Source organism: Cyanistes caeruleus, chromosome Z, assembly GCF_971803275.1.
Source record: "Cyanistes caeruleus chromosome Z, bCyaCae1.hap1.1, whole genome shotgun sequence".
Taxonomy (NCBI): domain Eukaryota; kingdom Metazoa; phylum Chordata; class Aves; order Passeriformes; family Paridae; genus Cyanistes; species Cyanistes caeruleus.
This window is the reverse complement of record NC_141732.1, coordinates 47,822,353-48,399,068: the sequence shown is the minus strand read 5'-3', so window position 1 is coordinate 48,399,068 and position 576,716 is coordinate 47,822,353. Positions and strand designations below refer to the sequence as shown.

Below are 576,716 nucleotides of genomic sequence, written 5' to 3'. Positions count from 1 at the left end.
AGGAAGCTCTTTAATGTGAGGATAGTGAGGCACTGGCACAGGTTGCCCAGGGAAACCCCATCCCTGGAATTATTCTAGGTCAGGCTGGGTGGGGCTCTGAGCAACTTGTGGAAGGTGTCCCTGCCCATGGCAGGAGGTTGGAATCGTGGTCTTTAAGGTCCCTTCCAATCCCAAATCATTCTATGATTTTTTACCCTAAAATGTAAAAAATTAAAGTCAAAGTACCTGGCAATAGTCACTTCCCACATTATGTTTCTGTAGTGCCATCTGTTTAACCCACATAAATCCTAATTTACATTGATTAGGAATAAAGATACAAGTCTTCCTAATGATCTCTTATACCAATGGGATCCATTTTTTTCTGTACTGAGGATTCTCTGTCAGAGAAGGCACTGTGTGTATCTTCCCATGTGCCTCTGGACTTCCTCATTGGCTGAATGGGTTGCACTTTTCAAGGACAGGTATTCTAAATGAGACTGAAATGTAAGTGTAAGACCAAATAGAAGGAGTCCAGGGAGAGAATCAAAACATCTTAAAGTATTCATGTAGCCATCATGTAACATCTCATTTTTGTATTCTTGAAAGGAAGAAACTTGTTTGAAGCATTATTTTTTCTCTGTTGTGTATCTGTTCTATAATCACACATTTAGAAATTAATTAATTTGTGTTGCTGGCTATGTTAAGGTTTGTTTTTTTCCTTCAAGATTGCAGAAAGGCTAATGGAGTCAGGAAGGTCTGAATTTTAATTCTGTCATACCTCCAGCTAGGTTAATTCTCTTTTCTGTTTCACTTCTACTACTGAATTAATATCTAGCTACACTACAAGCTAAATATCAGAACAAGGAAAACAAAAGCTAATTTCCATTGTTGTGTGCCATTGTTGTGTGCATCACCATTGGATTGCTTCATGCGATTTAATATTTATATGTAACTAGTTGTGCTGGTTTCACATTGATTGACATTTGGGGAAGAAGTAAAAAACCACTCACAGAAGTGATTTCTCTGAGAGAAGCTGCTGGGAGCTTCCTCTGTGCCTGGAAAAGGCCAATAGCTGTTCTGAGAGCTGACAACATTTTGCACCATTCAGGAATTAGATCCGCCTCTGTGAGATCCACATTTTAAAAACACCAAGCCCAGGAATCTCTTTTCTCTTTGCTTCCAGCCTCAGAAGGTATCAGAGCTGTGGTGAGGCCGGCCCCGCTCCCCTGTGGCCTGTGCGGGGGTTGGAGGCTGTGGGGCAGTGTCCGCAGGCCGGGCCGGGCCATGGCTGCTGACACTCACAAACACCGCACTCCCCAGCCTGGTCTGCACCGAGCTGGGGCCCACCAGGCCTCGGGAGCGGCTCCAGTCAGTCCTGTCTGCCCCCCTCAGTGGCTGTCAGGTGGAGGGAGGGGTCCAGCACAGCCTGAAATCCAACACCATGATTGCTAGGGCCACTGCCCACGGCCATCTGCAGGCCTGGTAAGGTTTAACCCTTTCAGTGTACAGATGAGACCTGCAGACCACGACTCCCCCTCAGGTGAGAGAAAAGGACAAAGTGACAAAGGACACGTAGAAGACAACGTGAGGACACTGAGGTCACTAAAGAAAGAGTAAAGCCTTAGATGGATGGTGAATGAGGAGATGCCTTAGTGTTTGGCTGAAACATTCTTTCAGTAGGGCCGTGGAGATGAACAATGATATGCTGAAATATCTTTAATTCATGAGAGAGTGTGGAGGAACGAAGTATTCTAACTGTAAATGTGAGCAGAGGCATCCATTGAAGGCAGGCAAATGTTGGAGTAGCTGTGATCCCATGAGAAGCTTGAACACAGAGAGAGAGAGATGAGAGTGATGAAGATCATTTGCCCCCAGGGAAAGAAGAAGCCTCTGTTCCCAGAGATGATCCCAGAGACAGATGAAGAGAACCTTTGCCTTTGAACAAATCATCCTTAAAATAATAATCCATGAATTCATGGCCCATGGACACACCTGTGGGAGAGCTGTGAGAGAGCTGTGAAAATGGGAGGGGATTCATAATTGCAGAACTTTTCTGGGTGGCTGCTATTTGTGAAAGTGAAGAGCCATGAGAGAACTGTTTCTTGTGAAGTCTCCATGGCATGGCATGAGAAAACTCCTCTTCCTACAAGAACTGATGAAAAGACTGTTGTACAGTTGGTACTGCTTTAACATCCCAGGTTTTGTCTCTTAAGTGGTCAGTTGGGAAAGGAAAGAAGTCAGGCAGGGGGAGGAAAAGTGTTCTGGAGGTTTTATTCTGATGCTTCTTTTTCTTGTAGTCCTGTTAATGAAGTTTCTTTATACCTTTTAAGCCTGTTTTGCCCTTCTCCTAATCTGTATCTCACAGCAGGAAATGAGTAAGTGCACTGGTGATTTTAGCCAGCACTAAACCCATCATGATTATTTGGTGCGTTGTCCAGGAAACTCAAATTGGCAATTCTAAATCACTACACTAGTATTTAAAGGGAATATGATGGTCCAGAGCCAGGTGAGCAATGGGTCCCGCTCTTTGAGGATATTGACTCAGTATCTTGTTGTTTAGGTCAAGATAACAACCTTTCTGAGATAAGTGGAGAAGTATTCACATCTTGCTCAGCTATATATAAGTGCAGTATTCTGTGAGGGGTTACTTTACAGCACATTTAGCAGGCTAGGGAAATTTAAGGTTTCTGTCTTTGTGGAAGAATAAGTTTATCAGATTAAGAGCCTATTTGAAAAATCTCTATCAGACAGTATAAAGGAGAGGTTCAAGTGACTCTGACCTGTTGAACCTATTGCAGAGCACAGATTTGACATTTTTCTGGTACAGGAAAACTCCTTTGGTAAAGGAATCACACAACACTATCTGTAATTCAACAAATCCCAGATTTTGAGGGATGACACGTCTCCTTCATTATTGTTTGTTACGGAGGAAAACAGAATTTTAGCATAAAACACTTCAATTTGTATTTAAAAACAGTACCCAACCTAGGTAAGGTTGATACTTACCTAGTAAGAAGAAAGAAGAAATTATGTGATAGAGAACCCACCAGCTCTTTGATCAAGAATTCTCACAGCTCAAGATTTCCCATTGAAATTTTTTAGATTCCGTTTCAAAGCCTGATATTTATGAGTGTCAAAAAAAAAGAGAAAAAAATCCCTCCCTGCTGGTAATGAAGGCTGTGAGCTAGACAGAACTTGTAAGTCATGGTGTGCAGGTAGGGACAAAGCACATGAGTGGACCTCAAGCTTTACAATGCATCTTTGATTTATCTTTCCACGTTGTTCATTCTTCAGAAAAACTTTTTAATGTATGTGTCAAGTAATAACCTCAATATGTATGATAATTATTGAAAAAGTAGTGCTATTTCCTTATTCTCTTTGATCTTTCTCTAGTTTTACATGCACAGATTACCTTTACCCTCTTAGCTACAACTTTGCTTTGGGAACCCATGCTGAACTGGTTTTCTCAAGGGATTTGCCTTTATTCTATAAGGAATTTTTCTTCTGTTGATAACCATGCATCAGAAATTACTGTAGCCAGCAGGAGCTCTAACTATAGCTTATCCATGTACAAATCAAGGTTTGAAGGTGTCAGTTGAAAAGATAATTATTTTTACACTAAAAATAATGATTTTTTTTTTTTTGTATTATCTACCTTTTATGAATGCAAATTGGAGAACAATATTGACCTTCTAGAAAAGCTTGGGTGAATGTTTATTCAACCATTCACTATCTTTATTAAATTTAATTTGGGATGTTACACTGTAGTTAAGCTGCTGATTCTGAAGTTCTTTTTCAAATTAGAATTTTTACATTTTGAAGAAAATAATGTATGAAGAATGAAATCTGTTATTTTACTAGAAGAATATCATATACATCAGAAATTTGGAGAGTGCAATTCTGTGCTCGCTGTACTGCCTACTCTTGAGCATCTGGCTCACGATAGGAATGTCTCTTGTCAGTTTCTCTGTTTTCGTGCGTATTTTCCCAGGTCTTAGAAGTTTGTGAGGCTACTAGCTGGCACAAGCATGACATGATCTACCTCTGGAGACCTGTGGTGTTTAGAACAGGACAGTTTGACACAGATACTGTGTGAGATAGGGCTCACCCATTGGCCTCTCTGGGCCCTGAAATGTGCCCTTTTCAGGAGCACAGTCTCCTCCAGCTCCTGGATCCAGGAGCTGTGGGAGCAGGCTGCTGATGGCCATACATTGAGTGACAATCATCAGGCAACTGAAGTGGTGACTCATGTCCCGCATCAGCCCAGGAAAGCCAAACAGGAGACAGGACTGGAGACAAGAATTCCTGGGGTATAGTTCAGTTTGGGCTGAGGTACTTTTTCCTGCTTTTCCTGCAGAGCATATTTCACTTCCCACTTCAGCCCATCAGGCTTCCTTGTGCTGCTTCTCTCTTAGCTTTGCTTTGATTCCTTGCTCTTTCTTGGCTCCTGCTGTGCTTCCAATCTGATTTTCCAAGCCTTCACAGTTATGATTACATGGTTGTGAAGTCAATGAATGTTTGTATGTCATTGTTGTGGCTATTGTTGCATTTGTTTATTATTTTAGAAATAATCTACATTTGCTAGGAATGCCTGTGAATGTTAGTTTGAACTAGAACTAAAAAAAATCTAGTGTATCAATTCAACACTGACTGAAGATCATGATCTTTAAAGGCAGCAAAATGAAATGCCGTGGTCCCTTCCTTATGGGAGATTTCATGCTGTGTCAGTTCAAAGGGAAAATAACCATATATAGTGATATATAGTGATAGATAATTCTTTAAATATTTTGCCAATAAAATTCTCTCCTTCAGAGGAAGTTTTTAGTGGGGCTTCCTATGGAAGGAAGTGCCACAGAGTAAGTTCTCAGCCTTCTAATATGGAGACAGCCATTCACTGCAGATAATGTAGACTTCCCCTCCAAACAATGAATGAACAGGGAACATATTGTTTGCAACTGATATGAGTTGCCACTAAGTGAAATAGGATTCAGATGATCTTTTATTTTTTCAGGACACAGAATTTCTCGCATCATTCTGATCCTTTTCCTTTTTTATGCTTACCACTTCCAATTCTGTAATTGAATTTAAAAAAATGTTTCTACAAAATTTTAAATTAGTGTATGTTGGACATACATGCTATAAACTCAGAGAGGTAAATTAGGAACTGAAGTATTAAAGTATCAGTTAGCTTATTTAGGTATATGACCTTGTGTCTAACACTGGATGGCTCTGAAGTACACACTATGGAGCCAAGTAGGGTACAGGAAGTGGCTAAGTTCCATTAAAAGCTTCATTCTGCATAGAACTAACTGGATAAGGGGTTTTCATGGTATTAACCTCTCCCAAAATAGTTCTCCCAAAATCTCTTTAAGGTGCTATGCAAAGAGGATTTGTAAGTCATCTGTGAGGTCTGATTCAGAATTTATCCTGGCATTATGACTGAAACTTAGCAGGCACTTAATATAGTGATGATTTGAAAATTTATATTGAGATTCCAAGGCAGAGTACAAACTCTATCCTGACACAATGTGGGATGAGTTTCTGTCTGGTTTCATGTGGAGCTGTCTTACCTACTGACTGACATACACATTTGCTGAGTTGAATATATGCCTTCTATTTAAGGGGGATATTTCAATAATATTTCCTGTTCATTAAAATGAAGGATTTGCTGTGGTGCAACGCAGATGAGAACACGATCTGAGCCTGTGCTGAATTTTAAACATACAAGTCCTCTGGGTATTAAATATCCTCTTGCTTCAGAGATGACCATGAAAGAAGAATGAAGAATGATGCTGCAAAGTAAGCATCAGATGACTGTCAAGGTCTCCTTCCTGCCTTCTCATATCTGTGCCTAGTGTGTATTCTAGAGAAGAGAAGAAAAACATTCCATTTTGGGGTGATTTTGAAGAAATCATCCAGCCTGAATTTTAAGTTTTGTGTTTTTCTTACTCTTAGAATCTCTATGTCTTCAGAAGTCTTGTGTTTAGCAGAGCAATAAAAGGGCAGGATCCCTCCTGTTTTGTACATGTCAAAGACCTTGTCAAGTCCCTTGTAGCTGCTATTACACAGAGGCCATCTGTAGGAGTTGGGCTGATTCTTTCATGAAACTACCTTTAAAAAAAAATGGTTTTTTGATGTTGCAAGGAATACAAGTATTTGCCTTGTTTCATTGTTCTTTTGAAACCATAATGTTTAATTTTCAGTCTTGTCCTTAACTGCATGCTGTTAGTTTTGGTGTTTGTACTACCTTTGAATATCATCTTGTATTTTGTCAGAGATATATAAAGTATCAGGAACTGCTTAGTTCATACAAAAAAAAAAAAAAATTCTTCAAACAGTAAGCATATCCCACTAATAATATTAAGATTATAATTTTTATAGCAATCATTACCAAGATAAAGTCTCCCAGCTTCCTGTTTATGATTTTTTTTTTTTTTCCAACAGCTTTTCAGTGACTTCCAAAACACCTCCTTAGTTATAACTTCAAACTGGCGGAGGTTCTGTGTTGGTAATATAAACAAATCAAAGACTAATTTTGGCACCTTTGTCCACAAATTACTAAGATCAGTAAGTTTTTATCTTTTGTGATGGAGATTGGCACATGGCAACAGCATCTGGAACCATACTAGTTTCAGCATCTGGCTAGTAATTAATATTTAAACTTCACTGAATTAAGCCAAGACACAGACGTAAAGTAGTAGAAGATCTAGTAGTCTTTATGACTTACATCCAGAAACTGAAATCAGGTGACAGGACTACTGTGTCCATGCAGAAGTGTGGAGTGAGTTAGTCATAGTCCAAGACAGACATAAAAACCAGAGCTGTGGTTTCCAGTGCTGCACTACACCAATCCCAGATCATAATAAGATACGAGGGCCTGTGGGGCTCCTCTTTCCAATGGACACCCACACTGCTTTTCCTACAGTACAGTACTGCTTTTCCTATTTTAGTTCTCCTGTCATGCTGTGTTGCTGCAGTCTCCTGTGCTGGTAGGTTGTACATTAGATACCTAACCTAGAAGACTAGAGATTGTTTTGAATTTATGATCAAAGAACTGGAAGTTTGTTCAGATGCTATTATAAGGATGGGAAAGCTGTCCAGCAAGGAGATAAACTTAGAAGCACTTTTTAGTAGTTAAGAATTTGTATCTTACAAACAATTCCAAGAAAAAAAGCACACTAATATGGAATACAGTTTTAAAATGTGTATATTTATATAATTCATAAAGTGGTGAGATGCAAACATGTCATAATTTTTAGATTATCCAGTAATAAGTTCAAACATCAATGATTTATTCCATCACTTCCTATTCCCTCAAAACTTTTACGTAGATTTTGTGACAGGAACAAGTAATGGATATTCACTTTTATGCTCTACTCTTCTGAAACCTGCTGACTAAAAAAACAATAGTGACTCATTGCTCTTGTGTGTGTTTTTTTGCTGCACAATATTTTTTGATAGAGTTTTAAATGCCACATACATAAACCAAAATAAATATGCCCCTCATTATGGTCTGTATTTTGAAGTTGTAAATCTTGAAATACTGCTAAAAATACAGTGACTTTTGTATGAGTGAAAGAAAAGTGTCTCACCTTTTCATCAGCTGCTGATGTCCCTAAGTAAACAATTACTTGGTCTAAAAGGAACTGTATATGGGTAGAAAACAAACATTCCTTCTTGTGAAATATCCAATGGCATTTACTTTACAGGGGTTACACAGAAGTCTATCAATCTAGGGAGAAGAAAATAAATCAATTGTAACATGTCTATAGATTGCCCCACAAAATAATCCTGATCGATGCTCATGAAATTTTCAGTATAGTTCAACCCTGAGAAGCCTTAAATTGATTCTGACTTTGCAGTGGTTTATATATCATTTTTATTGGCTTAATGAAATATACATGTGTACATTCTTCCTTGCCTGCCCTTGACTCTTCCTAATGAGCTCATCTTTTTGTAGCTTTCATTTGCCATAACAACCACCTTAAAGCAAAAGGAACAGCATAAATAATTTGCTAACTAGAGGGAGTTAAACTTGATATTAAGATGTATTCTAGGTATTTTACATATATTATAGGCTTTGTACAGTCATCCATTCAAGCTTTCTGTCCTACCTCTGCTTATGAAAAAATCGGATTTTATTGATAAAGAAAAAATTCATAGATATTATTTGACCACGATTATACTGAACATCTTATTATTTGCTGCTTACTAGTATTTATATTAAAATTTTATAACCCACTGTAAACCCAAGAAAACAATCAGCAAGAAGAGGTAATTTTTAATGAAGAATAGGACTAAGCTTTAAGTGTTGCTTCCTAATCAAACTCAAGTCACAGGATAAATTGTGTTCATTTTGAATATGGGGTAATGCTGACATCTTTATATTTAGGGAACCAAAAGCAACTTTCTGGTTTTTCAACCCATAAATTTCATTTACACCACAGTTTTGATACTAGAGATACCAGAAGGAGAAAGTGCAAAGAACAAAATTAATTTATTTAAATTCTGATGGTATTGTCACATCAGGATAAACTCATCACTGTATTTTATTTGCATTTTTACCATACTTTCTGTGTTGGTGTGACACTGTTTTTGCCTCCAGTGTCTGATGTATAAGTGCCACAATTGTACAGCCTTTTCCATTGACAGAGCTCATCTGAGCTCTGCACATATATGTACAGTTAACATGCTTTGCTGATGTTTGTATACTTACAGATTTTATCTCTTGGTTGATTTTCTTGGCTAGTAAGAATTGAGAGAGAAAGAGGGAGCAAGAGGAAGTTACAGTATCTTCCCAAGTCATTGCTTAATGTGATGGGGCTCTGCTTTCCAGGGGATGGCTGAATACCTGCCTACATGGGACATGGTGAATGGATGGTGAATAAATGAATTGATTTGTTTGTGTGCAGTTTTTGCTTTACCTATTAAACTGTTTTTGTCTTAAGCCATGAGTTTTCTCACTTATACTCTTCCAATTCTCTCCCCCATCTCCCCATGGTGGTACTGAATGAGCAGCAGCTCGGGACTCAGCTGCCCACCATAGTTAAATTTGGCACCTGTCTTCTTCAGATACTGTTTCTTGTCAAACTGGATGCTCAGAGTGCTGTTACAGAGTGCTGTGAACTCTTGCATAGCTTCATTACAGACTCTGACTTCTTGTCTCTGACAGTGTCTTATTGTTCTGTCAGAAATTCATTGTGTTCGCCCCACCTCACCTGATCCATGACGTCTCTGAACTTCTTGTCCCAGAATCTGCTCCTGATCTGCTCTCTCAATAGGTGTTCAGTCCTTCAAAATCATAAGACCGTTTCTTTTTTAATGAGGTTATCCACATGCTCTTTTTTGCACTTTCCTTAAAATATTTCACTTTTTGGATGGAGTGCTATTCTCTCTGGTTTCATAGAATTCAGTTACCATTGCTCAACAACTAAAAGGCATTTAATTCATCACGTGCTTCGAAACTAAATATCCTTTATTCTGCTTGCAAAGTGAGGTTTTGTTTAACATTTTTCTAATACCCATGTCTACAGCCCCAAAGTATGTACTCATCTGTACGTATTTTTAAACTATATTTAGACTTCTAGCTGCTCCACCTTTCCTGTTAGGGTTTCTTTCCTCTGTAAGTGATGACCAGGCAGTGTGGTTTTACAATTTCCCTAAACCAACAGAATAACTGGCTGCCTTTAAAGGTAATGATCCCTCCATTACTTCCCTCCTTTGGCTGCACATTCTGCTACTGTCTCTGGCCTGGTGCTAGCAGCTATCTGGATAAATGAAAACTCGACCCTTTTTCTTTACTTTGGCTCCTTTTCAGCTGTGTAAGTTTCCTGATCCAAACTGTTGTACAGATCCAGAAATCCAGCCTATCACAGCATAAAGGAGATGGGAGGGAAGGCAGAAAATCCACAGGCCTGGGGAGGAGAAAGAAGTGTCAGAAACTTTACATCCTATTCTTTCTGCTAGAAATCTATTTACCTTCTGTTCACCTTGTAAAGCAAGATTCAGATGTAATACTGGGCTTTTAAATTCAGGCTTCTCTATGTGGCAAGAATGAGAAAATGGACCAGATTCTTTGACAACAGTTGCAAAATCCTTTTTGATTTAACTATTAAAAAAATTTGCTTTGGGAAACACAGAAATCAAAGTCGTCCTTGTTGGTTGTTGTGTGCCTAACATTTATTAATCTGTTTAGGCATGTTTAGACTATGTGGGCAGGAGAATATCCTGCAAGCAGAATTAGTAACCTGTAGGAAATAATTAGTTTGTATATGGGCAAAGTAGTACAGGCAAACTGGCCCCATTGTTAAAATACCAAGCTTTATAAACACAGTTCTCAGTTTAGCCTTTTGAGTGTACGGATAGCTCCACCTCTGATTCTGACACTGTGGCTATGTCTGCACTGCAGATTTTACAGGTCACAGCAGTGTAATGGTGTGCTGGGTTGACTCTGGGTGGATACCCCGTGCCCTCTGAAGTTGCTCAATCACTCCCCCTCCTCAGCTAGACAGGAGAGAGAAAATATAATGAAAGTCACATGGATTAGGATCAGGATGGAGAGAGATCAGTCACCAATTACTGTCACAGGCAAAATAGACTCAGCTCAGGGAAACTGGCTTAATTTGTTGCTAATCAAGTCAAGAGTAGAATAATGAGAATCAAAAAAATTCTTAAAACGCCTTCACCCCATCCCTCCCTTCTTTCCAGTCTCAACTTTTCGCTACATTTTCTCTACCCATCCCCAACAGCAGCACAGGTGCACTGGAAATGGAGGTTGTGGTTAGTTCAAAATTTATCTGTACAGCTCCTTCCTCTTGTCTCTTCCCTTCCTACAGTGTGGTGTCCTTCCCATGTGAGACAGTTCTCTATGAACATTGTTACCATGACTCCTTCCCACAGGCTGCAGTTCCTCACCAGCTACACAGCACGAGTCCCTCATGTTTTGCCATCCTCCAGGAGCAGGCTGCTCCAGCATCGGTTCCCTGCAGTTGTGCCATGTACCTGCTCCAGCCTGGGCTCCTTTCCATGGGGTCACAGCTTTGCTTGGGCATCTACCCTACCCTACTCTGGTGTGGGATTTTGCATAGGTTGTAGCTGGGTGTCTCCTCCACCCTGGGGCACAGCTGCCTCATTATGGGCTGCACCATGGGCTGCAGGGGAATCTCAGCTCTAGTGCCAAGAGCACCTCCTCCACCTTTTCTCCACTGACCTTCGTGTCTCCACCTGAGCTTCCCTCACATGCTCTCGATCCTCTCTCCAGCTTCAGATGCTGTTGCACCATTTGATTTCACTCCCTGGTCTTCTCCTCCTGCCACTTCTCAAACAAGTTATCTCAGAGGTGCTGCCACTCTCACCAGTGGGCTGGCATTGGCTCTGTCGACATAGCGATGGGTAATGGCCGTTTCTCAAAGAGTCAAAACCAGCCTTGAAAACCCAAGAGAATCAGGAAACGTTTAGCAGGAGCATCACAAAAGTTTTCATATGCTTTCTGCAAGTGAACCATCACATAGAAATGCCTTTTGAGGTCCTAGTTCACAAAAGAACAAATCAGTCTTAAATTCAATAGGAAAATTGTTGACTCAAGGAAGTTTTGGATTAAATAGCACCCAAGTGCTATTTCAATAAGTTCTTAAAATAGTTGCTGCATCATCTCATTAAAAAAAAAAAACAAAACTCACAACCAAAACAAACACAAGAACAAAAAACCCAACCATTGTTGCTACAGGAATGTTAAAAAGTACTTTGTGAGAGAGTTTCAAAATGTTTTATTGTACCAGGACAAAAAAAAAATGTTTGTACCTGAAGAACTTTTCTTTCTTTCAGATCTGTTTTCAAAACATCTAAAGAGTGCATTAGTTTTTTGGGGTTTTTTTCCCCTGGAGAAAGATATTAGTGTGCCATGGATGTATGAAGAGTTCATACCTTCACTGTAAAGATCGTGACACAAGAAAGGAGTGTGCCTTGAGGTTAGATAATGATGTTGTAACTGCTCGCAACTCAGCCAGTTGTTTTAATTTGAAATCTGAATACAGGACACTGCTGCGGAATTTGTAAATATATGGGAAATAGAAATGAAGTAAAACTATTCTTCAAGTAATTGTTTAAAAAGGCAAATAGAAATGTTTTCCTTCTCTATTTCTATCTGAAAAGCAAAGTTGCTTATCCACTAATAACTAGTTCACAGTGTATTCAAAGCTGGCAAAGGATTTTTCTCTTGTGCTCAGTTTTCTTTCTGGAAACTCCATCTAGATTATGATCACTGCACTAATCAAAGAGGAGACTGCTTTGGGAGCCATCCTATAATTCTGTCTTCCCTTTGGAAATGACTCACTCTTATAGAGATTATATGCTATTTCTTATATTTAAGGAAACATTTTGCAGTATTCAAAAATCTCTCACTAATCTTTCACTCATGCAAAATAAGGCACTATGTGAATTTCCATCTGAAGCCTCTCTATACATTGGCTTTTATATTTAGAATAAAAAAAAATATGTTGGTGACTATATCTGATAGAAGCGCATACATTAAAATTTTACTCATGAGTGAGACCAGACACTACAGTAATTAATTTCTTTTATATGATAATGTGTTTGGTGTCACTAATGCCACTGCTTCATCTCTCAAGGAACCCATAAACACAGGCCATTATTTTTAAGAGGGTTGTGTGATGACTTGGACACTCATTTGTCTAGTTTCCTTTTTACCTATCATCAGAAAGAATGGTATCATCCCTGGTGCAGGTAACTTTCTACTGCATCTTTGTTACTGAAGGGAAAGAAACAGAAAGATCAAAGATGGCATACAGATGAAGTAAATCTAACATGTAAATTGGAGAGCAAAACAGCTGTCAAGAGGAATCAAGACAAAAGTGTAACAGTGCAAAAAGATAAAATATACAGGGAATGAATGATTATGAAAGAACAAACAGAAAAAGGCAGTAAGAAAATAGTTTAGTGAATGAGGTCAGGAGGAAATATATAAGGGAGAACAGATTTCATGGTTGTGAATTTGTCAATGACTGCTTTGAAAATATATGTGAAAGACTGTTCCTTGAATGATTAATACAAGTTGGGTGTCTGATATGACGCACATTTTTAGTCTCTTTCTACAGTGGCATAACTGAAAGTATCTAAACATGTGATAAAAATAATGTAGTAGAGATCACGCAGAACAGGAATTGGAAAGACTGAGATTTGGTGCTTTTTGAAAGCACCCCATGTAATAACAACTGTGCTTGGTCTTTTCCCATTTTCTGTGAATAAGTTCTGAAAGCACGATGTTGAGATTTTGGAAGTGATCTAAAATAAGGGTTTGTTAATAGCTGTAAGAACAAAGCTGCAAAATTTTTAGCCTAATGTTCTTTGAGCACAGAATTAAAACATACACTTTCATACTTAATTTCTCTGTGGCAGTTATTATATACTAGTTTTTTTTGCTTTCTAAACATATCTACTAATTTGTGATGATATAAGAGTTTAATGCACTGAGGTTTCTTTACTGTTAATGCTAATCTACTGACCTTAAGCAGCTTGAACTGAAGATATTTATAGTTTGGCACTGTCTGAAGTCTTGGATGTTGAATGGGAAAGCAGTAAGTGCCCCCTTCAATTGCTCATTTCTGACTATCAGGTTAGACTCTTGGCATTCCATCAACATCTAGGAGCAGGTGGCCTGCTTTATCTTGTATTCACTAATGTTGCTCAAGTACTTAAAATTACATTAGGGAGAATAGTCTGATGACAGGACTGTGCTACATGACCCATGATCCAGGGTCAGTTACCAATTTTCAAGCATTATGACAGACAAGTGCAGAGCAGTTCCACTTTGAGCAGTTCTAAAGACCCTAGGGGGCTCTGAAAGACCGAAAAACAGATGGAAAGGAGCATTTAAGCACTTCTCTTTACAGTAGGGCAAAGGCAAATCTTCTACTCTTTTTCATCCTTCTTCTCCAAAATAAAAAAAAATATTTTTTAATACTTGGATGAATTTATTGCAGAATCTGCTTTTTTTGTTGTTCAGCTTTGGTTTTGTTTTTTTACATTTAACTTCATGAAGCCAAATGAAATTTTGGTAGATAAAAGTGTTTCTGCAAAATTTCTATCTCCTCTGTAGAAGGTCTTTCTCACTAGTCATAAATTTCAGTTTGTAAATGAAACTGTGCACATAAATTGGGATTTTTAAAATGGATCTTACTTTTATTATGGATGTTTAATTTAAGAAGCAAAAAACCATTATAAACCAAGAAGCAGTAGAAGGAGAGTTTGGGGCAGAATATCAGAAATACATTTTGGTTAATGTGCTGAGAAAGCACTGCACCATTGAAAGTTTAAAATCATCTTTTAGAAGGCCCTTCAAGTCTGCAGGGAAAGATATTCCCTCATATTTGATGTCCAGACTGGCATACTTGGAAAAAGAAGCCTTCTGCAAAAAGTAGTGGACACTTTAAATGTATCAAAAACCTGCCTGATTTTACCAATATTGTCCTTTTTATAACGACCTAAGTATAAAATATGGTCTGTTCACAATTCAACAAAAGATTATAGGTACTTAATTAAATACAGTTTACTTTTGCTGTTTACATACAGGTCTTTTGGAAGTCTCACTGGCACTTCAGCAAAGCATGCCTATTTGTTTAACTGGGAGGGGAGATACCTCCCATGTTAACCAGATCTCCCTTTCCTTCCTCAGTCTCACATAATATTTCCATTAGAAAATATTTTCAAAATAGTTTCCAGCAAAATTATTTTTTAAAAATGCCAAATGTTTATACCAGTATATTTTTATTGATTCTGAGGTATTGTTTTCGCAGTTTAGCAAAGCCTCAGTGTAAATTGCTGGTACATTTAAAAGACAAATCAACTGATTGCAGTGAAAGTGGCATTACTGCCAAAGAGGTTACGTTGCAAACAAAGCAAACCCACAAATGATCTTTCTTTCAAGCTATAAGGAAACAATATGATTAGAAATAGGTTCTTGCTTCAAAAAGTATCATAAATTTTTAAGTTATTGTCTTATTTCAATATTTTTTCTTCTAGAAGGCAGCCTTCAAGATTTGCCCCTCTAAACTTACTACTAAAGAAAACATAAAGGTCACTTATAAGTTAAAAAAATTCAAACAAGTGAGGTTTTCAACAAGCAGCTGCAGCCTTCTAATGGCAAATTATGAAGAGTATCTGAAATAGATGCAAACTGAAAAAAAAAAAGAAGTATTTATGAAAAGGGGGGAGGACATTTAGATTACAAGGATTCCCCAAATATTTTAAAATAGGCAACTCAAATTAACTATAATTAACTGCCTCTAACTATTTCTATAATTAGCTCTTCAGTCTCTCTTTTCCCCTTCCATCATTATGAGGCTTTCAGGCTATTTTTGTAATGAATTAAATAATCTCTTTATGGCGGTTTGCAGTCTCTCTAGGGAAACAATAGCATTGGGAAAATCCTGTGGACTTATCAGGTAAGCTGCGAATTCTGTGTCCTGAAAACCTAACATTATCTTCTATGTGAGTGTCAACGACTGGTTTAGTTATACAATCTTCAGTTAGTAAGAAGTTTAAATATTTTTCTATATCTTTCCCTTTGTAACAATTGGTTTTCTGCATCTCTTTTGTATTTTTAATACAATAAACAAATGTACTTCCCTCCCTCTACTAATGCAGTCTTCTCTTCTACTCTGTTCCCAGCATTATTATAATTAGCAAAATGCCTAGTTTTAGGCATTTAGGTACTAAAGAGACCACATCTAAGGTGACAATCTAGTTATCTTTTAGAGACTATTGACAGAATAGAAGGCAGTCCTGTCATCTGAAAACAGACAGATGAATCAGCTAACTTCTCCTTTAGAAGTAGATCTATCTCTTTGTTAATTAAATAGAGAGATACAGATATAGCTTAGATGTACTCTCACTGACTTTGCAGATGACACCAAGCTGAATGATGTAGTTGAAACTTTAGAGGGAAGAGATGCCATCCAGGCACTGCACAGTCATGGGCTTGAGAGGTGAGCCCATGTGAATCTCATGAAGTTCAACAAGGACAAGTGTAAGAAACTGCACCTATTTTGGGGCAAACCCAAACATGAATTAAACCTAGGAAGTGAGCTGGTTGAGAGAAGCCCAGCAGAGGACTTGGGTTATTGATGGACACAAAACTGAATATGACCTGTAAATGTGCACTCACAGCCCAGAAAGCCAAACATATCCTGGACTGTATCCAGAGCAGCACGGCCACCAGGATGAGGGAGGGGATTCTGCCCCTCTGTTCTGCTTTGGGGAGACCTCCCCTGAAGCAGTCTCTTCATTCAGGTCTGGTACGTCTGGCATGAAAAGTACATGGACTTGTTGCAGTGAGTACGAAGGACAGCCAACAAGCTAATCAGAGAACTGGAACACGTGTCCTGTGAGGAAAGGCTGAGACAGTAGGGATGTTCTGCCCAGAGAACAGAAGGCTCCATGGAGGCCTTATAGCATCTTTCCAGTACCTGAAGAGGGCTTACAAGAGAGCTGGAGGAACATTTGACAAAGGCTTGTGGTGGGGGGAGTGGCTGGTGTAGATTAGATGTTAGATTAGAGAGAAATTCTTTACTTTGAGGGTGGTGAGGCACTGGAACAGGTTGTCCAGAGAAGCTGTGGATGCCCCATCCCTGGCAGTGTTCAAGGCCAAGGTGAATGGGGTTCTGAGACACTTGACCTAGGGAAAGGTATGCCTGCCCATGGGAGGGGCTTTGGAAAACGATGATCTTTAAAGTTCTTCCCAACCTATGTTTATGATTCTATTTCTCTCCTGTATATAACTAAAGCTGGGTGAAGAGATTATTATTCCTTAATATTTACAATTAATTTTTTTCTTGTTTTCAATGCAATTTGCTTTTGCAGGAATTGAGAAAGTTCATTTAATTCAAAGTTCATTTTGTTCCACCTTAGGTATTTCCATGGTCTCATATACTGGGGCAGTTTCATGTAAATCAGAATTGTACTAAAAATATAATGTGGACTTAGCTTTGGGACATCACTCTTGAACGCAAAGTAGAGGAAGGCTACTTCCATTGAAAAACCTGGGAAGATGCTTATGAATTAGCTAAATATGGTCTCTCTGGACTGTATAAATCATCAATGACTTGTAAAAGACACTTTTCCTCCTAACTTTTTTTTTTTTTTGTGTCAAGCTTGGTGGTTCAAATATCATACACAAGATTAGGAAAGAACAGAGAAATGTGATAACAGCATGTGGAAAAAAATACGTGGTTCTCAAATAACAGGTGGAAGTGGTTGTGACTCCCTGCAACAGTTGGATATTAAGCCTCTGGCATAAGCATATCCATGAGAATTAGATAATTTCTGAATTTTTCTCAAAAGAAGTGTTATTGCTCTCTGGGATGAAGATGATTGCTGTGGGTCTATGGTGGAGATAAAATAGGAAACAAAAAACCTGTACCTTTTGGCTAAAATCTGGACAGGAAGGAATGAAATGAGCTAGCCAGTGCTTCAAAGAAACCACGTGTCACAGAATCCCAGAGATGATGTCATATTAAAAAATATTGTCTAGACAACACTAATGACCCCTTTAGACTACTCAGAAAGAGATGGGTTGAGGAGTTTGAAGAGTGCTCAAGATTCATTCTTTTCTTGTTGACATTCTGCTCCCACTTCTTAAGGGGTATTTACATTTATTATATTTTAACTGCTAAAAGGCTAAAGACTGAAGCCTTTCTAACAGGAATCTGCTGCCTGATTTTGTGATGATCTATCTTGTCTACAATGCAGTGCAAGTTTAGAAGAAGCACCAGGAACTTTGGCTGTTTCACCCTGTCCTGCCTTTTGAGATTGCATTGAGTCCCTCATGCAGGTATAGAAAAGGTTATGAGAAAATATGTCTTGATAATCCCACAATGTTTTTGTGAACTACTTTGTCACGTTTTTGGGGAAAATCCCTGAGAGGTCCTGCAGCAAAGAATCACAAGCTACAGAGAAAGGACAAGCTATCTTTGTTTCGGCATGGTAAGAATGGTTTCTGGGGATTTTTATAGTCAGTGGGGCAGGGGGACTTGTTTGTTATCTATTTTATGTTTGTAGAAGCAGAAAAATTAATTCCTTTTTCTTCTTCTCTAGCCTTTAGGTTAGTTGAAACAGTGGTTCCTAATCAATTAAACTAAGAAAATTTCATTAATTGTATGACTTCACCTTAGCCACTGGAGAAGCTTTGACATTCAGTTTGTCACTTTCTGTATAACTGTACAAACTCTGTTATAACTCAAGCCCAGTCATACAAATGATGGACAACAAAACCTACACAGGAATTCTGAAAGCCCCTCTTGTGTAGGGAAGAGAAGGAATATGAATCATCTTGATAGCTGGTTACTTAATTAACAGAAAGGAATCTATAAAGTGAAAGCTGTGTGGGTGATGCCAAGCTTGGATCCTCTCTCTCTTTCAGCTTCTCTTACTCAGTGTGGGGATGGAAACACAAGGCTGGGAACCTGGGATGCTCTATGATCTTATTAAGGCTGGTGCTTGTAGAGTAGCAAGCCTAGTGAGTGTAGAACAGTCCACTTAATGAGGGCATGATGTATGCTGATTAACAAAGGCTTCTTTCTTTCCAGCTTGAACATCAAGGCGAGAGAACTCAAGGCACTCGTGTTTGAGATTGAGGTCCCTGGCTCAGTGCTTACCTGGATTGGTTACTTGGTGCAGTACATGGCATTATTAGATAATTAATTGCAAAGATTAATTGTAAGATTTTTAGTGAAGCTCTTAATCTTCACATAACCAGTGGAAAGAAAACAACAAACAACATGAGCTCAGAATGGAGGGAGAAGGATCTGGATGTTCCATTCACAGTACATAATATCCAAAGCAACAGGTCAAAATCAAGATGTTCAAGGATCATCTCATTTCAGCTGAAGCATTTGAGTGCACCAATCACTCTTGCATTACTTCTTTTGTCCATTGTCTGGCCTTTTTGATCCATTCAAAAGTCTCAGAAATTATCTTTCTGCAATTAGGTCAAACCCATGTTAATTTTCAAGCTCATGGAACCATGGACTTGCTTCAATGTCTTAGCATTATTCTTCCAGGAAGGACCACTGGGAATAGGTTGCAATATCTGTGAACTTTTTTGCTAATGTCTGTCAAGGGTGGCAGATAATTCTTCTCAGTATACCAAATAAGCCCAGGTGGTGTAGCCTTTAAACCTGTGGACAGCAAGATGAACAACTGTACATGAGTCTGACAGTTTTGGGATATTCAGTAGTACAGAAAAACCAGCACATGCCCAAACCTCACAGATTTTTGGTAATTAAAACACAAATATATGGACAAGAAATTGTTATGACAGAGGTTAAGAGTTAATGGCACATCATTGAACCAGAATTCACTGCTTCATTGACTGCTGCAAACCTGAGAGATCTGTTTGTTATTTAAAGCTCTTATTCTAATATAATTTGTTATGAAACTTTGGCTGTTTCATGCTGACTGCGCTGGTTATTTCAATCTCTGAATATTATTTTAACTGTAATGAAGTTCCTAAAAAGGGTACCTTGGAAGGTGTTGCAGTTTCATCCAGTATTTTTGTAATTCCCTCCCAACACATCTCCCAACACAACTTGTTTGTAGTGTTTTGTCCTTACTAAACAAGCCATGTTTCCATAAAAGAAAAGAAATTTGAAAAGTGAGCAGAATCATAGAATGGTTTGGGTTGGAAAAGACTTTATAGAATATCTGTCGTTCTGATTGGGAACGGCGATAAAGAACGGCATGGACTCTCAAGGGAGTCACAACAGGAGAATTCTCTGGTTTATTACTTCAGGCCTGTTTTATAGACTGGTACGTGGAAGGTACAGAAAAGAAACTCTTATTGGTTAGCAAAGTGCTACATCACCATCATTGGTCAGGGGGGCTCACCACACCCCTGACTCCCTCCTGCAAGGAAAACAAGAGGACAGACAAACAGCACCTGGCAGTTGTTTTCTGTCTCTGAGGATTGTTTTGAAATCCTCCTATGAATTTCCCAGGCTAGCTTCTCAGGCAGGACTGAGAGGCCATGGGCCTGCAGCCTGCTCCAAAGCTAGCATCCATAAACATCTAGTTCCAAATCCCCTACAATGGGCAGAGGCAGGCAAACCTTTTACTAGACCAAGCTGCTCAGAACGTGGCCTTGGACACCTACAGGGAAGGGGCCTCCAAAACTTCTCTGGGAAAGCTGTGCTAGTGTCTCACCACCCTCACAGTAAAGAATTTCTTTCTAATATCTATTCTAAATCTACTGTCTTTCAGTTTGAAGCCGTTCCCTCTTGTCCTGTCACTACATGCTATTGTAAACAGTCTCTCTCCATTTTCCTGTAGGCTCCCTTTACATACTTGGAAGGCTGCAATAAGGTCACCCCAAAGCCTTCTCTTCTCCTGGCTGAACAATGCCAATTCTCTCAGTCTTCCCTCACACAAGAGGTGTTCCATCCCTCTGATCATCTTGGTGACCTTCTCTGGACTCTCCAATAGTTCCATGTCCTTCCTGTGCTGCGACCCCAGAGCTGATGCAGCACTGCAGAGGGGTCTCAGCAGAGCAGAGCAGAGGGGCAGAATCCCCTCCCTGGCCCTGCTTCCCACGCTGCTCTGGATGCAGGCCAGGACACAGTTGGCTGTCTGGACAGGGTCATGTGCAGCCTCTCATCCCCCAGCACCTCCAAGTTGTAGGCAGGGCTGCTCTCCATCTGTTCGTCCCCAACCTGTGTTGACACTGGAGGTTGCCCTGACTGAGGTGCAGCACCTTGCACTCAGCCTTATTAAATCTCATTAGATTACCTTGGGTCACTTCTCAAGCTTGTCCAGATCCCTCTGAATGGCATTTCTAGTGACCCAAGATACTTTTTTCAGCAACTTGAGAAAGAATGGCCTGACATTGATTCTCAGGCCTATTAGTCTCAAGAGCCAGAATTTTCTTTAGAAGGTATGCATTGGCTTGTGTTAGCTACTTGTGCATCACGAGACAAAGACAGTAGGCTAAAAGTATTTGAAGGTTAAAATACTTTGAAACATCTCCAGTGGAATTAAAAATAAAAGTAAATACAAAACTGCCAGTTCTGTACAACTGGAATTACAGCACAGAATTGAAAACCTGAGTAAGAATTTTTCAACATGAATATAATTGTGACAATTTCTCACTCTGTATGATCTCTCTCTGAACATATTGTTACACATCTATATGTAATGAAGCTGTAATTAAGCAAAGAGATGAAATATATCACTATGCCTACGTTAGATTAAGTCATCTTAAAATATGTCTGTTCTTGCTGCAGTGCTTCTTTTATGACAATCTTGCTGATATGGTACTGTGGGGAACTGTCTACCAACACAGAGATCAGAAGGAGCACTCATTAATTTAAGGAGGAGCAAATGATGCTTACCTTTTCATATACTCAGTTTCCTGGGAGCTGGGGATGTGGCTGTGCTGGCATCTGTGCAGCTTAGTAGCTCATCATCTGTTGCAAGGAGACAAGGGACAGAATATGAGCAATTTTGCCTAACTGTTCAGCTGACTAAAATTTTTGATTCAAAAATCTAAGTTGCACACCTCAGGCATGCTTCTTGTTTTTTTGTATGCATACAGACACAGGTATATCTGTGCATGATTCTTGTCTATACCAGAAACAACCTGAAGATGTCCAAAACCCACTTTCAGGACTTCTGGCCTACTAAGACACCAGAGCCTAGACAATGCATCAAGTATATATAAATAACTGTGTAAAATACTCCAGCATCTCTGAAATTGATCCAGGTTATTCTGTGCTGCTAGGTGCCCTAGCTGTAAACTGGTCTACAGATTTATTGGCCAAAGACTGTGTCTTGTTTGCAGGTATTTTTCTGATAATTCTTGGTTGTTAGGCTGAAGTGGCTGTTCTTACAAAACATAGCTTAAAACTACTACTTAAAGAAATTGATGTCTGAAAATTAATTTTAGATGTGATTCTTAAAATATATATTATCCAGACTAGGCAGTATTCAGTAAATGAGGGATCTAACTATTTATTTAACTCCTTGCAAAAACAAAATTAAAGGATATTAGAAGCTTGGAAAGAACCTGTCCATGCTCACTCATCATAATTGATGGAGTAATTAACAAAAATTTACTAGTTTAGTGCTGGTGGTGAACCAAAAAGACAAGTTCATGATGGCATTGTCTTGCATTTTTCAAATACGTAATTATAATGGACAAGGCATGACATTCACACAGAACAGCAGGATTAATAGCACACCTCAAAGAACATGGACGGGAAGTAAGTATCTTTGGGAACAGACAGGACAGAGCTCAGCAACACTCCTATCAAAAGCATCCTGTCAGAAAAGGCTTCCATCAGTTAAGACAAGGAAAAAAGTGTTTGTTACTAAGGTAAGATGGAAAGAACACAAGTCTTGTTTTCTTTTGGGCATGGGGACAAAAATCCTGCTGTACTTTAACAAACAGTGTTTGAAGAAGAATACTACGAAAGCAATGGTATTGTGTCCAGTCAAGCTTTTTACTTTTATAAGGAAGAATGCTTGGACATTTCAGGAAACCTCATCTGTTGATAATCTATTAAGAAAGAAAATGCATATTTAAATTCATGAGACTGGAGATAGATGATTTGGAAGGATGAATCTACCAAACCTGGATAATCTATGCTATGATTGAAACACACAAGAATTCAACTATTCAAACTTTATCTACTCTGATTGGAAGAATAATGATACTTAACTGATAAGAACAATGCTGTTAATCCTTCTTTTATTTACTGGTTTGTGTGAAATGAAATTAAAGGATTCCTGTAATTCAAAAAAAGGATAGGGGTTATTGATATTTTCTTCCTTGATTCTGTCCTTGTTAGATGCTTCCATCTTCCCTTGCTTGTAACTTATTGCCTATGTGTTGACCACCTTTCTACCTTCACAAGCTGAAAAATTATTTCCTAATCAGTGAAAGAATTAATTTTTTAAGAGATAATACAAAAATATTTTTTGTTTGCTTGCTTTATGTATCCCACTTACATGCCCATCTTTCACCCTTTTAAAAAGCCAGCATTATTTTAATGTTCATGCAATTATTCATTGCCTGCTGATTTACACATCTTGGACTTAGATGTTATTGCCAGCTGACCTGTAGTAGTCTAGCTCAGATTAGATTTCAAATGAGGGCTCTGATTTTTAATTTCTGGCTTAATTTCTGACTGAGATACAAAGTTCTGATCAGTTGTGGGTGATTGAGCAAACCTTCTGTGGAGCCTTTCCTATTCATAAGAATGTTTACGTTTTTTCTGTCTTACGAAACTATTGTGCAAATATCAACAAATATTTAGTGTAAAATAACTGACATAGCACCATAGGAAAATCTATAAATACCAAAATTCTTCCCCAGTAAAATATGAATGTATGCTTTAAGAATATTTTGGTATTTTTATTTGGTGTTGCTTAACTGGAAAAATTCATATGAATAATGCCTTCCAGTTTCTTTTTTTGTTTCATTGTATTTACCTTTGGTTTTTCAACATGATGTGAACAGAGTGTTCACATGTGCTGAACATGAGTGATTTGCTTGCACTGCAATTTCAGCAAGGACTTAGCATCCATGCCATTTTCTCCTGGAATTAGTTTTTTGTTTCAGCAAACACTTTTTTGCTAATGTTTTAATTGTATTTTTAGCACTTTTTTTTTTCAATTTTGGTACTCAACTTATCAAGTGGATTTTATTAGGCTTTACATGACTGTGCTGTTGAATTACCTACTTGCTTTTTAAGAGAAAAAAAATCTAAAAAGCTGCATCAATTAAAGTATGGATCAAATTCTTGAAGATCTATTGAAGTGAATATTTCTACTCATTTCACTAAATGACTCAGAATGAGAATGCAGTTCTAAATCAGCAGATTCTACTGTTGTTATATAAGAACTATAGTGATTTACAACCTAATGTCATAGCAGTCCATGAAAGAAAAGGACTAGACTTGCACCTACAGAAGTCTTTGTCCTTCTTGCACTTGATTATTTCTTGCAGCTGCAACAATGGTGACATTCTTGAGTTATTGTTAGATTTTTTTTTTCCATGTGGAATAAAAAGAAGTGCTTAGTCTATTATATTTATTCATTTTAAAATGGGGTTTGGACTTATAGGTATAGATCTCATAAATACATAAAAATATTTTAGAATCGGATGTGATACATTGCAGGCAAACATAATTTGTTATGGTTCACTATAGTTTATTAAAGCCAGAAGTCACCTCACTGAAGCTGATTTCAAAGCATTATTTAAATTCCTCCAGGAGAAGAAATCACAAATGACATGTTATACCAAAGAGCAGGCACTAAATTAATTTTTCTTTGTCCAAGAAGTGTCACTATTTAATTTACACAAAGGGGTTTTAAGTCCATTGACATTAATACACATGAACTGTGTTTTAGTAAAGATAATACTTTCCACTCCCAGTGATATAGATATTCTAGAAGAAATAGAAAACATAATAAGATATAAAGAAAAGGAAAGATGTGTGTCTAGCAGTAGAAGTGTCAGATACTGCTGTGTGAATATACAGACAATAATATAGATGAGCCAGGGCATTCAACTATGATTTGGGTTGATTTATAGCCAGGCACCATACTGTCATTTCAATCAACAGGCAGTGGGAGCAGAAGGGGTCTCATACCCTTGAAAATGAAGGATACCTTGTATGTCCGGCTCATCACCCCAATACTGAATTTGGCAGACGTTTATATGTCTATTTATTTATTATTTATTATTTATAAAATTTCTGCATAAAATTTCTAGCAGACAGGAAATAGCCAGCAAAAGTTAGATCCTGAAATGTTACTATGGATTTCCAGTTATCCAGTAACATGCAAACATATTCTTAAATTTATAAAAATAATTTAAAATTATGGCATTTATAATTATAATAGGTTTACTTTTTAGTTCTCACTCTGTTTCCAGAATGAAATGCCCTTTCCCAAGTACTTGATACAATGGGAGTTTTCTGTTAAAAGCACAATGGCTGGCACAGGAGACTCCCACTCTCTGCCTAGCATCACCATATGGTCTCATTTTTCATCCTTTAAAACAATATTACTACTGGAGTGGATGGAAGTGTTTCTGTGCAGACCTGGGCCTGAGCCAGAAACCAGTGCCTCCTACTTATGCTCAGGACAAGGCTGTTACCGTCTCCCACTCTCTAGTGAGAACAGAGCTATTCCTATTTTGCCATTCTTGATGGACGAACAACTTTAATAATGCTTCCAAAAGCACTCACAGGACCTCCATTTCAGATCCTTTTCTTCACTGCAAGTCACTTCCAGGAACTGCACTGTATCAGAGATCTGGAGGCAGGCCCTGCCTCTGGGTGCCCATCGTCCGTTTCCCCGTACCTGGTCAGGCTGGGATGCTGTGTGCCCGAAGACTGCAGCAGCGCAGCTTGGCTAGGTGCAACAAGCACCACGGCGAGTCCTCACGGAGTATTTAAACAGCTTTAGGTGCTTTCTGAAAATGCTGTCTAACTAGCTTGGGTGATGAGTTTTGTGATGGAATTAAACGCCAGTGTAGCATGGCTGCTTTCGAACAGCTGACGAGCTGTGTGTGCATCTCCGTTGTGCTAATTTGCAGCACACATATGCAGTGACTGGTTCAGCCTGCAGAGAAGGATCATTGTGTTTGGATCACATTGCTCATGTTGTTTAGTCTTTTGCTGGCAGAGCCTAATAATTGCTAATTACTGTTCTGCTAGTGTTTGTAACACAGAATTGCTAAAGTACGTGACTTTTATCTGGGTTCTAGGCTTTTAGTCTCCAGCCAGCAGCCACACCAGCAGGCTGAAACAGGCAAGATTTAGAAGTGCTTTTCTATGCATCACTGGCAATCTGACTGGAGAAGAAAACAGCATTTGTTGAGAGAATCCCAATTAGCCGGGGTTTGACTACAAACTGTGCTCCAGCGAGGCACAATCAGGCCCAAAGAAGCTGGCGTGGCTAGAAACGCGGTGGGTTTTTTTGGGTGTGTTTTTTTTGGTTTTTTTGGGGGTTTTGGTTGGTTTTTTTGGGGGTTTTTTTTGGTGGTTTTTTTTTTTTTTTTCCCTAGAGCTGGCTAACACTGATATTCTTTTGCTACTGCTTTCCTCTCTTGTCCCCATTACTGCTCCGCCAATTTCTTTTCTGGCTCCTTTCCGCGGGTTATGTCCCGCGGGGACGAATATCCCGATCCCTGCCAGAGAGGCTGCTGAGGCGAGACCGAGGTCCGCGCAGGGCGGGGAGGACGGAGGACGGGCCGTCACCCGGGCCGACGCTGCGGAGCGCGGGTGTCCATCCCGGGCTGTCCGCGCCGCACGAGTGCACCGTCCGGACACGCGTGTGCGAGCGCTTTCCGCCACAGGCGGGGGCGGGCCGCGGGTCCCCGGGCCGGCGGCGGCCGCTGCCGGGGCACCTGAGGGAGGGGGCGGCCGGAGGCGGCGCGTCCCGCCCTGACGTCACGGCGCTCCCGCACAGCCGCCGCTGTCTGACAGCCTCCGCCGGGCGCGGGTGCGGTGCGGGCAGGCAGGGCGCCCCGGCTCGCGGCTCGGCTCGGCTCGGCTCGGCTCGGCTCGGCTCCGCTCCGCTCGGCTCCGCTCCGCTCCGCTCCGCTCCGCTCCGCTCGGCTCCTGACGGCTGCAGCGCGCTGCCCTCGCCATGTCGGTGGCCGGGCTGAAGAAGCAGTTCCACAAAGCCACGCAGGTACCGAGCCCTCTCCCCGCACGTGGGGCGCGCTCGGCTGCGGCCGGCGTGTGCGTGGGCAGGCACGGGTGTGCGTTGTGCGGGGTGGTGCGCGGGTCTCCGTTCGAGTGAGAGCAGGGCGAGGGGGTTTGCGCGGATGCTATGCCTGGTCGCGCGTGATGAGTGAGCGTGCGACGGGCCGTGTGTCCTCACGGGTGTGTGCGGTGCGAATGTGCACGGAGGGCGCAGGGTCTAGAGGGGTACCCATCTGTGGAGGGCCGGGGCTTGCCGGGCCGCCGCGCCTCCCCCCGCCGGGCTCCGGCCGCGCTGCGGCAGCGGGCAGGGGTCTCGAGGAGCGAGAGTAGCACCTGGGCTGCCCTGACCTCCGCGCTTGGAGCCCGCGGGGGCAGCTGCTGGAGCAAATCCCGCCGGGGCCTCCGACCTTCCCTACCGAGGTCTGTGCACCGTTGTTTTAGCCTGACTTCGGGGAAACAGCAATAAACATGACCTTTTTGTTTTGTGGGTCTAGACCACAGCTGAAATCTGAGTAATGAGGTTTGGTTCCATTTGCTTTAGGCATAGTGTGATATTGCAGGAAGGTCAGGGTGAGTGTTTCACCAGCAGTTGAACTGTTTCATAATGCAAAATCAGTGTGTTACAGTCTGGGTACAATTCCTGACTCAGTGTGCTTTGGGGCTAAATCTGAAATGGTTTCAATAGAAGTCAGAGGAATTGCTTTGGATCTAGAGAGCTGACACCAAGACCCGTGCAGTGTGGTGCTTTTTTTTTTTTATTTATTTTTTTGGGGGGTGGGGGTGGTGTGATTTTGGGTTTTATTTCTTTGGCTGGTTTTGGTTTGCTTTGGTTTTTTTGGGGGTTTCTTTGGTTGATGGGTTGGTTGGGTGTTTTTTTGTTTGTTTGTAACTAAGTACAGAATCTCCAGTTATTTCCTACTACTTGCCGTTGCAGACATCTTCAGGTAGGAGTCTTGGTCACCGCAAGCAATCTGTAGATGTGGTCAAACAAGATACATTCAGCTGTTAGACTTTTCATCACCCATGTATTTCCCTTTCTCATGCATCTCGTCTCTTGGGCGCTGTGGGGAAGTGTTCCCTGAAAGAATGATCCTTAATCGAAGTATTTGTCCAAATTCTGATTTTCCATACCTTGCAGTTACACCAGTACACATTATAACTCTGAATGCAATGGTTTCATGCCAAGTCCTGCATAGGTGCATGCAGGCATTGAATAACACTGTGTCTCACCTTTCATGCCACATTGTGCTGCATCATTGGTAAAATAAGCCTTGAAAGAAAACGGCTGCACTCAAAACAGATGCCATAAGGAGCAGGTAAGGGTGCCTGAGCCCATCCAGAAGCACCCATCTGCTGCTACTTTGTTGTTTCTTCCCCTGCTGCCTATGGTGCTGTGAGAAGCTCAGGAATCACCATTACTGCAATGAGATCTGGTACTGAGAATATGAATTTCAGTGTCTGTGCTATCCATATTTAAGAAGCAGGCAAGCTTTAGTACTAGAAGTCTCAGTTCTCCAGTATTGTAAGCTAACGAGAATGCATCTACAGCAGCAGAGGAAAACATCTTTTTTTTGAGGGAGCATGGTGTGAAAGGTCTGTACATGATGCTTTGTCCTTCAGATGACACTCTCACACTGATTGTCAGCACTACTGTCATTTAGAAGGAAGGAAGAGTTTTAGCTGTCTGGATCCAAAATATTTAAGTCTCTGATGCCAGATTTAACAGCCTGACATCTGATGACCCAGGGATTTTTGACCCCAGCCTTGACTTTCTCAGTTTGTTTCCACGCAGGCCGTGAGGACACATTCACGAGAATGACTCACAAGTATGTTGAAGACAGACCTGCTTATTGGCTCATTTGCATTATGAGTGAGAAATCCGTGACATAGTTGTACTGACCTTGCTCCGGGAGTAATCCTTTTGACTAGTGATTAAACCCCAGGTGAAATACAGATTGACATTGCTGGCATGAATGAAGCTTTCCAGATAGGACCAGACAAACAGGAAGTTTCAAAAATTCTAAATTATTGATTTGGTTCTTACTAATATAATTAATTTATTTGATGTGCTGTTTTAGTAGAGTTCCAAGTTGTATCAAGAACACATGGATTATTTTATAGAATATAAATAATTAATTTAATTTCATTTATTGTTTTCTGTCTTGTGAAATGTCAAACTAACCTGTATGAAGTACTGCCAGTTTAGAAGCCATGCTGAAGAGCTTAATGCCTGTCAACTTTCATGGACCAACTGCAGCAGGAGTGAGTCATTGAAGAGCAGGAAGATACTTTACACCTTCTGGAATGAGTCGACTGTTCACCGTTTTGCCTTTCAGAAAAGCTAACAGGTTTACGTCTGTGCAGCAGAGAAATAAACTTTAGAGAAATCTTCTTGAGTTTGTAGAAGCAGGGTGAGTCTGGAAGTCCTGTCATGAGTACACAGTTGCAAGATGTTACACTGACCAGTGTGGAGTGGGTTAGATTATTCATTTACTTCTAATAACCACAAAGTACCTAAGAAGGAGAAATAACCCCATTTGAATGTTAACATGCTGCTGCAGATCTATCATACATCCTGAAGCTAGGAAGATTGATCTAAAGAGTGTTTTTCCAGAAATGGGCAGCAAAGTGCTGTGCTACCAAATGGCAAAAATCTCTTTTTCTTCAGGCATGCAGAGTCCTTTGCCAGTAGTGCTATGTATGACAGTGTAACTGGGAGAATATTGCTTCCTACAGGTTTATGCAGTTTTAAAACTACCACAATCACTTTGGGTGACACAGATTTGACACTCTGGGGCATTTAAACAGACTTGTTTTAAAATAGCATGGGCTTTGTTTCCACATGACTGCATTGATTGCATAATGTGGCTCTTGTGAGGCACAGTCAAAACAAAGCTTTCAGAAAGTAATAATTTTGTAGGGAAAGAAATTAACAAAAATTCTGGGAATGGCCACATCTGATGTTCCATTTGACACAACTGAATAAATGTGACTGACATTTAAATAGCAGTATGAATGTGGTGGTTTGAACCAAAGGCCTGTTACATGGTTTCTTTTCTACCACTGTATTCTGCTTTTATGATACATCATGATTAAATTTGCCTCAACACCAAGACCAAGTTAACCAGTTTATACGGTTTTGTAGGGAAAAATGTTTGATATTGAAAGAAACATCTGAAGAAATTGCTTCTACTCCACTCATCACTGTCAGTAGCTTTTAGATGCCCTTACTTTAGGTGGAAAGTACTGTGCTTCTGTCTTTAAGAAGGTAACCTGTGAATGGCACAGTAAGAGAATGACTCTGCCGGTTAATAAGAAACAATGAGACTCCTGCCTAACTATCCTGTTGTCCACAAAATTCTGTGGTCTTGCTGGGATTCTGTGCTGATTCAGAGCCTGTCTGCACAGGTTCTCTTGTGAAAGAAGAGAATATTAGGGTTTATCTGCCTGAATGTTTTTTTTAATTCCTTGGTCAGAAGTACAAAAATGTTTTTCACTGGAATCCATTTACTAAACAAACTCCAACTAACCAGTTTTTACTGTTCTCTGTTAATATCAATATTTTCCTAAATCTCTAGCACACTGCGTATTCATAACATGTTCCTGACTGTCCTACTGTGTTGAGTGGGAGCTGTGTGTGCTTTTCCAGTGATAGGACATCACCTGTATTTTCCAGCTGACTGTGGTTGAAGCTGGACTCATGCTGGGTCTGCTTTTCTCCTTCCATGTTTCCTCACAGCCTCATTCACCAAGTAATGGTCAGTTCCTGTGTTTGCAAAGGTATGTGTGGGAGTTGGTCTGGAAAGCTGGGGAGCATTTTATTTTTCTTAGTGCAAATGCTGTGCCATGTGCCACTTATGTGCTTAATGAGCTCCCTTCTTATGTGGTGTGGAAACTTGTGAGCAGTCTGAGGAAGGGAGAAGGAGAGCTGTTTGCAGGGTGGTGTGACTCTGAGGAGAGTGCCCAAACAGGCCGCTAAAAACCTCTGCCCAAGAGGCACGTACCACCAGCAACCTGTTGGTTGCTCTCAGTGTGGAGCGCTACCTTTTGAGATCAAGGAAAGGGAGCAAATTTTTGATCTGGAAATAAAGACTATTTTTAGAAAAAAAATACTTAGCTACAGAGGGTATTATTTCCACAGCAGGTAGGGAAATTCCTTCTGTTTGTGCACTCTAGCTTGATTGCCAGATACATTATTCACATTTGGCATCATTCCAATGCGACCTTTTATTGATATTACATAATTGAAAGGGTGAAAAATTGACTTTAATCTAAATTGCGCTTTAGTTGGATACTGTGTAACCCTTCTGAGTTGTATATGGCTTAAACAGTCTGCACCAGTTTTAAACTCTGTTTCTAAATCTGATTGGAGGAACTGCTGCTTTGTGCTAAAACAATTACGGTGTTTTTATGTTTTTTTTAAGATTTCTCAAACATCTATTACTGTAGTATCTTTCCAACTGATGGATACACTTTCCATTTTTATTTATCTATATAAAAGCTGGAGCACTGACACCCATCTCTAAGTTTTCTCTCAGTGATGTCTGGAGGCAAAGAATACCCATGGATGCTGTTCTCAAAATACAGCTTGCGCCAGATTTTTGTTTCATATCTTGACTTAAATTTAACTGGAATCATTACATAACAAGGAAGAACTGGACGCTCTTGGTCACTCAGGCAAAACTGTCTTTGAGTTTTAAATGTGTCCTCATGACTAACATACTGATAGACAGCATGCTTCATAAAAGTGCTGGAGCAGCATAACCCATTTTAGTTAAAGTTGAAGAAGATTTTAGTTGAAGAAGATTTTGCAGGGGTTACTGTGCAGAAAATTCTGTAGTTTTACATAGCCCCTAATTGCAAATAGAAGGGATATGCTGGGTTGGTCTGATGTATTGTGAAGGATGGAGGGTGGAGGAGCGTGAACACTGACTGTCATGACCTAGTAGTGTACCAGTGAAGTCTTTGGCTTTTAAAAGTTCGGCAAGAGGGACAGAATTGAAAATCTGTTTTGTGGGCCTGAAGAAGCTGCTACCATTCTGTGAGTACATCTGAAGAGAAACTGTATGGACAGCATTTACTGGGAAGTGCCCTGATGAAGCAGACTCATGGCCCTTTTATCAGTGAAAGTCTGTGGTATGTTCAGGGACAGCCTAAACATTCTCTAGACCTCTTGTCTTTGAGCTAAAAGGTCTTCCTTCTGCTTCTTTCCAGAAACTTCTGTGACTGATTCTCAATTTCTTCTCAGGTAGTGGCCCCTGATGGACAATGGTGGTGCTTATCCCTTCTTAAGTATATGGAGATAATTAAGACGAGAAAAAATTGAGCTAGAGTATGGTATTATTGTGATAATGTGTGCCACAGCACAATTGCTTTGCTTTCTAATCCTGCACTTAATCTTGGAGACAAAATAGTAGCATTTGTATAATCTGAGGTTATAGCACGCCACAGAAATTCATCCAATCTGCATATAAGTGCTACCAGTTCACATTATTTTTTTTTTCCTCCCAAAGTGGAGAAAAAACAATAATTAATTTATTATTACTCTGCTTACATAGTAATATCTTTTCATAACATTTCCCTTTATGGAGGGTCTACAGACCTGCATAGCAGAAAATGAAAAATTGGAAGGGATTGTTTAAAGTTCAGCATATTTTCTATTTGTCTGTAGACAGAAATCAGTGTGATGGACCTGGACAGAATGATTTGTGGGTATGTAGTTGCACTTGACGTAATAGTGATGATTGTCTTGTGTCTGTGATGGAGGACGTATCTTTATAAATAAATATATTTCAATTTTTTTTTTTTCACTCTGTAGACTGAAACTGGATTGACGTAATTGTTGCAGCATCATATGGTTCACACTGAGTGCAGCAGTTTACTCTCACCTTCTTTGCCCATCATCATTCCTCTGCAGAAAAGGAGTGCTATTTGATCCCAGCAAAGGTGCTGCTGAGGCAGCAGCAGTATAACCTTGTGGTTTGGTGTGATGCCAGAGGACCTTCTACAAGAACAAAAAATTCAACCACTCATTTGGCTATTGAACCTCTTACTGGAGGAGGGCTGGAGAACTGAATGAATATCTATTTCAGAGTAGATAGGTGCCACTAGCTGGGATCGTTGTCAGCATTGGTGTGATTTTCGTCTGGCTGTGTCTTTGTTCTGTGTTCCTTAGATTTGTTATCACTGTCAAAAGGTGATTCAGCATTTAAAAATGCTAAATCTTATGTAAGCAGAAATTCTAAAATAGAGAAAAATAATGGTTTTCCCTGCCTTTCCCCCCACAATTCTATGGCAGCAGAACACTTCATGCTGTTAAAATGTTTACATTCCCCCCTGCCTCCATCATATTTTTTGTGGATTTCAGTTTGATGTTTTTAATAATTTGTATTATCTATATATTAATTTTTACTTTTTGATTGTCTGATTTCCAGTTTCTATTGGCTGCAAAAGGCTTTACATGTGAAAAGAGTTTATCTAAACATTTCAATATAGGGCTTATTTTTCACCTTTGTGTTAAGAAATCCAGTGACTGTTTAGAAACACCAAAGATGCTGTTTGTCTTTCAATTTAAAGTGTTCTTAAGCACCAGACATCGCTTTTGTTCTGTGTCTGTGGGAAAGAGTGCAACTACAATGAAACGGTGGTAGGAGAACAAGTCTCATTAGAGATAAATACTGGGGCTTTTTTTCCTCTAGAAAGAAAAATTCCTTGCAAATGTTGTTGATTTAGTCTTTTATGACTTTCAGTAGACTAACAAAATTTGCTCTTTTAAGCAACACTAGACAGATATTTTTGCTGAGTTCTTTTCCAATCTGTACACTTTTCAGCTTTAAGGTACATGCCAGAAATTCCTTTTCATGCAAAATCAATCTAGACGCAGAAAACCAATTAATAATTCATAAGGTATAAATGTCAAAAATAAATGGTGTTTGCTTTTCCAGATGAGTCATTTGGAGCTTGTCTGCCTTGGAAAGTTATGGCGTCGTAATCTACGGCTAATCTGTGGGCTGAATTAGAAATGCTGCAATTTTACAAGTATAACTCTGCAATGGATGGGTTTCTTTCTCCTTGTAGAAGAACTGCTTTTCAACTTAATTGGTTTTTTTGAAAAGGGAGTTGAGGGCATCAGACTAAGACCCATCCTTCCACCGTGTAGAAGGTGTTTGCTGAACTGGCTAAGGTCTTACAGATGACCAGTTAGTGTATTTTTCTCTACTAATTCACCATATGAATTTGTTTTTCTCTGGGAGTATTATCTTTGTCATCCAAACACAGGTAAGCTAAAATGACATTTTGCTTCAGTTGAGGTAAAAGGTGGTTTCAGTACTTACAAGGAGGTCCTAGTTGAGTCTTGTGTTGGTTCCTTCATTCATTTCTTGCATTGGTCAGGAATGGATGGAATTTGGTTTTATTTTCTACTGTTATGAAGGGAATTAAGAACTTCTAAGACAGAGCTGAGGCATGAAGAATATTCCAACCAAATGCAAACATTTTTAGGAACAAGAATATTTGACTGTGGAAAGGTACCTTGATGCTCAGAATAGCCACGTGAGTCCATGTTTGCTGGCTAGACTCCGTCATCCAAGGAGTCTTTCAACTAGTATTAATAAATGGAAGTTTGTCTTTCAGGAAGAGTGGTTGGACCTTATGTTTTTTTCAGTCTAAATTTGGGTTTTAAATATGTAAATATGCACATAGTATTCTGAGGTTGTCAGGAATCTTCCTTTCTCACAAAATTGCTGAAAAACAAATTAACAAATATGAGGCAAATTTACCACTGTCAGAAATGGATATGACAATTGAAAGCAGTAAACATAATATGCCTTTCTTCTGGACTGCAATAAGTATAGACATGTAAAATCTGAATTTTTGAAGCATGGGAAGATGTAATTGCTGAAAGCTGAGGCAAGCTTAGGTAAATTATATAAATCTTTAGCTTTTTAACACAGAGAAGTATTTTTTCCCCTATCAGACTTCTTCTGTTTTGTTTCACCTATGTAAGCTGCTGCAATAAAAGGCATATAGAAAAAAAAGTCAAGCTTTGTATGGTAGGAATGGGATTTTCTTACCAGAGAGAGTAAGAACTAAAAATATGTAAAACATCAAAACACACAAAATATGAAAAGGTAAATAACTTTTTTTTCTTTGTTTTACAATATTGTCATTCAAAATATGTAAGCCAAGGTGATTTTGGACCAGTGACTTTTCAAAGGCCTGAACTGGCATGTTTTAGGAAGGCTGGGTTTTTATGGCCAAAAATCTGTAATACTTGAAATAGAATAACAAAAGCTCTACAGCTTCTGGAAAGTATCCTGTTTTTTATTTAACGGTAGACTTGGGTGGGGGTAAAACACTAGAAAGGAAGATGAGTGAGGATGAAAGACTGGAGAAGTTCACAACAGGAATCCTTAAAAACTGAGCAGAGGCAAATTGTCTGCTCTGGTATGTATGGGTGGCTGACTAGAGGGAAAAGAAATGACAGATGTTAGTGAATGAAGCTTGCACTTGCTGTTTCCTGCTTCATTAACCTGCTGTTTCCAGGATTCAAGTTCCTGATCCACACAGTGATAACCTGTGTTGTTCCAGCCCAGGAGAAAAGACGACTGTTTCCAAAACACATACAGCTTAAGTCTCACCAATGGGTTAACGAGGTCAGCATGAATTAAATTATGTCCGTCTGTATAGGTGGAACCAAATGTGATGAACAAGGGAAAAAGCCAACATTGTTTCTGAGATGGCAACCCCAGCTGTTGCAATTTCCTGTCTCACAGCAAGAAAGAATAAGGAAAAGGCAGTACTCTGCTGCTATGATTGCAGGATAGTCTTTTAATAAGAACTGCTGGACAGCTGCTGAAAAATAAGCTTTCTATGACTTAGTGCTTTTTTCTTTCCCTAGGGAGAGTTTGCTGTTCTGAGTAGACTGACAGAGCCTTTATGTTTTGTGTGTAGAAAGTTTCCCCAGCGCTGGCTGCCAAAGGTTCTGCTAGGTTTTGATCAGCCAAGTCCCTGCATCAAATCAGTGACTCATACAAACAGTCTGGTGAAGCACAAGACTCTCCCAGGCAGAAGCTGAGCTCTGGGCTAGCGTATTCCTGCGGCCCCCTGCAGTGCGGTGATGTGCTGGGCCCCGAGGTGCTGTCAGTGACTGAAAGTACCCAGCCAGGCTGCCAAGGCAGAGTGCAGTAACTTGTACTGGCTGTGCAGATCCATAGCTTTTGGGGATGTCAGGCAGGATTGTCCCAGTGTGTCTTGCTTCTCCATAACCCTGAAGGAGGAGGAAGACCTTTGTACTTTAAATGAAAAAGCACTGCTGCAGACTCTTAAGATGAGTTTCAGTATATCTGGAGAAAAGGAGCTATCCTGCTCTGTGCTGTTCAGTGCATGTCTTAAGTGACTAAACCACATACTCCTTCGTCAGAAGAACGTAAGTCTCTGGGCATATGTGCAGTTGTGGCACTTGAGGTCTAGAGAGTCTTGACAGCAGGAGCTGGGGTTTGGCTGTCTTGTTTCTTCAAGAACATTCTGAATGTACTAGCCAAGAAAGGAGACAAGCATGCCTAGACAAGCATGCCTAGGCAAGCATTCTGACTGGGGCCTATTGGTTCCACTGCAGAATCTATTCTAATAACAAAAAAAAGTTCCTGAGATAAAAATGAATTGAAATGTGGATGGACTTCTACTTGAAACTGTCTGCCAGACTATAGGAGAAAATGCATGTGATGCCCAAGGGCTGGCCTTACACTCATCTCTTTTGGGCTGGTAAGGTAATTGCTGATTTATCCCTCTCATCTTAAGAACAAGACCACTTCCCAAATTATGTATTAAAAACAGCTATATGGGATTTCTAGCAACTTCTATAAAATGCAGACCGTCTACCTGAGCAGATTTGAAAGCTTCTCCAGAGACATACAAATATGGTGCTGTTATATCTTGTTCCTTGTAAAAGACTCTTTCTCTCTTTTCTTCTACAGCACATTGGAGCAAGAGAGATTTGAAAATTTAATGAAGCTGCAATAAAACAGCCTATTCTAGTTCCATATTTTTCTCATTTCTGTTTGCAGATTAACTACATGCGTGCCCAGGGAAGCTTTCTTGACCTACAAACAAATTGACTTCTGTAGACTTTTTTTTTCCTGATTTCCTCCTGATATTTCTTTAAAACCTTTGGAAAATATTGTTACAGTAAATTGCATTTCCTTTAAAAGCTATATTAATTTTCCTGCGATAAAATTAAAGTTGGGAAGGTAAATTAAGCAGCCAAGGGAGAAGCCATGGATGTCAAATGAGCTGTTTGTTAAAGAATGAAGAGCAGATCAGGAGCATAAGCAACAGCCTTGTGGATGGCTGAGACAGAGGACTCAGGAGGGGATTTTTAAGCCTGTGATGGAGCAGGTAGCAGGGAGCTACAGCAAGTGGGGAGTGTCGGATCAAGTGTTGTGTTTGTATGCTGTGTTTCGCAGTTTTATTGATGCTACACTGAGGACTTAGGAGAGAAGAATGCAAAGAATATTTTTTTTCCCTCTTTTCTATTGCAATGTCATGTATTTAGTCATGATACCACAGCACACCATAGTTATATCACCATCAGAATTCATCAGGTGTCTGGTATGTTCATTGCCTGGCCCAAAGTCCCCACTGTTGCCCTTGTGAGTGACTGGGGTTTTGGTTACAGGTTTAAGGTTTGAAATATTCAAGCTTAGAAGCATCAGAAAGCATGGATGGGATAATGCCAACTTGCTCCTTAGTATTCCCAGGTGAGAGGTGAGAGGTCTTTAAAAAGTTGTTGCCCTGTTTCTGCTTTCATGGTCTTGCCTTGGAGGTTACTTTGTATACATTGAAGAAGAAAGTAGTAGTCATTTCTGGTGCCTATGCTGAGCTACAGGGAAGACTGGAGAGAAAGGTATAGGAATTCTGTCGTATCATATCACAGATAAACATAAGTCGCTGACAGAAAATCCCAGGGAAGAGTTGAAGTGGTGGGGGGAAAAGATAAATTAAAATATGTTTACAAGTACTTTGTTTCCTGCCTCAGCCCTCCTGAGCCTGTGCCAACAAGAAAAGCTCCGCAGTGCCCTCTTCTGCAACCATTCCTTTTCCCACATCTCTGCTGCAAAGTGACCAGGAGGGCAAAAAAATGACTTTTTGTTCTTTCTCTGTGCCATCCTTTGACATCTGAGGAATTTCTGGTAGGGTCTGTGGGCCTAGTTTCCTCTGCAGCAGGTCAGGGTGAAAAAGGAGCTGAGACTTAATTCATTGTTTTTGTTGTGACTCCTTGGCTCTGCTGAAATAATATATTTGGCTAGCAGGCTAGAAAGGTTGGGTTTTATTCTTATACCTTACTTGTTTTTAAATAGCAAGAGTCCTGTCATTAGCTATTGCTTTAAATTATAAAACAGTGTAGTATAGCTCTTAATTCTGTAATGTGATAAATCCATTAAGGAAAGCAGAAAGCATTCATGTATTCTCACAGGTTTTGCAAGTAAGCAGTGCATAATCAAGATTTACAAAAACTTTCCCAGTATTTTGTTTTCAAGGGAGACTTGATACAAATGTACAATGGAGGTGACCTTTTTCTTAATATGAGACATTCACTATTGCATGTGGTATATGCTTTTACTCAGCAGCAAGAAAACATTCTCAAACAGACTAAATTCTGCAGATCTGGGTATTTTTGCTCATTTATCAGTGATATCCACTGCAATTTCAGCAAGGACTTAGCATATTCTCCTGGAATTAGTTTTTTGTTTCAGCAAACACTTTTTTGCTAATGTTTTAATTGTATTTTTACATCCAACAATATCAATTACAAGCATTCAGAGGTAATTTTTAATCAAGCTTATTTATTATTATTATTATTATTATTATTATTATTATTATTATTATTATTATTATTAATATCAGCGTTTTAGCAGCATCCCAAACATTAAGGAAACACTGCAGAATCCAGATGTTTTAAATTAGTAATGCAAGAGCAAAACATAGGGTTTTGTTATAACCACGTGGTTATAAGACTTAAGAGTTTTGAGGGGGAGACCACACTTAACAGCAGAAAAATGACAGGCACTGCAAAGAGCCATCAGTAATTCCTTTGACTCATTTTGTCTTCTTAAAGTTTACCTCCTTTGAGAGCTGCTCCAGTTTAAAATGTGTTCCAGATCTTTGACAGTGTGTGATTGTGCCCCTCCGTCTGGCTTTCTTACAGAGCAATGTAGCAGCTGACCTGAACTTCTGAGGCAGTGTCTGTGTTAGAAAGTCACACAGTGCAAAAAGTTTGTGAAAATTGCAGGAAATATTCCAGTTCCAGACTGTTTTTTCTATGTCATGTCAATATTTAAAGTTGTTTGGTTTTTTTTTTTCAGACAGTTGTGAAGATCTCTCTGTTCTGCTGATGGGTTGACTCGAGTTTTAAATTTAGTAAATTGATTGGCTACCGCTAACTTCTTTTGCAAGCAAGGGGGTAGGTAGATGCGAGAGGAAAAGTAACATCATTCACACAGAAAAGATATCATGTAGATTTATGGACCAAGAGGTCAGTATTTTAAGAAATGGTGTAATAATGAACAGACGTTGCAGAGCAGGTTTCTTTACCTTCATCTCATTTTAAAGAACTAGATTGTATTTTCTGAGGCACAGAAAACACATGACTTTAAAGAGGCTAGGATGGAACTCCTGAAACACTCCCTGTGATCTTTGGTGGTCTTGGTAGCACTGCTGATTTGACATCTAGAGGTGTCATCTTCAGGAAATCTGAGGTACTGGGTACCCTGCTGCAGCACTGATTGTTCACATCTCCAAGGTTTGAATAATGCAAACCAGGGGGCTGGTGAGGCACTGCTTCTGTACTCTATCATGAGTTTTGATGACTGCCATAGTTGGCCTAAGAGGTGAAGGATCCTGTACTACTTTCTTTCTGTGCACCCAGACATAAGCTAGGCAGTAGATGGTTGTAGTAACCGAAGGGTCCATACTGGCACTGCAAGCTTTGCTCAGAATTCCTCTCCCTGCTTTGCATAACTTTTGTCTCACCAATGCGCAGAAGTTGTGACAGTGGAAAAGCAGCTGAAAACTCATGAGGAAGCTGTGAATTTATGATGTCTGGGTATGCCAAAGAGGGTAGCTATTGTAAACGTGGCCCTGAAGGCAAATGTCTATTTATTCTGCTTTTTTTGCTTTGTATTTCTTTGTATTTTGCTGATCTGAGTCATTGCTCTCATGCAGCCAGAACCCAATGACTAGAGTGTGTATGATTTTGACTGATGCTGGTCTTGTTGAAGATACATGCTGTGCAATTCTGACTTGCTAATTTACCTGCACGTGCAGTGCTAGTGAGTAATGGTACTGCCATACCTGTTTATTGTCAGTGATTTGAAATACATTGTTTTAAAACCACACTTTGCAGACAAAGATAGAACTGTGATTTCTCCTTGACATGACAACTGTAGTTCTGCTATTGATCAACTAATCAGTGGGACTGGAAGATCTGATTAATTTAATCTATACTCAACAAGAGAAGCTCATTTTAGGTCAGTATGAGAAGACCCTGGATTCTGCATTCTTCTGAAGTCAAGACCCTGATGCCCCCTGGCCTCTGGAGGTTTATCTTTCCACATACTTCCAGCAAATCAATGCACTTCATCAGAGCCACGTGCCATGAATTTTAATCACCTTCAAATTCTTTATTTGCATCGCAACCTGTTTTTGGTGTGTGGTAGGAGAATTATGTATATTTATGTTGTTTTTAAAGCCTTATATTTAATGTCTTTGAAGAGCTGAAGATTTAAGTTGAGTGTATTTGGGAAGGTAAATTTTCAGCATTGAGAATGAGTTGATCATAATTAATCACCTTTTTTAAGTTTGAGCTGTTCAGCTGCATTTCCCAAAGTTCACACAAAAGCTTGATAAATGGTAATAAATACCGTTTCCCATGAATAATACTTCAGTCAATCAGGTAGTTTATAGTTTTGTTAATATATGTGGATGAGAGCCATTCTGTATTTAAACTGATTGGTGTACCCCCTATTCAGCCATAGCTTTGCTCATGTCATTATATATGTCTAGTTCTGTAGAGTCATTGTGATCTCTGGAGTCTTGCTTGGTAGGGGCATATGCATGGCAAAACTTTCAAGGCTGCATGGACTTTTGAAGTTTTTAGAAAGCCTTCTTCGTTACAGAGACCAGTCATGTAAAGTGAATAGTTTGTTATTTTCCTTTAAATCTTCATAAAGCAGACGTCATCATTGGTGTACTTTACTGTCATGCTGTAGAAAGAATGCTTATCTCTACTTATGCGAACAGACTTTGTGAGAGCTCTTTCACAGAAGACTGTTTCTTCTGTTTACTTCTGTTTCTAGGAATATTACAACTTTTCTTCCCATAAGACCTAATGACATCACTGAGCAGTATTACAAGTGATCTTCATCCTTTATTATGAGCTAATAAGTCACACAGAATTGTCCAAGGAATAGACCACAACCTGAGTAACCTGTGTTGTATTTTTTCAGTGGCGTGTTCAACAAGCAGAAAGGTTCAAGATCATGTGTCTGAATAACAACACAGAGATTGCTTTGCCTTCAGACTGCTATAACTGGTGCTGCAAGTAACTGTAAAGATTAGTGTATCCCAGTGGAATCCTACCTGTGTCGTTGCTGCTGTGAGGACAAAAACCAGACAAAACTAGAGTGTGACAGACACTTTCTTTATACATTTCCTTCAGACTGAACATATTTATACACTAACATGGTATGCACAGTATTATGTCTTGATTTCATGAGTGGCATCATGAAAAGGAGCTGTCCCCCTGAGACTAACCCAGCTTTGCCTGTGTTTGGATGTCTTAGTATTTGCTTCTGGAATGATGTATATGTGGCAATTACTCTTTCTCTCTTCTGGTTCTTACCCTCTCTCAGGAACTATGAAGCTCTTAGGAGCCATACAAATACATTAAATGTACTTGCTTTTTTACACTATAAATGTATTTGGGGTTATAGCATTTCTTCTGCCCACATAACCTGATTTTTTCCTGCTAATTTCACATACTCGTTCTCTGTGGAAAGACCTGTGAGTCAGTCTTTGCTTCTCTGCATTTGGAGATGAATTTGAAATTCTTGAATCCAATTAGAGTCTCCCCGTAGACACACAAGCTTTCTTAATTTCATGTTTTTCTGGTTTACTTGTCCTTGTGGAACTAGCAGTGAAATTATTGTGATATTCACATATCTGTGTATGATTGTGTATCAAGCAGTCCCAGACATTAGGGAAGTGAATGTAATACTCAGACAAAGGAGATATGTAATTTTGTGTATATGTCCATATTATTTAGGTATCAGCATAGGAGATATTTAGATATAGACGCCTTACCCGTGGTAATCTGAAGTTCTTTAGGCAATGAAGTGGTACAGCAGAGGAAACGACTAGCTATCATTACCATCTAACCAGTGCAGAATGTCTGAAAATGGTGCATCCATTGTATAAATGTGTGCTGCAAACATAAACAAAAGGGAAGATATACTAGTAGAAAAGATCATCAAGCTTTTTGTAGCAGTCTTAAGCCTGAGCATTCAAATCAAAAGATGAAAGTGCCTTCTAAAGTGATAATTAATATTGTATGTTTTATATCCAAGTAGCAAATCATGGTAGTTTAAGAGACAAGCAGTACAATTTTGGTGTAATCAGTTGTGAACATTTAAAAATCTTGAGGTGAGACATTATGATACTGAGAGACAGAATTAAAAGCATGATTTAAAAAAAATACAGCAGCCTTTGAATTGTTCTTGATGTGAAATTTTGTGTGTTCATGATTCTAAACCTTTCATGAAGTGCAGGGGCCAAATGTATAGTTTATAACTCCATTAAGTAGATATTTTCAAGTAAATTGTTTGCCTCCAAGTTCTGAGGCTTTTATGAAAATAGTAAATAAAATTGCAAGATTTCAAAGGTAAAAAAAAAAATCACAAGTTTCATAATCAAAGTGAGTCCCTCCATAGACTAAGTAAATAATGTAATACATGGTCTTTTCTTCCCAGTGTTGGAATTGCGATAATGACCTTCCCAGTAAGTGACTACAGCAGCTTGTTGTTAGTCTATCTCTGAAGGTCTTTCAGCTCCTCGGTCACCTTACTCTGGACACACTAATAGTTCGATGTCCTTGAACTGAGGTCCCAGAACTGCACACAGAGCTTGAGGTGAGGCTGCACCAGCACAGAGTAAAGATGGATGATTATTTCTCTTTCCCAGCTGGCGATGCTGTGCCTGAGGGACCCCAGAACACAGCTGCCCTCCTGGCTGGCAGGGCACTGCTGGCTCATATTCAACTTGCCATCAATCCAAACTCCCTCTTGTTTTTTCCATGAGGCTGCTTTCCAGGCTCTTGTCCCCCGGTTTATACATATACCCTGGATTACCCCATCGCAGGTAGAAAATCCAGCATTTTCTCTTGTTCAGTTTTGTATTGCTAATAGTTATCCACCTCTCTAGTTTTATCCATATCTCCCTGTAAGGCCTCTCCACCTCTGAGGAAGTTCACCGCTTCTCCTCTTTTGGTAACATCAGCAAATTACTCTACATATTTTCAGTTTCTGTGTCCAGATAATTTATAAAAACATCAAAGATCACTGGCCGTAAAACTGAGCCCCGTGAAGCCTGCTGGTGACATCTGCCAGCCTGATGTGACATGATTTACTGTAAGCCCTACCCACCAGTCAATTTCTCACCCAACATGTTATAGACTTTCCTAGCTGTGTGCTGGACATTTTGTCCAGCAGGCTACTGTGAGAGATAGTGTATTAATCATATATAATGAATATTTTCATTAAGTGCTATACATCACATCCTCTCCATTATATAACAAGTTTCAACTATTTATATTCACAATAGAGTGTGAAACTTCTTTAGTCAGATCTTAAGACTGTTAAGTAAAGTTTTCTCGAGTCCTCTATAAAATTTGCATTAAGTCTCACCTCTTCTAGTTCTACTCTGTGAATTGTTTTCCCATGTCTTAAACTGCAGAGATGACTCACCAGTGCTGGGTGATATCTTGACCCCAATGAAGTAGTTTTATAAAAACAAATGTATTGCGTTTTTTTTCTGCACTGAGAACAGACAGCTGCTGATACTCTGCCTGTAGGGTGTTATTCAGTGACAGAGGGAAAGGGAAGCTGTAGCAAAAGGATCTCTGTACCAGTATGGAAATATTAACATGTACCACTGATAAATAACTTTGATTGCTGTATTAAAAACATGCTGGGATTAAAGCCATCATGAAGCTCTTAAAAGTAAAATGAACTGAAGAAGAAAAAATTACTTTGCTGCTTATGTGTGAGTGGCTTATTTTGGCAGGGATCTGGAGATCAGGAGTCAAGTCAGTTCCCAGCCAGCATTTTGCTGTGTTAGGGCAAGTGTAGATCTGCTGGAATGGTGGGTGTGAAAAAAGGAAGCACGGGAGTCTGGTTATGTGGTATTACACATGCTGGCCAAAAACCCTGAAGCTGAAGTTTAATAATTAGTTATGAGTATCTAGCAGGGGAGACCAGGCTGCAGGAGGCTGCTGAGAGGTGTAGTGTCAGCCTGTGTCACGGGGATCAACACAGATCTTCAGGTTCTTGGAGGATGCAGGGCCTGGCTTTCAGGTTCTGAGCAGTTAAAGTGTAGGAGACTCTCTGAAACATTCAGTTATGCTTTCAGATTTTTCATCTAGGTTTAAGGTTTTGATTTGCACCTAGGAAGACAGATGTAACATTGAAGTAGAAGCTTGGTGCATAGATATTTATACATAACATATCAAACATTTATGTATAGGCACTTCCTCTAGCTTAATTAATTCCAACTGTAGAAAACATATGGACATTTTAAGTTCTTAGGATCCAAATTTTTAATTTATTATAAAGTATAATAGAACTGTTTTACATAATTTGTGAAAGAAAATACATTAATATTCTAACTCAAGTTCTGTACATTGATTTTTTTTGAACTTGAATTCTCAAGTAAGTGGTTCTTAAACTACATCAGATGTGTTAAAGAGTATTCAAAACCCAAATACTGTCAAAATTTGGTAAAGACATGAAATAATATATCCAGTGACAATGCCAGCTATTGTGATTGCCTGTGATTCTCTGGGAAAAAATAAGTCAGACTGAAAGGTTTATTGCATCTTTCACTACTAAGTGATAATTGAGCAATAGTTTAAGCCTTGTTAATCTTGTGGTATACTTAAAGCACACAGATATGCATGGGAGATGAAGTATGTTGTTTTTTATGTCCATGTGAAATACAAATTGACTGCTAAGTTCCTAATATAGTGTTTCTTCTTATTTTACTGGTGGATAGCCATTGGCTGATTTGTCTTGTAGAGATGGTTCTTGCTAATGAGTAATCAGATGATACATGAGTAGTGTTTTAACACCATCTGTAGAATGGAGCAGTTTTGCTAAGGAATATGAGAACTGGGGATTTAATTCTACTAAAAAAGAGATATTAAGTAAGTCCTTTCATGTCAATAATGACTTTTTCATAGGAACAGAAAAATTTATGTTTCAATTCTAAGCTGACTAAAAGGGCAACACAAACTTTCTAAAGACAAATGCTGGGATTAAAAAAATGCATTTTTTTTAGAGTTGTTTTAAGGGAGGAAAAGTGCCAATGTATTTCCAAATGGGGATGCAGTCTTTATAGAGACTTCTGACATCACAATAATCCCCTGATGTTCACACAAGTAACTTTAGGAAATGGTAGTAAACAATTAGTTAAGAAATGAGTCATGTGTGGCAACAGGCAAATACTTTTGACTATACAGTCCAAATTACACCAATAACAATTGGTCTTTCAATAACAGTCTTGTTTTGTGTGATGAGAGTGCCTTTGTGACGTGATGATGGTTGAAGTTTTGACACGTATCAGGCTTTGAGACAGTGGTGATGCTTGTTATCAAAATGCCACAGCACAGCTAAGCCACAGTGACTGTTGTACTGCATGTTTTACTCTGCAACAGGCCCAATCCAACTTAATTACTTTAAATTTATTTTAAGTACTCTATATAATTAAACACTGTCAGAGGGGTAGTTCATTGTTCCACCATGTGTGTTGTTCAAAGGCTCCACCATGTGGAGGCCTACAGAGAAAATCTGAAGAAAGTAGATCTGGATGGGAGATTTAAGATATCTATGTTTTGTAGGAGTGGCATATCTAATTAGGACGTAAATGGAAATACTTGGCAGGGTATTTTGGATGTTCAAAAGAATCAAAAAAATAATTACTTTGTAATTGAACTATATATAGAAAAGTCTACTTGACGTTTCAGTCATATTCAACTTAACCTAATTCTCAGTGTGCATGCTTAAGATTTAGTTGCTGTGCCAAGCAGAGGAATTATCAGTGAACTATGGGTTAAATGAGTTCTGATTTATTGGAGTCCAGTGGTAGAGGAGCACTAGAAAAGGTTACCACATTTATCACAGGAGTTTTCAAATGAGACAGTAAAATAAAGTACATTGATTTGTTGGCTTTATGAAAAAGACTATAAAAATATGAGCTTTTTATTTCGGGCTTTGGCAATTGAGAAATCACTGCAAAAGATACTCAGCATAAAAGCCAATAGTGACCTGAAATTTGCATCATAATGATAATGATCCCTGTCTGTGAGGCATTTCAAAGTCACATTTCTTCTAGGCTTCCCCAGAATATTACTGATTTGAAAATTGGATCTCCCACTGTTCTTTCTTTTCTGCTTGCTTGTGCAGACTTCACTGACATTGGAACAGTGATACCTGTTCTGGCACTTCCACCAAATCTGGTTTCCAGAATAGAGTGTGCTATGGGTTGGAGTCCCAAAGCACATTACTACCCTGTGACCTCTCCTTCAAAGAAGCTTCACTTACTTTTAGCTCTTGCTTTTGTTCATTTCAGCCTAAGGAAAAATTCTCTGGAGAATTTTGTCTTTAATCTACTTTTGTCTTCTTTCCAGCAGAACACTATTTATTTTACTTTCCTTTTCCATTCAGATATATTTAAAATGTCCACTTAAAGAGGGACACTCAAGGAACTGCTGTCTTGTAATTCTCTGTTCCATCTTTCTGTTTGATTCCCCCAGGACTAGCCTTGAGGAGGCACTGAAAAAGTACTGATTAGCAGGACACATCATGTGCTAGGAAAAGAAAAATCAGACTTTTTGAGAAGTCTATCTAGACATAATAGTGTTGCAGCAGACTGGAGCTGACTACAAGAGTGGCTAGTATTTTGGACAGCTATGTGAACTGGTGCTCCCTGAGGGAAACTGTGACATGGTCAGTGTGAGTTGTTCGATTGTTCAATATTATTTTCCATTCAAACTTCACACTCTGGCAAAGGCATAGAAAGTTAATAATACTTTGCTGTTCAGACTTGGCATTTTCAGGATACAGAGAAAACATCTACAGGTCCTTATCCTTGCTATTCCGTGGTCTCCTTGCCACTGATAGCTTGGAAGCAAAAGCACTTGGAATTTGCAGATAAACTGGTTCTTGCAAGGAGTCACTAAAGAAAAACAAGTTCTTTGCAATTCTTTGCCACTCTTTGCATTTCTGGCTATAAATGGATAAACACCACACTCAAGACTGTATTTTGAAATGAAAATACCACTTTTTTAGTGTTAAGTGGTCAATTAATTTTATATGCATATAAACAGAAAGACTTACTACAGTCTCCACCAGAAACCTTGGCTCTGACTCCTGCTTAAACAGTGATTACTGTTGTCGCTGACTGTTGGGTGACTAAAAGAGGAACATCCGTGACTAAAGGTAATGGTTAAGGTTAATCTAGGATCTGTAGGCTCCCTGTCTGGGTTTATTGTTGGTTTGCCTGATGCAGAGATAGAGGATAGGAAGGAGCCATTGTTACTGGATCAGGGCTAATTAATTCTGTTCATTCCTTCAAAACGTAGTTGTTCTCTTTGTGGCTGGCTCAAGCTGGGATGCTGACAACAGAAAAAAAAATGCCATTGTTTTTCTAAGAGGTGCAAGTCATTTAATTCCTGAGTAGTTGTACTTGAAACATATTTCTGCTGTAGAGTTTGTCAGCATCCTCATCTTCAGACTGTCAAATATGCTGTTAAGGCTGTGTCAGTAGCACTAATTAACATTTTCACTTCTGCTAGGAGTCACAGAAACTATGCTGAAATCTTTTAAACTCATTTCTTGAAGACCCACGTTGGTCTTTTTTTAGGGTGTTGAGCAGCACATCAGCATTGTTAGGAAAGTTTTAAAGATGGCACCTTAGATGCCTGCAATGTCTGTGCTTGTATAAGATTTATTTCCTGTGTGTTGCACTGTGAGCACTGTTTTGCCTGGTTTTGGTGTGAGGTGAGGTGACAGGAAGCAAGGGCTGATTGCTGGGAAGTGGCACTGCATTCCCTGGCAGCTGAGAGCTGCTTAGTGACTTCAGTACAGCAGGTTCAGGCCCCCACTTAACAAACTTCAGTTACCATCACTTATGAGCGCTCAGGGAGAAGGGGGGCATGGGAGACACACTTCACCCTGTGTCTGGCCTTTTCCAGTTAATTTAAGAGTATTACAGTGGTTATATAATGGAGTGTCCCGGGAGGCATGGGCAGCAGATCGTGTGCAGGAGGTTGCCTGATCAGAGGAAAGCTGGGTTATGCATTGTTTGGCAGCCTTGTCCCCTACCCTCCTGAACTGATTTGTTGTCAGCTCACAAAGCAGTACAAGCTACTTTTATTCTCTTGATTTGTCTGATAGGATGTTAAGATTGTATTTAGTCACAGGGTATGATAAGCTCTATATGGCTTACCCATAGGTTATGTAATGCCACACAAACACAGGCTGGAGTCTCAGTTGGGCCCAGGCTGGCTGTGCAGCACTTGAGCTGTAGCACTATTGTCATGGCCTATATTTATCCGTTTATTTAGGAACAGCTCATCCATTTCATATGGTCTTTATAGAAGATGCTAAGGACAACTCTTAAGAAGCCAAGGCATCTGGAATAAGTCCTTTTTTCCATTATTTTTTAACGCTATAATGCTACACGCATAGAAAGTGAATATCATTGTTGTCAGTGCTTTGCCATTTCCAAACTTTCATTGGTGAGACCCATTTTAAAATATTTAAGAGCATCATTGTTACCAAAAGCTGATAGAGTATTCAGTAATAAAAATCTGAATTCTTGAACAGTTGACTTAAAGATCATTATTGAAATTTAACCCTGACAAGATTTTTAAACTGTTTGCTTTGTGCTTCATGTGCACTGCCCTTAGACATGTAAAAAATCTGTTTAATAAATGTGAACTCAAATCAGATATTGTTGTAGATATTTATGAACTTTGCATTCCTTCTGCAGCTCATTTACCTTATTTTCTTTATAAAACACTGTTTTTTAAGGCAACTTCAGTATTTCCTTAAAGTATTCAGTTTGCTTAGAAGACTTTTGTGCTTAAGAAAGCAAATAGGTATGGAAAGAGAACAATAGGTATGGAATAATTTGTAGTGTTTGGATGCTGTTTAAAGACATTTTTCCTGCAAGTAGCTTTTATATACTTGGTATATACTGCCTTTTGATTGTATACCTTTTGAAAAATCACTGTCTCTGAAACACGTTTCTTGCAAAGACAGCATCTTATGACGCAGCACTACTGTAATATTGATGAGGAAGAGGCTGTGGATGTTGTCTGCCTGGACTTCAGCAACGTCTTTGACACTGTCTCCCACAACACTGTCCTGGAAAACAACAGGTGCAGCTTTTGTTAAGATGGCCAGGCTGGATGGCCAGACCTAGAGAGTGGTGGTGAATTCAACTGGCATTCAGTTGGCATCCAGGCACTGGTGGCATTCCCTAGGGATCAGTGGTGGGCCTAGTCCTTGTTAACATCTCCACTGATGATCTGGATGAGCATGCCCTCAGTAAATACACAGATGACACAAAGCTGGGCAGAAGTGTTGGTCTGCTGGAGGGTTAGAAGGCTCTGCAAGGGGATCTGTTTAGGCTGGGACCAAGCTAAGCATGAGATTCAACAAGGCCCAGTGCTGGGTTCTGCACTTTGCCCACAGCAGCTGCAGCCAGTGCCACAGTCTGGGGGCAGAGTGACTGAAAAGTGGTCCAGCGGAAAAGGACCTGGGGGTGCTGGTGACAGTGACTGTACAAAAGCCAGCAACACCCAGGTGGCCACGAAGGCAAATGGCATCCTGGCCTGTACTGGCAGTGGTGTGGCCAGCAGGGCCAGGGCAGGGGTTGTCCCTCTGTCCTTGGCACTGGTGTGGCCATTCTTTGAATTCTGTGTTCAATTCTGGGTCCCTCAATTCAGAATAGACACTGAGGTGCAGGAGTGTATCCAGAGAAGGGAAATGGAGCTGATTTGGAGCACAAGTTCTGTGAGGGATGGCTGAGGAAGCTAGGGTTGTTTAGTCTGGAGAAAAGGAGACTTAGGGATGACCTTATCTCTCTAACTGCTACTTGAATGGGGGTCAGCCTCTTTTTCCAGGCAATTAGAGACAGAATGATAGAATATGCTCCAAAGGTACACCAGGGGAAGTTTAGGTAGGGCATCAAGAAGAAATTCTGCACAGAAAGGCTGATTAGACATTGGAGTAGGGGAGGGAGGTGGGGTCACTGTCCCTGGAGGTGTTTAAGGAAAGACTGAATGTGGTATTCACTGACATGGTTTACTTGACATAGTGGTGTTCAATCATAGGTTGAACAAAGATCTCAGAGGTTTTTTCCAACCTAATTGATTCTGTGACAAGTGTCAACCAAATCTGTTGGCTCTTGTCATTCACTTGAGTAATTTCTTCTGGTTCCTAAACTGCTAGAAAATGATGTTTCAGCCACAGGTCACAATAGCAATGTGACTACTGTAAAAGATAAAAAAAAATGAGAATCTGCTGCTGTACTACAACCAGTTAACCAGTTGTCAGCAAGTTAACAGTGTACAGCAACCATTTATTTCTTCCAGGATTATTCCAATTGTAGCCATGAGCAATGATAGAGCACTGGGCTTCCTGCAGCTACTTGCAGATGGTGAATAATGTTTCAAAAGCTTTCAGGTCTTGTAGAAATTATTTTCATCAGATTTTGACAGATGAACTTTTGATAGGTGAAATGCTAGTGTCCATTGGGAAAGTACAATATTTAAATGGAAGTAAATTGCTTACCTTTGAAGGCTTACCTGTAAGCTTTATGTGGTGTGATTTCAAGTGCTTATTTATGTTATGAATATACTACTGTCTGTCTGAAAGAGAACATTCTGGTGTTGAAAAGCTTCTGTTATGCTTTATTCTGTTAAAATCATTGCTTCCAGGGAAATGCCACTAGAACTTAAACATGAAAAGTAAGAATTTGTAATGAAAAATTATTATCATCCTGTAATTTAAATGGTTCTCATATTCAGACCCAGAAACCAATTAATACAGAAATTAAGAAGTTTTTTTTTTAAAGAAAAAAGACTAATGGTTTCCATTTCCGAATATATGGAAACTTTGCAAGCTGCAACTGCACTAAAGTGACATTCTTTACTTGTCATGGACTCTATACTCTGATTCCTAAGGTACTGGCTTATTAATTGATGCTTTGAATACAAGATACCAGTGTGCAAGCATGGAGATATAAGACTTACAAATAAGATATTCCGAAAGTAACTATCATGATTGCATGAAAAAGTAAAGGATGAATAAGCAGTGAATATATGAAAAGTTAAAGTGGCTATACCCACCCTTGAATAAACCTATTTCCTACCAGAATATATTTTTGAGGTAAATAAGAAAAAAAAATTATACCATTGTGTATAATAATAGCTCCTTCATGAAGTCAGTCCTCCATGTACAAAAATTTTAGATGGGAAATAACAAGTCAATTAGAGAGTAAAATATAGACAAGGTATGCTCCACAAAAGTTGAGATTTCTATGCTTTCTATGACAAAAGTCAAATTTCTATGCTTTTAATCTCCCTAGGAGAGATTATAAGGGGTGTTAAGAATAGTAACTATTTTTGATAAAGAATTGTCATTGTTTAGGAAATAACATCTTTTTAGTTGATAAAGAGTAACCTTTTAGAAGTATTTCCTTAATGTTCTAAATAGAAAGAAAGCTGGACATAGCAATGGGGTTCAGTAATGGCAGCAGTTGTGGCTTTCACCAGCCTAACAGTGGTTATCTTTTTGCGTGTATGAGTAATCCTCAACCTAAATTGAACCCAGCTGTCTTAGCTTGTTATTTAACTGCTGCAGCTTCTGGAATAAGCATGTGTTCAGCAGAAGCTTCCTGGGGATTATCCATGCCAGTGAAAAGGAAATTGCAAAACTCTGACATGTGCCTCGCAGTACTGGAAAAATTAATTTTCAGTTAATGATCTGGACCAAATAGGTGAAGTTCATTCAACTGCCTTCTAATTATGATGTGTTATGATTATGCCACTCATCATGAGAGCTTTTCTTTACGTGTCCTCCTTATAGGTCTAAATTTTTCTTTTTTTTTAGGGAATATATTTTACCAATCATAAAAAAGAGGGAAAAAGAAAGGATAAACTTCAAAATCTCTGCAACTAGCCAAATGCAAAATCCCTGGAAAACTGACATCTTAAAGAGGCCATTCCCTTCCCTCTCTGTGCAACTGTATCAAAATGGAACATTTTCTCCAAATAATTCTGTGATTCTTTTTTTTTATTTAAAGCACAGATTTTGGGGAATTCCAGGAGGTCCACATTTTGGAATAATTTTGCATGCTTTTTCCAGACTTAAACACATATAAACTTTTTCGCTTTTATTTTTGAGTCTGTGAAACCTGCATGTATGTATATATAAATAAACGTTCCTCCAACCATTTCATATCTCACCTATAAGAGATATGCAGTTTAAAACAACATTTCTTTAGAATGGCTTTTGTAGTCTTCCTAAACTCCTGTCAGTTAATTTCTTGAAAGGATTTTTCCTGTTGTTGATCTTCATTTTAGATTTCTCAATGGAGCTTCATTTTTGAAATTATGTTTTGTATCAAGAACTTGAATGGATTGCATGTCAATCCCTTAACAGTTAGTGATGACTTCTAGTTATTGGAAGAGTCTGACTCTTACACTCTATTAAATTTGTAAGATACATATAAATCAGGGGCCCAAGAGTATGTTTTCCTTTCTGATTTTCTAGGATTTTGATTTGTCTTTCATCTTAATTAAGACCATAGCCAGAGGAGAAGTTGGAAGGTGATGACCCATGCAGATTTTCACTTTACAGTAGTACAATCTGGGTTCTTTACTTGATAGTATACATGATGATTATAGAGCTTGGGAAGTGTCTCTTTTACAGACACAATCAACTGTCTTCAAGAAAGATTGGTTGTTTTGGGGTTTTTTTTCCCCCTCAGCATTTGGATAGAGATTGTATTTTGGATTTCTGGGCTGGGGGAGTGGATTCTGGTTCTTTTCACTTAGTGCAGGGTCAGTGAACTTCTCTGGAAATTCAGACCATCTTCAGTCAAGCTGGTAGATGGGATTAAATAAGCAGAGTTGACGTGCTTGTGGTAAAACTCCATTTATAATTAAGTTCTTTTCTCTTTTGTAAAAATGAAATTATTAGATAAATTTCAATTTCACAGGAATTGTTTGCTTCTTAAGTAAAACTTGAACTTCTTGTATTAACTATAAAAAGTATGATCAGAAAATTTCAGGGAGATATATTTCAGATGTGTTTTTCCCTCTATGGGCTAAGTTCTCATGTGGGCCTAAGTTGTATGAAAATGGTCATAGCCTGGTATGCTGTGAGTTACTTTGCTTAAAGAGCCTTCCAGAGAAGGAGAGGCTAAATGAGGCACTTAGATTTTATTTCTTAAGGACATCATAATACCTTTTTTGAATTTTCTGCTAGAAAAGGGTAAAGATAATGTATTTTGACTATATTTGATTTGATGCTTATAAGAATATTTTAAGGTAATTATCAGACAGTAAAAGTAGCTTCATTTCTCAAGTCTGCTATTTCTATTGAATTGAAGACAGGGGAAGCTGAAGATGATACTTCAAAATTATGTAATTGTTACTTCTTAATGAAATCCTTTGAATTAAAGTGCTAGTAAAACTTTTTGTAGGGTAATGCCTTTTTAAATCTTTATACAGGAAACAGATAAATTTGCTTCAGTAAAAGCTTGCCAGTTAGTAATTGAGAAAAACTGTCGACAGTTTATTCAGCTGAGAGCAGGGATCTCTAAGTTACAAGATCACCTGGTAATGTGGTGGGAACAACACTTCTGTGGCATAGTATTTTACTGTATTTTCTTTTCCTTGCTGCTGATTTGTTTCTCAATGTATGCAGACAAGTAATGACTGTCATCTCTGCTTTCCTAAAACATAATAGCTGCTAAAATAGTGTGTCTCATAGATGTCTTTCAATGTCATCCTGTAATTTCTGCATTTATCTTCTGCACACTTACAGAAACAGAGACATAAAAAGAGACTAGCCTGTTACTTTTAGTGTATTCCAGTACTTGAAAACATGTTTGATTGTTGGAACCTGGGTATTTTGAGAGGATGTACTGTTACTTTGAGTGTAGAATTATTTAAACTTCCCAGGTTAAGTGATTTGAAATCTACCATGAGCTACCTCTATCTATAGCTTTATTCAGACATAGGTAACATAGAACCTCAGCTGATGGGAAGACCTTACTTTCAGCTCTTAATATTGGAATATATTAATAGCATACTGCTAAATTTTATATCCAAGAGCAAACCAAATCATCCATCTTTTCCACCACTTTCCTGCTTGGAAAATAGTGGGATGACAATCATTCATCTTGAAATTCTATTTGCACTTGGATGTCATCCAGTGTTACCTCTAAAATGAGTCTTTTACCACTTTCTGCAAAGAAAAACATAGACAGAAGTAATACTAATTAAATTCCTCATTATAAAACATAATGTGATGGTACTGTGAAAACATTAGGGAATACAGCAAGGTATATCTGCTAGATAAGTAATTTTAATTGCTTATAAAACTAAGTGTATCCATCTTGAGCCTTCTTATAGCTCCTGAGAACTACAGAAGAACCTTTTGGGCTTTTTATCCATACTTTTTAAATTTTCTAAGTTGTTTAGTTGTTGTTGTTTGTTTTGGTTTTTTTTGTTTGCTTGTTTGTTTTTTTTAAGAGGCAGTGAAGACATGGTCTTTTCCTTGGCCCTTTTTTTTTCAGACACAAATCATAATTGAAAAGCAATGAAGAAATAGATATTTTTACGGCAGGGGTGTGAAGTTTACAAATGCGAAACATCCTAGTAGCATCTGATATAGTCTTTTCCTTTGAGATCCAGACTTTCTACCATTTCGAGATTTTGGTAAATATTTATTTTGAATTAAGAAAAAGGAGGAAAAAGTTTGAAACATGGGTAATCCAGAACAGATGTCTGTGCTCTACAATAAGAAACTGTTTGGCATAGCTGCTCTATTAGGAGGTAACATGACTTACCATATTTGTAAGTTATATCACATAAAATTGTTATGAAATAATTTTTTTTTTGGACTAAAATTAAGTGTGGTTTTTGGATATTTGGAGTTTTATCCAGCAAAATGTGCTATGGAGAAGGTGATATGGAGTTTATTGTTTGGCTGATGGCAGTATTTCAACAAATACAAAATAAATTAAATAAAAATGTTGGAACCCATAGTAAATCTTTGTCGCACTACAAACTAGTACGTTTTGTTTCACTAAAAGCTTTCAAGGCTTTTTTTTTAGCTGCTGTATTAAGCAGACAACAGCTGCTAGCTGGGATGCATATAGGTCTGTACTTACGCTCGTAATGAGTCATTCTGATTATGCTTACCTCTGGGTTACTTAAAATAAGTTATCTCACCTAGTTATTCCTGTATCTGACACTTATCTTATAATACCATTTCTTTTGTCTGAATTTCTTACTAGAAGATACATTGTCATGGCCTCATAGCAATGGATCTTCTTAAATGGTTGGGTTTTTTTTTTTTTCATTTCAAGGGTTAAATGCTTTTAATTCTTTCTCAGATGGTAAAAATTTTGCTTTCAAACTGATTATAGGAGCAAACTGTCAACTTAAGCATAAAGTTTGACTAAAAATCTAGGATTTCATAGAAATTTGATAATACACAATGGTTTATAATACAAATCCAGTGAGACCTGAAGTAATGGATACTCTAGATGTTTTGGTATTGAGGACTAAGAACAGAAAAAACCCTGTCTCAATTCCTTTGTTCCCTTCTCAGTTCCAGCTGGTTTCCTTGTGGTTTTTCCTCTTCTGGTGGGATGCAATTTGCACTGGTTTTGGACAACAGGTCATGTCTTCTTTTGTGTGAATTATGCCACTTTTGCTTCCTCCAGTCAGAAGATGAGTCAGCCACAGTTGCCTGACAGTTGATACTTGGATATTTCTTAGAGTAAGGTCAGTCTTATTCTCTTTGACTGAAGAACTTGTTCTCAGGCATTGATGAGCACAAAGATCAGCAATGAAAGAGCTATCTGTTACTTTTCATTAGGGGCAGATCACAGATCACGGATCATTAATTTATAAGCCAGTTTTATTCCTGCACAGGTTTACCATCCTCTGAGTGTATGGAAGGAGCTTGAAATTCTTTGTATAATATGACTTCTTGACTAAGTTTTGTGAAGGTGTTGTATGTCGAAATTAGGAGATGCTTACAGTGCAGTTGTAGTTTTACTTTGTAAGGTAGCTAAAATTCTCTTTTATAGTTTGGATTTTTTGGACATCCGAAATACAGTAATTTTTTTTTACTTAAAAATGTCAGGCTTATTTTGATAAATTCAGAGATTTATTTTTTTTCTCCAGTATATGCGGACATACAGTAATGTTACATGTTTTGAAGGCCATTTGCCCCTACAGCAGATGTAGTTGAAATCTGTCCCTCAGACTCTAAATTTTAAATCCTGAGAAATCCTTTCTGCTCATTCCTGGCCCAAAATGTTACTGGACTTTAAAATCTTGTCTCAGCTAGTCTTTAATTTTGTGACTACAGTATGTCAGTGACTGGTTCTGTTTCTACAAACAACCAGCTGAATTCTAAGCTTTAGGCAATTTAGTAGCTGAGCACCTTGCTTATAATTCAGAAGAACAGGGGTCACAAAACTTAACTCTAATCTGTCTGAATCAGTCAATGCTTCATGCCTTCCATGCAGTAAGATTTGGTCTCATACTCACGCTGGGACTGTCATCTCTGTTCTTGTGGATTCATTTTGCCACTTCTCTTACCAGGACCTAAAATACTCATTCAGACAATGAGAGAATTTTTCTGAAGACTAGTAATGTTCATCATCCATGCCTCCTGTTTTTCCTAGCAGTCTTTCAGTCACCAAAATGGGAATATTATATCTTATTTCTGAATCAGAAACATCTGATTGCTAGACAAACAAACAAGTGATCTTTTGAGTGACTGGGAACGTGGCTGTGAGATGTGATCTTATCCTACCTGATTTCTCTATATTGGATTTGGAAGATTTGTCTATGGACTGAGAATAGGGTAGTGAGTCAACATTTGTAACATCTCTTGCTTAAGGTATTTTTACTGCCATATAATTTTTGTTATACCAAATTTTAATTTAATGCTAACCAAGACTCTGCAAAGGGTTTTAAGCATTAGTGTTATAATTAAAAACCTAACATAAACCATAGATGTGCACAGTTACTGAAAATGCTTTTCTCTTCCCTTAAAAAATCTCTGAGTGTTTGGAAAGCTGGAAATGGAACAGAACCCTAGCTGCAGGTGGAAGGTGAAACACAGGAAGAACAAACAAAAAAATTTAGTTTGAAAATTGGTGCATGTGGGTGTTAGTGGGGCTTCAAGTGGTCTTCAGATGTGTGATTCAGTACATTTTCCTTTTTAACAAAACGTCATAAAACAATTTCACAGGACACAAGGGCCTGCTGGTAAAACAAGCAAGTTTTAGTAGTAATTGTTGCAAGAAAAAGAGGATTGGGCTGGGGGGAAGGAAGTGTAATGTTTTAACTTCCTCACAACAGTATTTAAATGCTGGCTGTGTCCTAGGCCAGCTGGTTACAGTTATGCATGTGCATTTAGAGCAATGGGGTCAAACAAACTCTGGAGGCATCTGCTGCAGTATAGGAGCAGGACAGTGGGATAAGCAGGGAATTCAGTTTACAGAGTATGCATCAGTGTGTCCAGATCCTGTGACCCAAGAGGTACCCTGTCCGTCAAAGTGTCAAGCAGGGAATTTATGTAACTTTCCTCTGCGCTTTTATCATGCTGGTGTAGCAAGGCCTCAAAAGTAGAGTTCAACTGCTTTTCCTCATTTTCCGAGAGGAAAGTATGTAACATAGGGTCTGCTGAGTCTTATCTCCACTCATGTTTTGCTTTACATGAAGGAGTTCCCTCTATTTTCCACTGCTTCTGTGAATATTTGTGGATGTAAGGTTCTAGAAATCATGTGCAGTCAATTTTGTAAAGGCTGTTTTTTAAAAATGAGGAGAAACATGGAGAAAATGGCATCAAAGGAGACTGGGAGATTTAATTGAGCAAATACTTTTTCATAGAGCAGTAGCACTTTTCTCTTATAGTGGTTCCTGTGACACTGTCTAAAAACTTTGATCTCTTTTCAAAGATGAGGAAACTGAGGCAATCTTATAGGAAGTTTACCTGGCTGTCCTGTGCAAGTATCATTTGTATGGGGTATGAATTTTAAATTACTAAAATCAAAAGCTATTTTTTTTAATGCTTTTAGTGGGCAAATGGATCGTGCAGCGCTCTCTCAGGATTTTGAACACAGCATTTCTGTGCATGTAGACACCTCTGATAAACATGGTTTGCTTAGTAAAGGTATATCATTGATACTGACATGCAGGCAGAGAAAATATTCCTTATGTCATTATCATTTTACAGTTTCATCTGTAGAGTTAAAAAGCAGAATAGGTTAATGACATAAAGATTAATAGCATGTTAGTTTTACCCTCCTGGACTTATGAAGACCTTATCAGGGAAATTTGTGTTGCTAATGTTTTAACCTTCAGTTTCAAGAGATTGTATATGGAGAAAAAGAGGGAAGGGAAGCACTCTTACTAATTCCTGGTTTTGTTAAAAAATTGAACTTTTCCGTTCTGATACTGATGTCATGATCATATAGACACCTGCACTGTTTCAGTTAAGCTGCATGAAGTTAGCACCAGACAGGATCACTCCAACAGAAGTTTTGTTTAAAGAGCACTGTGGGCCTGATAAAATCTGTTTTCAGAGGAATGGGACAGACATAAAAACACAAGTGGAGGTGTGATTATCTCACAGCTACTTACATCTGTATTAGTCAAAATCCCTGGTAAAATATCCAAATGCACTTGTTCCTTTCCAGATAAACAGACGTTACATGTAAGTGAACAGCTTGTGTTAAGAACGTCAAGCTGCTAATTAAATTCTGCAATAGTTTTCACATTTATTTCATTTAATCACCCGGTGAATATAATCCTAAGAAGTATTTTGCAAGAAGGAAATTGTACTTCATGAAACTTCATATTCCTGACAGAACCAGAGCATTGAATGGTTCTTGACATCCGGTTTTCTTCCTACATACTTTAAAAAAAATAGAATCTGCAAGTACCTGACCTTACATTTGATTTTTCATGTATCATCCATAACAAACAGAAACAATAAAATATGTCCAACTTGGAGGATTCTTTGTTATATATACAACTTCAGAAGCTGGTTCCTTAAAACTTTCTAAAAATAACCATTCAACAAGTAACAGAAGGACCAGTCTCTTTTCTCTGGTTTTTCCTTTATGATCATGACCTTGATCAGTGAGTTTGAAATTAAAAATAATAGGTGGCACTGAGAACCCATTAAGAAATCAGTCTCTTTGAAACTGAACATGAGCTACAGCTGCAAAGCACAGTGCCCTACACCTGCAGACTGCCTAGATGGCCAGGACACATTTTAATATATATTTCAAATGGCTGACTATCTGAAAACTCAGCTGAACAGCAGTCAGCATCCTTGATGCTGACTCTGGATTTAAATGAGGAGGACAGCAGTTTGTCTTGGCTGCATGTTGCTATATTCTGCTCCTGGTCATGAATTCAGCTGCGGCACCACTTTGCTTTGTGGTGGAATTTTTCCTTTAATGAGGAAGGTGACCATGGCCAAAATTATCTCCTTCTGAGACAGTTTCTTAAGCTGAATTCTTGATATTTTTAATAGAAGATAATGTAGTTGTGTATATAGCAAGAAAATGCACATTTCATGAAGTAAATGCAGATGTGCCCACAGCTTTATCACCCATAATGGCCAGTATGAACTGGCACATTTTTGTCTCCGGATTAGTAACATCTGGAAAGAAAAACTATTTTGTTGATGGTCCTCCTTGTATTCATAGCTAATTAGGATGCAAGCTCCTCTTAATCTATTCCATGGTGGATATCTCGGTTAGTTTATGTGTCCCAAACATGGGGGTTTGGTTTTGGGTGCCTTGTTCATATTTCTTCTGATAGTATCCTGAGAATGACAGTATCTCTGTGTTGATATGTTCTTAGCAGATTTAAAAAGCAGCTAAGATTTTACTGCTGCAGAAGGACATTTGGGACATGGTAGCTCATATTGCATTTTACTGTAGCACCCAAGCCAGACAGTCTTAAGTCTTAACTTGCAATGCAGTTACTCTCACTAGGACCAGATGGAGCTGCACAGTCACACTGCAGTTGCCAAGGGTAACTGCAGTAAAGGCAAAATCAGTATTTGGAGGCCTGAGTTACGTATCAGTATTCCCATGGGGTGTCTGGAACCAGTTTCTCTGCTGTCTTCTTCCAGTTGTGATCTATCAGTCACTTCCTGTGCTCTGCATTCTTATAAACTAATGCTTTAACTCACTGCTACAGTATTTCAATAGTATCTAAAGATACTTTGCACCGACGTGAGGAGCAAATACCAAATGATCATTTTTGATAATGAATGAACCTGGCACAGTGCTGTTGATGAAGAACATTAGAGGTCAAAATCAGCTTTGCTTTGTACTCTTTGCCTTTGTACTTTTGCTTTGTACTTTCATCCAAAGTCAGGAGTTGAAGTTAGCTCTTAGATTCTCATTTGCTGTTTGTATCAGGAGCATTTACAAGGCTAGCTTTTATGAAGATTGATCAATCTGAAGCTAGATGCATGCTGAACAGGCTGTCCTTTTGATATAGTCAGTAACTGCAACATCCTGACCAGAAATTAAAATGTGTAAGTATTAAAATTTACTGAGATATAAGATGCTAAGAGTCTTAAACCAATGAAGAAAAAGAGCTTTGCTGCACCTTTATTTAGCATGTCTCTTTTCTGTGCTTTGGGGCATTTGCCCCTAAACCAGATGAGAACAGAGGAAGGAAGGAAACATAGCTTCTGCATGGAATAGTGTCAAGCCTCCGCAGCTTGAAAAAGCAATTAGTACAAAATTTTTTTTTAAAAGCATACTGCATTATCAGGCTAGTCATTCCATTAATCATAACATTAATCACATTCAGAAGTGTAGCTTGCTTTCCAGCCCTTTCATTATGAGTTTAGATGGTTCTGGTAGACCTTCATGTAAAGTCCAATTTATTTCTAACAAATTTAACAAAATCTTGACCCAAAGTGATTTGTTTTCACCACAAAATGTCCATCTTCTTTTTTTTGAGTAGAACCTCTCTGGCTTTCTGCATGTCAATGTTAAATATCTCTCTAACAAAGATCATGATTGCTGCAGATGGCTAGCAGCCATAATATCCTAACCTATTTCAAAGATTGGTAGTTTTGTGCTGTACATCCATTAAGTAATAATTATTTTTATAAACTTGTTGCAAATTATATATATGTATAGTCACAGATCCACAATATTTCTGGAACAATATTCTCTTTTAAGAAAGGCTTGTTTTGGTTTGGTTTAAATAATTGTAACTTGGTTAGTTTAAAATCCCATTAAATGTTATAAATGCTGCAGCCACACATGGTAGATAGACTCTTCTTATGGCTAGATAAACTTTTTGATGTTGGTTTGGAAAACCAACTGCAGACCAGGAAGAGAAGAAAGGTCTTGACCTTTTCTTTAATACTCAAAAGATAGCCCCCTAAACTCACAGAAATGTTTCTACATAGCTCTTACTCATTGTTCTACAGAACATATCTTCAGCAGGTAAGGCAAGGGAAAGTTTCAGCAAGGAACAAGAATAAAATAGCATAAATAGTAACCAGCCTAACAAAAAAAGTGGGTTTATGTTCTCTCCAGCTGAGACTCCATCAGAGTTCAACTGATGCAGAAGTAGCACAGCCTAAATTGACATCAGAGGAAACAGAGTCTCACAGAACTTCAGCTGGGAAATGAACTCTCATATTCCAAACTCTCTTTTTATTGACTGTGGATGCCCTAATAATATCTTTAAGATGAAGAAATGTGCATTGAAAAGAGTTGAGGGTAAATTAGGGTCAACCCCTAGGATAGAGTAACGTACCTCAATGCTGTAGTGAGCAGCAAGCTTTTATGTATTCCATTAAAAGGTAATGAAGGCTCCAAAACTGGCAGTTCCATCAGGGAGACATCCCCATGACTCATCTTGCGTAAGCAGAGCTGAGTCTTCATGCCAAAAATAGAATAAAATACTCCCATTCTGTGGAGTGAAAGCAACATAATTTAATTTTCCCCTTTTAAATTTTGTTTTGTTTTTCTTTTTCCTTTATTTTAGTTGTGATATTTTGGCTCTTAATTAAGCAACATTTTCACAAACTTATAAAGTCTCAGCATGGCATTAAAAAAAAATCCTTTGTGTTGAATGTGTAAAAAATTTTTACTACAACTAGATCATTCATTACCAACTATTTCAATTGTGATAATTTTCAATTTGGAGGGCATCTTATTAAAAATGGACGTTAATTGCCCTGTGTTCCATCATGATTTTATAAATTGTGTCTTTTTAAGGACACAATTAAGGAGTCCTTTTCTTAGATGTATGGAAAAAAAAAATCCAAGTAAGTTTTTTCTTTTATATTGTATGACTGTAAATGGTTTAGATGAAAAAAATAGCCATATTTTTACTGTGTTTTCAAAGTACCATGCCCAAAGATGTATTTTTTATCTCTTATATTTTGTCATAATACTATTTTTAAACATAAGATGTTAGTCATAAGAAGTCAAGACTTTTGAAGTAGCAGTAGCCATGACAACCTTCACTCTTGGGGGTGCAGTACAAGGTCTGTTGCTGTGTGCTGGACGTATACTGCATGTGACTGGATGAAATGTTACTGTGTATGGTAAAATTACTTATGACTTCATTAAAGACTACTTTTTCTAGGTCATGCAACAAATTATCTGCAAGCTGCAATTCAGGAAATTAGTTGTCACTGCTGTGCTTCTTCCACCAAACAGTAGATAAAGACACTGTTGTGCAAGCAAGGTCTATTAAACAGAACATGTTTTGTGGATTATTCTTTTTATTTCTTTCTAATTTCAGTTTTCTTCTCACATTCTGCTTACTTTTCTTTATTTCCTCCCTTTCTTTTTCTTATTTCTCTGATTTCCTTTTTTTCCTGTTTCTCCGTTTTCTGCTCTTCATCATCCTTTATACTTTGCACTGGTGAATTTTTAAACAAGTAAATAGACTATTTTTTTAACTTGTAACATGCACATGTTTTTTTAACCCCATCTGATCTTTAAGTGCATAATTCTCACTGCAGTCAATTGGAATAATTGTGTTGTCTTGTGATACCTACCTTTAATTATTTCAGAATTAAAATACAACATGTTTTCTGAAGACATGTTTTCCCAGGGGACATGTGGGGCTCACCAAGGAAATGTTTGGATGACTGATGCTCTCTTGAGCACCATCAGTATCCAGCAATGCAGTTAGAAATGTCTGAGTGAAACTCTGAAGCCCTTGTACTGCAAAAAACATTCTGTGAGCAGGGTTTAAGCTTTATATATAACAGCCAAGGTGTTTATGATCATGTATGATTGTAGGTCTATCAATACAAGATTAAAAGAATATCAGAACTGTATTTAGCAAACATTAAAAAAAATAAGGTTGTCTACAGAGTTTTTATCAAAATTAATTCAAACATGGTTTTTTAGCTCTCTGGTAATAATTAATATGATGGGAAATGATGTTATGAAGAATTTCATCTTTATGCAGGTTATAGTTTTGTTGTAAGACAATTCTGTACAGATTGCACAGTAGAGCTGAAACAAAGTAAAACCCATAGGTTTTTAAGTTAATGCTGCCCATTCTACATAGTGAATGAGAAAATGATAATGAAACTACAACTAGTTAAAAAAAATAAAAACATATACTTTAGCGATATATGCAGAAAGCAGACTGGGAACTAAATTAAACTTACGTAGAAGGTCTAATTGTGCCATTTCTTGTATTTTTGAATGCATCTATAAAACCTGCCTCATCTTTAAAACCATTTTATGCATGTGGTTTAGTTTATGTTTTTACGTCTATAAAATACACTCACATAGACAGTAGTTTTACAATAATATAGACACAGTATTTCAGATATAATTTTAGACTGCAAATAACTAATTAGAAAAGTGTCGTAGGGTGACTTTACCTTTAAGATGGCTTTGGGAGCTAAGGAAGTTGAAGCTGCTGGTGGCTGATGGGAGTCTTTTCTCCTGACCAATTATCAGTCATTTCTAAGATTTGGCGGCAGTTTTAACCATTCAGAAGTGAAATCAACTTGTGAACACCACCTTAAGATGTAAAGCCAGGGTTCTCTTGATCATTTTGGTTTCCAGCTTCTGAGAAGGTAACAAGGCTCTGTCTTGGCCTCCTCCCCCCCACTCCAGGCCGGACAAGGCCGCAGAGGGCGCAGGGAGGAGAAATGGAGCTGGCCAGCCTGGCTTGGTTTGTAGTTTCTGCTGCTGGACTGAAACCTGACACCATGAACATCTGCAGCTTTCCAAGACTTTAATTCTTTTACTACCTGGATAAAACGTACAGATTACTCTTTTTTCTGAGAGAGAGAGAGGGATGAGAGAGGGAGATAACATGAAAGAGACATCATAAAACCATCAAAGAGAGTGAAGAAAATAGTTAAGTTTTAGATGGACAAGAGAGAATAAGGAGATGCTTTATAAGCTGAAATATTTTTCTGTTAAAGCTATGCAGATGGACAGTAGTGTTCTGAAAAAACTTTTAATTCATGACAGAGTATATTGGGAGGAATGGAGTGTTCAAAGTTTGGATTTTGAGCAAAAGGTAGAGTAATTGTGATACAGTGAGGTGCTGGAACAGAGGGGGGAGAAGTAATAGTTGAAGATTTAGGGCCATTGTAGAAACAAAGAAAAACTTCTGTTTCCAAGAAGCTCACAGAGACAGATGAAGACTTTTGCCTTTGAATAACTCATCCTTAAAAATGACATCCCTAGACTCATTGACCCATACACACCTCAGAGTGATGTGAAATGGGAGGAGTGAACTCTGATGACAGATTTCGGGGCAGCTGGCATCAGAAAAATAGAAAGCTATAACAGAAATAGTTTTCTTGTGAGAAACTCCATGGATTAGCAGAAGAAGACTTCTGTTTCTCTACAAAGGCTGATGAAAACACTCTAGCAGGAATTGGGACTATTTTAAACACCAAAGTTCTAAAGTTTTTTGTCTCTATGTTGTCATGTGAACAAGGGAATGGTGGGTAGTGAGGGATAAAAGGGTTTTCTGGAAGTTTTATTCTGGTGTTCTTATTCTTGTAGTTTTGTTAATAAACTTTCTTTATTCCTTTTAAGTTTTAAGCCTGTTTTGCTCTTGTTCTAATCCATATCTCACAGCAAAAAATAAGTTTTCTAGTAAATTTTTAATTACTGCTTTAAAACCACGACAAAATGCAATTTATTATTAAAGATGCATTATTTATGGTTACATACTATTATAAACTCACATACTATTATATATTTAAAATATTTAATTTAAAATTTTATATACATATATATCAAATCAAAGAATACATATCTTCAAGTTAACACAACAACATTGCTTTTCTGAATGTTAAGGAATTTTTACTTTTCAGCTGGACAACTAGAACAAAGATAACCTATTTTTTATAAAGTTTCTTGGGAATGAAATAGGAAAAAAATGTATCCAGGCAACAGCTGCTTAAAAATTTCATGGCATCTTAGATCTACTTAATATTGAGACCATATTCTGATCAGAAAGGAACAACTTACATAAACTACTTGTTTTGTATGTTGTTCATATGTCTGGATTTCTGGTAAATGTGGGAGTTCCTCCACATCAGTATGGAGCTAGCAAGAACCTAACAGTTCACTTGTGCCTGTATTGTTACAGGCGTTCACATTAAGCTGCACTGACAGCAGTGTAAAGTGAGATGTTCTGACAGGCTCTGTACTGGGATGTAAATGTTGCACTCAATGCAAAGCCATTCACCTGGCTTTCGAATGGCAGGAGGAGGTTAGTGTAAAAACTGTCCTCCCTTTTAATGATCTACTTCTCAGGGGAACGAGTGGGAGGATGTTCTATTCTTGCTCTTTTGAAGTAGGAGAGACCTGGAGTCTCCTCTCCTCGAGCCTATGCATTGTGACCCTGACTGCTTAGAGGGAGGATGGTGGGGCATTTGCTCTATTCCCCAGAAAGAAGTCTTGAAGGGCTGAGGACAGGGTGGAAATGAGCTGTGGACCATGACATTTAATAAAGGTATGTGTGCTAAGCAAAACACCTGGGAAACTCCAGACAGGAAGGGAGGAAGAATTTGGGGAATAGCTAGGTTCACTGGGGCATTTCACATTCTGTAGTGTGGGGACAGATTGGGCATGGCAGCTTTTCTCCAAGGAAAATGAAGGAGAGCCTGACAGTTTAGGTGGTCTTGTCCAAGTGCTGTCAACTTCTCTTTTGGCCTGGTCAAATCAGTCTCTAATTTGAATGAATCACAGAGGTGACAATCTTACTTGTGATCCACCATCTCCCAATACAGTGTGCTCTTAATTTTTGTTCATTTGTACAAATTAAGAGATAAATCTGGTCCCAGGAGAGCTTATTGTGATCAGCACAGAATAATCTCATGCACTGCATAGGCCGGTTACAATGCTGCATGTTCGTATCTCACGTGACAGTGTGAGCAAACTGACCGATCAGACGATAATAGTGGTACAGCTAGCATATTAAATGATGTGATAACCCTTCTTTGCTGAACTTAGACGTAATCATGTCAATTGTTCTTGTATGTTTGACTTCATAACGTCAAGATAGATTAGTAATTTCTGTATTTGAAGAAAATCTTCTCTAAACTATGTAGTATTTGAGCATGTGGAAAGTAGTAAGCATGACTACATTAAGTTTACTCTAAAAGGTAATGGATGGATTTTTCTTTTGACTTGTGGGAGATGTGACTACTTGTTCCTTTCTCTTTGGCATTTGTACATATCAGAAAGTCAGTGATGGCCCATGTCTAAATCTATCCATGAGAGAAGGATTGCTCCCAGTATTATATTTTGTCAGGACTACCCATATTCAGTGTGTCTCTTCTGAAACACTTAGGTGAAGTTCTACATTTCTTTTTTTTTTTTTTTTTCATTTACAAGACTGTCCCTTAGATTTGAAGGTGGCCATTTTAATTTTTTTTAAACTCTAAATTCAGCTGAACCAGCATGAAGGAAACCTGTGTCATAAGCTGTAAATGAAAAACCGGCACATAAGCCAAAAAGAACATTAATCTGGAAGGCAAAATATGGAAAAGGATAAGTACAGGAATATATTGAGACCCTATGCTTTGTGATGATAAAAAGTTCATTATGTTTTGAAGGAATACTGTGGGGGTTTTTTGTTAGTTGGTAGTTTTTTTAGCCTATTTTTTTGTTGTTGTTGTTTTCAGCTGTTTATTTATTGAAATAAAATGCTCTTGCATTTTTCTGAGTATTGCTAAACGGCTCAGGAGGCATATTAAACAGCCTAGGATAATGCTGGGATACAACAGTGGGAAAAAACTGCTCAAAAAAAATTATATTTACTCTCAGGAAGTCAGTGTACTTCTGAGTGAGGTAACAATTCTAGCATGATAATGCAAAGTATCCTGTAGTTCTTAAAGGATAGGGGAATTTTCTTTTTTTTTTTTTTTTTATCTTAGAGATGCTTGAGAATACCTCATTTTGTAAGAATTTTTTATTTTGGAAGAATTTATCTGTATCTTAACTCTTGTGTGAAATATTTCTTTCAAATTCCACCTCCTTGAATCTTTTAACAAAGCCACAGAGTAAATCTAAACCACAAATGATTTATTAATGACCAGGCGATGACTCCTATTTAAAAGCTGGTAAACATTTTTCACGGCACAAGTGATAATGTTGAAATTGCATGTCTATATAGAAATGTGCTGTGTTCTGCGCACAGCAATCCCATGTTATTTATTCTGAATAATTCAGGGAAAAGAAGAGCACTGAAGCTGGTGAAGGGTCTGGAGCCCAGGTCCTGTGAGGAGTGGCTGAGGCAGCTGGGGATGTTTAGCCTGGAGTAAAGGAGGCTGAGGGAAAGCCTGTTTGCTCTCTACAATTGCCTGAAAGGAGGCTGTGGTGATGTGAGGGTCAGCCTCTTCTCCCAGGCAACCAGCGACAGAGCAAGAGTCTCAAGTTGCACCTGAAGAGGTCTGGATATTAGGAAAAACCTTTTCACAGAAAGGAAGATCAGACATTGAAAAAATCTACCCAGGTTGAATCACCATCCCCAGAAGTGTTCAAAAATCATGTGGATGTGGTGCTTAGGGGCATGGTGGACTTCGGAAGGCCAGGTTAACTGGCTTGGACTTGATGGTGATATTTGAGGTCTTTTCCAACCTAATTGAATCTATTATTCTAAAACTACCTGTGAAAAAGACATATTTTTAGTAGTAATTTACCTAAGACCATGGAAATTTGTTGATATAATAAGGCTAATCAAAACTCAAAACTGACTTCTGGTTATCTGTGCCTGCTTTCTCACTGTTCTGAAGGTTTGAAGCATCTGTCCTTGGACAGCATTTGCTTCAGAGACTCCCAATACCCACCTGCCCTCTCTGCTTTGTATCTGCATGAGCAGCATTGCACTGCACTGAGTAGGAGACATGTTGCATGAGGTTCAGGGCTGGTTGGATTAATTATCAACCTCAATGGGCCACATCCTGGTTTTGCAGTGTGTAGAGCTCTACAGCAAGAGCTTACTGGATTCTAAATGTTTTTTCAAATAACCTGTTTTCTTGTGACATGTATGACTCCCACGAAACCATGCAAAGTTGGGAGGGAGATATGGGACCTCTATCACTGATAATGTCACAAGACACTGACTTAGTCTTGAAAGACAGTTCAAAGCTTCAGCAGAAGAGAGAGAACAGACCTGACTTGGTGTTCCTGGTGAGGAGCTGATGAGCTGTATTATGTATAACTGGAGCTTGTGGAAGTCTCTCTGAGCCTTGCAAATAGTGAATTGCAGTAGCAAAGCTGAGAAACAGCAGACTGTCAAATCACTGTCTCAGGGCAGTGCCAAATAGGCACCACAGCTTGAGAGCATTCTGCAATTGATTAAAGTACTCTGCTCAGTGCTATGCTAGAGAGCTATGGGAAAGCAGATACTTCCTGTAGAAAACCAAGCAGAATTTAAAATCTGTTTAGGGGTCAGAATTACGCATCCCTGTTACCTAAGTGAGAAATTTTTATAAGGTGAGAACAAGGACTGAAAATTTATTGAAGCAAGAATCTGTTTGATATAAAGAAAACATGATTTAAGACTAAAAGTCTTTACTATAAAGAAACAACAAAGACTTGTCTGTCTCAGCTTTTATGTCATCATCAGCCACAGTGGGTCTCTGTAAGCAGAGTACATTCTGTATAAAATGTGATCAGATTTATTTCTCTTTTTAATAGTGGTAGGAACAAATTTGAGTTATGTTTCTGATTTTCAGGAAAGCACAAAGGTTTTAATTCTTACACTGCTACAAAAACAATATTAATTTCTAGTATGTACAAGAAAAATTATGGGAAATTGTTCAATAAGTTGAATTGAAGCTTATATATTTGAAGAAATTACTTCAGGGAATTTGTGTTAAGGGACGATTTTGTGTTCTCTAAAGTGGATGTAAAACAAACCAATTAATGCAACCTAGGATGATACATGATCTGTGAAAATGTTACTGTATGAGTTATTAAAGTAATTAAATGACCTGTCTCAAGGTGCTAAAATAACTCAGTACTGGTAATGAGGTTAACAGAGTTTAATCTATAAGTCACTAGCTTGTATCAAGATGAATTGTGTCGGTGGAGCTAAAAGTAATGATGCTTCTTGTCTGCTGCAAAGCAGTCCAATACCCTGTTTTAAAACAAAACTGGCCATGTTGAGGGAATTAGTCTTCTAACTCCCAGGGATGTTGCTGTGAACACTGAGTGACACAACATCTTATAAACAAACTCCGGCTGTTACTTATATACTTATATAATATATATACTTATATATACTTATGTTATTTATAAAAAATTTCAATTAAATAATAACAATGTGTTATTTCTAATGGGTTTTCTTTAATCATGTCTTTGGGATTGTGTTCTACTGCATCAAAAATATTACTCAGTTTAGGGTTTTGCCTGGGCTTTGTTAGAAATAGAGTGAGCTAGTGTAGTATAATTTTGTGGCTATTTGTGACATGAATTTGTTTTGTATGATGTATTAAAGTAAAATAACCTGATTCAACATTTACAGAACAAGGGCACTGTTTTAAAAGTTATGTCCCTTCTGAGTCAGTTTAATAAACTGAAATTCCTTGCTAATAACTCAACTTTTTGTGTTTTTTTATTCAGCAGTATTGTATATAGATCCAAGTTTTCTCAGCTATGCAAACAGATTGGTATCAGCCAGAAGCATATTCTAACCTTTTTTTTACACTACAGAATTCAAAATGTATTGTTCATTTTTGCATTTTTTCACATAGAACTCCTTACGTTTTTACCTGCTGACAGAACTGACCTTTGCTGAGTTAATTGGTAGGAGCACCAGCATTTGCTAGACTTACTCTAACAACTGGACAATTAATTATCATCAAAGCTAATATGATTTAGGAAAATTAATCCAACTGTGTATTTAGTTGCCAAAATACATAAACAAGTTTTAACCTTAATATTTATAAATTAAACTGAAGCTATTCAGCTTTGACTAATAAAATACCATTAGACATTTCAGAATTGGAACAGAATGCTAGTAGAAAACTGTAGTGTTGGTGGATGTGATGCATGGAGACACTGCATCATTTTGTTACAAAGGTATCCTTTTACCTGTCAGTAGGTGAAGGGAGTGTTTATTGTGTTGCTATCAATTTTTTGTATCAGTGTCACAAAATGGAATCACAGTGTTTATCTTCTGAACTGAAACCCCAAGGGCTTGCAAACTGATAGAGAGTTAGCAGGTGCTTTCTGCAGGACAGTTATATACGTAGGTGGTGCTTTGTGGTTATTTAATTAGCAGTCAGTTGTTTCAGGACATTGGTTTGATCTAAAGTTTCTTGCTAACATACTCTGGCATTGAAAATACTCCAAAACCTGTACCAGAGTTGTGAGGTTTCAAGTATGCAATGGAGAAAAATTTTGGGAAGGTTTTATGGTCTAACTCTGGGCTGGCATTTTTTCAGTTGTACTTGTGAGCTGCATGCTTTGCTTTGTTTGTGAGGAAACATATATATTCTAGTGAGCAGCTGTTGAACTGTATATGTTAGCCTGCTACTTAACTGCTCATCGCAATATATGCAAAAACCCACCAAGGATGAGGAAAAGATCAGAGGAATAATGGCAGGCTTGAGAACCCTTCTAACCTACTGCAAAGTACACTGAAGCAGGGACTTGTCATTGTAAAATACCAAATAAATACCATCAGAGGGGGAATGTTGGATCATTATACTTAATGCAAAATCTACGTTGATTTTTTTTTAAAAAAAAGCCTCGCCTCACTAATTAATTGGGGTACATTATCCTTGTGGTTTGAACTGACATCACAGAAATCCTTTCCTTGGACAACTCTTGCACAAGTTAGTTTGTTCCTGTCTTTGTCCCTTCAAAAGATACCACTTGTTTCTTTGACCTAGAGACTTTCTATCCACTGTATGCATAATTAATCCTTTTGTGGGAAGTCCCTGAAATCAATTAAAATGCGTTGTTAAAACCATATCCAAGTGCTTAGATGAAGGTAAGACTGCAGATGTTGAAATGCTCTTCCAGTTCATGGTCTTGAAAAATTGTTTTTATTGCCAGAAAGATGTCTTTTACCATGAAAAGAAACACAACAAAATATTTATATAGTGGAAAAGAGCTAGATGAATTTCATTTCATACTCAAAAGGAAATATGTTTAATGTAGTGGTTTATTTGAGTATACTTCTGGTCTAGCTACAAGAATTACTTCTCTATGCAAATTAACTTCTCTATGCAAAAGTCCTAACATTAGTACTGCAGAGAGACATTGTTATAATGACAACTTTTCTTGCTGTTATTCAGCCAGCCAGTGCACATGGACATTAATCTGAAGCAGAAACCAAATGGAATCCATTCAGGATATTGAATATTTGCTTGAGATATAATCCTTGCCCAGTAGTATTAGATACTGCTCAGAAAACAAAAATTATGTGAGTTAGTGTGAGAGTGAGGAAAAATAATAATTTGAAGCTTGGTTTAAGTGGTTTCTATGAGAAAGAGCACTATAAAGAATTTTAAAACAGCATTTATTCCTTTTAGATTCATAAATAATTGCCATTTCTCCAACATGTACTCTGTTGTGTGTGACTAATGTAATAGCACAAAAAACCACTGATTTCTGTGGTTGGTAGATTCTGATCCTAGAGACCTAAGGATTTTTTTTAATAATAGAACTTCTTATTCCTGACTCTCTGTCTACAGATATCTTTCCCATTTATTTTCTACTTAATAGAATTATTTTAATTCCACTGGTGCTCCTCTGGAAACCTTAACTCAGTGACAAATGAAAACTGGAGTGTGGAGCACATGAAAGATTCAGCTCCACAGCTCTCCCATACTTTTGAAAGTGTTGTGTTAGCTCCTGAAAGTATAAGCAATGCATCTTTCTGTAGGCCGGTGTGACTGGGCTGCAGGTCTCAGGTCAGGCTGCTTGGACCTATTGCTGTCTTTCTCTAGATGAATTCCAGACAGTCCTTCCTCACCACCAAAGGCATTTTGATGTCTGTTACAAAGATGGATTTAGCTTCTTACTGAGCTATGTGTTGGAGTATAGACTTTCAATTTATAAACAGAGGTACAGTTCACCCCAAAAAGATTCTCTTTGAAATGAAAGTACTTAAAATTCTCCTGCTGTCCAGTTCAGCTGAAATGTAAATCACAGAGTCTAGATAACTGCACATAATCTCTTAATCTAGCAGAGATTTTGTTTGTATTGCCTCCCTGCCTAAAAAACACCAGCTGTCATTTTCTACACTCTCTGGGACCTTCCTTCCTTGTGTTCAAACCACCTGTATTTTTTGTGCTGGTGAATAGGAGCTGCATAGCTTCATGCTTATGTTGCAGTTGCAGCTATCCTTTTCCATTTTAGATTTGACTAGCTGAAAAATCTCTGCATGCACTGGCATTTCCTTTGTTTTGAGTCAGTTGTTTTATTCTTGCATCCAGCAATTTCTCTTCAGTGTTCTGTTTCTGCACTGGTTTAATTTTCTTGTTTTAATTGTTCTAATTTTCATCACTCATTTGATACTAGGTGCTTTTCTTTATATTGTTTTTGGATATTGTTTTTATTGCCTTTACGGTTCTGTTCTATGTGGTTTTTTGCTTGTACTTTCCAGTAAATCTATCTTTCATCTCATAAGTAAGAAAAGGTAAAATTTTAGGTTGTATTTCTTAGAAACATTATTATTGGTGACTTTATTGACAGTTCAAGATTTGTAGAATAACATAGGTTTGAAAAACATTAGAGAACCATCCTTGAACCTAGCTTGAGATGCTGCATATGTCTTTAATAGTCTGCTACAGAATGGCATTTAAGCATCTACCACACTGCTGTTTTTAATTTTTATTTTATAGCTACTCTCTGAAAAGTCTTTACATGGGGCTTACAAAATCCTAAAAACCCACGAGTTTAGTAGTGTTAGATGTTAGCAATGTGGTTAACTTCAGATGAATCAGTGGCACATCCAAGACTTAGAATAACCCACCACCATTTGTAATGAGGAAAGGGCTGTGTCCTGATTATGAAAAAAGGCTCAAAGATAATATTCTCTTGAGTCATAGATTCACCAAAGTTTGTACAGCTGGAGTAGCTGAAGCTAAACTGTGTGCAGAGATATATCTACAATTTTTCAAGTGAAGGGTTAGCTTTGCCCAGGTACAAACACAGAATCTTCAAAAAACAAAGCTGGAGCATGTTTCCTCCTGAGCAGTCTTTAAGACTTTTAACGTGTCTCTAATACCTACAGCAGACAAGAGCAAAGTATGATCTGTGTCTTTAAAATAATGAATATAAACTTCACATAATGGTGGTACTGTCTAAGAAAATGTGATCTTCTCTATCACCATCTTAAATGTCAAAGAATACTTACATAGTCTCCCTGTTGCTAATAGTAGCTGGCAAAATTGACAACAGCCATTACAAAATGTACATCCTATATATGCAATTTAAAGTTCAATGAACGTAAAGTTATTTTGAGGAGCTGCCTGTAATAGAGATTCCTGGTAATGGTGCCCCTGAAAAGAGGGAGGAAAGTGTCTTAGGGAGTCAGATAATACAGCCAGAAGAATGTGAATTAGGTAAGAAGTTAGGCCCCTGAACTTACGAAAAGCAGACTTCAGCTCTTCAAGGAGATAGTCAGTAGGATCCCTTGGGAAGTTGCCCTCAGGGACAAGAGAGCAGAACAGAGCTTGCAGACCTTCAAGGAAGCCTTCCACAAGAGTGAAAGAGCTGGCAATCCCCAGGAGGAAGATTTCAGTAAGAGAAGGAAAGAGACTGGCATGGCTGAATAGGGAACTTCTGGTCAAACTAAAGGAAGAGAAGAAAATGCAGGCAGTGAAAACAAGGACTCATAGCCTGGGAAGAGTGTAGAGATCCCTAGGTTTAGTTGTGTAGGGATAGGGTGAAGAAGGCCAATGCAATGCTGACCTTAAATTGGCAGGGCATATAAAGAGTAAGAAGGGCTCCTTCAGGTATGTTAACCAGAAAAGGACAGTCAAAGAAGGTGACACCCACCTCTCCCCCACTCCATTAACAATGCTGGAGAACCGGTAACTATGGATAAGGAGAAGGCTGAGATACTCAACAATTTTTTTTTTTGCCTCAGTCTTCAATGACAACCTATCCTCCCACACCTCTTGAGGGGATGAACAGCAGGATGAGACTGGGGGGGTCTAAGTACTCACAATTGTAAGTAAATGTCACGTTCATGATCACCTGACGAACCTGAATATATGTAAGTCTGTGGGACTTGATGAGCTGCATCCCAGAGTCCTGAGAAAATTCACTGTTGTAGTTGCCAAGCTGCTCTCCCTGATATTTGAAAAGCTGTGGCAGCCAGGCAAAATCTCAGGGGACTGGAAAAAGTGAAAACATGTACTCATCTTCAAAAAGGTGAAATGAGACCCTGTCAGCCTCCCCTCTGTTCCTGGGCAGATCATGGAACAGATCCTCGTGGAAGCTGTGCTAAGGCACAGGGAGGATCAGGAGGTGATTTGAGACATCCAGCATGGCTTCACCAAGGAGAAGACCCCACCTGGAGACCTATGTCCAGCTCTGGGATCCCCAGCACAAGAAGTATATTGACCAGTTGACAGACTGCCACTAGGGATCAGAGGGATGGAGCACCTCTCCTATGAGGAAAGGTGGAGAGAATTTGGATTGAACAGCCTGGAGAAGAGAAGGCTTTGGGGTGACCTAATTGTGGCTTTCCAGTACCTGAAGGGAGCTGTGAGAAAGATGGAGACTCTTTACAAGAGCATGTTGTGACAGAACAAGAGAGAATGGCTTCAAACTGAAAAATAGTATGTTTAGATTAGTTATTAGGAAGGGATCCTTTACTGTGAGGGTGATGAGATACTGGCACTGTTTCCCAGGGAAGTTGTGCATACCCTATCCCTAGAAGTATTCAGGGCCAGATTGGATGGGGTTTTGAGAAGCCTGGTCTAGTGGAGGGTTCTCAGAGGAGCTGAGAAACTAATCCACAGGTGAAATAATGAGCCAAAGCAATGAGTGCAGCACTGATGATTGGCTAAGACTTGACACAGGTATTAAATGTCACCTTGCAGTAGGTTTCCTAAGTTTCCTCTATGCACATATTTCATGTGTAAAACAAACAACTGAAGTAATGTCATATTGATAACTAAGGTTGCTGATTAAAGCATGTTTTATGGCTACTGTACATTAAAAATTTCAGATACACAATTAATCTGAATGTTTTTGTTAATTTATTATTCTTTCTCTATATTAAGCTCTGATTTGATAAAAATCATTCTGTCACATGTCTTTGCAACTTTCTATTTGGTGTAAATCATGTATAAGTATGATCAAACTACACAGCCTATCTGAGGATTTCAGTGCATTTCATTCATTCATCCGTGTCATCAGAGCAGCAAATTGCATATTTGGAGCATCAGTGTTTGTGATTTCTGTTTCTCTAATGCCATTTCTGCTGTACATAGATTGTTCACCGGTTAGTAAAATATTTCAGTAGGTGAGATCAGTGGCAGATAATTATTTGTTTTCACCCATTTGTTTTATGGATAAAGATCTCTGAGAGGGTAGGAGACAAATGTCTGCAGTACAGGGCAGCTGGGATACCAAGAAAGGAATTGTAAGCATATGAAATGGCTGAAAACAGAATGGTTATGTGCAGACAGTAAAAAACTACAGAGGAAACTCAGGGGAAAGACTAGAGTTCTACAAGCATTGGGCATTGGATTGCTGTTGTTTTACTGTAGCCTAGTGGTACAGTATGGACAGCTAAGGGAGCTGCCTATAGCTGAAAATTTATGGGGCTGTATGTCAAGTATTCTTATAGTACCTGCTGTCTTGCATGTTCCACAGAGATACCTTTTAAAAACACTCTGTGCCTCCTGCTTGGAGTTAGAAAAGGTCAGAAAACAATTACTTCAGCAGTGAGAAAGTTTGTGCACAAAAAACATTTCAGGATCCATTTTGTATCAGGACTGGGACTCTTCCAAGATGCTTCAAAAGTTATCCACAGAGACTGAGCGTTTTTGTTCTTTTTTTTCTCCTTCATCCTGTTTTGTTGGTTTTTTCCACAGCATTTTATAATACCTCTCTTATGACTCATGGCTTACCTGACATCTTCCCAAACAAAACTACAACAGCTGAGGCTGACCTGATAATAAATTGGACTAGTTAATAAGAAATGCTGCTTGTGTGGGAAGTAAGAGCGAGATTGTTTGTATAAAACCGGATTATGATACCTCAGAGAATATCCCTCAAATCTGAACAGTGGTGAGCAACTATGTCAAGACAGATGTATAGCTGGCAACATACGTGTGACTCTTCTGCTCTTTAGCTGCAATTGAATACTTGCAAGAATACAAAGATCAATTGTGGTGTTGGTAGTGGATCTAAGCCTTTATACTGCTATATCAGTAGTGTATTTCTTCTCCAAGAGAGTATTATTTATAAAACATAAAATTGTACCAGTGTAAGAAAAAGTGAAACAAAGTTTGAATGATGGCATATTTTACTTCTGAGTTGTTGCAATAAAACTCTGTGCTGAATTCTGTTCAATAATGGTTATCAATACGTGGTAATGACCTCTATATGATGAATATTGTCTCCTGTCTGTGCAATCCTAGCTTACATCTAAATTAGATCTATCTAGGACTGTTATAAGAGTGTTTGCATGATTTAGGGAGCTTTCTGGGAAAGACTTCTCCATTTCTTCAAATGATTAATGCTCTTTTAAGAAAAACCATGAAAAAAGTTAACTCTTCAATCATTAGAGTGATCAGTTTTATCTCCTAGGGTTTACAACAGGCATCGGTACTGGGAGTACAACTCTTAAAAAGGTGGGATTTTTGTGATTTTTTTTTTGTGAATTTCCTTTTTTTATTGTACCCTCAGTTTATAAATCAGTAAAAATGTACTTTGTTTCTGAAACTTATATATTAACCTATGGTGCATAACGATTGTCAGACTTGAAGCCAGCAGATTTCTTTTTCTGCATGCATTTTGGTGTGATGCTTCCATAGCTCTGCATTGCAGTTCTGGCTTAGTTACCCTGCTTCCTTAAAATTTCTTCTCTAAATGTTTAACTTGATAACAAGGTGATGAACAGATGGTGAGATTCCAGGACAGACCCTTGATCACGTCCAACTGTTATCAGCCTATAGGCAGAGTATGAACCATCAGCCTGTGAGACTGATTGAACCATTTTTTCATTCATCTGCTTGATCATGCAGACAGTAGAATCTCTGACTAATTACTGGGATAAGATCAAGAAGTGTCAGTACCAAGATTAGGAATGCTAGGCATTCTGGCCTTATTCACACCCTTTACATTTGTTCCCACTGTGTTTAGCAAGGGGCTTCCATTTGTCTCTCTATTCTAACACAATGAAAGAAGCTTTTTCTGCATTTCTTGATGTTTTTTGCCAGTTCTGGCTTCGGCTGAACTCTGAAGATTTCCAGTGCTATCCCTGTATATGCAGTCAAGATTCCTACATTCCTTCTTTTCAACCTCTCATAGTTGTCATTTCCTGTGCATAGAAACTCAGTTGTGCCTGCTTAGCCAAGCCAAACACCTGATGTGTTTCCCTGTTCTCAACATGGAGACCCTGCTTGTGCTCAGGAGTGGCTGCCCTTCAAGGTGTGCCAGCCTTGCTGCACTCCTTTGCCTTCCTGTACTGACTTCTGTGTGATCACATTTATCATCTCTTCTTGATGAGCCAGCTTTCCCAGAGGCAGCAGGTATATTTGTCTTGGGACTGCATTATGCAATACCGACTTACACTTGTGCCTCAATGGTGTCAAACAGGATATGTTTGATACTAATCTCAATTTTGCAGTTTTGTCAACACCCTTAACATCACCAAGTTTTGTTGCCTCTGCTGATGAAAGTATTTCCATGAGGTAATTAGGAATATAGAAATGAAAAGAAAGCACGGAAGTGGGATGTTTCACTAACTGACTTAGTCCTTAAAAATTTTTACAAATACTGCCTGGGATAAAATCCAGCAATCTTTTGCACTGCACTGATGCAATTGTCTCATGTATCCACAAAACAGCAAGATCTGCCTGAAAACCCTTATTACCTTTTCCTCCATTGAGAAGACTGACAGATGTAATACAAAATTACTGTTGTAATTTTCTATTACAGAATATTTGTAATGTGTTTATCCTTTGTAAAAGCAAAACCTTTCATTAGGTAAGCAGGCTACCATGCAGTAATTTTACCATCTCAGTACAATCAAAATACATAGTTTATAGCTTTTACATACTAAAAAAAGTAAGATTTGCTGTGTCTTAGCAGCAGCAAAGTCTGTAATGACAGCCAGAATGCTTTTACTGAGTAAGAATGGTTGGTCATTTACCTCACAAAGAGCTATAGATTAATGGATTTTTAGTGGGTAATTAAATTAAGAAGTGCTGTATAATTAAGTTCATGGATCATGGAGACTATCCCTTCATATTTTTGCTTTGCAAACAAGTTGTCTCTCTCTTGTATATTTAATTGCTTAGCACTTCCTGGTACCTTTTAAAGTGGGAATCACTAGATAAAATCTCATTGATGCTATGATAAATCAACTAGACTGAGTGGTATTTACACGTATGGGGGGAATTCAAACATTCTGCATTTGTAATGTTGTCTTCTGCCTTTCTTACATTACTTTGTAACCCTCAGGTTTACTGATGACTTAGTTCTCAGCACTGCCAGTATCATGGTAGAAAAGGGGCTGATGAATCAACAGGTCACTAACCTCCAGTGCAAGGTGTCTTCCACAGGATCTGTTAAAAACGCAAGAAACACTGTAAGATAGAAATTCATCAAATCATGATCTTGTCCTGTGCAGCCGTGCAAGATTTAAGAAAATTTCCTAACTTGCATGACACTGAAAATAGTTCTGAGGTAGCAGAAAAATTTTGAGAAAAAAATCGGAGAGCAGCCTACTTGTATATGTACTGTCCACACAAATTTGTCCTGTGCACTAGTTGATCTCAATAGTTTCTTTTGGACCTTCTCCACTTTACATAAGTTCCTTCTTCCCTTCACTTGTTTCAAAATTTGAATCCGAACTGTTTGAGAAATTCCTAAACATACCTAAATCGACTCTATAGTGTACTTGCAATTACTAGTTATAGGTATTGTTCAGATGCCCTGAACTGCATAAATCTTTCTGCAGTTATTAGTGGTGCTGATCTTGCTGGTTCTTAACTGTCTTTACCAAAAGGCAGCTGAATCAGAAGCTGTTATGGAGAAGAGATTGCAGAGAAGAACGAAACATGATCATGCTGTATTGTTTGAACAGTGCTCAGATCAGTCATCTTCTTGATTGTATCACATGAGATGGTCAGTGTCATAAAAGCTTCCATTTTAATGCTTTTGTCTGCAGCTTGCAGGAGGCTTTGTAGCTTCATGAGGGACATGAGAGGGTTTTATATCCTTTTGCTGCATTTTGTATGTCAAAATTGAGGTATATCTTTCCTCAGCACTAGTACCTCAGCAGTGGCAAGCATACAGTCCTGACAGATTGAACTAGCATGATGATGTATATACTGTGTATAAAAATAGTCCCAGTGTTCCCCAGGCAGACTTAGAGCTCCAGATACAAAAGAGAGAAAAGGAGATAGAGACTACTCTTCACACAAAGAACAGTGACATTAAAACATTAGCAGCCTCATTTCTAAAAATGGCTAGCTCTGTTAGTTTGTGGGTTAATACATCTGGTCCCAATCCTGCAGTATTTAGAGGTAAAATTTCTCTGAATTTTAAGTAGGATTTTTTTATTGTGAGAGGAGAAGAAAATTGTAACTTGATGTTTTTTTGTGTTGATTTATTTTTCTGGTTTCAAATTTTATGATGATTATAAAATTTGCTATTGACAAAGCTATTTCAGGGCATAATGTCCTTATTTTAGGGTGTTTTTTCATACTTAAAACTTAAGGGGTTTTTGCTTTTTTTCCCTGACACTCCTACAATATAAGAGAAGGGAGTACACATTTGCAATTCTAACTGTTCACTTTGCTCTGTTTGACAGAAGCAACATCATATGTTAAGAAAAAGTATATTGGAAAAAGCCCAACTTCACAAAAGAACTTTATGCAGCAAGTAAGAATTAGAAACTTATCAGTTACTCCTAAAGATAAGTAAAATGTTTGTTATAAGAGCAAATTACATGCTCTTTTCCATTAAGCATAGTAATTCTTTCTTCGATTTCCTCAGTAATTTAAAGTAGCATTATCCCTCAGATTGGCTGTGGTAAGATAAGCCTGAGAATGAAATAGAAACTGTAGAGCAGCAAGCCTTTTCATCCCCCTGCTTTCTACTAAATAAAATGGGTCATCAGTCATGAGAGTGGAGTGCACTGCCAGGTTATTGCAGCCAAGACTGTACTGCTGCTGAAATGGTAGAAAAAAACAAAGTCAGGGTGGCTTCTGGCAGAACTGATGCATGAACAGATCCTCCTACTGTGGTAAGGATGTAGTAACCATGTGGTCAGAAATAAAAGCAAATGGTTGGGTGGCCACCAGGACAAGAGCTTGTAATGATTTTCCTGACAGCTCTACAAGTAAGTACTGCCTCATGTTTGTGAAGTACAGGAGATAGTGCATAGCTGAAAGGGTAGCCTTTCATCCCTTAGTAAAAAGACTTTGGGATGTGCATTTTTACCATCTTTCAACACCTTTAAAAGGAGATGCAGTTGGCTTTAGATTTCTTAATTCCACCCCCCCCCCCCACATGCCACTGTCCCCTTTCACAAGTGTAATGGCAGAACCAGTTGTACATTTTTGTGGTGCTGGAAGGAAGTCTTCTCCAAGCTCCTGTCTCCCCACCACTGGGTGGGGAAGGTGCATTTAAAGCAGTTCAAGTTCACTGCAACAGCCGCATATGCTTTCCCATATGTCTCTTTTGAAACTTCTAATACATGCAGGATTCAATGGATCATAGCTCACCATGTCACGGTCCACATACTGTAGTGGAAAAGTTAAGGGTTGAAGAGTAAGAAGTGAAAGGTCTTGAAAGCACCAATAGTACATGTGTCCATACAGTTTTTTGTCCTGATTTGTCTATAAGGGCAATCTAAGATTGTGTCTATTAAGCTCATTTTCATAGTACCATTATGTTTGATGTTCTTTTAGCTTTTGAGAAGTGCTGCTAAAACTGTGTGTCAAGAATCTCTTTTTGTACCTCTTGTTTATCATTTTTCCATGTTCATATTGTCATAGAGTGTCTGGATATGAGATTTGTAGACCGTGATCAGGAGGCACAACATGACAGATTTGTAAATCCATCACAACTCCTGAATATTTTAAGGAGAAGATATAAAAATGGTTTATTTTTTCTGTATTTTTCAGTCACAGAGTAGCTAAAGAATTGGGTCACAGGGAAAATGTTATTCACAGTTCATCCATATTCACAACATAGCTTATTTATTGTCCACCAGTCTACACAACTTCAAAATGAGTGACACATTCAGCATAAATGCAGTATGAAAAATGAGATACCAGTATGATATATGTTTCCATACTTCTTAGTTTCATTTCTAGATAGTTTTCAACCACTAAAATCCTTGATTTTGAATTGCCATTTTGTAATGGTGAAAGAGAGAATACTAGCATTTAGCCATCTACATTTATATATATATATATATATATATATATATATATATATATATAAATCCCCATTCATCTGTATTGATATGTATTGTAATGCCTGTATTACTCTGCCCCCAGCCTATGGTACTGCCTGGGACTGTTGTAACCCAAGGGTGGGACCCAGGACTTGGCCTCATACACTCAGCCTTGGTCCATCAATCCAGCTTTTCCAGATCCCTCTGCAGAGCCTCACTGCCCTCCAGCAGATCAACACTTCTACTCCACTTCGTATCATCAGAAAACTCACTGAAGGTGAACTCAATCCCCTCGTTTGTCATTAAGATGTTAGTGGCCCCAGTTCCGAGCCCTGAGGAATACCCACTGGTGACCAGTGACTGGCAAATCCAGCTGCCACCTGGATTTAACCCCTTTCAGCACCATTCTCTGGGCCCAGCCATCCAGACACACATCCAGTTTTTCACACAGTGGAAAATGCACCCACCTGGTTTCTCTCAGCCATGTCAATGGCTTTACTGAAGTCAAGGTAGACAACATCCACAGCCCTTCTTCCCCCATCCACTATACAGGTCATAACTGCATCACTTCCGTGGCTTTCCTTTTATAAAGTCAGTGAGAATTTTTCTGCTGATATCTGTGGTAAAAGGTCAGTTCTGGCAACTACAGCATGTTTCCTAAGAAGCAAATTTTTCAACTTTTCTGCTGAGAAAATTTGTACCTTGCAAACATTCTAACTCCAAGATGTGGTGACTGGTGTCTGGGATCCTCATTAATCCATCCTTCTACAGATGTGGTGTAGAGAAGAATGTGGATGTACTGAAATCTGGCTGCAGGTGATAACAGGACTTAGGACTTAGGTTTTGCTCATTCAGTGAGATACCTAACTGTAAAAGCATCTCAAACACAGTGGCACCTGCCTACATACTAGGAGAAGTGGTGTCTTAAGATGCCTGTAGGGGTACAGTTTCAGCTGTAATACAGGGTTTCCTTGTTTACTGGTTTTCTGAAGACTGTGAGGATAAATGAATTTAAAATACTTTTTAAATTATGTGTACATGAGACACCATCACAAGCAGATAACAGTGCAAAGTCTGTGCTCCTCACAGACACAGGTGGTACTATAGAAGATGCAAGGGTCTTCTGCCTGTCATTGAATGGTTTGTGCAAGCTGGTCTAGAATTTTCTCAAGATGGAATGTGCATTTAAGGCAGTTCCAGACCAACAGTGCATATTAATATGTTCAAAGCTGACCACTTCTGGAAATAATTTTTGCTTGCATGTTTCTTTCAGAAACTAATTTTAATGTAATATTTTAAAGCAAGAAACAACAGTGAGAAACATTTAGGACTTCTCAGGAATTACTTTTTACGTCAGATTGTGTATACTGCTAAGCAACTTCCAAGGCAGAGGAAACCAGTGAAATATTTAGTGGCCTTTCTATCTCTGTGTTTCTTTTGCAGCCAACTACATGTCTTGAGGCTGTGTGAGAATACAGTCCAACTTATTCTTCCCCTCACCTCCCGGGGATGAAACTGCGTGAAATGAACATGTTAATTTTCTGCAAAATGGACAGTAGCTCTTACACTAAAATAAGTCTCATTCATTAAGAGGCTACTGCTGTATTTTATTCTGTAAAGTACAAATATTCTTTTTTCTGAAATGTAATACTTCTGGGATAGAACCTGGAATAAAGTAGATCAGTGCCTGGCAACACAATGTACATGTTTTTAAGAAAACAGATGAAAGAAGAAGTGATATATCACTGATAGGGCAGCATAGAGCATCTGTTAGAATTACTTGTGTTATAAAAAGAAATCTGATTCATGTGTGTTACACCAACTGAAGGGGTTGTCTCCTTTATGCTCTGGTTTCCTTGCTTTTTTCACATGCCCTCTCTTCTCCTGCTAGGTAGTATTCTTGAAGGTAGCAGATAGTAACCTCCATGTATTTTACAGAAGCTGTAAAGTCTTTATGCATGTGGCAAGGACTGTGTGATGTGTCTTATGTCAGCTGTATACTACAAAATGGAGAACGTAGGTGTCACTGAGATGCCTGTAGATGTGGAGGTGGGCAGAGTCCATGGGCCTTTCTGAGTCTCTCAAAGACGGATGTCTTCTTTCTTAATGGGGTGAAATAAAGTAATCTAAATGAACTATTGCTGTGTAACTGAACTTGACATGAATATGCATCTGTCTTTCTAAAAAGGAAGGCTCTTAGGATAGCTCTTCAGCTGCAGTAAATGTGGAAAGAGTCAGGTGTGGCTTTAGCACCAAGCAGTATATTCCCACGTCTACATTTCTGCACTCTTAGTCGAGAATATTACTCCCTTTATGTAGGTATGGTTTTATTCTGTGTATGCTGTCTAAAATGTAATTGCCCATTTTTCAGAGGAAAATGCCTCTGGTGTGGTTTAGGAAGGATCAAATAGCAGCATTTATAAAATCTTACCTTTATTTTTTGTGAAGACTTTGGTATTTTTCAGACTTATTTTATGTCATCTCTGAAAACAGTCTATTTACATGTGCGTGTGCATGTGCACATTAGAATCTACTGTGCTAGTTTTGTTTTCTGCATGGTCTAATGGGGAACACTTTCATTATGGAGTTTAAAAACACTCTTATTGTCAGTGATGGACTTCCAGACACTGAGGGCAGGGAATGGCCGCAAAAATGGATTACCTGTTAAAGGCAATTCAGAAAAGAATCTGCTATCACTTTTCATATTTTTGTAAAAATTAAGACATGTAAGCAGTTCCACATTCCCATCGTCCAAATCAGTTTTTAAAATTCAAAGTCCTCATTTTTAATGAGTTTGCACAGCCAGGTCCTGAAGACCTTAATAAACTGCCATAGTTTATTCTCATAAACTGTTAGAATTGCAGGGAAAAGGCAGAAGGCAGCAACTGAATTTGTACATGAAGAGGAACATTACTCTTTTCTGTGAAACTTCAGGTATGTATATAATAAGGTCTACAATGGCTCAGAGGTTTGACTGCTATGTAAGCCTGAAAGGCTGACTGTAGAAGACTGCAAATATCTTGAGATATTCAAGGGTGTAAATTTTCACAAGTTTCGAGCTGGCCACAGATACTTTGAGCAAGGACCTGTGTCCTCTATTGTTTGGGTTTTCTAAAATTCTGTTGTTTTTTTAAAATCACATTTTCATCAGGATTCCATCGAACAAATTGTGAGCTAACATTAGCAAAAATACCGGTTCCATTTTATCTCTCGAAAATCTGTATATCCCTTCTAGCAGTAGGACTCTGCTTTGTAAATAAGTTAAAAACTTACTGAAGAGGTCTAATTTTCCTTTGTCACAGGAGCCTTCTTAGAGCATCAATATCTTGAACACGAGCTAGAACCATAGACTCATCACTGCAACTAAGGCAGAGTTTATCGTATTGTTGTGTGTTGCACTGTGATCAGATGTGACAGTGATCATGAACCAGTCAGCGAGATCAATGCTACTGTATAATTTATTTTCAGGAGGATTTTATGGTCATTTTTCTCATTTCTTTGGTACCTCTTAGAGAGCAGTACCTATCAGAGGGCACCAGACTCAGCTCTGCTTTTGATTAATACAGATGTGTTTGTGTAGCTGCACGGATGTCAGAGGTGCTTCTGGTGGGTCTCTATTTATGAAGGTTATGTTTCCTTACATTTTAAAATGACCTTTAGCATTGGCAGCTGACACATACAGTGTTGAAAGGAGGAAAATTATCTTTAAATTTAGATATTAATCCCTAAGGCTGTGGCTATGCCCTCATTTTGGTAGAGGGGTATGGTCTTCCTCTATGCTGGGGAGACTGACAGAATCCCTCTGCTGACCTTGCTGCAGCTGCAGAAGAAAAGCTGCCTCTGCTCTGGTTGGTATGCTCATAACACAATACAGTGTCAGGCTAAGTGGTGCCTCCAGTCATTTTCTTCTATCTGGGTATGTTTCATCCAGTCCTGTCACTCAGTATCCCTTCTCTTCTTTTTCTCTTGCATACATCACAGAAGCACAAAAAGGCACGCTGCCATTTCTGTCCATCCAGGGGGTCACCCCAGAAGTGCCCAGTGGCTAATGGAGCATTACTTTTGTATTGTTGTGCTCTCCAGCCCTGAGAATAGGCCAGTGCTTTAGGATATATTGCTCTTACATGGTGAGTTGAGACACAGGACATCAGTTTAATGGGAAGACGTTCAGTTTAATTTATATAGTGCTCATGTGGGGAAAAGAAAAATAAAAATTAATCTTAAAGCAGATCTCAGCAATTTCTGAATGTGTTGCTATCAAACGGAAAGTGTTGGATGGGTTTGGCTTGTTATGTATGTAGCTAATAAGCTACCAACACTGCCTGCAAACAATATAAGAAAATATTTTCGACTGGCACTTTGCTGTGCTGTGTAGACTGCCTTTTAGATGTAGTGGCAGTAAGAAAACCAGAAATAAAACGTACGTCAGTAACAAGCAACAGCTTACAGACAGGTTTTTCCTCACAAACTTCTTTTAGTGTCTTTTCTTAGACAGATAAAGATTAGTGATTCAGTGAGAATTAATTCCAACAAACTCTTTTCCAAACGTAGCAGGAGCAACTTCACAATAACACAGTTTGTACAGCTGCTAAATTGATGAATCATATTTAAGCCATGTTCTCTTATCCTCTAGAATGTTCCCTGCATTCTTACATTTCCAGATGTTAAAAACTAAGCTAACTTTGCACCCAGCAGAAGGCATGTAGACAAATATACATTATGTAGAGGTGTAAACTATGCCCTAAATGGAATTTAGTTGCTGTAAATTTCTCATGCTGGGGTTTATTTTTTGCTTGTTTTTTAGTATTTTGTCAGGTTATGCCCTATTTATTTCTGCTAGACTTTAATTCATTCCTGTACTAAAGAGAAAAAATCACAATGCTTTAACACTCTATAAAAATGGACGGTTGATTTGCCTAACAAAGTCACGTCTGCTTTCCTAATCAATATTATTGCATCACTGCTTGCATAATGCTGATCAAGTATTTGGACTCTATATTGTGGAGATGTTAGCAAGCTGTAGACTGTGCCCTAGCACCCTTTACCTGCTGTGACTTTCACTGCCTGTGAAATACTCTACTGTTTTTCAAAGTTGACGTCTAGCACATGTAAGTCAGCTGGATCAGTCACCAAGACTAAACATTCTTCATGAAGAGTGAGCATGAGCTCAGCCTCCCAGCTGGCAGCTCAAACCACTGCTGCAGGAAACACAGTTCTGTGCTGAAATCCAGTAGGTGAGGACAAGCAGTCTGGTGACATCATTTAAGAAACCATGGGATGCTTTAAATTTCCTGTCACCTGTGCCCAGATTCTGTCTGCTTCATGGCAAGGTAGGCATGTGTCAAGTGAAGCAGTGGGATGGTAGAGATCATAATTTTTTGCTGAATTTAGAATCTGCATGGATGAAACAGATGTGTTAATGTGTGCAGTTTAGCTATGGTGGATCATGATCCATAAATATGCTCCAGATTAACTAACTGGATGGATACCTGGTCTGTGTTCTTTTACTCTCTTTCCATTCCATATATTGTCATATTGTACATGTGCCACTCATTTGCCCTAAAATACAGCAACAAAATATAAAGCTGCAATACTGTCTACATAGAAGAAGCAGCTTCCTTGGAAAGCCTCATAAAAATTGCCTTGGAGACAGGAGAGAGGTATGGAAGTTTGAATGAATATGTCATTTTATGGTGTACACTCTTTCAAATACAAACCCTATATTTATACATGGTAATAGAACGTTACAGGTCAGGAGCTGGCAACCGGTAGCATTCCAGATTAGAAAGATAGTGCTTTCTAAAAAAGACACCTGAAAACTCCAGAAATTTTTAGTGGGTTTGGACCAGGGTTGACACTCTCTCAGAATTTCCTTATCACCACCCAGCTGAATGAGCTGCTTGCTCTAAAGAAACAGGCAGCTACCAAATATTTTTTGGCACTCAGGGAAATACAGCACAGATGTCTTCCTTCTCTGTGGCAGTGCAGTGTAGGTCAGGGCTCCTACTACTGATGTGAAGTTGTAATAAATGTGGGTCTGAATCCAGATTCCTTTGCACAAAAGTGAAAAAAACAAAACTTGTGGGCATTTTATTGCCCACTGGTTCACTATAGAGATTGACTGAATCAGGGTACTGTTGTCATTGGAAGTAGAGATATCATATAGGAAGAGATTCACTGCTTCTTTCCTGTACTGCAGAAAAAAAGAGCAGAGATTGGCATATCTTCCAGCTAACACAGCCACCTTTTTAATACCAATTTCTTCCTTTTCTCATACTGGTGTCCTGCTGGGTACAGAGAGTGTTGAAAAAAGCACACAGTGTTCTGACTGTCTTCAGCTCTCTGTCAGCTGTTGAGCTTCTGCCAGCTTCTCTGTCAGCTCCCAAGGCCACTCTAAACTTTGGAGGTGCTGGGGTTGTGACCAGCTTTCTGGCTGAACTTAAACTTCGCAGAGAGCCAGCCTCCTGAAGTGTGTGTTTGGTAAATAGGCGAGACTTTAGTAATAAGTTTAAATGCATAAAATTAATTCTGTTACCATGTTGCATTGCAGCGTCTTTGCTATCAGCCCACTTCTGTCACGGGAATGCATAACACTGCTTTCAATTTTTGTTGGCCATGGGGTAGTACCTTCCTCATTTGTCATGGTGTGAGTGCCTCCTGGCAGGGGCTGCCCTTACAAAGAGACAGCACAGGCAGTGCACCAGCGCTTCCTCAGCAGTTCCTTTCCTGCCCTCACCCTGTTTGTTTTCACTTACCAGAGGACAGCCTCCAGTGTAGTGCAGCAGCACTGCAGCAGAGACTCTGCAGTAACTCCTGTCAGTGCAGAAGCTTGCGGCATACTTTCACATTGTGCACTAGCGCTGAATGGGAATGACTTCCCCTGTATTGCTGGAGTTGAAGAAATTCTGCAGTAATAGTCCTTGGTAGTAGTCAGAAAGCAAAAGGCTATATCAGATTGAAGATTGTTCCAGCCACACAATTCCTTACCTTTTGAATACTCAAAAGGGGACTGAATCTAAATGAAAAGAGTAAGAACATGGGACAGGTTCACAATGCATATTTCTTTCCATGTAACAGTGCTGGAGGTTGGGATCCTGACCTTTATATATCCTTCTTGAGGAGATATGGTTCAGCTGAGGTATTTTCTTTTGCTCCACACTGGCTTTACTGGAGAGCCAATCCCACAAAGAGTTTCATTCATGGTTTGACAGGCTTTAGCAATGGCCTGTCTTTCACACTGACAGTTCCTGTGTCTTACGTATGTCACATCTATAGCCAATTTCCCTCACTTTCTGACCTGCCTTCAGACTGTTAGTGGAACTCATAAACAGGGCTATGGGCCCTACTACTAGCAGCTGTGAGGACTAGCAAGGCCAAGCTATTGTATGTATAAAAAAGAGTATTTAGAAGATGCTTTGTGAGAGAAGAAGGCAAGCCTTTTAGAGTCCAGTCATAGCTTTCCCTGCTTGAGTTTCCAAAATTCAGTTTACTTCCTGGTCTTTGAATAGCACACTTTATTGTTCAAACTCTGAATCCAGCAGCAGAGTCAAGGGAACTTTTAACAGAGAATAAAGCTAGACAGCCTGTGGCTAGTTTGGTGTTGCGGTGGAACAGGCCAGTAAACAAAGATTTCTAGCAGGAAGAAAGTGATTTCAGTGCCAACAGGGGACAGAGTATATTATTCCCTGATTAAATATATCTACTGAGTGACAGAAGGGAAAAAGAAAAGATAATCTCAGGCTTGTCTGGCAGATGCTTACCTAAAATACATCATGAACATTTCTGTTAGATATGCTGCTGATGGCAGGCAGTAGCAGGTACAAATTAATGCTAACCATTTTACCATGTGCTTTGCAAGTGCATTTCTTCATTTTGCCATGGAGGAAGCAAAGGCCCTGTGACATGATCAGTGTCTCAGTGAAAACAGGAAATAAATAATTAAGTTCTCTGGAGCTTTATAGATCTCTAGGATTTTTTTTACCTTTGTCTTTCACACTGTCTTCATGGCCCATTGCAGCTTCTGTGATAGCACTGCTGCCTGTCACTGTCACTGTGCTCCTCAGTTCTGTATGGGAAGGATCTTCTGGTGCTGAGCTACAGCTGGCTTGGTGGCCTGCTATTGTGTCTGTACAGCTGAAGAGAAAATTTACAAATGAAATGTAAATGGGCATTACTGTAACTTCAATGTATGTTTAATTTGATCCTGTTTTCATATTACTACTGAAGTGGTTTTTCTGTATTCTCATGTTGTGTTCTATTGACACTCTCTATTTTGCACAAGTTGTTTACATATTTAAATGAAAAATAGAATAAAATTCAAATAATTTTAAATGCAATGTTGAGTGTGATAAGCTTTCCTTGTGAAATTTGTTGTGTTTAATGGAAGTGTTGGGTTTGCTCAATTTCACTAACAAATAACTACAATGTGAATGTAAGGCTTATCACACACTTCTGTGAGATTTATCATGTTTGTTCAATTTTCTGAAGCTTTCCAAAACTAATGGTATTTGATAATTTGGCTTGTAAATGAGGACTATCCTTATCTAGATGGTTATTCTGGAAAAATTGAGTGAGATTATTCTGTGTCAGATGAAATAATTTTCAGGTTCACATGATAAGGTGCTGTGAAACACATGATTCACATGTAGAAAACACAGGGTGTTTTCTACAGCCTCTTAATGTTTCTGAGATAAGGTATATCTATATTAATATGGAAAAGTCCTTCTTTTATTCTATATTTTGATGCCAATTGAAAAAGAAAAACTCTAAAATGCAGCTAAATTACATATGCTTTTGTGGTGGGTTTTTCTTCCAGTTCCTGTTCTAATTTATCTGAATAAGCAGAAGAGCTGCTCTCTTGCTGATTGTTACTGCTGAGAACAGGATTTGCCACAAGATGTTTCATAATCTACAGAGAATCAGGGTCATGATCATAAATCTAAATTACAGATGTCACATGTTTTCTCTGGTAACAAATTCTGATACCATAAATGCAAAACAGTGCAGGATCAGACGGACACAAAAATCAGCCTGCAAGTAGCAGTTTTTTTCTTACTCTAGTGTGTGGATTGACAGAGTTAAAAAAAAAATAAAAATCTTGGTTAGAGACTGTGCTTTTTTAAAAATAGACGTATTCCTTTACAAATGTTTTCTCCTGAAAAGCCTAGAATGTTGGAAAACCATCACCATACTCTCATACCACACAGACTTCTTCCCATTAAAAGGTGTACTTCTCACCACTTTCTTTTGCAAGTCAGCTATATCTTCCTTGTGTTTGAAAAGCTCACAAAGCATCACAGCATTTTAGAGCCTGTTTGGGAATTTTTAAGAAAACTGAAGATAATTCTGTCACTGTTCTTCCTTATTGTGACAGAAAAAAATCAAAATGGCCAAAACAGCATGGAAGATGTAGACATGTAGACACCTGTGGAAGAAATACTGAGCAATCAGGAATGAGAAATCAGTAAGATGAATTTAATTAGCATGAACTAGAAAGACCATTATCTTTCTCCATTGTGAATTTGTAAGCTTCATTCATTACTCTCTCCCATAGCCTTCATAGAAATAAAAAATTTCTTTCTACCAACTTGTCCACTGTGTGACAATTTGATGGGACTCCTTTGAGGAGTAGAAAATTGTGCCATGTATTTGGGGTTAGGAATGCATGCAATAGGGAGACTGGTATTTTTCAGTCCTCCTGTGGTATGACCACTCTGCAAACAGGGCATTTGATTTGCATCATAGGCAAAGGCAGTGAATTGTGTCGCTAATCTATTTAAAGCTGTTTTTCTCCTCCTCTGTAGAAACAAAGCTGCTATCTATACTTGCTGCCAAACTAGTCATTAAAATTAATCAAACTGCAAACTCAGGTGACTACCAGTGTAGTTTAAGGTGGATCTTACTGTATTTTTAAGTTTGGGTAGTGTCATATCTCTTCTATATGTATTCTTCAGGATTTTCTGGTCATGGTTGTTTGACCTGTGAATTGTTCAGAACTCTGATACTAATCAGTGTCCTGGAATAGCTGTCTAATGCGTGTTGGATTTATATTATTATTTGGTTAATAGTGAGAGATGACAGCAGCAGAGACACACCTTTAGAGGACTGCTGGATGAGATACTGATTAAGTGATCATCACTGTATTCCATAAAAGGTTACTGGAATTTTCAAGATATTCATAGTGACTGCACAAGCATTCTTTTGTCCTTTGACATGCTGCATCATAACACAGCAATACACACACACAAGAAAAAGGGTTGTTTGCACAAATATATGAAAAATGGAATAAATGCATTAATAACTATGGCTCAACAAATTTTGTTGTTTCACATGAAATCCATCTACAAAATATCATTCCTGTTACTATGGCTAATGTTCCAGCTCCTTCCAGTCACCGTTTACCAAAATCTGATTCTTTATATTAATTATCAGGGGAAAAAAAATTGGATTTTTCCCCTAAGTGTAAGAATCATGCTAATTTTTTTTGTTCCTGCTGAAACCATTCTGACCAGCAGATGTCAAATTCATATTCTGCCTGGGTGGAAATAGGATCTTTATAAACCTGAAATTTACTCTAAGGAACCATATAGCACTGGTTTTCAGTCAAATAAAGTATGAAGATACCAGCAGTAAAACAAGAAATTTTTAGAGGTAGAGGTCTGTATATTCTTGATTCATAAATATGTTTTCAGGATATCCCCTCCTTCCTTAAAAAGCCTAATTTTAAATCTGTTGTAAAGCAAGAGCCAAAATGTTGATACCTTGAAATTATGTGGCCAGAGACACTTTTGGTTTCTGGGTAGCTGTAGCTTTTAGCTGACAATATTCCTTAGAGCTTCAGAAATCTTTGGCATGAAAGCAGATCCTGAGCAGATGGAAGCTGGCATGGCTTCATGACCTCTGATAATCAAACCTGACAATCTTAGATACTGATGGAGTGGTAGCCTTAGTGAAAGCTTTAACAGTTGATTTGGAGGATGAATAAAAACAGACTGGAAAATATCTCTAAATTTAGGCAATACTACTACAATGGCATAGATGTAGGCTCTATTGCAAATGTCTTTTTCAGGACCAAAGGTCCCACCTCACCACTTTTGATTTTCACCTTGAAAATGGGGTGTGTAAGCCTAATACCAAGTGAGCGAAAACTGAAAGCAAGTTTCGAAGAGAGGGGTGACCTGCCTTTTTGACTGCAGTGACCACTCCAGAAACCTCTTGGACTGTGCTCTTAATGGTGTCATACATTCCTCAGCTAGAGTAGTGATGAATGTGAAAGAAAGGAGCGATTGCTATGGTTTATAGATGTGAATTAGGACATTTAGGGCATCTGTGGGCGTGAAAGAACATGTCTTTGCAAATCCTCATCAACCATGAAAATATTTCAAAATTATGACATGTAGAGTTACAGCCAAAAAAAGGGCCAGGAGATTAGTTACTTTTGAGTATTTTGTAGCCTTTGAGTTAAACTGCAGATGTCAAAAATCTGTTTTAAATATATAAGTGCTAGCATATTAGCATACTGTTATTTTCAGGGATGTGAAATCTTTATGGGAGGAAGCTCCTGTGCAAATTTAGCTGTATTACCTGTTGTAGGATATCCATTTGCAGAAGATTCATTCATGAAACTAAAAGTTAATAAAGATTATTAGAACACTGAAACTATCCCTTGACTGCTACACCTTACAGTACTGTGTTTGATTCTTTGGGGAGTGCTTCACTTATCTCTGCAGGGCACAAGTTTAGTAATACAGACCACACAAATTTATTTGCATTCAGATTATTGGTAAGAGGGTGTCTGTGTGGTTTTGCACATCTCTTTTGTACAGGAGAGATGGGATAAATACAGTTCCTTGTTTTTGTCATAGTATTGTTTAATTAATGGACCATTTTGGCTACAAATTTGTGAGATGCTGACAGAAAACAAACAGAGCTGATAGCTATTTCCTGTTGCACAGATAATTACAGCCTGTGTTGGTAAGTGCTTGGCCATGATGCACTTGCAGCTTTGTTGTAATGAACTGAAGTGACTTTAAAATCGTACAGATGTCTGGATTTTACTAATTGAATGTGAGTGACTATGGGTATTCCTCCTCTTTATACTAAAAAATGGTATAGAGGACTTACCACAGTAGTTAAAACCAAGAGGGGAAAAGTGAAATTTTTCTTTTCTTTCTTCTTGTTTATTGCTGGAATCACTTCACTGAAATCAGTAGTTAGTAACTTATATGGTGATGAGAAATACCCTCCCAGTGAAAGACTAATACATTCACTAGATCATGCACACGTGATTTAGTTGAGGGGTTATACCACTGAAAGACTTTGTGACTGACAATGAAATTGTTAAAATCTGTTTTGAATGGTACTGTGTAACAGTTACCTTTCTAGTCTGTTATTGTCAATATTACTGACTGTTCTTGAAGGGAAAGAACCTCTTGTTCAAGGTATTACATTGTATCAGGGAAATAAAACAATAGCACAATATAATTTTCCAATTGATTTCCTAACTGAATATTTTATAAAAAAGTCCAGAGTATTTGCTAAAGTCATACTACCAGAGTTCCCTTTATTTCTTTCTTTCTAGATATGTGAGTCGTGTATTTTTTACATAACTTACATAACACTCAAGCTCTTTCATGGTGTGCATATAGGGTTTTTTTAATCAATCTCTCTATCTGTCTCTGTGTCTATCAAGTTTATATATAAACTCTTGATTTTTGCTGATGATATACTTTGGGTTGAGTCAATATCTGAAAGTTCTCAGGCATGGGTGCCTCTTGATTCTGGATGGCTACAGCCACATCTTGGGAACTTCTTATTGCTTTGTGCTTAGGTATGGTTTCTGTCCTTGGTAAGACTGGGTCTCTGAGGCTTAAGCAGTAATATGTTGTTTCCGAGTTTTTAACTTTAGAGTGTGTTAAAAGTAAGTTTTCCAGAAGGAATAATAAGTCTGACTGTTGTACTGACTTAACAGAAAAAAACTAGCATTTCTACAAAGAAATGTTGTAGCTAGATGTTTCAGTTGTTGCTGAATATGTTTGTCGTTCTTTTTCTAATTGCAGAAAGTGAGTGAAAAAGTAGGAGGTGCAGAAGGAACAAAGCTAGATGATGATTTCAAAGAAATGGAAAGGGTAAGTCTAAATACAGCATATATACATTATTTCCATGTACTTTTTCTTTCTAGGACAGGAATTTCAAAGGTTTTGTCCTGGAATCACTCAGAGAATTTTGAAATACTTAACTTTTATTTGGCAGGACTGAGTTTTTAATTTTCTACTTGTTTTTTTTTTTTTTTTCTAACCAAGGGATCTGTAATGTATGGCACTCTATAATGCAAATATTTCATTCAGAGATTGAGGCTGAAGTCATCTACAAATTAGCTGAATTTAAACCATTGTAGAGGATCTCTGGAAAGTGAGTCAGTCTACAAGACAGCCATTTCAGTGGTGAAGAGTGATGGTAATTCTCAGCTCCCTGAGTATCAAGGCACTGGGCATGGCAGTGGCACTGGGGTATTCTTTCACAGGTTCAGAGGTCCTGTTAGGCAGTCTCCACTGGCAATGTGTTTCAGGTAGATGGGACTAACCCTCCAGAAGGCAGCTTGGTGAGGCTGGCAGTGATAGCCCTGAGTGTGCTAACTCCATGGAGGGTAAAAAAGAAGAAAAAAAGCCACAGCTGTGTGTGGCAGTGATAGCCTTTCATCTAAAAGGATCAGTAGGGGCAGCATTTATTCAGGCTTCAACTTTGAAACATATTATCAAATCCTGTAGTAAAACCTTGTGCTAGGAGATTTGTAAGGTATGTATCTGATATGTAAGTCTGATTAAGAGAAAAAGAAGCTATTTATCTGTACATTTGTATAATGAGGTGGGAGAAAAAATCTTGGATGGAAAATACAGGGCATATCTTTTGTACTTCTTACAAAGAAAGCACAGAGTTGATTTCTCCCTCTCAGCTTCTGTTCAAATGTAACCAGTACAAGCATTCCAACTGGAAGATGTTAACAAGGATTCAGAAAACTGGGTAAAGTTTAGAGTGAAAAACAGGACATTGCAACAGCCAGTTGTTGGTCCCACATCATGCTTGTGGGTGGGATGGGTTGGCAGCCCAGGAGACAGGAGCACTGAAGGCTGAGGAAGGAATGGAGTAAAGTAATCAGTTGCCTCCACACTCCAACCTGGCCCTGTTTCCACTGCCAGCTTTTCTGCAGGCAATGGCCATTATTCTTCCACACATCCATGGCCTTCTGTTCCCTTACCCCCACTATCCTCTGCAGCCTTCTAGCCATTTCTGTGTTCTCTGCCAGGCAATTCAGCTACTTGTTCACCCAAGTCTGGCAGACCTCTCCTGTTTCTCTTTGTAAAGGATAGAGCAAGACACAGCAGATGGCAGTGGCAACAGGAAACAGGAAAGACATCATGATGTAACCAACCTTTCTCAGGTGTTCTTATTTAAAATAGGAATTTGCCATTATGACAAAGGAGTTCACTCTGTGTGATACAAGCTACCCTGCAGAGTAATGCAATGTGTCCTCATAAATACAGAGTACAGGACACTATAGGGATCCCCCAATCTGCCAAAGCAGCATTTTCCCTCTGAGACCTGATTCCAAGAGTAAGAATAGTTGCATGCTTTGCTACATTCAGTCTAAGATGTGGATAGGGACTCCTTCCTAAGAAAGGAAGACTTCTTGCTACAAAATAAAGTAGAAGAAAGTAATGCTATTCATTTGTAAGTTTTTTACAATCCTAAATATGGGAATCAGCCAGGGAGAAATAAATGGTCAGTACATTTATGCTGATAATTTTCTTGAGGTTTCTTGAAACTGGGAACTGAGTGATATTTAGTCTTCCTTACTGCAATTTTAGCAGACCTTGCTCTGGAAGAGGTAAACAGCCCATTTTATTAGTTAGTGGTTGGTTTTGAGTGATTTCTGCTTTTCTCTTATTTTGCCAGTTATTAAGGGATCAAAGATAGACAGTTCTCCAAAAACTGTTCCATCAAAAAGCTTTCCCTATTGTGGATGGCTCCCAGGGTGATAGAAAGAAATTTCACTGTACAATGATCAAATGTTTCAATAACTGTACAAGGTATCAAATTCCTAAGACATTCTGAGGTACTCTGTACTAATGGCTTTACTTAAGAATGGACCTGCTATCAACTGAAATGGTGGAGTCATGCTTTAGAAGTTTTCCAGGTATTACCACTATTCTGGTTCCAGGGCTGTTCTGAAGTACATAAAAATAAAACCATAAGAAGAGTTAAAAGAATTGATAGGAACAAAATGAGAGAAAAACTTCTTCCTTTTGTCTAACTTTCATGTTTCTTTTTGTTTAACCCTCTGTCCTCTAGAAAGTGGATGTTACCAGCAGGGCAGTTATGGAAATAATGGCAAAGACAATAGAGTATCTTCAGCCAAATCCAGGTAACCTAATTTCACAATTTAACAATTTTGCAGCAGTTTCTGTAAACACTCTTTCTTACCAGTATGAAGTCTGACAGATCTCATCCTCACTGGTCCTATTAAGGTTGACACAAAATTGGTAAAGTTACTGTAAAGTAAACAACAGAGATTAGTACAGCCTCTTGTTAGGTTGTCATGGTAAATGAAGTCTGGCTTTGGAAGGCAAAAGCAATTTCATTCATGGCACAAGAAGAGATATACCACTTTCCCTCTGGTCCTCTTTCAATTTCCCATCATTGTTATAGAAAAGGGATGGTGTGAAGGAGCTGTTCATGCCATAATGGAGAAAAGGACAGAAAATCAGGTGTTATCAGATATGTCTAAATTGAACCCTCAAAATAGAAACCAATGAGTCTTTCCATAGGGAGATGAAAGAACAGGTTTGATTGGGATGATGGAGAGCTACATGGTCCTCTTGCTGAAGGTTTCTTGCAGGGAAGGGTCATCTGGACCTGCAACAAATAAATAAAACCATTGCATTGAATATTATGGACATTTCTGTAGTGATCTGCTAAGATACGTGTTTTGATACTAGCATAAGTCAATGTCAGCATCACTGGTAAGGTCAATGGCATTAGCTTGTGATAAATCACAGAATCACAGAGCATGCAGAGTTTGAAGGGACACTTAAGGATTATTGAATCCTGGCCCTGCACAGCACCATTCCCAAGAGTCATACTGTATGCTTGACAGTGTTGTACAAACACATCTCAAACTCTGTCGGGCTGGTTCTGGGACCACTTACCTGAAGGTAAAATTAGGCCTGTCTACCATAAATATCTTAGAGTTTCATGGAACTACAGACCAAGTTCACACATTTACACTGAGAAATTTCATTCCTTATAGCTGGAAATAAATTTGAACTGCTGTGAAATGTTTCAGCTCCAGTGTGGTATGCTGGAGGGCTATTGCTGGTGCAGATTAATTGGTGATATTTTTATCTTAGACCATAGAGAAGATAATATTTTGAGGATGTTGGCAGTGGATTTTGGATTAAAAAAAAAAAAAAAAAAAAGTGGAATACTATTTACAAATTCAAGAACTACTAGAAAGAAAATAATGATGGCCAGAAGACTTTCTATGTCAGCTGATGACAATCTATTTATGACTTGAGTCCACAGCTTTATTGTTCATCATAATGCACTCTGCAGGAAAAGCAACAGGATTGGCAAACAGTATGGGGATAGTGATAAAATCGTTAGCTGCTGTCAAACTGCTGTTAAACAACACTGTGTAGACTGAGTAATAAGCTTTGGCTGTTTAGTGCTTCTTTGCATTCCTGACACATCTCAGTGGTTTTGATTGCTGTGAATTGTGGAAAAGGCTCACAACAAAAGCAGAGAGCAAAATTTCTGCAGGTAGCTAAGGGTGTGATTTCAGGCACTTCTGGCAAATAAAAATTTGTAGTGCTGCATGCAAGAACACTTTCCATAGTCTAGCTACATACTGCTTCGTCTGCTTGTGCAGCATCAAGTAGAATCAAAAAATTAACATCTTAATAGGCAGGTGGAAAATTCACTTTCATACCCATATAATGAGACCGTGTCGTTCATTCCACAGGTAAGAGGAAAGGAGGAATAAACCTTTCCAGCACTCACCTGATCTGAGATTGTTTTATGTCAGTTGTGAAAGGGCTCCCTATAGTGAGAAGAATTGTAATCTATTTTTTCCATAAAACAAAAACTTTTCTCCTTTACAATTCCCCTTACAGCTGTATTACCTTTTACGTGACTCACCAAAAATGACAGTTTCTAGTATTTCCCATTTGCTTTCTCACTTTCATAAAAATGGAATGTTACATTGGGAAAAGGAGGGGAATTTAACAAAACAAAACCAAAACGAAACAAAAAACCAAACCAAACCAAAAAAAAAAAAAACCAACCCAAAACCAACCAACCAACCAACCAACCAACCAAAAAAAAAACCAACCAAAAAACACACCAAAACCTGTCTGTTCCACGAACAGGAAACAAACCCTTTAACAGCAGTATTTTAAAGAAGATTAAAAGTTTACCTGGGTTTGGTAGGAAGAAGAGGATTTGGGATGTAGCACACATTCCTTGATAAATAAGATGTGCTTGGAGAACACTTGGATAACATAGTACTATGCTACTACTGATCACCTGAGTCCATGGTATTTTGAAACATCAATAAAAGAAGTATGCATCGTCTAACTTTTACCTTGCTATTACCTTGAAATATAGCCACTTCATTTTTTCATATTCCTTTATATATTTCTTTCTTTAATTTCTGAAAATACTCCCATTTGCTTCTAATTTAATTCAACTTGCTGCCTCCATTCCCCTGACTAATTTTGTTTGTGCCTTATTTTCTTTTGTGCTTCTGTATTTTCTTCTTGACACCATCATTTCAATGACATTTAACTTCGTTTAAATGCAGTTTCTTAATCTGAACAATCAGCAAGTCTGCTGACTGTAGTTTTGTAGTGGGTAGAAACAGAAGGCATCAAGAAATTCAGATGTTGAAAAACATAATCTGATGGCACTCAAGGGTAGTGGAAAAACTAAAAAAACCCCATAATTTCTAAATGTTAAAAATACATTGCCCTTTCATAGCTGCTTCTCAGACAAAATAAGTACTGTGAGACTTGCCTGATATTCCTGTGTCTGTTTCCACGTCTGTGTCTGTGCAAACAGATACATAAGCTACAAAATTAAACATACTCAACAACAAGAACTTGTTTTTGATATGCACTTTTAACAGTAAATATAAGAAAAACATTTTTTGACTCTAGTTTTTTAATATTTCATTTTGGTGAAGTAATGTGTGCAAGGTTGAATTTTGACCAATGAATCAGCACACAACAGTGTGAACTACTAATGTTTTTTAAACAGGAAAACTAATTTTAAGAGCACCTTACAAAGTCAAGCATTTGCACGGGGGAAGGTAGAGGTATTCATAGCTGCCCTCCAGCAGCACACACAGTAACACAGATAAGAAACATGCTCTGAGTCTGTGTTGCTGGCACTAGGATTTAACTGGAAGAATTTGAAGTCAAGTGGCATTAACTAATTCACTCTCTTCAGGCCATTCACATGCTGTAGTTAAAGAAATTCACTAAAGCACGTCAGCAAACAAATTAGTTCTTTTATATTTGCTGTCTTTTTCCCATCAATTAGAATATTTGTGTCCTTTCTTTTAATATTTGTTCTTCAGTTGCGTGTTTGAAATAAAATGCAAGCTAAAGTACAGTTGAAAACCTTATTGAAGTCGGTGTTGCCATAAATCTCCATAAAAAGCAAAAAATGTTGCAAAGGTTGCTGCACATTATATTTGGGGACATTGACTTTCCTTAATGTTCTACAACAGAAAAGTTTTCAAGCATTTCAAAAATGGAGGATACCACGGTTTAATCTTGAGTGTACCTAGTCTGGACTTTTCCTTGAGGGGAAGACTGGCTCAGTCTGGGATCCATCTGATACCTAGGGATTTTAAGATTAAGAAAAATTTGGCGATATCTTTAAGATTTTCTTCTCTGTCACGTGTAAAATGTGCTATCTTGGGAATATTCCTGGGCTTACTTCTGTCCAAGTCATTTCAAGGGAAGCTTTGACTTAAAAGTTTTGGACAGAGTCTCCTCTCTAGTCTGCCAGCAAAATAAAAACAGTATTGACCAACAATATTTCATTCCTTGGCTATAAAAAGAATTGATGAAAAGCAGGGCTTAGTCCTAAACTTACATAGTATCTTTAAAATACATTTTAAGTTGCTCAGATAAATTTAAACACAAGAATGGATTCATGCCTGTGTGGGCAAACAGTTGTATGTTTGTATCCTCTCTCACTTCCCTTCTTCAGCTTCTAGAGCTAAACTCAGCATGATCAACACTATGTCGAAAATTAGAGGCCAGGAAAAGGGGCCAGGCTATCCTCAGGCAGAAGCCTTGCTGGCAGATGCGATGCTGAAATTTGGCCGAGAACTTGGTGAAGAATGCAACTTTGGTAAGTTGTTTACTTCCCTTTCCATTATAATGCAATAAAAATAGTAGGAAAGTTTCATATAGCTTTCATTATTAAAGGGCTGCACTCTTATAGGGGAAGAACATCTGCAGGAAACATTAGAGTTCTGCTTCTCTGCAAGAAGGGTCAGAGTTCTGCTTCATCTGAGTTTTTATTTGAGGTTGGGCTAGGCCTGTTTTGAGTATCTTTTGAAGATTTTGACTAGAGAAATTTTTCTTAGAAATTAAGGTCAAATTGTTGCCTTTGGACCCACAGGCTTTAGCTCTCTGTCATAAATTGTGATACCGTGGCTATGTTGGACTGAAATATTCACATGTACAGAAATTGTATTATTGTCTGTACATATATGGAACAAAGTGCTCTTGACCTCAGAATCCTTAAACTAACTGATACTGTTGTCATTGCAGGCAAGGAATAAAAACTAATAGATTTTTAATAGGCTTTGGCCTTTTTTTTTTTTTTTTTTACCAAATTCCACATTTTAAGGCACTAATGAGCACTTCTGTCTTATATGTTAACTGCTTCTCCCTCCAAGGCCAAATATGTTTACAGCTCAGTTACAAATTGAGTTACAAATGTTAAACTGACTCTTAAAATGATGTTTGGCAGTAGAGATATAGAAAGATGACATTCACAGCAGCATTACTTTTCTCTCTGTCTTGTCTGTGTGGATTTCTCTGCACCCATTTTTGCATGACAATACACAGGACCCTCAAATGGGACTGTGAAAATCCAATTCTCTATTTGAACCATCATAAAATTGTTTTCCTGACTTAAAGACATTTAGAATGGGGAAAAAAGTACTTTTTTACTTGTTTTAGGTAGTTCACTAGTAAGCTTAACAGATGTAGTTTGATTTGTGCTAAATACTACTGATTTTTTTTTACTAGTTGCCTCTCATTTACTAAATTTCATACACATTTTTAAAAGGAAAATGAAGAGCTAATATAATCTAGGTTCTGCAAATTGCTTTATATTCTGTGATAACTGCACTACCATGCAGCAGAATAGATACAGCAATTATTTTTGAATTCTTAACTAGTAGCAGCTATTAACGGCTATTTGTTACTCTTTGTCCAAATTTGTAAGGCTCTCTCATTTTGCAGTGCATTGCTGGTATCTGCTGCTTGGGAGACAAAGCTTCTTCTGATTTCTCACATATTTTGATTTTCAGACCAAATTATTATTTGAAAGTGGTTTGTTTGGTTTTTTTTTAATCCCTAACCTATACCTAAAACCAGGAGGTTTTGTTTGAGCTTTTTGCTTTTCTTTTTATGTAGCAGAAGTAAAACAGAGTGGTAATTTTTGTGGTCCTTAAGTTAATCTTGGAGGAAATTTCAAAAGGCAGTTAGGGGTTATTGATGTTTATGAGCTACACTTGAGTAGTCTGTGTAGTAGACCTCTTAAGTGTAATAGTAAAGACTATAGTCTCATCAAAAAAACTTTCATTAAAGAAAACAATCTGTGAAATCATTAAGAATTTTTACATTTGGTACTGTCACCAGTCTCACTGATAGAAATGGGAAGACCTAGACTTGAATTAAAACTGTTTTTAATACAGTGTGGTGATGATACCACCCCATAAATACCGTTAATTCTGTTCTAGCATATTTATTTCAAGAGAGTGAGAAATGAACTGACAACAAGGGGTGTGGAGGAGCCTGTCTTGGCACAGCATAGAGCCACAAATTCAGCTGTATTACAAGGCATGAACTCGGGTGGCTGCAGAAGTGTAAAATCTAGTTGTTGCTCTTTCACATATTGCGTCATCCTCTGTTTCTTTCCTGAACTTGAGATGAAAAATTAAATACTAACTGAAGCTGCTGTGAAGTTTCCATGACTCAGTCTCATTCTACGGTGCTTCAAAGCTAAGTTATTTTGACTGCATCTTTTCTTTCAGGACCAGCACTTGTTGATGTGGGAGAAGCTATGAAGGAGCTTTCTGAAGTCAAGGACTCTTTAGACATGGAAGTGAAGCAAAACTTTATTGACCCACTTCAGAACCTCCATGACAAAGATCTGAGGGAAATACAGGTATTGCCCTCAATGCTGCATTTTAATAATGCCAAATGCGTGGACTGTCTCTATGTTTAGAATGTCTGTTAGTTGTCTAGTTTAAAATGGGGCATTCAGTTTTGAAAATGGCCTGATTTTTTGTCTCTTTTGGCTTGACTTTTACTTTTCAATTCTGTGTCTCTTGTTGATGCTTTAGTAAGGGAAAGATAAAAATTAGAACATTTTTTGATGGCAAAATTTTCAGTCCTCTGCAGGCACGAACACAGTACTCTAATCTTGCCATTTGAAAGCTCCTTTCACAAAATAGATGTACCGATGTTTACGTTCCATTTTCTAGTGTATGGCAAATGCTTATCTTCATAAGTAACTGCTCTTCTCAGCTCAGTAAGGCTTTCATAGCATTAAATGTAGGTGGATGAAGGATATGTTGGACTGTTTGATATAATTTAGAAAATGGGTAGTTATAAATATCATAGCGGATAATAAATTGGTTCTTCTGAGAGAAAGTAAACACTTCAAGTAATCATGGTTATGCCAGTAGCATTAACTTCTGGCAGCTTCTAAACAGATGAACATGAATGTTACCTCAGTTAACAATCTAGGAAGTCTTCAGTATGAGATAGCATTGGGATTATTTAGTGGTCTGATGGAAATGATAAAAAAATTTCTTTTGTTGCTCTGTTTATGAGTGCTGTTCACAGACAAAAATGTACTAAGTTGTGCTTTTAAAATAATTTTCTTCTGAACATCCAGGGGACAAAAACCATGGTTTTCAGGTAATTCTTCATTACAGTTGAAAAGCAAAAAACTTGTTTATCTTTAATACAGATGGCAATTGAAGTTGTCCATTCTGCACGGCCTTTTACTAGTGTTGGTCTGTCATTTAGATTGCTGCTTCTCAACTGATACATAAACCCACATATTTCATTGTTCCGTATTTCTCTTCTGTGGGAAAGAGTTAGTAGACAACAAACAGCATGTACTCCCAAAAGTGCATGGACTACCTGCTTACAATGCAATATCAGGAGAGCTGGGAAAGATTGTCTGCTTGCATTTGTGTTTTTTGGTTTTGTAGCATCACCTGAAGAAAATGGAGGGTCGGCGCCTGGATTTTGATTACAAGAAGAAAAGACAGGGCAAGCTCCCTGATGAAGAACTTCGTCAAGCTCTGGAGAAATTTGATGAATCAAAAGAAATTGCTGAGTCAAGCATGTTTAACCTGCTGGAGATGGATGTGAGATAACCCTTGTTAATCTTTGACCAGAGTCTTAGACAGATAGTGGAAGCACTTTCCTCCTTGTTGGACAGAGTGAAAGGCTCAGAAGCTATAGCGATGTACAGTATGTTCACGTAGGAACAACTTCCTAGGTATTTTATAGGTAACTGAGCTAGAGAATGGAAGCCCTCTGTAGCATTATTGTGCTTCCTATCTGCAAAGCTTTACTTACAAAACCAAAGTATTTCTCTTCTTAGAATTATATAAATGTAACTAATTATGTTTACTTGTGGGTTTGTGCCAAGGCTTTTATGTTTTTTTGTTTTGGTTAGGACTGAGCAACAAGTTTGTAGTTTTTTAAGTTTTTGATCTTTGTAGTAACGTTCATGCCCAATGTGTGCAAATAGTGATGGCCAACATTACACCATTACACACTGTGCACTATGGAAACTGCTAGCAATTGCTTTGACCACAAAGTGGGGATCTGGGTGTTTTTTTCCTCATGAAGTGGAATGCTCTCTGCCCTCACCACAAATATTCTGCATCCCAGAGTATGCAGTATCTTTCTGTTTTGGTCTGCTTCACAGGTCAGAATACAGCAGAAGCATGACCATAGTCCCTATGGTTCTGTGCTCTTCAAAGGCAGGGAGGGAGAAGGCATATTATAGTCTCATTACAGTCTTGTTTTTACTTTCATGGTGTTTGCTGAATGTGATAGGTCTGTAGGCTGCTGTGCATGCAAATCAGCCATGGAGAGATGATCAGTGGAGAAGAGCTGCAGTTACCATTCCAGATCAGGTCATAACCAGATGTGGTAATAGATTTACTATCCATATGTAAATATGTAAATATTTACTGCTATCTACAAAGATGAATCAAGGTTTTAGAGAGATACATTGAACTGCCTTTGCAGTGGACAGTGGTCTTTATTCTCTACTGCCTGAGCTGTTAGTATTCACCTAAAATCGTATGTTTTATTTTCAATCCTCAGATTGAGCAAGTGAGCCAGCTTTCTGCTCTTGTGCAAGCCCAACTGGAGTATCACAAGCAGGCCACACAGATCCTACAGCGAGTTACTTCTAAACTGGAAGATAGGTAATGCACTTTTTCTAAGTTTCTTGAAAGAGTTTGGTAGTTTTACAGAGGTAGAAAACCTGTGAGTAGAATACAGTGCTGTTACCTTTCTCGACTTGGTACTTGAACTTTTATGAAAACAAGGGCTATTTCAATAGATGATTGCAAGCTGAGATTTAAATGTTTTAGAGATGCATCTCCTGCGTATGAGTTCAGGAAAGCAACTCAGCTCAGTAAAGCTATTAAATGTGAGTTAACTGAAAGTAAGTGTTTATAAATACTGAATTCAGTGACACTCACAACTTTGGATTCCTTACTGTTTGTGCATGTATTCATAAAATGTGCTTATTCTGAAAGAAAATGTTAAAAATTGACTTTGCAAAAGAGTATCTTGTTGCATTCTTGTCTACCTGAAGATTTTTGTGAGATGGTAGTGATATCCTCATTATTATCCACTTAACACTCCTCCTATTATCAGATCAAACTTGGTACAAGACTTGAACTATTTCTTCCATCGCCCTTTGAATAACTGCATGTGCTATCAGAATTCCTACAACATCTTTTTTAAAAGAGTTTCATCGTTTTTACTTTAGAATTTTTGTTTTTATCAAAACAGATTTATCAGCTTCTCACACACACTTCCTTCTTCAAAGAAATTTAACATTCGGGAAAGGTTTCTCTACCAATATGGTTCTGGCAGGCTCTTAGTAAAAGCTGGATATAATTCCCAAGCGGAGATAATGTTCACATACTGTGCAAAGGCAGCTGTTTTCTGATGTCATTAGTGTAGATCAAGTTGCTAATACTGCTGGGTCTATCAGTATTAATTTTCTCAGAGCATGCATCCTGAAAACCTCATTCAGTTCTAAGTGTTAAAGTCTTTGTGGTTAGGAACAGCACTTGCTTTGGTGGGTAGGCTGTCCAGCTGACTGTTCCTGGATACAGATTCCAGTAATGTCTAAACAGCAAACAGACCAATTTTTAGCACTTGCAGAAGACTACTGCAATTCACTCTCTTTACAGAAGCATGAAAAAGTCCTCAGGAACAGGTATTTTATTCAGCAGTCCATAAATTGTGCCATTAAGTGAACATAGATCTCTACAACAGACTTTTCTTTCTCTATCACTTCAGATGATCCTTTGCCCTTTTGAAATTTCTGCTGACTTGTCTTTAAGTTTCAGCTGTGAATGATTTTAGCTTTTCAAGGCTCTTGCATCAGAGTGCTATGGTAATTCAGTTGAACTAAATCTTTTGCATCCCTAACCATAAAGAGGCTGCTGGCTAAAGCATACTTTATCCACACCACTGGACACAAATTGAGCGCTGTGATGTGCTCACACCAGAGATGAGTCAGGGATGTAGAGCTGGTACTATCCATGTTACTAGTCTTTCCCTGCCAGTGATAGGCAGGTAGCTATTAATGCATAACCCCTGGGATTTGGTTGGGATTTTTGGTTTTGTTGGGTTTTTTTAAAACTATATGGAGCAGAAAATAAATGATGATTTACTTTTAAGCTGAGCAAATTTGTTGCTGTTCACTGCCAGTGATGTCTATAGCACATACTGCCCATTTTCTAGGTACTCTTTGAAAGAGTGAATAGAACAAGTCCATGCTGGCTTCTGTCATGGACAATGTCTCATAACTACAAAGACTGTCCTGTGTAAAATATTCACAATAGAATTTTTCAAAAGTATGGGATAGACTGCAAAAATTAGGAAAAATTTAAAAATTCACTTGTCTTCTATTTAGTCTGGGCTTAGATTTTGTCTTTGTTTAGATTAGACTAACAGGCTTTGTTCAGGAAGTTCAAGTGAAAGAATTTAATTTTTTTCTACACGTTAGTGGAAGGCATAAACTTCCTTAAAATGCCATGATTCCAGGAACTGGGGAACATTAGGAGCTTGGTGAACACTGGGAAACTTTCAGTAAAATTAATAAAAAAACTGGAAGGTCAGCAAAGACTATTTTAAAATCCCTTTTTCACCAAGTGAAACAAGGATGAAGTTTTCCCAACACAGTATCATGACAGAGCAGCTGGGAAGCAGGAATGGTTTTGTTGGAGATATTTATTTTCCTTAAGAAACATGGCTTATGCTGAGATTTTGGATAGTTTTGTAGAAAGTCAGGAGAACTGTCTGTCACCTTATAGTTGATAATTTGAAAAAGTGGTATTTGTTTAATGAAAATGTTAAATGTAACAGAACTAGTTTTTCTTAAAAATTTTACTGTCTTGAAAATGTAACTTTTGCTAATGAGTGAAACAAAACAAAGGCTTTTTATCTTTTTATTTATTTTGACCACTTCAATTATTTAAGAATTTTTTTATTTTTTTTTTTACCTATGGGTTTGGCTTTTTTAATGTGGAAGAAAAGCACTCGCTGGGACCTGACTTATATTGGTATTTTGGATGGTGAGGAAAACCTTTTTATAAGAACCAAAAGTCAGTAAGTTAGATGCAGATCTCTTCAATAGATAAATCAAAATGTGCTACCAGGAGCAAGTCTAGGGCAAATACAGAAAAGGTTAGAGAAATCAACTTGTTTTTCATTTGTGGAATTAGAAATACATGTGGTAGTTGTAAGTTGCTCTGATTCTATTCATCCCTTCCTTGGATTTTACCCTGGAATCTGTAAATAAAACCTTCCCTAGAAATTCTAGACTTCTCAATTAGAAAAATAAGTTGAAGTTAATGATAAATAAATGGTTATTTTGATACTCAGGAAGACTGGACTTTTGTCCCTTTGTGAAACAAGTATTCCAAATAGCATATCAACCAAGTCTGCAGCTGAAGTCAGTACATTCCCACAGAGTCTTCTTACAAATGACAAGAGTTGGCATCAGTCAGCTGAATAATTAATGCTTGAAGGGTTAGAAGCAAAAAATCATGCTAAAAATGGGGACAGGGATGTTTGTAAAGCCCTTCTCTAAGTGTTGATAGTCACGTAATAAGTTTTTCTTTATTATGGGCTCTTTGTTTTTGTTAGGTAAAAGGAAGACAAATTGCTAGGTTTCTAAAAGGAATGAAGAATTGACAACTTCGTAGCATAGTCACATCAGCTGTTTTGCAACTATTGTTGTAAACAATATGGCTACTCCAAATGACTCAACTTGTTTAGTACGGACAATTGGTAGATGAGAACCTCAGCCTTGGACATAAGGGTATTTGGTGCATCTCATCTGCTAACAAGATATTAACTCCTGTCATTTAACCTTGATGTTTTGGCAGAATAAAAGAGGCATCATCTCAGCCCAGGCGAGAGTACCAGCCCAAACCCCGTATGAGCCTGGATTTCTCGACTGGTGACAATACACAGCACAATGGAGGAATATCCCATGCCACCACACCCAAACCATCAGGTAATGTCAGAGCTTTGTGTCAATGCAGAGATTGCATGCTTTCTTCTGAAGATTAGGTTTTCCGTGAGGGAAAATGAAAACGGGGATAGAATATAAGAGAGAGAGATGTTTGGACTGTTGTTTCTTTGTGAAGTGTTCATATCCTCAGGCAGGAGAACAGAGGTGGATTATCCTCTCATTTAAGTGTGTCTTTTGGTCAAAAATATCTTTTGTCCTAGAAGATTACTCTGAAATATAGAACTTTACAAAATAGGCACTTGGAAAACCAAAATAGCAATTGAAAGTTTTCCATGAAAATACAGAAAACTAAGGCCAGCCAGACCTCCATAACTATATCCTGCTTTTTAAAATCAGGTATTACAACACAGTGAGCCTGCAAGTAAAAATAACTGAAAAGAAAAACCAAGCTATATGAGCTATTTTCTTTGTCCAAGTGGGAGCAGCACAAGCAAGATTAAGCATTAGTATGAGTGTGCATAATTACTATCTTAAAGAATGGTTTATTTAATATCAGTAGGTTTATTTAATATCAGGAGGGCTTATTATTTGTTTCTTACACAAGAATAACCTGTTATCCCATGGTATGGTGAGGGCTGGCTTCTGTCCAGACCCTGATTTTAGTTATTCCAGTTTACCTCAGTTTACCTCTACTTTCTATGACTAGGTTTTTTTTTCCCCTAGATCTTTAGTCAGGATTTCCCTTCATTCATCACATCCCGATGTGAATGTTTGATTTTCCTCCCACATATAGGCAGGAATGGTATCTCCATTTGTCACTGGCAACTGGAAATTATCTTACACAATCTTGCAAACTACTAGCAATCTCCTCACTATGCTAACAAGGATATAACAGATTCCTTGTGCATGAATGTGGCTTGAGTTTTGCATGCTGGAGCTCTCCTCATTCCATCAGTAATTTTCTTCACTCGTGAACACTTGTCTGTGCCAAGCCAGAGCAGACTGATGTTCATGTATCTCTCAAACATTTATATTTACCTCTTTAGTGAGCAGTATTTAATAATTTCTGCAATAGGGGTTCTTTTTTTGAAATGTTTATTGGTTTCAGAGGAATGCCTTCTTTGAAAATTCTTGAACAGATGTTTGGGGTGATTAATTCAAAGAGTTTATTTGCTAATTATTCTAAATTTCAGCAGGTAGAAATGAGGATGGCTAACATGCTCTAAAGTGTGTTGATGTCAGCACAGTAGTATTCGTGACAAAGAAACCAAAATACACTGTGAGCAATATGTAAAGAAAAGAAAATAATATTTTACTATAGAATTTAATAAATTAAATCTGGTATTTGAAAAACTGGCTCTATTGAGATCTACAGAAATGGAAAATTTTTGTCCTAAAATAACTCAAGCATGGGCCATCTAACCAGTGTGTGTTCAAAATTAATACGCAGAATGTTTGAATCTGAAACTTACTCATCTTAAAGCCAGTATTAATGAAAAAGTAGAATTTCTTAGAACTATCATCATGGTGAGGTGGCATGTGTTGGTTCATTCAGACCACTGGAAATACATGAACTTTTACTATGGAAATTCAGGATGGGAAATTATTTCTTACGATTTAGTGCTGCTAAATCCTAAATATTTTGACCAGTAACAATTCTTGGTTTGTTAGGCTTGAAGCTATAGAGACTTCAGGAGGGAAGAAGGAGCATATTTGTTAATTTCATATAAAATGAAATTTCATATGAAAATCTAATCAAACTAATGACTTACAATAATATCCATTAGCCATCCTAAAGCGTTTATGGTCTGATGTTCATGAAGTAGCATATTAGAAAGCTCTTACTTTCAGATTTTTCTAAATCTATCCTGATACCCTGTTATAAAGTGTTTTGTGGAATAGGGAATAAAAGTCTTTGAAAACATGGTACTAAATTTCCAAATAATGGGCAAACACACGGTTATATTTAGACTGTTGTTTTAAGCCACCACTTATATTATTTACCTGAGATAAACAGACAAAGCATCTCTTTGTCAGTAAAGCTGGAAATACATTAGGGCTTTTGCTTATTTTTTTTGTATTTTATAAACTGATCAAAATTAGATTCCAAATTGTTCATAGTTGTGCTTTCAGGTCTGGGCTTGACTACAGCTCAGTTCTTTTGGGATTCTCAGAGTTTTACCAGCAGTCTTCAGTTTACTTAGAGTAACTGAAGACTGTCAGAAACTAATAGCTGTCTTCTAACAAAGTTTGGCAATTCAAATAATGAGGGATAACAGAAACAGCAAAATCTGTCAGGTACAGTAGTAAAATGGGTACTCTTAAGTGTTGAGATTTTTAAGCATGTTGTTTCTGTGTTTCTTCTCCTTAGGCGTTCACATGGATCAGCCGTGCTGCCGAGCTCTGTATGACTTTGAACCAGAGAATGAAGGGGAGCTGGGATTTAAAGAGGGTGATATCATCACCCTCACTAACCAGATTGATGAAAACTGGTATGAGGGGATGCTTCATGGCCAGTCAGGTTTCTTCCCCATCAATTATGTTGATATTCTGGTTCCATTACCCAATTAGGAATGCTGATCCACCACCTCTGACACAGATAGCCGTGTCAGTACCACTGCTTTCAGAATGCTGCTTCTTACACCTTACAAGTGCAAACTGCAGTGGTTAGAGTTACCGATTCCTAATGAGCATCTTTGGTTTACGTGTTGTCATACTATGTGGTGGTGATGCGTTGTATCTTCTGAGCCAGCACAGCGTGCGTTAGTTTATTGACTGTGCTGGCCTGGTAGTAACCAGAGCCATTAGCGAGATGAAATGGGGAAGATGATGGCAAGCAAAGCAGGAAATTCATAGTGAAGTAGCAGGAAGTGAAGGTGGTGTTGGGAAGATAATGCCTATCACCACCGTATAACTTTTTCAGTCTTAGTTCTCTATAAAAAGAGGGAAAAGTTCTTGCCATTCCATCTTTCCCTTTCTAATGATACAGTTCACACAGGTCTAACATTGACTAACCAGAATTGTATCTTCCAACCAAACTGGCTGGCTGTTCTCACAGAGAGAGTGTAAGTGTAGATCCTCTGGTTTCTCAGAAAGTGAACCACTGTACTGTGTGTCCTGCTGCTCTCTGCTAAGTTTTATATTTTAATTATTGTTAAAAGGCCTATTTCCCTTCAGAGGTAAACTGTAAGCTATCAAATGGGGATTCCTGTAGTAGAAATGTTGGACCACAAACCACCTGAATTTGCCCTTCAGGAACTTTTAGCATGCTCACCAAAATGCCAGTAAATGGGCAAGATGGGGAATAAAACTGGCATTTATTTAATGTTTCTTGTCAAGTCTTGGCACAAAACCTTGCTGCTTAAGCACCAGATATCCTTTGTAAACTCATTCACTGAGGAATACAGTAACCAACCAAACAGAACCCTCATTTCATTTGTTTCTGTCTGCCATGTGTTCTTTGAACATCATTTGTGCATACTCTCTCCTCAATGAGGACAAAATAAAACATGTTTCTTTTTGTTGAGCAACTGAAGACATGTGGCTGTATATACAAAAACACTTCCCATCTGTTTAGTTGGTTCTCCTGTGTTCCTCCTTCCTGCACTTGGTGTGTACAGTGCTGTGCCTAGCTTCTTGGCATTCTTTTGGTAACAGTTGCAGAAGTTCTGTTAGTTTAGTTATCCAGAGTTCTATTTATCTAAATTGTACAGACTCTATCAGAGGTTTAATGTGCTGCTTCGAATGTGCCACTTCAATACTGGATGATGTGAAATGAAGACAATTCCCTACTGCTTAATGTATAAACTATATCATGGAAAGTATTGTTATTTCAAATAAATGCTGAGAGAATAATTAGAATAATTTTGTGGGTTATTGCTTTGTTGCTTTAAAATCTCTTTTGATAACTTTAGCTAACAAGAATTTTATTTTAGAAAGCATATTCTTTATTTCCTGCGTGGTTTTTTTTTTTTTTTTCATTATCATTTTACTTCAGTCAAATAAATCCCATGCATATAATGGCCTTATAAGCAGGATGAACTTAACACTGACCACATTAAATTAGTGTCTCAATGACTAGCATACCGTCTTGTAGATACAGGTTATTTCCTACCAAAGAGTCCTGGTGTCCACAATGCTAATGAAGCTTAAATAATCTGTAATTTATTTATGGTTTTAAGTAAAACACAGAGATATCATCACAAGCAAAGCAGACTTGACTTGGAGAAAACTAATTTAAATCATTTCAAGTATTTTTGTGCAGTGAGAACAAAAAGACTCACTTTTCCTGTCCCAGTTCCCAAGCTCAAATTCACTCCTGACTCTCCCCACCACCTGCTCATTGACAAGAGTACATGTTGGTGTACAGTGTGTCCATAAAAGCCCCTCTGCTGCTTCTACCTCCTCATTTTTTCCACCTTTTTCAGTGGTGAGTTAAGCACAGAACTACACATTGTGGGGATCTGCTGGTGTATCACGGACTGTCTCCACCTCATCGTTCTTCAACCTTGGTGTTCTCTCTGCTAAGAATGTTTCTCACTCTTATTTTCCCCATCTTCTGCTCTCTGCTCTGTGTTCACGTCCCAGTGCACATTGACAGAGACTGACAGAGTAGAAGTCTTTCAGAGATGGTACCTCATTCAAGGCTCAGTTCAAGGTTAGGCTGGATGGGCTTCTGAGCAAACTGCTGTAGTTGAAGATGCTCATTGCAGGGGTCTTGGACTAGGTGACATTTTACAGTCCCTTCCAACCCAAACTATTGAAAAAATATAGATACAGATACAATTCCTGTAACTTTTTGTTACAGCTGAGTCACAAGTCCTATGGCTGGCCTCTAAGGAAGTTTCTATCAGTGACTGGAAGAAATCTGCTTCAAGCTCAATGGAACCTGAAACTTTTAGAGATGCAATAGTGGTGCCGTACTACAGTTGCTGTTAGTTAGTATTACTATAAATAGTTACAGTACTATTAACTATGTTCATTATCAAGGCCTAGCAGTCACAGGTAATGGCACACCTCTGTTTTGTCAGATTTTTATTCTGTAGCATTTGTGGAGAGCATGCAACCACAGGGCAACAACCTCAGAGATAAATTTACATGATTTAGAGCAAAAGGGTGATTGGCATGCAGTGCTGCCCCACCATGCTGAAGGGCCCTGGCTTTTAATAGTAGTGTTTTTCAACAAATGGGACTAGAAGGATTGTACAGAATAGTCATCATGATGACATAGGCCTGGTCTGGACATGTTGCACAATTCTCAGCACTTCTTTCTTGTTCTGTTCTATGTCTCCTTCAGGTAATACCTAAAGAATGCTTTATTCCTGAGATGGTAAGGTGAAAATCTGACTTGGCTAAGAGAGGAAGTGCCAGGGCTGATAAAAGTTTGCATCTAATCCTTCACTAAGATAAAGAGGGTGATCAAAAAAAGCAGGAGAGCGTTTGCTTTTGCGCATCAGGTAGTTCAAAGCTTTGTCTATGAAGCTCCGTAACTTTAATTCTAGAATCACATAAGATAAGTTGTTGATGGATATAATCTTTTTTCCTCTGGGAGAATTACAACTTCTGTCATCCTGCTTCCTAAGGTGCATGTTTTCAGAATTATTATAAAAATATGACATGGGTTCCTGGTTACCAAGCTTGGCTGCAGAACTGCTCCTCACAGAAGAAGTTAGGAAGTCTGCCAGCACTGAGCTGTCAACTGCCAAATATAGCTAAATATTTTATGTTTGATGTTGGTTTCTTTTTTTCTGTTGAACTGTAAGGTTCTTAGCCTGCTTTATTTATTGCAGAGTGAATCTGTGTGAAAAACACAGCAAAATACCCCAACAGTTCCCTGAACAGTTCTCCATCTAAATAAAGAAGTGATTGAAAATGTGGTTTTTTTCTTCTTTTAAAATAGCCTCTTCCCTCCAGAAAGAAAGAAGTCACATCCAGAATTTTGTATTTGAATCTGGCTTACAGACAGTTCTCCCTTTGAAGATAGTCATGCTGCTTTTCCCACATGAACGGCTTTGACAAGACTTGAAAACTGCTATGCTTGAAAACTTCTTTTCTGGTTTCACACTTCTGGGTCTTGCAAATCTTTATGGCCACTTGTACACTGAGTAATACTTCTGCTTCAGAATGTATCTTAAGCTTCTCATATCTCATGAAGGCAAGGATTCAGGTGCATGTAGGTCAGTGGAAATGGGTCTTCTTACCAGCACAGGAGTAGGCTGGCTTTGCAAATGATGCAGTGAATCTGGGCATATAGTTGGGTAACACTTTAAAAGCAAGTACATTCTATAGATATGTTTAATTTTCTGTAAAGCACAGTCAGTTGGCTTAGACTTCAGCTCAGAAGGTCTAGAATGTTCTGTAATTATTATTTTATCCAGTAGTTCAGCCACAGACTTGGTGAAATTTTCAGAAGGCTGTGCTGTCTTTCCTTGCCATTTGATCTAACATATTGCAGAAGATGAGAACAGATTTGTCATACATATTCTTGCTGTGCACTGTAATGTACAGAAAATTTCTAAGCTGTTTATCTTTGTTAGTATTTCCTTGGAGATGCAGCACAATGGAGCAGTCCTGCATCTAAATAAAACAAAAAAATTCTGCTCACAGAAAGAGCAGCTTCTGCTATGCCTTCCTAGAGCTGCTGGCTCTTGCAAGCTCTCTTAGCTCTGGGACACACACAGAAAACATCTCCCTTTCAGGTGCCGCTAGGGCAAACAGTGGACAAGCTGAAGTCTGTGTAGTTAGAGCCGTGTCCTGGCACACAACTCATTTGGTGGGGTAGTGGCAGCCAGCCCCATACTTCTTGTTCTCCCTGGCACAGTGCTTAGGCCTTGTGTCTTTCACTTTCTCCACACCTTTTATAAAACATGGAATTGAAAAGAAGCACTAACAATGCAGGGAAAGATAAAGAGGCTCAAGCTCTCCTGTCTTCTCATCTGTGAATGGAGAGGCTCCAGGAGAGCCAAGGCCTCTCTCTGACGAGATCTGTTTTCCCAGCACCTGCAGGTACAACTGGTACTTCTTTGGGTCACTGTCTGAAACTGGAGGATTCAGCAATTTATCCAACCACCATCAGCAGTTCTTATCTAAGGACTTTCCTGTCCCTCAACAGGGACTGACTTGTGGCATATCCTGTGCTCAGAGGCTTCACATGGGCAGCAATATCCTTCAGTAGGCACTAGCTGAAATGTACATCACCAAGACAGCTGTTTTAGTAGCATTTCTAATGATCCCCATAGTCACTCTGTCTCCTCCCAGACCAGAGGTTTACAAGGTCATGCAAGAAGTTTTCTAAGGACATAATGACTGATGCAGAGAGAGACAAAGCATGGCTTCAAATAGGGACCCTGTGCCAGGGTGTTGTGGGGCTGCACATCCCTGGACTATGGGTATAGTGCCCTGGACTTGGCACCCCACAGCTATTTCCCATTTCACCTCCCCACTGCAGTTAGCTCTAACACCGCCCTCCGAGGGCTGCAAGAGCGGCCTCCTATAGTTCCCTGTTAGCTGTGCTGTGCTTCTATACCACAGACCATCTGCTTAGGTATTTAACTTTCTTGAACTTCATGTAGCCCATTTCTCCAACCTGTCCAGGTCCCTCCAGATGCCAGAACAACCCTGTGTGTCAGCCATTCGTCCCTGTTTTGTATCATCTGCAAAATTACGGAGAGAGCCTAATCTTCCAAACTAATAATGAAATCACAGTGTCATAGAATTGTTTGGGTTTCAGGGAAGCTTTGGAGATTGTCTGGCTCCAAGCCCCCACCCTGCCATGGGCATGAATGCTTTCCAGTAGATCAAGTTGCTGAGAGCCCTGTCCAACCTGAGTTTGAACATTTTCAGTGATGAGGAAAACACTCTGGGCAATCTGCCCCAGTGTCTCACCATCCTCTTTGTAAAACAATTACTTTCTTATGTCCAATTCCAATTCTCCTGTTTCAGTTTAAACCACTTGCCCCTTGTCTTGTTTCTACAGGCCCTTTTAAATAGTCCCCATCTTTCTTATAAGCCTCTTTTATATGGTGAAAGGCTGAAGTGAGATCTCCCTAGAGCCTTCTCTTCTCCAAGCTGAGCAACCCAAAGCCTCTCAGCCCTTCCTCATAGAAGACATGCTCCAGTCCTCTGATTGTGTTCATGACCCTCTTCCAGCCATACTTTAATGATGACCAAGTTGAGCAACACTGGACCCATTACCAGTGGCCACTGGTGTGCACCATTCATGTCTGATCACTGTGCCACTGAACACATCTGGGTCCAGCCATTCAGTCAGTGCTCCATCTGCCTCTCTGTCCCCTGGTCTGACATAGTTTATTGGTTTGACTATTATGATGTAAAACCTCAGAGAATGTTATATCACAGGACTCTGATAAATGGTATCTATTTCTGTAGCACTTCTCTGTGTGTAGAGCAGGCCATGGAATCCTAAAACAGTTTGATGCTTAAATGATGGCAAGATTATTACATATTGAATACAGTAAGCATGTCATCTATTTTCATGTCAGTTGATGAAATAAATTTTCATAGAACCAAGGAAAAATTTATATTTGTAGAGTCTAATTCAACCTCCTTCTCAGAGGAGGTATGATTAGATAATGCTGCTCAGTGCCATCTCGGGTTAAGTTTTGAACATATATAAGCTGGAGGTGCAGTTTTCCCATTTTCTAATTTTTTTTTAGATTTTTTTTTAAGAGAGGTAGAGCATCCTTTGTTTCTGCTGGAAATAGTAAAATCACAGCACTATAGTAAAATTTGACCAGGTAAAATTTATCTGGGTATATGCTATGCATTATGAGTCTGTGTGGCTGTTACAGCTATAATGGATGACTGTCTGAAGTATTTAAGGGGTACTGAGGTATCTAATGGTAGATATACAACTTGCATAATTGCACCAAGTTGACTGCATAGAGAAGAATTCCACAAATACCTTGGCAAAGTTTCGAACATTTAACATTCATTTGAACTGCCTGTATTTAAAGTTTGGTTTCTTGAAGTGCCCACTGAGTTTTTAGTTAGCCCAGTTTTTCTTTGTAAACTTCCTCAAGTATTTGTATTTTTTATTCAGAAGCATCTGTGACCCTTTGCAATTGATAAGCTAGATAATCCTCTGCCAGTTCTGCAAGTAGAACACGGTTTACTATGCAGTTACATTTTCTTGACTTAAGTTGAGATCTGTTGGGTGATTTGATCTTCAATACATCTAAAATGTTGAGCAAAATTCAGAGCACTTAATCTAACTGGGCAGCCCCAGTCAACCCTTTCATATCCTCACCTGCCTAGATCTTCTACAGATCACATTAGGAAGAACCCAGAGGATGCTGGGTAGGAATGTAAGAGGTATCATATGCCTGAAGATTCAGCCCATGTATGGGTTTGCACGGTGAACAAGGCCTTCTTAGCTTTAGAAGATGAAGAAAGGAAGTTCAAACTGCTGGTAGGAAGTTTCACTAGAACCATCCGCTCTTATTGCTAGTACTAGAAATGAATACTTCCTAAATTATAAGGGAACATCAGAGCAAGAAAAGGAGAATTTTTTTTTTTTTCCTATTCTGTTCTTCTAGATAAGGGATGTGTATTACTGGACTTTCTCTGATTTTAGCCTGGAAGTGAAACATGATCAGAGGTGCTCCTAAAACAAATGCTGCACAAAGAATAAATGGAAAACCTTGCAAGCGTAATTTAATTCTTCAGCTTGAGAAAAAGGGCAGCCTCTCACAGCCCTTTTGCATTAGGCTGCAATGGCTTGTAAGCTGCTCCAGTTACTCTAATGCAAACTTGAGCCATGAGGAAAAGATACATGAGGAAAAGTACAGTGCCACACATCAGGGGTGATGTCTAGAGGAAGCTGCACATTCATCAGCTTCATCAATCCTACACTGGTCTTCTGATTGAATGTTGCACCCAGCTCCTGTGTGGAGGAAGGGAAGAGTGGTAACAAGGCAGCAGATCATTTTCTGCAACTCCTCTAAGAAGGTGCTTTAAAGCGTCATCTGCCAGGAGCAAAACAAACTACAGATATAAAGTCAATAGTAGGCAGCTGGTGTAGGCAGAAGGTTTATGCCATCATTTTAACACTTCTGATAAAGAGGATAAAACCCCTGTTTTTTTATGTACATATTTTCCAATACAACAGAGCAGAACTGGTATCTCAGCTATGAGTAAATCTGAGGTAGCTGTTAAAAATTAGGAAGCGCCCATAGGCAGGACATTTAACGTTTCGCCACATCCTCAGAATTCCTTCTCCCAGAAGCTGCTCCTTGCTTTCACTTTGGACCATCATGAAGTTACTGTTTGCTTTGGCCTGTAAGTCTAGCAGCATCTCATGGCGTTCCCAAAATCAGAAGGTCACATGCTACCTGATCAGTTTTAGTTCTAGGGTAGAACTCAGCATAGATTTGATTTCCCATGCTTACAGAGAATTGTTGCCTGGTTAATGCATTTAGTTTTAATTCTCCAGCTGTACAATAGGGATAATAATAATATCATATTTCACTGAGTGGTTGACGACAGATATGAATGTGCATAAAGCTCTCACAGTTTACACTGTGCTTGAGAAAAATATTTGTTGTTTTCTGTGTAAAACTATGGTGTTAATCCAGCCAAAACAAAAATTCTGCTTTTATTCAAGGGGAGACATTTTGCTTTTGACAGTTTAAGAATATTTACAAAGCATTAATACTCTAAAACTTCAGCTGAGAGTCTGAAAACAGAATTAAGCTGAAAGTGTGTTCCACTGAATACTGGGATGCTGTTTGGAAACAAAGAAGGAGTATTAATGCATTGCAATTTCATAGTTATCTGGAGGTCAAAACATTAACACTTCACTGGACTGTGCAGTTAAATGGTGATGTGTGAGGTGCTCTCCACACCTTCATGTCAGAGGGCCCGTCAAGTAATGCTGCAACAAGCATCAGTTCTTCTATTTCTATTCTGATTCTCAGCTTGTAAAAGTAATAAATAATGCCCAGCTTACACATTTTTCATTTATGTATGTCTAAAGGAACTTCATGGAATTCCAAAATTCCCTGTAACCCAAGAAGATCTATCTCTCCCTGCTTCCCTGCAATACTGAATTATGAAGAGTGGTATCAAGAAACAAGCCTGCTTATCTGGCTTTTATGCACACTTTGAGAGATACTAATACTTATACTAAACCACAGATATCACTTGATATCTGAGGCATCTGTTTTGCTTGATGTTTGTCTCCCTCTTGATGGTGTGCAACTGTCAATCGATTTCTAAGCCTAAACAGGTCAGTAGCCCATTTTTGTCACAGCTCCTGTGGGGAATTAGAGCAGGGAAAGATCGCGCAGATGCAGGAATTTCACAGTCCTTGCTGAACTTGTATGGTCCCATGAGATGTAGAAAATTTAACATCATTTACTCGCTTGGTTTCTATTTTCATACCCCGGAAAGTATTTTGTCAATTGATAATGCACAACTTGCAGCCTTGTTGGTGCATTATGATTGTGGCTCATTCTGATATGCACTCAGCAGCCCCTGGGGAAGCCAGTCTGTTTCTACAAGCTGCATACAGCCTATGATACCTTTACCTTTTCAAGACGTGGGAGGGATGTAAATCTGCTTTTTGACGAGTGCAAGATGTTTGAAAATAAACGCAGCAGTCGATCTTTTAGATTTTGGACCACAGTGCGACACAAATGCCTCATTTTTGTTACCGTTTGGTGCTACTACTGTGAGCCAGTAGAGGGCACCCTGACATTTCATTTTAGTGTTACTAACTTTTAAATAGATATGCTTTCTAAAATTTGAAGTTTTAAAGGATACTGTTTACAGAAGTAGAGACTTCAACAGATAATGGCTATTGTACAGACATAATTTTGAAAGCCTGCTTTTCAAGATCATCAAAACCTGAATATTAGGATTTAAAATTCCCCGAACAACACAAAAGCCCAAGCTGTGGAAATTGCTGACATTCACCCTACTTATTTTCAACTGTCACATTTTCATAATGTAGACGATTTTTTTTTCCATATTGGCCTTCAGAATTGGTTAATAAAACACAACTAAGAGTTGAAAATTCCAGTAAAACAGCTGAGTAGCATCCACACTATCTATCCCGTAAAAATTTATTTTTAGCTGTCAGCTTGCTACAGATCATTACAGCACATTTTTTTTTAATTTCAGTCAGGCACACACACACTTAAACTAAGATATTTTTTTTTTCTCCCCTCTTCCCCATATAATAATAGAATTGTGAACACTCACCTTCAAAAAGGAAATATCTGAATAACTTCTGAAATTGTTCATTCAAGAAAGAACTATTCATCCCAAAATCCATCTGTCAGCCTTTAGCCAGAATGAGAGCTGCTTAATTTAGGCCAAACTTGTGGTGGGCCAGGCCGGGAATGTTGATCTGATCCGGGAAGCCACAACATTCCCAGAGAGAGAGGTCCCACAAGAGACTGCCTCTGGGGAGACTGGCAAGCCCTGGCCAGCAGGTAACCTCAGCAAGGGGCAGCCTGTGGCTGCAAGTGATTTCAGCTCAGTGATTTCAGCTCTGCTTGCGAGGTAAATCCCAGGCCAACTCAGAGACAGGAGCATGGTGTGGCGATTCCACAGAGACAGCCTTTATTGTCCAGCAGCTCTGTGAAGAATAGCCACATGCTGTCTCAAATGGATACACAATGGTATCACACAGGCCTTTCCAGCTGCTTCAGGGGTTGGTGGCTCCCTCCTGAACTGGGCAGAAGCTGGCCTTTTCATGGGGGAAGGCCAGTGTTGCACCAGCGGAGAAAACCAATGGGTTACAGAGAATCAACATGGCCATCAAAGCATGGTGGGATAGCTCACCATGACAGGAGGATGGTCTTGTTCAAGAGCTATCTCTCCAGGAGAGGGTTGAGATAAACTTATCACAGCTCCCTCAGGGAACATTCCTCCAAGGGAAAGCCTTGGCAGGCTCACCTGCCTCCACACAAACTGTCTCAAGGAATACATTAGAATGTCAATATTTTACCAGTTCATAGCATCTTTCATCTGAAGTTTTACTGACTATTTCATATATTAATTGAGGTTCCTCCTGGTAGCAGATTTTTTTTTAATTCTAAATAGTTTATATTTGACCCCTTGAGGAATAAGTGATTAAAGGCCTCTTTTTACAAAGTGTCTTTTGAAATCATTGTCTCAGTGTTCACTGTGAGTGTAGGGTAATTTCAAATTGTTTTGTTTTGTTTCTCTAAAAATGCATTAATAATAAGAAGAGGGGTGGGAATTAATACTGTCTAAGAATTTAAATTATTTGTAACTTGACTGCCAGATGTAAGTGAGAGAATATGGAACAAGAAGTGTTTTTAGGAATAAAGTTGCATTCTCCAGGGGCATTCCACAAGTTACTTCTATTAGTAAACAGCAAAGCTAAAAATACCTTCTAAAAATGCTGAAATAAGTACTCCTTGTGATAAATCTTAAAACCATCCACAGAACTAGATTGTAATCATATCAACTGTATGCCCATGTGCAGAAGGAGAGAGTGTATGCAGCAAGAGCAGAATAAACTAAGGCACTGGAAACTTGGTATAAATGAGGCAGAGAAGACTCAGGATGTCAAAGGTACAGGAGCAATGATGGCAAATCATAGCCACGTGTCCCTGCATGACTCCACCCAAGATGTCACCATACATGCCAAGTATCATCATCAGTGCCAATGCTTTGTAAAATATATCTTTGTCCAGCATCACACAGAGACACATTTTCCTTAGACTTTCACTATTCCTAGCTATCATTTTGACCATTTAGAATTAATTAAAAAGAAAACAAAGCAGTCTAACAAAAATAAACTAGGTCTTTTTTTGTCCTTATTGGAACAGAAAAATTAGTGAAGAACACGAGAGTGGGGATAAGCTCCATGGATACAGGCTTCTGCTTCCCCCAGCACACCACTGTAGGAGGGAAGGCTTACAAGCTCTGCTCCAGGCATGACAGTGTCAGCACATTCCTTGCAAGTATCCTGAATGTGCAAAGTAGAAATGTTTTGTTGATGAGCCTTGGAAAATCCCTTCTAGCAAGCAATCTTTGCTGTCTTTATTCCTTGGTCCTTTCAAAGCATCATTAGTGACAGCAATTGTATCAGCTAGTTCTTTGTTCCTAAAGACCTAAGGGAATTCCTTACAGTTAAATCCATCTGGATTACAAAACACAGGGTTTCCAAGGAATGTGTCGTCTCAATGCCAAATTATTTGGATATTCTGTGCTGTGATAGATTCTTAAAACTTCTGTGCAGTACAGATGGCGAAATATTTTGTGATGGCTGAAAGCAAATCCTTTTCATAGGATGTTTAAATTTTCATTATTTTCCAAATATTTGATATTTTTGTCTCAAAGGATTTTTTTGTACGGTGCAGGATTATTGCAACCATTTCCCTTAGGTACCTAAGCATAGTAAACCACAGGTGACAGGCAAGCAAGCAAGCAAGCAAGAACTGAGTGGAATGAGCCATAGCATGGACCATGGATCAAAAAGTGCCAGGAGGACAACCCCTGAAGCAGCTGGAAAGGCCTGTGTGATACCATTGTGTATCCATTTGAGACAGCATGTGGCTATAAACATCCCCAGCAGTAAGAGCTTGGGGAAGTTGGTATGTGGACATCTGGCACCAGATGAACATCCAGATTCAACTGTTCAAGCATTGTTTGCCAAGCCCTCAGGCAGAGCCCATCATGGAGCCACTAGACCAGTGTAACTTTTTTTTGCATCCTCAGCATTCTAGCATGAAACTCTGTGCATATGTACATGTGTGCACAATACTTTACCTAACACAGTCTATCCTGCTGGTTTGGTCCACTTAATAACAAATTCAACTCATCTGTGTCTTGTTATCTGGTGTTCTTTTCCCTCCCTGAGATTATGTTATTATCAAAAATAGAAGTTACCTTGCTTCAAAATGCGTTCTCCCTTTTTGTGAGAGATTTTCTAACATTGAAATGTAAATTTTAATTTCTTACATGTAAATGTCTCAGCACTAGAGAATTTTTCTTTTCTTTGTTAAACTCATACTTTTCAACCAAAATGGAGAGTGAAAAGATTTAATGTTCCAAAATATTGTTTTTAAGTTTTCCACTGAAGCAAAATGACTGCTGTTTTTTTCTTGCTTATGCATTCTATATGCCATATTTTTCCTATGTTTCAGTAAAACAGACAAACAAACATCAAACAAAACCCTGAAAAAAATAGTATTTCTAGCTTTATGAAAAAGTATTTAAAACTTTTACTCTCTTCAGATGTATTACTCTGAGTTGATATTCTAAGAAAAAGGCCGCTGGAGACAGTTTTTAACTGAATAAGTCATAACTTTTTCTGAGAAAAATAAGCTTTAGCAAACAATTTTCAATAGGCCCTTGAGTCTGTAAATAAAGATGTGATCTACAGCAAGAATTCCTAGACCCAGATTAAAATATACAGGGTCTTACAGAACCACAGAATCATAAAATGCCTTGGGAAGGGACCTTAAATATCATCTGGTTCCAGCTCTCCTGCCATGGGCAGGGACACCTTTTACTAGTTCAGGTTGCTCAGAGCCCCATGTAACCTAGCCTCGAGCCAGGCACCCAAAACTTCTCTGGGCAACCTGTCCCAAAGCTGTATTACCCTCTGAATAAAGAATTTCCTCCTGAAATTTACTCTAAACCATCCCTCTCTCTGTTTAAATACATTGCTTGTTTCCTGTAACTCTCTGCCCCTATGAGATGTCCCTCTCCTGTTTTATAAGGCACTTTATGGTGCTGAAAGACCACAATGAAGTCTGCCTGGAGCCATTTTTCTCCACACTAAACAGTCTCAGGTCTCTCAGCCTATCATTATAGGAGAGCTGCTCCAGCCTGGTGATCATCTCCATGGTCCTCCTCTGGACATGCTCCATCCATCCATCCATCCATCCATCCATCCATCCATCCATCCATCCATCCATCCATTTCCTTGTCCACTGAATTATCCATCAATCAACTCTGTATTTGGAGATGAGGATATCATATGGGATCGTACTGAAGGCCTTAAAAAAGTCTAGACATCAAACATCTGTCAGTCATCCCTTGTTGACTGTTGCCATCATTCCATAATAGAAAGCCACCAAATTGGTCAGGCAGGATGTGCCCTTAGTAAAGGGCTATGCTGGCTGCCTCAGATTGCCTCCTTGTCTTTCTTGTGCCTTAGCACATCTTTTGGTAGGGTCTGCTCCATGATCTTGCCAGGTTGGTGAGGCTCACCAGTCTGTAGTTCATTGTGCCCTCCTTTATCCACTTTTTAAACATGGGAGCAATGTTTCTCTTTTTCCAGTCACAGGGAGCTTCACTTGACTGCCATGGTTTTTCAACTGTGGTAGAAAATGTCTTGGTTACAACATCAGCTAGTTCTCTCAGGACCCTGCTACATAAGATGGTGTCTATAAATGCTTTGATATGGAAAATTACTGTACAACTTGCACCGTGTCTTTTTCACTCCATAGTTTTCCAGTCTACAGATTGAATCAACAGCCTCTTATTATATATTTTGTTCATGCTTTATGTAGGGTAATTTATGTTTATGTAGAGGATTCACCTACTTGTTAAGAAGCTTGCCCTGAGGAAGAAGATGTTGATAAAGAAATACCAATTTCTGAATCGCTGTTATCAAGATTATTCCTTTTACTTACATTTTTTTCCTGTTATCACATCTCTCTTGCATATTCACTGGAAACCTTGAAAACTCATGTTCCAGAGACACCGAAAATAGTTACTACTTTTCATCTCTTCTGGCTGTATATTAGAATAGCATCAGCAATTCTTTTCCATTTGGCCTCTGTCCTTATCTGCTTAACATTCTGTAAAATTTTACATAACTTTTCTATTTTTGTTGTGGATGCTCAGACAACAGGGATCTAGTTGAAAAACACTTCTAAAAAATTCCCCAAATTTTTAACTTCTGCCTGTGTTTAGTGGTGTACTGCCTCAGGATGTGTGCATCTGGTCTCTCTTTCAACTATTTTTTGGTTCTATGACTGAACAACTGGTTACTTATTTCTACAGGATTCAGTACAGAAAGAGGAAAAAAAATCTCCTTTTTTTTTTTTTTTACCAAATAAACATGATGTAGTTCAACAGCAGTTTTGCATATCAATACTTATTAGCTGTAGATATAATCCTATATAATACCCATTAGGTCTTCAGCTTGTCCAGAATAGGTTTTTCCATATATTTTTTAGAATATTATATTTTTCAGATCTGCTTTAAAAGGTCTCTTGTGCTAAGGTCTGTAATGACAATCTAGAGTGTAAGGACAGCCTTTAGATGCTGCTGCTGCTCAAGTGCATAGAGAAAACAAGTAACAAAGTGTTTTGCATGAGCAGTGTTCCCAAACAGCCAATCCTGTGCAGTTGGTATCCTATAAGTAGCCAGTCGTTATTGTTTTCCGGTAACACATATGGGAGAAAATTCACATTCCCAAACAAATGGAAGAATCCTAAACCCCTTCGCACAAAATATATTTCCAAAGTGTTGATTAACCAGTCAAAATACTTTGCACAAGCTTCTGTGTGAATATGCTTAATAAATTTCTGATATCTTAAAAAAAAAAAAAAAGAAAAAAAAAAAGAAAAAGAAAAAGGCTAGATTTTATGACCAGCTTCTCTTATGTTACAGCTGTAAAAATACAGAAATTCCTAGTAGTTCTCTGCGGGTGATCTTACATTTAGAGGAATTTATATGAGAAATATGTTAATTTTAAGAAAGGATCAAAACTCAGTTCCTGGTATATGCTTAGGCTATGAGAATGGTCTGAAGATTTGTGAAATTTTTCATCCCCTATCTTTTTTTTACTCTCTATGTTATTTTTCACCTCTCCAGTCTGTTGGTTCATCAATAGAGCTGAGGAGTTTGCCCCACTCAGAACTGTGTTTCATACTGAGCTGCTGTTAAAGGATGATAAACAGAGATCGTGAAAACAGGGTCATGTGCAAGAGTTTATACTGTTAAGCTGCTTCCAGCAATTCAAAATAAATCTGCACTTCCATACGAACAACAATGCATCTAACTTTATGAAGTATGTAAATAGAGTAGTAATCAGTAGATGCAAAAATCAAGAGTTTTTGTGAAACTGATGCCAGTACACTACATATACCTCTTATATCAATATCAACACCTACAAAGAAATGAGAAATATAAATGTGGGAAGATACTTGTTAATTACTTGAAGGTGAGGGAAGCACCCTGGTAAAACTCAATTCTTGTTTAGCTTACTAAGAAATAAAAATAAATTATTTTTATAGGAAAATATAATTTTTTGTATAAATGGAATAGAAACAGAATATATTTGGTCTACTAAAGCTCATAAATACAATAAGGAAAGACAATGCATTCCTGGTCTGTAGGTAACTGGGTCCCTTCCAAACTTCAGAGCATATAATAAACCACAGTGTACAGACATAGTTACAAAGTAACAAATGAATTAATATCCTGAGGCTTGAATAAATTTGTCTATCTGTTTAATAGCCTTTACCAGAGCAATTGATAGGGAAGAATTGGAGGGTAGAAAAAGAAATGAACACACTATTGAAAAGGATGTAGATAACAGGAAAATAGAGCAACATGACAGTAATGACTTCCCCTTGATTAATTAACAATATTCTTGGTTTACTAGTAAGAATTTGTGTTTGAAATGCATGAAGAATGTTTTAAGTGATTCATTATGCCAGGCTTTCTCTCTGTAGTCCTCTCTCCTTTCTTGAAAGGATGCTGAATGGGTCACTAACCCTTACTACAAACAAGTCAGACAGACCAACAGTGTAGCTTCAGTTCAAGGTTTTAATCTAAAAACCTAACATCTGTCTTATATGCTGTCAAAACCAGCTAAATATTATAACCTTCCATTATGGTAGCTAGGTGTTAGTGGTGATGATATCCAGAAAAAGTGTGTGTGGTGGGTTGATGGATGCCAGGCACCCACCAAAGCTGTTCTACCACTCCCCTCCATGTTCTATCACAGTCAGACAGAGGAAAGAAAATATACCAAAAAGTTCCTGAGTTGAGATTAGGACAGAGAAAGATAATTCATCAGAGACTTTCAAGGACAAAACAGGCACGAATGAGGGATATGACTGAATTTATTACCAATAAAATCAGAGCAGGATAAAAAGAAATAATATAAGACCACAAGAAGCACCTCCCCCCACATCCTAACCTCCTTCCCAGCTTTACCTCCTTCCCCCCAGCAGTGCATGGAGACAGGGAATGGGGGTTAGGGTCAGTTCATCACATGTTGTTTCTCCCACTGCTCGGGGAGAGGAGTCCTTCCCCTGCTCCAGCGTGGGGTCCCTCCCACAGGAGACAGTTTTCCATGAACTTCTCCAGTGTGAGTCCATGCCATGGCAGCAGTCCTCCACAAACTGCTGCAGGGTGGGTCACTCTTGCACGGGGTGCAGTCCTCCAAGGACAGGCTGCTCCAGCGTGGGGCCCCCGTGGGATCACAAGTCCTGCCAGGAAATCTGCTCCGGTGTGGGCTCCTCTCTCCCCAGGTCTGCAGCTCCCTGCCCGGAGCCTGCTCCAGCACAGGCCTCCCACGGGGTCACAGCCTCCTCTCAGGAATTCCCTTGCTCTGGATTGGGTCTCCTCTTCGGGTGGATCTCTGCATCCCTGTGATCCTCCATGGGCTGCAGCTGCCTCACCATGGTCTGCACCACGGGCTGCAGGGGAATCTGAGCTCCAGCAGCTGCTGGAGCATCTCCTGTCCCTCCTTCTGCACTGACCTTGGTGTCTGCAGGGTTGTTCCTGTCACATGTTCTCTCTCTGCTCTTCTGTGGCCACAAGTACATCTGTGCAATTACTTTTTTTTCCTTCCTAAAAACATTATTACAGAGGCATTACAACCATCTCTCAGTGGCCCAGCCTTGGCTAGCAGTGCATCCCTCTTGGAGCCAACAGTGATTGGCTCTGCGCGACATACAGGAAGCACCCCTGTAAACACCCCCTGCTACCAGAACCTGGCCATACAAACTCAATAAGATATGTTAAACAGAAACTCACAAAAATGTGAGTTAATGCAATTTAATGCATTATTGTAAACTGCAATTCTGGGTGAAAAAAAAAAAATCAGAAAAAATACTGTTGTTTTTAACTAAGTGGTTTCTTGGTATGATTTAGTATGACACAATTGCTTAAGACTGTTGGTTTTCACTGAATTTCTTCAAACAAGCAGAGAGCTTAGGGTAATGACTGAGATATTCTTAATGTTTAAACCGCATTTTCTTTTATCTGTGGTTCACATTAGTTATGCAGCATTCATTATCTGAGGGAACTTCACTGTGTTTGAAATAAATAAAAAAACTAAAAATAAAGGCTAACTTTCACAAAAACAAATTTAAATATTTGAATTTCAGCTCTGATTTTTTTTTTTTAATTTTTAAACTAGTTCCTCCTCGCTTACACTTGGCATTTTTTAGTGTTCTTCGAAGTGGAAGGTTCCCACTTGTGTAGTTTGAAAAGAGAATATAGTATAAAGACCTTTCCAACATATTCAGTCACATAAAGAATTTTATTTGCTATTACAGAGACAACCAGCATTTCACCTCCACAATCCCTGTATTGAAAATTTACCTTAGTTCATCCATTTTCTGTGATGACATATGTATGTTCATATGTATGTACATAGAAACCTATGAAGAACAAGGCATTCATATTAATGATAAGTATTTTAAAAGTTTTTAATGGCTGCTTTAGCCCTATGTACACCTGTAGAATGTTCTTCAACTGTGTTTGGGTACTTGCAACTGCATGCTAAAAGAGCACAGTGAAAAAGAAGTGTTACCTCATTGAAAATCTCTGTCTAGCTGGCACAAAAGTACTTTTACTTTCCATTTTCTATTACAGAAAACGTTCCTAATGTCATGCATTACTAGCACACCTCTGGATTCCCTGCATGTTTTCATTTTACAAGAGAAGCTGCATTGTTCTTTCTTTTTTTTATATAACTACAGAACAAGATTAATTTCTTTTGCAGAAAGTACCATAAAAATAGTTGAGTAACCTTTGAAATATGTCAAACAGCTCCTTCAGATAGCATGAGTGAAGTATATCATGTAAGTCTCTTACAGGCATTTAGCTAGAGGTACAGAAGACAAGCTGATAGATGACAATGACAAATTCTCTGTGACAAATGTCTGTAGTTTTTTTTTTCATGTACAACTAGGAAGGCTTTGTCTTACTTTTGGCTCTTCACCAATTTTGAGCAATTTGCACCAGGCCAAGATAGATACCTGCCCTGAGAAAGGGTAGCATAGCATTCAGGAAAACTGAGAAGAATCTTGATGATACGGAGGGAAATGCTGTTTGCATTTGGATGTGTTCAATATGTTGCTTCATTTTTTCATTTTTTCTCAGAAAGGACCTTTTAATGGATTTTTGTTTACCTCATCCTTAATAGCTTGAACTCAATGCATCCTAAAGTGATTTGTGGAAAGGTAAATTTGGCTCATAAAGTTTGAAGGTAGAGAGACACCAACAGAGAGGAGAAAAATAATGCCCAGAGTTTTCGCCTGTTTCAATGGCTGCACTAAGTTTTCTGCGAGAGCCTATATCACAGTATCTGTTGGTCTAATTATTCAAACTTTATTGTCTATTTCTTTGAAAGATTTTTAAGTTTTCCCATGCATCTTAAAATCGGAATTCATATTTAACTGCATGGATAATAAAAAGTAAAAATCCACAGTTTGGCCCATTACCAGCTGATGTCCAAATTTTCATCTACCAGCACTCACAAGTCCTTCTTGGTAGGGCTGTTCTTTCCCTGAATTGATACTGAGGATAACTGTGACAAGCTGCAACATCTTGCCCTTACCCTTATTAAACCCCATGAGATTCCCACTCCTTCAGCTTGTCCAGGTCCCTCTGGATGACATCCTGTCCCTCAGATACGTCAACTGTGCCACTGAACTTGGTCTTGTATGCAAACTTTCTGATGGTGCATTCAATCCTGTTGTTTAAGCCACTGAAAAAAAAAAAAGAAAAATTAAACAGTACTGGACCCAAAACAGAAATCTAAGGGACAACACTTGTCACTGATCTCCATTTGGACGTTGAGCTCTTGGTCTCTGGATGCCATCATCCAGGAAATTTCTTACATACCTAACAGTCCATCCATCAGAAACTTTTCAAGTTAGAAAGAAGGATGTTGTAGGGGACCATGTCAGTGGCCTGCTTACAAAAGTCCAGATAGGTGCCATTTGTAGCCCTTCCCTTGTTCATGGATGGCATTACTCCACCGCAGAAAGCAATATCTCTCCATGCTGGAGAGATGTGCCCTAGATGAAGTGGTGCTGGCTGTCTTGAAATCCTTCACTGTCCTCATGTATAAATTGTATTTGGAGGCCAGTAGCTAGCAGGGTACCTGAAGGGTCAGTTCTTGGTCTAGTCCTGTTTATACCTTCAAAAATAAGCTGGATCATGGAGCAGAGTGTGCCCTCTGCAAAGGTACACAAAGCTGGGAAGAATGGCAGATACACCAGATGGTCATGTTGTCCTGGCGCATGGATTTTGTCTGGCTGGAGAAATAGACTGATAGGAGCTTCATAAATTTCAACAATGAGAAGTGTACAGTCCTCCACCTGGGCAGTAGCAGTCCAGCGGTGTGTCATCGCAGTAAAGAATATAAATGGGATCCTGGGCTGCATTAGGCTAAAGATTGCCAACAGGTAGGAGGCAATCCTTCTCTAGTCAGCACTAGTCAGCACTAGTGAGGCCACATCTGAAGTCCTATGTCCAGTTCTGGGTTCCTCAGTATAAGAGAGACATGGATGTACTGGGGAGAGTTCAGTAATGGCCATCAGCAATGGAACTCTTGGGCAGCACCCTACCAACACCTCTCCCTCCCTGCGCAGTGAATTAGTTGGGACTACACTGTAACTGGCCTCCTGAACATGCCTATTTCCCTATCTGACTATTAAATTCAAAGGCAAATGAGGAAAGAAATTGAAGATGAGTGAAAGACACCAAGCTTTCACCACCAGTTTGCCTACTAGACTGAGAAATCACACTGGTTTTCAGGCCTCCTGTACTCAAGAGAGTATAGTGTTCCCAATGGAACTTCAGGCTTTAGACTTTGGAGTTTACATCAGTCAGAGATAAATGGCTATAGGTCTATTCCCTTAAGAATATGCTGCTATATAGAGCTCTGTATTTTCTATAAGATAAAGAGCAGAAGTAAGCAAATCTCCCTGTCACAAAGACAGGTTTCTTTGCGTACAGCATTCAGCTGGAAGCTGGCTGTGTGTTGGGTTTCAAGGTGGAGGAATGGTGGCTCCCTTAAAGACAAGCAGAAGGCGGAAGTGGAGGGTTGTGCCTGTTTCCAGACTCAAAGTGCCATCTAAATGGAATGGGCCAGTGCTTTGGGGATTACAACCATCAAATGCTGCTAGGCTCTGATGGCTCTTTCCTGGGGTGTGATGGAGGGAGTACCTCCCATGCCAAAGGATTTTGACAAGGAACTTAAGAAAGGAAAGTGAGTGAAAATAGCATGGTCTCCTGTGCTGCTACCCTACTATATGTGCTGCAGGTCAGGAGAGAGAAGAAAGGCTCTTACCATGGAGAGCTCAAGTCAACTGTCGGCTGCCCCAGTAGCATCTAAGAGGAAAGACTCTTTACTTGAGTCCCAGAGCTGCCAGGGCTTTCCAGAGCTAGTGACTCTAGGAAGGCAAGACAGCTGCTCTTGCTGCTTCTTTAGGTAACTGCCTAGGACTGGAAGGACAGGGAAATTTAGCACCCATCTCCAGCAGTTATTCTTTGTGGGAATTTCCTGTCCCATGACAGCAGTCACTGACCTTTGGGATACATCCTTTATCTGCCACATCCATATCCGCATTGAGGTGCTGTAGCAGGTACCAGCTGTAATTCACATCACTGTCAGAATTATAAACGCTAATAAAATTAGGCATTCTAATGATCCCTACACAGTCTTCTCACAGTCACATCAAGATGGCAAGAGGTTGGCTGAGAGAATAGGGAATTTGGGCACAGAGAGGTTTTAGCTCCAGATGGAGACTTTCTCAAAGGGCCATGGGGCTCTGCACAGCCCTGGTTCCTAGTCATGCTTGTCATCCCACCATTCCACCTCCTTGCTGCAGTAAGCAGCCTGTGTTTTCATGCCTCAGCTGACACAGAGGGGTGGCAGCTGGGAGTGGGAGGAAGAGGGCCAGGCAGATCCCTTTGCAGGCAGACCACTGACAGCATTGTCTGGAGAAGGAGGGTGGCATAAGTCCTGGAGTATTCCACAGATATTGTGGTATCCTGCAAAGACATGGAAATGGCAGCGAGCTCCCTTGCAGCAGGATGGTGCTGGTTTTGCAGGACTGCTGGGCCCAGACAGGCAGGCAGGTAGGCTGCAAACAAGGCAGCTGGAGAGCAGCCTGTCTTTGCTCTCACTTTCTGCAGCATGCATGCCCTTGCTGGCTGCTGCCCTGGGACTCTTGAGATCCTGCCAGGCTGCTGTTGGCTCCTCTCCCTCCCCAGGTAGTCTCTTGTGATCTTGGAGAAACCTTTTTCCTCATCATCACTGTGAGAAGTGAGTCTTTCGAGCAAGCTTACATGCTCTCCCCTGGCTGTAGAAGAACTGGAGGAGACCAGGTCTGGCCTGATGTTCTCCAGGACGTACCCAAGAGAAGAGTATCTGACAGAGCGTCTTATCTTCCTCTCAAATTTGATTTGATTTTATCTGCCCTGTGCAAATAATGTGCAAAATGTGTACTTCCTTCAATCCTCAATAGCACTTGCTAATCAAATATCAGTAATTGTGCTGGCAGGGGACAGAAGGCCGCAGGTCCCTGGCAGAAGCCGGGCCAGGCCATGGCTGCAACATCTTGCTGACACCAAGCCCTGCGCCCACCATCGGACTGCACCGAGCCGGGGCCTGCCGGGGCCTGCCAGGGCCTGCCCGGGCCCAGGAGTGGCTACGGGCCGGGCCAGGCCCAGTCCGCCGCGCCCCCTCCCAGCGGCTGCGGGGCAGAGGCAGGGGACCGGCGCGGCGTGAAATCCATCACCGTGAGTGGGTCAGTGTCCACGACTATCTGCAGGCCTGGGCGAGATGTTAACCCCTTCACTGCACTGATAAGACCAGCCGACCTTGATTCTCTCTAGGAAGAGAAGAAGACAGAGTGATGACATGTAGAAAACAACATGAAGACACCAAGGTCAGTAAAGAAGGGGTCAAGTCCCAGATGGAAGGAGAATGACGAGATGCCCTAGTATTGAGGCTGAAAGGTCCTTTTGTAGGGCCTTTTGTAGGAGATGGACTATGATACACTGAAATATCCCCTTTAATTCAGAAAGTATGGGGGATAGAGTGTTCAAACTGTGGATATGAGCAGAGGCATTCATGATGAAGCACAGTAGAGGCTGAGGGGTTGTGATCCCAGGAGAGCCTTGAACAGAGAGATAGATGAAGAGAACTTTTGCTTTTGAACAGCTCATCCTTAAAATAGTACCCCATAAGTTGACATGGCCTGTTACTTCAGCAGTGGGAAGGCTGTGAAAATGGGAGGGATTTCACAATTGCAGAACTTTTCCTGGGCAGCTGCTATTCGTGAAAATGAAAGGCCACAAGAAAATTGTTTCTTGTGGCGAAGTCTCCATGGCATGGCAAGAGAAAACTCCTCTCCCTACAAGAACTGATGAAAGACTATTGTAGAAGTGGTAACTGATTTAGAATCCCAGGTCTTGTTTCTATATTGTCATTTGGAGAAGAAAAGAAGTCAGGCAGGGGGAGAGAACACTTTCTCTCCCCCTGCCTGACTTCTTTTTATTCTTCTTATTCTTTTAGTTCTGTTAATAAAGTTTTTTACATACCTTTTAAGTTTTGAGCCTGTTTTGCCATCCTCCTAATTCATATCTCACAGCAGGAAATGAGTAAATAATTCTAGTAGGTGCACTGCCAATTTTAGCCAGCTCTAAACCCATCAAATTATTTGGTGCGTTGGCCATGAAACTCAAATTGGTGAATCTAAACCACTACAGTAGTATTATCCAACCTGGTAAAAACTTGAAGTTTATGGGCAGTTACCACAGCATTTATTTACCTTGATCTGAGTACCGGTCTGATATATAAAACTATTTTAGTGGCTGTAAAAACACAGAAATTGTTAAAGTACGTGCCAGTTTATTAATTTGGACAACACACAGTTCATTAGCACTATTATATTTATACTGATATAACTTAAATTGATTCCTAATGTAGTGTTTCAATTGGTTCAATAGGCATTGTATCAGAACTGAAATCCTGTAGTGACAAAATTGGTGACCTCTATCAGTTTTAACAGGAAAAATTAGGTAGTGTCAGTGAAGTACTTGAAACACACTTAAAAACACTGGTGAAATAATCTCCCATAATCTCTCAGTCAAACTCCTCTTTAATCTGCTTATTATACTTCATCTTCTCGTTAGGCACAAGAGCAAATAAGTGAAGAAAAATGCTACATGCTTCAGCCAACATAAATGAGGAAAATACTTCCTGTGTTTCTGTTCTGACCTGACAGAGTCTGAAAAGAGTCTGGATTACTGATTGTTTGCTGTCTGGCTTTGCTCTATTAATATGTGCTTTGAGTTTTCTGTTAGTTGCTATGGAGGGTAATTTCTTTACCAAGAAAAAAAGACTCTCTTCTCATCCCTCTTTCACTTCCTCCCTCCCTTGCGCCACTCAGTGAACACTTAAAACATCGACTGTTGGGCTCCGTTATATTTCTCTGAAGCACTGCACTGAAAATAAATTAAATGTAGACTGAATGTGACTACTGACAGCAATTTTTATCTGGTGTCTGACTGATGAGACAAGTAATTGCCTCATGATTTAACCAACTATGGGGTTTGGAGTATAGAAATCATTTTTCTTTAGATCAAATTGGAACAAAAAATTATAATTCTTTTCTTTCTCCTCAGTAGTGTAAAACATGGTTTCCTGCTGAGGATTGTCCGGGAGGTTCACCGAAGTAGGACTCCATCTAGGAAGCTAGGAGATTTGTGAGACCTTCTGGCCTTTCTGCTCCTTTCCTATGTTTCTTTATACTTGTGTATTTTCTTCATTTGGCTTTGACTTTTCTGTAGGTTATTTAGAAGTGTTGTGAGTTCTGTGGTGACACACAGAATAGAAATCCTATAGCTGAGCCTTTTTTACAGTGTTTTTTTTTTTCATTTCAACAACTGGACTGAAATGGATTTATTATTGTTTTACTGACTTGCTGCAACCATGGACTCTAGGGCTATACCTAAAAGTATAACTGAATCTTGAGTTACTAATCTTAAATTTCCAGTAAGACTGTTAATTAATTTTGATTGTTGTAATTGCTTTGGAACAGCCCTTTGGTTAGGTGTACATAGCAAAGTATCTTATTACCAGGCCTGTGAGATTCAAGCTTTTTATTTGAGCTTTTTATTTTTTCTTTAATTTTATGAATTGAAGGATTTATTACTGCTGCTTGCTCAAAGGTTTCCTGTGATTCTTTCCTAACAGAATTTATTCCTTTTCAAAATTAAGGCTGCAGAAATGAGAGACATTCATTCCCTGACGGTCCTTCTCCTTTCTGTGTCTACCATGAAACAAGCTAGAACTATAGAGCGATTTAATGGCTAGTTACTAGGTAACTATCTGTTTTACCAACACCTTCAGTGGGCCAATATGAGGAAATCACTGCCTGTGTAGACATATGTTCTCTTATTTTGATTATAATTAATGATGATCTGGATTTCACTTATCTAAAAAAAGTTTCAGTGCAATAAGCGTAAATGATATCCCATTTCCACTTTGGTGCGGGTATAATCCAGTCCCTTGAGCTGACTGACTGAAAACCTTTGGAAGCTAAATAGCTGGTTCACTGCTCTTTTTTAAGTCTCAGGACTGTGATTACATTTACTCACCTCAGCTTACACCAAAGTTTCAGTCTGTATAAGAAGTTTATGTTCATACAGAACTCCCTAGCACTCGTTTTAAATATAATTCACAAATGTGTGATGAAGGATTTGTAAAGATGAAGGCAGTAGTGTGTTTAGGAACCAATTTTGCATTGCTGATAAAAACTTGGATCTTTCTAAAATTACTGATGGTAGACACAAAGGAGTGAAACCAGAATCAAATTATGTTCATGGCTTTTTACAGGGCATTGTTTCATGTCTCTTTACCAGCGTAGTCAAAAGGCAAAGCTGAGTATAAGAATTTCTTGCAATATCTCCAGTTTCATTTAAAAAGCTCTAATACTCGCACATGACTGGGTATATGAGAAATCTTTTAAGTATGTTTCTTGTCCTCATAGAAGCATAAAACACCTAGAAGATTTCCAAATGTTTTTTAGAGTATTAAAAAAAAGAAAAAGGCAGGGGGGAACAGCTAAAAAGGATCATTTCCATCAATAACTTGAATCTAATTATTTTTAAGAATGTTCTATTTTTGAATGGCAATTATACCTAATCTTCATGGAGTGCAGTGTGATACACACCTCTGAAAAATCACAAAATACAAGAAAATATTCTGTATGAAAATGAAATTCTACATCCCCAAATTATCCACTGAGAAAAAGAAATTGTATTTTAAATATGATTTTGTTATCAAGCTGCCCTTTCAACCTTTTGGGTGAAGCTCTCTAGAAATAAACACAGGTGCTCTGGGTTTTTAACTGCAGCTGACTAGTCTTCACAATGCATCTTTTCAATGAAGGTGTCATTCAACCCTCTGTAGAACAGTGGTGAAGGGTAGTTTCACTTCTATTTCTGCTACTTCTGAAACACACTGCTTATGAAAGACGGGTTCTGGATGAGGTGAGGCACATGTACCATGTGTTTTGTACCTAAGGAAAAAGGACAAGGGCCCATGCAGCCTTGAGGAATACGAGATACCAGAAGCGTTTGACAGATCTATGAATTTTGACAGATGGCTTTTCCTTGACAGAAAGAGGGAAACAGGGAATGGTCAAGTTGGACAGATTATTTTTGGGAGTGGCAGGCAAAAAAGAGGGAGACAAACATGAAATAGTAGAATAAGCAGGTGCTGAGCCTCTGTTTTGTGGCAAAAATGTAACCTTTTTTATTGGTCCCTTTTTTGGCCAGTTATTTAGGTCAACTCTTTTTATTGTGTGCATCTACAGGTACAACATTTATTATAGTGGGGCTCAGATTTTGTTCTGCAGTAAGTATTCTCTGAAAAACTGCTCTCAGGTGCTTTTTGTCTCAGTATTTTCATCTCACATTATATATATGGAATACTTAAAATGTCTTTAAAGGCAGTGGCATTTGAAGGCCACCGCTCATCTTTCTGTGGTACAAAATTAATTGATGTGTGTGTGGCAAACAAGGAAACAAGGAAGTGTTGCTTACTCAGATTTTTATTCAAACAAATAAAACCCCTCTTGTCTTTCAAAAGAAAATATTCTGATGAATACCAGAGATCTTCAAGATTTCTATATTACCTAAAAGATGTTAAGAATTCTGAGTGATGTATGAGAATCCATGCAATGAAGAAGTGAGCAGCAAAAATGATGGTAGGTACTTTGTGCTTACCAAGCAATGCAATATCAATATGCATACAAAACTGATAAAAGGCATTTTATTTCCTCTTGAATGTCCAGTGCTTCTTTATCATATAAAAGGTGGCACTTATGGACACGTAATGCATGTATATTTTGTGTGACTTGTAGTGAGTGCACAGTAAAAATTTTATCTAAGTGAATAAGCTCTAAATAAGAAAAATTAAAATTAGTTGATCTAGTTCCCTAATATGGTAAAGCATCTCTCAACATATATTTCAAAATGTTTTAGTTTTTACAAAGCTCATTCATTTTACTTGCTCAGAAACATGCATGAATTGTAACTCAGCCAGAGCTCCAAACTAAGGCCCAAACCCAAACATCTTTAAAACTCGGATATGATCAGATCCAAAATTTTGGTTCAGCTCATTATAAGACAGCTGCATAATCTGGATTCTGATGCAGTAAACTTCCTCAGAGTTTGTAGTGTCCAGATGTTTAGTAGGGAGTGTTCCTTGTTTGGGTCATTCTAGCATTTGTTCTTTGTCTTTTCATTTTAATATATTCTTACATGTTTATGTTCATCTTTTATCTGACATATCTGTTGAGACAGTAAGCTTTATACTGAGCTTGAAACACTGAAATGTCTTTAATCCTGGTTTGATTTTTTTTTCTTGTGTAATAGAAACAGTGGATAAGCACTATGTTGTAGAGACAGTATCTTGCATGAATTTGTTGTGAGATTCTGTGCTGGACACTGTCTTGGATTCAGTCTTGAAGTGAACCAGTGTATCATTTCCAGGGCTGTAAATCCTCAAGACCTTGCTACTGCCTTGTAAGACCAACTAAACTAATCACTTCTAATTTAAAACCATGTAGTAAAAGTATTTTAGAAGTTTTATCTCACCAACACAATGGTGTCATGCTCATACTCAGTTAATGATGTGATTTAGATTATAATATCCAAGACAAGTTGTTTTCAAATCAAGGACTGTATAACTGGTGAAAACCACACTGTTTGTAATACACTAGTAGATCAAACATTTACATTTATTATTATGAAGTTTTTATTCCTCCTTCTGGAATTGCTTTACTCTTTAACTCCCCCATTGTTACTGATTTTTTTGCTTTCTTTATATATGATAATTATTCCAATGAGTTGAAAAGTGACATTGTTTTGAATTATTTTGCCTTCTCTGAACTATTCATGGAAATGAACCTGGAGGGGTAACACTTTTTGACTTAAACTAATGGTATTACTGAAGTAGGTACCTTAACCATATCAGCATACAATTCAAGAGACTTTGTTTTTCTTTCTGATTAAATTAAGCCCAGTGACCAAAAATAAGGATGGACTTCTAGGTCCAATTTATCTAATTAAAAAACGAGTCACTCTCAATTCTTTGAGAGTAACTTACACTAAAAATAGCGACTGTTCTGGCATATTGTAGGCTGTGCAATGTGCAAACAAAACCTTTCTAGGAGGGGCTGTAGGCAAAAATAATTTGCTCTGTGACATCTAGACATAAAGAGAAAATTAATTCTGTGCCCCATAAATGTACTTCCATTCTGCAACAGTGTACTGCAAGTGGTGACCAACTGCAGGCAAGGCTGGGAATACCTCTTAGCAGAGAGCTGGAACATGTGACACTTCTGCATGCTCTCCCTGCTAAAAGGCCCTGGGCTGTAAAGTGGTGTGTTTTGGGGTGGGGAGGGCAGGGCCATTCTTTGCACGTCTCCTGTGCCCTACGATCAGTGTTCACTTGGAGTGTGCTATGTTCAGTCAGTATGACTTCATTAACAGGGGACAGTTTCAATATGTGAAAGAAGGAGGAGCAGTGCCTTCTAAGTCACAGGGATGTTGACAAAGCTGAGCTGCACAGGAACAGCATGCAGACAAATGTTTGGCACCAGAATTACACTTGTGCTCCAGCAGTTTAACTTCTCAAGTCCGGTTATGCTCTGCAGCCAAAATCACAATGCTTTGACTTCCCAATTTACCGAGACCTCTGTGCCTTTATATTGGGCTTCAATCTCTGCTCAGTTTAACCTACTTCATGGTATATTAAGAGGAACTACTTTCAGTACCCTGAAAAGGTGTAAATATTTACTTACAAGAACAGCATAAGATGTGCATTTTTCATAGAAAAAAATGACAAAATTATTGTATTGGGAGCTGAGCAGGACTTCCAGCTTCTGCAGCTTGGGAAGCTCTGAAAGTATGTGTACTGGCTAAACTCCTACTTAGCTGTCTAATAGCAAGAATCTTAAAGGGAGGGCTCAGGGACTTTTTTGTATGCCACCTTTACTGGGAATACTGTTTTATTTCATAAGTAGCTTTATTGATCTCTGACATAATTCTTGGATGGTAAATTAGTGTTTAAAACATATAAGAAAAGTTAGATCATAAAACAGAGTTACCTTTAAAATCATGGGAAGTTAAAGCAAATGATTTTATAGTGGGCCAAGGAATTGCTGACTTTTTTTAGATTTCTCCTCATCTGGTCCATCTCCACAAGCAGGGCTCACTCTCTGGCATTTAGCAACAGTGTCAGGGAGTGTACAGAGTGTACTTCCAGCACCGGAGAAGTAGGAGGGTCCTCATTTGCTTTCTTTATGGTTCCTCCTTAAAGAGTGCTTCTAGTGTATGTAGCAGTCTCCATTCACCTACATGCAGAGACAGAGGCATGTTGTAATTCTTCATGTACTTTTTCCTGGTAATCTGCTCAGTAAGAATTTTTGTATTCCTTCTAGCACATAAACAAGATCAAAGGTGACATTTTCCTTATTTCTTAAATTAACTTTTAACTCTTGTAATATTAGATGTTAAACACTTTGCAGAACAATCAGATATGCATATCAGTGCTATGAAAAAAGGATCCTTCCTTTTCCTGACATACATTAATTGCACAAAAGAAAGGATGGAGAATTGCTTTGTGTAGTACCTTGGAGTAGAGCTGCAAATACTGGAGTCAGATGAAAATAAAGAGAAATCAGTATAGGCTGAGCAACCAGAAAAAGTTCTTAATGAGTTCACATCCCAAGAGGCATAGGGAAACTGTCATATGGAATGCTTAACATTTCATTTTTTAACGTTAGACTGCAAAATACATTGAATGAGGGACTAATCCTGCTCTGGCAGAGGAAAGTATTTATAATGCAGCTAATAATTTCAGGGCCAGATTCTCTGCTTGCATAAATAAGCCAAACTGCTGAAGTCTAAGGAGACCCACCCTTTCATGCCAACAAAGGATATAGTCTTCCCGGCTACTCTGAATGTAACACAGTTTTGATCTGGGATCATTAATCCCCATGAAGCAAGAGGCCTGGTAGAGTACTTGGCTTTTCTGGAGAATTCTGGGGTTTTGGTTTCGCTCTGTTTGGGTTCCCCCCCGCCTCCCCCTCCACCATGATGAAAGCCTGAATAAGAAAAAGCAAACTGTGGCATACTTTCTTTAACCTTCAGTGTGTAGTGTTTGTTGACTCTCATAGAAGTCTTTGTCACAGTTGTGTCTCATGAAGCTGTGTGATTTTTTTCTTATCTGGTACTACAAAAAGAATTGCATTGAACTAGATCTTTAATTTTTTAATGAGTATATTTGATGCAGATAAGGGCATCAACCCAAAGTACCATTAACTGCATGTATATTACTAAACAACCTTTGTTGTTTTGTTTTGTTTTGTTTTGTGGTTTTGTGGTTTTTTGGGTTTTGGTTTTGTGGAGTTTTTTTGTTGTTGTTTTTTAATTTGTGATCCTGATCCCTTAGTGCTTATACTTATATACAGCTAAATCTCTCTTCCCTCTCTCTTCCCTCTGCTTCCACAAGCTTCATTCCAACAAATAATAGGCTCAGATGTGGTATTAAGATGTATCCTGGGAGATCATCTAACCTCTTACTTTCAGACTTCCAGCTTTCACATGCCTAGCAGCAATTTGCAATTTCTTTTTTTCTGCTAACTGCTTTTCAAGACCTGAGAGAATTATCAAGACTTACTAGCAATTCCAGTGGAGAACTTTTCGGCCCAGAATGAAAGTTGCTGTCATCGGATAAAAAAAATCTGATCAGATTTAGTCAGAAGTAAAATTAAGGATAGCATGAACCTGCTGGACTGTGATTCCCATTTATTCATAACAGCCATAGGCATTTAGGACCCCATCAGAACACTGCTTTAAACTCCAGAGTGAAGGAACTAAGTGTGATTCTGTGCATCATGCAAGCAGAAGAAGCACACAATTTTTGCAAGCACATTAGCATGCCTTTACCTTGAGATTTGGGATCAGAATGGGCTTGACTCCTCCTCCTGTTCCCCTTCAGACTGGGCAGGACCACTGCATTTAAGAAATTAAGAGATATCATGCCACCAACATCAGCAGCAATATGCAGAAGTTCCCTGCAGACAGACTTGATGGGACAGGCCTATAGTAGCCTTGCAATGAGCAGGAATTAAAGGGCACAGTGTTGCTGCTCAGGATTTTGGCATACCAACAAATCTTTTTCAGTGTGTATACCTCTTGAGTGTTAGTGCAAATGTATTCTGTTCAATTTCAGAAATGGCCTCTATCACATTGTTAGAAGTAGTGTAGAATTTTGTTTTCCACTGCCAGAAGAAGGACTGATTAACAGGTCAAGGGGGGACAGACATTGTGACATCCTATTTCTGTGTGTGCACTGATAGTAACACAAGATGTCAGTCCAGGTTCTCTCTATTTACTGTTGGACCTAAAAGCTTTTTTTCTTTTCAATGTGTAAAGAGCTAGCTGCTCTGGCTGGAAAATGCCATTTCTTAGTCTGAAACATTTAAATTTGCATAGATACTTATGTGATAACTATGTAACTTCTTCAAACACCTCTTTAAAGAGCAGGGCTTTACAAGATAAATCTGCCTAGGGGTGGAGTCTGGAGGTAGCCTCTGGGATTCTCAAATACACCATATATTTTGTTCAGAGTGACTTTTACCCGGGCAAAAAAAAAAACAAACAACTCTTCTGGACACTGAGATTCCTGTGATGTGCATACTTAGTAAAAACTTCCTCAGTTTCTGCTCTCACAAGCAGAGTTCTTTATCAAACACAACCTTATTATTTTATTAGAGGGAATGAAATGGTTGTCCCTGAGACTTTAACATGAGAGCTGGACAAATTTGATAAAAGAATATTTACAGAGTAGTTCTGGCCAGCAACAGTCAGACCACACATTATTCTCAGACATTATAGAGAGGCAGTGATTTGTGTTCTCCAAAAGACTTTTTACGAAATAGATGTTCACAGAGATGTTAGGCCATGCCAGAATAAAATAGAAGGAGTTCTTCCAGCACATGTCCATGGTCAAAAGCTGATGGCTTTTAAAATACTGTTAAGTACTCTTTGTCATAGACTACCTTCTGTATCTTCTGAAGGGCTCTGGTTTCTATTGCTCACTTTTCCTCATTTCTTTTAATAGAGAATTGCACTGGCTGGATTTATAATACAGTCCATTATGAGACCCCTCAGTGTCCAAATTTATATTTTTGCTGTTTGTTGCAGTTAGAATGCAGTTAGAATGCAAAAAGAAGACTTGTTTCCAGACTGCAAATAGCCATTGGGTTTGGAGTCCGATGACACAAATTTCATAATATCCTTGTCTGGAAACACATAGATACTCCGTGAGCAGTTGCACCAGTGTCCCAGATGACTCTCAAATGTCACAGAATCTGTGCCAGGATAAAGACAGCAGTATTGCAGGGCATGTAAGACATTTTGAAGTTGGAGGCTTGGGTATGTATTGATGAAGCACACTGTGAAAATTTTAGTGCTACACTTCAGGATCACACATCCTTTGGCAGTGTACACATCCTTTTTTGGTAAAATTCACCCAAGGACACATGGCAAGCCAGAGAGGAATAGCCCTACAAGTGATCTGATTTTCTTACAATGGTAGTGTTTGTTTGATTGGATGATTGTCTCTTTTTTATGCAGGGAACTTAAAAATGGTTTTGAAATTCAGGATTTCAGGTTTTTTCATTATATGTTCAGGACACATCTTCATTCTGCCTTTGATCTGCCTTTTTTTGTCACCATCTGTTTATCAGACTGGGTAGCCTGAAGCTTCCAACTTCTGTTAAATAATCTCTTGAAAGACTTCAACCCACTGACAAAAATGTCAAACCCCATAAACTTTACAGCCCTTCTTCAGAGCCTTCTTCAGTTCCAGGGAATACCCATAAGAGCTTCTTCATTGCTGTAGATGCAGAGGGTGTGGCAGCTTTCTGCTCAAGCCTGACATACAGGAAATAGTAGCTTGCCTTTTACCTTAATGGGAAGCACAGGGAGAAAGATCCCATGAGGCTGGTAGAATTTTACTTGGAACATCCAAAAGCAGGCTGTCAGAGTGGCAAAAAATAACTCCAGGGGCTTCTGGAGGATATTTTTTGTTTGCTGGTGCAGAAGTAGAGGCTACCAAAAGCTTACTGATGCATTTTTCTGACAGTGTCTGATTTGCAATAAAACCAGAGTTTTTTTCTGACACCAAAAATAACTTTTCTGGGGCCCAGCGGTGTGAATAGTTTGTCAGAAAGTTTTCTACATCTGACTTTTTTCAGAGTGACGTGTTTGGATCTGATGAAAACCTACCATTTTCAGGTAGTCCATCATTAATTATGTTGTGTTAATTATGTTGTGTAATACAGATATCCAAAGTTGGCTCCTGACAGAGCATTCCGGTTATTTTCATGGTAACATTCAGTACAGATATGGATAAACACCCATTAAATTAAGAAGTAGTAGGGACTGTAAGACTGGATGGACATCTGAAAAAGTAGGATCCTGCTTTACCATCACTGTATTGTAGAAGATGACAGATTAGACTTTGTTTTTGTTTTTTTTTTTTTGCCACAAGTGGCCAGTGGAAGGGGTTGAATATCTTTTTTTTTCCTCTGTTTATAGTCATCTGGAGGGAGAAGTGTAACTGTGCTATATTTAAGAAACATAAACGGGCACATAGATTTGCAAGTAGAGGTCAGTGGAATGTGGGAGTTCTGTACAGCAATGAACTTTCACCTTTTCATTGTCCTTTTTCTCAGAACCTACAATGGTTTATCATTGTATTACTTATTCTTGCATGATCTACAGGCATTTCCAAACATTTTTACATCTTGTTTGCAATATTAACTGTTTATTTTGTGAATCAAAAACCCTCTTATTAGAATAGTGCCATGCCAAGAACTGTTGTTTGTTTTTTTTTCCTTCAAAAATCATGTTGTTTCCTCCATAATAATGTGGAGTGGTGGAAGAGGGCACACATATTTCAGCATTGGGAAAAAAACTAGGGAAATAAGAGTTTTCTTCATAGACTGGGAAAGACTACTTAGCTTCACAGGTAAACAATTTAAAAAGTAAATGAAATTTATATTCACGCTGGGCACGTTTGTGCATACAAATTTACCACCTGGGGTGATTTATTAGATAACTTAGATAATTTAGAAGCTGACTAACAATGAAGTAGCCATCACAGCCTTTGGGATTATATGCTAGTAAAATATAGCCCTAACATTTTTTGTCCATAAACAGCTGAATGAATTTGCTGCAATACTTGAAGCAAAGGAGAGATTATTATCACTGTTGCTTAGAGCAATTAAACATTTCAGGTTTTTAGTACATAATTTTGGATTAGGGGATAGGTTGCAGGATTCTATAACTGCTGCCGTAAATGTTTTCCACAGTAATGACAGCCTGAAACAAAGTTTGATCAAAGCTTTGATTACTTTGCAAGAAAGTACTCAACTGTTATAAAAAGCTCTGTTGTATTCATTGTGTAAATAAATAGTGAGAGAAATAAAGAGTCACTCATGCTGACAGCTTCAAGATGGAGTTGAGCATAACCAGCAGGTCCAACAATGAACAGATGTTTCATAAGCTTCAAGTACAAATTTTGGACCTAAAGCAAGAGATCCATATTGTTCTACATTGTGTCCAGCTCCGATGTTCTGAACTGTCCAGAGACAGCCCAACGTGCTCCCTTTTGTCACCACCTAAACTCTTGCTGCTGGTTTGTGCTTCAAAATAAATAATCATGGTTTGTGCATGCTAAATCCTTCATTACTGTCTATTTCTGTAGCCCCCACAAATTGGCTTGGCTGCCCTTCTATCAGCAGCATCCTGCTGATGATCTCTGAGAGCATGGGACTGCAGTCTTTGTCCAAAGCTGGGGTCTTCTGACAGCATGCTCAGCCCTCCACCTTATTTGCAACATCAGACTAAGGATATGCAGAAAAATATCCTTAGATGAAGAACCATCCCCCACCCCATAGTGCTGTTACAAGTAGCTGAAAGATTCATCACAGCTATAGGGAAAGAGAGCTTTCCACCACTACCATCCTTTCTCTGTGACACTGATCTTGAAATCTAGTTTGTGGTTCATGGAGCTATTGGCCTTTTTTTCTGGTCCATCTAGTCTTTTTTTTTGGATCACTTTTATTGCCCTCTCCTGAATGTTCTTCTGAAGTTGGCATTTGCTCTGGTTATCCACTTTTGCAAACAGCCTAGCTTGTGTCTTGTAGCACTGAGCAAAGCCTCAGTCTGCCCTGTTGTCCTATGTGGCCATCCTCCTGCACAAAAACCTATTGGCTCATTAATAGATATGTATTTCTAGATAAGTATATGCTGGATATAAATGTATGTATTTTTTTTCTCTGAACTCTTCGTGGCCCAAAGGACAGAGCCAGGCAATCACAGGATTGCCTGAGAACATGTGGGTATGATGGTGTCAAGAAATGGCCACCAGCCAGTCCTGGTGCAGTATTAGAACATGTTAAACACACCATGTTTTGCTACAGGTGCCATAAAATGTATGAAAACACATGATTTTCCTGTAACTGTTCTGGTACTGTCAGGTCCCTTTACACTATGTGGTGTTCATATCCCACCTTGAATTAGGTGTTGACTTTGTGGAACATGCCAGACACACATATATCTATATATACGCACTCTTTTCTTTTTTTTTTTTTTCTTTTTTTTTTTTTAAATTGGGAACAAGCAGGAAAGAATGTAAGGGTTTGACCCAAACAAGCAAACATCTCCCTCAAATGTTCTACAGATTTAGAAAAAAAATGGGGTGTAGAAGTTGAAACTGCCTCCAGGCAGTTTGAAATTTTAGGATTGGCACTTGCATAACTGATCATACTAGGCCTTAATGAATTTGGCAGCCATGTAGGGGTTGTGTTTTTCACACGGATGAACTGTCCTTGAACAATTTCTCCAATGTATTAAGCACAAACAGGCTTTTCTTCAACATCAAGCATACAGGTCTTTTCTCTCTCTTTCTCACCTCTTCCTTCCTGCTCCCTTCCTCCCACTAACAAATGGATTTATTGTGACCATAGTGGTCCTGGATTCTGTCTAACAAAAAAATATTTCTGAATGGGGAAATGGAAAGAAGTAAATTCACTTTGGGCTGGGTTGCAATCCACACAATTGTGCCAGGGAGGGAATACACAACGCTGTTGCCCCCTGCTCACATACTTTGCAGATTAGCAATAACTACAATCCCTATGGATTAGCAACACTCCAGAACCAGCAGCTCAAATCCCTGACATACTGTGGGTTGCTCACCTGCTGGGCACTGCACCCTCTAACAGAAAACACAGTTCTACTGTTCTACTCCTGGGAGCAGTGGGGAATGTAGCTCTGCCCTCCCCATGCAGCATTAGGATTCAAGCCCTCAGAGGAGAATGGAAAATCTTTCTTTACATCCCAGGATACAACAGGCACAGAAAAGGAGGGGTAAAATACCTATGATATGCTGAGAGTGGCTTTGTATCCTTGACCCACCTTTTGTCTAACCTTTGGGTTATTTTTGAAGTGTTTCTTGTAGATTTCAACATATAGACAACACGGGGATAAGAAAGAGCTTTCTGAAATTCTGAAAAAATGTAAACCATAACTGTTGTTACAGTTTTAGAGTGCAATCTTTTCTAAAAATATGACAAATAGCTATTTTAAGAGGAAGAGGAAAACTGGAACATTCAAAAATGGTATCAAATATATATTAAAAAAAATTTCCTTTTTTTTTCATTTGAGGTCACATTAGGAATACAGACTGGCAGAACAATGTTGTATAAGTTATTTATTCTTACTGAATTAATCTGTGAGAAAATAAAAACTAACAATCCCCATATCTTATATTAGAGTTAATATAAATGATAAAAATGTTATAGCTCCACCTCTCAGAATTTCCTTTCAGATTTTTTTTATAGTACTGTTTCACTACCCAGGAATATATTAATGAAATATTGGCTCTATGGATGATTCATTCATTTTTGCTATAGACAATCTGATTTTTCTGATGTGTTCAGGTTTTATATACCCTGGTATAATTCTTATGGCTGTATTTTTTAACCTCATCTTTTAATATAAAATCTGTTTAAATGTGATGATTTTACTTTCTGTATTTGTGTTTTAGCACTTTCAGCAGTATTTACTTTGAATGCATATGTTGCTCATGTTCTCTAATTCTGAAGCATTAAGGCAGCAAACTACTTTTTAACATATGGGCAATGTATTTTACCAAATACTGCAACCATTTTACGTGACTGTATGGTTTCTCAACTTACAGACTTTTTTGTTCTTTTACAAAAAGTAGCAGCATTGAAACAGTGATGAACTAATTATTTGATTATCAGAGATGCTAGGCTAGCCAAGCCATTTAAAACAAGAGCAGCAGGTTTTTCTGTATGTTTGAAAATCAGATTGTAAACGGGTGAGAAACAAAGCACAGCACTTTAAAAAACATCTGAAAGCCAAATGAAAGCAGGGAGACACTTCCTAAAAAGCCCCATGCAGTTATGCTTAAATAAAACTGTTCCTCATTGACTAGTGAATATTCCCCATAGGACATTCTAGCAAGATGATGTAAAGTAGTTCGGGTGTGGGAGGCCATACCATGAAGCACAGGAAATAGCTGAAATCTTTTGATATGTTTATAATACTAAGTAAATGGGAAATGGCTACAGCTGAGGTTGTCAACTACTTCACAGTCTGGCAGATGGTCACATTTCACTGTCAAAACTTCTCTGAAATTACATACAGAAGCAAGGTGTGCAGGCAGTTCTGCAGTGTTCTCAGAATGTTCTCTTAAAGCAAATTGCTTTCAATTTAAAAGTTATGCTTTGTTTTCCTTATCTCCTCTTTGAGGCTCTTAAATACTCCACACACACTTGTAACGCGTAATATACAGTGGGTTTTTCTTCTCACTAATATGGTATGGCTGCTCTTTACTGTATTGAACATGCTTATAAAACAGTCTGCATTACCAGCCATGACAATTTTGGAAGGCACTTCTGTTCCCTCTGTTTTGCTGTTTGTAAGACTATTTTCCAAATCACTGAAAACAAAGTAAACTTCCTTCCTTCCTTCCTTCCTTCCTTCCTTCCTTCCTTCCTTCCTTCCTTCCTTCCTTCCTTCCTTCCTTCCTTCCTTCCTTCCTTCCTTCCTTCCTTCCTTCCTTCCTTCCTTCCTTCCTTCCTTCCTTCCTTCCTTCCTTCCTTCCTTCCTTCCTTCCTTCCTTCCTTCCTTCCTTCCTTCCTTCCTTCCTTCCTTCCTTCCTTCCTTCCTTCCTTCCTTCCTTCCTTCCTTCCTTCCTTCCTTCCTTCCTTCCTTCCTTCCTTCCTTCCTTCCTTCCTGCCTTCCTTCCTTCCTTCCTGCCTTCCTTCCTGCCTTCCTTCCTGCCTTCCTTCCTGCCTTCCTTCCTGCCTTCCTTCCTGCCTTCCTTCCTGCCTTCCTTCCTGCCTTCCTTCCTGCCTTCCTGCCTTCCTGCCTTCCTGCCTTCCTGCCTTCCTGCCTTCCTGCCTTCCTGCCTTCCTTCCTGCCTTCCTTCCTGCCTTCCTGCCTGCCTTCCTGCCTTCCTTCCTGCCTTCCTTCCTGCCTTCCTTCCTGCCTTCCTTCCTGCCTTCCTGCCTTCCTTCCTTCCTTCCTGCCTTCCTGCCTTCCTGCCTTCCTTCCTGCCTTCCTTCCTGCCTTCCTTCCTGCCTTCCTGCCTGCCTTCCTGCCTGCCTGCCTGCCTGCCTGCCTCCCTCCCTACCTCCCTCCCTCCCCTCTTTCTTGTTATAAAGCTCATAAAATGTCTTCAAGCTTGTCTGTAACACGTAGCGCCCTTTAGTAGGAATCTCCTGTTTAGACAATGACATTAATTCTTCATCCAGACTACTGTGGACTGCTTGCTACCAGTGACACTGTAAGAGGGAGATATAATTCATATCTGGATGTTCAGTATGTATCATGGGTCTTCATTTGGTTTGGTTTTTTGCCTCCTGTATCTTAAAAATATGCTGAAGTCTAAGGTATGCCTTAGATGACAGTAGTACCCCTCCCCCTTGACTACTCATTATAGAAGTATTATTGATGTAAGAAAACATTCTTATACTTTGCAAGTTTTACATCCTAGTTGAAATTTACTTATAAAGTGGCTTAAAAGTGTTTTTAAAAATTAAAATTAATTAGAACTGACTTAGGCCTGCAGCCACACAGTTCTTCAACCAAACCTAATCTACATGCACCAGCATCCCCATAATAGCACACTGCCGCTGCTTAATCTTTTTGAAGACTAACAAAGAAAAATAGTTCAGATTAAACATTTTCTGTTATACTAGACACTATTCTCTTAGAACTATCTCCTAATGTCTTAAAAAAAGACGTATTTTGAATTGCTAATGTACTCCATACTGGAAAGATTCAGACATGGTCTTCTGATGTTTCAGAAGAAGTCTGAAGTCAGAGTAATATGTTAGAACAGTTTAGCTTCCTGGTACTAATATACATATATATATATATAATTAGCTCTATGTATTTGTTGAGCAGTAAATTACAAAAAAAAAATAAAATTATCTGTTATAAGTCTGTATATCTATGTGTCTCTCTATATATCTATACGTGTGTTGCATCTTGTCTTTTTCCCTCTCTCACAAGCTTAGCTTTGAATGAAAATAAACCAAAAATGGCTATTGCTGTGAAAGCTTGTGGGTTTTGTTGAGTGGTATCTAGAAAAGAGGTATAAAGTGGATTGACTGCATATTTCCTTTTTCTTCCCAGTTTTTTTCTGGAAAAAACTTCCTTTCTGTAAGACACTTGGATTCCTGGGAATTCCAAGTGAATATTGGTGAATATATAATACCCAATACAGCTGAAACATGTAAAACACTGTTTGTTCCCTTTCATGTAAAAATATGAATTCTGTCAAATGCATTATCCAAAATTGATAAAGCCCCCCAAAAACAACCAACCCAACTGAGGTTTTCAAACTGTTTTTATTTAGACTGATGGGCTGTAGGCCTTTTATGTATTTTGAAGTTAATATTGCTTGGCAATATAATTAAACATGTCTTTCTTGATTCAATCAGTCTAAATACTAATTTTGATTTAGCCTGAAGGGATTAGTTCAGGAAGAAGTTATGCACCTTTTGCAATATTCGTAACCTATCTTAGGAAAATGCGGAATGCTGCACAAACAAGTAGAGTCACAAAGACTCTCCTTATTTATTTATATTAACCCTCCAAGCAGTCTCTGCTCTCATCTCCCCACTTAAAGTGTGGGAATTGCTTAAAATGGGTGATACTTCCATTGTAGTGAAGTGTGAAACACTTCTTTTAAGCATATGATAACTTTTGAGAATAAATGTAAATTCCCTGGGGTCAATTTTCTATTCTATAGTTTTAAGTTGCAAAGCCAACAGATTTTGAAAATCAGCTTTGGTGTCCTGTTTCATTACCTACTGGTGTATTCACATGCAAAGTTTTGGATAATGTGTTAATGCACTGTTCTACAGGGTAACTTTTACAGATCCTTTGCATGTGTCAATAACTTGTCCACAGTTTTTATGTATTTCTTCCGTCATGCCATTGCAGTTTCCTCTGCATATTTTTAAACAGAAAACTGCAAAGTCCCGGCTCAGTCCGTCTTTAGAAGGAATTTACTTTCCAAATGCAACTTTCATTGATTCTGTACTTGTTAGGTAGCAGCAGTTAGATGGCAGCGTTGTAGGTTGGAAGTGACATCACTAAGCACAGAGGAAAGAAAAAGAGCAAATCATTCATTGTCTTACCATGTTACTGCTTCAAATACCTTAAATTTAATATATAACATGTCTTGACATTCAAGAGTTTGAATTGGTGTGTCTGTGTACAGATTTATTGGAAGTGGGATTTTTTATTTACTGCTTAAAAGAGGTAAAGTTCTTGTTTTCCTATTTCCTCTATATAAGCTTCACAAAGCTTACTTCATCAATTTACTCTTGCTTCACAAAGTAAGTCTGATGTGGGCATTCTGGGAGTCCATGGATTGTTTCTAAAGGTAAAAGAGGTAATTTATAAATGTGGTTATTTCTTATGTGAAGGTGTTTCTTATGTAAAACTGAATACTGGCAGTATCCATGCCGTTCAAATGAGAAAATAGTTCACTGCTGTAAGAATAAAACAAAACAAAACCAAACAACCACAACCAAAAATACCCCCAAAAAACCTCTTATGTAGGAATCTGCATTATAGTATATAATAGATTTCTGTTATTACCTGAAAGAGTGAATGTCATGTAGAATGCAAGGATGATGACTCTTCTCTAGTTTCTGGTACAGAGCCAATTAAAAATTTTATTGAAGAAACCAGTACCAGTCACACTGATATCTGTGCTTCTGTTCTCCAGACAGACATGAAAAAGGAGCAGATAGCTGTGCAGATACTATCTCAAAGGAAAATGACATATTGAAATTATCATATTTCTAAGAAATATAATAATTTTCCTTTTTTACTACTTGAATTTCTCAAAAGGCTTTAAGACAATTTTAATTCTCCTATAAAAGTGTATGCAAAACATGAACATGAAACAAAAAATTTTGTATAACAAAATCTCCATTTTTATAATTTGATTTTGTGCAGTGTCGGATCTTTGATCATTTAGTTCAGTGAAAGTGATAACACTTTGCATCTGACTGTTATTTACAGTGTTGTTCCTCACAGAGGTTTTTTTTTTCATGTTTTGTCAGCTGGCAAAGAAGTTGGCACAAATTAGACCTATGCACTTAAGAACGACTTTTAAAATGGTGTTCAGATGTTTGTGGAAAGCACTATATCACAAACTTCAAATCAAGAATAGGTGATCTCATGTTGTCCCAAAATGTTTTTTCATCTTGGCCTGGAAGGGAATGAGAGAGGAATACACTACTGTTGTTTAGTGTAATTGTTTATTGACATTTTTGATGAGACTCTTAAGCAGTGGTGGAGACAGCTTTTTTAGTGTGAATCCTATTGGGCCCAAAATGACTCAAAACAAAGCTCTGAAAACTGGCAGATTGACTTCTTCATCATGTGTGAAGACTTTTATAGGTAGTTATTCTTTCTCTCATCTTTTAATTAAAAGTGGAAAGAATTTATAAAATCTTCAAATTGCAGATCCACTGTTGGCTTTTCTCTCCCTATATATGTCAGTGTTGTACAGAAGCTGACGTAACAGCAGGAACAGTATGTTTAGCTGCTCTCTGGTTGATATTTGCCTACACTTCCTAAGTGGAGAGAACTTTGGGAAGAATGCAGCCCCAAAGAAATAGTTTTCCTAAAAGCAAAGGAAAGAGAGTTTTTAAACTGTGGGTTTTTTTAATACTTCACACTTCAATTACTTATTCATATAACAAACATAAAATAGGTAAGTCAGGAGAAAGGGAAGTAGATTTGCTTTGTGGCTAAACCTTTGACCAGACTCCTGGTTCAGAGCTCATTCTTCACAGAATCAGAGATAGGTTGTCAAGTCAAATTATTGACTATGGCATGTTTGGTGCCTTGTACAAAGCACTGAATGACATTAGCTCAGGAGTATTTTTGGTGTGGAGAGTCAAGTCTGTGAAGTGATGCGGGAGATAGGGCTTAGGTTTGGAGTAAAACAATTGACATTATATTAAAATTACAGTAACATAGTGCTTTGGAAAGATAATCAGATGGTAATTTACCAGTATATGACCAGTGCTAATTAAACAATTGTATGAAGTTTCTTATGAAGTATTTTCTTTATTTATCAAGCCTCTGAAATTTAAAGGGCTTGAATGTTTACTTCATGTATTTTCACTGTGTATTATTATAAATCTATCTGTTAGATTGTATATCAGAAAAGGATGGATTTTGCTCTAGACCAAGTAACTCAAAGCTCCATTCAACCTGGCCTTGAAGACTTCCTGGGGTGGGGTATCCAGAGCTTCTCTAGGCAACCTGTTCCAGTGCCTCACCACTCTCACAGTAAAGAGTTTCTTTTTAATATATAGCCTAAACCTACTATTATCCCTTGTCCTATCACTGATACATGCCCCTGTCAAAAGTCTCTCTCCAGCTCTCTTGCAGACCTCCTTTAACTGCAGGAAAGATGCTGTAAGGTCTCTGTGCAGCTTTTTTTTCTCCAGGCTGAACAACCCGAGCTCTTTCAGCCAGTCTTCAAAGGAGAGGTGCTTCAGCCCCTGATCATCTTTGTGGCCTCCCCTGGACTCACTTTAGGAGGTCCATGTTCTTCCTACACTGGGGGCCCTAGGGCTGGATGCAGTTCTCTTTAATAAACTCCAAAATCTGTATTGCTAAAACACTATGACAGAATGTAGAAATTGCCATTATTTGTTTTGGAATAAATACCAGACCTCAGGAAAGAGTTTTTCAGGTATGCTGTAAGTACACAAATGTAAAAAAAAAAAAAAAAAAAAAAAAATCCTTGGTTCTGTGATAGTATGACATTTTAATGCCGGGGGAAAAATCCCCAAAATGTGTAAACAAATACTTCAGCCATGTCAGAAAGTGCCATTCTACTGCAACTGAAAATGGCTTGTGGGACTGGAATGCATAACTGCCTAACAGCTCTTGTATGAACAAAGCATTGCCCCTCCATCTTTCAGTAGAGGATAAATACACTGTTCTAAAATACTGAAGTCTGCATCACAAATGGTCACTTATTAAATGAGCAAGAAGGTGAATCTCCATTTCTGCTGCTCATTACCATGCATATTCAAATGCTGACAACTGTGTTCTGCTCCCATCCCCTTTTCTGCATAATTAAATTTATTGAAAAGACTTATGGAAGTAGAAGGAGGTGGCAGAGTTTTGCTACCACCTGGCTCTTCCTCCAGCACTTGAGAGGTGACTAAGGATGACAGATTCAGTACTGAGATTTCTAAGGTATGGATGAGGTGTTAACGGAATCAGAAATAATTTCTGCATCAGTATTTCTCTTCTACAAATATTATGTCTTTTTGTATTTTAATTATCTGCTGCCTATCCTTGGGGAACATTAGATGATAAGTTCTTTGGGAAGGTCTTTAAACACTCTATGACAATTTCAAGAACTTTTTATTGTGGTTAATCCTAGATGTTGTATAGCTAGTTAAGCCTCACCCAGAAAGCCTCACCCATCAGAGTTTATATGTGTTATTATACTTTGGAATGTTAAGTGTTTTAGATGCAGTCTCTGCTGGGACCTCTTATATAAAGAACAGGTTTTCTTCCCTGAAACAAGCAAGTATTCAAAACACACACTCCCTCCCCCCCAACTAATTATGAAATTGCATTGTATTGCTGAAGTTTTTAACAGTTTGTGATACAATTTTTTACAAAAAGAAAAATAAAAAATAATGCTGTCACACTGAGTTTTGAACAAACCAAAATCAAAGGATTAAGTGTTCTAAGCACTTAAACACTTCATCCAATTAGTTAGTTTCAATGTGGCTTTTCTGTCTCTGAACTGCTTCCAGTAAACTTTGAATGCAGAAAGATAAACCCACTGATATGTTTCTACTCCTGTACAGAATATAATGCTATTTTTTTTTCTACAAAGTAGTTTTAATGTTTAAATATGCATATTATTATTTGTTCTTTTTCATTTTACTATGGTCATTCTTGGGATTTTTGCAAATTTTTTGTTGTACTAATTCACTGTGTTTTAGTACTCTGAAACAGATTCTGAAGACCTTGAAACATCACTTTGTGGAAGGACCAGGTCTTTCTGTCTCAGTGTCTTGAAAGACAGATCACAATGAGTTGCAGTGCAGCTAGAGTTGAAAGGTGGTTGCCTGCTCAGATGCCAGCAGGTGAAATCTGATGGAGGCATACACAATAGCCAACAAAATGCTTTGTTTGTTTGAGGAAATGGAAAGTGACAAGGAAGTGGGGAAAGGAGCACAGGCATGAGATTGTAGTGTTTCTGCTTGCTTCACTGCTCTAATCATTGATAGTAAAATATATTTCTAGAGATTGAATCCCCTTCATCTTCACCATCTGGGATGGAATACACTATTAAAACTGCATGTTCTAAGGAAAACTATTAACTTTTCAAAAATGAGAATTTTTTGCTCGCTAAAAAATTAATTTTTCAAACATTTCTCTTTTCTGCATAAACTGCTTCTTCCACTGGCTATTATTTATTTAACTCTAAAGGTTCAATTCAAAGTCATGCCAGATATTAATTATATAAAAAAATTTGTTTGCTACTTATTACTAATTTTGAATAGTATGTAGTTAAAAATGAAGAAGAAAAGGAATCTGATGATACTCATGTGATGCATTTCACCTACTCTGTACCTATGCTAAATCTGACTGTGGGATAAAATCAATCAGAAACAAAAAATAAACAACTGAAAAATAATTGTATCATTTGCAAGCAGAAGAGGATAAGAAAGGGAAACTTGTACTCACATTTTTTATATTTCCTTGAAAAAGCTTTGGGCCCTTCACAGCCTGCACTGGGCAGCAGCTGACATACAAAAATGAAGAGCCTACCTACCCTGTGAGACACCTGAAGGCTGCCACATTCATGATCCCTCAACCATCTAAATGGATTAAATCATGACAACTTTTTGCATTTGGGAAAGGTTTGTCTACTTTCAACACCAGCTGCTCCTTACTAATGTAAGCTCTAATTATGAAACCACCTAAGTGGGAACTGAATATATAAATGGAAATATCATTCCCTTTGTAGCTTCTGATGCAAAACCTGGATGCCTGTAATCAGTTTTGTAGAGTACTGAGAACAATGGCACATCACTATTGTAGAGGTGAATTTTGGCCAAGCTTGTTGTGTAATTCTGAGAACAACGGAGGAAAATGCCTAAAGCCCAAAGTGCTACATTTAACATCAATTTACCACATGTTACACCTGCTCAGAGGCTCTACCTGGATTTGGAGCTGCAAGTCTGTGTTTCAAAATGTATTGCCATTTCAACAGGAAATAACCTGTTTATATAGAAAAGAGAAAGAGACATAGAACAATCATATCTTGTAGGTAATACTAAGGCAATATTGCTGGAGGAAGAAGTTAGATTTCCTCAGAATGTAGCCTGCATTCTAAACATGGAGAAAAACATATTCTTGCTAAGCATGTTATCTTCTGGCTAATGCTGAAATTGTCTTAAAAGTTGTTAAACTGTTTATTTTGTTTTTCTGAACAAGGAGAGTCCTTCTCTCCCTACATATGAAGCCTTGATATTTTCTTAATTCTTAAAAGATCTTATATTTTCCTAAGTCTTCTCAGAGCCCTGAGCTGACAATAGTGTGGACTTACTATATTGTGCCTAACAATTTTGTGAGTTTCATGGAAGAATTAGAAGCATACTTCTGTAAGTACTATTATTTTTTTTCTATGTTTAAGTGAAGACTTCTTAAATATGTTCAAATCCATTTAAGTAGATACTTTGAGAAACATCTCTCCCTTCCCTCACTACTTATTAATTCACGACTCTGCTGTTGTAGACACAACTTTTACAGAGCTATTAGACAACAGTGGTACAGTTTCAACATTGCCTGTAGCTATGAATTTGGTCTGAGAATAGAGAAATCTTACCTTTTGTATGCAAACAACACACAATTCATAATGTAAATAGGAACAATTGTCAATAAAACATTTCTTGACAATTAACATATAGCTTGCTTTTACCTTGAACTGTCAGGCCCTTCAGACAGTTATAAATGCCAGGAAATGTCTTCTTTTTTCTTAAAAGATAAGTATGCTTTGCAACATGAGACTTGGAAACATCTCATTCCTGAGAAATTCATGACAAATTTTGTTTATGACAAATTTTGTTCATGACAAAAACAAGAAGAAAATAATGTTTTGTTCAGCCAAATTTTGTTTCTTGGATAATGTGACATTTATGACATACTTTAGTCCACACTATATGTACAGGAGCCTTAACCTCTATAATTATATGCTGCTAAAACCAAGAAGGTTTATGCACAATGCTTATGTCTTTTCCTAACCACGTGTCTGTAAAAAGAAAACCAAAATTCTAGAGTTCATCTGTCATGCATATTCATAGAGTATTCCTGGTGTACTTGAATAATCAGTAATTTTTCAGTTTAAGCAATTATACTTAATGTAGCCGTACTTGAAAGAGCATTTCTAAAATATTAATCATAGTTTGTTGTATAATTAACAGGTTTTAAAGGATCAAATGAAAGAGGTTATAAATTTTAGTGTGAAGGAGCTGTTATGATTTCCCATGCAGATTAGAGCCACAAACCCACCATGCCTTCTTTGCACAGGGCAAAGGCTTTGTCAAAAATGTCTGACATAACGCATAAAAGACGGAGAGAAATGTGGCAGTCTTTAGTGATTGCACATGCTGCTTCATCAACATAGTTCTATTTAGGATTCCCATATGATTTATTTGGCTCATCAATGAGGTGCACATTTTCCAGGGATAATCCAAGTATGTAAATACATGTGCCCAGAATGCTGTGGGAGCATTCAGATAGGCTCATGGTGGGAACTTTAGGGACACGTGTAATAACAATTCATTTTCTTATGGTTTTGCAAGAGACTTATAAGAGCTGCCACAAACCTTTCACAAGGCAGCCAAGACAATTTTAGCGAGATTCTTGTTTGGTTGTCACAGCTTGCATTTTGACTCTTGTGTTAGCAGATGATGGAGTTGCAGGTGTTAGCCAAAAACTTTTAAGTGGAGGCTTGAAAGCTTAAAGAGCTAGCTCTATGAAGGGGCTTTGCTCTCTGGCTAAACACCTGCAGCCCTTACCTCCAGGCAGATGTGGGCAGCAAGAGTCACAGCACTACAGCATTTCAGCTTAGTATCCTGAAAATTCTCTCATGCTTAGTAGGCAAGCATGTCAAAGAAAACGTACCAGTACACCACGACAGGTGGTGGCCCGTCCTTGGACCTGCACACCGTGCTCCTGCATGACTGGCTACGCCTGCCTGCCTTGTGCTTGCTACAGCGTCCCGCTCTTGCCGATATACCTTGCTCCTGCTTTAAGCATCCAGGCCTGCATGGCCCGTATCCGCCTGGATACGCCATCCCTGTCTGGATGCCCCATGCCTGCCTGTGTGTCCCAGCCCCATCTGCCTCAGCCTGGAACGCCCATCCCAGCCTGCACGTTCTGTGCCTGCCTGCGTGCCCCATTCCTGCCCACACGCCCATCCCTTCCCAAACATCGAATTCTCTCCTTCGCCCTCTCTCTCCAGCGAGTTGCCATCGCTGCCTGCACCTCCTGTCGCTGCCCGTGCGCTCCGTCCTCTCCTGAGTGTCCCCGTCCTCGAGGTCGCCCATCGCTACCCGAGTCCCCGCTTCCACCCCTGCCCGCTCCGTCCGAGCCCCGGAGGACCCCCGGGGGCGGTGGCGGGCGGGGGCGGACGGTGGTGGGCGGCTCCCCGCCTCCCTCCCCGCCGCCCGGCAGCGGGGGGCCGCGCCCCCGCGCACCTCCCTGCCCTGCGGGGCCCGGAGGCGCCGCGCACCCCGCGCCGCTCGCAGAGGCGCGCAGGGGCGGCCCGAGGCAGGCGGAGCGGCGGTCCCACTGCACCACGGCGGAGCGCCGCGGGAGCAGGATGGCCGCGGGGCAGCGCCGGGGCACTGCCGCCTCCCCGCTCGCCCTCGCCCTGGGTCTCCTCGCCGTCGCACAGGTAAGAGGGAGCGCAGGTCGCCCACCCGCCTCTCTGGGGCGCGGCTGCCCCGCTCCGCTGGGGCGGCACCTGTGGCTGCCGCCGTGCTCCGGGCTGGGGCAGCGCTGCCGCGGCCGGCTCCTCCTGGGCCGGCAGGTAGCTACCGCGGCCGCCCGCAGCCCCTGCCCGCACGGCGGGCGGCCGGGAGGCTCTGCCAGCTGCTGGGTTTGCCCAGCGCGCATCTCCGTGAGACTGGCTGGTCTCGCCAGCTCCCGGGAAGGGAGGATGGAAGGGTCGTTATTATAAAAGTTGGGATGTTGCTGAGCTTTTCCGAGGTTCGAGCGTGAGGTTCTCAGCCTGCTTCATTGTGGGGAAATTCTCTCCAAGATGCAGAGAAACTTAGAGAGTCCCCGCCTGCACTTCTCACACGGGTGTTTCTTTCCGAGAGTTGAGACCTGAACCGGGTTCGTGTCAGTGCGATTTCCTTGGGTGTAATTTACATCCTCTAACGTGCTTTACAGGTAGTTAGTTTTGCTTATTCATCAATTTGCCATTGCCCAGCTTTTATTTCAAACTCTAGCCAAATCAAATAATAATAATAATAATAATAATAATAATAATAATAATAATAATAATAATAATAATAGCAACAACAACAACAACAACTCACTGAGGATGCACCAGTTACACCTCTGGAGACAGTGTATGAATTCACTTTCACCTTTGTTTGTGCCTTAAAGAAAAGCAGGTGTAAACATAGCTCTCTTAAACTATTCCCATTTGATTTTGTTATTAAATTTCAAAGATGGATTTTAAATAAGTAATAGCATATTTAAATAATGATGATATTTTTGTATTTAGGACAGTATCTTATATCTCTCAAGAAAACAACAAGCAACACCTTAACAAAAAAAAAAAAAAAAATATAGGATCACTTGAAATAAACTTAGAAACATAATTTTCTGTATTTGCATTTTTGGTCTCCATCTGCGCTCCTGAAATGTATTTTCTCCTCTCTTGCACCTCTGTAGTAATTGTACATCTATGGGCAAGTTAGCCTAGTCATCTGAGTAAAGTTTCTAGTTTTGATAGAGGAACTTTTATGTTAGATTGCTTTGCCTTCTGTTATTGCACCACTTTGGATTCCATGCAATCTGTGGAATCTATTCAAGAGCACAGTGGAATGCCATGAGGGATGAACTATGATGCCAGCCTGCACCTGAAGGCATGTGGCCAGGACTGGATCAAGACTATGTCACTGGAAAAGTTTGTTGAAAAAGTTGGTTTGTTAGCACTCATATCCTCAGGATGCCCACAGAGACCAGTTTCTAAAGGCATCTGCTGTCTGTTCTGATACAGGCTACTGGAAATGTAATAGCTGTGATTCTGCAATGGAAACCTCATCTGTCACTTTCTTTAATCCTGCCACCAATTCTGTTCCCAGGACTGAGATCGAGCTGATCTCCCCTGGCACTCCTCTCTATCCCTGCTTATCCTGGCCCTGAGCACCTGCTTTCCCTCTTTCTTACAAGCAGTTCTGCTTTGTGAAGAACTAAAATATCTCCTTATTTCTTTTTTACATGCAAATACAGGCTATTCAGGCCTGCATTTGAAAATTGTGGAGTGAGAGAGATGCAGTGCAATGGCTTGGGAGCTGACACAGACAGCTTGGTTTCTCTTATTATGTTGGATACTTAGTTACATGAATTTAATTTTACCCTTTACACAACTGAGATAGTGTTACTCTTAAATAGCATTTTGGCGCTTCCCCCGCCTCTAGTCTCAAATTCACACAGAGATAGTGAGAGTAAAATCTGTTGTCCTCATAGACAGCATTTCCTAGGGCCAAGAACATAATCAGCTCAGGAAACCTCCTGTTGTTTTTCTTGCATTTGTAATGTGAGACAGTGGAATAAGTGGGGATTAAAGTTATGCTTCACTGAGCAGCCACAGGTTATATGCCTGTATGGCTGTATGACAAAGATATATATATGTATATATTTATAAATATAAACAATCTGCAATTCTGTAATGCTGCATTTATTTGCTTAAAATTTAGGTTAAATTAAGGTGAAAGACTATTCTTCCCATTTACTAAGTATGACCATATATTTAGGGTTTGGGTGATATTTCTCTAACACTCTGTATTATCATAGAATGCTTTGTATTGAAAGATACCTTAAATATAACCTGGTTCCAAATTCCCTGACATGGGCAGGGATACCTTCCATCAGGCTAGGTTGCTCAAAGCCCCATCCAGCCTGACTCCACAGGTATTGGACAACCAGCATACTAAAGCCTTCCCTTCCTTCCCTTCCTTCCCTTCCTTCCCTTCCTTCTCTCCTTTCTTTCCCTCTGTTTCTTTCTTTCATTTTTTTTAGGGAGAAATAAACTGAGACTTAAAATCATGTGTTGTTGTTATTACTATTTTAATTATTATTTAAAATAGTTACTACTATTTTTAAACTAGACCAAATTGGCTCAGTAGTGATAAATAGTATCTATTAATAATTGTAGGTCTGAAGTATATTTCAGAGCTGTATTTTGGAATTAAGTACAAATTTGCTAAGGTTGACATGTGCTCCTACTGCATTCTTAGTTCAGTGTTTCTGTGGAATTTCAATTTCCTCTTATTTTTTTCCATAATTTTTAATGTCTACAACGATATATTTTTTTAAAAAATAATTTTGTTCTCCTTTGGATCTGTAAATGAATATATGGGCTTTTAGTGGAACTTCTCTTATTAGAGTGATTCTTCTCACTGGGATTTTTTTTTTTTTTTTTTAATTTGTGGTTGCAATTATAGTACACACCTCAACAAAAAAATCCAAACTAGCATCTAAAATTGTATTGTATATAATAGTTATTGTAGCAGATGCAGTTTTTAGCTCTGCCTAAAACTTGATGTATGAGCTTCATGGTTAAGTGCATGTGTTTTATTGGCTGACTGGATATGAGCAGGTTTAGTCTGCGAGGGGTGTAAGCAAACAGACACCATTGGTAAACATATTTTGCATGGTGGACATTGTATTCTTAGGCTATTTGAACCACATATTTGTCATATGCTGCTCTATTTTGTATTTAAATTGTTGTGCTTGCTACAGTGTACCCTTTTTATGTATACAACATATGTTACAGGATGGAAGGAACTGAAGTGGTGGTGTTTCATGTATCAGGAAATAGTCATATGGAGAAGAGAACATATTTTAAAATACTTGCATGTAGTGACAAAATAGTAAATTAAATTAAGCAGTTAACTTTATCCTTCCCCAGAAAAATGCTTGCCAAATGAAAAGCCACTGAGTTTGTTCCATTGTCCAGAGAAGGCTATAACTTCCTCTTCTATTGGCTGAAGTTGAAAATAAAGCCAGTCAAAGATACTGAAAATAAAACCACTCCCTCTACCTTTAAAAAACTGACCATATTATACTAAGAAGATCATAATGCTTCAATCAGGAGTAATTCCAGGTAAGACTGCAGGAAAAATATGATATGAAGACAAAATATTAGGATACAAGTACTGTATAGATCAATTAGTCAACCAGCAATAAAATATCACCTGCTTGCTTCATGTAGAATCATCTTGAATGCAGTTTGTACCCATCAAAACAATTTTGTAGAGTGTTTTTATAAATCTTGGAAGCATTGTGATCAAAATTAAATTGATGAACCTAATTATTATGGCTGGCAATGTTAAATTTGAGCAAGCTCAGAGTAGTTTCATCTTGTTGTGGAAGGTTTAAATAAACTTCTGTTAGTTTAATGACTGGTGTTTTCTTTAGAGCTCTGTAATAGATCAAGAGTTCTTGGTTATATTGTCAACTCAAGGGAAATCACAGCGAGGTATATTTTTTTTTTTTACATCATCATCATCTGACATATTGAAGTTCCTGTTGTCTCACCCTCCCCTTCCACTTAGAATCACAGAATCATAGGCTAGATAAGGTTGGCAGAGACCTCTAGACATCATCCTGTCCAACCCTCCCAGTCAAACAGGGTTCCATAGAGCCAACTGCCAGGATCATGTCCAGGCAGCTTTTGACTGTCTTCAGATATGGAGATATGGACACTCTACCACCTCTCTGAGAAACCTATTCCAGGGCTTACCCTGAGAGTGTCCTAATGTCCAGAGGGAACCTCTTGTGTTGGAGTCTACAAATGTTGCCTCATATTCTGTTGCTGGGCACCACAGAGAAGAGCCTGACTGTGTCTTCTTTGCACCCTCCCTTCAGGTATTTATATACATTAACAAGGTATCTCCAAGCCTGCCTTTCTCCAGGCTGCAGAGTCCCACTCAGTCTGTCAGTCCAGTCCCTCCATCATTGTTGTTGGATGATGTCGTCTTTTGTTGGACTCCTCTTGTATGTCCATCTCTCTTGTGTGCTGGAGAGCCTAGAGCTAGACGCAAGTCTCCAGACATGGCCTCATCAGTGCTGAGTTGAAGGGAATGATCACCTCCCTCGGAATAGTGGCAGTCATTTGATAAATGCAGACCAGAATAACATTCGCCTTCTCTTGTGCAAGAGAAACATTGCTGGCTAATGGTCAATTTTGTGTCTACAAGCTCTGACTGTGCCCAATCTTATCCTGCAGAGCTGCTCTCTACTTTAAGAAAATACTTTGGGCAAGCTTTTTACCATGGTAGGCTAACTTCAACCCGTAGTACACCTGGTTTCAACCGACTGTTTCTAGGAAAGCTTAAGGAAAAACTGTATTGCCATTGCTGAGAATTCAAGTGTATGGGACAAAATTTAATTTAAAGCAGTTCTTATGACCTTTCTTTCATGAAAACCTGAAGTCCCCTTAATTTTTTTGCAAAGAAGGGTTAAATATTTAGCAAGAGAAAGGACTTGCACTGGAGATGTCAATTGCTAAAATTATAAAAGTGAGAAAAAGTTTGCTAAAGTTACAGATCTCTGAGCTTTCATAGCTTGCAGCTCACTAGAGGTTTAAGCCGTTAGTATTTTCATGCGTTTTCACAGGCCATATGCGAATATGTGCATATGTCAGGAAAAGAAGCAATACTTCCTCTTCTCCTGTTGCACCAAAATCAGGTTATTCACAAAATGCTATTACATATGGATCCTACAGTAGTCATGTTTTCAGGGTAATGAGTATGTACAAAGGTAGGGTCAATCAAGAGTTTGCGAATTCTTACTGTAGATTAAAAAAGAGCTACAACAGTTCAGAGACAAACAGAACGGATGGGAATATTTTAGCACTGGTCTGATTGTACAGTTTATGACAAAATCTCTGAAAATAGTAGTTCTTCTTGTGTACGACCCCAATAAACCCCTCTTCTATAATAGCTTTTGCATCCTGAAGATGAAGGGAAAAGAGGAAATCAAACTATATTTCTGAGGTGTCTATCTGATTTGAAGTTTCATACCCCTGTAAGGTGCTTCTCTTAGAACAGAAACATAACATATGTATTAAAACACATCTCTGTTCTTGGTGTAGAAGTTCACACTGGGTGCATGAAATTAACACTACTAGAGCTTTATGGGAATCTCAGAGGATGTAAATTACTGCTGCTAGTTTTTTCCCAAGGATTAAGGAATTCTGTGTGGCTATCAGATAGGCCTGTGTTTTGTGTCAGGATTTTTGGAAGTCTTGGTTAGAAATGGAATGTTTTCCTTAGACTTACACTCTCACTTAACATGATAAAGAAAAAAATACAATTTTTCACTGTAATCCACACATCCACATTTCAATAATTTTACTCTTCAGTGTTCTTTCTTTTGTTAGTTAGTTAGTTTGTTTGCGAGTTTTTGTTTGGTTTGGTTTTGTTACCATGAAAAAAAAAATTATACCTCACCTGAGATCTAGAAGATAATGAAATATGATGAAGTCTTCCATTGGCATGATGTATGGTGAATAGACTAGCAAGTCATTAGCTGATTTTTGCATCACAGTATTCCCTGTATGCTTCTGGTCCAGTATTTTAAATCCTCCTATTATAGCTTCTGTACGACATGGGTACATGTTGCTGTTATGCACCTTAAGGCACTTTGCATTCTGAATTTGCACTTCTGTCCCAGCTGCAAGCAAGATGTTTCTGTTATGGTAAGCAATATAATGGCAATGTAACATGTCGTTTACAAGACTTGGTGAATAATGCCATGTGCATCTGAGTCATGCCCCTATTAAATTTAATTAAACTCTTTACACCCTTTTCAGTCTTAAGGGTATATTTTTTATGCCTTTTGAGAGAAATGTGCAGTCAGCATAATTGTTGAACGTGTATGTGCAAGGAAAGCTACCAAGATGGGGAGAAATGGAAAGCAAAGAGGCAGTTCAAGGCCTTTTGGAAATATATCTATTGGAGCTGCAGAAGTTATCTTAGAATATGTACTGGGATGACTGGATCACTGATGTTGTTTGACACAGTTGAATTTCTTCAAGTGGAAGAAGAAAAAAAAAACGATAGAGAAAAAGATGCTGCATGACTTGGACTGAACATATAGGTGAAATCATAACTGGGTTCTGCTGAGCTACAGAAAGCCTGTTTTTTTCAGCATGTCCTACTGAGTGGACAAAAGCAGTATTATATGTGCTGCTTACACACCAGTTCAAGAGTGGGAATGTAGGGGGTGATCTAGCAGGACTGTCTGATCTTGGCCAATAACATCCGTCAGAGGAATTAGGCAAAGTTTATTCTTGCATCCATGCTTCAGATTTTTCATAGTTCTATATGGATAGGTGTCATAAATGACTACGTTACATCAGTCCCAGATATGGCTTATGGAGTGTTGTTTGATACTACTACTTTTGACTCAATCAAGTTTTTCCAGAATTTTCATCTGGAAAAATCACTTTTTCTTTTTTCTTAAACTGACCCCGCATATGTGTATTTTTCCAAAAAGGCATTTAATAATGGAAGAGCATATGTGTACAAAACAGTCAGTAATTGTTTCATTTAGTTTTGTTTTGACTTACAGACTAAACAGGCATATGTATTTCATTAAATAGAAAGGCCTGCTTTTGGAATTTGACATAGTTACAATAATAATGCCATTCTCTGTGTAACTCAGGTGGCTGCAGAAACCAGTTTTTCCTTGCACGGTAATTTTTTTTTATTCTGTGAAGAGTTGACATGGAGAAAAGACTTTATAAGAATGACACTGCTATGTAATATAATAACCAAATACTACTCCTGTGTGTATTTTATGCTCCTTCATTTGATTTTATTTCTCTCAGTGTTTTTTTGGTTTTTTTTTTTTGAGGAAATAGAGGATAGCCACACTCATCCTGACTTACACTAACTCCCAAAGAAATGACTGAGCTGAGATGATAATCTCTTTCTATGGACTTGGCCACATTATGTTGGGGTAGGGCAGTGGAAATGAAGGAAAGATTTTTATTTCTTTTAATAGGTGATTTCCATTTTGAGAGTAAATGAACATAGTGAAACAGGAACTATATAATTTTGGGGTTTGAGTCAAAGACCAGGAAATGGCATTATCTTTGCATTGTTTTACTTATTCAATTTTCCTCATGTACATCTGTTTGAAACAGTGTGATTGTAGAACATAGACACCTTCAGTGACAAATTTTAAACATACCTGTCCTGGGTAAATCATAGTGAGTTTGTAGTGTAGAAAATATTTATTATTTGATGACTGGCTTGTTCAAGGAAGCTGTGCACAGGGGTTACCCAGGTGGCATTAATTTCTAACAAAATTTGGAAAGCTAACATAAGCTTCTTACTGCACAAACGGAGGAATGTACTAGGCACTGAACAGCCATGCAGGGAAGAATGTTTTTATCTGCTAGAAACAACACATAAGAAAAAAACCCAGGAAAACTTGATGCTTGGTTACGGTTCAGAGGAAGAAATACATCAGAATTCATCAGACAAGAAGATGTTTCTGCACTTCCCTTCTCTGATAGACCTGTGTCTGTCACTGGACAGCAAGATGAAAAGAGATGTGCTTAATATTTCAGATAGATAATAAAAGAGTGAATGCACAGTTGATAGTCGGAAAAATGACAACGAACTGCATATGTGAATATAAAATCCTGAAAATTATTACACCTGGTGCTAAAAGACAATTTTGGGAAATGATTTTAAAGCCACGGTTGAATATTTTTCAAAGAAATATCTACTTAACAGAGAAAATTCTACCTAGAAAAATCTCACTGTTTGAAATTTTAGGAATTCTAGGGATTCTTCTTTTTCTTTTTGGAGCCTTATTTTTGTTATGTTTAAAATAAACAAAACAAGAAAACAAACAAAGAAACCCCCCAAAAACCCAAAACAAAAAAACTTAACAATAATTAAATCAAATCAAAATACTTTTTTTTTTTTCTGTAATTGTGTGAAACTTTGTACTTCACACTGGGTTAAAGTGGACCATTCTCAAATAAATTTAGCTAGTGAGACCTGAAAGTTTATAAAGTTTTAGTGGAAGGTGAGTGGTGTTTGGATTTTCATTTCGCCCCAGATTTGTAAGATTTCTTGAGGGGTAGGAGCATTTTATTTTATTTTTCTTCTTACCTCTTTTCTTTTTAAACTGTAGCAACAATATATCTGGTCAAATTTCTGTAACAAAAAAGAGCATGTGTTCCTGGTCAGTTTTAACAAGCTAAGACAAACTTGGCTTGTTCCATGTCCTTATTTCCCTCTCTCCTGAAATTAATGTAGCTCAAACATGTTGATATAAATTAAATTTTTGCATTGAATCTGAAATAATTTTTCGAGAAATTGCAACAAGGCTTCTTTCCCTTTCCTTTTCCCTTTCCTTTTCCCTTTCCTTTTCCCTTTCCCTTTCCCTTTCCCTTTCCCTTTCCCTTTCCCTTTCCCTTTCCCTTTCCCTTTCCCTTTCCCTTTCCCTTTCCCTTTCCCTTTCCCTTTCCCTTTCCCTTTCCCTTTCCCTTTCCCTTTCCCTTTCCCTTTCCCTTTCCCTTTCCCTTTCCCTTTCCCTTTCCCTTTCCCTTTCCCTTTCCCTTTCCCTTTCCCTTTCCCTTTCCCTTTCCCTTCCCCTTCCCCTTCCCCTTCCCCTTCCCCTTTCCCTTTCCCTTTCCCTTTCCCTTTCCCCTTCCCTTTCCCTTTCCCTCTTAAAACCTTTTACCTCCTGACTTTTCTTCCTATCCCCATATAAGCCTACTCACAGAAGGGGATATTCTGCCACAGGATCAAGCTGAGGTCATGGATTTCTAATGTTCCTAATGTACACTGTATTTTTCATTCTTTATATGGCTTTTCTAATTGTAAAACAGAGATGAGACTTCATATTTTCTTCTGTCTTTTATATTTTTTGTATAGTTTAGAAGCAGGAATTTGTACGTTCTTTAGGAAGTACATAACACAACCTAGTTCTTGACAAAATTATTCAGAAGAAATTTCAGTTTAAGTAACTACTATGCTTTAATTAACAGGCTTTAATTACAGAATCTCTGCGAGCTGCATTTTTTGCTAGCTGAGTGTTTTCAGATTACAGGATTAACACCTGAATATGATGTTTAAAATAGTTGAAGTTATATTTTTCCACATGTCAGCTCTGAAGTTCAACTTAGACCTGCTGGGAGCATTTTTTCTTACTTGTGAAAACAAGATTATATGTCTCCTCTCCAAAGTCTGCATTGTGTAAAGACATGAGTGCATATCCTTCAAAATCTTTCTCAGAGCTCTTGCCATCATTATCCCTGCTTTAGTTGTAATATTCAGCTTTTTCCAAGTTTATAGCTACTGATAAATTTGTCTGAAATGCTGGGTAAAAACATGGTCGTGAAAGCAATTTCCAGAAAAAAAATTAGAAATAAACTTGCCCTGTTTAAATACTGGTCTATAATGCTTTTATCAACCCTTTGTAGCAATGCTAAAATACAAGAGGCAGAAACCAAAGAACTGAGAGTGCATCTTTTCATCTGGAGACACCACTTTCATGAAAAATTCCATCTACAATTCTTCTTATTCATGTATGTGTCTAGCTGCTTGCCTGTATAATAAAGACATCTTATTGTAACCAAGATTGGAAGTGGGAATATTGAACTTGATAACTGTATTTAGTTTTTCAAACTGAGTTTTTCGCACATTTGCAATACTTGCAGTAGGAAGTGTTTGTCTGAATAGTAGCATCTGTTGTAAACTTGAAATGGAGAATGGATTCTTGATTGCATAAAGAGCAAAGAATGTTAAATATCTTAAGGCTAAAATAATGTTTACAACCATTATTTTTGTCTTCTATGTCCTATTTCAGCAAAGCAGGATGATTTTTGTTTGTTTTTAAACTTCCTAGAAGTACATGGGAAACACTTCATGTTGTTAATATTTTTGCTGTTTCATAGTGATTTTGCTTCTGTTTGCATCTTCTAAGTATTCCAAAATATTTAGATGTAAGGCTGTATACGTAAACTGCTCTGACTAGAAAATTCAGATGTTCCTATTGAGAGGAAGATAGCATGGAATTTAATTCAATCTGACAAGTTTTTCCACTTGTTCTGAAATCTAAACCTAGGGATTCAAAGAATGCTAGATTCTTAAAAACTCTGGGATGTATGTTTGCGCCTCTGAGAAGGACAAATAACTTACACTGAGTTGTAAAATTTGACAGTTCAAATCATGTTCACTGTATGCTAGAATGACTAAAATAAGTATATGGTCACATGACCATAACATTGTTTTTGGTTAACTGTTTAAGACGTGAGACTTTCTCTCCTCCTTTCAGTGTGACTTTTTTCTTGGAATTCACATATTATGTTGAGAAACCTAAGGATTCTCCCATACAGCAATGGTGCAAGAATGTAATTACTGGGGTTTGGTTGCAGCTTCAAGTGACTTTAGCTTGTTTCATGACTCTGAGGAGTGCAGCAAGAGATGCGCTTATGACAGGATTTTTTTGGTTTTGGTTTCTTGTTTGTTTTGTTGGTGTTGGTTGGGGATTTTTTTATTTTTTTATTTCTTTTAATAAAGAAAAGCAAACATCTATGGAGCCTCAAACAGTGAATGTTTGGAAGTGTTCTTCTCCAGTCAGCAGCAGGTAGAAAGTCTCCTTTAACATTCTCATAGCTGAGCAGAAGAAACATGTCTTTCACATTTTTAACACAATCTGGAAAATAAGAAGTCATTGCAGGCTACTGAAAGCTGGTGATTATTGGATGCAAGAATGAAAGTAATTCAGTTAAAAAGAATGAAATACCAGTTTTTAAAGGCAGAATAAGGCAGAAGTAATCTAAAAGTATTTTCAAATAATTAAGTACAATGTAGCCAAACTATGACATATGAGGCTATGTTTATCTTCAGTAGCAAGAAGTAGTTTGACTTCCTGGGTTATAAAAATTAAATACATGAGTACTAAATACTAAATATATGTTTTTAATTGTTCAGTCAGAGAGGATAGATCTGCCTTTAGAATACTTGTTTACATACATCACAATATTAAAAGCATAAGTAATCTATGTTTATTATTGTTAACTCCAGTGGTAAACTCCTTAAGAAAACTGAAACAGCATTATTCTTTTGTGTTTAAGCAGAACAAAGAATGCAAACAAAAACTCCTTCTGTTTTTGTTTTCACATTTCCTGAATAGTGTGTAGGTGCTGCTTAAATATGCTCCTTAAATATAGTATCTATGCTATAAATTTTGCTATACCAATACCCATTACAAATCCCTGCAAAAATAGTTTTAGTAAGGTTATCTTCAGACTATACTTTGAAAAAAGATACTTTCATTTTCAAGAAAGAGAAAATTTAAAAAAAACGTGTGAAGAGATGGTTCAGAGGAAGTTATAAAAACAGAATAGAGGATAACCCTGGATTTTCACTTAATGAATTCCTCTAGCAACATTCATCCACTGGAAATGTTTTGAATAATTATATGCAATAATATATTGCCCATTTTGTCCATTTTTTTTGGAAAAGACTTTTGAGGCAAGTATGGACAAAAGCAATTAGCTGAGAAGGCAACCAGATCTTTAATATGATAAACACTTAAATAACTTCTTACCATGTTTCTTAATCTTTTCAGGTGGGTGTTTCTTTTTTTTTTTCCCCCCGAGCCTTTAACTAAATATTTATTTTTTCTGATGCAGCTTTTAGATTTGGACTTCTCTTGGCTACCAATTCATACATTACATTAAGAAAGAAAGGAAGAAAGAGTAAAATGATTAGTTTAATGTTTGCAGTCTCTTATTTTCACAGAATTGCTATAATAATTGCATTCTGTTTTTTTATGCTTCTAGCTTTGCTTCACTTCCTACCCCTTCAAGACTACCAGCAAAAATAAACTATTTTCCCTACAATAACATGTATGCATTGATGAAAGCAAAGTTTAATACTAAGATTTAATGTTATTAATTAAACAAAACCAGAGAGGAATTTGTTCCTTCTTAACCTTAAATAACAGGATGACAGGCTACTTATCTATAAAATCTTGGAAGAATTATTCACATCCTTTCCTTATTTACTTCTCCCTCCCCTTGTTCCCCCACCTACATTTTTCTGAAGCTCTGGATGTTTGCCATGGCTTGGAGGATGTTGAACTGCATGTGTAAGTGTTACTGTTTACTTGAATAACTTTCCTTGTTCTTATGTGTGTCATTTTCTTCATTCAGAAGCCACTTGCCAGATTTTTAGGTGGTCATCCTTTTCAAAAGATCATCTGACAAGTTCCGTTTAACCAATTCTTTGTTTTAGGGGTGCGAATGATGCATTCAGTTTTTCCTCATGGAGTGCACCAATTTATGCCCTTAGATACTTTGTACAAAGGATACATGTCTCTCATCTCCAGGGGTGTTTGGCTGTGTGTGTATGGATGGTAAGCATGTGATGGAGCTTTCTGAAACTGGTCTCTTATCTGAAATTTGGTCTCTTATCTGAAATTAGCAGCTTGTGTGATTTTTTCCAGCCCTTTTCTCATAGTCCTACCAAGCAAAAGTATACCTAAGTGGATCTTTTCTGTATGTCAGGTGATTGCTTTTGGTAAATAACTTGTTTCCAGCTTTTGTGTTATCTGTTGTCATAGGCTCTTGAAACTGACTGTCTTGATTAGTGTGATCATAAAATTTCATACCATAATTAATTTCTTTAGTCTTCTGCAGCTTCTTTAGAGTGGTTTGAATAATTAGATCTGTGTTCTCTGTCACTGTATCTTGTTCAGTAAAGAGAAGCATGACAGATGATGTACTAACAGCAAATAAATTCTTTTTGAATCTTCCATTAATCTTTAGTTTTCTAATCAAAGCAAGTGATAACCAATGAAGTCATTGATATTTGAAAAAAAATATTTTTATTGTCTTCATCATCAGGAACTGTCAAGTCCCTTTCAAGGACTGTTTATTGTTTTCTTTTTGTGTTATACTCTAGAACATAAAAAAATATCTGACGACACCTAGATTAATAATCATAACCTGAAATAAATTAATGGTCACTGAAGAACCACATTTATCATTGATTTATCCACTATGTATTCTGTTGTATTTTAATGCGACAGTGTTTGAAAACTCAAATGCTGCAATATTGACATTATTTTCTCTGCTGAAGTTTTTCCTGTTCTTGGTATCTCCACTGTCACCCCAAATACTGCCACAATTTCACAGAAGTTTAAAGAAAGGATTTTTCTGTTTGTTTTCTTTTGTCTTTTACAGTGTCCTGCCCCAGAGGGGTATAAATTAGAAGGTTGTGGCTTGTCTCTTTCAGAAGTCCTGTGATTAGAAAAAAAAGAGTAGCTCATTGTGGGTCAAAGTCACCATCAAGCCAGCAATAGCAGGGGAAACATAGATATCTGCCTATACATGAAAAAAGCAGTGATGAGAAAACGTGACAGTAGGGAGTAACCGGTGCCGTAAAATGACGTATAGTTGAATAATAAACTATAGTTTATATATAATAAACAGACAGGGACAGAAAAAAAAGACATAAAAATTATAAGCAAATTATTATGATTTGATGATGTTTTGTGTCTGATTTTGGTCTTCTTTATGTAACTGAGGCAAAATAAGTGAAAATTATATTAGTATTAGTCATAAGCTAGCATGCTTTTGTAGATATTTGCAACCTAAAATGAAAATGGGAATCTACAGTTAGGAACCAAAATGGGTTTTATTTTTTTAATCTCACCTTCTGCTTTGTCTGCACAATATAATATTTCCCAAAGGATCTGCAGCTATTCAGAGACTTATGTTGAAATTTAAACATTAGCTATGCAAGTTACTGATATATAAACCCAAGATGACTTACATTTTATTACATATTGTTGCTCAAAACTGGTACTATTCACCCCTTACATAAGGTATGATATTTTGGTACAGTACAAGAGATGTGATTTCTTGAAAATAAGATTGTTTAAACTGGGAGATGGTAGTGGCAACTTCACTACCTCAGGGTTATATAATAAGCTCTTACAGTAGCTAAGAGCTACAAACACATCCCAGAAATCTTGGTCACCAGAGAGTGGCAAAGGAGTGTGTGACTCCTCAAGGACCCTGTCCTGGGACAGCACTGAGACTAGAAGCCTGCTTGATCCTGGGGTTTTCGTTCATGCTGAATTATAAAGTAGTCCTCATGTTAGTGAAGGTCTGTTGCTGCTCATGTGAATTAGATGGTGGTACTGCAAGAGAATTGTTCATAAACCACATGTGGCTAAAAAAAACATATGTTGATTGCCCAGATATTAAGTATCTGATCATATAAGGAATTCAGTATGGTGTCTGTATCAGCAGGAGATAAATTTAACCACAAAGGAATAAATTAGATAAAACTAGTGAAGTACACATTCCAGAATGCGGGCAATTAGCCAAAGATGCATATTTTGACCCTGTAAGGTATGTGATGCCATTTTAAGCAGGTGGGAAAGCAGAAAAGCAGGTTTACACATGTTACTTCTTGGGAACCATCCTGCATTGTGTAGACATTGTTCAGATCAGCTAGTCAAGAAGATAACAGTATTCAGTAAGACCACCACTTCATTCAAGGAGATTGAGATCTTCAATTCTGGTGTTCTACAATTACTTTTCTGTGTTTAGGTACTGTGTAATAAAATTAAAAAGCACTGAGCAATTTGAAGAGTAGTAGTCTAGATTAGACCTGAAGTGACTATTACCAGTACAAGAATGTATTATTTGCATTTATCAGTTTTTCTGTTATTCTTTAAGCATGCTTACTTTCATTTTTCAGGGAAAGGTTTTCTATTTATTTGACTTTTTGCTGTGGAAACCACCATGAGCCTTTGCTTTTCTAAGAGTTGACTGAGCCAACATGCCAAAATCACCATGTATGGTATGGTGGGTACGTCTAGCTCCCGAGTAGCATGTGCTGCATGTTCTGTGACCTTACTGGTTCAGAATTTAGCACAGAGACCTTTTTCAAGAAAAATAAATAAGACAAACTGCACACCCCCTCTAAAAACATATTTTAAAGGAATGTGCATATATATAATTTATATATATGTGAGTGTTTAAAAATTCAGATAAGGACAGAGTGAGTCTTAAGAATTTTTTCTCTATAAAAGTATATATATATATATGGTGTGCAAATTTAGATGGATTTTTTGTCTATGAAGAAGAGCTTGATACTGAAGGATATGCAAAACAAAGCTTGGTTGTCAAAAAGAAGAAGCATATTTCTGTAATAAGTTTTTTTTTTCCCCGCTTCTAGGTGGGAGAAAATATAAAATGAATTGATTATTTTAAAACATTAAAGTAAATCATAATTTTGAAGTGTCAAAGTTGTTGAGCACTCTATAAGTACTCATTTTAATGTTATTTAGTTATATAGTGGCCAGCAGGCACTTTTACGGGGGGACTTACGGACTGAGGAAATACAGATTTATTTGAAAACTGGTAAGCAGTGCTATTAATCAGCCTGGCAGTAACAATAAGTGATTCTGATATCTCCTTCTTCTGGACATTACAGAAGTAATCCATAAAGAGGTGTATTGAGGTTATTTAATTTCCATGTATCATATATTTTCAAAAGGATAGGGCTGCTAAGATAATGGTAGACAGAACAGTTCTTATAATACTGTATTTTCCTGAATTTGATCTTAATGTACTCTGCATTGCTACTTTTTAAGAACCTGAAAGGCTCTCCTGGTCCCCATGTGAGTTAAATGCTGTCTGGGGTATGAAGGGATTAAGAACAGTCTTGCTGTGAAGGACCAGGGGTGCTGGTGGAGGAGAGGCTGGACACGACCCAGCCATGGGCACTCCCAGCCCACAAACCCAAACGTGTCCTGGGCTGCATCCAGAGCAGCATGAGCAGCAGGGGAGGGAGGGGATTCTGCGCTCCTACTCACCCACTATGAGACTCCACTTGGAATACTGTATCCAGCTCTGGGGCTCTCAGTGCAAGAATTACCTGGATCTGTTAGAGGGATGTCCATGAAGATAGCTAGAGTGCTGGAGCACCTCTCCTATTAAGACAGACTGAGAGTGTTGGGGGTGTTCAGCCTAGAAAATCCATGGAGATTGTACAGCAATGGAGGAGGATCCATGGAGATGGTACAGCAGCTTTCCAGTACCTAAAAGGATCCTGTAAGGAAGATGGGGACAGACTTTTCAGCAGTGTCTGCTGTGACAGGACAAGAGGTAATGGTTTTTAACCCATAAGAGGGTAGATTCAGACTAGACGTAAAGAAGAAATTTTTTACAACAAAGGTGGTGAGACATTGGAACAGGTTGCCCAGAGAAGTTATGGATGCCTCATCTCTTAAAGTGCTCAAAGCCAGGTTGGATGGGGCTTTGAGCAACCTGGTTTAGTAGAGGCCCTGGATTAGATGACTTCAAAAGGTCCCTTCCCATCCATACTATTCTATGACTCTAAATATGAAATAGAAAGAAAATAGAATTATTTGTACAATATTATTATGTGAGTGGAGTTGGAAGGAGGAAGGAGTACTGGTTAAAGACTGACAGACATCAGTGGAAAGACATCCAGCCAAACGTTAGGAGGGGTGAGAAAGATATAGTGTTGTCAATTGTCCATATGTAAGTTCCTTCCATTTATTTGTGGAGAGTTCAGTCAGCCATAAGATACCTGGATGAGGAATGTCTTTTGCTTAGATAAAATGGTAAGGAAGAGCTATTTTAATACCTTCAGGTTTGTGTTCAAGTCTGTCTCTCGACAAAGATGGATGGAAGGCTTTTCAATGTGATCTCCTCCATTGCTTTTCCAATGCAAGCAAATGATAATTCATTTGTAAGGTGCTAAGGAGACACATAGACTTGTGCAAGGACCAGGTGTGGAAGCAGCACCACTGTTTGACTTTTCCCTTTGACAGATGACTGGAACTGAAGAGTTGTCTGGAGCAAACATTACCTCATAACATATTTGGCACCAGCACACCTGAAAGATTACAGAAGAAAATAGTAATGTGCTAAAATGTGAAAAGGAAAAAAATATTGTTTTCTCCATCCAAAATTCACAATTTGTCCATTAATGCAGCATAGACTGTCTGTCTGGAAGACTAGCTTATTTCACTATTCTGTGTATGGAAACCAGTGATGCTTCCTGGATAAGGTATGTCTGGACATCTTGAACCACTCAAATGAGAAATTTCTTCCTATGTGATGACATCCAGTCTTTTTTAATGATGGAAGGTTAACATGGTCACACTGTCATTTTGTGTACTAGCATACCAAGCCATCACTTTCTACCTACTTCCTCAGACCTAATTATCTGTGAGCTACTAGTGAGCTAGTAGCAAGCTATGTTTACAGTAATTTCTGAAGGAACACCTGGTAAGAGCAGAGCCTACCAGCTCCAAGATATGTGGCAGCTGAGTCCACCCAGCAATCTGCTTTCAATTTTCTCACAAGCATTCCTGGTTTTGCTTTGCAGCTTTTGGTAACTTTATGGACCAGTTTTCTTTTTCCTCTCTGAAACAAATGTCAGCAGAGTCAGGATCTATAAACTCACTGTTGAAAAGTGAAAACAAAGTGCTGACTCAGCCCAGGGAGTTGGAACCAGGTTGCTCCCATAACAGGTTTCTGTAGAAATAACCGCTATGATAGCTGGGAGGGTCTTGTAAGTTTGCTTTTTATTGACATTTCCATGTGGGCTTCTGGTGTTGTGTTGTGAATTACATGAGCTGTGTATTTTGGGACACCAGAACAGTACCTCTTGTTGAGACCATTCATTTACTGGAGTGGCTTTGAACCAGTATTGTCTGCTGCTCAGTCACTTGTGTCCTTGTGCTCTGGAATATGGAGTTGTTCACTTCTGGGAACTGTACTGGTGTAAGTACAAACTGGCATGTGCAGGCAAACTGATTTCTGGCTTGTATTTTATGTCTCCTGATTGCACTCTGAAGGTGAAAACAGATATCCTTTGCTTTTTGGGAGTGGTATCTTTGAATTAGGTAGGGTTAGCTGTCTTGAAGACGTGCCATGTGCTGCTCTCAGTTTACATCATCTCTGCAGTGAGAAACAAATCCAGCAAAAAACCTGGTCTCATTAGCCTTAACTTTATAAATTTTCCACACTAGGCAGTTATCTAGTTAACATATGGACTGTACAATAGATTATCCCGATGTGAATATGCTGTAAGCCACTCAAGGGATTTAGCTGCTGTGATCAGTCACAAGAGCATTTGCTCTAGGGCCATGTGTTATTATTTATAATATATGCTGTTTATACTTCATAAAATTCTCTTATCACTCCTTATTTCATAAAATCAATTTATTGAAATAAAGAGCCAAAAGATTTATCATTTTCATAATAAAATATCTGACTTCACCTGCCAGAAGTAGCCAAATAGATTTTTAACGTCTGTTAATGATTTAACTCTCCCTTTTTACTGACGTAAGTAAAAGGGTGTTACCACTCCCAGTCTTCAGTGAAAGGGTATTTTCAGTTTACAGAAAAAATATACTCTTGCTTCTGCATTTATAAATGCATAATGTTCACTACACTCCAATTTCTTACCAGTAAAATGTTGAAAACTTAGGTAGGGTCTAGATAATAGGATAATTGGATACTCTGAATATGGTGGATATTCAAGAGGACATGTGAAGAGGTTTCCTTTTTAAATATTCAAATATTTTATTTACTCCTCTGTTTATTATGAATAAATATTTTAAGGGACCACTTTCTATTGCCTTTTTTATCAACCTTCTCATTGCAATTCAGAGAAATTTAGATTGAATACTGTTTAAGCCCCAAGAAGTGTGTGCACATGCATTTTTAGAGAGAAAATGTGTTTCACAAAGAATTAAGTTGTTGCTTTAATAGATGCTCCTTTATGCATCATGATATATAACATAACATAGATACTCTTTTCTTCATTTCACAGTAAAAAATGTTTTCTAAAAGTGATTACTAGTGTCACTAGTTCTGTGTAAGGGTGTTATGAATTTCAGCCTTAAATTTGATTCTGTGGTGGGTTATCTTTGTTCAAGTGTATTTTCCACTCTTATTAAAAGGTTGCTAGCCTTGATTATAAGGAGATGCAAGATCATTTTGTACATAAGATCTTACAATGCAAACAAAATAAATCTTTGTTTACATGTTTTTCATAAAAATGTGTTGATCAGAGGTCCCTATCTAACATATTTTCAGTTGTTAGAAGTTTAGTTTACTGAAACTTTTGTTTTGAGGATTTTCCACATCCATGATGGTTCTCTCGTTTCACAATAAGAAAAAGAGCACCCATTACATAGTAGCCAGAGGGATGAGAAAGATGTGTGCAGCAAGGAGTTTGACTCCTTCCCCTGCACTTCATTTGTAAGCTGTCACTTATAATTGCTATTGCAAAATCTCATGGTATGTCTTCTTGTTGCTGATGAAGGAAACTGTGATGGAAGCGTCATTAATTTTGGTGGATTCTCAAACAGGATAAGTATTTTTAAGGCTCCCCATTCTGTCAGAGGCATGTGGGTTTATGCCCTTTCTGCAATGCATGAATTGTTTTCTGAAAGTCTCTTTTAGTTTCTTCAGTATACAGTAATCCTAGGAATATTTCCTCCTTAATTTTTCACGTATAGATTAGATTAACTTCAGGCATCTAAATCTGGCGCTTGGTGGCATCTTGGATGGCTGTGCTCTGGTGGAGAGGGCACTGAGTGGCTTTGTTAAGTATCACAGGAATCCAAATCTGGCTAGTTATTCAAGTCTCAACATGCTGTGTTTAAATTTCAAATAAGCATTTTTGGTTTGGTTTTTTTTTCATGATGGGGAAAAAAAGTATTCTGAAATTTTTGAATTAACTTGGCATGAGATATAATCATGAATGCATTTTACCTGCTCTCTTAGTTCCTCAGACAGGAAATGCTCTTAACTCACACTCAGTATAAAGTCTCAAATCAGTTTCACGAATTAAAAAAAAATTGCTATATCTAAATTCTGAATAGTATTCTGTTCTCACGCTTATTTTAGTTCATGTTTTAACCTGCTAAAATTATATTATCAAAAACATTGTTTTTAAGGGTCTGTCTGAAGAGCCTAGCCTTTTGACTATTTTGCTCTGGGCAAAAGTGAAATGTTGCATTCTTCTTCATATCCACTTGCTATGACTTGAATGGTGTAAACAGTTACTGGTCAAGATAATCCTGATGTTTCAAATCCTTTTATTTAAAAATACTTATATTACAATTAAGTAAAGAAGGACTTCTTTTTTCTCCTTTTCCTTCCCCTCTCCCCTGTCTGAGAAGATCACTCTCCAAGCAGAAGGAATCAGTTTTGGTATTATCTTCAGGAGGCTGACCACTTCAGTAGTTCCTTTACACACATGGATACCTGTGTTGATGGTTATATTAATTTTTAAACTCATGAGAAGAGTTTTTATTTTCTTGAGGTATGTCTTACACCAAGTTAGTAATAGCAGAAGTAGTTTGTTGCCTACTTTAACAGTGGTATGGACAGTTATAGCCATGTAACTGCATTTTACTCTGATAGAAACCACATTTCATGGGCTGAGTGTGTGACTGAGCTTGCCTGTGCTGAGATTACTGGCCATGGTAGGAACTTATTTATACCAGAGGGAAAGAAATTCTGACAGTAGCAGTTCATAAAAACATGGTGTGTAGACCATGTCTAAGAGATTCTAAATTTGGTAGGAAGCATCAAAAGGTAATTGGGAACTTTTAAATGTGGAAACAGGTATGAAAGATATATGAATGTATTTTTCTCTTCATTAGCAAGTCATGTAACTCTGGCAGGAAGTAAAAGGTGAGAGGAGATTGGGAAAGCCAAGTCACAGGCAGTTTAAATAATTATCAGGCTTTTCCAGTGCTTTGCAGGGCACAAAAAAATTGCTGCAACTTCAACTACCAGCTAGTTCAGTGTTAGTCACTGAAGAGCCATTTCTTAGTAAGCGACTCAGTAGCCAGTTAGCTGTCACCTATTATGAATGAAAGTGTAGTTCCCTGAGTTTTTTCCCTTGAGTAGGCTAGGTCTGTCAAATCTCTTCTCTGAAAAGCCTGGGTATAGCTGACGGCAATGTTTTCGATTTATGTGAAATAGCAACTTCACACCGGTAGGACATCTCTTCTGGTGATGAATGTATGGTTCAGTCAAATCAAATCCTAAAGTTTCCTTATCCCTTGGGACCCATACAGCTACCTTTTGACTGCATAGCTAACATTTGCCATTTTCATCAGGTGAGATTGCCTATATGCTGAGCAAACCCATGCAATGTAATTAATATCACTGCAGAAAATTAGTTTCTAAGGTGTCAATAGGTGGGAAAAACACTGTGAAATTATGCCTGGGGGCCAACTGAAGTACCATTGAGAGTCTTGGCTAGTAATGCAGCAGCCTGTTTGTTTGCCTACTTGGGATAAATATCCTTTCAGAGCTGTGACAGAACTGACAACAGGAAGCATAGCATCATGGAAAAAATGTAGAGAAAAAGGGCTTCCTTTAATCATTGACACAGGTTGAAGAATGCATGGTTCACATTAGATCATAGTAAAAAGCATGAACTGAAACAAGTTATGTAGGAAATATTCCACTTAGAATAATTTATATATGTAAAATGGCTTTCATAAAAGACAAATAAATGGATGTGAGGAACTTTATAACGTTCTAAAATAATTTTTTTGCCAAAATGAAATAAAACCTGAGGAGTGATGATAAAAGCTATAAAGTGATTCAAATCAGAACTATTTCCTCAGATTTCTACTAGCAGTAAACTGTGAGAAGAAATCTGAATGGAACTTCTCTGGAATCTACTGAACTGGGCCTATAAAATAGACTTGAATTATGTTACATTTTGAATTTTCCATTTAGTACTTGATTAGAAGTTCCTAATATATGAAGCACAGCTAGTGCTGACTGGTGATGGCAGAGAAACAGCTCACATATCCTAGCCTTCTGAGGCATTTAAGGTGTACTCTGTGTTGCACTTCGAATTAACAGACCATGTAATCTCCACTTGCAGAAGGGAGGCAAGCCAGTGCAAGCAGGAGTCAGAAAGTTAAGAATGCAGCAGACAAGTAATAATACCTATTGTGTTTTCTTGCCTCCTGTAATTAACTATCCATTGCAGTATTTTGACAGGGGTTCCACGTGTCCTTATCCATTCCCGGATGCGTGTCATTTGTTGAAAATAGACGCGCAAGTTAAATTGAGCACAGATTTTGGTTTTTTCTTTTTGGTAAAGCATTTATAACATCCATGTGCACAATGAAATCACAAAATAGCATTGTAAAAGTGTATTTTACTCAGGGGTTGGATATGAGGAAGCCTGATTGTTTCGAAGATCTCAATGGAATTTGACACCCAATGTAAGTTCTGTGACAACCTACCTTATACACTGCAATTAATATCCCACACAAGCAATTGGATTCATCAGAATAGGCTTGGGGTACATGTACAAGACAAAAAAAAAAAATGTCAAAAAGATAAAGATAAAACAAAAGGTATTAAAAATATTCAAGAGATCAAAATTTTATTTTCACAGGCCAAAATTTTTAACTAAGAATTGGTAAGTTCTGGGAGCATAAGTGAATGTGAGTATTTTCCAAAACAACTTTTTGTTTTGGTTAGGCACTTTAAAGAAATCATTTATACAGTAGGAACTTTTTCAGACTAATTCCACTTTTTTATTTTTTCTTTAGAAATTCATCAGTTATTCCATCTAATCATGCCAAAGTCCTCAGTCCAACATTTCTTTAACTTTTTCTCATATTACATCTACCTTGTCCCATTCAGAGCAGTAGCTAATCAAAAATGGTGTGGCAAAATGCTTACTGGCAATGGTAAGCTGTGACTATTTTGTCTTCTCTAGCATAACTTAGCGGAGTCATACACGTCCCACTAATTAAAAAAAAAAACCTAGAACAAGTATTTCCTTTAGGCTGGGATGTTGGCATTCTTAATTAAACTTTTTTGCCTTTCAGATGCAAAGGAAAAGTACTTTCATTTGTAAGGGCTGTTTGCTTAACTCCGAGCTATTGGTAGAGAGGTTCCCAGCACACTGCTGCATTCCACAATTGCCTTTAGTTCCTTGATGGTATTAAAGGTTATGGTGTGGCAGAGGATTTGTCCCAATCAGGTTAGAGTACAGCTCAAACTCAGACATTTTAACAAGAATGTGTATCTTAAGGATACTTGTCTGCCAAAAGCAAACTCTTAATCTCTCTTAACTGTCCACATCTTATCAGATCAGAGGTCTGATCTCTATTCTGTGTGTTACGAGTAGTCTGCTGCAGTTCTTAAGCTCTAAATGTCACCAAGGGTTTGTCAAACCCTGATCCTTATTCAAAATTAAAAATGCTGGAGTTAATTTAAGGCTGTATATGGGACAAGTCCCAAGGTAATGTGACATCTTGTTTTTTTGATACATGCATTTTCCTTCCCTTTTTGTTTTTATGCACCTTTTAATTTCCATCAAAACCTATCTTCAGCTATACAGTGAAACCACTATTCAGTTTATGGCTCAGGAGCACTGTAAGCTTTGTACACTAAAGTTTTTGCAAGTAAAACTCTACCAATTATGTGAAAAATTACTTTGATTTTCTTTTCACTTTTTTTGTAGACAAAAATAATGGTTTGGAAAATAATTTATTGGTATAGAATAAACAGGATGAAAAGTACTTGGGGACTGGTATGACATTTCTGTGACTAAGTTATTAGATAGTCAGATGGGAGTGGATATTTGGCAATATATATGCTTTCCTGCTCCCTTTGTCCTCCTTGTTGGGATATAGATCAGTGGAATGTGCTATCTGTTAAATGCTATAGGAAAGAGCATGCATCTTAACAATTCAGCATTCTTTCAGACCTTGACTTTGATAATATATACAGAAAACTCTCCAGAATGACATAGTTTGGAACAAAGACAGATAGATTGTGAAAGCATTATAAGCTTGATGAATTAGCTGATTTGTGTTTGTGATTTTTTTGCTAAGTAAGACAGTGACAGGTCGCATGCTACATTTGACAAATTTCATGGACTAAAACTTGAGACTTGTTTAAAATATCAGCTGAAAAACAGCTTTGCTTGATTACCCATGTGAGTCCTGAAAATTGCAAAGAATGACTAATCTAGAAATGAGAGAATGCAGTATGAAACAGATGATGCTGCAAAGATTTTCTTTAAAAGATGGGTAGTAACTGTTATTTTAAAAATTATATCTGTGGCTTTTCAGGTTTTTTTGTTTCTTTGTTTGTTTGTTGTTGCTTTGTTTGGGTCTTTTTTTAAAGTCTTGCTTCATTAACTTAGTGATTTTTTCTTATTCAGTCTTGTGACTGGTGACAATAATACCAATATCTAATCATTGTGTGATTAAATTGGTAATATTCAAAACTTAAAATAACATTGCTCCTTTGTGAAAGAGAACAAAAGATGTGGCAAGCAGAAGATATATTTTCATAATGAATTTTTAGAAAGCTTGTCCTGTTTCTTATTCTTTTCCCATTCGTTTATAATTTTCATCTATGTTATACACACTGCCTGTTAATTATGATACAATATTCATGTAATTCAAGAGTAATCTTTACCTTTCTATACAACCAGGAGAATCACAAGGACTAGTTTTGGAAAAGTTAACTCTTTTTTCATGACAGTATGCATTGTATACTGAGAACAGCACTTTTACTTCCAGGGAGGCTGGTGAGTAGTCTAATTTTGACTAAACAGTAGCCTAATTTTGTCTGTTCTCAACAAGTTTTTGTACCATTGGAGCTTGCAGTATAATTTGTAGCAAGCTATAAAAAGTGACATTTTTTCCCAAACACTAGAAGGAATTTGGGGATGAATCAAATGTATGACAACTTCTTCCCTAGTAATGCTCACTAAATCAAGAAGCAGGAGGAATATATTGTATTTGACATTACACTGTTTTGTACCATTTGAGAGCATTATTTTCATATTCTGTCTTAAAGCTGATCTGTACATATTTTATCAAAATGGATAAAAATTACAGAGGGAAAGAATAAAACTGACAAGACCACAGTTGGTAGGATGGCAGAGAATCATCATTTACACGTGTTCACATAATTTTCACATTACACTTGGGGTTTTATATACCCCAATAATTAGCTAACACTCAAAATGAAAAAAATAATGTAGGACATGTTAAAAAGTGATTAATTTCTCTAGTGCCAACAAATACAGTCAGTCTCTGAACAAGCATTTAGTTTTAAAGATAGAGCACAGCTCTGATCTTTTTCATAATTAGCTGTGTACATCTGATTCTCTGAAAATAGTAGCAGCAGGGCTTAATAACTAGTCACCTATTAGTAAGAAATGGGATCTCCAGATTGTAAATGTGTGTCTCCAAAATTTATGCATTTACTGTGTCTTTCAAGTTAGCTAAACATACATTTAAAATTAGAGACAACAAGATTTCAGCTTTTTTTTTTTTGAAAGTAGGTAAGGAGAAAAAAATCTCAACTGGTTATTGAAAAAGAAAATTTGCTCCTTTTTGAATTCTTTAAGACTAATTTAAAATTTCCTTTTAGAAAGAGTTTAATGAGTGTCTGAATGAGCTATCTCAGATTTAACCTTCTAGTAGTTTATGGGCTATCTTTATTAAAGGGGTATAGGGGAATGCCAGCTTTAGCACTAGCATTTGAAAAAAAATGCATGACTGCACATAAGAAATCTGGTCTGTACATTACTATAAATTATTATTTATAATAATAAATAATGCAGCAGAATGGTGAACACTTCCATCACCTCTGACCAGGTGCTGATGATTTCTCATCTGTGGAGAGATCCCAGTGAGGAAGAACAACATACTCTTAATTCAAAAACTGAGATTAAGTTTCCTAATTAATAATCTATCAATCTCAATTTTTGAGATAATTTTTTCCTTCCACATGAGCATATTCGAGAAATGTCTGCTTATATCTGCATACTTTAATGGCTCTATGTGGTATAATTTCTACCTTATTTTCTTGTATTTACATATACAAAGTGTGACAGAAATGTGGTAGATTTATATTGCATATAAAAACTGATACTGTATTTTTTTATAGTTTTAATCGCTAATGAAACAACATAAATAGAAATAGAAATAGAAATAGAAATAGAAATAGAAATAGAAATAGAAATATATTGTCTTATAATATATTGTCTACCTTCTAAATACTAGTACTAGAAAAGAGCAAAAGAAATAACCTTTTACAATTAATTCCTTTTGCTGCACTTGTTTCAGTGTGTCCATTTAATGCATTCAAATCACATGTAATTATTATATCTATTTTTCTTTGAACAGTGACATACTTGCGCTTCAACAACCATAGTACTTAACATAAGTGCTATCTTAAAATACCTTTTTTTTACTTTTCTGATGATAAGCATTTAAGAAAAGCTAGTAGAATATGTAACATCCTTGTTAGAACTTATTGGGAGAAAACAATATATTTATAATTTATCATTATAGATACTGAAGTACACCATATACATTATCTGTTAAAGAGAAAATCTCCTTCAAATCTGAAGAATACAGCAAAAGTTAATAGTCCTTTCCCTCAGCACCACCTCACCCAAGCTCCAGTTTTTGCTTTACTGGACTTTGTGTCCATGTTCATATTTTTCCTTGAGGTAAATATGGAAGTCTAAAATTAACTGCTTCAGTAGGGTGCCCTGCCTATCAGTATCTCAGCAGAAGTTTTGTGAAAGCATTTACCTGAGCAACAGTCTTTCAACAAGACAAATTGGACCAAGAGGAACAAGAGGACTGCATTCAGACATTGCTGTTTTGAGAGGGACAACCTAACTCATCGCAAAAGCTGGATGTGCAACCTCACTGAAGCAGGAGGAAGTTGGTAGTCTTTGAAATCACTTGCAAATATGGTGATGTGCCTGTGTTGAAAGTAGACTGGTATGCACTGTTTAGGAATGGGTCTTACCTTAATACTGCTGAAAGGCTTGCTCTGTTGTCTGCAGAGCTGCCTGGCATTGAGAACATCTCTCTTGGGTAGGGTCTGGCCCCTAAAGTGCCAGGTCCCGTCTCTTCCTGCCATTGAGAATGCGTGATAGGCTGGGAAGGTTGGACTGTAAGTGTGCAGGAAAGACTAAGCTAATCTCCTGGAAACATTACTACTGACAGAATTATAGTGTTCAGTGATACAGAAAAACAAGCTATATGTATCGTAAAATTTGCCAACAAATGTAGGTGTTTCACAGTATATACCAGAGTAGGTGTGTTTCTAATCTATAAAGGTATCATTTAAGGGCAGTGCCCAGATGGGAAGATACAATCTTGATCATTAGGGGCACTTTTTGGAAATGCTCTTCTTACAATATACAACTAGTACCACCACATGAACCAAGTTGTAGTTTCCTTTCTACTTGTAAGAAATTCTGTATTTGCTTACTGTTCTGCAACAAGATCTTTCTATCTGATATGCCACTTATATCTGCAAACATTTATGTTTAAGCCTTTAAGCCACAGGAAAATATTTTAAGCCTTTAGACCACAGGGAAATACTTTGAATAAAACTTGTTTTCTTTGGTTTTAGATGAGGGGTTTTGTATCTTATTTCTGCAAGTGTCTGTAATAGTAATACTTTGAGGCTTTTGAATGACTACATCTGGCTTCTAACTTGTTCAGTGCAAAGTTTTGTTTGTTTTTTTCAGTTCCAAGGCTGGACAAATGAAACTAAGACCTAATTAAAAAAGACAGCTCTGACCACAGAGAAATCAAATTGATGTAAGAATTTTTCTAGCTTTAGTTAGCTAGCAATGTCCACAGTCTGCCACTGGTGTTTCTCATGAGATGCAGAATTTCATCTTGAACCATGCTGTAGCTTCAACAGTGTTCATTTACTTCCTTTTTCACTTCTTCATTTGCAAAGATGTGTCTAAAGAAGATCCTTATTATATTCTTTAGTCTTGCAATGAAGAACAAGATTAATCTGAAATATTCTTAATGCCATGCTGAAATCCATTTCTCAGACATGCCATGAGACATCAAAAGTCACATGTGATCTATTTGAAACTAAGAATCCCATCAGATATGGTACCAGACCTCTATTAAAACTTCTATTTTCAAGGATTTAACTATGTGCTTGTGATCAGGAATACTAGCAAATTTGAATATTTATATTTTAGAAATAATAGCTCTTCTGGTAATTACAATTTTCTAAGACCTCGTTGATGTTCTGATTTTTTTCACAGATGTGGAGGCAAGTTACAAAGTTGCTTCTGCAGTTGTCAATGTAGTAAATTAGACAAGGAACCCGTGAATAAGTATGTAGTCTAGCTAAAGACTGCATCTTAAAGGATTCTCACAAGGTCACAAGTGCATAATTGACAGTGCATCAACAGTTCTAAATTTTGTGTGATCAGATTTCTGAATTTGTAAGACTGTGGTCAGACATAGTCTGTGTTAGCTTATGACTAGAGTCTTTCCCAGGTTTTGTAAGGCTGTCAGGAGAACATTGGACAAAAATCTGTTTTACAACTGTAGAATATAGTTCTGTTTTGAAGTACTTAATTTTTTCAGCACAGTCCACCACAATTTAAATATCTTGATTTTATTTCTGAATAATCGCCATTGAGGTAGAGTATGTGGTCAAACCCAATGTAAATAACACTGCCATATAGAAATAACATTTATGAGAAGTGCGCAAAGGGTGGAAGCTGTAATTTTCAAGTGTTAATACAGAGTTGAGCTAATCCTTTTATGCTGTGATGATATAACAGTAAATAAAGTGTGTGACAGCAATAAGTTGATAGTACCTTTAACTACCTTAACCATGATTCTTGTTTCATTGCATGTATTGCCATTCCATGGTTGAAGTTCCACTGTGCACACTGTATGTGCACACCATCCCTATAATGCCATGTGTTATTTAAGCAAAGTGTGGGGGGGAACTGAGGCAGGCTGTGTTGTTAAGGTGAATAGGTATCACTTTGTCTGTGTAAGCAGCAGATTAAATTGAGCAATTGGCTGAAAACCTGTTCAGGTTTCTTTGCAGAGGATGCAGGTGAACAAAGAAATGGCATTAATGGACACAGCCTACTAAGCTGTGGACTTTCTTGATTGCCAGCCAGGAGGCTACAAAGCAAAACACAGCATTAAAATACTTTGGAAGCAGACTTTTTGAGAACATCAGCAACAGGTTGTCTCAAATCTTAGAGCCTTGCTTTGCATTTTCCTGTAAATATTTTATGATAAATTTTTTACAATTTGATAGAGAGTAGTTTTCAGTAGTTTTCATCTCACTAGGACATGAGAATCTAAAGACTGGTGAAAACAGCAATCCATCAAGCCCACAGTTTTGACTTCTGACTTTAGAAAATAATGAAAACCAAACAATTTTATTTATGAATGCGAGGATTTTAGCACTTTGTGCCAATGGGTCTCCATGTCCTTTAGTAACAAATTATTTTATGAGTATGATTAATATTCTTTCAATCTGTCTGTGTTTGACATTTATAGTACCTCTGCAGTGGTGGTAGCAGTACTTTTTAGATAAAGGTAAAATAAAAGCAAAATACGTCTGCACACACATACATACATACATATATATATATGTATGTGTGTGTGTGTGTGTGTACATTTGTTTCTTGGGATCAGATGATGGCTGTGGTCTGTGTTCAGTGTGTAGTTTCCTTGAAAGCTTTCAGACTCTTTTGGAAGCTCTGGTCTGTAGTCAGGCTCCCTGCCTCACACTCCTAAACAACCAGCAAAGGGAGCACTCCCCAAACTTGAGCCCATGGAGCAGCTTACACATGGCTTGCACAAACACAGGAATAAACAACCCACCAAAGGTACAGAGGAATATTCATAGTAAGCAATATGTTGTTAATTTACAGTTTTTTCTGCATTATGTTTTTGAAGAAAAACAGGGACATTTACAGGAATTAAAGGCTAAGGACTAAAAAGGAGCTAAATTCTTCTTAAACAGCTACAAATAGAAGCAGAGTTTGACCTCCCATTGCAACTGATTACCTTAGGGCTCCTTTCTTGCTCTGCCTGCAGTGTTGGTGTGTGGGAATGGTATGTGACAGTAATGGCAGAGATGGATGAGGCCTGTAAAATGAGTACATTGAGAGATGGCAAAGCAATTGTCAACCTAAACCATTAAGAGTTTTTAATAACAGAATCATAGAATGATAGGGCTTTGGAAGGGACCTCTGAAGATCATCTTGTCCAACCCCTTTGCTAAAGCAGATTCACCTACAGCAGGATGCATGGGGTCATTTCCAGGTGAGCTTTGATTATTGGGAGAGAAGATTCTAGAATGTATCTGGGCATCCTGTTCCAACGCTCTGTCGCCCTTCTACAATAGAAGAATTCTGTTTAGATGTTTAGAAGAAACTTCCTGTGTCTCCACTTGTGACCATCGCCCATTGTTCAGTCCATGGGTACCACTGAAAAGAGTTTGGCCTCCACAGATTTCTTTATGATTTGACAGAGGGGAATTTGAAACTTAATAATCAAAAAAAACCCCACCTTTTTTAAAAAATCTTGATGCAGTTCTATGGCTCCCGCCTTATTTGGCATTATGTTATTTCTCTGTTATTGCATTTTAAAAATCTTCAGCTTTAATCATAACCACAGAAATTGGTGTCTAATCCACAGGGACAGTATGAAAGTTATATTAGCATGTTTTGTCTGCACAGGTCAAAGATACTGAGTGTGGTGTCCTGCTGTCACTGGCAGTAGAGACCTAGGCTGGGCTAGTCAGCAAGTTCAAAATACAAAGTTCTACAATAGAACTGGTGGGGAGTTCCATTTTTGGGGGGCAAAAAGATGCAGAAATGGAATTTCCATATACCTTTGTAAGCATTTTTAGAAGTGCTTTGAAGTTCCAAGAAGTGAAGCTACAGTTAGCATAGTATCTTCTGTTTGAATAGGATGTCCTGTGTATAGAAGTGCTCTCTGTGGACTCAAGATGTTTCACATGTGTGGAAACATGCATGGTAATACATGGTACTGAAGTTTAGTATTTTAAGAAAGAGCAAGTGAAATGAATAGAGCTAAAGGTTGTAGTGTGATCTTTTGTACATATGAATATGTAAAGATTGGGAAATAAAGATTGCTGGAATTTTAGTGATGTTACATGTCAGACTCTAGGAAGATTGGTAGCACGATGTTAATGTTTGTTTTGTGTTGCATTTTTCACATGGATAGATGGATTTGGATAGATTGGTAGTCTCCATGTGTCTTCCAAGGAAGGAAAACAGAATGAAGTCATAGTTCAGACCGCACAGTTTTAGACCTCAGTGCATGGCATTTGGAGAACAAAGAAGAATTACATCATCTGCTGGTGATAATGCAGCATAATGCAGCATAAATGAACAAAATTATTGTTATTTGCAGTATTAGAATATTTTAGAAAAAAAATCTCCGATAATGCTGATTTTTTTTAAAAAAATTTTATGAATATGTTCCCTTAATGACTTCAAGGGCAGGATAGACATAAATATTCAAAGCTTTGAGATTTTTATACTGCTTTATATAAGAAAAAGACATAATTTCTTTGCTTTGTGGAAAGCAATATCTATTTTACAGTGTGTAGTCATGATACTGCAAACATGGTGTCCAGTCTTTCTTGGAATATTGAAGTGTTGGTTGCTTTTTGACATTTTCTTTAAGCTTCCCCAAGTGGAAGAGTGTGAATGTGACAGTCTCACCTTTCACTTGGAAAAATATTATTTCAAGTTGTTCTGATTATAGAGAAAATATCAAATATATGAATTTCAGTGACAAAGGTGATGGAAAAAGAAAGAATATAATGGTAATTTTGCATTAACACTCCTGGACACATGAAATGTAGTTTTGGAACACCTGGGGTGAGCAACACTGAGATTTGGTTTCTTGTATCTTCCTGTATTAGAAATTGAACAGAATATTTCTGCTGACTTCTGCATTTATATGCATCTACATATAGAATATATGGGCAGATCTCTAGTACATTTCATAGCAATGCACAAAATTTAAATAAAAGATCAAATAATTCTGAAGAGTTTTTGCATTAAATAGAGTTTCAGGTGAGATGCCTGGAATGCTTGCTGGACATCTAAAACCTGTGTTTAAGGGTCTTTCTCAAAGCTTTATGGCTATTCCAACTTGGTTAGCTAGACTGAAGCTGAAATCACTGACTGTTAATCCTGGAATGGTATTTTCATCTTCTGGAGGCACAGTGCCAGGCAGACAGTTATCTCTTGCTGTTAAAAATATAGGTCATCCAAGATAATTCCTTTTCATCAACACTTCCTCTTCTTTCTCCTTCAATTCTGTAGCAGCTGCAAGAGACAAAATCAGACTATTTTAATAGATTATGAACACATTTAGGTAAAATCCTTCAGAAGCCTGTCAGACAGACTAACAGTTATGCTCTGATAGATAAAGACTTTTAGCTCTGGAGTGCAGCCATGAGGTAACAGTGGTGTAAAGCATGCCTAGATGTTTCTGTGTATGGTGAATTCTCTTCCATATTATAAGCACTATAGACTTCAGTGGTATGGGTCACTCAGGGAATTAATTTCTGAGCTGATGTTTTAGTTTTGTTTCTGCCTGGCTTGCAGGAAAGAAAACATAACCTTTGCTTCTGAATGTTTTTTTTCAGATGTGCTTCACCAGAAAGCACCATGTGTTCTCCTTTTGGGTGGTCGTGATTATAATTGCTTGGGAATTTTTGAACAGTGCTTTTGGTTTTTTTATTTTTTCTTGTGAGAAGATATATATTCATTAAAGCTGAAACAAGTAAAATTCAGTGTTTAAAGATTTTCAATTAAGTTCTAAGCATATTTCAAATTTTTTGGAACAAATATGATTGTTTTAGTTTATAATAACGTTTTGTTTTGAACTCTCAGTTATGAAAAATTAACAAAATTTAATTATTTTGAAGTTATATGAATGAAAAATTATAAACTCAAACTTATTTTTAACAGTTGGTCAACTCTGTTACATAGGTAAACAAGTTATGAAATTCACCTAGAGTTATACAATAATAATGCATATTCTCCAATAATTTCCAGTCCACAGTGGCCAGGCTTCTGTTTATGGGTGTCCAATATTGTTACGGCTTTCTCTGTCAACTCAGAGAGCATTCTACTACTGAAACTTAAGTAGATAATTTATAACTGAATTTAGGCAATCTATGTTTATTTCAATTAATAAAATAGGTTTCTGAGGCAAAATACCATAAGGTATTTATATATACCAAAATATTTCCTTAATTAGTTGTGCAATTTGTTCTGAATCTTTCAATTTGTACACCTGTTTTGAAATACAGATGTCAGAACTGAGTTAGGTGGTCTCATTGATGTCTTGAATGTACTGTATTACAACAGATATCTCTACACCATTAAGACATCCTCTGGCAGGAGAAGGAGGATTTAGTAGGTCTAGTACATTTAAAAAGAAAAGTAGCATGCATGTATGCAAATGTCTTTGCTAACAATTCCCAAGTGACACTGATGGTGTCAAAATCACATATATAGGATCTCATAACTAGAGAAGAAAATACCTTCAACTCCTTCTGGATATAAAGAACAATTTATCTGGTATGTAAATATGTATAAATCAAGTAGCATCTAAAAATGATGACTCTTGTTCTTGCAGATATTCACTGCTATGGGATGCAGTTTTAAATATAAGTAGAAGTTTAAGCTGATATCGAGACACATCTTTCTATACACCTTAAATAGTACTATTGGTGAGTGAGGTTTTTTGTTAAAAAACCTGCTGAGAAAAACAGATAAATTATAAAGATGATTTATTTCCTAGTCTTTGCTTTCATGATATTCCTCCCTGGACAAGGCCATCATTCAGTTCTTATGCTAGGATAAAAACTGGGCTTGTGGAAATTTAATGTGAGAATTTTAACTGTTTAATGTGAGCAAAGTTAAAATAAGAAAATAAAATTACTTGTTTTATTTAAATTGCCATGCTAATGGGGTGGGAGCATTAATTAATTTTACAGACAATGTGATGTAATTTGGATATAACATAAATTCTTTGCAATATAAAAATTCTTCTACAGTCATGAGTATCTTTTCAGTTAAAGGTGAGTAAAATTGGTTCTAGTCTACTGTCCTGAAATACTGGACTTTTTATTCAGCTGACAGGATCACTCTTGTCTGAATGAAATAAAAATGTATGTCAGTAGGTCTAAGAGATACTAAAAAAAAGAACATGTAATAAAGGAACTTGTATAATAATCTTGTATGTATCTGCTGGATGAAGTCTGAGCTTTCATCTGGTTATTGAGTAGTGGCTAAATGCAGCTTTTGACCTGTTCACTGTGTGGTGGCCAAGCTCAGCTTTACTTTCTTCACAAGTCAGTACATATGCAGTACTTCTCAGTGCAGAGAACACTGACCTATAAAATGAGAAATGTTCACAAAGTGCCTTGTGGTCTAAAAATTTGTGATTTTTTAGCATGTAACAGTAGTTAACCTACAATTTTGTTTGTGTGAACTACGAAATATCTGATATTATGAGTCTGGTGCATACCAGAGTGAGTTTGGTTTATGATTACTTTCTGTGGTGGTGGTAAAAATAATCACAGTTCATTCAGGTTGAATTTGCCTGAGCTGAAGCATGACAGACAGATGTGTAGCTGTGGGAAAACTACAGCTTGGCACTGTTGGTTCTTCACCATACTTGAGTACAAAAATAAAAGGGAATCCAAACCAGGCAACGACTGTCAACCCTCCTTTCCATCCTAGCCTAAATATAGGATGTCTTTGGTATTGCTGAGAACTGTCAGGGAGCTTTTCTGCACAAAGGAAGAATTTGTGCTGCAAGCAAGATATTTTTACCTCAGTAAGGGAACAGCCAAGGGAAATAATCAGAAGCTGTCAGCAGAAATCAAGGGTTGAACAGGATGCATGCATAGTGGCTGAATGGTCATTTTATCTTTGGCACTACTTGCTTGATGTCTTTACAGAAATTAATACGTATGATTAAATTTTTAGACTTTTTAATAGCTTGCTTCAACAAAATAGATACTTCAGAAATCATAAGCCTTAGTAGACTAATGCACAGATAGGTCTACGTGAATACCTGAATAATATCCCAAATATTGTTTGCATTTCCTCCATGGTTTAACTGAAAGTCTTCAAGGAGTAACACCTAAACCAATAAGCTTGCTGGCTCATATTCCATAGCCAAGCATCAGAATCCCTGTCAGTGCATAATTATAGAGTGAAAGTTCCAAGTGAACAGTAATATTGTAGGGATCACAGCTGTTGAATGCTATAGGAAATGAGTCTTTGGATTTAACTCTTTCACAATGCCTACAATCAGTGACAACCTTGGGAGGATTCTCTTGTGCAGGAAACCTGCTTGTCAGGCACCCTTCAGTGAAGTGTGCACATGTGTGTGAATGGAAGTATGAAAATGGGAACTGCAGATTGAAAATAAATTACTTACTTTGGCTGTTAGAGGTGGCATTACAGTGTGTGACATAAACATTTCAGTTTGTCTGAAAGACAACAGTCAGATTTCCACATATTCACTTGTAAAACTGTCCTTGGAGTAGTAAATTTCTTTTACTTTTTTAAAGAAAAAAAAGTTATTCTTACACAATTGTATCTTCAGCAAATGGGATTATTTGTGATAAATGGCTAAGGTGTCATTGGCTAGCCAATTTCAGATAGTGTATTCTCTATAGAAGAACTGAAGATCAGATTCTTATTTCTCACAAAAGCAAAAAAGTTTTACCTGATAAGGTTTGGATTTGAAACATACTCAAACATCCAAAGAAATTGTAAATATGTTCTGAAAATCTTTGCTCTAAAGTGCTTTTCTTTTTCTTTGAAGTTTCAGTTAGGTGGTTTTGGCCAATCCTGTTTGGATATGTTAAGAGCCATTACAGGTTTGCACACAAATATTTTCATGTTTGTACCAGTTCTATTTAATGGAAAAAATTGAGGCTTTGTACTAAAATCAGTCATCTACTCTTGCTTGAATTCTTTCCTATTGTGTAGGAGGGTGAGCCAGGAAGAAAGAAAAAAATAACAAAGACATTTAGGGAAACAACTGGAACAGAATACAATGATACTGTGTCCATATCTTACTGCTTTCATTTGCATGACAGTTTTAAAGAATTAGACGGTCACCAAGACTATTTAGAGGAAATGAGAAATACCAGAACTATGCCAGGTACGGGAGGATCCCTCAAAGGAAGAAGCTGGAGGAGCTTTCCTTTAACATAATTCTGACCTCCACTTCAGGCAAAGGAAAGTCAGAATTGTTTTCTCATAGCCTACCAACCAGCTGAAATACATAATTTCCATCATTTTTCTATCTCTTGCACTCCATTAGGGAAAATGCATTATTTGTATGATCAGAAATGTGACTGACAGAGAACGCAATTTGTAGAATCATAGAATGGTTTGGGTTGGAAGAGACATTAAATATCACCCAGTTCCAAACCCCTTGCTGTGGGCAGGGAGCCTTCTGCTGGACCAGGTAACCCCATCCAGCCTGGCCTTGCAAACCAGTTGATTAGAGGGCAGTGCTTATAATGCCAAGTTTGCAGGTTCACTCATTCTCTTAAGAACTGGACTCAATGATAATTGTGAGTCCCTTCCAGCTCAGAATGTTCTGTGATCCTAGCAGATTCCTGCCCAACCTCCAGGAATGGTGAGTCAAAAAAATCTCTAGAAGACTTGTTCCAGTGCCTCATGACTGTCACCACCTCACCGCATCACCACCTCACCACATCAGTAAATATGTGCTTCCTAATATTAATCTAAACTTACTCTTCTTCAGCTTGAAACCATTCACCCTTGTCCTATCACTTTATACCACGTGAAAAACTCCCTCTTGAGCTGTCTCATAAGCCCCCCCCTTAGGTACTACAATTAAGATCAACAACTGGAACCTTGTCCCTCTTTCTTCTTTAGCTGTTCCTAAGTCCTGCAAAAATGCCCACTGAGATTTCTATTTGTGTGCTCTCAAGCTGGGCTATGTGTGTAAATTAATATATTTTTTCCTCAAGTTTATTGGAAATATTTATCTATAAACTTGAGGCACACCCAAATATAAGTGGATGGGAATCCAGAGAATAGCATATTTCTTCTTCATATGAGTGGTAGCAAGTAAATTTAAACAGAAAGGTATACTGCAAAGTGAGAGAATCTTATTTTAGGAGCTGTTGTTTGAACTATCTCTAGCACAGAGAAATCAAAGGAATTAAAATCTCAGAGGACATAATTCTTAGCGAACCTAAAGAGGTGTTTTTTGGCAAAGTATTTGTCTCACTATGAAAAACAATATTCGCCTGGATGGTCTTTGCCCTCTATGGCTGGATGATGAGTGTTCTTCTCCAAAAAGGAAAAGGACAAGATGACATTTTCACTCATCAGCTTCAGTTCTTTTCTCAAGTAGTCAAGTTTTCAGGAACTGAAAAAGCATTTTGACTAGAAATGCTAAGGCTATCTAAATTAAAAACATAAAAATATCTGAAAAGAATTTATATTCCATGAGAGAGGAGAACATTGTCTTTGATATCAAAATATATTTTAGATTCAATTAAACAATCTGCATACAAAATGACAAACTCCTCTTAAAAGAGGTCTGTAACTAGTGTGACTACTCTGTAACTAATTACTATATTTGCTTGATCTTTTTGGGACAATAATAAACAGTGAAAATCACAAGACAGTTTTGTTCAAGCCTAGCTATTATGTGACTCCTACATAAATCTATGATTAATGCACAAGTTTAGTGAAGAAAAAAGCCTACAGCAACCTTTCCTAGTCTATCATTTACGCATTCTCTGTTTAGAGTAATTTCATCTGTTTGCCCGTCTTTCATATGTGTTCTCTGACAGTAAGCATATAGAAAGAGATATGTAAAACACTGATCTATGTGATTTCTTGAAACCCCACAGTGCTTAAAAAAAAAAATCACTTATTTCCATTGATGATTCAAAGAATTTCAACTGATTTGTCCAGAAGTTGCAATTCTGCATGTTGAAATGTACAATAATTGTAAAAGTAAAAAGTAAGCAATGCTAATGCTTAATCTTCATAAAGAAAAAACATGTTGCTTAACTGATCACTTGAATAAAGTGCTCAGCTTTCCAGTGAAGTTCTGCCCTTTGTGTCTTGAAAATATGTTCCCTACAGAACAAAAAATGCAAAGGCATTTGATTCTTGATGCAAAAGTATGATCTTTTTTATGCTTACACATAGTAACTGTAAATTTGACTAAAATTTTGCACAAATAAAAATGTTTAAGATTATGGGTTAACACCATGTGATTTCCCAGGATAATGAGTTCAGCAAATGCTTGATGAGGAAATGAAGACTTAGGTATATGAGCACATAATTTTTACTCTGTTTTCTTGGAACTGGCAGAAGCCACTGGAAATTATCCGTAAGTGCTCCTGGTGTATTCATTATGTTCTTCTTGTGTCCTCCTAATGTAACTATGTTTTTCTAAAGTGAGGAACATGCTGTGGAGCAATACGTAGTCCCAGATTGGAAGCCACCTGTGCTTTCATTTGGCCAACAGTTGCAATGCATTCTTGTAGATGATGCCTCTAGTCCTTGTTCTGCCTGACCAGTCTGCATGTCCAGCCTAACACATTAGCATCTGCTAATACTTGTTGCTAATGCCTTGGCAGTATATGCTCTCAAAATTGTGTGCAGCATTTTTATACACCCACCTTTATCACATCATGCATAAACAGGACAAGCACAAGCACACAAGCTTGCAGCAATCCCTTGTGGCTATGTGGGTGTGCCTGCTTTTTCAGGTTTTACTAAGGAATACTCTGTGTGAAGAATGTCTGTTAGATTGTGATGTTGTACCCTGCTGGCAGTTTTGGTTTGGAAGGTACATGGAATAAAAAAAGAGAAAAGCTCTTGGAGTGATCTAGGGTCATCTGAAATATGTAACTTTCCTCTTCAATTTTTAGAATAATTAAAAATTACAGACAGTTTAAAATACCTATATAATAATATATAATATTTCTTATTATATATAATATAATAATTCTTAGTGCAGCTAAAGACAATGTTTCATTTTATAAATAGAGGTGTCTGAAAGCTAAGTAGTAGAAAATATTTTCAAGGAGCTAGATCTTTCTATTAATTATGATTTTCTTTTTTTTTTTCCAGCTGAGTCAGAAAACATAATTTGAAAGAAAATCTCTGGGAAAGTTGGATGCCTTTTTTCATCATAGTGTCTGTTCACCTTCTTCTTTCATCCCTAGCTGAAAACTTTGTATCCATAGCTGGGAGCTGTGATGTACATAAAAGTGTCCTTCAACAATTCTTCATCTCCTTGTGCTTTAGCTGTGTACCCATCCTAGTACTTCTAAGCTCCCCAGACACATGGGAGTCTGGCATTCCCTGTGTGTTCTCTCTGATGGTTGTCAGGGGAACAAATTACATGCAGCCAAGTACATGCAGAAAAAAATAGTGGAGGAACTCAGGACAGCTCAACTTCTTTTGTCTTTGCCTCTTACAAGTACAAAAAGTATGGTGGAATGAGGGAAAAAAAAGAGTGGGAGAAAGGAAAAGGTAATGTTTCTACCCCCAGATATGAGGGGTAGAAACATTTCAAACCCTGGGCTTTTGTGGTTTAAATTACATCTGTAGAGGAAAATGCTTGAGGAGAAAGGCACCTTGGATGGTGATAAATTGCACCTGTAACTGTAAAATGAGACAAAAATGTTGTTTAAGTCACTTTCCTTGGAGGATTTTGAGACAGTCGACCTTGTGATTATTTTGGGTACAGGAATTGTTTTGTGATGCTTGCACCTGCCTGAAAGAGAGATTTTGGTTTTGCTGTTCCAACTTTTGGTTTTATTCTTTGAAGAAGTAAATGTTCCACAATGTAACTGTCAAACAGTGGCATATAGATACAGCAAAATTACCAAAGAGTAAGTATAGCTTGAGCAGTGAAAAACAAGCAATTTAGAAGCTATCAACCACTCAGAAAGGCACTGACAATGTATTTTGGTAGGTTTGTTTCATGTGGGCATTTTTAATTTTCTCTCTTGATGAGGAGTTGCTGAGCTGTAGGTTCTACCTGTACTCATTTGTCTGAAAGGCTGAGAGTACATGAATAGGAAGAGCTGGTTATTAGAACTGGAGACTTTCAAATTACAGCAACAGATGTTAAATTAAAAGGGAAAAAAAAGGTCCATATTTCTTAAAATTGTGCACAATTAAGCCATAGAAAGGCACAGATTCAGAGATCTGAAATCATAGATGAGATGAAAATAGGCTAATACTTGTTCTTTTATTATGTCTTAAGTGACTGCTTTAGCTGGGGCAGGGTGGCACTGATAGACATTTTCATTGAAGTCAGTGTAAATTCTGCATCTGAAAGAAAAAAATTATCATTTCTACTAAGAGGGAGAAAGTAAAACACAGACCCTTCAGGGAGGCATTGCCTCTCCTGACAGAAAAAATTTAAATTAGCATAATCATAATCAGAAAATATTTCTTATAGAAGTACTGGTCTTGCCTGAGCCTTATATGAGTATTCTGAAATTATTATCTTACATTATGCAGAGCACCAATTTTTGAAAACAGTCTGTAATCACAAGGGACAAAACTGATTTACTTAGAAACATTACTTACAAAAGTTTGCTCTTATCTTTCCTTGTAAGAAAGAATTGTGTACAGGTATTAGTAAATACACAAATAATTAAAAAAACCCAAACACAACCCAAGTAAATGCAAAGCAGGTTTGCTTGTATATCCATAGTATTTGTGATATTTTGTGTCTATTAATAAGTGAAAGAAGAATGTTTGTATTTCAATGTTTTCAAAAAAAAAAAGAAAAAACAAACCCCAAACCCTAAAAAATTCCGTCAGGAAAAATCAGAGGGGTAACTTCCAGTTTTACTGGAACTTTCTAACAAGTTACTCTGCTAGTCCCATGTGAGCTGTGTAATTGAAGATCTCTGTTGCACAAATATTTAATGAGGTTCTGCTTTAGTTGTTTGGATTATTTGCTTGTTTTGGAATCAAAAGGCTTTAATTTTTATTTTGCATTTTTTTGTTTCTTCCTTTCATTTTGAGGATTTAAAATTTATTTAAAATATTTCCTTCAAATGGATTTGCCCATGTTTTGCCTTTTGTTACTCCAAATATGAAGCAGGCTTCACTCTTAAATTTCTATATTACTATCAAATATAATTAAATTTATCAAGAAATCTCCCTGAAAAGGTTTGCTTTGCAAGCACTAAACAACATTAATCTGAAGGAAACAGCAGTCTTAAAGTCTAAATAAACCAAATGTTAGCAAAGCTTATGCATTCTTGACTTGAATTAGGGGGAAGAGGAATAAAGATATTTTGCTGGTCTCCAGAATAATCTCAGCTGTCTGAATGTCTTGATGTTCTAAATCTCTCTCCTATCCTCCCTGTGCATCCCACTAGGGAAATATTTAGTAGCTAAACACTTAGATTAGGAGTTGTGCCGTGGTTGCAGCCCTGCTTGTAAACCTCTGAAGTTTGAGCCCACTTAAAATGCTGTTTCTGTGCTGCCTATTAATCTACAATTTTATGCACTGCTATTAAAAAAGATAGCATATGTCTGCTGCTGTTTCTGGAATACATAAAAGAGTTTAGCAGAAACACTGAAATCCTTGAGTTGTTCCAACTTCCAGACTCCCCACATAAATGTAGAGAGAATGTTTCTTCCCACACCGCTGTTAGAATCTTCAGAATGTGGATCCTGAATGGTTTCAACTGGTGTTAAAGAATCATTAGAAGAGTAACAGTGAAAGATTATCATGGAAGTAAAATTTAGAGGAACAGTTAAAAGTGATACTTTAAATGTGTGTAAGTGTAGAGAGACATACCACTGGCATTTTATCTGACCTGTCTGTAGACCTCTCCGTGAAGCTGAAAATAGTTAGTATTAAAAGTTCACTAAACAGGAACTGCTCTTCTGCTGCAAAAATGGGTGGGTTTTGTGTGCCTTTGTATAGTGAATTATTCAAATGATTTTATAACCTGCAATGGCTAGATGTCTTTTGTAAAACACAAAAAATTCCTCTTTTTGTTACATCTTCACAAGCTATTGAGTTTTAAGGTTAATCTCAATGACAGCTAATGTCTGGTAATAGTGGTTTTGTATGCCTGGTTATTGCCTTCACTAACATTTGTGCAGTGACATTACCAGGAATGTCATTATTTTTCATTGAAGGATGAAAGAATAACAAATGTTGGAATATGAAAGAAGAAAGACTCTATTTTCCCTCTACCTTTTCCAAAGCTAATTGGAAAAAATGGTAATAATCTGACATTTTCGTTAGCTCAGAAGAGCTGATGATGTGAAGAATGTACTGCAAGTTAGTGTAACATTTGCCCAGAAACGAGAAATAATACAACATACAACGTACTTTGTTGTATGGTACTGAAATACAGGGCTAAGGTCTGATGTGGAGTAGGATGCTTTTCAACTGAGATATTATTGTAGAACTGTGGGACCAAATCCTTGGAGACTGCTTATTTTTTTTTACTGTTTTAATGCCACTGAAGAGCCTGGCTGGATGTCACATCAGTATTAACTAGCTCTAAAGACTTCTTTCACATTCAATTGTATCAGAGTACTGCTTTACAAATAACTTTCATTGTAACTTACAGAAAGAGAGATCTCCCTGCAGACTGTGTTCTGTAATTATCAGTGTCTCTTAACATAGTGTCCTGCTCTCTATACTTGCCTGGTTATTATTCCTAGATTACATATAGTTTTATTCTGACAAAAAAATTCACATGGTGAATGATTGTAATTTGTTTCATTTTTTATATACATAAAATGAAATAATTTTTTCTTTGTGTCATGCATGCTAATTTTTTAATTAGAACTGTTTTAACACCTTTAAAAATTGTTTAGCCTCTTAGAGAAGATATATCGGAATCCTTTGCAGCATGTGCCCTTGTTTAAAACATGCTTTGCTGAAAAGTTTGGCTGTCTTAACACAAACTCCTCTTTTACAACATGCCTCTTGCTGTTAAGTGGATTGTTTGGCTGTTGTAAACCTCTTTTGTCAAGTGGGTGTTCTGATTATGAGCCAGGCTCTACTCTAATTTCTATCCAGGTTCTGAAAGGCGAGACCAAACTATTTACATACATCTCCGTTTCATTATCTCCTGAGGTTTGGGTTTTGCTTGTTTGAGATTGTTTTGGTTTGTATTTTAAAACTGTTTTAAAGTAAATTTTAAAATTTATTTTCCCAATTTTTTTCCTTTTAAAAAAAGTAAAATGAAGAACATATTATGTACAAAAACCACATTCATGGTCTGCATCTGGAAAAATTCCCTTTTCCATCATGTGGTAGGCAAGCCATCCAGAAAAAAATGAAAATAACTATATCGATCTCCATTTTCTTGGGAATGTGCAGCTGGATACAAAACTTTGCTTTGTTAAAAGGAAAGAGCAATGAGGAATAAAGTGAACTGGCTGCAGCATTCTTTTCAAGAGGCAGACCTGTGGATCCTCATTTCAATGCAGACAACTTAACTCATCACAAGTCAATTCCAGTAGTCTCCATGGGCTTACAAGTCCTTTGTGAATTTGTTACTTCTAAGTAACTTCAGATGAGGTTTTGGACGATGTCTGGGTCTGATTTGTTTAGTGATTCTCTTATGCTACCACATAGTATATAATTTTTATTTGAAAAAAACCCAATCCAACCCTTTTCTTGGGGAATATAATTTTGATGCAATTCTAAAAATCTAAATGAAAGATTTGCAATATTGTTCTTTATCCATCCCCGTTGAAGACTTGCTTACGAATCCTTTTATTCAGTATAAGAAAATCAAATAAATTAATTCAGTGGTTTATGATCAGTACAAAGACACTAATATTTGTCCTCTGAGTACAGTTATCATGTGTCTACTTCTGTCCTTTTTGTACATGTGAACAGTTCTACCACTTGCCTTTATTATTTCCTGTATTTTATCCTTTCTCTCTCTTTAGCAATTAAAACAAGCTGTGTGTTGCTCTAGGGCAACTTATGTTAAGAGCTTGTGGCCTTTGGCTTAAATTGGCTTCTATGAGGTACAAAGGTTACTGGGGGATCACTTGGCTGTACTGAGCTGACTTTGACTTTCACACCTGGCTTCATGATTTCTGCAGCAAGCATTCATGCTTGAGAAAAAAAAAAAAAAGATATGTTAAATGTGTTCAGAGTGTCTCAGCACTTTAGAGATGGAGGGAAAAATATTTCAAAAAATATTTTTGAAACTACAAATAAAACTGATTTACCAGTTTTGAAGCCCCAAAAGGGAAGGTGCTGAATTGTGCAGGCTTTACTCATGTATCCCTTTGAGATGACTTCCTCTGCAAAACAGACCAGTATTTTTCTCAGTTGTGTTTTGAAGTATTGTACTACTGCGTAGAAAATAGGCCTTGGTATTATTACCTTTGGCATGAAATGCATTCAGCTCATCTTGTTTTTTTGTAATACTTATTATGATACTCAAAGTGGCCTTTATCCGTGAACTTGATGTAATCTGAAAATACCTAAAGCCAGAATTCTTGCTGATTTGCATGTGTATGAAATCATCTTTTAGTAGCTGTAGCCTGATGCTTTAATTTCTGGGAGATCCATATCAGCTTCTACCCTCTATGACTTGTTCATTTAAAAAAGACCAGGGGGAAGGAAAAGTTTGTCTTGTCTGCTATATACTAGCCAAATAGGCCTTCAAAGATGGTAGCCAGGGGTGTATTTTCCTCCTATTTCTCTTATCAGTCTGAAGGGAGAGGCAGTGTCTTCAAGGCTAATTTTATCTGTGAAATGGGAGCTTCAATAGAATGCTGCAGAGAAGTAGTTTCCTAGGGTGTTGTTGAAACAATAGTTGAACAACTTAATAGTTCCCCCATGATAACTTTATATGATAGGTAAATCCTTTAAGGATGAGTTCTTTTGGAAAAAACAAGAGTGAGTTAGTTTACTGTAAAGACAGTTTTAGTATTTTCAATACCAACAGAACAACAAGGGGACAGTCTAGTTCTGAAGCACTCTAATGACTGGTTGGTGCCATCTTTTGTGGTCTGAGCTTGAAGACTGGAAATTTAACCCAGGAGGCTGAAACACCTTATATCCCCTTACCATGCTAGGAATGAGATTGAAATTCAAATACCTCTGAATGACCCTAATCCCATTACCATTTAGAAAAAAAAAAATGCTGCAGGGATGGCTGAGACTTAAAAATCTCTTGGAATAGCAGGAAAAAATTGTGATTTTCCTTAGCTTATTCCTAGAATACTTTCTATTTCTTGATGTGCAAGCACATGTAAAGCACACATCTGGACTAACAAAAAAGAATTTTGGGTGTCCAACACTACTGTGGAGAAGGTAGCACAACTGTGTGATTATTGTGCATTAAATATTTTGTGCTCTCGGAATTAGTTCATGTCTTTCTGCTGTCAACCCCCTTTCTAGGAATGGAAAGTTATCCCCAGCTGAGTAATAATTCTCTTGATTGTTGGTAAGGCAAGTTGTCTCTGGACACATATTTCTGTGACCTTTGCTCATGTCTAGTTTCATCTGAATGTCAGTGGGGGAGAGTGGGAAGGTGTAATGATTTTCTTCACAAAGAGCTCAGTATTACTTTTAAAACAACCGTACTTTTCAAATTTGTTGCAATGGTTGCTCTTGAAAGATCATTTATTCCCATTTAACACTCACAGAATTTGAAAGTTTATCCATGTTTAGAGTAGGAAGATAGATCACTGTTCTACAGCAAATGTTCTAATATAGATACATATATAAAGTAATTGAAGGTATTGGAGCTGCTTACAGAGACTGACTTATTCCAGCTTTCAAGAGGCATAGATGTTTACACCTTGACTAAAATATACAATAAGTAAGAAACAGAGAACTAAGAACTATGAAGTCCTCCTAATGGAACAGCCAAACTCCTTCACCTTATCCGTGTCCATTTTTTTCTTTCTATGTGTAATCTTATTAATGGAACTGTTTGGCCTGACTAAATAAAGCAAAAAAAATCCTCAGAACCACTTTTTACTAGATGCTTCTCTTCAAAAATAGATTTCTGTGCAGCATTGTAATTCTGACTGCACTACTGATTTGGAATTTTTATTGTATCAGCCCATGCAAACTACCTTTTTTTTTTTTTTTACTTAAATTTCTCAGAGCTCTTTCTAGTGTTGGCTATTTTTGCAACAGTTTGCAGATGTTCAGTTTAGTTCAGACCTCCTCTAGAGAATTGTTCACTTAGTACTCTGGAACTGATGCAAGGGAAACTTAGATCATTTTAAATCATCCCAAGTTTGTATACATTATATGTAATAAAAGGAGGAAAGAGGGATGTCAGTTGGCAAAATAAAAAGTGGTTTATTTTCTAATCTATAGTTTTAGGAGTGCATAGAGTTTGGTTTTCATAAATATTTTTACTAGGTGCTAGGGTATTAAAAATAAAGGAGCATACTGGTTTGGGTGGGATTTTTTTTGGGGGGGGGGAAGAGAAAGGGGCAGTTAAATCTGTTGTGTAACCAATTAAGCTGGCTGTTTGCAGACCTTGTGGAATTCTTATGGGAAGGCATTAATGTATGAAATAGTTGCTTTTCAAAATATTTAAGAGAGTTTTCTACAAATCCTAGTATCCCTTAGCTCAAAACCAGTTTAACAAGTCTTTTCTTCATTGTAAAATATCTTGAGATGAAGAACTAATACGGCATCTGAAAACTGTTGGAGTTTTTAGCACATATGGATGTGCTAAATGTGCTAAAGAATGTGGATATGAAATGTTTGGTTGATAACACAGAACCACATAGTGGCTGAAACTTGAAAGGACATCTAGAAATCACCTCCTGCAATGCCACTGTCACTTAGAGCCAGGGCAAGTGACTCTACAACTTCTCTGGTCTGTCTATTCAAGCTCCCAGTCACCCTCACAGGATGCCTTCTTACTTTCAGAGAGATCCTCCCATGTTTCAGTTTGTACCTATTACATTTTGACCTATAACTGGGCACCAAAAATAGCCTAGCTCAATTCTCTTTCCTTCAGTTATTTATACACACTGATGAGACTGCCCATAAATCTTCTCCAAGCTGAATAGTTTCAGCTCTCTTTTATATTGGAGAACCCAGAAGTAGACATGGGACTTCAAGTGTGGTCTTACCAGTGCTGAGTATAAATAATTCTCTTTCATTTCTAGAGGTCACCTGTCAAGATCTCTCACCACTGAGTATTTGACTGTTTAAAAATACAGATCCTTAAAGAGTCAGATGTTTCCTGAAGAACAAAATAAAACAATGTCAGAATAAATGGCCAGTTTTCACTGGCAAAGTCACCCCTCCCTTTTTTCAGGGAGTCTGCAACTGTGCAGGTGGAGGCAGACCTGTAGATTTACCAGTGATCTCAAAAAGAAGTAGTTATCATTAGGTAAGAAAGTATGTTGGCTATAAGGTTTGCTTCAGGTGGGAGCAGATATGAAGTATGGGAAAACACTGTAATAAACTGAAAGACAGGACAATAGAATGGTGAGTGAAGTTAAATATGGATTTAAATGTAAAGCAAACCGAAGAGGATTGTTTATCACTCAGTAAGTAGCAGAGCAATGTCGTTCTTCATTGTAATCTGCTGTGAACACTAAAATTTTGTGTAGATAGTAAAATAACTGGATATTCTTATGGAAAAAGAGTCTAGTAGAAGGTATCTGAAAAAAAAAAATGTTTAAAATGTCATTTTTGCACAAGGAGGTTCCCTCAATACAACTTGCTGGAATTGGTGACAATACTATCAGAAAAAGCCATGTTTTCACGTTTTTCTTGAGGCATGCAATATTACTCATGTATCAGTGTAGGGAGTCAATGGAAGTGTGATTTTATGGACTACCATTGCCTTAAGACTTTGTTGCCTTTGTATATTGGGTAAGCCAAATTAACAGCGATATCTGTTCATGACTTTCCTCTAGACTATTGGGTAAAATTAATACCTGACATTATTTGAACTTCAAGGAAATTAGCTTTAATCTGGTGTCTCTATAGAAAACAGTTCAAAGAGTGGGTTTTACAGGGTTTTTTATCCACAGCTAAGGCATTACACAGTGGAAAAATTGGTCTTCATTGCTTTACTTGGGCAAGACCACACTGTCTGCTGCTGAACCTCTATAGTCACAGCTCAAGAAGCTCTTACAAACTAAATATGAGCTTTCTTTGAGTTGATCACAGGAACGTTTGGGATCAGCAGAGTTAAAACATAAAGTAAATGCCTAGAGTTCAGAGTGGCAATAGAATTGAAGCAGTAATTTTTATGTCCTGGCATCAGCTCTCTGCACTAGGAGTATTTTTTTTCTTCTTTTTGCTACAAATTAATGTCATTATACAATGACATTAATAATCTTAAATGTTAATTTAAAGAAAAACAATCAGGATCTGGGGAATGTGTGGTTTTTTTGGGGGGGTCGGGGTTTTTTGGGACTTTTATTCTTGTTTTTTATGCAAAATTTTATAATCAATTATACATCAAACTAGAAGCTGGTAAATTTGTTCTGTTACTAAATGATAAAGCAAACTAATTCACTTCCAGAAAGTGATTGCTTTCCCCACCTTTTTATTAATCTTCCTGGATATTTAAAAGTAGAAAAATAACAATTTTTTTCTACTTGGCTACTAGTTGCTTAGTAGCAGATCTAAAGCCTACAAAAGTTCCTAAAAAAGTTCCCAATGTCTACTGTGAGATTTTGGTCTGTGTGTAATTTCTTAATTCCATTTGGTCAAAGGCTCTTTAAATTCCTTTCAGCTCATTTAAAAACATGATCTGTCAGTGTACTCCGTGTGCATTCATAATTTGAAATACATTCATACAAGCAGTTGATATTTGAACTGAACAAAATAACCAGTTTCTAAAATAAGACTGTAAATTGTTAGTCTGAATCACTGTTCTGCACTGGATACCAGCCTGAATATGAATATAGCACCAGAGGTGCCCTTAGGGTGTTAGATCACACACCTGAATTTCCTAGGTCATGTTTAGTGATTAAAAAACTTTTTCTTGCTTTTCAGGTTCAAGGCTATTAAGGAAATATGTTTGGCCATGCAGCTTTTGATAGGAAGTCTAAGGGTATGGCACATATAAAAGCATGCCAGGACTCATTTTGTGAGGAGAAAATCATATTTCTAGTTCAAGTGGAATTTGAAACATAGTCGTTAGTACTTGAAGATTGCAGACCTGTCAAAACTCAGATTTTTCCACAATAAAACCAGGATGTTTTGTGCATCCTGCTGCTCTACTGTAACAGGTGTATGCTTTAGACCAACCATCTGGAAACATAGTAATCTGGGTGCTTCTCTGAGCTCCTTTTCTATTTCTGAATTGCACAGATACTTCCTCTTAAATCAGACATTTGTTTATGTGATTTAAAATGTCAGTACCTGTGGATCTCAGCTTTCAATGTGTTCAGATGCCTCCTGGAAAATAAACAATGCTCAGTAATTTCCTTCATGTTGATTGAACCCCTGGATTTCAAAGGGTTTTTTTCTCCCCCGGTGCTGTTCAAGGTGCTAAACCTCACCTTCTGATCCCTTTGGCTTATCTGTTGTTAATCTACCAATTTTAAGTACTGATTATGCCTATCAACAGGGAAGTGACTTAGGAAATATATAGAGAAATGTGATTTCAAAATAAAAAAACCAAACTGTCTTTTCTCAGCCATTGTGGAGCAGTCTCCACACATGCTGAATTCGTTCACATGCTGAATTATAATCTACTTATTTGAACTATATGTAATAGGTGCTGCTGTGGAAGGTGGACAAATTAGTCCTATTTGGCACAAACATCTGTTTAATTGTGTGTGATTTTGCAGTGGTTTTAGTTCCTAAAATACTAGTGTAAAAGAAAATGAAAAGCTTTCTCTAGGTAGCATAGCGCTGCAAGTGGTGGCAAATGTGGCCCTCCACAATATGAAATAAAAATATCAACTTCATGTGAAGAAGGAAAGGTGGATGATTGTTGTTCGAAGTGGAGTCTGTGTTCAGCTAACGTTCTTTTCCTCAAGACTCCACAAGAGAAAGAGAAGTTCATTCTGTTAGCGGAAGTGGAGAGAAGGTAGGTGAAAGACATTGAAGGGATCACCTTCTTCCTGCTGAATTGAGTAATGGCATGGGAAAGATTTGGAAAAAAGTTGAGGCATACACCTGCAATAAAGGAAATCACTCTGTTCAAAATGCACAGTTATAAAAAACACACAATACAAACATATGGTGATAATCAGTGGACTGGTGACATTGGAAAAGGCATGAGAAAAACATCAAAGAGAAAGTAGTGCTGCTTTAAAAAATTTTCCCTGCTGTAGGAGAAAGGTAAAAGGTTCTAAGGTTCTGCATCTGGTGTCTCCACATGTCATATACATACACATATACATACACATATATATGTGTGTGTGTGTGTGTGTATATATATATATTATTTTTTTAAGTTCCAAATATAGAAAAAGGGCATCTAACTAGCTATTTATCATCAAGGCACAGTTGGTAATCATGGGAAAAAAAAAACTACCATATTTTTTTACATTTCATTACAGTATATATATATATATATATATATAGCATCGCAGATATAGGTTGTGTTTGGTGGAGTTCTCTTTTTACCTTTATTTTGAATATTTGTTTCCTTTACCTTGTCATCTTCCTTGTTTCCTGTATTACTAAAGTTAAATGGGATTTTCTGAACACCACTGTTGTCTGCCTTCTTAGATTCTGTTTCCAGACTAAATTATTATTCAGCTGAATTCAAATTATTCAATTTACTAATTATAGTAAATTCTTTTACAGCAGGCATATATCTGATGGAAATATTTGCATTTATAGAATGTGGAACAAAACTTGCCCTGCCTCCAATTGAAATGGAAGTTGGCCATAATTCACCAATACTCAAATTCTAATGAGGCCTTAGGCTGACTTAAAGTTAGTGTGAAACCTGATAAATTAAAAAAGTCATTCAGAGTCCACACACAGTCAGAAACACTGGGGGCAAACACAGACATCTTCCTTAGGGATAACAGATTCCTCTGAGTTGAGTGCTAGGAGAATATGTCAGCTCCTTTGAGAATTCTTCAGATGTTGTAGAGAAGAACTGAAATCTGCTTGAAATTTCAGGATCATAAGAGCAATAGTAGATAAGTATTATTTTTTTTTCACACAGACTGAATTTTCAAGTTTAGTTCAGGAACTATGTTCTTATGGTCTTTATAGAATATTGCCTTTAAAGCTTTCATTACAGAATTATAGTGAATATTTAAAACACTCCTGGAATTTTAACAGCAGTATATACAAATAGCTAAGCACTGGACTCGATATGTCTTGGTATCTGCTGAAAATAATTTCAACATGCTGGTGGCCCTTGCAGGATTTGTTACATACAAAAACTTAAATTGCTTTGTTTAATCTGTGCAGAAATAAGGAGATGCAGCTTTTTCAGTTTAAAAACTGTTCTCACAAGGACTGGAAAAATATCAATGGTATAAATATCAGTCAGACAGCTTTACTGCATTATGTTCAGAGTTTTTTGGTAATTTTGATTTTTAGCATTTTTTTGTTTGCTGGAGAGAAAAAGTTAGACCTGAGTGTAATATTTCAGTAACTCCTTCTCTTTGCCGTTTTTCCACTTGCTTTTGGTTACTCCCCCTTAATAAAATGCTATCAAATCTTTAGAAGAATTTAACAAGCTTCCCCCTGACTTTATACATCATGGTGCTTCAAAGTCCTATGAAATATTTAACAAGTCTTACAAAACTTGCATGCAGGTGGATTGTGGTAAAAGAACTTTAAAATACAGCGTATTTTATGTTGTGGCGTGGTCACACCATTCCTTCATGATGACTTCCATTAATTCTAATGTCCAACAAGATGGTGCAAGAAGTTTGAGTGTGTCTTTTCTTATCTAATTTTTGTTTCTAATTAAAGATAAGACAGTCTGGGAATCCTCAGACATAAATGGTCTTTGAATAAAATTCAACTTTTTTAATCCTTTACAGAGAGCACACTGCAGTCTACAGGAAAAAAAATCTAACCTGCAAAACAAATCCTTACTTTTTTAACACACAGATCACCTTCTGAATAGAAATGCTATGGTGTTTACCTCCTAGCAGTGACAAATTAAAAAAAATAACAAATCCATTATTCAAGAAAAATTATAAAGCAGAAGCAACAAGCGCTCATTTCAGACAATGCACTGGCAAATCCTTGCAGTTGGCTGTTTTATTTCTGTAGAGTGCTAACCTGCTATTACTGTGTGAGAAATGTTTCCTTCTGTTTTTCTGAATATGCTAATTATTTCCAGTAGATGATCATTACGTTGTCTTTGTAGAACTTGTATTGGATAGATTTTCATTTTGTTTACAGCAACAGTACAGCTATTCTGATGCAGAAGAAAGAGAGTGTAAACTTTGAAACTGGCTTTAGTTACACCAAGGCTCCAGACAGGCTGAAGCACGGTTCCTTCCCTACTCCCACCCACCTATTTGATGGCTCATGCTCCTAATTATCTTGGCTTTCTGGGGTGCTTTCTTCTGGCCTTGGCATACTCAGGTGAATACCCTACTTGTTCATCCATAAAACTGTCTCTGAAACTTACTTGTGACATGCATTGTATCAATCTGGCAGTTACGCATGATGAATATCTGTGTGTTGGCAAGTGTGTCTGATTTGAAGCACTATTATGAAGTTTTCAGGTGTGTCATTCCTCTTCCCCCTTCTTCTGAATATTACAATTCTAAGGATTTTAGATTTAAAAAGTTTAATTTTAAACAGAATTGGTTTGATTTTCACCATACTTCAGTTGCTGGCTATATACCCAAGATGTAAGTGAGGTGTTTTAAAAAACAATTTGAATCTCTTTAATGGGCAGGTTTCTGTGTGCATTTAAATGAACTAAGTGATACTGAGAACAAGCTACAGTTCCTCTCAATTCTTGGTTAGATTTGATGCTTCTTCATGAAAGTAGTTTAGCCTGATCCAGACATCTAAAAATAAAAGTTCCAGTAGGTACCAGAAAGATAGCTCACTTTGTGGCTGGATATTTTCTGACATAAAATGAGGATGAGACAATACATTAACTCACTGCAAGAAACAAGTGTTTTTTGACTTCCTTTAACTAAGTCATTTCCCAGTACAAACAAGATATGTGTACATGTATTTGTCACAGGAAATAGATGACCTTAGTGACCTTCTTGATGAAACCAAACTATTTATTGGCTTCTTAAGTAGCATTGCACACTGAACTGATAACTTCAGAGGACTTCCAAGGTTGACTCAGTTCATTTTGTTCCTGAGTTTAACTGTCAGTTCTGTGCTGTTTCTCCACAGCACAGCCTAACGCCTGCCACATCCCTGAGGCCCTTCTAGAATTCTTTGCCATGGACACAGCATTTGATTATCCCTAAAGAACTGGTGGTGTATGACCTGCATCTTGGATATTTCAGGTTCCTCTCCTTTCCAGGGGTCTGAAAGGGAAGTGATATACAGCTGTAGCCAGTACCAGCCCTTGAAAGAGGCACTCTACTCCTGCACTTTTTGCTTCCTGAAAGTCACACATAAGAACTACCATTTTTTTCTCTGCTGAATCTGTCTCCCTGTTGCTATTAATTATTTCTTAGTCAACCACACAACAATGGAATTTCTTTGTAACACTTCATGTGGAACCTTGTCATAGGCTATTTGAAAATCCAGTCAGGATTAATTCACATGGTTATTTCTACTTCGGCAATTCCAACAGGTTAATAAAGCAGAATTTCCCTTTACAAAACCCACACTGATGACTCCCCAATAAAACTGTGCTCAGCTGTGTGTGTGTTAAGTAATCTCTTTCCCCATTTTCTTCCAAAAATCTCCTTCAAATCATAGTTTTTAAAAATTTTTATGGGAGTATATTGACTTAATTGATTAGCAAAACTACTTAAGAAGGGTTGTAAGTAAAAAAAAAAATCAAAATAAAAAATTTAAATGGAGAACTTCATTGTGATTATTGATTTTTATTTCCATATGACACTCACCAGATTTTTATATTTCATAGTGTATTGAATATTTTGGAAACTTTACAGACATCAACTTGATGTGTAAAATTCACAAATGGGATAAGTATTTCTTTTTTTAGATGGAGTGCACAAAAAATACCTGGCAGAACAAGTGTCTTGACTTGAGTGAACTCTTTGCTATATTGTTAAAGATTTCATCTTTGGATAAATAATGATTTTGGAATTAATTGCATTTGTCTAAAAAAAAAAAGTCTGTTTCAAATACAGTTCTGTTGGAAGCTCGAAGAGGCTAGATTCACATATTTTGAAATTCAATTTTAGGATGAAATGTTCTTAGTTCCATGGAGGTTAAGTCCTCCTTGGAAGAGCACAACTGTGACAAACTACCGTGGATGCTTTTCTTTTGCGCAGCTCAGGTACAACACTCTTTTTCGCTATACAGTCCAGAGCTGTACTGCAGGTAGCTCTGGAAACCTTCAGAGATGTAGGATTCATATGAATCTCTGGAAATTTTGAGATGGGAGTTTGGAAGAGGGGAAGATGTTGATGACTGTTGAATTTTTGTTTCATTTGTGAATTTTACACATCAAGTTGATGTCTGTAAAGTTTCCAAAATATTCAATACACTATGAAATATAAAAATCTGGTGAGTGTCATATGGAAATAAAAATGATGCTGATGAAGTCTCCAATGGAAGGGCTTCAGGGTTTGCAGTGGGGCTCCAATGACTTCCTTTTTTTCTTAAAATTAGAGTGCACCATACATGCCCTTCCTCACACACATCCAAACGTAAGTGACCTACCCTAAATACATTTCATGTTTGGGAAAGTCCCTTTGTGCATTAAGTAAACTGACTATGGCTTACACATTGAACATTCTCCATAGCATTAAAATCACAGATTTTTGTGCACTGCAAGAGACAGTGTGAATAAAGAAGAGTGTTAACTGATTCTTACAAGTACATGAAGGATCTTAGGTGACCACAGAATATTTAATATATTATGGAGAGGCTGAAGGATCCCTGACTCTAGTATGTGAGCTAGCATCTATACCCACTATTAGCATGAGAAAAAAAAAAGAAATCATCTTTCTTGTTGGTTTTCTAACACTTCTTCTTCCTCAGATAAATAAGTACAAATTTTCAGTCTTTTACTTTGAGGTAATGTGAATTTCTTTCTGACCTTGCAGCTACTTTGATAGTTTCACACTGCAGATTCATGCTCCAGGGTGATCCTTTCGTTCATTAGCTCATCAGCTACAGTTTCCTCCCTGTAGCTGGTGCTGCCTCCCACCAGGATAGTCTAGTCAGGATACTTTGGGCCACCAGCAGAATAGGAAGTTGCCAAAATAAATGTTTTCTAGAAAGATTTCACACTCATGTCTAATGAAATAGACATTTTTCTAACTGTTGCTTTAGAGCTTAGAATTTCTTCGAGGTTTGTAATGAAAATATTTCATGACCTGTTGACATATTCATATGGTGATTTTCAAAAGAGATATTTCATTTACAAAATGGTCTTGGCAACAAGCTGGGATATCTGGGAAGCTGAACAAGACTGTTGACAGGCAAAATTAGGACTGAATCATAACTGATACTAGGTTTTCAGCTGAGCCATTTTTAAAAACTGACCAATAGGGTTTGCTCTACTGTTTTTGAGCATTCAAGATTGAGATGGGTAATTGGTGCATACTCACAGTGATGATTGTGATTCTAGAGATAATTACATGAATGGCAGGTTTTGACAGAATCGGCTAGCTCTTAACTCCTGTGAATGTACACACTAAAAGAATGGCACAAAGAAAATGCTTAGCTTTTAAGAAATGACTCAGAAATTACCTCAAAAAATTTTTGGCAGCTAGAGAAACTAATGTTTAATGTAGAACTTTGATTTTGCACAGATGTAGAGCTTCACTGCTTAACATTTATTGCTGTGTTTTACATTTCTAGCACTTTCCCAAATATCCTGAATCATAGGCTATGATGCAAAAGTTTGTAATTAGATGTTCTAATATTAAGGCATGTTATATGTATAATCATTTGCTAAAAAACCCCCGAAAATCCAAACAACCAGCACACCATTAAAAAACTTTAACACATTAAACATAAAAAAAAAACCAAAAAGCAAGCTTAGTGAGGTAAATTTAAAGAAAATCTCAGCCATAATATACAACTTTTCCTTCAAACACTGAGGACTAGTGGTAACAGAATTGTGGAAACTCTTGATTATTAGGAGTCTGCTGATCATCCTAGGTTGAGCTGCCAAGGTTATAGGTGAAATATATTATAACCTGTAAATTACATAGGTGAAATGATATTATATTATAAGAACTAAAATATTTTGGCAAATATACTTCCTGCTTCTTACAGCCTTAACACATTCACAGTGATATTTGATTCACAGCTCACAAGTTTAATAGTGTTAATTTCTCACTACTTAAAGGAAGATTTTTCCTAAAAATGAATGTTACATAAAACCTGAGTTTACTTGGTGATTCTGTAAGATTTTAATTTTTGCTGAGAGGTAAAATTTCATAACTTTACAAAACATAGTAATAAATCTGTCAAAATGCTTTGTATGTAAGCTGAAATATTTGTTATTGTTGTGTTTTTCTTTTCACAAATATAAACGTGAGGGGAAGATTTATTTTGCATTCTTCCAAATGTGGTTAGGGGAAAGGTCAGTCTTTAGAATTTTTCTGATTTTTTTTTCAGCTTTGGGTTTAACGAAGTTTTAGAAGTTTGATTTTTTTCAGTGAGTCTATTTTAAAACAATATATATTTTTAGCTCTAGTCATTATCCAGGGATGAGATTGGGAGACTTTGCAGTATGGCTTGTATTACCTTCGAAAAACTGAATCACAGCTGTTGAACATAGACTCAAGGACTGGTTTGGGTTGGAAGGGACTTTTAAGATCATCTAGTTCCAATCCTTTGGATGCCTTACATTGAACCAGATTAATCACAGTTCCATCCAGCCTGGTCTTGAACACTGCCAGAGATGGGGCATTCACAGCTTCTCTGAGCAGCCAGTTCCATTGTCTCATCATCCTCACACTAAACAATTTATTCCTAATATCTAATCTAAATTTGTCCTCTTTCAGTATGAAGCCATTCCCCCTTCTTCTTCTCCATGAAATACACGTCCTTGTAAAAAGTGTCTTTTTGTCTTTCTTTTAAGTTCCCTTCAGGTACAAAAAGCCTAAAATGAGGTCTCTCCTGAGCCTTCTCTTCTCCAGGCTAAAAAGTCCCAACTCTTTTAAAGAGATCTAATAGTGATAATTTCAAGAGCATTTAGTATCATCTATTTAATTTAATTTTAGCATTGTTTGAACAAGTAGAATGTATTAATATAGGGTTATACTTCTACAAATAATTCAAAATGACAGCACTTATGACCTTCTTTTGTTGAACTTGGTAATACAAACCCAGAAGTAAAGATGATCTGTTAATGAACAATGTTTTGGACATTTCTTAGATTGTGATGCCATAGATTGACTTGTCCAAAGCAACAAAGCACGATGCTAAATGAATTTTAGTAGTGCAGTAATCAGCCTCCCAAACTATGGTCTGAATCTTTCTATTGTTTAAATACAGTAATATTTCTTGCACTCACTTCACTCACTTGGTTTTTAGACCAAGAACATTATGCTTTATCTTGATAAAAGCCATTCCAGTACACTACAAAATAACTTTAAGGAGCTATTTAATCTTCAATTAGTTCCATATACATGTTTATTTAAGCTAATAATGCTATATTTTTCCTAGGTTGAATTTTTACTGTAATGAGCTGCAGTCTGTCATTCTGATAGAGGAATTTAATGCATCAGAGAAACATAAATGTGTCAAGAAAATTATTTTTCTATTTTTGAGAAATACACACACACACAAAAAAAAAGAGTTATTGAAATTAGGTCACATGGGATGCAATTATCTTAATTTTTCTTTAATATGATTGTGAGTTTTCTAGAAGATGATCAATCTCTTTGTTGTAGTTTGCCTGCCACACAATGATTCAAAGACAGAAAATATTATCACCCCATAAATAGTACACTGCTGAAAGTTTGAGATAATGAAAATATTTACATGTTTATGAATTACTGATCAGAGATAATTCCTTTACTGACTTTTGTATTTTGTGAAATAAATCTCCTAGACAATATGACACAGCTATCCCAAACAGTTTTTTGAGCTCTCCAGGAAAAATGATGTAATATCACCATGAATATTTTTGCTAATATGAAAAATTAAAAACCATGAGTATTGAATAAATCCATCTTCTCTTAGAAAACCCATAGTGTAGGTGTTACCTGGTTTAAAAAAGAAATGTCCTGACAATGTAAAAGGTTTTCTTTTATAGATTTTTTTAAGTCTCAGTCATTCAGTGGAAAAAAGATACATTGTATTCATCAAAAAATAGTTCACAAAAAAATAATTGCTTGGAACTCCAGAACACATTTTTGTCAGTTTAAAGATGTTAAATATTTTTTCTTTTTCTTTTATTTTTTTGTTTTTAATTCTAATGGTGTTCTTGTTACTCCTGAAGCTTTATCAGATATCAGACTTTTGCATTATTTCTGTGGTATTTTCAACTGATGTTAAGGTGACGAAATATACACTAAATCTCACTTGGCTTGTTTTGAAGTCCTGAAAAGAATCCAACTATTTTCCTTTAGGCAGTGTCTTGGCATCAAAGCAATCATACACTATACTGCTGTAACGTTAATACAAAATGAACTCAGAGAACATTTTTTTTCCTCATATTTTATGTATATCCCAATGCATTTTCAAAGATTTTTTATTTTTTTTAAGGCATATCTTCAGTAAGGGGTGATGGAAATGGGAATTTTGATTACATGGTATTATCATGTATAATGCATATGTAAAACATGTTATTGGATTCAGTCTGTTTCAAAGCAAACAGGTGGATTTACTACAGAAACAACCTTCTTACTTTTAATACTAACTGCAACTTATGTTGCTGTGTGTTAAAGAACACATGCCAAGGATTAAGTTGGCACGAAGCCTCAATGAACCTTTTCCTCCATAACAGGCACATAAAAAAGCTGTTCCAGTTTCATGAAACAGCTGAAATTATTCTTTATAATAATTCTTGGTGAAGTATTATATTTATGTACACACAAAAAGCAAAAAAAAAAAAGCTTAATAATTAATTCTCATTCTTTTCTGTAAACTCAAGTGTAGGACAAAAATGCAATTCAAGCTCAGCAGTGCTTCTTAAAATTTAAGTGTATATTGTTTAGGAAAACAATTTTCATTTCATATGTGGAAAATTAACTTAGCAGGATTAGGTGATCTCAAAGCTTTTATGTTGGTCCAAGGATACCTAAAGAATTTAAGATGTATCTTCCAATAATAATTGGAAATAAATCTCATTGTCTAAGCTCAGTGTAGAGAAAGTATTCTTTGAGGTGACTAAAACTTTTTTCCTGACAAAATAGTAATAGTAGTAGTAATAGTACTACTACTACTACTACTAATAATAACAGAGAAATAATTAAATGGCAGCAATGAAATGTGAATTCAGTGAGAGCTATGAAGTGGATGAACCTAAATTTTCTCTGATAATGAATTGTCCACAGGCTTTTTAAACTTAAAAATGCAATTAAAAGCTTACCAAATAAATTCACCTTTATAAGTGAACAAAATCACAACTTAGTACAAAATACTTTAGTAAGAACAGAAACAAATACATTTATTTTAGCAGTTTTTCTCAGTTATTTCAGAACTTACAGATCTTAATTTCTTATACCCAGTTCAGTGGTAACAAACTCATTCTGGAAATGCTTCTTCCTACTACCTCAGAGACATGATCCCATCTCTCAATATTTCATTACTTATGGCATGCTTAGCCTCTCTCTATGCAAAAGAGAAATAGCAATTTTTCTGCTGTTGGATCTTTCTTTCTTCCTTCCTTCCTTTCCTTCCTTTCCTTCCTTCCTTTCCTTCCTTCTTTCCTTCCTTTCCTTCCTTCTTTCCTTCCTTTCTTTCCTTCCTTCCTTTCCTCCCTTCCTCCCTTCCTCCCTTCCTCCCTTCCTCCCTTCCTTCCTTCCTTCCTTCCTTCCTTCCTTCCTTCCTTCCTTCCTTCCTTCCTTCCTTCCTTCCTTCCTTCCTTCCTTCCTTCCTTCCTTCCTTCCTTCCTTCCTTCCTTCCTTCCTTCCTTCCTTCCTTCCTTCCTTCCTTCCTTCCTTCCTTCCTTCCTTCCTTCCGCCACTTCCTTCCTTCCTTCCTTCCTTCCGCCACTTCCTTCCTTCCGCCACTTCCTTCCGCCACTTCCTTCCTTCCGCCACTTCCTTCCTTCCGCCACTTCCTTCCGCCACTTCCTTCCGCCACTTCCTTCCTTCCGCCACTTCCTTCCTTCCTTCCTTCCGCCACTTCCTTCCTTCCTTCCTTCCTTCCTTCCGCCACTTCCTTCCGCCACTTCCTTCCGCCACTTCCTTCCTTCCTTCCGCCACTTCCTTCCTTCCTTCCGCCACTTCCTTCCTTCCTTCCTTCCTTCCTTCCTTCCTTCCTTCCTTCCTTCCTTCCTTCCTTCCTTCCTTCCTTCCTTCCTTCCTTCCTTCCTTCCTTCCTTCCTTCCTTCCTTCCTTCCTTCCTTCCTTCCTTCCTTCCTTCCTTCCTTCCTTCCTTCCTTCCTTCCTTCCTTCCTTCCTTCCTTCCTTCCTTCCTTCCTTCCGCCACTTCCTTCCTTCCTTCCTTCCTTCCGCCACTTCCTTCCGCCACTTCCTTCCTTCCTTCCGCCACTTCCTTCCTTCCTTCCTTCCTTCCTTCCGCCACTTCCTTCCGCCACTTCCTTCCGCCACTTCCTTCCTTCCTTCCGCCACTTCCTTCCTTCCTTCCTTCCTTCCTTCCTTCCTTCCTTCCTTCCTTCCTTCCTTCCTTCCTTCCTTCCTTCCTTCCTTCCTTCCTTCCTTCCTTCCTTCCTTCCTTCCTTCCTTCCTTCCTTCCTTCCTTCCTTCCTTCCTTCCTTCCTTCCTTCCTTCCTTCCTTCCTTCCGCCCCTTCCTTCCTTCCTTCCGCCCCTTCCTTCCTTCCTTCCTTCCGCCCCTTCCTTCCTTCCTTCCGCCCCTTCCTTCCTTCCTTCCTTCCTTCCTTCCTTCCTTCCTTCCTTCCTTCCTTCCTTCCTTCCTTCCTTCCTTCCTTCCTTCCTTCCTTCCTTCCTTCCTTCCTTCCTTCCTTCCTTCCTTCCTTCCTTCCTTCCTTCCTTCCTTCCTTCCTTCCTTCCTTCCTTCCTTCCTTCCGCCACTTCCTTCCGCCACTTCCTTCCGCCACTTCCTTCCTTCCTTCCGCCACTTCCTTCCGCCACTTCCTTCCGCCACTTCCTTCCGCCACTTCCTTCCTTCCGCCACTTCCTTCCGCCACTTCCTTCCGCCACTTCCTTCCGCCACTTCCTTCCTTCCGCCACTTCCTTCCTTCCGCCACTTCCTTCCTTCCTTCCTTCCTTCCGCCACTTCCTTCCTTCCTTCCTTCCGCCACTTCCTTCCTTCCTTCCTTCCGCCACTTCCTTCCTTCCTTCCTTCCGCCACTTCCTTCCTTCCTTCCTTCCTTCCTTCCTTCCTTCCTTCCTTCCTTCCTTCCTTCCTTCCTTCCTTCCTTCCTTCCTTCCTTCCTTCCTTCCTTCCTTCCTTCCTTCCTTCCTTCCTTCCTTCCTTCCTTCCTTCCTTCCTTCCTTCCTTCCTTCCTTCCTTCCTTCCTTCCTTCCTTCCTTCCTTCCGCCACTTCCTTCCTTCCTTCCTTCCTTCCTTCCGCCACTTCCTTCCTTCCTTCCGCCACTTCCTTCCTTCCTTCCTTCCTTCCTTCCTTCCTTCCTTCCTTCCTTCCTTCCTTCCTTCCTTCCTTCCTTCCTTCCTTCCTTCCTTCCTTCCTTCCTTCCTTCCTTCCTTCCTTCCTTCCTTCCTTCCTTCCTTCCTTCCTTCCTTCCTTCCTTCCTTCCTTCCTTCCTTCCTTCCTTCCTTCCTTCCTTCCTTCCTTCCGCCACTTCCTTCCTTCCGCCACTTCCTTCCTTCCTTCCTTCCGCCACTTCCTTCCTTCCGCCACTTCCTTCCTTCCGCCACTTCCTTCCTTCCGCCACTTCCTTCCTTCCGCCACTTCCTTCCTTCCGCCACTTCCTTCCTTCCTTCCTTCCTTCCGCCACTTCCTTCCTTCCTTCCTTCCTTCCTTCCTTCCTTCCTTCCTTCCTTCCTTCCTTCCTTCCTTCCTTCCTTCCTTCCTTCCTTCCTTCCTTCCTTCCTTCCTTCCTTCCTTCCTTCCTTCCTTCCGCCACTTCCGCCACTTCCGCCACTTCCGCCACTTCCTTCCTTCCTTCCGCCACTTCCTTCCGCCACTTCCTTCCTTCCTTCCTTCCGCCACTTCCTTCCTTCCTTTCTTCCTTCCTTCCGCCACTTCCTTCCTTCCGCCACTTCCTTCCTTCCGCCACTTCCTTCCTTCCGCCACTTCCTTCCTTCCGCCACTTCCTTCCTTCCTTCCGCCACTTCCTTCCGCCACTTCCTTCCGCCACTTCCTTCCGCCACTTCCTTCCTTCCGCCACTTCCTTCCTTCCGCCACTTCCTTCCTTCCTTCCTTCCGCCACTTCCTTCCTTCCGCCACTTCCTTCCTTCCTTCCGCCACTTCCTTCCTTCCTTCCGCCACTTCCTTCCTTCCGCCACTTCCTTCCTTCCTTCCTTCTCCTTTTGTCCTTCTTTTTTCCTTTTTTCCTTTTTTCCTTTTTTCCTTTTTTCCTTTTTTCCTTTTTTCCTTTTCAGAATTATATAAACTTAGAAGGAGCTTCCAGTAGACATCTGTAGTACTCAGTGGCTTCTTTGTCTCAGTCTTCTGCAACATGGTCTGCCTAATCCACCTGACTCCCTCTTATGAGGGATAAAAAGGCCGGATTTATGGGTAATCAGAGGACACTGGATATTTGCATTGTCTATAGAAAAGCTTTTGACATTATCTATTACAATATTCTTGTACCTGTTTTAGGACAATGAAGCTCAGGGTGACGAAATAGTAAAACACCTTGGATGGTTATGTTGAGATGTTTTTACACTTCCTGGAGGCAAATAGCAAGGGGCATTCAACAGGGTCTGTCCAGATACCTCTTCTATTTTGCATCTCTCTCAGTAATTGAGAGGAGGAGACAGAGGGCATGTTTGTCTGGTTTGCAGATGACTTCAAACTTTGGTGACCACTCCTCCACCAAATATGCCTGCTTTCCTAGGTTATTTCTCTTAAGTTTTGAAAGGCTTGTAAATAATGTCTGTAAGCTCAAGACACCATAGCATTGATTTCTTAAATGCTTCTAATTCAGGAGTATAGGTCAGAGTATCAAAAGTGAAGATAAGTTGATTATAAAAACACATTATGTTTAGCTTAATGTGTTTACCTTGGCTTCATCCATTCAGCTTGTGAACTTGTGAGCTATAGCTGTCAAAAGTGAAAATTCAGAAAATCTAGTTGTATGTCATTTTTGTCCTGATAGATTTTATGTGTAATTTTTTTTCTTTCTCCTCCATCCTCCACCTGATAAACTGCCTTGTCAGGCTAATATAAAACTACAGTCTGATTTTACTTCACTAGCTCATTCCTTGTGAAACTTTCTTGCCTGCCTCTGAGGCAGTTTTGAGTAGAATTTAATATACATTAATTCTAAACATGCTAGGATTTAATTGATCTTCAAATTAATGGCCTTATTGTTTCTGGTAATTTGAGTAATCTCATAAGCTTAAAAGTCCTGGAAGTTTCTTTTGGTAATGTAATGCTTCTATTTGCTGTTCTTGTTGAAGCTGGAATGAAAGAGTAAGAGAGATTATCAGAGCAGTTAACATTATTGAGGAGAATAAAGACAGAACAAAATTATTAAAACACTCTTTGGAGATGTGTGTTGGAAATGTAGAACACAGTGTTAAACATATTTCTATTTTTGCTTAAGAATGTTTTAGCAATAAACAGTCTCTCATGCTAAAAACTTTCCAAGGAGACTTGCCTAACATTAATCGACCTTGTTTTAAATTCAGCTAACAGACACATGGCAATTGGACAGGGTCCCGTTGTTAGGAACACCCCTACATGAAATGCCCCTCATTACTCATGATCCAAGTGGTATGTATAAAAAGGCAAAGCAGCCAACTCTTAATCTGTGATTGCCTTTAATGGGGGTGAAGGGGAATACCCTGGAGCCAGGAGAAGTTAAAAACAAAGACAAACATAGAAACAGCGTGGTCAGGGACTGTTTTAATCACATAATGGGGACATGATAATTTGATCCAGCTACATTCAGCACTTAGGAATAGATGGGGCTTCTGAAAACTGAGTGTATTCCAAAGTGTAATAGTTTCAGGTTCAAATGAGCTGGACTGCTTTGAACTGAATTATCATATATCTTTCTCTCATTCGTGTGTATTTATTATGTAGATAACAGAGTTGAACAGCAAATTATCATGGACTGCATTCTAACTATAGTACAAACTATGCTAGCAGGGAGAGCTGTAGAAGTTTGCATTACTGTTATTTTTTTGGAGAGAATTTGCATCCTCTGCACAGTGATAGATGGCATAGATTTAGCACTAGATGTTCCACAGCCTTGCAAAGATAGGAGGAATAAATAGTCCTTGTCTGCTGCTTAGCTACTGTTTTCAGAAAACAAAAATGAAATGCCTTCCAAAGAGTTGAACTCATTCTGCTCCTCTTTTTGTGGTAGCACTAGTCATATTTGGTGAGAGTTACTTTTAAAAGAAATTGGTTCTTTAGCATTGTCTTTTCTGGTGGTGAATGGCTCATAATTCTCATGTTAGGTGATTACAAGCAATGCTCCTGCATTCTGATACCTGCTATTATTAAAAAAAAATTACTAACTTCCATTAATTTATTAGCTTTTATTAGAGATTCAGAGCTGAATTTCTGATTTAAGCACCATAGATTTTTAAAATATTAAATATGTCATTACTATGGGAATTAATTTATGCTCTCCTATTAACGGTTTAGGAGAGAAAAGGATGCCTATTATACTGTTCCCTAAGTGGATGCTAATGACTACTGTTCAAGATTATGAAATGAACTGCATAAAGCTTTGGCCTGACATAATATAGTTGTTCTTATGTGTAAAACACTGAACATTCCAGGTTTTATATACTTGGTTGTTGCAGCTTGAATTGCTTTTCTTTGGTTCATGTGCTTCTAGCGAACGTGAAGCTGAAACGAGATGGTTTGAGGAAAATGCCGCAGCAGCAGTGAGCCTGGTGCAGGCACTTGTTACGTCTCCACTGGGAAGTGGAACTGTTATTCTGATAATGTAGGTTCTAACCACATACAAACATGAAAGGTCAGGGGAAAATGTGTAGTTTTGCATACTCTGAAGATGTTTCTTTAAATTTCAGGTCTCCTTAGCTGGAAGAGAAACTTCAGAATATGGAGTCTGTTTTGGCAAGTTTGATTGCTTGTACATGAAGCATTAAAAAGCAACATTAGGGACCTGGCAATTCTCCTAATTTCCTCTGATAACTTAAAAATTCTCTTCTACTAAGTACTATGGTGGTTTGTCACATAATGTTGTTTCCCATATGATTGTTTTCAGTATTCTTAACACCTAGGGCTGGGACTGAGGGGATTAAGTATGGAGTTGAGATAGTGAAGAGAGTATCACCATGTTTAAACTAACCTTAACCCTAAGAGTGTATGAAAACAGTTTCATATGAAAGCATTTTTTTTTTTCTTTCACTTGACATTAATAGTATTTGAATAAACTGTTATTCTCAGGTAAGTTTTACCACACTCATTCATTGTAAATGTAAATTTTAAAGATGAGGAATGCTATATTTTGTACTGGTTTTAATCCCTGCTTTTATATCAGTACACTAGAGAGTCTTAACTTTGACTCACATATTTTGAATGGATGTTTTGGTCTCTCTGTCCATCCCCATAGGAATTACAAGACAGAGATAGCCCTGTTATTAAAATAAATAAGCAAGTATACATTACTGTAGGAAATAAGGAATGATGATTTTTATAAAAGGCTAGTAAATGAATACAGTATGTTCCTATTTGCTATTGAAGTATATCTAGTGGGCTTGTTTAATTTTGGTTTGTTTCTCATATGCAATGGAACCAGATATGTGCATAAACGGTGAAACTAGTAAGACTTACCTATGGGATAAGGAGCTTGACAAGGTATAGTGCAGCTATTTCAATATCTGAGTGCTGAATGATATATACTGAAACTCTGAGCTGAGGACATGTAGCTTCAGTGTACTGACACCAAGTAGATAACACCAAACAATATATCTGCTAAATACATTGTATTTAGTTTGTATTGTGTCAACAAAATACTTTATTTATTTTTTAAAAGTGATTTTCTTTTCAAATCTGGGCCATTACCTCCTCTGTAGGATAACTGGAGCATGTATTAGACTAGAAGCCCATCCACAGAGGCAGTGGCAGATGTCCTGGCCACACAGCTGTCAGCTGACAATACATGGGCTCAGCTAAGTTTCTGCTCAGCCTTTGCCTTAGTTGGCCTATAGAACATACAGGATTTTAAACCAATAACATGCTGGTCAGAAAAACCAACAACAAGAATTAGAATGATGGTTTCAGTAAATTTAAATACCCCTATTTTAACACCACACTGGTACAAATAACCTGAAATAGCAAGAAAATGCCTAAACTCTATAAATGTTTGTCGTATTTGCTTGATTTCAATAACTGAGTAGTTAAAACTATATGAGTGGGTGTTGTGCTTTTAATTCACAAGTCTGGATTAAGGTGGGGGGAGGAGTAGGGTGTGGAGGGGGGAACCTGAGGCCTTAATGCTTTGGAGTTTGTTCCAGCTGTGTTTTGAAAAGATGTTGGGAGTTCCCAAATAAAAAGGAGTTTTTTTATTGTTCACTAATACCTCTTTTGTTAGAAAGGGAAACAGGGTTGGTTTCCCAAACTTGTCTGTCATCCTCCTAGAATGTGGGGAGTGGAGGCTTGAGGAACACAAAATGAAATTTCATCATGTAACCAGGGACTCATTGTTAACACTGTCAAACATATGGCACAGCTGTGAAATTTTTGTGCCAGGCCTGGTGAGCTAGTGGGAAAGCTTACAAAGCCAAGCAAGCTGATGGTGTTGTTAGTAGGAAGAAGCAAATGATAAAACAATTTTATTTAAATTGTCCTGTGATTTATTTTCTAAGCCACCAGATGTACTGTACTATACTGTACTACATAACTGAGACAGCATTCTGTGATGTAATAAAGACATAAAATGCATGTGGGTGTGCAGGGTGAGAAAGGAGCAGTGGAATTGAGGGCAAGTTGAATAAACTGTGGGAGATTTGGATTTGGCTTTTTTTCTTTCATTGCAGAGTGTAAAATGCTAGTGTGCCCCATAACCAAAAGGCTCTTAAAAATAACAGTGGGCTCAGAAGGGTTGATTTTTGCTCCAGATCAAATCCCTGGCAAGCCATTTCCTGTGTATGTAAAGATGGTTCGGATTTTGTCGTTGTTGTCAGCGCTAGGAAGGTTAATGACCAAGGGATTGGGTGTGGAGCGGGGAGAGGTTCGAGCTACTTTGCCAGACTTCAGATCATTAGCAGGAAGCAGCCAGGAGGAAACGTGCTGTTTCTGGAGCCCTGTGCTCCTAGAGCAACGAGAAACATGCAGGGGTCTGGGTAGCAAAAATCGCCATGCTGGATACAAAATTTGTATTTTGCTCTGATGGTTTCCTAACACCACAAAGTTTTTATATTGCCTCCCAGACAGAATTTGAGAATTGTTTTAAGACATATGAAAAATTAAAAGCACTTTCAATTATATTTGTAAGTGAAAATATCAAAGCATATCAGAATTTTTTTTTCTTTCCCATTACTTTGATTTTGTCTGTGTGCACATGTGTGCTTAGCATGAGAAAAAAGATAATACTGAAATTCCAATTTTCCAGTCAGGGCTAACAACAGTGAAAACCATTATAAAATATGTAGAACAAATTGGTATTGGCGTTTTCTGATGTTTTCAAACTCAAAATTCTCTTAAGTTCTATTTTCACTGGGTTTAACTTAGCCATTGTCATATGTGATTCTCTTTTTAACTTTGCAGGATATAGTACATACCATGAAAGCAGCGGACTTACGTTAGTGGCTGATGGACTAGTAACTTTGTTCTATTAATACCACAAAAGAGTTTGTAAAAGGAAGTCTTAACAGGGTTTGGCAAAAAGATCTTTTTCAGAAGACGGATTGTTTTATTTACTCTCATGGAAACCGAGAATAGTTTGGGGACCTTATGGATCATCTCGTTCCATCCCCTCTTCCAGGAGCAGGGACACTTCCATTAGACTAGGTTGCTCAGAGTCCCATCCAGCCCTGAACAGTTCCAGGGATACCCACCTTCTCTGGGCAACCTGTTCTAATGTCTGGGAGGTGAAAGATGAGGAGAGAAAGAAAAACTTAAAAAACAGCAAACATAACTACCACCTCTTCCAGTAGTGTTCAGCTGACAGAATTTCCAAGAGGAGGTAGGCTCAGGACGCGTGCTTGCCGCAGGCTTTGCTTTAAATACCCTTTGGGCCTGCTGGGCCCTTCCCCCGGCTGGGACTCGCGGTCACTCGGCCACTGCCAGGCCCGGCTGGGGCCGCAGGGCCGGGTGTGGAGCGCGGCCTCCGGCGTGCCAGGGCCTGGCGGCCGCGGCGGGGCTGGGACACGGGCCCGGGGCTGGGCCGTGCGGGCAGGGCCTCGCCTCAGCAGGGCAAGGCCCGGCCTGCCCGGCCCTCACACACAGAGATTCCAGCCAGCAATCCTCGCAGTCTCTCACGTTCAAATACTGACCATTTTACAATAAAAGCCCATTCTACCCACTTATGTTTTTATCTTTTAATCTTTCTATATAAATAAATAAACATTTGAGCATATTTTCCAATTTTTCATTTCCTGCTTATAAAAACTAGTCATCAGGTAGTTCCTTTATTTTTTGCTGTTTTTGTTGTTGACTAAATGCTTTTCATTCATTTTTCAAGTTCTATTAGCTACAATACCTACAAATTACTAAGCCTACCATTGTTAGCAGTGTTTTATTTTCCAAAGTATGTTTTGGGCATTAGTTTTCTGTACAAAAAATCGCAATCCTTGCCAATAATTTCATCTCCAATAATAAGACTGAGATATTTGCCTGTATCCAGCTGAGACTGTAATTGTGATTGGCAGACTTATTCTACAATCTCATTAGAGTCTTCTTTTTTAGTAATTATTTCACAAAATAATTTTTCTCACAGATAATTTTTAAATACATAAAACCATACCTGAGTTTTATTTTCACTCTTCTTGAACAATTCTTTCCTCATATAACCTGAATTCAGAAGTTTTTTGGGTTTTGTTTTACAATTATATTTACATCTTATGCATGTCACTGTAGTCTGTTCAGCATCTTCGTGAGTCTTCTGACATAATTCTACAAAAGTATTACTTATGTCTTATCGACTTCACTAATCTTTTCAGCCAACTTTGCGCCTTTTTCACCATCTGTACTTCCTACTTTATTTTTGCTTTCCACTTATTAATGTTTTCTGTGATTTCTCCAACTTTTCAGTGGAATTTTAAAGTCTATTTCTGTATTGTATTTTACCTCACTTTCTATCTTCTGTGATTCAGAGTTATGGAAACAAGCCTTTCTTCTCTTTATATTTAATGCTTTTCAATTTCCTCCTTGGCCTGAACAAAGAAAGATTTTGCTCTACATTTTTGGCCTACATACATGAAGAGGGCTGTTTCCATTTCTTCATTTTGACAGCTAAAGGTGGTCTACAGCAGCAGTTCGTTATATATGTCATTATGCAATTCAGTTCTACTAATAAGCAAAATAATTGGATTACTAGTCACCTGAATATCTACTTGTGTAAAACTTCTTACTAAACATGACAGATCTATAATTTATTTGAAAATATGCTTTTAAAAGGATGGCTTATGATGGAAATAGACAATCTTCCATCAGTTACCTGGTTATTAGGCATTTGGAGTAGATGATCATTGTTGATCCCTTCCAGCTGAACTATTCTGTTCTGTTTTTTTCTTATTGTTTTGTTACCAATTTAAAAGTCAGACTTTTTATATTGCCTTTGAAATACATATGTTTGTGAAATATGTTTCATGTCTCTATTCTGCAGAAGTTTCCCTCTTGTATTGCTTCTGATTGTGGCTGCATACATCAATTATCTTTATCTTTAGCTAGTGCCTAGCTATTGCACAATCATAGGCAGAAAGTTTGTTTAATAAAAAGCTTGTGGCATAGGATAGCAGTCTCGTTAATTCCTTCTGACAGGATGATTAGTTACTGTCCAAATCATAATCTTAAGATTCCTTGTTGTCTTCATCAGGATGAGGTGAAACTCTTTGAACCACTTTTTACGCTTGGATGGTGCTATGTTACCACTTTCACATGCGTAGTCCTTCATTATTGGTTGGCTTGGATTACAGAGAAACTAGCTTCTAAATATATTAACCATGTACAAAGGACTGTTGTACGTGACCCTGTCTGTATTTGCAGAGTTCCTACTGACTATCTATGACTGTTATATTTCTACACTTTTTATTCAGCTTTGCAACAGAATCTTTTAGGGAATATCTGAAGGAAGGTTGGGATTCCTCCACCCAGGATGCTAAATACCATATTGAAACATACAAAGTGGTACATGCACTTTTACTATTTCCAGGAAGCGTCTTCAAGACGATCCAAAATTTCCACATGGAACACTTCTGGATGAAGTAGTCAGACATTTTGCTCTGAAAATGGCTAGAATTCAGTAAGTCCCCTCTGTTGTAGTAAACTCACTGTTCCAAATCAATCCATTTTCCCACTGATGCAGATGGCAGCCTGGGGAGATAATGGATTATGCAGAGATTTCATGACTGAAGTTCATTGGGCACACACACAGGCACATCCCTGATATGGCTAGACCATATTTATACCTAGAGGACAAATATGAGATACTTTAATTTTTGTTATTGAAAATTTGTTTGATTTGATTCTCACTAGAATGTTTAGTGAAAATGAATGAAAGTGAATGTCTGTGAAAATGAGAGACAAAGGGTACACATTGAAATGAGAAATCCACTAGCTTTCCTATGAAATGAAAGGATCTAATCAGCAGTTTCCTGACATTCTCTTTTCATTCTTTTTCACTTCTTTGTATTACCTTGTTTTCCTGAATTATGAGCCCTTTCTTTTGAAGTACTGATATTACCTGCTTTTGCACGCTTTATGTTTCATTTTACAGTGTATCACTGCTCAGAAGGTGAATTGGTACCTGGGAAGCTGGAGACTTTGAACAGCATTTTCAAACGTTTACCTTATTTTAGCACTTATATTCCTTAAGTCTTCACCTGCATGTCTTAATACTTTGTGATTACTTTGTTTAATGGCTCTTGCTTAATTGAGGCTGGATGTTGGCCATACCAGTGACCCACTGGTTCTCTCTAATCTCCTTCTATCCCGTGTCTTTCTTTGGGAAAGATAGAAGTAACAGCAACAGAATGCTTTCAAGCATGTGGCCAATCTTCTCCCGAGTAAAGGCTGTAGATTGCACAGCTGCAATTCTTTAGTGGAAGCAGATGAACCGTGACCTACTGCTGACAGCCACTTTGGGTTACATCATCCCACTAAGTCACCACCCACTGCTGTAGACAGCCAGCCTGAGGGACACAGCGAGCAGGCTTCCTTTCATTGACACTTCATGAATTAACAGCTAGGGGCTGGTCAGGAGGAGGACAGTTGGCATCTCTTCCTCCTCAGAGACCCAGTGTTTGAGATCCCTGTGGCAGAAATTCAGGGAAAATAAGATGGATTACAAAAAGCCTCTCTTTTCTGTTTTGGAATATGCTGTCCTTTTGGCAGTGATTTTTTTTTGTTTGATTGTTTGTTTATTTGTTTTGGGTTTTTCTTTCTCTGCTACTAGGCTAGTATATTATCTAAAGAGATACATTCTTCATGCAGAATATTTGAGGGAAAGTGTTGAAGATGAATTCCTGTTCTTCTCACATGACATCCTCTTGATTCTCATTAAAAGATGACTGCATGTCTCTGGTTTTTATCATCCATGTTTTACACTTCAGCTCTTAAGAGGAGTGATGTGCACTGTAGTGAGCAAATGCTTCATTGCAGTCTTGCTGATTTGAGATCTGCTCCTATGATGTGAGGCTGCCCTAAGAATGTAGTTTTCCTTTCTCATTAGAAAATTGAATAACTGATCAAACAAGAAGCAGCTAGACCGTGGCTTGCTCTTTACCATCACACCAGCAAACCCTACTTGTTAATTCTCTGCAAATAAATAGTACTCAATACAGTGAGGCAAACACTCTTGAAAAGTCCAGCCAGTTCTGGGTGGCATTGGTCCTCAATCACAGTTAATTTGATGTCAGGACCTCCTAATCCAGAAGCAAAGAAATACTGCAGGGCAAAAGATTTTTCAGCCTGCAGCAGGGGCTCTCAAAATTTTTCAGCATCAATGCACAACCTAGAGTAAGGGTAAAAAAGGGGCATTGGACAGGCAGGATAATTGCATATAATTGGTAGCCTGATCCTAGTTACTTGGTATTGCATTAATTACTTTATACAGATGATATTTCATGTCAGTAAAACTGTACTTAATATTTTAATCCAACTTTTCAATATCCTATTTCACAGCGGTGTTATAGCTGTGAAAAGAAAAGAGAGATTTTGAAAATTCTAATTGTAAGGCATCATATCTGACATGTTCTTATTTGAAAGATGAGAGCATCAATGTTATGCCTTTAAAAATGTAAGTGTTTAATAGTCTGTACTCTTTTAGTTTGTTTTTTAGTAAACAGATTTATCCACCTAGTTTGCTTTTGAAAATAGCTACCAAACAGGACTTTTTCGAGTTTTTAGCTGGTAGTAACTACTTCCAGGATTTTTCTTCTTGTTTTGGTAGAATTATATTTGCAAATTAAATTGGAAAAGGAAATATATGGGTCAGTAAAGTTCTTTTTCCAAAATTCAAACCTGCTATAAGTGAAGCAAAAGGTGAAATAGGATAGCGTGAAATAAAGTAAGTGACTTTAGTTTACATTGGCTTCAGTTTATTTCTGTGCACATTCTGTGCAGTTTTCTGTATGTCTATTAGACAGGAACTAACTAAAGAAACCTATTTCTAAAATAAAATGAAAATAGTCCTGAAGATGCAGTGTCTATCTGAATTTTGTCTAGGGAGTTAATGTTATGAAGAGCTTCATGGTCTTCATTCCATGAACCCTGGCTGGGCATTTTTATTCGGGTAAGGAGAAAGTCCTGGAAGATAAGGATTCTAGATTTAGTGTACCTTATTTTCTTAGGGATTTAGAATATGCACAAGAATCTGCAAAATTAAGGAGGAATTGCTTGAAAATTTTATGTATGACTGCTAGTATTTCCTGCTCTTTCTTGATCTGGGATGACTGTAATAGCAGTTGGTCTGTCTTAATGGAGTTTTAGCACCTTCCTCTCCTGGGACAAATTAAATGGATGGGAAAAACAAGAAACCTAATATTTGAGCAACTTCAAAACCATTTGTGGTTTTGGTTTTAGAAATATGAAGCTTTTTGTAGGTGGAGTCATACGTTTATTTTTCTGAAGCAATTTACAAGCCCATAAAAAGTCCATCAAACCAATGACCATTAGTTACTCCTTTCTAAGCCACATATAGCTTTATTTAGATTATGTAAGTGGTAATGTAATACGTATAAAAATTATTTGATTAAAACTGAAGTGATCCATTTTCTTGAAAACTAAACTTTGAATAGTTGAACAACCTTTAAAAGTATTCCTGCTTCACATGAGTAAATATAGCAGCTCTGGAAATGGTTCACTGTCAGGCAGGAGAGAAGTAGGGAAATCCGTTTAATGGAACAGTGCAACTGGGAACTGAGTTCTTATTGGAAAACACCTGTTTCTTGCATTATTTCAATAATATGAATATACTCGAATGATCACATTTCCCATTTTGTAAAATTAAAGTTGTAGTGAGGGAGCCCTCTCTAGTCCTGCTAAATCCGGGAAGAACACTCACAGATGTCTGAGATTGTGTAATAGCTGAGAAAGTACAAACTGTAGAGAGGACTTAAAATTGCCTGAGATGAATCAAGTGATGATTTCCCTGCTTCGTGATGTCCTTTAAATTCCTGCTGTAGTGTGGATAAAAAATACTTCATAGAAATACATTTTAGGGATTACAAGGAGGTACCATTAATATTCCTGTGCTGGATAAGATGTCTGAAGTGTGCCAGATATTTTTTGTAATTATCCTTAAATAATCCTTTTCCAATCCTTGCCAAAATATTTTCTAAGTTTAGTTCTTAAAATAAAGAAAAGTAGTACAAAATAAACTTGTGACTATTCGTATCTGATTAAAACTATCACCTGAAGAAGAAAAATCTGGAGCAACGCAATTTCAAGGCCTCATGTCTAATGAAAGGAGAGTGTTTTGCTCTTTGTTTCTCAAATAAGTGAGACTTGCATGCTGAGGTACATTTATCAGAAGGGTATGTGCCCCAGAGTGGATAGACTCAAGAGGAATTTCCAGGACCATTTAGTCCCATCAGGAACGTTGTGCAACAGTCTAATTTTCTTTTTTTTTTCTTTTTCCTTTTTTTTTTTTTTTAATACCACCAGTAATACATTGAAAAACTGTTTCAGAATAACCCCACCTGATATTAAAATAGCAGTGTGAAACATAGCTTCATATGTCAAGACAAGACTTATATTTTAAATTATTTGATTTTCTATTGGAATGAAATTAGTCTCTATCTTTAATACAACATATATTCAAATGAGACAGAAGCATAGATCAATAGGTTATATATTTTGTTGGACAAAATATGACAAATTTGCAAAGGAAAAAATGTCCCCATACCTAACATGTGTAATGGAAGCAAAAATGCATAGAAATAACGTAGGAGGTGGCACTTGGAATCCAGGGTACATGTTAGTTTCAGTATCCTGTCTGGATTTTCTGCATGGCCTGATGTATTTATGTACTGAATAGATGACCTACTGTGACCACTTTTCTACCTAAAATTATATTGTAGAAGTTCTAGTGTGAAAGCCAAACTCGTCATAATTTGACATTCTAATTATAACAGCGAAGTAAGCTTTGTTTTATAATAGTTATAAATGAAGAATAATATTCAGTAAACAACTTCTTCATCTGTGATTCAGAGAATTATTTAAACACATGGGATGTCTGGTGTAGTACTGCTCTATCTCTAGTCCCACTCCGTCTTGTCTGACTCACCAGTGACTCAAATATGAAAGAAATTTTTGTGATCACTAGCCCTGGTTTTACACAAATGGCAATTTGTGTAAATTGCAACAATTTACTTCAGAGACAATTACTTCATCTTCTATAGGCTGTTTAATAATATTTTAGAAACCGTCATTGCTTCACCAGTTTTTGGGCAGCAAATGGTTTGTTCAATCTGTTTTGTTGTTTGCTTGCAGGTCATCCAAAAGCACATCTTTTCAGTGTCATCCAGCTTTTTTGTTGTTCCAAGTGTCACCATAGTCTCACGCTCAGTGATTTTGTCCTTCAATGTACTAATTTATTAAGGCATTGAGGAATAAGAATTAATTCAAGAATTTACCAATACGTATTTAGAGTTTGTTAAAGATTGCTAGCAGCTGGTTAAAAATTAGTTGAAGTTACTTGGAAAAAAGCAAGAAAAGGCTCATATATGGCAAATCTAAGAATTTTCTTAATTAAAAAAAAAAAATATAAATATAAATATGAAATTAAATAAATCAAAATTTATAAATAAAGAATAAAGCAACATTTTGAATGCTAATAGAGTTAGAACAAACATGATTGTAAGGATACAAATTCAAATTGGCAAAAAAATACCTTAGGGAATATATTTTAATATAAAATATAAATATATATATATATTATATGTGATATATGTTGTCTTTTTCCTTTCCAAATCTATTAATTGTAACAATAACAATATCCTGTAATAATGCTATGTTTGCCTACTCCTACTGCCTTCCTGTTCCTCTGTTTCCTTATTATCTCAATACAGGGAACATATAACATAACTAAAATACAGTGTTTCTGGGTACATAGACTCCTTGTGTTTGAAAGAATTCTAGAACTGTACTGGTCATTTCATGGATGCTTTTTAATTACTTCGTTTGAATTGTGTTTTCTGACTTTTGGTTTGTTTGGATTCTGAGACCAAAAGAAGAGTAAGCCTCTCAACTACAGTGAGAATTGTTTATCTGTGTTTTCATACGTAATTTCAATTACCATTGTTTGAGAGTTCATTCTTCCTGCTTTCCTTGCTGCTGTGCGTTACCAGAATGCCAAGGAGATGGATGATGGTGGCATTAGACTAAGGAAGTACTGAGAGCTCTTTGGCAGCTATTATGTATTGTATCTCGATTTGCTACTCTAAGATTTGGAGTCACAAATTTTTTCATTGTCATCCATAAAATCAGCTGCCTTTTTCTAGAGTGTAAATGGAGAAGCATGAAACTTTTTATCTCAGAAATTATTTACATGAAATAATGTCCTTCATCAAGATGTGCCTGTGACTACAATCGCCACAGGAGGTACTCCTGTGGAGACACAGAAAATGCCCATTATAACTTCTCTCTAAAAAATCCTTTTTCTGTTTCTCTGTTTCTGCTGCATCTCTTCTGTATTGTTCCTTTTATTCTTGGATTTCTCAGCTTCTTTTGGACTGAATTCTTTTGGGATCCTCCCTTGTGGGGAGCCCTGCTTATCTCAGTTCTTATGATTTGAAGAAAACTCTCAAGCTTGTTAGAATCTTGCTTCTCGTGTTTATTAACAGGTGATCACAAAACTTAGCAGGTCTCTCCAGGCTGGCTACACAAGGTTAATCTTTGCAATCTGGTACATTTCTTTCTTCTGATGGTGCAAACAAAGCCTTGTGGCACACTTCGTGTCTGACGCACAAAATGGCCCCGAACTACGCAGTTCTTTTATCTTTATACCTATTTTTACCCAATTAACAATAGACACGTATATTATTTTTCTTAATGACCCAATGACCCATCACCTCTGTGATGCACTGCGGCATTTTCTATCCAATCACTTACTATTACCCAAAAACTTCTAGGAGAAGAACATGAAGAAGAAAGAAGAAGGGGCAAGGGACAACACCCTAAATCCTCCATCTTGTCTCCTATTCTCTAAACTAATTTTTTCATCCAGTGATTTAAAAAAACTTTCTAATCTATACACTTACACTTTTAGCTTTTTTCTATCTAACTTTAACATTTGTTTTCATGTATCACCATGAAAACATGCAGTGTTTTTCTAGATCTTATAACTAAGTTTCAAAAACAAGGGCACATAGTCTGTATTCCAGCCTCCAACAGCCCATAATTATTTGCTCCTTAGACTTGAAGACTATGAGAAAGATGTAAAAAATTGTCTTGTGGGAGCCAGAAAACACAGTTCTGTTTCTATTCTTGAGATGTGAAACTCTAAAAAAAGTTCAGCTCAGTGTTTACTTTGCTACTGAAGGTATCAGAGCATAAGATACATTGTATCAACAGACTTAAAATTTAATTTTAAACAATTTAAATTTTTGTTAGCAAAAATATTCTTACATTGTGTCTTAAAGACCACAACTGTCTTCCAGAATCATGATGCCTTTGTGTGATTAAATCAGGCGGTGTAAAGCATGATACATTCAAAGATATTTTTGCTCTTTTTATCATGGTAAACATGTTTCATGTGTTGAAATAGCACCTCATTTTCCTTTCTTTGAATATACTGTGGCTGAGTACACTCTATTTGAGATCTGAGGATCTTTCCTTCTCTCCTTACAAGGGCCTGCATTCAGTCTTCTGAATAGGAAGAAATGCCACGCATTTTATACTTTTAATTGTATCAGATATTCTACTACAAACTGGCACAGAAGGTAAATATGCATCTACAAGAACCACAGATTTCATGGAGAGTATCTCTAAACTAAAATACAACTCGAAGAAAAAGATTTCTTAGAATCTATAAATCAAGTCTTTTATTAAAATGACACTCACAGTGTAAAGCCATACAAACAATCTCATGCCATCGAGCTACTTTTTCTCATAATCTTACTACTGGATGACTTAATATTTCACAGACATAAGAAAATCATGGCTTCTACTTCAGTATTTTGCAAGCTGTCACAAAAACTTATGAATCTGGTGATGAAATACAAACAAAACTAGTCATTGTATTGATGGAAACAATGGTAGTTTGGCAACCCAGCCAAGAAAATGCATACTCATCTTGAATAAATGGAGTATGCAGTGCTTTGTTGTGAAAAAGTCACTGAAACCTACTTAACTGAACAAAAACTCATAAAGATAGCATTACTACTGTTTTCTGCTACTGTATTAGCTATTTGAAGTAACTAGATTGCTGTAAATACTGTAAGATTTGATCAGCAGAAAATACTATGTGGGTAATAGCCATTAGCAATCTGATCACTCCTGAAATTCTAGTTCCTAATAAAGAAGAGGTGGTCAGAGGCACGACTGTATGACAAGACAGTAATAAACTATTGTTTTCATAAGTAATCCTATGTGATGATTTACGTTACTTTCCTTATTTTGAAATAATATGATAGGATAAAAAAAATAAATATTCAGGATCTTCCACTGCAAGTAGTTGAACTACTTACTAAATGTCAGTAGGATTTGAGACAATGTCCTTAATGTTGACTAAGTGAATTTGTACAGAGGTCCTTATTCTCTAACATAAAAACATTTAACATTGAATAGAAGAAGCCAAATGAGTATTCAATACCTTTGTTTAAAAGTGATGCTTATCAGTCCTGTGTCACAAAAGCCCAAAATTCAGGTTCTGAAGAAAATGTGAAGATTATAATTGTGAAGTTTTATTTTCATAAGGAAAATATTCAATGCTTAGAATTCCCAGGAAGTTTGATGAAGTGATTCTGAAGACCTTGCCATCTTCTTCCAAACCAGAAAATTCAAGGAAGCCAAGGGGATCCCATAGATGAAATAAAAAAAAACCCCTTCAGAGCAATGGGATTCAAAGAGGAAGAAAAATAATGACTTCTTTAAATTATTTAGTCTCTGGATTAAATTGAATTATAAATTCCATTATTTTTCTGAATTCATATCTGTCATTTCTTATTTTCTCACTTTGGGAAAGTTGCATTACTATCCTTTTTTTTCTAATATGGTCAAAAACAAGATAAATAAATTGTAATAATTTAAGTACAGCTTAAATTGTAAACTGTACTTAAATTGTGATAAATTAAGTACACTTAATTGCACTATATGTTGCAAAACAGTATTAAGTCTTATTTTATGCTTACTTTCATGCCAATAATAATTTGAAATCTTTTACTGTTGATTAGATGGCATTTGGGAATGACTGATCTTGCTAATCTCAGAGGATTATTTGTTCATGCAATTTGACATAGTGTGTGGTCTATTCTGGCCCATAGGAAAATAGTGCAGATCAGTGACAAGGCACATTGATAAATTTACATAGTGAGGCTTGTAGAATGATTTCTAAAGCTATTACTTGCTCCATATTCTTGCATGGCACATACTAATTCTGGCCATTTAAAACAGATGCAGCTTAGAAATAATGACAGTTGAGTTAACCATTCTGTACCAGTTCATGGTCAACCAAGTAAGGCAATGAAAGAAACAGCAGAAAATGAATTCTTCAGATCTCATTTTTTGGTTATGTTTAATTTGGTATCATAGAAATTTCTGTGTTTGTTTTCAAGTATTTTGAATAACAGTATTAATTTGGCTTGTTTTGGAAAGCAAATCTATTTAAACCTTATAAACAATCTTACTCAAATTGCAGTAGAAATTTGTATTTTTTTTAAAAAAGTAACTTTCATGACAATAAGAAGCCATGCCCATCTAAATATTTCCTATTTATCCATTAAATTAGAAACTAGGTAATGTTCTGAAGTATAATTTCAGTTCCTGTCATGAAGCTTTTTAACCTTAATGCATTTTGTGCTAACTACAGCCAGAAAGAAGGTTCTAATCAGCAGGATTTTAAAGGAATTCTATAGCTTTAGTTTTTTTGCTTCTATTGGGTGTCACCTTTTTTTATTCCCACTGTCTGCTTTTTCTTTTTTTTTCTTTTTTTCTTGTTCATTCTCCACTTTATGTTTGTTTTTTTTTTTTGGCTATCCTGTTGCTTGGCTGCAGGATAATTCCTGTGTTTTTGTGCATTCTGCATTTTTGCATCTCTATTTAGTGGGGCCATATTGGCTTTCTCTCTTGTTGGTACACTGTGGGTCAAGTGTAGGCGTGTGCATGCTTTACAAATTTATCCTCATCATTGCTAATGTCTGTTGAGGATGTTAGTAGCTGGCGGTTTTGTCTGAAGGACACTTCAAGCTGTAATTCTTGTGGGCAAATTACTTTTTGTTTCTTTTGTTCATTTATAATGAGAGACTGAAATGGAGCTTAAATAATACCTTCAATGAAAACTTTAACCAGACTCTGCTTTTGTGGTTGTTTAAGAACTGAAAATAATTAGCAAACAAACCCACATTCCCTTCACAGAGCTTTAAAAGAAGTCAGGATATTTCCATTAAGATAATAGTGAATTCAGTCTCTGTGGAAAGGCAAGGAGGAAAGAAAAAAAGATTAAATATATTTCGAGACTAGCAAAAAGATTTCTGGTGGGAACATTTCCCCTTTGAATAAAACATTCCCTTGGGAAATACATTGGTATTTGGGCTTGTATTTTACAAGGCACTATGTGAGTACCTTTAGAAAAGCCAAACAAGAACATCGTTCTCTCTTTAAAAACTCTAAACCTACAAACCCACTAAAAACAGTAGCCAACTTCCTAACATACTGGCTATTAATTCAGAAACTATAATTTTATCATTTTTTGATAAAAAAGTGTTTGAAAAGACTGGAATCAGAAAGCAATATTCTTGATAATCAGATCTCAGAAAAAAATTGTTTTCCACGGAGTTAAAGACTTCTTGTATCTTTCTTTCTCTTTTCCTGTCCAGGACATGCAGTCCTATTTTGAACTATCAGAAGAAGATACTCCAGTTAGTTCAAAATGTTGGCTTAGAATTGATTTAGTTCATAAATCTAGACAACCGTTTCTTCCATTTGAAAGACAGTTAGCAAGCTGAGAATCAAAGCCATAAAATCTAAGGGTTGTAAGGCAAGAATAAGATATTATCTACCCACAAATAGAAAAGCTGTTAAACTAACCTCTAAAGGTTACCTTAAAAAAAAAAAAAAAATTTACATTAACAAAGAGAACTTCCCTTCAAACCTCACTTATAGGAAAGACAAAGAAATGTGCTGACAGCAGTTAGCTTAGGTGTGGGACAGTCTCTTCTCCTTCAGTGGAGGTGCTGAATCTTTGCCAAGGGTAATAAAGAATTGAAGGTGAAGGACTGACCACAGTTCATCTGCTGAGAATCTGACTACTTTCTTATGCCCTCTCTATTCATTGTGACTGCATGAGAGTTGTGTGTACAATCGCCTGAGTTTTATTCTTCCTTCCATAACTCACATATTACATAGTAATAAATATTTTCTGTATAGTGACACCACTCTAGCATACCAGTAACAGAGAGTGACTGTCCAGCATACCTGTAATGGAGAGGCTCATATGAAAACTAACTACACTCACATGACGTGACATTTGTCACAGATGCACCGGGAATGTCACAGGACATTAAGCACTGGGAGCTTAATGCCATCACGTGTAGATGATTTATCAAGGAGGCCAACAGTTTTCTTTAGCTTTATTACAGTGGCCTAGAAATGAAACATATCATCTTCTCTAACCTCATAAAAACAAAAGAAAAATAAAAGCTTTATTGTGTTGTCCTTGTTGTTTTGGCAATAAAACCATTTGCTTGAGCTAATACAAAAAAAAATAAAATTTTGTGGAAGGGAAGGGATTTTCCATGGGGAGAACACTCATCTTCACAGCTCTAGGGTCCAATCTATGAGACAGAAATGATGAACGAGAAAGAAAAAACAGCTAAAGCTGTTGCTACCTCTGTCTAAATATCAGATTTTTACTTTGGATTCTACTTTTTCTCTCACATGGATTCTTCCAGTCTTTGGTTTAAAGTGAGAGTTGACTGCACGACAGCAAAGACCTAAAATTTTTAACCCTTTTATAAATGCACTGACATAGTCTCTCTGTTCACCTGAATCTGCATATTTTCCTACGGGGACTTAGAAAATTCATTTGGAGAATTTCGAACATTTCTGAAACATATAATAAGGAAAAATAGCAGTTGGAGAATTATGTGTTTTATTAAATAGGGTAGTATGTCTTTTAGGATATACTATTATATATATTTCTCCTAAAAAATTATTGTGCTCATATGAAGAAATTCCCAGAAGGTGATATGCAGAGTAGATTTTAAATTGTGCATAGTTTTCTGGGTCTCCGTGGAGGAATGAAAAGTGTTCAAAATGATTAAGAGTGGCAGAATCTGTCAGTAATGTTTCTGCGTATTTTAAATTCTTACATGGACTTTGCTAAAGACAAACTGGTTTCAGAATTTATATTTGGAGCCAGACTATAATTGTTTCTGAATTTGGGTCCTGATATTGGACTTGTACCCTCTACTTACGCCTCTTCTAATTTCATTTTGGAGAATAAAGAAAATGTAAATTTGGATTAACATTGCAGCACAGAAGTGGAGCAGATTAAAGACAATGGTAATAATTTCTTATTTCAGAATTCCCTGTGAGATTTTGTTAAACCATTTCTTAAGGCAACAGTGGTAGGAATCAAGTTTGTTTGACAGCTAGCAGCTGCTTATACATACCTTTGAGTCCTCTGGGATGCCTTTCCTTCTTGCGTGATTGGCAGGGCTGAAGGATGCAGTAAAGCTCTTGTCACCTATATAAAAGTGTGGCACTCTTTCTCTTGGAAGTTTGGGCAGTAAAGTGGAATGTTGTTAGGTTTTATGGAGAGTTACTCAGAGTTGAAATACATGTACAAATTGTTATGGTGTTTGAAGCGCAGTTTAGCCAAAAAAAAGGCAATGTACAATAACTTGGCTTGTTAAAAGCCTGCATTCCTCATCCCTCACTATAAATGTCACTGCTACCTTTTCTATTTCTTTCCTTTAATACCTTAAATTGCTGTCATGATTTCCATTTTAGTTTCTGTCAAGAAAATCAAGATATTGATAGTGATAGTTGGCAAAGTAATCCTCTTCTCCTTATCAAAAGGAGGCCCCTTGGTAAAAAATAAAACAAAAGGAATATGAGTTTTAAAACAATTTTATCAGAGGAAGTATTTTTAATACACAGGTACATCTTTTTTCCTCTAGTTTTGATGTTAGTTATAAATTTCTGTGTGTTTTAGACTTTGAAAATACAAAATACAAAAAGCTTCAACAGAGCAACTGTCACCTTGAAACTACTCATGGAATGTGCCTAAATGGTTAATTATAAATATTTGAGGCCACATTCAATATTTCTGCTTTGTGAATGAGGTACTTTGAAACTCCTCATCTGTGCTGCGAAAAGTGATATCAAAGGTACTATGATCATTTGCATCAGATTCCAAGCCTGTGTTGTTAGACTTGTACCTTGTGAATTCAGAAAAATATTACTATTACACCTTGATAACAATAATTATTAGTAGTTTATTTTATTGCTGGTCACAGAAAAATTAATGGAGCTAGTTCCACAGTGAGACAGTAATAAAGTGCAAAAAAGCTTAGACTGTGTTGGCTGGGATACATTCTTTCATCTGCTGTTTTGAGTTGGGTCTTTTATTTTCTAATTCTGTATATGTCAGCCTGATTCCTCAAAGATTTATGCCATATGGACTCACACCACTGGATCTAATAGAACGATTTTGTACTGTTTAAGAGAGTTATTGTTGTTTTGTATTTATTTAAGAGAGATAGAAACCAAAAAGTAATAAAGAACATTGTTGCTTAAGTATTTGCTGGAATTTTATCTCACATCAATTTCATAAAAGGTTCTTTTGCAAATTCAGTTGAACAAATGAATACTAGATATCTTCCTCATGCTGAGAAACTTCAATGATATGCCTTTTTTTTTGTGCACCAGTGAAACCTCTTTTACAGTGTTTTGCAAATTCTTGAAAAGTCACATATTGATGCTTATGGCTGCTGCTGGTAAAGGTCAGATTTCTGCCAGACCACAATTTCTTTGTATGATTTGCTCACTCCTTAAGAAAGGCTGCTTTGGGGTATTTTTGGAGATAGTTTCTAAGCTTGTCTGATCATAAACTGAATTAAGATAGATGAGAAATATGTTATGATGAAAATGGGTTTCCTGAGAGAATGAAATGGCCATATATGTATAGCCAAGGCTTCAAGGGAAATTCAAAAGATGGAAAACAGTCTTATAGGATATTATTGCAATTTACTGACACTCATCTTTAATGGATGATCTTTAATAGATGCATCTTTGATGCCCATTATACTTGTCCTAGCTTTACAGAAGCTCTTGATCTCAGTTTCTAGCTGGCAGGGAGGATTGCCTCCTCCAAAAAAGCAATACCATGTCACTTATAGGGAATGGAAGGCAAATCTGGGCTTCATTCTCCCACTGGACACTACAATGTCATATTACTCACAGGCCCTTTGAGCTTCTCAACTAGGGTAAGCAGAGACAGCTTAACTATGGCAACTGGCTATACAGAAGGATGAATAAAAGAAATAGTCATAATAAAAGCAACAGACCATGGACTTTCTTCTTAGGAAAAGGTAGTAATTGCAGCTCTTGTGAATAAAAATGGTCCATTTCTAAGTACTGTGCTTATCTTAATGAGGAAATAGGATATCCTCTGTTCCTCATTATGTATGTTATAGTATCCCGTATAGTATTCACCTCTGAGATGGGTAACATAAACATATACTTTTTATTTTTCTGGAACATAAGTCAGAATCTCATATAAATAAATTATTTATGGTAGCTGCGTTTGCCTAATTCACACTAGTGTTGTGGTCACTGTTGTCAAATAATAAAATATTCTTACTTAGTCATTTTGATACAACATACCGTTCTCTCAAACTGAATGGTCCACCAAATAAGCTGTGAAGTGCTGGTAACTGAAAAATCTACTAGATTTCCAGAAATAATGAAGTTCCTATTCCTGGTTGTTAAAAATCTTTATGGGTATTTCACCTGTACTGGAATTCTTTGGAGTCTAATGAAACCATAATATTCTGATATGTTCCAAAACCTTCCCTGATATTTCACTGGTTTCCAAAACTTGAGATTTATGTTATACCTAAGGAAGTTCTATGGCTTGAACAATCAAAGAAAAAATGGATGTGAGAACTTGAAGAATGTGGATTTATTTTCATTATTTATTTATAAAATCTATAAAAATGTCTTAATTGTACCTAGAACATTTTGATAGTAATTGGTTAGTCAGCTACTGATGAAACAACCTGTTTTTCAGGTAGCTTATATATATATTCCTAGAAACAATAGTAAAGTTAGTTTAAATGATGTTCAATGAATGTGCATATTTGAGTTTGCTAGCCAAAGTACTTATAAATAATTTTTTTCTGTCCCTTCAAAGTTTTAAGCTCTGTCTTCTTATGATAGAGCAGACAAAATTCTGGACAAACATAATCTGTGTCAAAAAGTAAAAATACAATTTAAATATTAACTCATTTCACAAAAGAGTTTTTAAATGTTGACTGTCTTATAAACCATAGATATAAAACTAAACTTCTTCCAAAACAGAATTTCATGTAAATGGAAATTATTTATAAATGTACTGATATTTTTTAAATGCATTTCTGTGTTCTCATTAATGGAAATGCTATCTAGTTAGACAAGTGGATGACACGGGACCCTTAATGGGCCTTTTAATCTTCCATTTTCCAATCTTTCCATTCTAATTTTAATCTATTTGCCTGGATGTTAGGGTCATGTCTATGACAGAATTAAAATTTTGCATTTCCTAATATCATGTTTTCCTTCTAGGTTTTTGGAGACCAAAATCAAGGAGCAGTTTTCCTACGTGAATTTACGTTGATTCGGAGAGAAAGTCTTCACGATGATTTCCTATCTGATTTGCTGAATAACCACAAAACAGAAGACCCGGTAGGAACCTTCTATTATTCCATAATATTTTATAAGAAAGTTTTGCAGGAATACAGATTTTTGTAATAGATCTTTCATTCTGCTTCATTAATCTATAAAAAGTAATTAAATTAGATTTTTTAACATAAAAATGTTACCCTAAAAATATTTTAAATTCCATGTAATAAAGACATGTTCATAGAGAGCGTTCATGGCTAGCAATGCATGAGTTTTCATTATTTAAAGATGAACTTTTTCAAAAGATACACAAGGTATCTTTTGCTATCTTGAAAAAAAGGTCTTTTGCTATCTAATGGTAATTTTTCTTACTTAGAATTTTGACAGTCTAAATTGTTACCATTGTTTGCTTTGTACATGCAAAGGGAGATTATTTTTTATTAAATATGAATGAATAAAGATAAATTTATAGGTTATGTAAAAAAATATATATATAACTCTTTGAAAGGAATCATTTCATTGAATGTACCAAGAAATGTAATAAACAGGGAAAACAGTTTCATGAAAAAGATATTTTCACACTCTTCTGTTTATGCTTGGCAATGTATTTATTTCAGGTCTGCAGGATTCCATGTTTTCTAGCAGCTGATATTTTTGAAGAAAAGAATGTAGAAGTAAATAACTTGGGAGTCATGCTTAATCAGGCTTTAATATGAAAAGAAACAAGCCAGCTGATTTTAAGCTGCAGCAAATTTTCCCTATCAAGATGATTAAGGTAGTAGGCCATCTGTCTTACAAGGGAAGGCTGAGGGAGCTGAGCCTGTTCAGTCTTAAGAAGAGACAATGAAGAGGGGATCTCATTAATACATATGAGTATCTGAGGGGAGGGTGTCAGTGGATGGATCCAGGATCCAGGTTTAGCAGAAGCAGTGCCACATTAGCATCTGATATAACCAAGAATTAGTGATGTATTTAGGGATTAAATACTTTATAGGACTAAGTATTTGTTTACTCTGTAGGATAATGAGTCTAGAGATTTGTGATGGCATAGCCATGCTTAGCCCTTTTTAAATCAAGTCTCACCTTTCTTAAGTTATCTTTCTTTGTGCATGAAGATTAATGTCATCCAATTATCATTGGTGGGAGTGTGTAGATCTAGGGCTTCAGAAGAACGGGGTGGATGTCTTTCGAAAAGTCTTACTGCTCAGGTCAATGAAACCAGTTATCCAAAGTAGTGAAGGTATTAAACAATCCACTTTATTTTTGTAACCCATCTGCTCTCAGACAAATTGCTCTTTGTGCTTTTTTATTGCTAAAAGAAATTTCAGATCAGTCAAAATCAACACTTTATTCTACCATTTCAGGTCATTTTACAGCAGTTCAGGATTTTATCAAGCAACTGCTTTGCTGCTTAAATTGAATTGCTTGTACTGTAATTGTAATTGTTGCCTGTAATTGTTCCTCTTTAAAATCATGTATTTTCTGTAGTCCAGAGAAGAAAATGGCACTTTATTACAATTCTGTCAGTACTGGTACCAATACTTGTGACTTGTGATTTGCTGTTTTTCTGAGTTGTGCTAATTGTATGCATGTTTAAAAGTGTTTGATGTTCATACAAGCAGAAAGTACTCTGAAAAATATTCATAGATTTCACTTCAAGGCAGTGTTCTTTTTTCTTTAATTACTTTTATGATTCCTGTGACATTCCTGTGATGATCTTTCTGTGCAGTTCAGAGTGCTTGTGAACAGATCTACACTAAATAGTGCCCAGAAAATATGACCTTACAAACTATGTTTACATATGACTTTCAGAACTTTAGCAACCTCAGCTCTCTGTGATACCATCTTCTACTACTGAAGCACGTAACTTTTTCTCTGCATGACTGATTTGGTAGGCAAAAGGTGGTATGGAAGAACTTGAAATAACTTTTTGGTATTTTGCTTAAATGTTTTAAATATATGCGACTAATTCACTGTAATCTAGGTAGTCTATTTCAAAGACAGACACTAGTTTCAACTAGGGCTTTTCTTTGGCACTTACTCCAAATTCCTTCTCCATAAATACTAGTGATTTGGTTTTTCAAAAACCTCTGTACCATATACAGGATTTTGTTCCTATTTTATGGATGTAGATTCAAAGGTTCATAGGTAGACATTAAGGTCAAAAACACCTACTTTTCTTGAGTGCTTTGAGACACAAGGATCCATTTTTTTCAATTTACCTCACATGACACAACACTAAATTGAGAGGGGAACTATTGACTTCAAATGCAGTCCTGACTCAGCATCTTTGTGTATCAAACTAAAGACAACAGGGAAGGCATCTACAAATCAAAATACTTGATTATTAAGATATCCAACAAAATGCTACAAGGAACTCAACTGGAATGATACAGAAATTGTTATAGAAGCAGATATAGAGTATAATTTTCTAGAAAAGAAAGAACAAACTGTATTTTGGGGTCAAAAATTCCCTTTATTTCCTGTAATCTCAAGTGAATTAATGGTGTATCTAACGAGAAAACCAATGTAAAACAGTTTTTCTAACAAATGAAACACAAACAGCCTCTTTTATGATATTTCCCCAATAAATTTCCCACTCTGGTTCTTTTTAGAGGTTCTGTGACTTACATTAGGTAGAGTCTTCTGTTTGCATCGTTTCAAAACTGGTGTGCACACAGAGCTACAGTAAATGCTGGACAACTAGCGTCTTAATTATCATTTAAAAAGACTTTAAACTTTGTATTTTCCCTTGATGAAGACATGAACTGACTTGATGCTTTCTGAGAAAATTCAGGCAGATGATTTATAATTTTAAGATATTTTCTCAAGTATGCATCCTCACTCCTCTAAAAAAGACTATGTTGCCACTATTTTTGGGCATTGCTGAGAGCATCCAAAGTGATTGATTCACTTCTGCTGTTGACAAGTAATACATAATTATGTGGAGTAGTAAACTCCACAGCTGTTTGGGCAAAGATATGTACTTACAGAAGCACCAGATAAGTCTTGAATAGTATGACAGAATGGCCACAGTCAGCCAGCAGATTTATATAGCTTTATATAGCTTTCTGGGTCTATGCATTAAAACCTGTTGGCAATGATGCAAGGCAATGCCTTGCAATTCTCTGCAAAAGTTGGAGAGATCAAAAGATCTCTTGTTTTCTAGTAAACAATTACTAAGCTAAAGATGCTTCATGAGGAAATAGAATACCTGCTTGTAAGTCAGTTTTAAGCAATTGTTTGCAAGGTCGTGTTAAAAAGTACAGGTTAGCCAAAATATCTTCGATTGTGATATTCAGTCCAATGAAAAATGGGTTTCCTGTGTAGAGGCTTTACCTTGGTCATTAAAATGACTCCCAGAAATATTTTCTTTGTAACATTTTCTTTTTTTTTATCTGACATCTTTCAATTGTATTTCCAGCCTTGCAGAAAACATAGCCATATTTTCTTGCTTTCCCTTTCAATATAAGCACTAAACCCTAAGCTTATTGGTGTTGCTCCATCATCATTTTTGTCAGGGAGAAAATTACTAGAAGCCAGAGGAGGGTTTATATTTTTATCATTTACTGTCTTGTTCAAAGTCAGTAGCTGAGATTACACTAACAAAATTATTCAAAGGAAGCCATTGAAGTATATTTCACAATTGCTAAATTATGGTGTTTTCCTGCTTCTGGGAAAAAATATTGAAAATCATTTAAGAACCTAGGGAAAATAATTTAAAATATAACGGATTTAGACAAAAAACTTAAGGTTCAGGAAATTCCTAGTTTAAAGAATGTCTCAAGGATTATACTCCTATATTTTTGGGGAAGTTCCTAGTTATATGATTCCTGCAAGTCAGGGATGATACTTTTGGGTACTCAGGAATTCTGAGGTAACTCTATGAAAAGTATGTTTTACTGAACAATTTTTTAAAACCTCAGATTAAATCCAAAGTTTTTTGTGCTGAGGTCTGATTTTGAGATAAAGTTATTGACTATAAATTCTCTACATCATTATTAAGTAAGAAGAAAAGCAAGCCCTGTAAAGCATGAAGAAAACCGAGATGTGTAAAATTTTTTTTCCCAGTTGATTCTGATATTTAGAATTAATTGCTTGTGCAATTAATTTTCAGAATATAAATATTCTGCACATTTTATTTATTCTGTTTTTAAGCCATACTTTTTCTTCCTTTGTATTCTGAATTATTTGTAATAGTATATTGTACTCTAAATATATTATATGCAAATGTAGAAGATCTTCAGCCTTTTGATTAAGGAATTTCCAAGCTTCTCAGCTAAAGATCACATATCTCTAAATGGTTATAAAATGTTGCTGAAGAACCCAGATTTGTACTCCTCATGGATGGGAAATCACCAGACCACAGGAATTACAGGCACTGTCCCCTGCAGCTGCTGACATGACAGATAAAGAAAAATCCTTGGGTGATAGGAGCATTCCTCTGACTAGCATTACCTTGTATTTGCTTTTTGTAGGTAAGAGATCTCTGTTGCAACTTATCACAGTCCCATATATGCTGCTGCTGATCCAATTACTTGAAAATAATTATTTTTTCCTGGAAAAACTATAATATTGACCTAAGTATTTCAGAGTATAAAGCAGAGCTGTCTGGTTTTTTTCTTGCTTCTAGAGACCAGGAATTGTTTAAGATTATTGAAGATTATTTGTTATTTTCTCTGGAAAATAATCGCCTCAGATAGATCCAAATCACAAGTGTTTTGGGATGTTTCTCACTTTATACTCTTAATAATGGCTACTTTTTCCTCCAGACAAAATTGCCTTAAGATAGAAGTTTTTCTCTCAAGTGTTCACCTGCTCATGAAAGTGAAAGCATGAGTCATGTTCAGAGACCTGTAGATCATCTGAGACAAAAGTTAGGATGGATCACTAGTATTTGCCACTTTGGTCTACAAGTACTCAGACCAAAACATCTGAATACACTTCTGTCCATCTTTCTGAATGCTTCTTGGTAATGATATTTACATCCATTTAAAAATAGGAACATGACCATTGAGTTCTTGGATCCCTAACTGTTCCTATATTTTTCTTTTAGAAAGCAAATCAATGCATCAGTACTCATTAAAAAAAAAATAAAAATTATAAAAATTACATTCCAAAGCTTTGAGTCCATGTCCCACAGCTGCCAAAACCATCCCATGGCTGAAGTGCTGGTGTTGAAACTGGAGAAAAGGAAGCCATTTTTAGAAAGACAGAGTTATAAACCTTGCCCACATTAGGAAGATGAAAAATTGTCATTTTCAAGCCATTGTTTGCATAATGACATAGAATACTGTTTGGTCTACCACAGTAATTAACAGAGTTAAATTTATGCATATTTGTTCCATATAAGTCTCTTCCACAACTGAAAATTTTCCTATAATCTATCAGAATAAGTAGCTTTTCTGTTTGTCTCACTGAAGTTCTTGAAGCTCTTTTTCATTGTACTGTTTCCACTCTATGCAATCATAATTCAAAAAGCTATAGCTTTTTTTTGCACTAGTACAATATGTGGATGCTCTCTATGTGTGGAAATCTCACTTCTGTGCATTTGAATAGAAACATATTAAATGTTAATAGAATAGAATATTAATAGAAATAAGTTTCTTTTGAAACAGTGCAAATAGTTCAAGAAGAAAATTAGAATTGTTATTACAATCAAAATTTGTATAAGTCTAGCTTTTCAAAGCAAACACTCGATGTCACTGTCATAAAAAGTTGCTTCATCAAAATGAGCAACTCCTCTTTTTATGTAATTGTCAAAATTTATATAGTAGGTTCTACAGAATTTGTTAATTGAAAACAACAGGTGAAGGGTAGATGAAAGAGTAATACAAAAGGTCCCTAGCAAGAAAGAAAAGATACTCCTAAGATATTCCAAACTTCCTCTTCTGAGAGGAATGAGATCATGAATTTCACCTTGAATTTTCTACAGAAGGTAAAACATGAGTTTTACCATAAAAGAGCCATAATAAAAAAGCCATAATCTTTTAACAGCTGATAATGACTCATTTAAATGTTTTTTAGGAATCTACTCTTTCTTGTTTTATTTAGACTACATCCTTGACTAAGAGCACCTTTTTCTACTGCTGCACAAAGGTTTCCAATTTTCTGCATTATAAATATAAACTGGTCATGCTAGTAAAAAAACGTGATTTAATTGCTTTAGGTATTTGCAAATTTACCATTCCTCATGCTTTTATAATTCTGGGTTAGGGCTGGTATATCTTTAATGTTCTGCTAGTTTTCTTTCTTTGTGAATACATAATATATTTGCCATGTATGGGTATATGTGAATCCCTTTGCCATCTGAATATTCCTGTCTTGAGGCCATGTTTGCAACACAATTCTCAGCAGTCTGAAGTAATGTAGCAAGTGCTCACTAATCAATTGTTTGAAGCAGACTAGAGGAACAATTTACAGATTATTCTTTCAGCTTTATTTTTTCAGCTTTATTTATAAAGTGTCTCATGTTCTATGGCCCGAGATATCTTCAGGATCACAGGCTTTTCAAGAGCGCTTCTCTTGCTTTCAAGATGTACAGAGCTTTCTTAGGTGTCTGAATACAGGCAGAGTTTGTGATAAATGCTGCCTCTTGCAGTTCTAGAGACTGCCTGCTGTCCTCCACTCCTGCTTAATGCCTCTCAGCATCACTAGAAATGTAAGGACACCTCTCATTCACTAGGGCCCAGGCTGCCTCCTGAGAATGACGGTTGGACAATCCAGCCTAGGGAGCTGCAGCTAAGAGAATTAACACACTAAAGGGATTAGAGAATGTTAGAAATGCTTAAACTGCTTTCTTTTTTGGGTCTGTCATGGGGTGACTTTACCTTTAAGATGGCTTTGGGAGCTAAGGAAGTTGAAGCTGCTGGTGGCTGATGGGAGTCTTTTCTCCTGACCAATTATCGGTCATTTCTAAGAATTGACAGCAGGTTTAACCATTGAAAAGTGAGATCAACTTGTGAACACCCCCTTAAGATGTAAAGTCAGAGCTCTCTTGTTTCCTTCGTGTTTCCTGCTTCTGACAAGGTAAGAAGGCTCTGTCTTGGCCTCCTACCCCCAACTCCAGGCCGGACAAGGCCGCAGAGGGCGCAGGGAGGAGAAACGCAGCTGGCCAGCCTGGCTTGGTTTGTAGTTTCTGCTGCTGGACTGAGACCTGACACCATGAACATCTGCAGCTTTTCTAAGACTTTCATTCTTTTACTGCCTGGATAAAACGTACAGATTACTCTTTTTTCCCAGAGAGACAGAGAGAGAGACAATCAACATGAAGAAGACATCATGAAACCACCAAAAACAGTGAGGAAAAGAGTTAAGTTTTAGATGGGGAAGAGAGAATAAGGAGATGCTTTATAAGCTGAAATATTTTTCTGTTAAAGCTATGGAGATGGACAGTAGTGTTTTGAAAAGACTCCTTTAATTCATGACAGAGTATATTAAGAGGAATGGAGTGTTCAAAGTGTGGATTTTGAGCAAAAGAGAGAGTAATTGTGATACAGTGAGGTGCTGGAACAGAGGGGGGTGAAGATTTGAAGCCATTTTGAGGCAATGAGAAAACTGTTTCCAGGGAAGCTCACAGAGACAGATGAAGAGGACTTTTTGCCTTTGAATAACTCATCCTTAAAATGACATCCCTAGACTCATGGCCCATACACACCTCAGAGTGATGTGAAATGGGAGGAGTGAGCTCTGATGACAGATTTCTGGGCAGCTGGCATCGAAGAAAAAGAAAACTATAACAGAAATAGTTTTCTCGTGAGAAACTCCATAGATTAGCAGAAGACTTCTGTTTCTCTACAAAAGCTGATGAAAAGACTCTAGCAGGTATTGAGACTGTTTTAACCACCAAAGTTCTAAAGTTTTTTTGTCTCTATGTTGTCACATGTACAAGAGAATGGTTAAGTAGTGGGGGATAAAAGGGTTTTCTGGAAGTTTATTCTGGTGTTTTTATTCTTTTAGTTTTTGTTAATAAACTTTCTTTATTCCTTTTAAGTTTTAGGCCTGTTTTGCTCTTGTTCTAATCCATATCTCACAGCAAGAAATAAGTAATTTTTTTTTGTTGCTGCTTTAAAACCATGTCAGGGTCCCACTAAATTATGAAAGAGTCGAGAAAAGTATACTACTGAAAAATCACTGTCTGGTGTCAGAGTCTAAATTGAGTTTTTGGACCTAAAAGTAATTCTGTATGTTTGTGTATTTCCTAGCTGTCATGTGGCCCATGCTTCTGGTCTAGGACGCTGACAAAAGGTTTTGGAAACTCCTGCCTCTGAACTGTTCAGTAAATTACACAGTCAGCAAAATGCAGTGATGATTATAGAATTTACACCATTGACAGAAGTCTTGGACTCTAACATTTTCATTGGCTGTGCCAGAAATTGTTTCTCTTTCTTTAGGTCTCCTTTCCTTTTCATTTATTTGTTTTATTATTTAATTACTTAAGTATTTATTTATTGATGATATAATGTGTGATTCTTATCTCATGGTTGCATAAAGCTTACAGTGATGATATTAAAGAACATAAAGTTTTATAAATGGTTTTTTAACAAGCATATCTATAGACAAAGCTCATGTATTTCCATGTTTATATAAAGAACTCAACAAGTTTGGGTTTGGAGACCTGAATAAACCTAGGTCAAAATCAAGTGTTTAGCTGCAGAACTGTATTGTCATGTTTATTCTGCTTCTAGTATCTAGATTTAAAAATTTAAGTACTTGAATACCTAAGAATGGATGACTATAGAATCAGAATAAATCCTGAGTTGTTCGTTCTCCATTGTAATATCAATAAGTACAACATGGTTTCAATAAAAAATTTCTACATACTGCATGCAATTTTTATATTATAATGAATGTGTTTAATTTGTTGGCATTTTCAATTAATATTGTATCATTTTCTTACTAGATTCTTATTGAAGCTTACATTCAAGTCAGCTTCATTTTTGCTCTTCTGTTTCCATGTCTTCTCTTCCTTGTAGCTTTCAGATTAGCAGTGCAGACCTGAATCCAGATAGGTTGGCTGTACTCCACTGGAACTTCTAACATGACATTTGTCAGTCTGATCATATCAGATTTTTTACAGACTTTTGGGGAAGCAGGATTGTTTGTAGAGTCTGAACAGCAGGCTGATCAAAAAAAATCTGTTACAGGAAGTTGGACATATAATATCCAACCTTGAAATGATAATCCAGTGTGGTATTTTTTTGCTACACAGAGGCTGTTTATTAGAGTGTGCTTTCAAAATAAATGAATTGATTTTTTTTTTTCCTAAGTTGGTACAATCTTTTATTCTTACCACATCTTATCCAAATAGTCGTTAATTTATCATTCTACAGAGAGATTACTGTTTGAATAGGAAGTTTTTTTCTGTTCCATCTAGGTTTTCACTCTGTATCATCCTTACTTGACCTCCTGCAGTAGCAATGTTTCTTCCTTCTTCTGCTAGATTAATGTGAGCTCTGAATATGAATGTACTGTGATAGGTATTAATTATAATTCCTGATTATGATGAATATAGGAATGGACCTGCACTAGAATAAGAAGATAGTGAGGTTGGAACAAAAAGGAAGGGTGGGGTATTATTCTTCAAAGTATTAACTTTTTCTGTGTAGTACCTACCCCTAATAAAATTATTTTTTTGTGCAGAGATGAGATTTCCCTCTGCTGTCATGTATCACACAAACAGATCTGCTGACCATTCTCTGTGCACTGGCTTAAGTTTTCAGATGCTGTATACCTTTCCCACTGTGCAGCTTCTGGTTTTGGACCTGGGCCAAGAGTTTTATTGTGAATTCATGGGTAGCAAAAGATGGATTTAATGTGTACTCAGAGTCAATTACTTCACTTGCTGAAAATTCTAGATCAAGTTTTCTACATAATGAGATTATTTCCTTCTTTCCCATTCCTGTGGAAAAAAATCGTTGTATTTTTGTATAGCAAGAAAGGTGTGCTATTACTCCTGCATGCATTGCATCAATTCTCTATGATTTAAACTGGAATTGTGAAGAAATAGGTTGCAGATTCCATTATATATATGAGTCTAAACCAATCAAATATATTATTTTTAAATATATAAAAAATGCACCTAATTGGGATATTGGCTAATATATTCTTTTTTAGAAATCACATGATTGCAGTATTTAAGTGTATTTAACTACATAGTTAAGTGGAATTCGCAGAGTTCGTAATATGTGAGCATGATTTTTTTTTTCTCCTTATACAAAGAAGAAAATATGGAAATTTTTGATTCTGGAAGCAGTTCTGTGACCTTTTTATTGCTTGATTCTGCCCCCTTCCCCCTCCCCCCCAAAGAACAACAAACAAACAAACTATCGAAATGCTTACTATTTTATTTATTTATATTAAGCTGGTGAATTTGTTGGAAACCTGATATCCAAGATAGACCTTTGATGTAATATTGTCAGTAATACTGAGTGACTTTTCAATAAGTAATTAAAAATCACTTGCTTGTCGAGGTTTAAAAATCCAGGATTAATTAGCTTTAATGAAATTGCTTAAAAAGGGGCAAGGAAGGGAAAGAAATTATAAAGGGAAAAGGTTATCTATTGGGCAGATATTTGTTCTGTTCACTTGTTTCAGAAATGGTGGTCTGTTAAACTTAGTACATATCACAGGCTTTTTTGAACTTCAGAAACACAGCTGCATTTTAATTTAAATTGCTACTTTAGCTAAAATTACAAATTTATATAACAGTAATATATCTTCAGTAACTTAACACACCTATTTTAATTGTGTTAAAAAATGTACTTGTAGCTGTATTTTATCACATCCACATTTCAATATACTGCTGAAAATTCCCACTATTATCTGCAGACACAGCACAGTCATTTCATTCCATCCTGTGTGCTTTCCTTTCCTTTTTTGTGTGCTTAAATGTCCATGAGAAACTGAAAAATAATAGACAAATTGTTTTTTTATTATATCCTTTTTATCAGTCTTGGCATAAGAATGGAAGAAAAATCACTTCAGAATGCCTCACAGGACAAAATGTGCTGTGCATGCAGGGTTATATTCACGATGTGATCTGATGTACACAGCAGAGAGAGGCAAATCCCTTCCCAGGCTCTGGGGCTGTCCTGTAGCCATGTGGCCAGAAAACGCTGTCCCCCGTGGCTGCCCATGTGCATGGCTGGCCACTAGCTGCCCTCTGGGGCCACCCCAAAGAGCCCCAGCCTGCACCCCAGAGGGTTCTGCCTCTCTGGGAAAGACATTCCCATTGCCAAATTTCTGTCATAGTCCTTTTGGCCAGTTGTCATGCCTTCAAGTACAAAATCTATTCAGTAACAATTGTTTTGAATGTAAATAACACTGTCCAAGGTAGTCATGTGAACAAAACTTTGCTGTCCACAGAAGGTACAGTAGAACAAACATGAAAGTACAGGCAAGCATGACCAAAAATTAGTGGTCTAGTTATAAATTGCTTAAAATCAAAAGATTGCATCAGGAATTTAGTTAGTCTTTCAGGCTAGGTGTTCAACATCTAGGTGTTCACCAGTACCTAGAAACTGAAGGCTGCTGTATATTTGTTCTTCAGGAGAGTTGCAATATAAGCAAAAGGAATCACCAGCAGTGATTCTGTACTAATTTATCTGGAATGGAAAATGACCTCACATATCAGATCAACCATCTTCAATATTTTTTCCCTTATTAAGCAACTAAAAATCAGGAGATTGTCATTAACAATTAAAATTATTGGAAATGTTTTTCTTTCCTTTTGTTGTTTCTGTAGATGTAGTTAAGCAGCTTGTGGATCTTTGATATTATTTTAACTAAACATTATGATAACAAGAAATGTTTTTAACACTGTCCTCAGTGGCTTTGAGGCCTATGGTAAAATACATTTCTTGTTGTCTGGTAGTGGTTACAGAGTACCATCAGGCCAACATCATTCCATTTAAGAGATGTGTTTGAGGAAGAGCAGTTTGTCCTTGACTTTTACCTGATATCTGCAGAAAACAAAAGCTATCTTATTTAGTTGTGAAATTCCATGTAAATGTATGATTGTGAATTCCATTGTTTATATTTATTGTGAATTCTATTGTTTATATTTATTACATGAGTAATGCTACTAAAATATTGTGAATGCATGTAGAAATTAACTCGTCTTTCCCTCTTTATTTTATTTACATTAATATCAGTTAAAACCTACTGGGGAAGGGGGTGTATTTTTTATCACTTTCAAATTTTATGACTAATAGCTTCTCTAGCAATCATTTCTTCTTCTTCTTCTTCTCCTCCTTCTTCTTCTTCTCCTTCTTCTCCCTCCCCCTCCCCCAGTTCTTAAGTCCTTCCTAAAAAATTCAAAATATTATGTCCATTATTTTTTCCTCTGGATATGCTTGAATTCTCTTTGCTATTTCTTCTTTTTCCCTTCTTAAGAAGTCATTTAGTTCTGTGGCATAGAAATAAAGTGAGATCTATGCTAACAAATTCTTGCCATTTTCCACATCTCTTTCTTTTTTCAATTATTTCTGTTTTAAATTTTATATTCTAAATACAAATCCTACAGTTAATTTCTGAAAACTCTGTAGAAGACACATAAAAATTAAGGATATTTGAGTATAATCTACTATGAGGTATTTACATGCCAAAAGTACCTTCTGTTTTCTTTCGAGCAAATTATCTTCAAATTTATTGCATGAAGAAAACAAAGGGGAAAAACAGAAATAAATTAATGGAACATACCCACAGTGGCAGAAGACATTGTCCTTTTATTCATATTATGAACCTCTATATACTCATCAAAATTCTCCTTACATTGTTTTCACTGCAAGGTTACATTTACATTGTTTTAAGTGCAAGGTTATTCCAAAGCCTCATTGCTCTGATAGTTAGAAACATTACTATGTTCTTTACTTATGTTATGTTTTGCATTTATCTTACAAAAGAGATCTGGTAAGACTACCCCACTAGACTTTTATAAATGTATTTTTAAACTTCTGGATGTTGTGGAATAGATGCATAACTTTCTGCCTCCTGACTTGAGTGTAACTTAAACTAGGGACTATCCTAGGTCTGATGGATGGTTTGTCTTGTGATGAGGACTAAAATAGTGACCAACTCTATATATCAGTCCAGCACAAAAATTCTTTCTTTACAGTGGAAATGTTTGACTTAATGGAAGGAGCAGAAATCAGAAAGCAGCAAAAAACACTAGACTAATTTCAACCTCTAATGTTGTATTATAAGATTTTGTTGATCCAGTTCTGAGTACCTATGGTTGTTCTTACACATTTGTCATTTTTTAGGACAAACAAGTCAATGAAGTCAATGAATGAATGTTTCAGGTTGTTCACAATCATTTTTACAACAATTTGTCAGTTTCACACATTTTATTACAATAACTTTTAAAGATATTTTATAAAGAAAAGGATAAATAAAATCTTCACAATTGAAATATCAACACTAGTGCATAATTTCTTAAAAAATAACAATCAATTCAACCTGAAATGTTCAATAGATTTTATCAGCATATACAAAACATGTAATAAGATCAAAAAATAGTTTCTATTGTCTAAAAGACATTGCTCTACAACTTAATCAATAGTCATATTTCTAATGAGAAGTCTATACATAAAAAGATGGAAAATATTTAACAGTAAGAATTCAAAGCAAGAGCAAGTTGGAAGGTTGCAGAACTACACTTGAAAAATATTTGGAGGTAATGTTTAAAATAATTTTTAAAATTATTTAAAATAATTTTTTTTCCAGACTTTCAAAGCTGTAAAATGAAAATTATATACCATATATATATATATATATATCATGTGTCCTTTAAAAACAGTATTTCATACTGGCATTGTTTTCAAATACGTTATTATCTTTGTTGGAGTAGTTTTTTCCTTTATATAAAAAAAATACATTTGTGAGTACAGTTGGTACAAGGAATTCTGACTCCCAGATGATGGATTTACTGTGTGCTGGTTGCTGTTGCATATTCAGAGAGGGATTCAAGTGAAAATCTCACTGCAGGAATATTTTTCCTATTCCTTCTCTCTTGAGAAATGCAATGTCATAATTGACTGTGTGAAATGATATATGGTGTGAGCTCCTCTGAGCTGCAGAGGAGCTGAGTGCTTTAGAGACATATAACCAGATAGTAATGGAGATTAATGGAGATAGATGCAGAAAAAAAAAGACTGCTGTTAACAGAAGTATTTTAAAAATGTGCCATCATACTGAGAAATAAATAACCTAAAAGTTAAAAAAACCCCAAAAATAATGGAAAAAAACAAATGATGCTGAGAAGTAGCTGTCTTAATTAATCATCCTTTTAGAACCTTAATGGTCAAGAAACTATGGGTATCGGGCATGGAGTTTATCTTATCAATCCCATATCCACAGCTGGAAATTAAATTTTTTAGTACTTTTCTTCAGCGTAAAGTCAAATGTTTTACCCAGCTAGTTTTAAATGGCCTAAATAATGGATATCGGAAATTCAGTGATAGTTTTCTGGCTGATTTATGTGGAACTTCAGCATAAATGATGAAATTCCAAAAGGTAGCCAATGACCTGAAGGAATACCTAGAAAAGGAGCAGTGAATATGCTGTAAATGTGCCTGGTAGTGAGGCTTGAGATTAAGGAGTGAGAACATGCATGACCATTCAAGGATGAATTTAAGAGCTGGTGGAGGATGCTATTACATTTGCAATCTGCATTCATGATCTGAATATATGATAAACCTTTGCTTGAGTTAAGGTGCAAATGAGACCATATGGCAAATATACAGATTTTATCTAACAGTAAATGTGAGGTAGAGAGATAGAAATAGGAAGTGGGGACAAGGACGAGAAGGGAAAGAGAGATTAAGATATCACCACTATGCGGATTCCTGCAGCAACCTGCTGGTCTTTCTTTGCCTTGGTCTTCTCAGAGGCGAGGATGCCTGAATCTTTCTTCTGGAGGTACCAACTTTTATACAGTCCAAGTCTCAGCTAGCCACGGGGCCTAGATGCCATTCCCATAACTTGAGATGGCAAGTATATAAGCACTTGCTTCCTTGCCCACAGTTTGCCTCAGTGAAATTTTGTCTTAACATCTGTTAGGCCTGGAATTAGAGCTCCTTCCTGTTCTGACATCTGTGTCTATCTCAAGTTCCTGTTGTGCTGGCTTGTTTTATAGGAAATTCCTTCTTTGATATTGTTTTGAGAGAGTTATCTACTTTCTTGTATGCCCTGACAGAAGTTCAGAAGGCAGATCTGATAAAGGAATATTGGTGGAACTTGAAACCTGTCTTGGGGAGTACACATACTTGTGAGATTATGCCTTCAGCCTGCAGTATTGTGAATTACTCCCTGAATGTGCTATTGTCAAGAAACTGCAGAATGAGAACTTCAAAGGTCCACCTGCTTTTATTGATTAGATTAATTGCAGGATAAGTGAAGAAGAGAGTGGTAGGTATCCTAGATATCCAATTGTATTGGGTGAGTCTGGCAAAACTGTGGTAACAGGGGAGCTAAAGGAATGGCCTGTGTAAGAAGATGCCAACTGATTCCCCTGTGCCTCATAGTCAGTGCCAGCTGCCTCCAAGACAGACCTGCTGTGGTCAAAGCTGAGCTCATTGGTGATAGTGGCAGCACCTCTGTGGTAACAGATTATAAAAGTGGGGAAAATACCCAACTGGGCCACAGTAATTGCAGCCAGATGAGTGAGAATATGAGAGAACCAGCCCCCACAGACACCAAACTTTGTGCAGGAGAGGGGTGAGCCGTCCCATGCACTGGAGCTGGCATTCCCCTGAAGCCTGTGATGGAGACCACAGGGGGCAGCTGTGCCCCTGAAGCCCACAGAGCAGTGGAGCAGATACCCACCTGCAAACCATGGAGGACCTCACATCAGATGGGCCTGAAGGAGCAGGTGAATGCCTGAAGGAGGTTGTGACTCTGCAGGAGCTGTGGCTTCGTGGAAAGAGGAGCCCATGCTGTAACATGGTTTTCTGGCAGGACTGGTGACCCATGGAGCACCAACACTGGTTTTCCTAAAAGACAGCACCCTATGGAAAGGACCCACACTGAAGAGGTACATGAAGAACTGCAGCCTGTGGAAGAATTCATGCTGATACATTTCATGAAGGACTGCTTCCCATGGAGGGACCTCATGCTGGAGTAGGGGAAGAGTATGCCACTCCCTCATGTAGAAGAAGTGGAAGAGATAATGTGATGAAGTGACCAAATCCTCATTCTTCATCCCCTGAGTGTCTTGGGAGGATGAGATAGAGAAAATCAGCAGTAAAGTTGAGCCTGGAAAGAGGCAAGGGGAAAGAAAAGTGTTTTAAAATTTAATTTCTCATTACCCTGTTCGATTTGATTGGTAATAAGTGAATTTAATTTCCCCAAGTCAAATCTCTTTTGCCTGTGATGGCAATTACTGGGTGATTTCTTTCTGTTCCTTACCTAAACCCATGAGGCTTTCATTGTATTTTCTGTTCCCTGTCCAGTTAAGGAAGGGGTGTGATGGAGTGGCTCCAATGGGCACCTGGTGTCCAATCAAGATCAACCACAATAATATATGTGGTTGGTTGGTATGGTCATTCTCTGTATGGAATGACCATACCAAAAATGTAAACAGCAGTTACCTTTATGCTCTATCTCATTCTCCCAGAAAAGGAAAAGGGGAATCTCTCCCATGGTAGCTCCTTAGTTTGAAACAGAATTTTCTATTTTCTGAGCTTGAGAGAACAGTAGTTTTGTTGGAGCCAGCTGGCAATATTACCCCTACCATAAATATACAGGCCAACTAACTATACTATGGTATATAATTTAGGGAAAGATTTTCCAGAACAATTATTTGTAGATAACATGAATGGCTTAACTGACTCAAGATCTAGAGGTTCCTCTCATTTTTCAGACCAAAGTAGCTTGTTCCAGAACCTTTGCAATCTGCATTATCTATAATTTTGTAATTCTTGAAAAACATGATTCTGATGTGCACAGAAATTATCTGCTTATCTCTTGTAAAATAATACATGACAGAAAAATGTCATAACATTTGGAATGGGACATGACTTTACCTGCACCAAAGGTGTTTACAGATTTAGACTATTCCCTCTCCCCCACCCCGCTTCATTAAAGATAATCAGATACCTTTTTTTCTGCTACATTTGCCTTTGTGGTCTTTCTTTGAATGAGTACTGTTGGACAAGCTGATTTATGTTTAACTTGTACAAGACAATCAAGAAAAGGTGGTATGAAATGTCTTAAGCATTTAGCTTTTTTGTCTGCACATGCCTGGTTAGTGGGGAGAAGGTAATTAAGAGTACAAACAGTTGGGTCCTACTCCAGAAGTATCATCATGTACCATGACTGAGCATAGCTGCAAGGTTTCTTCCCGGGTTTTATGTCAAATAGCTCACTGCTGTTTCATCTCGAGTACTAGATTCTCATTGAACCTTTTTCTTCTACCATCTGAGCTCTTTCTCAAGAAATACCTTTTGCATTTTCTTTAGTTCACAGCATTGGAAAATAGTTTTACAACTTTGGATGACATCTAGAAATAGCATTTTCCTTCCTCATAAGCATCTTTTTCACCATTCCTCAAATTCTAATTATTTCTCCATAGTTGTTTTGACTATTATTTTTCCATTGCACTTCCAAAAGGTCAGTTTGATTTAGCTTGATGTAATCAGCTGGAATCTACACAGTAGACAGAGGTAGTTTGAATATTATCCTCATTCCTTAAAGGTACCACACACTAAATTTCTCAATATCAAAACTAGATTAGATTGTAGCATCTGTTGGTGCCATTGGTTTAGATTTTTGGTATATAAGTAAATTTTGATTACTTTTACAGATTTTGCTTAGGAATAAAAACCCACACATTAAACAGATTAAGTAGTCATACAGCCTCCTTATAAGGGTAAATTCCAGAGCATAAAGCTGTGTCAGGGAAAGCTTAGGTTGGATATTAGGAAAAGGTTCTTCACCCAGAGGGTGTTAGACAGTGGAATAGGCTCCCCAGGGAAGTGGTCACAGCCTGAATGAGTTCAAGAAATGTTTGAATAATGCTCTCAGGCACATGGTGTGACTCTTGGGGTGTCTTGTATAGGGCTAAGAACTAAACTTTGATCATCCTTGTGGGTCCCTTCAAGCTTGGGGTAGTCTGTGATTCTCTAAAAAATATTAAGTTTAGTTGGTATAAACCATTCAAGGATTTCTGCTTTGCAGTACTTGCAAGATACCTGATTTTTAAATGGATATCAAGGAGCATTGCAGGAGCTATATCCAAGGTATCTCTTAGAGTGGAATTAAACAATGATAAAAAAAAAAAAAAAAAGGATTCTGCATCAGACTAAAACAAAATAAAATCTCAGGTTGAATGTAGAAAGTGTTTCACTCTGCTTTTGTTAGGTTTTTGGGGTTTTTTGTTAGAGATAAAATGGTGGTTTTTCCATGAATATTGCAAGATAAATCATTGTTTCTAAAAAGCATTTTCCTTTTTATCAACTGGACTTAGATCTGGGTTCCTGCTTTCATAAGTGCACCTTTGCTCAGCTTCTTAATCTTGTTTTCCCATGTCTTCCAGTCACTAAAGTTCTGGGCATCTAAAACATGGATTGCAGCTCAAAAAGAAACCCTCCATTCCTACTTTTGTCCTTCAAACCAGTTTCTCTGAATTACCCCACATATATACCTGAGTTCCTGGGCTGAGCTCAACTCTAAGGTACACTAGGTCAAGAAGCCAGATATTTCTTTGAGGACTTTGTATATGCTATGTGAAACAACACAAATGTTTTCCAATATTTGTTCTCTAAACTGACATAAATTAAAGAATATCTCATTTATTAGTACAGGAATTAAATGTGTCCCCATTACTCTGGGTAAAACTGTGTTCTCTGCATATCAAGTGATTATCAGACAGATAGCAATTTTTAACGTGGTTTGCCTAAAAAACCTTACAAGGGGCATAACAGTGATTAAGCTTGCAGCAAATTTATGAGATTAGGGGGCATTATATACAAGCAATATCTTTAGCCACTTATGTAATTTGTAAATGTCACAGCTGCTGCTAATTCATGAAACATGTTTTCATAACCAAGCTAACTTGGTTATTTTCTGTATGTGAATTTTCTCTTATGAATTTCAAACCATGTCCCTTTTCTGGGCTTTTAAGAAAAGCGTACTTAGATTTGCAAGAGTGAATTCTGCAGCGAGCCCTCTGTGCCGATATCCTTCAAGACTAATTCAGAGCTCCCTGAGGTTCTGGATGGCATTGTTTCTTCTTGCATTCAATCACAGATACCTACTTCTATGTTTCCTCATAATGTTCTGTTGCTTTGACTTATTAGATAGTGGTGATAGCAATACTATTATTAGCAAGATTAGTGAAAAGTCTTTTATCTGACTTTAGGCCCCTAGCTCTTTGATAATCACATGTGGCATTAGACTTGCTTATGATACAATACTTGGGTACAAGCCACCTTACCTATGTGGCCAAAAAATGCGCCTTTCTCTGTTCTCCCTCCCTGCATTATTATTATTGTTTAATGAGAAAGCTTTATCATTTTTTAAGGAAAGTTCATGGAAAAGGATTATTCTGAATTGATAGATACCTTGAAATTTCTCTGAAGAGCTGCTTTCCCCCCTCACTGCCCTCATGAGGGCCCTGGAGGCTCAGGGAAAAGGGAGTTTACTTGCCTGTGCTGCTAGATCCAGATCACTAAATATCCAAACCTGAACAAAAAGAAGGGGAGAAAAGTGCAAAAAGCATTTACATGGTACTGATTTCACAGAACTGTCAAATTAATTTTTTAAACAGCCTTAATCTTTGAAGGCTTGCCCTTTATACTCTTCATGAAGAACAGCATTCCCAAGACAAGTAACTGTAGTGTCTTGATACTGTGCTTTTATTCTAAAGCCACAGATGTAGCAACACTGGATCACAGACTGGCAATGCCCTCTCCCCATATTTAAAGGTCCCTGGCTTGTAAATTCCTGTGAGAGATTGAGTGATATGCTAATAGCAAAAAAAGATGTGATAATTGTAAGTCCCTCGGTTGTCCTTTCTATTTAAGCCCTTATAGATCTTTTTCTCTGGTTATGATTATGTTATGAGTAAAGTGTGATTTGCTCATGCAAATGAGGAGGAGTTGTTGAGTGTGGTGGGGAGAGGTTCTTTTGGGGTTGTCGTTTCTTCTGACACGTACTTTTGTTGTTCCAGTGTGGTTTTGAACCCTTTCTGTTCTCCCTTCAGTTCTCCCCACTGTGCGGTGGCTGCCTGGCAGCTCTGGCTGACCGGACTGTTAGGGCATGTTGGGGAGGGCAAGTGGTTGCCCCTTGTGGGAGGTGGCAGGGGTGGGGGACACTTGTTGTGGGGAGGCCTGGCAGGGCAACCCTGCACCACGAGTCAAGGTGTGAGAAGAGCTCCACCAATGAAAGGCACAGAAGGACATATAAGGGCTGTTATGAATATTAATGAGGCTGATGTGCTCTGGGGATACAAAAGATGCCCTTTTGTGGGAGAGCCTCTGGGGATCAAGAGTCTCACTACACTCCCAACGCTGTCACTCCTTCGCTTTATAATCTTTATGGGTTACAATTAAATTTTATTTACTCATTCTCGCCTGGAGTTTGGGTAATTTATAACAATTGGAACCTACTTAGTACAGTATTTAATTCACATTTTTAATCAAGGATGTCTTGAGCACAGATAACACTCAAAACTATTTCCAGACATTTCAATATAGTCTATATGATTTGCATTTGGCATCCCTGCTTAGCCACAATTCTGTAATCTTTACCTGAGACTGGACTTTTGCCTTGACAGCTTTTCCTCCAGACAGTATAGGATTTTTAAGATTTGTATCCAGCTGCAAATAGCAATTGGATTTTTGGAGAAAGAGGGACAGTTATCAAACTATGTATATTTTCAGGGAGAATGCAAAAAGACAGCTGGTAGTTTGTCTCTTTTAAATTCCTAATCAAGATTTGGGAGCACATCAACAAAATGACCAACAATTACTGGAAATTAGGAGGACTTGCAATTTTATCAGACTAATGAGATCTTACTAGAAATTGAAATAAGTTCTTGGTTGCACATACACCTGTGAATGCACAGCATAACCCTAAACTAACACTTCACTAACACTAACACTTCAGCCTAACACTTCAGCTGAGCATGAAATGTCTCTGTGCTGTTCACATGCACAGAAATCACAGATAGTCCTTGCCTTGGGGAACTGACAATCCAAAGTACATCAGAAAAAGAAATGCTGATGTAGTGAGTTGAAATACACTTCTGGGTCAGACAATAGTGGAATAGAACTTATATTTTCCAGCTGCTGTTCTGAGCCCAAAAGGCTCAGAAGGAGCCTGAAGCCTAACATGGTCTGTATAAGTTGTTATAAATAAAACATAAATGTAATTATAAACATAAATACTTTAAATGGCTTGTTATACATTGGGATTTTCATCATTTACAGCACTAGCATCCATCTGCAGCTACCACAAGAGACAGTTTCAGGCTTGTGAAGAGAAAACATATATACTTGTTAATTGCAGTGTTCATAAACTCCTTATGCTTTCCCCATTAATTCCCAAATTATTATTCTGTCATCTCTCAGAAAGTACACTTACTTCATTTTGTTAAGATTAGTTTTCTCAGATGCTCCTTTATTTGTATCATCTGATCTGTCTTGTGCCAAAAATCTTAAGAAAGTCTTTTCTCTGCAGGTAGGTCCCCAACTAGAATGTTTCAAGATGATATGAGATAATGAAAATGGTGGTATTCTCACTAGCAGAAATAAGTGCTACTTTTTTCCCTCTCTTTATGGAAAAAACATATTCATATTAGCAAATATATTTAATTTATTTTTTATTTTGATACAGAACTCCACAATTTTGCACTTTTAATTCTAAGCATAGGTTGACTTTCGTTTCATTTTACAACAAATTAAACTCTTTGTGCATTGCAGTATTCAAACTAGATAGATTTAAATTTGTGATTTCTACACCTTGTTTCCAATGAGTAGTGGCTATAACATGAAAACAATTTTTGGTTTCTTCAATCCAGCTTAGAATTTCATTGTGAATTGAACTGAATTTGAGCAGCCTGCTGGAAGTAAAATGAAAGAATATTTCTCTTCAAGTCTCTTCTGATTTTTTTACATGGGAAAAACAACTTTTCAATGTTTCTGTGCCATGTCCTTGTTTCACTCCATAATTTAATCTCTCTTGGACCTCAAGAAAACACAGCTGAAATCTAAAGCAAAACATGCTGTCTTAATGGGATAATTAACTAGAAGGATTAACAATGAACCATTATCTTGGTAGTTAACAAAAGCTAATGGAAGTTATGAAGTGATTACAAAAAAGATCATACAGCATTTCCAAGTTAGTCAGAAGGGTTCTAGCTGTACTATAAAGAGTGCAAATCCATTCGGTAAATCATGAAATCTTGGCTCTAGTAGTCTCCTCTAGGGCTAAATTATCTGCATACATCTTGCTCTGAAATCCTTACCACATTTGATCCCAACATTTATGAATACTGTGGATTATATAATGAGTCATCCTAACTTCTTAATTAGAACATACTCTGACTTTTATTAGCTGTGGGGCAATGGGTATTTCTGCCTACTCTTTGGTATGCTTTACCTGCAGGGAAAAAAAGTCAGATTAAAAATCATAGGACATGCAAACTAAAAATAACTAAAACTGATTATGAGTTGAAAAATGTGAAACAATTTTAGATTGACTATTCAGATAAAATAACTTACTTACTCATTACTGTCCTATGAAATGTACCTTGATTCAGAGTCTGGAGCAAGTTGAGACATACTTAAATGACTCTTGGGCCCTGAAGCCTCTCCTTTTCTACTCTTTATTTATTTAATTTTTTTTCTATTAGTTTTCCCTGTAATTCTAGTGTAAGTGCTTTACAAAATGTTTTAAAAACAGATGGGTATAGGAATAGGAAAATGAGATGCTGGATGTTGAAGAATACATGCATATCTTCTTTTCTTATTTAAAGCTACAATTATAGCTAACTACAAGTTGAAGTCTGGTATAGAATAGTATAAGATCATGTTAGGTTATGTTATTTCTCCTTCACTTGTGTATTTCTGTATCTTGGTCAAACTTTTCATTCCTACAAGTGTTTGCTATTTGGAATTATTTTCTGTGTATTACTTGCTGGAGGGCTCAGTCATTCAATATTTGCTTTTCTTCGTTTCATATTTTTTAAATATGAATACAAAATTTAACATAAAATAAAACTTTTTCTAATTAGAATAGTCTTTGCATTTAAAATTAGTTTGCTGACTGCTTTTATAAACAGGTATTCCTGATTTCGAGCTGAAAAGACTTCTAAACATTTAAATCATTTTCTACTGTTCAGGATTTTGAGCTTCTGTTTGATGACTTTACCAAAGTGCACTGTTGTTTTTCACCTCTCCCCACACTTACATTTTTTTACCCATATAATACAAAAATTTGTACGAAATTTCTTCATCCTTGGATTTTGGGCAGCAAAATCAATAAGTAAGCAAATTAATCCTTTTTAGAGGGGTAGGTCCCCTATGTCTGCCTTCAGAAGGAAGTGGGAAAAAATGACGCTTTCCTCAGCGTGAGCCTTTAAAACTTTTGAGGATTTTTCTGGACAAAAAGATTTCATTTGGTAATATTATATGTTTTATATTTTATGAGTTTTGTTCTTTTTTATCTGAATGTTTTTCCATCAAGGAAAGAGGAGGAAAGAAACTCAGAAGCCCCTTTGATGAGTTTGGGTCAGCTGTTCAGTTGTGTTCCCTGCCAGCCTCTGACTGTCACCCAGTTTTGAGGTCTGGCCTTTGGGGGTGCAAGTGTTTAGGGGGAAACCCTGGATGCTGTACAAGCATTGCTCAGCCACAGCAAAAACACTGATAGCTGGTGTGTTATCAACACTACTTTATCCACAAATGCAAAGCACAATACCATGCAAGCTTCCATGAAGAAAGTTAGCCCCATCCCAGCCAAACTGAGTGCAATATGGAAATTTTTCAGCCAATTGAGTGTTTTATTAAAATGTTGGTGAAGATGCTAGAGGTGTACCTTCAGGATGAAAAGAAAAAGGCACAAGGGATTGTGTGTTCACAACTGGACTTAAATGAAATCGGAACTGTTTTCATTTACTTGGTTTCAGAGTTAGGCAAGTAAGGGTGATTTTGTCCTGTTTACCTCAACTAGTTCTCAGCTATGTGTCGCGGTTTTTTTCTCCTTCCTGCCCTAGGCTTTTTCATTAAAGTTCCTTGCTGTATTAAGTGTGACCATATGTCAGTGGAAGTGTTTGGTATAGCAGGAAGGAGCTGTGTCTGAAAGATTAAATTCTGCCTAATTAAAAAATTGTGCATCTGAAGGGAATTCTACAGTGCTTCATCTAATTAGACAATTGGTATTATTCCATTTAACCAGAAATATTGATGTTAAGTATTAGACTGATGATCACCACTCAGGATTCCCAGCACGTTCCAAATAAAGAAACTTTTTCTTTTGCACTGTATGAACATGCTTCCCTAGCTCTTTTGAAATGCATTATGTCTACTATGTTATAAATTTAGTCTGGAATATGTGAATTTACCTGACTGGATTCTCTTTTATGACTGTCCTCCTTCCCGGGTGAAAGGGATGTCAGCACAAAGAAGGCCATCCTTCTTTACAAGCTTTTTCTAGTGTTCAATATTAATGACTGAGACAACTATGAATAATTTCTGTGCCTGTGACAAAAGCCTTTTGGATGAGAGCAAAGAAGATTACTTCTGTCCTTAAGAACAAACTACTTTTCAGCTTTTCAGGAAGCTCTGCAAGAATCATTCAGGTTTGGCTATCTCTCAGTAACAAAAGTAGTCTAGAACAGATTTTACTTCTCTTTACTGCAACCAAAGTGGGCAAACCCCACAGAGTAGGTGCCAGCAGCATCTGACACTCACTCAACTCAACAAAACCTGCTAAAAGACACTAAAAAGTGGAAAGGCCAACACAAACTTTCATATTTTTCCACAGCTAGACAGCTTCTGTGCTGAATGACAGAGCTAAAAGCTATTGTATTTCTTTAGAGTCTGCAGTCAGTCTCTGAGAGGTCACAAAAACATTGGACACAAATGGAAAGCTCCTTTATTTCCCCTGAAATATTTACATGCTGCTGCATTTCAGAAGACTGACTAATCAACAGGTTTTGCCATATCCCAGGAGTTTTTCACTACTTTTCCTAAGCTGGTTTCACCTTGAATAAAAAGTGTATGGTCATAGTGGCAGAGAAATACTGCCTTTCCTCATTTTGCAGAGATACTTTAATGCAGAGTCCAAGGATAGATTTATTTGCCTGAAGTAGGAGGACTTGGTTGTCTTAAGGACTCAATCATCCCAGAAGTCTTTTCCAACCTAAACAATTCTAGGAGGAGCTTCAAAAGGAAGACACAGAGAGAGAATTTTCTCAATTGACTTACTGGGCTACAGTATCTTGTTGGGATATGACAAGAAGATTTCGCATTCTTGTTGTTGACCAGGAAGAATGGAAATTCAATGGGCATCCAAAGTAGCACTCCCCAAAGCATCCTCTTGACATACTTGTTCTCCTCTCTCAAAAACAAACCCTTCTAGTAAAAAGTTTAGCCTTAAGAATGGCACTAGATTTAGTAGGGAGACCTTGGAATTTCCACATTAATTAAATTTACTCAAATTAGTATATTTTGATAAAGTATTGTTTTAAAACACTCTAAACTTTAAAACGTTCTGGTAGTGAAAAAAGCCTGAGAAATGAAGGGAGTCGTGAGCCAGAGTATTCATAAATCTCAATATAGGTTTTAAATACATCAAGCATCTGCACGTAAAAGTATGAGAAAGCAATGACTCACCTTGAGCTCAGTAGTGGGGTGGAAGACCAGTTTACTCAGCACCTGAGGCAAACAGCTATCTTTTAATAACCTTCCATGTTGTTTCACAGATTGAACAGAGGTTATTAAATTAAACTGAACAACAATTAAACAAATTTTTGTTGTCAAATGCCTGCCTTTTCTAGAGTACATTCTATTGCAATGGCATAGAAAAGGAGTTGGAGTATATGTTTTAATCAATTTGCAATTTAATTTTAATTTAATTTTTAATTTAATTAATTAAGTTCCGGATCCAAAATTCTCCAAAGTCAACTTCAGCCCCAGCCACTGTGTCTGCACTTTGAAGCCTTTTGAAGTTACTTTGGATTGGACCAAAGCTGACAGATAAGTCAAAACTTGGCTGGAAGCAGAGGATTTTTTTCTCCTTCAAACCGCTGGTTCCTCCCTTGAGTCGCTGAGAGCAGTGTAAGTCCAATCTGTAGATACTTCAAAGGCTTCAAACAGCAAACACTGTGGCTATGTCTGAGGCTGAAACAGATGGTTCAACAGAACCAAAAGATTCTGGGGCCTCCCAGCACTTCTCAGTGCATATTAAAGATTAAAATCACTATAAAATGGAAATAAATTTGTGTAAGTCTTTCTCCCTTTTCCTTTGCAAAAAATCTGGATTTTACAAGAACATCTGTCTACCTTCATGTCTAAGTGAAGCTCTTTCCTGTATAAAGCATGAAAAAATCTTCAGACAATCATCTTTACCAATCATCCTGTTCCAGAGCTCTATTGGTTTTGCCAGGTCATTTGGTTTACTATCCAAGTTTCTGGTGAAGGCAGCGTTCACTTGAAGGATGAAAGATTTAAACATAAACAAAAGGAACTGAGAAACATTCTGCACATGGAAGAAAAAATATAAAATAAAATAACTGTATCTTGTATTTCATAACGACCTGTAACAATAAATTAAAATAGTTTAATTTTTTTTTAATTTTTATTTCTGTTTCCAACTCAGACATGGGACGAGGTTGATGACAGTTGGAAATTAAACTAGGTCTTGAAAATGTTGTGTGTTTTAGTTATTGGGGTTCCTCTCCTAAAGATTTATTTCAAAGTATTACTCCTTGCTTACATGTTATAGAAAAGATATCCTGTTTACTTCCAGCTGTGTGGTTTCGACTACACTTTAATCATATAAACTAAAAACTTATTTACATGTTAATGGACAAGTTGCATGTTTATCATAATATAAAACTAGTCTTTAAAATATCTAGGTGGATGTAAAAAGAAAATAAGAAAAATATGAGGCTGATCTTCTACGTACAAAGAGCCTTCTGACTGAGCTGTTTTCATTAGACACTAGAGCATTTTTCAAAGACCATAACTCTTCACCTTCACAGTGCACAGCTCAGAAGGAACCACAGCCTCTGGCTGGTGCTGAAGTGAACTCAGTTTTAGTGAGAGAAGGTAAGAGAAGCTCATTGAGAACACCAGACAACAGCAGCAATAGCCAGATCCCTCCACATCTCATAGCAGGAATGGAGCTGAGGGAGCCCTTGGACACCACCTGGGCAGCTTTACCTGCTTTACTGCTGTTCCAATGGTGGTTCCTGAAAACAGCACCAGCCCATATTGCTAGGCAAGGCAAGGTATCGTTCTGCCCTGATACTCTGGAGTGCTGGAAGTAGCACAGGTTATTTGTGGGAAAAAATGTGAACTAAATCCATTAACTAGATCTTCAGTGCACTGAATTACAATACTCTGATACCTCAATACCAAGGAAATTGAAAGTATTATTTATTAATTTTGTGTATTTTTGTGCAGGCATGATATAGGCCAAATACAGTTGGAAGAATGAAAAGAAAGAATTACATTGGGCATGTAAGCTTAGATAAGGAATAGTCTGATTCAGATATCTGCAAATGGTAATTTAGATATTTTACTGTTTATTTTTTTGTATGTTTTGTAACAAAATGTCAGCTCTGCATGGTGACCTGGATGTTATGGTTTTGTTACAGTGAAGTCTTTTTGATTCTTGATAGTGAACAGCTTCTTGAAATGTCAGTTAAGTGTGGCTTAGATGATAATGTAAAATTTGAACACTGAAAAGGTTTCCAGGTGTATCTGTATGTCAGATGTACTGGCAAAGGCTTTGCACTGGGGAGAAATGAATTGAAAGATATGACCAGAGGCAAAAATTCCATACTGAAGAGGCTTCTATCTACATACTGTATTCTCTCACTTTTCTCAGCTCCTGGGTTGAAATTAGCATTCACAAAAGGAACATGTTTTTGGGCAAGGGGGGTGTTTTCCTTTTCATCCCAGAGCAAATACCAGAAATAATTTCTTAATAGTCTGTCATGGCATGGATAGTGGCTATGCTTCGCTGTTTGCTAAGATGGTCTTATTGCCAGTCAGTGGACTTAAGCCATTGCCACTAGTTGTTGCAAACAGGACTTGTCAGAGCTGCTTGATACATGAGGTGAGCTTATTCTGCTTCTTTGCCTTCTAAGCTCAATGGACAAACAAAAATGGAGAATGGGCAAGTCTTCAGCATCATTTTGCATTTGATAAAGGCAGATGTCTCTGGTACAGATGTGGTACCTGTGCACTGTGTTTTCTGAGGACAAGATAAATGTATTTTTTTCTTTTCTTGCCGGTTCTTATTAATATTTTTCCATTCATAAATCTATGAAGTGGATCATGAAAATTACTGCATTGTGAAAGTACTGCAGTGGCTGGTGTGGAGAAATGGTTTCAGTAAGTAGAGAGGGCAGTGCAGAATTATGCAATGTAAAGACAAAGAAATAGGACACAGCAGCAATACTGCCACAGTGTGATTGATGAGAGGTGAACTATTCCCACTTACCTATACCAAAAAATATAAATCTTAAAAAAGGTAGAGAAATCTTGCACTTCTAGTACTCTAATGACTCTAGAAAAACAGATGAGGTTTGGTGTCTCTGCATTGCACTGCATTCAACTTTATTTCAGAGAAAACTCTGTAGTGAGCAGTGAGCAAAAATTTTAGAAAACAGAAACAGACAAAATAATAACTGGTTAACCTAAGTGTTCTCTGTTTTCCTGTTCCTAGGTTGGTTTTCTGAGGAAAAACATATGTAGTAGAAAAAGATCTAAATATTGTCCTTACTGAAGGAAACTCTAGAGATTGGGTTGAAGTAGTTACCAAAGAAACCACACAGGAAAGTGCTACTATGAGCTACCACGGCCATGGGAAGAGGACTCTCATTCATTCCCAGGGAATTCACAAAGACATGAAAGGATACTAGAAACCAAATAAATTTAATAAAATTAATAGGGTTATCCTTGGTCTTGAATATCTAAATACAAAGCCAGCACATCTTCTGGAGAAGATGTGCCTCTAGAAAACTGAGGAAGATGACAATGTCAAAAGAAGATTAAGAAAACACAGAAACTGCATGTTCTGGGGGCAGGCTGCAGAGACCAAGGGGTGTGGTGAACTTAATACCCCCAGGTATAGGGGTACCTGAGGGCAGGTGTCCAATTGTGAACCTGGACCAGGTACATGAACTTATATGTGACAGGTCCCAAAACCAACTGAAAGCCAGAACCAGAAACATGGACTATTATGGAATGATCCCAGTAACATCCTAGTCTCTGTCCTTTCAGTATCCCTCTTCCCTTGCTCTCGGGTTTATGCCTTCTGTGCAAGTCACCTGAGCTAAGCCACTATCCATCGCAGCCGGTTCAGTTCCCATATCAGCTCATATGTGTCCTTCCAGAAAAAGGACAAACCTTGTCTTGTATTGTCCCAGAGCTGCAGGCTGGATGGGAAGTATCAGTCCTCTGATGACATGGGAGACTGATTTTATCTTTCTCTTCATCAAGGCCTTAGCCTCATTGAAGTCAAAGTTGTAAAGACAGCAAAATATGATGTGAAGTTTTGTTGAAACTGCAATTCTCAGCAGAATTAGGGTGAAAGTAGCTAAACTCTCCAGTCAGGGACCTCAGTATTTACAGCTATCAGATTAGAAGAATATTTCATAGAGTGTTACAGATATTACAGGAGAGCTCCATCAACAACAGATGACTTCTGGGGTTAGTAAATAATGACTTCATTTCAACATGAGTCTTAAATAACAGCAGTAAAATATTTGAGTCAGTTTGAGTTCCCTTATTTGGCCCCGTGGTTCTTTGCCTTCCTGACCGAACTGTCTGCTAGGCCTAATGCATGAGGTGTCTGTCTTTGCAGCAGACAGGCATTCTGTGAGCTGCGTTTGTGGCTGATTCTGGGCAGACATTCAGATGACTGGCACTTTCTGAATACCTGAGAGAAGCATCCTTCCCTTTCCACCGCACATTAGTTGCTCATGCTGCTCATCCATCCTGCCTTTTGACGTCCATCATCATTGCTGCTAACAGTGGTTGCAGAGCGTAATTCTCAAAGTCTGTCCATATTAGTATGTATGGCTGCTGGCAGAAGCGGAAAGAGCGCTCCTTTGAAACGAGTACAATACTCCTTAGCCCACTGAGTCATACACATCTGCTGGTGGGAGGAAGGTTGAAGTCTATAAGAGAAATTAATTTACGAGAGAAACTACTGATTACCATCAAGTACGTTAGATATTTTCAGGCAACACAATTATCTTGATAAATCTCATACTACATTTTTGCAGTGTGATACTATAGGCCTTCTGAATACTGTTGTCACATCCTGACAACTAAATTACCTGAAGTACAGTATTAATAGCAGTCATGACATTCTGTAAAAGCCGCAAGTTCTTTCAGTTGTGCTTCAGTAATTTGCTAGGTTAGAAATTAACAATGTGAGCATGCCTGGCTCCAGCCAGTAGCACATTGCTTAACTCCACTTGTTTGACCTTGTTTTAGCTTCAGTGCTTGCCACTATTCTTCTGGGTTCTAGCATGGAGAAATGAAATGCAGTTAACCCTTTTTTGACTTGAAATTTTCTCTATTTTCTTTTTTGCCTTTTTTTTATTCATAATGAAATAATTTGTAAAGTCAATATTGTTTTCTTTTTTTCCTATTTACTGAGGTATTTGTGGTAACAGCATTCAGTTGTGAGCAGAAGTTCCCTCTTTTATAAAAAAAAAAAAAAAAATTGATTTTTCCTGGGTGAAATTTTCTCTGTCCTGGCTGGCAGAAATAGGAATACTACCTAACCACTTGGGCATGAGCTCTGCCATGGAAGCACTGACCTAAGCATAGATTGCTGAAATCCTGCTGTCCATTCTACACTGGCAGCTGATGACCCATGCTGTCCCTGGCCAGCACAGAGCTATCGTGAGTCAAGGGTAAGTAGATACAGACAGCTGTTCTGGACAGACAGTTGTCTTATCTGGGGTGTTATTTCAGTCAGAAAAGTGCCAGCACCAGCACCAGGAAAGATGCATACTCTCATAAAATGTGGTAATTGAAGTTATTCATGCTCCAGTGAAAGTTCACTGGTTATTTTTGGGAGATATTTAATAAGTTGGTAAAACTTTGCAAGTTGTATTACTACAGAGTTATCTTAGATTTACATTGAAAGGAAAAAAAAAAATTAAGATACTTAAACCTTTAAAGAAAGTTAGCTTTCTGCTAAACAAAATTTTTCTTTCATGTATATTAATTGTTTTCCCCATAGGTAACTTTTTGCTGCCTTTTACATAGCTGTAGATCAATTTGTATAAAGTGATGGCAAAAATCTAATCAAGAAATAACAGCCTATGGGCCACTTTCATTATTCTGTTCTGAAGAGCAATGCAATAGAAACTGGGATAATGTTATTGGGTGGTAGCAAGAAAAATTCTTTGAGCAGTGAAGAACAGAGTCATCACTTACTGCAATTTATCTGCAAGATTTTGTCAAGTGTAATTCCTTACACTTGCAGGGATTTCTTCATGACAAAAGAAAAAGAGCATAAAATGTAAAAGGATTTGACACAAATGTGAGTGTAGCTAATGTACATCTGTTTAGACATCAACTACATCAACATATGCCTCTGACAAGTCAGGCCCTAAAGCTAGTAGAAAGAAATCCTGAAATTTCTGTAGTAGCAGATTACCTGTTTTATAATTAATCCAGGCATACGACTGCTACAAGTTGGCTTCATCTTGCTTTGACACTATAATAAGTCATTAAATATTACTTTCTCTAAAATACAGCCTTTTTCACTTTTCTTCTCCATCTTTATCCCCTTTTTTATGTCTTCAAGCACTGTTATGTTGAACAACTTCCAAAATATTTCTCCCTCCTTCTTCCATTAGATCTTGACATAGCCAAGAGTGAGATTTTGATTTTCTAATACACAGATTTTTCTCATGACTGGAATTGTATATGTTCTCATGAGAAATGCACCAAATTGCATTCCCCATCTATCAACAGTTCCCTTGATTTGTGGCTGCATCACCATTTCAAGAAGAGCTGAAAACACTGGGTATTTGGACGTCTTGTGTCACAGTGATCATATGGTGAAATGGGGAATATAATTCATATGGTGTTGCATCCTGCTTTATTATTAGGTTTCACTCCTAATGTCGTGGGCATTCATTTGAATATTCCTTATTGTTAATCAAGACTCTAAGCTAGAGTTTTTCATGGGGTCTGTATTTCTCTACTAGATTTTTCACTTTAGTGAAGTAAGATTTGCACAGAGCTTGATGATTTTATTTCAGTGCTACAATATTCACTGTGGTTGTTAAGTACTAAAGACAATTTTATGTCCTATCACAAGTGATGAAAACTGAAGTGTGAGAACTGTCTCCACTCTTCAACATGTGCCAATCCACCAATTGTAGCACCAGTTCTTCCTAGGTGGACCTATTAACACTTACCGGTCTTGACTTTTCCACTTCTTAAATAACATTTTCAGCCTACACTGCTATCTATTTGCAGAAGATGTAAAAAGAGAGGGGGAATATATGTCACCTACCTTTATTTACTGTTCTTGGTGTTTTGATGAGAAATGTGTATTGAAATGCTACAGATGTCTTCTCTTCTGGTCAGCACATCAATAGGCTTTTGACCACATCTAGGAGAAGGATTGGCATAAAAGTTCCTTGTGGAAACTGTGTAAGTTTTCTTTAGTCATCTTAATAACTCCAGATTTAATTTATGGCAATAAAAGGGATTTAGAATAGAAACCTGCTGCTGCTGTTGGAATTGTCAGGGTACGGTGTTGTTATAGCATGACTCTGCTCCTGTCTTGGCACCTTCCACATGTGATTAGCTCGGGCCCTGTATAATCTTTTAGATATTTTCACTGAGCAGTCACACAAATGAGAAAGAATTAACATCTTACTGCTTACTTCTCCGTTCTGTTAGCTCACAGTTTTTACTAATCTCCATTGAAACTGTTGTTTGGGAATTTATTTTTCTTTTGCTTTGATTGCTTAATTTCTGTCAGCTGGTCATTTGGAAAAATACACAGCTTGAGATACAGGAAGAGCTTTAAGTAAGTCTTTATTTCCTTACCTACCTGATATTTTTAGAAAATCTTGAATATCATAGGGGAAATTCAGCACTTGACAAACACTGCAGGAAATTTCTCAAAATCGCTTCTGAATTCCCTGATGGAGGAAATGGGATTATTTGGATTGCCTTTCTGTATAGGAGCAAGACCTCACTATCACACCTGTAGATCATGTTTGTGGTTGGTCTGCACAGGATTAGATAGTTCAGACCTCACTGAGACCTGTGTGGGTCACCTGCCAAGCAGTGCTTAATATGAGCTATGGTCCAGCTGCCTACAGCCATGTTCACAGAGTGATGAGTAGACACAGTTTTGCTCAGCTGATGCCTGTCTGTCCACATGGCACTCATTTGCAGTTTTTCTGTGCTACCTGAGCCCCACAGACATCACAGAGCCATTTCATATATTCTTGTGCAACCAAGCGCTGAGCTGCAGTATTTTCTTCCCAAGTAACAGCGAAACAAAGAGTCAGAAAAAATGTTGAAAAGACTTCTTAGACTACTGGATTTTGCTGGTAAACAAAATATGAAAAAAAGGTCTGTGCAAAAGTTACAAAATAATGAAAACAGTCTCTTCAAGGGTCCCGCTCTGATCCCCATGTACTTCCTTTTTTATCTTCTTACTTAATCTTTCCTTATTCTTTGCTTTATCTGTAAAAGAGATGGGAATAGATTTTTCTTGACATGAATTAAAGCTTCCCTCTGTCAGTTGACTCTCCTCCTTCATAGGGTATTCTGCACTCACTGTAATTATGAAACAAAATGAAACTGGGTTTGGATTCAGACATGCACCAGCATTTGTTTGACTCAGTCAGCCAAAAGCAACATCATTTTTTCCAGGTGAGAAAGTGGATTAATTGTTCAGCTCTACATAATTTAACTGAAATGGTAAAATCCTGCCAATATAAAGAGCCCAGCTGGTTGTAATTGTGTTGTTTTCTGGGTCTATGGGAAAATAAAAACACACAGAGATCCTTTTCTTGTTAAGAGACTGCTATTTGTCATCTCTCCTATATAATATAATACTTATTATACTTATAATATAATACTATTATAATATATATAATACTGGCATGTTCATGATATCTATCCTCCAGGAGAGTAAAGTTAATGGGACATATATACTACCCTGGGTATCTTATTTAGGTATTAGGCAGGATGACTCAATCATAACAGTTTCAGAAATCCAGTGTAATAGCTAAAATAGCAAACATAATAAAAAAGCTGAAATTTATTCTTATTTATAATTTCAAAATAAAAGACTTAGTGAGCTGGTGGGAGTTTTGCATCTCTATAAAGAAAATTTTAAGTATATATGAGAAAACAAAATTAATGAAAGAAGGAAATATATTATACACTCATTATATGTCTTTGCTCTTCCCTGTACCTCAAGTGCTGTACTGAAAAAAGAGGATCATACAGACTTAAATGAACTCCTGTTGAGTCAGGGAATCCACATCCAGCTACTTGAAGGTTAGCTAAAAAGCCCATTTTGTGTGTCACTTCAGTTCCACCTCAGACAAGTCCTTCAGTGAGTTTAATGAAACTTTGCTTTCAGTAGAGGCACCTTCTACAAGCTGCCTTCTTCTTCTTGTTTCATGACCACTTCCCCACACTTTTTTTATTGTCAGAGAGATGAAAAAGTACTCCTTGTGGGACACATATTTTGTAATTGAGTATGTTGAGATTAGAGCAGGACAGTACAGTCAGAATTAAGTAAGCAGATATTATATAAAAGACTTCTGCTCTGCTCTGTGACTAGAAGAGAGCATCATCCTCAAACCAGTGACTCTCAGACTGGCAAACATATAAAGAAATTTGTTACTGCCCATCAGTGGAAATTATGTTTGATTGATGCTTATACTGTCTTTAAGCAAGTCTCACAAGGCGTCCTCTTAATAATGTAAAGGGAAGGGTACGTGACCTTCATATTTGTAACAGGTGTAGAAACAGAGAGAACAGTTTTTGATCTGTACCCAAGAGACAAGAATTGCTGGATTTAAACTAGAGCAACAAAAGCAGACTACATATTAAGGAAAAGATTTGTTCTAAGGATAGATAAGTAGTTGATACATCTGTTAAGTCTATGAAATCTGTATCACAGAATGTCTTTATGCATATATTAGATGAATGTTGGAAATTGAGGTCCCTTCCAAGTCAAGCAACTCCATGATTCTGTGAAGATCAGTCAAAAATGTTAAAATTCTATTTGTTTCAAGTGAGAAAGCTAAAGATTGAAAAGCATTTTGTAGTCTTTTCCAATTTTGTGACTCCACCATTTTGGCTACAGTTTTACAAGGCTTAGTCAACTATTGATGGCTTGAAATACAGAAAGACAGAGGGAGTCACCAGGATCCATTTGTGTGGCACTTTCTAAATGTTCACTGAAAAATTGCAGAGAAAACTAAGTGAAAGCAGTCATTTTGATTGCATTATACCTGGAGACATTTTCTGAATTAGAACTATAAATTTTTGTATGTAAACACTAAAGATCCAGATTTTTGCTATTAAGTTTATTTCGGTTGTAATACAAGTACCATAAAAACTTGGAAATTTTGTGCAAGCAATGATTCTTTCATTTTTACATTATTTATTTTATAATTTTTTTCTTTTATATCCCATGTGTTTCCTACAGTGGTTTTTCATCTGGTGAAATATTATTATAGTATTCTAATTTATCAGGGTGTTTGTTGTTTTGGTTTTTTTTACACTGAGTGATGCCTTTACAAAGAGGACTTAAACGGAAAAAGCTCTGGCTTCTCTTATGGTGACACTTTAAGGAATTGATCTTTTAAAAACTGGTGAGTAAATGGCACTTGTGCATCACTTGCTAATACAAAAATCAGTGGAGTCAGAATCTGGGAAGCATATATATTGCTGGTAATTATCTCAGCTGAACAATCTGATTTCTTTACTGTGCTGTCATTAGTTGAATACTGATTAAATGGAAACCACTTAATTTTATATATTTTTATTTGCTGTCTTTTTTGCCTGATGATCAATGTATTTCTAGGTTTCCCTGTAAAACTTGAATATCTTAATGAACAGGATAGATAATATTTTTTGAAAAGGTCTTAACAGCTTTCTCTATAATGTGTTGATCTTCTCAAAAAATTCCTAGATATATTTTCTTCTAAAATTAATCTTTTTACTCGTTTGAAACTCTCAGTGAAGCAGAAGTATATAAGTCATGGTCTGACTTGGAAAGCTGGAGAGGGCTCTTTGTCCCCCATTCATCCCACTATAGAATGGCTGCCGTGCCACCATCAGCTCTCACTCTTGGCTGGAGATTAGAGCTCACTGTCTCCCAACTCCTCCAAAACCAGCTGATGACCTGTTTCATCCCAGTCCTGCAGCAGCTCTGTAAAGCATGTGACGTATTCCTCGCCCTGATTTTCCACACCCTCTGTAGTTCAGGCTGCATTTGCCCCTCTGTATTGAAAGACATGCTAAGCCCAGTAGAAACACAGCTCCAAAATTCTCTCATTCCTCACTTCAAATCAAAAGCTGAATTCATTCTAAAACCCCTGTTTAGCCCAAAAACTTTTGTTAAGACTTGAGCCCTTCCTGCCTTAAGAGGCACAACTTTATACAAGAAGCTTAAAAAGAGACATGAAGATTCAAAAAAGCTGCCTATAATACTAGGGAAAATTGATTAGCCATTTTCTGGTTGTACACAAATAAGGAGTCATTCTTGTTTAGTATAGTACATAATTCACATTTAATTTCCTTATTGACCTGTAGCACTCAAGAAAAAAGTCAAAAATCACATCCTAAAATTGGATTCTGGGTATCCATTTAGTTCTACCTTGGCTGAGATTTATTTTAATTTTTTTTTCATAGTCAAGGTACTAAATTTCAATACTATTTTCTGCCTTTTTTTCAATCACTCTCTCAGTCCTGCTCATAATATCAAATTTAAAAAGATAAAGGTATTTATCCAGAGTCTTTAAATAACTATTCCAGTCACATTTTCATGGAATGAAGATATCACATATATTCTTATCAGGTTATTGGCAGTCTACCCCAAACAAATGTCACCATAGAGCCATCTGGTGCATTTTTCCTGCAACTTCACTGAAAAATTATTGATGCTACTCAAAAATCTAGATTACACTACAGAATGAAAATAAAAATAAAATAATTCTTCATAGTGTAGAAGCGTAACAAATAGCATAGAAAATTTTGTATTGTTGTGGTTTGACACTGAAAGAAAAAGGAAGAATTATTTACTGCCTTTTATATTTTATGAAACAGAGACAGATTAAGAATCCAATCTGACCTGTGATTCTTCCCATTTTTCTCATCTTTTGCACCTAGGGCAATTATAAATTTCTAATTAAGATATTCTAGGGCTATTCTTAATTTCTAATACCACTAATACTACACATTTGTGGGAAATCATGACACAGGAAGTGCATAATTCAGGTGCTGACGGTTTTGATTTTTGGGTTTGATTTCTTTTGTAATAGATCACCTGGTGATGAGTGGGAAGGCTCATGTTTTGGGAAGGCTTGAGAAGACAATATGAGTTTACAGATTACTACAAAATAGTGGCATCAATGTCAGCTATTCTTATTTCTTCTTTGTTTCTCTTCTGGATTATAATTTGTTGTAAATTGGGTCACTGTCCTGAGGAAAAGAATAATGCACCGAAACAAAACTACAGGGGTGTGAGATTCATATAACATATAAATCACACAAATTGTGCAGGTGATCCACACAGTCATTGCAGACACAGTATCATTTGTGCTGCTTCCCTAAATGCACAGAGAGAAAAGACTGACAAAAATATTTGCTAGAGAAGAAGCTCTGTGACAGAGAAGCAGAAAGAAAGGTTTTTGTATCATTAGGGATGGGGTTTATTTAAGGGCCTGTTTTCAGTGTAAAATTAGGGAGAAAGTATATTTCTTCTAATACTCTCAGATAACCACTTGGGACAATTTGTAACAAAAAAAAGGGATGTTTCCCTTTGGCCTAATTGGAGTCAGCTGCTGCTGTGCTCGGTTTTAGGAAGTTCATGCCATTCAGTATGAATCTCTTTTGCCATCTGCTGAAAATACTGAAGATCAGTCATCTGCAGTTTATTTCTGGATAGGTCATGTTAGGTAAATGGGCTGATGCTTCTTGTGTGCCAAAGATTGAATATTATGCAAAAATAGGATGGCGGAATGGGAAGAGTATACCAAAATAATGCAGCCAACATTTTTTGAGCACTGTGCAATGAAACAGAACCATTCAGCAGTGTCTTGAATTAAGCTACTTCCCTGGCAGCTCTGTGGCAGCTAGCATGATATATCTGGATTTCCAGCTTTTGTTCATTTGTTCTGACATTGCCTGAAGGATGCATGGGACTTCCTTTGAACAAAAGTGATGTTACAGTACTTGAACAGCATGAAATGGCAAATGATGTCACTTCATACACCTTTTCTTTAATTTTTAACAAAGGCTGGAAGGCTAATAATATGTTATTTTTTTTCACTTACAGGAATGCTGTACATTCCTAGCCCTTCAAAGGTGAATATAAGCTCAATTCAGCTCAAGCTTACTTTCATAAAAATCTCAGGGAAAGATAAAGAAATTGCAATTTGGCATCAGTGTGTACCATATTTTACGTCTTTAAAATTCCTGGATTTTCAAATACTGAAAACTATTTCTGTATTAATTCCTCAAACACTCTCAGTTTCAGAGCTTCCTTTACTTAAAATCACAGTTAAGAAATGTGAGTGGGAAAATTTACATACCTACAGTATAAATTTTCAAATTACAAGTTTTCAGAAGAGGATTAAAGATTATCTGTATTGCTCAGGGTTTTTTTGCATTGTATTTAAGTTTAGATGTTCAAAGTCACAGAATCACAGAATCATTAAAATTGCAAGACCTCTGGACTTCACCCAGACCAACATCTTTGCCAAAGCAGGGTCACCTACAGAAGGTGACACAGGAATGTGTCTGAGTGGGTTTTGAGTATCTACAGAGAAGGAGACTCCCCAGCCTCCCCAGGCAGCTATTCCAGTGCTCTGCCACTCTTACTGTAAAGAAATTCTGCCTCAAGTTGAGGTGAAACGTCTTGTGTTTTAGTTTAGGGCTGTTACTCCACATTCTGGTTTTGGGCACCACTGAAAAGAGTCTGGCACCATCCTCCTGACACCCACCTTTGGGATGTTTCTATGCATTGATGAGATCCCCTCTCAGTCTTCCCCAGACCAAACAGGCCCAGCTCCCAGAGTCTCTCCTCACAAGAGAGAAGCTCCAGACCCCTGACCATCCTTGTGGCTCTCCACTGGACCCTCTCCAGCAGCTCCTTGTCTCTCTTGTGCTGAGGAGCCCAGAACTGGACACAGCACTCCAGGTGTGGCCTCACTGGGGCTGAGTAGATGGGGAGAGTCACCTCCCTTGACCTGCTGGCCACACTCTGCAGCCCAGGGTACCACTGGCCCTCCTGGCCACAGGGGCACTGATGGCTCATGGACAACTTGTGATCCACCAGGAGTCCCAGGTCCTTCTCCCCAGAGCTGCTCTGCAGGAGGTCAGCCCCAGCCTGTGCTGGCACTTGGGGCTGTTCCTCCCCAGGAGCAGGACCTGACACTTGCCCTTGTTGAGCCTCATTAGGTTTCTCTCTGCCCAACCCTCCAGCAGATCAAGGTCCCAGGGAATGGCAGCAGAGTGGATCAGCCACTGCCCCCAGTTTAGTGTCACCAGCAAACCTGCTGAGGGTGCACTTGATCCCTCCCTTCCTCCAGATCACTGATGAGTAAGACTGGTCCCAGTACTGATCCCTTGGGAATACCACTGACTGCAGGCCTCCTGCTGGACTCTGCTGCACTGATCATGACCCTCTGAAGCTCTGCCATTAAGCCACTTCCTGATCCATCTCACTGTTCATTCCTCCAACCCACATCTCCTGAGCTTACCTATAAGAATGTTATGGGAGACGGTGTCAAAAGCCTTGCTGTAGCTCAGGCAGACACCATCCACTTGTGGACATCTCCCCTCATCTGCCATGCCATCATAGAAGTCTATGTGATTGGCCCAGGCCTGATTTCCCCTTGGTGAATCCATCCTCACTACTACTCTTGTAACCTTGTCCTTATGTGCTTGGTCACAGCCTCCAGAGTGATCTGTGCCATCAGCTTTCCAGGCATAGAGGTGAGGCTGACTGGCCAGCAGTTTCCTGGGTGCTCCTTGTTGCCCTTTTTGAAGATGGGAGTGACATTGGCTTTACTCCAGTCATCAGGCACCTCTCCTCTATTATTTTTCAAAGAAGATGCAGAGTGGGCTTAGCAACAACATCTGCCAGCTCCCTCAGCACATGTGTATGCTTCCCATCAGGGCCTGTGGATTTATGGCTTTGTCTGCCTAGCCGATCTCTAACCAAACCCTCAATGGCCAAGGGCAAGTCTTCCTTTCTCTGGCCTTTCTCTCTTGCCTCCAGTGTCTGGGTTTCCTGAAGAATGGCCTCAGCAGTAAAGTCTGAGGCAAAGAAGGCATTCAGTAATTCCACCTTCTCCATGTCTTCCATCATCAGGATACCCATCTGATTGAACAGCAGCCCCACATTTTTCCTGATCTCCTTTTTGCTGCTGATGTACTTGTTACCCCTTGCCAGACTCAATTCCAAGTGGGCCTTGGTTTTCCTTATCACATCCCTGCATACTCGATGTTCCTACAGTCCTCCCATGTAGTCTGTTCCTTTTGCCACATCCCATGAATTTGTTTCTTCTGTTCAAGATTTATTAGAATCTCTATGTTCACCCATCTTGGTCTCCTGCCCCTTTCCCTGATTTCTTGGTCATGGAGATATACTGGTCTTGAGTTAGGAGAAAAAAAGGAGAAAGAATACCTGAATATTGACCAGGTCTCTTGGACCCCCTTCTCCACTATATCCCATGGAATTCATCTAGTAGGTCTTTGAAGAGGCTTAGGTTAGCCTCTAAGTTCAGGGATGGAGTCCTGCTTATTGCTTTACTTCCTCCATGCTGGCAAGGCTGACACCAGTGTTCATCTTCAGTCCCTCCTGGTTTGTTAGTACAAGGCCCAGCCACACACCTTTCCTTGTTGACTTCTACAACTCTTGCATCAAAAAGCCATCATCAGTAATCTGCAGGATCTTCCTGGACTGTGTCTTCCAAGCTACGCTGTGCCTCCAATAAATACCAGGGTTGTTGAATTCTCAGAGGAAGACCAGGGCCTCTGATCTCAAGGCTACTTCCAGCTGCCCATAGAAGCCTCATCAACTTCCTTATCTGAGTCACCCATTTTAGCCTGTCCCTGAATTTTTACCCATAAGATCTCAATTCCTTGTCTGTCCCTGGGCAAAGCTTGATGTTCTTTCACATAAAGACCAACTCCACTGCCTCACCTCACTGACCTGTCCTTTCTAAAAAGTACACAGGAATCCATGACAACATTGCAGTGGTGAGCTATCCCACCATGTCTCTGAAATTGCAGTGAGATCATGGCTCTGTGACATAGATTTCCAGTTCTTTATTCCCCCTGATTTGTGCATATGTGTACACACACTTCAGGGAGGTAGTTGAGCATCCAGGTTTCCTAGGAGGGGTGTAAGAGGATTCCCCATAGCCATACACACCCTTGATGTGGATAGCCCTAGGACTCTCATCTTGAGGCAGCCAAGCTTGCCTGGTTGGCATGGCCATTCCCCAGGAGAAAGCAGTGTCATGAGCACTGCCACTTTGGACCCCAGCCAAGTCATTCTGTTTAAAGCCCTCTCACCAAATTAGCTAGTCAATCACTGCTTTTGAAAGTCCCATTTGTTGTATAGAACACTATCTGGAAGCATAGTAACTTGAAATAATCAGAAGGCTCTAAGTAACGTGGAAACTTAATGCTCATTTCAAAATTAGTCCAGACATTTTAGGAAGATGAATTCACTGCTGGAGCTAAAAGTCTATGTACAACTGTGGGCTACAGCCCCTAAATTCCTTTTCAGAGCTGGGACTTGCATCCCTAAATCATCTACTTTTGAGTGGTTAACATACTGTAAAAGTGAAGTTTTTGTAACTTCCAGCTTTTAATTACTTGTCTATGTAAGTGCCATAAGCATTGTTGTTGTTATACCTCCTCAGTACCAGAGACGTGGGCCCCCTGGAGCAGGCTGAGCAGAGGGCTACAGAGATGATTAGGGACTACACCATTTCTCGTATGAGGAAAGGGTGACAGAGCTGGATCTATCTAGCCTGGAGAAGGGAATGCTGAAAGAGGACCTCATCAATATCTATAAGTATCTGAAGGGTGTTTCCAGGCTCTCTGTGGCGGTGCCCAGGAATAGGACAAGAAGCAGTGGGCAGAAGATGTTGCACAGGAAATTTCACCTTAACATGTGGAAAAAATTCTGTATTGTGTGACTGAGCACAGGAACAGCTGTCCCTGTTCAAACAGAGAGTTTGAGAAGTCTCCATCACTGGAAATATTTTAAAGCCATTTAGACACATTTCTGCATACTTTGCCCTAGGGGACCCTGCTTGAGCAGGAGTAGATGACTGCTACTAGTCCCTTCCAACTTTACTCATCCCGTGTTTCTGTGATTCTGTGATTATTATTGCTGCTGATATTATTTTCTTGTTTTGACATTTTTTCCCTTTTGAAAATTTTCATAGAGCTTAAAATCTCTTTAATTAAAATACACTGAAGAACTCAGACTGCAGAAGAGGTTATAGCAACACATGGGTAAGGTTCAGCATGATTTATGTTGGCATTTATTTTTAAACAAGTTTACTATTTGTGTCAGATTAGCAAACATAAAATGTGAAGTAGTCTTATTTTCCATGAAACTGATGCAGTATGAACAGCAGCAGAGAAAGCATCTTCACAGCTGCTGCCAATATCCCTCAGTGTTGGACTGGACCCCTTCCAGGAGGGGAGCACAGGTGACCAATTTATTTATGATCACGTATGACATGTGCCATCCGTGTAAGCTGTAAAATCCCCTGCAGCAGTGCCATCTGACCAGCTAAGTAATGTGGCACAGCTGTGGAATGCTATTCTTTATACCTAGTTCTCTTTGCATTCTGTAAAAGAGCAAGCAGATGAGTAGAGAAAATCCAGAGAAGCATAGATAGGACACCTGCTCATCTTCATATAGACATATATTTTGCAAAGGCTTTATTCAGTCTTCACAAAAGACTGAACTCAAAATACCAGAGCAATACCAATCATTTTGATATTGAGCAGTGGAAATTCCACAATAATTTTGCTTAATTACATGAAATAATTTTGATCAGTACCATGCTGGACTAAATTTTAATTATTAACCCCCTGAAGAAAGGCTAACTAATATTAAAGTGTATGCAAGTAAAGACAGTATTCATGTACATAGCCAGATGTGTTTCCTTCCCCCGCCCCCTTTTAAATGAGCTATTTGAGAGTTAACAGAATGATTACATTTCCTATTCTCAGTGTATTTGTGGAACCAGAAATGCTTCCACATGCCACTAGAGGCATGCTGTAGCTTTTTGTACATTAATCCCTTAGGGGGAAGAAACATAAATACAGAAAGAAAGTTTAAGGAATGACACTTTGATGCTGAGCTACCGAATTAGAAAAAATATTCCCACCTTGTTTAAGTAGAGACCTTAACTACTGTATTTGAGTCTTCTGCTTGCCCAACTTTATTTAAAATTATTTTAGGGTAAAGTTTTTCCCTTCCCTTCCCTTCCCTTCCCTTCCCTTCCCTTCCCTTCCCTTCCCTTCCCTTCCCTTCCCTTCCCTTCCCTTCCCTTCCCTTCCCTTCCCTTCCCTTCCCTTCCCTTCCCTTCCCTTCCCTTCCCTTCCCTTCCCTTCCCTTCCCTTCCCTTCCCTTCCCTTCCCTTCCCTTCCCTTCCCTTCCCTTCCCTTCCCTTCCCTTCCCTGCCCTGCCCTGCCCTGCCCTGCCCTGCCCTGCCCTGCCCTGCCCTGCCCTGCCCTGCCCTGCCCTGCCCTTTTCTCATATCTTTTTAATCTTTTTTCCACGTTTGAGTTGAGTGACTTAAGCAGTTTTTGACTGAAAATGGTCAGATGAATTCTGCTTTGATCTCTTATTTCTCCACTTACCGCTTTCCATACTGCACAGCTCTTTGCTCAGTTAAACAAGATCCTTGTCTACATGGATTGGTAGTGTAGGAGATAAAGTATCAACCTTCATGCTTTCAGATGGGAATGAAAAACCCTCAGAGTCACAGCACTGCTAAAGGAAAGACCAGCATCTTCTTCCAGTGGAAAAAAAAAATCCAACCAAACAGCACAGTGAGAAGCACTGGAAGGTTGTTTTTTTTTTTATCATGACTATTCCTTGGCAATCTCAGAGAAACTAAAAAACTTTCATATTTTATTTATTCATTTTTTCTTATGAATATTTATGTTGCTAGAAAATATTGCTCACATTAATTAATTCTGGAGATTTGAACAGGTGTTTCAACCTGTCAAAAAGCTGAAGCAGTAAAGACCGAGTAAAAAAAGTAGGGAAGAGAAGACCTTGTAGAGGACAAATGCTACTTGAACACTGAAGGACTTGAAAGTGTAGGATTAGACAAAATCTTCATTTTTGCTGCAGATTTATCATCTAAATGTATGTATTCTGCAGCTTGGAGAGGGTCCTGTATTGTTCTAAATTATAAAATAGAACAATTTCTGAAGGAAAAATTTTCAGGACATCTGAAGAAAAAAACTGCTGCAGATAATGGACATGCTGTAAAAGCAGTGATTTTGTGAGAGTATAAAAACACTCAGATGCAAAAAAGACAGTTTCACAACTTCCCTATCCATCAAATGTCTTTTAGCAAATCCATGTCTTTCAATCTGTTTTTAATTTGCATAGTGAGACCTATAAGCAAAACAATACCTTTTTTATGATGTGGAAAAGATTTAGTGAATACATTTTAAAAAATTGTAAAGTTATCCATTTGTAAAAACAGGAATGTGATCCAAGTCACATTCTGTTGTGATGGTTGTCTACACATATTGTCAAAATGACAGGTTTTTTGAAATAATTATGAAGAAAACACAACACTCCTTAGCCTCTGAGGCTATGCTTATGCTCAATCCCTGAAACCCATTTAGAACACTATTCCAAAATGCTGAGCGATCCAATAAGCTGAGGCACACACGACATGGTACTGATCCCCTGCACTTAAAGGAAGCTTGACTCCAGCTACAAATTTGACATCATCCAGTCTCTCAGCCGATTTCAGTCTGGCAAGATCTAAGAAGCAGGTTTTATGTCACCTATTTATTAAGTGCTTGCTTTCAACTTTAGGCGCTTATTCCCACTAAAAGTTGTGTGAACTTGCTGTTGAGTCAGACAGTAGTTTGCTGTAGATGCTCTATCTGCTCCTACAAGTATTTTTCAGATTTCATTTATCAACATAAAAGATTTATATAATAGCAAATCCACCAAAGTTGAAAAGCTGATGAATTTTTTTTTTTTTTAATTTAGCTGTTTATGATCTTCTGTCATGAATTTGTGTGCTGACAAATTCTTCCAAAAGAATTTTTACTCTGTGAAATTCTTATCTATAATGTTGCATATCACAAGGTCCTCCATTAGAGGGTCCCATAACACTAGTATAAGCATAATAAGCTACCATTGGTAAAATTGTTAAAATTGCTAATTAAGTGCAAGTTAAGTAGCTGGAATAAGCACTGGTATTTTGGTTGTAATACCTAAGAGCAAAAGTGAAGAAACACAGGCACAATAGAAAACAATGCAGAGAATAACACAGATCTAAGTTCAAAATAGTCATGGATAGTCATTAATTATGAAATCTTTGTTTTAGAGTAGTTGTTTACTTCCTTTTAGAAGAAGTTGTTTATCATGTGTTGGACACTGTTGACTTCCTATCACATCTTGATAGTAATGTCACATCTTTATATTTTCTGTAGTTTTATCCTGTGTTTCACATGTATTTCAGGCCCTGGAATGCCCTTTTTCTCAATATGTAATAAAATCTTGAGATTTTGGAAACCAACACTTTTTACATATCAAATAATCTCTCATTCTTTATAATTAATTGGTTTCCTTAGAGAATGCTAATGTGGTACTTGAATTTTTTTCTGGAAGTGACTGAAAACTTAATTCCATTTTAACAAACTAAGCACAACAGAATTCATATAATGCCATGCAAATTTATTTGTTTTGGATAAATTTTGAATTTGTGCCATGGTTTAACTAAAAAGTAGAGCATTGTCAAGCAATTTGTAATATTCAAATTATTTGTTATATTCTCTGTGTTTGGAAGAATTATTGTACTCATGAGAAGTTCAGTACAAAATAATTGTTCTTGTAACTTATATTGTAACTGTATAATGATTTTACATATTATGAGTAGAACAAGACACATTTCTAAGAGTTGCACTCTAATGGCTGAATCATCTAGGCTTAAGCAGGGAGGATTTGAATCAGGATAAATATTTTATCCATAAATCTTCTTCAATGAAAACTTTTACCTTGAAGGTGCCTTGAAAATAATCTGAAGATTAAAAAATTATGTTTTCTTTTATCTTGATCCAAAGACTGCTATGAATAGGATTCTGCTAGATAAATGCAATAAGGTTTTTTTCAACCCCACTAATTCTTAAGGTAGCTAGGGCATTACTTCATTTTTCCTATGGAAAGGGAAAATTACTCTTTAAGTATCTGTATGGTTTATAATGAAACTCTAGGACTTATACTTGCTCAATTTTCTCTAACTTTTTTTATTCCATTGTAGCTAAAAATGATTATAGGAAAAAAACAACTTTTTGATTTGTTCTATGAATTAAATTCTTGTAAAGTAAGCATTTATAATTTACTTCCCAAAACTTTCAGGCACTGGAGTGGGAAAGAGGGTACTGTAAAGCCTGCAAGTTCTAGAAACTTAATTTCTTGTTAGGGGGTGGGGAAAGGAGGAAATTATTATCTTTAACTTGAAATTTCAATTGATCAGTATACAGATTTCCTACTGGAAGACTTTTACTGAATTTTATATGGTTGAAATGTCTGAAGAGTGAGAAAAATGGTTCAGAATAAATAAGAACCCAACATTTTACACTAAATCTAATTTTCACATGAGAAAACCTTAGCAGCAAAACTTCAAAGCCTCAAAGCATCAAATTTGGGGGCACAACTTCTCTCTGATAAAATGAATTCTGTAAACTTCTTCTGTCTAGGAGCATATAATAGGACTGTATTATAGCTCTCACAATATGTTTTTAATGAGAGTTCTTTAACCTGCCTAGAGGCCAGTTACAAGATTAGGGTGGAAAAAAAAATTAGCTTAGTACAGTAGATGTTTATAAAGCATATCTACTATGTACCCACTGCTTGAGTACGTCCTTTGTTTTGCAGTATCTCATTTTGATTTTGAGAGTAAATGATCTGGATTTTATCCAGGCCAGGAAAAAAAATCACAGTTCATAGACTAAACTGCACTTGTTTCCTTACTTTGTTCTTGTAATTTAGTCAGTTGCATCCCTCATGTTATATTTTTATTTTTCAAGTATAAATTCATAAATAAATAAAAGTTAATTTGTGCAAGTTTAATACTGTTGTTTTTTTCTTTGAACTTACATTTCAAGACATAGAGTTTAGAGATGGGAATGGTTACACATTCCACAGGGTTTCCAGAAATACAAAGGCTTGAAGCTGACCCCGTTTCTTGTCAGAATTGAAATATTTTATGTTCATTTGTCTGTGTATTTTGTTTTGCATCCTGAACCCGATATATATTCTTAGAAAATAAAGCCTAATTGTTAGGTTTTATTCTACTTTCTTTATTTTATAAAGAAAAACTTCAACCTTTTTGATAAGTAAATCCTTACAGAGTTTGATGAAAACGATTAATTCAGTAGTTTAGCAATCTCAGCAATTATATTTTGAGGGATATGGAAATTCTGAATTCTGTGTGGTTTTAGGCCATCTGAATTAAGGAAAGGCTGTTCTCAGCATTTTAGGATATGCACAGTCTTAGCTGTGCTACAAGTTGGTATTGCATTAACTTCCAAAGCTGGTGCACATTGCAGAACTGCACTGTGCTAGCTGGTGTTAAGCAAAAATTATGTTTTTCAGAAGTCACAGACACACATGACAAATAGTAGGGAGGAAATGCTAAGTATAGTAAGGGAATGTAGTTTCCCTGGTCTTGAATTGGTACTTCTGAGAACATTAAATGTAGTAATTTTTATGAAAAAAAACCAACAAAACAACAAAACAACACCAAAGAATAAAATTTAAACAAACACAGGAAATATCAGCCAAGTGTGACTGTTTCTGAGCTTGGCTATTATCCATTTTAAATGAAATCTACAGTAGAACAAATTTTAGTTCTTACAATCGGAAGCTTGTGAAATCATATTCTACATAGCAAGGCGCCAGCAATACCTCCTGAACATAATTCTATGGGGTGGTATTTAATGGGATGGTATATTTTCTCCATGACAGGTTCTTCTAGTCACCTGTTGCTGTACCTAGCTGATGCATTTTGTTCAGCGGGGACAAAGAGACAGACACTTTCATCTGCATCTATAGGCTGATGTCATTCTTGGGTTACAACAGCTTGCTGCTCTTCAGACTGGGACCAATCTGAAGGTCTTGATGGAAAAATCATTTCCCTTAATGCCCTCCTAGTTCTGCTTCTGTTTTCTACTGAATAAATTTTATCCTCAGTGGCCTAAAGTGCTGAAGATTTTTTTATCTGTTAAAGATTTAGATTAACAGTTAATGTTAGCATATGGTTTATTTATACATGTATATTGGTGTTAGCCTAAATTGTAAGAAAAAAAAACCTCAATATGACCTATCCATTTTCAGGATATTTTTAAACTTCTGTTTGATACAATCCAATTATATTTTTTTTTAACAATTTATGGACAATGACAGTATTCTTTGTATGTTACATCAGTCTTGTAGCATAGTTGCAACATTTGTGCTTTTCTACTGCTTTTTGTCTCATTAGTTTTAAAGGAAATTTGTTTTCAAAGGCTTTCTGTAATTTCTACGTGTTTCTAGGGTTTTAAAAGGGCTGTAACTTTTCGAACTGGACACTAAGGGGTGCTGCTTCATATTCTTCGTGTGCAGTGTCTGTTGGATGTACACATATACGTACACACACATGCTGCTGCTCTTACACTAGCTCAACACCTCTACAAGTTTATCACCAAGTCAAAAAAAGACAACATGGAGTAAAATCATGTGATCTTTTTTGATCTGATACATAGCATCTGACTGTCACAGAGTGAGAAAAAGCATCGTTGCTCTCAGCTCTGCTACAGAGTCATGGTAGTGATGAAGCATATAAACAAATCGCAATATAGAGCTCCCCTATAATATGATGATGGGGATGGGATCACAGTAGAAATCCAAAAATGCCTGTATATAATGACAGGGAAGATATTTGAAATGGGATTCACCAATACAAATTCACCTTAAACAATTAGATTAGATAGCCCATGGAAGAAAGCTTTCCTCATCTATAACTAGAACCTATGCTGAATCAGGTCTGTGAAAATACGTGCCAGCTTCTGAGGGAACAAGTGGTTGGAGTGGTTGTAGCTGTTGTAAAAAAAATCAGCTAACTAAAAAAGATAATATCCCTCATGTGCATTAAGTGTTTCTGTTAAATTCTGTTAAATGGTGTGAGAAAAAATATACAGACAAATATTGTCAGAGTGATTTTAGCCATTTCTTGAAAAATAGCATAGCCGAGTTGTTGCTTTGTTTTTCAGTCTCCAGGAGCCACTGAAATAAATGCAGAAACCTATGGCTAACAGGATTAGTTGGGTGAGATAAACTACTTTACAGGAATATAGTATGAAACTTAGGTGTTGTACACATTTTTGTAAAAACAGCACAAATTTTGTGTTTCCTATTTGTCTGTTAAAGCTCAAAAAGGCACATGTTTTCCCTATTTGGATATTCCTTACCTTAATCATATTCTGTAACTATACCTCATGGAGTTTTGTCTTCAGCCAGAATGAGTCAGAATTTTTTCTTCAGAAACATTCTTGGTTTTGAAAATACCACACCTTTTAAAAGGGAATGGTGTTTACATATATGTACAAATTATCATTGAGCATTCTTACTGTCTCCTGCATTTCTACCCTTGCAGGGAATCCTGACCCTGATTCTAAAACTGATGATGAATCACATGTAAGCTTTTGCAGATTGCATGTGACATGGAATTCTCTAACTAAAATAAGTATGTCTTGCCAGTCTAATTTAAGTAACCATTAATGTAATTAACTCAAAATTTCAAACTGGCATCTACATTCTATGCCAGTTTTAAAAAGGAAAAATTGTGAATTTGAACCAAGGAGTGATTTAGTTAGGCACTGAGGTCCACTCTGATGACCTCACAACTCCAAACTTCTTCTGTTCTTGTATTTTATCTCTCCCACAAAGGTTTGCATTGATGAGCATGGGACTTGCACCCAAAGGAAACAAAGCTTTTGAAGGCATTCCATACTGCAGGTATGCTTGTCCAATTGCCACACATGACAAGCTGGACAATAAAGAAAAAGTGGGCAGTGGCCAGAGGCCAGAGTGATTCATTGGCAGCTTCGGAAGTGTCTGTCTGTCTGACTCGATATTCAGGTTTTGGTTGCTGAGCTTTTTGTTTTGGTCTCATGTTTAGTTTTCTCCTCAAGGAGTCTGGATTTGCTATCTGAATATTGAATTTCTTCAAGTCATCTTAAGTACCGATATCAAAAAATGCATGAAATTAGAAAAAAATTATCAGAAAATGTGTATTCAAGTTATGTTCATCTTTTAAAGCTAACAAAAGATCTATCTTTGAATAAATTAATGTGATATTTGAAAGACAAAAATGCTACTGTGAAAGATAAAATGGAAAAATAAATTAGTAAGCATATAATTTAAGATAAGGGTTGTTCATAATGATATCACCTGGTTAAAGACTTGTCCAGTAAAGTAGAGACAAAAAATATGCATATAACTACTACTGCTATAGGACAGAAATAAAGAAATAAACTCTACAGATTGCAGACTTCCTAGAGTTTATTTGCCTACCTGTGGAGTACACTGTAACTTTCTTTTGCAGCCCTATTTATACTGTTGTTTCAGTTTACTTTTAGAAAATATTCCAAATGCTTTCTTCTGCAGACATCATCATGGGAAAACATACATTCACCAGAAATTCATGCTTATTTAATGAGAGATGAAAGCTGCATCTCTGTTAGCAGATCTGTACCTGGATACAGGTATTTAGATGGCACATTGCCATGGTAGTAAATAGTGGTAACCAGAAAAGTGGGATCCACTACCAAATATGCATTGCACAGGTCTGTTATTCAGCATCACTCAGAAAACTTGTCAGTAGTATGTTTACTAAATGGGTCTCCACTATGTTCATGCAGTGACAGAGCCACACAGTGGCTGAATCTGGCAGGTACCTCTGGAGGCCACCCTGATTACACAAGCTCAAGCAGCTGATTTAACAACACCAAGGAGAGTTTGCTCGCTGCTTCCCTGGGCAACCTGTTGGATCACATTCACTGTAGAAACATTTCAGGATGTTTTTTCCCCTGTATTTAAAAGGAATTTCCAGTGTTTCCTTTTGTGTCCACTGCCCACTGTTCTGCAGCTGGTCACCATCAAGAGGAATCTGCCTTTGTCTTCACACCTGCATAATATTAACCCTTCTAAAGTTCCCCTGAGCTGCTGCTCTTGAGGCCAAAGGCTTCTATAAGTTTCACCCTCTCCTTTTATGGTAGATGATCCAAGACCTTTGTTATCTTCATGGCTCTTTGCCTTTTGCCCATTTGTGCAGTCCATTATGTCCATGTCTCTCCTGAACTGGGGAACCCAGTAGTGAAACAACAGTCCCATGGGTCTCATCAGTGCCGAGTAGAGGCAAAGAATCACTTGACTTGGTTTTCTGGCAATGCACTGACTAATGCAGGCTGTTGGCATTCTTTCCCACTGGAGCGCTTTGCTTGTTCATGAGCAGTTTGAATGTCCAGAACATTTTATGACAAAGTGCTTTCCAGACAGTCAGTCTCAAGCCTTTGCTGGTGCTCATGCTTATTCCTCAAACGGGAGAATGGCTTGCTGTTCAACCTTCTGTTAACTTCTGGAAGTTCCTGTTGGCCAATCACTCCAGCCTCTCAGGTCTCTCTGGTCTGCAGAAAATCTGTCTGGTCTATCACCCACTTTTCCCAAGTCTCTATCACCTGCAGAGCTGCTGAGAGTGTACTCTGGCCCACCATCCAGGTGATTCAGGAAGATACTGAATACTGTTGGCACCAGTATCCACACCTGGAGTACTGCACTGCATACTGGTCTCCAGCTGGACCTGGTGGTGCTGATCACAGCTCTGTGTGGTCACCAATTTAGTAGTTTTCAGTTCACCTCAGTGTTCAATTACCCAGACCCTAGTTCACCAGATTTTTTTTTTATAAGAACTTTCCAGGAAAACATGTAATTGAATTGAGTGGAAGTCTCTTGTTGCTGGCAGTTTTGTGTTTTACTATAGACTTGATAAAACTGTGCTATAGATCATCTCTTAGAACCATCTTCTGAAACACAGAGACTAGAACCAATTACTTTGTTTTTTAAACTCACATCTGCTGATATACCAAACTCATTCACTAACTATCCAAGAAATTTGCATTCCTATGTACTTCGGTGTAGAAAATATGTAAAAGAAGACCAGTTAAGTTTGGATAAATTTTCAGTTTCCAGCAAAGTTAAGATAGGGAAGATCTTGGTTCTTCTTAACTATTTTTTTTCATCAGCAGTTGTTCATTTTCTTTTCTTAAATTATTGTATTGAAACAGCAAGCCAACAGACAAGTAAGAAAACTCACAGTGAAATAGGGAAAGCAGTATTTTAAAATAGATGCTTACTTATAGAAGCCACAGAGTCTGTAAGTTCCAGAGATATCTGCAACAAAGAATTGTGGCCTACAGCACAGTTTATCACATGGCACAAGGGAAAATGCTTAAAATATGAGTTGGCAAGCAGTGAGATGAAAAGAGGATTCCATGTATGACAAAATAGCTTTCAGGAGGCAGACTGAAAAGACATAAAAATCCATGATCTGTCTTACATTTTGCATGGAACAATGTTTTGCACAGCTGTCTTAGTTTTCAATGAGCACTGTAAAAATATTATTTTCAATATGTAGAAGTATGTGCAAACTCTCTATCATGTTTATTAGAGTGGTGCAAGAAAAGGAAGTCGTCCATACTCAAAATGCTTCCCTCAGTTATCTGATGCCTACTTTACGTTATACCATCTGCTGGTTGCTGGGCCCATCTCTCCTGTGGACAGATGATCTGTTTCAGATGCCTGCTTTCTCTTTGCCAAGGCCAAGCACTGGCATGGCCTAATTGCCTGTCTGGTTGCTTTCTTGTTGCCTTTGGAAGGCTGTGCTCTCGCTGCGGCTTTTGTGGTTGTTTCCATCAGGCAGTGTGGTCCCTCTCAGAGGCACGAGCATGCCAGACAAACCTTTTTGAATCTGTGCCAGTCCTCTTCCTTGGGAGGTGAAGCCAAATATCATATATTTAAAACTGTAATACTTGTCCACCTAGCTCCTGTCTCCTGAAGTCATTACTTGTGGTTTTACTTCACTGTTAAAATACTCTTTGGTTTTCTTGACTCTCAGCTCTACCTATTTTCAACTCTCTGCTTAGCATACTCTGGGTAGGTAAAAAGGAGAGATTCTGCTGTTCTACTTAAGACTGCTTATGGTCTATTCTTTTTGTGTCATAAGGAAGCAGAATGTGTTTCTTATTAAATGTGAAATGCTGTTTAAATAATATTTAGGAGCTGTCATAAATCAACTAAAGTCAGGATACTTAAAAATATTTTTAACGTTCTGTGTCTAGCAAGTAACTATATACACTAGAGTGGACAATGAAACCTAAATAGTGCTGCTGTTAAAAAAGAAAAGGGATTTAAAAAAATATTAAATTAATGGTCCTTTCAAGATTTTGATGCTCATCTGCATACAGTGTTTTCCTACTAAGGTACTCATCTCACCAGTGACTGATCACATCTACACAGCCTGCTCTATCAAGAGTTACTCTGACTCATTTTTAAACATTGGTCAGTTAAAGAGCTTATTCTTGCTACTCAAGATTCCCAGTCATTAAGGCTAAGTCATCTTCTCACAACAGATGAAAAACACTCAAGGTAATATTGTCGGTCAGCTTTCTCTTCAGGCTTTCTGCTTGGCTTGAAATAAATTGTCACTCAGGCGTCAGTGACATATTTCAGTTAAATTACATCAATGCACTGCACAGATATAATCATCTCATGTAGATAACTAAGTATTCAGCACAGATAGCCCACTTTAGTTAAATCCAAATATGTTTTCTAAAATAATCTTGATTTTCCAGACAGAGTTATTCAAACATCTACAGCAAAAAGAATGCCTGCACTTACAATCAATCAACACTCTTTCTTGTAATACTGTGAAACTATATTACTTCAGCAAGTCTGGTTGTAGGAAACCAACAATTATTTATCTTATTGCTTTAAGAAATTAAATCTCTTACAATGTTCTTAAATCTTCTGGTTATCACAGAAATTGAGCTAACAATTCAGCATATTTACGTATGAATGTATATGATCCAAATTAATTTACTTCTGTTTCTCTTTTGAATGCCTGTTGGTTATTTTGGTTTGGTTTGTTATTTGGGGTTTGTGGGTTTTTTCCTCACATATTCATGTGTTGAATAAAAGGGAGTAACTTTTCTCACACTATACTAAATGTGACACAGTTGGGTAATACCAGAATGTCATGATACACTGACTTTGTTGGTCTTAATGAACTGTGGCAGAAAAATCTGTGTACCAGCAGCACTCTTAGATATTTCCTAACATTTGGGCCTGGTTTAATTTATTTCTTTGTCATTATGAATGTCTTTCTTATTCTAACAAGCTGAAAACATTCACCTACAGTATACTGTGTATTCTTGTAATACACTACCATGATAAAAAAAACTGACCAAGACACTTAGTAGATGCAGAAGCAAAAACTGTTGAAGGGGTCAAGAAAAAGTTGGCATGGTGTGTTGATAAAAAATATTATCTGAGAATTATGTTTTAGGATTGAATGGTACACAGAGGTCCAATATCAAGATAGTTGGTTCACCAATCCTGCCCTTTTATCAGGAGTCAATATTTTAAAAGAAGATAAATGGATGAAGATCAGTCTGTGGTTAGGACTGCTATCAAACTAGCAGTGAATGGAGAAGGAAAAAAAGCAGCAAGAAGAGAGATACAGGACTGGGATGGAATTTGCCTGTAACTCCTTACAACATGGGAAGGAAATGTAGCAATGCATACCCCTACTTCTTAGTAACTTTAGCCCACCTAATCTCTAAAAAGCAACCATTATGAATTGTCTAAGTGATCTGGAAATTATTATCAAATTATCAAATTAATGTTATATAAATATATATATATATAAATATATATATATAAAAAGTCATTATTCATAGTGAGAAAGGCACCAGCTGCTTTGTTCTAAGCTAAGTTCTTCTTCTGCACTTATGGCCTAAGCTATGAAGCCTGTAAATGACATGGTTTAGGATTCATACTGCTGTTAATAGTAACTTTAAAAAATACTAAGATAAAAAGTTAAGAATGTTGAGATCAGAAAAAAAGTCATCATTCTATTGCAGCATAATGCTATTTTATAATGAAGAGTTAAAATATAGGAAAAAGTGTGCTTTGAGCATAGAGATCCCACTGATTCATGGTGTCACATAACATTTGCTTATTCTCAAAGGAGAGAAAAGCGCCTTGAACTGACAGAAAGTAAGATAAAGGATTTACTGCTATATTTACTTTTATTAAGGAAATTCTGTTTCAAAGAGCTAAAGGGCTTAGTTGATTGATTGCATTCCTTTTGGAAGAAATTTATGACACTTCTCTAGTCAGTCTTATACACTGTCTGTTTCAGAAAATTGTTTGATTTACCAATTTACTCATATTTTTATACAGCTGAATTAGTGTTTTAAAAAAATTTTAAAAAAAAATTATTTTCAGATTTATGATCTGGAAAAAGATAACATGAGTTTTCAACTTTATTAATTTTTGCCCTCCTGACATCTGTTTTGAAGACCTTGCATGCACATAAATGTGCATGCAATGTTACGTGCATGAATGTTACATGCACTGTTGTCCTGCTTTTTCTTCTTTCCCTCTTAGTATCAGAACTCTGCTGTACACAACACAACTGATGTAGTACACGAGGAAAAAAAGAGAAGATAGGTGCATAATTGCTTCATATAACTTTGGAAGCTTTTTGTCTTTTCCTCTGGAAAGGCAAGGACTTTATTCTGAAACTCAATGCAGCCTTGTAACCAGAAGAGTAATTGTGCCCCTTGCAATATTAGAGTCCCTTTTGCTGTCTTACACTCTGAGAAACTATTTTGAGCGTAGAATCCTCAGTTTAAGGTTATTTGCTTGTACCCAAAAAGTTACTTCATATACTTATTATAAAACAGTTGTACATCTGTCAAACCCATCTGGGTGTTAAGTATTTATGTTGTGATATTTAATAAAAAACTTTACTAAGAATTAAGAAAGTACTTGAATAATAAAAATAATATATGGTATATCAAAATCTATGAGGTTATACCCTGATCAAGTGTTTAGCATCTTTGTGGCTAAGATTTTTTCCCTGTGACTATTTACCATCCTATTTTACCATATTCTTCATTTGATATAATCCAAGTGGCAGCATTTTTTTAGATACATGACTTCAAAGAATGTGGATTTCAAATGTGTTCTTAATTGCATTCAAAGGGCAACTACAGGTCTAAGGGATCAGACCATCTGAACAACTGGTTTTGCAATTCCCTGCATAGTCTTTCAAATGCAGTTTGGATAAGAGAGATAAGATTCCATGAAACAGAGGCACTGACATTGCAGGGTAATGTTTCAGTACTAATCAGGCATATTTAAGATTGTTGGACCATACAGGGTGTGGGAAGAAGATGGAAAACTATCAGAGTGTACTCATGCTGTCCTGAGGCCACTGGTGAAGAGTGTGTTAAAGCCAGAGTAAGACTTCAGTCTGTAAGGACGAAGGGATGCTTGAACATGCATATGTGTTGTCCATCAGATGGTTCCTCCATGTTTGCAGTCCACCAGTCATTTCGGCCTGGTAAGAATTTGCTTCATGGTCATGGTATTAGAGAGAAACTTCTACAGGCTTCAGATATTTGACAGATTTAAAATACAGGTTTTGTGCCCATTCATGTAGCCAGGGAGAAGGAAGACAAATGCAACTCTCTGTAATGAAGGCTAGTTTTGTTTGTAAACAAAAAGACTTCTTGATGTCAGTAATCAATATGTTCCAAACTACTGTAATTTTTTTTCATGGCAAGCATCATCCTCATATGATGAATGCAGATACCTACCTATTTCTCAATCTTTAGAAGCTGTCTAATTTTGGCCATCCTACTCTCTGCTCCTTCATTTTTAGTTTCCTTCTGTAGTTTACCTCTTCCTTTAAGTGACTGGAAGCTCTGTCCTCTGCCTTCCTGGACTCACACTCATATGTTTTCCTGACTTTCAGGTTTTCCATGCTTCTATACAGGATAGTTTTAAGGACATAGGATAATGGGGCTCTGATAAGTCTTTGCCCTTGACATAGGGTTTGTAATTCAATTATGTGTGTTTGTCTACTTAATCTATGATGAGTGTTAATCACACTCCCTGAGTGCCCTAATCATATTAATATTTATTATATTTTCTTACGAGAATGCTAAGGATGTCAGGTTCCCATGATCAGAGGTGCTATAGTATTTCAAAATGACCATAGAAATATTTTCTTCCTTTTTACTGCAATCTGAGATTTATCCTTGCAATTATAAGAATATGTGGATTGAGTCAATCTAAATTACTTCTAGAATTTCAAAATTTGCAAAATAAAATATTATTTAAAGGTCTGTTAAGAAAGGCTTGAAATTCTTTTATTTCAAGTCTATTGAGTAACATATTAAATCTGAAATTAGAAACAAAACAATATGCAGAATAATCTCATTCCTTATATAAATTCTAAACTATGCATTAATTATGTTCCTATATAATATATATTGTTACAAACAGATGATGGTAGCATATAAACATTTGATTGTTGATTCTTTGGGATCACTGGCACAATCAGCTCATGATTTGACATTTGGGAGATCTTGTGGACTTTTCCAAATCATGCTGTGCCATCATGTGTCTCTCTGTAATATTTATTTTTGGTGTGTTATACTCTTGCATAAAGAACCTGCCAAGAAAATTTGACCCTCTGCTTTATGTGGTTGAGTAATTGCCATGAGTTATTGTCAACAGCTTCTCTGGGGAGAGCTATCTAACTCTGATGAACTTGAAACATTAGCTCAGAACGTGCTTCTGTTCTCATTCACTGTAAATTCATGATATGTGATGTCACAGCTGTTCCTCAGTCTCTTGCATGTTTTCCTCACATGAGCTGTAAGAATTTTGACTGTAGCTCTCATGCAAGCCTTCCATCAGGCATGTTTTCATCACCTTGGGGGTAACTCAAGGTCTGAAGGATTCCTGTAGGACTGTTTATGGTGTGCTGTAAACTGAACACAACACTGAACAAAGTTTCAAGTGCATCTTCTTGAAGGCAGCTCTTCACTGTCATTGATCCCTAGAAGCTTCAGATGCTTAGGTTTGTAAAGTGAGTTAATAAAACTCATCCTGCCGTTTTCAGCATCTTACTAGAAATGCACATACCATCAGTGAAAGCAAGGGACACGTGAGGGGATTTTAAAACCAAGGTTTATCCATGCCTAAATGAAGCACTTGCTAAATCTTAATCTCTTTAATCCCACAGAGATTCCTGCTAAAAAGCCAAATTTGCCCTCCAACCCTAAAAACAAATGTTTTTTGAAAAAAATACTTTTCTCAAGGCATTGGAATTTTCTAGCCCATCTCAAGGAGTTTTTATTTTTAATTAAAAAACCAATAGCAACAATTACAGTTCATTGGGGAAATAGCTCTACGTAGACAACATTGTTTCAGTGTAAATGTAATAATCTACTTTTTTTTTTTTTTTTCCAAGAAGGCATTTCAATAGTTTGGTGCGTTTTTTCAGTCTTTTTTCTGCCTTAAAGATGAGGTCAACTGAGAGAGAGAGATGAACAACTTTCTTTGAATAATGACAACTTCTTGTTAACTTAGTACCTTTTCTTTCACGATGCCTATTTGCAGCTTTGGCACTATGATCCACTCATGCTCCTGGGAAGGCAAATCAGTGTCCTGACATCTTGCATGTGTTTCACAGAGCTGCTTACCTGGATGGAAGAGAGTAGTTAGCACAAGCTGTTCCTGGTGCCTTGAGGGATGCCCTGGTCTTTGAGAAGCACTCTTCTAGGCAGTTTTCATGTGCAATGTGCCAAGCCAAGAACCAATCAGGACACACAGTGACCTGCCTTTCTCCAACATTTTACCCTCTTTTCTCAATAAAGTCTTTTCTTACCTTGGAAGGTTAATTCTTGCATCTAGGCCAGGGTCCTGTCATCTGCAGAGTCAGATCACTTGGAACTGGGTCACAGGGGCCTGTCAACAGCAGCTACATGCCAGACAAGATATCATAACCAAAATCCTGTCTTGTAGGTGCAGATGACAGGAGCATAATTGTGTTTGACAAGCTACTAAAAGAGGAGGGAGGCAAGGCACAGAACTCTGCTTTCTCTTCTCTCAGTGCTTTATTCACATCCTCGCTGCTTCTAACGTGCTCTGTTAACTGATCGTTTTAGGTTGCCGACATAATGGGAGCCCTTGGGAATTAGTCTGCATGAGATGTAAGAGGCCGCTTCTTGCTAATGTATTAGTCATTTCAAAACACTTTACGGTGGAAGCAGAAAAAATGACAAGCTAATTCTCTGATATATTTCAGAGGTATTCAGGCCCCTGTGAGAACAATACCTCTATTCATGTCTTGGCACCATTGGAAATGCATTTTTCCTTCATTTCACAGAGTGGCCTGAGCAGAAGCAGAGAGAGAAAGGCAACATGGTCTTCCCTAAGACAAGATTTCTGCAGTTATCAGGATGAATGACTGCAGTGTTCATTGACTATATTAGGAGAGAGTCCAGGGATGCATTACCTTTACAGAGTATTATGTGTTCAATCTGTCCTCTGGAATTCTTCTTGCCTTGATGTAATGTACACAGGTCTCAGGCAAATATTACAAGTTGTGTTCCTCTGAAACCTACACTTTAATATGTAAGGCAGTAAGTTTATGAGGACTGTATAACATTTGATTTATTGGGAAAGTATGTGTAAAACAGGGTTGTCTACCTGCCCATTCTATGTAGGAAATGGTAGTCAAATGAAACAAGCTAAATAATATCATACCATACTATGGGGATAGGGGTTGGCTGTTTTCCCAGCACTGTGTTAGCTTGTTCAGCTTGAATGGGTAGAGGTAAAGGCAAACATTCCATGATGGAACAGGGCATGACAAGTAGAACTGTGAGTACACTGGCATTAATTAATTAGAATGGTAGGCAGTTTCAAAATTAGGCATTGTAATTAAAATTGTGAATATATTATAGTTGCTGATATAAAATTTCTGTGTTACAATACTTTGAGTCTGCATAATTATTGAACAAACCTATTTAAGTGTGGAGCCAATCAGCTTCAAAGGGTAGTAAGCTGTATAAACACCATCTCAATGAGTAAGGTAATAGAAAAGGCTTTGGAAACTTGAGTTTAGCTTCTTTAAAAACTCAGGCCATTTAAACCTTTCCCAGAAGCTGAAATAAGCAGAATTTTTACCACAAACCAAATTAGGAAACTCCACTGAGATAATTTCATCTTTTCCTTAGTCTTTCATTGTGTAACCCAACCATATATTTGCCTCATTCTATTTTCACATGCTCAGTGAACTCCTCTGCAAGTGGCAGAGACATTTCTTAGTCTTACGTCTTTTCTGGACACTACTTCTTATGTTTGCAAACCAAGGAAATTAATGGAGTTATTAAAAGCTACAGCTATGTCTTCCCCAGAATTTTGTCAAAGAAATTCAGCAAAGTATTTAAGCAATTAACACCAAAAATAACTATTTAAATTGTAAATGTGGATAAAAAAAATGTGAATGTCCCACGTCTTGAACTGAAACTTCCCATTGAAGAAGTCAAGGTATTCAACACCTTAGTGCTCTTTCCTGAAGATCTATCTTACATCAGCCTATGTGAATCCCTCAGGCCCTGATAGCACATGAAATATCAGGGCAGGGAATGTTTTCAGTCACTGGAGGCAGATCGGTTTAGGAAGTATTTAAATAAATAGGACACAACCAGGTCCATTGGCCTTGATGAGATGCACCCATAAGTGCTGAGAAAGCTGGTCCACATCACTGTGAGGCTACTCTCAGTAAACCATGATGGGTCATAGCAATTAAGGTAGTAAATGCCATTCCCATCTCGAAGAAGGACAAGAAGGATGATCTAGAAGCCTAGAGGCAGGTCAGAGAAGATAATGGAGCACATAATCCTGGAATCTATTTCCTAAGTCATGAAGGACTAGAAGATGACTGGGAGTAGACAGAGATTTACATGGTGGCAAGTCAAGCTGGACCATATTATAGCCTTCTACAAGAAACTAGCTGTTTCAGTAGATAAAGGGAGAAAAAAAGATGCTGTTAGGTCAGATTTAGTGGGGTTTTTCACACCGTCTCTCATTTACAAACTGATGAAAAACACCCTAGAAAATTGATTAGTGAGGTACACTGAGAACAGGTTGAGCCACTGAGCTCATAGTGCTGGGATCAGCACCACCAGGTCCAGCTGGAGGCCAACATGCAGTGTAGTACCCGTGGTGTGGATACCAGTGACAACAGTATTCAGCGTCTTCCTAAACTACCTGGACAGTGGGCCAGAGTGAACTCTCAGTAGCTTTGCAAGTGATGTAGCATTAGGAGAAGTGGTTGATAAGCCAGATGGACTTGCTGCCACTCAGAGAATCTTAGAATAGAAAAATGGGCAACAGGAACTTCTAGAATTTCAATGAAAGGTAAGTGGCAAGATTCTCTCCTGTTGCGGAATAAGCAGTCTGGTGCTGCTTAGCTAGAGAGCAATATGTCAGTAAATCTCCCAGGGATCCTGATGGACATGAGTTTTGTTGACCATAAATCAGTCCTGTGGCCTTGTGGCAAAGAATTCAGTCTCCTGGGGTGCATCAGACAAAATTTTTAATATAGAGAAGACTCAAAGGGACTTCACCAGTGTTTTGATATCATATGAGGGGAGGAATGTGAAGATAAGACAAGGGCAGGTTTTCATCAGAGGTGCCCAGCTTCAGAACAGCAGGTGATGGGCAGAAATAGACAGGAAATTTTATTTAAACATAAAGGGGAAAAAGTCAAACCCAAACATTTCCACTGTGAACGTGATCAAACACTGGGACAGGTTGCCCAGAGAGGTGGGTCTCCCTCCTTGGAGACACTGAAACCACTGTGGTCATGGCCCTGAACAACCTGCTGCAGCTGACCCTGCCTGAGCAGGGGATGAGATGACTTCCTGAGATGATGAACATTCTCAGCCACTATCTGGTTCTGTGATTCCATGATTTCCTGAGAATACTGATATTTTCCATTCATTACACCAGAAAACTGTGGGATATAAAATGCTTTTGGTGGCTTTTATTTAGATTGATGCTGTGTTGCAGTACGAAATAGTAAAACCTTCATTTATATAACTGCAGAAATGGATCTTATGTTTCTGTATATGCAATGTTAGGGGTTATTACTGCATAGAAATCATTAGAGCAAACATTAAAATATTATATGGTTTTTAAAAACCAAAATACCATTCTGGCAAGGCATGTGTGTGCTTAATTAGTTGTATAGAACTATTTACTCCCACACTTCTACAAATAGTACAGAGCAGAGCACACATCTGTAGTGGCTTTGTTTCTGGAGTTTCAAGGTGTCTACATGGTGATGTGTTGGTGGAAGTTACAGAAGAAGAACTGGTCGAATCAACATCTTGTTACACCCCCAGGGCTCCAAAACAAGAAAAGATAAAGGGCTTTTAACAAACAACAGAACAACAGAAGTTCAGAGGAGCAAGTGTATTTCAATTTCAAATGGCATTCTCGTGATGGAAAATCAGAATTATGTTGCTAGTTTCCTCAGCTGTGCTTTCTGAGATGTGAAGCATCCAAGCATCTTTTCTAGCATTGCACATCAACTTGGTTTTTTCCTAGAGGATGTCTCTTACTATTAGGGTATTGTGCAGGACCCTGAATGTTAACAGTTAAATTGAACTATCTGAATATTTATCACTATGAATTTAAAATGTTTTTGCCTCAGCTTATGCAGATATGAAAAAGACAGAAAGAAACTATAAATTAGATACAACAAGGGACATGGGATTCTCTTGCCTTTAGTAAAACCTTAATTTGCACTGGCTGTTCTGTACAAGGGAGATCTAGGGTCCAGAATTATGACTTTATCAGGCATCACCCTAGGCTAAAGGCTTTAAATTAATATAATTGGAATATCTATTGCCAAGCACATACAGTGAATAAAAGGTGTGTCTTCAATCCTGCCTTCATGACAGGCTGCTAGGAGAAATTCCAATAGAATCAAGATAGTTTGTATATCCTGTTCCTAAAGACAAGTGCCTATGGCATACTTCTAAGAAGCTGAGGAAAGCCCAAGGTTTTCTTTATTCTTTTGAAACTGGGAAATTCAAATGAATTTGAATCTCTACCGCCTGTCACCTCAATCAACATTACAAATACTGAAGTCACTCGATTTAGAGTGGAGACATTTTGAATGGCTTCAGTGCTTCAGTGCACAAAATGTGACTACTTAGCAGTAACTTAGCACAGAAGAACACTGGGGTCTTCCTCCAAGGAACATTTTGGATTTTTAATAAATACACTATAATCTACAAGTCTGGGGTTTTTGAGTCCCTGAGGTCCTCAGGCTCAAGTTTGTGGTGCTTTTTGTTGTGCTTAGTGTCCGTTTGTCCAGCAGGAATTTCTGTCCACACATTCAGTTGATTTCAGATCCATTTCTTCTGTCTTGCTGGTACCAATATGATACTCATGTAGAGTAAAAAAGCAGATATAATCATACTTGAGTTCAGAAAATCTTCTACACTAGTAGTTTGCATTTTAAAGGAGAAAACTCTAAGCACAAACATATTTTTTATTGCCCCTGTTCCAACTTTGGTGACATTCACACCAACCTTTTTTTTTTCAGGAGGGAAAATGAAGGAGTAAGCAAGGTAAGGGAGGAGTAAGAAGGGACAGTAGATCATCTAGGATCTAGGATCCTAGGATCATCTAGATCATCTAGGATTACAGAAAAGAGAAAAATGAGACACCATTTCAACAAAGCATTCCTTTTTAAAAAGCACCAAGGAGCTTAGTGCCTGTGCCTGAAGAGATGAAACTCAGTTAATTTTTCCAGTTACCTGATCTGTGTGTCAATATTTCATTTTCAGTCTTGTTTGATGAATTTATTTCCACAGTGGACAAATTTGTGAAGCACATATATAAAAACTAACACCTGAAACATTTTCTCTCCATCTCAGAAGATATTTTTATTTAAAATACTGTAATGGAACAGTTAAGAGTACTTAAATCCTGAAGATAATAAGCAGTAATAACAAAATTGTTCTATTTTAATTACATCAGTGAGCAGATCCTTATAATGAACAAAGAATAAAATGCACTTCCTATTCAAAATATATTCTGAAGTAAGAATCAGTGTACAGAAATAAGGTCTGAGTTTGACTTTGCTCATGTGGGATTTACTATGAAGTAAGCTGTCAAAAAACTGTTGTAAAATTAGTGCAAGAGAAACCAAGGTCAAGTCTTGTCCAATAGTGGCAGAAGCTAAGTGATTAGTTTGATACAGCAGAGATGGGGATTAAGACTGTTTGTGTTGCTGTTCCTTTCACATTAGTAACGAAAAGCCTCTGGAAAATATATCTTAAAAACAGAAAAGGGATTTTTAATAAGTGTAGTAATTTTAAAATAATGGAGCAAGATTAAAAGGAATTTCCAGGTTTTTTGCAGATAATTTCTGCCAGCCAGGACAGTTTCCTTAACTAATCTGTCCAAACCTCTCAAAATATTAAAGGAAGATTTTTCAACAGAGAAGTTATAACATCAGGTGAAGTTACTGAGATAATACTAATTCTTAAATTTCATGTGCAGTCAGCATTTTTTTTTTTTGAACAAGGAGACTTCTCATATGAAGTTTGCTAATAGAAAAAATGTTGCCATCCCAAAACCATTATTTGAAGAATTGTACTGATGTATATCAAAAATTGTTGCTTTCTTTTAGAGCTGAAGCATTGTATATGCTGTACTATTATAGCTTCACAGTGAAATGGTTACTTTTTCCATTTCTGTATAACAAGAATAATAATTTTATGATATTACAAGATATACAGTCAAGAAATACTGTGTTTAGACTAGAAAGCTAAATTTCTCTCTCTTCAGAGAATAAATAAATGTCTCTATTGTATCTCACTGTGATCCTGCAAGCTTGTTAAATATTTTAGAAAAACTTTAATGTAAATTCTGTGCTATATGTGAGTCAAATGGTTGCACAAATGTCTTCCTGTCAGTAAGACAGTTGCCTTGCACTGCATGGAACTGCATTTGTTTATTGCAAGGACAATAATTTATCAACACATTTATTATATGGCCATCCATTTTAAATTCAATAATGAATAATAAAATAAATTATATTTTATTTTGTAATTAAATGTAATACAAATTTGTATTTATATGCATACATATATATTTTTATTTATGTGCATAGGGGCTGCTTGCACATTTCTCTGGGAGTAAATCAGTCATTACCTACCCACAGGATAGAAAAAATGAAGTTTTATCTTAGTGGAAGATGCTCCCTGAAGAACTTTTAAACAGACTGCAAAGCTGAAAAAAATACAAGCCCATAAACAGTATTATCCTGAGATTATTAGTGTCTTAACATTATTCTAGGGAATAATGTCATCTAGGGATGTTGTCATTTAAAGGCAGATAAAATGCCTGTTTCTGAATAGTAGAATAATATGAAAAGGCAAATTGGTTTAGGCAGAAAAATTTTGAAAGACTTTTTAAACACTAAAGAAAGAGATTAATTCAAGAAACCATTTCTTAGATAATGGGATGTGCTAGATGAACATAACAATTGCATAATTTTACTTTGTTTTTACAAGATATTCTGCCCCTCATAATCTCAGGAAAGGTGTATTTGCAGACCGACGATGGTATTTCTTCACGTGAGAAACGTGAGGGAAAACAGCATTCTGAAGATTTCACAATTCTCTCTATATTTATTGTCATTCATGTTTCATAGTAACTATGCATTTGATAAACCAACTGAGTTTAAATTTCTTGCTTTGACTTTTTTCTTGGAACAACAGTAGCTGCAGAATACACCAAATCTGGAGAGATGTGTAGCATAAATGTTGGGCACAATCCAGATAGTGCACCAGCAATGTTGCATGCTTTTCTGCCTTTGCCCAAAGACTTCCAGTGAATTACAAAACTCTTATCACTCAAAAGTCAGAAGGAGCATCATTTTATTCCCTTGGTAGTTGCAAAGTCAACATATGGATGTATTAAAAGGCATCAAAACATTTTCTTTCCAGTAACTTTGAGTATATACAGATATGTTACATGTAAATTTACTCTGTGAATTACCAAATTTAGTTCCTGCTGAACTGTGAATATAGAAAGCAATAGAAACCTCTTAAAATTTTAAAGCAGAGAATTTTCTGCTTGTTAAGTAGGCAAAATTCTAATTAATATACTTCTGTTATTTAGGTAAAGTGGTGCTATTTCAAAAGCTGTGTGCTGTCAATTATTATGCAAGGTTCTGAATGCACATATTGTTTTATTTGAAAATATTTATTTCCTGAAAATGACTCAATGGCAAGACAAGAAGTAAAATTTTTAAATAATCTTGATAAACTTCAAAGCGTTCTGCCTGAATTCAGAAATCAACAACACTACTCTAAAGCTAGGATCATTAATAAATAAACACATTTCAAACCCAGTATTTTTCTTTGTTTTCATTATGCTGTTTATTTATAAACATGCCTGCAGAATCATCTGTCTCTGTCAACTGCTTGCTAGCATGAGGTCTTCTTCCTAAAATCCCTAAACTTCCTAAAATCCCTGCACTAAAATCCTACCATAAATGTCTGTATTAATCAGGTTGTATGAGGGATTCGGATTTTCCTTTTGAAGTTTCTGGAAGTTATTTCTATGGTCTTTTAAAGGAGAGCAGGGTGTTCTCATTAGAAAATGCAAATCATAAGTCAAAATTAGCTATATTTGGGGTTGTTTAGTTTTGTTTTATTTGGTTTCAGATGTTAACTTGAGTACGCAGTCCTTTCATGTGTTTTGATTCAAGTTAGTAATGTCCACTCAGATACAGTCTTTCTGGGTTTTTTAAGCTACTTCTACATATTCCTGGTTTAGCTATTTGCCCAAACATTTCATAAAAGTTTTCTTCACTGATATTTCTATAGTATTGATTGACAAAGGATTTGATACTTTTCAGTGCCCTGTTTGAGAGAGTGCCGCAGTAATCTGTAACGTGCTGTCGGCTTTACGTTAAGCTGAATACCGAGACAAAGTGAAATGAGTGATTTACCAAAGGTTGCAGGCAGATGAAGAGAGAAGAGAATTCCAATGTGAGATTTCTCAGCCCTGTGCTTCCAGAGAATATACACCCTTGCTACTCCTATAAATAATCTATGCCTAATATACTAACAAGGAATCCTCTGTGCTTCCACCTAGCTGAAGGAGAAAAGATGTGAATTCTGAAAAACAGAACCTGGTGATGTCAAGAATTTAAAAAATGCAATTCTTTTTTGATTTGGGAGATGAGAATTAGTTCTTTAATGAGTAAGAGTATATAAAATACAGGAAGAATATCTCCTGTTTATGCCATCTTCTTAAACCAGATTTTTCAAATAAATAATTTTTTATGTTGTTCTTCAAAGTCAAATGTGCAATTGGTTATCAACAGTCTTCCTGACCTTAATGTTCATACACTCTTTGTCATCCTAACTAAGAAACTAAAAGGCTAGGAACAACTCTTAGAAGTTAATAGGCTCAAAGATTTTGGCACTTTACCACAGAATAGTATAAATAAGTGTCCTTTTGAAAACCTGGGAGTCAACAGCTAAGCAGCAATATAATATCACTGTGTGATCTATTCCTTCCATGAAGCAGTCAGTGTTGCATTTTGTGTAATAAACTCCAAATTGTATCAATATTACTTCATATCTCAAACTGGTTGTGGAATAAGAAATCTAACACTATGTACAAAGACCTCTACAAGTCCATGCATCTTCTTTATTTAGAAATTTCCTTTTGGAGTAAGCTATTCTAAAAACCGTTGTAAATTGCAATTCAACGTAAATTGGTATATATCTGGTTTACTTATAATTTGTTTATGAGACTTAGAAACCTAAATTGAGGCTAGAGTACTTGAACCTTAAGGCTGACAATAATAAGTTTGTATTCAGCTAAGTGTTTTATAAAATGGAACTGATATCCATATCAACTTAGAAACCAAGAAAAAATTGTAAGATTTATATATCAAGACATTGCAGTAAGCTGGCTAGTAGGAGTTACTTTGGAGTTAATGATTAAAGGAAACAACTACAAATTGATGCAACTGGGGTTTTTTTTACAATTTTTTTTGTTATTTCTAAGCCTAAAGCAGTAATCTCTGGCTAGACACCTATCCTGTGGTTGTTATGTGAAGGTATTTATTGCATGAGAAGTAATTGCTTGCTCATGCTGTGAGGCACTTCTTGGTAAAGTACCCCCTACTATTACAGAAGAGGTGAGATTAATAGAGTACATGTTTTGTTTAATGCTTATTCACAATGGTATAGCCTGTGCATTTTATTCATGAGACCCATTTTGCCATTAAATTTTATGGCAACTTTAAATTTCCTAACCCCGTATTTTAATAGCCAAGTTCAACCCAGCCATACAGCATAATGTGCTAAAAATGTTTCACAACATCAGTGGAGAAGGGAATCCAGGATGTCTTAACTCAGTTTTCCCTTTTGTGTATTTTCTCTTATATTGTAGGCTGTAGGGTATGACCAAGAGATTGACCATTTGTTGCTCGCCTTCTTTCCCTTACTTTGTATTTTACCATTCCCTGGGTAACTGAGAAAAGGGCTAGCTGTAGTACTGAAAGCATGAAGGAGAAGAGAGAATGGGAAATTCTTGCTCCTGTAGGTATGCAGTAAATTTAGGGCTACAGTTATTAAGAAAATCTAGAAGGGAAATATGATCTGGACAAGGTCTTTGGAAAATATTGCTGTATCTTTGAAGAGAGTCTCTTTTTCCTGAGCTTCCGAAGTTTTGTTTTCTCTCCTTCTCCAATTGTTCTTAATTTCTTACCCCTGGACCCTTCCTGAGAAATCCCCAGAGCAGCTCAATATGCTCCCCTCACGCTTCTGCTGTTCTAAACCACTTACTGGCCATGGTTGTGGTATTTGAATGCCTGACAGAGTCACAGGCTTCATTAATAACAGCCATCATCAAAATAGTTTCCTTTCCACACTTCGTCTGTTCAGTGTTTCCTCATCTTGTAGAGCCTACACTCACGGGGAAAGACTTGCTTTCCAACAGCCCCTCAGCTGTTTCGGATGGCTGAGCAGGCCTCAAGGATTTTGCAATAAATTTTTAAGAAGTCAAGTAGCATTGAATACACAGTAAATTAAAAAGGAAGCCTTAAAAAGCAGTTTATGTCTATCATTTTCTGTAATTTTTTTCATCTTTTCATCTTAAATTTGCATGATTATCAGTAACTGTATTTCACTGTCCAGAATACTGTAATTTGTATGATAAATATATATCTTTCTTGCTTCCAAATTCATTAAGGTCTTTCAATTCTTCACCATAAAAACATGAGCTTTCACTTTTTAACTACAAATTGGAACTATCTGCCACTTTGCTAACAAAACATGACCTTGTTTTCTCTTAAATATCACGATTTTGTTCTCTATTGAGCAAATGCCACTGCGCTGAATATATGGTACAGGACTGCTTTTTCTGAGATCAGCCCTGAAGGAAGAACTGTTAACTAGAAGGGGAAATAGGAGATTTCTAGCATTTTCTGACACTGGAGAAAGCAATAGAAACACATATAAGTGCAGTGGAAAATTGGAGGCATAAGAAAATTTACTTCCTCGCATGCTTCCTCTTTGCTGCTCCTTCTGTTGCCATATGAGAAGGACAGGTATAAAACCAGATTACACACGTGTCACAAAGAGATCTATTAATATTTAAGTCTGAATAGTTTGAGCTTGAATTATCATGAGGAGCACAAGCATAGATTAAGGATGAGAAATTAGTGTCAAATGTCCTGGTTTAAGAGGCGTGGTTGGAAGGTTCTTGATAAGACTCCTGTTTGATCCTTCTTAGCACTCTAATCCCTGGGCTGTTTGGCTTCAAAAGAGAATTTCAGAATAGGGTGTTCATTCTCAGCTAACAACAACAGCACAGGGCTGTCAGGGTAGTGGTGGTATTAGGTAAAAAAAAATGGCACAGTAAAGGCAATTTCTAGTCATGCTCAAACTATCAGTTATGTCTTGTTCTGCATTGCCAACTTTATTACCCAGTTAAATAATTTGGTTTCTGAAACTCAGGAGGGCTTTGTAACTGTGAAACTGAAAATGTATCCTTTTTATCTATCTAATATGGGTGCTGGAAGATTTAAAAATCTCCTAGTGCAAGCATGACTATCATCAGCTTTAGATGTGAGGCAAGAGAAGTTGTGTATTTGACTTCAACACAGATGTGTTTCACATAAGTGAAATAATATCACAGTAACTGTAGTGCAGTTGTGGGCTGTCAGATATGCAGGTCTGGCAGCAAATTAGTGAGACATCTCAGCCACAGTAATGGAAACAGTACTATTGAGATACATTCTCTCGTTATTGTGTTTTAAGAAATACAAGGACAGGTGTACATTTGCAAATATATTGCCCATGTTGATACCAGGGAGAGAAATAGGAAAATATACTTGCTCTACACAGTATTTCAAGTCTAACAGAAATGTAACTGTTTTGACTCTCTGCTTCATGCCTGCAAAGTCTGTGAAAAATACGGAAAGATTTTTTTGACTATTAGAATTATTATGATTCTTTATGGTATTTAGAAGCTAAAAGAAAGTTTTTTTCATTTATCTTAGAACAAGATATTCTGTTACTACCCTTGAAGTAACTCTGGGACTTTCAGTCATACTTCTCCATAGTTCACATTTCATGCTCCCCATACCACTTCAGCTATTAGATCTGGATATTTACACATGTGAAACAATTTTGCCAGTGCTATTGTGGGACAAAAAGCATAGTTGCTGCTGTGTGTGTTCTTAAGTTGAAGCTATTAATATTAATAGGGGTAAATAATAAGAGTACTGGACTATCTATATGTCTCATAGTAAAAGTCGATAGGCTCCCAAAATAGATCAAGTGCTAATACCCCTTTCTATATACATTATCTAGAAAATATATAATATCAAGTATGAGGAGCACAATGTATGTCCTCTTGTATGAAGTTCATGCCATGCTATAGGCTTGTTGCAAGAGTGCCTGGAAAACTGCCTAACAAGAAAGGGCCTGGGGGTGCTGGTGACGGCAGCTGAACATGAGCCAGCTGTGCCCAGGTGGCCAAGAGGGCCAGTGGCCTGTACCAGCAGTGGTGTGTCCAGCAGGGCCAGGACAGGGATTGTCCCTCTGTGCTTGGCACTGGTGGGGCCACACCTCAAATTCTGTGTTCAGTTCTGGGCTTCTCATGACAGGACAGACACTGAGGTGCTGGAGCGTGTCCAGAGAAGGGCCAGGATCTGGGGAAGGGCCTGGAGCACAAGACCTTATCATTCTCTAGAACTACCTGACAGGAGGTTGAAGTGAGGTGGAGGTGGGTCTCTTCTCCCATTAAACAAATGACAGGAAAAGAGCAAATGGCTTCAAGATGTGCCAGGGAGGTTTAGACTGGATATTAGAGAAGATTTTTTTGCTGAGAGGGCTCTAAAGCATTGGAACAGGCTGCCCATGGAGGTTGTTGAGTCACTGTATTGGAGGAATTTGAAAGTCTGGTAGATGTGGGACATGGTTAGTGTATTTGGCTGTCGTTCCGATTGGGAACGGCTAGAAAGAACGACACTGGACTCTCCAGGGAGTTTCAACACGAGAATTCCTTAGTTTATTGCTTCAGGCCTGTCTTATAGACAGATACGTGGAAAGTACAGAAAAGAAACTCTTATTGGTTAGCAAAGTGCTACATCACCATCATTGGTCAGGGGCACACTGCCCCCCTAACTCTCTCCTGCAAGGTAAACAAAAGAACAGACAAACAGCACCTGGCAGTTGTTTTCTGTCTCTGAGGATTGTTTTGAAATCCTCCTTTGAATTCCCAGGCTAGCTTCTCAGGCAGGACTGAGAGGCTATGGGCCTGAATTTTCTGCAGCTCCCTGCAGCCTGTTCCAAAGCTAGCATCCATATTTGGCAGTCTTACATTAATGGTTGGACTCAATCATCTTAAAGGTTTTTTCCAACCTAAATGATTCAATGACTACTATGAGGAACGGCTGAAAGAGCCAGGACTATTCAGCCTGGAGGAAAGTGGGCTCAAGGGAATTTTATCAATGTATATAAATACCTGAAGAGAGAATAATACAAAGAGAGCAGAGCTGTACTCTTTCCGGTGGTGCCAACTGGAAAGTGACTGGGCAGTGGCAGAGGCTGCCTAGAGAGGGCATGTCATCTCCATCCTCAGAGGAACCAGCTCCAGATGACCTCATTTGAACAGGAATGTTGAAGAAGATGACTTCCAGAGGGCCCTTGCAACACTAACCATGCTGTGAAATTGTTATCAGTTACAGATTTCATGGGAAATAAAATTAAAATCTTATTACAGGCATGTTTTGATTTGACTACAGGACCTTGCAACAAAAATAGATGGAGGAATAAGGAAATGCAAAGGTAAAAATCACCACAGAGCCTCTGTGTCTGTCCTGCTTAGCATGTTTGTGACTAAGCCAGCTTCCTTTAAATGACATTTCAGTTCACTAGCTATATAAAATATGCTACTAAATAGCAATAAAACATATGGCTTTGTACTAAAGCAACTGAGTGTCAGTAGAGCAAGTATCAACCAGAGCCTTCAGCTCTTCACCAGTTGAACTAAAGTGAAAATTATATTAATATTTTGTATCTTAAACCACTTTTATTACATTAGTTGCCTAGGCAGAAGGAGAGTGTATAGTAGCATCAAATTGCAATAGTCTCGCCTCTAATTATATTTTTTATAAGACATTGGCAAGCAGCCCAAAAAAATATCGGTGTGAAGTCTGATTTGCCAGTATTGTGGAATTTCTTCTGTGTTGGAATACAGCTGGGAGGTTTAAAAGTGTTAGGCAGCTGCTGTAAATTCAGGAGCTGGAGGCAAGGAACAATTCCTCCAGAGAAACCCAGAAGTTAATATCTTATAGCCTCATGCTGTCTTCTGCATATGCACCCATGTATGAGCAGAATCTGTTCCTCACTGATACAGATACACAATAATTTAATTTAATCTAAAGCAAATAAAAATGAATGGCCTAAGTAAAAAAAAAAGAAAAAAAGAAAAAAAATTACTTTTATTATGTTAGTTTCTAATGAGGCTTTGAAGTGAACCACTTAATATTCTAAAATAAAATCATCCAATAAGAAAAAAAGGCACTCCCATTACTACCATTACTCCCAATGGTACTAAATCCTATTATACACTACTTCATCCAAAGAAGTGCATGACTTTAAATCTTAAGGCAAGATTTACCACTTCTTGTAGTCATTTTCAGCTTCAGTCTCTAGAAAATCACTGGAAGGTATAGCTAACAAAGCATGGACTATGGCAGACTATCTCTGCCAATAGTCTCCTTTTTATTAAAAGGAACAATTGATGTGGATTGATGGCGATCCACAGCTGATGTGTATCCTCTGATCTCAGTTATGGTGTTGTCGTGTGGGAGAATAACCTCTGAGGCAAAAAGCGCAGCTTCTGAAGTTGTAAAACTTGTATCCTGATTGGAGACTGTGCTTAACCTTCAGAAGTGTATAGGGTGGCATCTACAACAGCCACTCTATGAGACACAAGTTGCAAGAGCATTTATTTAAAAGGACTATAAATAAAAGATTTTACGCAGAAGAATCACAGAATCATCAAGGCTGGAAGAGACCTTTAAGATCAACAAGTCCAGCCATCAAGACAAGATCACCATAATCACCCTTAAATCATATCCCCACATGCCACATCCAGATGCTTCTCGAGCACATCAGAGAATTTACCACCTCCCTGGGCAACTTATCCCAGTGCCTAACCACTCTTTCAGTGAAAAAAAATTCTAATATTTGATCTAAACCTGTGCTGGTGCAACTTAAGGCCATTTCTTCTTGTCCTATCACTTGAAACATGTCAGAAAAGACTGACCTCTTCTCAGGTAGTTGTAGAGAGCTACCCTTGATTAAATTACCCTTGATGTCCATCAGTCCATAATAACAGCAGCTGTAAAGAAGAAATCTTAGTTTGTTGCTTAAAGGAACATTATAGGTCTCTTTATTTTTGTTGCACTGTTGGGATGGATTGGCAATTTTAAACAATTGATATTTTATTTTTCAGAAACTTCACCAAGAATTTTTCAGAAAAACATCCATAAACTAAACAATTAAAATAAAAAAATAGGCCTCAATCTGACAGCTAAACCTATCAAAAATACTAACAACTTAGCCTACTCTTTTTCTGCCTGCTTTAAAAGTATCAGGGAAGAGAAGCTTTTGGTTTTAGCAGAATGACCAAGTAATAAAATTTGAGACAATTTTTATTTTGAGAAGTCATTTGATGCTGCGGTAAAAGAGTAGTGTGGTTTTTTTTCTACATTTGTAATCAAACTATGCACTCTTGCAGCAGAAAAGACCAATAGCTTTCTGGTCAGCATAAAGTGGAATGCTGCCAGCAGGACAGTGGAGAAGATCCTTGTACTCTGCTCTGATGAGACACAGCAGTGTGCTGGATCTGTTTTTGTGGTCCTCAGTGCAAAAAATATATGTCACTATTTGTTTGGTCCAGTCCAGCAAAGGGCAGGATGGTAGCATGTGGGCACAAACTGAAAAACATCTCCATCTGAGCAGAGAAAAACATTTCTTTCCCACGAGGATCCCAGACAGGCTGTGAAGTCTCCATCTGTGGAGATTCTCAAACCCAACCACACATGATCCTGGTAAACCTGCTGTTGACCCTGCTTGCCCAGAGGCTGCAAGGCTGCACTAAATCATCTAAAGAAGTCACTCCCACTTCAACCATTCTTTAATTCTGCTTCTGTTGATATTTTCTTGTGAGGAGCAGACTATGAATGTTTTGTTGCTGGGTTTAGCTTGGTTAAATAGCCAAATTCTCAGATGCCTGTCTCCAAAGTGTTATCTAATGTCATTCTCAATCAACTGACTTTTGATTAAACAAGTATGTGATGGCAAATATACTTTTCACAGACTCTTACCTGGCACTATATGTAGTACCAGAGCATTTGCAGGAGTCTAGCAGAGTTTAAACACATTTCTAATATCTGTCTGGACAATGCACAGCAATGCTTCAAGTTCTGTCTCATACATATGTCTGCATATTTTGCTGTGATAAAGGGATGTAATACCATGGGGCTTTTGCAGAAGAGTGTCAAAGTAATGAACATGAACAAAGTGTTTAACCTTTTTGAAGACGTCTGTTTGGTTCGATCTTTGAACAAAACTTTAGGTATTAGTGCCACTAGTGAGTAAATGTATCAGTGATTTTTGAATGTACATATATATTTAAATCTATCTGTAAACTGAATTTTCTTTTTTACTACTCAGACAAAATTTGCATTGTACATTACAAAAATGTACAGTTTTTTGTTATATAATTGCAGTATATAATATATAATTTTTCGTTATATAATTACAGTACTCATTCAGTTTCATATGTAATTGTTATCACAGACCTACCAGTCTTTCCAGAGCTGTCTGTAAACACGTATTGGCAAATGGAATTAGGGAACAGAAAGAGTTTTCAATAAAATTAAGTTAAAAATTGACAGGGATACCATCAACTTCTCTGTGAGCCTGTTGAGCACTTAACACCTGTGTTATCTGTTCCAAGGCTCTTGTTGCTCTGGAGCCAGGGTGCAAGGGGAATTAAGTTCAGGGTTCCCTTTCAATACCTGGAAAAGGGGGTAGAGTTTTTCAGTTGTAACACCCAATAAAGGGCATACCAAATTAATTGCACCCAAGAGCTTTTGCAAATCATTGATTGTGGACACTTGAGATAATGGAAGGCACAGAAAATGCAAATCAGGGAGGCATTGTGCTCACCAAGTGGTACAGCAAAAAAAAGCAATCTTTTAAGTCAATAACTATGAGGATCCATAATTCCCATAGGCACAATAACATTATTGATTTTTTTTTTAAGATTGTGCAGCAATCGCCATGTTACACTCTTTTCCTGAACAAAAAGAGGAGAATTACACAGGCTAGTTATGGGAATGATATGGCCAGATTGCAGTTGTTCTGGCACAAGCTGGTGCAAATGTTTCAGCTTTTCCTGAGATAAGGGTGTGTCCTTTGTGTCCACCCACACAGGACAATCTGTCATCAGGGGGCCAGGACATGCTGCTCAGCAGTGGTCCCTATGATAAATTTGTTCCCAACATGAGACCCCATTGGCTAAGGCAGTCTTGTCCCCACAGAGTAACAGAGAGTGATAGTACACACAGTGGCAGTGTGACCTTCAGGGCCCTCTATCGTGACAATATTGACATTCTGCTTTGAAACAGAGAGGCCTCCAACCTCAGCTAGACCTTTAGCAGCTTGAGTCAGGGGCCAGGGACTGGGCCACACTGAGAAAGCTGCAACAGTGCAATCAGTACAATTATCAAGTATACTGGCATGTAGCTTCTTATTCTGATGCCAGAGAGCGCATCTGAGAGTGGTCTATGACTGCAAAGTGATTGTGCCCAGAAGATCTGCAACTGCCCAGTTAAATCAAAGCCACTGTTACCTCTAACTCTTGGAAAAAGTACCAGGGGGGTTAACATGGAAATAAACAAGTTGAGCAATTCGTGCCCCTTCAGGAATTTGACACAGGGGTACAGGAGTTCAAACTATTATCTGAATCTCCTCAGTAAAATCCCTGTCTATGAGTCTAGAATAAAAAACCCTGCTTATTTAGGGTGTTTTTTAAACTTATCTAGAAACTTAATAATAGGTTCATCAGCTGTCTTATATTAAGTGAGGTTTTAGCAAGCCAACCGTCCAGCTCTTTATGAAAAGCCAGTCAAGCAAGTTCCTTTAACTGCTGAAGAGCTTCTGCAGGCAGCTGAGCCTGTACCATGGTCAGTGTATTTTGTCCCTCCTCCATAAGAGCTTCCACACCAATGGGTCACAAAATGTGCCCCAAGGATTGCCGTAAATTGTCCATGGCTTGAACAGGTCTCTCCACTCCGACATCCAGACAGCGAATTTTATACTTGTCAGCATAAGCCATTTGCTTCAAGCTACTTGGTTTAAATCTTGTGATGCCGGGTTATATGAGCTCACCAGAGTTTCCAAAAGGCTAGTAGTGAAAGGATTACTGTGCAGTAGGTTACTATCACACAGCCTTCTTTTCTGTAGGCTGAACAGTGCCAGCTCTCTCAGCCTGTTTTCGTGGGGAAGGTGCTTCCTTACCAACTTTGTGGACCACCTCTGGACTTTCTCCAGGAGTATAATTTCCTCCCTGTGCTGGGACCCCAGAGCTGATACAGCCCTGCAGGTGGGGTCTCAGCAGAGCAGAGCAGAGGGGCAGAATCCCCTCCCTGGCCCTGCTGCCCACGCTGCTCTGGATGCAGCCCAGGATACAATTGGCTTTCTGGGATGTAAATGCACCTTACCAGTTCACGTTGAGTTCTTCATCAAACATGACCCCCAAATCTTTCTCAGGAGGGCTGCTGTCAATTACTTCTCCACCCAACCTGTAGGTGTTACAGAAATTAGGATTTCTTTAATGTACTGTTTCTGGGAATCAAATCCAAATCTATCAAAAAAAGCTCAAAGTGAAGCCTTCAAGAAATTTTAGGGGACAGGTTATCAGAAAAGTCATATAGAAGAAGTCCTGAGGAAATACGACATGATCTGAAGATCTGTTAGCTGCTAAATAGGAAGCCAAACGTTAAGTTAAAGACAGAAATTAATATATTAATATTATACTTTGAGTTTTGGTGAGCTGTGAATTTAGTCAGTTGTGGGGTGAGGGTCTGTAGTGACGCAGAGTCCCCGGGCAGGTGCAAAGGAGTGCCACTTTGTTGCAAAAACCTGGTTGTTTTAAGCTGGTTATCAGCTACATAGTTTTACAGCATAACAAACATAATTCAACCAACCACCATACACCATGATGTAAATACACAATGGCCATATAACATGTTTTTCTACCCCTAATTCAGCTGAGTTTCTTTCCCATAGTCCTCTTCTACTTAGCCAAAGTAAGAGGCCAAAGCCTTGATTTTACAAGATCTTTTATAAAGCTTTACTTATCAGTAATAGTTAGTAATCTCCATTGTTTCCTGTAGTTCATTTTAACACTAGAAGGGTTAATCTGATACTGAAATTATAAATTTTTTTAATGAAAAAGTAAGTAACAACCATGAATAACATCCTGATTATTTTCCCCTATTATAAAAATTATCTTGGTGTTGAGGAAGACAAGTGTACAAGCAAGACCATTTTATTTTTTTTAGAAGTAAATCACAAAGCGGTGTAAGACAGAAATAAGCACAAGACTGTAGTTTGAAGTCCCTCAGATAATAATTCAGTTTGACATACTGAGCAAATAACATATTGGAACTACAAACTGCTCTAGAGGGCTTAGGGTCAGCTTAATATCCAGCATGAATGCATCTTTCTGAGCCTTTATCCACTCCACTTCTTTTGTTACATTTAAGAACCATTCTTCTATTACTATTCTTAATTTGCTCTGTCCCTCACTCCCAATTACAGTACTTGAAATGATACTTCCTTTTCCTAGATCCTTGCCTGAGCAGTGATAAATGAAGTGAACATTAATTGAGGGCTGTACCTCAACAGGAGCCAGTTTGTCTTCAAGTCAACCTCCCTTGGCAAACCAGAGAAATATATAATGCTGACTGATTACTCCCAGAGAATATTTTTGCCATTTTCAGTGCATATATTTGAATTTAAGCCATTCATTTTCCCCTAAGGTTTTCTCCTTTAACAATACAAAAGAGAGGGGGAAAAAGAGGTAGATGAAAGTTTGGACTGTAGATGTGCAGCAGTAGGAAAATACCATCCAGGCTGTGGATAAAGATAAGCTTAGATTTTATTTTATGTAGAATAACAGGATGTGATGGATGTTATATGGCAGCTTGGCTCAAAGCATTTATGTTTTCTATGTACCAGCTGTTTTGCTCTTTGGGAAGATGATAACATTTACTAAACAAACAACCCATGAGAAAATGCTTCAGGTGTTGACAAGACTAATGTTCATCAGGGTCACTGTTCTCTCAGCAAGGAAGAGTGAATTCTCATTTTGAAAATCCTTGTATATAAATTCTGTTACTTAATATAATCCTATACAGTACTTATATTTCTATTTTATGAAATCCCATATATTAATATAATTCTATGAAGCTAATTAATACAGTGAGATACATTGGTATGAGATCATATAATCAATAAAGTACAATATAATATGACAGCTATTAATTAGTATGATTCTATCCAAAAGGCCAGACACTGCCACAGCACAAGCACATCTCTATCAAGAGTGGTGTGCCACTGGCCATACAAGAATTTAGCCCTTGAACTTGACACAATGTTGCTGAGATCAGGTATTTGGGTAAAGAAATGTGTTAAAAGAGTCTTTTTCAATACTTCTGTTACAGTGAATACTAAACACATGGACTGAAACCATGCACATTCTTCCTCAAAACTGAGGACTGCACTGCAGAGTTTGGGTGTAGCCAGTCCCTGTGCAATTTTGAAGTGTTTTTAATCAGCACTTGTGCTGGTCACACAATTGGAAGTTAGAAAATACAGAGCATGATGGTAAGCAGAATTGGCCTGTGCCAATCTGCTTCCAGATATGGGTGAACATTAATGAAATTATGCAGAAGAAGATTAATGCATAACTATAAAAGACTTGTTGCCTTTGTATTCTTTTTCACAAAATCTTACTTATCTGGTTTGTCACTAGAGGACTTGAAGAAATCTTCCAAGATCTGGACATTCTCCTTAAGTAAATATTGTCTTTTCTTATATACTTTATTTTTCTTTTACACAGTTCTATGATAAAATGCTTTAGAAAAGTAAATACTACAAAACTGAGAATTAAGTTAATAAATTAGCTTTTCAAAATGGAGGAAAAATATAGAAATATTTACAAATACCATTGATTTATGTAGGAAGAAAGAAGCGAAGAATAAAGGAGTACTTCCGAATGCCCATTTTTTAAAATTAATCACTTTTTTACCATAGTGCTGTGCAATATGAATCTTCTGTGCTGTGCACAGAAGCCACGTGGCTGTCATTAGTCTGTCCTGAGGTTAATGACATACTTCAGAAGTTTTCCACAGTTCTTGTTAGCATGGAAGAGCTGACAGGAGTTAATCATTCATGTATTTTGTAAGTTCTGTCAAAAAGCCCACAGGACTAACTAGTAAATTGTCATTTGAAAATTTCTCGTGCTACTACTTGTGTTTAAAAGCCAGAAAAAAAAAAAAAAAAAAGGCAAACCAGATTGTCTTTTTTTTTTTCCATTTTTGTCTATTCATTGTGACTGAACTTTAATAAGATACTTGACAAATCAATGCTTTCTGACATTCTAAATAAAGATACTTTTGCCATTTGATTCACTGTATTTAAGTGCTGTAATTTGAGGGGGAAAAAAGAAAAATGAGCATTAAAATTTAGAAAAAAATACTTTGTAGTTCTGATTGTGAATTGCAGTTTAAATAGGAAAATTGTATTTATTTTTATTGAAAACAAACTTTCAGAAGAATGTGTGCTTGAAATTGTACCATGCTACTCTGTTGCCACAGAACATTCTGAGTATTTTATATGCACATTTCTTTTATGTCTTTGGAGAGTTTTCTGTATGTTTTTGACTTTTCATGTGTTTCTTTGCATTTCAGGAATTCTGTTTCCACTTTGGATTTTTTGTTTTGTTTTGTTTTGTTTTACTTTATTTTGCTTTGTTTTGCTTTGCTTTGTTTTGTTTGCTTTCCAAGACTACTCTATGTGGTGTTATCTAGCAGTCATATTACACATCCATATAGCTGAACATGGGTTCTTCTCTCTGCTGATGGGCATGTGGACTCCAGACTGTCAATTAATTTTCATTACAGAAAGGGAGAACTGTTAGCTGTATTAAAAATTTAATTCCTAACTGTATTACTGAACTAACAGTACTGTTCTGTTTCTGAAAACTGGAGGGAGTCCCAGGTTGTAGGCTTCTTCTGCTTCCATTCTCCTCTTAAAATGGACAGATAAATTTGGTGGAAAGCAGCTCATGCTATCTATATTCATATTCTGTTTTGCTACCTAATTAAGTCATCTTGCAGGAAAAACACAGATCTGTTGGTGGCAGAATGATTTACTGTGTCAAAAAGTTGTGCTTTATCACTGTATTGTGTGACTGTATCAAGTGAAAACTTTATCTGTCTTCGGCAGAGTAATTGCTTGAATCAGCTTTCATTCCCCCTCCCTTGTTTTTTTTTGGTATAAAGAAATTATACATTTCAAAATGTTTTGGAAAAGAGTCACAAGGTGTGCTGACAGCCTCCCAAACATGTGCATTTTGATGGACTTCATGGTCCTGCTGTACAGAAAACAGTGTACAGTTCTTAGTGTTTTGAAGATAGTTGTCAATAGAAAATACTTCTATTCAGCTGTGGATCAACTTCCCTAGAAACTCCTACAGGGTTCTTCTGGCACTATCTTCTGCCACAGGATGTTATTTGCAGACATTTTCATCTTGGTTTTAACATGAATTGTAAAATTGAGAAAGTTTATAGAATGCAGAGCTACACTTCCTATGTTCTTACCGAGAAACAGATTCAGGAGCAAAACTCTGGCCTGCTGGAAGTTACTGGGAAAATTCTTACTTCTGTATTGTCAATGTATAGACTTTATCCACTGAGAGCTGTGGTAGCTTTTCATGACTGGGTTGATTTTTGCCTTTCCAATTTAGCAGAAAGCCTAGGCAACATTATAAAGTAGTTTCCTTCTACAGATCACAAAGCACGTTCCAAAATGAGTCATTATTTAGTAAAATGATTACTCCATGTTCATAAATTAGGTAACCTAAACAAACAGGTTTAAGTTTTTTATTTTATTTTATTATTTTATTTTATTAACATTGTTCTATGCAAGAAACCAAACCAAACCAACCCCGTGCCAAGAAACTCCGACTTCCTGACTGAACCTCTGTTTCTGCTGACTCATGCCATCAATCCTGATGTTTTATAGTTGCCAAACTTTCTTCATTCTTAGGTACTCTTAATAAGTATGCTTGAGAAGATGAAGGGACAAAATGAAAAGACATATTGCAAAAACTGAAATGAAGGACTTAGATCAGCATTTGAATTCTTAATTGGAACATATTTACAGGCTTCCTAGAGAAATGGGCACAGCAGTAGCCAGACAGAGTTCAAGAAGCATTTGAACAATACTCTCAGGCACATGCTGTGACCATTGGAGATGGGCCAGAAGCTGGACTTGATGATCATTGTGCCAACTCATCATATTCTGTGATTCTGTGATACCTGGCATGACTGTAATTCTCTGGATATTTTTATACAATTCACAAGTTAGTTCCTACTACAAACAGTTTTGCTGCAGAAAACACAGTCATTGATATATATCACTATTTGTATTTGTCTCATATACTCCTTGGACTTCAAGACAGAAGCATTATAGAAATAAGGTGCCCAACCCAAAGTGACTAAGAATAAGATTTGCCAGTATCTTCTTTAAGGGTTGGGGGGTAGGAAATGGACATGAGGTAATCAAAGTTCCCAGCCTTTTGCTGTGATCAGGATGATTCCCTACTTTCCTATATAAAAGAGTCCTGTCTCTTCCCTTCTGTATTTGCAATTTTCAGTCGATTGTACTTGTAATTTTTAGTTTCTTTTGCTGCTGAATAGGCTTGAGGGGAAAGCCCAGGAAGCCAGAATATAATTGTCTCTCTAAATTCCACAGTGAATACTGCAAACATAACATATTTTATTCAAGGTATTAGCAGGTTACACTGGAGTTACCTGTATGGTTTCTAAAATAGTTTTTTTTAAATTGTGTCCTGCTTTTTGTCTCCTTTAAGTCTTTTAATTCACAAGAAGAGCATTAGTATCTTCAGTTTGTCAAAATCTCCTGGTTTTTGTTTTAAAAATCATAATCTTTCTTTGTTTTATTTTAGTTTTGTTTTGCAGGTTTGGGTTTTTCACCAGACAGGTCTTGGTTAATTTACAGGCTATTTTCAGGTTCTTTAGTTGCTGTCACCATAAATCCTTTGTGTGGCTCAGAGTGTGAGTGCTTGTCAAGATCAGACACGTGTGTACCATCCTCTGCAAAGTAAATTTTGGATTCAGATTTAGTCTTTTCTGCACTGAGAAGTATCAGCCATCTTATTTTCTTTTCTTTAAAAATAAGAACTAGATTATGAAGATGGATAGTGTTTGAAGTTTCAGTTTTCATCTTCAAAATCTGGGAAAAAAAGATGGGTTAGGAGAAAAAATTAGTTTGGTATCACTGCTATTCCTACCACTAACAAAGAACAGTACATGCCCCACAGTTTATGCAGTTTAAGGGTCCAGTTTTCGAGTTTAGTTTAAGCATTATGTTGAAACAATCTGTGAGTGGGGGCTTTGTGCCCTTGCCAAGTGAAGAAAGGCATGGAACTTGTGCAAGAAGTGGGTAGGATGCTGACCAGGCACTTTCTCAGTAAGATTTAAAAAGCACTGCTATTTATCTCCCAGGGCTGAGGTACAGGTGCTGAAAGCAGTACGAAGTGCTTGCCTGCATTCCACAGAGCCTTGGGCATGTGTCTCTCTCCTAATGGACCTGAGCTCCAGTTTCCATGCTTCTGCCATCTGAGGTGCCATGGTCTGTGCTGTTTTCTGGGGCAAATGGAGAGAGAAGGAAACAGCTGGTGCTTGGGCAGAGAGGGAGCCCTTTTACTTGGCTTTGCCATCAGACCACAAGAAGTATCAGATCCCAGCACTGAAACATGAGTCCATAGCAAAGCAGTGCAAATTCTTCCAGTAGCTAGAGTAAGACTCAGGACATCTGGGGAAATTCTGTGTCAATCTATGTATTTTGCATGTCTGCACCAGTAGTAACCCTCTTACTACGGTGTCATCACTTATTAGTCCCTGAGTGTAGAGGATGTTAGTCCTTTCTTACATAGATTAATATTTCCATAAAATATGTCTAAATATGACTAACGTTTTCTCACACAGCCTTGTACTCCTTGCTTTTTTTCAGCCTCACTGTTGGTCATTTCTTTTGCATGATCTCAGTAAGAGTTAGGGACCCCTGGATAATCTGGCTGTTGCATCAAACAGCTTCCCAGAAATTTACCAACTCTGCCAGTGTTCCAGAATGCAAATGTGACAGTGGTATGACAGTAGCAGTAGCTAACCATGCAGACTTGGGCAGCTACCCTGGAAAACAAAGGAGACAAAGAGAAACATACCATCAGAAGATCAAATGGGTAATGGAAAATAGCATTTTACATATGAGTGACCTTCAACCTGAAGCTTTCCTGTTTACGAACTTTTTGCTTTTCTGACAGCAAAGTAGTTGAATAATTCTGTAGTTCTATTTTCTGTGATAAAGTTTTCATCATAAGTGAAGCAAAAACAAAACTAGAATTAAAAATGTTTGAAATTTACTTTTTTTTCAGAATTCCTTCCTATTTAAAAATTTATCAGTTACCAAAGTAGTTGCTACCATTGTCATGAAGATAATGGGAAAAATAAATACAATATTATAGTTACTATTAAGTAATAGGTAATTTTGGTTTTCCTCCTTCCTCTAAAAAATTTTAGACGCCTGTAACTATTAATGTTAGCTAGATCAGTGATAGTGTGATTTCAAAGCATATCACAAAGATTTCTTCCACTGATTGTCCCAAATGGGAGGGACAATGCAAGAAGCGTAAAACTGATTCCATTTGTTGTGTGGAAGGTTCTGGTTTAGGATTCAGATATTTTGAAAGTGAAAAAAAAAAAAGTCTCCAAAGCATTTGTAGTTTTGTGAGAAAAGTACTGAACAGAAGCCAACACAAACTTGTGGTCTCAGCTGAGTTTCCAGCAAATTCTAGCCTTCACTGTAAATTCATCAGGAACAATTATATGTAATTTGGTACAATTGTCAGCTTATACTAGGAGGCCCTTTATACGGAGCTACAGAAGAGACTGTGTTACTTCCCATTCCTAATGGGTGCATTAATCCTTGCTCAAAGGTGTATCATGAATACAGGCACTGCTGTCAAATCCTCACTGGGCAAATACCAACCCTCATGATGAACTCTGGGGAGAAAGTCTGCACTGATATTCAAAAATCAGAGTAGGTTCCCTACAGCTGGTGTATTTTCTTGACTTTGATGTTTGGCTGTAATGCCCAGATGTAGTTCTAAGAGCTTGTGTTTAAGATGTATGCATACATGTATATTGTCCTTCAAATCTTTGGCATTTCTAGATTGCAATTTTCAGGAGACTAAAGGGCAATTAAGTGTTGAAATGTAATGAAAATTCATTAGTGTCTTATCCTTAATGTATAAAACCACCTATATAGCAACTGCATTAAGTGAGATTCAAGTTGTGATTGGTTGGCATTCCCCAGGAAGACCAGGACATGTACTTTAAGGCTTTGGAAAGACACTAGTATATAATCTATATGATATTATATCAGGAACTTGGGTGTACTCAGTAGAAACAAAAATTCAGCTTCTTTGAATATTAAGTTTTTGTTTTAAGAATAGAGGATGTCTTGTTCACTCTGTTCTTTGAGGTCCTTTAGTGCCATGTAAGTGCAACAATTTTTAAGAGATAACACAATAGACCAAGTTCCTGAGTGAAATAGGTTCACTGAATTTTGAATAAACCTTTTAGAGAAGCTGGATTACTATTCCATGGAAATTCACTGCATTTTGTTCAATCTTTACATCATTATTCCTTGAAATCCAGGATGGTCTTCTCTGGTTAGCATCAGAGCTGCAGACAGCAGCAAGATTGATTAACCATGGCTACATTTACATATTATGTCCTGAAACAGAAGACTGTAAGCTTGCAATCAGATCTTCAAGCTACTGTATTTTTAAGGAAGTAGCAGTGTGATGTAGATATGTAAAACATGAGAATAAATATTGACAAGTTCCTTGATAAATAAAAATTGACAAATTTAAAAACTATAATATATATGTAGATGTGAGAAAAATATTATGAACCAGGAATATATTTATTAACTTACAAAATCACTAAAAAATTATTCATGTTTTGAGAGGAATACTGCCTTATTCATCCTGTTTCTACTTTGCTTTTTTTATTGCAACTACTCTAAGGATGGAAAAATTTGTACAGAGGGAGACAAAATGCATCTTTAAGGTGCCCTGACCATACTGTTAATGCAAACATGCTATCACATCCTGGGTAACAGAGTCCTTCTTCAAGGTCCCCAGGCATCTTTCCTTGTGCCAATAAAAACTGTCTTCATACAATGAAATGACAGGCCAGATCACTGTACTGAGATTTCCTTTATATCCTGACTATTTATTTTCTGAGGCTTTAAGTTATGGTCTGTGTCTCTCTTAAAGGAATTTGTAGTGTTGTGTTGTCCTATTAGATGTGGTCATCAAAAGAACTGTGAATTCCCGTGTGACAAAACATCAGTATCATAGACTTGTATATAGAGTCTATAGAACGGCTTGGGTTGGAAGGGACTTTATCTAGTCCCAATTCTTGTGCTGTGGGCAGCAACACCTTCCAGCAGATCAGGTTGCTCAGAGCCCATCCAAACTGGCCTTAAATGCTGCCAGGGATGGGGCATCCACAGCTTACCTGCTGCCAGTGCCTCTCCACCCTCACCTTAAAGACTTTCTTCCTAATATCTAATCAAAGCTTACTCTCCTTAAGTTTGAAGCCATTCCTCCTTGTCCTGTCACTATATGCTTGTTTAAATAGCATCTCCATTTTTCTTGTACGTTCCTTTCAGATACTGGACAGCCCAAGTTAGGTCATTCTAGAGCGTTCTCCAGGCTGAACAATCCCAGTTCTCCCAGTCTCCCCTCACAGCAGAGCAGCTCCATCCCTCTAATCATTTTGGTGGCCTCTTCTGGACTCTCTCCAACAGGTCCATGTCCATCCTGTGCTGGCGACTCCAGAGCTGGATGCAGCAGAGCAGAGGGGCAGAATCACCTCCCTTGCAGTGGCCAGGCTGCTTTGGATGCAGCCCAGAACTCCAGTGGTTATCTGGGCTTCAAGCACACATTGCTGGGTCATGTCCAGCATCTTCTCCACCAGCACCCTCAAGTCCTTCTCAGCAAGGCTGCTCTCAATTTCAATTCATCCCCCAGGCTCTGCTGATACCAGGGATTGCCCTGACCCAGGTACAGCACTGTGTACTTGGTCTTGGTAAACCTCATGATATATCCATGAACCCTCTTGAGAAGGTCCCTCTGGAAAGATAGGTCAGAATTTTATGTTTTTCTGTCCCTGAACAGGCATTATGCTTTTTCATTCTTGTGAAATGTCTTTGCTGTTATCCTGTGCTGTTTTTCACTTGATCTGCATTTTCTACCTTCTGTGTGTACAGTCCCATGCATTCCCTTCCCTTGAATACATTAGGTCTGCTTGGCATTTAGAAAGTGCAATGCTATGCCCTGCAGATTTAGAAGGTCTGAAAGCAGATAAATATAAGACCATCAGAAACACATGATGATATGTCACAGAAAAATAGCCAGACTTTTATAATTAGACCAAAGAAATTTTTAATGTTTTTTGTTGTAGCAGAAAAAATCTGCCATAGAAATATGCTAAGACTGTACATTAGGTTAACTTTCTATTACTTATTAAATTTCCCAAACAAAACTTTGATGTAAATTTGTTGCAGGGCTCTAATAAATGCTTCTCTTCTGTTCTGTGTAATTAACTACACAAGTGTGCTGTGCTGAGACATAAATATGCATTGACACTGTCAGAAAGCAGCAGGCAGTGCTCCCATAAGGGAGTCTGATCTGGGAGCTGATGGTGACTCCAACACAGACCTTGCTTGCAATGGCAGGCACAGTTCTTAAGGGTTGGACCACAGCAGGCAACTGGATACTGATGACAGGGTCTATCAAAAGCCTTGCCAGGCAAGGCAAGGGGATGAATCAAGGCCCGAGTACAATCAGTGGCACCTAGATGCAGTACAGCACAAACCTTAAATAGCAGCTTTGATCTTGCTGTACTGCTAACTTCAGCTCCTGACAGGTAGAGAGACCTTGTGATAGCTTGTGATAGGCTTACAAGTGTTGGTAGATGAGGGATTTATCATGTGAATATTTCCTATAAGGCCTATAAAGATGGATGTAGCACATCTACACTGTAGTCCCTTCTGTTTTGCCATTTTGTACTTTGAGAAACATAAGTGCTCTCACTTCATTGTTCCACTAGAGGTCCCTAAAACTTGTATCAGATGTAAAAGTTGAGACACCATAATGATCTGTATGGAGGAATTATGAGAAAATATTGTTGGATTAGAACAGCCCCACAGCATGCCTGATCTAGGAGCAAACAGTTTACAGAGGCTTCAAATATCAAGCCAACGAAAGGCAAGAGGCACAGTACATCAGCTTGTGGTATAACACGATCAAATGATCAATGTGAGATGACCTCAAGAACAGCTGAAAGAAAAAATGAAAGCTGTGGCAGAAGGCTGAAGGACTCTGGAGGTAAGGCTCCAGTCTCCTAGCACTCCAGTGGTTTGCAGAGAAGCTGCAAAATTGTAACTGGTCAGCTGGAAATATCAGGTCAGTACAGGGGCTTGGCAGTATCCTTCTGCAGCTCCATTGCCATGGAGCATCAACACTGGTTTACAGACTGTGAATGAACTCTGTATGTATATACAAAGTGGCGGTGGCATCATTTGTACACGCTTAGTTTTCCATTGCCATCACAGATGAAAATTTCCCAATAGAAGAAAAATCGTATTCCAGCAGTGAATGTGCCCACTTTTGAGCAGTAAAAGCCAGTAGCTGCCAACTAAGTATGCCTCTACCATCTAATTCCTCTGAGCCAAAACCGGATATTTAAGCCAGAACCATGTGGCAATACAAAGTATAAGAGAGAGGTAAACTCGCTCTGTCAATTGCTTTCATGTAACTAACACTGAAGATCTTTGCAAACAATTATCTCTTATTTTGTGGGCCCTGTTTAGATTTTATTTTAAATCACTGTGGTAATTATTTAATAAAAGATTAATTTAATAGAGTTTAAAAATGTACATTTAATATTCTATCTAGCAAATGTTTTATATCTTCCCATTCAATCACTTTACAGCCTTTTCTTATTAAGCAGATTTAATATTCTTTTCTACAGATAGAGGATGTGCTTTTAATCTAAACTTAGCAATTAATTGCCAATTACTTTCAAAAGCCAAGTTTAACCAGGCACAGCACATCTGCCTGACAAGGCTTCTGGTAAAATCTCTGAGAAATATAGTCTGCAATGAGATGATATTTAATGCATAAGGAACAACAAAAGCTGGGTGAGAACTGACAGGACATGCATGATCAGGAAACTTGAGCTGGCCAAAGAAAAACCCTGAATTTCAGTCATCTTAAGAGAGGCTACAAAGAGATAGACAAAATTTATGACAGTATCCTTTACTTCAGGTTTGTTAAAGCCAGGGAGTTTGAATAATCATGGGGTAACAGAAATTTGTGCAATAACCAGCAAGATGAATGCGAGTTAACATTTTGTGAGTTTATGTGCTGTTTGTTGTTGCATTGTATGAGCTGTAAAGACACATTTTGGCCAAGTGTTCAGTTTGTTGGATACAACTCAATACACCAGTATCCTATTAAAAGAAATTGCCTTTTCAGATATTTTTCTAGGTTGTTTTTTTTACTTTTATTCTAATTTTGAGTGTGCAGTTACTACTATGCTATGCATACCTTTTCTGTTCTCTGTTGCTTTCTGCTGAAGATTAGACGTAGAGCCAAGACTCTCAAAAGCCTCGACCTGGTTCCAATGCCCAATGAGACTTTTAAAGTACTGAGTCAGATCCTAAGATTCTGTTTCAGTTTTTACTTGGATGTTCATGCTGTATTTATCTTCATGGCTCAGGCTTATATCATTGGCTGGTAAGGAAAGATGTGAGATCTGGTGTTGTTGAAGTTCTACAGCCAGTGCCATGCCCCCATAGAGTCTTGTTATTGGTTATTTATGCAGGTATTATGATTTGAATTGGTGCTCTTCTGTCAAATGGAAGGTCTCTTCTGAACTACTGGAACATGGAACTCTTGGCCCGGTGTCAGGGGAAGTAAAGAGTGAACTTCACAGTTTTGTGCCTCCTGATCCTGGATCATGATGAATACTTTTTTAGCTATGTGTACCCTGAAATCTGTCTCCCAGAATGATCTCTACTAATTTATATGATACACTCCTTGAGAAAAAATTAGTGAAAAATAATGAAAAACTTGTAGATTATTCCTTATGTTTAAACCAGGAGCAATCTATCCGGAATAAACAAAGAGCTTGGAGATGCCCTTTACCTGACTTAATTTTATGTGAAAAACTGATAAAAAGGAAGACATCATGAGTACATATAATATGTTATCATCTAAAACTGTACTGTAATCAGCACACTGAAAATCATTATTTCCCGTTTGGGAATTGCAACCTTCCATAGTAGCACTGGTCCTCTGCTTCTTGCATATTTCATGGAGTTGTGGTTTGTGATTGGTTTGCAATCTGAGCACATACTTCTGTGGTATATCCAGCTCAGGAAAAAAAGGTAGGGTTTCTGCTTTAGAATGTTGTTTTTATACTAAAAGCAATTTTAATTTTTTTTTTTATTATTCAGTCAAGATTTGATTTGACCGATAAACTTAGGTCCTACCTTAATAAAAACATATTAATGTATAAAATAAGCTCTTTGTTTATGTAGTATGGTTTGTTGTTGACTTTTGGTATATTTTAGGAGCTGTTTGCATTTTGGGGATGATTACTGTTATTTCTTTGATTCATTACCTGGATTAAGGTACAGCTAGCTTAAGCCATGATGTGAAACTGCTTTGCTTTCCCTCTTTGATGCATTTTAGGGAGAAAGAATAGAATCTCCTAGTACTTCATTCTCCCCCATTTAAATTTTGGAGCCAGATGTTAGCTTCAGAATTTGAATGAAATCTTTCACATGTTGGTTTCTAAAGCAGGAGCTGTTTTGGTTTGAAGGCACAGCAGTTTGAAAGTGAACAGAGAAACATTGCATATGTTAATGGCTAATGGATTATTTCAGTTTTATCCTAAGTCTGAAAAGAGCTGTGCTTTTTACAGGACAGATGATAACTTCATAATTCATAATTTTTAACTATAGCAGAAAAGGAGATTTTTTAAGGTAAGAAATATGTCAAGCTCTAGACTTGCTCAAGATTTCACACAGCTGTGACCTGGTCTCATTTATACTGTTTTCAGCTGTGGATTCTTCTAACTGAGGCAGCTGTAGCAAGTACCACACTTTTTCTTTATTTGAAAGCTGTGTAACAGAGTTGTGCTGTGCCTAAGGGATCAAGGGAACAGGCACAGGAGATTACAGGTGTTGATGCAAGGGGACAGGCAACCAGAAGAGTGGAGAAAGTTCTGGAGAGGAGATGAGTGGTTATCTCTCCTCACCACGCATTTCACTGCCACTGATGTTTAAGGAGTGTGAAATCTATGTCTTGTTTTCTCCTGACAGTCTCCCATCAGCTTAAGGTGCACTGCACATTTTCCTTGTTTGCTGAGTAGCTGCTGATGGCTTCACATGTAAAAATTTTTAGACCTACCGTGCCTGAGCTTACACATGGATAATATATTTTAGAATATTACCTTTGCATTTCCTTTTGTACAGCATCTAAAGCATTATCTTTTTCATGTGAGCTTAGGCTGAAAAAATTGTGGTGAGAATGTCAGATGATAATTTACTGTTCAACCAAGCCAAAAAATGGTTTATTTTAGTCAAAACATGTGCAACCTCCTATGCATGGAATCACACTAATTACTGTTGTGTTCTACCAGGGGGTGCACAGCACAAATTGCAATTCCTGTAGTATTCATTATTCAACTGCTGCTTTTCAGGGTAGGTTTGCTTGAGAAATAAGTTCTAGGTCTCTTCCTCTTTTGTCCTTTGCTCCATAAAAGAAGGGAAAGTGAAACCAGGGATGTAACATCAAATCAGTTATAAAGAAGCATGTGATACCAGGGTGTAGTGAGAATTAAAAATTATTTCTTATCCAAGGTCGGTGTTTCAGTGGTAGTCAAAGACAATCTTCTGCACTGTGCTGAAAGATGTATAAGAGATACCTGTTTTAACTAGATTTTAATGAATTGACAAGTTCTGCTGTGTCATCCTTCCTTATTAATGAAAGTTGCCTGATCAGATTTTACTGGAGTGGGGGTTGTTCTGTCAAAAAAAGGTGATACCTCAATCTCTCTCTCTCCTTTAACATTGCTACTTTACTGTCAAGACACCAATAATATTTATGAACTGATTATTTATTATTGCTTTTCACTGGTCTTCTGTGGAATACATTGGGCTAGAATCACAGAGTATATGCAGCCTGAGCATTTGTCATCTATCTGTGATTGTGGTCTGAGTACCTCCCGCTTGTTAGGTTAACTGGCCCAAAGACTCATGAAGATGTTTTAATGGGAGTTTGCAACAGAGATAGAATGGGTAGAGTCACAGCAGGGGGAGAGAACTTTGATGATTTTTCTCTCCACCTCTTTAAATTTGGAAGTGATTGAAATAGGGCAAAGGTTTTGCCTCACTCTAACAAGTGGAAGTGCTCAAACGTCATTCATGTATTCTTCCATTCTGTGAAGAATATATGATTTTCAAACCAATAAACAAATAAGATTTCTTCTGATTTCAATTCATAGCTTTTCTCTTTGGAGCTGAGAATCTCTCAGCTTCTTGACAGCTGTAGAATGCCTTCAAAAATCAGAAAGATGCTGTTATTGTGGGCTGTCTCCCACTCTTATTAGTTATATGCTGTATTGCTAGCTTGTCATTTTTGGTAGCATGTGCACTTCCTTTCTCCACACTTCTCTTTTCTTTTAATCCTTATGTGGGTAATTGCTGAAAGTGAGGGTCCATTTTTCACTGTTGGCAGGTGTTAATTCTTCACTATGGGAGCAAGTGAACATTATTGAAAAGTCCAGAATTTATCAGCTCCGTCTGCTGCCAGAATTCAAGAGCTGACCAGTGCTATTAAAAGCTGCAGGATCTTTTGTGGCTATGGTACCATTTTCTGGGTTATTGTGGGCATAAAGAAGGGATCAGAGGCATTTTAGTGTGTAAAGGATGAATAAAGAAAATTGTCTCCTTGATCTGTGAGGTATTAACATTTTATCTGCCAAACTTATTGCTACACAGAGCATAGAGGACATGATGACTTCTTTACTCTTTCCCCCCTGCTCCCAAGTATTTTCAAGACCAGTATTTGTAAATCTAAATTCCAGTGTGGGGTGGGTCTGGAACGAGACCTGTGCCCAAAATTCACACCCAAGATAATTCTGATCCATTCTATTTTCTCTTACCTATGGACATTTACATCTCCACTGTTCTTCACCATACATCTACTTGTGCTTTATACAAAAAGTCAACACAAACAAATTAAACAGGTGAGTCTGCATTTTGTTGGGTTTTCTCTGCAGGAGGAAAACACTCATTTATAACGGCAAATCTGACTCTCTGATTCCACTCACACAGAAAAAAATTAATCAGAATATGTATCAAATTAAGAAAAAATCTAGAGCACATGTGCAGCCTTTGAAGTACTGTAATGAATGACAACTGTTTGACTGATTTGAATGGAAGAATAATGAATTACCAGGGCAAATGATCCTTTATTTATGTCATAATGCATAAAAGAGAACTTTTTTTTTAAACTTACCTTTTTGTTTTGGCAAGGAAAACATAGTATCTCTTAAACAATCACTGTGTGACAATGCCTTGGTAGTGGTGTTTGGAAAGGAGTGTTTTAACCAATACTCAGAAGAATGGATGTTATAGCTTTAAACAGCATAAAGCATTCTGTGGTTCTTATTATACAAGAACAGTATGATGTTATGTCAGGCAAAGGCATAATTTCATTGATTGAATGGGAATACTTAAAGTGATTTTTTAATAAATACCATAGAAATTTATTTTCATGTTTGTCTGGATTGTAATTTCAATTAGTGTTTTGAAGAAGAATTTTGAGAAACTTTCATGCTGACCTGTATTTGTTAAACATAGTACATTTCTGCATCTATTCTATGTGTTTGTAATTATTATGATTATACCACATGCTTTTCAAGGTCCAATATAGTTTTCAATTTGGATACGACTTTTTACCACACACATTTCTCATAATGTATTTCATGCATACCATACCAGATTTTAAAGACTGGAGAAAATAGCAGATGCAATTCTTAGAGGTATTTAAGCTCATTTGAAGAGTTTGACTTTGTATTATGTAAAGAACATGATGTTTCCTCTGCTAAAGTTGTAACAGTATGAAGTCATTCTGTTATCTAACCCCAAAATCAGAATCCTAGTTGTCTAAACAAAATTAATGGTGTTACTCAAGCCATATCCAGAAGGGGAGTCTCTTGGGGTGGCAGGAGCAGTTTTGCCTGAGCTTTTAAAAGCCAGAAAATTATGCCTTATGTACCTTGGTCCATTTTTCTTATAAGAGAGAAATATAGTACCATTCTGTCTTTGTAACATTTTCTTTACTGAAGAACTTCAGAGTATGTCAGGTAAAATGAATTGCTAAGAAGTTATTGTAATGAGAATTGATTTAGGACTGTCAGTCCTTTTAAAGAAGTATAACTTCTTTAATCACTGGCTGCAATTCTTGGAGTAAACAGAGGACTGTTAATTACATTTAAAACAAACAACCCCCCCACCTCCCAGCTCCTAGCTTCTACGAATGCCATTTTCATTTTTGTTTTGACTTTACCACTAAGCAGAACTTGGCTGACATTCTGCTATTTCTAATATTGCTTGCTACAATCAGAGCTGCTAACTAGCAACACATGGCATGAGAGAGAAGCCCCAGGAAAACCGTGACAGGGTTTTTGTCTTAATGATTTGGGAATGTCTGTCACTTTGCATACTTTTGACCTAAATATTTTTTGATAGTTGTCACACATCTCTCTCTCTCCTACAAGTCTGTAAACCCCCACGCTGAAATAAATGCGCTCATATGTTCAGATGAGTTGCCAGTCACATGCTTGCATAACATAACAGAACACTAATATAGTGCCCAGTTCTTAATGTGGTAATTAGCCTGTTTACTAGTCCAGGGGAGAACTGATACTGCTATGAAGCCAAATTTAATATGGACATAGGGAACTTACAAGAACCTGACTGCCGTGCAAATGGAATGAACCCAGAATGAAGGAATTCAGTAAATGCCTGAAGATTACTAATTTTATCCTAAAGATCTGGATATTTTGTATGTGTCTGCCCTTGGGAAAGAAACAAAAAGATAACATCATTTCAGTACTCCTGCCACATCCTTGGTGTTATTTCAGTCCCTCCTAAGTTTTAACAGGACATACTGGAATTTATATCATAGAGCTTTTCTTACATATCATTTTTCCTATCTGTGCTGGAGGCATAACACAGAATTTTGGGATGACTAAATGTTAGACAGATGAGTGTGAAATTAGTGTGGTACTTTTACTTAAAAAATAAAGCATTCACCAAGTTCCTGTCCTCCAGACTCCTTTTGAAGAAGTAAATATATTTCTCAAGTATGTGGGTCTTTTATTGTGTATGAAAAAAAACCCAGCATTGCAGTAAATCTTCTAAAGGGTCTAATGTATATCTCTTAGAAACACATGGAACTGCAGCTGTTCCAAGGAGTCTTGATGGAGTGATAGTATTCATTAAATAAGGAGAGCTGACCCTATTGTGTCTGGGTTATAAAATTGCATTTTCTTTTTAAGACACTACATGTTTTCTTATGCATGGGCTTAATTCCTCTAGGATTGGTTGCTACTAGATATTAGTTCCTTCTACTACAATTTGGAAGCAAAGAAATCACTTGAAGGGATCAAAATATATAATATAAAATATATTAATTACTCCTACTTACTTCATCCATTTTTAAAAAGAGACACTGAGTCAGGTAAACCATGAGAATGAAGCACATCAGCTTACTTTTAAGTTATCTAACGATTCTCAAATTTTTCCCCTCTTGATTTGCTTACACTATGTTTTTGAAATATACTCAAAATATTATATTAAAAACATCTTTAATTACAAGCCTGCATTCTCAAAATGAGAATAAATAATGTTTTCTCATTTTAATGTTGTAAAGTTGACATGGTAGAAGTTAAGGGAAAACAGCATCTGCATACTAGTAATATAAATTTTTGACTATATGCTCAAACTGATTTTCACTTCTGCCACTCAGAACTCAGATAGAGTCAACCACTCTATCTATTTTGTTGGATTCCAAAGCCCGTAAAATTCTGTGTAAAAGTTGGTCCAGTAAATGTGTAGCTTGCACTTAAATAGTATATAATAAAATAACTGAGTCTTGCAGGAATTCCAGAGTTTGTTAAATCAGTCAGGGAAGGGGAGTTCAGTAAATATTACTTCACATGAGATGCTGCAGTGCACTGCTTTGTATTGTGTGTTAGGGCAGTATTTGTAGTATTTTTTGTAGTATAGGATGAGGAAGAGGCAAGAAAACCCCCGGTGGGGGGTGGGGAGTGCATATGTGTGCTTGCTATGTGATAAGTGCAAATGGTGGTAATGAAACAGGCAAACATTTCTGATTTATCTGTGCATTCACCACTCTCATTTCTGTCAGAAATTTATTATGCTATTTTGAATTAATATAGAAAACTGACAAAATCATCTCCTCAACTAATTTAAGTAAATGAGAGGTCCTGTTGTCTTATCCTGGAAAGAAGAAGGAGCTGAAGTTAAGTGGGAATGTAAGAAGACTTCCCAAAAAGGATAGAAAAAAAAATGAGGATTTGAAGCCTAAATCAAGTTTCAATTAAATAGTTTTATTCTTTTTACTAGTAAAAGGTTCAGAAGTTTGGGTAAACCTGAAATTAAGCACCTGCTACTTCTTCTGTTCAAATGGAAGATTGTTCTTTTACCTTGAACAGTCATGAACCCTTTTTTCAGTGATCAGTAAAAATACAGGGGCAAATTTGAGAGTTTAAGCCTGTCTGTTTTCTTCACCTTGGTACTGTTGAGCATTCCTGGAGGGACAAAGAGTGGCCTAAGCTCATTCACTTAGCAGTTCCCAGTTGCTGAGCTGATGCCAAAGTAAAGGCTTTTTGTGTTTTCATTCTGTAAATACAGCTACCTTGCTATGATAAAGCTAAGGCACAAACCCTTTCTACACTGGCTCAGAAATACTCTTGTTTGTCCTGTGCACATTTTTAAATGTTGCTGAGCCAATGTCTCTGTCTGGTTTGTTTGACATCAAGGCACAGACTCTTTACAAAGTTTTGACTAAGTAATTACCAACTGGGACGATGTCACAACCCTTTTCACTGACTGGATAGCCAGAGCCTCTTTTTCTAATAGCTTGATGTCAGGGGACGTGTGATTTAAACATGGGAACCGTTTTGCACTGGTAAGCTGGTTTGCTGTCAGCAGTGAGACTGCTGTACAGGCTCCCATCTCAAAAACAAGGAGATCCTACCAGAGCATTTCTATATTTTTTTGTGTTACTGGCTAGCATTTCCCACATGTCACTTTGATTTCTCTGCTTAGGCCTCTCCTTGTAGGATTGCTGGCTCAGAAACCTAATTTTATTCAGCTGGTATCAAGATCCAATGAACAAGTAGACCCACTTGCCCCCAGTAGGACAGAGCTGGCCTCAAGGCATAGGTTTCACTGTACAGTGTTTGATGTGCTGTGCTAGCACACTTGGACACAGACATCTTCAGCTGAACACGACATGGGTTCTTCAACTATTCTGTATTTCACGTGTTACAGAGAGCTTTATCAGATCCTGAGGCTGATAACCAGCCAGCTCTGTTGCCACTCTCTGACAGGTAACTGTGGATTTGGAATAAATCTAATATTTAAAGTTTCAATACCGACTGATGGATCCTCTACATTCTTCTGTATTTTTATGATTTCACATTTTTTGCAACTCTGCAAATGAAGTTCAGTGTTCAAATGGATCTACATGCTCTGACACCAGCTGTACCCATAGTGCATCATGTCAGAATCAGTATATGCATCACGTATGAAATCTGATCTGTGGAAGCAGGCAAAGGTTTTAAAAGAAATCTAATTTAAAAACAGTGTGGTTACCATGGCAGTAGTGTGGGAAATAACAGATGATAAAGCTGGAAGAAGACAGCAGGTAAGATGTTTGGTTTTTACCAAAAAACATTATTAGTTAGCAAAAAGCTTACCTCAGTGTATTTTAATTACATTATTCCCTTTGACTCAGTATAGGTTGTACATGTACAAATAAAAGAGATGACAGAATTTTATTTGGTCAGAAAAGGAGCAGGGGCCTTGTCTGAAGAAAGCATTTTTTGCATCATGTTATTGAATGGAACACTTAATCATCTTCTTTGCCAAAAGAAAACTTCCCATTATACCTATTATATATAAACTATATTAGAAGAAAAACATAGAAGAAAACTGAAATGTTGTAATGCTGAATATACTGTCCATGGTTCTATATGCTAGTCTAAGGTACAAAGAGCAGACTGACCCTTAAGTTTAGGGCTATGTGTTCCGGTAGGTTTGAGTTTCAGCTTTTGTAAACAACTCAGGCAATTCCCTGAATGGTTTTGTCAGTCAGATTTCTCCCTTGCACTTTTTCTGAGCTTTTTCCAGGTCTTGTATTATTTCATCCAAAACAAATTACATCATGGAAAATAAGAAGTACTGTCCCGTGAAGTTGGTTTCAAAACATAGTTCACATTAACTTTGTATGAAATTACATAGGATTAATATAAATCTGTTCTAGATCTTACCATCTAAGTCTGTTTGGACAAATTTGTTTCCAAGTCTGCTTTGCTCAAAGGAGGCAAAAAACTGGGAAGATTGTATATCAGTCTAGTTAGAGACAGCTAAACTGTGGTTTGCCTTCAGAGACACACAAAAAACAAAGTACTGCATGCTATCCTTAGTTTTACCTAAAAATGCTTCTATGGTAGTACTATTTTTATACACTTGTTCCAAGCAGAATATGTACTTGATTTTTTATGTCAATCAAATGATAGTAAGACAGACCTTCAGCACTATCAACTTTTTGATAAGTTAGTGGAACTTACTGCTGATTTACGCTAGCTGAGGCTCTGACCTTTGCCACCTTGCTGCACCAAAGAGAAAACATTCACTCTGTGAGAAGCTGGGACCAAGCTGGAACTCAAAACAAAATGGATAATGCTGTGAAGACTAAACTCTTTCTGACTTCTGTGGCATGCACCTCTATGTGTAGTCTCTCTGTGTTGCTTAAGTAATTTCTAAGAGGAGAATCATCACCCTAACAAGAAACCTGTGAAGTCTCCTCTAGGCTTGGTGTAGAACTGAACAAGAATTTGGATTGAATTTGACAAAATAATCAATATTTCTAAATATGTCAGAGAACATATGGTCATGATAAGATGGCATGATATAACAGAGGTGAGAGAAACCGTAAATACACACTTTGCTGAGGCAGTGGTAGCATACCTTTTGGCTGCAAAGAAAGTATAGCTGTAGTATTTATGTTTAACCTTTCAAATAAATGCATTTTTTTAGTGTTCTAAAATTTGAAGTTGCTACCTTTTAGTCATTTCGTAAGCACAATTTATTAGCATCTGGCACCAAGGGATGCAGCAATAACCTACATGTGTAAAATACCAACTTCCCCTCCCTTTCTCAGAGGAATTAGAGACTAATATATTTAAGTAATATACTGTAGTGTGTTTATTCATGCAAGCTGTATATAATATTAGTGTTTTATGAGTATCCTGTGGGCACACCTTTGCCAGCATAAAATCAATCCCAGTGCTGTCACATTTGGGAGATACAGTTTTTGTCACTTATGGGAGTGTGTGGTAGGCCTGCTGGAAGTTCAGAACGTTTTCATGCTTAGCATAAGATAGGATTGTTCAGTTTGACTGTGGAGAAAGGAATAGAGCAAGCAGAGAAAGTAAGCATCTTGGATTTTAAAAGAGCAATTGCAGTTTTTGCCTGCATGAGAGATATTTTGATGTAGATGGAATAGAACATTTGCCAAAAAGCAGAAAATATTTCTTCAGCAGTATCTTGCTAAAAACTGCAGAGTGTGCACAGGTTTGCATGTAAAGGTGTTATTAAAGCACCTAAACTCATATACACGTGCAGAACGTACCCACCCACCACCCTTCCTGCAGTTTGGAAAGCTCTTAAAGGATCCCAGTCATAATGGGACTTTGTTCACATGTTTCAAATAAATGCAATCACACTTGAAATCAAACACCCAAGGGCATGTAAAGAGCTACTCCTGCACTGTTGTTGAAACAGGTAACAACAAAGGTTTCTTTTATTTCCTGATTATTCATTTTCCTACAACAAGTAAGCAACATATGTACATTTTAAATGAGTGTACATTCAAAAAAAAGGAAGTCAGGAATAACTGAAGCTTTTAAGTAAGGGAATATCTGCGAGAGATAATCTGATTCAACAGAAGTAATCTTTCCAGTTCTTACAGTATTTATGTTATGGTTGAATGCTTTCCTTAAGGTCAGGTAGTGGACATTCTGACTAAAACGATTTTTTCGTTTTTGGATGTTCAAAGCATAGAGTTAGCACGCACTTGGAAGCAGGGTCTAGAAAAAACACTTGATTTGTCAATCTCATCCCATGTAATTTCTGGCGACAGAACAGAAGACATTGAATGAAAAAAGATCCATGGAACAGTCATGTGCTAGAAGACACTGGGTGGAAGCATCCTCCCAACAGACAGAGTCAGCTTCATTGCCTCTTCCCTTACTTCTTTTGATCCTAAATAACTACACCTTTAGTTCTTTACATGTTTACCATTTCACCCTGCTTCATGATATTCTTTTGATAGATTCTTTGTGTTCCCTATGAGAATTCAACCTCCTCTGGTCCTGTTGCTCAGGAGCCTTGAAGTGACAGACAAATATTTTAACTTCTCTCAAAAGAAGATAGGAAAATGTATTACAGTTCGTAAAAAGAAAAACTGAAGATTCTTTGATGGAAAGATTGTATGGTTTGATGTAATACACCATTTGAAAAATAAGAAATGCTAGCATATTCTCAAGAACAGAATCTTAGTGCCTTTCTCATATTGTACAATCTGTGTGTTATATTTTATGTAACATTAAACTTGGCCTATGTTTCTGTCGATCCTCTTGGAAAAAACCTTTTCATATTTGGAGAAAAGTCAAAGAACATAACAAGGCAAACAAGACTACTCCTGTCCTCTGTATCAGAGATTTTAGTGGATGATTATGTGTTCAGATTGTTTTGTTTGGGATTAGGAAGACAAGACTTGATCCATTCTCTCCTCAGGCAAAAGCTTCATGGCAGAGTTTGTACGTGTGCTCAGTTTGTTTGGGGCTTTTTTTTTGTTTCCTATCTCATGAGTGTGTTACTGTTCAGTAATACTAAATTATCCTTAAAAATTAGGACAAACACTGTAATACACAGATTTCCAGAGACAGGCAATGATACTTTAGGAATAGCAATGATAATTTAAGAGTGGCAAATCTCACTATAGAGAAGTATGCTTGCTAGTGAACTTTTTAATTGAAAAAAAAAGCCTAGCAGAAACCCTCCTACCTTCCATCTAGTTTTGAAACTTGTTCTTACTCATTTTCTAACCACTCCATTTCATGCTTGGAAAATGCAATTTGTACTTGAAAATATGAGAATCTCTGCTTGCCCTCTGAATTTTGAAGGTGACTGAAGGTACATGTTTATTCTCAGTGTATAATTTGGTATTCATATGAACATCTCAAGAGACTAATCCTGGAGGGTTTTAGTGGCAGGTATGATTCCTTGGTCACTTACAGTATTGAAGCATATTGTCATACAAAAGCAGAAAAGGAGCTCAGAAAAGGGAGCATGAGGTAGCCACCACTGTAAATTGAACAATGCTGCTGCATACCCTAGGCTGCCCAAAAGTTTCAAGTTACTTTGGCATTTAACAGTGTGCCCCCTCAGAGCTGGTGGACATCAGTTTTAAAGGGAAGATTCATCTCTTGGGGTAAAGTACATTTAATGTCAGTATGGTGACACTTGGTCAAGTGCTAAGCTTCTTGCTTGCACTTTGTAAAGATGCATTCATTTCAGTGTAAGCAAAGACCAGCTAAGAGTCATAGAATGACAGAATCATAGAATAAACTTAGTCAGAAGGGATGTACAAAAATGAAGTCCAACTCCTGGCCCTGCACAGGATTCCCCAAGAGTCACACCAAGTGCCTGAGAACACCGTCCAAATTCTTCTTGAATTCAGAAAGGCTGGTGCTGTGCCCACTTCCCTGGGGAGCCTGTTCCAGTGCCCAAACACCCTCTGGGTGAAGAGGGTTACTATCTAACATAAGCCTCTTTTGATTAATGAGAATGCTGTGCTTTGTCTCCTAACAAGCCTGCTTCATGTGTAGCTTTGTTTTTTGGAGCAGGCAGTAATTTAGGATCAGGAACAAGACCCACTGTTCAGCCAATGGAATCTTGTGTATATGTGTAGATTGATTTACATTATTTGACACTTCAGTCTTGAAGTTTTCTTTTACAGTTATATTCCTTGAGACTCAGGCCACTTAAGACCCAATCTGTTAATTTTCCCCTAAAATTAGGTAAAACTCAGCTCTTATACTGATAGGTTTGAACCAGTCATTTAATAACTGCTTCTCCTTTTGCATAAGGATATACAGCAATTGGAAGCTTTCAACTCTTTGCTTTATGCTGAGAAACAAGATCTGTAGTTCTTTCATGAACCATATCCCTAGAAACAATATTAAAATGAAGCACTGTCAAACATCTAATGTCCAATATAAACTGTGCAAGTTATTATTTTTGGTTTTTATTTCAAATTTTTTATTTGTAAATTATTACTGTGATTTGCACAGGCACTTTGAGAAGCCTTCTTGTTTGTAACATGAAGGAATAAATTAAAAATATAAAGAAGCAGAGAGTAACATATCTGATGAAAAATACCGGGAATCTCTAATTTGCTACGAAAATAAATTAGTTGGTCATGTCTATACTAGACGTATTCAAACTGGAAAATACTCTATTTTCTGCTGTCTCTTCAAAAAAATTCCAAATTTGAGTTATTGATGAATCTCTGTGTCATTTTTTTAGCTTGGATATGGACTGTAAAAAGACAGGTTGAATACATTTTTATTGTGTTTAAATTTTGTGTTGAAGAGGAAAACAAGGAAAGTTACATTACAATGAAAATTTGAAATATTCATAATCTGTATTCACTATGAGTATTACCATTATTTTATTTGTGGTATGCTTGGGTAAGGAACAATACAGGTACACTTATATACTGTTTTAGAAGGAAAATATGACTAATTCAGCTTATAATTTGCCAGGTTAATTTCTAAGATACTGTAAGTGGTATTTGGTTATAACCAAACCAAGGCAAAACTACTCAAATCTCTATTCAGGTAGGGATGTTTTTTACTCAATATAAGGATCTGGTTTGCTTTTTTTATTTAAAAATTGTCTTAAATTAGTCACATTAGTCACATTTTGAAAGCAATTTTTTTAACTGTTGTTAGTAGTAACTGAAAGAGTATAATAATTTTCTGATATTAAAAAGAGAAAAAAAGTTATCCCAAAAACTAATCAGTGTAAAGTAAAGGGAACATCAACTATGATACATGTAACATGTACTCAAGGATAGTGGGATACATTTCTGTGTATCACACTTCACAAAAAATGAAAAACATGAATGGAAGATAAATAAATATTCTGTAAACTTTTGCCCTTCTCTACTGAAAGGTAATGCCCCTGTAACTAGGTATTGTACCCATAATTATTGATTAGCCTGCTCAAATATAGAATCTAATCTCTTTACTCAGTGCATTCTCATATTTCAGTAAGAAGACTATTCCTTACTTAAAATAAGTCATTATAGGAAATGAATAATATTATCATATAGAATTTTTATAGATAAAAGTACGTATAAGCCCCAGTTTAAAATAAATGGATTGACTTGATTTATTTTTTTTTTTACTGTTAGTAGAGTAATGTTAACGTTTCCTTTGGGAAAAGGCAGGAAGTATTTAATGGGAAGCAAGTTGTTCTGCAGGATAAGTACCAGATATCTGTTACTGGTTTCACTACTGCTTGCATGATATAAGGGCTAATGAACCAACCAACATTTGTGCAAGACTTTAGCATCTCATACTTGTAAGATCCTTTTAAGCAAACTGTCTCTCTTACTTCATGGTGGCTAGCTGTATCAGCTCCCCAGTTCTTCCTGGAACCCACTTTTACCAATTTCTCCAGTGTGTTTCACTTATATCCTGAAGGTCCACAGGCTTTTTGTGTTGTAGAAAAGAGTCTGGCTTCAATTCTCATGGTGTTTTTATTCCCTCATAGGGATAAATTATTTTCTGTTTAATTTAAACAGGAATTCACATTTCGGCTTTGATTCTGGAGAAGCAAGATAATATCAAAGAAAAAAGGTTTTTAAATAACAACTGAAATTAACCCAGTGATATTCTTCTCTGGTGTTATTTTGGTTTTAAGTTGATCTTTTTCTTCAGCAAGGAAGTCCCAAGTCTGGAGATGTTTTCCCTGTCCTTTTGAAAAGGGCAATCAGCATGTCAAGGCAAGACTATAGGTGATACCAAAAGACAAAAGCTTTTCATTTTGTATTGTCTTGACCCTTTTGGGGTAATTTTGGTCCATCTTTTTTCACATGCTGATCTGTCATTTGATGAGCTGTGTTGGTGAGACATCAGAAAAATGGAGGGCTTTGCTTCCTTTTCACAATTTTGTGTCTGTCTCTTTCTGTCCACCTCCACTATCTGGTCTTCTTTTACCTGTTTCTCTGAATAACCAGTAGTTTTTTCCAGTGAAATGTGGATTTTAGTCTCCCTGTATAACCAGTGTCCTCTTAATGGCTCCGGGTTAGTGTCAAGAGCCTTATATTTCCGCTCCCTCCAGCTTAATGACAGTAATAATCCACAACTGAAGAGTTTTCTTAAAATAACATCTTTTAAAAGCAGAAAGCAGTTACAAAAAGAGTCACAGTCAAATGACCAAACACACTAACAAACAAAAGACTATAAAAATCTAGTCCTATTTTTGCATGACTGACTTCCAGGAGAAAACTACTCTCTTCATAAGCAGCCTGAATATAGCTCCAGAATATCTTCAGGCACATGAAGGAGTAGATCCCATTATGGGTGAGGAAAACAAACAGCATATGGATCCTTTACTGAAAGGGAGCAGATCTGGACATACTTTGTAAGCAAGTTGGGTTCCCATAGAAAGGAGCTCAGGAAAGCTTGCAGGGTAGCCTCCTGCAAGCCCAAGAACATTCTGCCCCAGTATGCAGATGTATCAAGAGATCAATTTGTCTAAGCAGAATAGTTGTGACAGAGCTACAGTGACAAAATGCAATCCACAGGCAGGATATGGACATGGGGAAAAGCTACAGAAGTAGAAAAGCTTTACCTAGGCATGCAACCTAGCAATTGTCTTTGGCTTTACTGAGGCAAAACCAGCTCTGAAAGAAAACACTTCACAGCCTTAAGTGAAAGGACAATACATATGATCTCTGAAGCCATTCAGTGCACCACTGTGTTGTTCTACCTATTTATTACATGCCTGTACAGTCATATTTTTTGAGACTTTTTTAGCAGTTTAACGAAATTTTTAAAACACAAGGTTTAATGGCATTCCTGTAGTAACTTGTTGGGGAAGAGTGTCAAGAAAGATGTTCAGCAGTAAAATACTAGTCAACAGCCTGCCAAACATGAACCAGTATGTGCCCAGGTGGCCAAGAAGGCCAGCGGCATCCTGGCCACTGGCCTGGCCAGAAACTGTGTGGCAGCAGGACCAGGGCAGTGATTATCCCTCTGCGTTCAGCAGTGGTGAGGCCACACCTTGAATACTGCCTTTACTTATGGACTTCTTACTCCAAGAAAGACATTGAGGTGTTGGAACACGTCCAGAGAAGAGCAGCAGAGCTGCTCCAGAGCACACATCTTTTAAGAAGTGGCTAAGGGTGCTGCGGAGGTTTAGTCTGGAGAAAAGGAGGCTCAAGGGAGACTTTTTTGTCCCCTACTGCTATGTGACAGAAGGCTGTAGTGTGGTGGTGCTTAGTCCCTTCTACCAAGTGAAAAATGCTAGGACAGAGGAAACAGCCTCAAATTGTGCCACAGGAGGTTTAGACTGAATATTGGATATTTCACTGAGATGGGGGTCAAGCACTGAAATAGGCTTCCCATTTAAATGTAGATGTGACATGGTGTCATGGTTTAATGGTGGACTTGGCACTGCTGGTCTAATGGCTGGACTTAATCTTGATGATCTTAAACATCTTTTCCAGTCAAAATGATTCTATGAGTCTCTTCTCTTGCAGATAAATGTTTAGTTAAAATTTTGTTATTTTGCTAAAACCTGTAGATCCCCTGGCTGACAAGGTCTAATCCTTTATGCCCTGTATTACTAATTGTCCTTTACACTGCCTGTAACACCTGAGTAACCTCTGAGCACGTAATTGCTTTTTCTAGCTTTTTCTTCAAGAGCTGGTGAAAAATGTTGGATAACAAGAAGTCTACATCAGCCTAGCTGTTTCAGAAATACTGGGCACAGTACAGAAACTTTCAGTAGGATCATGTTTAACTGATGACAAGTGAAGTTCAGAATCACACAATACTTCTCTGTGAGTTGTTTTTTCGGATTTGGGGCTGTGGAAACTGTTTGCCTTTAAATATGTGAGCACAAACCTACTGTGCTTCTCAGGTATAGTATGCCCATTTTAAAACTGTTTTTCCTATGCAGCTGAATTATATTTAAATACACAGTGGATGAACTTATCTTTCAAAAAAGTGTTTGGGTACATAGAACTGACATTTTAAAACAAACATTATAACATTATAGCTGCTACAGAACTGGGTAGTATTTATGACTTCAGGGAGCACAAAAAGATGAAAGGAATGCTAACATTTCATGCAGAGAAATTATGTGAATTTAATTTCTTCAAAAATAAATGGAAAACAGTCTTTTTTCAGGACAAAAGACTTTGCTGCTTTTTCTTGTATAGGTAAATTATCAGATACATGATACCAAGCTCTAATGTGGTTTCTGAATATCCTGTATCTCTATAATTGTTGACTTTCTTTTTAGTGGAGCTTGACAAAAACAATCACTAAAGTAGATGCAACTAGTATGGAAGAAAGCACATCAAATCTATTATAATATTTCCAAGAAAAAACATTATCTCAAATAATGACTGAACTAACACAAATGTGAAAAAAATAATCTGAATGAGCATATGTGTGTATAAGACACTTCTGTTGTCTTTTTAAATGTGTAAAGGTGGGAGCAAACAGAAAACACTGCCTGCAGAAGAATTATCTGGATTTTTTACACTCTTTATTAGACCTGTGAATGTGAATGGATTACCTGGAGAAATGGATGTGACAGATATAAGTTGGTCATAATATGTCAAAGAAAACCATATTAATCTTTCTCAAAAGACAAACACTTTTATATCTCAAGTGATAAAAGGCACTTCAAAGCAGACATAAACTAAGAAATATTCATGACACTTAATCTGTCATAATCTTTTAAGGCTGTATGTAAGAGCAGAGTGGCTGCTGTTTCATATTTATTTTACAGCACCATGTGTGGGCAAAAAATAAGGGATTTTACTTATTTAAAGTCATAGATGAATTTCCCAAATGTTACAGCATGTCTTGCACGTAACATTCATACTAGAGATGATGTGTCACGATAAAGTAAGAGGTATCTACAAAACAGTAAATCAATGGAGAACAATTTGCCAAAATTTTTAGACAGTAGTCTTTTCCTTCAACGTCATGTCTGAGTTCACTGCTGTTCAGAAATAAATTGTATTTCTGACCATGCTCGGGAAGCTCTAAACCTTTTTTACCTATCTTTATCTCACTTTGGGCATGTGAGAAGTCTCCATTCAAGTCCAGTGCCTGTGGTGGGACTCTCTGCAATCAGGCTTTACCAAACCTACAGTCTTCAGTGCTAAGGTGCGGATGGCAGAAATTTCCCTAAGGCAAAATTTTTGCAGTCCAAGCTGCTGTGGGATAAGCTAGCAGAACCAAAGTTTCAGCTGGCATTTACTGGTGCATGGCTGCATACAAGATTCCTGGTGAAGATATTTTTAGTTGATATTTTGCTGTCTTTTCTTACTGATAAATTTCCAGATATCAGTATATGTATTTCCCACTAAGCCAGCACCGTAGTGGTGTTTATAAAAGGATGTTATTTTATATTATGTTTTGCTGAATTATATTTAGATTTGTTTGCTTGGACTTAATAGTTTTATATAATATGTGAAACCTCATAGTGCCTGCTCTTAGTCCTTCAAGCACAACTGAAAACATTAGTTCAAAGAATTCATCACTCAGATACTGTTTTTCTGTGCTGGCTCTGTAATATGCATTTCTTTGAGCCTTAAAACTCTGTCAAAACAAATAAAAAGCTGAATTTAGGGCCAATATTTTTTCCTTGGTATGTGTTGCACATCAAGTTCTAACCTCATAAAATTGTAAACAAGTTTACTGGAAGAATTTTTTTCATTTTTCTATAAGTAGATAAATTTCGTATCCATTGCTGCTAGAGTGTTGGAACTATTTTGAGCAATATTAGACAACTGTGCTTTGAATTTACAAGTTTAGACTTTCTAAATATGACTTAATGGGTTTTACAGTTTCCACTATGTATTATATTACTTTTTGCACAAGCTTTGTTTTCCTTGCTTAATAAATGAACACATTCTGGTATAATAGAAATCTCTACCATCTTCAAAAAAGCAATTTACATTCTTCCTTTGGAGGAATTTTTATGCGGCAGTGGTAGGAAAAAGGGATGTTAAAATTGCGGGGGGGGAGAATAGGGGGAGGGGTGGAGATGATGAATTTAAATTAAACAACATTTCTGAATTCCTACTTCTCTGGCCACTGTTTTGATTAAAGTTGAATCACACTTACAGAAGCTTTCAGGGTAGCTCTCTATTCCATGAAATAAGCTAAATGCTCCAGTTTTCACATGAAAAAAATCTACTCCTTTTACATGCCCTTTTGGAGTTGCTTCTGCGAGCCTTTCATATACTGAACTCCAGCTGATGTGGATAGAAATTCCACATATGGAGGGCCTGGAGAGTCAAACCCCTTGCTTTTCACATGTTTTTCCCTCTCTTTCAAATATGCAGGAATGCAGGAATTGTACTGGTGTTTTATAAATTTTATGACTATTTCCAGAGCTAGCTCCATACTTCTCAGCAGTAAACACAAAACCCTATCTTCCCACCTCCTCATCCCTCAGGAGTAAAGGCAGAATGACTTTTTTCTCAGTTTTAGGTCAGAAAAATCTGACTATCTCATGAGAGATAATCAGCTGAGTGGTTTCTGGAAGAGGCAAGAGGAAGCAGAGAACCAGCCTGGGTCACTCAGGGGGCAAGGGGCAATGAAAGGTCAGTGGGTCCATGCCTTACTGTCTCCCTTTTTGTTTTCTTCTCTTCACATTTTCCCTCAGCTGCCACTCTGTTACCTTCTCAAACCCCTTTTCTCTACTCTATCTGTAAAAAAATTGTTATGAAATCTCTATAACTTGAGACAGTAAAAAGTGTAAAGAAAGTAGCCATAATAAAAGCCCTCTAATGGTAAAACATATATTTTTTTTTCTTTTTTTTTAGAAGACTAGCGACAGAATCTGTGGAACAGTGTCAAAAGGAAAAAAAAAACAATACAGAGAGTCTAGTTTTGGACATTTATTTTGAATGATCATAAGAGTGTAAAACCTGCAGGCATAGAGAAAGGATTATAATTTTAAAATCTGTATTCAAAAAAATATTGAAGTACTGATTTATGCTGCTGTATGTAGCAGTCATTAATCAATACAATTGAGGACTCACACATCACTAAAGACAGGGACAATCTTTAATTTTAGAATTTTTGTCTGGATGATATTTTCATTTTTTTTTCTCATACTATTCAATGTCAAATTGTTTAGACAGACAGTATACATGTCCCCTGTTTAATTTTATTAAGATAAATGTTTTGCAATAATGCCTTTGTAACTGACATTTTGAGAAATTTCAAACAAAACCTAACCAGCATAATTTTTGTTTGCAGTTAATGCCTGCAATCTGTAAATTTGCAGTCTGTATGCTTGGCAGTGCCAGCAAAATATAAAAAGTGCTCTGCTCCAGACAGCATTTGATAGACATGATATGCAGTGCCTCAGCTCTCAAGTGAATTGCAGTATGTAAACCATCAGAGCTGACAAAATGTCTTTGAGGAGGGATTTTCCTGATTCTACAAACATTTTCAAACTCTTCAGTCTTCCACAGGGAGGGTGTCTAAGTAGGAAAATTGCTTCTCTGATGCACATGCAGATTTTGTCCTGCTGGGGACATCTCAACATCTGCTGGAAAAGTAGCTCAGCAAAATGTAGGCAATCCAGGAGGCTCCTCAAATGCATGGGGGATAACTTCTTATGCCAAGTGGTAGAAAAGCCTACCAGAGGAAATGCAATATTAGATGTGACAGTCATCAACATAACTTGGAGCTAATCAGGGATGCCAATATTGGTGGCAGCCTGGGCTGCAGTGATCACACACTGACAGAGTCTACAGTGGATTGGAGGATTATAGGTCAGGTAACGAGACAAGGCTGGACCCTGAACTTTAGAAAGGCAGACTTCCAGCTCTTCAGGGAGATTTTCCAGTGGGATCCCCTGGGAAACTGCCCTTAGGGACAAGGGAGCAAAATATAGCTGGCAGATTTTTAGGGAAGCCTTCCATAATGCCCAAGAGCTGGCAATCCTCAGGAGCAAGAAGGTGGGCAAGGAAGGCAAGAGACAGCATGACTAAGAGGGAACTGCTGGTCAAACTAAAGGAAGAGAAGCAAATGCACAGACAGTGGAAAAAAGGACAGATGGCCTAGGAAGGGTATAAACATGAACCACAGTTGTGTAGGGAGGGGGAGAGGAAGGCCAAACCAAAATTGGAACTGAACATGACAAGGGACACAAAGAGTCATAAGGGCTTCTACAAGTATCAGACAAGGAAGATGAAAAATAAGGTTACACCCTCTGATAATTAACACTGTGAAAAAGTAACAACTGATCAGGAGAAGGCTGAGGTACTCACAAACTTTTTGCCTTTTTTCAATGGCAGTTCCTTTTTCTCACGTCTCAAGGGGATGGACAGTAGGATGGGACTGAGGGGTCAGAGTGCTCCCGAGTGTAAATAAATATCCAGTTTTTGACCACCTGAGGGATTTGAATTTGCATAGGTTGATGGGACCTGATGAGCTGAATCCCAGGGTCCTTAGGAAATTCACTGTTGTAGTTGCCAAGGCGCTCTCCATGATATTTGAAAAGTCATGGCAGTCAGGCAAAATCTCAGGGAACTGGGAAAGGGAAAACACTGTAGCCATCTTTACAAAGGAAAGAAAGGAGGACCCTGGGAACTACCACCGCTCTGTCAGCCTGCCCTCTGTGCCCAGGAAGATCATGGAACAAAAGCTCTGCTAAGGCACAAGACAGTCAGCATGACTTCAGTTAGAGCAGGTCCTGCCTGACCAACCCATTGGCATTCTGTGAAGTGATTACAACAGTGGGCAAGGGAAGAACTACAGATTTGTCTAGATTTCTATAAAACCTTTAGCACAGTCCCCCAAAACATCCTTCTCTCTAAGTTGGAGAGCAACAGATTCAGTAGGTCAGTAGATTAGGAATTGGTTGGAAATTGTAACTAGAGAGCAGTGATGTCTCAGAATCCCAATGGGCATCAGAGACAAGTCTCAGGGTCCATATTTGGACCAATGTTATTTAGCATCTTCATTAATGACATAGAAGGAGGGATTGAATGTGAATGTGAACCCTCAGCAAGTTTGCAGGTGACACCAAGCTGAGTGGTGCAGTTGACACACCTGAAGGATGGGATGCCATCCAGGGGGATCTGAACAAGCTCAGGAAGTGGGCCCAATGGGAATCTCAGGTGGCATACCAAGACCCAGTACAAGGCACTGCACCTGGGTCAGGGCAAGCCCCAGTACCAGCACAGGCTGGGGATGGACAGATCAGAGCAGCCTGCCCAGAAGGACCAGGGGTGCTGTGGAGGAGAGGCTGGACATGACCCAGCCATGGGCACTCCCAGCCCAGAGAGCCAAACATGTCCTGGGCTGCATCCAGAGCAGCGTGGGCAGCAGGGCAGGGAGGGGATTCTGCCCCTCTGCTCTGCTCTGCTGAGACCCCACTGCAGTGCTGAATCAGCTCTGGGGTCCCAGCACAGGAAGGACATGGAACTGTTGGAGCAAGATCACAGAAGGCCACCAAGTTGATCAGAGGGAAAGAGCACATCTCCTGTGAGGGAAGTAACTTTCTCATTATTGAGGCTGACAGGATTGGAATTGCTCAGACTGAAAAAGAGAAGGCTTTGGCACGAACTAATTGTGACTGTCGAGTACCTGAAGAGAATTTAAAGGAAAGATGAGGCAAGACTATTTACAAGAGCATGTAATGACAGGACAGGGAGGAATGTGTTGAAATTGAAAGACAGTAGATTTAGGTTCAATATTAGGAAGAAAATCTTCTCTGAAGGTGGTGAGGTGCTGGAACAAGCTGCCCAGGGAACAGTTGTGGATGTCCTATCTGCAGAGATCAAGGTCAGATTGGATGGGACCAGGCCTAGTTCCAACCCCCTACTGCAAGATGGTTGGAACAAGATGATCTTCAAGATGATCCCCTACCAACCCAATCCAGTCTATGATTCTATAACTCTGTCCACCTGTGTTGAAGTCAAATCTGTGTGTTGTGTTCCTTTGCCTCTTGACTTCATTTAGGTTCATTTGAAGGCAAAATCTAGTCTATTGCATATTACGGCATTGATTAGCAATATTTTGCTAAATAATGAGACTGTTAGTATCTGTCCTGTACATACTTTGACTAAGTTTGAAGAACATCTAAAGCAGTTCTTTAACTTATATTGGTGTGACTTCATGTGAGTATTTGTTTTTTAAAAGAAAGTTGAATACAAGTACCACCCAGTTAAAGACATGTAATTAGTAATGCTATACTGAAAATCTGACATAGTTATTTTTTCCCTGGACACTAAGAAGTTTCATGAACAAAAGTGAATAGCTTATGCTGAAAGGTTAGTAAAGTGGCACATAATACTTCTTCTCATTGTTCTCAGAAGCAATCTTTTAATTGAAAACACAGCTATAGACCTAACAACGCAATGAGAGGCATGTTAATAAGTACCAGAGGACCATGTGACATTTGTGTCCCTCAGTGCTGCTTAGAAAGCAGCATCCATGTGAAACACAGGCTGCTCTGAGCACTGAAAATTGCCATTGAAAATTGCATATCCTCAGTGTTATTTTTGCTATTTGCTCAGATAGGGGACATACATCATTTTCAGGGTGCCTCACCACCTCCTCTGGATGCTTCAGTTCTTTGAGAAAGGACAAGGATGCAGAAAGAGAGCTCATTAAGGAGCCCATTAGAACACTTTTACTGTCCATTTCGTAACTTGAACACCTTTGCTGTTTTCACAAGGGAAACAAATGTGCTGTCATTATAGAGAAAGCCACCCGGCTAGCAGAGCAGCTTGCTACTCATTCCAAACAGCTGGAACTAAATATCCCAATTGAGTAAAATTAAGTTAATATATATATTTTCACATTCCTGTGGTGGAGATACATTCTTCTACTTCTTGTTGTCTTTCAGCTCTCTAATCTGAAGATCTCATTTTCACTCTGTGACATCCCTGGCCCTTCCTTGTGTGCCAAGGGGACATTTTTGGGGGGTGGTAGACCTTGACTGCCCACATACCTGGGGGTGCTCCTTTATGGAGGGCTGAGGTTTTCTTTCTGTACAACAGAATTTTGGGGGCTCACTGCTGACTGCCTTTTCTCCCTTACATCCACTCCAGGTTGTTTCTGATACTGTTATGGTGTTCTGATGTTCTGATGCTGTTATGGCATAGCCTAAAAGGGGCTGCTGCACTACTGGCCTCTCCACAGCAGTCAGCTGCTAATCTGAGTACTAAGCTAGTCTATCACTATCATCAAATTCTTGCACTTTCCTCTGGCATACACTTCATATACCTGAATTTATATGCCTGAAAGCAGAGGTGCAGGATTAATCCCTGACTGGCTCCTAGTGGCCTGTCATGAGACCATTTTGAATAAGACAAACTGCAGTGACTCTTTCATTCAATATTTGTACAAATAAAGTACTCCTTAAAAACCAGTGATCATGCCTATAAGTGGGAGCAATGTGTCTGACAGACAACATGCAATAGCATTTCAGGGAGTTAGCTTCAACCATAATTTCTACAAAACAGTACAGCAAATACTGTAAAAACTGTGAAAGCAGTCACCATAATGACTCCTTGCTGCAACTCTGCCCCATTCTCTGGGCCCCTCACTGTCAATGAGGAATGTGGTTTCTTACAGGCATACATTAAATATTCTGTCTGGGTTTAAACTGTTGTGCCCACAGAGTTTAATATGCAGGTTTGATGGCACTAAAAATACTGATGATTTGGTTTGCAGCTTACTAGTTGTTGTGGTTGCAAATCTACTGTCATGCAAATGCCTAGATGATCCTGTTTATGAAAGCAGCTACTTTCTCATTTTCTCTGGGGCTGTATTTCAAAGATGAGACATTCTTCCTAAAGTTTATAACGGGAAATGCTTAGCAGGAGTATAAAAAGCATATAAAATCTGATCCTAATGCTGTTCAGTGGGTTTTCAGAAGAGCTAAGTTATCTCCTATACAGGCTCTTAGGCAGACAGGTCAGATCAATGTGAAAAAAAACCTATGCAAACACAGACCACCACCCCTTGACAAATCCACTTTTTTGTCCTTTGGGGGAAACATGACATAGAACCATTTTGAGAAATATGTCTTACTTACTAACATCTTACTATGTTCCCTGAAACAGTATTTGTTGCTCCAGTCATGATACAGGAAGGAGGAGGATAAATCACAGCCAGTGATGACACACACACACATTGAGGGAGCATGTATTCATGCGTTTTCAAAAAAAAATCATGAGAAGTTTTTAGTTACACAAGGCACTTCAAAAATCTTGTGATGTAGAAGCCAGTAACTGTGTGTCTAGTGCTGGAAAATCTGGCACTATTTATTCCAAGATTCATTTTTCTCTGGTTGCCAGCTACATGCAACTGAATCCTCTCTGCATTGCTCTACCTCCTGTGTTGTCTTCATGAGACCAGTGAGATCAAGAACAGGTCAGTCAAAATTGCCCAAATTGCTGTTTTTAGTTGATTGCCCTTGACATGGTCTTATGTCTTGTTCTTACTTAGGATCAAAAAATGATTCTCTGAAAGTCAATCAACCGTCCATATTACTGAACCACGAATTCATTTAGAACCTCTGCTTGAAAAATGCTCATTGTAATGGAAACATAAAGAAATTATTAAGAGATGGAAAATAAAAGTAATAAAACTTTGTACAAAATAGTATTAGGAATCCAAATATATACTGTTTACTTTAAGATATCATTATTTCTCCCCTAATGAATCTTCATTTAAATTGCCACTAGCTTTGAACAACATGTAAGATTTTTTGACATGGAGTGCAGTAGTATTTAAACTGGAGAAATGGCAAGCTCTCTGCTGTGCAGTGCAGCCCAGTGTTTTGTGGAACAGTGGCTGTACAGTCCACACATTGCATGGTGATGCCATAGTAAAACATTCATACTCAGTGTTCCCCAGAAGAATAAAAGAAAACATACAATGAGCGGAAGAAAAATATAGGTGGAAAAGGATGTCTTTTTCCTCAAGTAGTGAAACTCAGCTGCAGAGTTTGACTCTGCCCTTAACGACACCCACTCCATTCTTACTGGAATCACTAGGTGTTTGTCAGGCCAGAGTGAACTACTATTTTTTATTATGTGGTAAGAGTTCCTTTTCAACTATTTTTAAAACATTAAAATGCATAAGGGAGCCTGAAGTCAGCCCTGTCTCTCACAATTTAAGTGGTGGAGCTACTGCTATATTCATAATTCAGGAGAGTGATATAAAAAGCCAAGACTGAGAAAATTCAAACCAGTAACATAATTAGTGTTTTATAAAATTCAAAAATGCTATCCTTGGGTTTCCTAAAGGAAGCTCCGGATGCCCCTTAGCAAGATGAGGGAAGAGGGTTCAAAATTATATTTTTGTGCTACACACACATAAAATTAATTAGTTTTATTTTATCTCACCACATCCAATCACTATAGAGAATGGAACAGTAGATTTTACCTTGGGCATCAAATAATAGGTAATCAAAGTTGTTTAATAAAGTAGCCTTGAGCAGCATTTCTTCAAACACAGTTCTCACGACATGTGGGCTTATGCTTAGAAGAATTTTCTTTATTTACCACTAAGCGAGTTAGACAGAGAGTGGTTTGGTGATCATTTTCCATGGTTTCAATAAACTAAAGAATTTTCATGTAATTGTCTATACCATGCACCTCACTAGTTTGTATCTCATATTCTCACATCTGAATATGGAAAATAAAAGATGCTTTTGAATCACATGGTGGTAACTAGTCTAGTGGATAGACATAAATTGCAGAACCTCTCTTTAGTGTCAGTAGTTACACAGAAGTAACTTTGTACTTTATTTTAGTTACTTTGTACTAATATTTAATAGTAACTACTAATTTTGTAGTTGGACACATTGCACAGTGATCCTGACATGTGCACTGGTACCAAGCAGTCCTCATTCATATGTGGCAGCTTTGTCACAGAGGTGGATGTCACCTCAGAAGGGCTGCCCTGCTGTGAGCATTACTGGGGCAGTAGGATTAATGGCATACTGCTCACTTCCCTGCATTTTAAAGACTCCAAGCAAAAACTGCCTGTCAGTCAGTGGAAACAAGGTTCTATTGGGCAGAAAAACCTTAGAAATGTAAAACCTAATGATTACAGGTGGAACTGAAGGATGTGTACCTAAGACATGTAAACCTCCTGGTGTTACAGCCTCTTCTGCTATGTGATACAAAAAAGTTATAAATCACTAACCTTACCCACTGCCATTGCACAGAATTTTGCACAGTTTTCCTCTGCCCACCAAGTAAGAGGGTTTTGCTTAGCTTATATATTTCCATTTAAATATAGATTTTAGAAATATGAGCCTTTGGTGTATTTCATACCGATAAAGAAATATATTCTATAATAAACTCTAATAAGTATAAATTGTATAGTTCAGCCAGTATGAAAGCTCTTATTTAATCTCTAGCTTCTTCCACCATACCTACATTAGTTTTTGAATTGTTGATGGCATCATAGAAAGTTATTGACAAGCTGATAGTATTCTACAATGCCATGAATGTCATTTTCTTCCTCCATGTAGTGAGGATCTGTGCTCATAAATGTTCAAACATTACAACAAAAGAAACCAAACGTCTGCTTCAGTCCACAGAGATACAGTGTAGACCTACAATACAAACATGCTGGTTTTGCTTTATCTTTTACTCTGAATTTTGACAGAAGGGAAAGACAATATACTTGGTCAAAGCCAGGATGGAAGTGAGAAGGAAGAAGTAATATGTAGCAGGGAAATGTAAATCTTAATATATAAATCATGATCTAAAACCACCACAAGCAATTAGGATTGCTTATGTGGTCTCCTCCATAGGCTTTCATGATTTAGATGGTTCTTTATTATTACATCAAAAGCTTTTATTTTTCTCAGAACAAAGGCTTCCAACCACTAGCCTTTTTACACTTTCACTTAACAAAAACATAGTACAGCACAAAATATTTCATATCATCCTCAATGATGTTGTGCAGGCAAATAGAATTACAAACCTAAGTGGTCAGAACAACTGTTAATGTAAAAGATATATAAAGGAAATTTTATAAATTAGGATTCAAATAAGAGTAGGTAGGTTAACCCAAGACTGGACTAGCTTTTAAAAATAAGCATGCATTAAAGCATTAAAAATACAGTACCCATTTCAGTGGATAAAGTGCTTAAATAAAACAAATGGCATCTGGTTACAGATAAACTATAATGATAGCTCGGAGATTTTTTTTTAAGATATATATGAAGATATCTTTGTTATAGCTATGACTTCAGGCAAGATAGAAGATGTTGCAAAAATAAAGGCGAGTCTGTCATAGACTGTCAAGTGAGGTAGCTAAAAAGACTGTAAAAAGATCTCAGAGAATTTGTGACACACAAATATTACAGGACTTTAACCTTCTCTTGTTCAGGTAAAGGAAGTCTTTTCATTGTCTTACATTTCTCATAATTATTTAGATTAAAACATGCATGATGAAATAAGATACCTAAAAATAATGGATCCTCATGAGAATTCATATGGTAAAGGGCCTTTGTTGTTGAAACTCTGAATTACAGAAGGATTCACAACTCAGTCTTATCTGCTTTTCCCATGTAGAAATGTTGGCACAGCAGGTTTTGACACACTGACTGTGTAAATAAGTGATGGTTCCAAATAATCTAGTCTTCAATTCAGTTAGAGGTTGTTCCCTGATATGCTGGCATTATTATAAATCAAAGTGCTACAGGAATACAGCATTTGACATAAGTTTGAGTAACTGCAGCCACAAAAATCCTGTTTGCTCATCCCTACAGCATTATCTGCTGTCCTCTCAGTGTGTCCTTTGATGCATTTTGATAATAATATACATTGATCACTTTGATGAAAACTGACAGAAAAGTCCTGTATGACTGAAAGGCTTAGTTTTCCATGATGAAAACGGGTGATGTTTATTTGCAAATACTCCTTCCATTGCCAGAAATTTGTGTCTATTGCAGCAATTGATTTGACTGGAAATATCACATCTTTCTCAGTGGGAATGTTTAATTCACTTTAGACAGTTTCCTTGGTATTTGCATACTTAGTGTCATGATCATCTTTATCTCCAACTACTACATGAAAGCCTTTTATCTTTGAAATTCAGATTCTATGAGCACACATTACATGATAAAACAAATAACAAGGAAGAATAAATATCATAATAATTAGGATTTTACTTCAATTTTGACCTGTTTTGGTTTGTAAAAGACCCTACTGAGTTCCTTCCCATTATTCCTGATTTATCCCTTGAATAAGAGAAGTATTAAGGTCCTGAAGATTCTGTCATCTACTCACATGTCTGGCTCAGTGAAAACTAGTCAGATAAATCTACCAGCCACAGTATTTTTTTAATATTTTTCAAAAGTTTTTCTATGATGATTCAGTCCACATATGGATTTGAATTTTGAGTTGCCAACTGTCATGAATTCAAACTAGAAGGTCACCAGATCCTACCAGTTGTAAACCCAAGAAGTAAAAAATGTTTCATTTTTCACCTGTCTCTCTGATAGCGAGAATATTTTCTGCCTTGCTTTAAAGGAAAATACTATCTGTCTTGTTTCACTTCTTCCTGTATTTCTACCATTTTGTAACTGTTTAATCCATCAAGTAGAAACTGCTGCTCTTTGCATAGTGAGCTGCAGTGCTGAGAAATTTAATATGGAACACGATAGCGTCCTAGTTATTAACATTGTAATCTCTTTCAGTATTTTACTGGTTGCTTAAAAAGACATTTTTGTTACAACATAATAGTGCATTCATGGTCAAAATTGTATACAGGTAGGAGTTGTTCTCTTTTCTCAAATATTTGCAAGAAACATAAACAAAAAACATATGTTTCAAATATTTCACTTTGAGTACCTTTTTCCACTCCTATGTGTAGGTTGCAGTCATTTGAGTTCTCTGCTGTTTCAAAATCCTACCATTTACCCTCATGACTTACAACATATTCTTTATCTTTCTGTATTTTAAATTGTGGTTTGTGACCTAACCTGAAGATTTTTTTTTCCTCAACATTGACCCTCATATTTGCTGCATCTGTGTAACTGTCACAAGAACAATTCCAGCTTTCAATGTCATTAGGCATCTTTGTGCTATAATCCTTGCTGGTTTTCTGCATTGCCAATCTTTATAAAGTTGGCCAACTTGGGGGTAAGCAATCTGTGCCTTTTGTGACTGAGTGGGTGTTCCATCCATGGGGCATCTTCACTATTGTTTTGATATCCAAAACCCTCTCACTAAGAAAGAAAGATTTCTCTAACGCTCAAATATCTTGCTGGCTCAACTTTCCAAAGTATGCTTTCTGCTGTCCTGGCATTTTCATTAATTGCTGGCACAGGAGATGGGCCAAAACCCAAAGACTTTGAATCCAACTCCTCCTTCTTCCACACCTCCTCTTGTGGAAACTTTGGAAAGCTAAATCCAGACACATCCAGACTGCAAATTGGCCAAAGACAAATCCCCACCTCCACCTTAGGGGTTTTCCGAATCCTGATCCAAAATGTACTTTCTAGTCTTATTTTTTGTCTCATTTCTTTGTAAGATCCTTAAAACTTGCATATTCTTTCCTTCATCATATTTTGGCCGTCTCACATGATTTGCCTTAGGTTCATTCATGATGGTCTATGCCTGCTCATAGAATCTCAGTTTTGATACGAGGAAAATGGAAATGTAATTGAATCCCATTTGCATTACAAAAAGCCATATAAATAATTACCTATGCTTTACTTTCATAGAAGGATAAATGGGACAAGAAAAAAGCCTTCTAAATTAGAGATCCAAAAATGTTGAAAACTCTATGATTTTTTTTTTGTTGTTTGATTTGGGTTTTGTTTTATCAGTAAAGAAATTTATAATTCATACAGCCTCAACTGACTTCCAGATACAAAAATATAAGCTCTGCTTCTTTAGAATTCAAAACCAGTATCATCTGCCCCAAGTATTGCTGTCTAATCTCTCTAAAATTACATGCTTGGTAGTTTGAATAATGAGACATCTAATTAATTATATGTGACCTGTTTGTTTCTGTCAGTATCTGTTTTCTCATTAATTTTTGCAAACAGCGTGCCTAGAAACTTTCATGAAAAAGAAAACTCACATATTGACTTGACAACTGAAGTCAGGCCTATGATTCAAAAACACAACAATGACTATAAAACTGTTTATGGATTTTCAAGAGTTATTGACATAGAACAAGTCTCCTACTTGCTTGAAGTTCATTGCAAGATCTGGATGTTCTGTAAGGCAATGGAAATGCTCTGCAATTAATGTCACTTTGCCATACATATTTAAATCAGATTTACTTTCATGTGATTTCTTATGGAACTTAAGCACCATATAACTAAGGCTGCTAGTTTGCAGCTTCAGAAATGTGCATTTCTGTCCGCCGTTTGTGCCTTCATGTAAAATCATGAGTAAATTACTTAATCTTACTGTACTTACAGTGTCCTGTTTGCAAAACAGAAACTGATTATTTTCTGTGTTTTACAGGCTGCTTTAAGAGCAGGGCAAGTTAAGTTTTAGGCCACGCTGAGATACAGCACTGGCTGGGAGGCAAAAGGCATGGAAAGAGTGGGGATAAATAAGGCTACTTGAAAAAGCTTCTGAAAATAGACTTCTAAAGGAGCATACAGCAGCACAACAATACAGGAGGCTGTCTTGTTTGAAGAAATAAGCCTGAGAGAGAAATTATGTTGGAAGAATGATATATATAAGTGGTTGTCTTTCTCACCTGGAATTATCTGTCAAAACAGGAGGAGGAAGAAATTTTGCATCTCCTGTTGCAGAATTTCCCTTTTTTGTTGCTGTAATTTAGGTTCTCAAGCATGTCGGTTCAAGATATTTGGCTCATCCACTAAACTGCCACACCCTTACAATGAAAAAAATGTGAACACGATGTTAAATTGTTGTGAAAAACCCTGCAGGAATCTATAACTGTTTAAGCATTTTGGCAAAATTTTGGTTTAAATTTTACTGCTTCTGAAAGTCTAGGGCTATTATTGAAATACAGCAGATATCATCATTCATAAGGTAAATGGTGAAAAACTAGCAAGGAAAGGGGGAGTTCTTTTTAGCTCATTACTTCAATAACTACAATTAAATTTCAAGAAAGAAGCAGTCCCCATATAGGAATTTACTCCAACTCTTTCCATAATTCCCGTAGAGGAAACAACTGTTCAGCTTCAACATTGAAAGCTCAAAATGTTTCCTGAGGAAGCATTTCATCGGTCTGATATCTGTTCAGCCAAACAAAATGGATTAAGCAATGCTACATGTCATCCCTTTTTTGAGACCTCACCTCACATTAGATGTGAGGGCTGAGCACAGAGACATCACAGCACGCTTGTTCCAAAGTGACATCACTCCAGTGCTCATGGCAACCAGTCTCTTGTAAAGGGCAAAGACCTGATGAGTCTGAAGGCTGAGCTATGTGTCTATTTCCCTGCTAGGTGTGAATAAGGAATTTCTTACTGCTCAGAGCTGAATTGTTCCTCCTATCATACTTTTTAGCGTTATCTCAAGTTGGAGATCTGGTTAAAGGTGTGTATGCATTTTTGAGGAAAGTGCATTCATAATCTCACACCGTGTATATCTAAATGAGCTGTACCTAGGCACTCCAGAATATTACAATCCTTATAACTTTCATTCAATCCTTTCACAGACTTGGAAGGCACACACACACATATATAAATGCAAATCCTGTCTATATCTCCTTAGAGAGTACTGGCTCCCTCCTACTTCTCACTTTCCATATTTTCTCAAGCTTCCAGATTCCCAGAAATCAATCTGGGCTTACAAGAGAAAAAAAAAAAAAAAAAAAAAAAAATAAAAAAAAAAAAAAAAAAAAAATCTAAGAACAACTGCTAACTGAAAAAGTAGAAAACAATAAAAAAAAATCTGGTTGCTACAGACTGTATGGCAAAAAAGAGGTCCAGCTACCAGGAAGAGACAGGTGTCTTCTCAGTGACAATGGCAACATATTGATCACCAGGGAGATCACTCAAAACTGAGCTCACCAAAGCTGAATTCACTCTTTCCTGCTATAAAGTATATTGATGTTAACACTTTTCTTCTGCCTGCACGTGTGTTTTTCAAATTAAGTATTGTTAAAGCTGAAAAGCTTAAAATACTGCTTCAGACACCTGCCTTGGCTTCTACTTGCATTTCATATAATCTGTAATAGGTAGAGTACAGCGCCAATAACCAATTCTGTTTCTCTCAAACAGATGCAAACGGATTTAATTTAACACCTGTCAGAGTAAAAGGAACACTGCAATGAATAATCACTTCAGAAAGTGGAAGGAGTAATTTTCAGAACACAGAGTAGCATGTATTTGTGCACTCCCCCTTGAGGTGAAGGGCATATCTTTGTAAAGTCAGGATTTGGAGGTGGCATATTTGCATATGTATACCCAGAAAGTGATGCTGAATGCAATCCTAGATTCACCAATCTCTAGTAGCAGTTTTTCAAAATGATTTTGAGCATCGCAGGACTTCATCTGTAGCATTAAGATTTTGCTAAAACAACTTCTGTCTTATTGGGGAGACAATAGTGCTGAGCACATCAGATCCCATCCACATTTGCTAACTTTTCCCTTAACTTCTGCTGCAGATAGCAGTCTTTTGTTGCTCTGAATTCTTGTATTCACTTGAGGTATATGACAGAGAAAATCTGGACGTGAAGAGTTTTTGCACTCTTCAGGCAATGTTACTTTGTTTAGAGCATATTTATCTTGTGAAAATAATGCAGGCTTTATTTTATATATATGCATCCAAAATAGTAATACCACACTCCATACTCCCAGACTAGTGTTCCATATACAGAATGGAATTTCAGCAAGAAAATAAATTAGCTCCATACAAATGCATATATGCAGTATGATAAATACCTGGACTTGAACAGCAGGATATGGAGATGTTCAGCTCTAGAGCAATTTCAGATACTTGATGCCTTAAAGTAATTTTTCAGTAAATCTACACTTCTTTCAAAGTTGCTTTCTTGGGGGGGGAGGGGGGAGTTGGGTTTTGTTGGTTTGGTTTGGTTTGGTTTGGTTTGGTTTGGTTTGTTTGTTTGTTTGGGTTTTGTTGTTGGTGGTGGTGATTTTTTTTTGTTTTGTTTATTTTGTTTTTCATGGGTTTTTTTTTTTGTTCATTTGTGGGGGTTTTGGGATTTTTTTTCTTCTTTTTTTTTTTGTGGGGTTTTTTTTCCAGTTAGGAACAATTCAAATGAGCCTTTAGGTAGATGCAATACTACTCTGTGGAAATTGGCAGATATTGGGTATGACTGCTCATTAAAGCTATATGCAAGAATTTGAGTAGACCTTTCCCTTGGACTTGATTCATGTGAGTTTCCATTCCCTGAATTTCACTTTGATTTTTTAGGTTCAACTATGTGCAGAAAACTGAAAGCCAAACAGTTGGAAGAATGATATTTATGTGGTTTCATGAAAAAATTACATGGTTTGCATGAGTTCGTTGTGAAAACAAAATTCAAGATGCATTTTAGACTCTGGTCTAAATTTTAAATGTGCAACAAAGTATCAGTCCTGGTGAATTTCATACATATTGCAGTGCTATTAGGACTATTGTGCTGCTGAGCTGGTGATTGAACACATATCTTGAATAAACAAAGCTCTTTAAAGCTAAGTCACCTTTTCAGCAGGTTGAACATTGCAGACCACATAGTCTGGTGGCATTATTGTAAGGCATTCAGCTCTCTACAAGACAGAAGTTGTAGTTCTCGAGCACATCCAAAAAAGAGCAAAGGAGACAATGAAGGGTGTGGAACACAAGTCCTGCGAGGAGTGACTGGGGAAGCTGGGATTGTTTAGCTTGGAGAAGAGCAGACTGAGGGGAGACCTTATCACTCTCTACAACTTTGAGTGAGTAGTCAGATACTTCTCCCAAGAAACAAATGGTAGGAAAAGAATAACCTCAAGCTGAAACAGGAGATGTTTAGATTGGATACAGGGGTGGTTGTCAGGCTGTCCAGGGAAGTGGTTGAGTCACCACCCCTGAAAGTATTTAAGAGACGTGTAGATGTGGTACTTAGGGGCATAGTTATTGGTGGGCTTGACAGTGTTAAAGTAACATTTGGTGATCTTTTTATCCCACCTAATGATTCTTTGATTCTGTTGTGTAATGAACTCCTGTCTCCCACTATCATTCTTCATGCAACATTCCCATCAGCTGCAATGGAGTTCCATGATCAGACCACTGGCATAATTCATTGAATACAAATATAATTCCAAAAAGATTACTCCATCTTAGATGATAGAGTGATAGGTCCATAGGACCATCCTTGGATGATAGTTCTTTTGAGTCTCCTGTACCGATAAGAAGAATATCCTATACTTCCTTTTTAAAAAATGACATTTTTCAAAGTTGAAGAAATACCCAAAATGAGGCATTCAGAAATGGGTTTATGTAATGTTATTGCAGTATCTCCAGTTTAAAGTCAGACTAAGAGAGAGAAAGGAAAAAAGCCAACAAACTACACAGCAAAAAACCCCAGACTCAGGATTATGAAAACATCTTTGTCCGTTGGTTCATCCATTTTAAGTCATGTAATCATAATTGCAACAGGTTTTGTTGTTGTTGTTGTTGTTGTTGTTGGGTTTTTGTTGCTATGTTTCTGGGGGTGTTTTTGGCTGTTTGTTTTTTTTTTTCTTAAAAATAAATCAGTCATGATTCATCTATTCAGAATTACAAATCTTGCTGTTTGCATTTAATTTTTCCTGAGAATTTCATTTACAGGAATTCCAGGAACTACTGTAAGTACTTCTCCAATGACATTAGTCTTACAGAAAGGGAAAAGAGTATGGTGGAAAACATACAACAGTATCTAGGAGATGTATAGACAAAATCATTTTGTGCAGCTCTTGGAGTGTGTATTGACACTGACACTGACACTTGGTGAAGCAAAAGATTTGGGGGCTTTACTTTGGGGGGTAATGGTATTATTTGTAAAAGGTACACTAGATTTTTAACAGATTCATATGTTTAGTTTCCTGAATTTTCAAAGACAATAGAAGTCATAATTTCTCTACTGATGTCATCCTATGGTCACTTCATCACTCCTGATGGTGTGTGGTGGTCCATCTCTCTCCTTTCTCTGTGAAGAAGTCACTGAAGTTGCTGTAGAGATATATAAAGATGTACTAGAGGAATCTTAGAACCTGTTTCAGACCTTTTCTCATCTCTGCTATGCTCAGCCAGCTAGTGCATTTTCCATCATAGCCCCTTCCTACTGAGTCTTTTCAGTTTTTCTGGCCCTGCCTCCTTGCCTGCCAAGTCCAAAGGTACCCAACCAAATGACTGCTGGGCAGTGAAGGCTGAAATCTGTTTCTCAGTATGTTCCTAATTACTTTCATTTCTTATTTTAAATTTCTTCTTCAGCCTTATTTCCTAAAGTCTATCTCCATCCAGTTTATATATTTTCTATTTTGGCCTTCAGATGTCTTCAGCATTTATGTTTCTGTTCCTGTTATACAAAGCCAGACTCTTCTATCCTCCTATCTGACTTCTCAACATCTGTGACCTTTTTTTTATTTTTCCACCCAGTTCCTTTTCTTTTGCAAAGTCTGTATCACAGTCCATCTGTTCATCCAGCTTTTCCTCTGGGCTGGTTTTAATTTCTACTGATGTGCAGTGCTCCTAAATGGTTTGTGGTCTACCCTTCCTCCTTTTTCCTTTCTGTCCCCAGACCTGGCCCTCGGCAGAGTTTCCTTTTCCTTTGCTAGCTTCTGAGTTCAGCCACTTTTAAGACTCACGGCTATCATACTATTCTCCTCCCCTAATACACAGGTACCTTACTTTTCTCCATTGTCTGAGCTTGCTGACGTACCAGAATCACAACTTTTCTGGGCTTTCTCTATGCCCAGATATGCCCTGCAGCACCAAAATGCTGTGACTGCAAGGCATCCAGCTCAGCCCCACGTGGGAGAATGCCTACTGCTTTTAGAAAGTTCTTGGATGCCGTTTGCAATTTCGCCTTTGGAAAATTAAATAAACAGACAGTTAAAAAAAAAAAAAAAAAAAAAAAAAAAGATGGAGAATTCAGGCAATGCAGGAACATGGGCAGGAGGCGACCTAAATGGACTCTGAACAGAAAGAGAACAGTTATATGAAACTCCTATCTATCAAATTAATACTTAAAAGGCAGAGTTCCCACCTCTTCTGAGGTGTGTAAGTCTTTGCCTTTCTGTGCAAAATTCTTCCCCCAGTAATCTCACTTTCCTTCCAGTGAAGAGTAGGTTAGATTTTAAACTTCTGCAAAGAAAAATATGGTTACAGAAAACACTGTAACTCAGTCCTGTTAAAAACATTTCTGCTTTACAGTTTTAAAGCAAAGTCAGAGCCCTCTATTGCTGAGCAAACTGGTGTGAAGGAGAGCACTTTTCTGTAAGGAACACAAGGCTTTAGCAAACCGTGCATTCTCCCCGGAGGATGTAAGCATTTTCCGATTGGTGCTTTTTACGGCATACGCTATGTATTGACAGAGATTAAGTTTCCCTCCTGTCTGGAACAATGCGCGCTCAGGAGAGCTACTGACCCAGCGATAGGCGTGAGCAGCTCATGGCAAACGGCGAAGCGGAGCTCCGGGAGCCGCAGGCAGAGCGCTCCTTCAGCTCTGCCATTCTGCCTCTCTCCTCCTACTACTCCTCCTCTCCCGCTCTCTTTTTCCTTCCCCTGTCTTGAGCTGCTAGGCTTTCCGCAGACCTCTTGGCTTTGTTGCGCTGCACGTCTGGATAGCGGGAGGGGCATTGGCTAAAGGCCGGCTCAGGGAGCGCTTCCCCGCAGCTCACAGCCCACGCCAGCCCACCCACCCGCGCCCGGGTCAGGACATGTCAGCGGGGCTGATGGAGGCGGAGAAGCAGGGCTGAAGCAGGGCTGAGGGCTTGCACCGGCGCTGGATGTGACAGCAGGCAGCGAGCGCTTCGCAGCTTGTGCGTGTCCCACGCCAGCTCCGGCACCGACCCGACCATGGAGTGCTGCCGCTGGACAACCGCCGGCACCCTGCTCCTAGCTTCCCTCATCCTGGTAAATGCCACTTCTTTGCTAAAATACGTGCCGCCTGCTGCCGATACTGCTGTCTGCCCGCATACATGCGGGCGGCTGTGCTTTTAATCTCTTACAATTGCAGCTGGAGAGCGTTTGTTTTGAACAAGTCGTGTAAGTCTTATCCTCTCTACAGCACGGCAGACTTGGAGCCTTGATGTTGTGGGTTGCTGCAGGTAGAACCAAAAAGTTGATGTTGGCGTCAACTTTCTAAACTTGGAGAGCAGTGACCTGTGAACGGTGATTTAACTGCTCGGGATTTAGAGAGAAGCCCTTTCTCTCTCCTTAAATTAAACTTTATCAAGCTGTAACGTTCCTGGAATTTTCTTCCTTAAAAAAAAAAAAAAAAAAGAAAAAGAAAAATATTTTTCAGTTTTGCACATGCAGAGAAAACAGGTACAGCACGTACTGAACTTTTTCCTGAAACCAGCTTAAATGACCTCTCATTATTTCTGTACCTCTCTAGAGAGTCAAGTTCATACCAACTTTTGAAAGATACATTCTGTGATACATGATATACTTCAGGGCAGTAAACTTGATCATTGCTACATTATTTGCTTGCATGCTTCCTATGTTTATCTTGATAGGATGCTGAGAGACGTAACTATGGTGTTTGATTGACATTATATGTTCCATTTTGACTCAATTTTATGAGTGGCAAGTTGGCAAGCAGAAAATCTGCAGAAAGGATATTAATGTACATACACTTTTGATACCAGGGTCATCTTGGCATACGTATGTGGCCCTTTTCTTAGAATTTTTTTGGATGTAGCAGTTAGCAATACATCATTAAGAAATAGCAAAACATCATTAAGAAATAGATGAATTTTATAGCAGCTTCCATCTTCTTATTTATCTGTGTCAACTAATTTATAGTAATCACCGTAAACTAATCTTAACACTATTTTTAGTAGTTACATGGAGACCTAAACATTAGGATAACCCTGTTCAAAATGTTTATTTTAAATTATTGTTTTATTAAAAAATAAAATAAAAAAAGGAACAGCTTTTTGCATATAGAGTCACTAAATACTGTTTGAACACTAGAAATAAGAATGCTATCTGGACTGGTCTAAAAGTCTTACTTTGTTTAAAAGTCTGTTTTCCTTTTATAATCCTGAATTCACACAAAATGGTATAGAGTCAGCATAGATTCTCTTTCATTTAAGAAAATGAGATGTTTATAACCTGATGACTGTAACAAGTCAATAATGACCGAGACAATCCTGCAGGACTAATTTAAGGAAGATGAACAGGAGATATGACTCAACAAGAATGTGTAAAGGCTGTAGTATTTGGCCCCATTAAGCTTGTACTCATAATATTTGTACATCACTCTGCTGCTTGTGAATTAAGTTCTCAGTCCCTGATTCATGAAAAGAAATAATGCATTCTGTTGCCAACTATTATGCATTATATTCCACATTATACTAGTTTTTATTTGTATGACTTACCCTGCCTCAAGAGATTTCCCCCCACCTTCCACCAAATCTCTTTGTACCTTTGGAATAGTGATGTGAAGCAAGCTTAACTTTCTTTTTTGAATCAGACCATTCTTTTGCTCCTTCCATAGTCAGGAAAATCTCTCACTTGCTTTCAGCAGGAGATTAGGTAAACATTCCAGTATTTGACTTACAGCTTGGCTAGAGATAGGGATAAGTTGTAGGATACCTTGGTATACTCGTTCCTGCTGTAGTTTATTGCAGCATGAGTTCACCGTGGTAGAAAACTCATAGATGTTTTTTGAGAAAAAAACACGAAGTCATTAAAGCAGTTTGTGACCTATATGTTAGCCTTTAGCCAAGTAGACAGAATGAGTTTGAAATCTATGACAATTAACATTTTGATTTGTGTGTATCACCTTGTATATCTTCTAAAGGCCCTATCTTTCCCACAATAACCAACACCAGCAGCTTCATGTCATGTGGCACTCTAGTAACATCAGCAAAAGTTCACAGTTGTAAGCATTAAGGTTACCCAATAAATGCTTACAGAATTGGTCTTAGAATAATTTATCACATGTTCCTAAATTTTCAGGGAGATAGAGTAGAGCAAAGTAGCTCCTAAATTCTTTGCTCAGCATCCTCGCCTCAGGAAGCAGGCTGCACAGCCCAGGCACGTGTACAGCCTATGTACATGAGATGCTAAGGCAATCGAGCCTTAGCAGCCTCACAGGCAACAGCAGCAATAACCCCTCCTCCTTCTCTTGCTAGCAGCTGCCTGGAGTGGTGTAGTAGTGAGTGCAGCTCACTACCCTGTTGGGGTTCTTAACCATCTTCAGAAGAAGTTGTATTCATTTTCAGTTGAGTGGTGCTTGAGTAAGGTCACTGGGGGTCCCTAGTGTATTTTGTCAACTGTCCTAAAACTTGCTCCATACTCAGAGAATCAGTTTCCCTTGGATTTATGTGGACTAAATATTTTCATGGCTACTCTTGAGAATCTGAGCCATAACATTAAGGTGCTTGTCTTGAAAAAGTAGTATGAAAAGGCAGCTTCTCTTTCCAGAGAAAGATCAGATATTTGTAGAATTTTGCTTATTGCTCCATGAACTTTTGCATGCTAAGGAAATAGTACTTTTAAGAACAACAAAAGAAAGCAGGCATTTTGTTCCAGAGATTTTCCTTTCTGTTAGTTTAAAAATAAAAGCCTAGCACAAGCAAAACACAGTTGTCTCACTGAAAGGAATGTGGCCAAAACCATAACCAGCCGTGATCTCAGTCAGAAGTCAAATCACGTCATGTCAGAAGGACATTTAAACACATTTGCATTTGTTATTTGCATCTTTTCAGCAGCTTTTTTAGCTCTCTTTGTTGCTGTTATGATACTTACAGAAGTAACACTAGGGACTGTAATAAAGTACATGTGTTTTTCCGCAGGATTTCTTTCTTTTGCTGTGCTAATTTGTACATGGAAAATGGTCAAATACAATAGTCCATTCCTTCCAGGCTCTTTGGCATTACACTCCCCTATTATCTAACTGGGTCTGTCTTGGATGACCACAAGCACAATTAGCCAGTGAAATGGATATGTTTCTTGTTTACATCTGAATATAAAGCTTGATAGCTTTTCCTTTCATGTGTAGATAGATCTACCTACTGCTGTGTCTACTCATCTGTCTCTACAATTGTAGGTATATTTAAGGGTTTTTTTCCAGTATGAGATCCAAAGAACACAAATATATTCTCATGCAGGATCATGTATACGTACAGACTAGCATTTGCTCACACCGGTTGGGTGAGGATGAACTGAAATGAAGAGTTCAGCTATACAAAGCTGAGATTTATTCATGTTATAAAGTGAAAATATCTCACCATTGTGGCTTGTGACCCATGCTGCCGTACTTCAGATGTGTCATGTCTATTAAACAAAACCATTTCTTATAGGAAGGACTAGATGCTACTAAGTATGTATGATTACAATTTATTCCTATATAACTCTAGAATTCTATACTTGGACATGTTTTACTAACCTCTTCCTTCAGATTCTTGAAGAACAAAACTTAGTTCTTTTTCTACCAAGTGCAGAAGCTTGCATGAGCTAAACTAAGGTTGTGTGATGAAAGTTTTTTTTTGTTTTGGAGTTTAGTGAAAGGAAGTCAGCACTTAATGTAGGCTGTTGAGTTACTGATCTGTTTCACCAGTGTCACTGAAGTTTAACATGTTCTTTCAATGACTTTGCTAGATTCATAGGGCTGCAAAAGAATACTAAATGAAGGTAGGACATAAAACACTGTGGAGAGCCTGAAGATTGGAATGTAGTTACCTCTAGTCATGGATCTGTCAGCTGGACAACCTTCAGTGCTCAGAAATTTCATGAGTCAGTGTAAAGTCTGAGAAGGCCACATGAACAGACAAATAATTCTTCAGAAGAGGGCTATCGATCTCTGCATGACTAAATTTTTATTGAGGCAAACAAAACCTTAATTCCTTGTAACTGTGTCACTAGGTGTCCAAATAAAACATCATTGTTTCTGTTGTATTGTCAAATCTGCAGACAGCAGTGTTGCTTCTATTGCTTTTCTGTAGCTATTTTCTTAACCTCGTAAGAAAACTCAGAATTTTATGAGAAACAATTACATGGGGGGAAATGGGAAATTGCAGTCTGAGGAAGGAAAAAGAATGGTAAGATCATCCTTATGGAAACAATTAAAAGCTAAAGGTATTGAAAAAAAAAGTGAAAACATACCAACCACCAGGTGCTACAGTATCATGATGGGGAGCAGGAAAAAGAAAAAGAAATTATTTGTCTCAGCCCAAGCCAAGGACAGTTGTAAAATAAGTCTTCTCATCTGGTGGACAACAACTAACCCAAAAATTGGCATGAATTATTTATTTAATTAGAATATTGTACTTGGGTACGAAACACAATTTCTTCCTAACTCTTGTACAGGAATGGCTGGTTTTTGCTGTTGGCTTCTCCATCTTTTTGCATCACTTGTCTTTACAGATGGCTGACCAGTTTTGCATACTCAAAGTGTTACAACATGTTCTAACTCTTAGTCATATGTTTAGGCAAAATGGGGGAAATAAGCAAGGGCTATACATTTTGTGGAGTGAGAGGATCTTCTCTTAAGTCCTGAACCGTATGTGGTGTTGAACACAGACCAATAATAGTCAAAGCTTAGTAAAATCTGATCACTTAGGTGTCCTTTTATCTCAGGGAATGTAAATAATTTCATCATATGTCTGAGAATTTCTATCATCCACCTTTTAAGTACCCTGTTTAGAATTTCATTCCATGTATGACCACCTTTTTTTCTCTTTTTCTGTAATAACTGAACTTTTCCAAACTTCTTATAGAAGTAGCTAAAGTTGGGTGAAATTGGAAGGGGAGGGAAAGCAGTGTATGTATTTGTGAGATTTAATTTTCTTACAAAACCAGCACATGTAGAAGTCTTAGTAGTTTTGCCACCTGAAGGGGTGCTACGCTAGAAGGGGCAATCCTTCTAGCTGTGCAGAGAAATAAGTGGTATGTTCATTGATTGTACTGTATGTTACTTTTCACGTTGTTTCCACTTTAGTTTTCACTGCCTGTATGAAATCTCTTCCAAAGCTTCAACCTTTAAAATTCCTGCTTTTCAGTGACTTCTCAAAGAGGAAGTTCATCAGAGAGGGTGTCAGGGTAGAGGGAAGGGTTGTGTGATAATGTAAGACCTCCTGAAATCAATTCCAAGGGTTCTCAAGAAATGAGACAGGAAATTATATGCAACTTATAATAAATTCAAACTGTTGCATAAAATAAATATATTCATTTTGTTTCCATATGAATATACTGTGTGGGTGTTGAATTTCCCCTTCTAGCTTTGTTGGATATAATCTCAGTCCCTGTTTGAAGTTAGCTGGTGTGTTGTTCATGTTCTGCACTGTATCAAGAGAGTCAGATATGAAAGGAAATAGAGGAAGTAATAAAGTCTCCTACTGTTTTGATGCTGGCATCAGATGGGTGAATTATTTATTTATTCATTTATTTATTTATTTATTTGCTTGCTGGTTTGTTGAAATGCTGTGTTTCTTTCAGGCTGAACTGTTAAAAGCATGAGTTGCTTAGGGCAAATATAACGACCCTTAACAAGCCCAAGGCTGACTTCTTTTATTGTAAATGTCTTTTGGATATGACATTTTCATACTTCCTGTAACTTTTTAAAATACAGAGGATTTTCGAGTTCCTGTGGTATGTCCAGTATATCCCTTAAAGGTCCAGACATGTTTTAAAAAGGAAAGATATGAATTGGCTGAAGTGGTGAGGGAAGTATTTTAACAGAAGTATGTAAAAAAAAACAACTTGAATTGCAATGGCTTTAACTGTAAAATTCTGCCACTCCAAACTTTAGCAGTCTTGTCATTCTCCAATGGACATATCCTCCCATCAGTGCTGGTAAGCACCAGGTCAAGAGGGAGTGTCTTACCTTACTTGAGCTGAAGACTGACATAGAGAGAAATGCATATCCTTTCTGTGTAGCAAACTGTTTCAAAATGTGGGTGTTTCATTTCTTTTATTTGGGTACAGTAAGGGAAAAAGTATTTTCATCACATGGGATTAGAGGGCAGCACAAGAGAGTAGCAGCAGCTTATGTTCTGATACTGTTTAGCCACTTCCATGTTGGCAGTTCAGTGTAAATTCATGAAAAAAGAATAACTAAAAAAGTGGTCCTTTCTTCCTGCCTTTCTTCCCGCCTTCTGCCTGTGTGACTTCCTGCCTCCTTTCCTCTCTGTTTTTTGCATAAATATTTCCCTTTTGATTTTCATGCCTCCACCAAAGCTTAATGTTTCAACTCTTTATATGGCCCCTCCTTGTTAAAATAAGCACATACACATCTCCATGAGGTAACTGAGAGAGATGGCAGACTATCAGAAGAACAGGAGGTTTCGTTTGTTTTGAATAAGGCTTGTAATTGTGGATGTTGTCTGAAATCACACAAGTCTTTGGAAAGTTCTCTTCCCTGCTCTGAAATACCTCCTGACCATAGTGTCATCTGCCTGCTGCAACCTATGTCACCTTGACTTAGTGCTGTGTTTCACTCCAGAGGAGGCTGGGCTGTCCTAGTCTTAGTAAAATCTATGCTGATCAAAATCTATGCTGATGCAACAATGTCTTCTAGCTCAGACTTTCAGAACCAGGGTTTCTAAACTCAGATGACATCGTCTTTTGTAAGTGGACTCTCTGTGGAACGTTGTGATCTCCGCAGAGGGTTAGTTTAGGAGGGTGAATATATGAAGATTAAGGTCAGTTTACTGAGAAGGAAAATGGCCAATATGAATTTTTTCAATGTTAATATCTTTCTCTTTGGGAGACATGGTGGAGCTTTCGGTGTTAGGCTTAAATTGGCCATTTTTTTCTTAAAGCCGATGAGCACAACACAGCCAGCACATACTTTCATTTCTCACCATCTAGAAAACATTTGGCATGAAAAAGGCCTCATCACGGGTTACAATTTTACTTTTCTCTCATCTCCTTTCTGTGTGCCTTGTGGGCTTTTCCCCTGCCCACAGTTCTTGCTACGTGGAAGACAAACCCGAAGTCCTAGAGTGCAAAATGTACTTTTGAACCCGCGCCGTTGGGTGGGTTCCGAGTTCTGAAAAGTGATTTCACCTATCCTGCATGTAAACCAGTCCTAGCCTTAAAAAACCTGAGTCAATAAGGCGACAAGTCTGAGGCTGAGCCAGCTTGGATTTGCTCTGTATTGGATCACCCATGTCTGGTGTTTACACCAGCACAGCAGGACTTAAATACAACAAAATGTTGTAACTTACAGTCTGGGTGAGCAAAAAAGAAAACTCTTGCATTCACATTGCTCTCTCTCCTGGTGTGTTTTTATATATGGGTAAGAGGGGTGAGAGATAGGACTGATCTGAGGTTTATAAGGCGCTGTTAAAAGGTTACTCAGTGTGCACACATTGAAGTGATATGGTGTCAGCTCCATCCTCTGCCAGCAACCCCCTTCGCCGCCCCTCCAGCTGGCTGCTGCCCTTCTCTGAGAAGAAATGAGCTCACATTTGGCACATTTCTCCTGGGATACAACTTCCAGTCCAGGTTTAGGAATGGCTGTTTAGCTCTTAATGTCCTAAGATAGCTGTTAATCGATTCTTCCCTGTGTTGTTGCACACTGGAGGCTATGTCCTCCCATAAACACAGCACAGCTATATGGTTTGCTTTAGGGCGTTAGGAATCCTTTGTGACTATGCACTGGCACTGTTCTTGCCCTTCTGAGATGAATTGATGTGTGGAGATATTGATGTAAGAAGGTGCAACTGTGTACAGCACTGATACTACAGACACAGTGGTTTCAGGAGCTCAGTGTGACGCTTCGTCCTTGTGCAATAGCCATATCAGGTCATGGTCAGGGAGGGACATGAAGTTATTGCCCTCTCAATAAACCTTTGCTTTCCTGTGCAAAAGGAAAACATACTATAATTTATCTTTTTCTGTGCCCTTAGTAATAAGTTTGTCTTTCTCTTAAGAAAATGAGAAGACAAAAAGGAACAGCACTGAAAAGGACTAACACAGCAATTTTTTACTAATGTCCTTGAGCTGAGCTCACTGTATGTGTATCAGGTGTTTTCCTTTAGGGTAAAGAAAAATCCACCTATTGTTCTTTCCCTTTGTTCACAGGAGCAGAATAAGCACTGCAAGAATATCTTGGTGAGATTTCCTCTTCAATCCTCAGCAAGGTGTCTTCCCTCTGTTTCTTTTAAGGGATGGATGATTTGGGGCAAGAAGAAAGAGTAAATTAAAAACTATCCAGAGAGAGATTTGGATTTTTTTGTTTATTCTTTTTTAAGAGGATAAAATAATAAATCCTGGCCCATTTATCTGCACTAGCAATATCTGAGCAGACTTACCCAAAGTTCAGAATACATACTCACATGCCTGTACTCCTGTGCCAGTGCCTTCCTTGGGGTTTGGAGACACTCAGATCAAGGGTTTCCTGTGCCAGGGGTTTTCCGTAGGAAATACTCTCTTGATCCCCTCAGAAGCCTTTTGCTTTGACTTGCAAGTGAAAAGGAGGCAAAAATTCCTAAGTTAATTTCCAAGACTGTAAAGCCTGGGGCAAGTGGGGTGGTACTGTTCAGCTCAGAGTTGCATCTCCAGTAGAAGGGAGCAGTAGCCTCTAGGGAACTGGGGAGACAGTGTATGAGAAATAGCCTCTTTCACCTCAAGCTGTCTGATGCTCATTGCAGCTACTTTTGTTTCCAGGTTGTTTGCTAGGGGAAATGGTTGTAGGAGTATCTTGAATAGTTCCGTAGACATCCTTTTGATCTGGCCATATGGAACAGCATGCAGCTGTTCATGGCAGCAATGGCACTTGTAGTCACACAGTATCAGGTGCAGTAAACAACTCAGGCAGATTGGCTACAAGCGGTGTTTTCTCTTTTCATCTTTTAACTTCCAGTACTTTGGTAAGCATGTCAGGTAGGTAGGATTTTCTAGTTTGTGTGGTCCTTCTGGAGGCTGGCAGTGTGGCAGGTCTGGTGGCAGAAGTCCTTTTTTTGCTTTTATATGGGATACAGACAAGACAATGGGAAGACAGGCTATTTACCATACTATCTAAACAGTAGTCATCTGTCCTGACCCTGAATCTGACCTTTGGGTAAAGAAAATAGGCTGAAGTCATTGATTGATAAGGCTGACTTGGGGACCTCTGATTTCATGAGGTGCATGAAATGGAAAGATACCTGCTTGGTACTGAAGAGTTATTGCCATGGGAAATCCTAGTACTTCCAGGGAATCATGCTCTTCAGAAGCATCAGGCTTACTTTCATAAGCCCTGTCTTCAGTATGGTGCAGTTATTCTGGAAGAGTAGATGCACTTTGGTCATACAGTACCATTTAAAATGGTGTGCAACTCTTTGCCTAGATAGATTAAACATTTTATTTTTGTGCATTGCAAACTTGATATATCGAAATATTTCATGTATGAATTTTTCAAGGTATTCGCCTTCAAAAAGTTTCAACAGTCAGAAATGTCTCGCATGTTAACTTTTTTTTAATAGTAATTACCAGTGTTAATTCAACTGGCTATGAATTTGTTCTGCCTTGCCTTTTTTCGAAATCCAGAGATTTCCAAACAATTTCCCACATGGGCTTTAATCCAGCTGTTAACTTGGATGGAATGCAATAAAGATACATAACATTGTGCAAATTAAACCTTATAAATGATACATTTACATTGGTTGAAGCTTTGAAATACATGCTTTTTATTGAGAGCTGAGGTCACTGGCCTTTTTCCCTGCTGTTATACTCCTAGGGAACTGTTGATAACAGTTTCTCCCTGGTTCACTGCAGACAGCATTTCTGTACTGTGTTAAGTATATATTTCATCTCAGTGACAAACTAGCATCAAAGGATGCTCAAGGATTACTCAAAGAAGAATATGTGGCTTGGCAAGAATTCATATAAGGATGCATTTAAATTTATCTGAAAAGTCTGGGCAGAAAGAACATTATAGAAGAAAAAATACTAGTTTTCTGCCCCTAACATAATTTTTACAGTAGCTGAAGGCAAGTTTAGGCAATGGCCTCAGAGGAGCCTTGCATTTTGTCACTGACACTTCATCTTACCCTGAAACAGTGGGGATATGATAAGAACCAGATGATATAAATTTATTAACCAAACTCAGTGGTTCATATTGTCTGGGAAATAACTGGCCTAAATTCTGTAACAATACTGTAGTCCAACAAGAGTTGAACTGCATTTTTCACTGTTTATATTGCTGTTTAATCTAGGAAACACACTGGCTGCTTGAAAAAAAGGACTTCAGCAGCGTTTTTACTGAATGAGGAGGAAGACTGGGTGCCTCAGAACCAGAGGAGAAATTAAACCACATGATCTGCATTTATATACACATTCTTCTGTGTGACACTGACAAATAGTTGGATTCTGTAGGGCTATCAATGTTCCAAACATAATTTTAAATTCAATTCCAATATGGAACTAAGATTTCTTTTCTTGAGGTTGAACTTCTTTTACAGACCTCAGGACATGAACAGAGGTCTTGCTGCTCTTCATTCTTCTCCCTCTGTGCACCTACACACCTGTGTACACATACACATTTAAAAGAAACCTGGTTCTTATCAGGGATGCAGCTCCTAAATGTTCAGGTAGCTGTTGTGATTCAAGGATGTGTCATACTTGTATTCCAGATAGTCTAAATGATTTCTGTGTACTGTATGCAGAAAGGGTATGAAACACCACTGAATGCAATGTGAATGCATGACAATTCTTTAGTAAATTCAGAACTTACTATTAAACATTGAAGCTGGATCTTTTGAAGTATCCGATTGGACCTAGCTCTATTAGTCATATTTGATTATGTCAGATTACTTTTGTTTGTATTATGAAAAGACCTTTGTTTGACCTGTACTTTAAAGCCTTTCTTTTTTTTTTGTTTTTTTTTTTTTTTTAATTCTGTCTACTGACAGTGATTTCATTTTTCAAACATGATCCTTTTTTCTTTCTGGTCAAATAACACAAGGTGTTCTTCATGTTTCTCATTGGACTCTCTTTGGGAGTCCTCTTGCCCATTCCCACAGGAGCTGAGGTATGGGGTGGTAGATGCAGGATCACCATCAGATAAAGATGTTTATATTAAGATATTAAGGGTTAAAGGAAAATCTGGTTTTGATTTGAGTTAGCAGATATATTTGTTTATTTAGGTCATCTGTTTAGGCCATTGTGTAAGGGTGACATTTCTGTCTTGATACTTTTGATGTCAGGGCCTCCTGAGTTTTGTCTGGATAAAGCAATGGGTTTTTCCTGGGAAACTCAGCCTGACATCCACCTAGAATGGACAGAAGGGATAAGGAAGGTCTTCTGGTACCAGCAACAGGGCATAATGAGCCTTGATGACTATTTGTGCATTTTGCCTCTTTGACATACACTGGTGTTTTGAGAACCACTAATACGGAGTACTTCCAGCAGAGGTAAAAGACTTTTTCTGTGATGGAACTGTTACTTAAAGAAAGATTTAAGTGGTGACAGCTTTACTCTTTTCAGCTTGAAGGGCATATACTCCCCTCACTTTTTCTTTTTTTTTTCACTTTTTTTTGTTCCTTCTCTTTACTCTTTATGACAGGAACTCCAGTGCTTTAAGTAAGTATTTATGAGTTCTTCCACTGCAGAACTCTTGACTGCTACTTTAATGTAAGATCTTAAGTTTAGTTCATTTTGTCAAAAGTGGGTAGAAAATAACTACCAATATAATCTACTTTTGAAAAATCTATGCTAGACAATGCATTCTTAGCTAGTAATTGTGTATATATATATCCTCTGAAGCTGGAATAAATCTGTAACAAACAGTTTTCTTCCAATTTGAAATGACTTCTTGGGTATTGCTAGAATTTCAAGCTCAGTCTTAAGCATGTAGCTCACAGGAAAGAAAACACTCTATTTTCTTTAACATTAAACATTGATGGCATTGAAATGGATTATGTTTATTCCACTTGTTAACAGAGAACTGGGAACCTGTTCCAGGTTGAGATCACATGTTTGTTGGGAATATATAGGTCTTAAAGCAAATTTTGGAATGCAAATATTAGGCTCACAGATCTCCTCTGGGTTGGATTAAAATTTATGTCAGAAAAACTTGGAGCCACAGAATGTGTATTTGTGCTATGCCTTATGATTTGGGGTGGGGTTAGAGTACTTGGATCATGTGAGTTTACTTTGCAACCATTCTAAGTTATGCCTTTGGGCTTTCAACCAGGGGTGGATGACCAGGTCATTCACCCATCTGCAATTTGAAGATTTTTTTTTTCCTGTAAGCTAGAATCACAAACATTTTAATTTTAAGAGAATAAAATTTCAAATATTCATTTTCATTTTATAAAAATGATTCTTCAAAAAACAGGTAAAATAGCCTCGGTAAGTTGTCATGTCTTCTCCTATCTCAAATGTGAATCTGGATACTGAGTCACATGTAGTCATAATCAGAATCTGATCACTTATGAAACTTTAATTTTTACATTTACCCTTGCAGTTGCTGTGTTATTTTTTTTGTTGTTGTTGTTTTTGAATTTTAATAAGGGTAAGATAAAATGAGTGTGTCAAATAATTGTTACATACTCATTAGACAGGCCCTGCATTATCTCTCACAGACTGAATTAATTTTCATTTTACTCATGAATAACAATATTCAAGGCTGGTATATTTCACCATATTTCATACTACTAGTCAGCTTCACTGAAAATAAAATTATTTCAGTGTTGAGTTATCACTGTGTCCCAAATAATCCCTTAGTGTAGCCAGCAACCAGGTGGTCCTGGTTGACAGCACAGCATCACCAGCCAGGCAAGGGAAGGGATTGTCCTACTCTGCTCTGCACTGTAGTGGTCTCAGCTTGAGTCCTGGGGGCAGTTTTTGGGTGCCATAATATAAGACATTAAACTACTAGGGAGTTCCAAAAGAGGACAGTAAAGACAGTGAAGGGCCTTGAAAGGGGGTTGCATGACAAGCAGCTAAGGTCAGTTCAGCCTGCAGGAGACTGAGGACAGGCCTCTCTGAAGTTACAACTTCCTTATGAGGGGCAGAGGAGGGGCAGGCACTGATCTCTTCTCTGTGGGGCCCAGTGACAGAAACTGAGGGAACAGCCTGAAGCTGTGTCAGGAGGAGTTTTGGACTGGATATCAAGAAGGGGTTTTACTGAGAGGATAGCTGGACACTCTAACAGAGTCCCTGGGGACGTGGTCGCAGCGCCAGCCTGACAGAGCTCAAGAAGTGTATGGACAGTGCTCTCAGACACATGGTGTGACACTTGCAATGCAGAGACAAGAGTTGGACTCGATGATTCTGATGGGTACCTTCCAACTAGGTGTCTACTATGATGCTGTGGAAGTTAAAGCTGACTGCTGTAACATGGGCCAGAGGTGATGCTTGCCAATGTTTCTCTATTTAAGCTGTACCTTTAAAGTCTTCCTCATAGTGTTGTTTTGCCTTCTCATTAATTTCAAGTGCATTTAGAAGTGCGACTCACCAGGTGCTGGCCCATAGCATAATTCAAGCTTTGAAGGAGAATACTACCTATTTCCATCAGACACAGCCATTTTTTTCACAACTTTTCAAAATTAGTCAGTTTTTCCAGCAAAACCACATTGCACACTAGGGACGATATCTATCTAGATGGTTAAATCATTTGTGTCCTTACAAATCAATGTTTCTGCAGTGCATTTGCAGGAATGAAAATGAAATGCTGAGTACAGGTATGACTGCATTGTTTGAGGCAGGAAGTGCTGCATGTTTATGACTTAATCCTTGAAGAGCTGAGCATTTCTGAGTCCTTCAGTTCTGCTTCTCTATGAAGTTGTTTGAGCACAGCCACTGGCAGTAACAACAGCACCGTCTGCACCCGCTGCTGGTAACTCCTGCTCTTCAGGGAATGTGCATTTTCTTTTTTAAGCTAAAAAACAGTAGGGTTGAAACAGTTGGGCAAAGTTTGTCCAGCAACTTTCGTAGACCTTTACACAGAGAAGCAATGATAGTGCAAATTCCTTATGGTGAGTGAATGAAAATAGTTATATAGAATGCCTTTTTAGCATATGGATTCGCTATGTTCTGTTTCAGTTTTTTTCCTTAGTAGCATTTTGGAAGGCACCTTTCAACATGCCCTTTCATAGCTTCTAACACAGCAGCAAAATTTCACAGCACTCTGTCTAATGTCTATAATACTCCATTTCTTAATCAGAAAAAATCCTTTGTGTCACTGATGTTCAAAGAGCTCTCTCATAGCAGCTTCACTAGCCTCAAACTGAGACAAAGCAGGATATTCAAAAGATGAAAGTGAATTCATACACCATTCACTACTAAGGAACTGGTTGTCAACCAGTAGACATGCCAGAGAGGAGCAGATTTATTAAATTTATTCAGTGCTTTAAATAATCAGGATGATATCCAGTAGAAAGAGAAGTTAAACTAGAACAGTAATTATGATGCCTAAATATTTTTTCCTGATTATTTTTTTTTTTTTGTCCTTTTCCCCCTCTCCTCAGAGCTCCAGAACAGCTCGCTCAGAGGAAGACCGAGACTCACTGTGGGATGCCTGGGGCTCGTGGAGCGAATGCTCGCGCACCTGTGGAGGAGGGGCTTCATATTCACTGCGACGCTGCCTGAGCAGCAAGTAAGTGGCTGAATGGGTTTTTTTACTTTATTGATGGAAAAATTCAACCTATTCATATGTGTCAGACCATAAGAAGTAACCGGTCTTGACCTACGCTGAAATTTCCATCTCGATGTCAAAAACTTATGGTGGTGTTTTTTTGTTTTTTTTATTTGGGCAAGCAGCCAACACTCTTGATAAGGCAACACCCTTTAAAATACAGCAAGAACCCATGGAGACAAAAAAGTGGTCTGGACAGGTTGAAAGGCTGCCAGCTCCTGAAGTTGAAACTTCCATCTACTTTCAGCATTTAAGCAGTAAGAGTTGTCATGCATTCGTACCAGAATACAGATAATTCACTACATTTAGTACCCCACAGTCTCAGCCACACTGACTATGAAAGCAACACATTAATCAAAGGTGGCATCCTGAGCTATATAGAAGAGAGTAAAAATTCTACAAAGGATACCTTACAAATCAAATTTCAGGTTGGAAGTCTTCAATACCAGCAAGGCCCCTCCCAACTAACAGAAATAAAATGATCTGGTACAAAGGTGAATTCTGGGTACCCAGTCAGGCATCTGAGATCTTATTCCTACCCAGTTACGAGCTTGCAATGGAAAATGAACAACTCATTTGACTTTTTTTCCACTCTGTACTTTATGTAAGTTTTACCTACAAAATATTTCTAGCAAATATTATTTCTATCTACTTTAGAGAAAAAAATCAGCTGCAATAAAAATGGTATATGTGATAAATATTAACAGATTTCTGATAAAGGATATGAAGGGAAACTCCAGACCCAAACTTTATGGCTTATCGCCATCTTTGATACCATATATATTGTAGGATAAAAAAAATCTAATACAATTTTTCATCCTGCATACTTTCTTTCATATTTTTATTCTTGTGCTTATAAAACTGACGTTAATATAATAAACAGTGGCCACATAGTCCAAATAATTTCCTCTGTCTGACATTTTAGTATGTGATGTTGTTTAGTGAAGACCAGAAAGAAGTATAAGGCATCGAACCATAACACCAGAATAGGATTTTGTGTATTTTAGCTTTATCTGTGAACAGTCTCCTAGTAGCCCCATTTATTGAGTTGACTGTGTGCAGAAGTCTGCTGGAAGAAAAGCTAGGCAAAGGCATCTGTTGAAATAAGTGGAAAACCAGTACTTTGCTATCTCATTCCCATGGATAAGAAAAAAAATATTGGTTTTAAAGGTGGGACCAGATTCTAACACCTTGTTAGTTTCATGGCCAGTTGTGATTCTGCATTCACCTCAAAATCTGAAATTTCAGAGACAGGAACATAATTTTAATCACATTATATAGTTTTCCATACTTAAATAAATAAGTGATCTTCAATATGTTGCTTTAATGTAAACACGATCCCAGACATATCAGGAGATCTGGAGCGGTAGGTGCTTTCTCTCCTCCCTCAGAAACTGTTTCTGTAGGCTCTAGAAGGTGAATCTTGGAGTTCCATATAGTAGTAGTAGTTGTCATTCTGTAATATGTGAGCATAAACCATTTTGTCCAGACTCTCTTTAACTCTTGTGCTCTTCAGGTCAATCCTGAAGCTTCACCAGCGGAACAGGGAATAACCTCGATAATCACATGGACTTGGGTTTCATACACTACCTTACCTTGTGTCGCTTCAGGACACAAGCAATGCTTCCTGCCTTAAGAAACCCACCTCAGACTATGACCCATTCAGGCATGGAAACCTCCAATTTCCAGGATAGGAAGCGGGGAGTTAATTTTGTGTGGCTTTTGGTGCCCAGTAGCAATAAATCATAAATAGTAACACTTGTCCTGGATTTAGCACTCTTTCAAATGTGTGATAGTTTTTAATTTTTCCTGGTCTATATGCAATTGTTAATTAAGTACAGGGTTTAAATGATTAATTTTTCTGCTAAACATACATTTTAAGCTGCTATGTCAGAGAAGGAACAGATAAAAGAAACTCATCTAAGGTTTCCAAATAAGTCTGCTCGCATGAGTACTTCAAAGCTGGCAAGGCTTGACCAAAATGTCCATCTCTGTGGGACAATTTCTTGGTCAGTACAGTTTATCTCATGTATTTGTTATGTGTAATTTCACTGCATCTTGAAGGCAGTACTAGATTCTTCTGGCAACACATTTAGAACAAATTGGAACAAATTAATCCTAAACATTGATCATCCTAGGAGGAATGTTTATTATGCCTTTTATCTTTTAGTTCTGTATGAGGTGACTTTCAGAGCATCATATGAATAGGGAGCCTAGTGCATCTGCTTTGAAGAAATAGAAAGGCTAATTGCCCATTCCTAAACACCATTAATATACATGGCTAAATAAAAGAAACCAGCTTTCTTTCCAGCTTTTATTTACCAAAGTTATGTTTGTGCTTGTGTTGTTTGTTTTGGGAACATGTTTTGCATTAGGCCTTCACAGCTGTGATGAAAGAATGGAAAGTGTTAGTGAAAAATTCTGTATTATTGTGTTTTAAACAGCAAAAATTTCAGGGTAGTGCCTGTTTAGCAGTAAATTTCATTAGAAAAACTGGTTCTGATTATGCTAAGGCCATTATGATAATGATATAAATACAAATGCCAGTCACACAAGCAGAAAGGGATTGTCAACCCAAGTCAGTTTTATATCCTGGTGGTATCCCATGCTAACAGCAATCACTGGATCACTCCAAGGGCAGAATAAACTACCAGAAAAATAGTTTTATTAATTAGAGTATCAAAACTCAAAGGATGACACTTTCCATGGACTTTGTTTGCAATAACTCTTTTAACTTCTGATACTGTTGTTATTTATGTAAAGAGACTTTTAAATGTTGCTGGGTTTTGGGACTAATTATATGTATTTTTGTTGTTATTGGTTTTTATTGTTGGTTTTTTGTTTGTTTTTTTTAAATGAACTGCCATGCAGCGCTACTCGTGAAAACTTGTATTGAGGAGAGCCATAGACCACTCCTATTTGTCTTGAGGGCCAAACTACCAACATTTGAGCTGCTATAGGGAACGAAGATTTATTATCTATTGGCTGCTTTGGATACAGAGATTATGGAAATACAGATAGAGAGGCACTGCAATATGGACTTTTCCCTCTTGCTTGGAGTCCAACTCTTATTTGTTGCAGTCTGTTGATTCTGCAGCACTGCTGGCATTTGTCATCTAGCATAGTGATTGATAATAACTCAAATACATTTCATCCAGGTATTAATAAGTGTCCATATTGATTCAAACAAACGCAAACAGAGTAATAATAAATTAGAATTAGGTATCTGAATTAGATATCCAAAATTAATTGTGCATTTATTTCCTGTACTGGTATATAGTTTCAAATTTTAAAAGAAATTCTAAATTCTCTTATTCACGTGTTTACCCGTGTTGATCTAAAAATATACTGTGTTTTCTGGAATCGTACTTTACATATTGATGAGTAACACAGTAACAATGATACCATTTTGCTCTGTCTAGGCTTTGCAAGAAGATAATTCTGATTCTTTTTTCAATCAGCTTCCAAATTCACTAACACTTTCTTTTAAAGTTAGGCTGCATGTAGCAGAAGATAAGCATGTCCTAAAGATTTGCAAACTATTTTTGCTCATAGTAGATATGTAATCTATTCTTTAAACTGCTTAGAAACCCTCCATGTTTGTCTATGGCTTCTGTTTATGAAAAAACATGAAGCATAGAATAGTTTGTGTACAGCAGAGTGCTGAGCTAGTTACGGGGTCCCAAGGTTACTGAATCTAAGCTAAAGGGACAAAATTTGAGATCATCACCCTTACCTTTAGGAAATATTGCATAAACTTCTGAATAGAGTGGAGTTTTTCCACCGTTAAGTGAGGGGTTTGTGTTCAGTAGCAGAAGAAAGTCAGCATTAACATTTTCCTAACAGTACAAAAGTATAAAAGTACCTGAGATTTAAAAAAAAAAACAAACAAACCAAAACCATCAATAGGACAAAACAAAGAAAATCACACATAAAACCAAAAAATAAATAAAAATAAAAATAAAAATAAAAATTAAAAAAAAAATGTAGCAAACTAGAGAGAGTTAATCCCAGCATTGTTCATCTGCTTCATACTGTCTATGTCACTTACTGGAACAAATTTTTCTCTTCTTTTCAAACACCTCCCTTTCTTTCTTCACCTGATGACTGCCTTTTGGTAATGCTAGTGAACCACAAATATGAAATAGCTTTTCTGCTAGCTCAGCCTGCTAAGTTAACTGAAGTGATTCACTTGTTTGGTTGTTTGGCCATTGCCACTGCATTTTGCCAAGTGAAAACAATAGATCTTCATAAATGACTCATAGCATTATTGTCAGTTGACTTGGTTCATAAATAAATTAGATTTTTTTCATTAAGGAGTAATATATTCTAATTTTGATCACACATATTAGTGGTTTACAAATCAAACATCAAATGGTTTCTGTTTGTCAGACAGTGATGGAATAGATGCATGTTATTCATGTTTGAAGTTAAATAAGAGAACAAGGAACTGTTCTCTTATTTCTGGCTGACATTGAAAACAGGAAACAACAAATTTGGAAACATTCATATTTGGAAAAATATTGTTTTAAGTTTCATCTGTATACAACTTTGATACCAACATATTGGCTGCTGTTGCTGCTTCACCACTGAATTTAGAATCTAGCCCCAGCAAGTGTTTGTGACCTTTATTTTCAGGCCGCATTCAAAGTCATCTGTCTCCAGGGCTTTGATTTCCAGAGATTCTGAAGTTTTTCACATCTAACACTGATAAAAGTTCCTTTAAACTTTCTGAGTGAAAATTACAGTGATGCAGTTATGTAGGCTGGGATTTGCTTCTTTACCAAAGAGAAGCTAACATGATTACTCTAATTATTGTGTAATGATATAAATGCAGCCTGCTCTATCCTGGCTGTATTAAATAAGCCAGATTAGGCTTTTTTAAACATTTATGAAATGTTCCTGCAGTGGTCAAAACTAGAAGTTTAAATACTGTAGAGTTTTTTGACTTTGAGAATAAGCCTTTTTCTAGTTTAAGGTCTGAAAAAAAGAGTAAAATAGTTGTGCACAAATGCTACGAAAGTTGTTGAATACATCCCCAAAAATAGATGGCATTCTGTTGAAGCATACCACATCACTCATGAAGAGTCATATGTCATAAAATGTCATAAAATTCTTAGGTGATCTGCACTATGAAATTATTTAGGAGGATGTTTCTCATTACCTTGTTTAAAACTGTATCTGTATACTAGTGTAGTGTATTGCTTTCTTCAAAGACCTTCAGGATGCCTGAATTGCTGGGCTTTTTCTGCTTCTGTTGGGACTTCTAGATGGTTAACTCATCCTCCATGATATAGTGTATGATTCCAAATAGCTGGAAGAAAATTTTAGTTTCTTTAGTTTGTAGGTGCTTCTAGTTAAGTCTGTGTTACCTAGCAGCATTTTTAAAAGGATTTTATTATTGTATTTACTCTGCAATTAGTGAAATCTGTAATTATGAGAAGTTTGAAACTATTTTCTGGTTTCAGTTGATGGAGAAAGTTTTCCAAATTTTTGAGAGAGATTACAACTATAATTCTTTCTAATGTCAGAGGCAGCAAGCAACATACCTGAATCAACATGTCAGCAGTATAAGAAGCTGCAAATTTTACACAATATAAATCAGCACTGTAGTCTGTGGAGTGACTGCTGGTGGTCTTCAGAAAACCAGTTAGATATATTGTGCTGGCTGTCCTAATTTCTGGCTTCAGTGCCTCACTGAATTATCAAAAATTATAGAAAATGCTTTCCTAGTGTTGTTTTCCTGTGTAATCCCTTGCTAGACCAGACACAGATATGTTATGTATTGGTGTTTTTGGTGAAAAACTGGTGTGTAGCAGAATGAACAATACTCAGCATTGTACTTGCAGGTGGATGATGGATATGGTGTACATAAATGCATCTCTCTGATGAGAAGTAGCCTACCAAACAAAAATGTCTGTAAAGCCCTCATTCAGATAATGTACTGTTCATATGTCTAGGTTCGTTGGAAAAGCTCTCAGCTATTCGTAAGTCAATCAGTAAATCTGTTCCTGGACTTAAAAAGAATTACATCAGTCAGGCCTTTGTGGAGTTTTAGTAAGCCTTAATTCATGTAAGAAACTTAAAATGTGATTTTTTGAAGACACAAGCGCTAGATTGTTCATGTGAAATTTCAGTGGGCATGGGCTAACACACATGATCTAAATGTTGGTGTAAACTTCCTCAGAATGGAGAACTTGCAATCCTGTTCAGAACATTTGCTTTATAAAGACCAGCTGCAAAAAAACCTGGATCCTGCTCCAGTTTCTAGAATGTTTAGATTTGGGTTGTTAGTACTTTTGAGCCTGCATTATATTCTGTATGGTATATTTTTGATACAGCAGAGCAGGTGATATTTTATATTGTAGTTCTTTCCACTTGGGTTGTGAAGAGACCTCTCATCCTTGTTTTGCTGAGAGGCTTTTTTTTTTTTTTTTTAATTTTTGCTTTTCTGCCTTTTTTGCATACTGAAAAACATTCACAACTGTAATTGCTTTCTGCATATCTGCAATACATGTTATATGCGCAAATCTAAAGTTAAAGACACTTCTTAAGATATTCATAAAAAAGTAAAAAATACTGCAGTGATGAAAATGTATGTGACATCAACTGCTGAAAATAAACAGTATCCTGAAAGCACTCTGACAGGTTTTCTTTGTATTTTCCTTTTTTTTCTTAAATTGGATCTTCTTTATTTTAAGTGCATTAGCCAGTCATACTTTTCTGAGTTTAGGGAGTGCTATTTAATGCCAGCTGTTACTTAGAAAAGAGCAATCAGTGTCTTGGAATGAGACAAAGAAAACCTTGGAAATAAAAAATTACCAGAGGGATATTGTACAAACTCTATCAAAAGCTTTGCTAAATTCTAGTAAAAATACATCTACTAGTGAATGAGATGGCTGGCCTTGTTATATAAGAAAATTTAGTAAACACTACTTTCCCCTTGTGAATCCATCTCTAACCTTCACATTCCCAGTCTTTCTTCATAGGAGTGGTGTTTCACCCCACAAATTATTTTTGTGACCTGGATCTGCTTGCACAGCTCAGGTTCTGTCTGCTGCTGGGGACACAGACCTGAACACAACATTCCAGATGAGATCTCATGAGAGCATACTGGAGGGAGAGAATCATCTCCCTTGACCTGGTGGTCATACTTCTCTTTATGCAGTCCAGGATAAAATTTTCTTTCTGGACTGCAAGTGCACATTGTCAGCTCATATTTAATTTTTCATCCACCAGTATCCCCAAGTCCTTCTCTGCTCTTGGTCAATTCATGACTCAGTCTGTATTAATAGTGGAGATTGCTGCCATGTAGGATCTTGTGCTTGGCCTTGTTGACCCTCATGAGGTGCACGAGGCCATTGATGCTAAGTATAATAACATCATTTACATCAGAATTATTGATTGCCTAGTAACAACTTTAAGGTTGTGAAAAAAGTTATTTATGACAAAAGTTGGCCTTTCGAGGCCCCTGATCAGTACACATGTTTTTATTTGCCTTGCTGGTTTTCTGCATGTAGTGACTGAAGTTGGCATTTTGCTTCCTGGTTGTTTATTTTGTTTGACCACAGAAGAATATTCATATGATCTGTAACTAAACTTGCCAGGGAAATTTGGCTTGTGCATCCATGCCCACTTTTCTTGTCTCAAAGTTAACTATTTATGTAACTCTTATGATATTACACATTTCAACATGCTGGAACTTGTAGGAGACAGTCTTCTAAACATAGAGAATGGAAGATTTCTACAGATGCATGGCAAAACCTACCACTGCATCTCAACAACCCACCATGGCAGTCAAAGTGCTTGTGAACAGAAGGATATGGAAAAATCTTTTTAAATCTTTGCAAATTATTGACAATTGAATGATTTAGACATGGGTTCAGCAGACCCAACCAAATAGTTTCAGAAAGTGAATTCCTCAAAGTGAATGCAGTCCTGATGCATCTTTCTTGTTCATAAAACTTGGTGTGCAAGGACCTTCCTTCTCAGTTCCTTTACAGGGTAAGGGGGTATGCTGGAATACTAAAAGAGACTTACTATTCCTCAGAGAAGCACAAACACAGAAATTATACTGAGGATGACAGGAAGTCATAATACTGTGCCACATTTGGGAAGGAGGTGAGAGCAACTTCATGAAGAAAGGGAGATGCAAGATGCTGTTATCACCACATGTGAGCCTGGCTTCATGCCACAGCCTGCCTAAGATCTCTTGGGAAAAGACAGACCCACAGCATACTTATCTCACAAGTACTTTGCAGAATCCAGAATCTGTCTCAGAAAAGTGGCTATCAAGGTCTGTGAAAATAAAGCACATGGAGATTATTCAACATTGCATCAACTTCTAAACTCTGTAGTGAACAGCTGCATCAAAATTCATATACACAAAAATAACCCACCCATGGTTCATAGTTGCTTGTGTATGTGCACATACATACTGATAACTGCTGAGAGTGTCAGGAGTTGATGAGATCCTTCTCTGAAAATCTCTTTCATAGTCTTTGGTAATTACAGATACAGGCAACATTGGCGGGGGTTGCTATTCTTTCTGGCATGGATTTTTGCGAGGTTTCTAACTCTAGCTGAGCATAAATACACATCTACTTGAGACCTTTGAGGGGGGGAACTTGAACTAAGTCCCTCTACAAACTGGAGCCTGGAGAAATAAATACCAGGGGTTTGGGTTGTTTACATTAAGAGAAGTGAATATTTTAATATATTAAAAGTTGTTAACCTCTTTCAGAAACTTTACTGGAAACAAGTGACTAAGTTTAAGGAATGAAACATGATTCCCAACAGTTTGCTTTTCTTTCATATTCACATGATAATAATTCCCTGTCAAGCCAATCCCTCAGCTTCCTTTTTCCACTGAAAAATCCCCTGCAGTGTAGATAACAGACAAGGCTAGAAGTATTGCTTACTTCTCCCTCTCTTTCTGTGCTCTTCAAGATGAACTTGGCATTTTGGTTGACTTCCGAGTTTTCCTACTGGCTGTGCGTACTCCTTGTTGGTAGGAGTTGTCATTTATATCCTGCAGAGATCAGAGGATAAATGATGACTGCATCTCACAACATGGGCTCACTAATCTGTCATGATCCTTCCTTGCATCTTAAAGGCTCAGTGCTGTGGAATTCTGCAAAGTGTCCGTGCTGAGATATGCGTGCAAATCCCATGAGTTTGAATTCCAAAATAGTTACTTGTGCTTAAGAGAATCTGAAATACTGTCCTGAGGCAGAGCAGATCTGACATACAAACTACAATGCAAATCTATTGTGAAAATATATCGTCTGAGGCTGAAAGTTGTTTACGTGCTTTTGGCTGATGGGTGATAACTAATGAAACTAATGAGTTTCAAACTACCAAACTTCAAAGTATGGTCTTGCTGGGGAAACAAGGTGAATTTTCCAAGAGTGCTTCCTAGTCTTCATGAATCATAAGAGCACTACCTGCATCCAGAGTTTCACATTTTATCTGAACAACCCTGGCCATTAACCAGAAGAAGAGAAATGAAGAAAAGAGTGGAATAGTTATTTTGTTATATGTCTAATGAAAGAATTTATTCATTTCCCTAATGCAGAGAACAAGTGAAGAGTGGGGTTTTTTTTTATTTCAAAACAGATAATATAAAGAAACCATGAAAAGAGGAAGAAACTGAGAGGCAGCTGATAGAAAGGAAGCTAAACATTTCCTGGAAGCTCAGTGGTTTTAAGATTAATCAGTTACAGCTATGAAATTATGCTAATAGCGAGTCTGTGTGAAGCAAAGTAATATCTGATGGATTGTTTGGCATTTCTGAGAGACACATGGGGCAGGTATCAAGCTTGATGAACAAGCTATTCAGTGTGGTAAATGAGACCTGTACTAGGGCTGCCTGCATTCTGCATAATATACTTTTTTATTTGCTATCTATCATTAGAAAAGTACCTTTATTGAATGCAATATGAACTATTTATCCTATATTTTTGTAGGAATATTGCTTTCCTATATTGCTTAGGAATGACTGGAGTATTGTTTGTGGGAGGGAGTGTTGCTTGTGTGTTTTTTCTTATTGGGTCTTTTAGTTGGGTTTTTTAGTTCATAGTCTAGTATGTATCTAATTTCTATTATTGTACTGCCAGAACACAGTTTTTCTACTGCTAGATACTCTGTGCACATTTTTCACTTCTGTGCATGGAGAATTCACTGGAATTAAATATGTAATGCTACAAAGCCATTGAATTAGTGACAGTGATAGTGATTAGTGATATTTCTGTTATGCATTTAATATCATTTTTAAATGCAAAGTGCTACACAAGAGAATGTGTTATCTTTCCACTTAAATTTATTCTGAAAATGTGATGAGGTTTATTTACTTACTTGTCTCCTCTTTTGATCATTTAGACAACCATGGTATGTAAATGACTACTTGGTAAATTTCAAAATTAAGTCTTGTGGATGATGGAGACAGAGAGGATGACTTCAGTATCTTAAGGGAAACTTGTTCCATTTATTTTAGAGTTAACTCAGTATGAGAAAAGTTTCTCTGCTTTAAAAAAAAAAAAAATTTAAAAAGTAATGCAGATGCTGTGTCCTTGCTGTTAGATAGTTCAAAATGGTTTGGATTTTAAAAATCAGGTTTGGCAGGCACTTATTCCTGAAGGAATGTGTGCTTGTTAAGTGCTGGCCAAAAAAGAAAGAAGGAGGGAGGGGGGAAAGTTGTGAAATTAAGAAATTAAAAATGCTAGGAATTCTATTCTTTTGAAGAATACATTTGAAAAGCCAAACCCTGCATTCTGATTTGCATGAGGGCCTCAGCAGAGTATGCTGTCTGAACTCATAATATTGTGAAACTTCACCTGAGGTCAAATGCTCAGAGTACATGCTGCTGAGTGCTAAAAAGGTATCTGGCTGTTGACCTTGTTTTTGGAAGCCCTGCCAGCATCAGGGCTGGTATGGTTCTGCTGTGGGACTGAAGGAGGAGAGCCATGGAGAGCACATGTCAGGGTATGTGCTCTCCTTGACCTCACTGGGCCCAGCTGCTGCACCAGTGCATTGAGGAGAATGCTTTATGCTCTCCTTCTTCCCTCATATCAAATTGGGAAAAAGCTATGTCACACTAGCCTGAGAGAGGGTAAATCAAAACTGAAAGACAGTAGGTTTAAGTTAAATATTATAAAGAAATGTTTTACTGTGAGAGTGGTGAGGCACTGAAACAAGTTGTCAGAAGAAGCTTTGGATGTCCCATCCCCAAAAGTGTTCAAGGCCAAGTTGAATGGAGCTCTGAGCAATTTGGTCCAGTGAAAGGTGTCTCTGCCAATGACAGTGGGATTGGAAGTAGATTGTCCCTTCAAACCCAAACTATACTATGAGTTCTTGCTGCTGCAGGCATAGTTCCTTCATCCCAGTGCCTGGTGGTTCCCCAGAAGACAAAGCCTGCCTTCTCAGACTGTGCCAGTGCTAGAGCATGTGCCCAGGTAGACAGAACTATGCACTTGTGAAATCATTAGGAACTGCTTGGAGACAGAAGATATTATTCATGTCATTCAGATGTTGTTTTCCAGCTAAATTCTGTATTCTCATTTCTAATCTCATTTACAAGCTGATACTACCTTCTAGAAAGTAATTTTTAAAGCAGAGGTAGGAAACTAAAGAGTTGTAGCTTTCACACATCAATAGGGACAGATAAAACACTTTACTTTGGGGAAGAGGGTTTGTGGGGGAGTAGGTGATTAGAGATATATATGGGGAAGTTAATGACATTGTAAACTTTATGTGTTGGCTTTTTAAATTCAGTTATTAACGTTTTTGGGTTTGTTTTTAATTTTTGGACACAGGACCTGTGAAGGGCGAAACATCCGGTACAGGACATGCAGCAATGTGGTAAGTGAAGTATAGCTTTGGTGTGACACAAATCATCACATATGATAGCCATGTCCATATTACTGCAAATAGTTCAGTGAAGTGAAAGTGACAACATCGTAGCTATCTGAACTAAATCTAAACTTTCGTACCACAGGACCACAGAACAACAGGCAAACCTTTGTCAGTTTCTTGAAAAGTAGAGAGATTACAGCCTAGCCTGATGCTAAAACTCTCTGGAAGGGATTGCAGCCACACCCACCATGAATAAGAGCCAATGAAACTTCGCAGTGGCACTTTACAACCTCACTTGCAGAATCAAGACATCCTGTGCTCCCAGTACTCTTTGGCAATCAGTTTTGATAACCAGCTCATATTGGGTAGTCTGTCAGGCTGGAGGATTAAGCTGTTGACAATTGAAGACAAGTTAGTAGAGAATACTTGATTCTATGATTCTATATACTTCTGTTCATGTGTGCCCTCACAGCATTTTAGTTCTGTTGAGTGTCTTAGAAAAGCAGTTTTACATAGCCCGTACCAGTGTTTTGGCATTTCCAAAGTCTCTTGCTGGTTTTCTTTATATGTGGCAAATTTAGTTTTTCAATACAATAAAGTAAGAAACTTCAACTTCTGTCTCAACAAAGTGAAAGTGTGTTTTCACTGGTGAAAATTGAAACAGAGGCTTTCATATGGAAAGTTTTATTGGGTGCCAAGAATAGTAAAGGCTCTCAAGTTACATGGAGAAATGTCAGTTTTACCAGTAAAGATGGAAAATGAAATCTAACGTGCACCAGGCCAAGCTTTCTCATGCCTGATAGGGATATATTCAGGAGCCTTTCAATACATTTTTTTTTTAAAGTTTAAAAGTTTAACTTTAAAAAAAGGAATATATTTGCTCATATTTAGCTTATCTTTTCTTCAGTAGACCACAGTTCATAATGAAAGAAACTTGTTCTATCTAAGTTGTAGTCTCCTATGCAGTAAGATTTCTTTCAGTTCTTTAGGATTATATATGGAATATAATCCCTGTAAACCCCTTTCAATTCAGAATAATCTGTAATTCTGTGATTCCTCTGAAATTTTTTCTGATTGTATTGCCTGAGTTCCTGAAATGTTTCATCAGTCCAGCCTTCATCTTCCCTAGCTGACAGCAACTGGTGAAGTTAATAAATAGATTTACTGGCAGATTAGAAGTCCAGTTTTCCTCTGAGGAACTTAGGCTACACCACATCTGTGTAAAGAATTGGAAGTTTGATTTGTGCTAGTCAAGTTGCAGGCCTTAGCTCTGCTATATGACACAAAAAGGAAAAAAAAATATATATAAATAGATACTGTTAAAGGCTAATTGGACCACAGTTAAACCCATTTGTTTTGTTCTGTTTGGGCATTGCATGCACATTGTGACAGTCCCTTTCTGTGTCTGATCTGCCACTGTATATGTTAGGAGCAGTGAGACAGAGTGCATCCTACTGCCATTAGATGTTCCTGGGTCACTGTGATGAAAGGCTGGGGTTTGCAACCCTTAATTTGGAATCACTCAGTTTCCAAGATAAGGAATATTACTTTAGATGGTCTTTTTAGTTTATGTTCTGCTTTGAAATTGTGCACCTGAACAGTTTTCCTTTGAAATAAAACCTTGCATAGTTTTGTCAGACAGCTCCTTTACATATCGTGTATTTGGCAATACCAGTTCCAGCAGTGGGGCATACAGCTGCAGAACTCAATTATTTCATATCAAATAATCCAAAATGAAGCCTTCAAGCTTTCAGCTTTACTATGCTGAAATCACTGAGTTTTTCTGTTGAAATATGAAAACTCAGGACTACTTTTATGATTTCAAATCAATCTTTCTGGGGGGACCCAGAAAGAATGGCTTGTGTAGTGTCAATCTAAAGCTATTTAGGAACCCCAGACTTGCTGAATTGTTCACCTGTGACATTGAAATATTCTTTGTCGCTTTCAGAATAGTAAAGAAAAAAATAAATCATGTACGTTGTCATTAATGAAGTCTACTCTTTTGTCTCCACAATCCAAGCCTGCATACACACAAATTTGATCTTGAAAACAACTCACTAAGCTCATAGCTTACTGTGAAATTCTGCACTAGAAAAGGTTCACAATATCGTGTGTATTTTTGTTAACTCAGATTTTGCTTTCAAAGATTTCATCCAAAAAGACATTGAAAATCCAGAGGATGGAAATTCCAGACTCATGTGACCTATGTTTTCATCTGTTACATGGTGGTCTTTGAAGGCAAAAAAGATCAAATCTCCCCCCATTCCTAGCTTTCATTACCGTTATCTTGTGCATAGCTTGAGGAATGATATTCATAAAATAACCAGTGTTTTTGCAAGCTGTCTTTCTGTGAACTGACGTGTTTTTTTAATGACCATCCTCTTTCAAGAAAGGATGGGTAGTCACATATACGAAAAGCAAATTATTTTAAATGTGAAATTGGAGAATTGGAAAAATAGTTGTAGAGTCTGGCAATGAACACATTTTATAGGCACTATCATTCGCAAGATTTTGTTGCAGCTGGTTTTAATTCATCATGAAATTAAATTACAGAAGGGGAAAAAAATGAGATAAAGAAAAAGAGAAGCAAAGGGAAAGAGTGATGTGCCTGCTTTCCCAGTGACCTATGTTAATTATTCCAGAGGTGCTGAATAATTTTGCATAATAAAGACTGTAGGGAAGACTGACACTGCTGTTTTTTGAAGATTCTGAACAGTCCTTAAAGGAATAAATCCAGCCCAGTATATTTGCCACTTGCATTGCCTGTTGTTGATCAGAAACTGGAAAGATTATGGATAGGAGGCCACATGTGTAAATAGTAAAAGAAGGAATGAGAGAATCTGAAGATGATTTAGGTTTGAACTGCATCTGCTTTTTTTCTTCTTACTATTCACATGTACTTAAGCATATTTCCAGCCATTTTAGAATATAATCATGGGAGGGAGAGAAGGAGTAATTTGTTTTTCTTTAGAAAATCAGTCTGAATGCAATGAAAACATGTTTTTGCAACTATCTGGGTTGTTATACTGAACATTATGCAAAATAAACAAATATAATTCCGAACTCTGAGTAGGACTTTTACTTGTTCTCGTTCCTTTTTTTTTTTTCCCCCCAAGATTGCACATTCTTTTTTCTTTCTGCTACGTGCATTCTTGGTTGCCAGGTGCTCTCCAGCTTTTGTACCAAGCTGTCATGCCACCTCATATGCCCTTGCTCTTTTTCAGTCCTTCTGCCACTCTGATGTCTTTTGCTTTCTCTTCCCTTCATTTACATGAAAATCAGTCTGGAGGTTGTTTGTTGGAATATGTACTGTATTTATGCCATTTTTCTCAATTATCAAAAGTTTTCTTGTGACTGAAAACCTTTTTATTTTCCCTGATACTTTGCCTTTCATTGCACTGCTTTCTGAATCAGAAAAAAGACAAAGGAGAAAAAGAAAAAAGATGAGGCTGACACTGAAGCTGCACCACAACACTAGCTTTTTCAACAAGGTTCCTCTTAAGCCTGAGATAAAAATCTGTAGATTGTAGATCCCATTAATCAGGCAACCAAAGCTTGTAAACACCACCTGCAACTCCTTTTATATATACCTCACTTTCTTCTCTTGGCTGAAGATGTAATGTCATCCCAAAATTTTTGGCTTGCATTCAGACAAGCTACTTCCATCCCTGCTTCTTATCAGCTAATGCTGCATTTTGTATACACGAGCACCAGTGTTGTTCGTCTGACTTTCTACAAAATAACACTATCTTCTTCCCATGCTCTAAACTCCAGCCTGGAAAGTGTCAAACCTAAACTTCCTTATAAGTACATAATTCTCAGAAGCACTGAGTGTGTAAGAAGTATCAACAAGTAGATATTTTCAGGCCTACAAGAATGATTAGTAGAGTTTAATTTTTCTACCCAGTGGTGATTAGAAATGCCATTTTGCAGTCAAACCTTCCACTTCACATTTTGAAGTAAAATACTAGAAGAAAAATTAAATTATAGGCACTACACATATCTCCTTACTAACACACAATTTATTTAATATCAGTTTACTTATTAAGTGGAAATTCTTCCAAAGTCAGATCATTTATTGTGGCCACAGTCTGTTCTTCGAACTACTGGTTTTTAACAACTACCATTGTATTTCTGATTGGTTGCATTTTAAAACCTCACTGTGTCATCTCGAAATTATTTTTTCCTACTTGGAAACAAGTGCTTTTAGTATCTAGCAACTGACAGAAGTTTAGACTTCTGGATTTGCAATCTCAGCAAGCAGAACTGTGAATTTGTGACAATTCAAAAACAGAACAAAAAAAACCCCCATATTGTGTCCAGTTAATGTAAATGTATAAAGAAACTTTGTAGCCAAAATAACCTGAATCAATATTCTTACAGTAATATTTCATGACTTGTTAGGACTCTGGGTTAAAAATTTTAAATTCAGTATTTCTGACAAATTTTTTTTATTTGATCAGCTAATTTTTGAGCTATTTGATAATATGGTGCTTTCAATGCACTTAAAAAAGTATACTTTAATGTACTTATATTAGTTTTTGGCTGAAATTCTTGGAAGTTTTCATGTTGAAATTAAACTTACTGTATCTAATTTAAACACTTGGTTTAATATTCAAAAGAGATGGGCAAAATAAATAAAAAAAATCTAAATTACGTGGAAGGCTGCATATTGAACTATTTGGCAAAATGAGAACATACTTACAAAAAAAGACATTTTTTTGGTAAAAAATATTTTATAAATATTTATAATGACAAATAGCAATGGAAATTTGCATTTATAGCTCACTGACAGGTTTAGCTCTAGTCTCCATGCCATGTTTATTTAACACAGAGAACATTTGCTGGTATTTCCCCATTTTCTTTGTTCCCATTATTTCTCTCAAGTTTTGCTCTGTCATATACTGCAAGGTCTTGGGGTTCTTAGAGAAGGCTTCAGTATGAGCCTCTCTCAATCTAAGCAACTAAGTATGATCCTAAGTTATTTCTAAGTTCATGGGAATAGCCTATTGAAAAATCTGGCTGCAAGAAAGGTAATTCAAGCAGGGCACTCAACAAAGCTTCAAGGCTGAATGAAGTTTCTGATAAATCCCTAAATCTCCTAAGTCTCTGTTTTTATCTACAGTTCTTATTTGGTCTTAGACAAGCCCCTACTTGAGGACTTCAGGTTTTCTTTCTCAGTAGGGAAATTGGTGCAGCTGAAACACCGTGAGTACTTCATGGAACTGGTTCAATAAGCTGTTCTATCAGATGCTGCACAGAGTAGTCCAGTTGTTAGTCATTTTTTTGCACAGAGGAAAAGCTCCAGGTATAGTAAATCATTCTTGGCCTCTGCAAATATACAAGCACATATATTGTAAATTGTTTTAAAGTTCCTCAACTGTTTCCACCTATCGCTGCTTAGATAGGATCTTCTACATTTCACCCACTAAGTAAACTTTAAACAGGCTGACCCTCTGTTGTCCCATGAAATCTGATCTACCTATCACCATCAAGGGACATCTGGGATTCATCTTATCTTTTCCAGTGGATTGTTGATTAATGGAAATTGTTTTGAATGGGATTCAAACATGGCAAAACTCCATGGACCTTATGAATTACAATAGGGTAAGATAGAAGGTCAAGTTAAAAAAAAAATGTATGTGGGGAAGAAAATGAAGCCATAATAATATGGGCCACATTACATGCCTAAGAAGTGAGGATGAAACTCTTGTATATATTTTAAAATGGTTTTCATAGATCAAAGGGGTTTCTGATCACCTATAAAATTATATATATTTTCATTGCAGTAGAGGAAATCTTGACTGACAGGATGAATAGAGGTTATAGGTATCCAGGCTCAGTGTTTCAGTAACATTTCACGAGCCTTTGTGAGCTAAAGGCCATAAAAAACCCACATAGGACTCACAGAGTTAAAGGAAGAACAGTTGTTTCCTATTCACTGGAATTTTTTCATCCCTAAAAAGTCTTAATGAATAGGAAGTTTGAAGATAAATGGACTTAGATGAAACTTCCAAGCTTATTAGTTCTTTCTGATTCTTCAAGAAGTGCAATGGCAGCAGTTCCTCATATCTGCAGGGGCTCATAGATAATTTCCAAAAGAAAACAAAACTGCTAAGTCTTGACTCTAGTACCAAAACTGGAATAACCTGAAGCAGGACTGACTGTAGTAGTTTTGTGGCCAGATAGCAGGGCTGCCACATGCTCCAAGCCGAGCACAGGCCAAGCAGATGTGGTTAGCAGAATTCCTCACGGAACCACATAGCCCATGCAGAGATGCACTACCTGGCTTTCACTACTGCACTGATTTGGCCCGTGACTTCTGGCTGTCTCAAAGTGTCTGTCAATCTGTTGTGCAGGTAGACAAGCTGCACAATGTTACACAGCTCCCAGAATCAGACCCTTAGCTGCAGGAACATGTAGCTTCACCCAGGCCAATGGAGCAGGGCTAGCTGGTAGCCACAGAGGGTCCCCTTCCCCATGCCACCAAAAGCAGGCTACTTTTTTTTCAAGAAGACTTTTTAGAGTTAAGTCTACAGTTTCTCTTGTCCAGGCACCAGCAGTGCAGAAATAAAGCACAGCAAGACTGCCTCAAAACAGCAAGTGTTTTATCTAAAGGTGTGCAAAGTGCTTAGAAAAAATAGCAATTTACTGATTGAAAGTACGTGCAAAAAACCCACTGGTTTTGCCTTATCTTCTGTTTCAGCAACTAGAATTATTTATAGGCTGAGAACTTATATCTGCCTTTGATCATATGTTTGCACAAATGTCAGCATGAAGAGGCTCTGTCCCCCACTGACATATAATAAGATAAAAATTTGTAAATTTAAGACGAAAAATAAATGGATATGCAAAGTTTCGTACAGTTCCTATATTTTTGGTCTCAGTTACCTGTTTCTAAAAATGAGAAATATTCAGAATTCAGACCAAAAATTTGCTCAACACTGTTCATTTTTTCATAAAAAAAAAAATATATATAGCTTGTGAAGGTGTTATACATATACATGCAAGTACTTGTGCTTTCTTAACCAGAAGGAAAGATCCTTCCTGATGGGAAGACATCACCAACTCCTTCAGGTAAATTTAGGACTGAGTATTTCAGCAGGAGAAAAGTTACTGTACCAGGTTTTGACCCTTTTTCACATCTGCATGCCAAGATAAGTATGTGTGTCTGTGTTTCTGACTGCTTGCATGAATTCTTAATCGTTTCAAGTTTCACATGAAAACCTTTTCAAACACAAGCTCTGCTATTTAAATCCATTTTTTTATTTCAACCGCAATATCAAAGACTGGAAGTATTTAACATCAGTCCTGGTCACCTGCCGTGTCCTGAAGGCTTGTTATGCTGAAGAACGTTTTTTATTTCTTTGATTTAGAAGTAAAATCCAACACAACAAACATAGTATTGAGTTCTGTACAAAGCAGGATTATGAATTCTGTGTGTCGTGTGCTTTATTGGGCCTTTTTCTCTTTGTAAAAATAAAGCTGTTACGAGCCAGGAAGTTCTGAAGGTAGAGCCAAGCTTGAACCAAACAAGAGACTTGGCTTGGATTTCTGCAACTGAGCCTTGGCTTGGGCATCTGCCAAGCCAATAGACCTGACTATATTCATTTACAGACAGAAAAATTCAGAGAAGGATAGACACCAGAAGATTTTGTGGTAGGAAATAAGGCCACTGTGTTCTTCTTTTCTTGTTTGAAAATAGAACTAAACCAGATCTTGGGTCAAGCTGTAACTGTCTTGTTGTTCATCCTTTGTAAAAGAGCAGAACATAAAGACCACTTTCTCTCTAATTACAGAGCTGTAGAGGAATAATGAATTTCCCACATAGTTTTCTGATCACTTCAGTGTCCAGACTTTGTCCTGTATTAAAAGTTCTCCATGTTCATAAAAAGTGTGCAATTGCCCCTCAGTTTTTCTTTATGTTTTAAAATCAAAATTAAATACTTGTAGCATTGTAAGGCTTTTTCTTTTAACCTTCTGTAACATATTGATACAAAACTGTCTTCTGGGCTCTCCAGCAGTAAAATACCAGTTACAGGCTTGGACTTTCAACCTCCACTTTCAAAAAGGAAGAATGAGCTCCGGGTTATTGCTCTTTGATATGTATTTTTCTAGAGATAGATTTAATGCATATCCTTTTTTCTCTTAAGCTTTAATCCATTGAACTTGTAACAGGAAGACTATTGTCTTCTACTTAGATCACAGAACTTTTGGTTGGAGTTTGACCCTTTACTTTTGGGGTGCATCAGTCTCAAATACAAAGTGAATTAATTATAAATTTTCTCACATGGTGCAAAGAAAATTATGTGGTAATCTGTGGCTAAGACCACAGCTTGTATGTGTGTATAGATCACAACAAGAAAGGTTTGGAGTGTTGGGATCCAAGATTATTCAATATTCAAACAAAATAGCCATAATCATATTCCAACAGTGAATGAGAGGCCAGAATGGTTAACCTGGGTTGAAGCCAAGGGCTTACAAATGACAAATTCATAGCCAAGAATCTGCCACGTTCCTTTGAGAGGATATCTGAAATCTTAGTTTTTAACACAGATTTTATTTTAGATTCTGATAATAAAATTATTATATATAGTATAATAAATATATTATATAAAATACAAAATAATAAAACTATTTTAGATTTTAATAATAAAAATGATCCATTAATGTCACAAAGTGACATGCAGCCTCCATGTATTTCATAGCAAATTCATTACAGAGCTGTAATAGTTTACCCTTTTAAAAAAATGCAGAAAACTCTTAGTGAATGAAGGAGTAAAAATTGTAACTGAGAAATATAGGTGATTATTTAAATCTAAGAAGAGATATGTTTCCTCAACAGCAATAAGACTTTCCTGGCTGGGAGCACAAGAAATCTGTGAATAAGGTTGTCATTAATGATTGTCTAATAGGAAGAAGTAGTTTAAGGGCAAACAGAGAATACAAATATCCTATAAATATATTCTCTAGTTATGTGGTAGTGTGTACATCAAAAGCTTTTCCTACCAAGTCTATAATCAACATTTGGGATTGTCTGTGATTTAGGATTAAAAAAATGTTATAGTTCCCAAGCAGAGACTGTAACAACTGTTCATTTCATCTGTCATTTTACCAGATGTCATCCAGGAGCAGATCTCCTTACGGCAGTAAGGTGGAGGACTCTGCGATCTTGATAATCTGAGGCAGTCATATTGTCAACATTTGCTCTTTTTTTTTGTCTCAGTTCTTATGATATTTAATGTTTTTCATAAAGCTTACCTCCTGCATTCCTGTAATTATGCGAGAAATTCAAATTACTTCTAAGAAAACCCTAGTGAATCCCTAGCCTTTGTGGTTGCTTGCACAAGAAGACTTGAAATACCATTCTTCAAGGATCAAATACTGGAAAGGAAATAAAAAGAACTCATGTTTATTTTGCCTGAAGGCTCATGATTTTAAAGCTCTTCTTGCTGTCTTGAGTACCTGTCTGATGTTCTTCAGTGCTAAGTGGCAGCAAGAAAGTGTATGTGGGTAAGAAAAGCCTAAAATTCTTGTCAATAAGATACTCTATGTAGTATGAGTGGTCTTTGGTTTTTATATCAGGTAAACTGAGTTTAGAGTTAGATTTATATGTCTCACAAATCTCCTGAAGAGTCAAAAAGGTGTTTGGTTTTTTTTAAGGTCTTCTCAGTTGCAGGTTCCTAATTATGTGAGCTATGAAATCTTAGGTTAAAGAAATGCACATATGTATCAAATGCTTCTGATTCTTGTTGCCGAAGCAACTGATTTATGCCAGTGAGGCAGAACCAAAAAAAAAAAGCTAGTGACAAGAGCTTAAATAAAGAAACAATTAAATCACGTAGTTCTTTTTTCTTTCTCCTCAGACAAAGAGGAAAATGTGTCTGAAAGAGAGTGGCTGTGCACAAATGCTTCTCCACATATGTGCACAAGTAGAATGAGATCCAGCAAGAGCATTGTGACCCTCTTTTTCTTAACCACAAGGCTGTGGTTAAGACATGTACAGTGCATTATTTATTTCCCATTTACATATGGTCTTGGTGTTCTTTCAATACTTTCAAGGAAAGAAAAAAGAAAGGTATAATTATCTGTTGAATTATGTGTAGCTGTAGCTATTTCAATCACTCTTTTTTGTCTAAACAGAAATTCTCTCCATCTGGCAGCTGTGGAACACAGCCAGCTGCATGATGCTGCAACTGGCTGTCCTGAATAGACTTGCTGATCTTATCCTCTTTCTTTTCTGCAGGACTGCCCACCAGAAGCAGGTGATTTTCGTGCCCAGCAGTGCTCTGCTCACAATGACGTCAAGTACCAGGGACAGCTGTATGAGTGGCTTCCCGTGACTAATGACCCTGACAACCCATGCTCACTGAAGTGCCAGGCCAGAGGAACGGCTCTGGTTGTGGAGCTGGCACCAAAAGTTCTGGATGGGACACGGTGCTACACTGAATCCCTGGACATGTGCATCAGTGGCTTGTGCCAAGTAAGGAGAGAAGCCCTGCCTCAACCCCTCTCCTCTTGACTTCTGAGATCTCTCTCACATGCTCACTCCCTCTCCTCCTCCATACTTGTGTCATTTTAGGGTCTTTATTTTAATAATCAGTTTTCATTCACTAAATTTATTTATTTCAGGGGGCAAGGGGGGTTGTGGGTTGGAAGGAGGAGATATGTATAATCTCAAAGATTATTTTCTCACTTTATGCTGCTTTCTTGATGTTCTTTTGAAGGATTTTATTATCTCCGTTTGAACTGTTCTCTATACTTAGCTGCAGTAGCATGTCTGATTTGAAGCACCACTAAAAAATAATGTTGTAGTTTTAATTTAGATACATCAAAGTTTTCTAGGTCTATCAAATTACATTACCTTTGAGGATTATTGCTCCCTGTAAATACCCACATGACAGTAGATGAGGCACTAAAGTGAAAAGGCTGCCATTTCTTCTGTAGGACTAAGCAAGCTGTTTTATCTCCTTGGACCTTAGCATCCTTGTTTGTTACCAGTGAGAAATGGGACTTTTTGACCCTTCACTTCACTTGGTCATTCAGCCAATATATTTGCATCCTAATTTGTTTTTTTATTTCCTTTGTGCTTTTATTTATACATTGCTGCCCTATCATTTTTCCTACTAAATTATCTAAATCAGACTTTATTCTTCTAAACTACATCTCTAAGGCTGCTGGTTGATGATGGGAGGACTTTTTCACCGTCCCTGTTAAGTTCTGAGGACACCTAAATCTTGAAAATGGTTGAGTGTAGATTCATGTTTCATTACACAGTGACCTTGAAATCTATGTAGACTTGATGTGTTGTTGGCTTTCTAGTGTATTTCCAACTGCCTCTTTTTTTTTCTTTCTTTTTGGAAGCTTTCCACCCCATTTCTTTTCTTTTTGATTTTCTATTCTGAGCCAGAAGTAGTCCTGAAGTAAATGAAATAGAGTAGATAGTTCCTGGGCTAATCTCATTTGTGATCTGAAGACAGCAATCATCTAGACCTCTTGACCTAAACTAAGGGCATGCATCACAAAATTCTGGATTGCCTAATGAGAGACTATTTCTAGTCTCCTTTTTCAAATCTTTAAAAACTTGACTGGAAGCACAAAAATCTGGATGGGAAAAAGAGTCAAATTTTTTTTGCATATAGGATTTAGGAGCAGGCTCATTTCTGGCTTAGTCCAAGTAAGAAGCTTACTTTTTCTCAAGAGGACTTTCCCTAAGAAACAGAGTTCCTAAACATCTAGTACTAAAACAAACTCATCTGCATTCTCATGACAGTTCTTACTTGGAAGTCTGAAGATAGCTTCACTGCTAATATAAAGACTGATGTTATTTCTCTGTGGCTTGAGAATAGACAAATATACTAGCACTAGTGTCCCTGAGTAATTTTAGTTAAATTAACCCTTTTCTTATATACCCTAAATTGGAAGAATAATTTTTAATGCATGAATTACTTTATATTTTCCACGTTCTTCAGCATTCAGTTTCTTCAACTTATATGGCATTTGCCATATATTTACAATTACTGCATTTTTGAGGATGGCCAAAAAAGATTAAAATATAAATGCTCATGTATTTTTCTCACAGTGAAAAATGGGTGTGTTAAATTTAAAAAAACTCAAAGTGTTATTGCCTCAGTGTATCCCCGTTGGCCAGTCATATTTTCGTGAGAGTAGAACTACAGCATTAAGAAACACATAATTAGATTTGCCCTAACTATATGCTATAGGACAGCAGTTGCTTTACTATCTACCACAGCAATAGCTAGTTCTACATAAGTAGTTGAGAAAGGTAAAGAGTATGGAATTTGCCATAGTAAATGGTGAGCTTTCTTTAAAAGCAATGATTTTCCATTGCTTCTATAAAAGTTATTTTAAAAGATTGGGAAACCAGAGTGTTACAGAAGAACAAGTGAAGCATTCTTTCTCTGAAACATTTGTGTGAATAAACCTATATCTGTAAGTATAGGGAATGCATGTAAACTTCAGAGAAGACAAAATATGGTTTCAGAAATTATTTCTATTCATTTGCAGTAGGAGCTGCAGGCTACTGCTTACCTAAAGTTCTTGACATACTGAAAACATAAGAATCATGAGTCTCAGTAGCATGTGAGAGCTCATAATGATCCTGGAAGAAAGGAACATTTTCATGCGATGTCTCTGGAATGAAATCTTGCATGATTTGGAGCAGTGCCACAGACAACTGTAATAATACACATAATGGTTTATCACAACTGCAAAAAATGAAGTCTCCTAAGATGTATAATCCATATAAGGTCCTGAAGATTAAAAAGTGAAGTATGTTTCTTATGCAGTCTAACAACAGCAAGAGCCAGATTCTGTAGCTGGTACAGGGCAACCCTGATTTTGTATGCAGATTGGAGAATGAAATGCTGCAGAGAAGCCCTGCTGAAATGGACCTGGGGGTCCTGGTCAATGGAAAGTTGAACATGAGCCAGCAGTGCCCTGGCAGCCAGGAGGGACAGCCCTGTCCTGGGGGGCATCAGACACAGCATCACCAGCGGGGCAAGGGAGGGGATTGTCCTGCTCTGCTCTGAGCTGGGGCAGCCTCACCTCCAGTGCTGGGGGCTGGTTTGGGTGCCACAATATGAGAAAGACATGAAACTGTTAGAGAGCATCCAAAGGAAGGCAAAGAGGATGGTGAAGGGCCTTGAGGAGAAGGTGTTTGAGGAGTGGCTCAGGTCACTTTTTCTGTTCTCTGTTATCTCTCTTCTTATGTTCTGTTTTCTCTTCTGAGAAGAGGAGACTGAGGGGAAGCCTCTTTGTGGTCTTCTTCGTCCTCATGGGGGAAAATAGAAGGGCAAGTACCCATCTCTTCACTCACATAATCAGTGACAGGACCTTAGGAAATGGCATGAAGTGGAGTAGGAGAAAGTTTAAGTTGGATGTCAGGAAAGAGGTTCTTCACCTGGAGGCAGTGAAACAGTCCCCCCACAGTGACCTGTGTGGTCACAGCACCAGTCTGTTTGACTTTAAGAAGCATTATGACACTCTCAGGCACATGTTCTGATATTTGGAGTGTCCTGCTCAGGGACAGCTGTTGGACTAGATGATCCTGATGGGTCCTTTCCAACTCAGCTTATTCTATGATTCTATGATAACAGGCCTTTTGCAACAATTGGGCTCTATTGAAGGCAGAGATATGTTTTCTTGGTTGCTCAGAGCAAAACTACTGAAAGCAACTTGAACTTTACCCTCCTATTGGCTTGCATTGATCCAGTGTTATGGTAACCAAGAAGGAATTGAATTTTCTTGAGATACAATATTATATACATAAAACATATCTTTATTTAATTATGTGCATAAATAATAAGTAAAGAATAAGAATAAGAATAAGAATAAGAATAAGAATAAGAATAAGAATAAGAATAAGAATAAGAATAAGAATAAGAATAAGAATAAGAATAAGAATAAGAATAAGTGATTTTAAGATCAGTGTATGCTTACATAGACATAGAGGATTTTTACCAGTAGGTTAAACAGCGTTCATTTTCTTAACTAACCATAGGAATATATTTCTTTGTATGCGAGACTTGGGTCAATCTGTAGCCTATTGTGTGCTCACAAGCCCTTCTTCAGATCACAGATTACAGATTTCAGAAATTAGACATTAGTTGTATTGTTTCTGTGTGCCTCAGTACTCCTCATTTAAAGGTGATGGATTTCACTCTCATTGAAAAGAATGCATTTGAAAAAAAGTGTAGTATTTGGAAATTATAAGAGCCCTCTCTCATATTTATCTTTCATTTTTCATGTTGTTTGGAGATTTAAAACTACCAGTACCTTAGTGGCATATTTATGACTCTGTTTAATTATGAGATTTTGGGCTTAAGTCTTATTTGCCTGTTGGCCACTTAGTAGTTAAAGTCAGAAGAGAATAGAATAGAACAGGCTGTATCCCTGAATCTTTGATTCAAGGAGTATGGTTAGAGATTCTTAAAAATATTTTTAATTTTATTTATGGAGATAGAATTTTGGAGAAGTTATTCAGTAGCTGATTCAGATATCCTTCAAGGCATAGGCCAGTACCCCTGACTGTGATAGTTCAGAAATCATGCAAGCTGCAGACATCTTGCCTCTCTCCATATTATAAAAACATAAAAGGATTTTTCCCATGAAGAGATGTATAACATGCCTTTGTTCTTTGTGTGAAACACCTAAGAAATTACTAGGAATTACTAGGAATTACTAGGAATTAATTTCTGAACATCATTTTTTTTCTCTCTGTAGTTTTAATCTTAAATGCATAGTGACACAGATCAAACAACAGCATTTTTCCAAGAAAAAAAGCTCAGTATGCTATATGTTCTACCTCTTCCTAATTGTCTTGTTACTCCTGAACATTTTTAATCCCTTTATCTATGGATATCTGTGTAATTGGGATGTCCTTTTCTTTCTTTCTTCTTTTTTTAAAGAAATACAGATTACTTCTCAGATCTTTGGGTCTCATTTTGAGTTTACCTCAGCTTATAATATGTCCCATTGGTATATTGCAACTAGCTGGAACCTCAATGCTGGGGCCAATAGAATGGTCTTTAAGGAAATAGTGATTTGAAGTTCCACATTATGAAATATCTTTATAGATAGAATTAATGGATACGCTGAGAACAACACATTTAAAACTTCCACTTTCTAGTTTAATTTTCCCTGTTTGCAAAATAAATTCCTGTACTTCAAATACTTTTTTTAGGGTTTTGAGAGTATAAGAAATTTCTATACGCAACAGTTGAAGCTGTAAAGTTGGAGAGTGGTGGGTTGATCCTGGCTGGGTGCCAGGTACCCACCAAAGCTGCTCTCTGCAACCAGATGGGGAGAGAAATTATAACTGAAGACTCATGGGTTGAGATGAGGGATGGGAGAGGTCACTTACTGATTACCATCATGGGCAAAACAGACAAAGGGAAATGAGTTGAATTTATTGCCAATAAAAAATCAGAGGAAGATAAAGAGAAGTAAAACAAATCTCAAAAACATCTTCTCCCCCCCACCCCTCCCTCCTTTCCTCTTCCTCCTCCTTCCTTGTGAGCAGCAAAGGGTGATGCGGAGCAAGGTTAAAATCAGTTCATCACATATTGTTCCTGCCACAGCTCAGGAAGAGGAGTCATTCCCTTGCTCCAGTGTGCTATCCCTCCCAGGGGAGACAGTTCTCCATGAACTTCTTCAGCATGAGTCCATCTTGTAAGCTACAGTTCTTCATTAACTCTTCCAATGTGGGTCGCTTTCCACTGGGTGCAGTCCTTCAGGAACAGCCTGCTCCTCTTTTATTTGAAATCAAGCTTATTCTTTGTCATCTCACTTCACATTATCACGGCAACAAAACCAGGAAATTGTCTGCACTGAGCATGTGTGTTAGAATACTGATTTACGCACTGTTTCATGTAGTTCACACCTCGTGTTTAACCTCTCTGAAAAGGAAATACCATCGGTATTTTCTGTCCATCCTTCCTCACTTCCTCTCTTCCTTCCTTCCTCCCTTCCTCCCTTCCTTCCTATAATGTAGACAAAATCTCCTTTATGTTATCAGGTTTTCCTTGTCACAATCTCTTAGCATTCCTGCTACAGGGGAAATATTCCATTTTAATTTTGTTTTTTTTCTGTTTTCCTCACCCCTTTCACCTTGTTCTATTACCACAGTCTTCATACTTAGTTTTCTCTCAATATAATTTTTGTCCTCTGCTTGTGTGAATTCTGAAAATGTTCTTTTTCTTAACTCTGTCAAGGAAGAACAAGAAAGTCTTTGCTTCATCAAATGGGGGATCAAGGATTATTCAAGGCTTCTTCTATCTCCAGTATGGATGTCAGAATCTGTGTGTTGCTGTATAACACCAGATCAGGGGCTTTATTTTAATAATTGTTATGGTTTTCATTAAATATGTGGCCAAATGGTAAATTGTTGTGTTATTTCCCAAAAGCATGTCCCATAAATATAATAGCCAGATCCTCACCTCATATAAATGACTATTGCTTCCCTGAAGTCACAATCATGAACAAGATGCTTTCAGTCTGGACAGTGTCTTTTGGTTACACAGCCTGAGCGACCCTGGTCTTCTGCTATACTTTCATATCTGCTATTCTTTCAGTCTCTCCAGCCCAGGGATCCCAGGGGACCACATGTCATACCACAGTCAATGCACTGTGATTTGTGGGCTTGCTTTGAACTTTTCAGCCACAGCTCAGGACAGCAGCAGTCCTTCTCTGTGAAAAATGGTGACAGCTGCACCATTTTCATGTTGAAAGGTTGGACATTGAAAATGTCCGCAACTAAAATATCTGCTGAAAGGATGAAACTTTGTTAGGCTTCCAGTCAAGGGCAAAAAGTGTAGCCATTGTCTACAAAAGATAAACTTTGGCAGAAAATTCTGAAAAAAGATAATGATGCTACAATTAACAGCATCATTTGGCTGAAAAGTCAAAAACAGTTGTACTAGTTCAAGAAGTTTATGAGAAATGCATTTGGGAAGAGTTACATACAAACTGACTTCCTGTTCATGTAGAAGTGTAAGAGTTATTGATTCCTTAAATTTTTCTGAAGAAGCAAGATAAAAGAGTTCTACTTTTGCTTTCTGCTTTCTACATAAAAGTTGAAAAGCTATTCTTCTGTTGATTCTGATTATTCTTCTAACCAAACCTAATCCTATTACTGTTACTGTTACTGTTACTGTTACTATTACTATTACTATTACTATTACTATTACTATTACTATTACTATTACTATTAATGGTGGGGGTGTTTTTATTAAAGACAATAAAATTACTTCATCTATGTGATACAATAATACAATGAATCATATTATAGCTCTAATTGTAGGATCAGACCCAGTTATTATAAAACTGGGGATTTTTCAGAAGGCTGTTAACTAAATTTGTTACTACAAAAGGGTTGTTTAGGACCAAAAACAGCCTTTTGCTTCTCCTCACAAGACTGCCCAAATTTCTCTTTTACATTGTCCTAATTTTACCAGTTATTTGTTAATGAAAGCTACATCCTAGAAATGCTTATATTAATGTCTACTATTTATTTATTTAATTAATTAATTATTTTTTCTTAAATTTCTCTTTAAAGATCTACATATATTCCACATAATACTGGAGGTTGTTTAAGAAAAATCTGACTTATTGATTCCTAAGACTTTTGTTTTGCTGAGTTGCACAGTGAATTCAAGTCAACTAACAAACTTAGTTACCTTTAGCTAGCTCTAGCTGCCTGTAGCTGGTCAGAAGTCAGACTTGGTGACCTTGGAGGCCTTTTCATGATTCTATGTCCAGCCCATGGCTGGGGGGTTGACCTAGATGACCTTTAGAGGTACCTTACAACCCAAACTACTCCTTTGTTCTGTTTTGTGGTTCTATATACACCAGTATTTAAATGGCTGTGTGTGTGTGTGTGTGTGTGTGTCTGCATGAATGCTTCTAATTTTTTTGTCAGAGACAGTGGCTATACAAACAGGTGCATCATTTAAGAGTGGGAAAATCTGCTCAGCTTTAAATAGATGACTGTGCTGTATTTCCTGTGTATCATGACTTCAGGATTGAGAGTTTCTTCTTCTCCCTTCCATGTTCAAAGTGTTGCTGCACACATCCTCCCCTGTTTCCAGTTCAGCCCAAAATACAGAGCTAATCAGGATAACAGTGTCACATATTTGGAGTTTGATGCATGGATATTTTACTCATTGCACAGTAAACCTGCATGAGACAGGTGAAAATAAGATCAAGTGGTCACTTGGTTCTCAAAGGCTTACAAACCTGCCTTGAGCCCTGACTGTTCATGTGGGATACGCTTGGGGCACAGCTGTACAAATTTGCAGCTGGGCCCATGGCTGCTCGTAGTCTTTCCTTAGCTTGGGATCTGATTTCTTGGCATGCCTTCCTGTCAACTCCAGCTCTGGGGAATGAGAGCACCAGGGTTCTATCCCACCCTATCTGAACCCCTGACCTGCATTTTTCCACCCTGCAACATTAATTGGTCTAATATTAGAGACTGTTCTCATCCTCCTTTAGCACGGGTAACAAGGAAGATCGATTTTTGCAAGATCCCTTTTTTCTACACTTTATTTAGAAATGTTATCTAACTGTGAAAACTCTGAGACAGTAACTTCCAGTAGGAGATTTTTACCTCTGTTTCTGTCTTTTGCTCACACAAGAGGACTAGAAGTGCTGTTATCTGCCTGTTTGATGACAAAGTAGTGAAATGAATGGTGTTTGTTTTATTTTATTATTTTATTGTTTTATTATTCTCTACAAACAAGCATCATTTGTCTTTCCATCAAGCTGAACTATTTTAGAGGTGTTTTGCCCCCAAGACAACTCCCAGTAATTATCTTTTTCTTCTGCCAAGACTATGACAGAAATAGGGTCCAAAAAAAGGAAAATATTTTGGGGAAAATATGTCAAGGTATTTACATAGTGCTGGGATTTCGGTCTTATGTAGTTAAGCTATTTCTGCCTCCTGTTTGTAATAGTTTTTTGTTAGTTGTTTTTTTTTTTTAATAGTCCATTGAAACCTAGATGTCTTCCTCAGAGATAACACTTCAGAATGTACAGAATTCTTGATTTCTGTTGGTCATGTGTTTTTGAACCTGTGTCAGGCTGAACGACTGAATTGCTGTTTGACTATTTTGTCTTACACTGTCCTCACCTACCTCATGTTCTGCAGGTAGCAAGTCATTAATTTTGTTCTTTTGTTGAGGAACTTCAGTTTTTATGAAACAAAATAAGTAGCTTTTCCCCCAGTATGTCATGTTTCTAGCACACAGAAAGGAGTGAAATGAAGAACCACGATTGATACGAGTAATAGCCAAATGCTTAAATTGCTATTGTCATGCCAGGTAGCAACATTTTTGTGTTGGAGAGTGGAAGGGAAATGGGATGATATTTTGTGTGTGAAACAATCTTCAGTTGCATTGTTAGAACTCCCCTGCCCTGAGTTATCAGTTTTTTGACTTTCTGAACTAAGAGAGGTTAGCACCTCTGCAGAGATAGTTTGTTCTAGTCTTTTAGCAAAAGCAATATATGCTGTTCTCCAATGCTGACCAGCTTGTCTCTTGTGTGTGTCTTTGACCAGCAGCACCCAGAGCAGCTCCCTTCGCTGGAGGCAGAGGGAGGGAGGAACTTTGTAGTTTGGAGGCTTGGCAATAATAAGAAATTTAGAAGAGCAGCTTGGAGACTTGTAAGGGTTCTCTTTCCGTTACCAGGAACAGTTACTCTGTTCACATATTTCCTTAGCACACCTAAAAGCCTGAGCTGTGTAGAGTGGTGCAGTGGCTTTATTGCTGTATGAGGATGGCAAGATGTCTGCAATAGCTGGGCAGTTTTGAGAGTCCTCAGCAAAAACCTTGTCAAGTGGTCCAGTTACTGCAAAGACCCAGGACAGGTGTTTTGCAGGCATTTGAGACAGTTTCCTCTGTCATCCTAAATGTCTTCTAGGGCCTGCATGCACTCCTCTTACACCTTACTCTTTCTTTCTCTTACACTCCTCTGAGCAGCAGTCTGGAATACCATATATACTAGCTATGCTGTTTCTGGTGGCTGTCCCCAGTGGCCTGGGGACATGTAACCTCTCTCAAGTATTTGAATAGTGAGAGATGTCTGTTCCTTGATAGCACAGATTATGTGACTGCCTGAAGCACCAGAAAATCTTTGCTGGCACTGGTATAACAAAGCTCTGCAGCTAGATCCTCATTGATCCAGCCGACAGAGGACCAACTCCTGCCAACAAAAGAAGCTTGTATACCCAACAGAAGAGAGCTCTGAACAGCAATTTCAAGCATGTCATGAAGTCACCAGAGCTTACAAAGGATCACAGTCAAATGTAATGTGTCACAACTGTCCATTAAAAGCTTTTACAATTGGCGTTTCATGTTCTAGGAGAAAATAGGTCCAGTAGACAGAATTTACTCTTGGTTTCTCAAGCGCATAGCTACCAGGAAGCTGAGGGAGAGCTGCCTCGATGAATTTTGTCTTAGAATGGCCTTTGCAATCACTTTCTGATGTAGTGTTTTAATATTCTTCAAAAACTGACAAATCTTTCCCCTGGAACTGCTAAGATATCCAGATAATAGATGTAATTCTTCTGGAGAAAAGTGAGTATTTCAGTAATGGTCTGCTAAAGAGCACTAGCTTAAAAAAAATGTTAGGGGTCTTTTTTCTCTTTCTTCAAGAAATACACAAGCATGTAAGGAAAAAGGAGAAACTAAATTTTTACTCCTACTCAATAGGGGTATGTAAACCTAAATGCAGAAAAAAATCAAAGAAAAGTGTTAATGAAATGGTAAGTGAATATTAATTATTCCAGAAGCTTCTTTTCTTCCTATTGTTGTCCATTTATAAACCCTTGGAATTTAGTTCTGTTTAAATGTTACCTCTTACACAGCAGCACCCTCTGGATTTCTGTATCATCAGAGAATGAACTAGAGAGAGCTTTGTTCACACATTTGTGGACTCTTCTATGGTGGCAACCGACATTTTGTTGTTGGCTATAAATGAATAAACTTGAAAAATTCAATTCTTTTTTTTTTTATCTTGGAAGATTCCTCCTAATTAAATTTTCATGTAAGGAGTTACCTTTTCCCCACATCCAAGATTTTAGTGCATCTGTAATCCTCATTTAGAAGCAGCAGCTTTAAAATTAGTTGTATTCCTATTTGTTAAATTAAGGGTAGCTTCAGAATGAGTTTACATTTCTTTTTCCCTGAGAGAAAATTAAGAAATGGAAATATCTCTTCAGTTTCTTCTGCTGCTGGATGTTTGCTGTTTGCTTCTAGATCTTTGGCTGAACCACTGATTCCCAATGCATTGTGTCAGCTGTGCTGGTTGAGCGAGGCTACATGAGGGACTTTGTTTAAGTATATTAATACCAGAGAGCTCTGGCTAGCTGAGAATAACGGGACAGACACCAAGCAGGATCTGCAGATTGGTTGCAGTGGATTAGTAGTAGATTAGGCACTACCTATGAACCAGCAGCAGCAAATCAACAAGCTGGCCAGCTATGTTTCGTGTGTTGGAAGGTGTGTCTTGCCCACTTCAGTGGCTGTTTTTAGCAATTGGGGTACTCAGTAACTGAAGTTTGTTTCACACTGCCTAAACAGCTGAAAGATATATTCCTCTCATATACCAAGCAAGTATGCTGATTGCACATGTCACTGGGTGTGCTGTTGCCATCATAGTTAGTGACTGCCTTGCCATTGTGAAAATCAATTATAGTTGGATTGTGGTGTACTGCTGCCTGAATTACTGGGCACCTGGGGGAGTCCTGCCCAGACCCTGGTGCTGGTCAAGAATGCCTATCATGGGATAATGTCATGAGACTGTGCCAGAAAAATGCTGGGTTGTAAAATGTCATCTCAAAGGTGTTTGTGCACTGAAGGGAAAATACCCTGTCAGGAGCTATAAGTCCCCATGTCACAGACACCAGCCCAGATCCACTTTGCTGTACAGGCTCAAGCTTGTTCTCTCCTCAGTAATTTGAAGAGTGGAGCAGCTCTTCGTGCTGATTCTGTGAAACAGGATTTTGAACCCAGCTGAAATGATGGCTCTGATCCCAAACATTTTTCAACTGTGCAGTGACAATCCACACAAGTCCCACATTGAGCCCCATGTTCATATCTATGTGAAGGGCAACTTTGTTTTTTTCAGATTCTCAGAACTTCTTGCATTTGAACTGCAGACATGCCCTTTGAAAAACAGAGAGATTTATTTATAATTGGCTAGATTTGCAAGCTTGCTTTATTACATTATTTCCTGCCCAGGATTTCTTAATACTGAATAGAAATTATTATGAAAACTTCTTACTTCAGGGCATCCAGACTAGCAGGGCTGGAGCAGAACCTGTCATTGCTGGTCCAGTTTTATTTCTGGAAAAATCTGCTAAACTGAGCCAAAGTTCAAGTCCACAAGGGGAATACATGCACTTATAACACTCATGCACGCACTCAATGAGTTAGTTCCAACTCCTGTTGTGGGACTTTTAGCCCAGTGCCTTTAAACTACACACAAGCAGTTGATCTTCTAACTTGATAGCCATCTCTTTTCTTGCAGCATCCTGTAAAAATTGTTTTGCAGTGTGTCTCAGAGTCAGGAATATCCTTATTTTTCTGTTTTGTCAACCCATGGGCCGTCAAGTGGAGTAAGGGGGGGTTTGAGGGGGGGAGAGGGGGGAAAGTCAAACTCAGCATGAAGTCTGGGACTTCAGCCTAAAATATAATATGGAATCTTTACCTCTGAGTAGAACTGTGGTACCTGATGCCAGAAAACAATACAAGCTTGGCCAACTAAAGATTAGCTGTTATTATTCTGGCTTTTTGTTGCTAGACTTTCTATGCTAAACCCATAAGAAGAATAAAAAACCAGCTCACTTTAGAGGTGGTGAAGAAGATCTGGGTGGGCAGATGGTACTCACCTATGATTTTCTCACTCTGGTACTACACGGATGACATTTTCCATATACTGAGACACCTCCAGAGCTCTGTATATCTGCCTTTACTGCTTTAAGGGCATTTAACCACAGTAGTAATGAGCTTCATAGGAACACCTTTAGAAACACACAAGAGCTTAATCCAGAATTTATCAAACTTAGAAGTACATGATCTTGATTTTAATGGAGTTTGGATTAGATTGTCAGGGAACTTAATGGAGCTGCTTCTGACATTTTGTGTGGTAACAATGTGCAGTTCAAGCCTCTGACCACACTTCATGAAGCAACTTGAAACTCAGAAGATTTCAATGTGGAAAGTCTGTACCTCATTACCCTGCTTTAAGGGGAGGAAGCTTAACATGTTATAGAAATGAGTAAGAAAACTGCTTACTTCAGAACATTTCCAGGCACAATTTGTTGTAGTAATCCATTTTTATTCCTAGTGGGGGCTTCCTTCCCAGACCTTTATGGATTGAAAAAGACTTCATCTCCCTAAACCTCCCAGGGCATATTAAGATCAAAACTAGAATGCATTGGAAAGGGAAGTTTCTATCCCACAGAAACTTCAGAATTTCAACTTTGGATCCAGCTTCAAACCAAGACAAGAAGTTGACATTTCAAAGCTTTTCAGAGAGTGAAATATTCCCTAGACCTCTGATTCTAAAATGTCCTAATTTTGTTTCAAACTGTGTCCCCCAAACCATCACTCTGAGCTGTATATCAGAGGCTCGGTATCCTTATTGTTTCCTTTGCTTTCCTTTGCATCCATGCTGATGAAGCAGTGCCTTCCATGGTGCTTGTTTTCATGACAAGGTCCTCAACCACCCCTCATCAGGTGATTATGCCCATAGGTCAGTGTCTTGGCAGACTTTTCTAGTTCTGCAGACCAAGTGAGTCTACTTTTCTTGATAGCTGGCCTCTCCTAGTGCCTTGCATCTTTGACATCTCTGATAACAGCCACTTTAAAACCTTCCCTCTTTGTCTGTTCCCTCTGTGTTTTGCTGTGGGTGGATGCCGAAAGAAAAAATTCTGCCTTCCTGTTCCTTGTTAACCCTTTGCAGACTTCTGGGGGAGTGGTGACATATTTTCACCCATTCTGTAATCTTTTTTAATGAGTTCTCTGCAGGCTTCATGGAGAGTGGAAATAATGTTGTGGAAATGACATGTTTTCAATTCAGCCAAACTTCTTTTTCTTCTGCTCTGAGACAAAAGATATTGTTCACACGAGCTGCATTTTTTCAGGAGCATTTTAATATTTCCTTGTCCAATCTTTTGCTGTAATAAGAGTCCAGCTTGCCAAATATTTTCAAGTAAGAGCTACTAAAAACTAATATAAGAGATCTTGAGTAGTGTCCATTTTAAAGCATCAGTTTGGAACTCCATTTCAAACACTAGCAACCTTTCTAGTGCATGAAATTACCTTCAAAAGATGGAAGAATTTCCCTAAGTAGTGAAAAAAAGAAAGAAAATAAAAAAGAAATAAAATGAACTTGGGAACATTTTGTATTTCATGCATTAGTCACTCATAAGTTTTTTTAATGAAAATTTCATTCACATTCCCAGAACTCTGGATATCTATTTAGACAGATAATCTAACAGAGTAAAGAAAGAAATCTCTGCAGAGACCTTGGGGAGAAATAAGAAATTCATTTAATTTCATCAAAACTCTTAATTGCATAAAATTATTTGAGACACTGCCAAACACAGTAAGGTTAACATATATTTTGCACATACCACAGAAATGTTAGTAATCACAAATGTCTCCATACTCCCACTTAGCTCATACTTCCATTTGAAACACAGCATTTCAACAGAAGAAATACTTTTAAGCTGTGCACTGGTAATGGCTGGCCAACTCATTAAAAAAGAAACAAACCACAGTATAACTTCCTTTCACACCTGATATTTTCCTGGTAGTTTCCTCCACAAGTTGTGACCTAGCTCCAAATTGCTCATTTTATAAATTAACTTTAATCAGGGTATAGCCCATGGCAACACGTGAGCTGATGATTCATAAAGTTAAAAATGCTTTAAAGTAGTAAATGCTGTTTTTTGAAACTGGTTACCTAATACCTGGATTTAAGATCCAGTCTATTTCCTATCCAAGCAGTTTACATATTAGTTTCAAAACAGAAAAAGGCATAAAAAAATTTTGGGTCACTCTAAAGTGAATTATTGAGCAGATACAAAAGGGAATTTCTTCTGTAACCTGGGCTCCCCAGCAGGACCCTTCTCACTGTGGGTGCTAGTGATCTCAAATGCACTAGAAAGAAAAGCTGAGTCATACAGTTTTCAGATCATGCAAGTGATTATTTTTACATCTTTTTATGCCTTGTCTATGCAGAGGTAAAGCATACCAGTCTGTGTATACCAAAGGCGCAGTTCCTGTAGGGATATTCTTATTCAGAAAAACGTACTGTGGATACAATTTGTATATATGTACTTGAAAGTTTTGTATGGAGTTGTCACAGTCAAGTTATGCTTATCTTTGCTTCAATTTTCTAACCATTATTTGTCGTGGTGTTTCTAATGTATTAAAATATCTCTTGCAGCCTTGATATGAGTAGCTTTTCAAGGAAATGTGTCCTTTTTGTGACTGTTACTTCTTTGGGCTTCACTAATTCCCTTAGGGGGATCATAATATAAGATGTAAACATAGGAGTCTTCACCCATTTCTGAGCTGGAAGAAGCAGGTAAAATAAAAAAAAATTATTAAAGCTTTCATCAAGCTTAATTAAATTATTTAAATTAAATTAATTATACTACCAATATGACAGATAATCAAGGAAACAGTATTCTGCAGCTAGTAAAATAATGATTTTTAAAAAGGGAATTGAATTGCTAAAAGACAATACTGGTTATTAAAGCCTACATTTTCACAGACAAATGAAGAGAAAGTGTCAAACCCAGAAATATATCTCACCCCAGCAGAGATGCGTAATTCTGCACATTCAGATTTGCACGTATAAAAAATATTAGTCTGAATGTTTAAGTAGTCAAGTTACACATACAGCTTATTCTCATCATTTTCTATGACATAGTTCTCTGATTTAACTAAAACTCAGAAATGTGGGAAAATTTGAATCTGAAAAAATACTTTATTTAAAATTCCCTGTGTTTATGTATACACTCTCTATTTGGCTAAGAGCCTTAGCACAAACTAATTAGAAGTTATAGACAAATATTTGTTCATCACTTACTCTGCATGCCAGAATGCTAGAAGGCCTTTCATTTTCTCACACTTACAAAGGTGATTATAGCACTGTAAGGACTTTCTTAATTTCTTGGATTTCAGTTATTTATATGCAAAATTCATAACTTGGATGGAGAACTTAAACCAAAAGGCCTACATTAACACTGTGTTAAACAAATAGTCCACTACTTAATTTTAAATGTACTTAATTATAAATTGCTCTTTGATTCTCCTCAGAATAACAGGAGTTTTGCAAACTGAGAAATCTAGTTTATTAAAATGAATAAACTCTTAAAATTTTGAACCGAACAATTTGCATGTAGGAATAAAGCAAATTTCAGAGCAGGTAATTGCATTTATGCAATGACTCTCAATCTTTTGTTGCAATCATTTCCGCTTTCTTTATCAGATCTTTTACAATGTCTGAACACAGGCATTGACAGTGTGGAATGGGATTATTGTCAAACATAATTAAAACCACATGGCTTTCCCAGCTGCATAGAAGGTAAAATTCAGAGACACGTTACTATTGATCCATGCTGCTCTTTACTTTCATCTATGTGTCTGCTTCCTATCTGTCTTTTTATCTGTTTCAGGCATTTTGATTTGTGAAACTCTAAGAAGTAAAATTTCTGATAGGACTCTGACCAAGAAATGTTCCCAATGCCCTAAAATAACAATCTCCAACAATGCTCTTTTCTTCCTCTGGATTGCAAAAGCCATTGAGTACTAACCTGTTCACTATCTCTCGCCTGACTTCAGTGCACACTCCTAGCCAGATTTGCTCAGCCTCTTTCATTGCTAAGGTACTTTATGACCCTCTAGAGATGCTAAGAGAGAAATTTAGAGTAATTAGTTGCAGAGATGGATTGAGCAGATTGGTAAGTGCTCATGTTGAAATGCACATCTTTCTTTTTTGCCAGATTGTTGGCTGTGACCACCAGCTGGGAAGTGCTGTCAAGGAAGATAACTGTGGGGTCTGCAATGGAGATGGGTCCACCTGCCGGCTAGTTCGAGGCCAGTATAAGTCCCAGCTCTCTGCAAGTAAATGTAAGCTGTTCCTTCTGGTAAAGTGCCACCTTCCCCTTTTAGAGAAGTTTTCATTTCTTGCAAGCTAGATTTCACCCCACTCTTTCTCAGGTACCCGAATAATTGTGGTCAGTCTAGTTGCCCCCACAGGTGCTCACCTCGAGTTAAAGCAGCCTTGCTCAGACTCTTGGTCAGGTTGGAGGATGGACAGAGGCTTGTGGAAAGATGTCATCAGCATATTTCCCATCTAAGCTAGCTAGTTGCTTGTGAAGAGCAGGAGAGCAAGCTATTCCAACACCCCTCTGAGTGTATTAGCTGGCTATGCATAGGGCTTAGTGCACACTGCTCTGAACAGAATGGTTGATGCTGCTCTGAAACAGAGGGAAACCCTGAGGGGCTGGTGGTGCCAGCTTGGCAGAGTGCTCCCTCCAAGGCCTATTTAGCATGCCTGCATGCTCAGCACAGTCACTCAGTTCTACCGAGAACTGAGGAATCTAAGTTGTCAGAAAGTGCCTACACAGGCATGAGAGAAAAATACGGCCTTTCCTGCATGCTGACCCAGCTTATACCCAGAGTGGTAAGGTAGCTTTAGTGTCCCCCATTGTAGAGGTTAGTTTATTTATCCTGAACCCCAGACAGGTTTTTTGTCAATCTGTTTACAGCACCACAGATGGAACTATAAAATTTTGGGGGTGAGAGATAGGGTGTGTCTGGTCAGTTTGAAGAAGGATTAAAAAGCAGGTGAATTTTCATGCCTGTGTAGACACATGCCTAAGGAATCACATGTGTTAGCCTGAAAACCTGCCCCCAGCCTTAGAGTTTAATCAGACCAGCTCTACCATTCTGGAGCAACTTTGCAATTGCTGAATAGCACAGGACTTAAAAGATTCAAATAGCAGTGTAGTATCTGTTGAAGACAGTGACTGTGTACTTGTGGGCCCTATAACAGGGAGAGCTGCTTTTTACAAAAATTTCTCCCTGTCAAAGAATAACTGTGTAGGTATGGTGCACAGCACGGCATACAGAGCAGCTGATAACAGTGCAGCTGTGGCTCCTTGTCTGCTGAGAGGGAGAGCAGGAGAAAAAAGGAGGGCAGGGGAGAGGAGGGGAGGGGAACTATTTTGTATGAAGGAAAGAAAGGAATAATCCTCATAAGAGGGAACTTATGAGTTCTGAAGCAGAATTGTACATTAGAGGACAAAGGAAATAATTCACAAAGATACAAGAATGGAATTTTACCTCCTTGTGAAGTTTTCTGCAATGGGCAGGAGCAGATTCGGAAATCTCCAGGCCACTTGAGACATAATAGTGTTTGTGAGCTATTTTGTCAAATGTCTTTTCCTGTAGGAGCAATTAATTGTTTCTTAGTTGCTTTGTGGTAAAAAGGTGCTCATCTCCTCTCTACTGAGGATAAAAGCACTCATACATTATGCACGGTACTAAAATGTTAGTAAAACACAGTACCTACTCCCAATGGTTTCCTATTAAATGTAAAGAATGTTACATTGGTGATTGAGCAGATGGCTGAGAGCACAATCCTAGACTGAGACAAATGGGAAAAAAATGTTAGAGAATGTATTTTTCAGACACATTTGTATAGAATTGTTACACAGAGCGGCAAAAATTGTAGATTTTGTGTGCAGTCTGTATAAACCATGTGGCATTATTCCCTTCCCTGCTGTAAACATACACATTTTTATGTAACACTATGAACTTTGAATCGATGAAAAGTTTGGGTTTTTTTAATTGGGTTCTTTAAAATCATAAAGACACAATTATGAATCCCCTTCATATTTGTGAATTAATATGAATGCTTTTTCTGCAGACTGAGGTTGGTGTCAAAATGATTTATGTTGTGAAAATTTGAGATTTAAAATGCTGGAATTCTTTCCAAAATATATTGTCTTCATTTTCTGCACTTATCTTCCCCAGCACTGCTGGCACTTCCTCTGTGTCAGCATCTTGCTTATTTGTCTCTATAAACATAAATACACAAGCAAATCTGGGATCAGAGCCTGATTCATTTTATTTATCCAGTCATTTAAATGACTGGATTCACTGGTTATCTTTATAAAATAATTCTGTTTTTCTAGAATTATGTCTACTTTATCTGTGGTCTGAACAAGGGATTAAAAGCCAGACTGCCACGCAGGCAGGGGAGAAATGTACATCAGTGACTAGACATCAGCAGAGGTGTTCCTTGGCCTCACTCAGGATTTTTTGTTTCCCTAAGAACAGCATTCAGTCTTGAGGACTGTTCTAGGGGTTGGACAGTTGACCTTTACTCCAGAGTTGAAGCTGTTTATATCTCAAAATCATTCCAAACACAGTCTTGAGCCCATTGTACCAAAGTAGTTATCTCTTGGTGCTTGCATCTGGCTCCCTTCCCCCTGTTGCTTATATCATGCAAAGGCATAAGTGAAAGAAATTCATACAGCTTTTAAACACTTAGCATTTCCTACAGAAACAGCTTCTTCATTGTTTATAGGGGTTGTACATGTCACAGTGGCCTCAGAGACAGAAGCATAGTAGGGCAGGATGTTGTATGATACTGAATTCTCACCTACATTATTATGAAAAAGAAAGCACCTGTGTCTATACTTTTGTAAGACTAATGATAAAAAAAAAAAAGCTACAAAAACCTTCATTCATTCCTGAAATATTCTTTTTTTCTTAGGTGGCTTGGATAGTTCTTAGAAGTCTGCAGAAAATGCAATAATCTTTCTCTTATTATTTAATATCTTCTTTAGGGAACTTTTTACGTCCTTCCTATGAAAATAAGCTGCATTTAAGTAGGCTTCTCTGTATTTACCAAGAAGCTAGGGAATTAGTCCTAGAAGTTCTGAGTGCATTCTGCTGATCACCTAGTGCAAAGCTGGTATTTCTCTAAAACAGGACTGACATCTACTATCTAAGTAGATTAGTTTTAAAAGCGGTTTGTAGAAATTATAGTGCTGTCTAGATATTCACCTAATTACTCTTGTTACGGCTGTCAGAAATAGATGTGGTTCCAGATTTCCACTGAATATCAGTAGTAATCAGGAGGTAGAAAGAACTCCATTTTTCCGTATGAGAACTGACAAACTGGACAAAATCCAAATTAAAAATCAAAATCTAGACGAAACTTCTCCCTCATGGGAATCTGATATATGTACATGACATTTAACTTTTGCCTAAAACCTTGCATGTTCTTCTGAGAACTGAGACACTGTCCTGGGACTTTCCTCCGCTTCCCTATGCATGGTCTCCAGAGGAAACCAACCACCTGTTAAAAGCATTTTGTATCTTTTCTACACAACTGCTCAACAATCTGTCTCTCTGCTTGCTGTTGGAGAGAGCTGTGACTAAATGTTAGCCTGCTTACTTTCACATCTCTTCACAGGAAATGTCTCCCCCTTATCACTGTTAACCTCAGGAAATTATCCTTCAGTCCCCACTGCTTCTGCTTTGTGAAAGCAGGAAGCACTGTGATAAGCATAAATCCCACTGAGCTTTGCATTTCACATAAAGCGTGCTAGGATTTCAAATGGAGAGCAACTACAAGATCAGGTGAAATACAGTCCTAGCAATACCCTGGGGCAAAAGATGCGTGCTGAGAATGTAAGCTCACATGGTCTTTGTACTGTCTGCGTTTTCTGTGACAGTGTCAGTGGGTTGAGAGACAATCAGATATAATAATGGCATGGGACTGTCTTTAAAAAAGAATTGTAAAAAGATCATTAATATTATTGTGGTTTTTTTAATTGAAATTATTGTTTTTACAAACTCAGAAAAATGTTATACAGGAAAATGGTATGTCATGTCATATGTATTTTGTTCCCCAAAATGGATAAAATAATTTATCCAGCTGGGTATCTTGAATCTGAATGCCAGAATGGTACTAAGAAAGAAGTATTTGAATATCAGTATTTAATTAATTTCTTAGAAATGGAATATTTGTCTTTCCAAATAGAAAAATTTTAATTATGTATAGATAGGAAAGATTCCTAGCTTTACTAATTAGTGTGGTATCAGAGATGTGCATGAGCAAAATGTGTGTTGAGTTTAAGCCCAGTGTTACAAAAGACTTAGACAATGAAATTTTGGATAGTTTGAGAAAATATATCAAATCAGAACTTGAAAGTGGGACATGGTTCAGAAGCGCCCAAAAATTTGAAGTGACACTTAGAAAGACTGCTTACATCTCTGCCTCACTTCTGGGATAGTAAGAGGCTACAAAAGTATGAGTATTTCATCCCATAAAGCTCTGAAATATAAGTGTCAATAATTCCTGTGATGCACTACAGAATTTAAAATTTAAAAGGATTCTAGTTCACAGTTTTTGAGATATTATGATTTTGGATGAATGAATGTATTGGATGAATTAATGTATTGCTTAAAAGTTCCTTTTTCTGGTAGTGTTTCTTCTCTTGTTGAGAGTGAGTGTTGATTCTTGACTTTGATATAAAATGACAACATCAACTATTTCACTAGTAAGTGAGAATCCTGATTCAGCTGGATTCCAACAGTTTTCCCAGCTTGGTCCGGTCACAAGTGTGAGACTCCAGCTCATATGTTTGAATGAAAGATAAAATGCTTTTATTGTCTGAGTTAGCCTCACCTGACAAAGTAAAACATTGTTTTGAGAACAGAGCTGTAGATCCTGCTATAAGGCATTTCATGACATAAATGTGAGCAGTTCTAATGAATAAATAGCATAAGAGATTTTGTTCCTCTCACGTCTACCACCTTCTCATTCCCCAGAAAAATCCTTTTAGCCATGCATACTTTTTCTTTCCTGATTTCCAGTTATATGGGAAGGAAGCAGAAAGGGCAGGGAAAGGTGAATGAAATGTGCTGGTTAGTCCAGGTCAGCATTTTCTGGGCATGCCACTTCATAATCCAGGTATAGCATTTTATATCATCTTTCTGTGTCTTTCTGCCTCCCTTCAGAGCATTACTGAGGCTGCTGCCTCATTAGAAACACTGACCTAACTAACTTTCACAACTGCATGTGACCTACATGTTAATTCAAACCTAGGTTTAAATGTAGTTGGCAAAGCACCCAAGGGCTTTGTAGGTGAAAGATCCTGCTGAAAAACCTATTTACATGACAGTCTAATGGGCTTCTGCTTTTCCAGGGGCTTTCTGCTAGCAGTGTAGAAAGGGAAGCAGAATTATAGCATTTATGGTCATTAAAATAAGAGGTGTGAAAGGCATGACATAGCTGAGAGCAGTAGGAGACCACATAGCATGGACAGGATCCTGGAGAAGCTGTGGGGCTTAAGTGGGGGAAAAGTCAAGTGAAAGATGGGGAAGTTATTCTGATTAAACATCAGAATAAGCTTACACTACTCTACTTCGCCACAGACACCAATTCAAAATACTTGAGAGTTTTAAGTGGAGTTGTGATGAAATAGAAACTTATTAGTCATTTGTGAAAACCATAAATAGCTGTGAAGGAGTTGGGGATAAATAAAATCAGCAGGTTTGGATTCTTCTAAGCAGAAGGTTCTTACTATATTTAACAAGTTCTTTTTTCAGATTTTTAATAATAATTCTTGGCATTTTTAAGTGGTCTTAAGGTTTTTCTTTTGACTGCCTTGTAAATCTCTTTCAATGCTTGTTTGAAAACAGATGGGAGTTTCCTTACTTATTTACTCCATGCATTTTTGCCTTCCCACAGTGGATGATACAGTGGTTGCTATTCCCTATGGAAGCCGACAAGTTCGCCTCGTGCTGAAAGGACCCGATCATTTATGTAAGTAGAAGAAGTTAGTGTACACTTGTTTAAGAGAGCCTTGGTAACCTGCAGTGCTCTGTTTACACTGTGGTGTCTGGTTCTCCTCTCTCAAATCGCTGATTTCAACACACAGATGGGTCCTGCTCTCAGAAGTTTTCCTCAGACTCAGTTACCTTAGTGGTACACTCTTTTCGAAGCAGACCTTGGCCAACAGTGCAGAGTTCTTTTCCACTCCATAATTTTTCAGTAATTTCTATTTGCTTATACTTTGGCTGGTTTATTTGATGTCAGGTGCTTTTGTTTGAAATTAACAAAATACATACCACTGACTGAAGAAATATTGAGAACAGTAAAGTAAAAGCTTCCCTGCAGCTCAGCTCAACCATCAAGCTGCTCATGACTTAAACACATTTCTGTTATGATCTTTCTCTCTCCCCTAGATGCACACACGAAATCACACTCTAAAGACCCAAAACAGCGTACAAAAATGAAACCTTGTTCTTTACCAGTGATAACTGCTCCAAGGACCTAAGACCACTGAATTAGCCCATCACTTGGTAGCTGTAACACTTTCCTGCTTCATCTGTGTATCCCAGCAGCTGTACATCCTTCTTTTCTGGGAGGAATCTCAGGATTTGAGAATACTCTGCTAGAGCTGAAGGCAAATCCATTTATTTCATGAGTAGAAATTCCTGGCACCCCTCTCTCTCATCTTGTGAGCAGTAGCTGCTCACAAGCTGCTTCCTTTTTCATCAGCAGCAAATGAACATTAGAGTCTTAGTAAATACAGTTTACTGTCAGAATAAAACCCCAAACTGTACTGCTTGACTGCTCAGTAGCACAAATTATTGTAAGTTAAGTCAGGCTACCCTTCTCCTTTTCAAAAAGTCTTTAGGAATTTTCTATGCACAGACCATTTATGTCTTCTGTGTTTGTCAGTGTAGGTACAAACATGAGTGACAGCAAAGATGTGAAACACCAAATTGTTTCACTGTCTTTATATTTTCTTTCAACCAAAAATGTTATGCAGGGTATCAAAATAAAGGTCGGCTTCCTAGTCCTGTACTGTAGCTTCCTACTTGTGTTGAGAAAGCAGTGGGTTCTTCAGATTTAAAGCTGTGCATAAAGGCCTGCAAATTATAGGTTATAAACCAAGAAAAAATATATTATGTTTTTGTTAAAAGTTCAAGTGCTGCCTGTACTTCAGTTTTAAGTGGCCCTTTGGGTATTCCTGAGCTGCTCCAGTATGGCTGATATTACTTTCCCAGTACGTGACATGCACTCTTCCTTTCTCTCCTGTCTTCTTTTCCAATATAGATGTTCTTTTCCAAGGTAGAAAATTTCGTACTTTTGTTATTGTTTCAGAGAAATTGAGCTATAAGACAGCTCAGAGAGAAATGAGATTTTAGCTGAGAGATGGATCTAAAACTTCACTCAGGCCATATCGTATTTCATGACAAAAAGATTTTAATCAGCAAGGTCTGCTTCAGTCAGCAGTTGAGATTTAGATTAACTGCACTGTGTAAACATGAGTAAGTCCAAATATATCCCCTTCTTGTTTCAGATGTCTCCATGAATCTTTCTGTTCACCCATCAATGGATTTTATATATGTATGAACTATAGCCAGTTGCAGGGGGAGGGAGTGTTTTGCCCTGTGAACTTTGGTTGTGGGAGAAGTCAACAGGAGGCTGATTATATATATGCAAGTCTTAAAACCATCTTTATTCCTGATGCATGCAGCCTTGTCCAAAAACAAATAGATGGCCAAGTGCAGCACAAAGGAAGAGACTGGTCTCATTGAATACCAAGGAATTCATCATTACAGTGCAAATTCTTAGTGTACTGCCTCAGCAACTTCCTTCATTAATTAATTCCCTTAATCCATCATGAAAAGCAGTCTAATTACTGCAATTACATTTTTTTCCTTAGTTAGCAACTTAATACATGCGAATAAATAGGTTTTTTCTTTTTGTTGTCTTTGAAAATATATCTCCATCATAGATGAATAGTATGTCTTAGCTGCCTCGCCGTGTTGCAGGTTTTGTGCCTATATTCATACATTCATGTGAAAGGCTTGTAGTTTTGCAATCTTTCATTATAAATTTCTCTGTCATTTTTAAATAACTACCAGAAATAACTTACTGGTGAATGTCCTGTAAAGCACAATCTGGACTTGATAGGGAGGCTAGCTGAATGATGAAACAGACCTAATTTCTGACTGTTGACTTCTGTTTAAGAAATTATCATTATTTTCAGTATGACAATCAGAAGTAGCTACTACAAAACAGTACCTGAATTAATGACCGCTTTTGGGGAACTGTGAATACAGAGAGCCAGATGGAGAACTCAGGAGGATTCAGCACCCACTTTCCTCTTCTTCTCCACTGGGATGGGTCAGACTGCTTCTGGAGAGGAAAAGGGATTGCTCTCTTACTGATCTTTCTTTCCTGGATATCCTGCTTTCAGTTAATTGTCTACCACAACAACATGTGGTTAGTGACCCACCTTTGAACTGAAGGAGGGTACAGCAACTTAGCAATGCTCATGGGCCAAGGTCTGAGGTCACACTCCACACAGGAGCGTGACTTACTGAGAGTGAAGCAATGGCAAATATGCCTAACAAGGAATGGATTAGTATGTCTGAAAGAGAGCAAAAACATGACCTATGGGTGAGGAGGGGAATGTGAGCTAGAAATTGAAGGGTTGAACAGAGACAAAAAGCAGATGGAAGAGAAAAAAGAAAGGAACGTGTGGAAATGTGAATAACTATGGGAAAAGACTTGCAATATTACTAATTTGTGCTGGGTGGTTTTTTTTTTCTTCTCACTCTTCAAATTGCTATGCTCTGGTTTCCTGACAATTTTTTTCTATTTGTCAGATTTGGAAACTAAGACTCTCCAAGGTGTGAAGAGTGAAAACAGCCTCAGCACCACTGGCTCCTTCCTTGTAGAAAATTCTAGCATTGACTTCCAGAAGTTTCCTGACAAGGAGATCTTAAGAATATCTGGGCCTCTCACTGCAGACTTTACTATCAAGGTGAGGGTCATTGGTCACTGACATCTTAAAGCAACGTAAAATAAGACAAGATGTATTAGAAAGATGAAAGAGATTTTTCTAGATCTTAATTTTACACTAGATGTTTATCACAAAGCCTAATCCAGGCTATATCTTGAATTCTAGATGGAATTCTTTATGGTTGTGTATTTGATGAAAGCCTCACTGAAAACTCCTCAGGAGAGAGAGACTGCATTTATGTCAAAAAAGGCATAGCCAATACGTGCCCCTAAAAAGAAAAGATGAACTCACTTCAGGAAAAGACAGATTACTTTCTATATGCACCACTGAGGTACTTCTAAATCAATGACATGCAGTTTTCTTTGTCTGTGATAAGTAAAAAGATATATTTTTGGCCCATAATTTGTTGAGTGTATACTAGTGTAGTTGCACAGAAGACTGTAAGAGAGTGAAAAGTAAATTCTCTAAGCTCTAAAATAAATGGGATAACTTTGCTTGAGAAGTCATGGCATCATTTTCAAGTTCTGCATTTTCTTTCACTGGCAATAAGAGGAAAATTGTTTCTTCCCATTAGAGCATTTCTATTCTTCCAGGTAATATAAAACACATTGCTGGAAGCAATTCACAATTCTCTGGGAAAACAAACATACAAAAATGAACATTTGGGAGTTGCACTAAAATAAATCCTTTTCCAGTAGGTCCAAGGAACCTGAAGGATTTCAGCTGTAAAACTGCAAAACCTGTATCATGTCCAGGACTATGTAAATTTTTCATTATGAGCCCCCGAGGTAGATGACATTTGCTTTAACATTGAGCTAATGGCAGATAGCAGTTTGAACAGTGAACTGGAAAATGTCCAAATGATTGTCCTGGGTTAAGCTGAGCTGGGCTGGAATGGGTTAGCTCGGGAAGTAGCACAGTCCTGTAGACTGTCCCCTGCCCATCGTGATATGTTAGCAGCTGAAAAAGCAAATTGAAATTTTCAGAACTCATTCACAAGGAGAAGACTGAACTAAAGAATATGTTCCTTCCTTTTTAAATGGCAGAACAAAAATGCCTTACTAAAATGGATACTGTTCAATTCAAAATATCTGAAACTCATTTACCTCCTTTACAGATGATACAGAGATGGCAAACATCAGTGCAGTGTAAACAGTATTTCTCACTTTGTTTTATTTCTGATATCTGTGAATTTCTGGCAGTCTAGTTATAATATATTTGTGGTAAACAACTAATCATGTAGACCTACTGCCCTGAAAAGGTAACAAGAGGGTTGTACTCTTTTCCTTATATTTCCACTGTTGTCATTTATGACAGGAAAGTATCTTTATCCCTTAGTGCTTCTTCTATATCAAAGCAAGGTAAGAAGGGCTGGTTCAATCAAAGGATACCCATGTTTAAACTATGACAGTCTGACTAATATGAGTGTACAAGTTGGCTAGGCGTGGGCAAGACAGACACTGCTGAATTGAGATGAAATTATTTTGAGTTCTGCTATGAGTTTGCACCTTTGAAAGTCAGAGTAACATGACTCATTGGGTGTTAAATCTGTTGTCTTTTGTGGATATAGAAAAATACACCAAAACCCCCCAATCAACTATTCATGCTTGTAGGATCTTTTCTAAGGTTAGAATTAAATTTTGCACTGTATTAGGCACTAAAAAATTCTCTTCTCTTGAATCACAGTTAGTTTTTTAATCAACAGCTTTAGAAGATACTTCAGCTATTACTTCATGCGACACAGATATTATTCTACACTATTAAATTATTTCTCTAACAAGTTGGGTTTTTTTCTTCTGGATATTTATTTTGTTAGATTTCACCAGATATAAGCATGCACAGATGTGTGTACAGATGCATGAAATCCAAATTGCTACCTCTCAGTTATGTCAGACTTGGAAATTCTTTTCATACTTCTTTTATTCATGATGATTTTGCCTTCAGGTTTTGAAGGTAAAGCACTTCTCTTTAAAAAAATCAGATTAAATATTTCTCAGTGGTGTTAGTAAGCTTTCCTTATGAAGTGGGATCTCTTTGGGTATCAGGATTTATTTTCCTGGGCAGATTTTTATGCAAAGATATTTAAATGGATCAGTAGCAGAAATCATTTTAGAATCATCATCTCCAGAATTATTCTTGTAATCCTTTTCACTTGACCCTGAATGCTCTTATTCAGACAGGTCTGGTTAGACGCCTGAATATAATTCAGAAGTAGAAACCCAGTGTCAGTTGACACTTAACTTTCTTTATTGGTAACCCAGAGTGCTTTAAAATTGCAAGAAGAAACCTCATGCTGTTCCTGGAGGAGCTGAGTTGTATAATTATTGTGTAATTTCTTTACTGCGTAATAGACAATGCTACATTCCTCATGTGCAAAGCTCCTGGCAGTCTTTTCACAAGAGGTGTAAATAGTGAAAATATTTCTGTAAAACAGCTGTATTTAAAACAAAAAGGTAATATCACGGAACGCAAGAAGGAGCAAAATCGATCATGTTCTTAATTTTTATATTGATCATTTGATAATTGTAAGTCTCCACTGTAAACTCCAACTTTTGAAAGGTAAAAGACCTAGAAAATATGCCAGTGAACTTCAATCCCACTGGAACTGCTTTTCCTAAGTTCTGATGATTTCTCTGTTTTGATGTTTTCAGAACAAAATTCTGGTTCACATGAATAGAAATGCCTCTTTCCTGTAAGAAAAATGCATCATGTTTGAAATAATGCTGAAGAAATTAAGGTCCATTTCCATTTGGAAATCTGTCTGTTTCTGTGGTCTAGAGATAAGAGTAGTAATACCACACAGGAGGACATGCCCTTTATGGCAGAGCTGCCCCTGACCTGCTCTGTTGCAAGTATCATGTTTGTTCACTTGTCTGTGCTAAAACATCTCCTTTGCTGAGAAGAATATTGGGGTACTCAGTTCATGTCATGCATCTGCTCTCTTTTGAACAGGATAAAGCAAGCAGTACTGTCCAGTGGGGTCTGCAGATGACCATATAATGAGAACAGTCATCACCAGATGACTGCAAATATGAAATACATTAGTGGCAGACTTATGGGAACCACCAGAAGGGACTGCCAGTGAAGAGTGAGGCTGGGAAAGCACAGTCTGTTAGGGTCTGCTTCACAGGCTGATTGTTGCTCAGCTAAGGCCCTAACCCTGTGGCTGAGGTGTGAGCCAGCAAAGACCAATGGTCTAGACCAAAAACAAGCTCTAGTGAAGGTTATTATTATCTAGGCTTGGGTTTGGTTTGGAGGAGAAATTGTAGGCCTAGATCTAGACTAGACTATGTTTATGCTGGTTTTAAATCCCTGGTATCGATGAGGGTTCATTCCCAGTGCCTGCCCAGACCAAGCCCCTTGCGTGAGGGATGCATAAAGTTGGATTGCACAAGTGTTTGTCTGGAGACTTTTAGAGGTGTTTGGATTAGGATTGCACTGTATTGATGTTCTTTTTGTAATGCTAGGGCTGACAAGCCTTGGCTAAGGGCTACTGCCAGGAGAGACTGTCTGGCACTTTCTTTTTGTTCTGGTGGCTGGGGTGTGCTGCTGGCTGATTCAGAAATTGTGTGAACTGGGTTCACTTGGGCAGAGTTATTGCTGAAATTAGGGTTTTGGCTACCAATTGTCCAAAAAGTCATCAAAGGAATCTCAAAGTGGATGCTGAATTACACAGAACTCTAGAGCTAGCCAGACAACTGTTGGATCAGCTGCAATCTAGCACTGGCAGAAAGTGCTGATGAGATAAATACATTTGATAACAGTCCAGGTTAGCAAAAGAAAATAAGGTTGGGACTTAGTCTAGACTTCCTGGGACTTGCAAGGGCATGCAGGAGATACAGGCAGCCAGCTGGCAGAGAGGTTGATGGGCCTTGTCAGTCTAGGACCAGGGTTGGATTAAATGTTACTTTGAACAAGGCACACACAGTGATTTACTTTGTGGCATGGAATAAATTATTTCAGTACTTGCTTTTAGGCAGTAGCCAAATGATGCAAATTTTCTCTAGCAGCAAAGAACTACCGTTTATGGTTCACATATTGTTGGATATTTGAGGTATTATCATATTAGGACTTGGAGTGAAGATAGTAAGGTTCTTCTGCGCAATTTAGTTCTGATACTGGCAGAAGTTTCCAAACAGATTATAACTCATATTTAGGAGAAGGCTTCCTGTCAGGTGGGAAGTGGTGAAGAATCTTGGAAGCACTGACAGCTTGGGGTTAAGGTAGTGCTCCTGGAAACAGATAAGATAAAATTAATGCTGAGTGCACAGAAATAATAACACTTAAAGTTTAGTTTGTCTGATACAGCTTTTGTGCAAGCAAGGTCAACTCACTGGAAGACTTTGCTTCATCTAGAAGAGATCAATGGAATATTGTCAATTTGTTGTAAAGCAACAGTACATCTTGAGATACTTGTCTTCCTGACAGCATGGTGGCACACTGCAGACTGGATTTAGCTGGAAGCATGTCTGTATCAATGACTTTTATCAACCTATATTTGCATTCAATACTTCTTTTCCTAGTAATAGTAATAAAAATCACCCAATCTAATTTCCTCATATCTAAAAAACACACCATTTTTGTAATAATTTGTTGGTCAAACTCACAACTAATGACCCACCTGAAAAGAGATGCAATCATTAATTATCTTGACTAGATCTTTTGATAAGGTCAAGAAATTTTTTTTTTGTCCTTGTGTTAGGTTGCAATGCAAGAGGTAACCAAAACTGTGAATTCTATAATCAGCTGTTAAAACCAGCTGGGGCAGTGTTCTTTATCTCTTCCACAACCCATCCTCCCTCCAGGGGGCTATCTCCTGTTAATGGGCCAGTGAGTCTCACTGTGTGGCTGATAAAATTACATCATCCCATTGGGAGATGCTCCACCCAGGGGGAGGAGCCAAGCATTCCTGCCTGGATATAATCTGAGACTAGAACATCACAGCCTTTTTCCACTGGATTCCCAGAGGAAGACCAGACTGTTCTATACCATCACTGGACTTTCAGAGGAAAATTAACCCTTCTACAGGATCACTGCTTCAACAGAACCACATCTGTCACTCCAGGAGGGCTGCAGCCATTTAATCAGACTGCTAACAACATCCTGACTAACAGGGTGTCAGGTTGTATTCTGACTCTGACAGTGGTTTTTGTACTACTGTATTTTATTTTAATTTTCCTATTAAGTTGTATTTTGTTGGGTTTTTTTTTTTAATTATACACTAGTAAAGAAATGTTATTCCCATAAATTTATATGAAATGTTATATCCCATATCTTTGCCTGAGAGCCCCTTAATTTCAAAATTATAATAATTTGGAAGGAGGGGGTTTACATTTTCCATTTCAAGGGAGGCTCCTACCTTCCCTAGCAGACATCTGTGTTTTCAAACCAAGTCACTCCTATTTTGGCAAACAAGGTGAAATGTATGGAAAACCATGAACTAGACCTTTTCAAAACAATGTACAGTGTTTATTTCATATCTTTTTGTTCTGTTCAATATAAATTATTTTAATTAATAATATGTAGAACATGATCATTCTCCTAATCAATACATTTCACCTTTAGGCCATGCAAAGATTTCTATAATGAATGATACACTGTGTAAAAAGGATGGAGCATCCACAATCTCTCTGGACAATACTTTAGTGTCCAACCACACACAAAATAATTTCTTCCTAATATCTAAACTAAATCTACCCTCTTCCAGATTAAAACAATTACCCTTCATCCTACATGCTCTTGTCAAAAACTTCTCTCTAGCTCTCTTGTAGCCTCCTTTAGGTTCTGAATGGCTGCTGTAAGATGCACTTGGAGTAAATTCCCCAGGCTTAACTACCCCTACTGTCTTGATGCCTTAAGAACCTAAAAATGAAACAACACACACTTTCATGATAATAGTACAGGAGATAATATGAAGGCTGGTCTTTATTTGAGGCCTTCAGGGGTAAATATGGAAAATATCCACAAAAGCCCACCCACACAAGGTGAATACAGGTTTATAAGTTTAGCAAATAAGCGTATTTGACAAACATCACAAATTAGGAGCACAAGTGGTGAAGCAATTCATCCCCTACTCCAAGCCCCTTGTAAATCCCACCCCCCTCCAATAGGCCTGGAACTTTGTTGATGAAAATGTGTCTCAAAGAACTGGTTTTTAGCCTTGGTTCCCAGAAAGAGCCAAGATAGCGTGGAGGCTTTGTCTTTCTGCCTCGGAAGATACTGAAGCTAAACTGCAATAATAAGCTACAAAACTACAAGTATGTGTGTAAAGAATACAAAGAATATATAAAAGAAAAAAGACAAAATTATTTAGGCATCAGTCTTATCTTTTTCTCATAAGAAAGGTGCTCCAGCCCACTGGTCATCTTCATGTACCTCCTCTAGACTCACTCCAACAGATTGGTGTCCTTCCTATATCTTACTCTATTTACTTTTATTATCAAAGATAATCCATAAAAAGTTTATCCTTATTTCCATTCTCTGTTCTTTTCCTGGTTTCACTGTGATTATAAAGTCATAATTTTTAAAAATACACATAAACATACAATTTGTGGCTAGCGTTTAATTACATAGATGTATATTTTGAAACAATAAATTTTCTATAAATAGATCCATAGTTTAATAAAATGTAATAAAATTTTTAATATCTATTTTTTATAAATAGGTAACTGTACATAAATATATGTGTTGAAAAAGAGTGAACTTACACTCTACAATTACATGAAAAGAAGTTGTAATGAGATGGGTGTCAGTATCTTCTCCTCAGTAACAAGTAAGAGAATAAAAGAAATGGCCTAAAATTGTGCCAGAGGAGCTTTAGATTGAATATTAGAAAAAATTTCATCACCAAAAGGCTGATTAAGCATTCAAACAGGCTGCCCAGGCAAGCAGTAGAATTACCAACCCTGGAAGTGTTCAAAAACTGAGTAGATGTGGTGCTTTGAGATGATGGAATAGTGATGAACTTGTCAGTGTAAAGTTAGTGGTTGGACTGGATGATCTTAGAGGTCTTTTCTAACCTTAATAGTTTTATGATTCTATACACATAATAATAAGGATAAATGGATTCTACCTGGCTGTGTACTTATCTCTCCTTTTTTTTCCTTTCACAAAATTCTATTGATGATTTTAACTGATGCTTCAAAATGAGCTGATATTTTCTGAGGAATATCTAAAACAACCCTATAACCACTTTGAATACTAAAAGCTAATGTCGACAACAGTTTTGTATGCAAATAGCATGTATAAGTAGTTTCGGCTTCCCATAGGCATTATTTTTATTTTTTTTCTACAGAACTCAAATTTGAGTCTGTCAAAAATCTGAGTGCTTTCACAGATGGTTTCAATGCACCACTCATAAGCTTTTTCATTAGCAAACGTGGTTAGCTCATGGTTGGCCCTTTATCTTGCTCATCTTTGCATTTGCCTAACAGCTCATGCTCTAGCACATATCCCTGAGGGATTCCACAGTCCTTCATCCATTGCAAAAGCACGTTATTGGACCATTATTTGTTACCCAGTCATCAGATCATGGAAGGATTTTCTAGGAGGATCTGTCTAGGACCTCTGATGAGGGACCTAGGAAAAAAAAACTAGAATAATAAAACTATTTTTTTTTTTTTTTTTTACAAAGCAGACCAGAATGCTTTAAAAAATTACTTTTCTCAGGGTACTCTTGAAATTCTGTTCAATTTTTACATTTGATCTACTCACTAGCTCAGTTGAGCTAGAAGATACTGGACTGAAATTTTGCTCATTAGTCATGAAGCACCTTCTGAAAACTGTTACTAATTTCTACCTATATTTATGTGTTTTAATCTGTAGTTTATGCATGTAAGCAGACTGAATATGATCATATTTGATTTTGATTTGTGATTCCTGTGCTCAACCAACACATCATTTGAAACTACTGGATGGATGCTCTTTGGATCTAAAGATGTTACCATTAATTTTATGTACTTTTTTTAAAATACTGCTGGTCTGAAATGTACTGGCAGGTCTTAAGGCAGAAGAGACAGTGTCTTAGATATGTAATTTTCTATTCTCTGACAGAATGCTATTTGTAATTTTTTATTTTCTTATTCTGTAAGTGACTCAAAAATCAGTCACTTTTTAGTACTATGAAAATTTTGTGCCAACCTTGTTCAGTTTTCACCATTTTCACCATTTTTGTGTGTGGCAAAAAAACGCCTTTTCAATTTTTTAAATTTATTTTTATACAGTATCTGTTCACAATTGCATCCTCTTTTTACACTGATTTCTTAGATACTGCCATTAATAAATTAAGGTTAGTAAATATTCTGCAGTGACAATTAAGGTGGCTTCTTTAAAGGTGAATTCTCTTATCATGGAAGCATGTTGATGGTGGTGAAATGGTCTTTCCACAATGGCTGGGATGCTGGTATCACAACAGAGATACAGTACATCTGGTTTTGGTGTATTTGTGGATGCCTTTGGTTCCATGGAATGATTTTGGTCTTCTCATTTGAGAAACAGCCATATTTGTTCTACTTATTTGTGGATTCTCTATAGGTGGTTAATTGTTATAGCTGCTACTGCATGTTCCATTACTGCCAGCTATACTAGCCAATCCACTGCAGTGATTCTCTTTTTTTCTTCTTTTGGGCAGAATAATGGAACAGGAAAAATATTTGAACCTTTTAGTTTTCTAAACTAAATTTAATTGTTATAGCTGCTACTGCATGTTCCATTACTGCCAGCTATACTAGCCAATCCACTGCAGTGATTCTCTTTTTTTCTTCTTTTGGGCAGAATAATGGAACAGGAAAAATATTTGAACCTTTTAGTTTTCTATTTTGTCTTTGTGAGAGAATTAATCTAAAGGCTTTGTAGTGCACTCATCACCTAAAGGAATACTGTTTAATGCAAGACTGGGACAGACTGAGCAAGTTCAATTCAGAAATACTTCATAAAATATGTAAATGAGTGATAAGGTAATTTCAGAGAGATTTTTCTGACTGATATTGACAAGCAACAGATGGAGCTGACTTTCATAAGACACAGCCCTAAAATCAAGTTGATCCAACACAGGACAATCACAATCAGGGGACATGAATGCGGAAGTGGGCAGTAGACCTGTTCTCTGGACCTTGAGGGTAGAAGTCCTTTCAGCATTCCAAAGAATGACAAATCAAACTCAGAGGCCTTACAGGTGTAGTCCTCTCTTAAAACATATGCTTGAAAGCCTTCAGTATCTCTCATTATTTACATTTTATGTTTATTATGTTATGTTTGTTATGTCTATTATGTTTAAGTTTATTATTTACCTTTTATGTTATATTCTATTTCCTTTGAGTACAAATTATTAGCAGCAATAAATCTCTTGTACATCCTGCTTTATTTTTCATGTTTTACATACAACCAGCAATATTGAAGCGCTCTAGGTAGAATATTTTTAATACTGACATGAGAAGCACAAAATTATATTTATCAGATTTCTCATTAGTTACTTTCATTAGTATCAATCTGATGATTTCATATTTGGAACTTGCAGAAAGCATTCAGAATCAGAATAATAATTTGGGAGAACCCATTAAAACTTTTCTAATAGGCATGGCGGCATGGAGCTAGTTTGCAGTAGACCAGACCAAATTGTGTAAGACAAAATTTGCTGGAGCATTTCCAGAGGAGGACAACAAAACTGGTGAAGGGCCTAGAGAGTAAATCCTATGAGGAGTGGCTGAGGAAGCTGGGGGTATTTAGTCTGGAGAGGAGAAGGCTTAGGGGTGACCTCATCACTCTCTATGACTGCCTGACAGTTGTAGGCAGGTGAGGGTCAGTCTCTTCTCCCAGGCAACCACTGGCAGGACAAGAGGACAGTCTTAAGCTGTGCCAGAGGAGGTCCAGGTTGAACTGCAAGAAGAACTTCATTGGGAGGGTGGTCAGGCATTGAAATCGTCTGGCCAGAGAGGCGGTGGACACATCATCCCTAGAAATAGTCTAGAAATAACTGGGCATTATACTTAGTGCTATGGTTTCGTTGACATGGTGGCGTTTGGTCAAATGTTGTAATTCATGATCTAGGAAGTCTTTCCAACCTTCATGATACTGTGATTCTGAGGTACAAAATAATAATTCCCTTTCTCTTCCCATTTTGGAACACATACACACAAGAAAGAAATGGTCTTTCCTCTTCACCTCCCCCCAGCTGGATAAAATGAGAACATTTTATTGAATACACTTTTCATGGCTTAGCTCTACAAGTAACATTAATAATTACTTGGTTATGACTGCTGGTTATAAAGAGCTGATTAAATTTTGAAACTGTCCAAGTAAACTACTGCAGTTTTGTAGGTCAGGCCATATGTTCTTCAGTGAACAAAAAGAAATGGTTCATGCATACATTGCCAAAATCAAGCAAGAAATGATTGGCCTTTTTGGAACTTTACTTCTTCGGTTTTATGTGAACTAATCAAATTTTGGAGCTATAGGAAAAGCCAACAAAGTGCAAAGGTAAAGTCATGCATTGCAGTCTCTTCTTCATAGAGCAGATCAGAATATCTCAAAAAGATTACGCATCTTTTGTGTTCAAATTTTTATTTTCTTGTTTTCATTTGACTTTCTGTGACATCTCCAAACCAAACCTGCATTTTGTCAACTTCAAACTTCACCTGAGCAAGTTTGTGCTTCTCTTACATCATCCTAGGCAGGCATTTATAAAATCAGTGTAAAAACAGTCTAAAAGAGATTTTTTTTTTACAAGGTCTTTCAAAAGAGAAAAGAGATGTCTCTATTGATAGTGACTGTCAGCTAGACAGTGGATATTCTGAGGACTCTAGTTTTAACCAGTTCCATAGATGACTGGTGTTATTCTTTAGGATCGACAGCCGGCTGAACATGAGCCAGAAGTGTGCCCTGGTAGCCAAGAAGGCCAGCAGCATCCTGGCCTTTATCAGGAATAGTGTGGCCAGCAGGAGCAAGGAGGTCATTCTTCCCCTGTACTGGGCACTGGTGAGGCCACACCTATGAAGACAGCAGAGAGAGCAGGGGCTGCCTGAAAGGAGGGTGTAGCCAGGTGGGGTCGGCCTCTTCTGACAGGCAAGTTGTGACAGAATGAGAGGACACAGTCTTAAGCTGCACCAGGGGAAGTTTAGGCTAGACATTAGGAAAAAATTCTTCACTAAGAGAGTGATTGTGCACTGGAATTGTCCACCCAGAGTGGTGATGGAGTTACTGCTTGTGGAAGTATTTAAAAAAAGACTGGATATGGCACTCAGTGCCATGATTTAGTTGATGAGGAGGTTTTAGGTCATAGTTTGGACTTGATGATCTCAAAGGTGTTTTCCAACCTAGTTCATTCTGTAATTCTATGAAAGTGGTAAGAGCTGCTCTGATGTTAGGAATGCTCTAAATTCCCCTGAAAGTTAAAGAAAGGAATTATGATATCTAGGGAGTTGTCATGCACAAATGCAGGGATGAATGCTCTGCAAGATCTGTGTACTTCTGACTTCACCTATTAATAAATTTAGATAGGATTTTATTTGCAAGTATAATGATCTGTTTCCATTTTTTCTAGTTCAGTTACCTAAGTGTGTACAAAACCCATTGTTAGTTGGAGGACTAGCTTAAGGTTCTTAGGTGATGGCCATCTCTGTTTGGATCTTTGGCATTTCTCATAGCTACAAGGATGTTGCTAATACTGCAAGGGTAAAAAATGTCATCATATTTTTGAGCTGAATATTTCAATGTGTAGGAGTTGGCCCTGTGCAGTCAAACCACAACACTTCTTACAGTATTTAGCTATCAAGTCTCACCCTGCATTTTTCAGGGCTCAAGTGATGTTTTCAAGTCAGTAATGTTTTTTACTGGATAAAGATCTTAGCTTTAACAAACAGTCAAACAAAATCAAGAAGTTTTTACTATGTGGAATCACTGTTTATTGTTCCTCTTCTGCTTACAATGCTCCTCAAAAATACATAATACTATGTATGCTTCTTTTATTTGCTTGTGTTGTGTCATTTGAGCTTATGACTGTGGCTCATTGTTATTCTTTACCACCTATGAGAAAGCCATATATCATGGCTATATGAGTGACTTCCACATTAAACTGGAAAAGATGGTACATCTGTCTTTTCTCTGTGTCGAAGCAGACAGATAACTCCAGACATGAAGGAATAGTCTGCAGAGAGAGGAACTCTTCTTTCTTCCTGATTGTTTTTTTTCAATGTAAACTCCTTTTGTCTCCCCTTCCTTTTATAGTAGTGCATGTATGAGCTTTTGGTCTGTTGTTCATGATTCACTGCAGAACTGTACTGCTGAATAGGTCTGAGTTCAGGAATCACTGATGATCCTTAAAAAACAGAGAGTAAAAGCAGAATTTTCCCCAGAGAATGCCTTTCCTGCACATTGAGATCAGAGACTTCCCCAGATGGCTTCCAGCACAACAGAGCATTTTTCCCGGGAGTGCCTGAGGCTTTCATGAGCCCGGAAAGACCTTTCTGAAGTGTGTAATTAATGCACCATCCCCACACAAGGAATTAGGTGTCCTGTTTCTGACACACACATTCAGACAATATTGATCTGTGCAAAAGGCCTCCCATTTGCTGAAGCCGTTGTATTGCTACAGCTGGTTTGGGTTTTTTTCCTTTTGTGAATTGACATCACTGTTTAATTAGAAAAGGGCAGCTTTAGTCTCAGTGGACCAGACCTCATGCACACATCAATATTCTTGCCCTCCTCCTGCTCTTCAAGATATATCTTGATTTGTAATCATGTTCCTGCTGTCCATCTGCAGGGGAAAACAAACAACCCAAGTTACAAAGTTCATCTCAATTTGTCCTATTTTTGCTTCTGTTTTGCCATTCTTTGACAGTAACTCTTGGTGTTTGGAAAAAGAGAATAATAAGGGGAAAATGGTGTTTCCAAAACTAGGATACTCATTTGAAGCATGAAAGAAAAAAAAGGAAAAGGAGGCAGTGGTTAAACAGTTTAGGCTGTCTGAAAAAAAAGGGGGGAGGATTGCTCCTGAGAGCAGCAGTACTGCCTTGGAGAAGGGTCCATATTTTCTAGTTGTGATTTGGCAGTTTTCTCTACTGTGGTAGCATCATGCCACTGATGCAGAGATGCTCAAGCAGCACTGAAACACTGTGTCCTAAGACAAATAATCAAATTGGAGAGGTTTTTAGTAGCAGATTTTTGCTCTTCCCTTCCCTTGCCAGCTGTTCACGAAGAGGCATAGAGATAAGGATAAAGGTTAACCTGCTGAGATTTTGAAGTCCTCATAAATGTATTAATCAGCACAGATATCAAAGAGGAAGGATTTTTTTACTGGGCTGGGTGCAAGTAGTGCTGCTTTACCAGTGTGAAGGTCTCTTGTATTGCAATCCTTGCACTACAAACTCTTGTTTATGTGAGACATCCATTCAGCACACCTGAAAGTGTAGTACTGAAAGCATGCCAGCTTTTAAACTCAGGTGGCTCGTAGGCTCTAATGACAGTTTTGCAGATATGCACTTAGCCCCAGCCTGGATTCCATGCCTATGTCTGAAAAAATCATTTTTACAAGCAAAATAAATTAAGCAGAAGAACAAACTTCATAATAACGACAGTGCAAGAAAGGAGAATGAAATAAAGACCTCACCTCAAGAAAAAATCAGTGAATTAAAGTTGTTATACTGTTTGTTATTTTTCATAGTGCAGCCTCCCATATTTTACTTTGTTCTATCAAATGTATTATAACTGGCAAGAGAATGTTTGTTTTTTGGGAAATATTAAAGATCTAAAATCTATGTCCATGTGTCAGGGACAGTAGATGGTGGAAGGTGATTTTCTGATTCATTAAACATCTATCCCTGTTCTCTGTCCCTATAAGATTATTCAGTAGCACTAATCATACATTTGCCATGCAGTCATTATTTCAGAATGTGGTCTCAAAATGGTGATTGGTTATGCCCAGAAATTTATTTGATTGTGTTTTGAACCCAAGATTTTACCACCGATCAATGCTTTTTGTATTTAGTTTTCATATTGCAAAATATGTCTGATATTTCATGAAGCTTCAAGGTGCCTCCAATCTGCAAGATGCTTGTGGTGGAATACTACTTCCCAGCATTTGTGTTAGGTTCACTCTTTGATATAACCTCTTTTTCAGATCCATTATGCTGGTGCTGCTGACAGTTCAGTCCAGTTCATCTTCTACCAGCCTATCATTCATAGATGGAGGGAAACTGATTTTTTCCCTTGTTCAGCATCCTGTGGTGGAGGTAATGAATTATCACTATCTATGTTTCAGAAGCTGTCATCTGCATACATGACCTGTCCCAGCTGCTGTCCTGAGTTTTGGACCTTAAAAATGGGCAAAATCTGAAAATTTAAATAGTTACAACTAAATGAAGGGAAGGATTTAGCAATGTGGTAGTAGTCTGTAGATTTTCAGCATTGTGGCAGACTCTGTAGATAAAGTCCATCTTGACAGCTCCATATCTGCATTTAATGATACAGCTGTCAAACATAAGGGTTGATGGGATTTGGGCCTGGTTTTGGTAAAACAAGATGTCTCCATTCATCCCTGTTCCTACCAGCAAGTTTATTCTCTATGCTGAAACTAAGGACACAATTCTTGGTGACTAAGAAACCTCAGCCTTTGTTTTTAATTTTTTTTTTTCTAGACTTCTGAATTTTTGTTTGACCATACTGGTTATCTTTTGTTTCCTACTACATGTGATTTACATTGCTGTTTTCAATCTGGCCTGTAAAACAACAGCTGTTATGTCCAAAGGCACTGAAGCAAGCTAAAATTAGTTTTCTTTTTCCAAACCAGAACTTAGATACATTTCAGAGCCAGACAGGAAGAACATCACATCTCATATTATTTATTCCTCTGTGTATCATAGGTTATCAGCTGACATCTGCTGAGTGCTTTGATCTGAGAAGCAATCGGGTAGTAGCAGATCAATACTGTCACTATTATCCTGAAAATATCAAGCCAAAGCCTAAACTTCAAGAGTGTAATCTGGATCCTTGTCCTGCAAGGTCAGTTGGCTTTAATTTTAAAGGAGACTGAGCTCTAAAGGAGTAAAATAAAATAGGAGAATATTCTGTTGCTATTTCTCACAGTGTCATTTATCCTGTATAATTAAAACTCTCTCTCATTCTAAGAATGTACTGTACATTCACCCCTATTTCACACTTTCACATAGCAAAGACTGATTTCAAATGGTTGTTTCTTCCCCTCAGAATGTATTTTGCCTCATAAAGTGTTTCTCAGGTATGAGAAAACAATTTGTTCATGATACCATCCCCATGATCAATACACGTCTCCTAAGTGTTAGTGAGATGGAAAAAATTCTTTCTGGATGAAAATTATTATCATCACAATTAGATGAACTATTTTTATGTTGTTTTTTTTTTAATTTTCTCCCTAATAAAAAGCCTACTTGCATTTATGGCAGCTTGTAAAATGTAATGAGTGATTTTGTTCTAGTTAACAATGTCCTTTGGCCCTGTGTGAAAGTCTCATCTCTACTACCCCACAGAATCACAGAATGGGTCAGGTTGGAAGGGGCCGCAGTAGGTCATCTGGTCCAACTTCCCTGCTTCAGCAGGATCATCCCAGAAGACATGGCACAGGATCATATTCAGATGATTCTTGAATGTTCCCAGTGAGAGAGACTCCACACCCTCTCTGTTCAATCTGTACTGGTTCACTGGCACTGCTCAGTAAAGACATTCTTCGTTATATTAATAAGGAACGCACTTCCTGTGCCATCTTCCTCAGAAGAGTACTAGTAAAAATAGTAAGATCAGACAGCCAGATTTTTCTTGTATAAGAAAAGAAAGAAAACCACAAAAAAGACCAATCCTTTTTTGCACTGATTGCCCTGAAATTCAATGGGAGTCCATCTGCAGCCACTCAATAAGCAGCAAGCTTTTATTTGTGCAATCTAAATCTTTTGGTCCTCTTGTGTGGCCTTCCTAAAAGATGGTTAAGCAGAGCCCAGAAGGCATGTCAAGGATTCCCTAAAGCCATTTTATCACCAGCTCCTTTCCCTCTAGGCTAGTTTCTTACCAAGTTTGTGAAAGTGAATTCAAGCAACCATCACCTAAGAAGTTGCTGTGTCACTTGAGGTTGTCAAAGAAAAAAGATGTCCTAATGAGAAAAAGGATACTTAAGAAACCAGTGGGGCTGTGTATCCACCTGGCTGAGGCTGATTGCTGCCCGAACCAGGTGTACCAGCTTTAGAGTAGCTAGGCATTATCAGAGCAAAACAAATCACACTAAGGCAAAGATAGATTTCACTTATACAAAGTTTTACAATGAAGTCCACTGACCTTTTCTGGAGCTAACACCCAGATTTCTTCAGTGTCACTGATGACACCTTTACCCAGAGGGTATGGCAGTTTATATGCCTTTGTTCCTATAAGCACATTTTGTAAGAGACAGATGTCTGTAGAGACCAGGTGTGATTAGGTAGAAGGCCCAAACATGAATGTTTCAGAAAAAGGATTGTTGAAAAACATGAATCAATATGGAACCTATCTTCTGGAGTCATCTATCACAGTCTCAATGCGAAAGTAATTTTATGTAGTTGCTTTATTATTTTATTTTTTTTTTAATTCTAAGATACTGTTTTTTAAACATGCTGTTCTGGGTCAAACATAATTTGCCTCTGGAATTTGTGTCCTGGATATTTTCCATGCTTTTCTCAATGATTTTAATTCTCAAATGGTGATGCAGATGACTGCATCCCATACATGGGAGGAAAGAAAAAAAAAATAACAGCTGGGCAGATGTCAGGAAGCAATTTTGTTTTATATAAGACATAACAAGGCAAAGTTGTTGATATAAAGACCCTGAGGGGAAGGAGAGTCATTTAGAAATACAGCTATGCCATCCCAGGGGAGCTGGCTTTTTGGAAACATCTTCACAGTATGCCAAATTTCAAATTACTACTTTCAAAAGTGCCTTTGTAAAGAATTCAAGAATCAACAACAAAAAAAACAGAGGAAATCTGGATATTCCTAATGATTTCTTAAAGTCAGGAAGAGGGTAGGTGAAGCAGAAACATGGGGTCAGAAGCATGGATAAGGAGGGTGTCTTGGCTCCACAGTGTCTTTGCATTGTGGAAGTTTCTCTGCTGCACCAGTATAAAACTAAGAATTTTTCCTGGTGAACTCAGTTCCAGTGAGGCATAGCTCATTAGTGGTTGCTTACTGTTCCTATGGTGTCTTAATGAATGCCGCAGGAAATAATCATTGAAGACCATAGTGGCACTGAATAAAGGAACAGAGAGTGGTTGCTTACAACCACTTAAGTAGGTTAAGGAGCCACTTAAGTTGCTTAAGTAGGAGAGTTTACACTAAAATTTTCAGCAAAGTGTAAGCTGAAGGAAAAGTTTAAATGAATACCACAACTATTGTGTGAACCTCTTTAGGTTTAGTGCATAGAAATGTTTTACTTTATTGTGCTTACTATGGCAATATGTAAGCTGTATTGCTGGCATCGAGAATAGCAAAAAAGCTTAGTCTCAATAAACATGTGAAAGTATGTGGATGGTTATTTAGCAAGCACATATAATTTATACATACTCATTTTCCAGGTTAAATAGAGGCAGGCACGTTTACTGTTCATCCAAGTCAGACCAGTAATTCATGTCTCACAGAATACATCGTACACGATGACACTGAGTGCCTTTTAATCCCTACATATCAATGCTCTATTCTGCCTCTCTTACCAAACCTGTTTTGGATCCACCTCATGCCTTACAAAGTAAAAAGGAGAGATCTGTTTGTTTACAGCCCATTATGATTTTACAGTAGTCTGCCTTTGACTGGCAAAAAATAAGTCTATATGCATGTTATCTACTGATGTCAACAGCAGCCAGTTCAATCTAGTCCACTCCCCTTCTATGTGGCAAAACCCAACATTAGTATTTCACCAATTAAATTAAGTGAAGATCTTTTTACTACCCAAAACTTCACAAACTGGAAGGTATTTTTCACTTTCAGCTTTATCCTCCTTTCTGGTATATTTTAATAAAAAAGGAATGGATATTTTTTTCCATCTTAGAGAAAAGGTTTGTTCAGATTTGACTTAACTTCATGTGCTAAACACTTACTTAGGACAATTCTAAGATGCTATAAGCAGAAGATGCATTTGATTCATAATGCCAAGGCTTCTCCCCAAAAAGCAATTTTGACAAATGTGAAAAAGGCTGCTGCCCCACTCACCATTTGCTTGCTCACCAGCATACTCTCAGTATTTCCATTTCATCTTCAGCTTTTAGGTGGCATTCCCAGCCATGCCATTCTGCATTTTTACCTGTCTCCCATATTTTTTGCCTGTTGCTGCTACATGTTAATGTGGGAGTTTCTGAGTCACAAAAGCTCTATGCATGTTTTCACCAGATTTCAAAGTCATATGAAGATTTCTAAAGGCAGCTTCAACAAAGATTCTAAATGCATAAAGCAACTGTCTAAAAAATTTCTTGTTAGCAAGCCTCTAGTGGTTTTTTTTAACATTTTAACATTTTTAACATTTTTTTTTAACATTCTGGAGTTTGCCTAGAATTTAATCTGTAAGCCTGTCTATAGAAATAATACTTATACCTGTGGAAAGTTTTGGGAAAAATCTCTCATTCCAGCAAGCTTTTTCAGCATCCAGAGACTTGAAAGAACTCTCAGATATACGCTATTTATGGAGTCCTCCAGCAAAACTAAAAACTCCTCTTCCTGCTTGTCAAAGTTTTCTTTTAGCATTCTCATTTAAATATCCATACTGGGTGGTGGCAGAGATGGGTATTACCAAAAATAAATTTAAAATTAAATTTAAATTTTAATAAAATTATGGTCCTTAGTTGTTCATTTTCAGCTAACCTGACAAGAGCATTGAAGTACAAAAAGCATACAAAAGACACCAGGGTGCTATGACCATTCAGAGTGATTCAAAGTAGTGAGAAGTCCATAATATACTTGACAAAGTGAAAGTGGATTTGTAGATGAAAATGTAGCTGGTAGAAATGGCAATGTTCTGGTAGTAATAATCAGGGTGGCCTGAGTTCAAGAGCAGGATAAAGATGGGCAGCAGATAATTCTAATGCTGAAAGAGATACATTTCTTCTCAAAACAAGCAGTTGAAACCTTAGATTTTTGTACAGGGCAAAAGTAATCAAAATCAATCTAGAAAATAACTTTGTCAGAATAGGCAAGGGGGCTGGGCCAGGAAGCACTTGTTAAGCACTTAGAATATGTGAATAGCAGAGCAAATTCAGCTCTAAGGGGACAATACATATTAATGAAACACAAAAAGAAAGGCAGAAAGGGGCTGCCAGGTTGCATCTGATAACAAGCTGTAAGCTGGGAGAACATATCATGTATTGTATGAGCATCAAATACAGGTATCTCTCTGCCCAATATGAAGTTACAGGAAAATTAGTCTATTTTAAGTCCTAGAAGACACCAAAATTGCAGCATGTAAATGGTCATTTACAGAGATTTTCACTGGATATTCAGTTGTTAACATTTAGTAAGTGTTAACTACTTACCAGCTTATTCCCTCTTTGTATCAAACACTACTCATCCAAACCACCAAAAAATATTGAACTGATTAAAAAAAAGGTGATGTTTAGAAGCATTACAGTCATGCTACTAGAAGGAATTACTTTTTCTGCTTTTGACTGGAAACACTTCTTTCAAGCACTGTGAAGAGATTGTTTTTTAGCAATGATAATTAAGCCATATGTTGCTTAGAATTTAAAATCTCTGCACCATAAACAAGACTTTTTTTATAAAGGTAAGATACTGTCATGCCAAACAGACATTCTGTTTAAAGCAAGACTTTTTTTGGAGGCTGACACAAAAGGATGGCTTTCTCAGTAGTGTTTTTCATTCATAAGTAGGTTTTTAAAGTATCCACTGACATGTCTTTTTTAAATGTTTAAGCAGAAGACATTGGAATTTGCCAATCTGTAAAGTACTAAGAGCATATAAAAGGACATATAAATACAACATACATGGTAGTTCTTCAAGATTCACATTGATACCATCCAGAAACCAGAAAGGTAACTCATACTGGTAGCACAACTGAAAGCTACCCTTTCACTGCCTGCAAATGTAGGCACTGAAACCAATGTTGCCTGTACCTGTGGTGTCACTGTCATCTACCCCAGCTCTGAAGGGAAAAAGTAGATTCACAGAATACATGGGAGGCATTAACAGATACCATCTCTTCGAGGACCTCATTAACTCTTTCTCAAAACAGAAAGTGTTCTTGTAGCACGAGGAGATGATGTCACAGTGTGGCATAAACCTCCATAAAAATTGTCCTTAGAGATCCCTCAAGTGTAGTATCACACATCACCTTAGTGTTAGGATTTGAAGTGTTCAAATACAGTCTTTTTCATGAGATTGTTATCTGCCCAGTGATAATTATGGCTTTCACAGAAATGCTAGACTGTTGTCTTTTGAGGTGAGTGCTTTCATGTCTTCCAGCACAGCCAGCCCAAGCTACTTTAACATTTCATTATTATTTGTTCACTTCAAATAATGTCTTAAACATATTCCATTGCTTAAATGGTACAGTCCCTGCCATGCAGATCATTTACTCTCAGGTTTGATAGATTTCAATGAAGGCTTAAATCTTCATGTGTGAGTCTGCATCAGGAAAGAGGTGTGATGGGTGCAGCCACATGGCAGCATGGGCAGCCCTGCAGCCCTGAGTAGGACACTCCCAGCAAAACAGAGCCCTCAGCAGAAGTGAAGGCTGTGAGCCAGAGGCAGGTGAACATCCTGCAGAGGCTGGGCAGTGGCACAGCAAGGCTGCAGGTTACCATCACAGGAGTGGCAGGTTGTCCTCATGTGAGCCACACCATCCTGAGGCACCTTGACAGCAGATGTCCTTTCTCTCTGCTGGCTTCTCTCTCAGTTGTAGCACCCATGCCCCTGCCTGGCTCAACAGGTACCTGAGACCTGTTCCAGGACCTGAGACTTGTCAGCATGCAAGAGAGAGAGCTGGGAAGGGATGGCCTTGTCAGAAAGTCTGAGTCATCAGGGAGGTAGAGGAGAAAGGCACTTGAGCTTGTCATCTGTCAGCTAAATCAGGTTAAGGGCGAGAAGGAGCAACTGCGGAAGAGTTGACCAAACATGTCTTCCAAAGGAGTGCAGCTGAGGAAACTCATCCCAGAGGAAGGCTGAATGTTTGCAGAGATGGCAGATCTGATTGCAGCACTCTCTTCTCTGGCAGAGAATGTGCAGCTCCCATTCCAACCATACATGTGCCTTGGAATAACAACAGTGTTGAGACTGCCAACCCTCAGGAGGAAAAAAAAAAAACAGTGTGCAGAATATATGACAGGACTTGTTGGTCTGAAAGGCCTGGGAGATTGCAGACATATGGGACAGAATAGCTCTGTAAAATAATTTGCTTTGTGCTCCTGCTCCTGCTCCTGCCAAGTTTCTTGATGTTTTGTGAATGAGTCCTGTTAGATACTCACACATACTTCAGTGAAGGAATTATTATTTCCTCTGCTCATTTAGCACACCATCCCCTTTGCGTTGAATGGGGATGTGCAATAAATAAACCCTATAAAGTAGATCTCTTCCACTTTGTTTATAGGAGTATGATAGACTGATAGATTAATGGAATTTAAACCACTATGTCCCATCAAAAAATAAGAATACACCAAAGTAATCTCTTAAGATTTTTTTGAAGTGTTAACTTAGTCTTAGGTTTTTCTTTATGGAACACATATAAAAAAAAACCCACGCAAGACTAGCTAGAAAAGTGCAGATGTCATTAATAATAGGATGACCATCTGCTCTTCTGTTTTAAGACAATTCTTTTTTAAAATCATAAATTAAACCATTGTGTACTATTGTGGGGGTCTTTTTCCTTGCTATGGCTTTATAGCTGTGGTTAATTTTCTTGTAGTTACAGAATGAGAGCCTTTGGCAACCCCTCACGTATGCACAAAGACAGTGTCAGTAAGTCTGTGGAGCTCAATACTGTTTACAGAAATGCAATTTTGGCATGCAAATTCTTTCAAGGGTCAAACCTTTCCAATTACAATATTAACCTAGTGCTTTGTAAATGTTATTTAATATTCATAACACTGTGTGACTGTGGTACAGTTATTTCTATCTGAACAGTCTTGGAAGTAATGCATTCTAAAGCATGTAGACCTGGATTATGCACAGATATCATGTTTACTAGAAAGAAAATACTTTTCACTGAAATGAATGAGAAATGTTTTGAAATCTGCTTATTTCTTAGGCAGTAGATGTTTTTATAGTGTCATTATTTCATTTTTTAACTCACTATGTTAACCATTTTTTCCAACCCCTTCTTAGCAAGCTGATGATCTGGAAAGTGCAAACAGCTTCACAGTGGAACTTCAACAGAAGTAGTAGAAGAGTCAGGAAAATAGCAAATTCCCAAAAGCAGGGGCAAAAAAAACCCTCACAAAAAGTTCCCTCTCATCTTTTTAAAATACTAGTACACAATTCCTCCACATTCTCCAGATGTCTACCCATCAAGCTAAGTCTGAAAAGACTTGTTCATTGACCATCCTTTAAATGACCCATTTGTCTTTTCCAAAGTTTCCCAGTACCAGAACAACTTCTCCTAGATTTTTAGACTTTTGTGGGGACAGGCAACTCTTCAAAGATGCAAATATGCACACTCCTGCAGAGAGTCCCTGTGACTGCAGTGACTGCTAATCTTAGAGGCAACTGTCTAGCTCCTCTCACACACTTCCAGGGCTCCAGCTGCTTCCCGCACTGTAGCTGGAAAATTCCAGCACACTGACCTGACACTGACTCCTTGCTATGGAAACACAATGGGATCCATTCTTCTATCTTGGACAAATTATGCATATAAAACCCCTGTTGACTGAAAGGAGAATAGACCCCTTTAGGCCCGGCCTGACAAGACTCCTTTGAATGCTTACAGCATTTTTCGGTGAACTGTGTTGAGGATGGAGAATACTTTCTCCCTTCCCCCTCCTTCACTCCTTCCCCCTTGCAGAAATCCATAGGAGCATACCTAACACCTCTCATCTGTAAAACACTCCCGAAATACACCTTTATTCTTGACATTCAGTTTCATCTCTCCCTAACTTGGATGGGGACACACCTTTTATTTTAATGCAATTAGTATTCACTCCTTGATTTTTCTGTCCACTTGCCCCATCCAAGTACCCAAGTGGCTTTGATGAAGGTGATGAGGTCCTCTGAGATCATCTGTTTTATTTTAATAGTTATACCTGATAAAGTTACTTTTTGTCAAAATTATAAACAGTGCAGACAAAAGATGAAATTTCAGACTAGCAATTCAGTGAGACCCTGCAGTTGCAAATGAGACAAGTGGCATCCATCTCACACATAACTGGCATGATAATATTTCAGTAAATTCCTAATTTTGATCTATGCTATTGTCTTCTATAACTTTTAGATATTACATTATAACACCACACCAGTACAGCAAAGTAAGCCAACCAATTATGACAAACAGAAAAAATACAACCTGATGTGTTAATCTTTTCTCAGGCTCCTTCTTTCTTCCAGGGAAAAAAAAAAAAGTTAAAAAAAACTTTAAAAAAAATTTTAAAAACTACAGGTATGGACTCTTTTAAGGTGAAGAGACAAGAATTGCAGATTTAAATTCTTGCACTGTGATTACCCAGATTTCTAATCCTGGCCCCTCTAAAAGCAGAGGCTTTATTTGATGGGCAGAAACAACCATATAATAGTTATAAAAAAGATTTTATTTAGAGTTCTCTGAAGCAGACAGTAGTTCTGTTGTCCTCAGTGACTTTGGATCCAAGCTCCAAGAAAGTGTTAAGTATAGAAACATTCTTTTTGATGCTAGATAATAACTCAACTGAAAGGAAATTCTGGGTGACTTTTAGCAATAGATTGGTATATAATATATAAACAATATTATTTGTCAAACAACAATATATTTATAACAAAAAAGTAGTAAAAAGTGATTTATTCTTTGAATTACTCAGAAAAAGTAGGATGGGAGCATATTTTTTTTTTTAATGGGATGATGATTTAGGTAAAATATCTTGTTTTGTTGGTTTCTAATTCTGTAATACAAAAAGTTGTGTAATGTAATACAATATTGTAATACAAAAGTTGTATAATGTAATCATTTAGTGTTTATTTTATTATGTGTACCTTCTACTCAGAGGGTTGGCATTATTGTTCCTAACAGTGATGGATACAAGCAGATCATGCCCTATGACCTCTACCATCCCCTTCCTCGGTATGTAAAACAGTTAACCAGATGCAAGGCTTAACAAATTCATTTTCTTTTTCTTTTATTCTTCTGTGTACTTCTGCTTTGCTCTCAGGCTAAGTTAACAGATGCTGCTTTTCTCTTACAGATTAATGTAGAGATGTTCAAGTGCTAACCTGCTGTAATAAATTCTGTCAATAAAAAACTGAAATTATAGCCTATCAGAAGGAGAAATGCAGATTTATAAAGTGTGTGTTCCCTTTCTTTCTCCCATTCCTCAATCCCACTTTCCCTTTTCTCTCACAACTTTCTTTTTCTTGCCCTTTACTCCTCTCTGAACAAAACTATAATCTGTGGCTTTGTTATGAACCTCAAGATTTTCTCCCCCTCACCCCCATTTTGCTGCATTTTGCATGCCTATAATTTATGAGATTTTGGATTTTGACAACATTAGTGTTGCTCTCTGGTCTTACAAACCCATGTTAATGCCTTCCCCATGGGCATTAATTCATTGGCTTTTCTAAGAAATAGGTGATCATGGCAGGAGCAAGACCTGATTTTTATCATTAACTAACTCGCAATTAAAATGTCTTTAATGTAAGAATCAAGATTCCCATGGAAATAAGATGATGAGTAATTATTCTTAAATCAGTGAATAAGACTGTTGATTACAAAAATGTTTGATAGCTGAAGGATAATAACCTCTGGGTTTTGAAATACTGCCTGGACATGCAAAAGTCTTGCACTGTGTTTTCTTCTTCATTAACTTATTGTTTCATGGTCTATGAAATCACAGAAAGAACCCTCTAGACAGCTAGATAGTCTCATCCAGATGAGGAAACAACCTCCCTCCAACAATATTGAGGCCTAATGCACAGAACCTTCAGTATCCATGTGCAAATGCAGTGTATTCCCACTCCACAATCTCCAGCCAAATCAACTCCAACTGAGTAACACAAGAACAACTTACCAGCCAAGCACTGTGGCTGCCATTCATGTTCAAACCCTTTAACATCTGTGCCATTAGGACTAGGCTATTCTCTTCCCAGATAAATGCTTATATTCATGTGCACATAGTCAGTATCACCAAATATTTGAGAGATACTCTTACAAAGTATATCTCTGCATCTAATTCCTTATTTTCTGGAAAACATTTTTCTTTGTTATTTATTTTAAAAAACCCCACAAACACATTTTGAGGCATACCTCGTAGCATCAAAAGTTAAACCTGTTAGTAAGGAATATAGAAGCTAAAATGCAAATACAGGGTTTAACACTCTACCTTGATATTAAAAAAAAAATTAATTTAGTTGTGTACAAAGGGCATGAACATTGACAAAGAACAGAGAAAATTTTGGTTTTTTAAGAAGATTATTCAGCAGTACTTAATAGTGGAAAAATAAAAGAATAAAAGAAAATAAAAGAGAAAAGAAAAGAAAAGAAAAGAAAAGAAAAGAAAAGAAAAGAAAAGAAAAGAAAAGAAAAGAAAAGAAAAGAAAAGAAAAGAAAAGAAAAGAAAAGAAAAGAAAAGAAAAGAAAAGAAAAGAAAAGAAAAGAAAAGAAAAGAAAAGAAAAGAAAAGAAAAGAAAAGAAAAATGGAAAAATGGAAAAATGGAAAAATGGAAAAATGGAAAAATGAAATATCAAAGGCCTGAGACTGTTTATCAAGCTGTACTGGATTATGGTCTCACCCTGCAATTGCTCCTTTGCATCCCTTTGCCCCACTCTGCCAGCCTCACTACTCTGCTTTAATCTTCCCCTGTATCAATTGCTCAGGCTGCAACAGCCTGACCCCTGTTTTCTGCCTGCTGTTTTGCTACTACTTCCCCTCTTCTCTCTCTGCTCCACTCTCACCTGTGTTCCTATGATCCCACAAACAGGGCTCAACTCTTCCTCCATCACCCTGACAGGGAAGGCATAGCTACATGTATTTCCTCCAAACCTCAGAGGCAGCTGGAACTGAATAGACCATAAGGCTGGCATGAGACAGGGCCAAGTCAGTGGGATAAAAATGTCTTTCCTCTGAACTTGCACAGTTTAAGAAAAACAAAAAAACAAAATACATATCCCCCAAAACAACAACAAAATTTTATAAAACCCACAGCAAAAAGAAATTAAATTAAATTTAAAAAAAGGAAAAAAAAAAGGCCCTGGTTTGATTGCATTACCTGCCTGAGACCAGCACCTAAAACTAGGGACAGCGTGATAAACATTCCATAAGTAGAGAGCTAATCTGTGAAGGCATCTCTGCAAGATTTCCCTACTGCAACTCCTCAGCCTTGTATTTTATCACCAAGATGGAAATGTATAACTTTTAATGCATGTCCTTGTTTTTGGCAAATTTGAGAAAGCCTCTGAATGGGGTCCCTCCAGAAAGCAAATTCAAGTGTTCCCTCCCCCAGCTGTTTTGGGAAAAGATTTCCTTGGAGAAAAGTGAATAAAACTGTTTATTTAACAAGCAAAATATTCACAAGCATAAAAAATTAATAATATTAAGCAATAAAACCTCTCACAGTTCTGAAGAGATGTCAAATTCACAAAGTCCATGTCATGGTGTGTAGCTGGGCTCTCTCAGTCCCTTTCAGTCCCTCTGGAAGTGCCGAGGCCCAGGCCCCGCTGGGCCACAGGCCTGAGCTCCCGGGGTTTGTCTGGGGTTTCAGTCCAGAGCAGGTTTGTACAGATCTAGAAAAAAAGCCACAGTCTGGGGAACTTCCCCACCTCAGCTAGCTGAAAACTAACTAACTAGCAGCAAAGGAGAGCTCTGTCCCTCTGTCTGTCCATGCTGCAGACAGCACAGTCAAGAGAAGGATGTAGGGCAGCGAGTGCCATTTCTGAACACAAACTGCGGCTTCTGCTCACCCTGCTTCGCTCTCAGAACCAGCCTTAAATGTGCAGAACTTTACATCCAGTGTAAACAGAACCGACAACTGGGGATACAAGCATCATAAACTCAGCCCAGGACAACGCACCACAAACTCTTTTCACAAATCCTCAAATGTTGTACCCTTCATATTTGAAAGGTGATGTGACACCTGCTTTAAGAGGTGTGCAACAGGGAAACTTCTTTTTCCTCCTTTACATTCTTACAACACCTGAGAAGCAAACTATCTGCTATATTTAAGCTACTTGAAATTGCTAAGTTTGCCTAAGGCACATGAAAACTTGTCCCAAAGACTTCAGGAAATTCCCTAGTGCTGTCACATTTTAAAGCTAGGAAAAGATGGCTGAAGTGGGCTGCAGCAAATTTTGTATGAATTTCTGTTTGTGGCAGTAAGAAACCTTAGCTGTATGTTGGGAAACTTGTTCAGCAGAACCACAGGAAACAGAAGTATTCCTAAAATTACATCTTTGTGTAATATGTGGCTTATGATCAGCACACAATGATGGCTGTGCATGGAGCATGGTTCTTCCACTGCTAGTGGCAAGCCATAGAAATAATCAGTAGCTTTACTACTCATAAAAAACTTTTAATTTAAGCCATTTCACACTGAGTTTTATGGTGCTACCGGTCAGTAACCAAATGAAGGTATTGCCAGGTATACTGGGGCTGATATGTGGACAATTAGAGAGAAAGAGAAGCATTTTTCATATTGCTCAACAATATTTGGGATCCTGTATTTGTTACTTAACAAAAATATTTCCTTTGTTTTAAGTGAGAGAATAAAAGTCTGCACCTTTCACTTCTTTTACTTCTTGTCCAAAGGAGGAAACAGGAAGGGCAGTTTTTCACCAAAAACTATTCTTTGAGGTGAAAAACTGAAATCTCCCAACTAAAATCGTTGTTTCAAACAGTATTCATAATGTCCTCGTGAAAAAGAATTTCCTTTGTGGGGTAAAGAATTATTTCATTAAGTGTTTCCAGGTAAGCAGAATGCACATACTTCTGTACTTCAGTCATGCACAGTAATATACAGGAAGAGCCACACTGGATCATGGGAATGGTCCCACCTCCAATCTACAACAAGGACTTGAATATAAGAGAGGCAATACCATATTATTTTGTGTGGACAGACAAGTATACCTATATATAAAAAAAATACATATCTTATAGCATAACTAAAAAAAGGATTATTCTCATAAGTATGCGTAGCTTTTCAGAACATACATGTATTGTTCTGAAATTTTTCATTGCATTCTCTAATGGCACTTGTAGAGAAAAGATGGTTCTCAGCTCCTGTCACTGCCTTAACTGTAAGGAAACAAAATCTATCGGGTTTATCCATCAGAGGACATTTACCTTACAAGTATGGTCACATTTTCTTTTTGCTAATTTCCTCCTTTCTTTCTTTATTTTTCCTCTACTGAGTTGCTTCCTTGGAAAAAACACTGCTCGTTCCCTTTATGTTCTGCAAAAGAGGCATCAGCCTCACAGCTCACTTAGTTTCCTGTGATTTGTGACAAAGATTCCTCAGAATATGAGAAATTATGAAAATATGATAATCACATCAATTTTAAAAAAAATCAACTTAGTTTAAAGTATTTAGATTTTCTATGGCAGTAGTAATTAGATTAGTGGGAAAGAGGAGATTTCATATTATTAACTGTGACATAAAATACATCATCTATAAGCATGCTTTGCTGCTGTGGACACCTATGAAAATAGATATATGACTCACTTTTACTGATGTTACCCAGGTAAAAAAATAAAACAAACCAAGCCAGACCAAAATAAATGAAAACAAATCAAAACAAAAACAAACACTATCAAACAGTCAAACCACAACAAACCAAAAAAAAAAAAAAAAACAACCAAAAACCATACAAATAAACAACCTTACAGATAGCAGTTTATATATTTTGGGGGTAGAGGTGAGGGTGGGAACAGCAAAGGTAATGTTTCCTGATGGTTCTTTGTTTTCCAGATGGGAAAGTTCACCCTGGACAGCCTGTTCCTCCTCCTGTGGAGGGGGCATTCAAAGCCGCAGCATCTCCTGTGTGGAAGAAGACATTCAGGGGCACATCAGCCCCGTAGAAGAATGGAAATGCATGTATACTCCAAAGATGCCTGTTGTCCAGCCTTGCAATATATTTGACTGTCCAAAGTGGCTTGCTCAAGAATGGTCTCCGGTAATCAACTTTGTTTTGTTGGTTTTGTATTTTACACCCTAGGGAAAACATCTTAAATTATAGTTTAGTGAGTTTTTGGAAGTAGGAACATTTATTGTTTTCCCTCATTACCAACACCTCTGTTTTAAATTATGCTGTTTGTCTAACTGCAAAGTAACCACTTTGGAAAAATATGTTAATAAGATGAAAACGAGCAAGAACAATGATGGAAAAATAAATCAGCTCTATAATATTAATTTGTGACCTTCTACTAAAAATAGACTGGTAATAAAAGCGAAATGTACAAAATCCAAAAAAGATTAATAAGAAAAAAAAACATGTAATGGTATTTCTGTATTACAATATTTCAGCCATAAATCAAAACTCAAAAACACTGAGAAATTTCAAGAAGCACATAAATCTGTACATGAGTCTCCTCTTTGATACCTGTATTTGTCTGTTACTGACTTGCCTTTCCTTCTGTATGAACGTAAATGTCTTAGAAATGTCCTTCCACAAAAGTAGTGAAATATTTTAACTTTGTATATAAAGACTTAGTTATATGTAAATATCATTTCTCACCACCCCAGTTTGTCAACAAGCAAACTGTGCTTTAGAAGCTAGGCTAGCTTACCTACAGACGAGGTGTTCTTGACTGATTGCAAGGTGTTTTTTGATTTCCAGATGAAAGCTGCTGTCCAAGAGCAAAGTAATATTGGTAACATCCACAGCACTTCCAACTGATTGTAGTTTGGACCGTCTCCTGTGCAACCAATTTTGAAACAATCTGTGCAAGGGATAAAAAGCTGATGAACCAGAGCAAAAATAAATTTTAAAAAAAACAAACTAAGAAGGTGTCTGAGGGAAGAAAGCCCAATAGTTTCCAGAATAGCTGAGTGTAACCCTGTTGATGTATAAGCCCCACTACTTTGTCCAAGCAAAGCAGAGTGGCTCCAAATGAAACTGACAGGGTGTTACTGAGCATATCCAATACAGGACATATGGCTACAAGCCAAGTAGGCAACATTGCAAGAGTGATACTGCAAGAGAAGTTCAATGGCAAAATGTCCAAATCAAGTAAACATTCTGAGCAAAAAGGCAAAAATTTCTGTCAATTTTATACCTATCCATAATTACAACAAATACTTTATCTTCAAGTTTGGGTGCTTCTGCATCATGTTTGCCTCCCTGACGTTGCATATTCCCCTTATATTTATCATTGCTATGCGTGACTGGGTTTTTCTGCCTTTTCATTTTTTCATGGTTTTTTTTCAATCCAGTGCACTGTGACCTGCGGACAAGGACTCAGATACCGTGTGGTCCTTTGCATTGATCACCGAGGGATGCATACAGGAGGCTGTAGTACTAAAACAAAGCCGCACATAAAAGAAGAATGCGTTGTACCCACTCCTTGCTACAAGCCCAAAGGTAATGAGGCAGGATGTTTCTCTTAGATTTTTCAGAGCTCTTCCATGTTGGAGACGTTTTGTTTTGCTGCTGGCACCCTGTTTCCACCTGCATTGAGTTATGATTTTACACCTGTCTGTTCCTGTCTGCCTGCCTCAGTTTGGAGTGCTGACCTCTTTTGTCTTACAAGCTTTGGGCCTTTCATAGTTAATTTACTGTCCAGCAGACTAAGCAATAGAAATGTAAATTTGGATGTATTTTCACAGTTTGCATCCAAGCTAAATTTGTCCTGTGTTTTAAAATATACTAAAATGAACTATATAAATAATGCCTATGGTAAATAAATGTAACTGTAGTTACAAAAGTGCCTGTTCATAACTGATAGCATGAAATAGATCAGAAGCAAGCACATCTCATGAGGTTTTTCTTACTATCTAGGCTGCAAAATTTATCAGACAGAAACATCTTATACAAAATTATACAACAATTTTTTGTATTAATATTTTTCTTGTTTGGGCCTCAAACAGAGAGGAAGACTGGAATAAAACCCCCATGGTTTGTTGAAAGAAGAAGGAAATATTTCTGCATTTGTTTGTAGGTTCTTATGGGATGGAAATGATAGGAAGAGACTTGGAGACTGGGTTGCATTAACAGGCAGTGACCAGGTATAGCAGACACATGTATCTGGTGATTTTCACAGGTATATGAGCATGCATGGGACCATGCATGACTATGCTGACTAATTTATGGAAACCTCTGGGCTACCGAAATTCATGAGGACTTTTCTAAACTGAAGACTTCCACTCTTAAGAAATCTTAAGAAAACATAAGAAAACATGGCTCTTAAGAAGCCATAAGAAAACAATTCCTTTAAAAAAAAGAATTGTTATCTTGAAACATATTAAGAGCACTTTTTATGAAGCCCTATAAAATAAGACTGATCCAGGACCTTGTGCTCTTCTAAGATGGAACAGTGAAACATATAATGTTAATTTCTGCACTAAGAGGCTGATGATTTGGCACACATGCCAAGTTTCAAGATTCCAGTTTATCATGACCATGAAAATTCATGGTATCTGCCAGGCACCAGATATCTGCTTCACCAGAGTGGTGAAGCTCAGACATAGAGTCTTTGGAAAGTAATGAGTATGTTTACGCTGTATTTTACTGCCCAATATGAGCTTACTCCATCCACCTTTCAAGACATAAAAAAAAGGCAAAAAAAGGCCCTGTGACTGTGTTAGCATGACTCTGAGCCTCATACTGATATTCAGTAGGTTTGAGCTCACTCAGACAGCTGTTTTTGGGGAGCATTTTAGGTTTATGGTGCTCAGAACACATGTAGTGCAAGATCCAGTCTGCCTGCATCATACAGTGTATGTACATAGCAAAATGCAGCAAGACACAGAAGAGAACTTGTGCTGCAAACCATCCAAAAATGACTTCTGCTGAGAAGGGTGCAAAGCCAGCTAGGAAAGCTTTGCTTACCTCTATCTGTCATTAAGTGTTTCCAAATGGGACTTCTCAGGGAACAAAATTACTTCTTGCTGGAAGCCCACCCTTGCAAGAGCATGGCATCTTCGTCCTGCATAAGATCTTGTGCTGCCCCTTGCAGCATATACATGATTAATTTCTGATTGTAGGGAGTTACTTCCTTCTTCCATTTTTTCACATGGAATGAAAAGTCCTGTGCAAAGCCTTCTTTAATTTGGTTTAGTTTTCCTCCTTATTTTTGTTCTGCAACAGTCACACAGTTCTCCATAATGCAAGAGTTAATGTTTGAATATCCATGTATCTGAAGGCTGACCAGTGATTACAGAACAGTGTTGGACTAGACAGTATCCAGAGGTTTCATCCAAACCAAATTAGTCTATTTATAGACTAGAAATTTGTCCTTTTTATTTCATGCAACTAACAATTTCTAGCAGAGTTGGACATTTAGAGCAGTAGGGGTAATGAAGTACCTCTCATTTATTGAATGTTTTAGTCCTAGACTGGGGTTTTTTTTGCAGCTGGATTAACACAAAGCAGAAGACAATCTTCCAAGCTGACAGAAGCAGCAAGGCAGAATATGTGGAAGTCTCTCTTCTCTTAACATTCTCTGCAAAAAATAAATAGAAGGCAAATTGTTGATGTAATTTATTTCATTTTAGTTTATTCAAGCTCTAAGGCACTTTACGTTGCACCAATAATGCAAAAAACTAGGATATCACTATATTAAGTAATGTTTTTCTGATTTTATAGAGAATGTATATTCACCTAATACAATTTTCTGTGTAATACAAGATACAACCATTTTTACTGGAAGTGTTTTATAAAAGAAAAGATTTTACTTTAATCTCCAAAGGTAATTTTTTTTTCATGAGCTTATATGAGAAGTGCTTATTGTTCATTTTTCTGTCAAAGCATACTGTACAACATCAACATTTCTAATCATCTAACAAATTTTCAGTGTAGATGATAATTAACTACACCTGTAAAAAAATAAGGTTATTTTAAAAGTGACAAAACAGGCTATATTAGACAAGGATTTTGGTTTTTACAAGCACTTGCATCTAAGCAAAAAAAATCAGAGAAGTATTACTTTCCAAAACCCATAAAACAAACTGTAGAGCACATAAATAGAAATATTTCCTACATATTCTGGATGATTAGTAAAGTATAGACTAAACTAAGGCCTGTGATGGCAAACATTCATCCTTAAATGGCACTAACATGTTACACGAATATCTTGACAAGCTGTTTTTAAGACAGAGGAATAGTAATTCTATTACTGTCCCTCTTTTCGTCAGTTAATAACTTGCTCCAAGGAGATTTGCATGACTAAAGTTGTAGTAGCTGTGCAGTCAAATTATAAGTCATCATTCCTCTGTGATACAACTGAGAGATGGAAAATTTCACGTGCATATGTGAAATGTTCATTGTTCTGCACAATAGAGTCACAGAAAATTCCTGACTATTCTGAAAGATGTTAACCTACTCCTGTTGGCGAGTACAAGTCCATCCTTACTCAAACCCAAAAGGCTTAGGTGATCTGTGAGTGGTAAATAGGCTTTAGCCTATAACCTAATAGCTCTGGTTCTCCTCAGTGGTCTCACCACCCTCTGTGGTTTTTCCCCCTGATCCCAGCCCAGAATGTCCTGTTGAAGTGCAGAGCTCCTTAACAACTTTTAGTGCCAAATTTGCTCTTGCTTTATACCCCTGTAGAGATAAAACAGTTCTGCTGCCTTCAGCTCAACTACTCCGCTCTGACACTGTGTGAAAGTGGAGTCTGGCTTGCAAAGCAGCATGGCCCTGCACTCCCCAGAGCAGAGAACCTCATTACCTTGTGCACACATCCTGGAGGGGAGGAAAAACAGATCCACTGTTTTCCATCAGGAATGACAGAAAAAGTATCAAAGTATCAAGCTCATTTTTTTTTAAAACCCGCATAGCTGATGAACTGATAAACAAGTTGAAAAGCATAGCTGTGTCATTTACTTATAGTTTTCCTGTAGTATCACTCACCAAAGCAGGACTTTCTTTATTTTTGTAATCTAGCTAAACCAAGATCAGCATGTCTTCCAAAATTCTAAAATTTAAAGGTAAAGAAAGGTTGTTACACATTTTGCCTTTTGTAATGGAGGCCTGTTACACTTGCAAGTTTCCCTTCAAAAATACTTTCCAAAGTGCCTACTTCTACCGTTCCGTTATATAGTCTGAAAGGGGACAATTTTAATATCCCTGTCTGGCTTCAGGGCACTATAGCCCTTCTACCTGCAGCAGTGAAATATCTGGCCACATAACCTTGCAAGTGATATAGTCCAGGTGATGAAAAATTTGTTTCTCTCCCCTGTGTCATCTTTTCTCTTTTTCTCTTTTTGCCAGGCCTCTGTGTGTGTGTGAAGGCACCCATACACCACACACATGCTTGGTGAGCAGAGGGAGGGAGGCACACACACTGGTGTTACCACATGCTTCCTATTTTCACATGCTTATCTTTGCTCCATAGAGAAACTTCCTGTGGAAGCAAAGTCACCATGGTATAAGCAGGCTCAAGAGCTGGAGGAAGGAACAGCCGTATCTGAAGAACCCTCGTAAGTCTCAAAAATTTCCTTACAAGTGGTCCTTGTTATGTGATCCTGAGAAGCTGTGGTTGTTCCCTCCCTAGAGGCATTCAAGACCAGGTTGGATGAGGCTCTGAGCAACCTGGTCTAGTGGAAGGTGTCCCAGCCCATGGCATGGGGAGTGGGAACTTGAGGATCAATAAGGTCCTTTCCAAGCCAAAGCCCTCTGTGATTCTGTGTTTACATGTGGGAAACGGGGACTTGTGCAGAACCAGCACAATCTCTTGCATGTATTTGGCTTCTGTTAGAGTGTAAAGGATGAGCCCAGCCCTGTGGCTATCCATGGTCGTAAGGCTTAGGTGCAAAGAGACAGATTTCAAGAGGGTAATTTAATTACAGATTTAATTTAAGCAAATATAATTTAATTTAACTGTAGATTTAATGTAAGCAAATATACACATTTTATATAAGGTCATTACAAGAATATTGTAATACAAGTGCATCCACCTATGTATTTTTGTGTTCTCTATTACCACTATATCTTCACAGCTCAGCAGCTTTATTTATTTTCTCAATAACCCCTGTGAAGTAAGGGCCAAACAAAGCAGCCAGTGATGATTCCCTCTTGCCTTTTTCCCCAAGCAAAAGCATAGTAACAGCAAAAAAAGTATAAATTTTAGCAGAAAATAAACTAGAATCCTGTGATGCATACCACATAAGCCTGGAGCAATGAGACTAAGAAATTATAAGTACTCTAATGTTTTGATACAAGTACTTATTAAGTTTTTGATGGTTTTGTCTGAAAATGCAATAAATCCATTCTATAATTGCAATGTCCGTACAGAGTTTCCATCAATATCTTTGTGTTCCTTGTGTCTGAGCACATGGCATTTTTTATTATAAATGCAACTATGTGTTATATTTAAAAACATTATTATGCAATATAATTGATGTTTCAGCATGATTAATCTGAATTGAAGTAATTAGAAAATGGAGCATTGCAAGAGAGCTGGAGACATATGTAGTGTGTCTTTCAAAACAAAAAAAAAATCCAGCTGTCATATATATAAATAGATACATATAGAAAAATATGTTTGTATACAGAAGCATTTATACACACATATACACAGTCAAATGTACATTCATATGTGTTTATATATATTGGTAGCAGCTATCACATATAGTATAACGACATCTTTAACTGCTTCCAGAATTTCATAGACTTGATGGATTGATTAATTCAGAGTCAAAGCCTAGAAAATTTGGTATTTATGGATATATTAATTTTTCATTTGTAAAGTGCAATATTTTCTTGTGATTTTTCTCGTGACTATACTAAATTTCTTAGCTAAATGTGCATTAATTAACTCGTAAATAAACCTTTGGAGCACACCTCAAATAGGAACAAAATTGAAATATTGTTATGTGGTCATATTCAGAATAATTTGTTACTAAGAAATAACAAAGATATTTTTTGATCAGTTTTGTGAACAAAGGTGATTGCACTGTTGAAAAGGAGTATAGGTATATAAGAGTGTGTGTGTGTGTGTGTGTACATATATGGGCATATGTAACTCTAAATATTAACAATAATAATAACAACAATACTTTCAATATTAACAAGAAGGGGTTTGCAGAGAATAAACATAACCTATTGTTTGTCATGGCGTGTATTTTAATAAAATCTTTTTGAAAACCTTATGGGTATATTACTTGTGATACTGAAACAGTCCTTGAGATATCTAAAGGTAAGGAGGTTTAAGAACTTCAAATTGTTTTCAAGTATAGTTATGACACCTCCATACTTTGTGCCACTGCTCTCCTGTATTGATGGCCCTTTTCTGCAAAGGCTATTGCATTTATTGCAAGGCTACTGTGGTGCCAGTGGGACACTATAATTCTCATTCTGGACAGTGCCCCACAGTCCAGACTAGGTTCAGTTTGCCATGAGGTGACATTTCGTACATTTGTTTCATCCCTATAAGGCAGAACGCCAGGAATATTTCTAATCTTCATTTTATGCTAATGAGAAACCTCCTTACTATTAGTTCAAGTACAGATTTTTATAAGTGTTGACTAACAGGAAGAATAAAGGGCACAAAGTCAGGTTCTTCACACAAACTTTCCCAAAGCTCAGAGATGCTTTGAGTTTAGTTTAGAATGATTTTTGATGATAAGGCATGAGACAGGAAAACCAAATAAAAACTTAGAAAATTTGTGCTGTAAGAACCATCCATGCAGTCCCCATTTGTAAAATGTAACATTCATCTACATTGTAACATTCATCTACATCTAGTTTCAGAATAAGTAATCTGTTTCAGGAATTTTGAGTTATGAGTTTCCACCTAAAATTGGTTTTGATGCTTCACTATTAATATTGTTTTTTATTAATGTCTGACTTTAAACAGTTATTCATTTTAGGTCCTGATTATTAGATTAGAAAACTGTGTGTAACAATATAAAGAAGGAGACAAAACATCTAGAACTCACCACAAATACAAGGAACAATCAACTTTGGGGGCAGCTTTAGAGCATAATTTCGTTCAGCTGTGTGGGGATTTCAAACACACCAAGAGCGAGGTGTATTCCCTGATAATGCACCTTTTGGCTAGTGCTCCTGCAGCTGTGCAGAGACACAATGTAATACTCCATGGCCCACCACCCTTACAGATGTCAGGCTACCACCCACATATTTTGGCTGATGAAGGATCAGTCTGGAGTGTAGATGCATGGGAATTTGAGGCTTGTAACAGCTGAGAGCTTTTTAATGTTGGATTGAGCACTAGCTGTTGTAAGACTGTGTGATGTGGTCAGCTATTTTGCTGACTGTGGACTAACCAAAATGTGAGCAGCTGTGAAGCAGGAGAAACAGCAGAAGGCCTCGAGTGGCATGGTAAGCCAGGTGCTGAAGAGGCAGCATTTTGTTCATAACTGTATTTAAGCTGGAGAAACAGAAGTGTCTTCAGACAAGTTTTGCTTATATGATTTTCCTATTCACTCTGTGTTGGTGCAGTAATTACCAATTCCATTACTCCTCTTGGGCAGACATCAGCAAGGATTCATTCTTTTCCCCCCATTTCATCTGAGGCTCCTGCCAAGCTTTGTTATGCCACCAAGCCCCTGACTGCCCCCATTCTCCTCTACAGACAGGGCCATTCTTTGTAGCCAATCGACCATTCTTCCCTGTCCACTGTGATCCTGTCTCCCTTATCCTTCCTCAGGCAAAGAAAACAAGCCTCATCTTCAAGCAATTCTACTGTCCTTCTCAAAGTTCATATTTGATTAGTTTAAAATCTAAAAATCAAAAATTTCAAAAAATCAACATTTTCAGCTTATTTCTTCTAAGATTTAAGATTAATTTGTTAATCTCTGTATTGCTGTCTTCTGATTTTTATAATTTTCTGTTGAATATTATTTTTGTTATGAAATTGCACACAATGATTTATAAAGCTACAGTATTTCTCATATACAATCCTTCCACCTGTAATTTGTGATCATTCTATGATATGTGCTGCCAGAACACCATGCCAGATGCTGCAATTTTATTCCATTCTGTGTATAATGCCTTCCATTATTTATATCTTCAGGAATTTCTAATGCAAGCAAGTCTTACAGTTGAATTTTGTCTGTATATTTCTATCTGTCAGTTGCCTTCCTCTCCTCTCAGTGATGTCTGAATTTTTTACTATTAACTGATTCTGACGTAGGTATAAAATTAGCACAGAGAATTTTACTCCTCTGTCAAACTTGGTTGATATTCTTCAGGAAATTCAGTGGAAGTATTTTCCACATGTGTCACTGAAGTAAACTACTGAATAGAATTCGCCAGTTGAAGAAGAGATTTTTAGAGGAGTTCAATCCTTAAAAGACAGCAGAGAATCCCCTTGGGCATTCAGCCTTCAAATGTAAATCCATGTTAAATATTTCTTTATTCATTCTGTGGCTCAAAGAATTAATCACAACCAATTCAACCAATTCAAGACTAGAAAGAATAGTTATGTTTGTGTTGTCTGACCTACTGCACCCTTAAATGGGATCAATTAAAAATTAATTGCTGACAGAACTACTATGAAATATTCTCTGTTGGTAAAAAGTATTGTAGTCTTTGTCAGAACAAATGTTTAAGGTGAAAAGGCTTTGCTATCCTGTGTTGAGGTACATTTTGTCTTCCTATTGGTGTCCATCCCTGGAGTGACCATTCACCAGGCAGTAGAAATGTTATCTGAGGAAGGAGCCACCATAACTTTCTGTCTGACCTCTTCTGCTGGTATTCATTACATCAGCACAGTGTGACAGCCAAAGTCAGAAAGAGTAGCAGTCATGATTAAAAAAGCATGGGGTTTTCTGTATATTGTGGGATTTGGTTAAGGACTAGTGCAGGGTTTCTTTAAAAGATTTCTGTCTCTAACTTTTGAAAATGCTTTTGTATTTTAACACCATGCCCAGATTTTAACATACTACCATAAATAACTCTGGTGCTAGCCATTAAAAAAAAAAAATAAACCAGGGGGGAAGGATTGGAGGATGGCTGAGTGACGGAGGAGTGGGCAAACAATAATATCTGGGTACCAGATGGCACCATCATAGTGATGGGGCCAGTTCCATAAAACACAACGGGAAATTCCTGACATGCATTAGCAGAGGTGACAAAGCCCTCAGGGAATTGGATACGGACAGACAGACCAGTGTGGCAGGGGCATACAGTATCTCTTTCTCCTTTTCAGTAGGTGCCTATGCTTCTAAAGACACATAAACTATTTTAATTTGATTTTCCTTGTTGACCAGTTTCCATTATTTATTAATGGAAATAACAGAAATATTAATGGAAATTAATGGAAATATTCCATTATTTCCTTTCTTTGTACCTTATTCACAGCTTAGTAAGTTTCAAACTTCCTTTTGTGGCTTTACTTTAAAAATAAAACATGTTATGAATGTTGGATTGCAAAAAAACAAAGATAGTGAGAACATGTATAGCTTTATCTACAGGGCCACTGTTTGTACTATTTAGATTCATGTAGTGAAGAGGAAGAAGAAGGTATAGGGAAACAGATCTGATATCTGTGGCTGGTCAAAGGGAAGGTCAGCAATGAAGCAGGCACACATTAGGTAATGATTTCTATCTACTCATTCAAGGACCCACAGTCACAACTACTTAGGATTTATGCATAATAACAATACAGGAGAGAAACAGTTAACCCTCCCTGTGGAGAAAGGCAGCAGTGAATGAAAAGTACCAACAGCATCTGATGAAGAGACAAACCTGAAGAAAAAATCAAATTAAAGCTACTTAAAAGAAACTATAGAGGGACAGAATATAATCACTCTAATTGCAATTGGACCTATGCAGCTGCCTCCACTGGTAATACTCTTATAGATGGAGCCTGATATTTTATTGATAAGTGTTAATGACCACTGTTTCATGTCTCTGAACAATGACACCAGCAACAATCCTAGTGGTGTATGTGAGCATTAAAACCTGTGGGAAGGTGGCATTACCTGGAGGAAAAGGATGGGTTTGTATTTCAGCTCAAGACAAGGAGTCTGGAAGTCTGTGCTCAGTTCTGGATCTATCACATAAAATTCCCAAGCCTTCAAAGAAGCCACTGAACATTTAATTTCATCAGTAGTATCTGAGTTTAGTACTTTAATAGATGGCTGTCTCTGCTTTAGAACACTCAGTCCCACTGGTTTGTGCATGTCTCAAAACCTCAGGCTTTATCTAAGCCATGGATTTAACCAATGGTACTTGAAAACAAACAAACAAACAAAGCAAGAAGATAAAATGCAACAAATGAAAAAACATTGAGCAATAAAAATTAAGGGCAACATGTAATTATGTAGCAGTGAAGAAAATCAGCTGTTTTTCTACACAGCTCAAAGCACACACTTGTTTTTCATCATAATACATATTGTAGGAACCCAAGTCCTAAACAGAAGAGGCTGTTGCTACATTCAAGAATTTTGAAAATATCCAAAACACTCAGCAGAGTTCTCTGTGGGTCTCGCCCTGAACCCACTGTGACCTGCTGTGAAAGGTCTCCCACTGTTGAGTATTGACATTGTCTTCTTATTTCTCTTCTGACTTCCCCAGTTACGTATATGTTGCTGTATGGAGGGGAATATGCTTCAGTCCTTAGCTGAAGGAATGAGTTATTGCATTTGTCTTGTTTATTGTTATTAGAGGGATGATTATTACAGTGGGATTTAAGTAAGCAATATGGAATGACAACTGAAACACCTCAATCATTTCCCATTTTCTAAAAAAATTTCAGTGTATCTATTCCACTGCTTCCATTTTCCAAGCAGGTCAGAGGTTAGCATACAGAAATGCCTAATGCTGAGCATTGGAAGATGAGCTATATGCAGGACAAATAACTTCAAATCTATAAACTGTCCCCTTTTCATTCATATACTTTTTGCGGTATGTTCTCACCATTTGGCAACACTTGTCATTAATGGCAACACAAAGATATTTAAAAGTCTTTGTAATTTTTGATGTTAGGATGATGGAAAATTCAGAAATATTGTATATTTATCTTATACATTCATATTACATAAATGTTTCATTTTTAATGGCAATTACTATATGGAGATTTCTTTGCAGGGTTTTCTTGAGTTTCTCCTCTTTTTTCTTCTTTTAACTCTTTTGATTCTTCTAATTTTCTCTTTCTCAGTTAACATTAAATTAGAATTAAATAGAATTAAATCACATTTCCAAAGTTAGCACTTAAAATGTAGAAACTTAGCTAGACAGCAGCAAAAATACCATTTCCTGAAGGTGTTGTGTTTATTCATTATGAATTGCTGACTCAGGTGAAAAAATGTAATACATGGCATTTATAGATCAAACCTCATTTCAAAAAGGATCCAGTCTTCTTCTGTGTCCTCTCCCTTTTTTCCCATGTTTGTACGTATGATACACATCATGTGCAAATATTCCAAGTATTTGAAGTATCTCTGTTTTTCTGAATTAATAGTTTTAATACCTTGCAGATTATCTTCCCTTTTGGTTTGGAGTACAGCAGGTCTCCAACAAAGCGAAATTACACAACAATTTACAGTGTTCAAAACTATAAGCTTCTGATGAAGAGCAGGACCATTTTTTCCCATAATCTGACTGGAGTTTCTACCTTTCAGTTTGCCAGGTTAAGAAGCTGTACATTTCAACTAGTCAAAATATCTAAGTCACAGTAGCTGATGCAAACCGCTTAATCTCTGACAGGAGCTTTTCCATATCAAAATAGAATTACAGCAGCTGCAGTCTTAGAGTGGCCCGCCTGTAGTGCTAAAGAGTATGACCCTCTCAAAATTAAAGATATCATCTTGGGAACAAGACTTGTATTTTAAGTTAAAATGTCTTAAGAGTAAAAAAATGTAATCAGTTTGTATCAGTAGTTTCCCAAAAGCTTTTCTCATTAAAGAATTCTGCAGTCTTGTAGCAGCATGATAAATATTTTCAAATTTTACAATAATACTTGTAATAAATTTCTTTCCTTTCTGTTACTTTCTGTGTATAGTGCTACTAGTAGATGTCAGGTTTATAACAAGATGTTATAAAGACCTACAAAAAGTGGGTAAAGAGATGCTTTTTACTCCCTGCTCCAAAAGACTGTGATGTTCTAGTCAGGATTCCTGGTACATATACCTGGGAAAACACTAGCTTACCTTTTAGGCTTTGGATTTTTTTTAACTTTGACTTGGAGGGAAAGTCCTTTTGTCAACTAGAGAAAGGTAGTGGATGGAAGAGAGAAGAGTGTAAAAATATTTTCAGATATGCTGATCCCAAATTTCCCTTCCTATCAAAACTGCTCATGGGATTTCCAAGGTAAGGAATGAGTTTGCTAGAGCCCTAGACAATAGTAGAAACCTACAGGTGTACTGCCTTCAGCCCTGGGCAAAGCTGTCCAACTCTGGTGTGGCCTATCAAAATAAAGACTAAAGGAAGAGGAATACTGTCAGTGATAGCCAGGTTTCCATGAAAAATACACCACAAAAGCTGAGTTTGCAGAAGCAGACAGATTCCAAACACTGATAATGAGGGAATGTTGTCAACTAGGATTGTTTCTGTGAGGTTCAGTGAGGATCAGTGCCAGATCCAACTATTCATTCTTTTGTTCTACTCCTTGAAGTATTACAACCCTTGCCTTAGAATTTGCCTGTGGCAGAAAGTTTGGAAGAATGGCCAATGGAGAAGTCAGATAAAGCTATCTAAATTACACTGTATTCATACTTGTAGTGCTCCAATACCACTGACATCAGGTATGAAAGCATAGGGATTGCAGGTTATGGAGTGCCCTGCAACTATTGCTTCTGGATAGATTAAGGTCTCAGTTCAACATGAGCTCAGCAAAACAAGATGTGTTACATTACTGCAGCAAAGTAGTAGCGATGTGGTATAGAGTTGAATGTGAATCTTAGGCTTGATAACTTTGATTAAAATGCTTGTCCAGTTTCTAGCACTGACATTGAAAAAGCAGTGACATCACAGAGAAACTGAGAAATTATTGAAATTGTTGAGGAAAATAATGAGAGATGGAATTCAGTCTGTTTTATTGCAAGGACAGCTGCAAAGTGCTTTTAATAAAATAATAATGGATTTTCAGAAGGAAAAATTTGGAGCATATAAGGGTTACTGATCAGCAAGACAAGTGCAACAGAAAAACAAATCCACAATAGAAATTAAACACTATCGTTAATTGTTTATTTTTTAATGAGAGAAAGTTAAATGTCTTAGGGAAATAGACTTTAAAAATGTATTTAAATTTTTAAAATTTTTAATTTAAAGTTTAAAATTTAAAGAAAGGGAAAAAAAAGGTGAAGAGATCATGAATTCTCTTCACCTTTTGCTAGCTTCAAATTAAAGCTTAAAAACAGTTGCTGTGACACAAGAATAATAATTGAAATTATTTTCCATGTAGTCCTGCAGTTACCTATAACAGCAGCCTGCTCAATACTTACTAGCAAAAAAAAGAATTAACAACCAAGGCAAAGATTATCCAGGTTGAATACTTGCAAAAGGTAGCTAGAAAGATCATCATGTTCATTGGGCACATTGGGAGATTGCTGGATGCCTTGCACTGAGAAGTTTTAGGATCAAGGTGGGTGTTACAAGGGTTTGTCTTTTCTCTTGGACATGAGACTTGTCAATGGAACCTCCTATGTGTGTTTTTAAATAAACATATGATGAGATGAAGTACTTGTTTTTTCTTAAATAAAATCTGGCCTGGGTAAGACTATCCTGCTTTTGCTTTCCTGGAAATTTGTGGCCATAACTTGCCATGCTCTATTCCTGTCACAGGTTTATTCCTGAGGCTTGGTCCACCTGTAGTGTCACCTGTGGAGTAGGCAGCCAGATGCGGCTTGTGAAATGTCAGGTGCTCCTCTCTTTCTCTCAGTCTGTGGCTGATCTGCCCATCGACGAATGTGAAGGCCCCAAACCTGTGTCTCAGAGAGCCTGTTACAGTGGTCCCTGCAGTGGGGAGGCAACTGACTACACCCCAGAGGAGACTCAGCTTTTGTATGGCAGCTTGCAGGAGTTCGATGAGCTCTATGATTGGGAATATGAAGGCTTTACAGAGTGCTCAGAGTCCTGTGGAGGAGGTAAGTGCAGAACGCTTCTGTGCTGGATTTACTTTTCTTCTTCAGGTAGGCTTGGCACTTAATACCCATAGACATGCTGTTTTGCTATGGCTAGTTAGAAATCATTTAGGAAGGAAACAAAACTTTAAGACTGTTGAGATCAAACATATTTGAAACGATATGGATAAGAAATGTGAAAAAATCCCATTAGCACAACATAATTTAGCCCAGGACTTCCAGATCTGTGCTCAGACTGTCATGAAGAGTGCTCAGTTTATCATATATTTCTGTTTCCTTTGTCAGCTGATCACCCAAAGGCAATCACTAAATAAAGCTTAATGTTAAAGGGGTCTGGTGGTACATGCTAACAAACAAATGTTTAGTTCTTATCTATTGGTTTGCTCTGTGTAAGCAAAAACATGTGGAAATAAATTGCCCTCCCATAGCAGATGGAATAAATAATGGATATTTTAAGGGCTCAGCTGTTCCCTAACTCCTGTCAGTAAGAGACATCAGCTCCAATCCCACTGCAAAAGAAAACTTATGGCAAAATGGCACTAATGATGTAGTTGTCTAAAACAAGGCTTGGCAACTGTAGTTGCTCAAAGTCAATCAAGTTCTCAGGTTGCACATATTATACACCATTAACACACATTTCTGACATCCTTTTTTCTCCCCATCATTTTATCTAATTAGTTCTGAGAAATATGTCCAGTCCAGTATTTTTTCAAATTAAACCTAAATTTTTCCAGCTCTTGTCTTTTTACTTTTCAACTTTCAGGTGATTTAAGAAAGAATTACTATGGAAAAATACAAAATACATACTGTAGAACTGCAAACAACTCAGCATTTTGGAAGTTAATAATCTCTATAGATTCACAGATAATCTTGAAAACCATGATAAGAAGAAAACAATGCAAAGGTTTTCTGTGCTTACTTAAAGCTTGCTGGTGGTCTTCATTGTTTAGAGCAGTTCACAGCTGTCAGACCATTGACACTTTTGCTTTATTTCCTACACAAAAAAAAAAGTGACACTAGTGTAGGCTAAGTGGTGGCAAACACTGATGTGACAGCACTATATGTCATGAGGTTATTGGCAAGCAATAACAATTTATTACACTTTTACTGTGACTGCCAAAACCTGAACAGTTCCTAGAAGCATCCTCATGAAATAAAATAATTTCTGACAATATGGAGCTTATGCTTGTATTTTTCAAATGTAACTCACAGATACTGATTTGTGGGAGACATTTTTCTTTATAAATTTAATCTCTTTCAATTGTCAGCAAAGCTTTTTAGTCAAGATTTCTCTCTGTCTGATATTAACTCCAAATTTTCCAGATTAGCAGATGCTAAGTCAGATATTTTTGTAGCCATAGGTGCAAGACTGGTCAAACTAATTTTATTTGTTTTAGAGTCCTGGGAGAAGAAACTGGATAGATGCAGAAATAACCTTTCACCTCCCAGAAGCAGCAACCAGAAGGAATGAGTTAGTCATATAGTCTGCTGGTGGTGGCTTCATTTCCCAGAGCTGTCATCAAGTGTCATGTAACAATTATTCTATCCTGGTAGATATAAACACAGAAATTCTCATTTGATGGTGTTTTGAAAGTGAACTTAAACTACCTAGATTCACATCCCACCATTACACATTTTTATATTCTATTTCCTATTGAGAACTTTTTTTTTTTTTCCCAAGGAGAGAAATTTTAAAGCAGACAGCTTTTTTTCTAATAATATTGTACAGTAACTAATGTTTTGAATTCAATCACTTCGCAAATGAACTTCCCGAAATCATATATCTTTTTTAATTATCTCTGTGCTGTGGAACTTCTGATTTATGATCAAAAGTTTCTATATTCTCTAAGTGTTCAGTGACCCACCCTAATTTAAAAACTTATAACCATTTGCCCCATTGACCTATCAAAAATAGAGAGGCAGCTGTTATCATTATTCTAGGACACACTAGTGTGAGATTCAAGAAGAAGCTGAAGAAAGTGATTATGATCACATTTTTTACTGCTGGAGCCAGCCAGATTATTTTTTTTTTTTTTTTTTTTTTTTTTTTTTTTTTTTTAATTCCTGGCACAAGCTATTAAAGCCAAAAATTGTTAATAAACATTCTAGCAGCCATATTCAGACAGGAACCCTTTTCTTTGATAGCTATGCTGTCAGGCAAGGTTTCTGGTCCTACTAGGACCTTTTAAAGATAAAACCAAATTTTAATAGAATAGAATGCCTGTAGTATGGACAAGAATTATTGGAATTTCAATCAGAGATGACTTAGATGAGAGAAATAAGCATGAGGAATGAACTTAGTGGGAGGTTTAAGGCTGGCTAGGTACTGAAAACTGAAGAACAGTAGTATCAGAGGTTGGCTACATGAATCTGGTAACATTAAACCATCAGCATGAGAAATGGAGAAAAGGTTGAATTCAGCCCTCATAGTCACTTTCATAGTCACATCACTTTTCAGTAGTCAACATTGAAACAGACAATAGAAAAGTGTTAAGTTGATAGTAATTAGTTGAGAGCTCATTAGTAACATCCTTCAGAGAGGAGAAACTGAAACTCTGGATGTATACTCAGTTTACAAAATTTTATCTTAGAAGGACATACAGAAAGTGAGTGAGCTGTATGCCTAAGAAACGGGAACATGTCAACCAGCATGTGGCAGAAATCAGTGGTTTCTTTCCATAGAGTTTGGAAAAATACTTTCATGGTTTCCGTACCTCTGGATCAGCAGTCCTTTTTCCTGGCTTCATCAAATTGGTCTTGATGTCAGTCCTGCACAGATGTTCCATCCAAAACAGAGACCAGTAATCTGAACACAGTGCCATTTCCCATCAGGTAGACAACCACCTCTGTTCTTCAGCCTGGAGTATTCCCTTCTGGAGAATCCATATGCCTGTGTTTTCTGCACACAATGTGATTATATGCTCAACAAAGAAATGATTGAGCTAGAAAAATAATGAACATGACAGGGAAGTGAACATCTTGTTCATATACATAAGTTTTTTAAGTTGATTTTCCTAGATATAAATCACTACCTTTTGCTCAACAGGCTATCCCTTTTACATTTTTTCTTAAGTCTTTTGAGAACTGACTTAAAATTGAAAATATGGGGCCACTTTGTAAAGAGGGAAATGCCCAACAGCATTGGCTGGCTACAGGGACTTTGGTAGTTTTGATGTTGGTGTCCATGTCCAAAACTGTCCGATTTCTTTATTTTTTTCAATACCTGGGATATGGGAGACACACTGCATGGTCATAGCCATGACCTTAATAGGCTTACACACATAGCAGCCAAAAAAATGGTTAACAGTCCTCTTATCTGGGGCCCTCAACCTGTACTGAGATTAAGGAGAATGAATCTGTGAATAATGTCAGGAATATAGGAACTGTGATCAGCACTTTGGTCCTCTTGAAGGATATGAAGTAATTTTTTGCCTAATGGCATGTGCTCTGGCATTAGAAACACCAAAAGATAATGTTATCTCTGTGACACTGTTTTGGGTGGTCTTTAAGGTCTTACAACACTTTGTTTTGGTTTGGGTTTTTTCCCTTCACATTAATGTCTTAAAAAATTGTGAGATGTTTTGGGAAAGTGTTGTTTTTGAAACTATAATTTAATTGTTGGGAGTTTAGCTAATCTTTTCCTAACTCAGAACGCAGGAATGAATGTAAGAAACATATTTTCATTGTATTTGAACCACTGTGGATTAGATTCTCAGGAAGGTCAGGCAGATTATTATCCTCAGACCCCCCTCAGACCCCTTTTATTTGTGGGGAAATAGGTTCTGTCTCATCCAGTCCTGTTCCCTTGGCACGTAATGTTGCAATCCCTGATGTTCTAGCTTTCTAACCTTATGATCCAAAAAACCTGTGATGCCCCTAGTCATAGGAAAAATGAGAGTAATTGGTATGCCATAGATTATATAAGGATTTTGGATTTAACAAGGAATTTCTGAGTTAAACCATAATAACCAAATCTTCCAGTTTCTCTTAGTCCCTACAGTGACTGTTCTTTCCCAGTTCTCTCTAACCTATCCTTTCCCAGCTCTCAGACATCCCTGCAGGTTTAGTTTGGATGCAGGCCCATGGATGCAGAAGAGTAAACTGAGAACAGCTGAATTGTCTGACCATGTTTTATTCTGCTTTTGGATGTGTAGAAATCATATTGATTAAAATGAAATCCATGGCCATCTTCACACCTTAGCCTGCTTGGCCTGGAAAATAAAGCACCTCATTGCACTTTGTGCAAAATGAAAACATGAGAGCACTGGACAATTTTCTGTCCAGTGAATGAAGCCATGGACTCTTCACTGCAGCACTAGGAAACCTTTCAGAGAGACTGAGAGCAATGGCAAGTCTAGAGCTGGGACTGCAGCCCCAGAGCTGCCAGCCCCAGCTGGGTGTCATCATCTGCTGCAGACCTGCTGGTCCTGTTGGGGCCACCCCTGACCCTGGCTTCCCCTGCAGGTACAGAGAGCTGGCTGTGACCATTATTTGTTGTGTGCAGGTGTCCAGGAGGCTGTGGTGACCTGTCTGAACAAACAAACTAGGGAGCTTGCAGACGAAGCACTGTGTGTTAGCAGCCGTCGTCCTCCACAGCTGCTGAAGGCCTGTAGCCTGGACCCTTGCCCCCCAAGGTAGGCATAATTTTAAGTGACCCCAAACTCTTTCACTCTGGAGATACACACTGCCTCAAGCATACCTTTCTCAGATGCAGGGGCTTGCATCCTCTTCCTGCCACAGTCGTATTGAGGAGGAAGTACAAAACAGCAGTAAGACCAAAGGGCAAAATTCAGACAGTTTGCCTCTTCAAGTCCTACAAGTAGACAGTTTATGAATTAGCTTAACTTTGCCCAGAGTTTTGTCAAGTTTAAAGAGACTTTTTCAACATCCCCTCTCAGAAAGATTTTTCAGAACCTGCTTGTCTCTAGCCTCAGGCAGTTTCCAAAATCCTGACCCTAGAAACAGAAGGTATTTCTCTGCAGAGATTCACACCTGAACCCTCGATAACAGAAAATAGCTGTTATGACATTCTTATGGCTTATTTAAATATGGCCTGTCAAGTCTATAAAATGTACTGTATATATATTGGTTTTTTCCCAGCTGTACACAGGTGCATTTACTCCATTGTGACACTGCAGCAGATTTTAAATACATTGTTGTATAACTCTGGACTATTTAAAGCACTCAGCATTATCCAGGTGGTTGATCTACCTTAGAGCATTTATTGATAGATGTATGTATGACTTGTATGACAACAGGCTACAGAGGGGTGTGTTGTTATGGATAATAGTAAATTTGGGATACACAGAGACAGTTTACATTAAAGATGAAAGAGGACCAGCATGAAATAACAATAAGGACAAAAATAATGTTTGGTTGGTAATCAGGATTTTGAATTTGTGACAAATAGATTGAAATTTCTTTACCAAAGCATTACAAATATTGTGTATGAGGATACTTCAACCCTAACTTTGTTTAATTTTCTTTATTGCTGAAAATAACACACAAATATTATATAAATGTTTGAAAAATTCTTCGTAGGTAAAGGTCCTGTTGTAATTCATAGGTAGAAACATCTCTGTTGCTGAGAGTGCATGGTAGAGTATTGATCAACCACAAATTCTGACATGAAAAATAAGTAGTCAGTAGTTAAGAAAAAAAAAAGCACACTCATGTAGGCCAGTATTTATGGGACTTCTTTTATAAAAGCAACCTGAGTAATTGCATAAATACTTCTTGAATTAATCTGTGTGACTATCTATAGTGCTGTGGTCACCTTGCTAACCAGAGTGGATCTAGTTTAAGGCAGCCATAAGCATGCATTGCCCTCCATGAATTACAGGAGGCTCATGCTGCAGGTGAGAATCAGTCTGTGAAGCAGAGGTGAAAGGGGATTGATGCAGAGGGAGAAGACTAAGCAGCTTTAATCCACCCCTAGGGCTGCACCTGAGGAAAGGGGAAATTACTTTCTCCCCTGTATATACAACTTCTCTTCTGAAGCCCCCTCAGTCTGGAGGAAATTGCCTGTCTGCAGGCCCAGGATGAAGAACAGCACATTATTCTGCAAAACAGTTCCTCTGGTCAGAACAAGCAGGCCTGCAGACTGAAAGGCAGCAGGGCTAATGGGAAGAGAGTCAACAAGACAAGTTGATGTGTCTCCCAGGCAGGCTGTGATGGGATAATTACCTTATTTCCTCCAAGTTTCTGAAGTGCAACAAATACCAATAGTTGGTATAAATACAATGGTATATTAATGAAACAGATAGTGTGTAAAAAAATTTTCTTTATAATCATTATTTACAGCCACTTCAATACTTTTTTAAAAAGGAAAAAATAAAGGATTATTTGTTTAAATTAAGATTTTTCTCCTTGCTTAAATCATAAGATACTTCAGAATTCTAATTCAAGAAATTTTGATCCAGGAGTCTGATGGAAATTAAGGCTAAAATCATGTCCTTATGTATGCTGATGAAGGCATTTCTACCCACTGACAAGTCCAAAAATTATAATACACTGTGGCTGTGAACTTAGATCTCTTCTACAGGAGTTTCCAAAATCTGTGAACCATTGATACTTCCCAGAGCTCTTGCTGATGACTTATAGAGAGAGCTGGCTGGTCTCATAGTGCTGGCTCTTCTCTCTGCTTTCCAGCTGCCTAAGTGCGTTAACAGAAGCCTAAATTATAAAAACCACTTTCCTAAAATATTCTTTATGTGTAAGTGACTGCTGGAGCATGCAGTTGTTGTGGGTAGAGGAGGCATTCCACTGAAAAGGCAACTGAGATGGTGATGAATGTCTTGGTAGACAAGGAAATATTGTCCATAGCATGAAGAAAAGGCTGAGAATTCTTGCCCAAAAGAATAAAAATTCTCTCCTAATATATTTAGACAAATGATTCCAGTGGCATTTCTTGAACCTAAATAGCCCAGTGTGCTTAGAATTTAATGTTTATGTCTAAAATTTAGTACAGTTAAAGATCTTGCTTAGCTGTAGAGGGAGAACATTTAAATGTTAAAACTTCAAAGCTTAATGTTGCTTCTGCTACAGGCATTTTTGGTTACATGTAAGGCTACTCTGCAGCCTCTCAAAGGGTTAGTCATGTAAGCTGTAAACAATTATTTTAGTTGTTTTACTATAGATGGACAAAAGCACTGAACTACAGAATCTCATCAGCCTTTCTGGAGGGTTAGAAGACATGGACCTCAAGAATATTGTTGCAGTAGTAGGCGAAGAGTAATTTCATTCTGGTTTTGTTCCATCTTTTTTCTTTCGGACACTTTAGAAGAATGATACTAAAAGGATCTGCACTGTTGCTGTTCATTTTGCTCCTTACTGAATTATATGTGGATAGACTAGAAAACTTCATTACTCACTTAATACTTGAAATTAACCTATAGTATCATCAACCTTTTCAATCCCTAATTGCCCTGGTCTGTGTTGGAACAGAATATGGTAAAAGGTAGAATATACTGGCAATATACTTCACATTTATGAAAACATTGAGAGGTAATGGTGCTTGTGCAGCTGCTGAGAATGCTTTGAAATTTTCTTTGGAATTCTGGCTTAATATATCAGCACAGTACTATTCTGAGTACATGGAAGAGAGACAAAAACTAAACCACAGAAATCTGTCTTCAGATATTCACAGCTGTATGGAGTCAGAAAAATACCATATTTAAAATTCTTACAGAAGAAAGATTAAAAATCAGGAAGAGTTGCACACTAAAAATTGGAATATTTCCTCTATATTCAAATCCCAATTGAGTCTCCTGGGGTTTCAGATTTTGTAGAGAGTTTTTTGCTTATTGCTTCAAGAACAATAGCAGAAAAAGAGTCCAGACCCTTTTCTCCTGGAAAACAATGTAACAAAATTTCCAATTTTGAACTGAATTAAGAAAATGGGAAACACTGCAGAGCTGATTGATAAGTTGGGAGCTAATAACTGACTTTCAACACAATAGTTACAGAGCAAAATTTGTTGTCATTAACTTAGTTTAATATTTCTAGGAAAAGGAAATAGCTTGTTTTGGTGTACTAGGAGAGCCAGCATGCTTTCTGCAGGAAAGAGAGGAATGAAGACTATGGTAATTTTAATTCAGTTGTTCAGTTACTTCATTTGTGTCAGTCAAGCTGTACCACTTGAAGAATTACATAGCAATAACTGAGCAGAGTACGGTCTTCCAGAAGTAAGCTCAGAATAGCTGTTCAATGTCTAGAAGTTTCTTCTCTAAGTGAAAAAAAAACAAAAGGGAAGATCACTCAGTTTTGCTAATTGCTATGTTTGTATTCTAAATTACCAAGAAAACAATTAGAAGAACCCTGTTTCAATGTTAGCTTGGCTGTCTTCAACAACAAAACTACTCACGCCCAAAATGTGCCTTTTCCTCAGCCTCCACAGCCCTAATTACCGAGGCAGTCATCATCTAATCAGATATAATTGCTCTTGTTTATAAGAGCAACAGCATGAGCACCTCATGGTGAGCCAACTAGCTCTACCAAAGGGGTGAAAGAGAATGTTGTAACTCTGTTATTAATTATAACTGCTCAATAATTTGGTCAATGCGTGTTGAAAAGATTTGGTAAACATGTATGGACTAGGGAAGAGAGAATCAAAGCAATGAAAACCAGATGGTTGAAAATAGAGGAAATTACAGGCAATTTTTACAGCTTTGTTCATGAATATTTTCAAAACTGGACTTTTATTTCTGTGCAACAAAGAACAGCTGAATTCCACAAAATAAAGGAAAAAAAAAAAAAAAAAGAAGAGAAAGCAGATGGCTCTAGGAATAGCACACAATTTCACCCCAGCAATCTCCCTTTATCACTTCAAGCCTGTGTGATTTGCAAGAAAAGATAGGAAACCATCTGAGTGGTTCTGATACCTGACCAAAAAGGCAAACGTTGTATGAGTTATTCTGGCCTCTACTATTGCATAGGTTTGGGGTTTTTTTTTCTCTTTCTTTTTCTTTCTTCTGTGTCAGCTTGATCTGTGTTTCTGTGATGAATCATCTGTTATTATTTTAATATTTATTTGGTAAATGTGGTATTGTCATCTGTTTTGCTCCATTTCACAGCTAAACTACAAAGGATAAAAAATCAACGTTTTTCAATGCATCCAATTGGTGATAGGTCAGACTTAGTGTAAGTCATGCTCCCATCAGCAATCTGAAATTAATTCAGTATGTCTGAAAGGGCCAGAGCTTTCTCTAATCCATTAAAGGTGACCCATGTGTGGAAGGGTGTCAATGCAGATGTCTTTTGCATTGGTTGGGTGGAATATTAGAACATCTCTATCGAGTTCATGAAAAAGGTTAAAAGGTCTGCAAGTCATTATGTCTACAGATATTGCACCATAGCCTTACTGGTGGGGGATACCAGTTTTTGTTATTGTCAAGAACTACCAGTTCTTGCAGTTCGGTGGTTTTTTCAGAGTTGTAAGCTAGAATTAGCATTAATGAGGCAAAGCTGGTATTACTGTCTCTTTGTGACACAGGCAAGTTCTCAAATCCTCACAAACAAGTGATTTATTTTTTAAATGGGACACGTTTAGGTCTATTTTTAGCTGAAGCGCATTGAGAATGTCCTTGAGATCCTCTTAAAATGTAGCCCACAGCGCCTCCTGGGATCACAGACCCCAGCTTGGACTGTGGTGGAAAAGGTTGGAGAATCAGCCATCAGAAGGAATATGCTGTCACACAGGAAAGATTCACCCTTATTTGAAGCCTTTAATTTGAGAAACGTCTTAGACAGAAGTAGTGGGCTTGGTGAGGCAATTATAAGGTCATTTATTCCCTAGCTTTAGTATGCTAAACACAGGCCTATACAGGGACATCTAAACAAGCTGCCCTCCCTAGGTAACTCTGTTGTGCTCTTATCTTCATTCCCTGCATGCCTACCCCCACCACTGTAATACCACCCTGGCCTTAAAACATATTAACCTGTGACCTAAAAACATTTCTCTCCCCATTTCTATAATATAATCTCCTGCTCTGCACCCTTTATGGCTCTCAAGAGATTGTCCAAGATGTGCCTGACAGCATTCCCTTCCCCTTTCTCTCTGGCTCCTCAGTGTCCTTTACTCAGATACAGTTATGGTGACGTCCCCAGAAAGATCCTTTTCAGCCATGTGTGTCATATCAAAATGTGAAGCAGAGCAGCTTGCAAGTTCAGAAGGTCAGAGGAGCTCTGGAGCCTCCATCACACCCTGCTTCCAGATTTTCTAGTTTAAGATTTCAGAGGTCTTCCTAAGCTATTTTGCACTTATATGTGCAAAAAATATGATGGTTTCTTCATTAGATAGGATTAATTAAGAGACGTTTTCCTTCATTTCAGCTTGTATTCCCATCAGAGTACTATTTTCATAAAATATTAGAGTGCAATTACAATTTATTTCTTTTAGTAGCTTATACCATATATCCTTCTTACTTGGAGTAATAAATCACACTTCTTTATCAGAATACTGTACACCTAGATGGATTATTTTCGTCTACCCAGATCTCCAGGTCACAAATTTCTTCAAGTTAGTACACCTTTGATTTGAAACAGTTTTGCCATGACCTAACACAAGTTTTGTTATAGCTTGGATTGTGATGAGTATTAGCTTTAACTCATACAAGGAACTTAATGAGCTCCTCTGCAGAGCAGACTTATTCGTCATTTTTTTTTCCTGGCATAGTCAATTTTCTGAGTTTCATCACCTTAATACAGTCCATTTCTTCTAAACCTTCACTTATGCCAGTATTTAGGATTCACTCCCACTTGATATTTTTCAGTATTTTTAAAAAATACTATCTCACTCCAGTGTTTCATACCTTAGCTTCTACTCCTCACTTTTTTTCTCCAAATTTATTCCTTTTCTTGAGTATTTATTTAATGCCTCAGCAGCAGGACTTCATTCCCCAAAGCTTTCCTAGCAGCAGCAAAAAAAGCATGTCTTTCCTTTAGCACCAAATATGAAGTTAAACATTTTGTAGTATAATGAACAGGATTAATTTTTTCACTTCAGTATTAACACGTGAAACAAGCTACAGGGTCTTCTAAATGGTTGATTTTACAATGCATCTCCACTTCCTTTAAAATAGGGTGAAATTATCAGTACCACTATATCTTCCACTTAGAGTACTGCTGAAGTAATTTGTAAAAGTCTCAGGAATACCCAGTATTTTAAAATCAATAAACCTTTATGGATGAAAGTTAAGATATTTAAAAGAAAATAATAATATGGCCCTAATTCTTGAAAATATATCGTACAGTTCTGTAATATAGCTACTCATCAGAAAGATTCACACGTGAAATAAATGGAGAAGGTGCCCTCATTTCCATTCAATTTGGAGTGAATTAAATACCTATTAAAGGAGTCAGACTGATTAAAGGATGAATTCTCTATCTGCCAAGTAGGTCTGTCACACCTCCAGAAGCACAGCGAGACCTATTTGTGTCCATGAAAATTTCTATCTTCAGTGTGCAATTACCCATTAGAATCGTGACTAAGCTGATGTATTGTATATTCTAACCAACTGTTAGTAGGTCTTAGTCATCCACAGTTTTGGGAGACACTTGAAGAACTCACACAGAGGTCTGCACATCTAATTACCACCCAGAAGATCCACAGATTTGTAATATTGTAATTATATTGTATGGAAGTGTGTTTGTTTAATTATAATGCTTACATTGTTCTGGTCTGAACAAAGATTTTGAGGTACCTCAAATAAGTTAATTTCTCTTCCCATGAGGAAACAAACTGTACTGTCTTAATTCATTATTTTCTGCAAGTTCAAAGACACCAGCTTCTCACTCAGGAAAACTGTGAGAAGTTCATTGAGTTGCCATTCTGTAGTATGTGGATTCTGCACACAAACCTATGCAGTTAGGGTGGAGATACAAAGTGTATACTTTTAATTTTGCCTATGTACATCATAACTTTTATGATACCAACACTTTGAATAGAATTTTTCCTTCCATTGAGTCAGAATCATTTGATACTTCCATGAATCTAACATAGTTGTTTTCGAGGATTTTGTGGGTATAACATGAGTTTAGAGCCTCCCCACTCTAAGTGAGGAACACCTGTATGTTTGGGCCTCTGAATGCTGATGTGAAAAAAAACATATTTTAATAGAGAAGAGTGAGTGAGCTACTAAAAACATTATTGGTCAGTTTCAGGATCTCAAAATATTAAGTAAAAAGGATTAGAATCAGAATGCCTTGGAAAGGACTTTAAAGATCATGTATTTCCCACACCCCTGCCATGGCCAGAGACATCTTCAACTAGACCAAGTTGCTCAGAGTCCTATCCAACCTGGTCTTGAACACCTGCAGGGATGGCACATCCACAGTTTCTCTGGGAAACCTGTGGTGGTCTCACCACCCTCACAGTTAAGACTTTTCTCCAATATCTAATCTAAATCTACTTTCAGTTTGAAGCCATTTCCCTTAGTCCTGTAACTAAGCTCTTATAAATAGTCTCTCTCCATCTTTCTTGTAGGCTCTCTTCAGGTACTTGGAAGGCTGCAGTTAGGTCATTCCAAAGCCCTCTCTTCTCCTGGCTGAACAATGCCAGTTCTCTCTGCCTTTCCACACAGGAGAATTTTTGCATCCCTCCTGTCGTCCTCATAGCCTTCTCTGGACTCTCTCCAACAGTTCCATGTCCTTCCTGTGCTGGGACTCCAGAACTGGATGCAGGGTTCCAGGTGGGGTCTCAGCAGAGCAGAGCAGAGCAGAGCAGAGCAGAGCAGAGCAGAGCAGAGCAGAGCAGAGCAGAGGGACAGAATCCCCTCCCTGGCCCTGCTGCCCACGCTGCTCTGGATGCAGCCCAGGACACGTTTGGCTCTCTGGGCTGTGAGTGCCCATGGCTGGGTCATGCCCAGCCTCCCATCCACCAGCACCCCCAAGTCCTTCTCCCCAGGGCTGCTCCTCATCTGTCCATCCCATAGCCTGTGTTGGAACAAGGGGTTGCTCTGACTGTGCATGAGATTCCCATTGACCCACATTTTGATCTTTTCCAGGTCCCTCATGATAAATACAAATATAAATATAAATATAAATATAAATATAAATATAAATATAAATATAAATATAAATATAAATATAAATATAAAATACAAAACATACATTATATATAATTTATCTATAATATGAACATATTTATAAATAAATATAAATATAAATTTCAGTGTATTATACTGGTTCTGGGTGCACCCTTGGAAAAAAATTCTTGGACTGCCTTTTTAACAGTATTTTGCAAGAAAGACATTGAAGGGAACTCAAAGCAGAACATAATGGAATGTAAGCAGACATTATGAATTTCCTGAGTTCAATCACAGTACCATATAGATATAAATATAGATATATTTTTAAATTCTACTGTTCTTCCTTTCCCCTACTAAAAACACTAGACAAACACTCTGTATGCCTGATTTTGAGAGACAGTCTGTTTGTATCTTCTGCCCTCGTGAAATAGTTCAGGAATAGTTCATCCTGTTGAAAATATTATCCCTGTATTGCTGCCAGCCAGGTCAGCAAGAAGCTCATGTTACCTGCTGTTTTTGTGTCAGTCTTGCTTATAAAGTCTTGGACTTGCTAGAGAATTACTGAAACCCAGTCACTGTTATCTGAACACTCTCATTCTTGAATATGCTTGCTTCATCCATTCAATCCAGTGACATCTTTACTTCTTTCCTGCCCTTATCATTTCAGCAAAGGCTTCTTTAGATTTAGGGAGAGTCTTGTTACTCTGTGGGACTAAATCACATGGTTCATTAATATTTATCTTACCATTTGTGAAGTCAGGCTTTTTGTATATTATTTCTGTGCCCTCTACATCCATTTTCAACTATCTGATTTTTTTTAAGTTTTATTTTAGAAGGAATTTCAGATTCAAAATTGTCAGTTGACCACATATCTTTCTCAGCTGCTGAGCTTTTTCTTTCTTTCTCTTCTGCTATCTTTAATCTTCTTGCGTTCCTCAGGAACAGCTGTTTTTTTAAACATTTTCCATGTGGTATAAAGGTAGGTCTAAAGAAAAGGTGTTGTTTTATGATATAATCCTACATGGAAAGCACCAGTGTGAAAAGAGCTAGGGAGCTTTCAGCATAAAGAAGCTCTGCCATGGTCATCAGGGTGTTAAAGACAGTAAGAGGGGAAGAAAAACAAGGAAGAACAAGAGATGCACAATACAGTTGCTCAGCTTCTGGCCTATGTTCAGCCCCATCTCTAACCCCAAACAACCCCTCTTCCGCATAACTTCTCCAGTTTACATATCAGGCATGACATTCTGAAGCATCCAATATCTATTTGACCATTTTGGGTTCACATGTCCTGGTGTCCTGGCTTCTTCACTGATTTTTTATTTTTGCTGATCCTCTTCACTGGCAGAGCACCAGACATAAAAAAGTCCTTAACTTAGTATAAACACCACCTAGCAGCAAACAAAATATCAGTGTGTTATCAACATTATTCTCACACTGAATCTGACCAGTTTTAGAGTAGAAATTAACTCTACCTGAGCAGAAACCAGGACATTTTTTGTTGCTTCTTTGCAAAACAATAATGTAGACTGATATGCAAAATTTATTTCATAAATTAATGGTTCTTGTGCTTCTGCTTCAATGTATGTTTAGGGCAATATACATTCTCACTCTGGTGTAGTTCTCCGTGTATTTCCTCCAGGGACTCCTCATTCATCTTCTGCCATCTCCTGTTACAAGTTCCACTTGTGCAATTTTTGTCCTATTCCTCAAACCTCCCGACAGTATTTCTTAACCAGCTTTCCACCTTTATACACTGATTTACTCTTTTTCATACCTATCAACTGTTCCATTCTTGAAAGGCCTACCAAGGATCTATTTTCATTGTAACTCACATCCTCGTAACAAGTTGCTGCTTTAAGCATAGGCCCAAATCTACACTGATACACATTTCTCTTTTCAAACCTAACCTGCTCTGTGCAGTTATATTAAAGACAGCCTTTGCTATCAGTTATCTCAATGCTGCAGTTACCAGCCAGAATTAAAGTCTTACGTGAGACACTTTTCAGTACCCAGAATGTCTGCTAATCCCTCAAACAAGTTCTCTGTCAAACCAGTTTGCTTACCTGAAGCTTCCTTTTCATGTTCCTATGTTGGTCCATGCAATCTATACCTGCAAAAGTCCCCTGAAAAACCCACTGCACCACCTCCCACTTTCAAAGTGTTGGCAGAGGAACACAAACTTTCTTTTCTGTCCTGTCTGAACAGATGATGTTCTCTATCTCCAACTCAAGGGAGAGCAAGACTTTTTTTAGAGTTCACGATGTTATAAATTTTGCTTGAAGCATGTCATGTTCCTCTAGCAATCAGAATTGTCAGTTGTATAGTTACTGAATATTCTTTTTACCCTCTGTACTTCTCTGACTTTTGAGTTCCTTCTCTATGTTTCTCTGTTTGGCTCTGTTATATAAATGCTGGCTCCCTGCCACAACCAGCTATAATGAGCTGCAATGTTAATTGATATCAGAAAGTTTACAGAGCACAGGTCACCTGCCAGAGCACTTTCATTGAGCCTTTGATCTGCTTACGTGTGTTGTCTGTATATCTTTAATGGACTTCCTTCACTTTAAGGAGGATACTTTTTGAAGAAAGCACCTCTTTGTCCCTTGTGCACAACAGCCTCCTGAAACCTCTCCTGCCTGTTCAGTTCTCTTGTCACAGAGGCAGTGCTGTGCAATGGAGACTGTACAGTGGATTTTGTCAGGTTGGCACTGAACAACTCTAAGTACAAATTGTTTTTCTGGTTTTGCTGGTGATGATTTAAAAGTTTACATTTTCATTTTTTATTTTTTAATGAACATTAATTTTTTCAGAGCTTAGTTAAATCTCACTTTTCGTCTGAGGTGTGTGTATACTGTATGTGTATTTGTAGTGTTCAGTCTACTACAGATTGAACCACAGCAGTAGGGAGATCGCTTCCTAGAGAACTCAGATCTGTGTTTGAACACCAGGGTTGAGGTCTTTGCTCTTGTACTCCATTTCAAAGGAGCAGTCAGACTTTATTGTGGGTGATTTAACATCTGGATGAAAACCACTTGTAGTTAAATTCCTGGCTTTTGTGCCACTTTTTTTGAGACTTTGAGTGTAAAGTCAAGAACTGACTTAGGAGTTCTCATCTCAGTCCTGTCACTTCACTGTAGGAAAATATGCTACCCAAACAGAACGGATGGTGTCTTTTCTTCCTGTTCAGAGCTTAGGATCACATTTTGACATGGTATTTAAGATGTGATACTGAGCATATTTACTCAATCAAAGATATTTCTGTTAAATGAGTCTTAAGAAAGTCTTTCACACTAGAAACATGAAACTTTGCCACAAGTGCTATTCCAGGTTCATAAGGAAAAGGAAGGGAGGAGATGTATGGGCTGTGAGCAGATTTCTCAGTCTTCAGGACCAAATGGGGAATGCACAGGTTGACAGGGGACAAGAGGAAGCCGGTATTGATGTAATATATGATTTACTCAGCCTGTTGTATGCACATATACACACATATACACAGCTGCCTCACAGCCCTTGTGCACTGAGGAATGTCTTTATACAGGCAGATGTCAGATGTGAAGTCAGATGCTCCCAGGCAAACCTTTTTCTACACTGATGAATGTTTATTTTAGAAATAAGGAGAGTTCTTTTGTATCACTTTCATACAGTTTAACCACATAAAAATGACAATAATTTCATTTCTTTTTAACTAGTTTGGGAGGTCTTTGTCTTGAAAAGTGTTTACTTTTCCTGTGCAATTGTCTCGGCACTGGTGGAAGGGATTCTGTCAACATTAAACCACATCCCTAGAAAATTTCCTTATACCAGCTAACACCTTAGAATGATTTGGGGTTTACCATATGTGTTGTGCATATGAGAACTAATCCAAATTTGTCACCTACATAGTGCTTGGGCTCAAGACTACAAGTTCTAGCTACACCATTTACTTTTTCCAGACTGACTATGGGGGTTGAGAGAGTGTTTTGTTCTGAAGGCTTGTAGCCCTGCTGGGGCAACAACTAATTCTAGCATCTTGTCTTATCACAAGTAGCTTCTCACTAGCCAGTGCCACTTTCTAGTCTCTCTAGCTAGCAGGAGTATTGTCTGATCTCTAGTTCTTGTGGCAATGAGAGGCACATTTCAAAACCGAGGTAACAGTGCATTATTGTGCCTGTAGTTATCCATGACACAATAATGCCTTGAGGGTCCTGTCAAGCTGAAACTCTTGTTGCACTAGCTGGTAGGGAAAGACAGAATAAGATAACATCTCTGCTGTAATGTTACTACCTAAGCAGGCAGCATGGGCAAAGCTCAAGAGAAATAAATTCAGGAGAAAAGAAAGAAAAAGAAAAAAACAACAAACAAAACAAACAAACAAAAAAAAAAATCACCAAGAAACAATCAACACCACACAAATGTATTGTTGTGATTTTGTGAACATAGTGAACATGAAGTTGAGACACAGGTGGGAGAATGGTATGATCCAGCCCAGTACTTTGGACTCAAAGGGAATGTAGCCATACTCACAGGGTAACCCATGTTTCAGTGGTTCTGGTGTCACTCACCTCTGCAGTTTAGCAAAGAGACAGGAACAAGGTCCTGCTCTTTCCTCTTACATTCCTCTTTGCTAGCCATGTCTACTGTCTCAGTGTCTACTGTCTAATATAATTTTTGTTAAATCAGTTTAAATATTCAATGTATTTAATGTCTATCAGTAGAGTTATGTATATATATCCTACAGATATCTGTTTTGTATTAAATACAGTTGTTGAAATATTTTTAAAGTCTACTTTGTGCTCACATACAGTACTTAGTACTTAGATATTTAGGAGGTGGAGATGGACAACCAGTGAACTGACAGACCTAGACAGAAGCATAGATGCACCAAAGTCCTTCTGTATGATAAGGCTAAAAGTGTGTTGTTTCTGTGTTACCACTAGGTTTGGGTACTAGTGAAGGAGAAAGGAGAAGGGATAAAATGTATGTTTTGGACCAAAACTATGCAATCCTTTCACCAGGCTGTGAAAAATAATATGGGAAGTATCAAAGAGATGACTTTCAGCTGTTCTATAAACTAGCAAGTGTGCAGCTTTTTCCTGAAGTCTTTACCTTATCAGCAGTCACAGTCAGCTTAAAAAGACACCAGTTTCATTTGTGCAAGGTTCCTTCAGCTTGATTCTCTAACTACTGTATTCACCCTTTAAAGTGTAAGAATCTTCCTACTTGAATTTTTATTTTAGTATTGACAGATTCATGTAGAACATCCTCTTTTGTATGTCCTGTGCATTGGAAGAGTCACTATGGCCAAAACACCCTGAAGAAAAAATAGACAGAGGAATTCACAGCTAAGTACTACATGAAATAGGACAGGACATATTTCAGTTAGCATAACATAACAGTCTAGGGGTAAAACTACATTACTACAAAAAATAGCATTATATATACTGTTCATGTATTATTACAAATAAGACAGTATTATATATATTTTTAGGATTATTTTCTCCAACAGTACAAATATTCTAGAAACTAATTGGTAAATTTAGTGGGATAATATTAATTCAAAATGTTGCAAGCACCTTTAGCTGTTATAAAATATTTCTACAGCCCTGTAATTCTATAAGATTATCACTGGTTTTCTCTATACTTCTTAGGACTTTGAAATTCATTTATATAATTTATGGATTCAGTTATTAGCACATCCCTACTCCACTTTACATGTCTGTTCTGCTCTACATTCTTTACTTTCCATCTGTGAAGCCTGTAAAAGTCACTTGGGGCTACAAAAGTACAAGGGCAAGAGGTATTTAACCCCACAGTTCGTGAGCTCCTCAAAGGAAACTACTCTTTAATGCAGCTGGAAGGAATTGTGAATAAACTGATGTTTGTTATGGGTAGTTATAGGTAGGGCAACAGATGCAACCTCCAACATTTAGAAATTTCAAACACAGGAAAAACAAATCCTTTTTCTTTATGGAAACAAAGCATTTCTTTCTGGAAGAAACAGACACCCCTCTTCTGAAGAAGCCAAGATGTCCAAAGGGTTTAGGCTTGCCAGCAACTGAGATATGAATTGCCAACAGAAATATTTGTACTTACAGCAATAACAAACAAAATGTTGCTTGAGTCAACAGCTACTGCCAGCACTTGAAAAAAAGAAACTTTGGCAACTAACCCTGTATCACAATAGATTCTGAAGTAAAAAAATGCCTTCTTTTCACCACCTAATCAAATGTCTTATTTTAGATTGTGCCAGAACTGAAGGGTAGATGATATTCTCATTAATTCTAACAATTTCATGGGAAAATCTGCAAAGACCTCTCCCTCCAGATCATTCATATGGAGAACATATTCCAGCTTAGTTTAACTGGCAGCCATATGTCACACCTATTCCACTGATAAATAGTTCCCAGTGCATGTGTTCAGATTAGTGTCCTTCAGTGTATTATGGCCTGGAAAGTGACCACAGGGATACTTGCATACTTATAACTCAGTATGCAAGATGCATTTATTACTAGAAAGGGTTAAACAAGTTGTTGTCATTGCTACTAACAGAACCAAGAATATTGTCTTAAAGTGAACTACACCATCATTAGCGCTTACAGTGAGGTTCAGGATGCATCCTTTTACAAAATCTGAGAATGTCACCAGCAGATGGAGTACAGTAGAGGAGCAATGTGTCTTTGGTCCACCAGGATATCATCTAGGGAGGAAAAAAATTCATATGTGCTAGCTGTTTAAATTTTTTAAGGGTGTTACTTGAAATGGAGGAAACATGCTCAAAAAACAACTTTATAAAGTAAAAAGAGTTTAGAATTGTTCAGTGATTGTAGGATAGCACAATCTTAAATAGTTTGTGTGATGTGTTTGCTAATGTAATGTGTTTTACATGCACCAAGCTATTTCCGTTGACTGCAGATCTCAGAGCATCAGAGTGGTTTTCCTCTGCTTCTTCCACAAAATCTGCTTCATTCTGCTGACATGTTTCATAACTTTCCCTCATACTCTGACTCCATTCTATTTGGAGCCTAAGGGTATCCTCCTTCATAATCACTCTCTTTAAGCTTCTGCCTGGATTTACTTTCTTCAAAGATGAGTTCTCTGAACCTTCCTTTTCCCAGATTTTTAATTTATTACCTCAGCAATCAGTTTCAATAATGTCATGCTGGAAAGGAAGCTACTCTTCAGATTTAGAAAACATGACACTGTCTGACTTTCATGCTTTAATTTTGGACGTGACAGTATATCCAGGTCAGCATACAGTTTTGCATGAATTTGTTGGGGAGGCTATTTACTTGTATTTTCTTTCTGAATATAGGACTGATTTTTTGTGTATACTTTTCTACATATTTCTGAAGTGCTTTCTAGCTGAGACTTGAGTGGAAGACCTAGTATTTTAAACAATTTTCTGTGTTTAGCTAGCAGAATTCAGGGTTGTACAATATCAATATTTGTTTCAAATATCAGAAATCTGGTTTTAAGGTGATGAACACTGAAATACAGTTATCAACAATCCTGTTGATGCAGGATTTACACAGCTAGTTCAGAGAGGATCTAGTTCAGTGGCAGATCTTCATCCAGGGGTAGAAGATAATTCCCTGCCTTCCCATTTCATCTCTCAAGGCCTTAGTACCTTCTATCTCAACAGCCCAGAAAAGTCATTCAGGAATTCCACAGAAATTTGTGCTCAGTGTTTCAGTTTTACATTCTTTTAATTAAACATTTGTTAATATCTTCCCTTATTTTTTGTTTAAGATAGGGGGAGAAAACCAATTAATTAAATCCACTCTATTTTGAAATACATTGTCCATGCTCCTACAGACAAAAAAAAATCCTACTGTAGGACACAAAGCACTTCCTGTGATATTGCAGGAATCCCAGAAACTTGCAGTCCAAGAACTTCTGACAAGAGATGAAAATGCAGAACTACAAATATTCATCCTCCAGCTACCAGAGTCACATTGATCAGAGAAGGAAAATTCCCTTTCATTTACTGTTTCTTCACTCCATCTGTCATAATAAGAGAAAACTTAAGGTGAATTTATTCTGTGCGTAAGATTTTCTCTGCTGTTCCCTTCACAGATGGGAGATTGGGAATTGGAGCACTTGCAGTCTTACCTGTGGGGTTGGTTTGCAGACACGAAATGTCTTCTGTTATCATGTACTATCAAGAGAGACCAATGAGACCGTGATTTTGGCAGATGAGCTGTGCTCTAAACCCAAGCCATCCCTCGTGCAAGCCTGTAATCGCTTTGACTGCCCACCCTCCTGGTATCCTACAGAATGGCAAGAGGTAAGAATTTATATGTAACCTCACTTTATGCCTGCTTGAAGTCCTCACTGCACACATTTTGGTGGTCAGAGAGCTGGAGCACAATTCCTATGAAGACAGGCTGGAGAGCTGCAGTAGAGACAGCTCCAGGGAGACCACAGAGCAGCCTTACAGTTCATCAGTTGTTCCCACAAGAAAGCTAGAGAGACTTTTGACAAGTGCATGTAGCAATGGGGCAAAGAGTAATGGAATTAAACTGAAAGAAGGTAGATTTAGTTTAGATATTAGGAAAAAAATTTTTCGTGTGAGGGTCACAGGGGGTGGGGGGGATGGAACTAGAACTTTTAGGTTCCTTCCAACATACACCATGCTATGATTCTATGGTTTTGCTTTAGCCCATCCACAGGAATCATTCATCATTCTGACAAGCCATTAAAAAACTACAAAGTGTGCATTTTTTGCTCTCAAAAATGCATCAGTGTTTCCAGAGGTAAATAATGACTGTAGATATTTCTAATGCAAAGTTATTGGAAAATTTTAACAGCCGGCTATAGATTTCAAACAAAAATATCTGGAATATATTGGTCAGCTGCAGTGAGTCAGCTTGGGTGAGCTATGTCAAAGTTTCTAGGAATACTAAACTAGAAGACTTAGGGATAAAAGACTCTTTAAAGCATTTTGAGTATTTCATGTATTCTCAAATAATAATTTAGTTTGTACAACAAACATTCCTCATGCTTCAGATTAAGATATGTGTGTTAAACACTACCTTTTGGGAGATGGATGCTTTATTACACTAATTATAAAAAATCCTGTTTACACAGTGGATCCATACAAGGTTTTCCATTTTAGAAAGCACCCTGAAATGAGTCAATTTGTAAATCTGGTTGCAAATTATAATACTTGTGCAATTTAAAAGGCTTAAGGATGATTCTTTAAGTGGTTGTAATACTAAACTTTAGTAATACTACTGCAGGAAGAAAGGATCCTGCGCTATTGTCAAGGAAAAAAATGCTGTGCATTTAAAAAAACAAACAAAAACAAAAACTGTTTAAATCTTCATTTGTGATGTGTGCGAGTCTTCATTCTATCCTATGTGAAAATTATGAGCATTTTGCATAGTGCTTACATATGCCTATATACGGTGTCTGTCTATAAAATCTGCTCTTGACTTAACAGCCAGGGAGATATTAATATACTCACCTAATGAACTTGGTTAGTCCATGAAGCTGGGAGAGCTTTGGGTTTGGGCAACCAGCTCAGTAAAAAATATTTATTCCAGTCTGATGGCCTGTCAAAGCTAGGTAAAGAGCCTATAGCTTTTGTCCTCTGATTAAAACAATTCAGTGATATTTCATGCTTTAATTTGCCTACTGATTTTCACACACACATATATATACTTAGTTGTACTTTTGAAAATCTCAACTAGGGGTGTAATGAATGTTATATTTGAAAATAGAAAATAGTATTCTACCAGTTCATAACATAATAACAGAAGTTAAACATTCTAAAATTAGGATATGCTAGAAGGAGCACTTATAATTTGCCGCATTCCTTACAGAAAGCAATTTTCTGAAAGTGTATGTGAACAATCAGAAGAGATATATGCGATACTGTGTGGAAAAATTTATTTTTTCCTAACAGTGACCATTAGCTATAGGCCACACTAGAACAGTACCAAATTGTTTCTGCTAACACTATCTCTTAGTGGATTTTTTCAAGATTGTAACATCTTCCTCGACAGTTTAAACATGCATACTTTCACCTGTCTGAAGTAATTTTTCCAACTGTTCAAGGGCTCTCAAATGCTGTCTCTGTAAGGTTTAGCAGATCTTAGTGGGAAAGAAGCTTGATTAAGTCTAAAAGCTTTAACAACTACGTTAATAAGAAATTGAACTATTCACAAGTTTACACTTGCAGTAGCTGGTATCTTCTCTAGGCTGAGAGACAACGTGTGCTGTGCTTCACTGTTATAGTTCAACAAAGCTCATATTGTAGCTCTTCTGCCTTACTTCCACAGACTTTTCTGGCTGGGCACTGAATATTTCTTTTGCTTACCTTTCACCAGAGGAAAACGGCACAAAAAGTGTGCTTCTCTACCTACTGTCTTCTGCTTCTGTTCAGATGAGTACTGTGCCAGAAAAAAACCTCTCATCCATCAAAATCAGTTTCCATTCTCTCATTTTTTAAGGCTGTCTGTGTTCCATCTTTGCAACACCATCATCTTTACAGATATTTCCACCCTGCAGGAAAGCCAGACCTTGCAGCTCAGTCTCACACAGGTTTCCCATCTGAAAACCTGCACCATGAGGCTCGTGCATTACACTCAGAGATTATTACAGCTGTTGGCCTCTGAGATGTGGAAAGGAAAAAAAAAATCATTCAGAAAGGATGTGAGTGGCTGAGAAAACTTCTGGAGGTGACCTCCAGTCATGCATCAAAACTGCTGTCGATCCCTCCAGCAGAAGAAAACCCGAAGAAGGATTTCTTTCCTTGCATTAAGGGACCCACATCTGCCCTCTCCCCAGGCTCCTGAGAGGATTCACCCCATACAGGGAGATGAAAGGGCCTTCAGGAAGGCACCGTCCTCACCCTAGGGAAGGTCCCTTAAAGCTTCACCAACATGACAGTGTAAAATCTGTTCTCCACACAGCCTGATTTCAATATATTTCATTGGCCTCATCAGCAGAGTTTGTGGTGCTTTTCAGAACACTCACTCACACTGGTTTAATGCAAACACACACACACACATACAAAAAAAAAAACACCAAAAACAACCCAAAACCCACCACAAAAAAACCACCAAACAAACAAACAAACAAACAAAAAACAAATAGAAGATTTAAACTGTAGTTACCAGGGTTTCCTAAGCCTTTTATGCTTGTAAGGAAGGCTCGTCTGAATTGAATGCCATTCGAAGCCCCAGTGTTTCTGGAAGATAATTATCAGTGTTGTAACATTACAAACAATTTATAAAACATCTCCTTACATATTCCAGACTATTTATTTTTAAATATTTCTGTGTCTTAACTAAATACATTAGGATCTTTATAATTTTCAGTGGTACACTTCTGGAGCAGAGTTTAAGCAAGGCCCTATAAATATCTGTTCTCCATACCTGAACTGGGAGACATCCACAAATAAATCTTCCAACACCTTTGTTTTATTACTGAATAAGTGCTATAGTCTCAGTCCCAACATTCTTTGTTTGCTTTACTCCAATGCTTTGTTTGTCTTTACTCCAAAGATAATTAGAACAATGACTTTAAAACAAAATCAGCATGGGAAAACTGGTAATATTTTCTTGTATTTTCCTATCTATTTTTAATCCATAGCATAAAATGTCTCTTCTAAATCTTCAAGTGTCAGGCCTTAAAAAAATTGAGAGACCTTACAACAAAAAAAGTGTTTACTCCTTTTGCAGGTCCATTATCTTATTGTGGGGTCTTAGCAGAGAATTAATTTTTGACAGCAAGGGAAAACCTGTATTGTTACACACCTTAAATCAAGAGCAATGTAAAATTAAACTACCTGGGAGACCATGGGACCTGGGGATCCTGGTCAGTGGAAAGCTGAACATGAGCCAGCAGTGCCCTGGCAGCCAGGAGGGACAACCCTGTCCTGGGGGGCATCAGACACAGCATCACCAGCGGGGCAAGGGAGGGGATTGTCCTGCTCTGCTCTGAGCTGGGGCAGCCTCACCTGCAGTGCTGGGGGCAGTTCTGGGTGCCACAATATGAGAAAAAAGTGAAACTGTTAGAGAGTATGCAAAGAAAGGCAACTAGGATGGTGAAGAACCTTGAAGGGGAAGCCATATGAGGAGTGACTCATCAGGTCACTTGGTCTGTTTGGTCTGGAGGAGAACTGAGGACAGACCTCATGGCAGTCTGCAGTTGCCTTGTGAGGGGACAAAGAGTAGCAGACACTGATCTCTTCTCTGTGCTGACCAGTGACAGGACCCAAGGGAATGGCCTGAAGCTGTGTGAGGCAAGGTTTAGGTTGGATATCAAGAAAAGGTTCTTCACCCAGAGAGTGATTGGGCATGGGAAGAACTCCCCAGGAAAGTGGTCACAGCATCAGATTGAAGGTATCCAAGAAGCATTTGGACAGTGCTCTCCAAGGTGTGACTCTCGGGGTGTCCTGTGCAGGAACAACACTATATAAGTGAATAAAGTCCAAGAAGCAAGAAAATATATGTTTAGTCTCATCTTTGGTAGAGCTGGAAGGGCAAAAAGACTTCCTAAGATTTGAGTGATTGACAGTAGTATCATACTTTGCGATAGTCATAATCTGTAATGTATTTTGTGTATAATAAAAGTCTTTAGGAAACGTTGGAATAACACTTCTAATCATTTTTTAATTCCTCCTCTGGAATGAATTTTCCCCTAATGAGAGGCTGATAGACATTTTCTTCTGTTGAAAATAATGTTTTTCTTGCTTAATTTTTTTGGTAGCCTTTGAGCTTTGTGACATTCTAAATAAGTAGGACAAAAGCTAATTTTACACATTAAAGTAAACCAGATATAAAAATGGCTTTCTGCACTTCCTTTCTGTCTTTCAAATAAAATGTTTATCCTAAATATTCAGGCTAGCATTAAAGTTTATGCAGCTCTTTATCTAAGAGAGGAGGGTCTTTCATGCCTACAAGATTTTTTAAAACTCTCTTTTTAACTGCCTAAGTATACTTTTTAATACTTCTCTATATTATTGTCTTCCTCTCTTGAATAATTGCCATGTCACAAGATATAGGCAACTCCTGGTCATGTCAGGACTGTAATGCAAACTCCTCCTTTCCTTTTCTAAAAGGAGAAAAGGAGTTGAGCTGGCTGAACTGAGCAGAACTGGGAGCCTTTTACCAGCCTCAGGAAAGGGATCATCAGGAAAAGGGACTGAGCAACTAAATTTACAAAAATTATTCAGGAAAGCTACTAAATTTGGTTACTCAATACTTCCTGCCCTGCTTGAGTAGAAAAATAAATAGAGAAATATTTTTACATTAAAGACAGAGGAGAGATGTGTTCTCTGGATATTAATCATTGCAATTTACCTATCTACTGCTGGACAAGATTTTCCCACTCTTTCTGACACTGTTCTTGTCAGAGCCCAGACAGAGATACTAGTATTTAGATTCTCCACATCACATGCAAATTTCTAATTTTCCAGGTGGAGAGGACAAATTTCCCACCTCCATTCTGCAATGCTGACTCACTGTTTCCATGTCTTTTGAAACAATACCTTAAAACAGAACACTTCAGAAATACTGAAACAATTTTTCTCAATATTAGCAAACTAAGCTTCTTCCCTTTTCCAAAATAATATTGACTTTTTTAAAGCAGTCTACTTTGAGGTCTCTGAAATTTTTGTTTCATGTTTTCTATTTGGCCGGGACCAAGTGTTGATTTCTACCCTAGTTTACAAGCAATTTTTGCAGCAAGTGGGATCATGCAGGTGTCATATGAGGTTTCTCTCTTTTCTCACAGTGTTCACAGACCTGTGGTGGTGGTGTCCAGAAGCGAGATACACTTTGTAAGCAGCGCCTGGCAGATGGAAGCTTGTTAGAGCTGCCAGAATCCTTCTGCTCCATGCCAAGGACCATGACACAACAAGCCTGCAAAAACGAGGATTGTCCCAATGAGTGGCTTCTCTCTGACTGGACACAGGTATGCTATTTGCATGCGTGAGTATTGTACAGATCTTGGAGACTGCCAAAGCCAGTTGGGATAGAGGAGCCAAATAAAGTCAGATCCCACACAGCATGTTATGCCCTGGTTTGTCCTGTAATCTGTCCTTATCATCCTGGTTGGATGATTATCGCTAGCTCCATGTTCCTCTTTGGTGTCCACCTCCACAGGTGTGCTTTAGCCATCTGGCCAAACCATTAAGACCCTTCCGGTGTAAACACAAGTTGCACTGAAAACAATAAATCCCTGCCTCTGTCCATGCCTCTTCTTATTTCATCCAAGGCATCAATGAAGGGTAATCTTTATTAGGCTACATGCCCTTTGTTGCCAAAACCTAGATATTCTGTTGTCAATACTCTTTTCCTCTTGGGGCAACTCCAGTCCTTTCCTATGATAAAGAGAATAGAAAAGGGGGAAGGAACAGGAGAAGAGGGGAAGGGGAAGGGGAAGGGGAAGGGGAAGGGGAAGGGGAAGGGGAAGGGGAAGGGGAAGGGGAAGGGGAAGGGGAAGGGGAAGGGGAAGGGGAAGGGGAAGGGGAAGAGGAGATTCTATGAAAATATAATTTTACTTTATAAGGTCAAAGCAAAAGCAAAGGTTCATGCCAGTAAGCATGAAAATCATTCCACATCTTGCAGTCTCTGCCACCACTCTTCCAGTCCTCTTTCACAGAAGGTAGTGGAAATTGTCTTGTGGAAATTGTGAAGGAAATGCCAATCACCCTACAGAGCAGTCCCATCTGCACCCTTCTTATAGGGATCTGTCTGGGAATTTTACTCAAATTAGTGGATGTTTTCATAAAGTCTTCTTGCCAGGAGACACATAGGCATTCTGGCAGTGAAGATGGTAATTACAGTTCTCTACCCATTTTCTAGCTCTTTTTACAGACTGTTGCTTGGGTTCCAGTGCAAAGGCACTGCCTGTATTTCATTTTCCACAATGTTATATACATAAATATGAAACTGAATAGTCATGATTAAGTCCATCAAATAATGTCCACCTGTGCAACAGCCTCTGCAGTCTGGTATTAGAGGATTTATACTATTCAGTGTAAGCCATATGTATAACTACAAGGCTGAGGTAATGAATTGGTGACTAAAATATTCATCCCTTTATTATTCCTAAATATAATTGCAACAGCAAAGCTTAAAGATTAAGCTTAGGGTAGATTTTATCACACCAGAATGCAACTGTGATCTGCAATTCCGTGAGGTCTGCTCTTGGACATGAGCCGGAGTTTTTCCAGCCAGCAGACACAGACACAGAAACAAAGTTCAAAGACTGGTTTGAGCTGTAGCACAGTACCATTGAAACAAGGGACACCATCTGACAGAAAAGTGGAAACAGGAGCATGGAAAGAACCTAAGCCTTACAGGACAGAAAATAACAAGTATTTCATCTCTTTACTGTGCCTGCACTGTTTGTAGGTGCATGGTCAGATGCTGCTCTTCTTTATTCTGCTGCAACATTTTGAAAACTGTAACTGTACTATCCTGTGGTGTGTGTATGCAGTGTGGATATGGGAGGTGAGGAGGGAGCGTGTGATGAGGAACACCTTTTTTGTTTCTCCTAATGTTTCTCATCCTGTTCCTAGTGTTCAGTAAGCTGTGGAGAAGGCACGCAGAGCCGAAATGCTGTTTGCAGAAAGATGCTGAAAACTGGGGACTTTGTTATCATCAATTCCACACTCTGCCTCCCTTTGCCATTCTCATCCTTGATCAGGCCTTGCTCACTAGGCCCCTGTGCAAGTAAGTGGAAAAGGTGTTTGGCAGTGTCTGGGGAAAGGGGATTGGAAGTCCTTCACTAAGAAATCCATGCTATTTCCTGCTCCACAGCCTTCTTTCATGGTAGTATTACTCAGTCTTGTGGAGTGGGTTTTTCTGTCTGTGAACAAGTCAAGCCAGTGGAGGAGCGCTACGGATTTCACTAATGGAGCTGGATGTAAGCCAGTGTGCTGGAAGGGAACCACTAGTTTCTGGAAGAACTGGCTCAAAATTCTGACCAAAATCTAGATCTGAATTTCACAGCTGGAATGTAGAGGCTGAGAGATACAGCACAGCAGCCTGAGGGCTGGAGCAAATAAACACTCTGCTAGAAAAGCTGCAAGGAAAATGGTTGGTAAGGGATTTTGCTGACAATCATTTAGAAACTTTTTGTTTCATTATGTCACTCCAAATCCTCTATGAGCTGAGATTTCTAATGAGCCACACAACACAAGTTAGATGTATTTTATGTTGGTAGTTCATGCATTTGTTTTCGCTCATCACAACTCTGCCTGTATACTCTTCCCTATTTTGCAGTAAGCCAATTGGACATGCGAAAGTCAGCCTAGCTTCAGCTTGACTCTGAACTGCCAAATGTTGGGTATATAGGGAGAAAAGGAGATCTGACATTTAGAACCAAAGCCTGGACCAAATGTTGCATGGTATTTACTAATAATGTGCCCATGCAGCTTAATTTAGTGCTTTGTAATAAAGATCTCTGACACAGGTATCAGGAAACCAGAAGGACACACTGAACTAATGCACTTTAATAGTATTTACCATGTTTTTAAGCCAAGCCAAGAGAGTTTAGTTCTGTTCAACATTACTCCTTGAGGTAGAAAGACTTTCATTCTTCCTTACTTTTATGAGCTGCAAGGTCATGTTGTCTTTGAAGGTTTGGATGGTAAACACTTGTCTATTCGGTCCATTTCTTATATAACAGTCTTTGTTTAAATACTTTAATAACAAGAACTATGTTTCCACTCAAGTTTTTTTCTCTCCCACAAAGCTTTTGTTCCTAGCTGTTTGGTTTCTGCATATGCTCTACTCTACCTTCACATCCCAGAAGTGTGTCTTGTGATTCCTCTCATTTTGATTGTTCTAATTTAATGTCCAGCAACTGGTGGTCAGTTTCTCTCATTATTGTATAATGGGTCAAATGCTGCCCACAACAATGTAAACTAGTTGTTTTGTTTAATGGTATCACATACTAATTATAGAATGGTGTTTCAGGGCACAACAGACCAGCTCATAAGCAAAGCCCCCATATTATGGCTGTAAAGCAAGTTTACATCCAGACAAGGAAGCAGAAGAAACTGCACTTCATTGTGGGTGGACATGCCTACCTGCTGCCCAAAACTTCTGTTATCCTCCGATGCCCTACCAGGAGGTTCCGGAAGTCAATGATCGCTTGGGAGAAGGATAACAAGAGGCTTGTCAGCTCGGCTCACATCACGATTGCACCCTACGGCTACATGAAAATCCATCAGCTGAAGCCTTCAGATGCTGGGACATACACCTGCACAGCAGGGCCAGCTCGGGAGCATTTCATAATTAAACTGATTGGAAGCAACAAGAAGATCATTGCTGGGCAGCCAACTGGTGTTAGGGAGGAAGAAGTCATGAGAAAGGCCGGCTTAAATGATGCCTTGCGCACAGAAGATAAACAGTTCAATGGGATTTTCTTCAATGGTAGTAAGGCTGAGAAGCGAGGGCGCCTTGCTAACCCCAGCAGATGGTATGACTATATTGTCTCAAGGCTGCTACAGCTCAGGGGCTGGCCAGGGGAAAATTTGGAGTCCTGGGAAGCCCAGGAGTCCATGGAGAGAAATGCATCCTCAGAAGAGGACCAGAGCCGGGAGCATAGCCTGCCATTTACTATGGTCACAGAGCAGAAACGCTTGGATGACATCATAAGGAATTTGTCACAACAACCTGAGGAGCTTAAAGATATCTACACTGAGCATCTTGTTGTGCAGTTGGCTCAGGAGGTTTTCAAGAGCTACTTGGAGCACCAGGAATTTGTCCTCAAAGCATCAAGGCGAAAAGTTGATTCAGCCTCCATGGAGTACCCTCTCCACAGACGTGTTTCTGGATTTACCAGCTCCCTGAGGACATCATCTGCTGAAACATTTATTCCCACCTCTGTAAACCAGGCAAATGGCTTGCACAGGCCTCATCAAAAGCCTGCCATCCTCCGAAAGATTTCAGCAGCACAACAACTTTCTGCTTCAGAGGTTGTCACCCACCTGGGACAGACAGTGGTCCTAGCGAGTGGCACACTGAGTGTGCTGCTTCACTGTGAAGCAGTGGGAAACCCAAAGCCCACCATCAGCTGGGCTAAGAATGGAGAGGAAGTGAAATACAATGACAGGTAAAGCATGTTATTTAACTTTTAAGAAAATAATTGATATTTTGACTCATCACTTTCCATGTTTTACCTCCTGTCAGTCCCGTGGACAAAACCGTATTTTGCTGTAGTCTGATTTCATAACAGAAAGAAGGGCAAGTGCATGGGAGGTGGTAAATGGGTTAAACAGGCCACTGTAACTCTTCAGCAAGGTCTGGATGGTAGGTCAGATTTGTGTGGCAGACAGGAACTTTACTTCTGTTTAAGTAAAAAAGACAGGATTATAAAGTAATGTGGACATAAGGGACCTAAGTGCCTAATACATTCAACAAAGCACTCTGCATCCAGAGACTGTGAGCCTTAGTTTATTTTCCCTGCTGAAGGCAGAGATTTTTGCTATGAAGATAGATATTGAGATATGAAAACTGGTCACTGGCTGTTACTAGTGTCCTCTATCAGAGCTGAAATTGCATTTCTCCTAGTGCTCCAGTAGGACCTGACAGACATGGCTGAGGTAAGAGAAGATGGAGGAGATGAGGCTTCAGCCTTCAATATATGTATCCATGCATTAAACTGACCCAGGATAAACCTCAAGAGGCATGACAATACTGCGTATGTTCTGATGAAGGCCATAACCTGTAGAACCACACTCCATGGCTCTTTGCAGCTTTGCTGTCATGTCAACAGATCTATCATTTAGCATTTGTCTTCTCATGTGAATTGGTGAATCCTCATCCACTTAAACTCTGGAAGGATGGTCACAGATGTAACCTGAGAAGCTGACATAACAGAATGCTTTAATCAGTATACCACAACAATTATGTTGTCTTTCCTTCAGGTAGCCTTTACTTTCCATCACTCCACATTATTAATTTGTGTGCAAGAGTACACAGAAAGAGGTCATTTTCAGTAGAAGTTATATGCTTAGATGTGTTGATAACGCACATTCTTCCCATGCGTATGCTTGAGATTTTCTATTTCGGTTCTGTTCTGTGAGAAATCAGTATATAAGAACACAAAAAACAGTGTAGTAGGCAGTAATAATGAACAACATAGTAATAAAGATCAACAAAGTTGTCAAGGATCTGCTAACAATTCCTTCTGCACAAGATACCACAGCTAAGACATATATAGATACAGATATGGATATAGATATAATATTTCATATATATTGTGTTTAATATGTATATAAGACATATACATAATAAGGTCATGAGAAAAGATGGAAGCAAAACAAAAACTTAATTTCCAGTGTGCTGCCCTTGGATCATCCACTAAAATCTTGATTTAGGTAAAATTGCCCCTTCTATACAGTTATGAAATTTGTTTATCAGCTCCTTCTTTAATTTGACTATTGAATCAATGAAAAAAATAATTGATTTCTGTAATGATCTAAGTTTCCTGGTTCTTGCCTCTCTGTCTGAAGGCTAATAAGAATATTAAATTTTTTTAAAAAAGGTAACTTTTGAAGGGGTAGAGAACTGAGAACAAGAATGTACCTCTGGTGGAAATCACATGCAGTCATAATCATAACTTGGATATACAGAATCCTTTCATTTGGACATACTCCTGTGAAAACATCTGTAGGCTCCCCCCAAAACAAGTTTCATATATAAATTTTCATCTAGTGGTTATATCCTATTAGAATTAGGCCATTGAGCTAGGTTTTTTCTCTACTTGAAGTAACTGTAACTTCTCTAGTATCCATGAAAGGAAAGGGATGTTACATAAATTTCACATATGTGTAATGCTAGACACTACAGTCATGAGAAACTGTCAAGTGTATTTCACACCCTATAAGCTGTCATGGTACCACAACAAGTAGATTAATTTAGCTGAAATAAAAGACACATGATTCCTGAAATTTTAGTTCAGGTAGTTTTATATGTAATTTCTCAATTCCTTTTCAATCCTTTTTTTTTTCCCCATTTAATTTCACTGAAATAGGCTTAAATGTTGTGTTTTGCTTCTGAATTATCAGTCAGTTGTGTGTGTGCTCAAAATTTCCATCAGAAAGTCTCAGGAAGTATAATTTATTTTCTAGTTAGTGTCATAAGTCATTGACAACTCTTCTTTAAATTTTGAGGCAGTTTTCAATTTATGAACTTCCTTCTGTACTCATCATTTATAGTTCCCACAGGCTGATGTTGGGGGGAAGAAATGACCATGCTCTGAGCTTCAGATGTAACTCAGCATCTATATCTTTGGAGTTAATGGGAGTTGAGAAATTGTGATGTATAAAAAATTGTTTTGTGGATTTTTTTGCAGGGCTCTTTAGGAGCAGTGTTCTGGTTTTGGCTCAAAATGCTGCCTGTAAGTCAGTAGTGTCAATGGAAGCTGAAGTTTAAGCAGCCTTACAGTGTACTGCTGTAAACTGCAAGGCCACAGATGTAAAACATGTAGTGGTGTCGGGTATGCTTGAACTGTCCTCCAGCTCTGCAGTTTGTTTTCTTTGTACTTTGCCAGTCTTTAAATGGAGAAGAGGATTTTCCATCCTACCTCTGTCTTAATGGGAATAAGAAAATAAGTAGAGGTGGGGTTTCCTGTACCAGTATCAGAGAGAGACACTTTTGCTGAGAATGGCCAGACAGTAGTGCTGAAGTTCCTCAGGTCACGCCCCACTGAATGTACTGAGATTTCAGAAGTACCTGGTTGGTATTGCAGTTCTTAGATAGGCTGCTGGTTTTAGGTTGGGTGACAGCTGTGATACCTGTTTTGTATATAAAAACCACTGAGATAAAGGTGTTCACTTTCACACATTGTGGCCATAGATTTTATCTGAGCCAGTGATGTCCAGTAATGATGCTTGATGTATGGCTCTATTCTCATTGCCCCATTCCATAAGTTGTTTTATCCACCTGAAAATATGACTCCTACTGCATGGCTATCCTTGCAAAAATTAATTTTCTTTAGCTTTACTCTGGGTACAGTTACAAAAAGATATAACACAAGCCCTCAAAAAGTGCTGGTTTTCAGTTACTCAATAGAATGAAAACATATGACACAAATAGCTTTAACAGTTGAAAATATCTGTGGTTCCAGTAAAAGATCCCCTACTTATGTCTGCATATGCAGCCTGAGTGCATATTTAACAGCAGACTCCATACTCTCTCATAAGGTTAAAGCATCAACACCAGCATGGGTTCTGAATGCACTTTCAGAGCCTACTAGTATCCATACCAAAGTTTTTAGGCTGCTGTAGATGTTGAAAAATGTATTAATTTAGAGAAAATTCAGATTAAGTTCCTTAGGAATCTGTTTTAAAGGTGAAAAACCTTTGAGGAATCTATGCATTGTTTAGTAAGCCTTGTAAGTATGCTGCAGTTTCTGTCACTGGGGATCCATTGGTAGCTGATAATTCAATTTCTCTAAAACGGAAATAAGTTTTATAAAAGGACATGAAGCAGCATGTGAACACTAAGTGGTATGGAGATAGGTGTTTGTGAGGTGCTGTCTGATTTAGTCATTGATATACATCCTGCAAAATACTTTTTTGTCTTTGAGGCAAAGAATTGTGGAGCAACTAAGATGAGACTAATTAAATACTAAGCTGTATTATTTTCAGTCTATAAATGAGATTCTGAAGACATTCTAGTGACATAAAGAATTGCTACAGTTGTTTGGGTTGGTTTTTTTTTTCCCACCCCTGACAAGCAACTCGATACCTAACAAAAATAGCAATCTATGAGCAAGTAGGGAGTTCAGCCAAAATAATTCTTTACAAAGAGGAATAATATAGCATCTGCTCTCAAGAAAAGCAGTTATGCCAAACTGGGATGCACTAATAACAGAATTACTGAAAATAAGAGGACATTATGTTTGTTTCTGGAGAAGGACATTAAAACTTGGGTTGAGAGGACAGGAGGATGGAGCTGTTTTGGAGTTAATTGTTTTTAAAAAATCAAGTATCTTCCTGGACTACTTCTATTTCTAAAAATATTTGTGCTGGATCTTGAGGTGACTGAAACTGACAGAGAGAGGTGATTAACAGCAAAAAAAATTATGCATCCTTGTGTTTTATAAGGTGTAATATTCGGCAAGATCTTTCCTCAACCTGAAGATGTCAGAAACATTAATTAAAACTATTTTAGGGATCTTGTAAGCTATAGTTTGGTGTAGACTGGAAGATCTTCCTACATACTATATTTGCAGACACACAGACAGAACACACAGAACTTTTAAATGTTACAGGCTGTTATAACTTGGGACAACTTCTGAAGATTTAATTAATTCCAGGTAATGATTGAAGCAGTCAGTGTTAAACTGAAAAATTATGTGTGAGATACTGATGCATGCAAACATTAGTTATGCAAGTAAAAAAATCTGTTAGTTACTGTCATTGTTAGCAGTGGCTATCTAGTCAGCCCTGCTTATGACTAAGAGGTAAGAAAAACAACCTTGAAAGCAAAAGTGGGAAGGGAATTAATTCAGCCATTGGTGGTTTTTTGACTGTGAAAGCCCAGATGCAATTTTAAAAGTATTAATGTTTTTTTGCAAATGTGGATTTTTCTAAGCATTTACAAAACTTTTTTAACAGACAGCTTTTTTATTGATAATGACTACTTTTATTATTACTCAGAAAAGGGTAAAAAAGAATATTAACTGGAGTTTTTTCCTATAATAGATTTTTCTGGGTGGCCCTAATCTGGTTTGTTTTAGAGATCTACCACCCACAGTGTTGTACAAAATAGAGTATCTGTGGCTTTTTGGTCCACGAGACAAGAGTTTTTATTGTGAGGATGGGAGTGTAAAGAAACTCATCAATTCCAGGATCTGTGTGCAGACTTTCATTGCATGTGTTTTACAGGCATATCCCTCCCCCAGTTTTACCCTTGCCACTGTCAGTCACAGCTTCAACTAAGTTTACAAGCAACAGCTGCTGAAAGTTGCTGATGAGAACAGTATGATTAGATATTACCAACAGTATCAGCTAAAAAGAAAACTCAGAGAAAGCAGCAGCAATCATGAGACACACTGTGATGAAAATAAGGGCACAATAAGCATTGACACAAACCCATGGACTGAATTCTTACTGAAATAGGGGTATATCAGGACCTTATGAGTTACAATGCTGCAAAACCAGACAGTGAAAAGAAGGAATTCATCAGAGCACTAAGACTATATTAGTTCCATTTAACCATAGGCAATACACTGAGCTCATGGTAAGCTCCTCTTACTGGCAGAGGAAAGTGTTCAGCCCAAGGAGGAGTGAGAAGTCCTCTCTATTTTCACTGACTATTAGGGAAGAATCAAGACTGCTGAGTTTGTAGAAGATGATCACCAGTAAAAGAATCTGAACCTATTTCAGGCTTTAACACTGACCCTGTGGTTCACTTCTTTCTGCATAACTTCAGGATGTTTCATGATTTTTCCCTTTCAATAATTTGGCTTTTTCTTACTGTTACTATTCCTATGTTGCAGAACTGGAAGACAGCAAAGCTAGGGAACTCACTCAGCATTATGCAGCAGAGAAGGAGGTTTCACTGGGCAGATGTCCTAATTACTCAGCAATCCTTCTTTAATACACATACCAGCAGTAGAGGAACTGGGAATGAGACTAAAATTTAATTTAAGTAATCACAATTGACAGTCTCAGTGTAAGAATGTAAATTGCTTCATAGATTTTAAAATATAACCTAAAGGCCTGATCTATAAAAAATATTACCTAAGCCTGAAAATTCCCAGTAAATATGTTCATGTTCACATAGACTAAAAGACTATTATATCTTTCCTTCTGCTTTATGCCAGGTTGGTCCTTCAGCCTGATGACTCCTTACAGATTCTAGCACCCGTGGAATCTGATGTGGGTTTCTATGCTTGCAATGCATCCAATGCCCTGGGATCTGACTCTGTCTCCATTGCTGTCACCCTAGCAGGTAATAGTTTAACCTCTGTGATTGCAGGATGGTCCATTGTTTGTGTAAATTTGGGCAGTTGATTGTGGGGGAACAGATGGCTGCTAAAGCTGTGTAACATGCATCAACAGAAGTACACTGGTGAAAACACAGGGTGTGAGCTCTGCAAAAACCTACCTGAGGCATAGTCCAGCTTTCATAAATACTTCATGAGGTTTATGTGTCTCTGCAAGACATCAATGCTTTTTCTCACTTGTGTCTGACATGCTCTTAACACAGTGCTTATCCTGGTTATTTGCAGCCTATAGGGACAGTGCAGTCTAAGCCTCCCAACTCCTGTGCTTCATTTTAAACCTAACACTGATCTCTTCAAGTATAATAGAAGGATTGCAGGACTTCCTAAAGTGTACATTAGGCAAGCCAGAAAACTTCCAGTGCTGAATAACTATCTTTCACAGTATCAAACACTTTATCATATTGAATCACAAGTGTGGCTGACACTGTTTCAATTGTAGCAAATAAAGGTTCTCAAAAAATTAAATTCTATTTTTCTAGTCCTCTATTAATGGGTTGTAAAGCAGACTAAATATCCTGTGCTGGGTTATAAATAAATTCTAAAAAAACTCATCCAGATAAAAACTGATGGCAAAGAGATTTAGAAGCATGAATCCAGATTCTTCAGGGTTCCCTAGCAGACATGGTCAGCAGGCTCACAACCACATCAGGACTAGCAGAAGGGTGGAGCAGCAACCACAAATGAAGAGCTGTTCAGAAAGATATAGGAACAGAACAATAACAGGACAGAGACTGTGACAAGACAGAGAGGTTTTACAGAAGGAGGATCCTATTTATCACTAAGGCAGAAGTAAACGTGCTAGGAATGCTGGAAAAATTTCTGATTTTGCAGACTTATCCATTTTGCTGCTTCAGCATGTGAAGTGCTTGAAGGCTTCCAATGCATAGGCAGCAACCACCAGCTGCCATTGTATCTTTGTATGACTAGAGGAAAGAATAGCTGTTTGTAAGCTTTAATTTTTAAAAATAATTTTTTACACCAAACACAGAGAAACTTTAGTTAAGAGAAGCATAAAGAAGATGTAAGAAGGCAACAATGGGTAACAGTAAAGCTCATAAGTTCAGTAAATCAACTAGAAAGAGACTTTGTCTCATCCTTTAGCAGAACAGGTGAATTTTCCAGAGCAAAAAAGAAAGATTTGCATTAGAGCTACAAATTATCTGTAGGCAAAACTGAAGAGACTGATCCTTTTTACACTACTACTATCAGAAATGCCTTTGCTGAACTCCAGGCAGCAGGGTAGCAGTGCTGCTGTTAGGGTAGTGTCGTCATATTTTAGAGGAAGTAGCTCCACACTAAACCTCTAATGTTGCATCAGCATGAAGCTGAACATGAGATTAAAAAATCATCAGTAATAACTGCTATTCAGTCCACATTGTTCCAGTGAGTGTAAAAGCCATAGTTTTTGGAAATTGTGGAATTGTGGAAACAATTGTGGAAAAAATTTTGTATAGCATTGTAAAAAATAAAATGTTAGTTATACATGTGGCACAGGAAAACTTTTAGCTTTTTTGATTATAATTAATTATCAAAGCTATAATTTAAACTTTGACGTGAATTAACATTCATGCTTCTCAGACTCAATCAGAACCCCTCTTAGGAACTTGTATACTTTTGCATTTCACATCCAAGGCAAAGAGCTGAATAGCCTATAAAATGAGGCCATAAATATCAAAGTGAAATACAGAGCAGTTTTTGGAACAAAGTAACAATCTTTTTGGCATAATGGAAGTATTTTCTCCAAAAAACCTGGAAAGCTGAGATCATCTTTAGAGGAATCAAGAGTGAGGCTGAAAGCTTATTTCATTGAAGAATTTTCTGATTCATTTAACACATGCATGGAAAAAAAAGACAGTGGAATATGCTCTTTTTTGCTTTCTCAATGGTTTCCTACTTATTTATGGGTTGAACAGCTAAAAGATTTTTAATCTTGTGGTGGGCTTATGGAAACCAATCAGGAAAATATAAGGCTGATGGATAGCTGAAGAATTTTTATTTTCTTTAGACTTTGCCAAAAAGTATCAAAACTTTGGAAGTATTTCAACAATGAAATGTAGTATTTTACTTAGCTTTTATTCTTGGGCATTAAAACCACAAAAATAAAATAATGTAAAGTACAAAAAAAAATACCTAACTGATATGACAGGAGTTCCAGATGAATGGTTATCTTTTAAAAGCCTTGAAAATACAGCTGTATGGAGAGATTTATATTTAAGACTGTATTAAATTTTCAGAAATATTCCATGAGCTCAATGAAATAAAATTCTTTTTCTCACATCCATCTTTTCTTTGTTGGTCAGCACCAAATTAGCATACAGATAAAGCTAATGATGTACATTAGCCTAAAGCTGCAGCTTTTGGAGGTAAACGATGATACCTGGTTTTGTATCTGACCATTTATTTAAAATTGGGGAAAAAAAAAGGTGTTTATAGATTTTTGGAAAATTATGTGTTTGAAAATGCAACACTGAGTCAAAGACATCCAAGTCCCACACCATTTAAAGCAATTGTGTTACATTCTGCTACTCCTGCAACATCCTGACTGCAGGGCACTTTCTCTGGGACAAGGGAGCACCTTAATTCAGCTCTTGTCCGCTCTGCTGCATTAGTCTTCCCTCTCAAAGCTAAGCTTGGGTACCTCTGTTGACCTGTTTTGTAAGTATCCCTTTGCTGTAACCCTACGAAAGGATTTGCAGAAGGCTTCTTGAGCCATTGATGGTGGATAACTTCCTAAGTAATCCCACAAAGACACAACAGCGAACACCTTGACTTGCTGTCACCAATGTTGAAAACACACTTTACTGTGGGCAAAGCAGTAGCTCTATTAGAGATAAAACTCTTCCCAACAGATAACCTGATTTGTTTTATCTAAAATGTGTAGTAACAGTGTTTATCTAAAATGTGTAGTAACGAATTAATACAATTTATATCCCTCATCTTCTTGTGCTGGCCAAACTTTCTGGTTATGATATGGTCTTCCTCACCCCAGTGTTTCCCCTGTAGGTTAAGGAAACCATGATCAATGTGTAGAAACAGCTTGCATGTTGCTCTAAACTTTCTCTGCTGGGCCTGTAGCCATCACTCAGGCTCCTGTGTTTGGTCTTTACCAAAGGGAGGTAATGTAGTTGCAGCACCAGGCAAACATCTTGCTGCAGCTCCAGTTGTGCTGGTGTTTATTGATTCAGCTGGTTCTCCTGCATGGCCATATGGCTTTAATGCTATTCTGCCTCTGCTTCAAGTGTGCTTTTTCATTTTTCAAGACAGCTTTACCCATGGAATTTGGTGACACTGAAATATTATAAAAAGCAGATGGCCTCACATTTAATTTTCCCTTATCCACCTGTCTGTTGTGCGTAGTTTCACAAAGAGTCTTCCAGCCCATCTATCCCATTGTGAGTCCAGTGTGCTTGGTATGATAAACTGTGATGCTTCTCTTACGCAGGAAAGCCACTGATAAAGGCATCAAGAACTACCATGATCAACACTGAATCACCTGCTGTCACTGTTGATATTGGAAGCATGCTGAAAACAATCCAGAAAGCAAATGTTAGCATTAACTGCCAGGTTGCAGGTAAAAAATTATTCTCTCCTGTGTGGGTGCCTTTGGCTATAAATTTCTGTGTGATTCTTTGTTGTTAAACATTAAATTGGCATCTCCAGGTGCAGCTGAGCGAAATCGCAAGGTTTTACTAGGTCTCAGGCAAACTTCATTGCTCCCATTAATTCTTACCACAGAACTGGTCCTCCTTTTATCCATATCAAACTAGGCAAGTGTAGTGGCTTAAGAAAAACTGGCTCAAAAAAAATTTCACTCCATGGGACAGACATCAATGTAAGAGATAGACTGTATGGTGTGGATGGAACAAAGTTGATGCACATACCTGTTGGGGATGTTTGGTGACAATACACAAGCATGGACTGATTAATTTCATCACTTACAGGATTTTTAAAAATCACTCCAACTAGTTTCTTCTTTTCCTGCCAAACTTATTTTACATTAAAGGCTTGTTAGTGCTCTTTTTTTCTGTTTTTTTTCCTTTTTTTTTTTCATCTCCGAAGTGCAGGAGTTCAGAGGAATTGTACTGAAACAGGATTTTCCCTAAAACTGTTTTCCAGTCAGAGACTGAATGTCCCTTAGTCTAACAGTGACAGGTTGCCTCTTTCCAGTGGTAACCAAAATAGGTTGACCTTATCTGTGTGTGGCAGTCCTGTGGCTGTTGGTAGGAATGATATTGATATTGGGAGGAGGAGCTGGGAAATCTCTAAAGACCTGGGACCATACCACAGATTTGTTTCACTTTTATGCATAATATGACACTCTCTTGCAATCAGACTGATGTCCAGTGACTTTTAAGGAAGAAGATGAAAGTGACACCTGTTTTTTTTCCCCAGGCCTCACCATGCTCATTTGCATGGACATTGTGTGAAAGAGACTAAATATTACATTAACACAAATTATTTTGGATTTCTCTCTCTGGGTTCTCTTAGCTGCCCAGACACATAACCCACAGATTCAGACAGTTATTGCTGTTGTAAGAGGTGCAGCCATTTCTCTCCAGTATAAAAGAACCATGTAAACAACTGAATGTGACTAAACAAAGTTGCAACAGTACTTATAATATCAGAAAACCACAGGAGGGAAGCACAAAACGGTCAGGGGCACAGAGATCCAAAAAATAGATATTTTCTGAGAGGAAAATAATCTCTAGCAATTTTGTGACACTCACCCACTATGGCAACGTCCAACATGGAAAATTTAAGCAGTGTCTTCTCATCTAGGAGAAGGCTTTCTTGCTATCTAGTATCTGTATATTGGAATCTTCTATGACACAAGAAATTTTCTTAAATCCTAATTTTCTCCATGGGTGAAAAAAAATCTTCTGCTACTGCCTCCACAGAAAATGTTAACTATATTGTCACCAGAGATTAATGCTCTTGAAATTATCTTAAAATCATAAACCACAAACTGTACTATACCAAGGGAATAAGAGAGTGAGTAATGAGGGCAGATATGTTTTATGGGCATTAGAATCCTAATTTCATAAAAAGAGTGTTAATAATTCAACAGCAATTACAAAATATGCTACCTTGAGAAATGACCCAAGAACAGCAATTTCCATCAACTGTTTCACCTACGCTTGAAAAATAAACCATCTCATAGAACCTGTAGCATAGTATGAGAATAAATGCAATTTTCCTCTTAATATAAGCACAAACTTTTTGTTTTAGCATCAGATTTATGATTATCCAGCCTTCTATATATTTTTTATCATCCTTAAAAATCAATTCTAAGGGTAAGAGTAACATGCACTATTTCTGCAGTCAGCAGATGTGTTGTATCCTTATGACTTCTTTAGAGTAGATGAACTTTACATCTGTATAGTTTGCTAAACCTCCCCAGAAAACATTAACAATGAAATGGCTACTAAATTGTAGTAAATTAACATCCAACGGGTAATGCAATAACATCTGGCAACAAAAATAGATTAGGATGTGAGAACAAAGTTAACACAGCTAGAAAGCAAAGTAGCATAACCAGAAATTATGTGGAGACTTGTCTAGATGAAAACAGTTATTCACACAGTCACGTAATGCTACAGTTCTTTTCTTTCTAGTACTTTCTCTCTGGTCATGTCAGAATGTCCTGAGCCAGCAAAACTAACAAGAGCTGTTCTAGGTCAGAGTTTGGTCAGAGTTAATCCCATTAATATAAGCTGTGTTTCTATCACTGTGCTGTACAGTCTGTGGCATAGGACCATGCGTTTATCGGATCTGGATATCTCAGCTCATGTAAGGACACATCTTTACTGAAAGTCAGCAAGACAGCAGAATAGATACTTACAAGAGGAATATTAAAGATCAGTTATGATATTTTCTACAGCTACATTTTCTCTCAAGGGCCAGAAATATACACTTGCTGCTGACAGGTGTTGATAAACCTGGAGAAGGTTTCTTAAAAATAAGAGATAATGGAAGAGTACACAACCAAAGCCTAGGGAGTAATTCTATATTGCTTTTCAACTTCTTATAACAGGCATAAGCACTTTCAAAGTCTGTCTGCTGAGCTGAAATCTGTAGATATTAACTAAAAGACAAGAGAAAATAGAATCATTCTGGATGTATTAAAGTTTAATTGGCACCTGATGTGATTTATGTCAAGATGAAATTCCATTTCAGTTTTACCACAAAGACAATGTTGGAGTTTTGTTCAAGATTGAAAACCAGTATTATTTCACTTGACATAACTTCACTGCTTTGTCTATAGAGGTGGAGGAATATATTTTTATCTATTATTGGGTGATTGTGGTCAATTCCAGACTTCTCCAAAACTAATCCTAGGGGAACTCCCACACAAAAGTCACTCAGGAGTCTTGCGGATGCCTGTGACTTCCAGCTGGAAGATTTGCTCCAAACTTCAGAAAGCCAGCAGCATTTTGTTGTGGGTAACTTGGCTACAGTGTGCCATTCCACTTAAAAATAGGATGTGAGAGCAGTTTTGATCACATCAATATCACTAGGGAGCTTTCTGTTGATTTCAGTGCTTAAATTGTGCATATATTCATTTGCATGAACCAGAAGCTTCAAGAAATATGGCCCAGACTGTTACTGAAAATATAGTTTGACATGTAAGGAACCAGTTCTAAAAATCTAGTTCATAGGGAATTCTGCAAAATGTCATGTACAATTAGTGACTGTTGAGTCAGAGCAGGTTTGGAAGGGTAGCTTAGAATATATTACCCTCCTATCCTTTATCTCCTTGTGTCTTTGCTGTCCCAATTTTCAGTTCTCTCAATTCTCCTAAACAGTCCTTTCCTCTGTATTTCTTCTGCATGCTGGAGGTTTTATTTTCTAGTTCTTGCCTTGGTTTATGGCCCATGTTTACTCATCAGCTATACCAGATTGTGAAATAGAATTCACTATTTCAAGAATATTGTGGCATTGGAAACTAGTTACCACTGTTAGAACCTTGTATTGCAGTGATTGCGTTCTCCCAGAACCACTGGTTTAGCAAAATTATCTCAATTGGCTTATGCAATTCTGTTTGCTAGTATCCCATGCAGGCTTTTTGTGCTGGATACACGCACACTGAAGGGAAAAGCTGAAGAACAGACTTGAGTAATTACTCACCACCTAAAGTCTTGCCTGCCCAGCAATGTCAGTTCTGTTTCCAGCTGGCACCTCTCAGACTTTGAGCCTCTGTGATATTTCTGCAAGGGAAACACTCAGCCCTCTGTCCTCCGGCATCCCCCATAACCCAACAAAGCCGATTGAAATGCTCTTGCTACCCCTTGCGGCAGTGATGCGACATGATGGTTTTGCTCATTCCTGTGATGGCTGCCTCCTGTTCCCATCTTGAGGCTGCCTGTGTCACTGAAGGTGGGAGCTCAAAAGAAAATGAAACTGCTACTCATTGACATACACCGCTCATCTTCCCCAAAGCAAACTGCAGGAACAGCTGTATCTGCAAATCTCCTGTTCGCATGGAAACACTGCAGATGGGAAAAACATGCTTGTAGAATACAACCAAAAAACGGTTTTTGTAGCACTGGTGGACATTTTGTAGGCAGAGTGTACCTTTCTTAGGCTCAACAGCAATACCTCAATGTTAAGGGCATCTCACTTTTAACCTGTTTCTTCTGCTGCTGCTGCTGAAGTGCAGAGGAATCTGCCTTTCTACGCTAGGATTATCTGAGCAGCTGCCTGCAAGAAGGATATTAATTGTGACTGTTTCTGTATTTATTTAGTTGTTTTATTTGAGTCACTGCTCTAAAGGACTGTGGCCATATATATATATATATATATATATATATATATATATATATATATATATATAAATTTTCATTGTCCCTTCCCCTTTTTATTTAGCCTTCACTCAGTACTTCTCATCTCTTCTTCCACTCTTTGTCTTACAAGTAATTTTTGCCTTGTAATTCTTACTTGTGTTAGTTACACTTTGCCAATGTTTTTCCAGGTGTTCCTGAAGCAAAAGTTACTTGGTTTAAGAACAAGGTCAAGCTGTCCTCAACTCACCATCTGCATGATGGTTTGCTGTTAATACCAAATGTTTCTCTATCAGATCAGGGGTTATACTCCTGCAAGGCAGCCAATCTTCATGGGGAAATAACTGAAAGTTCCCAGCTGTTGGTTCTTGGTAAGTCTATTGCAGCAATAGAAATGTGGCTACTGGCACATCCAGGTGGCAGAACTAATCAGATGTTGTGGAAAGAGGAAATGGCATGCAGGCAGCCCTGTTCTAAGAAAAGCATCAGTCTCCATTTCTACTCAGAGCAGCATCAGCTGAAGCAAGGTGGTGGTGAAAGGAAAGTGGATAAGGAGAAAACATCTAAGGATAGGGTTTGCACTCCCTAATTCCAAGATACTCAGTTTAACTCTTTCAAACTTTCTAGCTAAGAAAAGCATTTATTAACCATATCCTAAAGTGACTACCTTAAAATGAGAGTGATGCCACCTTTTCCTGTGGAGTGCTCTGTCTCCACTGAGCAGTCTTTCCATCCAAGGCTGTGTGATATTGCCTCACTTCACAACAGGTGCATAAAACCAGTGCACTTCTAAAAAAAACATCCCAAGTTCAGTGAATGCTGAATTTTACTTTGTTTTTAAACACTGGACAAAGAGCCCATCTAGGTGATTTGACAGAGAGTGGCAGCTGTGAAATATGAATGGAAGTGGTACCTAGTGGGAACTGGAAGTGTGGGAAAGATGTTTTCTTTCCCAGTAACTCATCTTGTATCATTTCTGCCTGCCTGGAAGATTAATGATCCAGCCAGACTTTTTAAGTACTTTAGGAGTGCATTTGGTGGTAGAATCTCAAATTCTGAAGCCTATTCCCCACAATTGGGGCAACACCATTAGAGCATCCACTAATGCTCTCATCTTTCATAACTAGTGAGCTTCCAGAGGATGTATAGCAGTGAGATTTCTAAGTTTCACAGACAATACTAAAATGAAGGTTCACACTTTTCATCTACTAATCCAAACTGACTCCAGAATTTCTGTCTAAAAAAATAATTTGGATAAAATCAGCTGAGTTTCAGCCTATAAATAAAGACTCCCAGATGATCTCTAAAGCCTTTTCTGATCATTATAAATGGCTTAGGTTTTAAAGATGGTAAGTTACTGTGAGTTATGCAAGCTGCTTATGTTTGTAAACAAATTACATTTTTAGCTCCTTGATGAAACAGAACAGTTCAGGCATCCTTGACCTGTACTCAGCAGTAGAAAGCTTACATAATATGCTCCATGATCTAACTGAAAGGGGATGAAGCCACTATTCATTTCAATCACACATCACATCATTTTCATGACAAACAGAATTGGGAATGCTAGGCATTACCTCAATTTTTAAAATAGCATTGTGATTAGTAAACAACTAAATCCTGCAGTTCTCAGCATAGACTGATCCTCTTGAGCACTGAACTCTTAGTCCTTTGGAGTTCTGCCTAAGTACACCACAAGATCTGGCAGCATTATAACCATATGTAATTAGGGCTTGATCCAGGTTGTAGCAGACACTAAAAGTTTTTCATTAATTGTCATGAACATTTGATTTGGCTTCTATGCTCTGTACATTAGCTTTTTCTTCCAAGCTGCTATATCTCCTGGTACCATATAACTCTGTCACATATGAATAGGGTCAACCAGAATGCTGTGGTAGCCTCCAAAGATAATTTCTTTCAGTTTGTGGTCATATTGATCCATATATTATTTAAATCATTTCTCCAGCACCTTACCTAACATGAGGCAAATTTTCAGTAGTTATCTAAAGTTGCTTAATCTGCCTCTCTGAAATGGGGAGCACAGTGAAAGGCCTAGGAATGTCTTGGGGGAGGGCAGGGAGGAGGGAAGGTTCTATATCCCAAGACGTTTTCTGCTATAGTGTTGCTCATCACTTAATTCTCCCAATCTGTTACCAGAGCCTCCACGACCTCTTCCTTACCTAGAAGAGTTGACAGCAATGCTTAGCAGTGCTGGGCCCAACACCCATTCAGTGCTCACTTCTCCTTCAGGAACAAAACTGACTGTCAGTCCAGGGAGCTCTGCTCTCATAGGTAAGTGCTTTAATATTTTTTTATTTTAAAGTCTTTTGAGTTTATATGACAGTTATGCATCTGGTTAACCATTACATTAAGGATTTGGTTATCCAGACATGGGCACTGAGACAAAAAATATCAAACCAATAGTTCATTGTGAGTCATAATCACTGCCAAATACTTTTTAGATCTCAGAATTTATTTTTTTTTTAAAGTTCCTTTAATTAGTCCAAAACTGCTTTCAGACTAAGAGCTCCATGGTGTCACCCTTTATATATACACGGACATCTTCTAAGAGGTGGAATCATGGATATAAGAGGTAAAAACCTTCTTACAGGTTCTAACACCCTGTAAGGAGCAGTCCCTGCCCTGGGGGGCTGGCAATCTTATTCAACACAAAGACATAGCAGACCAGTGTGCTACTTGATCTAAAAGAAGAAATGTTGGTAATTCGGTTTCAATTTTTCTTCTATGTTTGGGTAGTTGCCTTGCCATATGCCTGCTACTCATGTTGTATATCCTTCTCCAGGATATATATTCTTCAGGATATAGTTTTGCCTATCCCTCTCTACACATTTTGATCTTGCAAGCTCTCTGTTTTAATCTGTTCATTTTATTCCTCTTTCTTATTTCACACAACCAGTGCTTGCATGAAGCCATATAAGGAAATCAGCCCCAATGTATGATTTTCTTCTTTTCATCCTTTTCTGCCTTCCATATATATTTAACATATATACTTACACAGCAAGTTCTTTTATATCCTGTAAACTCCTTTCAGGTCTGTGAGTGTGATTTGTTTGCAAAGAGATTCTCATTCTTCTCTAAATTGCGGGATATATTTATTTTACATTCATTATTTTCATTTCACAGGCTGCTTTGAAACTCTATCAATTGTCAGGCTCAGATAGTGTGTTCTCTAATGAACACATTACTGCATACCACAAAAACTTGTCAAGCCCTGCAATTTCAGAACTATCTTTTCTTCTTTTAGGGGTAGGGATCTGAAACTTTTAGGAAGGGTTCTGCAGATGTGATGTCCTGAGTGTTAATCCATCTCTACACTTTCCAAAGCATTCTTTCCTCACAATTTAATAGCAATTTTAAGATTTTATTTTCACAATGGAAACAATCTATTTATGTTTTTAGTTTTGTGTGGTTTACTCTTCCAGGTATCTGCATTCATCTGCATACATTTGCAATGGCTGTCAGCCTGCAGCTCTGGATTACGTTTCTGCTTGCTCAAAAACTGCACTGAAATAGTCCTCAGTGGGGAAAATATCATAGGTATTTATTAGCATTGAATAAATCATTTTGAGTATGGTTTTATTTTTCTCACTGATTTAGGACTGGGTTATACTCCTGTTCCATCTCAGATTTCCAGAAAGAGGTCTTTAGGAGTTTCAGGCAGTTTTTATTGTTTAAGAGCAGTAATTGAATGACAATGGGTGTTGTGCACTGCCTGTGTACAACCATGTCCAGATCAATTTCATTTGGCCATGTTGCCCTGTACCCTGCTGTTTTACTTCATGAGCAAGGAAATTCCATGGATTTTAATTGCAAAATAGCAAACCAGTTTCATTCTTGAGGCAGTTCCCTTTACTTCACTGGAGTTTTACTGGTTTGAATTTGAGCCTTGTTATTATTCAAACCTAGGAATATTTTCTGAGATAATTTTTCTAACAAAAAATCAACATGAAATGGGCTATCCAGTCAATTAGAAAGTTGTCCATTGTTTCCTTCCATTCTACTACCCGCCTAATCAACTTTAATTCTGCTAAGTCTTTCATCACTTACCATGTTGAGGTGTTGGCTCTGCATTCTTTGGATGTCCCATATAAGAACATTGGTTATATAAATTGCTATGTGTAAGATCCCTTGTCTGTGCTACTGTTAGGCACTGGCATCTCTTGGGATTCAAAAGGCATTGAATTAGACATGTATTTGAAAATCTAAGCATATGAGGATTTGTTGAATAGTGAAGGAAATCAGGATATGTGCAAAGGAACAGAGTGAAATGTGAAGAAAAGGAGTGATAAGTAAGCTCTGGGTAAACATTTTATTTTACAGAAGTTAAAGACAACAAAGGTGAAAAATTATATCAGAACCTGGATAAAGTCATGCATAGGTTTGCCAGAGTTTAAGAAAAATGGGAGTCAAAACTTCATTAAACACTGGCTTCATGCCTTTTTGTGGGGGGTAAAAAAAATGCAAACAGAAAATATTAACAGAGCAATGGAAGTGTAAAGCTGCAGATGAGAAATTGTTTGGAAATTAACAACTGTATCAAGTATAAAAAATTGATAAACTGAGCTGCAAGGAGAGAAATAGAACTTTCAGGTTATCACACATTCTATACACTGTCTTTTACAAAGTGGATTTGTGCAACGCTTCCACCATGATTTCAACCATGTGAAACTATTAACTTGCTGTCTAGAATCATCTGCTATGGGTTTCTTCTACTTAAATTTCAGGGGGGTTGTGAAAGCTAAAGATCAGTGTCATAACACAGATATTTGGTTTGGAGGTTTTTCTTCTCATTGCAAGGGTCATTGAGCAGTCATTTATGTGCCTTCACAATAAAAAGAGAGGAAACTATCTGTTAAAAAACCCATGCCCTGCCCAACAGGGTCAGCAATATTTTTATCTTAGATACTCCTTTTGCTTCTAAAGTTTTGAGATTCCAGCCAGCTTTCTAGGCCCAACTCATCATCCAGCTGAAGAGCTGGATGCAGATGGTGGTTTACACACATTGGTGCTTAGCCTACTCTTTAACAAATGCTGAAAATATGTGCAGTGAGCTGCAGTCCTCCCCAGCCCTCACATTCATTGTCAGGTTGTAGTAGGCACTTGTGTGTTACCTGCAGATCACACACCTGAAGGACAGGATTATCCCCAAAGCAGAGCTAGAACACCCATGCTTGAAAATATATCTGGGTTTTATGGTAATGCAAATTGGCAATCAGTGATGAGCCACAGACTGTCACACGCATTCTGATGTTCTTGGTTCATGGCAGGCACACAAAAAGATTTTACATTACACGTAAGATAAAACACAGTTTGTGAAATGACACAAATTTACATTTTTGTGGAAATTTTTCACATTAGATCTTAATCTTATAAAGGTTTCTGTATTTGTGACTTTTTAATCTTGATTATGGTTTTCCTGAATGCTAGTGATGAAAATATTATAAGGAACACTGCTCTTTTCACCACATAAAAAGCCTTTTCTTTGTCACCTGATAAGAATTTTGGGGTTTGAATTAAATTAAAAGAACATCCTAAGCTCATGTATTTTCAGTAGTTTATCTGTGCTACAAGTATCAATGAATTTTTTTATACAAGTCCTTAAACAAAGTTCCATGAGTCTTCAGCTTTGTAAATGTTAATACTGGCAGAAACCAATGTTGTAGGATCCAGTGTTCTTGATTTCTAACACTCCTGAAGAAAAGGCTTTGGGCTTTTCAAGAATATCTGTTTTCATTTGTGTTCAAGCTTGTTATTTTCTGTATTTGAATATAATTCAGTGCGAAACTCAGGATCTTACAAATCTTTGTAGAGATTCACTACAACTTCTCATATATGTTGTATTATTATTGGAGACCAATAATCAGCAGACTTGGCAAAGGAAACAAAATATGATTAAAAAATATGTCCTTGTTTCAGCACTGAAGAATCCTGAACATGTTATAATTGTGTTTCACAATGAAAGATTAAGCTTTAATGACCTTGATATCTATACATTAGTTATATTTAAGTGAGAATTTTTGCAGGAATATTGGAAGAAGTTTCAGAAATTAATACTTCTAGGAATATGAACATGTATTCCTTGTAAAATTTCAGACTGAAGTAAAGAGGACAGAAGGAAAATGTTATTTTAGGGAATCTGATAATACGAATAAATGGGGAAAAGCCTAGGCAATTATTTGAAGTCTGGTTCCCATCCCTCCTTACTTGTAAAGGATACATGAAAATTACTGTGATGTTAAATCACAAAGTGTATTTTTCTATGACCAGAAAAGTAAAAAGATAGAAAAATAAATACTGCTGCACCATATTTATTGCGTTCTCCTTGATTACTTCCATATTTACTCACTTCACAAATCAGAAGATTATTTTACTGTCAGCACTGCAAACATAGTCCTAAAAAGCAGGTTTCTTTCTGGTTTTATACATCATCCCACATGACCACAGAATTAGAGCAGCTTTGCTGCCTGTTTCACTACTGCTTCAGAAGATGACCAGCTGCACAACAAAGTCTTGTTCTGCAAATACCAAATATTCAAAATGCAGCTGTTTTTAAGACAAAGTGATAACAAAAACTTGTCACTTAAGAGATACAAAGGATTTCTTTGTTCCAAATTTACTGTATATCACTCTGATTTTTCTTCTCCTGGCAGTAGCATATCCCACTCATTTTCTAGTAGAATTGCTTAGGTTCCCAGAAAGCAGATTCAAAAAAGAGTCACCTTGATTGCAATGGCCAGTCTTTTGAGTATGAATAAATTGCTTAAAAGGTCCAGCTGCCTTAGAGCCAAAACCTAAAGTTCAGAGTGGGGTCAGGTTTATTTATTATTTTGGATGGGATCTCTTCAGGCCTGTGACTAATACTCGCCAGTAGGCTTAAGGGTTATCTAGACATGATAGCAGACAGAAGAATTAACCTAGAGGTTTTTGCATGTTCTTGGGTGCATTATAGCGAGCCAAATGTACAGCTTACTACTTTAGGAGAAGAACCAGATCAGATAGATAGACTAATGTCAGGATAAAACTCTTTCAAGCAGAGCCAGAGAAGTTAATGCTGCAATTGTGTGCTGTGTCACAACATCTGGCTCTCATAGGACTGACACTTGTTCAAAATCAGTGTGAAAAGTAATAAATGATCCCAATGAACACAACTGATCTCATCAGTACAAATTTCTTTCAATGTTTGGTGATATACTTCAGAGCAAGTGTATATCTTCTTGAAAGCATGTTTTCTTGTAATTCCCCTTTGCTCTTCCCATCTCTACCATGAGACTCTTTTAAATTTTCCTATATTTGGGAATTATTGCTGTATTAAAATTTTAAGCAGAAATGCAAAATAATTTGCAATCTGCTCAAAGCTAGCAAAAAGAAAATTCATGAGTAATTACAGCTAAATCGGCATCTGTGCTCCCCTTAAGGAAAAAGACAGATGAAGAAGCTGTGCAGTAGGATTCAGATAAAATCATGACTATCTGATAAGTTATTTAGCATAATGCCATTATTTTCATCCTCATTCTCTGTAAAAAATTTGCCATCATGTTTAAAAAGAAGTTCTCATGCTAAAGAATATTTTTAGCAACTTTATTTGATATTAACATTATGTCTAGTGTGATGAGGATAAAGTACCAGGTACCTGGTTCATGGGATACTCTGTCCTTCTAATTGTGTTATCTGTTCCTTTCAATTTTTTTCTCAGTGAAAAGTCTGCCTTGTCACAATATTTGTGAGAATTCACAGGTAGGTACATGACCTTTCTGTAAAGACTAGAATTAAAAGTAATATCAAGATTATTCCATTTTCTTTGCATTTAATTGCCTGATCAGACACTATCACATTGATTACATCTTAAATGTTGTATGAAGTTCATAAAGTGTTGAAGCATCTTCCTTCTACATCAGAGTAAGCAGACTGTGTCAGACTACACTGTAGTATTACACTGAAATGTGTGGCTTTTCTTTTGCATATACACACTCTGTATATTTTGGTTTAAAAATTATGTGATGATACCTCTGAATGGTTGAATGTTTTGACTACACTAAAACAGTGTTTGTTTCTCAGGCAAGCAGACACTAGTCCACCTATTGCCAAGCTCTGAACACAGGGTCAAAATAGTGATTGCCTCTAGGCAATCTGCTGTTCTGAGGTTTTTTCCTGCTTGCTGTTTTTGTGCTATGAATGATCTAATTTGACAACCGTTGATCTACAGTAGTGGTCAAAAATGCTTCCATGTAAAACAATATCACTGGCCTCTGGGGTGACACTTGGTGAATTTTGAGTTTGTTTTAAGAGTTACAGCCCTTGAAAGTTTGTCTCTAAGCTTTACCTGAATCACCAACCTAGATTTTATCCTAATGAAAGTAATGCAGAGTTTCATTGAGACAAATCTTGGTGGATAAATAGGAGTAACAGGCTTGCTGTGGGTATCCTGATATGGATACCTCTCATTCTGCCAGCTTCCTTCACATAAAATATCCTTGCAAAAATATTTTTGCAAAACTCTTGCAAAACTAGAGATTTATTCTAAAGCGTTAAGGGAGTTTGAAACACTCGGGGATTTCTGACACGTTGACTAAAGGACTTCTCAGTTACAAGTTTTGAAACAACATCTCCCTCTATGATAGTCCTCAAATCTCTCAGGACAGAAGTTATAGCCCTTCTGGAGCAAGCATCACTGCCTTTCCCAAACCTGTCACAACCTCCTCTGCATTTTTTATTTTCCAAGTGCCACAGGAAGTTACCTGAGCTGCCATTTCAAAATGTAACAAGTTTATATTAGGTTATGAAATACAGAAAAACTTCTACAGCAGTACTGACATTTTCATCTTGATAACTGCATTATGTGCCAGCTTTTTCTCTGTCTTTTGTTTTCTTTGTCTTTTGTCTTGTCTTTGTGCTGTGCTGTTGTTCAGTGCTTGTACCATGAGTCCCATCTGACTGCCATTTTTCTTCCACAAATGGAAGTTGTTTACCTGGAGCTGTGGCAGTGGTGGGGTAGAAGTTTATAGTTTAACTCCTTTCCCATTTTTGTAATGAACTTAATAAACCTATCAGTTAGCTTAGGTGGCTGTTTGAGTATGCTGTATCCATTACTGTAGGTTTTGATTTTTGGTTTACTGTTGCTGATTGTATTCAGAACGGTCCTTATTTATACATGATTCTCAGTGTGTAGGATTTCTGTTGTAAGACTAGGTTTTAGGAAACAGTATTAACTACCAGAGCTTGAAAATTCTCTTGCTTTTTAATAGGCCCACTGTGTGTCTGTGTATTTGGGAACATTTTTTACAACCACTTTGAGGCTGGGAATGAGCCTGACTCAGTTTTTGTTGAATACCATGTATATTTGCAATGCTATGTAAGTGATATCTAATAACAACAACATGTGTGGCACTGGGTAGCCAGTTTAGGGGTTTTGAGAACTGTTAAAAACCATGTAATATGTTTAGTATAGTATGTTTCAACCTCACCTTTGCAGCCTTACTTATTTAAAATACCTGGCTATTATTTTAAGTGCTGCTGTTATCAGCTGAATTGATTTATTTCAAGAATTCCTAAATATATGGTTTTCCTTTCTAGCATAAATTCATGTTATCTGCATTGCCTTAAAAATTTTAAGTTATATTTCTATAAACACTAATTCTTTCAGTTTTTTCCTAATTCCATTGATTTTTATAAATTTTATTTCATTCAGCATGTGAAAGCAATGAGAAACAATTTGCATAGTAGCAAACAGCTAAGTGTCTGTCACTTTTTTAGTATATTGAAAGATCTTTACTCATAAGAGAAACTGCAAAGAGTTTCTCTTTAGTTTCTCTTTAGTTTCTCATAGTTTTGCCTCTTCAGCAAAACAGCTATTACATACATGTGACTTTCAGACATGATCTTATCTACCTTCATTTGGTTTGATTTCATTTTGAAAGCTGAATACATCCCATAAATTTTTCATCCTTATGTTAGATACAGGATGTAATTGAATTTTAACTCCATTCCATTTAACGTTCACTTCTCATTTCAGTCAGCAAAGGAGAAAATAAGCTATGACCAGAAACTGGGGGAGTGTTTCTCACTACCAGTAATCTCACCTGCATAGAGTGAACACAGTAGCACAGTGTCAGCCACAATGTAGTAGCTCAGCATCAAACTTGTGTCTATTCAGATTGATCTGTGGCTTCTCCACAGTTTGTTCCACACATTTTACTCTGCATTTCATCCTTAAACTGGCTTCTATTTTGAAAGCATACTTTATTTCCTTGAATGTAGAGTTTAGAGTGGAAATACCATCATGTTTCAAGTCCTGAAGGAGCATCACATTTATTGCTTTAACACCATGTACTATGATCCACAGCTCCTTTCTGTTAGAGTTCAGTAAAATAACACAGAAATACAAAATCAAATAAACTACCTGATCTTGATCTGAAGTCTTCACTCACATTCCATCTTTAATGAATATTAAAAACATTTCCTGGGGCTAACCATCATGTCAATGGTAAATTAGTAAATGTCAAAAAAGTCAGTTAGTAAATTAGAGAGTTGTTAGACAAATATGAAGACATGAAAATAATCTATATTTTAAGAATAGACATCTATTTTACAGGAAGTGCTGTACTGATTTTTAGTTTACATTTTCAAATGTATTTAGAACTTGCAAAATTCACTTGACATTTTTACCATTGTTTTCCATACAGTATCAGGCTGCCAAAAAGAAAAGGAATCCTAAAATCAACAGCCTTTGCACTAATTTTTCTCAGGTCTGAAAGTGCAAAAGTGGTGCAAGCTTTATATTTTGTTCTCCTAGGATCGGCATGTTAGCCCAGAGCCTTTCTGCAGCTACATGTCATTCAGAAACTGTTGCAAAGTTGTAATGGGGAGCTGAATTTGGCCTGGAGTGTGCATTTATTCCTTCCTCTTGAGAAACTGTAGAGTTGTGCAACATCGGTCCTCCCTTTCCAAATACCCTGTTGTTATCCTTGAAATATTAACATTTTCCCTGCTAGAAGATGTCATTTTTATTAGATTTGTGTTTCTATCTCCAGCTTGTGCACATTACTGGCTCATCCTGACTTTGAATGAATTAGAGTCACAGTAATCTCTGGAAGGAAGGATGAAGGCAGTATTTTTTTTCTTTATTTAAGAAGGACTGAAGCAGAAAGGCCCTCTCATGCCAGAACGTTCACTGCTCAAAACAGTCCCAAAAATGTGTTCCCTGATCATCTTCCCAAGGGTTCCAATACCTGAAAGTTCTGTAATAGCTGAGCTGTCTGGAAACAAAGCTAGTTTTTCCTTCTTAGTCATTATAGGGACAGGTTTTGAGTTTTGAAAGGATAAAACAGTCAGTGTCCACAGGGATTGGGGAAATAGAAAGTAAGTATTAGTAATCTGCATTAAATGGTATTAATGTTATTCCTGGGAGATAACAAGGAGATTTTAATGGAACATGTGATTTTATTGTGCTTTAGTTCTGACTTACGATGCATAAAATATTATCCTACAGTCTATGTATCCATACACATGGGAAATGTCCAGGAGATGTCACTTGTGAGATGTGATTGATAGGTATTAGTAAAGTTTTGCTGTTAAATAATAATTACTTACTGATAGTGCATATCTAAGCAATAGCTTTTGGGAATTTTCCCCCATATTATTGATTACTGGCTGTTCCTTTAACTAACTGTTTTATATAGACAATTTTGGAAGAAGAAATCTTACATACGACTAGTAAAATAGTCAGTATTAAAAAGATTATATTGCTTTTCCTGACAACACATTTTTTTACAAAAACAGCATGAATCAGGACCATCTGCATGCTGAATTCAGGTTCAGTTCCTCTGTGTGTAGCATCAAGCTGACCTTTCTGCTTTCTGCATTTACGCTCTGCAGACTGCTTGCAAATGCAAACAATAAAACTGGTCTCACAGCATGCCTTTTTTAGTTGTCATGGGTGTATGCTGACCTGCGGAAATCACTACACATCTTAAAAGACAAGTAAACTACAAAAAAAATTGGAATAATCTAGGCAAAAGCCATAGAGCCAGTTTTCAAGTTTTTCCATTTCCTTATATTCTTTTGTTTTCCATTGTTTTTAACTTAGGCAGCCTTTAAAGTATAAGGCTAAAACCTTTCATGTCACTCATTTACTTGAGAATGAGTATTTTGGAAACTGTGAGTTATTTTTGAGCACAAGAGTGGGAAAAAACCCCAAAACAGTAGGAATAAATAGAGAGCTTACAAAATTAGGGAAAATAACTGAGCCACAGAGAATGCTGTGTCTTTATTGTCAGGAAGGGGGTGCTGGGTAGAGATAATTGCCAAGGATAAAATTGTATTAGATCTTGCCAAAGAAATTAAAACTCTTCACCCTTATAAATAAAAGTAAAAAGGGGGAAGAGGTGAACCCACTAAGAGCAGTTTACACTGTCACTGTGCTTTTTTCCCCTTTTTTTCCTTATTTTTAAACTTTTGTCTGCATTTACTAGTCCATTTCCAATGCAACTTTGTCATTGTGATTGCAGAGTCTACTGTGTTTGTGTGTCAGTCTTTTGTCAGGGAGCCCTTGCTTTCTGAACTACCAGTTTCACTGAGTGAATGAGTCCCAGAGGGCAGCTGTATCCAGCCCTCACCCTTCCCCACTGTGGGCACAGGCAGGCTTTGACAGCAACAGGAGACCAGCATGTAGCCACAGCATCAGTGAGAGCCCCAGCATTTATCCTCCTGAGTGGCAGACAGTTTATCCCCAGTGCCTGGATCTACCCCTCAGCATGCAAATGGCTGGGGCATATCAGAGGTCACCACTGGCATTTTCCATCTTGTGTGAGATCTTCTGCTTTATAAGCAAGAGAACTTCTGTTTTTCTGGGCAAGAGAGTATCTTCTGTGACAGGAATAGTGCAGTTGGAGGTATGATTAATGGCAAAAGGTGCAAAAGACTACAGTAGCACAGTCCCCTAGTATTAGTTTACAGGTATAACCAAATTCAAAAGGGTCACAAGAGTCCCTAAAATAAAGAGTTCCTTAAGTCTCGAGGATTTGGTCTTAATGATGTTTGAAAATCGAACTCTTCGATCTTCCTGAGCAGATTAATGATAATGGTGTTTTGTTGTAGGAACTGTACTTGCCCAGTATATGTTAGTTAAGGTTATCCTCAGGTGATCAAACAAGAACGGAAGGAGGAGCAGTAACAAAAATGTCATGCTGCAGCATTTGTTAATTGTGTAGTGCAGCTTCAGAGGCTTCATATTCACACCTTCACTTGTCTCAGTGAATAATAAATAGTAATCAAATCACATGGAGATGTCAGTGAAGAAATATCAGCTGATGCATTATTCCTTCATCTTAGAAGAGTCTTCTATTTTTAGTATTTTTAATTTGTACTCTTCCTTTTTTTATCCCATTCTTTTTGAACACTGCTAGTATGACAATTGTTGTGTATAAGCTATGTCTGTTTTTACAGGACAGTTCTTTCAGAAGGGATTTTGTATACAACATAGTCATTCATGCAAATACATATTAATATATACACAACAATATAAAGCTTCAGTATAACTACCCATCAGAATAAATTGCATTTTCAGAAACTTAGAGACCTTTCATGTCTCAGTGACATGCACAGCAGTGCAGGACAAGCCTAAACCACAAGCAGTTCTAGTGATATATACCATCCCTCATATGCAGCATTTCTGCCTCCCCACCCCATTAGTGGGGATGGCTTACACTACAGAAATCACCTAGTTCTTAATTTTTCCCCCAGGAAAGAGGCAAGACAACTTTACTGTCCTTCACAAGTTACACCAGTCTTACAATTAACTGTGAAACTTGCAAAGTGTTCAGTGATATGAGAACCACAGTAAAAGTGTCTTGTAGATACACTTCCTTCAGGTCAACAGGCAAAGAACTCACAGAGAATTTAAATCTCATCATCTCTGCTGGTGATCCACAGCCCTCACACAATGCTTTAGAACATCAGGGGTTTTTCAGTTGCTGGTTTTGGTTGGTTATTATTTAGACAATTGCCCATTGGTGTGACAAAAAAAAAACCAACCCAAACAAAAAAACCACACAGCCCAGCCAAACCTGTAAAGGCTCTATTTTATTGCTTTGGTTTTTCAACAGATTTTTTTTTGTCTAACAAAAATTTCTGACTTTTAAAATAACACAAACAATAAATTACATTAAAAAAAATGTTTAAAAAAGAAAGAGAGAGAGGAAGGTAGTCCTGTGGCTTATGTAGGAAATTTGGAGACCAAGTTGTGTTTGTATTGCATGTTCAAGCATGGTTTATGCCAGGTTTATAACTTCCTTATCTCACTTTCTTCAATACTAAAATGAGGATAATCAAAAACAGTGGGAAGCTTAGAAGGTCTGATATAAATAGTTCCAAACTGATCAGAAATTTTCCATATTGCGGATTGTCCAGATTTTGGATTTTATTCTGGATGACAAGAAGGTATTCCTTACTACAGAATTACTTTTTATGCTTATGAGAAAATGAGGAGAAAATGGGATGGAATTGACTAATTTCCCCTAATTTTGATGACTTCAAAGCATGTACCAAGTTTAATACTCAGCGGGTTTTTCTCATATACCTGTTTTTTAGGTTGTGCTGTCGATGGACATCCAACCCCAAACATCACCTGGCTTTACTCTGGCGAGCCTCTCAGTCTGCAACATCAACTCCTGGCAGCAGGACGAATTCTTCAGATAGTCAATGTCAGTGATTTCACTGATGGTGAATTCAGCTGCCTTGCTCAGAATGAGGCTGGCTCACTCACACAAGTAATGTCCCTGGCTATACAAGGTAACTCTTCAGTTTCAGTCATTTCACCCTAGAAAGCTCTTGGCATGGACTTCCCCTGCACTGCCTTCTCATCCCGAATTTCTCACCTCTGAAACCATCACCATTCATATCAGGAAAAAAGATGCCTTAATGATTTATTGCCATGGATATATATTTGCAGGACTAGGGGGTACCTTACAGTGTCTTGTAAAGTCGTACAAGTTATACAAGTTGTCTTGTACTTTAACAAAACAACACCTGATATTTCTACCCTGCTGAGCATAAAACACACCTTACTGATTCAAGCTATACTTATGTTGAGCCTGGATAATTTTCTTGTCAAAGACAGAGATGGCAGAGTTTAAACCCCTTAAACCAGAAGCCCCTCTATTAATACACAGAGGTCAGTGTCACACAGTGAACTTGGAAACCCTTCAATTGCAAAAGTTCTGGAATTGTTATTGTTAGAAATTTCCTAGAAATAAGACAATGGCAATAAAGCCACAGAACATCGTAGTGCAGCTGGGTTGGAAGAGAATATGCAGCTTTCATTGTTCCAATTGTCAGTGATGGAGAGATGAAGAATTTAACTTTTCCTTCAATTATGGTGTAAAACTTTGAGTGTGTTGCAACTCTCATATTTATCATCAGGATTGACAATCTGCATTAATTGATAAGGGACACCATGTTTCAAGATCATAGAGTCATAGATACTGCTGGGAACTACAGTTAATCATATCTTCATAAAATAATACACCTTTAAAAATATAGATGCTCACTGGCATCTGGTTTCACTTAACTGCCATACCATGTAATTAACTTTCCATGCCTGATGCTTCTAAGCACCAAAAAACTGTGTTTGTTAAACCAAAGGCAGTCAGGGGCTTGAATCAGTGCCTTGCAGGTGTAGGTAGCTCCTTTGCACTGAATCCGACAGGGATTCACCCTGGAGAACATCTGCAGCTCTCTCCTTTCTAATTAAGCTCCTGCTGTCAGTTTTTTAGTGTTAACATGCCTCTCCCACACTTCCTGACAGAGTACCGGTGGTCAGTGGACAAACTGACGGCTTGTTCAGCTTCCTGTGGCCACAGAGGGCTGCAGCTGCCCCAGCTGAGGTGCTTACTGGATGGGGCCGAAGTCAACGCATCCTACTGCAGAGAGACACCCAAGCCATCTCTGCAGCCCATCGCATGCAACAGGAGGGACTGCCCTTCACGGTTCGTCTGTCTCACGTGAAAATATCTTACATGCACTTAAAATGTGCTGGAAGAGCTCTTTGTGCGGTGCATCACACCGCTGCAGCTTCTTTGGGGCCTGTTTGGAGAAGTCATGGCTAAAAGGGAGTTTCTAAGTGCTTAATCCAGACAGCTGGGAATTTGTAGCTATATTTGTGGAAAACGTTGACAGTACAAGGTAGAAAGAGAATTCACAGCTTACAATGTCTTGGGTGATTCCAGTCACACCCTATGTTGCCTATAAATATCATGCCTGTTCTGACCACTGAACACATGGAAATTTTGTCACCCAAGAACTGTAGGATCATTTCTGTTTTGTGTTACGCATGGTTTCATAACTTTTTGCCCCAACAATATAACAGACAAGAAGCTAATTTTAGCAGCTATTTTGTGATTTTATTCTGGGTTTGTTGCCTGAACATCAATATGGGCATGACTGCAGCGGTATCTGCAGCTGCAAAGGATTCCCTTAGCAGAGTGGAAATATCTTTTGTAAAATGGGCACACCTCATCAGATCTAGTGGGCTTGAAGCGGGCTGAGTTCTGCCTCTTCTTGGAGTTTGCTAGCTTGTGGTTGCCTTGGAATTGTAACTCTGCCCTTGTAGTCCCCTGGTTTTCACTTACTTCTAAACACAAATGAGCTTGAAAAACTTTTGGCTACACCTAGGTCTTCCTCTGGCACATCTCAAGTACTGTGTTCAATTTTTGACCCATCACTACAAGAAAGAAGGACAGAGAAGCTGGTGAAGGGTCTGGAGCACAAGTCCCATGAGAAGTGCCTGAGGGAGCTCAAGTTGTTTACCTTGGGGAAAATGAGGCTCAGGAGATCTTATGATCTCTACAACTGCCTGAAAGGAGGCTGTAGTAAGGTGGGGGTCAGCCTCCTCTTCCAAGTGACCAGACAAAAGGAATCAGCTGCAAGCTGCACCAGAAGAAGTCTAGATTGGCTATTAGATAAAAATTTATTATGGAAAGGGTTGTCAAGCATTGGAACAGTCAGCCCAGGAAAGTGATTTAGTCGTCATCCTTGGACGTATTTAAAAGATGTGCAGATGTGGTGCTTAGGGGCATGGTTTAATGGTGGACTTGGCATTGCTGGGTTAATGATTGGACTGGATGATATTAAAGGTCATTTCCAATATAAATGATTCTCTGACCCCACACAAAGTCTTTTTTTTGACACCCTTTAGTGCAAAGAGTATCCTGAGCTTATCCAGACAGTCAGTGTAGTGTTATACCCCCTCCATATTAAAAATATCCTGCTTCTGCTATTCAGTATCTCCTTAGCTGAGATGTGTTAACATGTTTTTCCATATTTTCCATGGTGTTACTCCCTCCTCTCCCTTATTTTCAGTCTGGATATGTTATGTTTCAGTACACAAGCAGTTAAAAGTAGTGATCATCTCAAGAGAAATTTAGTGCAACTTCCCTCATTCAACAGTGATTTGGGACTTGTATTAAAAAAAAAGACAGTCTAAGCTGAGGCAAAGAGAGGTGCTAAGCAACTGGATGAGAAGTGGCCAGATTCACCACTCTTGCTGTGTCTTGGGCATATTGCAAGTTTCTGTTTAATTACCTTCTAAAATATACTCCTACTCTTCTTTGCAGGCAAATGTTTTCTGAGTTGCCAGCTGAGTCATAAGGAGGAAACCAAAAGAGATTTGATGAAATATGAAACAACTCTCATTAGCAGCAGTTTTCCTTGCTGTTGACAATAAATTCCATGGGAATGGTTTATATATTTTTATACCTTCCCTGAATTGTAACACAACCCCAAATCCTCCCTCAGCTCCTGAGAAACTGCTGAGATGTAAACTTGGAAATAAAAGTTGATTGACATGCAGACCAGAGCTTTATAAGCAGCACGGAAATTGCAGGTTCAACCTTGCCAAACTGCATGAAAAAGTACCAGTGTTCTTGTTTTCCAGGCTGGGAATGTGTTTGCTTATACTTGCTTCTGTGATCACTGGAGTTAATCACCTGCAGAAGACAGAGAAATAGAAACGGATGTCTCCCCATGGGACTGGAGAATGCCCATTGCTATTTTGTAAAGTAATCATAAACACTGCTGGTGGGGGACGTGATAGGCAGTATTTTACTCCCAAAACCACATAAATCCTGCCTAGTATCCAGAAACTTAATGAAGCGAACTTCTGGCTTGACCATAAAACTGTTCAGAAAACTAACAATCAGTTGCATTCTCCCTATTCCTACCTAACACTTTTCCAAACCTGGCTGTATGAATGTTTCGCCTAATGATCCTTATAATGACAAAATGTATTAAACTAATATTTTGTGTTATTTACAGCCTTTTAGGTAGTTAGACTGGATTTTTTTAAATGCCAGTACACAGGGGTTCAGAGCCTCAGCCTCAGATGGTGAATGCATGGTCTGAGCTCAAGAGGAAAGAATAATGTCCTTACTTCCCTGGGCTAACTGATTCTGAGCAGTGTTTTCTGGATTATGGCAGCTGTCAGGGGTACAGCCAGGCAGCAGCAGGACCCAGCAAGCTTTTGGCTATTCTCTCACAAGTTTAAGGTGGCCTGCAAGCTACTCCAGCAATTACACAGAGATGGTTTTCCCTACTAAGGGGTGCTACTGGGCTAGTCCTAGCATTGTGACTGTAGCTTGTGACCTGGGCCTCCATGGCACCTGGGTGTAGGAGCAGACTCGCCCAACTCCTGTACCAGAGCTACCAGAACTATTCACTAAGCCTCTAAAAACAGCTTTAAAGGCTAGAAAATTAATTCTAGCCCCAAAGAGCCTTGAGAAAGATAAATTACTGAAAAAATGGCAGTTTTCTCAGCTTTCATCCTCTGAAGAGTTTTCAGTGAAGACTATGGAAGGCTGAGACACTCAGATGTTCCAGGATCACACCCTAAATGAGCTGGCCCACTGCTACCTGCCTTTGGTCCAGCTGATAAAGACCAGCTCATGCTAAGGATCCTGCAGGCAGTGGCAAGTGCCTGCTCCCTGATCTGCTCTCCTTTCTCTCACAGGTGGATGGTAACATCCTGGTCTCCTTGCACACGGAGCTGTGGCGGAGGCATACAGATGCGTCGAGTGACATGCCAGCGCCTGACAGCGAAAGGCAGCTCTGTCCCTATGTCAAACGAGGCTTGTGCCCAGGTGTCCAAGCGCCCTGTGGACACACAGAACTGTAACAAGCAGCCCTGTGTTGAGTGGGCAGCCTCCTCCTGGGGCCAGGTGAGGAACAAAGTAGCATTCCAAGGACACTTCCATTGTGTGGGCTAGAAAAAAGAGACTGAAAATGAGGGTAGCGATTTTTCAACCTAGTATCTTTAGGTTATAGTTTGCAGGCTTTTGATGTTGCCACTAATTTGTTCATCTCCTTCTGCCTGTATATGATGCACTGCCTGCTTGGATTTCTGTAGTTTCTCACATTCTACAGAACATGAACAGGGCACTCATAAACAGGACTTTAACTGCAGACCCCTGTGTCCTCCAGTGGACAGATCTACAGTTCCTTGTTACAGTGATTAGTGACACATCTGGGAATTAGCCTTCTTCAAGTCTTAATTCGACTTTCCAGCCAGTGAGAATGCTTCAGTCTTGGCTGGCAGAAGTCAGGACTGAGGATTGTAATAAGTCTCAAGGCAGGAGGACTGTACAATAATTCAGTTTTACAAAGCTGTTGATGTTGCCTGAGAATACCAAAAAGTGTGAGCTTTCTTGACTTGCTTCATGATGAAAGGCAGAATGGAGAGGTAAAACCATTTTCAGACTTCTTCCTGATGCTTTGCAGATCTTCAATTTCTCTCTTAGGAGGTTGCATTGCATCAGGTTTTTTTATAACGTTCGTAGTAAAAAGTGCCTTCAGCTACTAGAATATGTTATTGTTCACTGCTTGAAAAGATCCTTGTTTAAATCCTGAAAGATGACTGAGTTACTGTATTACAAGTTAAGCTTGGAACGATCACTTTATATCAAAGAAGAAAATTTTCACTCCCTATGGAATTTCAGGAAGGACTGGATCATCTTTGCAAAAACTGCTGCAGGCTATATTGTTCCCCATGACATCATACTCAGCTGAGACAAGCGGATAGTTCAGAACTAATTTCTGAATTTTAGACCTAATCTCTGCACATTATCATACAATATTTCTCCTATCTAGCTTACAAAAAAAAAGGTCAAGTTGCACATGGTTGCTTACTGTCCAGTCTCCAAGCCAGAAGACTGTTACACATAGTTAGGAACATACTGCTGGCTCAGTGGATCCATGACCTGCTTGGTAGCATTATGGGGTATCAGGTCACCCATTGTGACTTGATCAACTTCCCAGTTTGCAAAGAAAATAAACAGCCTACCTGCTCTACCCCTATCTCTAGAATTAGTTCCTTTCCTTCATTTAATGTTCCTGGCATTTTGTTCTCCACTCTGTAATCCCATGCTGTTTTTAAACTAGGGACTCAAGCTTCCTGGTGATGAGGACTGCTAGCCCCTGCAGATATCACAGAAATGCTCCACACACTCCTATGAATGACAGCTCCAACAAGACAATTGACTGGAAGCAGCTGTAATCCTGGCAGTGTCTCCTTCTCTCTCCCACTTGTCAGGGAGGGAAGAAATAGCAGGAGGAAGGACATATTATTTGAGGAGTGTGTGGCAGTGTGGAGCAGGGCTCCTACTGAAGAGGGAGAGGTGGTGGCAGAGGGATCGGTCAGCAGCCATCCCCAGACAAAAATTTTTGCTTCCCATTAATGACCCCTTATTCAACCCTCAGCTTGTTCTCGGATATAATTTCCAGATAGTTAGAAAAACAGTTTACTAGTAGTTGATGTCATTTTAAAATAGCACGAATACACGCTTCGTACTTACACCAAGTTATGTTTTAACCAAAGGAGAGGATTAGGAGAGTTAAACTGAAATGTAATTGTTAAGCTAGAATATGTTAGGATAGCCCCAATTTTGGAGCAATCTTGCATATCTTTTGTGCTTCTCATGCTTCCTGCTTTCGTTTATTGTCCTTCAATGCTTTTAAATTATTAAATGGAGTGGAATATGTCCTTGCTTCAATGCATTCTTAGTTATTTGGCAATCTACATGCTGCAAAATGCACAGTAAAAGTAATGTATTGAGATTTCCTGTATGGACCATAGGCTCTTAACTAATGGCATGAGAACATTTAATTTCCCCTAACAGATTATATTATTTAAGAGAAGAGGTAATGAATCTACAGAGCAGATCTAGAAATGAAGTTTAAATGCTGCTGGAGGAGAGTGAAGTAGAGCATAAAATGGCATAAAGAGCATAAAAGGCACAGTCAGCCTTCAAAGGCTGCAGAGGTGCAGAAAGATGTTGAAATCTCAACAGCCTCTGAATATGCACTTTATTTCACTAGAAGTTTTATAACAATGGAACTTGCCCTGTCTTTTCCCTCCCCTGAGTGAATCTTCTGTGTTTGCAGTGTAATGGGCCTTGCATTGGACCACGACTGGCTGTACAGCACAGACAGATATTTTGCCAGACCAAAGATGGGACTTCTGTGTCATCTGATCAATGCAGTTCTTTACCAAGGTAGCACAGAAATGTCTTATATCTGAACCCACAACCCTTTTCAGAGATACTCAATGGACTCGTGACTCAACTGAAAACTTATGAGTGTCTCCTATGTAATAAAGAGGTCATGCTGCAACCCGTACAGCTTTGTGTAGCAAATCTTATCAGGCTTATAGCCCAGACTTCCCTATTTGTTCCTAGGAGCTTCAGGCCAGTTGGCCAAAAACTGGAAAATCTTCTATGGATGCCAAATCCTGACTGCAAGGCTGTGCTATATCTTCTTAAGGTGCCAGTCTTCTCACTTACTAAAACACAAACTCTAACAGAAAAAAAGGGTCTCCACAGGTTTTGTTTTCGTGCAGATAAACTCCACTGTCAACATTGTAAAGACATTTATTTTAAATGAGACAGGTATATAAATCATGACAGATCATGACTATTAATGTAATTGGCTTGTTGGCTCCCACTCACGCCTTTTACTACCTGTGTGAAAAATAGATATGAATCAAGTGTGCCTATATACATCTTCTGTGAGACTGTCTTGAAAGAAAAAGAAGGGTTTCAGAGAGCTGGTTCTGTTCCCACTGGCTGTAAAGCCATAAAAAATTTACTAAGTCCTGCTGGACCACATTGGTCACTACTCATTTCACCTTTCAGCAGATCTCTTGTTTGGCCCTTCGTGGAGAGGGCATTTCAGCCAAATCCTCAAATAGTTCAAATGGTCATTTAGTCTGATGTTGGTATACCAGTGTGCACCTGCTGAGGGTCTGGTCCTTGAGAACAGTTCAAAACTGCTGGCCTTCAGGTCAGATGTATCTGATGTATCAGGTGTATCTGATGCTTACAATGCTCTGAGTGAATTACCTTTGGGATATATAATGTTTCCTGTCGCTCCCTCCCTCTCTCCCGCCCATAGGCCATTCAGCACCCAGAACTGCTGGACTGATGTCTGTGGTGTGCACTGGAGAGTCAGCCTATGGACCGTCTGCACGGCTACATGTGGAAATTACGGCTTCCAGTCGCGGCGTGTGGACTGCGTGCACATCCGCACCAACAAGCCCGTGATGGAGCACCACTGCTCCTGGAGGCCAAGACCAGCAAACTGGCAGCGCTGCAACATCACACCCTGTGAAAACGGTACTTTGCTGAGAGGAGGGGAGGCAGAGCGGTGCAGGAGTAGGAAAGAAGGGAGAGTTGTTTCTCAGAAACACAGCGCTGGACCTTGCAGCTGGGCATCCTGGGGAACCTCCAGCCCAGACCTGTGCAAAATCCAGAGTCTAAAGCTCAGCATCCCAGAGAGGAATGCTGCCCATTGTGGAGGCATTTGGCAATGGCATTAGGATTGTGTCCCCTTTCTAACAGCATGAGAAATAATTCATGTAGTTTTCTGGAGCAAGTCCAGAGTAGGCCACCAAGTTGATCAGAGGAATGGAGGGAGCACCCGTCATGTGAAAAGGCTGAGGCAAATGGGATTGTACAGCCCTCTTTTTAGGTGTCCTACTTGTGGCCTTCCAGTACCTGAAGGGAACTTACAAGAAAGATGGAGGAAGACTATTTACCAAGGCCATGTAGTGGCAGAACAAGAGGGAATGGCTTCAAATTGAAACAGAGTAGTTTTAGATTAGATATTAGGAAGAAATTCTTTACTGTGAGGGTGATGAGACTGTGGCACAGGTTTTCCAGAGAAGCTGTGGATGCTCCATCCCTGGAGGTTTTCAAGAACAGGTTGGATAGGACTCTGAGCAACATGGTCCGGTGAAAAGCATCCCTGTCCACAGTAGGAGAGTTGGAACTAAATGATCTTCAAGGTCCCCATACAATGCAAACCATTCTATGATTCTATGATTAACTTTCAGTTAATTGTACAGTCAGAAAGAAAAGCACAAATCACAAGCAGACTTATGGCTGTAGTCCAAATCCAGTGGGTAGGTGGATAACGGTGATGCCGGCAAGACTGCTTTCTTTCAAACTGCAAGCAACAAATCTGGCCTGCCAGGGGACTAGAAAGTTATTAATTAAGAAATTGAATGAAAAAAAGAGAACAGACAATGTGTCTCTTTGGAGATTATGCCCACATCCTCTGTCTTGCAAGCCAGTTGCTTTGCAATCATTGCAGATGCAAGTAGCAGAACCCACATGGGTTTGCCTATATTCACACCAGCTCTGATGTTCCCTCTCAGCAGAGACAAAGTGGACTACATAGGTCCAAACTCATGAGTTTGGGGGGCCCTAATGGAAGCTGAAGCAATGAGGAAGATTAGAGGTATCAAGCAGAACCTTTGCTGACACTCCAACCTCTTTCTGGCATACACAAATGTCCCAAATCCCAAGGTATTGCATGTATACTGGACAGTTATCCAAACTAAAAAGCAGGGCCTCAAATAATGTACAAATAATACCAGAACCTAAGCCCTAGAGGAGTTAAAAAGGTGTTTTAAAATCTTTATGGTGGGTTGCTTCTGGCCTGTGAAAAACACAAGACAATTTCCAGTCAGCTGAGGTGGGGTGACACTCCTACACCCTGGCTCTTCAAATGTGGAAAACAGGCCAAAGGGTCTCTGAGCTATTCCATTAAAACAAGTATCCAGTTTCATTAAGTTATTCATCTTTGGTTTAACTGTTAGGAAACCCTTAGAGCCTCTCTAAAATGCTGGTAGAAGACAAACTGACAGTGTTGGAGCAGCCTCAGAAGCCCCTTCCCCAGGCTCTGAAAGTAAATGTTGCCTACCAATTCTTCATTGATCCTGTGGACTTGCAGTCCACCTTTGGTCTTTGCAGCAAGTCAAACTCATGCTCACAGTAAGATCTCCCAACACAAAGGTCCTCCTCTTGGCCACCCAAAGATATATATTCTCAGGTAATAAATCCTTTACTCATAACTTCATCACCATTTCTTCTTCTTCTCCTTTCACAGTGGAGTGCAGAGATACCACAAGGTACTGTGAGAAAGTGAAGCAGCTCAAACTCTGCCAGCTCACCCAATTTAAGTCACGTTGCTGTGGGACTTGTGGAAAATCTTGAAGACAGACGAAATGAAAATGGAGGAACAAGGGGATCACAGCCTTTTCTTCACTGAAAAAAGGCTTTTGCAGAAAATACAGATGGATGGAATGATCTTTTTCATTTTATTTATTTATTTCCCTTTTAAAAAAATTCCAACCCTTTAACAAATCATTGTTGTAAAGGGACTCGACAAGTTTTCCCTTCTATGAATCTGGGAGACGGAATGCAGATAAACGTGGTCATGAGGGTAGACCAGAAAAAGTCAAAGAGACCCATGACACCAAGAGATGGGTATGAGAGGAGTGGGGCTTCCCCTCAATCTGTGTACATGCCTGTGGGACACACCAAGAGACAGGTGAGGAAGAGGACCAGAGTCAAAACCTAGCATCATATTACAGAATCACAGGACCACCAAGGTCAAAAGAGATCTTCAGGTTTATCTAGTCCAAACATTAACAGCACTACATACCCACCCCTAACCTGTCCCTGGGTGCCACATCGAGACTCTTCTTGGACACTGCCAAAGATGGTAACTCCACCACCTCCCTGGGCAACTTAATCCAATATCTAGCCACTTTTTCAGTGAATATTTTTTTCTAATATCTAATCTGAGCCTCCACAGCACAATTTGAGGCTGTTTCTTCTCATCCTATTGTTTGAAACATGGCAGAAGAGACTGACCCCCATCTGACTACAACCTCCTTTCAGGCAGTTGTAGAAAGCAATGTGGTCAGCCCTGAGCCTCCTCAGAGCTAAACAATGCCAGCTGCCCCAGCTGTTCCTTATAGGATGTGTCTTTTAGATCTTTCATCAGTTTAATAGGCATTCTCTGGACATGCTCCAGCACCTCAATGTCTTTCCAGGAGTGAGGGGCCCAAAACTGAGCACAGGATTTGAGGTGTAGCCTCACCTGTGCTGAGTACTGGAGAAGAATCACTGCCCTGGTCCTCCTGGCCACACTATTGCTGGTACAGGCAAGGATACTATTAGCCACCTCAGACGCCTGGGCACTGCTGGCTCATATTTAGCCAGATGTTAACCAGCACCCCCTGGTCTCTTTCTTCTGAGCAGCTCTCATCTCCCTTAGACTACCTTGAGAACCTAAGTATGTGATTTTGCTTTACAAGCTTATTTGTTGCATCCAAGATTGGAAGCCTTTTAATTTCTAAACCCCTCTCTTCTTCCTACACCAGGCAAAGGACATCCTTGTGATCTTTGAGAATCTAGGTCGGAAGAAGTTGGACAATGGTCTGTAACATAAGTGGGTCTAAAATACACCTGAAAATGTTTCCAGTTTGAGCTTGTGAGGAAGGATTGGGGAATGAAGGGTTGTCCTCAGCACAGAGGTGCAGTGCCAATGTTAATAATTAACCAGCAAAAGAAGTATGATCTCTTTGACAGACTTTCGTACAAACTTGCAAACACTGTTCCCTAGAGATCATAGGCAGGAAAGATAGAAATTGTAGGAAGATAAGCAGGAAACACTTTGCATACTGCATCCTACTAACACTTATTTAGAAAAAAGAGGTACTACCTCCCAAAATTCTGGTGCTTTCAGACTTGGGGTTTTGAAAAATAACTTGAGGAAGTTGTTTTTTCTTTTTTGTTAGAAATTTCTCTTTCCTAGCAGCCAAGCTTTTTGGATAACTGGTAGAAAAGAGCTTTATTCTAATTTTCCATGGTTGTTACTACTCAGTTGAAACAGAATGACTGTAGCATCAGCCTCACTGGACTAATGCAAATAATTTGTAAGAAACTTGCTCCTCTCCAGCTGCCTCCCACAACAAAACAGAAGCTATAAAGCAGATCCTCAAGTGCATATATAAGACCCCAAAGGTACAGTCTAAAAAATGAGACTCAAACATCACAGTCACAGCATGATTTTGCATGCAGGCTGTGAGTCTTTCCACCTGGCCAGCTGCAGTGGATATTCAGCCAGTGAAGTGCTGCATGATTTTACCTCCTGGGTATTCTCAGGAAAAAAAAAACCAAAAAAATTAGAGGAAATCTGCAAAGAAGAGAGTTTGAGAATTGTATAACTTTAAAGGAGAACTACCTGATCTCAGGTTTTGCTTCACAACCTTCTCTAAATGAAAGGCTTGGTTGCGTTTCTCCTGTAACTCCTGTTGGGGCTAATGCCTTGTGGTATATTAATGAAATGCTGTTCAAGTTCTGCTATGCTACAGCTTTCATGACATGAATTTTTCAGTAAAACTGGGGGTCCATTATTGAGGTCACTGCCAGGTTCATGATATTAAACTGTCTCACATTGGCTTACTTAAAATACATCTGGGAGTGAATGTTCTTGGTAGAAATGGGTTTTCAAGAACTAAGCATCAGTGCGACTTTTTATTTAAAAAAAAGAATAATGACTTTCTGTGTATGTAAATGTATATCTTTTCTGTATATTTATTAGGATTTCTTGTATAAAAAGTGCAATATTAATAATTGTACATTATTTTGTCCAGATAAAACTATTTCGGTTTTGTTTTAAATCTCCCCAGAATTTTGTTCCTCTAAAATCAACAGTAATAGTGTATTTTTCTTAACTTTAATAGCACTTGCATTTAATTGGGGATCTGCTTCACTGTGCACAGAGTGCTCTATAGACAATGAGATGAGGGAGGGATGATGTTTTTAACTTGGGAGAAGATAATTATGCATGGAATGAAGGACAATTCCTTAGTAACATAATAATAGCAATGATGATGATGACGATGTGATGGATATTTTTGATACATTAGTTAACAAAATGCAGCATGGGGAAGTATTTTCTTTTGTGTAAAAGCAAAATATGTTCAAGCTATTACATGTTCCATTGTATCTGTTTAACTGTGCACAGGATAAATTCAAAGGATCTGATCTGGAGGGGCCACTGTGTTGTCTCTGCACAGTGTGGATTTAATTTCACATGTCTGTCTTCTGAATTGTGACTTGGCAGCATCTCAGTAATATAAGGATTACTGGTTATTTTTTAAAAGGATGCTCTAAAGAGAAAACAAAACAGCAAACTTGTATTTATGTAACTTTTTGTACAAGTAATGCAGGTTACTTATTTAACTACAACTGTCTGATGTGTTGTTTTTTTAATCTTAAAAACAAAAGCCAAAGTAGAAAAGCTGTTGAGTGTGTAAAATGAATAACAGGTTTGCATGTGTTCTCAAAGAATAATTGTTGTAGCTTATGTTTATGGCTTTAGTTATTAGTCAAGTCAAAAAACACCCAAAACCTTAAGAGCAAACTTCCAGTTTTGTTCTGCCGACTAATTTTCCTCACAAAAGAAAAGCAGTTCTGAACCAAACAGAAAAATATGTTGCTGAAAGGTTCCCCACAGAAGATCTACTCCCAGCCCCTCTTATGTGACAAGGTAAGCACAATTGAATTATTCCAGGCATCTGTGTCTGCATGCATGATCTAAAAATAGAAGCCATAGCCAGAGTAAAAGTAACCTCTAGCTAGAAATAGTTTTCCTTCTCTCTAGAGGCAGTTACATGGACTGCAGTTGGAGCTTGTTTAGTTTAAGTTAGGATTCTTCTTTCAAGCTACTTTATCAATCAGAAAGGCTTTACCATTTGTTTGGTGCTCCAACATTGATTCATAAGTAAATTCAGTTATTCTAGATCAGCATCACCTGACACCTCTATTTGTAGAAGAAGGTTGTGGTGAGTTTTAGCACTAGCTAAAATCACCAGTGCACTTACTCATTTCTTGCGAGATATGGATTAGAAGAAGGGGAAAGCAGGCTTAAAACTTAAATGGAATAAAGAAACTTTATTAACAGGACTACAAGAATAAGAAACCAGAATAAAACCTCCAGAAACCTTTCCTCCCCCACTCAACCTTTTCCCTTTCCCAACTGACAACATAGAGACAAATCCTGGGATGTTAAAGCAGTGCCAACTATATAGTAGTCTTTCCATCAGTCTTTGTAGGGAAAGGAGGCTTCTAGAGAGAAAACTAGAGAGTTCTCCAACAAGAAACAGTTCTCTTGTGGCTTTTCATTTCTACAAATGGCAGCTGCCCAGGCAGAAATTCTGCCATCATGCTCTCCCATTTTCACAGCACTCAGAGGTGTGTTCATGGGCCATGAACTCATGGGGTATTATTTTAAGGATGAGTTATTCAAAGGCAAAGGTCCTCTCAATCTGTCTCTGTGATCATCTCTGGGAACAAAGGTTTTCTTCTTCTCTCCCTGGGCCAAAGGGTCTTCATCCACTCTCATCTCTCTGTTCAAGTGTCTCATGGGATCACAGTTACTCCAACATCTGCTTAGCTTCATCGATGGATGCCTTTGCTCAGATCTGCAGCTTGAATACTTCATTCCCCTAATACTCTTTTATGAATTAAAGGAGTTATTTTCAGAACATTATTGTTCATTTCCATGGCCCTACCAAAAGAATATTTCAGCTTTTTAGAACATCTCCTCATTCTCCTTCTGTCTGAGGCTTGACTCCTTCTTTTACTGACCTTGATGTTTCATGTTGTCTCTCTATGTGTCACTCCATTTTTTTCTTTCAATGGAGACAGGGACAAGGTCTGCAGGTCTCATTTGTGTAGTGACAGGGTTAAATCTTTCCCAGGCCACACAGGCAGTCACGGTGGATTTCAGGCCATGCTGGTGCCTCTCTCAGCCTGGAGTGGACTGTCCTGCCATAGTCAGGCTGGAGCCGTCTGTGAGGGCCAGGCGGATTGGAGTGTCAGCAGCCGTGGCTCGGCCCAGCCTGGGGCCGGGGGCCCCCCTGGGTAGAGCTTTGACCACCCTGCTAGTACGGGACCCAGAGCGCTTCCCAGCAGAGCCTGTCCCGGCCTGGGGCCAGGGGAATTCCCGCAGTCTCCATCGCCCGCCCGGGAGCCACTGGGCTCTGGCTCAGCCCCCCTCAGGCCGCACAGGCCGCAGGGCAGCGGGGCCAGCCTCACCAGAGCTCTGCTGCCTTTCAGGGCCAGAAAGAGAGAGAGAGAGAGAGAGAGAAGTTCCCCGGCTTCGGTTTTTAAATGTGATAGTCACAAAGGTGATCTTACTCTTCAGTGGTGAAAAATGCTGTCAGTTCTCAGAAGTGGCCAGCTATTGGCCTGATCTCAAGCAAAGAAACTCCCAGCAGTTTCTCTCAAAGAAATCACTTCCATGGGTGTTTCAAGGTTGACTGAAAGCTTAAGTCTTTTCCAGGTTTTCAGAACCATAAAATTCCTCAAAAGTTTTTAATGTCAGCTTTCAGCAAGTGCCTGATCATTTCAGCTAGTTGTTGAGTAAAAAAGCTTCATTCATTCAGTTACCTAACTTTTAACAAAGCTGCTTTCAAAGTCATTTGGATGCCAAATTTGCTCCCGACAGTGTATGCAGATGTGAAGCTCAAAACTGCTAATGCTCACTATGGCTGTACATATTAACTACAAACCACAGCTTGGGGATCATCAATTTAACCATTCCCTTAATCCTCTTTTTGAAAGGTATATATATATATATTTATCAATAGTGTTATGTATGAACTGTTCAGTTTTGCGGAAAGTAAACAAAAAAAACCTATCAAATACTTGAGTTAGCACAAAGTTGAAGGAGGGGAAAATCAGATCTTCTTCAACTGATCTTATATGTCTCTCACACCAAAAGCATATTGGGTGATCATTATTTCACCTATACTGGTTTTCATCACCTCCAGCAAACATCTCCTCTCCAGTCAGTTGGATTCAAATCTAAAATCTGGTCATATATATAGTCATTTTAATATTTTTTAATATAAATTTTTCACTAAGGCATTTTAGTAACTGCAATCTAAGTTATCCAGATTTATAAAGGGAAACGACACATATCAACACCTCTTTTCCCATTTGAAATACTTATTTCTGTTTTCACCTGCTTTTTCACTGAAGTACAATACTTGTTCCTTCACCAGAGGCATCATTCTTGTCTCACTGGGTGCCTCCACACTTGCCCAGACACACAAATACTCAAGGATATCAGTTGACAGACCAGGCTATTTTTGGCTAAATCCATGAGATTTTAGGAGGGGTGCAGCACAGCAGGCAAGACAGCATCAGGTGAGGTCTCAGTTGAACAGTGACTGAGGAGGAGACTCCTCTTTGCAAGCAGAGCAAGTTTGGGTTGAACTTCTCTATCGTTCCTGCTAACACACTGCTTACCTCTCAGGAGAGGGGAAAAAAGAGAAAAGCAAGAATTTTGTCTAACCTTTAAAGCCTTTGTAAAGAAAGGCTTTATGTTTGTTTAGCTATAAACAAAATAATGCTGTTTTATGCAGCTGGAAGGGAAAGGGACACCAGAGGATTGCACTCTGGTTACATATAAATATTCTTTTTTTAAAGCAGTGATGTGAACAATTCCACAGTAAGCATGTAGTTATCCTCACATGCTTAGGATGACATGGGCATGGAAAACCACTCACTACTACTACTACTACTACTACTACTACTACTACTACTACTACTACTACTACTACTACTACTACTACTACTGCTACTACTACTACTACACCCTTTAATACTATAAAGTAGTCTTCTGCTTCAAGATTTTGCATGGTTTGTTTACAAACTCCCTAGAGACAGTGGGAAAGCACAATAATGAACCAGAAGGATCACACCAAACAGACCATGAACAGCTTGCTCTCCAAGTGAGGAGCCAGGGCAGATTTCTTTTCTCTTAAGGAAGGGCTTAATTGTTGGACTGAGGAATAGTTTATTTTGGGCTATATGCAGACTTCACCCCACCCTTTTGAACATTCTGGTTGGTTTGGGGTTTTTTTTAAGCATAAATTATTGGTTTGAATAAATGGCCAATAATGTTGGTGGATGCTTGTTAAAACACTTCACCTTCTGAAACACTCATGGAGTCAGTTTTCAAGTAATAGCATGCAACCTGGTGATTTAATTACCAAGAAAAGAAAAATCTCACTGTTAACCCACTACATACAAATAACAGAAAATCAAATCCAGCTGTGCAGGGAGGATCTGACAGCACTTTTTTTCTTTTTTCTTTTTTTTTTTGAAAGCAGAGAGCAAAGCAGAGCAGGGGCCTGCTTGCCCAGCAAAGTAGTATGCTTGAGCCTGTGTAATGGTGTTTGGCAGGGCCACATGAGCCCTATCACCAGTCTGGGGACAGTTCACACCAGCAAGCACAGAACTAGTGAGCTAGTGAAAAACAGGGAACGCAGAGATGAATGCAGCATTGTCTTTTTTAGAGCCACTCTGTTCCTTCTCTTCTGAATGCAGCCAAAACCTCTTTGGGACAGACATGCAGCCAGATGAAGAAGTGAAAATCATTGCCCCAAAGCAGTATTTCCCCAGAAGACAAGAGGAAGGGCACAGGTCAACAAGCCACTGCTTCCAAAGTGGGAAGCAGGCAGATAGACACTTCTCTAGTAGAGAAGGGAGAAGAGTGATTTTTAGAGGGATCAGCCAAAAGTAAACTCTGTTCAGAATATTCATTATGGAAGTTTCCCATCCCTGTGAACTCAGTTCTCTGCCCAAATGCCTCTTTCCAACTGAGATAATACAGATCCCTCAGGGAGATTATTTCCATGCCTCAGGAAAGATCTTTTTTATGTCTTCCAAAGAAAAGGTTTGCTTTTTCACACATTAAATTCAGCTGCTTCCTGTCTCCTGAATACCATGCCCAGGATCTATATTGCTTCCCTGTGTGACATGAACACACTCAGTTCTTGCTAAAGCATACCACTTATCTTTCAACACTTCCTTCATAGTCCTGAAACACTTGAGGTGCTGACAATTGACTCTCCTTAGTAATCTATGGTGTTGGATGAAGCTTTTTTTAGAATTTGTGGTGGTAAAGTTTTCACAAATTTGCTGCTGGTTCATATTTCTAGACCATAAGTACATAATTTACTGACTTTTTTGACTTCTCACCTATTGCCAACTGCAAGTCTTCTCCAGGTGAAATGCCTCCTGTGGGTGTAAGGCACCAGGATTGGAAGTCCTTGCAGACACAGGTGGTTGAAATGCTGATATAATACAACTCAAAACTGAATTGATTATTTATCTCCCCCATAATTACAGGTACCTTTCTTCTAGGGTTGTTTCATTTTGTTTCCCACTGAGAATAGATGAATTAAATAATTTTGCTCAGCTTTTTCCCAGTGAGGACCTGTAATGCTGCCTTCCTCCTGGCTAAGAAAACATTCATAACCTTCTGTTAAGTTACTACACTTCTAAAATTGAGTTTGCACATGTCTCCTTAATTCAGCTTTTGTGCTTAAGGCTTGCCAAAGAGATGGTGCTTTGCCTGGAGATCAGTAGTGCTGGTGTTTCTGTGTTTTCAGGGATGCAGGTACAAATTATCCCTCTAAACAGCCTCAACAGTGTACATGCATGAAACTTCCTGTGCATAGGTCACGTTTGTCATTGACAACAGCTTCAGTGATCACTGCCAGTGTAGTAACTGGCTTTGACAGTGATGTTTTTCATCCATTACTTGGTTAGCACAATCCTCCTTGTTCTTTTTTGCATTCTTCATGGTATAAGTACCCTGGATGCCTTTTTCAACCCTGCCAAGGACAAAGTCCCTTTGTTTCATCCTTTCATTTTGGGTTTTGAAACACTTTTTGATGGTAGGTTTTGTATGTCACTCAATGTTTAGGTATTGATGCCATTATCCGTTCTTCAAAAGTAGGATGTTAACTACAGCTATTTCCTTCTTTCCACACCTTTGTTCACTGAGTAAGAAGTGTTGTCTTGTGCTGCATCATGCATACAAGGTCACAGAATCACAGTCACAGAACGGATCAGGTTGGAAGAGACCACAGGGTTCATCTGGTCCAGCCTCCCTGCTCAGGCAGGGTCATCCCGGAGCACATGGCACAGGATTGTGTCCAGACAGTTCTTGAATATCCCCAGTGAGTGAGACCCTCTCTGTTCAATCTGTTCCAGTGCTCAGTCGCTGCACAGTAAGGGATCTCTTCCTCATTTTCAGGTGGAGCTTCCTGTGTGTCAGTTTGTGCCCATTGCTTTTTGTCACAACTTGTCATCACTTGGCACAACTGAGCCTGGATCCATCCACTGACACCCTCCCTTCAGATACTCACAGCCATTGATGAGGTCTCCTCTCAGCCATCTCTGCTTGAGGCTGAGCAGGCCCAGCTGTCTGACTTTCCTCCCAGGAGAGATGTTCCTTAGTCCCCTAATCATCCTTCTAGCCTTCTGCTGGACCAGCTCCAGCAGCTCTGTGCCTCTCTGGTCCTGAGGAGCCCAGAACTGGCCACAGCACTCCAGGTGTGACTCACCAGGGCTGAGTAGAGGGGCAGGATCACCTCCCCCAGCCTGCTGACAATGCTCTTCCCAATGCATCCCAGGACACCATTGACCTTCTTGGCCACCAGGACACGCTGCTGGCTCATGGACAGGTTGCTGTCACCAGGACTCCCAGGTCCTTCTCCTCAGAGCTGCTTTCCAGCAGATCAACCCCAGTGCTGGTACCTGGGGTTGTTCCTCCCCAAGTGCAGGACCCTGCGTTTGCCTTTGTTGAATTTCAGACAGTTCTTCTCTGCCCATCTCCCCACCCTGCCCAGGCCCTTCTGAAGGGCTGCACGGCCCTGGGGCATTGGCCACTGCTCCCAGCTCTGTGCCATCAATGAACTTGCTGAGGAGGCACCTCCCCTTCATCCAGGTCACTGATGGAGAAGTTAAACAATACCAGCCCCACTGTTGAATCTGGGGTTCACCACTTGTGACAGGCCTCCAGCCAGACCCTGTGCCACTGATAACAATCCTCTGGAATCTGCCATTCAGACATTTCTCAGTCCACTCACGGTCCCCTCATCCAGGCCACACTGCCTCAGTTTGCCTATGAGGTTGTTGTAGGAGGCAATGTCAAAAGCCTTGCTGAAGTCCAGGTAGAACAATATCCTCTGCTCTCCCCTCATCCGTCTATCCGGGCAGTTGTTTCACTGTGGAAAGCAATCAGATTGGCCACACATGATGTCCCTTTGCTGAATCCATGCTGATCTCCTTCTTGTCATCCATGTGGATAGAGATGGCCCCCAGAATGGGGTGCTCCATCACCTTTACAGGGATTGAGGTGAGTTGGACTGGCTGGTAGTCCCATGAGTCCTCCTTCTTGTCCTTTGTGAAGACTGGATGACATTTGCTTTTTTTCCAGTCCTCAGGCACCTCTCCCGATCCTCCAAAATGTTTCAAAGATGACCATAAGCAACCAGCTATGGTGTCTGCTAGGGCTGTCAGTGTTTCTAGATGCATCTTGTCAGGACCCACGGATTTGTGGATGTCAGATTTGCCTAGGTGTTCCCTAACCCAATCCAAACCAAGGGAAAGCCAGTTTTCTTTCTTTCTTTCTTTCTTTCTTTCTTTCTTTCTTTCTTTCTTTCTTTCTTTCTTTCTTTCTTTCTTTCTTTCTTTCTTTCTTTCTTTCTTTCTTTCTTTCTTTCTTTCTTTCTTTCTTCCTTCCTTCCTTCCTTCCTTCCTTCCTTCCTTCCTTCCTTCCTTCCTTCCTTCCTTCCTTCCTTCCTTCCTTCCTTCCTTCCTTCCTTCCTTCCTTCCTTCCTTCCTTCCTTCCTTCCTTCCTTCCTTCCTTCCTTCCTTCCTTCCTTCCTTCCTTCCTTCCTTCCTTCCTTCCTTCCTTCCTTCCTTCCTTCCTTCCTTCCTTCCTTCCTTCCTTCCTTCCTTCCTTCCTTCCTTCCTTCCTTCCTTCCTTCCTTCCTTCCTTCCTTCCTTCCTTCCTTCCTTCCTTCCTTCCTTCCTTCCTTCCTTCCTTCCTTCCTTCCTTCCTTCCTTCCTTCCTTCCTTCCTTCCTTCCTTCCTTCCTTCCTTCCTTCCTTCCTTCCTTCCTTCCTTCCTTCCTTCCTTCCTTCCTTCCTTCCTTCCTTCCTTCCTTCCTTCCTTCCTTCCTTCCTTCCTTCCTTCCTTCCTTCCTTCCTTCCTTCCTTCCTTCCTTCCTTCCTTCCTTCCTTCCTTCCTTCCTTCCTTCCTTCCTTCCTTTCTTTCTTTCTTTCTTTCTTTCTTTCTTTCTTTCTTTCTTTCTTTCTTTCTTTCTTTCTTTCTTTCTTTCTTTCTTTCTTTCTTTCTTTCTTTCTTTCTTTCTTTCTTTCTTTCTTTCTTTCTTTCTTTCTTTCTTTCTTTCTTTCTTTCTTTCTTTCTTTCTTTCTTTCTTTCTTTCTTTCTTTCTTTCTTTCTTTCCTGCCTCCTGCTCTCCCTCCCTTCCTCCCTTCATTCCTCCCTTCCTTCCTCCCTTCCTTCCTCACTTCCTTCCTCCACTCCTTCCTTCCTGCCTTCCTTCCTCCCTGCTTGCCTGCCTGCCTGCCTTCCCTGCCTTCCCTTCCTGACTTCCTGCCTTCCTCCCTCCCTCCTTCCCTCCCTCCCACACTTCCTTCTGCACTTCCGCACTTCCTCACTACACAACTTCTAAAGCAAATACACAAGCCTTACTGCAGTTCAGTGACATTTTAAGATCTTTCTCTGGATGTCTCTGAGAATGTGATGATTCTAAGAAAAAATTAAATTTAATTGGCATGAACATCAGATAAAAATAACTGCTCCTCATCTTTGTTCATTAAGTCATTCTGCATGAAAACAGTAACCAAATCCTGTGTACTGTAGAGCAACCCAACTTTATTTTCTGCATTAAACACCTCAATTCTATCCCAAATTATAATTATATCATTATCTATCTTTCTCTTATGCTGATTTTTCTAATGACACTGCCTAATCCAAACAGAATTAAACTTTAGTCACAGAAGGTGTTGCTTTACATTAAATACACTACTGAGCAAAGGGAATACTGCCAAGTCTGGGCTACCTGAGCAATGTGATTCTTCACTGCTCCTAAGCTGATAATTGCAGGCTTGTGTCATGCACTCATTTGGGAAAATTAAGTAAATGGGTTTTAATCTTACTAAAACACTAATTTGCATCCAGCCAGGTAAGCCTTCTGATTTAGCTCATCATGTATTCATGTTTTTACCAAAAGAGGGAGAATGGGAAACCATGAAGCTGTAGGAGGACAAAATGTGAAACTGTAGCAGCCCAAGCTTTAATCTGCCTTAATTTCTGTGGAACCACACCTTAAGTCACAAAACAGATTTTTTTTTGTTCTTTAGTGTTATCATATATTGATTTTAATATATTTTTAACATATAGGGGTACAAACAGGAAAAAAAAAAACCCAAGCCTGTGTCTCGTGCTCTAAAAGTGTTGGATTTAAAACCAGTCATGTCTGCTTGATGCTGTTGTGAGCTGGTCCACTGAATTAAGAAAATTAAGATTCCTGTTGTTAATGTTCAAAACCCAGCAATTACTAGTGCTAAGTGGCATATTGCATTGGAAATGCAAAAAAGACCCGCACAAACCTGTAAATAAACTTACACACTAGACTCTCCTTGCTCAGTGTTCCCTGCCAGTCTCATATCAAAGAGCTGAAAGAACAGTTGAAGAGCTTTTATGCAAAAAGAGCAATCTTTTCTCCAGCCTCAGCTGTTTTTCAATATAAATTCTATTTCAGAATTGGCAGAATTACAGGTTGATAAATAAAATCAGAAAAATAAATAGATTAAAAAAAATGGAGAAGAAAAAGTATTTTCTTGCAGAAATTCATTTTTAAAGAAATGAAGATTCAAGAAAACTGGCTGGTAAAATAGGAAGAGCTTAAAGAAAAGGCCAAACATACTCTCAGTCAATACCTCACCACAGGTGAGTGAATATTTTACAGATTACTGAATTTCTGTAGGCTGTGTGAAGTCATCAATGACTGCATAGTTTGGCCCTCTTGTACTGTTTAATCTGTAGAGATTTGTCTAGTTGTTCCTGCTGCAAGGAACATAATTTTTCATTTAACTAGGACATATGTTTAGAAAAGGCCTCTAGGACTGATTCAAGGACTTCAAGTGAAGTAGAACCACTGTGCCCCTAAGGTATTGTTCCAGTGGCTTCCCACCATCAGGGTTAGGCATTCATGTTTTCAGATAGAATGTGTTTTGCTTTAACTTGCCAGCACTTAGGAAGAATTTCTATCCCAACAGGTTTCAAAGCTTTTCCAAAGTTTTAAAATACCTTTATACAGAAAATTATCTTTCCCTTTAAATGCTGCTTTGACGGTCCGCCACAATCCTTTCACAGAATCATAGAATCAAATATAAATAGGATATCCTGAGTTGGAAGGGACCCACAAGAATCATCAAGCATTTAGCATAACAGAGCTAACGCATAACAGCTTTAGCTAGCACTTGAGCTAAATACTCAGGAAACAGCCCAAGCTGCCAGGAGTAATGGAGAGGAGGATTTAGGAAAGTAGAATATGCTTAAGTAGTCAGAAAGTTTCATAGTGCTAATAGAACACTCATAAGCCTACAGAAAGCACTTTGGACAAAGAAATGAACAGTTCAGGTCAGAAGCTTAATACTGGCCTTATTCAAAACATAATGCAACTCTAGCTTCTGGCTGAGCTGGAGCAGCATGTGACAATTTCAGTTCTTTGATGTTTCTGGGACCCATCCAGAGCCCTGAAGTGAAGAGCTTTTACTGAAAACCTTCTCTTACAAGGTGTCAGCCTATGGTATCTTTGGCACAAAAACCTCCCATTTGATAGACTAGTTCTGGGCAGCACAGTGACACAATTTATGAAGGTGCAGTATCCAATAATATTTATCCAGTAATTGTACCTTTTGTATGTGTCTTTGATAGGAATACTGAAAAAGGCTGGATCTCAGACTTTGTTATCCAGCAATGACTTTTACATATGACTTCACATCATGCAATTCACCTGTTTTACAACAGTTTTTATGGACACAGCTGAACCCCCTTTACCTCAATAACCAAGTTCATCACTAAGAGATCTTTTTATTACTGTCTCAGGAGGAGAACATCTCTCAAATAATAAGCAAAACTTAGGATTGAAAAACTAAAAACAAGACAGAGAAACAAAAATCAATATGTCTTTTCCCTGGATTTTATGTTTTTCACTTTTACAAATTAACCAGAAAAAGTCAGTGCCAGGGAATTAAATTTATTTTAAGAGTTCTCCAAATATGAAACCAGCAACTGGTTTAAAAGAAGGTTACAAGCAAAATCAAGAAGTCAGCATCAGTTTTCTCAAAGATGTAAGTGGAGTGGGTCTTTGTAAGGGGCCAGGCCTCTAACAATGCCCTTTGGTGTAACTGGTAATGTAGGTTGTTTTAGCATCTAGGAGAGTGTGATGCTTTGGGCCTGACCAGACAGGTTTATAGGTTTACCTAACTGTGAGCAAAGGAGGCCCATGATGGGTCCAAAACATAGTCAAGAAATCTATTGGTTTTGCTGGGAAAATCTGGAGCATGAGTGATAGGTTTTAGTCTATTTCGTAGCCAAGGCTTATAGTCTTCCTTCACTATAGAAGAGCTTTAAATGGTTCATTAATATTATTAGGCTGTGCCAAAGATTGACACATCTTGGCTGGCTTTTCATTTGGGTGCTTCCAATGTGTCCAAGTAGTGGTGTGAAGGTCCATTTTCTCCAGAGGAAGAAGATATACATCAGGTTTTCTGGTGGATACAGGGGGCTGTAGTCAAGCTTTGTGTTTTTCCTGAAATTCAGTTGAGAAAAGAAGACAGGGACTAGCTTTTTCTGGTATGGTTTTGGAAGCTTGGTTGGCTGACCAGCCCACTCCAGTTAGAAAATTTTGTGCATAGTGAGGCCATCAAATGAAACATAATTGACCTTGTATTTCTGAATTTCATGGGCATAATGTTTCACCATAGGAGGTGGCATATCACAAAATCTCAGCATTGGCAAAGACCTTCAAGATCATCCAGTCCAACCCAGCCTAACACCTGAACTAAACCATGGCACAAAGTGCTACATCCTGTCTTTTTTTAAACACATTCAGGGATGGGGTGACTCCACCACCTCCCTGGGCAGACCATTCCAGTACTTTATCACTCTTTCAATAAAAAAAAATTGTTCCTAGCATCCAACCTGTATTTCCCTCGGCACAGCTTAAGGCTGTGTCCTCTTGTTCTGTCAGTTGCTGCTTGGAGAAAGAGACCGACCCCACCTGACTACAGCCACCTTTCAGGGAGTTGTAGAGAGGGATAAGGTCACCTCTGAGTCTCTTTTTCTCCAGGCCAAACAACCCCAACTCCATCAGCCATTCCTCACAGGGTTTGTGTTCCCAGCCCCCCACCAGCCTCGTTGCCTCCTCTGGATGTGCTCAAGCATCTCAATGTCCTTCCCAAACTGAGGGGCCAGAACTGGACACAGCACTCCAGGTGTGGCCTCACCAGTGCCAAGAACAGGGGAAGAATGACCTCCCTGCTCCTGCTGGCCACAATATTTCTGACCCAGTTCAGGATGCTGCTGGCCTTCTTAGCCACCAGGGCACACTGCTGGCTCGTGTTCAGCTGGCTGTTATCAGTACCCCCAGGTCCCTTTCTGCCTGGGCATTGTCCGGCCACACTGAACCCAGCCTGTAGCACTGCAGGGGGTTATTATGACCAAAATTCAGGACTCGGCACTTGGACTTACTAAACTTCATCTTACTGGACTCTGCCCATCCATAATTCACACTGTGATTGGTTATGTACTCAAAGGGAGCCCTGCTTTTCTATATTCAGAGATTTGAAGTTTTGGATGGCAATCAGTCCCCTGTAGAAACAGTCATTCTGGTTCCATGGTAAAATTTCTCTTTTTATGGGCCAAACCTATTGTTTGGTCTGATCTGCTTTGTCTTCGGTTCACTCTGTAACACACAGTCATCTGAAATGAAAGAGGAATCATACTGAAATGTTCAACTGAAATTCTTTGATGAGTTTAGCCATATATCATATTACGATCATTACATTTTCTCCTTCAATAAATATTTGTTTATGATGTAGTGTTTCACAAATGTTATTCAAAGAGCAGCTGTAGAATACATTATACACTAGTGTGTTAAGCCCTGGAAATACTCTGCATCTACACAGAAAGTTGAATCAAATAGGCCTGTGACCCACTCATGCCTACAGAGATGGTGAAATACCATGAGGGAAGATTAAACAGTATTCTCAGTCTCACAGAGACATTTTCTGCAGGTAACTGAGAGGGTGCCATCTTCCTGCTCAATAAACCAGGAATCATGGATGTGTAGCATCAAGACAGTGTCTTCAACCTACTTCAAACACCTTCCTGCTGCTGCATTGTGGCTGGCTCCAAGCACAGAGTATGCCTGTGTCTGCAGAAAGCTGTTTTCAGATGTCTCACACAGCATCTCTAGCATCTCTAGGACAAGGAGAATGAGATGTCCACCGTTCCACTCTAAAGGCTAAGCTGCAGTGCTGAACATCTGGGATGCTGCCTATGGCTGGCCAAGTTCAGAGGCTTGCAGCTCATGTTGGTGTTAGCAAGCTGTGCTGTGTGACATCTCCTCAGCCCTTGGCTTTGCTCTCCATGGTGCTCCTGCTGTCAGAACAAACAGAAACAGAAAGAACTTGCAACTCTGTCCCAATTCTTCCTTGTTAGAAAAAATGTGCTGGAATTTGTAGAACAAGCCTGCATGAATGTAAAACACTGAATTATCTTGCAGAAATAGCCCATATTCCAGAAATATTTGCTATCCAAATTTATGACTAAGAAAACATTTTATATGGTATTTTAGGGTTGTGCAAATGTTCCTTTCTTGACAGGATATCAGGGAAATAAATGAGGCCCTGTAATCTGAAAAGATTTGTGCTGTCACACTAGGAATCTATCTCAAAGCTGCCTAACTCTCTGACCAGTACTGTGGCCAGAATGCCATAGCTTTTTCCCCTTTCTAGTAATTTTGTGCAACTTTCCCTAGAAACCATTATGGTTACTGGCAGGAAATTAAAATTAAATAGCCTTGGAGCTAACCCAAGGGGTGTTTTTATTTTCTTTTTTTTTAATTTTCCTTCTTTTCAAACCATACTAAGAATCATGAGGCAAATAAGCTTCTAGCTGACTCTGGAGAAGAAGGAAGTCTAGATGTCAAATTACTACAGAGTAAATGATACAATTAGGATATTTGTATTAGGATATTTGAACCCTTCAGTCCCATCAGAAATTTGGCACTCCCATTTCCCTTGGGAAGTAAGAGATGTCCAGGCACCACCACACTGGTGAGATACTGACCTTTTGCCCATATCTAGGGTACATCATGTTTCCTGGAGAAACAGTACAACCAGGTGAAGCAAGAACATATACAGATACGTTTTTACATGAAATGCATTAATAAGGTGTTTAAAAGTGAGAAGCTAATGAGATTCAGACCACCTCTAAGAAGAGGTTTGTTCAGAGATCTCACATTTCAGCCACCAACCAAGAGTTACCAAAAAACTTTTCAGGTTCTTCCTTCATCTTTGTTGGAGAACACTCTGTGCATTTTGGATGTAACCACAGCTCTTGCAAAATATTCAAAATATGATAAGCAAGTCCATCTGTCTTCAATTTTTAAAATTTATAAGCTCTACACATTTGGAGACCTCATAGGCATTATGAATTTATTTTACTTAGTGTAAGCCAGCAGTGCTACTATTCCTACAAAATATGTTACGGTTTTATTGTAACTCTAATTCTTAACCATTAGATATTAATAGTTTCCCATGTTGCACAACCTTGAAAACATTAGGGGGTACAGGAGGGAATGCAGGATATGAACCATATGTTGTTGGAGGGTTAGGCACAATTAGATTACATATCTGGGGATAGGCAGAAATAGCCATGTGTGTAGCCTGAAGACGAGAATTTTGAAACTTTAAGTTGCAAAGTCATCTGACATGAACTGTGTTAAGCATAAGCATCATCTTAACCCTACAGCATCATTTGGTATATGATGTGTTCAGTGGGAAACAACATGACAATGCAGTAGGAAAAGTAGCTTAATACCAAAGCAGTATTATTTCAGATGCTGTTCCAATATTTCAGTTATGATAATTAATTTAATACAATGTTCCAAAATTTGATACTTGGGTAGATGTGCTGGTGTTGGCTGAGGTGGAGTTAGTTTTCTTCACAATGGCAGGTATAGGACTGTGTTTTGTATTTGTGCTGAACACAAGAGTTGATAATACAGAGATGTTTTTGTTATGCAGGGCTTACACACAGCCAAGGCCTTTTCTGCATTTTGTACTCCATGATGGTGAGGAAATTGGGGGTGACACAGCCAGGAGAAGTTCAGAGGCTGGGAGGAGACACAGCCAGGAGAGGTGACCCAAACTGACCAAAGGGACATTCCAGATTGCATAGCATCATGCTCAGTACATAAAGTGGGGGGGAAGGAGATTGTGGACAGGCATTTGGAGCGATGGTGTTTGTCTTCCCAAGTCACTGATACCTGTGGTGGACCTCTGCTGTCCTGGAGATGGCTGGATACCATCCTGTCCATGGGAAGCAGTGAATTAACTCCTTGCTTTTCTTTGCTTTTGTGCACAACTTTTGTTTTCCCTATTAAATTGTCTTTATCCCAGCCCATTTCCTGTTTTTACCCTTCTGATTCTCTCCCTGATCCTGCTGGTAGGGGAGTGAGCAGGTGGTTTCATGGGGCTCGGCTGCTGCCTGGGGTTAAACCATGGCAAGGATCACTAAAACCTAGCAATGCTTAGAGAATAGCACAATGAAAACTTGCAATTCTTTTTGTTGAACCTGGGTCTTTAAGACAATTCATTCAGTATGCAACTCAGTCTTTTAGAGGGCTTGGACAAAGATTTCTATTTGCAGTATTTGGGAAAATACTGTAAATTATAACCAAACGTGGCTGTGATACCTTTTATTAGAACTCTGGAGTTACACTTATGGTGCTGACCTAAACACTGAAAAAAGATGAAAATATACATACCTATCAGATATGAAGTTAAGGATATCTAAACACAGAAGGACAGATCCTCCACTTGCACATAGCAGCCTTTTTTTTTGGTTTCACTGAAGATATGCCAATGAATACCATCTGGTGACATTGCCTATGCAAAATAAAGTGTTCAAAAGTGTGTAGATATTTTGCACCTGAGGGTCATAGTCTTCACAACTCAAGTCATTCTAAATGGACATTTCCTGTGTGTTTGAAGGACAAACTGCAGTGTATGCAAACATGCAGATGCAAACGAGCAGCAATTAGAATAAAGTATAAATTTCAATCATTTCAGCCAGGTAATTTTAATGATACATTCACATGCCTAGTAAAAGGCAATTTCTTTTATCATTTTGACTTCAAATAAAAATATTGTCTGTGACATTGGGACAAATCTGCCAATAATAAGCACCAGTCATAAGCTATTATATTTGCACAGCATAATAAAATAAAATACAGAAGCACACAGAAACTATCTATCTGCCTACCCACATTAGCTAGCTGAAAGGTGAACAGAATGGAGGTAAAATCCTCTGACTCTATACTTACAACTTACTACCAAAACTAGTAGGGTTATTGTAACTGTGTAAGTGAAAGTTTTTTCCCAGAGCACAGGGAAGACAAATTGTGCTGCTGAAGAGGAGGGAAAAAAGCTCACATAAAGACAAATCACCAAGTTAGTGCAACTGAGAAACAAGGGCATAGTTAGATGTACAGTTCACCTGTTTTACCAGCAGTAAAGCTGGAGTGCATTGTCTGTCTATATTTCCTGTATACATCTCTTGTACATTCATGGAATACCTCTGCAGGAAGCACAGAAAGGGTCTCATACTCCATGAACTGCTCAGACCTAGGAAATTCTGTATATTTTAGATGTGTCTCACCCATAGAATGTGTGGATGAGCTATGCAGTATACCAGTAATATGTTCAGTACATCCTAAACATGCTGTTGTTGGATCAACATACAGGAATTCCCATGGCCCTGCTTCTAGCTAGGATTCCTATAGGCCTGTTAGATATGGAAAGGAAGTGAATTCAGAGAGATCTCATTAACACATTATACACATTAGCGACCATTAACGCAGCACTGTATTACCAACTACCTATTTCTGTCTGCATGGTTTCTGCACAGCTTGTTAGCATACATGTACAGAAGAAGTAGAAACTGCACACTGTTTTAATCTGTCTTCTTAAAAAATAAAGCTACCTGTGAAGTCCTGAACAAAGCTGCAAGGGCAGCTTACCTTTGTAAGTAATTCTTATATCCATCTTGGCCCTGGGGATATGTCTCCTCATCCTCCAGGAGCAGCATGGAGATACTTGAGACATACTGTACAAGTTATAGTCATGTCTGTAAGTGGAGGTCAAATCCATATTCTCATGTCTCTTGACATGCTTTTCAGATGGTTTGGGTTCCTGTGGCAACACTTCTTGATCTATGTAATCTGTCCTGAAATTAGTAGAGTAATTTCATTATTTCTTTTTTGCTCCAGAAAAATATATGCTCCTTTTTCTGGACACACAAAGAAATGAATATTTCCCCTTATCTCCACCAGCTAATAAAGTTTGGATATGATGCAAGCAGTTGGTGAAACACACAAGCCTTTTGCATTTGAAAACATGGACATTGCAAAAGGAACAGAGGCAGCTCTTGATAACCACAGCCAAGCCAGGTCTCCCCTTTTTTCCACCCAACAAGGGTAATGGCTTTACATAGAGCTGTCTCTGTTCCACAGTGGAATTACAGCAGAAGACATAACTCATTTTAAAGGGCAATAATTATAGAGGCTATCTAGTGCTTACACAGAAGAGAGGCAGCAACAGCCTTCCCAGACAACACACAGGACACCAGCTCAGCCGAGGCTGGGGAGGTAACATCAGAACAGTTTACAGCAAAACACCAGTTGGGCAAAGAAACATCAGCATGTCCAGATAGCCAGCTTTTTCTCAGCTATTGCTTTAAAAGAGCTACTTAAGATACTGGGGCAGTGTTACCTAACTCAACTCTAGGACAACTCCAGAACCACAAGAAGATTGAGAAGAAAACAACTTTACCATCCAACATTCAACATCCTGAACCTATTTCACTGCCCAAATCCTTTGGTACAGGGCAGAGAGTTTTCTGCCTGGCACAAGCAAATTCACTTTCTTGCATCAGAAGTACTTCTCCACTGGTGTGCAGATATAACAAAATGTGTGTGCAAGGACTAGTCTACAAATATAGCAATAGAGACAGGTGAGGGTATGCACCCATCATCTGTGCACCTGCCATCCAAAGGAAAGAGACTAGAGGCAGTACTGGAGCCCTGGGTGGTGACACAGATCTGTTTTCTCTACCTCTCTTTTCCTCTCTCTTCTTCCTTTCTTCCCCTGCTTAGAAGTTTGAATCACGGCTGCTGCAGGCTGTTCAACAATCACTATTGTCACATGCTGTCAAGTGAAGTTTAAATCGTTGCCGCCACAACCTACCATAAGATTTAAATCATTCCCACCATAAATAAAACTTTTTAATTAATCACACAGCATAGTTTTGCTGTAATTCAGCCCCTGGTCAGGGGCCCTGAGCCTCAGCTCTCTAAGAGCAGGTGGTGCAGGACTGCCCTCTGGGCACCTGACATGTTCCGACAGCCCAGGGCGGTGCTGCAGGCTGGGGAAGTACTGTCAGGAAAGGTGCCCGAGGAAAAGAACCTGAGGATGCTGGTCAACATCAGCCGAACACGAGCCAGCTGTGCCCAGGTGGCCAAGGAGGCCAATGGCATCCTGGCCTGTGTCAGCAATAGTGTGGCCAGCAGGACCAAGGAAGGGATCATTTCCCTGTGCTCATCGCTGCTGAGGCCACACTGTATTCACTTTTGGGCCTCTCACTCACTACAGGAAAAACACGGAATTGCTGGAGTGTGTCCAGAGAAGGACAATGGAGCTGGTGAGAAGTCCAAAAGCACAAATCCTATGAGAAGTGGCTCGAGGAGGTGGGATTGTTTAGCCTGGAGGAGGCTCAGGGGTTACCTTGTTACTCTCTACAGCTACCTGAAAGGAGGGTGTAACCAACCTGGTGGTCAGTCTTTTCTCCTTGATAGGATGACAAGAAATGGCCTCACGTTGCACCAGTAGAGGTTTAGAATGGATACTAAGAAAAATCTCTTTATGGAAAGGGCTGTTGAAGATTGGAACATGCTGCCCAGGGACATGGTTGTATGCCCACTCCTGGAGGTACTTAAAAGCCATGTAGACATGGAACTTAGGAATACGGTTTGCTGGTAGACTTGAAAAGTTAATGGCTAGACTTGATGTTCCTAAGGTTTTTCCACCCTAAAGGATTCTCTGAGGACAAATGGGTGGTGTTAGCTGGTAAGCCATTGTCTTCTTTTAGGTCTCTACTGTGATTCAGCAAAGGACATCACCAAACAATGACCAAGACTTGCAGAGCACTTGCAGGCCAGCAGCTAGCCAGAGCCAGAAACCCACAAAAAGGCTTGGCATGCAGCACTTCGCCATGCCAGGTTACTTGGTGTCAGCTCTGATAAACTACTCAGTTTCAAGTATCTAGCACAGTATCTCCAGGTTTATCCAACAATAAGCAGTAGAAATATTTGTGACTAACATCAGCCTGCTGCCATCTTCTGGTGAAAAGTTCAGGACATTAAACAATGGCAAATACAATTGCTCCCATTATCTTGGACTTTTATCCCATGGGAAGACAATGAGATATTATTTGTGGAGTAATTACTTAGAGAGAAACAAGAAGGTTAGTGATCTCACAGGGGGATTAAGGATCCTTTTCATAAATCCCCTTTAAGTGACCCTTTACCATACATGCAATAACCTGGACTGTCAGAAGGACAAGGTGTCTTCAGCATGCCTTCTTAACCCACTTGCATTACAATTAGGCAAGTTTTTATTTTTCCATTCAGTAAACATTTTCAAAATTTCTATTTTGAAACAATATGTAAAAATAAATATTAATTTAGCGCTCCTACTTATGCAAGAAGTTAAAAAATTACTGCCAGAGCATTGAAGTGTAAGTCCTTCATAAAGTCAGGATTTTCTAACCCTTAGCATTTTCCACTAACTGAAAAACAATGGCTGCAAGAAATACTTAACTGATAACTAGTACAGGCTTCCAAAGCTAAATCTTCTAAGCAGCAGAGAGAGACAAATGATGAAGAAAGCTTACCTGCCTGACCAGCACTAACACACAGATTGCTCCTCCTACTGCAGAAAATCTGCCTAAAATGAAAGCTAGCACAGCTGGTCAACCCCCAAGAAATCATTCTTGGCTCACACCAATGCTTTTACCATTCTTCAAGATCAACAGTTTTGATTTGCAAGGACTGGTTGTTCATGTTCTCTGAGCACACAAACTACCCTGAAGAGTGAAAGTGTGATCTCTGACTCTCTCAGCCCTGGTCTCTGCCAGTATGACTAGCTTCCAGCAATGCCATGTCCTTGAGATCGATGGAGAGGACTGGGTCAAGGAAGATGAACAGGTTAGGAAGCGCTTAAACAAATGGCATGCTTGGGTCCATGGAGTACCCACAACCAGTACAGGAGTTGGTTCATGTAATTTTGAGGCGATTCTCTCTGTTGTTAAAAGGTTGTGACAACCAGGAAAGGTTCCTTATGTCTATGGGAGAAAGTAAACATCACTCCTGTCTTAAAGAAAGGTGAGAAGGATTTTAACCTCAGTCCTTGATCGCTGAGTAAATAATCCTGGAAAATCAGTTCCAGACACTGGCTGTCAAGTCAGCTGGAGGAGATTTTTTGTAGCAGTCAGCATGAAAGGCAGATTGTGTTTAAGCCAAACTGAAAACCTTCTACAAGAAGACGGGGTTGGTACAATCTTCTGTAGGATGAGGAGCAGAGCAGTAGATATTGTATATCCTGAGTTTGGTAAGATTTTTGACACTGTCACCTGCAAAAACTGCATCAACAAACTGATGGCAATATGGGCTAGGTAAGTGGACTGTGAGACTAATTAATTAATGTTCTGAGCTGGTGGATTCAAAGAGTTGTGATGAGGAGCGCAAAGTCAGTCAGAGGGCTGCCACCAGCTGTGATCCCAATGACTGGAAAATGCAGTAAAAACTATTATATATCTTTATAAATTACATATATCATGAGAGACACAGTACCTTCAGGCAGTTTGCAAATGATGCAAAACCGGGAGAAATTGTTGCTACACTCACTGTGTGTGTTGCCATCAAGAGGGGTCTCAGCAGGATAAATAAATGGGTCAATGGGATTCTTCACTAGATTTTAGTCTGAAAGCCTCTTCCAACAATGACTACTTGTGTCATTACTGAGCTCCTTAAAAAAAAAAAAAAAAAAAAAAAGGTGTGTAAATCAACTCTTTAAAACAATTAATAATGTGCCAATAACAGTGAAATGATTGGAAATGATTGTGTCCCTGGCTCCTGAAGTACCTTATAATAAATATGAGAAACTTTTCTGCAGCTTTCTCTAACTGGTATTTCAACATGCAAACTAGTAAAATGTATGCAGCTGTAAGAAACGAGTTGCTAGAAATACATGAGTGGCTATGGATTAGATTCACACCTTGGGATGACTGCCTACACATAAGTGAATCAGAAACCAGTGTTTGTGCCACAGAAAAACACTATCCCAAGCAAGATCTTTAAAAGTGATAGAACACCCACAATAGAGACAAAAAGGAACTCTCTGCAGTTGTGCTTTTTGCCAGTTGCATACAGAATTCTCCAGCTGTAAACCCATGCACAATCCAGCAGACACAGCTCAACAGCTCCACATAGACTGAAGTGTAAATTTGTATCCCCAGGGAGGATGGTCTGAAAGCATTCTCCTTTAGAAGAGCTACCTCCAAACGGTGTGCCACTGGAGTTAATCCAGCTGAAGTTAAGCATTGCAAGGGGGCTAGGCAGAGCTCTCCTACAGTTTTGCCATCACTACCAATAGAGTAATTTCTGCCAAAGTTTTTCCAAATGATGCAACACAGAAGACTGAACTAGAACTATCAAGCCATGAATGTAATTCAGGCTTGCTAAAAGACTCTCTCTCTGAATTTAATCTAAGTACTCATATTTTTTAAGTCCCTATTCATCCCATCTTCCCCCAGTCTGTTTTGGCTGGGGTAGAGCTGATTTTGTTCACTGGGGCTGGTATGGGGCTCAATCCCCTAATTTTGTAGGTTTTACCCTCCCAATTCTCTCCCATTATTTGCAAAA

At 38.0% G+C, this 576,716-nt stretch overlaps 3 protein-coding genes and 4 long non-coding RNA genes across 14 annotated transcripts; 4 read left to right on the top strand and 3 right to left on the bottom strand.

The window, feature by feature from the left end:
• The first annotated feature begins 25,720 nt into the window (after window positions 1-25,720).
• Window positions 25,721-113,334, top strand: SH3GL2 (SH3 domain containing GRB2 like 2, endophilin A1). Of its 3 annotated transcripts, none has more exons than XM_086867606.1 (9): window positions 25,721-25,964; window positions 95,469-95,537; window positions 97,759-97,831; window positions 101,689-101,832; window positions 103,751-103,884; window positions 104,942-105,100; window positions 106,074-106,177; window positions 109,385-109,515; window positions 111,845-113,334. In XM_086867606.1, exons 2-9 carry the CDS (start codon window positions 95,529-95,531, stop codon window positions 112,042-112,044), a joined length of 954 nt encoding a protein of 317 aa, XP_086723732.1. In that variant the 5' UTR covers window positions 25,721-25,964; window positions 95,469-95,528; the 3' UTR covers window positions 112,045-113,334. The 3 variants fall into 3 exon arrangements, with proteins under 3 accessions (XP_086723732.1, XP_086723730.1, XP_086723731.1); XM_086867604.1 differs by lacking the exon at window positions 25,721-25,964 and adding an exon at window positions 26,392-26,691; XM_086867605.1 differs by lacking the exon at window positions 25,721-25,964 and adding an exon at window positions 30,311-30,485.
• LOC147648427 (uncharacterized) lies at window positions 32,342-33,651 on the top strand. The gene is made up of 2 exons (XR_015280277.1): window positions 32,342-32,417; window positions 32,524-33,651. It is a non-coding gene; the product is annotated as an uncharacterized LOC147648427 (long non-coding RNA).
• A 15,209-nt stretch (window positions 113,335-128,543) lies between the features above and the next one.
• On the bottom strand, window positions 128,544-134,484 carry LOC111940629 (uncharacterized). The gene is made up of 3 exons (XR_002869577.2): window positions 131,578-134,484; window positions 131,291-131,440; window positions 128,544-129,294 (listed from the first exon to the last, which is right to left on the bottom strand). It is a non-coding gene; the product is annotated as an uncharacterized LOC111940629 (long non-coding RNA).
• ADAMTSL1 (ADAMTS like 1) lies at window positions 134,370-551,839 on the top strand. Of its 6 annotated transcripts, none has more exons than XM_023943413.2 (30): window positions 134,370-134,633; window positions 247,053-247,172; window positions 390,212-390,339; window positions 402,192-402,237; window positions 412,478-412,714; window positions 429,272-429,398; window positions 435,043-435,117; window positions 437,979-438,136; window positions 452,226-452,337; window positions 452,968-453,106; window positions 462,291-462,341; window positions 467,177-467,381; window positions 468,641-468,788; window positions 472,759-472,843; window positions 482,115-482,416; window positions 486,918-487,047; window positions 503,497-503,707; window positions 509,167-509,346; window positions 510,959-511,112; window positions 512,361-513,501; window positions 519,226-519,353; window positions 522,851-522,979; window positions 527,381-527,560; window positions 529,344-529,478; window positions 541,791-541,991; window positions 543,007-543,187; window positions 546,205-546,412; window positions 548,634-548,743; window positions 549,642-549,862; window positions 551,640-551,839. In XM_023943413.2, the coding sequence occupies exons 1-30, from the start codon at window positions 134,601-134,603 to the stop codon at window positions 551,744-551,746; spliced, it is 5,382 nt and encodes a 1,793-aa protein (XP_023799181.2). In that variant the 5' UTR covers window positions 134,370-134,600; the 3' UTR covers window positions 551,747-551,839. The 6 variants fall into 6 exon arrangements, with proteins under 6 accessions (XP_023799181.2, XP_023799182.2, XP_086723727.1 ...); XM_086867601.1 differs by lacking the exon at window positions 134,370-134,633 and adding an exon at window positions 229,385-229,587; XM_023943414.2 differs by lacking the exon at window positions 462,291-462,341.
• On the bottom strand, window positions 223,624-229,612 carry LOC147648426 (uncharacterized). The gene is made up of 2 exons (XR_015280275.1): window positions 229,547-229,612; window positions 223,624-224,878 (listed from the first exon to the last, which is right to left on the bottom strand). It is a non-coding gene; the product is annotated as an uncharacterized LOC147648426 (long non-coding RNA).
• On the top strand, window positions 254,112-256,377 carry LOC147648425 (uncharacterized). Its single transcript, XR_015280276.1, has 2 exons — window positions 254,112-254,933; window positions 255,314-256,377. It is a non-coding gene; the product is annotated as an uncharacterized LOC147648425 (long non-coding RNA).
• A 13,846-nt stretch (window positions 551,840-565,685) lies between the features above and the next one.
• SAXO1 (stabilizer of axonemal microtubules 1) lies at window positions 565,686-566,511 on the bottom strand. The gene is given in 6 exon segments (XM_023943702.2): window positions 565,686-565,806; window positions 565,808-565,850; window positions 565,852-566,001; window positions 566,003-566,078; window positions 566,081-566,284; window positions 566,287-566,511. Coding segments are annotated over 6 exon segments (711 nt in total). The 5' UTR covers window positions 566,462-566,511; the 3' UTR covers window positions 565,686-565,743.
• Window positions 566,512-576,716: the final 10,205 nt, after the last annotated feature.

What these genes read in the sequence shown, in the direction of transcription:
- ADAMTSL1 (XM_023943413.2), top strand. Translation starts at nt 134,601, where the DNA reads ATGACATGTAGAAAACAACATGAAGACACCAAG. An exon ending in GAAAGGACCCGATCATTTAT is followed by an intron (nt 435,118 to 437,978) that starts GTAAGTAGAAGA and finishes TCTATTTGTCAG; the next exon opens with ATTTGGAAACTAAGACTCTC. An exon ending in TTCTCTCTGACTGGACACAG is followed by an intron (nt 509,347 to 510,958) that starts GTATGCTATTTG and finishes TCCTGTTCCTAG; the next exon opens with TGTTCAGTAAGCTGTGGAGA.
- SH3GL2 (XM_086867604.1), top strand. Translation starts at nt 26,647, where the DNA reads ATGTCGGTGGCCGGGCTGAAGAAGCAGTTCCACAAAGCCACGCAG. An exon ending in TGGTGAAGAATGCAACTTTG is followed by an intron (nt 101,833 to 103,750) that starts GTAAGTTGTTTA and finishes CTTTTCTTTCAG; the next exon opens with GACCAGCACTTGTTGATGTG. An exon ending in TTAACCTGCTGGAGATGGAT is followed by an intron (nt 105,101 to 106,073) that starts GTGAGATAACCC and finishes TTCAATCCTCAG; the next exon opens with ATTGAGCAAGTGAGCCAGCT.